Below are 576,716 nucleotides of genomic sequence, written 5' to 3' on the forward strand. Positions count from 1 at the left end.
AGAAGCACATCCTTCTTCCCATGGATGGGAGCAGAGTTGGGCTCACCCTCCTTCTGCCCCTTCTCCTCCTTGAAAATGATTTTTTTTTTTTCTGTGTTGGTTTTCTGCTGGATCAGTGAGTGGAGCAGAGTTGCTGTGCAGGTCCATACCTGCCAAAGCTCATGAACATGATAAGGTGAGAAAATACCTCTTTGAAGGGTGAAATCCCCTGGGTTTGTCTCTTTTGATTGGTCCAGGGTATGACCAAAGCTTTCCTTTCAGTTTTGAGCGTTCATAAAACCTTTCTGATAACATGTCTCTATTGTGGAGTCTTTAGTATCTAGAATGAACTGACATGCAACAGCCCTTTATTTCTTTGGATAGGAGCACAGAAATTTGTCCTCCAACTCCACGTGTTTGTTCAGACTTGTCTGAGATTTTTCAAAGAGTGCAGAAGCTCTCAGGGAGAGGAATAGGCAGAGGGGAAAAAAACAGTCTCAGCAGCATAAGCCTGGTTTCTTGGGGAGATGAGTCTAAAAATGTTGCTAGAGAGGAGGGAATATGAATAGAAGAGAGTGATGGAGCTGCTGCAAAAGACAGCAAGGACTACCTGGGGCAGTGACCATGGGAGTTTAGAAAGAAGAAGGGACAATAAAATGATATGAACTGCACTAGCTGATGTGGAATAAAACAGGTTTGAAGACTGCAGGAGGTGCAGTGGAAGGGGCTGAGGAGCAGCAAACACTTGATGCTCCACGAGGAAGCAGTTTGCTGGATGCTAAGAGGCCTTGGAATATTTTTTGGTCTTTGGCCCTGTTCTAGGGGAAAATTTACACTTCGAGTTGTCCTAGCACTGAAAAGAATACTTGTATTACAGTATATTTTTAGTTAATTGTGTATTGATTTGCTTTTTATTCAAGAGTAGAGATTAAGAGACAATTGACAGTTTGCTTAAATTACTGACTTCTGCAGCCATTAAATTGTCCAGAGCAGGAAGAAGATCCTAATGGAAAATTCTCTGTGTATAAAGCTGAAGGACAGGTGGGACTTTTTTCCATCATCTGTTAAACTGTTCTAAGATATAGCTCGTCTAACCTTGCTTGATGATGATAACAGGCTAGTGCATACTTACGCCAAATAACGCCACGCTCCAGTGGTTACAGTGAGACCACGACAATAGCAGGATCTGCTGCTGAGTGCTCAGCTCAGGGCTGGACCTCCATTGATTTCTTTTCAGTTTGTTCCTTCAATTAGTTGTCCTTTTATTTCCCTATTATATATTTTTTTCCTCTACACTTCCATCTCAGATGAACACAACTAAATTACTTTCTCCTTCATTTTGCTATAAGTGTTACTAAGATGTAGTGATAATCGTGCTAGGGAGGTTGATATTTCTGTTGGGTGTAGCGTTGGGTGAATGCCCACCTGCACCCAAGCTTCTCTAAGGCTGACATGTTTTCAAGGCAGCTCTTTCAAGACAAAACCAACAGGGTGTTTGTTGTGTTTTTTTTTTTCTAATTTATATTATTAAACAAAATGTGACCACATTATGCTTTGTGACACTTTAAAATACTTAGAAATAATTCTTTCTGAGGGAACCTACAATCTGGGGAGACAAAATGAACACACAAAAGAAGATGGCAAGAAGTGAGGATGGGAAACATTATCCTTTTAGTGATGAGCATTTGAGTTTTTCAGCAGAAAAGGTCAGCATCTTTCAGGGGTGACTCAGACCAGCTCAGATCTGAGTCACTTCTCCTGCCCATCTCCTCTCTGTGTGGAACACAGGAAAAGCCAGAGATGATGTGGTTCATCCCAGAGACATCTCCAGATGTGTCTTTAAAGACTGGACCCTTAATATTTGTGTGCAGCTTGGTTATGTAAGAAAACAGAGCTGAAATTTCCTCTAGGATTCTCTGTGCAGCTCTGGGCATTTAAACACCTTCAAAGCTCCCCTCCTGAACCACCAGACTGCAAGAGACAGTTATGAGAGACACCATGCTGGAAGCAAACATGCAGTTCTGATTTTATGCTATTTTTTACCTATTAAAGAGTTAAAAACGGACTATTTTTTTTTTTGTGTGTGTGTGTGTATGTGTTTTTTTCCCCTCCTTTTTTTATTTTTTTTTTTTCTGGAAACATCATTTGTGTGCGTTCATCCACATAACACCCTTAAGGGAGCTGCTGAGCTTTTTATAGAGATCAATGAAACCTAAAAGGTGGAACAACTGCGAGTTTCTCTAGTCCTTAACAAAAGGTTTACCCAGGGCTGAGGTTGCTGACCCCTTTAGGGTGATTGTTAGGAGAATGAAAGCCTTGACAAAGCCAAGAGAGTATTGGACAGAACAGGGGACCATGGGACTTCTAATGCAAGAAGATGCCACAATCGTTGAAAGGTCAAAGCTACAAGCTGCATAAGCACAGGAGTAAGTGAGTCCGGTAATGTGCAAGGGCATAAATTGGTGCATCTTTGTAAAGGGAACGGGATGAAAGGGTTTGTAACGTACCTGGCAAAGCAGCTGATGGATGGATTCAGAATTGTATAATAAATGTAATAATGAATTATAATATATTACAATAAAGTGTGTGTGTGGTATTTAAGGCTTCAATTCCTGATATATATGGAACCACTTGCTCTAGGCATTAATTTAGCGAGGGGAGGAGAGGGACTCTTCCTTTTCTTTAAGGGTTTTAATGTGTTTGGAAAAAACAGAAACCAACACAGTTAACACCCAGGTGTCCCTGCAACCCTGCCATTCTAACAAGGACTGTATCTGCCCCTTTGCTCAGCAGCTCATTGCTGAATGACTGCCAGCTGCATTTCAAGAGCCTTTGCCCTTTCATTCATTTCAATTGGTTGCAGCTGCATTGTTTTGTGAAGTCAGGTAGGTCACGTACCTGCTTCTGTGGAGCAGCTCTGGAATTTCAATATATGCTTGTGACCAGAAGGTGTTTCCTGAATATTAGAGAGCCATCATTACCTAAATGACATTTGATATCATAATTGTAAAATCAGATTTGAGCTAGCTCCCATAAGCCTGCCCCGTAAATTGCATTGACCCCAGTACAAATGTCATGCAAGTGCTCATCCATCCATCCTCGCCGTGCTTCTGTGGAGAGGAACTTGGTGGTGCACACCCAGAGTTTGTGATGCAGAGGAGAAACAAAGGTCGTATCTCCAGACACCCGGACGAGGAGCCCTTGCACATCATTAAAGGGATGGTTGTGAATGTAATGTATTTACCAGAGGGGCAGACAGCAAGGATGTGGCAACCAGACCAGGTAATTTGATGTTGTACAGAAAAGTAAGTCTGATTCTGCGTCAGTTCAACTCATCTAATTCTGTTCCAGATCTCAGCAGTACAGGCACCCTTCCCTGACAAATTAAAAATTCATATGTGTATGGGAGGGAAATGAGAGAGAACCTCAAGCAAAAGATTGAATTTCAGGCAGAGGTCTAAACTTGATCTTATTTCACCTGAAATACTTTTTCTTCTATAGCAGGGAACAGAGCTCTTTGGAATGAAACTCAGCCTGCTTGGGGCTTTGTTCTGAGCATAAAATTCAGATCATGCTTTTCTGAAAAAATGCAGACCTGGGTCAGAATTGTAAATGTCAGATCTGGAGTTGAATTTTTCTAAAATCTCTGAGTGCTTGAATTTGGGATTCTTGGTTTGATCTGTTTTAGAGAAGACATCTGAGGCTGAAGCTTCTACTTGCTTCTGAACTGATGTATATTTGGAGATTTTTCACCATTTAAGGTTTTGAAAAACACGTGTGTTCTGCCGGAAGGTTTAATCACAATTTTGACACAATTTACAACTTGCAATCTAAACTTCTTAAAGATTGGATTTTCTTTTTTATTATTTTTGTGCATATTAGTAAAAGGAGGAGTTCCAAATCTGCTTTGAAACTGAAAAACACAGTGGAGTTTGAAAGGATGTAAGTCAAATACATTATTGCCATAAACTCTCAAGAAGTCTTTCTGTATGGAAGAGTTCTGAGAACATTCTCTGTGCTTTTATTGTTCCTTCATTCTTATTCTTCCCAACAGAAAGGTGGATAAGGTTGGTCAGTGAAAATACATCCTCCAAGCAGTAGATGACCTGAGCTTGCACTAATTTTAATTCTAGGACTTAAAGATAAGTTGGATTTATTTATTTTTTTTTACCTAGATAGCACATCTTCTTAGATACCGAATGTTACCTGTGCATTCATTTGGTGCCTACAGAGAAATATAATTGCTTATTCATGCACCAGATGTAGCCTATCCACAGAGATTTGCACCACCATTTGGTCTAATGAAGGAACAGCTGGATTGAACGAGGGTGCACAACAAAACAGAAGAAAGACATCAGTTATGAAGTGTTCTTGTAGGCCAAAGTCCTGCCAATATTACGTACCACATTCACGTTTCACTTAGAATTTGGCAACTAGTTCCTATCGGAGGTAATCGCTGCTCTTCTGCTGTTATTTAAAGAAAAAAGTTTTCTGCTGTTTCCTCGTGCTCCCCACAGTAGGCTGGTGTCATTCATTTCTTATCTGGTCACAGGCAGTCTCCAAAGGGTGTATTCCAGGAAAAAAGCATTTCAGTCCAACTGATGACCTTCCAAAAATTGTGAGGCAAGAGGAAAAATAATAAATCTTTAATGTTACCCTTTGGCTTCTTTCCTCTGACACTGATTCTTGGGAACTATATTTTAAAATAATTTTATTTGATCTTGTTATCATCTTTGCAACCTCAGGACTATCTTGAAGTTCTCCAGATTCTGGTCCATGTTCAGAATTTGAGATGAAATACCTTTTTTTGTTTGTTTGTTTTTTGATTTCCTCTTCTCTAGAAAGGGTTTAGATCATTGCTTACTTGTGATGCATGCTACAGAAAACAAAACAAAGGGCTCAGTCAGTTTTTCAGACACTAATGACAATGCATTTTCACTCAAGGCAAACTATGCTTGAAAAGTTTTCTCCAAAACTTAAGCTAATTTAAAGGCTTCTCCTGAATATTTTGATGGAGCTGCTGGGACTTTAAAAGACCAAATGCAGGCAGGCTGCCCACTGCAAAAACAAGAGATTGACTTGTGGAAGTGTGACCAAGGAAAACTTTTAAAATGTGAGCGGCCTTGAGTTGCTCCGATGTGCCATGCAGATGCTCAGTGCTGACTAGGATGAGATGTCTCTGTCCCTTTCAGTGTTGTAGTCCCATCACGATAAGACCTGAGCAACCATGGCATAAATTGATACCAAAAGTCTAGTTACTGTGGCCCAGCTGTATCCTTACATGACTGTAGGCCCTTACATGAAGCACGTTTTGGATGATCCCAGGCTCTTCTGCAGTCAGTGGAATGACAGGACAGTCCTGTCCCCCCAAAAGTTACTTTTCCTTGGGTGTGCTGTGGCCTATACATTACTGTGGTGGAAGACTAGATTCCTAATTTCAGTGCTTAATTTAGCTGGCATGGATTTAGTGGCTCCACTGACTCTGTAACCAAGGGACTCAATGCATATTAGACTCTTCCCCAGGAAAGAGAGTCATGGAGTCGCAGGAAACCCTTATTTTCAGGACTTGAACCCCTCCATTGTCTTTAAATTGTTGTTTGTTTGGTTGGTTGGTTGGTTATCCCATCGAAAGATCCAGCTTTACTAGTGGGAATCCAGCTAGAAGTGGGAAAAGACCTCTCTAGACTTGAACGCCATCTTTCTTCAGTGAGAAACTCAACAGGTCCTGAAGTCTTGGCACCTGTTCCATCAAGTTTTTAGGCAGAGACTTTATTCTTTTTAGTTTCTCCCAGCATCTCCTTTCATGGTTTCTGCTAGCGACATTGGCTCTGCATCAAAGAGCTTTTAGTGTCTCTAAGTCTTAAGATTACTTTTGCATTTCAGTTTTATCACTTACTTAGTCTCCAGTGAAAGCCTTTACACACATTGAACTAAAAAATTAAACTTCTGTTGTTGTTTTGAAAGCAGAAGGAATGGTTCTGAGTGGTGAAAATTGATTGCAGTGTGTGGCAAATTTAGCAGTTGTTCCTCTCACATAAGCACCTCTGCAACCCTTCAGGAAGTGTTTCAGCTTAATCTTGACACCCTCCGGGATTTTGCAGCTGTCAGAAAGGTGTTAGGTGAAGAAAACAGGAAAAAACAACAACAAGAAAACAGCGCAGAAAGGTCTTTCCTGATTGTCCTTCCCAGCATCATCTCATCATCCCATCATAAGAAGGAATGGACCAAGCAGTAAAACCTTATATTTTGTACAAAAATGGACTGGAGCATTAACCTTTAGGTATGGAAATGAATTAAAAAATCATAAGTGAATGTTTGGGGAAAACAGAGGAAATAAATGTGCTCTGCTTTCCTAGTGCAGTAACTGTTGACCACTTTTGAAAATGTGCTTTGATGAAGCATTGATTTCTTCTGGCATTACAGCTCCCATATTCTAATCTGGACACCTTGTTATTAACTCAGAGATAAGTACAAACAGATAGCTCTCCCATGAATGCTTGTGAATTCACAGCTCCTGATGGGTTGATCTCCCTCAGTCTCATGAACGTTAGTTATCTGAAATAGTACATTTATCTTCCTCACCCCAAACCCTCAAAAGCACTTCAGTGAAAGCCAGTGCTCTGTTAAAGCGGAGAACTCTCTCCTTATTTTTATTTTTTTTTCCACTAGTTTTGCAGTTGGATGGCAATCAAGCCAGGCTCCCTAGTGTAGGGAAGGAGTACCTCCTTCTGTGAATTTGTAGTGGAGTGCATGTTCTGTCTGCCTGCCCGACAGTCTGAAACTATAACGAGCTGTGGAGAGATACTCCCCTGCCTATGAAGCAAATTCTAGCCATGCTTAAGCTGAAGAAAATGCTTGCCACATTTCTTCTCCTCCTGAGAGGCTGGTGTAACCTCTCCTGGCCCAGCCAAATTCCCTGAGAGGGTATCTGGGATGTTTGTCAGGCTGTCAAGTGGATGCGTTTTGAAGTGTGATCCTATTTACAAGGAACAAAACCGAGAGTTAAGGAGAATGAATTTTTGAGCCAACTTCCACGTAGACCTTAAACAAACGGAATCTTTTTCTTCCTTCCTCTTGGCTTCTTGACAAGAGCAGAGTACCAGGCTCTCTGTAGCTTCCTCTGTATTTTGTGACTGCTTTTGCTAGCTTTTTACTCCTTTCAGACACCAGACACTGTCCCAGTCCATGCTCCACCATTGAGTATTTCCTCAGTTTCCTGGGAAAACTCTGGGCATCCCCAGTTAAACTTGACCTTCACCTTTGCTCTGAGAGACCATCCACCAGACAGCATCTGCTATGATTTCATAGATTATCAAATAGGAAAACAGAGGGGATTTTTCCTGATTAAAAAGCAGCTCGTATGCCCACCATCTCCCATGGGATCAGGAGCTGCCCAGAGATCAAAAGATAACACTGGTGGCAGTGCTAACAACCTCAGGCAAAACACCTGAGATTTTTGGAGGTGGAGGAAAAGCATCTTTTCCAAGCTTTCCATCTCCTGGTTCCTGGCACTCACTGCAGGACCCACACCATTCCTAATCGTGTGCAACGCTCCCCTGGTGGTGGTGGACAGGGGAAATGCCAACCTATGGAGCAGCTCCGGCTCTATTTTCTGCCCAAGCAGCAGAAATAAACACCATTTAATGTAGAAATGATTGTCTTGGGGCTCATGCAGCCTTCACAGCTGTCATTTTTCATTGCACTGAGTGATGTTGCCATGTATTTTACAGTTACACTCACAGTATGGCACACATGGGGATAGATCAGTGGGTTTTGACCTGACCCCCCACACACCTCCAAGCAGGTTCATTGGGGTTCTTTTCCAACAGGGCTTTGAGTATGTCTTTGGATGGAGATTTCAGACCTCTCTGGACCCCTGTTCCAATGTGTACTGTCCTGCTGGAAAAGTTTCTCCTAATATTTAATCAAGTTTTTTTCTGACTTTCTTCCAACTTGTGACTTCCAGCTTACCTTTCCAGAAGTGAGGCTGGAGTGGGATAGAAAGAAACTACAGGGAGGTGTAGGAAAACATCTTGGTAGAGCTGAGAAGGTGTGCTGAGTAGGATGCATGGTTTGCTGTGCCCTAGAACAGAAGGGGAAAAAATGCATATACCTTTTTTTCTAGCTGAGAGACTCCCAAGCTGTGGGTGTTATGGTACACGTACCTCTGCAAACCTTTCCCAAGTAGCTGTCTACACAAATTATTACTTGCAGAAAGCTGCAAGAAAGATATCTTGAGCATGGTTGCACCAGATTGTCTCATGACTTCTTAGTGCAGCATTATCAGTTTATACCCATCTGTTGTTCCTTGTCTCATCTTTCATCTGCTGAAAAGGACTTGGCAACATGGCCCAGGGATGAGACCTTCATCTTGAGGCTAGGGAAGAGATGAAAGCTAGGTGTAATGAAAGGCACAGGCAAGAGTTACAGATGTTGTCAGTCTGAAACATTAGCAGAAAAGGACCAAATTAATTCATGCTCTCCCAGACTGCTGTTACGGGGTTACTAGTGCTTTTGCTTTTTCTCCATCGACTATTGTGGAACATGCCATGTGATATTCTCTAATGCTTTCTCTAACTTCTTGATAGCTAAAATCTGGAAAAACATATCTTTTAAAAATTGCATTTCTTGGTGAAGTGTTTCTGGAACTGTCTGATCAATCCTCCATGTTTTATCATATAAAAGTTTTTTTTTATGTCACGCAGTCATTTGTCTTCATATATTTAATCCAACAAAAAAAAATAAAGCTAAGCAAATTCTTGTACTTAGGTACAAGATCATGTGTGCATCTCAGCGCAGGTGAAGAATGATTGATATTAATAATGCCAGATCATATTCCTCTTTCCTTATTAATACTTTTGGGTCATTTAAGCAGTAATAAGTATGAAACAGAGAAATGTAATGAGTCTTCAAATATTTTGAGTTTGTCTGTTTCTTCACTTCTATTTCTTTTGGTTGTTTCCAACAGAACATACTTGGGAAATGTAGGTTTATGGCAACAAATTTTCTTTGGTGTTAATTCTATAAAAAGTACCTGAAATTGTTTGAACAGGTTGAGAAATCACACTGCTGAAAGGTGAGCTCCACAGTTCTGTCTGTCAAGAAATTAAAAAATATCCAGTTATCATTTTAAGGCAATCAATCCTTGATGTTGCTGACCTATATATATATATATATATTTTTTCTGTTTCAAGCCCAGCTTTTAATCAAAAATTATGCCAGACCATTCCTAACTGAGGGCTGACAGTAGACGACATGGTGTGCGATCATAGAGTACATAGCCTTCAGCTCGGGTAGTATCCATGCATTTAACCATTCAACTCCTGCTCTTGGTTCTTCACCAGAGGAGCCTGACATCTGAATTCCCGTTTGGCAGTCTTAGGAGACAAAAAACAAGAGCTGAAAAGGTCATAGAGACTTGAGTTCTCCTGCTTCCCTAAAAGGTCAGGCACAGGGATGGGACTATAAGAAATAAATAAATAAACAAACAAATAAATAAATAAGACTTTGATTTTGTCTTCCTTACCAGAAATGTGGGAAACCAGATCTGTGACTTGAAAAAGTGCCCTGGGAAGATCCTTCTCAAGCAACATCCCAGTTGTGTAACCTGATGGATGCGCTTTGAACAGGATGTCTCTGGCATGTAGTGGGTCTCTAGGAAAACATTTTCCACCAGTAATGGCAAGAAACTGGTATTTGACCTCTTCAATAAACCCTGCTTCTTGAATATGGCAGATGAGAGAGTGGCTTTGAAATTCTTTGAATTTGAAAGGTGAAAATCACAGAGAGTAAGGGTGATGTTTTTATGAGTAATTAAAAATATATCTTTTTTTGTTTATGAATAAACAAAACCAACTTCTGGTCTTAAAACATAGTGAAAGGAAATGGGAGCTGAACAGTATCCCCTACTGAAATTTTTTTGTGTTTCTACCTCTATCATGAAGCCCAGTGCTTCACAGACAGTTGGGCACAGGAATAGAATCGTACAGAGGGAAGTAAGGAACTGGGACCTAAAAGTTGGAGCACAGACTTCTATGGCTGGAGGGGGAACAAAGGCGAAAATGAAGATGTCTTCGCTTTGGCAGGATTTTGGATATGCTAAGCATGTCTGAGCTCCCTCTAACCTCAGCAGAAGATATGAGAAGATGGAGCATACAGATTAAAAAAAAGAGATTTGTTTAATACATCAGTAACTAGTCCCAGAAGTTGGAACTACGTTTCCATAGAGGAAATGCTGCTGGTTTTGGTGCAGAAGGCAAAGTCACCCAGCAGAAAAAAGTCATCAGAGATTTTGTAGAAGAAAAAGATGCAAGCAATATCCAACCTTCTTTCCTCTAACTGAATAATAAACTTGATGAAAAATAATCACTAAATGAGTTAAATATTTAAATGTCAGTGTTCCCCCCCCCAAAATTTTGTTGTTTTTACTTTTTTGCTACCCATCTGGCTAATTAATCACCTCTAGTTTATTTTTCACACTCTTATTATTTTTGAACTACTAAATTATTTTAAAGGGGGAGAGAAGAAGGAATAGGAAAAAGAGAAAAAAAGTTGAATTTAATGTCCTCTGGTGAAAGGAATTCATATTAATTCAAATACTGAATATTTCATTTTTTTCACTTTTTTTTTTTTGATTTATATCTTTTTATACTTTTTAATCTATACTGTGCATGGTGCTCCTTCTATTTATTTTCTCCCCACCATCTTGTTTGGATTGGTTCATTCTTCTTTTATTTTCCTCTTATGTACTCTTCCTCGCTGAAGGAAGCTCATAAGTGGCCAGCTTGATGAAGTGGCTTTAGAAGTAATGTTAAATCCAAAGGTGGGGTTAAGAACTGGTGTTTGCAATGAATAGCAGTACAAGCAAATCCTTGGTACAGAGTGACAAAAGAAGATTCTCAAACAGTTGTTTTCCTTTTTCCCAGGATGTGTTCAGTCTTGCTAGGCTGAGGTTGAGCCAGATGCTTTTCCTTGTACGCTCGCTGGCAGATTGCAAGTGGGGTTGGAAATGTCAGTGTAAGGCAGCGAAGCTCATCAGCATATTTCTGGCAGGAATACTTGAGTGCTTCTCCATCCTTCCAACGGATCATCTGTAAGCAAACATTTATAATCCAGGGCTGAGTTCAGAGTCTTGATGAAACACAAATTCATCACTGGTGGAATTATATATTTCTAATAAAGAAGAAGTAGCCAAAACCTGAAAAAATCAATTAATATTAATATATTTGGCTCTGCAAGCAGAAATGAATCCCAGCATTTAGCCAAGCTGTATGTGACTTTTGAGCAAAATAGAGAATGAAGAAAACAAGAAATGAGAACTCTGTGCCTTGCTGGTGTGCCAATCCACGTCAAGCTGGTGAGACTTGCAGCAGGTCTGACAGGTTCACAGATGCAAGATAATCTGGGCCGTAAAAATGCTGTGTACAAAAGGGGATCTCTGACACCAGCCTTCTTCCTCTTCCAGTCCGATGGGAATTCAACTCCTTGTTCTTCTTCCCCTTGTGATGGTGGACACATGGGAAAGACATCTAAAATTTTAGGAACCTGCGATATTTAGAACCGTGTAGGTCAAATGACACTTCTTGGTTCTCTCCAGAAGCCGGTGTGGAACAAAGACTGGCCCAAGGCATGCTTCAGTCTCATTTCTGTGCTTGTAACTGAACTTCAAACTTCAACAGTGTTTAAGAGGCTTTTGGATAATGCCCTTCATTAATATGCTTTAATTTTTGGCCAGTCCCTCTGTGGTTAGGCAGTTTCACTAGATGATTTCTGAATGTCCCTTCCAACTGCTCTGCTTCTTCCTCTGCTCTGCTCTGCTCTACTCATTTCTCAAAATCCAAGAGTTCTGAGGCAGACAGACCACTACAGAGCCTTCCCAAATTCTTTTCCACAATTACATTCAGCAGTAGTGGATACAGTTCTCCCTGTCAGGGACATTATTGCCTATATAACAGGAGTGCTTTGCAACTAGAACAGAAGGACAAGTGCTTTCGCATCTCTGGCTATCAGACTTCTAACATCTCAGTTAACAGTGCTAGCAGTGCTAGCAGTGAGGATGAGCCGCACCTCATCCATTCAGGGTGGTATTCATTTGATATATCTTTAGTGATATTAGGATTTGTCCCACTGCTTTTGGCTTTCCACAAGGGAGGTGAGTACAAGAAAACTAATCCCAGATTCTCTTTTTTACTCAGAGGACAGTGAGTCAGTAGCACTGACGAAGTTTAGGATGTGATTAGTTTTATCCTAAAGAAGGTGCCTCTCTCAGGTTCAATGAATCATATTCCTATCCCCACTGGATTCCTTGACTAATTCTCAACTACTACAGTACGCACCTCATGGAGATACTGTGTTGTAGCTAGCTAAAATTAGAAGGGTGAATTCCATTCAAGTTGCCTACAAGTCAACTAATAGAAATAGTTGTGAATAGTTTGCCCAGACATGCATCCCAGAGTGGGAATAATCCCTTCCCAGGGATTATTGTATTGTTTCCTGAGATAAATGTCTGAATAAAGTGAGGAACCATTTACTATCTGCCTGTGATAGCATTGGCTAGATGGCTTAATCTTAGGCAGCAAAGGTTAGTTGAGATGAATGGGGTCCTGAAACATGTATCATCACTCACCTGTGTTTAGAAAAGCCTGTCTCAGCACTGATGGCACTAAAACCTCAATGTCCAGTCCTGGGACCCTTTCTCCACTGATTCTTAAATTGGAAAAGGATCCAGCTAGGAACCTTCCAGTATTAAAATTCAACCTGCCATTAGGGCACGCTTCTGGGCTTCAGAGACGTTCATAGTGACAGGGACTTTGGGAAGATGAAGGACCGTGTCCAGGGCTCACTTTCCCATTGTGCTAGGCACTGTACAAATACCAGGCTATCAGGATGGAAGCTGTCCCCTCCTATGCTTTTTCATATCATGCCTTGAAGAAAACAATCTTTCTTGCATTCATTCATTCACTCATTAGTCCATTATTTCGTTAGTTTTATTTGTCTGGATAAAAAAAAAAAAAGAGAGAGAAAGAGAGACTCCATCTTTGTTATTAGAGGTTTTTTGCAACGTTACTGCCACCACAGCAAGAGCAAGACCCAAACTCATCGATTTCTCATAGGCCAGTAAATACAAATGCCTTGTGGTTATTACCACTCTGCACCAGATTTCTGCCACTGACCTTAATGGGAACATTCCTTAACCCACTTTCCAAATCCCTGAATCATCTTGAACCCAGAGAGTAACACTTAATAAAGCACTTGGCAAGTTTCACGTTGTTTTTAGCTGACCTGTATTTTGACTTATTACATGATTCGCAGAGTAAAGAAAACCCATGGGTAACACTTCTTCCTAATGCTGAGCACTGTGAGATGGCACTTGAGAATAACACTGAAGTACCCCTGATTTACACCTGTATATAAGTTCAGAGAAAGAAGAAAATGAGAAAAGGAAAGAGGGAAAGACAAAGAAATGCGGGGAGGGGGAGGAAAAGAAAAAGCAGAACAAAAAAGGGAAAAGAGAGAGAAAGGGAGAGAGAAAGTGGGAAAGAATAAGGGAAGGGAAGGGAAGGGAAGGGAAGGGAAGGGAAGGGAAGGGAAGGGAAGGGAAGGGAAGGGAAGGGAAGGGAAGGGAAGGGAAGGGAAGGGAAGGGAAGATTCAGCCATTTCAGTGTGGGTTCACTGCATACCTAAGCTCGTAAGAGCAAGACCAATTTTGGCAGACTGAGCTACGCTGTGTTCTTGGGATCTTATATCACAGGGGACATTAAACTCATTTACCTTAGAAAACAAGTGACCCACAGAATCATGGATTCAAAGACTGGTTGAGGTTGAAATGTTCCCTTCATGCTGGAAGGGAAGCACCCAAATAACTTTTGTGAAAAGGTACTGTAGTTGGTTAACAGGTACATACAGGGGAGTTGGCAATGAAGATGCTGCCTGGAGAGTAAAAAGGCATTTTAAGTGCTTCTGCTAGTTAGGATCATCTGCATAAGTGCACGAATAAGACCGAAGAATAATTACTGACTCAAAGTATGTTTTTGTTTTCATTTATTTAATATTTTTCCCAAGTCGAAATTTGCTGTCAGTGTCATAACTTGACTCTACTCCTTACTGCTAGTGCAGCAGTGAGAGCACTGCTAGCTTTACACTTGCAGTGATACAACTGCTAATGCTGCTAGCTGGCATTTTCATGCTTCCAGGCTCAGCCGAAATGACAATGTTGGAAAGACAGTGTGAAAGAGAAAGAAGAAAGTTGACAGCTCCTTAAAAGCCTTGTACAAATAGGACATTGCTTGCCATAATGCTGTTCCAGAATCAGTCACCTGGACTTGATTTGCAAACTTGCAAGAAGCTGCCGGTTGCCTGGCTTTTGCCGCAAAAGGTGGTTTGATTTGGTACCTTTGGGTTTAATGTCTTGAGCAAATCTGGGCAGATACCATCAGTAAAAAACAGAAAAACAAAAAACAAACAAATAAAAAAAGAAACATTGCAAGGCTTAGCTTCAGTTGGGAGAAGAATTGGAGCTGAAGACCAGAAATGTGTCTAAGGGGGACCTGGCTCTATTATTTGCAGCTGTAAATACACATACGCAGGTAAACAGACACACAGGGAGAAACAAACACTTTCTATGGCTGAATAGAAGAAGACCAAGAGTGAACCATGCCCCAGCAGATTTCACTTGGTTTGTATAGTCATTAAAAAAAAAAAAAGTATGATATTGATGATATTGTATGATATTGTATTTCTCTAGAGTCTCTAGTTTGCCTGTCCTTGTTCTTTACATGGCCTCATTTAGACATCCAGGGACCTAAGATCTTCCTTCTGAGAGCCACTTTCAGCTCCGTGGCTGAATACAGGCTGCTTTTCCTTCCATTTAGCCACCTGAGCGTGAAGACTTACTTCATGGCAAGGTACCTGTACAAGAACAAATCACCCTTGGAAGATCCAACCTCCCTTTGGCCACTAGCATTCAGCTGTGATGAGACACTTAGTTGAGAAACCACAGGTGAGGTGAACCGTATGCTACGTGATCCATCACAGAACCAGAACATGAGATCCCACCTGCAAGGCCACTGATGTATATTCTGACCACTGAAGCTCTCCGAAGATCATCCTTTATCTGGTAGATGAGCTGCTTTCATCAAGAACAACCAGTCACGGCTACTGCAGGATACAAGTGATGGCACGAGTGGTTCTTGCTATAAAAAGTGGGTGCTGTTGGTCAAATACTTTGTTATTCCTTTGATATAAACTGTGACTTCTCCCACACATGGAAAGACAATTTTTCAGTGATGTTTTTCTTGAAGAAGCTTGCAATATTCCCTCTGTGGTTTTTTTATTTTTATTATTACTATTTTTTCTTTCCAGCAATGAGGATGAGGAGATAGATGTAGTTGGATGTGTAAGAGGGAAAGAGTCATCAAAGTGATCTTGGGTTTGGTGGGACTGAAGAACCTAAAAAGTGATGAAAGCATTTGAGTAGGAAACCCTCAGAGCTGGTGTACGTTCAACCAGGAGACAGCCATTAGCAGGCAGTGAGGGTAATGACGTGCCCTTGCATAAAGGCATGTTATAATGCTGACCCAGATCATTTCCTCTGCCCTCGTAATGAGAATGGAAATGGATGCCCAGGGCACAGCAGGGGAAGTATTAAAGCGAGGGTGGATACATAGTAGGGAAAGCTTCATAAATAATCAGTGCCAAGGAATGTGAGCTGCCTTGTGGCCCAGCAGGAAGACAGAGAGGTGGCTGTCACTTTGCTCAGGAGGAGGACGGTGGCAATGAGCAGCCCTAGATGCCCAGACCCCAAATCTATCCATATCACCCATGTGTCTGCAAGAAGCAATTGACAAACCCGATAGGGAGTCATCTGCCTTCAGGGTCTCTGCCACAGGGTGGACTAGTTCACCCCCTCATTTCTCAGAGTAGCAACTGCTGATTCAAAATCCATCTATTTGCATGCTATGCTTGCCAGGGTGTAAACATGCCAGCCCTCAGCAGTGCTAAGCAGAAGTAAATCATCTGTGTGGGAGAAGGCTTGCAGGGAACGGGGGACCTTGTGGGGCAGAAGTGCAGGTGAGCAATGAGGGATTTGCTTTTCCTTAGCTGGAAATTAAAATTGTTCCCTGTCTTGCTACCGTCTTGCAGGGACCTCTCTACCCTCAGGGCTGCAGCATCCCCACTTGGGAAATATTGAGGTCAATAATTCACTCGCATATCTTGCCACACTAAATAAGTGTTTCCAAAATCCCAAAGCAAACGGCTCTTGCTACACTGATGTCAGCAACTGGAAGTGGGAGGCACAAAAAGAGCTGGGACCTTCAGGCAACTGTCTCCTTCATAGGTTGGGAACGATTAAACTGCACATTTAATTGCTTTGATATATATTTGTTTTACATGAATGCAAGATCCAGCTAATCTAATTGGCTTATTCGCTCCAAAGTTGCTAACAATGGACCCTAAACTGTACATAAATGACCGTTAAATTATTAGCTATCAGAAAGATCTGCAATTGGATTCTGAATGTGAAATAAAATGAGGGCTCAGAGAGGCAATTATTATTTTTTATTTTTGTATTTTTTTTTTTAAGCAGCCTTATTATCTGTACAAGAGCTTTGTTCAGGAGACAAGCGTTCCCATTAGAAAATCAATAACAGAGCTGCTGCGATAGCAGCAGTAACCTGTCTGCTTTCAATTAGTGTTTGGGAGAGGTTGATCCTCTTCCCTGAGACTGTCAGTTGTTAACACCAGTGGAATTTTGTGCATATTTATTGTCTGGAGAAATTTGAACTCTTGGCAGTAAAATTTTGGGGACTGATGATAATTTTTATTTTATTTTTTTTTTCTACTGAGACCAGCTGGTGTTGCAGGGGACCACAGGTACAGCTGATGGCTGAAGACAGAGATGGGAAAACCTCTGACCAATACAACCTCTCGTATTGGTCCTTGGGCAGCAACAGTGATAGAATTATGTGCATTGGGCAGTCCCATAATTTTTTGCCCCTGTTCTCTTGGACTACTGAAGATCCTTGAGACCACAAGAGTCTTAAAAGGGGTTTCTGAGCAATGCAGCAGTGAGGAGAAGAGGTCTGTAGTCTGCTGCCCTCACAATTTGATCAGAAACTCTGTTGCATCTTGACAGAAGACTGAATGATCTTTAGGGATGGTGCTTTTAATTTAAAATCAAATATTTATACAACACCTAAAACACTGAAGTGATTTGATATGAGATGGAACTTCTGGTGTCTACGGTCAAAACAGAGGAAAACCTGAGAAGTTATCTTCAGTCTGGGTCACCTTTGGTTGGCCAACTCCATCTCCCCTGCCTTCCGGGGTGCAGCTGAAGCTGGAAAAGGATATTGGGACGCTCAGTGTGGGAACCCACATTTGTGAGTTATTTGGTAAGATTGTACCAGATTGTAGCAGTAAACGAGGAAGGGAGATAAGACCCCAGATAGAGACACAGGGTCAGACGAGTGTTTTACAGGCACTATTTTGTGGGACATAAATCCAAGTCTTTTTTTTTTTTCTCTTCTTTTCTCACCTCCTTGACAAGCTCTGCCAGTATTCCAAGGCTGTCTACCCTTGGTGGTACCATATTATCTCTCCTCTCCTTGGCCTTGTCTCACATGTTGTCCCCCTTGGTAGTCCTTATCCTTGCTACCCTGGTGCAACCCTCAACTGGTCAGCATTACAGCTATTCTCTCATTCTCTCTATTTTATATTCAGGCTTCCTTTTTGTTTCTTTCCAGAGAGACCTAGAAAGGGCATTGCATGTGAAGAGCTCTGCCCATGTCGGTTGGGAAGATGAGCTTTGCCTCCAAGCCAAGACAGCTTCTCACAGGTCAACTTGTCAGGCTCTGGGCCTGCTGGGCCATGGAGAATGTCCCCAGCCATGCCCATGACCATCTCTGCTGTTTCACTCTGTAAATTTGAGGGTGAATTCGACATGACCATCAGAAAAATAAGGGAGCACTCATTGTCTGGCCTCGTCTCAGTAGCAAATGGGAATATTTTGCACATGTAACAGAAGTATACCCTTGTTTTCACCAAGTGAACAAACCTGGCTGGCAGCAGATCCATTGATGGAGTTGCTGCCTTTTCAGGTGTCTCTTTAACTTTTTAAGGAAGAAACAAACCCAAAGCAGAACTGTGCAGAAACAAGAAACAGTATGTAAGGACGAGGAAGGGTACGTGCCTGATGTGACACTGGTTACAGGCAGGGGCTTGGTCTAAGTGATGTGGAGAGCAACAGAGAAGACCAGTTCTTCATGATGGTGATTCAACGCATACTAACAGAATTAGGCTGGGACAGTCACCCTCCAGAAGAGGTCAACCTCTTCCCATTGACTACAGAGGGACACCTGGAGAGTAGTTGTCATGGTATATTTAGATCTTCAGATAAAGAACTCGGTAAAGAATCCCATGGTTGGTGGTTTGTTCAAAACTTTGGTTCTGCACTTCTCTTTTCGTAAGAAAAATCAAAGCTTTCCCTCTCTGACACGTGTTACTGCTTGGTTGTTGACATGAAAGTCTTCTATCCTCCAGTGCCTGTCACTGAACAGCTGTTTATGAGAAGGGCGTATCGATATCCTTTCACAGAAAGTTTAAAAGTAGAGTTCTGACAAGATTAATTTTCTACTTCAGACAATGTCTCATCTATTAGAGATTCTTTAATACTTAATTATTAATCTGCATTATTAATGAACACTTCTGGATTCATGGATTCACATTATAATAATGCATACCCCTAAAGTTACAATGTGTCTGACAATTACAGAAACATGCAAAATTCATTAAAGTGTAGAAGTTAGTACCAACTTTCTGACTGGGTATATTTTGCAAACCACTAAAACTTACTTTTCACTGTGATTTTAGGCAGTTTCAGAGCAAGTGGTTTCATTATCGAATGCCATCTTGCTCTGCTTGTGACTTAAAACTTAAAGGCATGACTAGGATAAGGGCACAGGTTTTCTGAAGTGCAGGTCTGTATGTTCAGCTCCCCAGACCCAAAGTTCATTATTTTGATTCTCGTTATAAGGCAGTCAAAAATTTCCAGCTAAAAGTATTTTGTTGGAAAAGGTAGATTCCAAACTGATGTGAATTTTTTTGACAAGGAGTTTGTTTTTTTGTTGTTGTTGTTTTTTGTTGGTGCTTTTTTTTTTTGTAATCTACAGAAAGAGAAAATACCCATACAAATAAAATCAAAACATTTCACTTTGTTTCTGAACAAGATGCTCTTTTATTTTTTTTTAATTTGAAATGATGTTCCATTTATTTTTTTCTGCAGTGTTGAGAAAACATGTTACAAATCTTGAAAACAACATGAAGGAGTTTATTGTGGGTGGAAGACAATATTCTTTTAAACTCAGATATGCTCGGCTTGTTAGTCTGTTTGTTTGCTTTCCATTTTCAGTTAGCCGACTTTTTTGTTTATTTCATATCTGCCTCCAATTTATTTATTTATTTGCTTACATTGCAGAATTGGCAGCAAAATGAAAAACCAGTTATTCCCAGATCTCTGTTTAGCAAACAGCTTGTCACTATCTGTGCCTAGGGGTGTCCAGAAATTGCTCTAGATCTCCAGATAACATTTTACTATAATTGAGAATAAATACCATACATAATAGAAATAACAACAGAGAAATAGTAATGATAATAGGACAAATTTGAGCAGTTTGGGATTAGTGATGATCACTGTGTTTTTCACACTGGGTGTGAGTGAATGAAGCCCCAACCCAATGTCTTTCTGAGTCAGCCTCTTTTAGAATCTCCAGTTGAATTTTGCCCACTTTTCCCCCCTTAATAATATGAGACCCCTCTCAGACCTAGCAGTGGTTGACCATGAAGTGTCCAGCAGTGTCCTTCATTGGTCTCTGTTGTCATTTATGTCCCCAAGTCTGGAGCAGAGACCATGAAAGGTTTCTTTTCCAGGGAAGCCAAGGAGCAACTGCTCTGTCAGCCAAGCAAGGAGCAGCTGCTGCTGAGCTTGTCTCAGCTGAGGAATCACGTTCCCCTCTTCGTGAGCTGATGCATTGCAGGTGACTTCCAAGCTCAGCCTTGTGCCACTCTTACTGCATTTCAATGGTCAAATCATGGCTGCTATACATGAGATGGAGATGATCCTAACATTGAAAGGGTTTCATCCATTAGCGTGCAGACAGGAGGTAGGCAATGGGTCTAAGTCTTGCAGAGATGTGACGAACCATTTCTTGGGCTTCTGCTGCATCACAGCCGTTGACTAACAGCCTTCTGGACTGAGAGGAACTTCTGAGTTCAGCCAGAGGAACTTTTACCCTCTGCTCAGCTATGCCAAGACAGCTTATCACCAATAAAGTCAGCTGAGAGGGAGGTCAGGACCTTCATTTCTGTTACATAAGACAAACATCCTCAAAATGCATGCAGCTATGTCTTTTGGACAAAACCTTTTTAGTCTGATTTTTGTGAAGAGGAATGTTTGGAACTGACTTGTTGAAATTAATGCTGCAACTGCATCAGATTGGGTTGGTGCTGGAGCCTGAGTTTTGGTCAGGAGCTGGGTAGTTTGGTATGCTGAACATGCTTTTTCTGGAACGGCGCCTGCAGGGGTATGGCAGCACCTTCTGCAACTTCATTTGTCTGTGCTACAGTGCCTGACAAACAACAGCATCTTTACTTAACTAAAAGACAGAATCCATCACAGCATCTATGCATGCTCACCCCCCCCAGTGAGAATAACAAGGGAGTTTAAGAGAAGTAACAATCTCTTTTTCCTCCTTCCCTGTGGGCGAGAGATGTAACTGGCTTAGTCTGATGTATTTTTGATTTGCTTTCCATTTTTGTGTTTCTTTTCTTTGAACAAGCAGCTAGAGATGCTTAGGACCGGAAAACAGACTGCTCCAGAGACTTAGTCCCTTTTGCAATAGCTAATTATTCATCTCCCAGCTTGTTGGTAAGCTTTTTGCTACAGCGTCGCACTATTGTGGAGGCTTTCCCGTGATTCCTTGGGCTGGTATTCTCAGCTTGCAAGAGTGAGCCAGCTGTGGCCCTACCACTGTCTGCTTGAACCAGCTTGTCATAGTTTGTCTCTCCCTGATACTCCTAGTCTCCAACCAGTTTGGTATTTTCTTTGAGCTTTTTTATGTTGCAGATATTTCCATTGGGAGCCCAGTGCTCTTCATGTGCTTCACAGTTGCACGTAGCTTGAAAATGTCTGACTGTACATGTAAGAAACATTCCCCTTTGCAAATATCAACTATGCTGACAAAGAGAGACACTGCAGATCAGTACTAAAAAAAAAAAAAATAATAATAAAATAAAGTGGTTTGTGACATAGTGGTATGCTTGCTTAAAATGTCTTTTGAGCTCAAGTTGATTTGAGCCGTCATCTGGTTCATTGATCAACCCTCCTTTTTAAAAGACAGCCCTTTGTAAGTAAATGCTAGAGCCAACTATTTTCCCTCCTGCATAAGAAGGGCTGTGTGAGATCCCAGCTTTCTGTAGCCAGAAGGCTTCACACTTTCCATTCTGGAAGTCAAAAGCAGATCACTTTTTAATAAGCACTGGTGAATTTCTTCTTCATGTGTTTGTCTAAATCTGTATCAAGGGAGAGCCATCCACGCTGGAACATGGGGAAGGTGAGCGAGTCTGAGACTAAACCCATCACCTCTCAGTTGTGTAAGGTTCATATGCCAATATGAGCAAATTTGCTCAAAGGTCTTGCTTGTGTGCACATGTGAGAATATTGCTACTGCGAGACCATGGAAGGTGTTTGCAGATTTTCTTTTTTTTAATATATATATATATATATATATTTTTTTTTTCTATCTGGGCGGCATAGACAATCAAGTTTACACTGCAAAAGGATAGAATAAAAATATATCTGTTCTGAAGACACAGGTCTCTGCTCTTCTGGTTTTAATAGTTTCTCCATCAGTGTTATATCAGTTATATGTTGCTAAAATCACGAATTAATACCTTAATTTCTGTCATGCCTATACCCTTCTTCAGGAGAGCTACAAGGAAGGCAAGGAAAAAAGGAAGGTCTCTGCCCCAAGCCATTTACAGTGTCGGTGTTAACTCCATTGACTAGTTTTCACAGTTTGCCATGCTTGCACAAGTGTGGCAATTGTACCCTTAGACCAAATATTTCAGCAACAACAGGACAGGCATGATGACTGAGTTTTCCATATAGATTGAAATACATCAGCTGTCTAAACAAAAGGAAAGCAGATTTAGGGTTTGAATAATCAGCTGTATTGAGTAGGATGTTCTCAGTCTCTTCCAATATTTCAAATCAATCCTACACTCCTAGAGATTTGCTGATTTTGTGCCTTATAACATCCCTGGGGATCCTTACTTCTATTTCACCAATCATTTTCCAAGCTCCCAGGCCTTCTGTGGCAGAGTTGCCTTGGAGTTGTGAGCAATAAAGTGTGGAGGAGTTGAAGGAAAACTGGGCTGGTGCTTGGGACAAAACCTCCAGACACGAGTGTCCCCATGTGCCTGCACACTCTGGTTCAGAAAATTAAATCTGTGTCTACCAAAAGTTTATGAAACATTTGTGTGCCCCTTGATAAGGGGCATATTTCTTGCTCCCTGCTCCAAATAAATTAAAATGAAGTCTTCTTTGCTTTCTCATGTCTCCAGCACCATCGGGTACCTCAGCATGGGCTTCAGCCTGTTCTGTTGATGTCAGTGAATCCCTGCTGATTCCCATCAGTTGTTGATCCACTCCCCATCTTCAGGAACTCTCTGTAGTCCTGCATGACCTTTGTGTGGTGAGGAATGGGAAGACAGAGAAGGAAATTAGGAAAATCTAGCTGTAAATGTGGGCTTTGATGTAAGAAAACAATCCTATTAGAAAGAAGAAAATAAAAACAAACAAACAAACATGGTTCATTATATATTAAATGAGCCTCTGAACAGCATAATCTTCTTTGAAGGAAATGTGGTACACAGATGTCACTTATAAAGAGGGAAAAAAACAAATACAATCTGCAAGTTGGCTTTCTTAATTGCATTGCCCAGTCTGAGCAAGGTGAGGTAGAAGTGGGGCTACAGCTGGGGCTGGAAATGGCCCCGGGGTCATCTGCTCCATCCCCACCCTCCTGGACCATGGTTGTTCTCACTCCCTTAATCTCCTTAGGCCCATGCTTTCCAAAGCAGATAAGCAGCTTTTCCCTGCATAAATGACACGTCAGGGGTTCTTATGTTCCCTTCAGATTGCTTTCCAAATTTTCCGGTGGTCTCCAAGCTCTGTATCTAGGCACAAAACAGCTCTGTAACCAGAGGAGATGGTTTCTAGTATCAGTGGTTTCCCCTTAGGTAGGGAGGGAATTGCTGGGAAGAGGGCAAAGATACTTTGGTGCTGGTGGTCTTTCTTTCCAATAAAACATGTAAATAAAATAATAAGATAGGTTTCACTTAAACTGCAGCATTTGCATTCATTTCTGGAAGTACAGTGGGATAGAAAACTTGAGGCATACAAAAAAAAAAAAAGGCAAAGAAAAGAATAAGGAAAAACACACAACAACTGAATTGCTTGTATATTTTGAGCTTAATATGCCTCGATTTTGTCCCTTAAGCTTATTTAAACATTTAATTTTGTTCTCTTGTTCTGTCCCTGAGTACATATGGATTGCACAGAGGTTTAAGTTTAACAGGACAGAAGAAAGTTCTCCATAATTGAAACAGGCTTTATGCTCAAGTCATGATATGTTCAAAACTCAGAAGGAGAGAAACACATTATTTCTGTTTCTAGTGACTTATTTTCAGATTAAAGGAAACAGCTGCAAGAAGGGAGAAAAGTCACTCTTCTCTAGGTGAGAGCCAAGAACACGACAGTAGATGAATTCTGTTCAAAGGGAATCATCTTAAAACTTTGGGATGGGAATACTGCAAAGGAAAGACTAATGCAGTGTCATGGTAAGATTCTGGGGAAGAGGAGGGTAAAACATTCATTCAGTGCAATAATTCTCACAACTATTTACGGTGAAACTGAACCTGGGAATGTATGGACTCCGTTGCCTCCTCTGATGCAGACTTCCCTATGAGCTGGGACAAAACATTTATTTGCTGTGTGCTGCCCTTCTCCCTCAGTACTCTGAGATGAAGGAATTGCCGTGCTCTAGAGGGCTGTTTTGAGACTGAATTTGGCTAACTTGGCACTGCTAATAAAATGGGGTACTGACAAGTGCCTGCAGCTGGTCCCTGAGATGAAAGCCCTAGAAAAATCAATGAGGGGTGTGGGTAAATTCTCAAATAGCACTTAGCCATCAAAAAGTAAAAGAAATCACAGGTCATTGCATTTAGAAATAGTGTTGCACTTGGAGAAGCCTTGAACTTTTTCTGCAAGCCTCTACAGAGTATTTATGAACACATGTGGCATCAGGGGGTGAATAGTACGCTGGTACCCAGTGGCTCAATGGTAGGCTTGTTCCAACCGACCTCGGTGATCGATTTCCGGATACAAGGATAAGCTGTCTGGTAAATGGCTTCTCCATTATCATAAAGCAGATGCTTTCCAGCATACATTATAATTGGATGTGAGAAAACACAAACAAACACAAAGGTTATAAGCTAGAGTTGGGCGAGTCCTTTATTTAGTCTTATGGTCGTTATTCTTCTTCCCTTAGGAATAATCCAACCTTACCTTGAAGGACTTCCGAAGTAAATTCAATGAGCTATACTTTTTGGGGATCAACCTCATATTTCAGCATGCAGAAGATATATTTTTGTCAAATAAATCTATGTGAATATCACAGGTTTTCATTCAGGTAAGCACCAAAGAAACAGGTCCTGAAAGGTGCTGAACACTCTCCAGTTCCATTTTTTTCTGTGGAAGCTTCAAAGTACTTCACCTGGCAAGAATTAGACTTTGGAGCTGATTTGAATTACTTGAATCTGTAAAATTAGGCTGGAAATGCATTGTTTTGGAAATTTTTGGTTGCTTATCTCTTCTGACATCAACGAAAAACTGATCCTTGTATGTAAGCTGAGATGTAGCCCCTGGATGCTGGGAACATGGGGGCAAGGAGATGACTTACAGCTTTGGTTGCTTGCTAGCTGGGGTTGCTTAGAAATGACTGGGGAAGATGGCATTCCACCAGCTATAGGTTTCATTGTTATGGGGAAATTTAAATGTGGAAGGAGTGGGTATTCTCACATTTTTTTCTCCTTGTCAAAGATTTTATTTAACTTTGGGTGCAAGAGTTATTGCCTCTGCTGCAAGGACAGAGGAGAGGAGTTTGCTGTGACCCTGTTGGACGCAAATCCTCATGCATGTTGGATGCAGATCTGATGCAAAACTGGAGCTTACACACCGTGGTCAGGAAGCTTACAAGAGTTCTTAAAACTGGCTTCAATGGATAAGGTTCCTTCACTCCATAACATCTATACAACAAATACCCAGGAGGAAAAGAAACTTACAACAAGCAGTATATCTCTCCAGTTGGGTTGTTGGCTCTCTCTTTGGGCTAGAAATGACGATTTATTAAAATTAGACCGATTTTTTGGAAAATAAGTTTTTTACTATGATCAGGAGAAAAAAAAAAAAAAGTGTGCCAGTAATTTTGTAAGAAATAAATATTACCTTAAAACTGTTTTGATTTTTGAAATCCATACTCTTGATTGTAAAGCAAAAATAATTAAAAAAAAAAAAAAGAGAGAGAGAGAAAGTACGATGAATGACGTGCACTTTGTATGCCATTCATAACCACCAGTTTGTGAAAGTGATCTGCAGATTTTGAGTTTGTTTCAGATTTTTGTGACGGACAGTTTAGACGTCTAAAACTTTTCCCAGTGTGGATAATTCATTTCCTGTTCACCTCTCCAGGTGTCATCCCTGTGAAAGGGGATACCCAATTGTGTATAAAAGAAGGATTTTACATTTCAAGCTCTGCTTGCCGGTACCCAGGCAAAAAGGCTCTTCGTGCTGTGTATTTCCCCTTTTCCCATTGATTTAGGAGTTCTCATTCAGAGTGCGTTGTAACTACAAGAAAATGAAATTCTCTTGCTTTCTGCTAAAATAAGGAGATTTACTCAGAGAAACAACTCCGTAAATACTACGTACTGCCATCTATGGCTCTATTTAGGAAACACATTTGCAAGGCGAGCTCTGCACACAAAGTTGCTTTTTCCAGCACCCGACGAACCTATTGTGTTAACCACCGTTTTAAAAACCTGGCTAGCCCTCTCCAACAGCTATTGTGGGAAAAGGCTGCGTAGTTATTATTGCCATTGTTATTTTTAGAAGGTGTTCAGCGCTTTTCCCCTTGTGAATCCAATTTCCAAACGAGGATAAGGAAGAGATGGGAACTTGTTAGAGAGATTCCCTTTATGTGACCATTTGGGATGCTGTAGTTTGACTTCCCTGGCAATAGCGTCACTCTGTGCCCCACCGTAATGCAGGCAGAGATAACGCAGCTCCCTCTAGGACAAACATCTTCAATGTTTTAGCAGCTTCCCACTTGTTAGAACAATCTCTATCTCTTTTTTTCTTTCTTTCTTTCTTTTTTTTCTTTCACTTTTTTTTTCTTTCACTTTTTTTTTTTCCTTCTCCTTTTTTCTCTTTCCTGCTTTTATTCTCAGACTTGTGGTTCTCAGACTCTGGCTCATGGATGCCCACCAGCTTTTGACCTTGCCACAGGAGTCTTCAGAAGACCCCTGTGGGATTTCCAGAGACATCTGGGAACAGTAAACATGAGAAATTTCAAAAGCAAAGGGAATAAATGAGGCTGAAGCTGGGGCAGATCATGGTGGTTGGTGCTAGAGTGGGAAGGCAGCAGGAGGACTCCACCACCTTCTCCTCCCCTCGTCTTCCCTTGGGAGGGGAACCACAGAAATGTGGATGAAAAAAGATTAGGATCAGTGCAAAGCTCTGGGGAAGAAAAAAGGAGCCGGGAGCACCCGGGCTTGGGGATGGGACCCCTCCATCACTGCTTCCTGCCACCAGCCCCAGCATCACAAGTGCTTTCAGAAGGATATCTCCTCTCCCCTGAGAAGCCAAGAGTTTTGGGACCCCGGTGGCAGCTTTGCTTCCTCACCAGCAGTGCAGTCGCTAAGCTGAGCTCCACATCCATGGACACATACATGTTTTTGGGCTCCACGAAGTCATCCTCTGGTCTTGTTGAGAAAAGCAGACTGGGTAGAGGAGAGGACTTCAAGTTAGGACTTCCCCATACTGCAGCTTGAAAAGCTGCCATGCCTCACTTTACAACTCTATAATTTTATTTATTTATATTTTTTAATATTTTTTTTCATCCTTGTTACCATCTGTGCTTACCACTGGCAGGGGCTGCTTAGGAGTGTTCACGCTCACGTCACAACACATCAAACCTACCAATCACAGCCTTCCCTAAATACAGCGAAGGAAACTGTGGTTGGTCTTGGCTGCTTCTCTTTCCTCTGCCAACGGCATGGGCCTAGCAAGGTCCATACATGGGAAGCAGAGGGAACAGCCACCAATACAAAGTTGTCTTTAAATCTCAGTGCACCCCAGCATTGTGAGCTCAGTGATTCCATTTAGGGACACCTTTGGAAGCTATGGAGACCGGTGAGGGGAAAAACCCTGCTAATGCAGCTTATTCATTCCCTTCCATGTCGTGGTTATTTGTCCAAGCCTGCTCTCCAACTGGGAGCAAAAACAGGTCAAGAGGATGCACCTGCTGGCACACTCCTTGGGAAGAAATTCCCCAATGCAAGAGGGTTTTCCTGAGAGATGCTCCTTGCCTTCCCTCTCCCTGCTTTGCCCAGGTCTCAATGGTTGTGGTGCACTGGTAAGACTGGCAAGCTGAAACCCAGAGCTTTGCAGTGAGGAGATATCTCTGTGCATCCAGGGATTGGGCTGTGTGGGGCCAATATCTTTAATTCCAGACTGTTTTCTTTTTTTATACCAACTGTGAATTAGACCCTACCAAAAATGAATTTGACCCAAGTGTAAATTTGACCCTAAAGTTCTCAGCGTAAAGGAACACTAAAGTAATTTTCCACCTGATATTCCTTCCCCTTTGTGTTTGCGGACTCAGGGTCTGCTCTTCCTCCCCACACTAGTGGGCCAGGATGGAAAATGGTTGGCAAACAGCTCCAAACTGTTTGCTTGGAGGAAGACTGCTATGGAAGAGGCCGTTCCCCCAAGGATTACATCTGAGTTATGATGATGGGATGGAGGGAAGGGCTCACAGACAGGTTTGGTGACACCTGCTCAGCTGAGAGCAACTACTGCCCTGCTGGTGGACTTCCCTGCCCGCAGGAGTGTCCTGCAGCAGTGAGTTTCACAGATCCCAGTGCCTTATGGTAAAGCTATTTCCCCTTAATCGCTGCAGAGATGTCCAAAACCAAAGAGACCAAAGGAGGGATAACATTTGGTTACTGTAGGCAGTTACAAGCCCCAGCTCCTCACGTGCACTGCTCACTGCTGCAGCTTACCCCCAGTTCTCCCTAGGGGGTACTTGACGAGAAACAGGCCATCGGCCCTTTGTTTTCTACATTTTTAAATCATGGGTCATGTTTCTGCTCCTGTTAAATGAGGGCCTGGGGGTTCATGGACCTCTCCACACGAGGCTGCATGGAAAGGAGCTGCAGTGAATTTTTTCCCTTGCATGGAGCCCAGCTCCACATTCCCACCAACTGACATTTCCACTCTGCCCCATTGCAGCCGTGGGGGTTGGAAGTGGGTTTAATTTTGTCCGTGACACTTTCTAGTGTTTTTTTGTTTGTTTGTTTGTTTGTTTGTTTTTCCCTTGTGCTGAGCTTCTTTGCCCTACAACACAGGAGAGATCTAAGCTGCTCAGAAGGTGAGTGCCCCCTTGTGCCCCACAACCCAAAGGCATGGCCAAGATGCCCCATGGGGCTCACAAATGCTGTGCATGGGATCCTTTTGCCACCCCCTACTCATTTTTCCCATAGAAGTGTTCTGCTCCCCGTTGTGCCACTGGGGAAGAAGAAGAGGAGGAGAAACCTCTGGGGGACTGACTTGGAGGTGCACGGGAGCCTTCCTGGATGAAAAGAAGCCAACCAACCAAACTCTCGAAAGGCTGGAGAGCAAAAGGGAGAGATTTCCATTCCGAGCATGCACCGTGCTAATCCAGCATAGCCGCCTGTCGGCTGAAAATAAGCATTTCAGGCCCCAGCTGCCCCTCTGCTCCAGTCGGTGCTTAACTGGAGATGTCACAGATGCCTTTGGCCAGCAGTGCTGCAGTGCTGGCTGGGGACGGGGGAAGGCTGCCTCGCCAGGGTTTGCTGCTCAGCTCTCTGAGATGAACGATTTCTTCTTTTTTCTCCTGTCCCCTGAAGTTTTCTGGGGGGATAAAAGGGGTTTGGAGGTATGGAAATGGAGGTGAAAGGGCTGGATGTGGTGGAGGGAAGGGAGGAAAGGGGCAGAAGGCCATGGGTTGGGGATGGAGGCAGGAGGGAGGAGGAGGGAGATGCCCCTGGGGTGGATTTGCAGAGGGGACCGGGGTCCTCATCACCTTCCTTGGAGCAGAAAGAGAAGGAGATGGGGCCAGGATCATTGCCTCTGCCCCATGAGGCTGGTCCGTGCCCCTCCACTGACGGAGGGAGGTGGCTTCAGCAGGGTAAGGGGCTGCTTTCCGCCTCGTGGAGCAGGAAGGGTTAAAGGCAAGGGGCAGGTCCTGGAGTCTGGCAGGATGCTGGAGTCCCCCCGCCCTCCCCCTGCTCCCTCTCCCCTTCATCCCCTTCCCCCCCCCCCCCTCCTTCATTAAGCTCCTAATTACCGGGGACCTCCCCCTGGCTGCACACCCGGAGGCAACACCTTCACCCCAAAGCCTCGGGGATGCAGCAGGGACCTTTCCCAAAATCCCACGTTCCCCTTTCCTCTATCTGCTCAACCTCTCTCTACCCCCCCCGCCCCCAGCCCAAACCCACCCTGTGGTGTTGTGCTGGGGTGAGACCCCCCCACTCCCTGCACAGGCTGTGTGATGGTGGAGCTGCTGGGGGTGGAAAGATGGTAGGAAAGCGTTAAAAAAAAAAAAAAAATAAGAAAGGGTTAATTGCAGTCTCTGTGTCTTGCCTGGGCAAACAGTGGTGCAAATCCACGGCCACGCAGGGCTGCGTGGGGAGCTCCAGCCCCCGTCCTCCTGCAGGGCTAGGGGGGGAAAAAAAGGGGATCTGGTGGTGGGGAAGGGGGGATCTGCTACCCCGGGGGTCCCCCCCTGTCCTGCCCCGTGTCCCAGGCTGTCAGCAGTGCCTGGGGGCTGAGGGACCCCCCAGCAGCCCCCTCTCCCTGTCCCCATCACCCAGGTGGCAGCGAGCTGGGTCCCTGCGCATCCCTCTGCGGGCACCTCTCCCCGCGCTGAACCCCTGTAGGATTTGGGGAAGGAGGGGAGAGGGGGGGCAGAGCCCCTATTGCCCCCTCCCCCCCCCCAAGCCCCACCAACACCACCCCTGCTCCCTCTTCACCTCCTGGCTCCCCGCTTAGGGCTAAGCTGTTCCGGGGAGGCTGCGCTGCCCGGCTGCCAACGTGCTCCGGCTCTCGCTGGCTCCTCTGCTCCATCCATCCATCCATCCATCCATCCATCCATCCATCCATCCATCCATCCATCCATCCATCCTTCCTTCCTTCCTTCTTTCCTTCCTTCCTTCCTTCCTTCCTTCCATCCTTCCATCCTTCCTCTCCTCCTATAGGCTAGCAGAGCGTGCCCGATGCGATACGGTGGCAGTTCGGGTCCTTGCCTATAGCTGCCTGTTTTACAAAGCTCCGATCCGTGCGTGTGCGTGTGGATGTGTGTGTGCATTTTATCCCTCCCTCCCATCCCTCCCTCCCTCCCCTCTCTCTCTCTCTCTCTCTCTCTCACTCTAATGTGTGATCTGGAAAGCTTATAAAAGCCTGATGTAATCCTTAATGCAGCCCCTGGCTACAAAGACTGGATCTAGTTTCACAGAGAGAGATTCAGAAGCAGAATTTAAAAAAAAAAAGAAAAAAAAAAAAGTGGGGGGAGAAGAGAGAGAAAGCAAGAAAAGCAGACGAGTGGATTTTAAACAAACATATCTTTCTGCAGAAGACTATTCTCTCTCTCCGCTGCTGGGAAAGCTACTCTGAACCCTGCTGTATATTTTTTTTTTGGGGGGGGGGGGGGGTGGGGGGGTGGAAGAAGAAGAAGACTTGATTGTCTGCTTGGATCTAATGATTTACTGGCTTTCAACTGTGTTTTTCCCTGCTCCTAAGGATTCCTCAAAAAACGGCTTAATTATTTTCAGCTTTTCTCTTCCACCTGCCTGTCTGCAGAGACACCAAAGGTTCTTCCTTCCTTTCCCTCCCCACCCCCATTTCTTTTAGGGTATTTTTTTTTTTCCCCCTTCTCTCTTCGGCATACACACAGCTACGTCTAAGTGTGTATGTATATATATATGTAGAGGCAAGAGTGGAGGGAGCGGAGGGAGAGCGAGCTCTGCCTTTTGGACTTCACGAGCTGCCCAATGTTGGTCTGGTTACCCCTGGATATGTTGCTGCTTTCCATTTGGAATTTGACGAAGGGAAGAAGGAGGATATAAAACCAGGGGAGCTCCGCAAGGTAAGGGACCCCCCCGGCCTCCCTTCCTTCTCCCGCAGCGGGGAGGGATGGGGGGGGACGCGACTTCTCTGGGATGCGCCTTGCATCGGGCACCGGGGGTCTCTCCAGCCCTGGGGGTGGGCAGCGGTGGGCTCCTCTGCTTTTTGCCCCTGGAAACAGTACCCGGCAGGAGGTTTTCGGCCCCCCCTCTGCCCGCTCGGCAATTTGGACGGATGGAGCACAATCGCTCCCTGCCACGGGAAGTTTTAACTTTCGTGCATGCGGGTCCTGCGGGCAAGCATCGGGCGGCGGTGGAAAATATCGGTGCCTGCAGGATGCGGGGTGTTGGGGGGGAGAAATGCGTTCATGTCCTGGGGAAACAAGCTGGGGACTGGGTTGTTGCTTGGGAAGAAGGCAGCCAGGCAGGGGAAGGGGAGCGGGGGATCACGGCGGAGAGCTGCAGAGCCAGCCGGGGCTGAGCTGCGAAGTGCTGCGAAGCCGCGGTGCCTTGGTGGGCAGCCCTGGGGTCCGGGACTCCTCAGCCCGCAAGGTTGGCAAAAAAAGTCGCGGAGGGAAAGGCAGCTGCTTGCCCTGGGCACGAATCCTGCCCCCATCCCCGCTCCTCGCCTTCCTTTTCTCCCTTGGGGAGTTTTTGGGGGGACCCTTCCTTGCTTGCTTTGCCACTCACAAAACCTTCTCAGGGCTGGAGGCGATGGCTTGGGAGGCAACGAGCTTCTCCCCCCCCCGCTTAATGCTGTTTATCTGCACTTTGCTTCACACCGTAGGAGAAAATTAGCCTTTAGCCTATGTAGAGATGAGAGCCTCACACAGACACACACATAGGATGCTCTGGGGCTCCTGGGGGATGTCAGCACCCAGGCACAGCTTCCCCTTTCCTATGGGGATGGGGTTGGGGGGGGGGGGGGGGGGAGAAGGAGTCTCCATCAGGGATGCGTAATTACAAAGCATCTTGTTCTGAATCACCCTGTGTGGGAATGAATCGCAAAATTTGTCTCTCCCTCTTCCCCCACCGCCCCCTTCCCTTTCACGGCCTGACATTCGCTGACGGAGGGTGGCTGTTGATGCAGCCTCAGACTTTCGCAGGGAGGTATTTCAGCCATGCCTCTGCCAAGGCTGGAAGGAAAAGCGGGGCATGGGGGGAGCAGCTGGGCGGGGGGGGGCTCAAAGGGACTTTTCAGCCCGGTTGTGTCCTGCTCCTGGCTGAGACGGAGCATCGCTCCCCGGCAATCGGAGGCACGGGCTGCAAATCAACTCTGCCAGGTACCTCCAGCTCGTGACTCATGCTCGCATCCCCGCTCCTGCCCTGGCAGAGGAAACAACCCCTGTGAATCATTTGCACGGAGAGGAGGTGGTAGTGGTGGGGGAAATATCAAGGCAAGGTCAAAGAGGAGGAGGGCAAAAAGATCTTTTCCCCCCATCTCCTCCATGTCCCTCGCCAGCCTTTCAAGCTGGGGCTTCCCAGGGCTTTGGGCACAATCCTGCTCCACCGCTGGGGCTGGCGAGCTCTGGGGCCAGCTGATGGCTGAGGGAGGAGGAGGAGGAGCAGGACAGGGAAGGTGGGGGGAGCGAGGAAGAGCGAAGCTACTTTGACAGATGCCAAAACCTGCCTGCGAAAATCATGCCACCTGGAAAGCCACAGCATTTCGGGAGGGTGCCGGGGTCCGGGGCGCACATCCCTGGCCCCTTTACCTGTTGATTTTCTCCAGGTTTGTTCCCTCCTGGCAGTGCAAAGCCTAAAGAAAGCCAGGAGGGATGAGCCCTGGGCACTCGGAGTTGACTGGCGACCTCCGCCGTGTAGCAGGGAGGACTGTGTATTAATGATGATGACTCTGCTTTGGCTGGTGCCAAAATATCTGTGTTATCTATTATCAGCTGGGAGACGAGGCTGGAGGCTTCGCAGAGCTGGGATCTAGTCCAAAGCCCCGGCTGCTAAAGGAAACAAACAACTCCCCGTGCATATTAAGTGGGTCCCGAATTAATTAATGACTCATTAACCTGGGGCCCGCAGCCGGTACCGGGCCCAAGACGTTGGTGAGGAAGAGGAGGGAGGGCGCAGGGTGTTTTTTTTTTTTTTTTTTTTTTTTTTTTACCCTGGGAGGCTGCTGAGGAATTGCACCAGGGCTCAGCCGAGCTGTGCTGCCAGGGGACCGCGGGGCTGAGCCAGGCAGGGGCTCTGGACAGGCAGGACATCCCATCCTACTGGGTCTCAGCTGCAGGTGAGGGGAATGAGGAGCACAGGGCGGGCAGGAAGGGGACCCCCAGGCTCTGCTATGCTTTGGCAGGGTCGGGGTGCAGCATCCTCGTCGCTAACTTCTGCTGCGGAGGGCAAAGGGGAAGGCCAGGCAGGAGCAGGGCTCCAGGCCCTTCCTGTAGTACTTGGGATGGGGTTGCAGAGTCCCAGGGGCAGGGCTAAGGTCTGAAGCCCCTCTCCTCCTTCTCCCTGTGCCTCACAACCCAAAATTGCCCATCAGAAGTGGTCAGGATTGGGGAAGGACTGGATGCAAATAGGGGTGGGTTGCTGCCAACGAAGGTTCTGCACACCTATTCCTCTTAGATGGGGGAAACTGAGGCAGGGGAGGTGTGCTGGATGTGTCAGTGTGTGTGTGATTGTACTGATTGGGGGGGGGGGGGGGGCCTGAACCCCAGTCCTTGGGGAACAGCCAAAGGCAGCCTGGGGTGGGGGCATCACCCACCCACCCCACTGCTCTGCCACCAAGGAGAGAGCCCTGCAGGGATGCAGAAGGGGCATAAGGGGGAAAGGAAGGACGGGGACACACACACAGCCTTACCCTATCGCAGCCCCCCCTAGAAAATCGCCTTTTACCAGCACCCCAAACTTTGCAACACCCCCCCTCACCCTCCCATGGCATCGGGGCTCTCCGGCTCGGTCGGGAGAGCTTGGGAAAAGGCTGGGGGCATCGCGAAAAAGATCTCAGAGTCCTGTTGGCTCCCCAGTCCTCAGCCCAGGCCATTTCTCAGCGCTGGGGGGGGGCTGCCGGGGGCGGCCGGGGCTTGCGGCGAGCGGCGGGGAGGTGGCGCTCGCAGCCCGGCTATCGCCGCCCGCCGCCCCCGGTGCGCAGGGATGCTCGGCAGAGACCTCCGGAGCTGTGTCTCCCCCTCCTCTTCTTTTTTTGCACCCCCCCCCCCAAAAAAAAATAAAAACAAAAAAAAAAAATAAAAACAAAAAACTAACAACCTGCTGCTGGGGGTTGCAATCAGGGCTGCTTCTCACCCCACCGGAGGTTTATCCCCTCTGCAAACATTTTCTCGTGCCATTTTTTGCTCTCCCCCACACCCCAACCTCTGTTTTTCCATGCACACCCCCTCCCGTGTATGCATTTTGCTCCCCACCACCACTTCTCCCCTCCTCCCCAGCAGCGTCCCCGTGAATGCAGAGCTGCTCGAGGCTCTCCCTGGCTGTGCGCACAGCCGCAGCTCGTCCCCGTGCCCAGGAGGGGGGATGCAGCCCCCAGACCCCAGCCTGTGGATGGTCCCTTGGTCCTTACAAGCAAGGAGAAGGGTGCTTGGGCTCTGCTCAGAGGGTTTTCCAGCAGGGATTGGGCTCTGTCATTGCTCCAGGTGGTGATGGAGGGGCTCCCAGTGGCTGCAGGGGGCTTCTCTTTGCCCCCCTTTTTTGGAGAGGGACAGGGGGGAGCAGCAAGACCCTACATCCCAATTCACCTTCTCCTAGAGCTGGTGTTGCATGCAGGAAATCCCCTGCCATCGATACCTGTTGCAGGCTATCAGCTTTGCTCATTAATTAGCTTCAGGAAACCTGTGCTGGTAAACAAATGAGTCAAAGCCTTTCCCTGGGCCTGATCCTGCTTGCCACCTCGCCTGGGTGGGTGCAACGAGAGCGGAGTATTTTCTTCAAGATGGATGACAGCCTGTCTCTGTAACTACCTCGCCTCCTCCCCTCGGAGAAAATTCACATCCCCGAGCAAGCCTTCGAAGTGAAGGGAGCTGGCACCTGGCCTGGAGGTTTGCAGGAGTCTTTTTCGGTGTCGCAGCACGTATCAGAAAGGCTGCAGGAGAAGTGTAAGGGTCCCTGGTGCATCTCCCGTGTCCTTCTCACAGCTCCTTCCCCATATCTTCTCAGTTTTCCCCTTGTCTGGGGTTTGCAGGAGGTGCTGGGCTGGAAGAGGACAGCTGTGGAATGCTTGTGCCTGAGTGAGAGCAGATAAGAGGTGCGTGACTTGGTGGTGGGGATTAGTTGCCCATCCGTATATTCAGGTGGGCTGGGGGCTTTGGGCTCTGAAGCATGGGAATAAAAGGGCTGGGGGCACAGTTCTTTCAACCAAGGTGGGGTAGGGAACTCCTGCTTTGCTCTGAACTCTGTCTCTGCCAAGGAAAAGAGAATTTTAGTGCCTCATCTGCACTGGAGAGGCAGGGTCCCTTTTCACTTGAGCTGTATTCTTTTTGCACGTGGCCCTTCAGGTCCCAGATTCCCAGGGCCCAGCTCTCTAAGTCCCAAAAAACCACACCATGGAGCTGTAGCAATCCTTGATTTTCCAGGTCAGGGCCACCAGAAAATGTCGTCCCAACCCTCAGCATCCTCCAGCCTCCCAGCACAGGCAGTCCCATCTACCTCATAACCCTTCTTAAACTTCCTACTACTTGAAAGGCCACTCTTCCACAGCAGCACACTATCCCCAAGCCAATATTGGTTGTGTTTCAATTCAGTATAAAGAACGACAAACTGGAAACCAAACTTCTCACTCAGAGAGCAATCTGTCAGGCTAGCCCACGTGGAGAGCGCACCTCTCTTTCTCCTAGAGGCACTCCGTGTGCTGATGGGCTCTTTAATTTGGTTGGTGGGGTGACGAGGCTACAAACCACATACAAATAAAAAGGAAAATCAACAGCAAATGAGGTCCCTTCTGAAAGTCTGCTCGCCACCACATCTCAGGCTCAGAAATTCCTCGCAGTGCTTTAGAGAGATGGTTTTGTGTTGGTCTGATTATGCTGAGATAATCTGTCGTGTTGCTCCAGAAGGCTCTCAGGAAAGGAGAAAAAATAAATACAAAAGGAAAAGAAAGATGATGTTTTAAATCAGAGGGCTGCTAGATTGGTGACTCTGTCTTGCAAAGACACACATCACTGCCCCCTTTATGAAAATTTAAATTGGTTACCTCTGTCAGAGAAAATGAGAGGAGATTTGCTGATTTTAATTTGTTGGAGCAGATCGCCCCCCAGCAATGTTATCAGAATTAAACCAGGGATAGTTTCCTACCTTCCTTCTTCTGCTCCCTTTGCATTTTTTATTTTTTTCTGAAATATCCCTCTATAAAGCATTGATCAAGGAGTGGCCAGCTGATAAGAAATGAGCCACTGAAACTGCAAGCTTTGTCATGTATGGTGCTGTGCCTTACCCCTGGGACAACGGGACTTGGGGAGAGAAAATGACATCTGGGGGAAGAATGAGCAGGAAATCTGGACTTTCTAGAATATTTTGGGAGGTAAAAAATGAAACAAATGGCTGAAATCTGCTGTAATGCTCTGCGTTAGGTTGAAGTACATATCTGAAGAAGGATTCACAAAATGCAAAATTCTCTTTCCAGTGAACATCTTAGTTTTTAGGGGTTGTTTTACTACAGGTAGAGTTGCTACTTGCCAGACCAATGTGCCCTGAGACAAGAAGGGAGGAAACCTGCACGTATTTGGGACACCATTTTGTGCATGTCACATGCACGTAGCAGTATATATTATTGCCAAGCTCTTTTCCTGAACATCTACTTTTGGCCTGAGGCAGGCCTTGTGATAGCTCATCCTACCACTTCAACACTCCCAGCTGCCTGCTCACCTTGTCTCCTGCCTGTTATCAGGCTGGCTTTCAAAAATGGAGATATTTCCTCGTTTATTGAGCTCATCTGGCCTGTAACAAAGTCCTTGCTGTTTGCAAAATGGTTCTATATTAGGACTATCCCATTCCTGGCAGACGAACCTGTTCCATATTCATTGAGAGTTAGCATAGTTCTCTCTCTAAATGCTTTTGGGACAGGGGCCATCATGATTTCCATGCTAGAATGGATCTTGAGCTGAAACACTTTCTCTCTGTCCCATCTGTGTTGCTATCTTCTTGTGGACCTCTCAGCTGATCATTTAAGCTTACAGCTCCGTAAGCCTCTGGAAGTTTGGGCTACCCAACACAAAAGGCTGTGATATGGTTTTAAAAGATGCTGTGGTGCAATCCACTAAGGGCCAAGGGTGATCTCTCCCACTGCCAATCGTGGGTCTCAGCCCAGAGGTTCAGGTCACAGCTAATTTAGGCAGTGGTCACTCTGTACTTTGGTGTTTTCATCTGTAAAAAGGGGATGCCTGATTTCTTCCTTACCTGGTGCTGTTCCCCAGGCCCTGGTGGGGCTCTGTGCCAGAATGGACTTGGCCAACCTTTATTTCCTCCTTTTGGGATTGCGAGATGAATGACATCCACCAAGCACCAGGCATTAATTATTCTTGTGTCTTGAGTGAATGAGTGTCTCCCCTGAAACCTTTGTCCTGAGTCATGTTTCCTTGTCCTTTCTCAGTTCTTATTTTCTTAATGCCTCCCTGTGACTGAGAGCCTGGAAGTGTGTGAGTCTCCTGTCCCCTTGCTGGGTGCCCTCTGGATTAAGCATATGCTTTTCAGGAGACCTTGGCTAATATTTTGTCCTGCAAAACACTTAGCTGTATAGTCCAGCCTGCTGATATAAAAGTAGATTAAGCCTGGGTTAGGAGCCTGGTTTAAACCATATATTGTTTAGCAGCAATCTAGCAATGACTATCTTCTTCTTGAAACAAATATCTGCTGGTTCCTGCAAATGAAAGTCGATACACCTTCAGAAGGAAATTTGTCCCAATGGGGTCTTTTGTATTGAAAACTCTGTTGGTAGATTTATTCATTGCGCGGGTTCGTTCCCTTAACAAGTCAGTTATTCATTGGCCATTGCTTGAGGGTGTGTGGGATTTATGGTCATAGTCCTGTAATCAGATATTTTGTTATAGAGGGCTTTGCCACCGCGGAAGGTTTAAATAAATCAGCATGCAGCAAAAATTGATTCTCTCACAATCTATTTCTGGACTCAGCTGCAAGTTGAAGAATACTTTCCCCCTTTTTGAGCCATGCTGCTTATCTCTGCAGGTCCATGCTCTGGTCAGCTCTACCAAAGTTTTAATTAGTGCACATGCACTCATAGGTGCAAACTCACACACACTTACACATGTTTTCTAGATGTAATTTTTCTTCTGACAGCACTTGAGACACACTGTTGTCATTTCCCAGACCCCCAAATGTTTTCTCTGTCACCTGATTTAAGCATTTTGAGTTTGGAAAGGACTGCTTGAAAAGGTTTTAATCAAATGCCAGTAAAGAAAGGGAAATCTGATTTTGAGTACCCGCACTGATGCCTTAAGTAGTAAAGAGGTCGGTGAGCTAATCTCCACTTCTCAGATGTTGCTCTACAATCTGATCAGCCCTATTGAGATGAAGCAAGGGTTAATTACTGACAAAAAGGCTCCTCACCTTAATGCATACAAAGAAAAGGGCAAGGGTGAGCATCTTGCTTTTTTGATTGGTGCAAGCTCACCATGTGCAGGTGATGGAAAGCCTTCGGTTCTTGCATGTGCCCCAAGAGTGTATCTCTGTGGATGTAATTACAGCAGAGCCTGTGATTTCAGTGGCAGAAATCAGGGATGGGAAGATAGAAGGATCTCAGTAACCTAGCAGCCTGCACAACTGGGTGGCTGGTGATGTTAAATGTGCAGTGGCAGGGAACCTCTCCCCAGTGCTCAGTGCTGAACTGTCCTGGCATCATCTAGGCTTGGGAAGGAGTTTGGCAGTGATAGGGTTAGTCAGGGGTCTGATGTGCTGCCCATCCTGCACTGCTCTCTGGGGCAGAGCAGCTCTGAAGGAATAAGTAAATAGCCAATAAATGTTTGCTGCATATTCTGAATGCTTAAAAAATAACAATATGAACAACATAAAACGTTGTCTGTCCTGTGTGACTTGTTGTCTCCTGCCAGCTCGGGGTTTTTAGAAATGTTAATAGGGATAACAATGCTGTAGGGACTTCCAGATTCTCCAGATGGAGATGATTCTGCTACCAGCAGGAGAGATGGTGGCAGTCAGAAGAGCAGCAAGGCTGGGAGGGCAAGGGGGAAGCAGGGAGAGATCCCAGGAAAATGCCACTAAGCTGTGGGATCCAGCTAAGGAGGATGCATGGAAATATAAGGATCCTGTGCCATGGGAGTTGTAGTTGTAGGTGTACCCAAGGCACCCATCTGGACAACAGGGGCAATGCCTGCAGGCACGAAAATGCCACTGGAAAGGGAGGTTTTGGTAGGAAGCCCCCAGGTGGGGTAATCTCAGTCCAGAGCCTTGTCCTCTACCAAGACTGAGGAAGATGAGCGTGGGGATTGGCCAAGAGGTCCCTTTCAACCTCAAGGTTATGTGGTTGTCTGAAGATGGGACATGAGTGCTGCAGTGTTTGATGATCCCGTTGGATTAAGTTGTCCTCAGGAGCTGCCTAGCTCAGCCCTAGTGTGCTTTGACCTGGACATGGTGAGCAGGATATTAAAAGTTGTCCTGAAAAAAGTGCTGGAGTCTCCCAGGACAAGCTCCAAGGGAGTCCATGGTCTGATAGCCCTACTGTGCTCCCCCATTGCTCTGGGGTCTGGGAATTCCCCATAAAAGGTCCTTCCTTGTCCCTACATAATAGACTGTAGACAAAGCAAAGCATGAAAGAAGAAGAAGAGCTTCAGGGAGCTGTAAAACCTTTCTCCTTCCTATCTCTAATAGGTCATCAACATGTTCATAGAGGAACTCTCAGTGGTTTCCATTCTCTGTGGTGAGGGGATGTGGGACAAGGCAATGATTTTTCTCACCTTCCTTCCCTTGCCCAAGTCATCTGTCAGAAGGGTGTGTGGATCTAAATAGGACATGACTTTTCCCCATGCTGGAGTTTGGTCACTGGGCTGTGCTTGCATGCAGGTGACAGTGCTGGGAAGTGAGAGAAGAGCTGGTGCTAAATACAGCTGCCAGGCACAACCAGACACGTCGTGTCAGATGCTCAGCATTTCACACAGGCTGGAAAAAAAAAAAGTCTTCCTGCAACTTCCTCTACTCACAAATGCAGTTTAGGAGCTGCAAGGTGCACAGCACGCTGTAGCGATGTGGTTATTAAAACCCCAGCCTCCCACCACAAATTACAACCCAAATGCTGTGTTTGTTTCTCACTTAATGCTGGCCCTCGGAGGTTTTCTTTTAGTGCTAAGCCCTTTTGAAGTTGCTGTTGATTACAGAGCAGACAGCATAATCTCCCTGTGGAAGTTATTTGTAGTTGGGGGGAGGAAGGAAATCAATCACCCCAGTGCAAATACCAGAAATGGGGTAGGGAATTAATGATGCTGCTGGACCACACTTTCCACTCAGAGCCCAGTAGAGCATCCTGCCACTCAGAAGTCCCCTTCTGAAAGTGTCAGTCTGATTGCCACAACCCCACAGACAGGCAGAGAAGGAGTAATTGGAACAGGGTTCAGCTGTGCAAATTGGCTCCTGGGCTGGAAGGTGACTCTGGAGGTGTAATTGTTCTGTCCAACCGCCAGCCCTTCGTCAAATGCTGGCAACTGAGCCTCTGCTTATGCCTTATTTTCTCTGTTCTTGTGGCAACAGGCCTGGCTGATTCCTGGGCAATCCACAGGATAAATCAGGTAAAGTCACTGTGCTTTATTCCTTCCCAAATTGTTGGCCAACACTGTAGTCTCTGAACTTTTCTTGATGAACACTTCTAGGGTTGCATCACTTGGTCACCATGGGTTGTACAGCATCCATCATGACTGTGGCCAATGTAGAGCTCTTGAGCACTGAGACAGCCAGTTGTTCTGTGGCTTTAATTAGTTGTAAAATGATCCATTGGCAGGGATGAGGCCAGTATCAAGTTGTCTTCTGATCTTGCTCCACATCCAGCCCAGCACCATCACTCCGTGAAGCTCCTGGAGAGCTGTTGCATCTCCTGACTATGACTTTATTTGTGCCTTTTCCTAAGAACTTTCAGTCTCAGGGATATTGGGATATTTGGACTGGTGGTACATGAAGTAGAGGAAGTCGGTCCTCCTTTGCACAGTGGCACCTGAACCTTGGCGCCTCCTGGTATTACAGTGGCAAAAGTAACGAGGGTGGGAGAACTCCAGACTGACAGAAAGCTGGTATGTTAAAAGCCAAATTTCTGTCTGTGGGAATCCAACTGCAGTTTCTAAGCTTTGATTATTAACATTATTCTTTTTCCTTTGGAGTCAAGGACTCTTGCTGGCGAGTCTCCTCTTCCAGATGTTCTTGACTTGATCTGTTGCAGGTTCTGTATGGCTGCAGCATTTGGGCCTTGACAAAGTTGACCATAAATTATCTTGAAATGGTAACAGCACAAAGTCAGGCATTTTTGCATTGGTGTGATGGGTATTCAAAGCTAGGAAGTGGAGCACATCAGCCCAGACCAGCACAGCCACCAGTACTGAGTAGTGGTTATTCTCCTTGATTTCAATAACTCCAGCAAGCGGAGACTCCACAAGTGGCTGAGGATTGGTAAAATATGAAGTATTCTTTCCCTTGAAGAAGAAAAGTTCTGGCAGTGGTAAATATTAAAGGTGGGGGAATGCTGAGGAAGCCTGGGTAGATATGGTAGATACTGTTAGCTCCATGGCAGCTAGGAGAAAAGCTCTGACACAGGCCGAGCATTTTTGTGCTCTGTTCAACCAACTTTTTAAAGATCTCTTTCCTTCTTATTCCCAGAGTGGAGGCAGTTTTCACCTGGGAACCTTCAGAGTTTCTTTTCCTTCTGGTAACTCCTTGTGAGTACTTTGCTGTGCTAGAATCTCAAGGGTGTGCAGGGATCTGAATCCCTGCTGATGTGCAATCAATGAAATATCACATCTAATGTTAATAAGAAATGCTTGCCAAGGCTTGTTCTGCAGTCCAGTAGCACCATGCAAGTTGTTGCCACAGGACTAAGTTCCTTCTGTCTCCCCACCTGCAGCTTAGCCTTGTTCATGCAGCTTATTAGTAATAATGCCTGGCCCGTGCTGTCCCCTGGACAGCACCTGGCATTGCTTTGCTAACAGCTCAGTAGTGTGGATGACCATCAGACAGCTCTTGTGGCCAGGCTTTGTGCGGTTCAACAGTGTAGCTGCAGACAAAAATGCAGCTGTCAAGCCAAATAATTAAAAATAAGAGGCGACCAGGTGAAAGAGAAAGAACAAAATGAGAAGGGAGCCATTGGCATGACTGAGCAGGCTGAGAGGCAGGCAGTACTCACAAACCACATCTCAGAAAAAGACTTTGAGGGTAGCCTGGGGTGTGCCAATCTTTGCTAGCAGCATGGATTTACTCTCAGTGGCTTGGCCCACGATCAGTTGAGGTCAATGTGTTCCACAGTGGCGTGTGGCATCTGAGATGAGTCCCCAACACGGTGGTGGCTCAGCTGGGCTGCGTCCCTGAGTCCTCTCGCCATTTGATGGAGGCTCCTGGCTCACAGTGCAACCCCAGTCCCGTGCACACATGGAAGAGACAGGAGGGAGGGAGGGACCTGGCAGCACTTTTCTGCCCAAGCTTCAGTGACATTCGGTAGCTGGGAAGGATCTTGGCTCCTCCTTTGCAGCACTTCTCAGTAGTGATGAGGAAACACACCACTGACTTCCCTGAGCATCTGTTTCACCCATGGCATGGGGGAAGTGATTTTCTTTGCTGCTGTGCTGATTGGAAGTCGAACAGCCTCCAATCCTGTGTTGATTATGTTCCTGGGAGCATTGGGTCTCCTGCAGGCTCTGATAGCCTGCATGCATGAATGCCAACCTGTAACCCAGCAGAGGCTTCGAAACTATATTTTCTTTTGAGACAAAGCCTGATAATTTCTGGCCTTTTAAAAGCATTCAGGAACATCCTAAATTGTGTCCTCTGGGCTGGAATCCAATGTCAAATCTTTTGTATTTCAGACTCTCCTGTATTATTATTGGAACAGGGGGATGGAATCCCTACATGAACAATCGAGGACGTCCCACCCCCCTTTTCTCCGCCACTATGGCATTTTGCTGAACCCCAGGGTACTTTCTAATCCTCTCCCCCCTCTTGCAGTGTAGCTAGGGCCTTGTAAACTAAACAAGGATAAGACAAAGATACAGAACTGCCCTGCATTTGAGCAGACGGTCTGATTTTTCAGAACACACCCTGATTTCTTTGCAGCCCTTCTCCAGCAGCGCTCTCCCACACGGTGCCTGGACATACCCTGGAGGAAAAGCATAGACAGGGACTGCTCTCAGCAGAGACGTGGCCACCTCTCCTGGCAGGGAGAAGATTAAAATCCTCTACCCGTACAGTGAGCCTGTGTTAATTGTAAGGCAAGCAGCAGAACATGTGCTGAGCTGTGTGGAGATGCCTATCTGGGGGCTCCTCTCTGTCCTATAACACCGCACTGCAACAATCAGCCACTTTTACAGCTCCATAGATCACTGGATAAAAAACACATTTAATTCTATGGTAAGGTCACTTTTTAGTTAAAAGGGACAGAATGGATTTAATTTACAAGCCTCTCCAACTTTATGGCTTGCATTTAGACTTATATCTATTATGTAGTGCCAAACACGTATTAAAAAAAATTGATTCCCCCTTTCTCCTCCCTAGATTTGCTGTGTCAGGCAGATTCTGATTCCTCTCCAGTTTGCTTCACGCCAGCAGATAGACTAAGGTAGATCTAAATGACAGGGATGACATCTGTGACTGCAGAGTGCAGGTTTGTTTATAGGGGATGAAGCTGGCCCAGATCTATTCCTGGGTGGCCAGGAATGAAAATGCTTTCTACCAACCTACCACAATGCAGGATAGGAAGAGAGGGCTGTTGTCTGTGAGGAAAAATGCAAGTCAAAGTAGCTGCAAGGTGCAGGTGGTCAACAGGTTAGCTGAGGTTACTGCCTTTGTGTGGGTCCTCTCACGGTAATGTGACTTGGATACAGCCTCTAAATTCAATGGCAAAGTTCAAGAAGAAGAAGAAAACCAAGTGGAGATCATGGGGAAGGTTTTTTTTTTTTTTTTTTTTTCCTTCCAAGAAATCTTTTTAACTTTTTCAAGAAACACTTTGTCTCAACAACAGTGAGAATAAAGGTTGGGAGAGAGAGACACCATGTCAGGAAAGAGAAGGAACAGGGTGACAGCAAGATGGACTAGACTTTACTTAGAGCCTGATAATCACACACAGCATCTCAGTAAGTGGTGTTGTAGCTTTGGCCCTGTTTGATTTTATTTAAGTGGTCTCTTTGCAGAATTATGTACATCAGAGAGGGGAAGACAAGGCCATAGAAAGTCAACACTTGCAAGGTCAGAAGGTATCATTGTTATCTTTTTTCTGCAGAGCAGGAGTGGTAGATTGTCCCCATGATGACTGCAAACCTAGTAGAGAGATGTCCTGCCCTGATTTTGAAGCTCCTGGGTGGTGGTGGATGGAGCACGTCATACGAGGGAGACTTGACACAGGGCCCTGAAATGAATGGGGAACCAGGGTCCTCCTTGGAATGATGGGAGCTAAGATCCGGTGAAATTATTTTTCCTCACAAAGGGATTTTTCCAGTGCGACTGTCACCCCACTCTTTCGCCCTTTGGGCTTAGCTCTGGTCTGAGCTGCGCAACAGCACTGGAGACCACAGACAATGTGTCAGGGCATGGCCATGGGCTGAAACTTGGGCTGCCAATGGGTCTAAATTGGGGATTTCTCTACAGCTCACTGGGCTGCTGTTCTTTGCCTGCTCCACAGCACGGTTCACCCACCAGGAGGGCAGCAATGGGAGGATCTGCCTTCCTTTCTTGCAGCTGTGTTGCTCGAGCAACTGTTTTCTACCTCTGTGATTAAGTTGTGCTCATAAAATTCATAGCAAACACTCTAGACAAGATGTTTGCTGCCTTTTAAAACTGAGAAGAGGAGAAGTGAACTGCATTTGCCTATATACAGTCCTGGCCATGCCTGACTGAGTGACTGCGGTAAAACTAGAGCTATAAATAAAATGCATGTGCCTGCGTCTACCCCAGTAATCTCCTGAGAAGAAGCCATTTGCTTGAGGACTTCAGTGGGCTATCCATATTTTCAGCCTCCATTTGTATTAATTAGTTTTCTTTTCTTTTTTTTTTTTTTAAATTTCTATTTTTCTGTTTATGCTATTGATTTTTTTTATTATTTATTTTTGCTTTATTGCAATGCAAACAAGGTAATACAGGATACTCTGGTTAAAATAGCAACGTGAACAAGGTGACAAGGGACACTTGGACCAAAGTAGCAGGCAGTGCCAAGGAACAAGCATGGTGCCAGGCACGGGTGAGGCTTTGGAAGAGGAGGGATGGCACTTTGCTTGAACAGGGTCACACTGTTCCTCTGACAGGTGCATCCAGGCAGGGTTTACCTGTGAATTGTGCAGTCCTGTTTGATTGTTGCATGGATTTGAATGGAGAAATCTATGTCGTTGGCTGTTCACCTTTTAATCTTATGTAGAATGACCAAAATAATATATATATATATATGAAAAGTGTGAAACTGGACCCCTTCAAATCTTGAGTTGCTTAGAATTTTATTTTATTTTTATTACCTTTGTATTTTTTTATTAATCTGAAATTTGAACTGTAGTCAACCTCTACAGCTTTTTTTCAACAATGACAGCTGGGATAATTTTTTATTTTTTATTTTAATTTCTACTAGTTTTTTTTTTCTTTTAATATAATCTGTCTTTTAAAATTGCACGACTCCAGGAATTTTGATTTCCCAAAAGAATACCAGGTATTATGAGTGCTGCCATGGCTGTGACAGAATCCGTGGGCAGAAGTATGTCCAAAAAGGACCAGCGGATTACCCAGCAGTAATAAGGACAGAATACCGTCTCTGTGAGGAGTGAAGTATTCGCCTTCACATCTTTTCTTTCAGTCTCCAAGGAGCTCTGCTTCTCTAACAGCAGCATCTTAGAAACTGAAAGGAGCAGTTCACAGGCAATGAAGGTCTCTCTGGCACCATAATCCCATTTATCAGCATCCTGGCTGGAAAGGGCATGTCCTTTAAGTTAATGGCGAGCGTGGAGATCGAGAGTCATATTTTTGGAAGTCTAAACAGGAATTTGCCTAAAATTAAGCAGCTGTAATGTGCCAACGGGAACTTTGGACTTGTAGGTGAGATTTAAACGTGGGATGGAAGCTGACAGTCACACCTACATGAGAAAAAATCAAAGAACCCCTACAAGGGTGAAGATACATCATGGGGTAATACTGAAGGGAGAGGATTAAGGATCGCTGTATTTAAAGTGGGTCCCTTCCAACTTGTGATACTGCATTCTGTTCTATTTCTCTGGAGTCAGACTTGCTGATGTGCAGAGGTTTTTGCTGTATTAAGGAGAAAGTTTCATCTCTACCAAATCTATTCACCTCAACATGGAGAGGAAAATAGTGCAGGAGGGAAGTGAAAGCATGAACAAGAGGTATCTGTCCCCAGTACTGAGGTGCTCAACAAGGTTTCCCAAGAGTCTGAGGCTCAGAGAGGGAGAAGGAGGGCTCCAGGATAGTTCATTATGGTCAGAATAGCGCTGCTGGTCTTGGACCCACTCATTTGAACAGAGCCTGTTAACATCATGCGATATCCTATAGGGATAAGGATCCTCTCTGGTATTTGCCCTGCACCCCTAAAATGGCTGTATCCTTGATGATAAGGCATTAGAGATGGAATACCCTGGAGTAAAAGTGAATAAACAAGTAGAAGGAGTCTCTCCTGCCTGCAGAAGGTAGCTGTCAGGTCTCTAGAATGTCACAGGAGTTCCTTGAGGTACCGGGGGCTTTAATGTAAGGTTAGAGTGGAAAACTTTCACCTTGTTGCTGATGACACACCAAACACCTGGGAGAAAACACCCGCAGGCATCTCATGGAACAGAGACAAACACTGATGCAAAAGCCCCTGTTGAGCTTGGCTGTGTAGATGGAGGCTGCAGAGGTGTGAAGCTGCTTCCATCTCTGCGTTAAATGGAAGTGGACAGAAGTGGAAGGGCATTTCTTGAAGCCAGCTGCCTTCCAAGTGAACTCCAGCTGAACGGGAGCAGGGGATTCCCTTTTTAGTCATACAGGGCTGATTGTACAGGTCTATGACTTTTGTGATGGCTGGAAAACCCAACCTATAAATATATATATATATATTATATTTATCAAATCAAGCCTGTTTATTCTAATAGTATCACAGCACTTTAGTGTAAAGAGTCTTTCTTTCCCTGCTGTTTCTTTCTTTGCTTTACAGTATAGTGTTTTAATCTTCTGTTTACATTCCTTTTGCAAGGCCAAATACACCAGTATCTTCTGATGGCTTGTGTTCTCCTGGTCATCTTAATGGTCTTTCCCTATAATCCTGCCTGTCCATGAATTCATCTTGAACTTGAGCATGAAATATGCACACAATATTTTCAATATGGCCAAAGCTAATGTCCTCCTATGTTTGGAAATACTTTCCCCAGTGAATTCTAGATTGGCACTGTTTTTTTTTTTTTTTTTTTTTTTTTTCCAGCTGAGTTGTTTGTTTGTACCCAACATGTGTCTTAATCCTCTGTTTTTCTTCTTCTTAAGGGTGACTTTATTCTTCTACAGCTTTTAGGTTAGAACGTGCCGATTATCTAAGTAAGCCCGCATTACCCTTACATTACACCTGGGGTAAATGGGACAGAGGGAAAAAGTCACTTGGCCTTCATGAAGGAGACAGTAGGTCTTGCCAAGACCTTGTTAAGGAGAGACGCACTTCAGGCTTCAAAGTCAGGCTGCTGTGGGCAGCCTTCGTCCTGTGGCCACTTGCCTCTGACGCTGGTGGAGTCTAGGTTCAAATGCCTCTCCATGGGCAGAGGCACCCTCTACCAGGCAGGCATTATTATAAGGAGCCTGGTTGTTTTTCCTGCTCCTCAGCCTATGTCCCCCCCTTCCCTGCTTTGCCGGGCCGGGATGAATAGGAAGAGAGAGGCTCTGAGTGGACTCTGTTCTCCAACACCAGTCGCTGCTGAATTTCAAATAACTCCCCAAACAAAACCGAAACAAGCAGGCCCTTGTGTTCCTCTATCTCCTCTCTCTTTGGCCTTAGTCACCAGGCTTGGCAGCAGCGCTGCTCTTCTGTGGCTCGTCACATGCTAGCCGGGGAGGATGGGCTGCTCTTTCCTTTTCCTTTTCCTTCAGGGGTCTAAAACAACAGGGCCCTTTGCCTTGTTTGCTTTGCTGGGGCAGGAGGGAATGGGGATGGAAAAGGGGGAGGATGCTGTAAGTCTCAGCATGGGTCAGCAGCAGGGTGAAGGCTGGCGTCTTCAGAAGAGCAGCTGCCACCTCCTGTCCTTGTCCCCTGCCTCCCTTGTGTTGGTGGCATCTGGTCTCCTCCTCGCAAAGAGGGTTGGGAAGGGGATGGCTGCAAAGAGATGGAGGGAGAGGGGAAGGAGCTGCCCTGTGTCTGGGGACGGAGGCTCCCTCACGTGCTGGGGCCACTCGCCAACTGGCCGGGGTGTCCCAGCTGCTGGTCAATGAAATTGGCTCAGCTTTTGTCCTAAACCCTCCCGTCAGTGAAAGGGCACGGCAGGACAAACCCGGCTGGAAGCCACAGTTTGGCTAGTGTGCTTGGCCTGAGATGTCAGGGGTGGACGTCACTCTTGTGGAGCTGGGTGATGGTGTGCATGGTGGGCTGGGGAGGGGAGGGGGGAAGGAGAGCACACAGCTCCTCTGGTCACCTCTGCACCCCATAGCAGTCTGCGACATGGCAACCATGGCCCAGGCAAACTCATGATGTGGGCAGAAGGCTTTCTAGGGGGTCCTGAGACCTGCCCAACTCACTCCAGTGGTGATAAAAGGCAGGGCTTGAAGCCCTTCGACCTGCAGGGAGAATGATGTGTGGCAGGGTCAAAGCGATGGCAGCTTGGTGCAGCTCCTTACGACCTCTTGATTTTTAGCAAGCCAAGCCTGATAGACTGAGGACAGTGTAGTCTGTTTTCCATTGAAAAGAGGGAATTAGCACCATTCCTTTATCTCCTGTCTTAGACCAGAAAAGCTCTCTGTGCAAAACTCGCTCAAGATGCACTGTGAGCATTTGGCTGCATATTGCAGAGTTGTTCACTCAGGCACAGGTTGTGATTCAGCCCAGCTTTAACAGGGTGAGAGGAGCTGTCCATCCTGGCAGCGTGCTTGGTTTGCACTGACTTTAAACGGCAGGACATGACCCCTTGCTTGTGATAAGTGTTATTAAACTCCCGACCTAAATAGTCCAAAAGAGAGCAGGAGTTTATGGAAAGCCTGTTCCACTGGTCCGAGTAAAAGCCAGCCGGCTCCTGCCTGTGATCTACTGACTAGAAAGAGAAAATCATTAACAACTTTGCCAAGCATAAGAGCCTAAATGATAGCTGGTGCCTGTGCAAACTCACGGGCTGGGTCAGTACAAAGGAAGCTGTCTCTTGCGGATAAATACCAATCTTCCTTCTGCAAGGCTTGTTACTGCTGCTTTTTTATGGGCTAAACAGCATCCAAGATCTTGTCGTTGCAGCAAGTCACTGCGACTGAATGGCTCACAGGACTGTCAGAAAACACAGAAGTAAAGTATGGTGTGGTTTGTGCTAACCCTGGGTTTCTGGTCTAAGTGCAGAGAACCCTGGGTGAAATTCAATGGCCTCACTCTGCCTGAGGACAAACTACATGAACAAAATGATCCCTTCTGGAATAAACATATTTATATTAAGCAAATATTTAATGAAGAATGGCCTACACCTGGTGCCATCCCAGTGTTTTGCTTGAGCTGAAGAAATTATCCTGAAAATCTCCTTCAGAATGGTGCTTCATAACAGTCGATTTTTGCATCTACTGCTGTGTCCACCATCAATTTGTTTGAGCTGGGTTGAGCTGGTGACCCTGACTGTACATTGCTCTGCTGCTTTTGAAAGTGTTTGGCTTTTTGCAGTTATACTCAACACTCTGATTCTGAGAGGGAGCTCCTATTAATATATCTTCTTATATATTCCTACATATGATCTTTATAGCTAACTATATATATGAAATAGTGAACACCTCCAGCAGGGAGTGGTGTGTAAGGAGCCTTTTACTGCTAAGCAACCGCTTCAAACTCAAGGCTGTGAATTGTTTCTCAGCCTATGACAGCTCTCTTAACCCCTGAGCTCTTCTGCTGAAACTGGGAAGAAAGAGGCATTTTGAAATGAATGTGAAAGGCAATTTTATTTTTAAAATGCAACTTGTTCCAGAGACAAGGTTCTAATCTTTTCAAGATGGATGTTTTCCAAGCTGTTGGGGAAAAATATCAGAAAAAAGTAGTTAAAATTACTACTCAAAAACCCAGTTAACTTAATATCTTTTTTCTTTCTTTCTTTCTTTCTTTCTTTCTTTCTTTCTTTCTTTCTTTCTTTCTTTCTTTCTTTCTTAAGTCTGTTGGGAAAATGTTTTGAGTATTTTGTGAACTCATTTGTTCATTCATAACAGCTTATCTCAAAGCCAATTTTTAGCCAGTGATCATTGCCAAACTCTCTTTGACTACTAGATACTCATGATCCCTTCAGTTGCATTATATATTAAATTATATTTGATAAAATACAGACCATGAATCACAATCATTTCAACCATACAGTGGTTTCAGTAAGTCCATATATAATACTAACATGTGCAAGCAGTTTTCCAAACTTTTTTTAAAAAAGTAGTTAAGTTGGTTTTATACCAATATTTGCAGATAAGGATATTGGGATTTCAGAAGTCTAATTTCAGCCTTGGGTGCATGTACGTGTGTGTATGTCTTTCTCTACCTGTGTGCTATACACATATACATATATTTAATCCTGTTCCTTTTGTGAGTAGTTGATCAGAACAGAAAGTCAAGTGCTGAATAGGTAATGATATATATATATATATATATATATATATATATTCACAATGTCTCAGGCACAATGGTCCTGGTGAAGCTCTCTGTGGAGAACTGAATCTTCAGCTGCTGGCTTTGAGGGCCTTGCTCCTTCACCCTGACCTCCTGAGTTGTTGAGAGGTTGAGATCCCTCAGCCTCTACCCAAGTCCTTGTCACTAGAGGGAGGCAAAAGGATGCCTTGTACAATGAAATAGTAGACCTACAGCTCTTTTGATAAGCATTTTTCCAAATGTTCCACTTATCATCAAAGTAATCATCAACATAAGCTACCAGTAGCAAAGAAGGAAAATGAGACAGTACATTACTCTTACAGCTGCAAATTTGTTCCATGTTTCTCCTCCTAGTCCCAATCCAAGTTCACCAGATTTCTGAAATCTGGAGATTCTCCATCTGTAGAAAGAAATTGATAAGGAGAAATACCAGATGGTGGTCAGGGGTGAATGTCTGGGATGATAAGGATTTTGGAAGATTTACAGAACATGTTGTTGATGGTTGCATCAAAATTGATTTCTGAAAATGCTATATAAGAAAAAAAAAATAAAAATAGGCATAGCAAATCACAAGATGCAGAGCAGCTGCAATGGCAAAAGCATTTGCCATGCAAGTCCTGATCAACTGCACTTTCTATTTCTTCCTGTACCTGGAAAAGGGTATTCTCTTTCAATATGGTGATGTTTCCACAACCCAAAGCTCCAAGGTTAGGAACCAGTATTCTTTAATCCTAAATAGCCTTACTGCTACGCTAAACACCTTATTACTAGAGCTGAATGTGTGAAGACTAAAGGCAGTACTTAAAGGTTACTAATGTTACTAATTACTACCAGTCATTAATGACCAATCAGAGTGTGAAGAATGACTTTGTATCTTTTCCTCCCATGACCTGCACTAACGAGTCCCACTGGCTTTTTACACTTATGAAGGATTTTCCTTCTACCCATCTAAAACAAATACCCTTCTAATTTCCTGGATTATCAACCAGAGAGGTAAAAGTTCTGTGAGTTGCCTTTCTTTTGGGTGTGTGTTTGTGATGTTCTCCACTGGGTGTGCATTTATGACAAAATACTTCTCTGGTGGATTAGGAAAACCAAATAAATATTCTATATTTATATATAGAATATTATTATTATTATTATATAGATATAGTTACATTTTGATCTTGTTTGCTTGGAAGGCAAGGGACCATTTTTGCCTGTGTACCTAAATGGAGTTTTCCACACCCCACTTAAGTAAAATCACAGCAGTTCCTTATAAAGCATCTGTGGTCAGGAAAAAAATCCAAATCTAGCAGATTAGTTACCTCATCTTTCATCAGATGATAATGTGTTCTTGCTCCAAGGCTTCCAACTCCCACACTTGTGAAAGGTGTCTTATAGCTAGTGTCACAGCTGAGCCAGGGAACCAAAGAATCAAGTTTTGATCAGTAGATTCTTTCCTCCTGCAGAAGCAGAGACTCTCCATGGACCTGAGCTGTCTGGAAGGACGTCTCAGAGATGCCACTGGCCAACTACAGTTTTATTGTTTTCTCTAGGAACAACGTTGAACTCTACTTGAAATCCTGATGAGAAGAGGTGACTTGGGAATTTGTAACAACTTATTATTGGCCATTTGTGCATCCCTTGGCACTGCTGCTCTCATCTAATCATTTCCCTATATGTACCCGAAGGCAGCTAAAAGCCAAGGCTGGTTTCTGTACCCCCAAGACACTGTTAAAGTTAGTGGCCTCAGTTGTTTTAAGTGCTCAGGTAATCCTAGAGAAATATAGTCCATCCTTAGTCAACCAGTTATGTGAAAGTGGACTAAGACTCTCCGTGGAACCATGGACTGATTGGCTTTTTTCCAGGCTCGTCTGAATGTAGCTCACTCAATGGACATCCGAATAAAGCACTGATATGCCCTTAGACACAGGTGCTCTGAAAGTCACTCCCCAAAAGCCTCATAAGCATGTGAATGCCTTAGAAACCTTGCAGAATAAATATCAAAGCCACTAAAGGCTTCCCTAATACAGAACTATGAAGGTTGTGTCAGCAGGGCTGTTTATTAATAGGGACTCCTTGATCTACTTCTTCTCATTAGGACGTGCCAGGTCACTTCATTCTCTCTGCAGAGAGGGGATCCCTTTTAAACAGATGTGTGCCTTGACCTCTGAAAGGAGCTCCAAATCTCTTGTGTTTGCTGCCACGACAATTTCTGTGCTTTAAGGCTTCCAAAGATGCTGTGAAACCTTCAAAACGCCAAAAGAAATTTCTTCAATATTGATCACTTACAAGAAATAAGTATCCTGGATGAAGAATGGGGAAAGGTGCCAGACTGGATGGAAAACAAAGGGTGGCACAGACAAGAGATTTGAGGTTTCTCTCTTTGCTTATGACTCTCCCATGGTTTGAGTCCCTCATGCAAATTCTGAGCAGGGAATGAGGAAGAGAGCTTTTTCAGGTCCCAGTGGTGACAAGGGGAACAGACGCTCTTGAAGGTCGCCAGAATGCTGACATTTGATAAGCAGCAGTAATGGAAAATTACAGATCCTGACCTCCTCTGGCATAGCAAAGGACGTACCAACATGAAACCATCCCCGGGGAGAGGAGCTGTGACTGCACCTGCCTCCAAAGGGCAAGGAGAGGACAAACGTCACAGAGGGATGGAAATCCTAACAGTGCCAGGCCAGACAATGTCCAGTTGTCCTTGCATGGGGGGCACTGGGATGCTCTGTGAACAGTTTTTCCCTTCTGAGATAAATCCCCTTTCATACCGACTGTACATTTTGGATCCTCCTGTCCAACACATGCATGCAAAATGTTATTTATCTCATTTTTATTATTATTATTATTTAAATTTTTCCCAGTTTCTTTAAAAAGAGGTGGATATTTAACCTGGTTCTACATCATGCTCAAAGAAGCAGAGAATCAAAACTGACTCTCCTGTCCCAATGTAAGTGGTGAGGCTCTTTTGATGCTTTCAAAAATTGGTGTGATAAGAAAGACTTCCTTACTGCATTTTGGAGAGTGTCTCATTCCAGAATAGCCATTCAGAAACACGTCTCTTTATTTTTACCTCTAAAATCACACCACACATCTCCGTCATACTCCCATGTGGAATACCTCTAGATCTACGTGATACTGTATGGGTCAGAAATTTAAATGAACCTCTGACCCACTCATTCACACAGTGTCTGTGGAATTTTCTCTGATCTAGTGTTTTCCTTGTGATTACATTCATCGGTGGCCTTTTGTGACTGTGAAGAGAAAAGCTATGCTATAACAAGCCCAGGAAGCCAGAAGTAAGCTGCTCTATTCCTCTTAAGCCCCATGCTCATTGCTGAGCTGAAGAAACAATCAGTGGATTGCCTTCAGCTTGAAGAGGCTGAAACAGAGCATCAGTGGGATTAGAAGGGCTTAGGGGTATTAGGATAATTGGTGGTGCTAATTTCCTATGCTGGAGACTTCCAGCTGTGTGAAGATACTGCAAGTTGCTGCTCTCTGCAGAGAAGGATGCACTTTAGAAAAAAGAAGTAGCTGGCTGGTGTGCAGGAGGAGTGAAGAGATGCAGAAGAGTGTCAATATAACAGGGTCTGAGTATAGCAAGATCTGCAGCTTTGGTATTAAGTGAAAAGATAGCCTAGAAAATAAGATGTATACATTTTTGTAGAATACAGCAACCCCAGGTGAAGGACGAGAGGATCAAGAGACTGAAAGCTTCACTGGGGACTTGAGCTGGGAAGGGAGAGGGGAGATACCATTACATCTTCTTGATAAGTGGGGAAAGATAAATAAAAAAGCAGCCCTGTACACAGAAAGTGAGGATGCTGTGAAACCTAATGAAACCATCTGATATCCTGTGTATAGCTGTGTATCTCAGCTCTAGCCTGAGAACAGGATGCGCAAGTATCTAGATGACCATCTCTAAGGCAGAGAGGCTGCCCAGAACTAAGGTTTTAAAACATCATTCCTGTTGCTCTCTTAATTTGGTGCACTGTAGTTTTTTAGTTTGTAGGATATTTTGTTTCCTTGCTTGGTTTTGGTTTTTGTTTTTCAGAGAAAGGTGGGGATTTTGAGGCTTCCTGTGTCTGAAGAAGCAAATTCTAGTGAACCCTCCACAATGGCACAATACCAGACATTAGGGAGGCCATGAATTTTAACCTTCCATCCCTTCATCTGTGTTTTTCCTTTTAGTACTAAGGAGGATGGAAACTTCCTTGCTTCCCTAAAAATGCTCCTATGCTCTCTTCACATGTATTGCTTGAGGGTTTCAGCAAGCAGCTGGTTAAATCCTGTGGAGGCAGGGAGGATTGTCTTAAAGGAGAGCCAGAAATGCTGAAATTCTGTGAGCAAGACTTCTCCTGCTCCATCTTCGGGGAAGTGAGAAGTGATAGCGTATGATTAACTTATGAAGTGCTCACCGAGGCAACGTCATTAGTTCGAACAGGCCCTTGTGAAAATGGGAACTGCCAGAACATGAATTTTTAACGTCTGGTCTGCATTAAGATCAAAACGTGACGGAGACTAAACTTAGAGCCTGAACTCAGAGAACAGCACTGCTATTTGTGGCAGAAGCCAGAGATGGATTTAGGGGAAAAGTAAGGGAGTGTTTTTTAGGAGGCTCTCATGCTGGGGAACATCCACCAGTTTTGGAAAAGTCTCAGCACAAACTGGACTTATTTTTAGAGGATGGTCACATCTCTGTCTTTATCCAGTGTCTCCTCTGGGCTATTTTATCTTTCTGCCTTTAATTATTTTCTTTTTATCCCTGTCTGCAATCACTTTCACTCCTGATAGCCAGCCCTTGCTTCTTCCTTCTCCCAGGCCATCTTTTTCCATCCTATGCTGACTGCTGGTCTCCCTTCTTCATTGCTTTGCACACACGCTCCCTCCCTCCATCTCCTGGAGGAAAACTCCTCTGCTCTGAAGCCAGGAGCTGGCACTGGAGGGAAACTGCATTGTGCAACTCAAGTGATGTGGGAGATGGCCAGATGCAGGCTGCCATGGCAACAGCTGGATTTTCCTCCCTCTGGAGATTATATTGATATGACAGGGAAAACAAAGAGAAAACCCCAAACAGTTAGGGGGAACAGAAGAACCCAATTCCCCAACAAGATCTAGGGGTCTTTTTACATATTTCCTAGGGCATCTCTGTTGTTTGTACAACAACCTTGTTGACTGTTGCTTGAACATGGTAAGCAATTAGGGGGTTGGTTTGCTTCCCTTTGGCCGGGAAGACCTTGCTCAGTGCTTCCTGTTCTCTGATCTTTGAGCTGAGTGGCAGAGCTGTGGTCGGTGTTGAGATTTAGAGATAACTGTTGCAGTTGTTCTACACAAAGAGGGGCACTTGGGAAGATCTGGGCTTCAGGGTGTGAATGGGTACAGGGATGTCTCCAGGAGAGGTCCCAGTGGTGCTGCTTCTCCTGTGACAACTCAGACGAAGGGCAAGGCCAGCTCTTTGTCATGGGGTTGTTAGACAAGTTGACAGCATCCTACTTGTGCATGCAGACACGTGCAAGTCTTCTTGCATCAAGCAACAGAGATGAGATGTTGACAGACTATACTTCAAACACAAGAAGAATCTCACCTCCCCTTGTTGTTCGGAATATGATGAAGTTGAAGTGCTTTTTTCTCTCTCCCCTCATAATTCCCTTTGTGGGTGTTTGCATTGGGAAACACCAAAATTGCCAGGAATATGGAGCGCAAAAGGAGTTCTCCTGTATAAACAGGAAAATCATCCCAATTGCAAATTGATATTTAATGTTGCATCAGTGAACGTCTGGGGATGTTTGTGCAGTACAATCTGTGCTGCCATATCACAGACCCCTTTTTCAGCATCCTCTGCCTGGTGCAGAGCTTTTCAGTGCTGCACAGTGCTCCTGGGTTCTGCCCACTACCAAAGGCAGTGAGCTGCAGGCACCGTGGTCCTCCAGATCTCAAAGCCCATGTTGGGCCTGTGAGAAGGTGAAGGTGGGCTGGCACCCCACCTCTGATGGTGACCACAATTGGTGCCTTCATGTACAGACAGGTAGGGAACGACAGATTCCACCCAAATCTCTAAAAGTTATATGCTGGGTTTATGCATTGAAGCACAGTGATGGATATCCCTTCTCTGTGCCTATCAGCAGTGATAATAAACATGGATTTTTTGATCCCTTTATATGTCTCCAAGACCACTCCATTATTACTTTTAACACATATCCCCAGGGACTTTCCCTCAGACTGTAAGCCTTGAAATGTCATAGTAGGTCAGGTTTTGGAAGACTAAACTTGGTTTCTGAATGGAGCGGCATCTGAGAGATGTCTTAGCAGCTGTATCAGGGTAATTCTATGCTAGTCAATGAACCTACAGCAACAAACATCAGGGAATGTAACGTAGTCAGACTTATCCTGCAGTCAAATCATTTCCTCTGAGTACCAAGATGCCCTCATTCTCCTTGGGTCTCAGCCTGAAAAAAAGTTTTCAGCTGAATGTTGCTTAGGTATTTTCAGTTTGCTGCTGTAGCTGCTAATGGTGTGGAGTCCTTTCCTTGAGAAAGGGCAGTTTGGTGGTCAGTGTCCGGTCAGGGGAGCAAGAAGTGTTGGACACCCATGTGCACAGGGAGATGCAGGTAATATGGGCCAGGGAAGCTGAATTTCAGCTTTATCTTGTGGAAGACAGATGGCTGAGCTTCGATATCTTCACTTAGTTTCACGCTGTTTGTTTTTCTCCCTCCCCCCTCCCTCCTCCTCGACAATTAACTTTGCAATTAGACTTAATTATGTTCGGTAGTTACTGAATGTGTCCTCTGCCCTGGCTGATGCTGATGGAGAAATGCAGCAGTTGGGATGAAAGACGCACAGTCAGCTCAGCAGACCGTTCAGCAGTGATTCACACCTCTTCTGCATGGGTGAGAACAAGGATCTCTATTAAATATGCAGTCTTGTGGTTTACTTCTCCATTTGCTCCCCCAGAATTTCACCTTTCTGTCTCATTCAGGAGTCAAGCAACTGCTTGCTTGACTTCTAAATAGCAGGACATCCTGGAAAGATCCCTTTAAGAGATGTGCTTTTTTAACCAAAGGTGGCAATTCTCAGGACAGTATTATGCAACCAGAAAGCTATGTTTTGTTTCATTTTGTGTTTTTGTTTCTTTGTTTTTGTTTGTTTTGTTTTGTTTTCAATGAATTATAAAACCAAGTCGCAGGCCTCATTCATACAACATGGTGTCCATCCTCTCCCAATGTCGAGGGCACATAGGGATCTCTTATCAAGTTGGCACACTTCAAAGCCAGGTTTGTAGAAGGTCTTTGAGAACCAAGTATCTTTTGGTGTTAGTTAACTCAGAAGTGTCCAGAAATCCAATACCCAATATCATTCTTGAGGTGTTGGTATTAAAATCACTACCCTTCCTCTGATTTGGTTAACAGGTAATACATAAAGTGTGTGTGTGTGTGTGTGTGTGTGTGTGTAGAAGTCTATGTGTGTGTGTAGCTTTTTGTACAATACACAGTTTTATGCCATGAATTATTATCTGAGATATCAGGTACTTCAGCAGTTTCTTAACAACATATGAATTATTACAGTATATGAATGTTAGATTAATTTCATTTCCAGCTGGGAAATATGTCAGTTTTCCTTTGGGAAGGATGGGGTGAGCAGTAAATATTTCCAAATTATTGTGCATGCTAGGGGTTGTTTTGCCTCTTGGAAATAAAACTTTTCTGTTCAGCACAACCTCTGTGCAGCAGCTACGGTGAAGAGGTGGTTTGTGAAATTTGGGTACAGAAAGCCTTTGAAATAAAGGCTCAAAATCTTAGATGAAAATGACCTTTTGTTGTCAGAATGTGAAAGATTTTCTTGATGGAGAGCTATCTAGAGAAATAAATTTTTGTGGTTCTTGGTTCGTGGACTACCCTAAGTGATAATGGTCATTGGATAGGAGGAAGAGGTTTTGTCGTGAGCATCAATCTGCTTCAGACCAGGTGTGTGAGATGCTTTGGTTTGATTATAAGTGTAACCTACTGATTTTCATGTAAAGCTATTAACTGGATCAAAGCCTTATCTCCTGGAGGACTGATACTTCTATGACTCAAACAAGAAGTGATATCCCCTTCTGCTAATCCTTGCAGGAAGGCAGAGACCACATCTCCCAGTAAATAGTCTCATAAAGACAAAGCGAGCAATGGTAAACTGAAGAGCCAGCCTTGGAATAACTGGCTGTACTTGTTTTGTGAATCCACTTCATCATCTTGGCCTGACAATCTAAATTAATTGCTAATGCTCAGTACCTCCACCCACTTTTGCTAGCTGGAATTTGACTAAACAATGCACCCCTTGGGATAAACCGGCAAAAATCCCAGTCAACTTGCCGGGAGCAGAGACATCATTCAGATGCAGAATTGGCCAAACACTTCCTTGGGTACTTCATTTGGGGAACCTTGGGGGAACAGCTGAAACCTTCCATCTGCTTGGCGAGAAATCATGCTCAGAAAGCTGAGGAACCTGGTCCTTCCCAGAGAAGCAATCACTCCTTTCTTCCAATTAAGCTGTCTGTATACTGCGTTGTCGGGAAGACATGTAATTGATGGAGAAAGAAGAAATTCACATCCTGTTGCTCCCTCCCCACTCCTTCTGTGAGTGAAAACTTGATTCTTGTTGGATTTTTTTTTTCCCCTGAAGCTTATCTATCTATCTATCTATTTATTTATTTATTTATTTATTCCTGTGCTTAGTAATTAAAACACTGTGTCTGTTCAGATTAAACAACGAAAAACCCCAAACCTAAACACCCCACATTACCAGAGGAAAACAAAGGCTGCAAATGTCATAAATAACACAGTGGTTCATGAATTATTCAAGCCAGAATATACTCATTTTTGTAAGGAGCTATCACAGCTAATTATAGTCTATTGCTATCGTTCTCTCCGAAGCTCTGGCATCGATCACTGCAGGACATGCCAAATATTTCACTAAAACAAAATATTGCACTCGATACTTTCTTGTTGATAAGCAGGTCTTTCCCTGACAGAGATCCCTGTTCTTCGGTGTGTTTTGTTCCTTAGGTTGTGGATAGTCAGAAATGGAAAAGGCCTTTCACTTAATGGACTCATTCATCCCTATTAGTCCAAGTGATCTCAACAGACCTTTTCCCCCTGCCCAACCTTGGTCTAATTGCCTTGGCAGAAAAGAGCTCACACTTCCACCATTCCAACAAAACAGAGAAGATCTTTATAGGATATACATATATATACTCAATATCCAGATTTATTTATTATTTTTTTTCAATCTGTTTGACTCCTCTTTAGAGAAGGCTTGCATCCTGGGATGGGAGGAGGATTTATGCACACTGTAGAGTAAAATCTAGCAGAACATGTGGCTTTCCTGTTGGGTTTTCTTTCAGATTTCTCCATGAGTTGCAAGATTGCTGGGTATGCATTAGGCTTTACAAGCTGTAGACTATTGGCAAGCAACAGATGTTGACTAGACATGAGCTTGGAACCAGAGAAGTTTAAGGAATGAGCTCCAGAAAGTCAGAAAATGTTGAATAACTGTTAGTAAAAGGAGTTTTAATTAAAATATTAACCATGAAATAGAGAAGAAAAAAAAGTAAAATTATATAATAAAAATACTTCGTGAGAGAATTGCAGAACCAGTATTATTTCTGCAAAACTGACAGACAACGAGGGCAATTACTGATGTCTTTGATGTCTTTAGAACTTTAAAGAGGCTGGAGAAGGTTAACAGATGGCCAGCCTGGTAGGGGTAAATCTTTCCCAAGCTCCAGATATTAAGCTGCAAGGAATTGAGGGTGTTATTTTACCTGCAAGTGGGAACCTCAGCATGGACATGAGTCCGGTGCCAGCAAAATGCTGCTCTAGGGTAGAAATCTCCTATTATCCAGTCTCTGACATAAGATTTACAGTATGTTGTATCATTGCAAACAGTTGTTGCTTGTCCTTGGTCAGACTAAATCTAACTTTCAGTCTGTTTTGAAATATGGTTCAATCTGATATTGTTGTATGGTAGAGGTGATAGTTTTTTCCTTCTATTTTCACTTATGTTTTTGATTCCTTTTCTTTTGACATCTCTTTTTGGCCTAGTTTTGGATAAAAGCCTGAATTTATAAGGCATAAAATTGATATTCCCAAAAATTACTGAGAAGTCTGCGAAAATCTATTATTATTATCATTACTATCTCATGCATAGCATTCTGTGCATGAATTTCCTACAAGATCTTTACATAAAGTGAAGGCTTTTTACGTGACCGTACAGTGCATCATGTGGGGTTGCTCCATGATTTCGTCTCTTAGACAGACCTGAAAGGTCTACTAAGAGTTAGAGAATTTTTCGTTTTGCTCCAAACTCCTCCAAGTGAAGGAAAAAGCCTCAGTCTACCTGCCTTGCTCTGAACGGTAGGCTTTGGACCAGTGGTGTGGTGTGTTCCACCTCTCATCCCCTTCCACCCATCCTCTTGCCTCCTGGACTTGAGTGCTGGCAGGAGATTCCCACATGGTTTTCTGCACGTGGACAATATATATATACATATATATATATATGTATATATGTTTGGCTCTTCTTATGAGCTTCTGATATAGCAGGTAGGCAGGTGTGATCTTGAGGGTAAGTGGGGGCCATCCTCACCTGAAAGAATAGAAATGGCCCCCTTGGCTTCCCCATCTCAATTCATTGAGTCCTTACTTACATTTTTTAAGTGGTGGGGGGATTAGGAGATAAACACAATTCATCAGATTCCTTCCAGATTTGAAGTCCAGTTATTTTAGGTTAAGAAGCCTGTTTATTTCATAGGCATATACTTGTAGTTGTTAGGAATAAAAGGAAAATATCCTCTAAAACCAGAGGAATGTTTTCCAGATGATTACAGACAAGAGAATCTGAACAGTGAGTGGCTTTTTTGGGTAGAGAAAAATCACTATACTGAAAGAAGAGGAAGAAAACTGCACATGCATTTTACATGAAGATGTTATTTGAGAACACGACAGCTATAATGAGAGAGAGATCATCTTGCTTGTGGCTGTACAGAGTGGAGGTCAGACAGCTCTGAATTAGCAGAGTCATTAATATTCTACTACAACATAAGGCTGGAAGGGACCTTCTAGGTCATCAAGCCAACCATGTCATATAATCCCTTTTGCAAAGAGCTGATGACATTGGAGGCTAAGCAGTGGAGAAAGTGCTTGTGGAGATACAAAATATTGGTCACTGACCAAGCAGTTAGAAAGTAAAGGTGAAGATTTTGTTAGGGGATGAAGGGAATTAGGTACCTGACCAAGATGTTTTGGAAATTGCCAGTGTTTCTAAACTAACTTCTGTCTTTCTTGCTGTGTTTGGGGGAGGGAGGCCTGACTCCTCACTAAGCTTCTTGCATTGCCTAACTTGATAAAAAGAGGGTAAATGTTGTGCTCCTCCATGGACCAGTGCAAGCTGCTGGATGCAGAGCAGAGAAGGACTGATCCTGCCTGCTCTCTAGTGCCCTCAGCTCTTCCTAAAAGTGGTGGTGATCGGCACTGTGGAGATCATCCCCTTCAGGGTTTTCTCGAGCTGTGAAGGACAGATAACCTTGACTGCTTCTGAAACATGGACACAGGAGAGTGTTATGGTGCAGCAAGAGCAGGGAATCGAGGTGTCAGGTTTTCTTCCTGGGAATCCCACTTGATTCATGTCTCAGCTTTGCCTGAGTAGAATTTTAATTGCTCTCTCCCTTTGTTCTCATCCATGTAACGTGCTAAGATAATTACATTTTTATGTCTCACAGGGATGTTGTGAGGTTTCTCTAACATTTATCAAGTGTTTGAAGAAGATCTTATGAAGGTAGAGTGTAAGTACCAGAAATTGCTAACAGTCTTGATGAAGATCCCTCCTTCGAGCAGCATAGACAAATTCAAGCTGGAACCATGGCAAACATTTTTAACAGCAAAATTAATTAAATGCTACAGCAGCTTCCCAAGGGAAGTGGTACATTTTCCATTGCTCAAAATCTGAAGTCAGAGCTGCCTGTCTTTCTGAAAGGCAGGCTTTAGCTTAACTGTAAGATATTTGGTTTGATGGTAGTTACGGCGATCCTGTGGAGTTACAAATGTGCCCCCCTGCTCCGTTTCTGAATGTTTTCATCTGGGAAGCAGGGAATCCCCAGCAGACTTTGCTGTCACTGACAGCTTCCCCAGGTCCCCTCCCCAGTGTCTTGTCCTTGCTTCTTCAACTAATTTTCAATCCACCTTGTAATACTAGCTCCTAAGTACCGTCATCATCTTATTTGGGGTCGTAATGGCAATTCTGAAAGCCACTGTGCTGTCACATCTTTCATAGTCTTAGACAGCAAACAGCTATCACTGCTTTTATTTGTTTGTTTTTGTTTGTTTATTTGTTTTGTTTTTCTAACACCTCTTTTCAGTAGGGGCTGTGTGTTGAAGAAATTCTATCTCATGTCAGGGACCATCCAAGTGACCCCACTGTCTAGTATGTTCAGTGCTAGAAATAAAATCAGAGCCCAAGTATCTGAAGTACCTGTGAAGGGGTTTTGTCACTATATCTACCTTCGCCCTCTTTTTCCTCATTCCACGTGTTGTTATGTTAACAGCGCAGAATTCTTTTTTTTCTGCTTATACATAGACTCACAACACCAGGTAAAAGAATGTTTTGGGAAATGAAGCTCTCCACTTCTCTCTGATCTCTGCCTGGCTGCATAGTCCTTCATATATTTATCAGGTTGGAAAGGACATAATCAAAACTGTTTTGCTTTCACCTTCCACATACTTTCACCATCCCTGTGATACTTGTATGGGACTTTAGACAAACTTCTATCTCAGAGTTATCACTTTGTGGGCAGTGGGATGAATCTAGGTTTGGGAAGACTGCATCTGGCGATGGATAGTATCCAACTGTGCCTTAACATGACGAGGTGTTTTGGTCCTATCTGGCTGTAGTATTTATGTGGAAGAATGTAGTGGATCCATTGACAAAAGTTCTTTGGTCCCATAAACCACAACTGCCACATCTACTGCATGCACAAGAAGTTGCAAAAATCTACACGTGGTGCTCTCTTCCTCTCTTTTAAAGAGTTTAGACTACCTTGTTGTGCCCTAGAGGCAAAAAATGTTCTGTTATCTAAAACATCCAAAATGCTGCTCAAAGTCCAAGCATGATTTACTGCTTATGGCAAATTTGCAAAGACAAGTTACAGCTACCAAACTGTAGTCAAGAATAGGGTTTGAATAACAAACTGATGGTTAGAGTTTACTAATACGATGGATGAAGCTAAATTTTAGGAAAGAACACATTTTGCAAACAACCACCAACCTATTCCTACTACTATTTTAAAGGGCTTTATAACTGGAACTCTGATGAAAAAGAGTTGAGAGGTGACCTTTGTGTTAGAAGGTGGGGAAAAGAAAAGCATTTCATTGAAAAGACCATGTTTGAAAAAAAATTATTTGATGGTGATGACACAGTAACTGCTACTGTAAATACAATTTTCTCTATTTTTAAAGAGCCATTTGGTTTCCAGACACACAATTCAACATTGCGCTAACTGGCAGCTTTGGTGTTTAAAAATGGATTGTGTCGAGACAATATTATACCCGGAGGCAAATGTGCTGGTAGGAAAGAGCTGTACAGGTTTATATTAGAGTGGCTGTCAGGAGGCAGGATAAGGGCAATCTTAGGTCTTGCCAACACACTAAGTTGGAGTTTGCAAAAGTCATCTTCTATCTTGTGGCTATATGGACTTTCAGAAATACTGGAGCTTGAAGGATGGACTCTTGTGTCTGTATTTCTATTATGTTCAGGCAAGTCTTGTGGGTGCTGAGCATTCTGGTTTTAGACTGGGATATTATTTTTTTATTTTTTTTTTTCTGTAAAAGTTTCCTAAAGTATACCAAATAAAAGTGTTTTAAGGATGCTTCAGGGCTATATTGCCTTCTCCCAGAACCTCCACCAGCAAAAGATAATTCCTCATTTTAAAAGCCCATTTTTCTGTGATGTGGTGCCAGATCTGTACATGGCTGTAGGTATTAAAGTACCTCTTGGACACCCAAATAGGTGATACGTACTTGTATGCATCTGACTCCCACGTTTTTAAAAACTGTCGTCATATTTCTCTCATTCATATATTGGTTGATTTTCAAAACACCTCTAAGTGAAGGGAGGTCCTTGCTGTTGGCCATGGAAGAGAATAGAAGACCCCCAAGGCTTCTCTTCAAAGAAACATTTAAAAGCCAGAAGGGAATGTGATGATCTACCATCTGTGTGGAGTAAACCAGAGAGCTTCACTCAACAGTTTCTGAAACAATCCTCTAACTCAGGCTGAGCAGGAGAATTAGATCCAGTCTCAGTTTAATATTTGCTAGAGACAAAGAAGCTGCTGCCCCTTCTGCAATTAGTTACTACAGTTTAGAGTAAACACACACACATAGTTTTTGATTTTCCTATTTGTGCTCCATATGATTCACAAATATTACGTTTTATCCATGAAAGGGGTAGGTGAAGATCTGAGGTGGCACATGTTGGCTTTGTGCCGACCTGGTTCTTCATATCACCTAGACAAAGGTTTATATTTTTTCCACTGCCAGCAGGGATGCTGGAAATACCCTTGCTATCTCTTTTCTTTGTCTATAGGCTTTTCTATTAGAAACAAAGCCACCTTCATCCCTTCTCTCCTTGGGCTCCCTCCAGCCATCTGCAGTTACTCTCTGCATCATAGACACTATTCCTTCCCTTGGGCAGCAAAAAGTGAGTTTTCTTCATTTTTTGGTGACATTTTTTACCTTCCTAAATGAGTGTTAAAGAAGGAAAGGAAAAGGGACCATATTCTTCACCTTTCTGATAGCCAGGACATGTTGAGCTGTTTCATGGCCTGTGAGGCTGTGAAGAAAGACTTTACAGAACTTTCTGGAGTAAAGATGTATTACACAGCCATCTGCACTCTCTGCAGAAGATATTCAGTGGCTTAGATGATCTTTACCAGACCTTTGTGCTGGGCTCTACCTCCAGTTTTTCCTCTTTAGAGCAGCCTGTCCACTCACTAATTTCTGGATTTGTGTATTTTGATCATCTCAAGTTTTTTTCTGACTGTTCTTTGTGACTGGCATGGACTGGCTGTCAGCAGTCTGCTTTCTTCCAACTGCTTCCTCTATGTTTTTTGCCCCTCAAAAGAGAAAAACAGATGATGCTAGGTGTGTGCCTGTTCATTTTGCTTTGAGACCAGTCCCCATCACAATATGCAGTAGGACATGCCATTTCCACATGGCTTTGCTGCCATGCAGGGCAAAGGACGTCTAATCTCCATCCATTACAGCAAAAAGAAGATTGTGCAGAATGCAGACTTGATGCTGGGAGACGGGAACCTTGTTAATTAAAATGTCAGTGACTCAAATCCCCTTAAGGTGAGAGAGCTGCATTTTTTTATTACCATTGCTGATAATGATACAGTCAGCTCGTACCTTGTAGAGGCAGAATGCATTTCATTTATCCTGACAAGGCCTGCCCACTTTGCATGCTTTCTCTGTGCAACATATAGGACTTTTCAAAAAATATCAGGATGTAAGGCTAGAGACAGAAAAGAAAGAGAAAATAAGAGGCAGTGGTTTTGGTTTTCCATCCTGTTAGGCTACCTCTGCTCTCTATCATTCTCCAAATCCTAAATATGATGTTGGAAGATAACATTGAGGGGAGGAACAGCCTCGAAGGAAATGGAAGTGAAGCCAGGCAGGAACAGAGGTGAAATTAGGAAAATGTTAAGATAACTAAAGTCCTAAGTCACTCTTTTTAAACCCATCCTGGGGAAACTATGGCTGGAATGGTCTGCTGAGAAACCTCACTCCTTAATCACCTCTTGCATAACCAGAGTTATTCTCTGCCCTGCTTCCACACTATTACCTGCAATGACTTTTGTAAACCTGCCCTCCTCTTTATAGAGGGTGGAGGAAAGGACTGTAAAAGGAGGACTTTAGAAAGCATCATGGAAGGGTTTAAAAGCTGTGGCTAAAACTGCACCCCACTTCATTAGGTACTTTGCAAATACATAAGGGCATCTCAATGACTTGTTTAGAGCAACAGGCCCTCACTAAAATTGTACTGATGGGATATTTTGCCTCTGCTATTTTGCCTCTGCTTTGCTGAAATCATGCAATGGACAACATGTTCACAGCTCCTTTAGGGTAGAAAGGGTTCAAAACGTTCTCCTTCCAGCTCGATAGCACAAGCAGGAGGCAACACTGCTTTCACAGCTCCTTAAGCACCTGCGAGATCCCAACGTAGCAGTAAGCATGTGCTCCAAAAGCCGCAGTGAGTGCAAGCTCAGCTTCGAGGTAATGGACCTTTTCAGGCCTTGAGACACACAATATTTCTGTCAGGACAGCATCTCTGAGTCAGGCTCTAGAGATTCTGATTCCACCTGGGAGTAGTTCTCATAAAGGCCAGCCAAGTCATTAACAGGCTATGACTAATTGCCTGCTGTAAGATGGGTGTGAAGCAACTTCCCTTTGAGACGGAGCTCAGCTTGAGCCCCGTTGCCAGTTCCTCATTTATCCAGGCTTTATCTGCTGTCTTGATGCTGTCACTCCTGGCAGTTTGGGTCAGAGGATGGACCAGGAGAAGGTCTGCTTTAAAGCCTCACCTTTCCATGACCTGTTCAACAGTGAGCCAGGTGGAGCAGGAGTGCCAGGTGAAGCAGAGAGCAGCGTCAGCCTTTACACACGCCTGCCGTTGCATCTCTGCACGTGCAAGGATCCCATTAGCATCGGCTCGGCGTTGCTAGGAGATGCCATTGTCTTGGGCTGCGCCAAACCGTGACTCAGCCGCTTGGAGAAGCGCCTTTTGCTCCGTGCGAGAGGAGGAAGCAGCTCCGGGATGGAGGGATGAGTCTGAGGAGCCGCGAGCGCCCTGCGAGGAAGGGGTGCTCCAGCCTGAGACGGGCTCCAGGGGTGTGCTGAGGAGCAAGAGCAAATTTTTAGGAGTTAAACCTCCCTGTTTTAGAAGCACCTAGATGTGTTTTAGCACTGGCACAACACAGAGCCATGAAGATAACCCATTAAGTCCTGTACAGAACAGCTCACGCTTTGGGAGCATCTCGGACATGTTAGCACAGCTTACCCAAGCAAGAATAAACCAGATCTAAGGCTAAACTACTCCTGGGCACTTTCTTGCTGTGCATTGTGCGGTGGATGCAGTGGAAGTACCTTCCACTGAAATTTAGTGGGATTATTATTATTGACTCTGGTTATTCAGGGGAAAAGGATCTATCCAATATTTAGTGTATTTTCTAGTGACTAGCTCTGTAAGGCTGTGACTTTGTAAAGCGAAGGAGGAGAGAAGGCAATATTGTCAAAACCCTCAAAATCTGAGATCTCATATGACTATTTACTCAGATTTTCTTAAAAAAAAAATCATATATCTGATTATCCTAATCTTAGGCTCTGCTATTAACCCCTTGTGTGCTAGACGTGTACAGTGTCACTGCTTCTGTTGGGTGACTAAGGCTTCAAGACACTGCTGCACTTTGAACAAATAACAATAAGCAGCGATTATTTCACTGGCATGGAGAACGGACTCTGGAAGGGAAGAGAATTAACATGAACTGATTTTTGCTCTCACACAAGAGTGTTTCTGACAGCAGGGCTCTCGTACACTGCCCAACGAGGAGCAGAAGCAGCAATCTGTGACTGCTCTGACCGATATTGCTAACCAGCATGGCATCCCAAATAGCTTTTCTTCCTTTTTTTTTTTTTTTTGGTAATGAATATGGCCTTGAAAAAAAAAATGCATTCACCAAGGAACAAATAATTGAATAAGTGAAAATAACTAATAAATGTGCTGAAATCCTGATCTCTCACTAGGGAAAAATACAAATTGTATCGGATCATTACCTGAAGCTGACTACTCACTAACTTCCACCTTGGGACTCACTTTTCAGTGTGGACAGACAAAACACAGGAAAATGAACACTTGGGCAGTGTTTTCTGGACTAGAATGGGTGGATAAAATGAGCTGTTGCTACAAATCTTGTCTTCTCGGTCTCCTCTGGTTCTTATTCACAGCTTGGTCTTAAATACAGGACATCAACAGGTTGGTCCAAAAACGTCTTGAGATCTTCCTGATAACAGAAAGAGGTTTCATTTTTTAATTTTTTTTTTATTATTATTTTCTTCTTCGTTTTTATTTATTTATTTATTTATTTTAGTGAATGTAATAATAGAAGGAATCCACTCTTTGTGACAGAATAACAGAGCCTAATTTTCCTGCTTCTGCATCACAGTTTGCTCTAGAAGAGATGCATATTCCCCGCAGCAGTGGAGCACCCTCTGCAGAAAGCCGCTGGTGTTTTTGGACTGCTGCCTCCTCTCCCTGCTGAAGGGTTTTTTTTGACTCCTGGCCTTTAATTTCTTCCTCTCGATGTGGGTTAGTTTCTGATGCATAGGGCTGCCGTGTGCAGGGATCTGCTCTTCCTGCTGAGTTGATGAGTGACGGTATTTAGGGTTTGGGATACTGATGGGTGACATTATTTAGGGTTTGGGATACCTGCGAAATATTTTGCTTGGGAGGCTGTTAGATTAGCATTAACTGTCAGACAAATGACAGAGGTCTTTCCATAATGGTCCTGACAGCATTCCTCTGGGTTCTTCATTTACATGACACCAACGTTAACACAAAGCAATTAAACCCTTGTGTATGTGATACACTCAGCTGCACTGCCTGCACCAACAGAAGCAAATCAGGCCTTTAGGCTATCTGAATTGAATAGAGATGTGAAGACGAGCTAGGTCCAAGAACAACCATCTCTAAAGAGGAACTAGAGGCCAGAGCATTACAATAGCTCTGACTTCTACAAATAGCTGCTTTATACCTGCTACTTTCCTTTTCTGCCTGAGACCTCCTTAAGGGGTGAAATGTCTTATGTGTCTGTCGCGGGGCTTTGTTCGGGATGAATCCTCCTCCCTCCCCAGCCTCCCCGAATGACTCAATAATTACTTTAACTGATTCAACGTTCCCCCTCAACCTCCAACCGCCCCCCTCGCCACCATTCAACTTCAACACAAGACCACACTGTTTCTCGGTTTCCAATGTGCCCAGAGCTATTCAAGCCACTTGTTCCTCTCTGAATGGAGCTGACAGAGCTGCTTTTGTACAGAGGCAATTTTGGATTTAATTGGAGGCTTTCTGGGGGCAGGGCTGGGGTGGAGGGGGGAGGGAATGGGGTCACTAGGTCAGTATTTAGGAAGGATCACCTCAAAGGAGAGTCCGAGGAGAAAAACGAGCGTGGGTTAGATGTTTGGGAAGAGGATTTGCGTCTGTGCGTGTACACAAGGGAAAAGCTCCCCATTTTCCAGAAACGATTACGATGCCTACTTGGCGTCAGGAAGCGAATCAGGTCAGGTCCAGGGCAGAGAGCTTTAACAGCCATTTTGAATCTATAATGACAGATCCCTGGGTCCTCTCTGCAAGGATCACAGAATAATTCAAGCTGTGGTGAAGGAGGTCTGATGTCGGAAAGGTCACTTGCTGCAGTCTGTCCCCTCGGGTCAGCCATTCGTCATGCACATTAAAGGAGCTTCACTAAACTCCCTTCTCCAGTTCTGCATCCCGCCCTGGAGATAAGTTCAGCTTCAGCCCTGTCCATACCACTTATGGGGCACAGCTCAGACCAGCTCTCTGAATGCACAAGAGGGGAAGACCTTTTTTTCTGGTGAGGAACACGATAAGTCATGCCATGCTTTGAAACAACGTAGTGTCATTATGCAGGGAGACCACGGGTGATAATCCCCATAAAAATTGGGCATCAGTGGGTAACGTAAAAACAGTGTGACCCTCCTGCTTCACTGTTTTATTTGGGCGTCCTCCTTTTCACATATGACTGAAGAATATAAGGTAAATTGGAAAGCAGTGGATTGATTTTGCTGCAGAAGAATATAATCTTGTATAATTTTGGTAGAGCTAGACCACAAAACAACAGAAAACAGAGATTCAGTAAAGATGCTCAAAGAGAAACTGATAAACTTTTTTTTTTTTTTTTTTTTTTTTTTTCAATTCAGAAGACAAATGCTCATGGCAGGAGATATACTAGGTAAGACTACTTTGGTTTAAAAAATTCCCCCCTCCCGGTCCCTGCTAATCCACCCCTTCCCACACCACCTGGAGGTCACCTCCCCTCAACAGAGGTGTTAACAGTCCTGCTCCCCAGTTCTCCTTTGTCTGAAAGCCATCAGAGTGATGGCTCTCAATTTGCTGACCTAGCTGACTTCATTTTTAAAGCAAATGGAAGCTCCACGAGAGGAGGTTGCCCTGTATCAGCAGCAGGACCATCTCCTCTTAAACTCCTCCGTCTGAATGACAAGTGTGGAGCTGACAGTGCCCTTGTACTGCCCTGAGACAGACACCTGCTGTGAGCGTGTGCTGGGGGGGGTGATACATAATTTAGGAGTAAAACAGCAATTGTGCTATTATCCCAAGGATGCACTTTAAAACCTGACATCCCCTGCCAGCTGCTCTGGGGAGGAGCAGACGGATGCTACCCAAGTGGGTTGACCAGAAGTGCCTGTTTTTTGTGGGGAAGCAGGGGAATGGCCTCAGCTGAGTGAGCAGAGGTGGTGAGAAGCTGTTTAGTCAAGCTTGTTGCACCTCTGAGAATTACATTTCCACCCAGCATCGCATCTTTTCTCTGTTTCTTTCACTTATGAGCCTCGGGCTGCACGTCCCTCTGGGATCCCTCCGATGCCATCTCACATCATACCTACAGGCCCCAGATCTCAGCATTCTCTGGGTGAGTGGGGAGAGGTGTTTAAGGATGTCAGAGACCTGTAGAGTTACATTTAAAGTCTGCAGCCTGCTAGACTCTTCTCTGGCAGCGTTACTCAAATTGAAGTAACACGGAGCTCAAGCAGCCTTTGCTCTTTTCCCCTTACCTGCTCAAAAGCAGACAAGGCTGACATTTATAAAGCATTAGCAAACCTGAGTATAGCATTAGATCTGCTGTCAGATCCATATAAGCGATTGTATTCCTCTCCACACAAGCTACACGGACTTAAACTGCTTGTCATCTGGGATGGCAGCAGGTAGGGATCTGTGACCTTCCCATGCAAGGTTGAGAAGAGGCAGAAAACATCTTCTGGCCCCTCTCAGCTTTTGGGAAAATGCAGGGGGAAGACTCTTCTTGGTATATTTCTGTCCCCAGGGAGGGCAAAGTTACTGTCCAAGCTCAGGATGCTGCAGCGTTTTAAGAACCACTCTGTGATGCTGGTTGCAAGAAAATAGGAGTGAGCTGTGTCAGGCAACGTTATCTTGGTATAGCTCTGCAGTGCCCCATGGAGCTCTGATTCCTCATGTTGCTGCTGGCAGAGGGAAGGACTTGCTGCACCAGGGGCATGGGTTTGGATGTGAGCCATCACAGCCAGGCTGCCACATTCTGCTTTAGTCTGATGGTGATGGCAGTTAATAGCCAGGTACCAGCCATGCTGAAGGTAATGAGTGAAGAATTAAACATGCCTGATCAAGGCTAGACACAGCAGGGGAAAGGACAGAAGTCTGCTCTCCTTCATCCCTGGAGCCAGACAACAGAGCAAACCTGAGTGTAGTGAAGCTGGCTGGGGAGGCAGGCCACATACGTCAGCACAGCAGTGCAGTGGAGGACTTTCAGCACAACTCCTGCCAAGCAGCATCCCATGATGCAGGCCACTTCTGCTGGTTTCAGCTTTGGCGTGATGAGATACAGCACTTCCCATCAACCTATGGGTTAAGCAGCTTTGGGCTGGGTTACTGGGACGGTAGGGCATGGCTACACACAGCAAGCAGTCTGCCCATGCTCAGGGTACTGCCAGCTGGGCTCTGCGCATCACAAAAAATTGTGAATTATGCTTCTCAGGCTTGCAGCTCTCATATCCCTGCTGGCTTTGGATGGAGAGCAAGGAAAGAAAGACAGTTGAGCATTTTTTCTCTAAATACCTTGTTTAGGGCTGCTTCAAAAACACGTAAGAGTTTGCTAGGTATCTGTAGGGCAGCCAAGAGAAACAGTGCTGATCCAAAAGCCTTATTAGATATTGAACCTCCTGAAATGGTTATGTTTAAAGAGAAACAATTCTATCATTAATAAATCTACCCAACACCTGGATTTTCAAAGCTAGAATGTTATCACCAGTATATATATCTCCACCTAGAATATAGACTGTCATAGCAAGTATAATTAACAGGCTTTCAGCACTTTGAAGGTGTTTTCTACTATCTATATTATATATATATGTATGTACCTTCTAAATATGAGTCCTACTATACCAAAGCATGACCCCAGCATTTCAGCTAATACTCTTTCACTCTGATGCCAAGATCTAATGTCCAGGCGTAAGTGTGAACAATCACCACGGCTACAATTGCTATTCCCCAGCACTGCTCCATCAGTATTTAATCTGCTGCTTTACAGAGCACCATAGGGGATCCCCAGAAAGGAAAGCAGCTGCAGCCAAGTTCTGCTCCAAAAAGTATTTCTGATTGAAATGCCTATTAATCCAGGCAATGGGCATTAAATGACGTAATAATAATGCTGGATAATAATGTACGTAATAATAATGCCCTTTTACCCAAGGCGGGATTCTTTTTTTTTTTTTTTTTTTTAATGCCTAGGATAGTTGTGTTGCTGTGAAAGAGGGCCCTACAGGAGTCTGAGAAATGTGTTCCAGGACTTTTTTTTTTCCCCACTTGAAGTGGCAGCTGTTAGCTTTTCTATTTTTTCTTAAGCCAAGTTAATGTATTTAATTTCTTAGACTGTTGCAGTAATTGGTTAGGTATACACTGATGACAGTCAACAGAATGTATTTTCAGTGCAAAAAGAGCCTGGAGCTCTGTGCCTGTCTTCCCAGCTATTTCCATTCAGACAGTTTAACTCTTTGAGCATGCAAAAAGAGAAGTGTCCTGCAAAGAAGGGCTTGCAAGATCTGCTAGGAAAATGGTTGGCTTAGCAGGAAGCTGCTGCTCACTTTTCAGGATTCCTGAAAAATTGAGATTAGCTTGAAAATCTTGCTCCATGTCCCTGTGCCCGAAGCCTTCGTCTGGAATGTGGATGAAATAACTTTGCCCTCTCTCATGGAGAGGTGGTGAATGCTCTTGTTTGACTTGCAAGAGCTCCTTCAGAGCTCAGATTGAGAGGTAAGAGGTAGTAGTTCTTCTTCTGAGGAAAAGCAGTCAATGAATCTTACGGGTCAGAGAAATAAAAGTTTTGCTCGTTCATCTTGACTCCATCTCATAATGTCGTTCCTGTCATGAGCATAGTCCACTGCAGTGGAGATTAGATAAGGTTAATGTGACTACAGCCAGAAGTGTGAAAGTAAGAGCTGCTCTGAGAAATCCTCCACAATTTTCTAAGCCATATCATCAATATGTCCCTCTATATTGGATATAGTTCCGGATTCTCCAACCCTGGAGCTGTTCAAGACCAGGCTGGATGGGGCTCTGAGCAACCTGGTCTGGTGGGAGGTGTCCCTGCCCATAGCAGCGGGGTTTGAATTAGATGATCTTGAAGGTCCCTTCCAACCCAAACCATTCTACGATTCTATAATATTCAGTTTTACTTCTTGCACTTCCTACTTTCCAACAGATGAGACTTGAGATGAGATGTCTGGTATTTCTCATGATTAAAAGATCCAGAATCCCATCCAGTATGTGATAGCCTGATTTTTTCTTCTCTTTTCTCTGATGACGAAGTCAAGAAGCTAAGTACGTGAGTTGGGATGATATCTGTGTAAACCCCTAGAATTTTATTGCTCAAGTCAAAACATTGCCAGAGAAGTTGTTGATGTTCCATCCCATATGCAAGCACAGTGTGAATGGGACTTTGAGCAACCTGGTCTAGTGGGAGGTGTCCCTGTCCATGGCAGGAGGGATAAAACTAGATGAGATTCTTAAGATCCCTCCCAACCCAAACTGTTCAATGATTCTGTGATATCAGAAAGCAGTTAACATCTCCATGTGTTGTCAGGGTGTACACTGTGATAACCTGCTCCCTCATCTTGGTAAGAGGCAGCACTGAGCCATAATACTAAGCTCTAGTCTTGGAAAGATTGGGTTTCTGACTCCAGTCCCTTCAGTGCACTCCACCTACTGAACGCTGTGATGCTATTAAAGCTGGGTTAACATTTTCATGTGACTGTTTTTTTTTTTTTTTTGAAACAAAATGAAAATAAAAAAAAAAAGAAAGGAAGAAAAAAAAAAAGTGCATTTGACTCATTGCTCCTTCCACAGTCCAGATCATATTAGGCCTGCAAGGTTATTTTTGACTGTATATAATGGACATTTTATTCGGGAGATGGATTCAGTACTTTTGTAAAATATGAAGAAAAATAGATGGCAATAAATTGCCAGGGAGCTGAAGTAATAAAGTATCTCATTGGACTATCTGGTCTGCAACTTGTTTTTCTCTGCTCAGGCTGGAAATAGGCAGTCTTGCCTCTTATCCTCCTTCTCTACACTCCCTTCACTTTCTTCTTAGACATGTTGATTCTTCTGCCTTCAGAAAGAAATTGCTGTTCCCTGAATTTGTTTTTATTTGTTTACCTTTTGTGATGGCATCACCTGACAATCTCCTTTCATCACCTGCCAACTCCTTTTATAAACTTACTCCTTAATCACTGCTCAGGCTTCTGATCAGCTTTTGCACAACCATTGCTTGGCTCCCAGTCCATCTGAAACCCACTGGCTTTAATAACAACACAGCATGACGGGAATATTTTTTTATAATGGTGTTTCCGATCCTGTGTTTTAAATGAACATAACACAAAGAGGCATGCCCCTTCCTTACCCAGGTGATGGAATTAAAATTGCAATTGTCCTGGAGAGATATTTTGTTCATGATCACATTTCCCAGCACACAGCAGATCCATCCCACAGGGTAGTGCACCTCACTGCTATGAAGGATGTCAATCTTAGGGATTTATTCCACCTACCAGACACCCATCCATGAGTGAATGTTCCTTCCACTTTCGGCTGTATTTGAAGACTCTCTCTGTAATGTCTCTAACTCTGCTCGTCCTTCTCCTCATTAGTTTGGTCCACTTCCCTGAATTTTTGCTTACTGCAGAACGAACTCCAATAAGCACATCTCTCTAACATGCCAACCAGTCACCTTCTGTTTTGCTCAGATACCAAGTGAATATGCACTGATTGTTTTCACTGGAGTTCTACATCTCAGATGTCTAGGAATCACATGGTTTTGCCAGGCAAGGCCTGATGGTGACCCATCTGGAGAATTTATTGGTGACCTCCCAATGGAGAGGTACATTTGGTCTGATGAGTCACGTCCTACTCCTCATTGACCTTGTTGTCTATATCATTACTGATTATAAGGGGAACCTACAGACTTTCATGGAAGCACCAACCTTGAAACAAACAGATATAGGTATGGAACAGGGTGCCTACTGTCTAAATCCATTAATCTCGGATTATTTAATATCCCTGATATTAGGAAGTGAGGGCTAAGAAAGCTCTGTGGCTCTCATACGTGCTGATCTTTTGATATAATCATACTTTCAAAATCATAATTTTTCCAAGATACTAAAGTACATACCATTTTGCAGTATCACTGGTTGTGAGATGAAGAACGGAGATAAATTAGACAATCTTTAGACCAATCTTTAGTATGCAGACCATAGCTGGAAGGACCTGAGAGGCTGATTATCTGCTGGTAGAGCTTGGTCCGTATTGGTCCAACGTACCTAGCCAATCCAAAAGCCTGAAATTCTTCTTCCAAGCATGTATGGAGATCAGACTGAGATATCTTCTCAGAGTAGTTTGGTGGGATCACTGTGGATGGAGGAATTGAAAACATAGCTGGATGCACACTCTTTGTGTTGACTCACTGTATGCCAACATGGGGTGCAAACACCGACCTGTGCCTATGGTGTTCTCACACCAGAATATTTTGGGACTCACATGACTCATGCCAAACCATGAAAGCAACAGATTTATGAGAAAGCACTCTGGCATTTGCTTATCAGCTTTTCCCAGGGCCAACTTTTCCTGATGCAGTTTAATATCATAAATGCCAGCTAGGTGCCAGGCGCATTTTCTGAGCATTTCCTCCTATTGCCAGTACTCTTCCCTCCAAGGCCATGCAGACTGCTGCTGATCACAGCTACTCTGTTGGATGAAATCTTAATGGTAATAACCTTTGGACTGTGAGATGAGGCAGCATAACTGCATTTCAAGTGCTTCATTGCTTTCCTGGAATTTCTTTGAGCAGGTTTTCTTCCCAGGCTTTCCTCTCATGGGGCAACTTTCAGCTGCTTGTTATATGAGAGCATCTACCTGAACTCCTGTGTTCTGGATGAAAGTTGAACATGTAACTTTTCAGTATATTTTCCTTAGTTCGGGATTTGAGTCACCTTTCTGAACCTTGTTCTTTGTTGTGCTTGGATAAACTGAGTGCTTGTGACTGGTTAGTTAACTCCAGACAGAGTTTTGACTACTGCATCTTTTATCAGCAAGAGATACAGAGGTGTCATTGCTTATTTATCATACATTTCTAGCATTTGTTTGCAATTTTGAAAGGATCCTCTCATTTTATAAGCATATGTAGGTATCCATCTTGATATATGGGTTTTGAGTCTGAGGACAAGCCCAAGAAGTTATCCAATGTAGTTCCGTCGCTGAGGAAATATAATTAACACTGCAAATAAACCACAGACATAATCTGATGGTTGAACCACAAAACTGGTTATTAAGGCACCGTGATTTTCCTTCTACCTCTCTTACTGAATAAGCAATATAGCCACAAGCAAGTCACCTTGTTCCCTACATGTTGTTTTATGTAAAATAGGATTAATGTTACTATATCTTGGATGTGCTGTGCAGGTGTGTTGTGATGCAAGAAGCCTCCCTGTATGTAATGACTCTTAGCTGAATTAGGCAAATAAGAAAAAACAGGAAACATGGTGCCAATTTTTAAACAAATAGTAACAGTTCACTGGGACAGCTTCACTAGAGATGAATGAACAGCATTTCATATGCAGGCTTTAATAATGTTGTAATACTTTCTTACACACCTAGTTTTGCTTCCATAGAAAAATCCTCAATTTATGGGTAAGGAAGCTGAGGCAAAGAAAAATTGGATTTGAAAATAAACACTATAGAAAAAATAGATCCCAGAGCTATGAGGAAAATGCATGTGTCTTGGGGCTCAGGTAGAGCCCTACCAATCTCTGGATCTCTTGGTTCAATTTCTGTTATTTCTGAAATACACACTATAACAGCCAGAAGTTCTGCGTAAATGTAATCTCTGAGGTCATCCCCATTTAGGAGATAAGAGAGATAAGGGTTCAACTAGCCTTAAAATCCAGCGTGGATGGTGGCTGGTCTTGTGGGTCACTTAAGAGTAATGTATCTTGCAGGAATAGCTCAGATAGACAGAGACACACCAGCAAACCATACAGCACCTCATGGATGATGAAGTAAAATAATTCAAGGCTCATTATGAAAGGAACCTGTATGGAAATCATCTTGGTTAAAAGCAGAATAAAAGAACAAAGGAATCAGCAAGTACCCAGAAAGGTCATGTAGGGCACCCTCCCTTGATATGATTAAATAGAGGAATAAGTGAATAAGTAATTATCTAATCATGGAGGGGGGGTAGGCAAATTCAGCATTAAACTACTACAGTAGGCAAGTTTTTCATTTGTGACCAAATGACCTCATATTTTTTCCATCTGCCTCTATTAAGCAGAGTCATTTTTTCCATCAGTGCAGTGGTGAAAAATTTCTCCAACTGTTCCAGAGAGAGAGGAGTAAATGGTTCCTTCTGGAGAGGGATAGCAAGAAATTAATGTCCTGACAAGTTCGTTACTAAAACCAGTAAGAATTTTTCTATTAATTTCAGGGAGTTGTGGGGGGAAGACAGAGCCCATGGCCAGAACAAGTTTGATCTTGCATCACTGAAAGCCATAGTCACTTTGCTGGTGAGTCAAAGAGAACAGTATCAGAAACTGAGATTGGGGAATAGCTCCTATCTCCACAGAGCATGTAGAGCCTCAACCACATGCACAAGAGGATGACCCATATCTCAGTGAATTGGGCCAGACATTGGTTTATCTGGAGCCCAGGCTGACAATGAACCCACTTTCACTCCTACACTTCCATGCTGTCATCTGTGTAGCAAAGTGCACTACTCCCAGCCTGCGTAGAGTGTTATGAGTCTGATTTTGTTAGCATTGGGGATCTTAAGGGAAATAACTGGTGTGATAGACCAGGAGCGCAACATAACATTGCTATGGAGAGGGCAGATAAAGCAGATACCAGAACAGAGAAAGTTGGACTTTGCAGACCTGCTCAGCACCCACATTTCATGAAACTTGTGTCATTCTGCTAGTAGCAACTGCTCCCTCCTGCAGAGCTTTTCATGTGAGACTTTAAAGCATTGCATGAGACACTCTAAGGAGGACTCAGTACCCCTCAGTGCATTTTTGTGTAGACAGTGCAGTGCAACCAGGGTACAGATCTAAGTGCCTTACCTGAGAGCACCCAGGACGTCAGACACCTAGCAATCAATAACTATCTCTGATCTCCCATCTTTCAACACAGTTTCCAATCTGTTAGCTTGTTCTGAAGAGAAATATCCATCCCGTTCACATTTCTTCGTCCACCCTGTTTCTGCTGGTAGAGATGAGAGCAGACTCTGGTCTAGGTCCACGTGGGTCCAGTGTAGAAAGGCTCATGGCCACCCATCCCAAATGTAGTAGCACATCATAGATCACTGCACTTCTGCAGAGCATCTCCAAAAGGTGTGGCGTTAGGAAGGTGCATGTGGACTTGGGGAGCTCTATTGTGATCCCTTGAAACTCATAAGACTTGTAAGACTAGCAGCACTCCCAGTAGTGCTCCCTTGTACTCAAAACATTCAAAACAGATCATTCTCAGGCAAGAGCAAAAAGTTCGTGCCAGAATACAAATTTCTTTCTATCAAAATATCTGTTGCAAAGACTCTGAATTGGTAAATTTGGTACTGTGCTGCTTGGCAGGAAGAAAGCACTACACAGAGGCAGCTCAGCCATTCATTTATTTACAGAATAATTGAGGGTTATTAACTAGTTAATTAATAAAGATTAGATGGAGTGGTGGGGGAGGGGACCTTGACATTAAAAAAGTTTGGCTGCAGTAGTAGCTGCTGTATTATAAAGGTTTGAAAACCAATGGAAGAACAGGAAACAAAGTCAAACTGATCAGTCACCGTCCCTGAGGGTGTTTAAGGAAAGGTTGGATGTGGTGCTTAGGGATATAGTGAAGTGCGTGATATTGGTGGTAAGGGGATGGTTGGACTAGGTGATCTTGGAGGTCTTTTCCAACCTTAATGACTCTGTGATTCTGTGATCAAGTAACAAAAGAGTAAGACAAGCAGGGACAGTCTCAGTAGGACAGCTCACTGTTTAAAAAAGGAAACAAGACCATACCCGTTAACCAGCTCCAGCTGGTGAATAAGATCACTGCCTCACCTTGCAGGTTGCAAGTGGAATGTGAATTGGGCTTCCCATCCCCAGGGCTAATTCTGGGCAAGCAGATGCTCAGCTGAGTTGAGAGATTAAGTCAGCGTGAACCAATAGACAGTACGTGGAGGAGAGACTTTCCAGACTATTCATAATAACTTGACTTTTCTCTCCTAGAGTCCTCTCCTCCACAGGATCACAAAGCATTACATAAACCACAGTTCGCTAAGTTTTTTGATGAAGGTTTTCCTTTCTTATTTTAAAGAGTGGGTAAGGGTTATTAGCTTTGTTCCAATGATGAGGAAACCGAGGCATAGAGAAGTCAATATACCTCTACCCACAAATCCCATTGAAAGCATCCCCTGACTGCTGAGAGCCATGCAACGAATTCTGGGAGACCTGCCAAGACAGCCCAGTGCCAGGATCAGTGACTCACAGCGTCGTGGGGGAATGAGAGATGATTTACACCAATGCAGTTCCAGCAGTCAGAGGCAGGTTGGGCTGATGCCATCAATGCAGACTGCACCAATGCACTACATCCGCTGCTGCCCCCGAAGATGGAGGCTGGTGGCAGAACTGCATATGAAATCAAAAACAGACCTTGAAACCACCATCATATGCTCATAACACCAAGGTGATGCAGTTTTTTGGTGAGCTAAATCTCTCCTAGGACATGGCTGTCATTCTCTTTTGACTATTTGGAGACTTATGTGCTGGTACCACTCTTTCTTTCTCTCTGCCTCCAGCACAGTTGCTGTTAAAACAGTAGTAAATCTTGTGTATGTACTGACTGTTGGAGAGAGTTAAAGCCCTTCATAACTTTATCAAGGAGCTCACAGTTAAGTCCTAACAGAATGCAAGTGTCTCATCCTGGGACAGAGAGACATCAGCTGGAGCTGTTTACTTACAGAAGATGAGTTTATTTTACCCCACTCCTACTGCACAGACAAATATTATAACAGTCTTTTAGGCCTGTCCTCTGACCTCTAAACCATCACACCACCTCTCTCTCGCACCCAATTCCCATCTCCATTTTTATCATACTAGTAGGGGAAGCATCCATTGCAACAGTCATTTCTGGAAAGAAGGAGCATACAAAAAGATACTTTATGGAAGTGAAATGTAACTGGCTGAACAGGTAAAGGGGATAGAGGAGCTCTGCTCATTGATGCCAGCAGTTCCCAAAGCTCCTGGGTGATATTTTAACTCTCTTACATTGAGTACATCAGGGCCGACTGCAGCATGTGATATCCACCAGTGTCCCCAGGATAAGCTAGCAGGTGAGGAAACTGAGCAGATACCGAAAGAGATCTCTGGGGGAATCTTCTATAATGCCTGTGAATGAGCATCCCTAGATTTTGTATAGGAGAGAGTGGCCAAAATCATGTGCTCTCCCTAAACAGTCTCCTATTGACATTGCTGGAAACAGAGTATTAGGCGTTTCTGGCAGAGCATTTTTCATGTGAAATCCCTTATGAGCTGGTGAACTCAAAGTTTATATTAAGACACTACTGATGAGGAATAATAATAATAATAATAATAATAATAATAATAAAAAGAAGATAATAATAATAATAATAATAATAAGTAAATAAAAGGATGGTATTTTTCCATTCTATAGAAGAGTAGAACAAAGGGAGATATGAGACTGGTTTGGTGTGGGATACGAGAGTATTGGGGGAACTGAGGCAAAGACAGAGGAAACAAAAGTAGTTTTCTGAACCTACAAAGCAAGAAATCATTGGCTTAGATTCCAGTGGGAAATATCTGTTAGATATGGCAGAGCTTTTCCTAGATAGATGTGTAATGATGCACTGTGCTGACAGGGTGGAGAGGCTTCTAAAATCAGTTTGGAAGGGTCATTGCTCAGGCACACTTTCTGTAGATGAAACAACTCAAGAGGTAGGAAGACAGAGCAGGTTCCTCCTGTGCTGCTGTCTATGTTTTAAGACTGTTTTTCTAACTCTGTTTTGTTTAAGGACATGGAAAGTTTGTCATGAACTCTCTGGTTCCCAAAATAACATTCCTATATTATATATGTTTCTCTTGTTGTCACAGCAAAGTAGCTCACATTGGTCATTCAGTCAGGATCATACCTCAAGAAATGGGTTGCCATTTACATGTGCTTTCCTCCAGTATTGTACTTTTTTTTTTTTTTTTTTTTTGCAGTAGTTTTAAACACACAGAGAAAGAAGAACCCCCTTTAATAAAACATAGAAGAAGCACTTTTTTCAGGGTAAACTCCAGGTGTTGATTGGTTATTGATTTTCAGGGAGCTAGTGATTTCCTGAAATAGCCCCTTGCTTGTCCTAGACCCTACAGAAGGAAGAAAAAGCTAATAAAAGCAATTCTATGGTGGGAGATGTTGATACGGATTATAACTGGTCTTCATCACCAGTTGATCGACCGGTTTGTTAGATCATTAATCGCCCTTGGCTTTGATCTGGGCCATTAAATAACAGACTTGTCATTAGCTGTTGGAAAGTGACCAGCTCTTTCTTAGGATTATTGCACTGAGCAATCAGGGCTGTTAAAGCCCAGAGGGGGTGAGGCAGGACTCTCCAGAGCACCGTTTGCTTGGTTCATTGGTGCTGGATGAACGTCATACCAGGCTGTTCCTTTTGCAGGGGTCAACAGCTATCTGGGATGCTGGGGCATGTTGTTTTCTTCTTTCCTTGAATTGCCAAAGAGAGATAGTGCCTCACTGCAAGGAAGGAAATTTTCTCTCTCTCTGGTACCTTGTTAACAAATCATGGGCTAGTTTGAAATGACTTTGCTTGGTTGATATTTTAGAGCTTTCCTGGTTTATAAGAGTAGAAGATCTTTGCTTGGAAGCTTGTTTTCATGTCTACAAAAGATGTAGGACTGAAAGCTGTGGAGATTGAAATACGCAGTGTAAGCAGAAAGAAACTGGACTCCATCCATCCTTCCTCAGTGGTGTCTCTCAGACCAGATTTCAGATGGCAGAGGAGAAGTCTCTCAGTTTCACTGAAGAATATCATCAATAGGGTCGTTAGTGCTCATCTGCCCTGGAATTTCTGAGGTGTACACAGCAACCTGGTAAGAAAATGAGGAAGGGCCAAAAAATTCAGCAGGAAGCCATGAAATGGAAATTTCCTTTTCTCATGACTGATCCAAACAGAAACTTTTTTTTTTTTTTTTTTTTTTTTTTCCTTATTGGTCCAAAAAGGATTCAAGCCAGTCCTCTAGAAATGAAATTGCCCATTTTTCATTCCAAGTTCCCCTGAGCCAAATTCCCACCATGGTACTTTGCCAGGACACCAAGAGCTTGAGCTGTTCTATCTCAGCTTTCCCAGGAAAGCAGATCTTGATGTAAATAGGTTCTCCCAGAAGAACAACCCTGCATCTTTCCAGCACTGTGAAAAAAACTCTCCTCCTTTTTGGTGAAGAAATTAACCAGGAGGCAAAAACAAACAGAATTAATGCAAGCTCCAACAAACAAAATTAAACAAAAGTGCCAGCACCGTTTTATTTTACAAACATTATTGATGGAAAATTCTGCTCTAGCTCAAGACCTGGGAATTCAATTCTACCGTCACTCTGGACCCTTTGCTTGCCTCCCCTCCCTTCTTTCCTCCCCAGGAATTCAATCATGTCAACGTCCTACTGCTGGCAAGGGAGAAATGGAAAGGAAGAATACATCATTTTTAGAGTCTGTGTCTCCCAGACAAATTGTGGCCCTCAAGTCATGTTATTATGAAATCCTTAATAACAATAGTAGCAACAACTAGAAAAGGAGGGAGGACTTATGTCTGTATGCAGCATACGCTGCAACACAATTCTTTTCTGTAGAGCATCATTTGTGCTAATGCATCCCAGAGAAGCTTCATATCTGATTATGGGCTGTGGAGAGAAATGCAAGAAAGCTCCCTGGAAGATAACTGCTTGGGGCTGCAATCTTTCAGAGTTCATCAGCTAGGCAATGAGTTGAGGCTGATCTACAGTTCAGCTAGGAGTCCTCTGAGGCAGGAAGAAAAGTGGGGCTGATGTTTGGGCAGGTGATGTTCCGTTTTCTTCAACTTCATATTCAGTCAGATTTTCATAGCTACTGTCACTTTTCTTCATTTCCTTGTCTGTCTTGCTTGAATATTTACAGCTGTAACAGTAAAATGCATGGTCCAGACAGTTTTGATCACTAAAGACATACTGGACATTTGAAAGGGGTAAGGATAGGGTGTGTGATGTGTAAACTAGGTTATGGATGCTGTAGCCAGTAGCAGCATCCTTGCACTCTCAGAAGGAATTTTTCTCTGATTTCTTGCCTCAGTTCTGGAAAGAGAGTTGAAACCCTTTAAATAAGGCAGTTAGGTCATGGATCTGCACTGGATCACTTTAACATCACCAGGGATTTGGGGATGTCTCAATAGCACAAATCTTGGCTCAGGAGAAAGTCCAGTTCAGGAGTGTTGGACAGATCTGGCCTCAATCTGAACTCCTTGAAAAACACCTACTCCCTGCAGAGGGATGCCCTGAGGCCTTCAGAAGGATGCTCCTTAGTGTTAACCGTGTGCTAAGATTTTTTTATCCCATTGATATTCTTAGTGACCCTATTCTCCATCTGTTCTTCATGTCGTTCTCCAAATTGATTCACCTTATGATCTTTCACTCCCAGAGATTGCCTCCTGATTTTTTTTCTCCAGCTTCCATCTGTACTTTTGCCAAATCTCCTTCCTGCCACCAACCAGTCTTTGATTTCCTCTTCCAAACATTGCTTTCACCATACACCATGACCTGACAGCATAAATGAGCACCAGGGATCCACAACAAGAGTCATGTTTTACAGACCTTCCTTTAAACAAACATAGTGTTAGGGGTCTTAACATGTAGTATTCCCCCTTCTTCAGGTACCATGTCTCTAAAATGTGTCTTTTTTCACCTCTGGGGATTGGTCAGTAAGTATGAATTTTAACCTAGAGTTTTAAATATGCCATTCCTTATAACTCAAAGAACTCTTCTAACAATAGCATATGTTATACCTGTTTAACTGTATTTATCTGTATACAGACATAGGTTTGCGCAGCCATGAATCCCAGGAGTATTAAAGGATCCAGACTCTTCTTAGCTGATAATTTATTGAAGCAGCATCTTAGCATAATGCCATGCCTTGTACAGTTATTGGTTCTGGCAAGGTTTTCTTCGTAATAGTTTGATCTGCTTTCTATTGAACAAGAATGGAATTGACTGTAGGACAGCAGTGTATTTTCTGAGCGCACCATCTCACACTCTGAGTATCCCAGAGCACTCAAAAAAGTAATGAGTTAGTCTGGCCACACGGTGACTGTGGAAGGAAACAAGTGCCAGCTCAGATAGGCATAAGCATTACACATTTGGGAATTGTTACCTTATTTTTATTCTTATTTTTTGCACGTGCCAGTGTTAAGCATCTACCTGTGCCTTTTTGTGATGAGGTGCCATGGCAGCGTAGCCCTCTCTGACCAGGATTCCCACCAGAGACGGGCAGCAGGATCCTGCCTGTGCTGTTTTCCCTGCAGGGTGCACATCGGCTTTTCTCCCTCCCCTCTTTCACTTGTGCTGCAATGCAGTGTCAGCGTTGGTTGCAAGCCCAAGCCCTAGCACAGACTCTGACTCTGCCACAGTCTCCTGGCTCTGGGGAGAAGCCTGAAAACACTTGGCCCCTCTCTCGTAGCTGCTGCAGTCTGCCTGCATGCTCTGGACGAGAAGGCAGAGCTGGGGCTGCAGGGCAGGTTAAGGGCTCATTTGCTTTGCACGTCCGCAGGGCTTCTGCTGGGCCAGGTGAGAAAGAGCAAAAGTCAAATCGGCAGTAGCAGTGTTGCACCAGGCTCCCTGTCAATGTATCCTGTCTGGTTTGTTGGAAAGGGAAAAAAATAAAATTAAAATAAAATCTTCTGTTGCTGGTGTTACTCCTTGCAGCTTAGAGGAACAATGTGTTTTCCTGGAGGGTATGGCATCACCTACCCTGAACTTTTGCTTTGAGTCTGAGCCTGGAATTAGCTCAAGATTTTCAAAAAGAAATTCAAGTGGAGATGCCAGGCTTGAACACCTCTGCAGTGGCAGGCATTGGGCCATCATTCTGAGCTCATTGCTTACGCCACTCTGCTTGTCTCAGGTTTCCTCCAAATGTTGCGAAAATTCACAAACTCTGGAGACAACTCAGTAGCTCCAGACTGAGCATCTTGCCATGTCCAGTACATGATCTGCACAACTGTATGGTTTATGACACAAACTGACCAGAGCCCACACTGCATCTATCAGGCACAGGATCCCACCAGGGGATCCTGAACCTGGGGACCAGGCTGGAGGCTTTGCAGAATGTAGATCTAAGCTCCTTGGGTCAAAACCCTCTATGGTCCCTCACCTTGCAACACTGCTGTTCCCTCAGAGAAATGAGAGGGCTGAATGCTGGATGTGACTCTGAGAGCACAAAAACTCATTAACACCCATACTGGGTGAGACTCATGGACTATGCAGCTAGTGCCAATAGCAGATGCCTATGAGAAGAGCAAAGCAAAGAGGAGTAAGCATAAATTGTTCCTAACCTTGACACACACTCCTTACTTTCAGAATTCACTGAATTAAGGATTTTGACTGTGTTTTATGTTTTTCTCCTGATCTGGGACCTGCCTAAGCAAGCATATTCTGCAGCCATTGATAAATTCTTCACCTGTGAATCTGTTCGTCCCTCCGGGAGCCCACCAGAATATTTGGCCTCAGAGCAAGCCATGACAATCAGTCACACTGTTTAACCACACTGCTCAGTCAGATCAAGCTACCTGTTTGCCAAGTAACTCTCATATCATTTTGGGGGTATGTATTAAAATATATATATATATAAAAAATGTGAGACCTCCATGTTCAGCCTGATTTCAGCTGAGACTGGATCATGCCCTCATGCAAGTAATGAACAAGAGGGAGAAGTATTCATGAGAAATTGGACAAAGTGTTTTGACCAGTAACCACTGGCCTACAAACGACAGGAACTGGGAACAGAAATTCCATTATTTCTTGTAAACATTAAGACAAAAATAGAAAAAAAAAAAAATCAAAGGTAAAGGAGTTCTGTTAAACTGCTTGTTGCCATAGCTACTGTATTATCCAGAGTATCCAGGAGGCACACAAGGATTTCATTCTCTTCCCAACTTTTTCACTGATTTTTATATATATATATATATAACTTTTATTTTTATTTTTAATGAATAGGAATTAAGAGAGGAAATTTAGGAAGGGGAGACACTAATTGTTCTTCCTGATGCATTAAGCACAAAAAAGCTTTGAGACTGCTGTGAAGATAATTGTCTGCTGTCATCTGTGAGTTGTCCCAACCTTTTCTTGTTTCTGAGACAAATAACTTTACTCTCTTTAGAGAGAGGAAGATCCCTACAGTGGAAGATCTTCCATTATCACTAACATCAGAAGAACCCAGGGGTTCTCATAGCTTTGCATCTTGAGGAAGGTGTGATCGATATGAATAACCCTCTTTTGCTTGCTCTCTGGGTAGACAGCTGTCCAGAATCAAGTGGGATTTTGGGGAGAGAATGAAGAATTAGAACAATATTCATTTTCCACACTAAAGACTCATTGTATTTTCAAATACAGAGAAAGGAGAGCTCCTAAAGAGCTTACAGAAAATGCTAAACTGAGGATGAAGATACGTCTTCTGGTATTACATCTTTCTATTACAGTATCTATTACATATTTTTTGTGTGACAGTGATTTGGAGATGCCAGAGACATGAAAGGTTCAGGAAGGCTACTCAGCAATGTTGCTCTTTATAGTTAATTTTCCAACACTAAGACAGGTTTAGGTTGAAATGAATTGATTAATGCTGAATCCTCTTCTCTTGGGAGGCTGTGCAATATTACACAATACTATAATCTTTTAAAATTATGAGAACAGTGTCTCCCTAATCTCATTGTTATTGGCCAACACAAATAATAGGAAAAAAAAAGTGTAATTACAGTGGAATTATATTGCAATTAAAATGTAATTACACTGCATTTTTTCTGCTCAATCAATAATTATTTCTGTTGATATAATAAGAACATTAACTGCATGAGTGAATGGTTTGTGTTAGCTCTCATGTCCCCTTGTCACCTGAATTTAATGTACACCACGGCAATGAGATTTACAGTAGTTATTTTCAGGGACACTATAAACCCTCCAGTCACTTATTTTGCAAGATGCAAGGATACGTGTGCACATGTGTGTGTGTGTGCATGTGTATATACCTAAAATACTACCACATGTAACATGTCCTATAATTACCAATTCTATTATTACATTGTCATGCAATTATATTGCAATAATAATATGTATTGTAATGGAGTATAATTATATTACATTTGTATTTGTGGTATTAAAGTGTGTCAGAGAACATACTTATCATAATTACACTGCAATTGCTCTTTAACAAGAGTGGAATTAAAGTCATCATATTATGAAATATGACAGTGTTATCTTTATACGTTATTTGTGTTAAAGTACAGCTTAGAGGGCCTTTTAATTGGTATCTGCTTAAGAAGATAGCAATCTTCCACTGGTAGTAGGGAAAAGACCTAGACTGAGCACTAGTAGAGGATTCTGGCTCAACAATATTTTTGGCTCGGGGTCTGGATCCCTATTTTGAAGTCCAGGTTCTGTCTTCCCATGAAGAGTCCTCACTGAGCAGTGCTGCTGTTGAATCTGTCCATGGAAACTTGTATCCATCATTTCCAAAATGCCACCCTGCTTCAGATGGCCATTTCTTTCTGTGGACTGCTCAATGAGCCCAGAGTGGCTGGCTCAGATTTGCATCTCTGCCTTTTAGTCAGCTAAGGATAGTTCAAGCTAATTCTTTATTTGTATCTTCCAGCTGGTCCTGCCTACATCTTAGACATGTGGTTAGAGCATTATATCACTTTTCAGCCAGACTGGGTTAAAAACCCACCTTTTCCCATATTTTGGGACAACTTATGCGCTTTTTCTTAAACAGGCTTCCAATAAAATGCACAGGTTTTAGAGGACTTTTTATACATTCTAGTTCAACCCACAGGTTATACTGGCACAATCTGCTTTATTTTCTCATTCTGGTTCTGGGATCTTCCTGAATCTTCCCCTGGGTCACTCAGCCTGGTGAAAGCATCTTGTAGTTGAGGTGAGAGCACTGAGTAAGGAGGTAGAGATGCAAGCACACATCTTCTGCAGCACCCCAGCCACAGGGATAGTGATCCCAGGCAGGGACAAGGTCATGGCATGCTGCAGGTTCACCTCCCAGATCACATCAAAGCCCTCTGCCTTCTGTCAGATGTGGCCATTAGACCTTCATATCAAGTGAGGCTGAACTGGAGATCCTGAAGTGCCAAACAAGATTTCCTGTCCAAAATCTGGTCACTGCTCAATGGAGCCAATGAACTATGCAATGCTTCAGCTGCCTTAACAAACCAGTGCCAAAGAGGCTGAGATTGAAGCAACCATTCCTGATCTCATTAGCAAACATGTTTGCAGATGTGTGGGCTTTACTCAGGTCAAAGTGTAGAGGTGTCTTATCGAATTGACATTGTCAATGCAGTTTGTCCTCTGAATTAAAATGTGTTTCTTGAGAAATGTATGCACTCTTATGCCTCGATCTGCCAAAGGCAGAAACAAACAACCTGAACGAACATTTCCTTTCTGCAGTATTTATGATTCACCAAAACAATTGCTCTTGGCAATTTTGCAAAGCAGGAACTTTATTTCAGTAAAAATTAGTTGGACAAATATACTGCAATGTAGGCTTGGACAAGAATGTGTCTGAGTGTGTGGGCTTCTTACAGGATATTCAAGGAGCTCCAAGCAGAGGAGGATGAATCAGGATGAATGAGCGAGAGAAAAATCAAGAAGATGCATAAAGAAGATCTTTACAGCTGCATGAAAACAATATATAGGCATTGAACTCAGGAATAAAGAGACAGATTCCTGGCCCCACTGACGTCAGCGAGGCTTTATAGATTCAGTGAATAACTTTGGATTTATAATAAAACATGGGTGGTGCTTATTTCCTAAGAAAATAGCTACCAACTGTACAAGTTGGTTCCCACACTGCTTGAGTTCAGTCTCTAAATTCAACTGATTATCAGAGACCTCCAGAGACATGATGGCCTGAAGGTATTAACTCTGCAGTTGCTGACCGTCTTCATGCCATCTCCTTTCCTCTTTTCATGTCCTGCATCTATAGTTTTGCCTGCTATAAAGTTTTTTGTTGTTGTTGTTTTTTCCTTTTCCTTTTTTAACCATCTTTCTGAGCTTTTTGGAGTTATCCAAAAAAATCATCATCATTCGAATCACCTGCAAAATGCTGCCAAGTGTACTGCAGGGGGTCAGCAGTTCATATGGACATGAAGAGAGGGAGAGGATAACTGAATGAACCTTCTGACAGGGTTTGGCTAAGTTGGTAAAATGAGGTTTCTATCCTGCTCTAAATATTCTGAGCAGTTCAGAAGAGGTGCAGGTCATGTTCAGGGTGATGCATCACTGGACTCAACCTGTGAACACAAAGTAGAGATGTGAGATCCCTGTGATAGGTGGGAGAGTTGATATATGTAGGAATGTTTCAAGCATAACTTGATTTTTTGACTTCTGAAATTTCCACTTTCCATTCATCTGTCTCCCCTACCATTATGGTACATGTGTTTATCAGAGGGCTGGGACACTTTTCCAATTTGCTTTTCTGGACTCTTATTTCATCAAGCTCCTTTTTGAGCCCATAAAGTGAGGCATCACTTCTGCTGATAGTTGGTTTTGGGGTTGTTTGGTTTGTGGGATTATTATTTTTTAATTATTATTATTAATCAATCAGAACTCATAAATCATAATCTCAAGAAGCGCTAATGTTTTTTGCATGCCTTTGAGTCTCCTTATCCATAGTGCTAACTGGAGACCGGAGGCATTTCCAATGAAGTGCACAGGGCTTGTATAACTGTATTTTCTTGCTGAAACTTTGTTCTGCTGTAAGATTTCCTGCTGACTTGTACCTTTATTACCTGGGTTACACAATAAGCTTCAAGATTGCCAGAATGGCAAGGACTGAAGAAGAGCAATGTAGCAGTATTAGCTGTTTACCACAATCCATGTCCAGGATTGCTCTGCTTTCTCTGCAGCAGGTGAGATAGCAAGAAAACAAATAAGAATTTCACCCAGTGCCATTAGGAGCGAGTGGGTGGACAGGACCATTTTCACCAGGGTCCCTCCGACTAGCATGGACCCGAAACAGCACCGTTTCTGCTCAAAATAGCACGCCACAGGCAGAGACATTTTGTTTTTGTTAAAAGCAAACAGAGTTGCTAAGAAACGAATATTGCAGAGACGGAAATCCACAAAAGGTTTGACAGTTACCGAACAGTGCCTGCTAGATGGAGTGTCTTAGCAAATACGGCCATACGGACAGCAGAGAGGAGCCAGCCAATTCCCTGGCCGTGCATGATTCTTCCAGCAAGAAGTCCATCGGTCACTTCTTTCCTCCTTGCCTCCATCGTGCATGTTGCTGATGGGGTCTGACAGACCAGAGGTGTCAGAGGGGCAAGGCACAAAAAGACCAGAGGATTTGCTAAGCTGGGAAGACTGAGTAGATAGAAGGCTTTGAAGGACATGACCTCCAGCATTTCTGTCTGCCAAGGCTGGGAGCAGTGAAGAAGATCAGTGAGTTCTTACACTTCTTCTCATCTCTACTCCTGAAGGAAAGGCTTTGGAAACTATTCCTTAGCACCTTTTTGAGTAGAGTCCCAAGGACAAGTCATGAAGTTGGGAGTGTGTCAGAGATGACTGTCTCTTAGAGCCTGGTCACGGTGATTGACCCATGATGAAGGGCCGTGACCCTCTTGTTACCAACGTTCCCAGGGGGTGGGAATTCCTCCCTGTCTTTAGGTAACTGTGGAGCCTCTGGGGACAGTGGTGACCTGTGGCTATACAGGCTTCTATGCTTTCACCTCCACTATGTCCCACATCAGGCAGGCAAATTTTAGCTCCCCTAATTTCATATGTTAGGAGAAGAAATCTTACGTAACTTTCTTATCAGATGATGACTGACACACGGAAGGTACCCAAAGATGCTGCATTTCAGTCTGTGTGTGACTACGTGCATGGGGATTCTCCTTGAAGGACACCTAGAAAGCAGCACGGATGGAAAAGACTGCTGAAGTCTGAGATGCTCAAGGGATAACATGATGCTTGATTTAAACCTTGAGAATCCAGAGGTGAGCACTACCTGGAATAACTCAGGAGCCATCTCTGTGTGCAGTGGTGTTATTGTTAGTTATGTTATTCAGGACGGTGGGCTCAGAAAAAAAAAAAAAAAAAGAAATATTAAAATAGAAGATAAAAGCAAAGCAAACTAAGGCTGAGCCAATCTGATTAATAAAGGATGCCAGGAGTTGGTGTTAATTTGTGTCTGATTTAAAGTGCCTGGTGGGTGGAGAGAGAACAGCCCACAAGAAGCAGCTGGGCTCCTTTTCCATCCCCCAGCCCTGCTGTTGGTGCGGCATGGTGGGGGAAAGAGGAGCACACAATCAGGCGATTCATCCCCACGCTGTCGCACTTTCCAAAGGCAAAGGAGAAGAAGAGAAAGGGGGAGAGGGAGAGAGAAAAAAAAACGCAATCCAGTTCTCATGAAAAGCACCGGCAGCAAATGTGATGCTTCTGCTTGTCTAACCAGGGTCAACCCATCCCATCGACACTTACCAGCCCTGAGATGTTGCTGGGTAGCCATGATGAAAAGGAGGAGCTGGACTAATGCTCTTCCTTGTCTGGTTGCTGGGGTCAGGCATGCTGAGTGATGGAAAGCCCTAATCAGCCATGGTGGAGCTGGCAGTACTCACCACCTCCTCCTGAGGCCAAAGTTCCTAATTTGTTTGCAGAGCTGGGTGAGATGGAGACAAGCTCCCCCAGTGACTGCCACTTGCTGGAGGAGTGAGGGGGAAAGTGTTGATGAGATCTTTCATATTACAGCATCCATGGTCCATCTCTTGAGCACCTAATGAGGAGCTTCTCAAAGCAAGTGGGCTGAGGTATAAATCTCTAGGTGTGACCTCATTCTGATTTACTGACCATTAAGAACTACAGACAGAAATCCTGTCTCCAGCAGAAGACAGCTCTGGCCAAAAGGGAGCCATGGAAAGATGCAGGGACCCTTTTCCAGACCAGAGGTAAAGGTGGGAGTATCAACCAGCTGGCTGCTTTACCCTCAGGTCTGAGCCACCAAAAGTGGTACCTGGATTTGCTCCCTATGGAAAGGTCTCCATCAGATCTTCCAATGAAATACTGAAGGACAAGCCCTTTGCTATTCATATCCATTCACTCTTTCTGGGGCTATGCCTATCCTTGTAAATAAACAAGGGATTAAAGGTAAACATGAGCACGGTCCCGTGATCATCCAGACCATTTAATTACTTGCAAGCTCCCTGGTGCAGCTTTGGCCCGAGACCGTGCCAGGGCACAGTCTGGTAGATGGCTGAGCCAAGGGACTCTCTCCTGCAGGTCTGTGGGATGAGGCCAGCCCATTTTGCAGAGGAGGAGAGCTGAGGTGTGTGGCTCCAAGCTGTGTCATGCTTGGCCCCAGAGCCAGAGAACAGTCCCTGAACTGTTTTGTTCGGCAGCGTAGACGTAGCCCGTGGAGACAGACAGTAAAAGGGCAAATTAGCATTTAGTTGGCATATGAATTTCTGTTCTTCAGGAACAAAAGAAGGGCCATCTGCTCATTGTGTCTCGCTCTCCACCAACCTGTGCTGGATTTCAGCCCATCACTGAATGGGGAGGCAGGACGGACCCTCCTGGGAGTGTCCTGGGAGATGGAGGATACCCACCTTGCCCCACTGTGTTGGCCAACCTATCTTCTGGGCAAAAAAAAAAAAAAAAAAGCAGTGATCCCCATCCCCTGGCACGTTCCTGGAAGGTCTTTTTTTCTCTCCTGTAATTCCTGCCTTAGCGAGGCTGATTCCTGAGCTGCACACGTGGGTTTGTCGTTGCGGTGTGCCGGGGAACACCTGGCTCTTTGCGTGCGGGTGAGTTATGGTGAGGTTTCTCTAAGCAGGTGCTGGGCTGGAAGCAGAACGAGCAGTCTCAACATCACTCAGGGGGAAACTGGAAGCAGAATTGCCTGCATGTGGCTTTGAAGCTGTGGTCCATTTAGCAGTGTGTTAGATAGGAACCTAAATATAGTCCTGTCTGCCAATGTCCTCAGCCAGAAAGGAAAGCCCATACAAATGAAGAAGCATGTGAAAATCACAGGCTCTGCTGTCATCCCGGTGATGAGGCACCACCTGAGCCCTTCTCAGAATAAATATAAGCCTTCCTCCTTCAATCCTTCATCTTCATCAAGGCTGCCCACAGAGAGCTGACCAACACCGGCCCCAAACCAGCCCATTCCCGATGCTGTACAAATCACTCCATAGCATCCTCCACCATTTCTTGTGATTAAATAAAGCTTGGGGAAGTGCCTCCTGATAACCACCATGCTTGCCCCTCACTACTAAGCCATCCTCCCTCCCAGCTCCCTTTGCTCAAGGGTTCCTGGAGAGAAAGACTGAAAATGGGAAAAGTTTACATCTGGCTTATTTATGTAAATCCCGAACGGCTTGTGGTGCGGCTGATAGATGAGATGCAAGGAATAAAGTGGCTCATTAGTGCCTCTGCCATGATTGCTTCCCTTTGCCTGCCTGTGTGGCTACAGGCTTTTTAGGGTTTGTTGCAGGGAGCCTGGAAGGCAGCCCCTGCCCTGAGGAGCCTGCAGTGATGGGGGCGGTCTCCAGGGAACAGGGTAGGCGGGTGCCCCGTGCTCCACAGTGTGGTGAGCTCAGGTAGCTGAGACCCCTACACCTCTCCCTTATAAATGCTGGAATGGTTATTTAGGGAAGGAGGAATGTCCCATGCAAGTCTGCATGCACATGAAAAGATAAGTTTTCCCCCAGCTGCCCCTTCTGATCTCCTAGGAAGAGTAGGAGACATTTCTGGGACCAGCACTTGCATCCAGACCATCAAGTCTAACAGCGACTGATGGACTTATCGTCCACAAATTCTCTAATCCGTTTTGGCACTCTTTTATACCTTTAGCCTACACAGCATCCTGTGGCGGTGAGTTCCTCAATTGAATTATGAGCCGTGTGAAAAAGTACTTCCTTTTGTTTGTGCTCGGTCTTTGGGATCGGTAAGGATGGCTTTCTGCGTCACGAGGCTTAATTCACTGCTGCTCCCCATGGCCCTCGAGGCCCCTGGAGACAAGGTGCTGTAGAAATGCACATATTTATCAGGTTTTTTTTGTTTTTGTTTTTTGGTTTTTTTTTTTTTTTTTTTTTTTTTTTTTGGCTGCAAACTCCTGCTGCTCCAAGGTCACGGTTGGATCCAGAACTTCAGGGACCTTGGGCTTTAAAAGGAATCATTTTTATTCCTGTTTCTCTCCACCTTCAGGGCCTGTGCTCAACTTCCAAGAAGGGCTCCACATTCACAGGCTCTGGCTCAGACGTTTTTACACTCTCTATATCTTTGGGACATTCCTGTTCTCCCAACCTGGTGTCACCAGAGGACTCCAGCCCCTTATTTCAGACAGTGTAGGAGAAACTGGAATCACTTGTATAGCAAGCCCAATCCTGTAATTCAAATTCTTACATGCTGCTGACTCTAAGGATGGAGAAAGTTAGACAAGGGAGGGATTTGTATCTGGTTTGCTCAAAGGACCTGTATTTTAGGTGTTTTTTTTTTTTTTTTTTTTCTCCCTACACCCTGAATCTTCATTTTCTTTCTGCTGAGACGTATAAGAAAATTGCAAATCTGAGCAGTACCATGTTAAGGTCTTTCTGCACGCAATTTAAATAGACATTCTCACCGAGCATTGGAAACTGAATACCTAAAATTATGAGCTGAATTCCTGGTGTCAGAAGAGGAAAACATTCTCAATCCAGTTTTAATTGCTGAGATTGCAGCATTGAATAAACAAGCATTATGCACCTTCAGGGTTGCTGTACAAAACTGGAGAGGCACCAGGACTTGCACCATTGTGGAGCAGCCTGAAGCACATCTCAGGACGTTTCCTAGCCTGGCTTTGTCCCCAGCCAAAAATCACCACCCCTGTGGGCACAGCTCAGGGGATATTAAGCACTGCAATAAGGCTGCTCTGCTTTGGGGACAGGCGATTTAACTACACGGACATGAGCATCATCATGAGCACCCAGAGCCCCCTGAGCAACCCCAAGCCCCAGGGGCTCCCATTTAGCTCCCCAGCTAATGACAACGCTTTTACCCTCCCGCTGGCTTTCTAATCAATCGTAGCCCAGTCCCCAGCAGGAATGAGTGGAGAGAGAAGTGGTCTGGCCCCTGCTGGCTTTCTGCCTCTCAAGAGGATGACCTTGCCCTCAGAGGACCTCTTGTGTAACCTTCACACCAAAGAATGGGGTGGGAACAGAGGAAAAATGTCTCAAGGGGCTGGTTGTGGAGCATTTATGGGCAAAAGTAAAGCAAGAGGGACAGAAGGAGGTTTATAGGGTTTTCTGGGGAGAATCCAAGGTGTTTTTGGTAAAATGTGGGACCCTTGATGGCAATGAGCAGGAGAAGGGGATACCAAGGGGTGCAGGTGGTGCTGGCATGGAGGAGATAGGAACTGAACATCTCATGGGGGTCAGAAGAGTTGTGTATTCCCCTGGGGGTGAGGAAATGCCCAGAAGCAGTGTGACAGCCATCACCAAAAACCCACTGTGGGATGTACCTTTACAGTATTAACTTGACCACTGGGGTTTAATTCTGCTCTGCTAATGGGAAACTGAGGCAGAGGAAGAGGCAATGTTAAATGTAATGTTGTCGTGACCCCCATTGGATGTCTCCTGCCAAGAACCCCGTAGACTCCTTGACTTTGTTATGCATTGGCATCTAACCCATCTCCATGCTATGGAGTCCTGGAGAAATTCCCACCCCGGATGCGCTCCCAGCAGGCTGTGCCGACAGCGCTGCCCTCCGTGAGAGGACAGCCGAGGACAAGCAGCTGCAGCTCCGGATGAGGTGATGTTAAAAAACACTGAGCACACACATGACATCTGCGTGCCGCGGCTGTGTTGGGCCCAACAGAAGGTGCTGCAGAGCCCTGGGCTCGGTTCCCTTGGGCAGCCACATCTGGGAGCAGATGGAGCACATCTGGCCCTCCTTGTCTGCCAGGCTTTCCTCCACGGAAGGGTTTCAGGGTCCTGCATTTTAGGGTCCAGTCCTGCTGCTCAGTGCTCCCTGAACCAACTCACTGAAAAATAAATAAGTAAATAAATAAAAATTCAGAGTCAGGAACTGAGCTTGACCCCCTGCACCCCTGCCTGACAGTTTTAGCCATGGACCCGTCTTCAATTTACTTACTTTGGAGAGGAGGCTTAAATCTTTAAGGCTATTAAGCTGATATCAGGATGAAATCCTAGAGTGTTGGGAATGAAACACCACCTTCAGCATCTTGCTGGAGCTTTTCAGATCACTGAAGAAAAGGAGAGGCAGCTTTTTACATCCATTTTTGCAGGTGGGGAAACTGAGGCACAGATAGGCAGAGGTTCTTAAATGGGAGCAAGCACCAATCCCGCAGTCAAGATTAAAATCTGCCCTCTGGCTCTCCCCAGCAGTGTCTCTCCATCAGGCCAATGCTGAAGGATGTCAGACATCTGATTGCTCAGCCAAGGCACAGGAGCTTTGGAGTCTCCTGAAAGTGGTTAAAAGCCTCTTAGAGCACCCCAGCGTTTCCCCAGCCTGATCCATTTCTACGTTTTATCTCTCAGCCCACTCCCCAGCTCCCCTCTTCACTGAAAATTGAAATGGGATGGGGACTTTGTCCCACAAGCATCCCCACCATGGCATCAAATATTCCCCATCCTATTCATGCTGTTCCCGTAGGCTGTCCCAGTCTACCAGAGTCTATCCCCAAAGCGTGTACCTTTCCAGGATGGAGCTGAGAGAAATTTGTGATGAAGGATGCTAGTGTGTATAAGTATCATTTATTAACATGGCAGGCAGGTGAGCATCAGGCTTTCCTTGCACTCAGAAGACTGAGATGGATGGAGGCAGCGAGCAGGATTTTGGTCTCTGTAGCAGCAGAATAAACCTGCCAGGTCATGAGGGGTGCATGAAAAAATGTGAAACAGCAGGAGGGGAACTGGGCTGGACCCTTGGTTTTCTGACCCTCGTCTGCTTTCCAAAGGGGTTTTGGCCAAGTTCAGCTCTCAGGATTTTGTCCAGAGGTAGACCTGACCCAGGGAACTGGAGCAGTTCCACGAGGGAGATGTGCTGGGTTGGCATCCTTTCCAGGATGTTTCCCTCACCTGAAATCCCTCTAGGGGGTGGATGTGCACTGAAGTCAGGGTAAGACCTAAAGGCTTTCCCAGTCCTGCAATACCCACCAGTCCATCCTCATACCCCTTTGGGTCCTGCTTTCCACCAGAAGATAAAGGCAAATCTTTGTAGATAACTCTTGCTGGGAAGGGTCAGAGTGAGGGAAATCCTTGTAGAAGGCAGAAGAGAGGGAAAATAGATCATTAAAAATAACACTAAGGAAAAGCCTGATTTTAAGCACTGAATTTATGGAGGATGCTCCAGGACTGGTCCAAGCTCCATCCCTCCCTAGGTGCCAAGTCTGAGCCCTTCCTGACCTCCCCATGCACTGTTGGGTGACAGATGTTGTGATATTTCTCCAGGCACCTCCACCGTGCTTCTCTCCCTCGCCTCTGTAGCACGAAGAATATTTCCAAGTGGTTGCAATATTTTTTTTTTCCTTCTGCTAGCAGTTCTTTGTGGATAAGGACAGGGCATATTCATTTCCCCTGTTTTCTCACAGTGACAAGGGACTGAGCTTTTTCAGGGCCAGGTGGCTTTCCGCCGCCGGCAAAAGGGATATTTTGTTTGATATCGGGGGATTTCTCGCAGGGAAATGGGAAGCTCCAGGAAAGGAAGATTAGCTTGATGAGAGTGGTTTTCACCCCGCTGGGGTGTCAGCCGTGTGCCAAGGTCAGGAAGAGGAAAAGCAGAGGGAGGTAAATCCTGGATGATAGCACAGCTGAGCCCACGGGCAGGAGAGAAGGGATTTGAGGTTTGGCAGATCGCTGTTTGGAGAGGTCCTATGGCCAGCAGCGGGGAAGGACGCACTTTCTGCAGTCATGGTTTTGCTGTTTTTTTTTCCTTTTGATTTTTTATTTTTTTTTATAAAGTGTGTGTGTGTGTGTGTTTGTGTGCGTGTCTAACAGTGCCCTCCATTGGCCAGACCCAGGCTGCTGCTGCGCCGAGAGCCCCCTGCCACCAGCACAGGAGAGGAGAGCGGTGGATGCCCAGGCAGGGAGGCTGCCCTTGCTGTGGGGAAGGATGCTGGGCAGCGCACGCATCCTGCAAAGCACCTCCTGGGGCAGGGGTGAAGTGTGTTTGGGGCACACGGATGTGTGCCAAAACCAAGCAGAGTTGAAAGTGGTGGATATCTCCAGCTTCAGACCCAAATTGTTTGATTCACCGTAACTGTGGGACACGAGGGTGCAGCACCAAAAGGCTTGACAAGGCTTGCGGGCTCCAAAACTCACACGGAGCAGTGCAAACTAGGTGATTAAACCCCTCAAGCAGTCCAGGTCCTATGTGTAATGTGTGATTCGGTCCCTGCCTGGGTTTGTTTAAGCTGCAAAGATCGATCTGGTTCTGTTTCTAACCCTGCCTGCTCCCGTGGGTGCCAGGGTGGGACGGAAATACTCAGCAAGAGGAAGTACAAAAAGACTGCTGGGGCTTTGGGCAGTGATGTGAGGATACATGGGCTGTGCTGCTGGTTCAAATCTCTATTTAAAACCTTTTACTTGACCACCTCGGACACATGTGCAAGGAAATCAAGATGGGAAAGTCTTTTAGACCAAATTTATCAGCTTCTTTCTGCAGTTGCTTGGGATGAAAACTTGTCTTTCAATGGGTACATGCATAAAGAGGGCAACATTTTTGCCCTTCCAATGGTCCTTGAAAAACTCAAACAAGGAATGGCCCAAGGTAATTCACAGTCGCCTGCTGTCCTCAAAATTTCCTCCAGCAAAGGCTTCTCTGCCAGTCCCATCTCCCGCTGGAAGAGGGAGCATAGCAGAGAGCCGGGCTACTTAGGCACCAGCTGTGGCAACTACCACAGGCGTAAGGGCAAATTAACCTGTGTGCCATGGGTACAGGGTTTTCCACGGTGGGACAATCTGTCTTTTCATGCAATTAATATCAACTCCCCAGCCTCAGGCTGCAACCTCTTGTGTGCATCCCCCTTGGGGGATTAAGCGTGGAGGATCGATCTGTTTGCTGGAATGCAGCATTAAACAACTGCCCATTGCTTCTTCACCACGTGTGTTGGGCCAAAGGTGCAAGTGTGGAAGGGAAGTTGCTTTAAGGAATGATTCCTACTTCAGTAAGAATCAGCTGAAGGAGAAAAAAATATGTTTATGCTCCTTATGGTGAAACCCTCCAGATGGGACCGCATTCAGGGGAAATCAATTCTGAGACCTAACAACCGTAACACAGCGTCCCATTAACGGGTCTGTTTAGTTAAAGTTTGTTGGCTTTTACAGTGTGTGGTTTTTTTTCCCCAAAAGGGGCGAGGGGAGTGCGCATTTTGTGTTTTGTGCATCTTCGTTCAGTAACAGGGATGTGGCCGGTGTGAGAAAAGTCAGGTTCGTGGAGAGTGGGAGGCTTGGGCTGGATCCCAGAAGCTGAAGCCACCACCAGGGGCCGGATCCTGATGGTCTCCATCAGCTCTCGGCCCTGTCTCCTCCTCATCTTGTTGCCATGGAGGCGCTGCTGGTTCCTGCAGCTTCCTTCATGGGCTGGACCAGAGGTTAGGGTGATCCTGGCTGGCTCGTGGTGGGAAGGTCGGATAGACTTGGTCTTTTCCAAGGCTGTGCCCACTTCTGAACAGCATGAGCTGCGCAGGCACTGCCCTACAACGAGGGAGAGATGAACCAAAGGGTCTGAGACTCTCTGCTCCCTTTCACAGTCAGCTAAGCAAGCACGCTTCACTTACTGAAGCTGATATTTAAAACATTCACAGTCATTTGCAGGCAACCCCTCCTGCTAATCAGGATGACCTCTCCGGAAATTTATAGGATGTTTGCTTGATGCCTGTGGTTTTCTTTGCAACCAAGTGGTGCTTTGCATCGGCTAAGCAGGCTGCTGTTCCTGAAGTCCAGCCCCCGAGGCTGGCACGGGGAGGGTTGCACTGCAGAGTTCTGCAGGCTGCAAAGCACCATCGGGAGTGGGGATCGGACTTCTAAAAAATTTAAGTGCAAATGCATTTGGACTCCGTGCTGATTAGTGTCAGGTCTAACAGACATGCCGGAATCTGCTGGCAGAGGCTGCAGTGATTTGAATCTCAGATGAAACCCAGTTTGCAAACAGCAGATCTGACTTTCCAGTTCCCTAACCCTTTCCTCTCCAGGAAAAATAAATAAATAAAATAAATAAAATAAAATAAAATAAAATAAAATAAAATAAAATAAAATAAAATAAAATAAAATAAAATAAAATAAAATAAAATAAAATAAAATAAGCTTTTGCAGAAGAGGGGCAATGCAGAGGCAAAACTTTGATATATAGAGGAGCAAAAGCAAGAGGTGAAAGTGGTGCTGCATTTGCATTGGCTAGGAGCCTGTCTCCTCCCAAATGCACAGGATGGTCTGTGGGCTTCATCTCTTGTATAAGTGCCTTCTGGGAGGCAGGATTGGGTTTAGCTGCATAACTCGTAGATTTGCTGGGAATTCGTCTGGCTGCTGCAAAAGCTTCCTCTGTTTGCAGTCTGGGAATGGAGAGCTTGAGAGCGGGGTGGGAGAGGGCAGGTTTGGGGGCGGGTGGCGTGGAATTGATGGGGGTGTGAAGAGGATCAGAGCCACAGGCTGCGATGGGAGGAGATGTTTGTCTCCCTACCCCCTTGCAATCAGTGCCCCTCTTCATAGCCTGGGCATTCACCCTAATTCCTTCCTGCCAGTGCCATCTTGGCCCCTGATCAATAAGATGCACACCCCAGGTGACTGGAGTTATTTTGGGGTTGCAGCCCAATGTTAGCAGCTGAGAAGCTGGGCTGCTTGCACCCAGGGCTCCAATGCAGAGGATCTGAGCACTTGTTTTGTTTTTGTGTTTGTTTTTGTTTTTGTTTTTAAGACCATGGAAGCTCCTGATATCATCCTGATACTCAGCAGTAAGGTTTGGCAAGGGGAACCTCCCTCCCTGAGGTTAGAGCTGCCCTTTTAAAATTGGTCAGCAGCCCTGGTTTGGAGGAAATACGTGCTGCAGGGCCAGGGAAATCCTCACCCAAGGGGAAACTTCTAATTTCCTCTACCTGATGTGAGCCCAGAGGGCAGTAAAAGGAAAGAGCTGGGAAGGTGAGAAGTAAAAGGAGTCCCTGGCTGGGACATCCCAGCGATGGGGACACCTCCAAAGCTAGCGTGTGGAGGGTGATGTGGGGCTGCAAACCCCACCAGAGAGATGTATTGGGACTGGGGATGCTGCATGGATTCTTGGCATTGCGAAGGGTTAATGGAAAAAAAATAAAGAACAAATCCCAAATCTTTTCTCTTTCTCTCCCCTCCTCCTTTCCTCCCTTCCCTTTTTTTCCAGGTGTTGTTTATGGCCACAGGAGGGAGCTCAAATCCAGACATGGGAGGATTGGCTTGATTTCGGATTCAGAGCCTCTTAAACTCTCACTTTTCCTCTAAGCTGGTCCCTGTTATGTCCAGGATCTGGCACCTGCTTGACATTTACTTTGAGTTCCAGAGGACCAGAGACCTAGGATGAGGAGCATTGGATCTGCCCTGAACCTGCTTTTGGTATCGCCACTCTACTTTGTGTGGACCGTGGTCGCTCTGGACCTGGCACAAACTCCCTGCACCACTTTGGTCCAGGGGAAATTCTTTGGGTATTTCTCCTCCTTCGCCGTCTTCCCGTTGAACTCCTCTCTCTGCTCTTGGATTATCCAGAACCCCGACCCCCGGAGGTACACCTTGTACATGAAGATCCTCAAACCCACCGGCGTATGTGACCACCAGCACATCCGCACCTACCAGTTCGACTCCTTCCTGGAGTCCACCCGCACCTACCTGGGCATGGAGAGCTTCGACGACGTGCTGAAGCTCTGTGATGGGTCCACCCGCTACGCCTTCCTCCAGTCCAACAAGCAGTTCCTCCAGATGAAGCAGACTGCGCCGCCGGGGGTGGAGAACGGACCCGTGCGGTGGAAGCCCACGAAGGCTCAGGAAAGGGACTTCTCAGTGGAATACCTCGTGGTGGGCAACAGGAACCCTAGCAAAGCCGCGTGCCAGATGCTCTGCAAGTGGCTGGATGCGTGCCTGGCCATCAGCAGCAGCTCCCACCCCTGCGGCATTATGCAGACCCCCTGCTCTTGCTCGGGAGGGGAGGTCCTGGATCAAGCCAGCGAGATCCTGGGGCTCGCAAAGAAGAAGGAAGATTGTTACAAGGATGGGATTTACTTGGAGAACTGCATGAGCAGCCCGAAGGACAGCAGCGGAGTGGAGTTCCTGGGTGAGTGAGGGGACAGCCGGGGGGGTTTGGGAGGGAGGGATGGTTGGGTTGTCCCCTCCTGGGTCTCATGTTTTTCCCACCATGTGTGTATCCGAGTCTGCAGATGCCTGCTATGAAAAACTTCCTCGCTAATTGCTAGGCAGATCTGGCAACCCCTGGTGGCTTTTCATGAGTGGCTTCCCCTAAGTGTGCCCTAAATTGTTTCACTCCTTCTTTGGGCCCTTTCCTCACTTTTTTTTACTTCTGCAGCTTCATTGAAGCTGAGGGTAAGTCGTACCTGGGGGCAAGCAGTTCCCCAGTGCAATTAGAAACATCCTAGAAGAGGCAGGATGCAAGCTACCTCCCACGGTGGGCTGCACTCAGCAGCCCTACCAACCCTGTAAATTCATGGGAAAAACTTAATTCCCAAGGCCGGTTTGAGCGAAAGACAGCAGAAGTCATGCTCATTTTGTTCTCAGGATTTCAGCTTCATTTTCCTTCTGGAGGCTTTCAAAAAGAAAGCTCACCACGCTACTTGTGAGGGGCTATGTGGTGCCATTCTTTGGGTTCATTCCTCGGGTATTTGGTCCGTGTTTTGTTCTCCTTGGGATGTTGGGTGTGATGTAGGTTGTGCCTGCCAAGAGACCATGAAAGGGATGGGGAAGGAAGATGAGAAAGGGCTGAGAATAAGGAAGGAAGACGAGAAAGGGTTGAGAACAGGGATGAGATGCTCCTGAGGTCCGATCTTGGTGCGTCACTGCTGCACTGTGCCGGGGAGAGAAACTCTCCTTGCAGCCATCTCCGCTGGTGGCACAGCGACGCGCAAAGCTGGAGGGAACTGGAGGGTCAGAAAGCAAAGCCGCTATTTCAGGGGCTGTGTCAGATCCGCTCCCGTCCCACCTGCCAGCAGGCAGCTTATGTAAACCGGGGGTGTGTTGCTAAATGGGAATTTGGGCAGCAAGGAGGGCAGATTCCCATTTGGGCTGGCCGTGGGGGCTCCTGCCTGGCTTTTGCAGCCCCTCTCCCAGGCAGGGGGGGAGTTTCTGCACATTTCTGCAGGTGGAAGGAGGCAAAATGTGCTTGCGGTAGGCAGGAGGTTATCAGGCAGAGTGATTTTCTTGCAGAGATTAGGATATGATCAGGTATCAGTGCTTCCATCGGTGTATTTTGGGGCAGATTTTGTTTCTCGCCGCTCTGTGAATCAATACGTGGAGTCGCACAGACGAGCCGTAAATCCTACAAATTAGTTCCTCACCATGCCCCTCACCCTGGCTGTGAGCACACGGGGCTGGTCGCTCCCCAGATCCCAGATTTTTTTTGCAGTGCCCTTTTCCTCCTGTGCGAACAGCTTGCGAGGAGCACCGCGCTGCCCGCCTCCTCGGAGCGATGTGAGCCTCCTTCAGTCAGGTGCCACGCTCTGCCTTGGCTGATTGGAAGATTTATGCACTCAACCCGAGCAGCGTGACCTTTTTCATCGCAACCAGAGGTGAAATTTGAAAAAAGATTTTCAGCAAATCCTGAAGCGATTCAGGCTTAATATTGGCTTTTGTAAAGATCTCTCCTAGTCCAGCTTGAGTGCTCGAATGTTCCCAGAAAATAAATATGAAAGAGGCTCAAAGGTGGTTGAATCTAAATCCTTTTGGGTTGTCAAATATTTGTAGAGAGTGTAGATTACTTTATTTTATTATTATTATTATTATTATTTTCTGCTGGCTGCTCACATCTGCTCCGTGCTGAAGACAAAGAATTAGCATTTTACTGGTGGGATGCCATCTACATGGAAACGAAGCTTGCAGGGTGCCCGGCCTCTCCATGTGCTGCTCTGTCTGTCACTGTGTCTGTTTTGATTTTTGCAAAGGCTTGATCAGGAAGATGGAGGCGAGATCCAATTTGGACAGCGAGCCAGCGATCCCTTAACAGAGTTCTGTGGGTGGAATATTTTGATGGGGTTTCTGATTTCTGAGCACTGCTGCTGGTTAATGCTGTTATTGTTGTCCTGATTGTATGATAGTATTTGTAGCATTCTTCTTCTTTTTAACGACTTTTTTTTTTTCCTGCTGCTTCCTGAGTCTTTTTTTTTTTTGGAGCCTGTCTTGACACTTTTGTCTTTGAACAAGGGTGTATGTGTGTGCTGTACTAGTCTGGTCTGGTGACTTTCACGGCAAGTAAGGAATTGCCAGATACCCAGACACCACAAAATGTGGAGCCTATTTTATCCCAATGTGCCTCCTCTATACCTGGGATATTTTCCATTCCTGAAGGATGGAGAACACACCCCCGTGGCCATGTGCTGGACTAGATGCTCTCCTCTCCCTGCTCTCTGGAGATGCTCAAGAGCAGCCCAAGAACAGATCTGGACATACGTTTGGTGGCCAAAGAGCAACTGTGGACAATCAGAAGGGGTCTTCACAAAGTGGCTCTGCCAAAACTGCCTTCATATCCCCTCCTTGTCCACATCGTCAATGCCTGGGGGAAGAAGAGATTTTGCTTCCAAATTTTCTTCCTGGGTTTGGCGAGCCACCTCCTTTGCACCCTGCGTCCCACGCAGACGTTGCAGAGGTTACGGCAGGCGGTGGTGGGAACGAGAAGAATCTGTCAGGGTACAGAGGCGGCAGGAGATATTTTGGGGTCTTGCTGCAAACGGAGCTTGTCCTGGTGATCAACAAGACAGGCTTGGAGATGGATCGGCAGCTGCAGCCCACTCCCCACAGCAACACTCCTTGCTGCAGCTACCTCGAGCTGCTACACCAGAAAGGCTTTGAAGAGGGATTTTTTTATATATACATATATTTTTTTTTTCCAGAATACAACTAAACAGAATAAATATTTTTGGGCAGCATCAGATCCCCTCTGTCTGCTTAAAGCAGGATGGGAAGAAGGCAGAGACTGGTTGTAGGTCCTAAAGTTTAGAGGCAAACTCCCCTTTGGGAAAGACAACCAAGATTCCCGGGATAGGCATCCCCATAGGTTAGGGGGAGGGGCCCTGTGGGATTGCAGATGGGAAAGCTTCCTGAAATGTGGGGCCCTGGGGCTCGAAGGTCTGGAAATCCTGGTGGCCCTCCCAGATGTGAGCTGGTTTCACTGTAACAAGAGCTGGAGCTTTAAATGGGACGTTGATGTGACACCGTAATGAGAGAAGGTTAAATGTGTGCTTAAGTGCTGTGCTGAGTTAGGTACTTAATGAATGTCTAATTAGTCCTGTCTCATTGTAATCTGTTCCTGGAAGACCACTGCTTCGCTGTCACTTTGTGGTAGCCCAGAGAGGCAGCTGTGAAACAAATGCTGGTCCTCCTCTTCTTCAGACCCCCGGTCTTGGGGGGGATTCATGATGCAGACTGCAAAACAGAGCTAATCGTGTGCCCCTGAAATACGTTGTGTGCTTCCTGGTAGAGCAGACGGCTTCAGTGCTGGAGGGATTTCTGTGACGAACCAGTCTGATCAGCCTCATCAAGAGAATTTCACCAATTCATTCCAGCGAAGAGCTTGAAACTGAAAAGAAATGAGAACTGCTTCATTCTCAAAATAAATAAATAAATAAACAAATAAATAAATAAAATAAAATAAAATAAATCAGGACATAGCTAGTTGGAAGTGCTGGGGATTATCCTGCCTTTAAAATTTTCCGTTGTTTTTCTGTCCCCGTTGCTCTCAACTCATGCAGTCCCTCCTTCCCCCTGAATGCTCAATCACTTCATTGCTGTACTTTTTGTGATGTTTCACTTCCCAGCCCAGAGATGCTTTTCTTTGCCTGCTAGATTAAGAAATCATCTTGTGTCCATTCTGTACAGTGGAGAGGCATTTATAGACCCATGAACGAGTTTCTTCTTAACCTCTGCTGCGTTAAGTGGGCTGAGGTTCATAAATCTCTCACTCACATTTAATCCACACATCCTCTGAGCTGCCAGTCATTTTTGGGAGCTTTGCTTCATGCCTGGCTGGCTCTGCTGGCCAAGCATAGCATCTCCTCGGCAGGGTTGAGATTCTGCTTGGAGAGACTGCAGAAGGAGGTCCCTAGTGCGGAAAAAGGGCCAGATGTATAGGGTCAAGGCAGCTGCCTCCATCCCTGCTGCAGGATTCATGTTGGTTGGCACAGCCCTCCTGCCCTTGAACCTCTCTTGGGGCAGGAATAACTCAATAAATCATTTCCCGTGTTTGTGGTCAGATGTAGTGAGCAGGAAAGCTTGGGGACTGATAAAGAGCTGTGAGTAATTGCCCAGGGGTGGCCTCTGAAGCCTCTCCACTGACCTCTGCCTCCACTACAAACTCCATCCCTCCCAGCAATAGTCCCCCCAGGCCCAAAGAACAGCTGGGCTGGTGGAGAAAAGGAATTTGGCTTTGGATTTGCTTCATTTGGGGGTTTACAAACCAAGTGGCCATGGGAGTTGAGCTCGGTTTCAGTGCTTCTCCCTCCTGGCATAGACTCGTGTGTGCTGGGGAAGGTGTGCTGCTTTCCAGCTCCTCACCGCTCTATCTGTGTTTGTCCCAGTTGTCTGCGTTTGCCCCGGTCTGTACATCTTTGAGAGCAGAGCAATGCTGCAGTGAGAGCTCCCCAGCAAAACGTGGGGCAAGGAAGGGCTGCTTTCTGCTCTCTACATGAAATTTTCCTACCCTGTGTAAAGCATTAGGGATGTCACCTGTCTTCTTCCCCTTTAAAGACCAAACCTTAATAGCAGTGAGAAAGATCTGACAGCACTTTGGAGCTCCTGGAGGAAGTTGAACATAGCTTGGCATCTTACAAATGGGAGATCTTCCTCCCCTTATCTCCTGCAGAGAATCCCAGCTATCCCCATATGAGCAGCTCCTGATGGGACTGTCCATCGTGTGTATGGTTATTGGGGTGTTCCGTGGACAGGGCAAGTGTGGGCAGCTCCTTGTAGGTGTTAGAAAGGGCAGTCCTGACGTGGTTTGAAAACTCAGTCCTAAATGATCTGCAAAATCCCTGCTTGCCCCACTTCTTCCCTTTGGGATCATTAAAAACCTTGCAATTAGGCAGGAACCTAAGCCTACGTGGCATCTGGGATCTTTCCAGCAGCAGAGCAGAGATTTCCTGCATCCGCAGTGTTGTTTCAGCACTAAATCCACTCGTGCATGCATCTGTATGGAGATATCCTATTTAGGAGATAGGGGTAGAAAAATGAGAAAAATAAAGCGATCAGTTCCATTGTGAGCCCAGCAGCTTGTGGACATGATCACAATGCAGAAACATCTGCAATTACCATCAGAATGTGCTATTGTTGTAGCAGGGAGACTAAAGGTGGAATTTACATCCAGTTGCTGAGGGAGTTTTACAGGCAACTACTCCCATTATTGCTACGAGGGGACTTTTATGGGTAATTTAATGAGTAGCAGCCCTGGTGAAGGGCTCAGCCTCTCAGTTATGCACTTTTTTCCTTTTTTTTTCTTTTTTTTTTTTTTACGTTCATTATTGTTTATCATCCTTTCATATTCAGGGCACATAGCAGCTGCCCCCAAACGTTTTGTATGTGAATATGGGGTGAAATTTACTGCAGGGAAGCACAGGCACCAGATTCAAAATCATCACATCTGCAGTGGAGCTTTACAGCTGTAACTGCTGAAAGTGAGAACAAGGATGCTAATGGCTCAGAAGGGAAGGTGCACAGAGCAATTCCTGGCCCTTTTCACCACCCACCCTTAACCTCTGATGTATTTAAATAATCAGAGCAGGATGAAAAATGGGGAACATTATCTTTCCAAGGGAACTGGATCCACAGAGCTTTTCAAGTGCCTCATTCCCTGCTGAGGGTGCCTGACCTTCGTCGGTTTCATTGGCACTGAGCTGTCTGACCTGGAGGATCCCATATCATTTGGCTGATGGGGCTCTTGGGTTTCTCCCAGGTTTCGCTGAGAGTTTTCCCTTTTTCAGCGTTGTTTTTCTGCATCTAGATAGACTTTGGATTTAGCAGAGGCTGTGCATAGCCCATCTGCTGTAAAGGTCTAGCAGACAATGGGTCCAGGAGGGGAGAAGAGCTCTGATCTTTCCTAACAGGCCGTAAACAGAAACACATCAAGGCTGAGACCTTATCCATGAGTGCCCTCAGCAAAATCGTGCAGCATCTATGGGTGCTGGTTCTGGCTTCTATGAGCCTGTACATCCCCAAGGCTGTGCTGAAGTAAGTTTGGGCTAAAAAAAGCCAGAAAACTGTTTTTGGATTCTCAGCAGGTACCATTTATTGTGGCTTTGTGACACTGTAACCTGGGGGGGCATTCAGCAGCTGTGTGTCCCCAGAGTGGCTCTGCCAATGTCACCTCCAGTCTCCTTGAACCTGGTGCAGGCAGCCATCTGACACTGACGTCCCACACTTCAGCCTGCCATCACGGTGAAAAAAACGAGCTAGGAAAGGACAACCTTTAGCACAGCATCAGAATTGCGGATCTGTTGAGTTTAAATATATTCCTTTTTTGTTCCCTGGCTCTGGTTTTGATGGAGCAATAATTGCCACACAGCTCATTAAACTGGATGCTCCCCGTGGGCCTCAAGTGATCTGTGCCGTCAAATGAAGGGTTAACAGCTTGGGATATTCCCAATGCTTGGAAGCAAAAAGGAAGGAAAACAACTTGGATGGATGAAAGCTGCGGCTTCAGGCTCCTGAACAAACTGGGATGTCCTAGCAGGGTGGCTGCTTTGTCCCACAGAAGTCCCACCGTGTTTCTCTGGCACAGAGAAAAGCCTGGTGCTGATTCCCAAAGCCAAAATGCTCTAACAACTTGGGTGTGTGGACACCATACGGCACACAAGGAGTGTGGTAGGGTCTTAAAGCACGGGGATGGAATGGCCATCAGCTGGAAGGCTGGCTGAGCCCTCTCTGCCTTGCAGCAGGACCAAAAGGACTGGTGCGAGTCCTTGGGTTTGTCTCCTTGCCTGGCTGAGGAGGGGGATGCCCTGGCCTCCGCCAGCCTGGATGCTGTTGTTTGTTTTGTTTTAATGGACGGAGGACGGCATTTCCCCCCTCGTCAGCTTTGGGGACAGAGTGGTTGTCTGGTTTTGTGTTGAAGATGCCAAGACAAGAGGAAGATTCTGCACTGAAAGCATGAAAAACCAGTCAAGGGCATAGGTGCATCCTCCATTTGATTTCACTGGTCCTAAATCTAGATGCTACAGGACAGAGACATGGCTTAAAGAAAAAAAAAAAAAAGAAAAGAAAAAAAAAAACAGCCACATGAAGAGCACTATGCAGTAATTTCTGTGCACTTAACTTTTTATGCCCTGTGGATGAAATTGAGGCCAAGCTTTGGTGTCCCTTTCCCATAATACGAGTCTGGCTGAACCAGAGTTTTTCTACCAAAGTTACTGGTGTGACCAAGATCACAAACAGAATCCCATTTCAGCCAGTTCTGTGGCAAGAATTGGAGGTGTTGAGGAAAGGCACTATGGTACATGTGCCATGGGAAAGACTAGTGCAAGTTCAGCTTATCCATCAGGGACTTCCATGATGGCCCAACCTAGAGCCCAGGTGGGAAGGAGGCAGCTCTGTCATTGGGCACAGAGCTCGGCTTTGTGTCTATCTATCTGCCTATATATCATGTATCTATGTAAAGGAAAAATAGTCCTGGTATAGGGAGGTGTCAGGAGAGTAACAGCCCAGAGCTCAGGACCAGTTCCTGCCCATGAGGCCAGCACCAGTTGTGCTTTTGGTGCCTGTTAGCCTGGGATTAGGACTAAGGTCCCCAAATGCAGTGGGTTAATGATCTCTGCAGAGCTGGACCGAGGGGACATCTGCACTAGATTCCCCATTGTGGATGTGTGCTTGGCAAGCCATCGTTGGCTTCACCCAGCAGGAAAGCATTAACGCTGAGGGGCCAGGCCTGCTGCTTGCAGATGTACTGCTGGCATTTGGCTTCTGCAGTGCATGCACTGAGTCTGTCAAAGGAACGTCAATAAAAGTGGCTGAAGACGATTTATTTCTGCCCGTAAACACTTTCTCTTTCCCTGCCTCCTCCTTCATTTAGATTGTTGCTTTGTTTGTTTCTTCATTAGTTTGATTTTCCATTTTAGCTTCCTGCAATACTGTGCATGGACGCATTTTACTGAGCATTCAGCAAAGCAGGTTTCAGGGTGCTCTGCTGGGCTGGGAGAGGCTCCAGCTTGGGAGAAGCCCCATGAGGCTGTGCTCTGTGCATAGCCATGTAAATGCCAAAAGTGAATTTTAGCACGTCATATCTAGCATCAGCACAGCCCTGCCAGGGGTGATCCGACCTAGAGAGTAGGTGGTTGTGATGGCTCCATCACCTCCCAGCAGTGCAGCACCTAAGCCCAGCCGACCACCTTCCCCAGCAGAGATGAGTTAGTCAGCCTTCTTAACCTCTCCAAACCCTCATCCTTAATGGTCAGTTGTTAAAACTGGGGGGCACCTTTGTTGATTGGCCTGAAATTTGACTAGCTACCAGGCATTAGGGTCAGCCAAGATCAACGGATGGTGATGTGGCTTGAGATTGTTAATGAGAATAACAGGAAGGCAGACAGATCAGCAGAGGAGCTGTTCAGAAAAATTGTCTCTCTTGCTGGGGAAGGTATTCACTGAAGAAGAAAAGACACAGGGACCAGGACAGTCCCCAGGTAACCATAGAGAGATATTTAAAGAGATTGCATTTCATGCTTCTGTGCTTCTGGGCCATGGAGGAGCTTGAAGGCCCCTTCGGGGAGCTCGGCTGCTTGCCCCTGCAGACCACCGCAGCTGAGGAACCGTCAAGGAGAACAAAAGACCCCCTGGGAGAGCCACGATGGATGCCACCAGCTGTCAGGGCAGAGATGGCTTTTCTCGCTCAGCAGCTCTTGCGTGCCACGTGCTGCTCTGCTCGGTCCCACCTCCGTCCCCAGGCAGCTCGGCAGCGCTGTGATTTGAGCCTGTCGCCACTGGAGCTGCTGACAAGCTTGGTGGGAGCTTTTCTCTGACATAAAGTAATGCCTTCTACTTGCTGCGAGATGGAGGAAGAGACTGATTATAAAGCTTTGGCAGGTCTTTCAGCACAACCTCCAGTCTTCTGCATGATGTCCCGAATGTCCTAGAAGGGAGGTCAAGGTGGCATGCTGTCCTTTCTATTCTTAAAAAGATGGCCTTTTGAATAATGGGAAGGATGAAGACTGATTTCCTACCACGTGAAGTCCTTTCTTTTCCTACTGGGACAATTCCAGCTCCTCCCATTGTATCCAAATCCCTCATGACCCTCACCTTGCACCAATGTCACCAGCTTTGTCCTACCATCCATCTGAGTTCCTTAATTACTCACTGGACAGGAGATAACATCTCTGGAGCATTGCTGGCCTGGCTGGTGGGCCAAAGAAGCCAGATAACTGATGTGCTAGCTACTTTTTTAGTGAGTCAGGTCATATGATGGAATGTTTTATGGGAAAGAGTTGTGTTGAGTGCCTGTGGGAGGGGAGCATCCCTGTGAGTACAAGCCCAATATGTACAGCCTTCCCTGTAACAACAGGACTGCTCTGCAGCCTCTTTCAAGCTGTGCAATGCCAGATGCACCTGGAGCGTTGGTCACAGCCCTGGGAAAAGGACCGGGTCACAAGGCAGGAGTGGGTTGTGGTCACTGGAGCAGGGCTGAGTTGAGAAGGGTGAGCAGGAAGCCTCAGGAGAAATGTCCCGTGTAGTGCTGGAGGCTTGAGTGGCTTCTGGAGGGGATTTTGCCTTGCCCCTTTTCTCTCTGCTTCAGAGAAGCACATCCAGGAGCAAACACGTGGATTTACACATGGATGCCCAAGTGTGTGTGCACACATAATCATGCCTGCGTATGAGGGTGTAACTCCATGCAGGGCAAGCAGATACACGTGTGGGCATGAATGTCCCTCCAGGCACGTGCATGACCATCTGCTGAGCAGATAGAAACACGTGCTCTGGAATGGACACACAGCCATGTAAATGCATGTGAAAATGTACAGCTACAGCCATCCCTGCACAGCCACACACCTGTGCACACCTATGAACGTGTCCAAAAGTCCAAAGCCCCATGGGTGTCCCATAACTGGATGCATGGGGAGACACAGGACATGCTGCTTCCAATTCTGGAGTGGCTGTGAGTCCATCGGGACCCTCAGTGTGTAAACTCGCTGCTGGAACAAGGGGCTGACTCATGCTTCATCCTCTCCATGCCAGGAGGCAGCAGTGGGAAGGAGGAGCTGTGGGAAGGGCAATCTGGGACTTGTGTCTCGCCTCGTGGTTTGCTGAAAGCCCCCCGTGGGCTCATCAACTCACTTTCTAGATCAACGTCACTGTGCATTTTGGAAGAAATTGGCTTTGTTGATGTTTATGGGATCCTTCCTGGGAAATGTACAACTTGTGTTAACCCCCTCAAAGCAAGCTAATTATTTCCCCATGATGGCTTGGCAGCCTGGTGAGAGAGGACAACGTGCATGGCTTAGTGCTCACAGGGGACAGGCAGGTCCTGCTCTGGGGTTCTCGGACGTTCAGAGAAATCTGGGTGGGAGAAACCTCGTGGCTGTGCTCATTCTTTGCAGGAGCAAATCGTCAAACACTAGGACTTTCTCTGAGAAAGAAAGCAGCCTCAATGCATGGGTATCAACCTTTTTTTTTTCTTTTGCTGTTTCCTGAGCTGCCCCTATGGCCACTTTGCTGGTGGGACATGCTTCCCTCTGCTGTCCCACAGCAAAGCTCTGCAAAGGGCTCCTGATCTGCTCAAAGCCCAGGATGTGCTAAAGTGGGGAGCTGAACAGGGGCCCTTCTCAGTTAAAACCACCTCTACCTTAGATCGCTTCCTCTGCTGGCACAACCATTTGACCCATGGCTTCGCCAGGAGGGTCTGCAGCACCCCTCTGTGCAACATGGGCACTGCAAGTTTCTTGTACTGGCGTCCTTACTGGAGCTGTGGCTTTGGAGTCTCTGGGCTGTTCCTCAGCATCTCCACACCCCATCTCAGATGTGGACATTTATGCACAAGCCCCATGCAGCACGTGAAGATGAATTTGGGTGTCTCCAGTTGTGCATTGTTTTACACATGCAGACACGTAACTCCGTCATACACCCCACACCTTCTCTTCCTTTCTACCTTGGGGTATGTTTCTCATTACACCAAGACCCTTTGATATGTTCTTGAGGAGCAAAGTTACTCCAAGGCAGATATTGGATGCTGACCCTCATCTCACCTCCGATCATTTCTTGGTGTCACAACAGCCCCGAAGCAGCAGACAGTTGTGGCTGTTCTGCTTTCCAGGCCCATGACTTTGAGAAAATCCCAACTTCACAAAAAAAAAAAAAAAAAAAAAAAAACAGCTTCACCCTTCTCACATCTTAATTAACACTCTACCCATTCTCCTTTGCCTCCACTCCATCCCTTTCTCTGCCCTGCCCCTCTTGCTGCAAATGAACATCTCATGTCAGCTGGGGAAAATGCACTCATTCAGCAGTTCAATAACTGAATACTCCTCTGGCAAAATGAACTATCACATGCCTTTCTTGTGCTTTACCATGTTTTTTTTCCCCCTTTCTTTTCCCCTCTTTTTTTCTTCTTCCCTCCGGTGAGATAAGGCTGCCATTCTTGAAAGCCATTTTAAATATTCATGTTTTAATTAACAGACTTTATTGCATGAACTGTATGTAAGATAATAAAAAGACTGCCCGAGGCACAACACATTTTTGTTGTTTGTTCTTGAAAGGGAACTAGGAAGTAAAAATCCTAATACCTTTCCTCAACAAACATTTGAAAGATACACAGAAATGACAGCCGGGGGTCATTTATCCCTTGCTCCCTCCATAACTCACGTGCCCCTGAACATCACTTTGCAATGTGTTTTTATAAATGTGGAGCATGGGATAAATCTACAAGGGCTCTTGGGGGTGATTATTTCCTCTGGATGTGCATCAGGCTCTGCCATGGGCAGTGGTTTGCATCTAGAAGGTGGAGGTGGACACTTCAGGGCTGTGAAAATTTGGGGCTGAATGCGGTCTTTTGCTGAACCTGGAAATGCTTTGCTGTGAGTCTGGGTTGTTATATTTATATATATATTTCTTTTTCTAAATAATATAGAGGGAAGGTTTTGACCAACTTCTCTCCCTAATATTTCTGGGTTTAAAAACCCAAATATTGACTCTATGTTGCCGCATTGGATTTTGCTTTTATTTAAGACAAACAGTTTGACAGAATGTATGAATTCTTGAAACATCTGGTATTGCCAGTTATGTATTTTTGCCAGGAAAAAAAAAGGGGGGAGGGGAGAAAAATAATCTTAGATGAAACTTCTCTCTATGTGGGTGTTTTCTTATGGTGCAGCATGCTGAAATTAAATTTATATTCTGAGTGTGCCATCCGTGCTTCGTGACACGGACCTCTGCACCCAGCTTAGCTGTGGTCTTGTGCTGGGAGGGGTGCCAAGGATGCTGGACCAGGAGTCCTGTGCTCTTTTTGTGCATCTGCTTATAACCTTGAAGAAATCAAGGCATTTGTATACCCTGGTCGTTTAACCTTGTTTTTACCCTCCTATTCTTTGCTCTTGCTTCCTTATATTTTAGGAAAGGATCATCTTTTATGGGTTGATACCCATGCATTGAGGCTGCTTGGCAGCTAGACAGAGAGGGGCTGTGCAGCATTAAATGAGGCACGGGGGTGGTGCAGAGAAAACATCTTTAATCACTTCCTGTAGGTTTTCAGCGTTTTAATGATAAACTGTATTGTGCCCTGAGAGTGTCTATCTATCACATAGATCACTCTATTTGTTTTCTGCCTTGTATTGAGTTTTTTTCATCCTAAGTCAAGAAAGGGCCAGAACTGAGCAGTAGCTGCCAAGGTGCAAATATGGGGTCACTCTGCTGGGTTTGGGGAAAGGTCTCTAGATTTACACCAGGATGAACAAGCACACAGGCAGGCCAGACTTTATTAAGATCATCTGGTGGAGAAGTCTACAGCCTGTCTTCTGAAGGTGCTGCCACCTCTTTGATGCTCCATTTTTGGCGGCTGAAGTGCTAGACTGCTCTCACTTTATGTTGCCCAGTCCTGGCTGGATCATTTGCTGTTTCTCTTTGGCATGAGCTGTGGGTGAGAAACTCAATACTACCATCCAACAAAGGATCCATCTCACATGTGTCAGCAAAGCTGGAAGTGTGTCAACAAAGTCTGTGGAGCATCATGGCTTTGATGATGTTGGGTTTCTTATAGCAGCTGGGAAGACCAGTTAGAAGGATGCATGTGATGTGGAAATTCTTGCTCCTTTTTTTTTGCAGCATTTTACTAAGAGCAGTAGGAGAGGAAGAAAACTGGACAGATCTTGGGAAGACAGGAACTCATTTACCACCACACGTGTTTTAGGATGTGCCATTGCACCACAAGTGTAAAAACTCAGTTTGAGCATAACCTTCATTAATTAGTCTGGGACTCCCAACTTCAGCACAGGGTTTGTTGTTCTCTTTAACCCATGAGTCCTGGCTCTCAGATCTGTTTTCAGTAGAGATTCTCAGCTCTTGCTGTCCTGTGTGCCATGGTGGCTAACTCCATCTTTCTGTGGAGCCCGTGGAGATGTTCACATCTGAGCAAGTCACCTTGAGTTCCCTTCTTGGTCAAAAGCTCCAGGTACGTGATGGGACAGATAATGTTTGCCTCATCCAGTAATAGACATCAGAATACGCCATCCAGGGTCTTCACCAAAGAGAAAGTTGATTTGGAGGAAGAGGAATGGATCCAGGGGGATGAGGTGGCTCAGCTCAGCTCGAGTATAACCTTGCCACTGGCTATAGCTGAAGCAATAGTCTCTGTGTTGAAATGAGGTGCCAAGGTTAATCCTGACATAAGCCCATCCCTTGGGCTGCTTGCCCTCACAAGCTCCTCTCCATCTCATTTCCAGTGGAGGTGTTTCTGGGTGATCTGGCTCATAGGGCTAAAGCACAAGAACGTTGCAGGGAGGGTGCTGTCAGAGCCCGTGCATCCCTCAGTATTTCTTCTGTTGATGCAGGAGGAATTAAATGAAACAAAGACGTTCCCAGGAAGCTTTGGGTAATACCTCCTGCTCCTCCCTGACTTTCTTGAGCATCACCTTCTCTGTACTTAAGCCTCTGCCCTTCCTCTGGATCTATGGGGTATCCCAAAGCATGGTGCAAGCACCTGGCTGTCCGAAAGGGGACTGCTGTATTGTGCCTTCTGGCCTCAGTCTGCCTTAAGGGTTGTGTCAGCTGCCCGCAGCACCCCACCTCTTGGCTCTGCCCCGTGCCTGAGTCACCCAGCGATCCCTTTTGTTTGCACTTAGCGTAGATCTTGCTAATTGGTGCTTTCATTCCTCTAATTAAATGTAAATGAAGGGTGGATCATTAAACGGGGATGCGGGAGCCCTCGGAACAAAGCAGGTTTCAGCTGGAGGAGGAAGGATAGAAGGCAGGTTTTCCTCTGCCACCCTTGCTCCAGGTCTCTCCCTTTTTGGGTTTTGATCCCAAAGGAGCTTCACTGCTCTTTTGTGCAAGGGATTCCCTGGTGACAACAAGATGGGCTAAAGCCAGAAAAAGCAACGAGCCAAACCCAGATGCCTTCCCTTTGCTCTGCAAGCTTGCGTGTGTGCTGATCCTTCTGCCCAAACCCTGCAGATCGCCCCGTTGGCTTGCAAAATCTCTGCGGAGGCTGCAAGCCACTTGGCCAGAAGCCTCCTTGGAAGCTCCCAGTCCCGTGTCACACCAATTCAGGCATGGTGGTGGCTCCCAGGGTGTCCTGTTGCCTGATTTTTGCTCGGGATAGAGGGGGGTTAAGCGCTGCCTTGCCGCTAATGCCATGTGCTTGGCACTGTGGTGACGCGGCTGCGCAGCGCGGCCGGATCTGTGGGCGAGGGAACAGATGGCATATGCTGTGCTGCAAGCAAAGCTCTCCCATCACTTGGGGTGGAAAGTGTTGTTTTCGTTCCTGCAGGCCTTAAATCTGTCCCTGGTGTGCTGCTTTTGGACAGTTTAGGGCATTTAAAGGGCCGTTTTTTCTCCTGTGCATTGATCAGCGCTGTGAAGAAGGGGATGGGTGACATGAGGGTGCTGTCTTCTTGGAGACCTGACAGTGTTTGGGGTTTGGAGGCTGTTTAGAGATGGACCACTGATTTTTTTATCATTTTGAGGGATCTAGAGGATGAGATCAGCTCCCCGAAGCATGGACATGCAGGGAGAGGGCAGACGATGCATATCACATTGTAGCCAAGGCAGCCTGTGGTGGGCAGAGCAGGGTGGTCTGCAGCTGGTGCAAGGAGCCAGGGAACAAAAAAAGGGCTGGGGTGCTGGTCCAGTGGGTGAGGGCTGGGTTTGTTCATCTTTGGGGTCAACCTGTAAAGCCTGGGGACAGCAGGGAGGGACCAAACCTCTACCTTAACCAGCTTGGATCAATCCAAGTGCAGGGATACAAATGCTTCTTTTCTTTCCAGAGTATCACGTGGTTCACACAGGGATATTTCATTCCCTTTTGAACCATGCACCAGTTCCTAAAAACTCATAAATTGCCATACACTTGAAAACAGTGATCAAGAATTCCCCACCTTTTTTTTTTTTTTTTCTGTCTTTGAAAATCCCCTCCAAACTCCCCCAAGAAATCGCACACTTCCAGTTCTTGTCCTCTTGCTCCCCTCAAAATGGATCCAGTGGGAGTGTCTGCCACAGAACATTTGCTTCTAACTTTTCCTTCTTTCACACAAAAATGCAGCAAAACTCAAATATTTCCAAGCGAAATTTGTCTTTGGGTCAGAAAACCATTTAATCAGTTTAATTAGTATTGTTTTAGGGATATTTCCATCGAATGTCCTGATGAAACATCTTTACCCTTCTCTTTGATGAAGTCTTGGCCTTTATGGTCACTAGACGGCTTTTTTTTTCCTTTTCCTTTTCCTTTTCCTTTTCCTTTTCCTTTTCCTTTTCCTTTTCCTTTTCCTTTTCCTTTTCCTTTTCCTTTTCCTTTTCCTTTTCCTTTTCCTTTTCCTTTTCCTTTTCCTTTTCCTTTTCCTTTTCCTTTTCCTTTTCCTTTTCCTTTTCCTTTTCCTTTTCCTTTTCCTTTTCCTTTTCCTTTTCCTTTCCTTTCCCTTTCCCTTTGCCTTTGCCTTTGCCTTTGCCTTTGCCTTTGCCTTTGCCTTTGCCTTTGCCTTTCCCTCTTCCCCTTCGCCTTCCCCTTCCCCTTCCCCTTCCCCTTCCCCTTCCCCTTCCCCTTCCCCTTCCCCTTCCCCTTCCCCTTCCCCTTCCCCTTCCCCTTCCCCTTCCCCTTCCCCTTCCCCTTCCCCTTCCCCTTCCCCTTCCCCTTCCTTTTTCTTTTCTTTTCCTTTTCCTTTTCCTTTTCCTTTTCCTTTTCCTTTTCCTTTTTCTTTTTCTTTTTCTTTTTCTTTTTCTTTTTCTTTTTCTTTTTCTTTTTCTTTTTCTTTTTCTTTTTCTTTTTCTTTTTCTTTTTCTTTTTCTTTTTCTTTTTCTTTTTCTTTTTCTTTTTCTTTTTTTCTTTTTTTTCTTTTTCTTTTTCTTTTTCTTTTTCTTTTTCTTTTTCTTTTTCTTTTTTCTTTTTTTTTTCCTTTTCTTTTTTTTTTTTTTTTTTTTCTTTTTCTTTTTCTTTTTCTTTTTCTTTTTCTTTTTCTTTTTTTTTCTTTTTCTTTTTCTTTTTCTTTTTTTTTTCTTTTTCTTTTTCTTTTTCTTTTTCTTTTTTTTCTTTTTCTTTTTCTTTTTCCTATTTCCTTTTTTTCTTCTTCTTCTTTTTCTTTTTCTTTTTCTTTCCTTTTTTTTCTTCTTCTTCTTTTTCTTTTTCTTCTTCTTTTTCCTATCCCTGAGCAGATTCTCATCACAACAGGATCAAGGTTGTCCTGGAAAACATCTTCAGACTGGTCCTGATTCCTCAGTGTTTCGGCGGTATGGGGGCAATGACTGTTGGAGCGTAGCTTTCCCCATGCTTCTGTGCAGTCAGAAATTGGTGTGCAACTGGCACATCAGAACCAGCTGCATTTTGGTGCTGGGCAAAATAAGCTTTATGGGCCTCTTTTCAGCACAGCTGTGTTGTGTGGCTGCTCTGAGAAACATAGATAGATCCAGTTTAGGGGAAAAAACAATTTTTTAGCTACTTATGAAACTCTTATTCACATCTTAGTATCTCTCCCGTCTTTAATCCTCACCTACTATATTGTGCCAGGGTAGCCGAAGAACTGGGAAATAGTTTACAATTCCTGCCTGAAAAGCACAGATTTATTCCCATGTCCCATAGGTGTTAGGGATTATCAACAAAGGGTACAAAATCTGCTAATCTGACATGGTCACTGTGCTGGCTCATCGCTACATTACCAGCACTCTGAGGGCTCACATCTCATTTTGAAATCTTTTCAAAACAGAATTTCGGATTTAAAGGGATGTCAGCTTCTCCTGTCCTGTTATTAGCTACGTGCTCCCATGACAGCCCCATCCCTACCCTGCTTTCCACTTGTGCCTGTCGGTATAAAGAGGAGGAAGAAGGAACAGCCACAGCCTGGCCAATGTTGGGTACCCACCATGGGGTCCCCACATCTCAAGTGCTTCTTCCCCATCCTCCTTCGTGTTGAGTGCTTCTTAAAGGTGACACAGGAGAAGCATATTTTCTCTTCCATTAAATCATTGCTGGAGACTGTCACTGCTCTGGCATATTAGCTGCTGAACTTAAAACGGAGAGAAGGAATTATCTGCAAAATACATGTTGGAAAGAAATTAAAAGTGATGTTTCAGTTAGAGAGCCTTGCCCAGGAGAAAAGGACATACAGAGCTGAAATATGTTTTCCCTCTTCCCTGGCTGCTGGAGGAAAGGACTTCCCATGAATTATTGTTTTTTAATCCACTTCTGCAGACGCTTGTTAAACAATCTCTCTTGTTGGTTAACAAGGTCCCTCAGCGCTCATCTTTCAAGGTCATAATTTGATCATCAGGTGGAGATTGGGAAGAAGTACCCCTCCTGCCAGTGGCTCTGCCTGTTGGAGGGAGCTTTTCCACTGTTATAGCAGCAAGGGAAGGCACAGGATCATTCTGGCTCTGTTCTTCCCTGTGCTTCCCAGCGAGTGATTGCTAAAGAGAAATCAGGAATAGCAAGAGCTGAAGTGCTCCAGTCAAGTTTTTTTTGTTTGTTTGTTTGTTTTGTTTTGTTTTGTTTTATCCTCAACAAACTATGTGTTTGGAGATCTACTGACCTTCACTGCAACACAACTTTCCCTTTTTCCTGCACTTCTCAATTCCAACCAAGTTTGGAGAAATATCTGGGCAGGGTGATGGTCCCCTGGGACATAGAGGGAGAGGGGAAAAAAGCAGACTACGATGCTGGAAGCAGGTTCCCTGACCTTTCTGCCTACCTTTAAAACATTAACACTGATTTTTGGAGAATTATTGTCTCTATGCCTTGATTTTCTAGTGTTTCTAAGCTGAAAGAGCTTTGGTAAGGGTGCAGGCACGAAGATCATCATTTCCAAAACAAGTTTGCAGCATTACGGAGTATACAAGGGGACCATTTCTCACCTCCAGTGTCAGAATCCAGTCTCCCGGCTGGATTCTCTAAGTGATGCAGAGGAGGCCGAGAATCTTATTTTCATGTTCGGTCCTCAGGGGCAGAGGGATGGGGCAGGGGGCAGATGGAGAGCAGGGGCACAGCTCTTCAGCCCCTGCCATGGGGCTTGAACCATGGGACCTGACCTCTGACACTTTGTAGGCCACTAGAGAAGGCAAACCAAAGGATTTCTAACTTTATTAAGTTGCATTTAAGTTGGAAAGGGTGGATGTGGTACTTAGGGACATGGTTTAGAGGCCAATATTGATGGTAGGTGAATGGTTGGACCAGATAATCTTAGAGGTCTTTTCCAACCTTAATGATCCTTTGATTCTATGATTTCCCAGAGGACATGAATAATCAGTTGGTGCTGAGGAGTGCCTGACTTTTTCTCATCCTGCAGAGGGATTGATTTCATTTTAAACGGTGATTTTGGAGGCTGCAGCCTGCCTGGGATGCCTCATACAAGCCAGGGCAAACGCCTCATTGCTCCTGAGCTCGGGGCCCGGGACGTCCTCGCTCCCCCTGTGATCTGCATCGATTTCCTCCCGTGGATGCCACAAAAGGCTCCCCCTTGCAGATCGGTGTCTCCTTGGTAACTGAACCACATCAGATAAAGCCAGAGTGAAACCCAGCAGCCTGCAAAGCCTGAGCAATACAACAGGAGGCAGGGGGAAGGATGTGGGAAGCTGTGGGTCCGGATGGCTGAGGGGCATCGCAGACAGACACACGGCCTCTGCTGTCCTCTGGTTTGTCCCAGCTCCTGTCTCATGCTACAGCTCTTCTATGACAGGTCTTCCAGCACATCCAGCCCCTTTCCCACCCTTTCCACTCAAGGAAAGCTCTGGTGTCCTCACATAATTTCTCTGCCCCAGCTGGTCCTGGTGACCCCCACATGTGGGGAGAGGAAAAGCTCTGGCTCCAATTACTTTGAGCTCTTCCTGCTCCTACACAAAGCCTTACTGTTAGGAGCCCAGAACTATCAGTCAGAGTCCAAAACTATCACTCAGAGTCCAAAATTATCTGTCATAGTCCAAAATTATCAGTTATGGTCCAAAATGAATCCCAGGGTTAGTGTTTTCTGCTGGCCCTATGGCTGTGGGTGAGGGCACTTCTGTGGGGATATCGGTGGGGTGTTTGGGTTGTTTCTCTCTCCCTATCTGGCCCAGCTTCGGTGCCCTTTTAGCATCATTGAGCTATTTACCTTTGCAAGAGTTTCTGAAAAGGCTGCCTAATTTTGGCTTTAAATCAGAACTGGTATTTGAACAGAGACAAATGGTACAAAAGAGTAAACAGTGGGTATCCCTGGACAAAACTAATCACCCTGACCAGGCATTTTTCCCTTTCCCACTCACCTTGTGTCTCCTTTCCTTCTCACCCAGCTCCTGAACCTAAATCTCCTCTTTCCTTTCCTAGGCAAGAGGGCTGCAGCCCAACAGCCACCTTACTGTCACTTTCACATAGACATATCTGGAACATCTGTCCTGAAACGGGAGAGGAAAAAAAAAGAAACAGTCTGGGAAGGGAAAATCTGAGCAAAAAACTTTGTTTTCCTTCAAGTTCAGCCTTTTTAAATATATCTACTTCTGTTTAAATAGTACAATTTATATATTTTTGTTGTCCTTGCAAAGGTAGGGTAGAAGCATGACTTCAATGAGTAGAGGAAAGCACTGGCAGAGGTGGGTAGGAGTGCAAGGAACCAAAGTCCCAACCCCTTCTGATGCAGTTCCTTTAAAAAAGCACCAGTTGTACTTTTGGAAGGATATCATTAGACTGAGTATTTTCCCCCCAGTCCCTGGCAAAAAGTCAACATTTGCATTTAAATAGTGCTTTTGCTACGAAACAGAGGCGTGTTGCAGAATAGATGCACACAGATAAAGATTCCTTTAAGAGAGTTGAGGGGGGAGCAAACCTCACTGAAAGCTCAGCCCGTCCCCTTGTGCTGTCAGCAGAGGAGAGGTTATTTATGCATTCGAGAGTGTGCCCACTGAGATATAATCTAGTGCTCTCAGGAGTCTCTGCTTGCTAGAGGTGGAATTATTAGAATTAAAAATTACAAGCATAAAACAAGGCCAGTCTAAAATGAAATATTACCCAGTGAGTCTAAATAATTCATGGGCAAAATAACCCCCTGGGTCCCCCATCGATCCATCTTACTCTACAGATGCGAAGAGGAACAATCTGTTGAGGGGGTGTTCAAAAAGCCTCCAGGGTGATTTCAAGGGGTCAGGGGTGGTTTCCGAGCGATTGTGGTTTATGTGGGCCATGAGGGGCTCTGTGGGGAAGGATGAGTAATGGCACGAAACGGGCTTTCCTCTGATGGTGAAACCTTCCTCAGCGCTGATCAGGGAGAAGAGAACACCATTTAGATAAAATAATAAATAAATAGATAAAAAGTCATGTTTTATTTCTGTTCTCCCAAGTAGAGTGCGTTGGTAATTTAACTTCTAGGTGCACAGATCTCCGAAGAACCCAGCAAGAATATTTTTGGAGAATATTTACCTTTCAAGTCCATTCCCAAACGCAAAGGCAGGCTTTTTTGGAAAGGTTTTTGCTAGGTCTGCTGTGTGAGGCTGGCCTTGTCTGAGGTTAGAGCCCCTCCTTCCTCTGTGGATGGGATGGGATATGCAAAGCCCGTATGGGCAGTGGCTGGGGACACAAGTGAGAAATCATGATGGTATCTGCACAGCCAGAGCTTGCTGCTGGAGGGGAAAACTTCTGTGTAATGCTATCACCTCTCTTCTGCTGCAAATCCACGCCTGAGATGACTGTGTTGAGAGACTGGATTAAGGCAGTTTTAGAAGTAACAGAGAAAATGTATCTTCACATTTAGTTGTGTTTTCCAAATATGTGCATGCCTGTATGCAGATATTTATGTACGAGAACATCTTCGGAGTCTGTAGGGAATTATTTAAGATTGTGGAAAGCTAAAAGAGCCAGTGCTGATGCTGTGCATCTCCGCGTTATGGAACTTGCTGACAGGTACGAGTTGCCCACTGGAGACGTGAGCCCCTCTGCCCCAGCAGACCCAGCACGTGCTGCTGTGGTCTCCACGGTGGCTGTAGGAAGGGATGCAATTAAAACAGCCTTTGTAAAATCTTTGCTTTGCTGTCTGTCTCCAGGCCAGCTAGAATTCATGTAGACAGCTTCGTGTCCCGCTCAGATAATATAACTTGGTTTTTAGCAGGGCTTTTTGACTTGTAGGCTGGCCCAGCATGCCAAGGCGATGTATCACAAAGCTGTGGAACCCCTCATCACAGGACACTGCCTGCACCAAAGTGGCTGTGGGTCCAGAAACTGATTTAGCAAATTTACAGACCAAAAATATATCTATGGGTAGTTATTAAAATTAAAGTCATCACCTCTGAGCAGAGGCTACTGCTTACAGCAGATTATGCACTGTTGGCATAAGGATGCTCATTTCCCTGCAGCTTTCTGTGGCAGAAAACTTAATCCTATCTGATTGTTGTTATTGCTCTTCAGCTCTTCCAGTATATCCCTGGTAGAGTTTTAGGTTATGCCAGATTTTAAGTGCTAGATCAGAGTGTTTTGTTCTGGGAGGGGTTTGCTTCAGGTTCTAATGATGTGTGCAGCTGGGTACAGATGCAGAAGAAATTGCAACAAAAGCAGGGTTGATGGGGCACAGAAATGAATTTTGGGCTGCTTTATAGAAAAAAAGAAAAAGAAAACACTCCCATGCTGAATCACTATTGGCAAGAAAATTTACAGTATCTGTGTCCTGGTTAGCCATTGCCCTGTGTGTCTCCTATTTCATGCATTCCTCCCCCAAATAGTAGTTAGCTTAGGCACATCTAGCCACAGGAGGGATTTTCTGCCCCCAAGGACCTGGTGGCCAGTCCTGCCTGGGCATACAAGCTACTGGGCTTTCCCTGGTGCTGCCTGAGTGTCTAGTAATAAAGAGAGGAGCTGTTTGTACCTACAGGTGTAATTTGTCAGTACTGCTGCGATATTGCTGTAATATGACCCTCCTCTTCCTTTGCAACCTTTGCCAAATCCAGCTATTCAGATGTCCATCAGGGACAAAATGTAGAACACATTCCCTTGATTTATCTTGCTCTGCAAAGCTGATAAAATGCTCTGAAAATAGTTTCTTGGAAGTCAGAGCTTAATTCTTAAGGCAAGGAAAGGTTAGAAACTTTAGGAGGAAGAAAAAAGTCATGGGAAATACTGTTTGGATGCCTAAAGATGCTCAAAGAAAATGGAAAAAAATCACCAGGAGGAAGAGACTGCAGGAAAATGAGAAAGAAAATAAGGCAGTGTTTGAAAGGAGGGGACACAGCTCTGGCTACTGGGGTTATTTATTCTCATAGGAGACATAAAAGAGCCAAACAAGGAAAATGCCATGCAGAGATCACACATTGTTTTTTAAGGACAGGCCCCTAGACATGATCCCCACTGGCTGAGCTGTAACCCAGCTCCCAATCAATCTCTCCTCTCTGAAATGTCACTAACCTGCACTTAAGTGCAATAAGACTTCCCAAACTAATTGAAATTCTGAGCCAGAGTCAGGAGACATTTGCTTCAAGTAGTGTTTTAATTGTCTGCTCCCTAGGCTAGTAACAGAATATTTTGCTCCTTGCATTATTCAAGGAGACACGAGAGCTCAACCTTTCCCTTTAGGTTAGTGCCCCTCCTGTCTTTGGTTTATGTTCTGTTCTTTATTTGGCCTCTGCTCACGAATTACCTGCGTGTATCCTCGTGTGCCTGCTCAGCCAGGGATCAGAAAACCTCAACCATCCCATCTGCTTAGATGCAGCATTTTGATTCAACCTATTACCTAGAAATAGGAGCCAGCTGGGAAGCATGGAGCTGAATCCAGATCCTAGTGATTCTGCAGCCTGGAGTAATTTTTATTTTTATTTGTTGTTAGACATAAGGGGACTCCTTCTCCCCATGCACAAGGAGACGCTTGCCCTTAAAGCCTCCTGTGTGCAATTTGCTGTAACCAGGAGATTGCAGTCTGGCAGGGAGGGAAGGAAGGCTCGAACTGTCTGGGGTGTTGCCCTATTCTTCCAAGACTGCTGCAATGAAGCCGTTTCTATAAACCTGTGTTTGAAACCAAGTAGAAGTGATGAAACACAAAGTGCATGCCCACAAAGCATCAGATAAGGTCAGGCATCCTCAGGAAGAAGTAAAAGAACATCCTGATCTTCCTGGTCCCATTGAACTGTCATTGACCATGAGTACTCAACAAAATTTCTGTGTGCTGGCCCTGGAGGCAGTTTGGAGGGTCTGAGGGATCCATTTCACTGTGAGAACCTGTCTGTCCTCCCCAGGAGATGCTGGGAGCTTAATAGGTCCCAACAAGAACTTATTTGTGCCATTATTGGTAGACTAGAATCAAGCATAAGATGAGTTTATCTCTTTGCCTTTCTGTGTATGTTGACAGATAACAATGCCCATCCCAAGAGAAGGGTTTTGTTATGGTCCCTTTCTGGTAGAAGACTGGGGAAGAGGGGTCTGAAGGGGTTTGGGCTGCATCAGTCTCAGTAAAACGTACACAGGACTGCTTCCAACTGGGATCTGTTTCTATAATAATGGTCAAAAAGAGAATTCCTTTCTTCTTCTTCCAGTTTTAGTACTCTCATACATCATCGTATTCCCCATCATGACCTGAAGCCCTCACTGGCTTAGGGAACAGAGATAGAAAGAAGATGACTTTTCTGAGATTATGCACCAAACATCCAGCAAGCCTGACCAGAAATCCTGAATTATTAGGCTACATACATGAATTATTAGGAACTTATATGTTCCTATGATGCTGCTGGTTCCTACCTTTTCAAAGGGCACGGCTCCCTGCAGCCCTCAGAGCTTCTGGTTTTGATCTTGTCTGCAAGGAACACCTGGACACCATGACCTGAAAGGAGACTGACAAGTGGATGGTTGGATGTGGCTGAGAGTGAGCAGGCAATGCCTATACAGAGCATATTCACCACCTTCTGCAGGCTTGTTCTTCCTCTCTTGCTTTCATCCACTTCTAGTTTGTTGTTCCTTCTCATTTTAACTTCCTATGCTTCCCTGCCATCTCTCATGGAAAACAGGATTTCTCTGACCAAGTGACATCCTCATTATCTGAGCAGGTCATCTGGTCTCCTAAAATCAATAGATTTCTGGGGTAAGAACCATCCCCCCTAAAGCAGGGTGGTGAAATAAATGGCCAACACCCTTAAAGTGCTTATTTCCCTTCATTGCATATGAAAGGAATTTGTGGCTCAGATGACACATCTGTATCACAAACCTCTAAAACTAAGGGAGTCACTGCCAGCTCTCCAATGTTTTGGGTGATCGTCCGTGATCTTGCAGTGAGCTCAGAATAGACAGATCAAGCTGTTTTGCTCTTTCTTCCCCTTAAATCTTTCTGTGCAGGGAGAAGTGTCTCTCTCGAGGATAGAAAACTGCATTTTTTGTGTAATTGATTTGGAGTTTCTTAGAGTTCTGTTCACCCATCAATGCCCAAATGGCTCTGTCCTGCAGACTGCAGAGATGGCAGCATAAGTTATGCCTGTTATTAATAAGTTTCAGACTCAGTCATCCTAATAAAGTGAACTTGCAGTCTTTTCTACTTCTATTTTTTGGGTGTAGCCTCACCATTTTTTCTCTCTCTAATATACATGTGCTCCCACATTCTACATTGAGAAGAACTGTGAAGAGAGAGGCTGAGGGTGGAACAAGGGCTGCTGAATTTAGCAACACATAGATAGACTTTTTTTGGAAGATGAAGCCTCTTTCTTTCTTCTTTTCCCATAATCCACCTTTAAAGGCATCACTTTTTACACTGAGTCCCCACCATGAAATGCACACACTCATATGCTGTTCTCCCTCACCCCCCCTCACAAGCACACAAAAGCACATTAGGACACTAATGTCTGCAAATTTGGACACTTTAGTTTCTGTCTCTAAAGGCAGAGCACTTGAATACTCCCAGTGGAAATTTCTTGCAGCTTTGGTGACAGTAGATAGATTACTGATTGCTTTGTGGCTGCTTCAACCCAGGCACAGCCTACAGAAAGTGCAAGGAGCACAGTGTTAGGAAGATGTGGAGATACATTGATACTTGCTCACCACCAGGATGCTCTGCCTGTGACACAGTGGGATTGAACTGCAAATTTTAGATTATATGTGGATCTGAGCTAGTTCCAGGTGTGCAGAGCTGAGGTGTTTGGTGCTAACCATGGTATTTGGATAGTGGCTAAAAATATCTCACAGATATGTTGTGGTCTGTAAATCCACGGGCTGTGCCGGATCTGCACTTGATCTCACTAAACAGCTCGGCCAGTAGATGTTGCTCTTGGCTCATACTGATGTGCTCAAAAAAGATGTATCCAACCTGAGACACCTGGGACCATCTGAAACCACACAATGCAGATCTGTCCCTCACCTGCAATTCTACTTTTGGTCATCACAGATCATCTGGGATGACCACAAAGAAAAATAAAATACAACCCAACTCCTCAGACAGCAGCCCTTTGTAATTAGTAGTATAACTATTAGCTGTTGTTTGCCTTGTGCTAAACGGGAATTGTTGGACAAGAAGTCAATATTTCCAGGGGAGTTTTTGGATTGTATTTATAAGAAAGGAGTTGTGGACAGCCACAGAGAGAGGAATTATGAGAGTAAACCATGCTGAGAGGCTGGAGTCAAGCAGGTATTGGGTTGGGAGCTGCGGGGGCTGCAGCTCTCACTTGGAGTTGACCACCAGGGTCTTCCTGTGCCATCGGGATCAGGCTTATGAGGGCTTCAGATACAAGTGCTGGATAGAGGAGTGAAGATGAGGGATGTACATCATTCCTGGGGTCACATTCATGTGGCTAGCCATATTGGATTGAGACGTGTTTCCAGGTTCACAGAGTCTTGGAGAAAAATGAAACACCTGATATGTTGGCTCTCCATCCTAAATATTTCTTATGAATATTTAGGAATATTTAAATATTCCTGACTGCCCTGTGCACCAAAGGTGAGGAAAGGGGAAAAAAATGCAGATAAATCTTCCTCTGTCAGTCTCCATCCCCTATTCTTGTATGAATTATTTTTTTCCACTCAATTTTGGGATGTGCTGGAAGGAAAATAACATCCATGGTCCGTTCAGAATCCAGACATTTGTGCAGGCAAGCAATCTTTTAGCTCAGGGATGTTTTCTACATTTCCTCACAGAAAAAAAAAAAAAAAAAAAAGCTAATGCACATGATGTTTAACATTTAAGTATGGCCAATAATTTGTAAAGTAGCCTGAATCTCTGTGTATCTGCTAATATACCCACTCCTCTCCCCTGCCCTCTCCACGCTGGTTCATCTCTCTCGCTCTGTAGTACCAATCACAGCAGCATTTAGATGCTGCCTAATGCAAGCTCTCAGGATCAAGGACTGTCTGGAACTGTTTTGTCTGCAGAGTGCTGATCCCAGGACATCTCTCACCTTACTCAAGGCCTCTTAACACGGCTGGAATGTAAATGGCAAATTTGAATAGCAGAAAGAAAAAAAAAAAAAGCAAGATAAAAAAAAGTCATTTACAAATGCCTAGGTAAATGCTGAGCCTTCCTGGCAACTTCTCAGTACCTGTGTTGGTACAATTAGTACCCTGACTGACAATAACATTACCCTCTCTTGATAATGTGCCTTTCTTTTCTTGAGCAGGACATCTCCCAGGCCAAGGCGGTTTCATTTCTTTACAGGAAAGAATAGTTTTAGGCAGAACACACCTTCATCTCCATTAGCTGAAGCTTATGGGTATCAAGTTGAGACTCATCAGATTAGAAAATGTCTGAGAAGATGCTTCAGAGATTCATTAAGGGAAAAGCTTCAGCAGTTCTTCAGCAGTAACTGCTCCTTCAGCAGTTATAACAGAAGAAATCAGAGAGAGACCTCACCTGTAGCAAGGTGACATGGCTGCACAGGCCACCCTGCATCAAGCTATTGTGAAGAACAAGTCACAAAAACACAAGATGAGTTCACAAGTCAGCTGTCTGCAAGACCAGATGGGACATAGCAGATGTGTGAGTGGTCCCCTCTCGCCACTGATGGAAAAGGTGATGACTTTGAGGACACTCGTTTATGAATCAGGCTGGGAATTGCTTTAATCATTACAAACCAGTGTCTCTACAGGACCCGCGAGTGAATTGCTGTGTCTGCAGTCTGTTTTACAGTGCCCCGACTTCAGATTGCCAGCAATGGTGTTAATGGCTCACGTATTTACCACGCCTTAGCATCAATGTCAAAAGATCCTAAGAGCTTGCATTAGGCATCACTTAAATGCTGCCATGATTGGTACAACAGAGCAAGAGAGAGATAAATGCACACGGAAAGGGAAGAGAAGAGTGGGTATATTAACAGGTACACACAGGTTCAGACTACTCTACAAATTTGAGCAGCCCATAGAACTCAATTAATGGTCAGAAGAGCACAGGCTAACAGCAAGCAGAATGCAAACACTGACCATTCAGCATCACATGAAGCACTGAGGCCCTGCAAAGACTGGGGAATGAAAGGCTTAATGGGTAACTTCAAGATTTGTGATGCCAAAGACCTGACCTCCTACCAGATGGCCTACTGTAATAGGTATCCCAGGAAGGAGAGAGATACTTTTTTTTGTGGAAAATGACCAATAGTAAGATATGAAGTGGTTTGGAGATCCAGAGCAAAACTCAGTAGCCTAGCATAGACCTCAGGGACCTGCAGAGAAGAAAAAAATTGTATTTCTCTGCTGTTCATGTTTGTATACGGGGCAGATTTGGCGCTGTATGCTACGCAGTGCCTCTAAGAGTTGTACACATCCTTTAGCACTGCCAATATTTATCAATCATGCACAAACTCAGGGCAAACTCTTCCCAAAACTGTATTCAGCAGAAACTTCAGAGCTTTAGTTGAATCTGATCTTTTCAAAACATCACACACCATCAGAACTTTTTCTTTTTAAAAAAAAAAAAAAGGAAAAAAAACTTTGGGAATAGTATCCCCAGGAGGGAAATGCCTTCCCAACACTGTTCCAGCAGTGCCAGTGTTCGGAATGGAAAGTTTCTTCCCCTTCCCACCATGGTCCAGTCAAGGACCCTGAACCCCTGAGAAGAAGAAGAGTAAAGTGGGAGATGCCGCATCTCACTGCTTCTTCTGTTGTTCTTTTTTGCTCCATTTGGGTGCAAAGGGGATGGCCAAGGAGGGAAAAAGAGATTCAGTCCTCATCTTCATGACCACTCCAGGTGCAGTAACAGCATCACTCACCCTGGACACCTCCGGTGCAAACATGGCTCAATGTTATTTTCTGTTGTCATTGTCTCCCATGGGACAGGATCTTACCACTCCTAGCCTGGTCCTAGGCATTGATCCATCAATCCATAATGCTTCTTCTGACCCCAGCGGGAGTGGCCAACCCAGTACAAGGGGTTTCGATGCTCATCGGTGCAATGTAATTTCTGGTCCCAAGCAATCCTGATCAGACAGCTACTCTCCCGAGGGCTGTGTTAACCATCTGTGGACTATCTGGGTATCTCGTTACAGCAAAGTATCTTCCTGGGCCATATGGACATGTAGTTTTTATTGACCCCCAACTTTGGCTTGCATGCAGGTTCTTCTCCACGCTGCATCCCGACCCTTTGTACACACATCTGGATATAACCCTGCAGATGCCTCCCCTACAGTTCTGCACTCACCTTGCCCAAGCAGTACATGACCCACCCATTCTTCTTCTTCCCTTGCTTGAAAAGAAGACTTAATAAGAAGAAACTACACACAGAGACAAGCCCAAAGCCTGCTCCCTCCTGCAAGGAAAAACACTAATGACATGTCAGGATGAGACTGTAAAGTCAGGCTCTGCCCAGCAAGGAAGGCAGGATTAGCATCTTCCCACTGCAGGATGAGTGTAACCGACAGCTCTGTGAAGGAGAGGACACTGAAGGGAGAAATACCTGCTGACAACCTGCTTGTTCACCAGCCTTCTTCAGAGGTGCACGCACACCGAGTGCTTTCATGTGGTTTTCAACCGCCTCCATTCCCCTTCGAGGCAAAACCCTTATTACTGACATCTCCGTGTGAAGAGGGTTTGGCTGTGTGTATACAAACGTCATTAAATATTTGGTTTAATAGCTGCCAAGGCGGCTGCCTGAGCGTTGAGCTGGAGTTTGTGTTGTTGGCTCTGTCTTGGGAGCAGTCAGAGGAGCCAGGCACACTGTGGGCCACCATCAGTGTCTGCAGAGCGGTGTCTCCTTGGCAAAACCCCTCCAAGAAGGGGACACTCAACTCACTTTCAATATTCAAAAGCCACCTGGATGTGGTCCTGGGCTCCCTGCTGTAGGTGGCGCTGCTTGAGCAGGGGGTTGGACGAGATGACCTCCAGAGCTCCCTTCCAGCCTCATCCAGTCGGTGATCCTGTGATCCTGTGACTCCTATGCTCTCCTGGGTGATTTACTCCATGTTCTCCTTTAAGATGCTTAACCTTAAGAAAATTTAACATCTGTCTGAGCTGTACACCAGGCTCCCTGTAACACTTTGGGCAAGTCTTTTAGCTTTTTGTCTCCCCCGGGGTCATGCTTCCAGAGGCAATAATAGCACAGCCCTGTTCTGCAGTGCTCTTTTGAAGAGAAATATGCCAGAGCTTGTGGAGGATTGAGATACTGCGGTCCTGGGGACCATAGAAATCCTTCAGCTGGAAATACTGCTCAGGAAGCAAGCTAAAATTGCAATGGGCTTGCAAAGCTCTGGGTGTTATAACATGTCACTGCATTTATGGGTTTATTTGGGGCTCTGAGAGTGCTTTATGCAGAAGGGTGAAAACAAATTTGGGGAAACTGAGGCACTTCAGGCCAGAGCAGGCAGCACATGGAAGAAAATTTCACACATGTTCTTCTTTGATTGCCTTTTTGAACAAGCTTTAATGAAAACAGATAATGACATGCATATCAGGAAAAGTTTCAATCAACTTGAGATACACGGTTTTATTTTAATATGTTCGTGTATTTAGCACCGTACAGAGACACGCATGTGCGTATGCTAATATGTCCCCTCTGTGCTTTGCACCGAGGTCTGCAATAACGCGGAGAAGCAAACAGCGTGTGAACTCAGCTCTGATGTGATTTATGCAGTATCAGAGAGGTTCAGGGCGGGGAAGCATTTCATTCCTCCCCAGTGATACATGCTGGATTTTTCCTTACAAGTCTGTTCTCTGATATTTTCCCTGTTCTGCTTTGAAATAAGTGAAGTGATGAAGCCCCTATGGCTTCCTCAGGGGAAGAGTTTTCCACAGTCTTATTTGATCTCTTGCGCCAGACTAAACATTCCCTTTCTCATTTCCCTGCCCACCTCCCCCATTATTTCCACATAAATAATCCCTCTTTATCTCTGGTGTTTCATTTGCAGGGATTCATGTAATAAGCACAGCTTTATGCTGGGTTTCCTTGAAAGCTAAGCACTGTGGCCTCATTTCCAACCTCCTTAAGTGATTTGCAGAGCAGGGGAGACTGGAGCTGGTCCTAAATGTTTCTCTGAACCAGGCCTCGATACCTTTGTTTGCTGGGACAGAGGGCACTTGTGAACCTTACAGAAATAGATGACAGCTTTGGACACTCAGCAGCTTTGAAAATCCCACCACTTTTGGGGTACTCAAAAATGAGTGATCTTAGCAACGTTTTCAATGGTGGTGGGACATACTGACCTGACCTTGAACTGTCTGTGCTTTGAGGAGATCTTCATCAAAGTAATAAAGTTAAGGTAGGAAGAGGACAAGCAGCTGGGAAAATACCAGAAACCATCTTGGTCAGATCAGGGGTTTCTCAGCCCAATATTCTCTCATTAGTGGTGGCATCCAAGAGAAAAGAGTGGAACAGGACAAGCATACAGCATCAATCCAGCCTTCAGCAAGGTGCAGCCCAGACACCTTCTGAGCAGGAGCTGCCATCTTTGCATCTCATAGCTATTGGTGGGTTTCTCTTTTATGCATTTCCCCATCTGCTTTTTGTACTTGTAAAAATATTGGTGCCTTTTACATGCTGTGACAAGGCATTGCAGAGCTTGACAATACTCTGCTTGGAGAATTATGTCCTCCATTGGTTTTGCACTTGCCTTCTGCTAATTTCATTTGACGCCCATCAGCTTCTGTATTGGAAAAGAGAGCAAACAACTGTTCCCTAGTCATCTTGTCTCGGTCGCTCACAAATATTGCATAATCGTCATTCTCCTGCCCCCATCCATCTCCCTATTGTGGGGGAAAGTCCTGATGTATGGTTATAGTGAAGCTATTAAATGCCTTTGGTCATCTCTCTTGACCTTTATGGTGTTCACGGTTAGACCTTGTCATGATCCACTAGTTGGACCTACATAACAAAACCAGCATGATTGTTTGCTCCAGGTAAAAGTTGGGCCCTTCCCCTCAGGATGCAATAAAAAGTTGTTGTTGATATAGAGTTTGTTAGAGGTAAACACACACAGCATGGAAAAGATGATCCTAGCTGTGCAGATCAATGTCCCTGTCTCAGATCTTCCCTATCCTACTCGCTGGCTAATCCATCTTGAGGTTTGTGGTGCTTCTTACATGAATCTGCCTTGATCTCTCCTTATCCTTGTCCTGAGCACCCCAGAGAAAGTTTCATGTGATTCCCAAACGCTTGTCCCCACATTCTCTTTTCCCTATAGGACAATAAGTCCTATAGACCTTTAGAAAATGAACAGTGTCTTTCGTGATGACTCACCTTAGTAGGTTTCACACCAGGGACTGATCCTGGACCCTTGGAGGCTAACACCTTGTTCACAGCCCGTTCAGTGCTGCCCATTTTCAACCAGTATGTTACCAGGGTGCTTCTGCCTGTCATGGCTCACTGTTCATCACTGGGCCTTTATGTTTAATTAAATTAACACTTAGACAGATAACCTAGCAGAGCTCATGATACACAGTGTGGATGGTGGGCAGAATAAGGTACAGCCTTATTATTTCTTTTTTTTTTTTTTCTCACTAGATCATCAATTGGGGAGGTGGTTGTGGCTTTTTTTTGTTGTTGTTTGTTTGTTTGTTTTGTTTCGTGTTTTTTTTTTGTTTGTTTTTTTTTTTCCTCAGAGCCTTGGGATTTGAAAAAAAAAAAAAAAAGAAGGCTGTACAGGAGAGCTGGAATGAATGATTTTGATTTCTATGGAATTTAGGTGGTTTGTTTATGATATTAGTGTGCACAATCTGCAAAAGGGCAAAGTGTTATTTGGGGTTTATTTTTGAAAGGGAAGAGAATGAACGACTGGAGCAACTCACTTGTGCTGCCACAGGCTCTTCAGGCTCTTATCACATGGAGCATCAGAAGGGGACATCTTTCTGAAAGAGGTTTTTTCCTGGCTCGCACAGAAGTTACAAACTGAAAGCATGGCTCTCCAGGGAAAGCTCACTGCTTTGTGTAATAGCAGGCTGTCTTCAAAACAGTCCCTTCTGAACTTTTTTTTTCCTCAACATAGTAAGAAAAAGCAGCTATAAACCCCTATGGAGCATCTCTTTCTCTCTTTCCATTGTATAACAAGTTTAGATAAGACACCAAACTTTCAGATGCTATAAAACAATCTTGCTCTTAATCTCCTTTTAGCATACTTCCCCCGTTTGGATAAGAAATAGCATTTCTTCACTCATTTGCAAACTGCTGATGATTCCCAAGCCTTCAGATACTGTGATATGAAGTTCACTATAAATATTTCCAGATATAAGACACAGAACTGTGATGGCTTTATGTAGTCTTAGCATGTTTTTTCAAGTACAAGATGTCCTGGCCTGCAGAGTCTGAGAGAGAGCTGCCAACCAGAAGTGTCTGCAGCTGGGGTCAGTGGGAGGCTAAATCCAAAACAAAATTGGAGATGGATGTAATGTGCCTGCAAAGACCATTTTGCTGTGCTCTATTGATTGTTTTGTGTTGATTCCTTAGGGTTTTGTTGTTGGTGGTTTTGTTTTTTTCTGTTGTCACTGGTGTCTAATTTAAGGAATTGCTGTTAAATTTAAAGGCATGATTGACTGACTGGCATCTGAGACACATCACAGCTGTCAGCTGCAAAGATAAACTCCGGATTGGGATGCAAATCTTCCCAAAGATCAAGGGTGTTTGGACGAGACTTCTAAGTGGAGCTCTCTCAGTTAATTTGTAGTAAGACCTATTCTTCTGGCATCTCCACTTCAGATTCAGAACAAGAAATACCAAATATGAGCTTGAAAGTTGAGTCTGACCATCCTGAAAGTTTCTCCATTTAACTGTGGAGAATTAGAATGCATTTGGTCAGCCTAGCGTGAAAAGTAATTTGTTTTAGTACGTGATCATGATAAGAACTGACTGAGGAGGATCAAAAAGCTCTTTAGAAACTGGATTAAAGGCCGCCCAGAATGACAGTCTCCACAGCACTCAGAACAGTCCCAAGAGCAGCAGCTTCACATGCAGCACGAGACTCATGTGAGGGACTAGGAGAAATGAAAAATAAAAGCCATACCTTGCTATAGGATTGAGGTGATAGCTCCTGGTTGTGGTGGGAGCCTCTGGAGCTGGAGGTTTGAGCCACACTTTACTCCAGTTAAAGAGAATAAAAGAGCAGGAAGGCCTATAGGCCTGCAAGGCTACAGCTGAGAAAAACTTTGTTAAGTAGGAATGGGGTGGGTATATGACCTTCAGAGGAACCAGTGCCTTTGAAAAGCAAAATCCTTCATAAAGCAGTTGCAGCAGACTCATTATTTCTGGATTAAGGACAGATGGCAACTCAACCCGCATCGATCAGCAGGGTGCAGCAGTTTGTTGAGAGCTGATGAAACAAGACTCCGGGGGAAAAGGGCCTATCTGCAAAAGGTCCCATTAGCTTCAGTGGGATTCTGCATTGTATTTCACCTCTTACTTGCTTTTTGGCATCAGTGAGGTCTCCTTCAAGCCCACATTTGAAATGTAAGAAGGGTCAGAGCAGGGAAGTTGTGTGGAAGCCAGGTGGGGATGAGTCTGTCCTAGATGGGGAGTCCATGCAGGTCCATGCCCCTCTCTGCAGCTCAAGTCACTCCTGATGAATTGAGCTATAGGATATGTATGAAGCCACTGCTGTGACAAAATCTGGCCTGTTTCTCTTCTGTGACACCTGCAGTGGACCAAGAGCATTTTTGTTTTGCCACAGCTCATCTGTTCCAGAGCAATGGTAACTCATTGACTTGCCATTGTGCAGCCACACCATTACACCAGCCAGATGCAGTGGGCAGAAGAGCTGAATGCTTTTCTCTTGACACAGCATTTTTTTCCCCCTCAGAGGTGGGATGGGTATAACTTCATATAATAGGCCCTTAACTGCTTCTTTACAACACCACTAAAAAAGACAAATCACTTGAAACAGCAAATGCCTAGACCCAGGAAAAGAAAGGAGATTTCAAAAGGTTTATCTGACAGCCAATAAACAGGATAAATAACATGCAGTATTTCATTTGTCAGGACCATGGGACAACCTGCTGATAAAAAAGGACTACACCGTAAAGTGGGGAATACCTTTGTCTTGGCTGTAAATGACTGTGCTGATTTAATAAGTACACTGGTAGTTCTACTCTAGCTTCTCTTTAGTACTCACAAATGGGATGGAAACTGAGGAAGAAGGAGAGGAAGGAAGTTATCTGTCCTCAGCCTCATAAAGAGATTTCATTCTGGTTAAGGGTTTGAAATCATGATGGCTTCTATCTCATATTGACTGGTTCACCAATAGTAGTTGATAAGCAGAGTATGAACAAGTCAAAGATAGGACCCTAAACTCTCCCGCACTCTTTCCTCCAGTGAGACTGGGCAGTATCTATTTCTATATATATTTTAGGGTATTAATGTCTTCATAATAGATTACCTCCTGAAAGGTAACCTGTTTGAATATCATTGTTGAGCTAAGGACCCCATGACAGAGATGCAGTTTGTATAACTAGTCTGTGTTGTGCCTACAAACACAATAGAAATTAACCTTCTAACACACTGAAGCACATGTATTTTAACTTAAAAAGTATCCCAAAAAATATAGAAAATAAAGGATTTTGTGAAGCAGGGAATCTGCAAGGGAGGGAGAGTAAAGAAAGACATTCTTAACAGGGCAAGCAAGGAGTTTATTAGCTCTTAAATGTGTCCGGTTACAGATGTCCTATCGATTAGCTCAACCAAGGCATCAGGATATTTGCCATTACGCCAATGGCTTCTCTTGCAACAGAAACACAATCTATCTTCTGTCAGGAAACAGGAGACACAAGTCTCTTTCCCTGCACTGCTTAGAAACAGAACTAGCAGAGAAAGTAACTTTCAAGTGAAAGACCATCTCCTTCAAGGACGAATATTTATTGTGTGCGAATAACATCCCATCCTCCCCACTGCTTCCAAGATCTCTGAAACACTTGCTGGAATGGTCACCAGCCTGTGTTTCCATCCTGAACTATTTTCCCATATTATTCTCATTATTAAGTATCTATACCACTGCATTTAGCACCCTGTTTGTTCTCTCTCTGTCTTGGTAGCAAAAGTTTGGGCCCCATTCAGTTGGTGTTAGTACAGGATCTCTGTTTTGAGAGGAGGAACAAAACTGCAAGAGGCAGGAGGAAACCTTCCAAGTCCACCCAAGATAATGGAAAGATGTTCCTTAGCACTACAAAACAAAACAAACAAACAAAAAGACCATAAAATGTAACAATTCATAGTAAAAATTAAAGTATGGTCTGATGAAGACAATGCACCCTTCTCTGCAGTACAAGAACAATAGAACAATATTTTGGGGAATTCATTGAGACTGATGAGAAAGCCTGCTCCAGTCCCAGCTGGAAGTCCTGGTTTGCCTCTGAGTGCTAACACAGTAGGAGCCCTTGCGACACCATGATCGGAGAAGTGGGAGAATTATCTTACAGAGCAAAAATCAGGAGCATGAAATGTGCAGGATTCAATGATAATGGTTTGTGAGGAGTACATCACTCCATGGACAGGCTTAGGAATGGTATAAAAGAGTCTAGGAGGACATCGTTTTGCAGTGCAATGAGGAAAGTGCTGACAGTGCTGGGAGTGATGATTTATCTCATTCTTCATGAAATGAATCAATACTTGGCCCTACTGTGTCTTTATGCAGTGGCAGAGGATGAGTCTCTGCCTGTCCCTGTGCAAGGGGGTGGTGGTAATTCCCCACATTCTCCCCTGTTACCTAGATGGACTGTTGAGAACCCACTTTGTTTCAAGACAGAGCTGTTCTCCTGCCCAGTGTGTGTAGGAAGCAGTGGAACACACAGCTCAAAGGGTAGCTGCAATTTCTATTGCCTCATAAATAGCAAGACAGGAAGGCTGGGCCAGCTGAAGTGAAGTATTTGCAACTCCGGAGGCATTGACTCCTGGTGAAAAATTAAAATAAAATAAAATAAAATAAAATAAAATAAAATAAAATAAAATAAAATAAAATAAAATAAAATAAAGTAGTTATTTTATTTTTATTTTTTTAAAAAGCAGCATTTTTATTTCTCACAGTGTTTTCTCTGTTCAAAAAAAGTGCCTCTGTAGTTCTTTATCTTTACTTGTACCTGAGCACGGCATACCTGAAGCTATGCTGAAGCATGAACCTGAAGCATCTCCAAGGGTAGCTTTGGGTAATGAGAGAATGCTCAGCAGGAAAAGCAGCCATCTGAGAGCATCCACCTCTTGGATGAAGGGCCACCTCTGCTTCTCCCCATGGGGCAGGCAAACGATGGAGCGGAAACGGTCACCAGCTGTTAGAGCAGGGGCCATTTACAGAGCATATTCTGGCTTGCTGGATATGGGTGATGAGGAGTGAACGGATCACTGAGGGATATGACAGCTTATCTGTCACTTGAAGTGCTAGATTGATCCCCTGCTGTCTTTTTACAACACAAAACTAAGCCTTGATGGGCTCCCTGCAGGTGCCCTGCTGCAAGGCTTCAGCCCGTGTGAGGCAGACCAGTTTTAGTCCTCACGGTCTGTTCTGCTGCTGATGGTTTTGGACACCCCATCAGGGCCAGAGGTCCTCTGTAACAACCTGGCATGGCACAGGGTGCAGACAACTGCAGAGGCTTGGCATTTCCTTTTTGCAGGTGGCAGGGCCATCCCTTCATGAGGGGCTCCATCAGCCTGCAGGGCTGCAGCTGGTAGTACAAGAGGAAATCTGCATGTTGCTGATGTTGGTGTTGGGAAGGGGACACAAAAATCACCTTCACCTTCTTGGGAAGCTCCCAGATTACTTCCCATGGGTGCTGCAAGGAAACTGGAGGGGAATATCATTCCCCAAATGAAAGCGGCCCCAAGGAGCCGTACATCTCTGTCTGCCACGAGTGGTTGGTGATATCTGCAGTTTGGGGCAAAGGATGATCCTTTTGGTGTCAAGGGGGAGTGGGAAGTAAGACCACTAGACCTTCCCAGCTCCGTTGTGCTCTCTCCACACAGGAACACGTGTTTGTGTGGTGGGAGAGGGAGGAGAGACAACCTCATCTATGATGGATGTGTACCTTGGAGTGGTTTTCACAATTGGATTCTGGTGTCAGGATCCACAGGCAACAAAACAGGGAGAGGGTCTTTCCAGAGGAAGGGACCCCTTTGCAACAGCAAGCACAGCAAGAGCTGGACTAGTTAGTAATGGGGCAGGGTTTCAGGAAGGTGAAGTACCTGTGTAGAGATGAGGAATGGTTGAAGAGAAGTCAATGAAAAGGCAACGCTTCTCCCTTCCTCTCCCACCTCTTGACTCTCTGCACCCTCCTGTGTCGTCTTCCTACCACATTCAAAGACATCCTGCTCTGGGGCCTTGGCAGTGGCTGTGTTGTAGGGTCTATAGGTCTGTTTTTGTCTCCCCTCTCGGAACACAGAAGCTGACAGGGCTTTTCTGGATTTCGCCCAGGTGGTTGGAACTCGTGGTCGGCTTGGGGCGACTGCACCAAGGACTGCGGGGGAGGCCTGCAGACCCGCATGCGCTCCTGCAAGCCCCTTCCCAACGAAGGCCTTGCCTGCGAGGGAGTCCTGGAGGAAGGACGGCTGTGCAATAGGAAGGCGTGCAATAGTAAGTGGAGGCATGTTCCCCTGCACATGCGCGAGCGGCTCGCCCTTCTCAGGAGGATTCCCCCAACCCCGTGGCCGTAATTAATGAAAGAAGCACAGCAAAACTGCTGAAGGGCCGTGGTGGAGCAGCAGGCCCGAGGGAGCATGAGACTTCAGCTGTGCATGGCCTTGCCCTTCCCTGCTTGTCTTGTGGCCACGCGTGCACATGCACACATGCTGACACACGTCTTGCAACACATGTGTCTGCAGATCCAGACCCCTGCCCCACAGAATAGGGGTCCATAATAGGTATCCATAAGCAGGCCTACATCAGGTGTTCATGGGCTTGTACAAAATATACACCCTAAAGGCATTTCTTTGACAGTTGGCCTCTGGATCTTCTCTTCCAAACAACTAAAGCATGCAGCGAAGAGAGGTGCTAATCTTGCTTCTTTCATCTCTCTTTGGCTTACTTCGCTTTCCCAGTCAAGTGCAATGTTGTTTTCCTTCACAAAATGAAAGCCTACAGCACTAAGACATGGAGAAAGGTCTGGCCACTAGACAGGTTTGGACAAAACAAAGGCCCTGAGCAAGACAAAGACTCTGCAAGACAGAGGCTCTGCAGCCTCTTTCCAGGTCCTCTTCTCCAGAAGGCAAGGGACAGATTGCCAGTGCCAGTCAGCAGGACAATATTGATGGGTCCAGCTGGTGACCTGTGGCACTTTCATTCCCTTGCTTCTTTTGCATTAGCTGAAGGGAGAGAGGATAGAGGGGAAAAACAAAAGCAGAAGAATCTCAGCCCAGCAAGTGCTGGCAAATGTCTGATTATAATTTTTTTCTGCTTTGTATTTCACATTTATAGTAGAGAATGTTTGGATAACTCCTCCAGCTAGGCAAATAACTGGGGAAAGTTCAGTTGCCTTCAAAGGCAGGGAAGCATCTCTTGAAAAAGGGGAAGTTCAAATAGAGGGACATAAATATATTCCTCTAATAAGGGCTAAAATGATTTCATGCATTTTTTACCACTTCTATAAATTTAAATCTTGTTGCAATTAGGCTTTTTTTTTTTTTTTTTAATGAAACCTTCTAGTATATTGAACTTCATCTCCTTGACTCACTGTTGTTAATTTCCTTCGGAGATTCGCCCACACTAGGGGAATTTAACTGATATCCCCCATGTTTGTTGGTGACTTTGGAGCTGTAATGAAGCTGGGGCTTGGGGTGGTGAGCGTGAGAGTGCATCCATCCATGGTCTGGGACCTGGAAGTTAGACCTGAGGGGAGTGACAAACTCTAGGACCTGAGTGCATCTGAATGGAGCTGGAGGAAGGGCCACACAGGTTTTGGTGGACATGGCTCTGAATTCCTGAACGTCTGGAGTTATAGATAGCATTGTAGGGGGGTTGTGTAGCTCTGTCCATTCCTGGGATGTGACAACACATAGGACAAGAGGCAAAAAATACTCCTTAGAGTCCCCTTCCCATGCTGGATAAATGAGAGAGGGACCCAGCTTTTGCAAATTCTCTTTGCAGCCCATCCATCCCCAGCCCTGATCATCTTCACAGCCATCCATGGGACTTGTTTGATTCCTTCACATCCCTCTTGAACTGGAGCACCCCAGACTGGACACACTTTTCCAGGTCCAGCCCCACCAACACTGAACAAGTAACATCATGCTTTCCCTTGATCTGCCCCAGCCTTCGCTCTTCTTCGTGCTGGATCTCCTGAAGTTGCTGCAGCAAGGAGGGATGAAGGGGGATGGTTGACAGCCAGGGAGCCTGGAAGCCTGGGCTGGGCTTCCAGCTCCACTCATTGCAGGGAGCAGAGCAGTGAAGGATGAATCACTGTTCACTCACTATTTATTTACTCACTTTTCTAGAGCGCATCTCTAAGCAAAGCTGATCCTAAGCACGGAAAAGGCTGATTGTGCCCCAGGGGGTTGTGAATCAATAAATTATTCCACTTGCCTCCCAGTCCTCTTCCCATTACCCACCCAGTCAACTCCTGCTCCAGTTAAAGTGTGTTTTGTTCAACAGAGCTTGTTTGGGAAGAAAGGATCTTGAGCTAAGTGGAAAGCCATAGTTTGGAAAGACATCCACAGAAGGAGGCAGCACAGATTGATTTATCCCTTTGAAATAAATAATTTAATTCTGATTAATTTTCCCAAGTGTCTCTTTGTAGACAAACTGCTGAGCCCCATTACGATGCTTTCACGCTGGAAAGCTGGAAAGCATTTGAAGGAAAATGTGAACAATTATTCTTCCAAATGACTTGCCCATGCACATCTTGATCTCTATGTCCTACGTCAGGATAAACCTGCATCTCTCCACATCTACCCCAGCTCTGAACTTGCTCCTCAGAGAATCTGTCCCTTGTTACCTTTGGAGCTATGCTTAAGAGAGGTACAACTTAAATTCTTTAAAATCCCAAAATACAAGGCGACCCAGAAATGGCTTTTGCATTTTTATACTTACCCTTTTCTTCTCTTTGCTGTGATCTGTACCAAAACCCAGGATTTAGAGGTAGATTAGAAATCCTTCTGTTTTAAATGTGTCATTGTTATTCTCTTACTGACTTTTGCTCACAGATTTCTTAGGAATGAGTAGGATGTTCATTCTTCCACTTGAACTGTTATTTTCCTAAGTGTTCATTATATGTTGCAGCTAACTACATTTTAATTCCTTTTCTGAAACATTATTTTTTTAAAAAGAACTGGACAGAAGTATATCTTTATAGTGAATTGTGCAGCATTTCAATACTTTGTAATAACACCTGGCTAGCTCTCCAGATAAAGTGGAGTGGCTGACACCTGAATTTTCTAGTAGAAAATAAACAAACACAAAATGTTTGTTTCCTTGAACAAACAGCCATCAGTAATCCTGATAAAGCAGCAAAGCAAAATAGGGATGAGTGCTTTGATATTTTTTGCCTTGTGGTGGGGACCATAAAAAATTGCTGAAGGAAAGTAATCCCACCATTAAAAAGTGAAATCAGCTGCTGACCGAGCAAGTTATATTGGAATAAGACAGAAATTACCACTGCCTTCAACACAAGTGCAGACCCATCTCTTTTTAGCTTCTCCTTCCTTGTTCCTGCCAAAGTGGCTTGTAAACTGGTGGCTGATTAGCAGAAGTGTTTTAGCTTGTTGTTTGGATTTCCAGCAGCCAGAAGAGGTCTTTGATATGACATTGGGAGCAAGTTCGCAATGGGAAAAACCTTGCATGATCCCACTGAACTCCCTGGAGCTTTTAGATGAATGCTTGCAAAGGATCTACAAAGGTTTCATTGGTTTCTTTTCTTTTGCCTGGCCGTGGCAAATGTGCTAGAGAGATCCAACCCTTCTCATCATCATGTTGCCAGCCTTCCTCTTCCAGAGCTACCTTCAAGCAGGCCCCAGTATGCAGTGATGGGAATGGTGGTTCTGCACATGCTGGCTGGAGACTGCAGTGCTGTTACAAATCACTGCACGGGCACAGCTGAATGGCTCCACAGGTGACACTTCTGTGTGGGCTTAATCTTTTCCCACTTGCGTGGGCCACTGTCTCTTGCCTGATGATCCTCATCTGGCTAAATTCCCCCAGGGAAACACACTCAAGCCCAATGGCATGGGAGTCAGGTAAATTATTTCCATGAAAAATAAATATTTCGGTAAAATCCTGAAAGAAATCTGTAATGAACGCTCAACCCACAGTGGAAAGGAAACTTTGGTAACAGCAGCTTAACTCAGGCAGAGTCATTTTTCATGGTAGACCTTCATCTCAAGAGGCATAATCTGAAGGAGAAAATTCAGTGTTTGTTGTAGCTCTGATTTTTCCTTGCTAGAAGCAGAGGACCTGGTGATATCCTCCTCCCTGGTAGAGACAGGAGATATTTCCTCCATCTGTTGGACTTGGCCAGGAGCTGCTGTTTTATTGAGGGGGGAAATAAGCCAACCAAACGGCAAATGCTTGCAAATGAGCTTCTGAGTCCCAGCTCTTTTGGATGAAAGGGGCAACCCACTATGCTTTCGTGCTAAAATCTGTGATTGCTGGTGACCTGGAATGCAGAGAGTCCTGGAGAAGAAACTGACTGGACAACACGGCAGGAAAACATCCAGGCCAGAGGAGGGATGTCATGGGCCTGCCCCTGGCACTGGAGTTTAGCAGTGCTGAAGAAATACAAGAACCATCAGAGATGAAGGGAGCCTGCATTTATTCCTGGGGAACAAAAATCTCAGAGGAGCCTGCTGAAACCCTGCCGTCCCATCTGGCAGAGGTAACACGAAGCCGTCTCTGACATTTTCATAACTGACGCAGATCGGGCACTTATGTCTCCCCTAGCCTGGGAGAGGAGTGCTTGCATTCTGCCCTCAGTCACAGCAGTGTGGAACCAGTCCAGTCCCATCAGCTCGTGCTGATTTCCAGCATCTAGCATGATAAGGATCTGTCTCTTCAGCTGTACAACTGTTAGTCGTGTGAAGAAACACGTGTTCACCATTTATGTGGATGAATGTCTGTTTGTTCCATGACGCCCCTGGACTTCATTTAAAATAGCATTTTTGCTGCAGCCACAGAGCTGAAATATCCTGAGAGCATCTCTGCTCCCCACAGGCCAGGCTACAATTCATGTCAAGCTGGAAGAGCACCTTGTCTTATACGTGCAAGCTACCGCTTGCAGAGACTTCGTTGTGTTCCCCCTTTTAATGGCGCTTCAGACATCTCATACCTGGGAGTCAAGCATCTCACTCACTGACTTTTTTGTATGTCTCAGATGTTCAGACTGGGCCATTTGGGCCATTCTGTTAGCTGACACAGTTGTCGTATATTCAGTGGCCTCCAAAATGACTCTTCTACACCCACTGAGGAGCTGGTCCTGGTTGTTAGGGGTATTAATGCTTCTGCCCTTCTCAGTTTTGCTCCATGCTAGATGTCCCAGAAGCTCTGTAGCCAACACCTTCTACTTTGGCTTCCCCTTTGGTTTCACTGCACTGAGATACATTTACCCCATTTCAATGTGGGTCTTTTTAATCATTCTTTTCTACCCTTTGCTTGGATCCATCCTTTCCTTCCCACCATCTCAGCTTACCTCAACAATATTCAAGATCCCATCATTTTCTTTCTATTTGGGGGACAAATAGAGGTAAGACTGTGGGGCTCTGCTAAGACACTCTTGGATGTTCAAGACTTGGCTCACAATGACACAAAGTCTCTGCGTTAAGTGTTTTTTTGTTTGTTTGTTTGTTTTTCCCTCAGCTGTGCTGCAAGATGCTGCCTGACACGTTACATATTCTCATCAGCAGTGTTGGTCACTAGCTTCGTCTTCCCACTACTGGCAGCATTGTAGGAGCATCCTCCCAAGCCACATCATCTTAGCTATGTTCTTCCAAAGTCTCATCTGCTTGCCTCCTGCTTGCAATTGCAACTTCTCTTGGCTGCCCCAAGGGCATTATTTCTCTGTCTCTCCTGTAGACTTCTCCAAGGTGCTGGGTATCTCCACAGTGTGCCATTCCTGTGTTATTTGTACAGCTGGGATGTAAATCACATCTAGGTTTTCCATTCATCTTGGCATTGCTCCTCTCCACTGATGCAGCTGCAGGAAGTAAATTTTTGAGATCTGACCAGTTCCCTACTGCCTTTATTCTGTGGCCCCATAAAGTTCAGGTGCATAAACCCCACAGCAAAGCATCACTTGCCCCAGTTTTACCTTGTGCATAAAAGACCTGGCGTCTCCCTGCCTCCTTCAGAATCACAGCTGAGTTTTGCATTTATTGGAGGTAACTATCCAAGTCAAATCTAAGCCGTGCTCTGTGCTAAATGGGGCTTGACCTGCTTCTTTCCAACACCATTTCCAAATGGCAGGCATCCTGCCTGCTGCAGCAGAGCCACCCCAGCTTGGCCTGGAGGCAGTCTTTGCTGGAGGAAGCTTGGGGCGAGCTGTCAGGGTGATGTGTTCAGCCACTGGACCTGATCGCCTTTAATTAGGAAGAGCAATAACAGCGCAGGCTTGTCATTTCTGAAGGAAGTCATGCCGTTCTCTGAGTCCAGGATCAGTAGTAAGGAAACATCAATAACACAGAGCCCTAAGAGCTGGTGGGAGGAGGGCCAGAGTTGCTTTTAATTTTATTTTGCTCTTTTATCTTTTCTTCCTTTCTCCCTGTCTCCCTATCCATCTATCCATGCATACTCACTGGCCACTTCTGAGACATGCAGTCCCATGTTTCCCTGTCACCTTCCTTTCTGTAGGCAGCTGACAAATCCATCCAAACCCCACATCTGCCCTTTGCTGCCCACCCCCTTTCTCTTCCCAGCCTAAATGAGTCTCTGGGAAGTCTCTGAGATTTACAGCAGGTAGAGATTTTGTGGGTCCTTCTAGTTTTAGATGCTTTCATGCAGAGGACTTAAATCAGAGCAGACTAAGGTGTGGGGGTATAGTCAGAAATGGGTGGAAGGGTGGTGGGAATGGATCAGTGTCTGGGATGTGTCCTGTATCTCAGAGAGCATGGAAATAATTTAACCTGTCCCCTGAACAAATTCAGGACGCTGGGTATAGTTAGAGGTTGGCATTTTTGTGAACAGAATCTCACATATGGAGGTCTTATGACTTTGTAGTGATTAAAAGATTGAGATTTGGGCCCTTCCTATTCTAGAAAAGAGCCAAAAAAGAAAAAAAATTAAAAAAAAATTAAAAAAAAAAAAGATTGCTTGCAAATATCAGGGTGTTTGCAGTCCTGATGTCCAGCTATTGCTACCCTGCTGCTGACGACAGCCGGCAAGGGACTGCCCCATCCTGTCCCCTCCAGCCAGCAGCCTGCAACCAGTGAGTGCTGGGTGCTGGAAGGGTTTGGAGGTGGTGGTGTGATCAGTCCCTTGGTTTCTTAGGCCCTGCTTTGAAGTGGCAGTAATGGGAATAACATAATTTCACAAACTAGATGTGCGTCTTCTGTGAACCAAGCTGCTGAATATAAAGTCTGGCTCCTGGCAGGAACTCTGAATCATTCCTCTCCCTCCTCTGCTTTCCCTTTTTGGAAGACAGCAAAGACTCCTGCCACCACGCTGAAGCTTCATTAACCTTTATTAATTTTCCCAGGGTTCCAGGATCAAATTCGTCACCATTTCATCTCCTTGCAGCTTGTATGTCTTGAAAAGGTGTCTAACTGTTTTACCTCCTTGGGAAAAAATAAAAAAGACCCTCTGTCTGGTACCTGCTGTTTGGAAACAAACTGGTTGCCAGATCACAGATTACTTGGATTCAGTTCTGCTCTCTGTTATTCTGTGTGACTCCAGTGGAGTCAGCTGAGCTCTCCTGATTTACAGCGGGCAGGTCTGGTGGGTGGAATTTGGTTGCTATTGCTTGCTTGCTTGTCTGTTTACTAGGGAGGGCACGTGTCTGTGTAAATCAGGGTTGCCACATGCCCAAAATCTAGGAGAACATGAGTCAAATTTGAGTTTCCTCTTTAGCAAGGAATCCCACATGGGATGCAAATGCAAAGCTGGCAGCAGTGTGGGTTTGGAAGGAAGAAGGGTGTTTGCTGTTCGTCAGGAGTTCAGTGCCTTTACTCCACATGATTTATCTTCTGATTTCAACACTGTGGGCTTCAGTGGGAGACCTCCACTGGCAGCTGGGTGCTATAATCAGGGTTTTTGCTCTTTCACCTGAGTTGCAAAGGTGCCCAATGGAAGCTCTGCTGGTCTATAAGCTGCTGTGTTGGTCCCAGACCTTCATCTCTCCTTGTTGCTGGAGATAGGGTAGCATCAATGGAGAAGACATCCTTTTGAGCCATCCCTTTCCTTTTCACCTGCCCTCACCTGCCTGCTCTACTCAGCATGTTTCTGGATACTCTACTGAGCATTGCTAAGTAGATGTTGCTTGCAAGGCAGAGTTCCACTGAAAAATGCTGCCAATCATCACCATAGACCTCAAAGCACTGCCAGGGTTGGTGGGGTTCACTGTCAGCACATCTGAAAAGGCTAAACACAAGTGCAACAAAGAGCACAGACACCCCAGCAATTAACCATAGTTAGTTAAACACCAGGCACAAGGGATCGTATTCTGCATGGTCCCAGGTGTCACTGTGAAACAAGGGGTTGACCTGCCAGCCAGAACAAGTCTTGGAGGCTGGCTTGGTGCTACAGCCCCTGGGGACTGCTGGTGGCCAAGGGTGCCGGGGTTGGAAAGCAGGTGGTGGTGTCAACCAAACATTGGAGGTCGCTGTTGTTTATACGTGTAACCTTTGTAGTGAAAGATCTTGCAGAGTGAACCAAGGTGTATTTACATGACCCATTACCTTGCCATAGCCAATGGACGCTATAATTCCAGAAGCCAATCGCTGAGGTCCACAGATAACAGAAAGCGAGAGGACACTGACGAACTGCAGCACTACGGGTACCCTGCACCTCAAATAGGTAAGCTCTGACCTCCCACGACAGCCTCTGGAGCTGGCACCCTCCTGGTCCCTGCACCCCCCGGCTGGGCTGGGCTGCCTGCATTGACTCGCTTCGCTGTTCCAATGACCCACCTAACCCACGCTTTTCCTCCCAGGTTGGTGTGGTCTCACCCTGCAAGTCACACCCTGAGCAAACAGTCGCCGTCCAGTTCGTCCCCATCCCATTGCCCCAACAGGGGATTTGTGTTGCTGCCGTTAATTAAAGAAGGCAAAAAGGGTTAGACGCAAAGCTCTAACCAGACCATGCTTCTCACAGACTGCTTCTCATCACCCTGCCTACTTCTAAGTCGCTGCTTTGTCTGAACTATCTAAACAGCCATAGTTCATTAAGCCAAAGCTGACCTTACTGCGATACAGCCTCTTTGCTGAAGTCCATGCCATACCTTCCCATCGACCATAGGTGTGCAGGGCATAACGGGGAGAGAGCAGGGCTGCTTTCCCCTGGCACCAAGTCTTTAGTGTTGTGCAAGGACTGATAGCTTCTGCAGCAGGACCTTCCGCCCTCCTGCAATCAAAGAGGAGTGAGATTTAATAACGTCAAAGTGTGTGATGTGGGAAGGTGAGAATGAACTGGACCTGGACATGGGCCAGCTCCAATCTGGAGATGTTTTGTGCTGGTGCTTCACTGCTGCCTTTCATGGCAGGAGCTCAAAGAACCGTGGCTCCTGGGCAATGCAAGATGTGCTGACCCTGGCTGCAGGTTAAAAATCATTGTGCAGTGGGCTTGCAAACAGTTTGTGCTCTAGAAAGGTTTCAGAGGGATGATTTGAGGAGCCAGGGCTGTAACATAAGGGAGGGGGGGTTATGTTCTGGTGTATATCAGATGTGCTCCATCCAACTCAGCAGGATGTTGCCACTGTGCAGCAGCAATATCAGGAAGCAGCACCATGGTGTAGAGGCTCTGGAGGTGATCAGGCACCAGCTGGGGTTGTGGGGATGGTCGGAATCTCCTTGCTACCCTGCACTGAGTCTGCTCCCTCTGGTGGTAGCAGCTCCGTGGCCTGCAGGAGCACTGGCTGCTGTCAAAAGGTTACAGGGAAGGGGGGGTGTTGGTACTGCTGCTACCTGGGGAATGGTCTAAATGGGGGGCGAAGGGCAGGAACTCCAAGGCAAGTCTTGGGATTTCCCTATTGTTCCTGCTCTGCCTGGTCTCAGGTTCTTCCCTGGTGCTTTGTTCCAGCTTGTAGCCTGGCCACCAGGTTTATAACTTGGCATTTCTTCCTGTCATGCAGCTGCACCTGGGCTCGGGGAACATCTCTGTTACATCCCTGCCATCATAGCCAATGCAGCAGGAAAGCTGACCTGGGCTGAGGTGTACCCCTGGGAGCAGCCTGGACTGGGATGTCCACCTGGGAAGCAGTGGGCTGTCCTGCAATGAGCTTGCCACACTTCTGCCACTGTCCCGGGAACACCAACTGCAGCCAGGGTGGTCAAGAAGATCGGGATGGAGGAGCTGTAAACACCAGGCAGAGGATACAGCCCAGAGGGGGATGTAGGGGGAGTCTCGGGCTGGGGATACAAGCAAAACACAAGGCTTCCCTAGCAGTTAACACAGTTTGTCGAGTGTAAGTGATTTCACATCCATGTAAGACCTGGCAAAACATGAAATATGAAGCCACAAGAGCGAGATCCAGCCCAGCAGGTCCCTGGCCCCATCCCGCCCATCCCAGCCCTCGCGCCGCTTCCAGGAAGGTTTTGCCAAGGGCAGGATGTGAACACGGAGGAGGCAGCACGTGGCGAGATGTCAGAGAGGCGGGACGTGCCAGAAATCAAGGGATCCTGGCGGAGGGATGACAGCCGTGTGCCGCTCAATTAATGCTGAGTGAGGAAGTGTCAGGAGGAGCTGCAGGCGCTGATGGGGACCCCGCAGCCAGCTGAGCTCTCCGTAAAGACAGATCAGTTCCTCACAGGGCTGGCCAGGTGCTGGAAAGGATCCTGGATGGCAGTGCTACAGCTCCATGGAGCAATGCCCAGCGTGTCTTCTTCTGCGACGCCATCTGGGCCCTCTCCAGCTGCAGGAGGGGTGCTGCAGGAGTGCAGAAAATCTTCTCATCCACAGTTTTGGTGGCGATCATTATTTCTGTTTCTCTTGGGAGGAGAATGGAGGGCTTTTCCTGGTGCCAAGACATTCTGAAAACCTCTCAGAACTGGGTCTGACATGGTTTGAAATGCAATTGCATCTCTTCAGGGCTTGAGGGGTCTGGACATAGTGTAGGTTTATATAAATCCATAGCAAACCCAAAGGAGTAACCAGCACTTGGAAAATAAACTACATTATGGATTGAAAATACCAGGATTGGTGCAATGTGGGAGATGATAATTGAGATTAGCCTCTATAAATACGTATTTGTGTGGTGAAAGGGGAAAGAAAAAATACAAAGAAGGGGAAGGTGGGAGACTAGGTCGAATTTGGGTCAGAGATGTCATTCACTCATCTAGTGACACTAACTCTTGTCTGGACACGGAGCTTATGAAACCAGAGCCAGGTCTGACTGGGGAGGTGGTGGGGTGACAAGCCATGAGTTACTGATGGAGGAAGCCACCACGTCTCTTCAGACTTCCTCTGTCCCACCTCTGACCTTGCAGAAAGACTTTTGAGCACAGACTGGCAGGCTTTAACAAGCAACAAAAGCCAGCCCTCTGCTGCTGAGGGACTTTACGTTGTGGGGTCCAGTAAAGGGGGGTTGCTGAAAGGCTGATGGAGGACGTTGGCTGGTTTTCCAAACACTGCAAAGACCTCGTGTCCATGCAGCATCCAAGTGGGCGAGGTAGCAGGGATGGTTGGACTTCGTGGGCCAAAGAGGGATCTTCTGGAGTCTGGGCCACTCTGGATGGCAGATGCTGAACCAAAATGCGATGGTACTAAAAGATAACGTGTTGGTGGTCAACTCAGAGTATCACAAGATTATCTGACAGGTTCCTTACTAGAAAGTTAATCAAATTACCATGAAAATGCAGATCTCTGTATACCAGGAGATCTATTATATGAGAAATTTGATATAAGAGCATTGCTTTCTTGAAGCCCAAGGCCTGAAAACACACAGTCTCCTACAGATTCCAGAGAAAGACCAAGGTTTGCAATGTTTCCCTGACTGGAACCAGTTGGGTAGATTAATGGAACAAAACGCAAAATGAAACAGTATTGAGCAACTTTGGCTTAATGAACACGGTTACATCCAGTGTCCCTCCCTTGCATGGGCAGCAAGGGAGGCAGGTGGTGCACAGATCAGAAGGGGAAAGCAAGGTCCCTTTTTCTTTGTCCCTGATCTTGTTGGTAGGAAGCCATACTATGAAAGAAGGAGCTCACAAAAATCATTAGGACAACACAGACGAAGTAGAGAAAGCCTCATCCTTACCTTCCCCTCTTTCTGAGTCCAATGAGCAGACTGATGAGAGCCACAGATACTTGAATTCCTGTATAAAATTTAATTATGTGCAGACAACTCCCCATAAGACACTGGTGAATAAATACATCACCTCGGGGAAAAAGTCAAACATGCACAGCTTTAGGGCAGGTGGGGTGGTTTTGGACAGTTTGATAGTCTCTAACCCCTACAGATCCCATCAGTTCCTATATGGACACTCAGCTGTTTTTTAACCCTGCAAGCAGGACAAGATCTCAAGCTCTGGCAGCCCACTATCTGTGTGTCTTTCATGCTCCATGTTGCAGCTGGTCAGTCTAATACAGCATCAGGTGTCCAGCTGTCTTTGGGAATGGGGTGGTGGTGCTGGACACACGTCCAAGTGCTGGGTGCAGCTCAGGCTGTGCCATGAGCACGTACAGCCCCTGAAGTCATGCTGCACCAAGTGCCATGGTCCTATGTCTTTCATCCGTGGTCTGCCAGATGCATCTGGTTATGATGTGACATGGTGTGGTCTGATGATCTTAAGAACTTGTTACTACAAGGACATGCCCCTCTTTAATGCATCCTCAAAGATGTCCTCTTGGTGTTTACCTGTGCCATATGCCTGTGTGCTATACATACCAAATGTTATGTTCGAAGTTTATCATGTGTAATTGTTGGTAACCCATTAAAAATCTAAAAAACAAACAATGGAGATTTTAATTAAATGAAACAGAGCAAGCTTTTCTTTTCGTCTAGGGGAGAAAGGTATTTTCCCAAAGCTAGATTAGTGCCTATGAAAAAAAAAAAAAAGGAAAATTTGTCCTTTCACACATGTTATCCTACAACACATTCTCGTGACTTTTCTAGATGTTGTGACTTGGGAGACACTCTACTGGTTGGACCATATGGGTCCAGGGATATCAATGATTGAGGGAATATGTCTCAGTCCTTTCCACCCCCATCGTTTTTTCAGTGGGATGCTCTTACCTGTCTTCCCAATACTGCCCCAACTGGGAAGCACTTGGTATAGGTGTACAGGAACAGTCAGATGCTCAAAGCAGATCTTCTCCACAGGTGAAGGAGATAACAAGAGAAAGCTCTGTGGGATTGCTTCAGCTGATTTTATTTTGCTATTTTATCTGTTCCCCCTCTGCCAAGAGAAGACAGGGAAAGGAGCTGGATCCTTATGCCTGCTCTGTTTATGGACATACGTACCTTCCCTATCCAACCACTGTTTCTTCCTCAGTGTCATTCCCTTTGTGTGTGTGTGTTACAACACTAAGAAGCATCCCTCTCCCCAAAAAAACCCTTCTCACCAATCCCCTTGCCCCCTACATGTGGAACACTTTCCACAAATCCCCAGATTTTTAGCTGCTGGCAAAGTGCCACTTGCAAAGCACAGCCCCAGAGATCCAGGGACGAAGGATGCCCCGTCCTCACCTTCTGCTCCAACCCCAACAGGTGACCCCGCGGCGGAGGAGTGGTCCCCGTGGAGCGTGTGTTCGACCACCTGCGGGGAGGGCTGGCAGACCAGGACCAGGTTCTGCGTGTCGTCTTCCTACAGCACTCAGTGCAGCGGTCCTCTCCGGGAGCAGAGGCAGTGCAACAACTCTGCTGTGTGCCCAGGTGGGCTGAGCGCTCCATGCACCCATGGGCAGGAGGGGAAGGGAGGCTCAGGGAGTACTGACAACCCATGACATCTCCTTCATGATACCTTCTTAGAAGGAGATTTTTTTCCCCTTCTTTCCCTTTTAACACTTCTAGTCTCATAGAGAGACCCTTAATAGACCAAGCCCCATTAGATGGACACTTGTTCTGTATGTTACAGACAACTCCATGCTATTTAAATGCAATGAGCACAATATATCTGAAAGGCCTGTGCCCTTGGGGGGTGTTTCCAAGCATAAGGCAGACTGGGAAAAAGCAGTGACAGATGACACTTTCGGTTGCTAACACAAGGTACACCATTGCAAAGTCAGCATGAAAAACTCAACTGTCGGTATGTTCATGTATTGAGCCATCCCTCTCTTCTTTTATATCTCTTCTTCCAAAATTTTGATGATAAAGCACAATTTGGGAGCCTGGATATTATTTTGAAGAACTGTGCTGTTAAATCAAGTGTGTTATTCACAACTCCTGACCAGAGACATCATTGTTCAACCCAATCTTACAAGGACAAAACCACAGAGCTGGTTCCCATGCTGAATTTTCTGCTCTAGTTATCTCTTATCATGCAAGGTGCCTGATGACAATCACAAAACATTAGGTTTAAACCTCCCTTTCTTGAGGCTGGTGGATCAGTTAACAACCAATAGAGGACTGTAAAAGTGACTGCATGACTGCATTTTTTTTTTCTGAAGCATTAGAGATTTTGTGTTAGCTTCTCCAGATAAAGCTGGAAGGGTGAAGTCCTGAAGTCCCTTAAGAGAGATCAGTACATCCTTGTAACATTTGGCCTCCAGAGATTACAGTGACTAACCTTCCATAAATAAACTGGCCAGATTAGATTAGATTATCTTGGAGAAGATTATGTTAATATAGATTAGGAGGCTTTAGAAGTCTAATTCTTGGAGTTGTCGGTGATGGTCTGAGCAGTGTTGGAGCATTGCTGCACATCCCACTTCTATTCTGTTCCTCCAAGCCTCCTGAGCTTTGTCCCTGCAGTGTCACTGTATATGATAGAAATTATAAAATAGGCTACAGCTTTTCTGAGAGCTTGAAAATGCTGTATCCTGTGAAGATTCAATGAGAAAAAATGTTGAGTGAGGGAAAAAATGGCGAGAAGTGAGAAAATGATGGCAATGCTGCTTTCCAAAGAGTGATTTTTCTGGTTTTTGTTGTTGTTCCTCTCTAGCTAATTGCATCTTTTCCTCCAAAAAAAATGCCCTTTCCCTTGGTTCAACAGTCTGAAAAATGTGTTGAATTAAAAACGCATTTCAATTTATTTCAAGTGGGATGGAAAGTAAAAGATACTCTTTGTCAATACCAAATCACAAAAAAATTACACCATGTTCCTCTTGCAGATTTCAGGCTGGTTTGTTCTTGGCCTTCCCACACTGGCTTCTCACAGGCTGCTCATTCTGGGAGGGGGGAGATGCTGTGCTCAGTTGGCTCACTCACTTCTCCAGACCTCCTTTGGAAAGGAAACTTACTTCTTCTGCTTTGGTTGCAGTGCACGGCACCTGGGACGAGTGGTCTCCATGGAGCCTGTGCTCTTCCACTTGTGGGAGAGGGTACAGGGACCGGACCCGCACGTGCAAGCCCCCGCAGTTTGGTGGGAACCCCTGCGAGGGCCCGGAGAAGCAAACGAAGTTCTGCAACATCGCACTTTGCCCAGGTAAGGCAGTTAGAGATTCGAAGCCTTCCCTCCAGCAGGTCTCCTGGCCCCCAAAGATGCCCACAGGTGGGTCAATGAAAGCTCTGTAGCTGTCAGTCCCAGCTGAAGTATCACACGGATTGATCTGTTCCAAAAAAGATCGTCTATATGGAAAAGAGACATTGGAAGAACAACCAAGAGGCACCTTCTGGGGATATTCAGCTGTTTTAGGTTTGGATTTGCCCTGTGTAGTAACTTACTAAGGACACATTGCATGGGATGGATCTGGACTGGCTCAGTTATCGCTAACATTTCCACGAACATCTCACATTTCTCGTTTATTATCCCCAGTGGATGGTTTGAAACCGTGGTGCCCAGCTAGGCTTGATGTGCAGGATTAAGTGCTTTTCCTACTAGTTGCATGCCTGCCTGGATTTCATTGTCTGTTTAAGTTCTCTCTGTACTGGATCCTGCCTTGGGCAGCGAGATGAACTAAAAGACCCCTGAGAGCATTCCCTGATGTATTTTTCATACTTTTATGAACTTTTACCCATCACCTAAATTTTACTTCCAAACGCCTCTCTCTGATTTTCTGTTTGAGACACCAGAAAGAAACCTCAGGATAAAATGGTTTCTGCTCACTCGAAACCCAATTGTGCTCCTGTGGTTTCCCTCCCCTGAACCAGAGAGGCCCTGGGTTTACCACAGAGCCTCCGTTAATTCAGCTTGGGGTTTCCTGGTGGACGCAATCAGAACACAAGGGAGCTCCCCAGCACGCCTCCCCTCTCCCAGAATAATGTCAACTGGCACTTTTCAGGTTTAATGAGAATCATTATGAGAAATTATGATGTCCCAGGAGGAGGAGAGGGACTGTGGGAGTGATGAGAACTTTGTGAAAACATTTGTGAGAAACCTCCTGGCATTTTCCACCCGGATTTCACCCCAAGTAACTATCCTTGTATTCCTGGCTGCCGTCCAGAAGGCTCTCCTCAGAATAAGGACATCCCAGGCATCAAATTGGCTCTGTCATAAAAAGACAAATTGAAGAAGTCAGACCTGGCATTGCTTGGGTAATAAAGCATATCCTGAGTTAATGTTGAGCCATAATTAATTTAAATGCAAATAAATATGTGGATACGCTGTCTCAAAAAAAACGGGGGGGGGGGGGGGGGGGGGAGGAAAGACAGGCAGCCCAACAGAAAAACTTCAGCTCTAATTAATGCCATAAAGGCAATCAGTGGCTTTGCCGTGCCAAATGAGTGCAGCACTGGGGGACTCATTGAAGCACAACAATGGGCGCTGCTCAGTGCTCGACACGCCAGACATCCGTATCGCTCCTTCCCGCCCCGCTCGGAGGATTTATTACTGCAGCCGATAAAAACGCTTTGCTCAGGGACAACAGAGCTTTTGTTCCTCTGGAGCAGCAGATATCGCCGGCTGAGTCCCAAGTTCTTCGGAGGAAAAGGAATAAGGGGGAAGACAATGGCAGTGTCTGCGCAGGCTGCACAAAGCAGGCTCCAAGGAACTTCTTTGATGGACTCGTTGTGCGGTATGGTGACAGCAGTGAATGGTCTTTGATGGGTTTATGATGGAGATCCCCCAGCATCTTTCCCAAGAGACGTCCTTACGTCAGTGCACGTGGCTAGAGATACAACACGGCCATCTCGACTTCCCCATTTTAAAAATATTTTTACAATTACAGCCCAGGAATAAATGAGCTCTCATCTCAAAGGAAATGTCTTGCTTGCTCTCTCCCAGTGAATGAGCAATTTATGGATGTGGCTCTTATCCATTTTCCCATCTCCAAAAGCTCATAGTGGTGGTAGGATTCCAACCACCACCATCATGGTAGGATATGGAAAATAAAACTTTTTTTTTTTTTTTTTTTTTTGGTGAAAGCAATATTTGCTTTGGGAATTGCAGTACCACCTTTCCAATATCGGTGACCACTGGTAATGGGCAAGCACTGTCAGTTCATGGCAATCAGCAGCACTTCCTCCAGTCAAAGGAACACATTTACACCTGGTAGGACCTACTGTATGGGTTTTGGGATCACTTGCAGAGAGGAATCAACCACCAGCCACCACCTCTTGCATTTTCCCTCCTTGGGGCTGATAAGAGTTGACACAATAATTTGAATTAAGCATGATGAAAGCATCGAGTTTGGATTGCTAAAAATGGGCACCTTTTGGAAGTACCTTTGTGCCTGATTTTCTGACCTTCTGAGTTCACGTGATACCGTCTGAGTTAACAGTTGCTCATTTGGATATTTTGACATTTTCTCACGTGCTTGAAGATAAAGAGCCACTCAACTGCAATGGGGATTATTTGGGGCCATGCAGAGCCTTGCAGATGACACAGGGGACTAGGCTGCATATATTTTTCTTGGTCTGATAAACAAAGTGAAAGAAAACGAGCTGCAATCTACAGCAATGTGATGCAAGCCAGAATTCAGACTTTCCTGTGATTCAGTTGGTTTTTTTTTTTCTGAGTGAGAGCTAACAGCTAATGAGAGCTAAACAGAGCATGATGACCACTGCTAATGAGAAAAAGCACTCCAGGAATAGCAGACTGGGTGATAGATCTGATGATCAGGGACCAATTAGAGTGTGAGTGCCACACTTGGGAATGCCTCACACCGTACCACACTAATAGGATGTATTCATGTTTCTTTCCAAACCTGTCCCTATCATAACCTCTCTTTTTCCTCCTTTTCCTATTTAATTATCAGAGATGTTGCTGTGTGGAGATACATCAAGCCTGTCAGTGTTAATTCAGCTGTGACAGAAGGGCATTGACCACACACGTGCACTCTGCTTGTGGTCTTCTGTTGGAGCACACCTTTGTTCTGAGAATTTCCTGGCTGGCAGAGTGAATTCCTTTCAATAACAGTGTGATTTGAGCTTGTGCTTGAAGGGCTTCCTCTGCAAAACAGAGCATTTGGGTGCTTGAGGAACCAGACTCATGCACTGCTTTGGACTAGTCATGGTGAAAAACGGGTTCCCTCAAAAAGTAGATTGACCAAAATGGGAAATAGAACCATAAAAACATAGAATCATTAAGGTTGGAAAAGACCTCCAAGATCATCTGGTCCAAATGTTCTAGTATCAGATGGATTCCTTCAAAATTTTCAGTGAAAATATGATCCACGCTCTCTATTTTAAGGTTATGTTGTCACTGGCAATATTAATAGTTTGGAGTTTTATATTGGAATATGTAATATCAATAATGTCAACTTTTCTGGTGTTATGAACATAAAAATCCATGTGTTATGGTGCTTGCATCCTGGCAGGACATAACTTACCAGCCAGAGGTTGCAGAGGGTCCCAAGACATTGCCATTCCCACTCTTGTTTGAGCTTTTTCCTGATGATCCTCTCCCTCTTACACTCTCTGTGAGTTTGTCCTCCCCTGCCTCAGTCCCTTGCAGGCACAGGCCAGAGACTCTTGTACGTGCCTCCTTCCAGAGGGAGCGATTTTCACATTCCGCTTTGTTTTCTCTCTTTGGGCCACTCAGTGGACGGCAACTGGAATGAGTGGTCGAGCTGGAGCTCTTGCTCAGCCTCCTGCTCCAACGGCACCCAGCAGCGGACGAGGGAGTGCAATGGGCCCTCCTACGGGGGAGCCGAATGCCAAGGGCACTGGGTGGAGACCAGGGACTGCTTCCTACGCCAATGCCCAGGTCAGTGGACAACGACTTTTCCTCCCTTTCTCGGGTCATCCTTCTCTGCAGTCCCAGGTAGGCTTTTATAACCGCCCCCCCCCCTCCAGTTTACCCTGGGGAAATGTTGCATAGTTTTCACCAGCAATGCAGTAATAAGGAGGCTGTGGATCATACCTACAGACCATGCAACCCAAAATCTATAGCTGGCAAATGCTCCAGGAGACCCCAGGCAGGTGAGTAATTATCCATAGAGAACATGTCTTTCTGACTAATTGGGTCAGCTGGTGTGAGAAATATTCTTGCCTGAAAACAAGGCTTAGATATCTAGAAGCCGTCAAGATTAATCAGGACCAATTTTTCTTGCCATGCATTCCCTGGCACTTTTCCTGGCTCTCCTTGGGTGCTCCATCCCCATTAGCCCATAAGATTGAGGAGTGGACACCTGAGATGTCACCAAATAGAGCAAGAGAGGTTGGTGCTGGCCCTTTTCTTCGATAACTTCCTTCCACTGCTTGGAGAAGAAGAGAGGGATCTCTCCCACCCTCTAGCAAGGAATTATTTGACCTGAGGTGACCTGTTAACTCCTAATTAAAAACCAAATATGAATAAGAAGACTTAGGTTCTTCCTCTGGTTCTGTCACTGAGTTGTTTCTTGTCTGTGATGAAGCAGAGGAGACCATTTTCCTACCTTGCAAGCTTGTTGTGAGGGCTAATTAACATTTTTATAGTGCTTTGATAAAGGCCATTGTTAATGCAAAAGAAGTAGTATTTCCACTGAGTCTGTAAAGATGCTTGGAGAAGATACCAGGAAATGAGACAACACCTTAGCCTCTTGCAAAAGCTCTTTCCAAGGTACGTGAAACCGTAGTTTAATGGAAATGGCTGGAGCGGGGGTTATTTGATGTTTCTTTATGGTTTCTCACCTGGGGGGGGGGGGGGGGGGGGGGGCTCTGCTGATCCCTTTGTGCCCCTGGGCCTGAGGTGTGACTCTCTGGTAAAATCCATTTCCATGCATACATCGTGCATCCCAACCAAATTTCAACTACGGACTTTGGCTGGTAGATGTGGCTATCCAGCAGGTTGAACCTCTGCTGGTCCTGAGAGCATCTCATTCCTTAAAGGGCTGCCTCAATGAGTAAGAGGATGCACTGATTCTGTGTCTGTTGAGGATCAGACAAATGATTCAAGACAGGAGACCTCCCTTCACGCCAAGCCATGTTCTGCTCATCCTACCTTTCAGTGCTCGCCTTGGGAAGTTGCCTCCTTCCGTTGCAGATGATGTTGGGGATGTTTCAGGCTGTTTCTCTCCTCTTTTCTTGTCTCCAGTGGATGGGAAGTGGCAAGCCTGGGGCGTGTGGGGCAGCTGCACCACCACGTGTGGAGGTGGGACCCAGCGACGTGACCGGGTGTGCTACGGGCCCTTCTTCGGCGGAGAGTCTTGCCAGGGCCCCAAGGAAGAGTACAAGCAGTGCAATGACAGGAGGTGTCCTGGTATGTACCCCAGACTCCTCACACCCTCCTTCACACCTGGGGGGATGGGAATTTTGGGAAAGGGTGCTGAGCCCCGTGTCAAGGAGCTGAATGCAACAAGGAGTTGTGATCGCTTTTGACCCTGCTCATTACCCAGGCACAAAATTCTTGCTGAAGCCAGTGTGACCATGCTGATTTCAGTGGATGTTTGATAAGTCCCACTGGTCTAGACTTCGTATTTTTCATTTTTTTATTGCCATATAGTCATGAGAGTGAAAGAAACTTTCAGGCAAAAATTGATATCAGACTTTTGAGCCCATGAAATATTTGAGTGTGGAGGATGATGCAGTGTTTCCCACCCTTTACCTAGCCTCTGGGAGACCCGCATGCCACTGGCAGTTTTTAAAAAAGACAGATGTGTACAGATCCATCAGAGCCTTGCTCAGTCTCATCCTTCTCCAGCTACAGCCATGGGAACAGCATCCAGTTGAGAGAAAGAGTGTAAAAGCCCTGATGGAGGAAAAGAGAGCTGTAGGGAAAAAAAAAAAGGGGGGGGGGGTTTAAATGAGAAAAATAAGCAGAAGGAAAAACTTACTTTGGAATGCTTCTATCTGTCTTCCATGCAGTGTAAAACAACAGGCTGGCACACCATTTCTATTTTCTTTCTTAGTCTGGGTTGAAGTCCCTGCTGGTGAAACTGCTGGTGGGGAATCAATGGCCTGCGTGATGTCAGCAGGCAGACTGCATCGATCATAACGGGCCCTGATTTTTGACCGAGAGGGCAATTAATTGTCGGAGCCGCTCAGTGAGCAATGGTGGAGATTGTCATGGTGGTGTCCTGGCTGTCCTCATGACGAGAGGGTGTATCCCAAAAAAACCAGGCTGCAGCTCGGCTCGGAGGTAGCGGATTTGGTGCAGATACTTTTGGGGATGAATGTGTGATGGTCAGGACATCTGACCCCCGGAGCCTCATGCAAACTACTGAAGGCAGATGAAAGCCAAAGCACCTCAGGACAAAAGTTTCACCCAGTTTAGCCAGAAGATAACAGCACATTCACTCCTCGCAGCTCCGCTGTAATAAAAGACATCACCTCCCCTTACAAGCTGTGCCTCTCAATTAGCGGAGGCGGGTGAGAGTCTCTCCTAACTCAGCCGTAAAGCTCTCCTTTGCCACGGAAAGGCTTAGCACCAGGTCGTCTGGTGGTGTCTACAGAGCGATGCAGATTTAGTTCAGCTTCAGCGTGTGCCAGCTGGGGCCCTGGCAGAACAAGCCCAATCTTTTCTTCTGTGTCCGCAGGGGCCGATGCCTGCACGGTGCTCAAAAGGAAAAGGCGCTGAGCCCTGCTAGGGCTTGAAACCAGAAGGGTCTTGCTGCAGTTGTTAATTTGCAGGGGGAGGAAAAGGCAGGGAGCTGTCAGAGGCTAAAAATAACCTCGCTCGATTTGTTCTCGAGAAAGTATCAAATGCTGGCATGATTTGATTTGAACAGAAGAATTGAGCTTAATTGGGTTAGTTATTAAAATCTCCTGGTGCAAATAGGTTACTCTGGCAAAAGGGATGTTGTTATGAAGCAACATCAAGAAAACGAAAAAATAAAAAAAAATAAAAGGATTAAATGATTCTCTTCTGGCCTGGGAATTGCTCCTGCACTCACTAGCAAGAGCCAGACAGTCAGTGTACTTCTAAAAAGCATCTCTGATCCACAGCATCCCTCAGCGGCCCCCAGGGAGACTGCAGGGGTGCGAGCCAGGGCAGCTTTGAGAGGTCAGGAAAGGAGCAAGGGGAGGTCAGATGCGAGCTCCCTCTCTGCTTTTAGACATGCTGTTACACGCTGAAGGTGTTAGAAGCTTCCCACCCCATGTCCCAAACCCTCCTATGGACAACAGTTCCCAGTGGAGGGTATGTGACCATGGCCAAACCACTGGGCCAGGAGTTTTGTTTTCATCTTCCTGCCCTGCTACAGGCTCTGTAGGTGGACACATGCTAGTCACAACTGGGTGGCTTCATCTCACTGTCCTACAGCTCCTTGCCAACAGGTTGGAAATAAAACTGCCACTTTTCTGCCCATTTTCTGCCTTATCTACTGAAGTCATGAGCTGCTGGCACAGGGACTATTTCTGCATATGTACCGAGCACAGCAGGGATCCCGCTTGCCCTCTGGGATTTTATTATAATAGTGATTACTCAAAAGGGAATTTTAAAACAGGAGGAAACATCTGTTTTCAAGCAGGGAGCATAACTTGTTCATTATCAGCATCTACTAGATGCACTAGGGAGGAATCTGTATTTGAAACGCAGCTGGGGCTGGAGACACACAGTCTTGGGGCTTGACTCCAGGAGCTGCAATACGTAGGCAGCTTGTTGGGTCCTCTCAGAGTTCTTCAAAGCAGCAGGACTTGTTTTGCCCATAATCTTGGGTTTGAGCCTTCCCCACAGCCAGTTTGGTGCTCTGGCTAGTTCCAAAGCATCTGCGGGGTATGGCCATCCCCAGGGATTTGCTCCTGGTACAGACCCTAAGTCATCACATCTACATGAACCTTGCCAAAGGAGACCTTCAGGGTTATCCTTGCCCAGAAGATCCCTTGGGAGCAGCATGACAACTCCAGGCCCCCATCTATTGCTTTATGGCAAATGTATGTTTTCCCTGCAACTTTGGCACATCTCTACTGGCATCACTGGACCTTGGCATGGGCAGCGCTTTCCTACATGGGAAGGAAGCTCAGCGGGCAGCTGCCCAGCTCCACGGCTGGTTGCCCTTGGCTTTGAGTTTGGCTTTGGCTTTGCAGCTGCCACTCCTGGCCAGACACAGGCATGCTCTCAGCTTTCTCTTCACTGGTAGATTTAAATGCACAGTAAATAAATATGTTACTGAAAACTATTAAATATAATTTTCCCTTTCCCCATCCTCAGGAGTGATAAATAGCTTCAGCACCCTACTCGTGGTTCCCTTCGTTTAATAGAACACCTCCTTCTGTGATGGATGCACTTTTGCAGGTCCCACAGACTCTGGAGCCAACTCACCTCTACTCAGAGAAGCATCCAAAAACCTTCTCTTTCCAAAGGGCTTTTTCTGTAATGCCTCTAAACATCTTTTGCATATTTCTGCAGTCCTCCTGGACTCTGCAGCAGTGTTTGGAAGGGAGCTGCTAATGCAAATCCTGCCTGTTGGTTCTTCTTCCTGTGTCCTTGGATAAAATGGTAACAAAGTGCCTGAATGAAGCCCACCCAGGGAATATATCCACTTTTTTTTTTTTTTTTTTATTCCTACTTATTTTTTCCTTTGCTCCTACTGCAACTTATTTATGAAGAGCCTCTTTTTAGCCACATCCAACCCAAAACCTGTGTGGTGACCCTGAAGGATGGAAGGAATCGAGTTTGGAGCCTTGAGGGTCACCCCCGAAAGCTGGACATCTCACCTTGAAATGAGAGAAGAAAACTCTTTAGCAAAGGTTGGCAAGAGCAGCTTTTCTCCGAGGCAGGGCAGGCATGTAAGAGGACTTTCCTGGGTTGTTACAGATGTATTAATGAGCTGATCCTCAGGCTGGTCAGAGTTTGCAGACAGGCAAAGCAAATCCCAGAGGGGTTAAAGTGGTTTTGCCATTTTTCACCCCACAAAGCTCTTCCCTCCAGGCCGTGCTCCTCTCTTTCCTCTTTCCATCCCCATTTCCACATCCCGCCTGAGGAGGAGGCTTTACCAACAGAGTTTTTCCTTCCTTGCAGAACCCCATGAGATCTGCGACGAGGAAAGCCTTGCCTCTGTGGTTTGGAAAGAGACGCCTGCTGGGGACGCCGCGGCTGTCCGGTGTCCTCGCAATGCCACCGGTAAGGATGTCTGTGTGCCTTGGCTGGGGAGATGGCCCACCTGCCATTCATCCTTCATCCTTTGCCTCTTAGATGAGGACAACCTGGATGTGGGAGGAGAGGATGAGCAATGGACTAACTGCCCTTTGCTCGAGGCTAAGCAAACTCTCTCCAGGTTTTTGTGGTTCCTAACTATTTAACAGCAAACCCTTGATACATATTAGACACTCTGAGGTGGTTTCCCATCCAACCACTGCCTAATCCTGGGACAGCTTCACTATCAAGGGCTGCTGTGGTATGTCCACCCAATTGCTACAGATAGCTCTACAGAAGCAGGCTGGGCTTTACAAGTCCCCTAGTCTTGGGCATCCCCACTGACCATAGCAGAAGCTGGTATCTAAAAGCAGAAAATCTGAAATGCATTGCCAACTCACACTTAGATGCTTTCCACTCCTGCTTAGGAACCACATCAACTCTCTCAGCTTATATTCAGGTGCTCTGGCCACGGTGGTGGGAATTGATAGTGCCTGGGCATCCTGGAGTTATCTGTTGTGGCTGCAGCCACGTGTTCCCCAGGGAGTGGAAAGCAGGGGAGAAGGCTCCAGGAGGTGTTCTGGTGGTGGAGACTGTCCTCTGATGGATGTTTCTTACTCCCAGGCAGGATCAGAAATGGGGCAACAGTGTCCATAATGAGTGTAAAGGTTTTATTCTGTTTGAGTGAGGTTGTTGGACACACAAAACCCTGCACCTCTCTGATTCATGCACCCTGGGAGGGTCAGAGTCATTCCAAACACTAGCCCAGAAGAAGGTCCATATCCATAGGACACTGAACCATTTATCAGTAGCAATGGGATCATGGACCCAGCAAAGCCTGCTTTTTGGAGACTCTCTAGCGGCAGTGTAATTGCTTGGGCAAGACGATTCCTGTCCGCTGTCTCCTCGCCGATACGCCTGTTCCTCTGCATTGCGAACGCATGTGATTGCCACCGCACAGCCCACTGCAAGCTGACGCTGAGGAAAGTCCTGGGGGAGGACTGCGGGCAGCTTTCAGAGATTCTCAGCTGATGCAAAGATGGTGCTGTTGGATATTTTTGCTCGTTGAGACTGTGTAGGCAGCAGAAGGCATCGTGGCTGGTTTAGCTGCAAGTACCAGACCGTGCCGCCTGGGGAGGCTCGTGGGACTTTCAGAAGCACAAAGAAAGTGCCCCGATGGGCACATTAAACCTTCTTTTGTCTTGGCCAGCTGTGTCCCAGCTGTTAGGTTTTGTTTTCATTCGCTTCTCTTTTATTGGCCTGCCCCTCAATAGGAAAATGAAGAAGGAAATGCACATAATCTCTCCCAAAATGCACATAACCTCTCCCGAAATTCACATAACCTCTCCCAAAATACACATAACGTCTCCCAAAACACACATAACCTCTCCCACTCATTTCTCAAGCACTTGCAGATGCCCCTGCTGCCCTTTGTGCTACCAGAATTGACCAGTTCTCCGTGAAGGTGCTCAGCTTTTCATCCAACTACCCCAGCTCCCATGCTCTTTTCTTTCCTCTTCCAGGGCTGATCCTTCGAAGATGCACTTTAGATGAAGAAGGGATAGCTTACTGGGAGCCTCCAACCTATGTCAAGTGTGTTTCTATTGATTACAGGAACATACAGATGCTGGTAAGGCAGACAGACTTCAACACCTGATGAGTTTATGATCCCCCTAAATGTTCCTTACACTGCCAGAAGTACAAAGAAGGAGGAAAGCAACATTTCTACATGAAAAGGAGATGCCAGATCTGCCATGCTTTTGTCTTACTGCTTTTGTCTGCCTAGCTTGTGACACATGGGCTCTCCATGGACAAGGGATGATTCCCCACTGGGTGTTTTAATATCCAGCCTGACAGAATCCAGGTCCTACCAGGTCTTCCATATCACATTATCCATAAGAATGACTGTGATGGTAACACTTTTAAATAAGCCACTTATTTTTCATTAGTTTTACAATTATTACTGTGATGAATTCTCCTGTTTCTGCTGGTCTTCTGTGGCTTGCCTTAAAACGGCATTGACTTTATGAGAACTTTTCTTTTCAGGAAGAGGTTCAGTCTGTCCCAAAATAGTTCCAGACTGGTTATAAGAAAACAATGTTTTAGGGCAAATTTTTTCTGCTAGCTGGCCTTAGGTTAGCAGCAGAATAGTGTCTGTATAGTAGAGTAGCCTCTTCTGAACATACACACAACCTTTTCTTTGTGGGCATACCAAAAAATTGACTTTTGCTCTTCTATCATTTTAAAAATATCACAGGCTTTCAGGTCAGCAGAGATTGTTAGATTCATCTAATCTGTGCTCTGAATTACAAGGAAGGTCACAAACCTTCCCCCAGCAATTCCTTCAGTGAGCTCATTAACTGGGCTTTGACTGTCACTAACGTGTTTGTCATGTTTCCCTCTGCTCCTCAGACCAGAGAACATCTTTCCAAAGCTCAGCGTGGGCTGATGGTAGACGGGCTGTCAGAAGTGATCCAAAACCTTGTGGAAATCTCCCAGGATGGGACCAGCTACAGTGGGGACTTGCTGTCCACCATTGATGTACTCAGGAACATGACAGAGATCTTCCGTAGGGCTTATCACAGCCCGACTTCTGGAGATGTGCAGGTGAGCTGAGTTGCATATCCTGGCTGGCAAGGCTGGGTTGTAGGCGTGTGTGCATGCACAGGGCTCAGGATTCGATTACCTCCTTTTGAGCTGATTCAATGCTGCTGAAAAGCCGGGTTATTTTCCGCCTGAGCAAAGTGTCTCTGCATGTTAACAAACCCTCCCTTTGAGGTTGGTTCTTCCCAGCTTATAGAGGCAGAACTCAAAAACCAAAGTCACTCTGCACTATTTCAACTCGATAGCACTTACTGAGGAGTCTAATTGATATGAGAGCACTCTTTGGAAGGAAAATCAGCCTAATGACTATAGGTAAGATGATCCTGTGGTATTGGGTAGCTGGATATTGATGAGGAAAATGTCTCTGTGCTTCTCACCCTAGGATTTTACTTTCAGCATCTGCATGCAGAGTGGCTACAAGATATGCCCTTGGGATAGGTCATCACTACACAGCTTGAAACATTAAACTGATCCAACAGGATCTGGAAAGGGTGGTAAAGCTAGAGGGGAAAAAAAAATCAATGGTCCTGAAATATCTTGTCTCCTTCCTTCTTTTTTCGTGCTGCATGGTCAAACAAAGGTACTACCATGCATAGCACTCTCTTGATCCATCACTGCTTCTCTTTCCAAGCCACAGAGAAGAAATGACGATGATTCCCTATGCTGGAAAAAATTGAAATAGTAGGAAATGGGATGAGAAGTGATTTATACAAGGCAAGATCATCTGTTTTTAGTCAGTTTCTGGTAGACATCTGTTTAATCTGCTCTTAAAAATCTTCAGTAATAGAGACATTTTCCCAGTCCAGTGCCTTAGCAGGTATAGCAGTTAGAGTGAAGTCCTTGGGAAAAAAGCTTTTCTGCAACCTGCTTTGCTGATAACATCCCTGTGGGCAGAGGCCTGTGAAATGTCCCTGGAGCCTTTGGGAACAGGACCTTGGGAAGGCTCTTGGAGCACAGGTGATGCTCACATGTTCCTTCTGCTTCTCCATGTCCTTCCTCAAGTGGACCACATTTGGCTAACTACCCTTTTTTCTTCTTTTGTCTCCTTCCTCCAGAACTTCGTCCAGATCATCAGCAACCTTTTATCAGAGGAAAACCGAGAGAAATGGGAAGAAGCTCAGCTGGTATGAACCATCAGCACCTTCTGTGAAACAAGTCATGTCTTCAGCGTAGGCTTAAGCCATGACGAAGAGGATTTCTAAGGGTCTACGTGTCTTTTGTCCATGTTGCTTTGTGTGCAACATGAATCTGTTCCAGCCACAGACCACAAAATATCTCCATCCACCAGTGCCGTTCTCTTTCGATAACCCGTTATGATGAAAGACACAGCCTGGATGAGGTCAGCTAGGATCAGCTTCAGAGGTGACCACCTCTGAAGGAGTTACTCCCAGCCAGCTGATACACACAACTGGTCTTTTGGGTGAGCTCAGCGCCAGGCTGAGTTATATTTATGGAATAACTCAGGAAGCCACGGGATCTCAGCCCTAAGACAGAGCCTCTGCATGAGTAACAGAAAAAAAAATAACAATAATAAAGAAAAAATGGCGGTGAATAACAAATTTTGGATAGTTCTCACAGATAAAGCTGGGTTTGGAGTTGATCACACTCCTGGCTTGTTATAATTCTCATCTTCTCCGCTTGCCAAGATAAAGCAGTGGGATTACACGAGTTCTGGCTACAAAGATGCAGGACAGGCAGGATTTTCCTAGTTCAGAGCTATGCTCTGCTCACGTGAGCTTCTGGTTCGGTTCAGCGTAAGATGAGCAAGGGTTCATTTATATTTTTTACTTTCTCTCATCTCAAGGACTGGGATCTTGCTGAATAATTCTGTAGCTATAACCTTGTATACCTGGGGGAGGAGGTGACATGGTTTGTTTTTCTATCCGTGTCACACTTGCTCTTTGTCTCTTTTGCCCCATTTGCACTCTTTGTTTGTCCCTATTCCTTGTCCCTTTCCTATTCCCTTGACGAGCCCTTGGGCTTCTCAACGTCTTCATGTTGCTGCAGGTTTTGGGGATTCAGAGCAAAATGGTGCTGCCTTAGACCAGCATCAGCTCTGGTGAATGGGCCAGTGGTAATGCTCATTCCTTCCACGTCCATTCCTTGTTTTTGCACCTTGGAACAAAAACACCAGCTCACTTTGGTCACAGCCTGAAAAATAACCTGGGCAAGGTGGATAATTTAGCCTTTGTGAGATCAACCCTCTGGAAAGTACCCATAGGTGTGGATCAGAGCATGGCAGCCCCTTTCTAACCACCTTTCATTGCTGCAAAAGTCATCAGAGAGGTCTGGAAATACTAAACAAACAAGAAAAAAAAATCATTTGACACTAAAAAGCTATATTCACCCCAACCAGGAAAGTCCTTTGGGAAGGAGTCTTCCCAGCAGGGGCACACTCATTGGTAGTCCAAAATGTGAGACAGGACCTGAATGCTCAGCTGTGCTACGGTTCCTTCAGCAACAAAACCTCCACCAGGAGCTGAGAAGCCTTGTGGATCTCTCCTTCTCTCCATTCTTCTGAGATCTGGTGTTTTCCCTCTGCATTTGGATGGCACGCTCTGGCTCCAGGAGCAATAAGGGACCGAATGCTCAATTTCAAGCCTACAGGTGTGTGTACATATTTCAGAACAGTGCAGAGGAAACTGATGAGTTGTCATGACAACAGGGAAATCCTATTGATCCCCATAAAAACAGCTGCAGCTTACTCCCTGTGGCAATTTGTTCCCATCGGCTTTCCCTGTATGATCTCTTTGCACCTATAGATGCTGCCAGCGTTACAGTAACCTGCACAAGGAGCAGGACCACGATGAAATCAGCATGAAGAAAATATTTACCTGGCATTTCTTTTAGTGGAAATGGTGATGACAGCCCAACTTTAAAGCCCTAAAGCCCGTGGCTTTAGGAAAGAAGCTGCTCTCAGAAATCTTCAGAAACTGGATGTCAAAGGGGTTTCAGCAGGCTCTGTCCTTCTCGCTTAAAGCTGATGGAGCAAGCTCAGTCTTCGTGTTTCACAAGGTTAAACAGCCTTTTTGAAATGACGGCTTTGGCTTACGATTTCATTAAAAATAAACCCAACTTCATTACCCTCTCACATTCCAGTGGCTGCAAACCCCTAGGCAGAGGTGTTGTTCAAGGGAACAAAAAAGTAATAATAAAAAATAAGTAATAAAAATAAATAAATAAATAAATAAATAAAATGAATCAGAAAAACCTTCAGATTGACAAGGCCTATCATTTTTTGGGAAGGTTGAGCTGGCCATATAATATGGTCTTATCATACGTGATAGAAACCTGATCGACAATGGCCAGTGTACTTGGGGTTACTTTGACTTTGTGATTTCAGTCCATAACAGAATATAAACATATCCTGCTAAAAATAGCTTCCTCAGTTGCTCCTCCTTATGTGCACACCTGCTGTACTGGCAGGACTGCTTGATCTGATCCTGATTGAGTTTTATTCTCACCAAGCTTCCTTTGGCTGGCCAGACAGAGGGACACACGTGGCCACCCCTGCGCTCCTTGCCCATCTCTCACCAGCTCAGCCTTCCTTCTGCCTCCATCCCATCCTGCCTGTCCTCAGCTGCCCCTTCCAGTCTGATCAGCCACCTCGGGAGGTCTGAATTATGGTGAGGATCTGTGAGCATGGAAAGTGATGGAAAAGAGGAGATGTAAGGAGCTGAGCTGCTTTTCTTTGACCACCCGTGGTGGTTGCTCAGCCCTGTAGGCAGTTGTGCCTTGAGGAAGGCAGGCAGTCAGCACAGCTCATTGCAGGTGGATTATCTTTTATGAAATCAGCCACTGTATAACTAGTTATTGTTGAACAGCCTTATTTATGCCTGGCAAAGAAGAATTATTGCCAATGTCTTTAGCATGTGGGGAACACCAGGAAAGGAAAGAGAAAAGAGACAGAACTCTGACACAGCCTGGGCAAGAAGCAGCTTGGTTTCTGGAGAGTGAGATGCTGCCAACAGAACGGGAAAGCTTGAAAATGGACCACAGTGCTTTACTGCATAGAAAAAGTGATCTGGTGCCTGGAATTTGACATTAGGCCCTGGAAGTCTTTGTTAAGCAAATGTTTGTTGGACCATTTTTGCTCCAAAGGCAGCCCTTTGCATTGCTGGGATATGGTCACCCTTCCTGTTAGTTTCTGAATCAGGTCAACAACTGGCTGACGTGTCAGAGGTCTGGTTAGGTGAACCACAATTGAGGTACCAGGTGAGGTTATGATGGACTGTATTAAATATACAAACAACCCCCCCATCACTTTTCTACCTCTCCTGCTCATTGGAAGGCATGAATTTAAGGCTGCAGCTGCCTCTGGTGTTGGGTTTAACCAAAGTTGATCATAACTATGGGGTTGCTTTTCTCCAAAAGGCTTTTCTTCCAGGGCTGTCACGTCTTTGTCACTAAACACAGCCCGATTCATCTCAGGACTAAAGTTTAGGGGCTGGATTCCTGCCTTTGTGGATGCTCTTCCCTCCCTCCAGTAGAATTTAAGTCTATTTCTTTGAAGTGCCCCAGGGCATCCTGATCTTTGACCTAGAGGAAGGCTCAGACTGAAGAACAGCAAATGGAAATCCAACAGAGAACAAGAGAAGAAGCCAACAGTGATCTCCCCACTCTCACCACCTTGCTGTACACCTCTTCACTAGTGTGTCTCATCAAACTGAGACATCCAAAGGTCCCTGAGATGCTCTAGGTGGTAGGGAAAGCAGCGAGCCTCCCTTCAGTTCTGTTCCCTGCTTCTTCCTGGAGATCCTGTTGTGCTGCCTTACTTTCTCCACATGTAAGAAACATTCTCCCAAACACCCCTCCTGACAGCAAGCCTAAAACCCAGCCTGCTAGAAACCTGCCCTTTGTGCATGCCATCAATGTAGGCTGGAGTTTTTGGGTGATAGCAAAATTAACTATCCTGGAGGGGGCAAGGTCTGGTGGGCTCCCTCACAGTAGGGTATTTTATGCAACCTTCCTCTGACTCTACACATTCATGGCTTCCTGAAGCCAGAACGTGTTTCTCAGGCCTATTCTATTGCAATACCTGAGGATCAGGGAGGTCTAAGGCTTGGCAGAGGCTCTCAGGATTTGACTTAGGGCAGATATTCAACACTGACCACTCTTCACTTTCTGATGAGATGTCTCTGGAAGGGCAAATTTTCTCAGGTAGTAGAGATAATCCTTAGGAAGATGATGATAACATAGATTATCTGCTCCAGAAAACCCCAGATATTTCTATTTGCTTTGCTTTGAGATATTGCCCTCCACCCTCAGTTTTATCAATTACTCTTTCCTATTTTTTATTTTTCTAGGCTTCCTTAGCATTTCTCAGCCCTCGTTCTCCACAGCTCCTTAATATTCCCTTATATCCAGTGTCTGCTTCCAGTACCAGTGTGAGGACAAAAACCTTTGCCTTCAGAAAAACTCATGCTGGACTTTTTGTTATCCATGCTACCGGGTATTCTCCTTTCTCTCTGCAGATAGGGCCAAATGCCAAGGAGCTGTTCAGGCTGGTGGAGGATTTCATTGATGTCATCGGCTTCCGCATGAAAGATTTCCGGGACTCCTACCAAGTGACCGACAACCTGGGTGAGCTGATTTGCACTCCCTGTGTCAGGTGTAGACCCTGGGAAGCTGTAATTGCAGGGCAATATGTATAATCCAAGATGTGGGGAGGGAAGAAGGGGAGCCAGCGGGTGGTGGAACATCAAAATGTCTGGGGAAGAATGTGGATGGACAGAACTATGGGGTGGCTTTTCTCCAAATAAGCTAGGACTTCAGCCTGAAGAAGGTCATGGAGAGATTTGAGAGATAGCTATAAAACCGTGAATGGAGAACAGATGACAAACTGGGAAGAATTAAGCTGCTTCCTTTTATTTTTTAATACAAGAGCCGCTCAGCGGCCAATGAAGTGATCAGGCAGCAGGCGAACAGCAGGCAGTGTTTGATTTATGCTGTATGCACAATCGCAGCATGGAGCTCAGGGCCGGAGGATGCTGCAGAAGCCAAAAAGTACAGATGGGTTCGTGATGGGATTAGGAAAATGCACAAAGGAGAAGTCCATTGGTGGCTGTTAAAGTTGATGGTCTGGATGCAACCCCTAGCTGAGGAAGTCTGCTGACTGCTGGGAGGGCAGGTCCAGAGAAGACTTGGCTTTCTCTTTCTTGTACTTCTCGAAGCAAATACTACTGGCCGCTCCTGGAGATGTGGTGTGGGAGCAGGAAGACCTCTCTTCTGCCAGGTTTAGTGCTGACAGGTCCATTTCACTGAGCAGAAGTATGAGACCAAACAATTCATGTCACCCAGAGCTACTGAGATCCACCCTCATGGTTCTGCTACTTGATTTCCCACTATTGCCTCCAGATTTTCAGCATGTGTGAATTTGTTGAGGCTGGTCTTGCTTACTGCTTTTATCTGTTGCTTCCCTCTAGTCCTTGGCATTCACAAGCTGCCCGCTAATGCAGCAACTGACATCACCTTCCCCATGAAAGGCTGGAGGGGCATGGTGGACTGGGCCAAGAATTCGGAGGACAAGGTCACTGTCTCCAAGAGCATCCTGTCTTCGGGGCTGGCAGGTAGGCAGCACAGTCAAAGCACTCCGGGAGAAAATGTCTTCTTCATTTTCTAAGAGAGGTTCCTTCCTTTTGTCTGGTCTTCAAGCTCTCCTCCCAGCTGAGCTGGCTCACAAAAGCTCATCGTAGCATTTCTGAGTGCAAATAAAGCTTTCAAATGTGGTGAGACTGAAGGCCAAATGTGAATGCCTTGCACAAGTTCAGGAGCAGGCTCAGTGCCTGGGTTTGGATGTTTGTCTTCTCCTAAATCAGCAGCATGTTTGAAACAGAGCAGGAGTCAGCACAAAAAATCAGGGCAATGCTATCTTGATGATTGCTTCTTCCAAGGCTTCTGAACCTGCAAAGAGGTGAAAAAAACTTGTGTCTGCACAGGATTGCTCATTTCTTGGTGCATACGGGTTCTGAGCTCCATCCACAATCATCTGCAGGGCGTGTTGAAATGAGTCTCTCATGCCTCCTTGAATATGCTGAGTTTCTAACAGGGGAAAAGCACAAGTCATTGTCTCTGTTGATAACTTATAGGTACAGTTAATGAGCACAGGAAAGGCAGGTGTAATAGGGGAACGGCCATGTAAGCAAACAATGCTGTAAGTGTCCTCCAAGACTGGATCTGGTCCTGGAAGAGCCATCTAAGGATGAGCAGCTAAGGCTTACAAACCTCCAGCTCTATCACAGCCAGGATCCTTTGCCTTCTTGGGAAGGTGTTGGGATATCCCAGTCTGTGGGATCTGGGGTTTTACTTGCTCACAGTCTCATAGGAACATATTTCTTCAGTAAACATCCTACTGCATTCAGTTAGCACCAAGGGGAAAACTCTCTCCAAAAGCTGCAGGATCCCTGTGTTTGCATAGGGATTCACATGAAAGGCCAAAAGACTGTCAGCTTTCCTGGAAAAGCAGTGCTTATGCGATTGCTCTGCAAGCCTGTCAGTGTCTCCTGACTTCCACCTGTTTCATTTGAGCCCAATTTCACAAAAAAGAAACATCCAGAGTTGTTTCTGCCCTGCACTGAGGGAGTGGGCACATTCTAGGCTCAGCCTCAGTACGAGACACCAGAGAAGCCCCACAGCAGGCTGCTTCCCTGGATTTCCTCATCTCCAAGTGATTTATTTCTTCTTCCCCTACAACTCAGCCTTGGGGATGCCCCTGCTGCCTGCTCTTTGCCCAGCAGAGCTCTTGTTGTTTTTATCTGGGCTGCGCGGGGCGCAGGACGAGGCCGAGCGGCATGCCCGGAGGTCGCACTGAGCATCCAGGCTCCTTTGGGACCACGGCCCCTGCAGCTTCCCGAGGCATCACACGAGTGATGGGGTCAGGCCAGGCACTGCAGGGCATCTCCCCTCCTGGGCTGCCCTTGTCAGCCTGCGTTCAGCTCTTCTCTGACAGCTCGATGGCTGAGGAAGAGGACAAACACCTCCGGGTGGCTGCGAGAGACCTTCTCGCCCTGCTCATTTTGCCCGCTGTGGTGCTGTCAGAGGGATTAGTGGGATTTCTGGAGGGGAAGGCACCAGGCAGGTTATTCGGGATGAGTGAGCCTTGCCTGCAGGCAAGCAGCATCACCCCAAAGGTGCTCGTTCCTCCCTTCGGTCTGATGGAGACCCGATGTGGTGACAGTAGCACCCGCATCTCACCGCAGTGATGCTGGCAATGGCTGTGCCACGGCAGAAACCCCCATGAGAGGTCCAGTCCTGCACCCGGCTGACACCCTCTGGGGCACACATTTCTCTCTGTCAAGGGGCAAGGAAAGAAGGAAGCACAGATCTGAATCCAGCCCCTTCTCTGCCATGCCCCATGTGCTTTCCTGGTCGGTTCTGGGGGGCAAAAAGGGGTCAGATGGGGGGACAGATGACATCCTGATTGTCTCAGTCCTCTTTTCTTCTTCCCTTTCCTCCGGTGTCTTGCAGAGACAGACGACTCTTCTGTCTTCGTGGTGGGGACCGTGCTGTACCGGAACGTGGGCAACATCCTCTCACTCCAGAGGTAAGAGCTGGTGAGGCCACACCTGACTCTGGGTCCACTGCAAAAGGATGCCCAGAGAGGTTGTGGAGTCCCCACCTTTGGATATATTAAAAAAAAAAAAATCTCTCAAGCAACCATCTCTAGACATCCCTTCTTGAGCAGTGGGGTGGCACCAGAAGACCTCCAGAGGTCCCTTCTAACCTCAACTGTGTGAAGAGGGCTCTGCCTGGGGAGGACAAGCAGCTGGTAGCATCACCAATTTTCCTGCCGATCCCCCCAGCTGCAGAGCCCTGGTCTTCCAGGAAAATACCAAAGGTGCAACGTGGCAGGCTTTGGCTCAGTCAGGCAAAAGTTTTGACCCCTATGAACAGATATTCAGGTGGGACCATGCTCATGTATATTAGATTTGCTTGCTGGAGAGGCAGGAAGGCTTTGTCCCAGCCGTGCAGCCCTGGCAGAAGGAGAAGCACAGTGCTGGTGCTGCTGCACCCCTGCCCGCTGGCTGCCTGCTCTCCACCACCCCTCTCCAAGGGGTTCCCCATCCCCAGGGATTTGGGGGGCTTAAGACATAGGGGCATGGGTGACCAGCTGCCAAATGGGGAGTTGCCAGCCCCAGCGAGCCCTTCAGGAGCATCACGGCAGAAGACAGGCTCGGGGAGAGGCGAGCAGTGGAGCAGCACGCTTGGCCGCACATGTCTGCCACGTTCCCAGCCACTGCAACCCGCCTCGGACACCCAAGCTTTTGTGTTCAGCACTCTTTTCCCTTTTCTTCTCCCTTTCTCATGCTATCTCACTCTTTTATTTATTTATTTATTTATTTTTCTGAGGCTGGGACCGAGGCAGTAAATTCAGCATCCTAAGGCACCTTCTAAATCTGTTCCGCACTGATTAGCGTGAGCCCATTTACCATAAACACCAGGGCATCTCTTCTCACTGATAATCATTTAAATACCTACAGATTTAGCACTGGCAATGGCAAAAGAGCTCCAAGTGAGTGCAGAGAGGAATTAACAAGCCAGCCAACTGTATTCTGTAATATCTTCCATTACGACTCTGGGAATTAGATCAGAAGGGCAATAAACATCATTGGCTCAAATGATCCAGCAGTATTTCAGTGTTTTCTGGCCAAGCAGTGAATGAGCTCCGAAAACCAGCAGCTGCAGCACCGCCGCTGCTGAGCAGCGTTCCCGCGGGAGAGCTGATTTAAGACATTCCTTAATTAAAGGACTGTCCCTCTTTAAAAAATCCAGAGCCCTGAATCACCTGTGGCTATACGAGGCCAAAAAAAAAAAAGGAGGTAATAGGAGTAACAGCAGAGCAGTACCTCTTAATTCACTGCCGTGCAAATGGACACAGCAAGAAAAAAAGGGGAATGTCTTTAAATAACCATGCAGCCGTGTAGTACCTGCCTACAGGGTAAAAATATTTCTGACCACAAAGGAGAGCAGCTATTCCTGGCTACACGTGAGCATTAACGACCTGCATCCTGGGTTTGACCACATTGGCTCATTGCAGAGTGATTTTTCTCTAAGGAGAAAAAAAAAAAAAAAAAGTAATGGAGATTTAATTCAGCAAACTGCACCAGCTGAGCTCTTCCTAATTGTCCCAATTTACCTCCCCCAAGCAGCAATCCCTTATCTCAGCCACACGTTGCCCTGTCCCCTCAGATCCAGAGAGCCCTGAGCAGAACCAGTAGCTCTGTGCTCAGACCTTGCATTTTTCAGGTGCAGATGTGTTTCCTGGCTCTAGGATGATGCACGGGGATAATTTTTGGGTGGGCTGGGATGACTTGACTCTTTAGCAGCCTGCATGGGAGAATATCCTGTGTGGTAGTGAGTTACCACACTGAAAGTCTTTCTGCTTTTATTTGCAACACCAATCTTTGTGTGGTCTGCAGCCTTTAAAAGGATGTTTCCATGCCACATTCGTTGTTCATACAAACACTGGACAGTGCTGAACCAAGACCTGACCCTTCCAGACCCAGCTACTAATGAAGCCATACATGGATGTTTGCCTTTAGCAGCTCTAGTTTTTTGGCTTTTCTACAGCTGCCTAAATTTTAAAGCTTGCAGCTGACATTTACTCCCATTGACTTCCCCCTTTACTCATCCTTTGTAGACTGATTTTTGTGCTTCATTGCTTCTTCTTTTTGATTTTAACTATTTTTTTTCTTTAACTTTCTAAAACAGTGTTGTTCCCTCTGTTGTTGGTGTAGTAATGTCTTTCTGAACATCCACTTGCACATCCTTGGATGATTCCAAGTTTGTTTTGTTTTGGATTTTGGTGTTCTTTTTATGTTTCTTTTTATTAAATTTTATTTTTATTCTTATTTTAAACCCACTTGCCCTTAAGCAAGTACAATTCTTTTATAGTAAATCCTTTTGTAAAAGGAGGATAAGACCCAGACAGAAAAGTGAGCAGTTTTGCCACTGCCGGTAGACTTGGTGAAGTTTTGGATGAGGAGAGATTTCCATCGGTGCAGGAAGAGCTGGGAGCAGCCTGATGCTGGTCCCACTCTCCTACCCGTTCCCTCACGGAAAACTTTGAAACTTTGAAGGACAGCCTTGTCAGTCTCTGGCCACAGAGACTTTTACATATTTAGACACCTGGTTCTTTCCCTGCTGCAGAAATAGTGGGATCCCCACTAGGGATTTAGGTGTCCAGTATCCCGTGAAGTGCCTACAAAGAGTTTGGCTTTTCAGGGACCAGCAGCACAGTTACAGGAGGTATCCCCTCCCTTCCTGCTCATCTCAACAGCCGAATCTCCTAGGTCTGCCAGCATTAATAAAGTATTTGTCTGGCACGGACGTTTAGGCAGCCACACATGAGAGGCTTGGCCTCTTTGCATTTCCTTTTGATTCTCAGAGGCTGGAGATACATGTCAGTGCCTCTGGTAATGCGCTTCACGTGGTGTCCCACGACCTGTTAAAGGCCACCGTGGCAAACTTGTACTGCAAGGCAGATTGAGGCAGACTTAGAGAGAAAGGAGAGAAAGAGAGAGAAAGAGAAAGAGAGAGAGAGAGAGAGAAAGAAAAGGAAAGAAGGAAGGAAGAAGAAAGAAAGAAAGAAAGAAAAAGAAAGAAAGAAAGAGAAAGAAAATTTTTTTTTTTTTTTGTAAGGATATGAAATGAACTCTGTTTCTTCATGTCAGGGCCAGAAAATATGTCTGGTACCCTGTTATTGCCAGGATAGATATGTCCTTTAAGTCCAGTGGCTGCAGGGGTCCATAATGCGTTTCATAAATGGTCTCATTACTGGGGAAATAAATGCAGAGTGGCTGTGAGGGGAACTGGAAGGGCAGAGGGCAGGGTCTGTCACCAGCAGGTGTCTTTGATGGCATTTTAAAGTAATGGGGCCAGTTCCTTTTGCACTGTAGTCACTAAACCATGTGCCACCAGTGACAAATGCCTTAGGACTCACCGTTGTGCAAAGGGACGCAGTGGGATTCAGCACTTTCCCCCAGTGGCCGTTACAGCACATCTTCTCACTTCTCTTCCCAGGAACAGCACTGTCCTAAACTCCAAGGTCATCTCCGTGACTGTAAAGCCATTTCCCCGGTCTCTCCTCACCCCCCTGGAAATCGAGTTCTCCCACCTGTATAATGTAAGTCTTTCCTGGGAAGCTGCACCACCCCACATCCGCGTTTTTTTTCTTCCTTGCCAAGGCAGGAGGAGCGTGATGGCACTGCTTGCACGGGGAAACACAGGCATACTTGACCCACATTCACATCACTTCACTGTGAGGCACGGCTGTGGGCAAAAAAAAAAAAAAGTACATTCATCACAAAATAGGCTATGACAGAGATCTTCCTGGGTGAAGGGAGGGGAAAGGTTGTTTTGATTGATGCTTGCAATGTTCCTTGCAGATACCACTACAGACATGAGTATTATTGTTGTGGTCAGTACTGTAAAAGGCAGATGAAGATCCCCCCCAGGTTCCCCTGGCCAACCCCAAGCAGATGTACATGATGGATATTTACATACCCCCAGGTCCCTTCTTGTTCTGGGTTTCAGATGTCCTCCTGAGGCTCTGGAACATGAGAATTAGATCTGTCATGTATTTGCTTTTGGACAGGAAAAAATTTCTAAAGTGCACAAAGACAGCTGCAGAAGAAGTAATGATAAAGGTATTTCAGGGGCTTTAACCACACCTGGCCACCCCCTATAGGGTCATAGCTCTTTGGAGAACTGCGTCCCACAGCAGGACGGGGTGTATTTGATCCACTTTCCAGAAGGGAGCAGCAAAAGGATTCTGAATGAGAGGAGGGAGGAGGAAGGACATCAGTAGGTGGAGACAGGATTTGGAGTCAAACCCTTGCGTAGTCCTTGTGTTGATGGAGAGCAAAGCGAGGCATATTTCATTTTTACCTTTCAACCCAAGGGTGAAAGAAGCTGTTCCAAGCACTCATATCTGTGCTCCACAGCAGGAGCATCACAGACACACCATGCATAGAGTAGTGGAAACTGTTCAGCAGGACATTAATAGTTTTCCTCTTGCTCCAAATACCCCATAAAAAGCCCAGCACAGATTTGCTCCATTTTCCCCTTTTTTTCCTCCTGACAGGGAACCACCAACCAGACCTGCATCCTGTGGGACGAAAATGAGGGGTGAGTTTTGTGGCTTTCTCTTTACTCTCACGGGCCCATGTGCTTTTGGGATAAAATTGTCACAGTTTTAGCAGTGATGTGTCAGTCTGTTATAGTTGCTTGCACTCTTTACTCATTTTTTTCCTGCATCAACCTCCACGGCTGGCAAAGCCCTTTGCCCTGATGGGGAACAATCCTTCCTTCACACAGATGCATCTCTCCTGGTATTGCATATTAGCTCCAGTTGAACAGGGTCTTATATTTAAAGAACTAAAATCAGGTTTGTCAGTGTAGCCAATGAAGGAATCTGTGTGCCAAGAGCATCATGTACCTGCAGAAGGGAATCCTCTCAGTCTGAGCAAGGATGTCCTGTGTGCTTCTGCTCACACGGAGGGAGGTTTGTGTATTCCTTTGGCCCCAGTCCATGTTTCGTAAGAGTGGCTTCTCATTTTGACTCTTCCAACTATGGATGTTACAACACGAGGAATACATGAACTGAGACCCAGGACCATGGAGTCATCTGCTGATGGCTCTAAATTGGCATTGACATAGCAGTGTTTGGCTCTCTTCACTGCTCACACCAAATTGTGCACCGTAAGAAAAATAATGCATAATCAGAGCTTACTGTTGCAAATATAGCATGCCGTGGTGAAGTAGGTGTTGTGCTACTGTGATATAGTAATGTGATTTCCATGAGGATTGCTGCCATAGCTGACTGTGATCAGGATATCAGGATGCCTTGAGTGATGTGATAGAGGTTAGCAGGGAAAAAATTCCAAAGATATTAAATAATGTGTCTAATGTGTCAGGATCGTAAATTCCATATGGAAAATAGATGAGAAAAAATACTAAAAAAAAAAAAAAAGAAAAAAAAAAAAGGCATTCCAAAAGTGTGGTCTCAAATCCTGAACGAACTTAATGAGGGCCCAAAGTGTTTGATTTAATGGATTTTTTACTTTGCATCTCAGTCTGAGGACCAGCCTGACTCCTTTTCTGCTTACATTCAGTTTCCCCCCTTGAGATCTCATGCATTTGGCACATACCTCTGCTTTTATTATTATTTATTATTATTATCTGCACCATCTGAAAAATGATTTTATTCTTCTCCTTTCACGCTCCATTAAGTAGCATATATACACATAGGCGGGCAACATATTTGCAGTCAGTTCTTGTTGGTCTGTGATTAATTTGGCATGTATGAGTGGATCCAAATGAAAGCTGAGGAACCCATGGGAACTCTGAGCTTGTGAAACCACATCCGTGTTATCCACCAGGGCAGCGTTGGTCCCTCTGGCTTACCATGGAAATTGCTCCAGCACTCGAGGACAGTCGGTATTCAAGAGCAGAGTCTGGACCTCGAGTGCTCTGCTGACCTCACGCAGCAGGACATGGGTGGAATTAATAAATGAGGATTGTATTGTATTGCCTACGTGCCAGAGAGCAGATTCAGTCTGTAGGTCAGCCAAAAGGAGAGGGTTGTCTATAGGTGGGCAGGCTCAGGAGGAAACTTGGACAGGACCTCGCCTTCAGGACTGAGTCAGGATTAAAGCTCTTGGGTACTACTCTGGTTTTTGGCAAGCCAAGTTAGAAGCTGGAACCAATGCCTCTTCTGGTCTTCACACCAGCTTGAGTTTTTTGGTTTTGTGTGTTTTTCTTTTTTTTTTTTTTTTTCTTTCTGCCATATTTGTTTGCTTTTATAACCCTATCTAAGAAGCGTGTTGTGTCCAGAAGGTTGCGGCTATTTCCTTCTTACTTACCCCCTTGAATTATTTGTAGCGTGAGAAAGAAAAGAACAAAATCCAGCCTGCACATAGTAGGATTTGAGGTGAGGTGAGGGCATTCAGATTGGGTACATACATGCCAGATCTGGCACCGAAACGTGCCCGGCATGAGAAGCATGAAGGGCTGCCCAGTGCTGGACATTGCTTGAGGAGCTTGGATGCCACTGCAGATCTGGGGGCAAACCAGTGCCCATCGCCTCTGCCTTGTCCTGGCAGTTCTGGCTGCTCCTCATGCTTGTTCCCAAGGCTTGGCAGCTTGTTCAGCTTCTTGTCATCTCTCTGAGGGCACGGGATGTTAGGAATATTTTGGTCTGACCCACGGCGTCGAAGGATGGGCTCAGGGCTAAGAGCGAAGCAGGCAATTTCTTGGCACTGGCACCAGGGTTCAGTTCTCAAGGGTGGTTTCCAAAACCCCAGCAGATTGCACAAATGTTGCTGCTAAAGCTTGTCTTTGTGCACTCACACACTTGTTTTCAACCAGCATTTGCAGTCTTGAGCAGTTAAACTCTCCAAAATGCTGGTGTCAGCAGATTTTTCAAGGGGATGTTGCAAAGCTAGACCTGATCCCGTGAGCTCTGGCAAGGGGAGCTGCAAAGCTGTTTGCACAAGGTTTTAAAGCTGATTTGCCACCACTGCTGCCTCCTGGGAAAGTCTAATGAAAGGCAAACTCTGCAAACCCTATTGTCCAGGACTGAATGCCCACCTCCAGCTTGAGCTGCACCCTGGAGCTCTCAAGGGTTTTAGATCACAGTTTTTGATACTTGTTTTCTGATTGGAGCAAGTTTTATTTTTATTTTTTAGGTTACCCTGGGTCTGTTGCCTGGTACATGGCTGAGATCATGGCTGGCAACTCAGGAAACCCTGAGGTTCATTTGCACTTACGTGGGTTCCCCTTTGCTCCCACCTTCTCCTTCCTGCCACCTCTCTCTCTCTCTTTTAATTGGAAATTATCCCACTGGTTGGTCTCACAAGATGGTTGTGCAAGTGGGCGAATGTCAGAAAATCCCATTTCCCAGCTCTGACCAATTTAATGGCTCTACAGCTTCATTTCCCATGGTTTTCTCCCTGCCATATTCCCCACACAGGCCAGGACAACTTCCCATGGTGTTGCCTACTCAGAAGACGCTTCTGTCTCTTAATCTGGCTCCTTTGCTGGCTCTCCATGCTCCTGCTCCAAGGTTGTGTCCCCAGTGTCCCCAGTCACCCATCTGAGGCTGCAGATCTTGGGGATCCAACCTTCATTGCAGCAAACCTACCTCTGGATTTATCCCCTTTTATCCAATGTGACCGACCAGGCACAGAGGCAGGGAACTCGAAGAGCTCCTGCCTGTTACTGCAGCCACCTGAGCTTTCAATCCCATCCAAAAGATGCTGTGGCCCTTTAAAGGCCACTTAAAATCCACGGGCCGTGAAGGGTTGAACTGTAAAATTGCAATTAAAACCGACAATTATCATGTGGGCATGTGCTTCCTCCAAGACAGAGTTGTTAGAGCACATTTAAAAAAAGAAGAAAAAAAAAAGGAAGAAACCCCTGGTGTTCATTCATTTGCATTTAGATAGATATTTAAGCTAGTATTATTAATAATGGATTTTTGATTTATTAATCCCAGCCCCTACAAGTGACTATTAGATTCGTGGGTGGCACCCCTACGTCTCTTTTCTCTTCCTCTTGCCCCCAAGTCCTTACACCATCAAATAAGAGGGGAGAAGATCAGGGACTCATTTCTGTTGTGTTGGGTGCGGCAAGTATGATTAATGAGCTTAGCACTGACTGGGTAATTGAAAGTTGAAATCAGAGAATGATTTGGGATTCTCTGGCTCTCCTCCAAGGGTATTCATCTGGAGTAATTATTAGCTGCTTAGCCCTGCCCAAGTTAAAGCTCAGGCAGGATCTGATCGGGTGCTCTCTCTTTCTCTTGCTGGGATAGGATGGATGGAGCTGATGGATGCAATCATTTTATGTGCTCTCACGTTCTTGTCCACCACCAGATTTTTATTTCCCACCAGCCGTGGTTTGGTGCACCAGGGGGATCTGGCTGGTCTGTGCTGCCAGGGGACTCATCCCTTGCTCTTAGAGGGGCTGGCAGACTCCTGCCACCAACTTTTCTTCTCTTCTGTGTCTCCAAGAAGAGCGTAATAACATATAATAAAGCTAGGCATTATATTAACTGCTCTTGAGAGACCTTCTGAGCCTTCACAAATATTTGCATAAAGAGCTTTTTGCTCCTAGAAGAGAAAAAGCCTTGGGAATCTGTGGTTTTAATTCAAGGACACTCTTACCTTCCCTTGGGAAAGATCATCTGTTTCAGTAATTAAAGCCTTTAACCTATCTCGTTTAAGAAAAGCAGACCTTTGCTGTGGAGGGAGGTGCCCCATGCATACCAAGGTTGGGCATGGAGAAGGTGAGCGGGTTGCGGGATGAGGCTGGGTCGCATCCTCCTGGCTCTGTCCCAAACCCAATCCCCAGCCAAGGTGGGGCAGAAATCTCCCCTGAGGATTCACGGGGTGTTTTGTGATGCTGCCAGACAGAGCAGACTATCAATCTGTTCCTCCTGGGACAAGCCAGAGGAGCCCGAAAGCATCCTAGGAGATGCCAGAATTTTGCCCTAGGGTCGCTGCGCTTGTGGGGTGTCTGTAGTCCAACCATCTCATGGGTGTTGTAGTGCTGCTGAATTATCTGAGGTTCCTGATTTCAGAAAGGGGCGCTCAAGCTCTAATGTAGACAGTCCCAAGCTGCCTGAATTCCTGACCGCATGCCCTTTGTGGTTGCAGGAGAGCTGCTCTCTGCTGCGTGTTGCAGCATAGCGTGAGGAGCAGGACACTGTGCCCTGCTAGTTGGAAGCCTCTGATGCACTGAATAAAAAGAAAAGCACATTTTTTTCTTCTCTGTGCTTTCCAGGGTTTTAATGAAATCCCAGTCCTGGTGGTTACTCATTCATTGCCTTCAGAGAGCATCTACAATAGGTCTGTTTCTTCTTGTGCTCCCTGCCCCATGTCACAACGGAGGGTTTGTATCTACAGCATCCCATGGAGCCTTTCACACCGGCCCATCACATCCACCTCTAAATACCTTCCCTTTGAAAGAAAGTTCCTTAACAGCAGGAAACAGCTTCCTTTTTCTTTGGCACATCTTTTGCACATCATCTAGTGCACTCCCAGCCTTGCCACTGCCACACATCAAATGCTAACATAGCCTGCCTGTGTTGACAAAGATGGATGAGTGCCCCATGGTACAGGCTGCAAGGCAACATTACAGTCCCAAAGCCCCATGAGAAATGACTTCTCTCCTCTTTGCACATATGCGCTGCACATTATAGATTATATTTCCTGCTGCAGTACTCCAGCCAGGTGTGCAGGAGCCACCTCGCCAGTGCCACGTCCTTCATGTCACCCTACTCAGGGTGCCAGAGCTGGGATCCCTGTCCCAGCTCCCCTAACCAACACCTTTGGTTTGTTTTAGCTCCAGCTGCAAATGCTGCCTCTCCTGCACGTTCCCGTGGAGGGATTGAGGGGATGGTGGTGGACAAAAGCAGCGCTGTGCTGCACGGGGACATGTCAGGTGGTTGGAGTGAATTGTTTCCCCTGTGTTAAACCCAATTGAAAGTAGCCCTAACTCAGCCCAGCAGACTTTACCTTCAGTGTGCACCCAGGCACATTGAATTCTGGCCCCAAAAGCCCCTTTTTAGGATTAAATTAGAGTAGCCACAGCAGGGCTGATGCAGTGAAACCAGGTCACACCTCCAGTGCCCGAGGCTTTGGCTTCCCAGCTTGCTCTCAGGGAGATGAGACCAGGGCAAGCTGGTGCTGCTGGAAGCCCAGGGAACTGCTTCCAAGGAACTCTTTGGCCTTTGCTGAGTGACTCCCCAGAAGTCAGCACTGTCCGTGGGACTGGGAAAAGCAGGAGATGGCTTTTTCTCCGGGGCCTTTCACAGCACAGGATGCAGGAGAAGCCGAGCAGCACGATGCAGGGCTGGTGCTGCTGCCAACACAGCACAGTTTAATAGCTCTTGACAGAGGGGAAAGAGAGGATTCAGGGGCTCTGAATCGAATGCTCCAGTTTCTCCCTCACTTTCCTAGCAAAGTGGTCAAGAGCACGGGTGGAATAAATTAATTCTCTTTACGGAGCTGGCAGAAGTCCCACGAGTGCCCTGTTGGGAAGAGGCTTTGGGTTTGGCAGGGTTTCCCCAGCCTTGCCCCGGTGCTGGGTGCGTGCTGTGAACCAAAGCACCGTGGAGATCAGGACAGCTTCTGCAGCCCCATGTGTGTGTGTTTGCATTCCCACATGGGCACACATGCAAAATACATGCAAGGATATAAGGGGGCGAGTGTTTGGGAACAAGCGGGTGCCAGTGCCTGGCTATGGGTACAGATAAGTGTCAGCGTTTCTGTGCGTAATTGATGCAGGGTGCTGTTGGTGAGTCCCCGTGTGGATGTAGGGACACGTGTCTTATGCAAGTATCTGCAAATGCAGGGCAGTACTTGTGTATATTTTTTTTTGTGTATGAATGACACAATCACAGAATCACAGAATGGGTTAGGTTGGGTTGGGTTGCGTTGGGTTGCGTTGGGTTGCATTGGGTTGGGTTGGGTTGGGTTGGGTTGAAAGGGACCTTAAAGACCATCCAGTTCCAACCCCCTGCCACAGGCAGGGACACCTCCCACCAGCTCAGGCTGCCCAAAGCCCCATCCAGCCTGGCCTTGAGCACCTGTTTGCTCTGAAGCCACAAAGCCCTCTTGCAAATAGGAGGGGACAAGTTTAGCAGCCACATGGCCCTCTGTGGCCACCTGCCATGAAGATGTGGCTACCAAAGGTCTCTGGTGACACGTGGTGTCCTACTGGATGGTGTGAAGCAGAAATATGGGCTGTGCACCCATTCCCTGCTGCATTTCTCCTGAATTTCCCTTGGTGTTGGAGAGACAAACATCTGCAGTGTCAGGATGCCCAGCACCTGCCAGGTGGGAAATTCAGAGCAGAGTGGCTGTGCCTCCATGCACTTTTTTTTGCTGGATTGATTTATTTCCCCTTTACGAGTACAAGGAAGCCAGTCTGGATCCAGAGGAGGACTTTCCTAAAGGTCCTGTCTCTAAACCTGCAGATCCCAGCTGGTCTGTGTCCTTTGGAGCCTTGTTTCTCTCTGCTGGAAGCTGGAGGCTGAGGGGGGAAAGTGGTCAGGATGCAGAGAGAGGTCTGCGTGCCCATCTCATTGCCTGAGGATGGACAGGACTGACGGATGAGCTGGGAAATGGGTGAGAGTTGGCGCACCGAATAAGGGCAGGGAAAGCTCGACCCCGTTTTTGAAGAGGAGAAAAGGGCTTGTCTGCATTTTCACCTGACTGCTCGTGTGCTGCACTAGGAGATGAAATGTTCTGTTAAAATACAGCAGCAAAAAGAGGACACCGTGCCTGGGACACAGCCTTCATCTAACGATGAACTTTCTGTGTGTCTGGGCAAATCAATGTAAGCTTCGTGCCTCAGTTTTCCCCGAGTCTGCTGCGCTAATAACACCCGACAGCTCTTTTAAATGTCATAAAGGCCAGGAGTGAGGAGCTCCATTAAGTGACAAGAAGTAGGAAAAATAGGTATTATTACTTACTACTGACAATTTGATATCTAAACGTGAGATTTATGATTCTACTTGTCATGCACGTGAGATGAGCCCACATCATGTCAGCTTTGCCCGTCGTGGGAGCAGCAGCAAGGGATGCAATGTGAATTTTAGCCTTCATGGAGCAGAATGGGACCACAGGACCACACACCTGAGCTACTGGAGCTGGAAGATGGCACAGAGCCACAGGGCAGGTGGGGCTGAGCCCTCCTGGAAGGCAACAATGCCCTGTGTGAAGGACAGATCCCCCTCCCCTCCTCCCTGATTTACTGGAATTCCCTTTAACCCTCCGTCAGGAGCCACGGAAAGAAAAATAACTGACACAGCAAGGCCAGAAGGCCCCGTTAACCCCCCCGGGCTGCAACACGGCATGTAATGATTTTCTGAGTTGTCAAAACCTTTTCCAATGCTGTGCAAACGCTTGGATTCAATTACAATAACGACCCTCCAGACCACATGGATTAATCTCCCGGAGCCGCCCTCTGCTTGAGGCCAGAGCCGCCTCCCAAGGTGGTTTAATGGACACAGGTAATGCTGGTGGGGTGGTTTGTAAGGCAGGGAGCTGGGGCCCGACGGAGAGCCAGAAGAGAAATTCAGTCTTCCCTGGAGCCTGGTGCCTTGCAGGGAGGCTCCAAGCCTGACCCAGCGAGAGCTGAGGACCTGCTGGGGGAAAATCTGCAGGTCTGAGGAGAGTTTTCCTTCCTCATGTGGATGGGAGTGCAAGAGCAAGGTTCATAACTGCAGTGACGAATTATGTCTGTCCTCAAAATCTTGACTGCTATCATCTACAGATGGAGAAGGAGAAGCTGAGGGAGCGTCACCCACTGTCACCGAGGAGGTGCAGATCTGAGCCAAGGCCCCGAGCTCCCGTCCTCTGCCACGGCTCTTCTGGTGGCTAGGAGCAAAAGGCAGCTGTGTCCCAAACCAGGCAGACAGGACACACAGAGGAGGCAAGGATCCAGGAGAACACTTGGTTTTTGCAGTGGATGTTATTTATTTAGCGGTGGTTTTATCTCACGTATCAAATCTTAAGGACTGCTGAGCATCCTTCAAGCCTAGGCAAGGCTCCTGAATGATCTAGGGGCACCCCGCAGGATTTGGTGCAGGGATCACCAACAGCCCTGCGATTTTTATTTATTTATTTATTTATAATCTAATTTCAGCCTTCATACTGCCATCTTTGGGATGTCATTTGGGATATACGTGCCTTCCAATGTCCATAGGGGCCAAGTGAAATCTGCAGTGGTGCATCAGGGGCTTTCTACTCCATGTGTCCCATGCATGGGTTAAAACCGTGCTGGAGGCTGTGCTGACATTTAACTGCGTGTGCCAAGGGTCTGTTTAGTAGTGCTGTGGCCCAGAGCAGGGGTGCAGCAGAGAATTACAGTGCAAATACCTAAAATCCAGGCTGCTTCAAGAAAAAAAGCAGCTCCTGGATCACGGTGATGGAAGGAGAGCAGAGGGAGCTCCCTCTGCCCAATATCGCTGAAGGATCTGGGTCCTAGCTGGGAAAATCCACCTTCAGCTGCAAGGATACCTGGAGGGGACGGATTCTTGGTGCTGAGGGTATAAATTGCAGCTGCCAGCACGTGGGGAGAAAGTAGCATCAGCGTAGATATGGGCAGGGCTGCAGCAGGCACAGCTGCAGCATTTTGCAGGCAGGAGCGGAGCAGTGATCGGTCCCAGCAGAGGCTCTGCTCTTCAGCCCCATAGGATCGACTCAGGGTGAGGAGGGAGATTTAATTTGCTTTGTTTGAGGCTCCTGTAACGTGGCAGAGGGGGAAAAAAACTGCACCTTAAATGTGGCATTGACTTAGCACGATGGAGCAGGGAATGGTGTGGAGATGATGGGGAGGTGCATCCCTTCGCAGTGTCCTCAGGAGTATTGTGTTAATGGGACAACACTTTTTCTGACTTTTTTTCATGTAGCTCTAAGCAGAAATCCCCACCCACCCCCTTCTTTGAAGCTGCTTTTCCATCCGTTTAGGCACCGCCGTCTCAGAAGCATTGTTACAAATGGTATCGTGGCGTGGGCATTTCCCCACTTCCCAGTCCGTTTCCACCCGATTCGTTCAGTTTACAAGCACGAAAGATGCTTCTGCTAATTGCCAGCTCTGCTGGCTCCTCCCGGGATCTGGGAAGCAGCTGAAATTGTCCTGGCTGCTACATCTTCAGCGGCAGTAAAGAGCCACTACCGCAGCCGGGGAAGCAGGGCTCGCATGACTCCTATTACTGCCATGCCTGAGCGTTTCACAGCCTCCAGTGCGCTGCTCTTGCAGCTAGAGCTGGACAACCCCCTGCTTTTCTAGGTCACTACTGGTTCTGAAGTTTCTTTGGCGTTTGCCTTTACCCGGATTAAGGTTTTAGGAGAGTGTGAGCTGTCACATCCTCTGGACGTCTCCTGCCCTATTCTGTTACCCGTGGGAAGGTGAAAGCTGGGACCGGCAGCTTCACCGCTTTGGTCCTCCCCTGCCCATCTCCTCCCTGCTCAGTGCATGATGGAGACCTTGATTCACCAGCCAGCAATGCTGGGAAGGGGCTCTTGGATGGGACGGGGACAATACAGTAAACCTGAACACACCCCAATGCTGTGATTTCGAAGCTATCAGGACCCCTGAGTGCCAAACAAAATGCCCTGATCAGCTCCATCCCCACTACATACACATGCACATGCTTGGACACCCTCTGATCTCCAGCTCCTCTCTCCCCAAGTGTGTTTTATTTTGTCCCCAGTAGCTCCAGAAACTTCCTTCTTTGCAAAATCTCCATCGCTAATTCCCTTGAGAAAAGCTGAGCAACTCCTGTTGCTATTGCTGATGCTCACTTGCTCCTTTCCTCCGGATATTCCCCTCTCCCCAGCTTCCTATCAGGGTGGGAAGCAGCAGCAGGCGTCCTCCTTATCTGCAAGCCCGGGCTGATCTCCTCCTGCTGAGGCTTCTGGCTCCAGGTGCAAGCTTGGCACCCTGGCAATGCCAAGACACAGGAGAAAAGTTTCCTGGGGGGATTTTGCATTTCATCTGTGGTGATGATGCTCACTGGCTTCGTCCCATGCTCCGTGCCTCCCTTCGGAAAGCAGCTCCCAGGAAGTCTGAATGTGTTTTGCTGTTACTGGCTTAAAGCCTGAAATCTCAGCGGGTGTCACAGTGGGAAAAAGTCATACAGGATTTCTGAGCTGCCCAGCTCGGGAGGCACAGCCCCAGTCCTGCTCTCCCCATGGCCGAGAAGGCTGAGTATTTCAGGGAGGTGTTTTTGGCGAGCAGGAGCTGCTTCGCTCTCCGCAAGGACATTGCAGAGCCCAAGGTGTCTGCACAGGGCTGCAGGAGGCGCAGAAGCTGGGCTTCATCTCTCAGCCTGCCAAGGGAGAAAGCGGTGATGGATGCATTTGGCACCGGTGTGCATGCATGTTAGGAGCAGGTTTTGGGGCAGATTGGGGTGGATGGGCTGGCAGGAAGGAAGGATGCTTCACCCCCACGACTGTGCCTTCTTCTACATAATTTCTACATGAAAACCATCCCCGATGCTGCAAATCACAGACAGGACAGCGCAGGTATTTTACAGTATAAATTACTTTAACCAGCACGGTCATCGTTTGCACTGCCTGGTAATTGGCAGGTATTTAATTAGCCGAGGAGTATTTCCATGTCCTGCTGCTAAGTGGGAAGTCAGAAACTCCCCATCGGGTGAATACCCTTTGAGTCCTCCAAAGCCTCTTCGTGCAGCACGGCTTCATTTCGGCACACAAAATCAGTGCAAATTTGCACAGATGCCGCAACAGCTGTCCGATTAGGGCAGGTTAACTGGCTGGGGACGGGGTGCTGCTGGAGGCGTGAGATGAAATCCTCTGGCCGGGTGTCTTGGAGAGCACTCTGTCCTTCGTGGTGCCCAGATGGAGAGAGAGGAGGCAGGACGGGTAGGAGGGAGGAGAGAGCTTAATGGAGGAATGCTGCTGGGAGGAGAGAGGTTTCCACCAGCCCGCATCTCTGAAAGCCATTTTCATTAGCAGAGAGTGGGTTTAAAAGGTTTGGATAGCAATCCAAAGGAGCCGGCAGCGTGTTTGGTTGCCAGCGTCGCTTTGGTTAAACACATTCGCAGCAGCAAAGCTGGGAAACGAGTGCCCCTCCTCCCCCGTGACCTGCTTTCCCGAGAAAAGCACAAGCAGCCCCGTGCTGCTCCACTCAGCACCTGCTCCTGCTCCTGCTCTTTGCAAATGCTTTGCTCGCGCCCACGTTCATCAGCAGGGGAGAGCAGGAGTGGGGGCAGACCTGACAACGCTGACCACTTAAAGCAGACCCCAGCCCTCTGATCGAGCCGGGTTCTGCCCCCCCGGGAGCTGTCACCATCGACCCTCGGTGAGAAACCATCTGATGGGCAGCCCGGGGAGCTGGGAATGGGTTGTTTGAGGAGAGGGGCAACGCAATCTCAAGTATCAGCATTTATTTATTAACATTTATTAGTGCACCAACCTCCTCCCTGCATTAGCATCATCTTTATTTCCCAGCGGTTCCCTCCTCTCCTGCAAAAAAAATAAAAATAAAAATCCAAAGCAAACCCTCGAGTAGATTCCTTCGCACACCCACGTCGGTTAAGCCAGAAATCCCACCAGTTTTTATGTTTTGCTTTGCATTTTCTTTATCCCACTCCCCCCCCCAAACCATGTAACAAACTAGCATGTAATGTGGCAGGACATCCATGGTGGCTAGAGCTGCAGAATAACGATGAGCAGCGATGCAGCACCACTGAGCCAGGATGGATCCAAGCGACCTTCAGGAACAGGCAGCTGCTGCTTTCCGAAATTTGACTTGGGAACAAGGGAGGCACTCCAAGCATTCAAGGGGCTGTCAGCTCTGCTCAGCTTCCACAAAATGCTCATTTTTTGCAGAGCACAGAGGGAAAGGAGGCCACAGAGAAAGGAGGGAGCGGAGGAAAGCACTGATGGAGAAGAGGTGCTGCTCACTGAGCTCGCACCCATTCAACCTTCCCGCTACGTGTGTGTGTGCCTCTTGCTGTCCCCTGGCCCTTTGAGCTCCTCATCGCCCTTTGGGCCTGATCCAGAGCTCACTGATGTACAGCTGGAGGTCTTGGTTTTGATTTTGGTGTTTGTACAGGATAATTGTTCCAGCGAGGCTCAAAGTCTGTCCCAGGAGCAGGATTGGATTGTAACAGGCAGGGCAACCCAGCTAGAAATAACCTGCTCTTATTGTCATCTGTATGGACATTAAGCAGTATTTATTGCCCAGAAGAATCTTATTAGCGTGGCTGAAAGAAATGATGAGAACGCTTCAGTGTATTAAAAAAGTTAACCCCACGACCCCTCCTTTTCCTCCACCTCCACCCTTACTCTCACGGGAACGGGGTCTCGGATGCTCCGCTGCAAAACGTGAGCTGCTTGTGCTAAAAGGAGGTGGCAAAGCACAAGCGACCTTTCTCCCAGCAGCTCCAGAGCAGTGATGTGAAACGGTGCAAACGCTTAATTTGTCTTGATGAGACCGGTACCTCCTGTGCCCAGCAGCAGCGCCGAAGGGTGGCCTGCTTGCAGTTTGACAGGGATGTTTGCTGAGCTCCTTTGCTTTCAGCTGCAAAAAAAAAGCAGGCACAAAAGGTGTGCTTCCACTTCGAGCTGACCCAGTATTCCTCTGAGTTTTTGGGGAAGAACCGAGAAATGATCAGTTGAGCAGAGCCCCAAATGGCTCAGCAGCCCCCCTGCCCAGATTCAGGATTTGTTTGCACAGTGCCAGACCCTTCTCAGATGACTTCTTACACCCTTTCCCCTACGCCAGCAAGCACCTTCCTTTTTTTAGACTGCTTGCCCTTGCTTCGCCTTTAATTCCCCTTTCTCGACTGGAAACACAAGCACGTGAAGCTATCCAGAGTTCCCAGGTCCAGAAGTATCTGTTACCATGATCCACTTGCATCTGTGAGGACTTTATTCTTAGATTTGTGTGGGTTTTGCTAAGTGCATTGAAGTAATTTGTACCTTTAAAGGACTGCATCTCCCTCTTGGTTACGGTTAATCTTTAATCCAGCATCTTCATCTTTGCCTGCAGCACCTTAATTTGGCTTCTTGATTTAATTTCTTTTACCGTCTGCTACCTCCTCCTATTCCCAGCCCCTCTGTCATCTGCCTGATTTATTTTTCTTTGTCTCTTTATCTACTAGCCCTGCACTCAGCCATTAAAATTTTCTGATTTAGGCTTCTGAGAAGCAGCATACCCTGGAGCTAGTGTTTTTGTGGTCAGGGAGCCATCCCTCTTCCCGACCTGGCTCTGGGGCATCCTGCGCTCTTCGAGCTGGGGCTGGGATCTCTGCAGCACTGTTTGGTTGCTGGCTTGCAAGGTGCTGCTTACAGGTAGATGACATAATTTTTTTGTTGTTTTTCCATCACTGACTTTGCCCCAAAAAGCTGGGGAGAACGGCAAGCTTGCTGGGGTCATTTCAGAGAAGTGGAGGCTGAAAACCAGAGAGTGCAAGTGGCGGGGATGCGTACCAGAGCTGGGATCTGCAGACTCTTTGTTCAGAGCTAATAACACACTTTCGTCTTCCTCTTCCCGTTCAGTCGCATTGACCAAAGCAGTGTTCAAAATCCCCAGCTGGACAAGCAGCTGTTTAAACAGGCAAGCCTGCTGCCCTCTCATTTCCAAGGTCTTGTGTGTGATAACCACAGAGGGATGGCTGTGTCCATCGCCCCACGCCAGCCAGCCTTCTGCTCTGGCTGGGGCTCAGGGCAGCTTGGAGTACTTTGGGGCTCTTTTGGGGTCATCTAAGACAAAATGTTGTGCTGCAAGCAGGGCACAGCCACCACCGTTTCTGAGGCATCCTGGCCATGCACGGAGGTGGATGGGAGATCTCTCTCACCAGGTGTCTGTATTGCTTTCACTGCCTTTCCACTGAAGGCATTTATACACCCTTGACTAGCCAAAGGGAGCGTTTCCAGCTTGTTAACTGCTGGCTGCAATGTCTTACATTTACTTTAGCATCTGGCACTCTTAGAAAAAGCCTCTGTTGCCTTGTTTCCCCGTTCTTCCTAAGCCTCCTTTCCCATGAGACTGGAACGTGAGACCATGGCGTCCAGGCGTAGTAAAGGATGTGCTCAGCTAAGGCGCCTGGTCCCTCCAAGGATTTCCCTGAAATGTTTTTGGTACATATGACAAGGCTGTTGCTTATCACTTTGGTGTGCTGAGCCTGATTCTTCCTAGCACGATGGGACTGCCTGCAGAACCAGCCACAAGCCTGCAGCATGCCGAGCATTTCACTGCAAAATTACAGCAGGAATTCCCTCTGTTTAGGAAAGGTAGCTTCAGCAAGTCCCAAACTCTGGTTACAGTACTCTCACACTGCCTGCTGTTGTCACCTTTTTCCCATGATGACCCCAATACCTAAAGGACTATTGTTCTGATACTCTGCTGCAGCAGGAGAGCTCCAATGTGCAACTTTGCCCCAAAAATAAGATTCAGAGGCATGGCCTGGGCTTCTAGCTTTAGATAGCCATAATGAGTTTAAGAGCAGAGGCTAAAATCTTGGAGGGACAAAATATTAACTTCTGTGGAAAGCAGTCCAAGGTCGTCTTCTGCAGTTACTGGCAGGTGAGGCGACCTGATGATCCCAGTGCTTGCGGGCTAGCTAAATCTGAGAATGAATATTTCTTTTTTCTTAAAGCCATGAAGTCACGGGATTATAGGGAACTGTAGGCTTTTCTGTTTCTATTTCACACGGTTCTGCAGAAGAGTTTGAAAATATCATCCTTTCAAAGGAGAAAATCCACAAGGCAAAAAAAAAAACCTTCAAATACGCTCTACAACAAACACCCGCACGGTACTGCAGGCTTGAATTCCTGATGCTGTGTATAAGTCTAGCTGTGATGCTGTGGGAGGGATCAGATTTTCTATTTCTCAAACAATCATTTAAGATGGGGTTATGAAGGAGAGTTTCCCCAGTTCTGATCGGCTAGTCACCTGGTTTCCTCTGCAACATGAATATTGTGGTACCTCAAAGGGGTTTTCACATTTGTTTCTGTGTTAAGGAACAAGGACACTCGCAGTGACTTCAGCTTCTTCACGTCTTCTCTATGGCCCACGGTACTGGGTCTTCTGCATTAAAGCTTTGACACTTGTGGCATGTGCTGAGGATGGTTCAGCGGGTTACTGGGTGGGACACGCTGGGCAGACTGGTCCTTCTGGGGGTCTGTCTGGGTGAGATGTCTGTCCTGTGGCTGCCTTTGGCAGGGACATTTGGCAGGGAAGTGCAAGGAAGTCCTATGAGGAGTGGCTGAAGGAACTGGGGTTGTTGTGTCTGGAGAAGAGGAGGCTCAGGGGAGATCTCATTGCTCTCTGCAACTACCAAAAGGAAGGTGTGGGGAGCTGGGGGTCGGCCTCTTCTCACAGGTAACTAGTGATAGGACTAGAGGGAATGGCCTCAAGTTGTGCCAGGGGAGGTTCAGGTTGAAAATGAGGAGACATTTCTTCTCAGAAAGAGCAGTCAGGCATTGGGACGGGTTGCCCAGGGAGGTGGCGGAGTCACCATCCCTGGGGGTGTTCAAGGAAAGGTTGGGCCTGGCGCTTAGGGACATGGTTCAGTGGGTGACATTGGTGGTAGCAGGATGGTTGGACCAGATGATCTTGGAGGTCTTTTCCAACCTTAATGATTTTTTGATCCTAATGAAGTCGTGATCACAGGGTACAGGCCCAGCGGTCGAGGCCTGCTCTCCCACCCTACACATGTCCATGGACTGAGGCAGGAGGAAAAGGAACGGTGCAAGAAACACCACGTCTACATTTCAGTCCTTCCTTGGGGCTGTGGAGAGGGGCTGTAAAAGGGGACAGTGCCTGTTAATTGTCGGCCACCCTCCAGCAGAACGGTGTGGATGGTGCGGCCTTCTGATGAGAGTCATTACGGCTCAGCATCAGCTGTATTTATGGTGCCTGAAAAGATTATCTCCAGATAATCTTACGGGTATTTAGCCAGCCATATGCTTTATTTCAATGGTAATATGTAGTTCTTTGTGAGTTTTAACATTGTTTATGTTAATTACGGCTTCAGACTGGATGCTGCATATGGGCTTTCTTCTTCTTTTCTTTTTTTTTCAAGGGCTAATTTGCAGATAGTAAGTAACCTTGTCCCCTGCAAAATGCTCTGATTCAGTTAGCCATGATTACGAATTCACAGCTGGGAAAAGGCTTTGCTTTTAACCTCCTTACAACTTTCTCTTTCTGTCCTTCCCTCCTCCCTCCCCACACAAAAAGAGAAAATCTCCAATACTTCGCGTCATCCATAGATCCCGAATCTCTTCTTAAATCACCACTCTCTCCATTTACCTTGTGTCAGTTCTGAAGTGAATTAGCTGAAACCATCTATTATTAGGGGCATCTAAAAATACACACACATATACATATATATATATATATATATATATTCCTACTCTGGTTTAATTTTCCTCGCATCAAGCAACTGGATCAATAATAGGTTTCTTTTTTCCTTTTTTCAATTTTTTTTTTAATGAATTAATTTAAAAAATAGTCATTAATCTGATTATTGATTCTTTCTTACTGGCAGAGAATTGCTTTGTTTAGTGCCAGGTCTGTGCTGTCAGGGCGGAGGTGAGAAAAAGGGCATCAGTGCCACACAAAACTCATAAGGAGGTCTCAGCAGCTGAAAATGAAATTAATGCCCTGGTCTGTACCCCAATGACCACACCATCCCCGTCTGCTGGGGCTTGTTTCCCAGAAGATGAAGAGCCCTTGGGTTCAACAAAAGAATTTGGGGTAATATTCATGGATGCAACTTAGGGATCATTGCAACTTCTCTTCCTTCAGTGGTTGGAGAAACTCAACTGTCGGGCTTGAAGGGGAAGTCAGATTTGTCATAGTGCTTAAATGAGGGACCTACAAGTGACAGATTATCTATGTACCTACCTACCTACCTACCTACCTACCTACCTACCTACCTACCTACCTATCTATCTGTCTATCTATCTATCTCTATAATTCTTTATCTCTTTATCTCTTTATCTTTTTATCTATTTAACTATCTACCTACCTACCTACCTATCTACCTACCTACCTACTATCTATACCTCCTGTTTTATTCTTCCGGGCCACTACCACATGGGACGGAAGAAGGACTGCTCCCACTTCTGATAAGAGTGGCTCTGGAAAGCTGCTTTTTTTTTTTGCTTTCAGTAAAGAAACTGGGGAACCCAACCACCAGCTGTACTCTTCATTTATTGATTGAGAGTTCAGCGTGGCTCAGTGGTTTGAGGAGCGACTGCTTACTCGAAGGAGCACCATTAGTGCCCTCTTAACGCAACTCCATCCCTTCACACCTTTTCGGTGTGCCTCAGTTTCCTTATCAGTTAAATGAGGTTGACGACACTTGATTTTACACAGATGTCACCAAACTGGTGCAATGCTTGAAATTCAGACTGGGTTTTTCTAGGAGGAAGGGTTCCACTCCAGCAAAGCCAGCCTGACTTGCTGGATGTATGTGATATCTCACAGGGTTTTCAGTAGCATTGCTGAGAGTTCAGCCTGGCTTTCAATTAGTGGATTGATGAAAGACAAAATAACGTCTTCGATCATAGGATGACCCTGGGAAATGGTTTTGCAGCTTTTATCCAGTTCTTAGGAAGGCCTAAACTAAAAAAATCATGATTACTGCTTTGGCACTGATAGCGTCCAAAACTTCCTGAGAGTCTGACATGTTTTAGATTGATTTTAGCCCATCTTTAGCTCAATGTTTCATTTATTTCAGTGTTTACCTGTGTCATAAGAGACCTTTCACAATGGTTTTAGCAGCAGATCGAAGTTATATATATTCTCTTTCTAACCTGTTTCTTTTTCCAAGAAGTGCAAACCCTTTCGTGTCCCTCGTACTTAGGATCCATTCACTTTGTAATCCAGCCCCGAGGTCCTGCAGAACCTCTGACTGTGCCACACTTGCTGCAGCAAAATGATTGTACATTTTTTTTGTCCCGAGCTATTGTGCAGAGCCAGAGCATTTGAAAGGCGCTCTGGGGCAGCCTTTGGCTGGAAATGAAAATTGCTTTTGGGAATCCCTCAAAAAGGATTAACTTTGACTTCATCTCTGGTTCTTCAAATTAATAATCAATCTGCCAGCTGGACCCACGCCAAGCGCTTGCATGACCTGCCTGGTTAGCAAGGGGGGGACGGCCCATGTGAAGCCAGAAGTAACAGAGTCAGAGAATTACTGAGGTTGGAAGAAACCTCTGGAGACCCTTTATATTATATATGTCATAAATATATACCCCGTTTTTAAACCTCCTTCCTGATCCATGCCTCTTCCCACAACAAAGCTCCTTCCTTTGTGCAAATTCCTATTCAGAAAAGCATTTCCATTTCAGAAAGTCCTTAAGCTCCTGTTTAAATCTACAAGACAGTGCTTAATTGCTTTTTCCCATCAAGTGCTCAAATAATGTTCATAGCCATGCTGTAACATATGGTGAAACATTTTCTCGTGGAACGTCACTGGAATTACACCGGAGATAAATCTGACCACAGACATCAGAGACAGAACAAACTTGTCAGGTTTCCTGCTAACCCTCCCAGTACAATGTTTGTTTTTTTTTTTTTTTTTTTATGCCAGTCTGGTTTGGGGATTTCTACAATTCCTCTTTGACTGGCTCGTAATCAGTCTGACTACACTGTTCTCTGATATTCTGCCCACGTTTTCCCTTTAGCACAGTTCCTCTTTCTTCCCTCTCCTCTTGAGACCGCCTGGAAATAATTCTGCTTCCTTATTCGTGTACCTGTATTCAATATTTGTGAATAACTCAAATCCTGCTCCTTTTCTTTGCCACTGAGCTGTGAGCAGGGGTTTTCCGTTGCAAAACCCGTATACTTTTCTGCAGAATCAATGGTTTTGCTGAGAAAATGAAGGCTCGGTGCTGACGTACAGCTGAAACCTGTACACACAAACTCACACAAATACCCAACCTCCCTTTAAGGACTTGTTCGTTACAATCCCCATTTCTCCTGCAGCTTTTAATCAGGCCCATGATGAAGGCATTTTGCATGCAGCTGCAATATCCCCTTGAACAGATCCCACAAACAATCTCTGTTTTACACATTTCAGTGATTAAACCACTTACGATTTGAAATCTGCTGTGAACCACGAGGCTTTTGCTAAGCCTTGCTGGCTGATCCTACACACCCTTGTCTGGGCAGAACTCAATCCCCACCCCACAAGAAGGCAACTCCTTCAGATGTGACCCCCTAGACTATGGACAGATCCTGTTAGATCTCTCTCGGAGGCATTAAATATGCCATGTGCAGCAGATATTGCCAGGCAGGCTCAAGCATTTCGTAGGCACAGCTGGGACACCCCAAAATCACACAGCTGGCATTACTCATGAGGTTTGGATACAGCTGTGAGTTTGAAGCCTTCCAGTTGCAACTCAATTGTGTATTTTTAGGAGCTTGTTAGCAACCACGTGGACAAGAAATTTATTTTAAGATGAAGAAACACAAGCTGAATTAAGAAGTTAGGCTGATGAAAGTTCAAAACATCTAAAGCATTATTCTGTCCTGCCAGATTAATTCTGTCCAAAGGATTTCAGGGCAAAGAGAACAGGTAATTAAACTGACTCACAAAGAGGAAGAGGAAGATGAGAGACGAGTTCTACTTCTGAGTTTAAAACCGGTGGGATGCACATGCCCTTTTGGAGCAGCAGCCATTAGAATATCCTGAGCAGCTTAATTTTTTGCAATAATCAATTAACGAGAGCTGGATTTTCATTTTCTGCTAAATGGCATAGTTGATAGAGATGATTTACCCTGAATTTCTGACTCAGCACCTCCCACAGCACCCATTGTTTGTGTGATTTATCGCAGCTTTTAAAGTGACAAAACCCGGGTGGCTTTGATCCAATCGATTTCTTTGAATCCAATGGGATAAATAAGCAGGCAGCAGACCTGAGCAAAGTGGGGGGAGGATAAAATGGGGGGTTTTTCTCTTTGTTGTCGTTTTTGTTTGTTGTTGTTTGGTTTGGTTTCCTAGATATCACTATGTGCTCTCTCTGAGCACCTAGAAATGGGGATCAGAGCATGCCAAGTGTGGCTTTGGCTTTGGACAGACTTTATTCTGATATTGCACTCACTGCTGTGCTCTCAGTTTTTCTGCCATGAGAGAGTGAGACGGGGCATAGCATCTGGGGAGCAGTATTTGTTTTCTTATACCTTCCCTGGGGTTTCCTATTTCAGTAGGCTTTCTGATCTTTTTCCTTTTTTTTTTTTTTTTTTTTGGATGAGGTTACTTTCATTGATGCGTGGCCCAGATCTGTCCTAGTCTACTCTGAGAGCTGATAAATGAGTAAAGCTGGGCTTCGGGATTGAAAGTGATGTGAAGGCAATTGTGTCCACACGTTTCAAGAGAATCCAAATTGCTCGTGGCATGGGGTGTGCGTGCGTGTCAAAACACCCATATCTGGTGTGGAAATGATAACTTCAATGGTGTTTCTCTGTTGTGAAAGCCTGTTTAACGAAAACAAGTTAAGGGTAATTAGAAGTCCTTTTAAAAATGCTTTCCCAGATAGCTGCAAAGCCATAAATGAAAAAGATGACCGAAGCATTAAAAAGCACACACGCAAAGAAAACAAACAAACAAAAAGAGCAAACACAAGCCAATAACTACAAAACCAACAGCCTGGTTTAGAGGGAAAGTAAAAGCTGGTGTAGAGATATGGAGGAAGGACAAATTGATAGCAAGCAACACAAATTAAAAGCTTGAAACAGATAAGAAGAAAAAAAAAAGATGGAAGAATTTTATTGTTTGGGATTGTTAATGTGAGTAAAAAGGAAAATTTAGTGTATGCTAACAGAAAACAAATCCTAATGATATTGGTTTGTTACTAGCTCGGAACGACAGATTTATTTATAATAATGGAGAAATTTCAATAAATGTCTATATTCTGTAATTGGAAGAGAGCCTGGCTACTTAATCCGCAGCCCAAGCTAATGAAATACTTTTCATTACAGCAGCTGCTAGAAAACATGCTATACATCATCTAATAAAGCCGGGCGTTTTTAAGAGATACAAGTCTGAGCAATTTTGCATGCGAGGGCTTGGAAAGAGCAGGCTAAGGCTAATTGGGGGTCATTGCTCTTCTGCGAGAGGAGAGAGGAAGTTCTCCAAATCCGGAGAGAGGCGTGCGTCCTCGCCCCAGAGCTGCCAGGCTCACATCTGTCGTAGGCGCAAAAACCCCATGGGATGCAGGATCCTAAAACGAGGGGCTTGTGGGTAACATCCTGATTATAATTGAATAATAGCACGCTCATTAAAACGGAGAAATTAATAGCAATCAACTTACGGAAAGGAGATTTCGTCAAGCTAAATGAACACTTTGTATGGGGATACACAACTGGTTGACAGAGTTTAAGCGTTTGTCATTATTTACACACGCCACAAATGAGGCGTTTGTCTCGGTGGCAGTGCAGAAACAGAACAACTGACTGGTGTTGTGGTTCATGGAAATAGGGCCGGCACATCTGGGGGAGAGCTCAGAAGCTGCACTCCCTCGGAGGTTGGCCGTGGATCCCTCAGTCCCTTCAAGAAGGGAGCTGGTGAATTGCTGACGGTGCCTGGAAGGGACCAGGGAATGCTGCTGGGTCAGGGTTGGAATGCTAGGGTCGGGACATGGTTGGACAAGCAGTAGGGTCAGGACGTGGATGGACAAGCAGTAGGGTCGGGACATAGATGGGCACGCAGTAGGGTCAGGACGTGAATGGACAAGCAGTAGGGTCGGGACACGGATGGAAAAGCAGTAGGGTTGGGACATGGAAGGATGGACAAACAGTAGGGTTGGGACATGGATGGATGGACAAGCAGTAGAGCCAGGACGTGGATGGACAAGCAGTAGGGTCAGGACATGGACAAGCAGTAGGGTTGGGATATGGATGGACAAAGTAGGGTCGGGACACAGATGGAAAAGCAGTAGGGTCGGGACATGGATGGATGGACAAGCAGTAGGGTTGGGACATGGACGGATGGATAAGCAGTAGGGTCGTGACATGGATGGATAAGCAGTAGGGTCGGGACATGGATGGACAAGCAGTAGGGTTGGGACACAGATGGATGGACAAGCAGTAGGGTCAGGATGTGGATGGACAAGCAGTAGGGTTGGGACATGGATGGATAAGCAGTAGGGTTGGGACGTGGATGGACAAGCAGTAGGGTCGGGACGTGGATGGACAAGCAGTAGGGTCGGGACGTGGATGGACAAGCAGTAGGGTCGGGACATGGATGGACAAACAGTAGGGTTGGGACATTTCAAAAGCTTTGCATAGGTGCCAGAAAAACTGTTCTGGGCCGCGCATTGCTCAGATCTCCTAGAAGTAAAACACGTTTGGCTCTTTTTTATTTTTACTTTTTGCAATCCTCAGCGTGAGCTGGTCGCTGTTGGTGCCCAGCCCTTTCTCCCTGCTTTCAGGGAGGTTGAGGGAGGCAGAGGGAGGCTCGGTCCTACAGAAACTTCTCGGCAGCTCCTGACGGGTCTGCTGGACTCAGCGGCCCGAGGTCTGGGCCATCTGTGAGCCACCTCGGGCTGCTGAGCAACTCGGCTCCATCTGGAGCTGCCTTCAGCTCGCTGCTGGCGTTCTCGCCCCTGTCCCCTTCTCCAAGGATGTGGAGAGGGGACATCTCACCCTGTGCTGCCCCGGTGAGGGCGTGTGGCCCTTCTGCTCTGCCTCCATGTCCCGTGACGGGTTCCTGGGTTGTCTGCCGGGATCCCGACCTCTTCACCCTACACAAAAAGCAGGGACGTTGTCCCCCCAGTGGCTCCCCATCCGCTGAAAGCCCTGCTGGGTGCTACAGCGAGGAGCTCCTGGCACACCTTTCTCAGTCCCCACAGCCAGGGAGGGAGATTTTGGGGTCATGTTGTGGCGGTGGTGTGTGGGGAAGGGGTGTGCTCCCCTGGGGGATTCGCTGGGGGGATTTGGGGTGAGGGGGGGGTGTATAGGGGGTGAGATGGGGCTATGGGAGGAGTGAGGGGTGTAAGGGGTGTGGGACGCGGCTACAGGGTTATGTGACTATATGGGATATAGGTTAGGGAGGTATATATGGGTTGTGTAGGACAGGGTCAGGGTCAGGACCAGGACCAGGCTGAGGGCCAGGATCAGGGTCAGGACCAGGTCCTGAACCAGGATTAGGCCCAGGCCCAGGGTCAAGACCAGTATCAGGATCAGGGGCAGAACTAGGACCAGGTCCAGGACCAGAACCAGGACCAGAATCAGGTCAAGAACCAGGTCCACAACCAAGATTAGGGTCAGGATCAGGACCAGAACCAAGCTGAAGACCAGGTCCAGAAGCAGGATTAGGGTCAGGATCAGGACCAGAAACAGGGTCAAAAACAGGTCGAGGACTAGGATCAGGACCAGAACCAGAACCAGGGGCAGAAGCAGGCTGAGGACCAAGATTAGGGTCAGGACCAGGACCAGTTTGAGGGGTCAGAACCAGGGCCGAGGACCAGGATCAGGTCCAGAACCAGGTTCAGAACAAGGTCCAGGTCCAGAAGCAGGATTAGCATCAGGATCAGGACTGGCACCAGGCTGAGGACCAAGTCCTAAACCAGGACCAGAACCAGGGTCAGGACCAGGACCAGGACCAGGACCAGAACCAGGGTCAGGACCAGACCCAGGTTGAGGACCAGGTCCAGAACCAAGACTAGGGTCAGGATCCGGACCAGAACCAGATCGAGAACCAGGTCCAGCACCAGGTTGAGGACCTGGTCCAGCACCACGCTGAGTCCCACACCCATCCCCAAGCCCATCTCCGTGCTCAGGGCGGACCGGGGGCCTCCGCCATGCCCGGCCGGGCCCCAGCAGGAGGAGGACGAGGAGGGAGAAGGCGGGCGGCGGGCGGGCGAGCCTGAGGGGACCGCGGCCGCCCCCGGGCGCCATGCCCCCCGCCGCCCTCCCTGACGGCCTCTCTCCCTCTCTCCGCCGCCCCGTCCTTTCCTTCCCCTCCCTCCAGCAGAGCCTCCGCCTCCGCCTCCCCGCCCGGCGCCTGGTCCTGGCGCGGCTGCCGAACGGTCCCGCTCGACGCCTCCCGGACCAAATGCCTGTGTGACAGGCTCGCCGCCTTCGCCATCTTAGCCCAGCTCAGCCCCGACATGGTGAGTGCCGGCCGGGGTTGGTGGTGGTGGGGGGGGGTTGGCACGGGGCGGCGGAGGGTTAAATAAAAGGGTGGGGAGGGTCCGGGGCCGCTGGAAATGGCAGGGAGGGGAGTGGGGACAGACCCCAGCCCTGCTGTGGTCACGGCCGGCATCATCGGCATCCCCGGGGCTTTGTGGTCCCCACAGCGACGGTGCGGGTCGGGTGCCGGCATGGGGAGGGGGCGGCGGGGGTAGGGGGGGGGGGACACGCTGGGAGTGCTGCGGCGGCGGTGTCGCCTTCCTCCTCTTCCTCCCCTTCCTCCTCTTCCTCCCCTTCCTCTCCATCCTCCCCTTCTTCCCCTTTACTCCTCTTCCTCCCCATCCTCCCCTTCCTCCCTTTACTCCCCTTCCTCCCTTTACTCCCCTTCCTCCCTTTACTCCCCTTCGTCCCCATCCTCCCCTTCGTCCCCATCCTCCCCTTCCACCTCTTCCTCTCCGTCCTCCCCTTCTTCCCCTTTACTCCTCATCCTCCCCTTCCTCCCTTTACTCCTCTTCCTCCCCTTCCTCCCCATCCTCCCTTTCCTCCCTTTACTCCTCGCCCTCCCCTTCTTCCCTTTCATCCCCTTTACTCCCCTTCTTCTCCTTTACTCCCCATCCTCCCCATCCACCCCTTCCTCCTCTTTCTCCCCATCCTCCCCTTCTTCCTCATCCTCCCCTTCCTCCTCATCCTCCCCTTCCTCCTGGTCCTCCCTTTACTCCTCTTCCTCCCCATCCTCCCCTTCCTCCCGGTCCTCCCTTTACTCCTCTTCCTCCCCATCCTCCCCTTCCTCCCTTTACTTCTCATCCTGCCCTTCCTTCTCTTCCTCCCCTTCCTCCCTTTACTCCCCTTCCTCCCCACCCTCCTCATCCTCCCCACGCTGTTCGCTCACAGACAAAGCTGCTGAAGCGAGTGCTTGTTGCTGTTGGGGGGCACAAACCCCACCGAGCACCTTCCTCCCGTGGTCCCCCCCCCACTCCATCTTCACACATGTCACATTTGGGGGAATCACCCCTCTGCATCTCATCACATCCCTTTCCCAAATTCGGGGTTGTTCTCTCTATTTTTTTTTTGGGGTGGGGGTCCCGCAGCAGGAATACGGGGGGTTTGCAGGGGCTGGTGTGTGTGTGTGTGTGTGTTTTTGGGGGGGTCCGTGAAGTTTCACCTGCTGTCGGCACAGCGCAGCCGGTGCCGCTTCTATGCCGGAGCCTCCGGAGGAGTGAGGGATTCCTCGAAATGCTCACGGGGCGCTGGCACCCCAAATCAGCTGCCAGGGCACCCAGGGAGATGCCAGGGTGGCTGCCCTCTGCTACCTTGCACTTTGAGTATTTATTTATTTATTTATTTAAGTAGTTCATCCCCTTTTTGGACACTTTCCCGGGTTGGTGGAGCGAGGCTCCCCCCCCTCTCCTCTCCACCTCCCTCTTCTCCATCTGCCCGGGCACTGGGACTTACGGGGCCCTTGCAATTATTTACTAATTATGCCTTGCTTGTTAAACGCCGGGCTTAATTCGGCGAAAGGGGAGGGGAGAGGAAGAAAGGCAGGGTGATGGTGGTAAAGGGGGGTGGGGGGGGGATCACATTTTCCAAGATGAAGGTTCGGTTTATTATTAGAAACACTAATGTATTTGGTCCACTAGTTACCATGGAAACAACATCTGCACTGAAGTGGTTTTAAAGACACAGCGTTGGTTGTGTTTGCCCGGGCCCCGTGCAGGCCCAGCCACTCCAACCGGGGCTCCAGAGCTGCTCTCGGGGTCCTCTTGTGCGAGGCACCGAGCTTTGGATCGCCGCAGAGGTGCTCTGGTCGAAGGTAGGAGCAGCGCGTCCCTGCGTGGAAGGGACCTGGAAGGAGTTGGTTGCATCGGTGCTGGTGTCCCCTCAGCCTTTTTCTGCTTTGCGTAGCTCTTTTGGTGTCTCCTGGCTGCGTGAAACCAAGTGCAGAACGGAGGTGATGTGTTGGGTTAGTGCTTTCCAGGAGCCGTCCCCAAATTTTCTTGGGGCGGCCTGGCTGAGCCCAGGGGAGCCAGCTGGGACCCTCCTCCCGGAGCTCCCTGCTCCGTGTCATCACAGCAGCAAGGCTTCAGCCTTCATCCCGAGCTTCCAGCACCCCGGCTTCTGGCTCTGCACCTTGTGATGCCCACGGGGATGACGGATGGATGGGGGAGCCTCGTCCCGCGCCGGGAGGGCTCCGTGCTGTCATTGCAAATGACCCAGTCCCACCAACATTCAGGGAGTGTTTGGGTCCTGGGAAAAACTACATCATAATTTCTTCCGGAGGAATACTTTTAAGGCAGGGCCAGCCCAGGTGTGCAGCTGAGTTTCTGGGGAAGGTTTTCTGCGGATCTTTCTCCTGGAGTTGAGCAGAGGACCGGGCAGTGTGGGAAAGGAGGCTGTGGCTTGGCTAAAGCAGGAGTTTCTCCAGCAGAGGACTGACTTTATGCTCACAAGGTGCTTGCTGTTTATTAACTAAGCAGCTAGGAAGAAGAAAAGGTTAGTTTGATGTAGCTAAATACTACTAGTCACTTAGCTCGTGGTGTTTATGTGCTACGAGGTTGATGTTAGCCCTTTGCCAAGTACAAGTATTTTTGCATCTGAGAGTGGACTTGGCTGCAGGAGAATGCTGCTTCCTTCCCCCTTTCATGTTTTATTTTATTGCATCTGCAACTAACATCTCCGCGGGTCCTATGGGGTTTAGGCCTTAAATTGCTTCTTCCATCCTCTTTCCAACTCCTCTAGTTGCTGGTTGGGTTGCAGTCTCACAACTCATTATTCCCAGCCCGGAGTCAACTCAGGAGCACCAGAGTGAGTCCTTTGGCCACACTGGGAGGAAAGCTGGGACCCGGCTACCTCCTGATCCCCTCGAAGTAAAGCCCAGGGTTTGTTGGTGCTCTGGAGGGTTGCTCACCCATGTCCTCATGGTACCACCTTCAGTTTTTTAACCAAGTGTCTTCGTGAGCAAGCCCGTCTTCCCCAGAGGTGGCATCTCGTCAGCGGTGGTGTCTGCGGTGCTGACATTTATAGTGCAGTTTTTCATGTGCCTTGGGAGCTCTCGGGACAAGAAGCTCCGTCCTCCTGTGTCATGAAGATTATTTATTGCGATAAATCTCCCTTCTGGAGTCTTTGGCCCTGGCAGGTTGAAATATTTGTAACCCTGGTACGGGCACAGCTTTTTTTTTTTTTTTTTTTTTTTCAGTGAGGATGGAACTGGGAAGGTTTGGGGAGGATGAGTGTTGCTGCCCAGGCGGGTGATTCGGTCTTTCCTAGGACAGGATTTCCCTGGGTGTTGCTTTCGAAGCAGGGAAAGGAAGCAGTTTTCCCTGATTTCAGTGGAGCTAGGGGCTGGGGGTGCTGGTTTTGGAATCAGTTTTGGAAACAGACATCCTTAAACTGAGATGGAGCAGTTCAGACCCAGCCCAAAAGCTAGAGTTTGAGTTCGACTCCTCTTCTGGGTCTGATTTCCGATGGCCCCTGCTATTTCTGGCACTGCTTTGGCTGGATTGCTGTCATTAAACAACAAACCTCTCAGCTGAGGAAGACAGACGGGATTTGGGGTCTTTCTTTTCATTTTGGTTTTACCCCATACCCAGCTTGGTAGGGGAACGGTAGGGCCAAAGGGAAATCACGCAGCCCTGTATTCAAACTTTGCAAACTGTGGTCAGTCGGATTAAGAGTCTCGTGGTGGTGTTTTTCAACGTTTCTTGGCAATCCTGGCAATTTGTTGGTGATGGGAAGGGAAGAGAGCAGGATCTGAGGATTTGTAGGGCAGCCTTTCGCTCTCTGGTTGTCTTGTCTGAGTTTGACTCGTGTTGTTTGACTCGTGTTGCCTCTTCTGCCTACCAGTTCACGATCTGTAAAGTCAAGTAAGTTTTACAGTGTAGCTCCTAGAGTAGTAAGAGTGCACAAATACAGCTCTCTGCCCTCTCCTCCCCTCCTTTCTCCCAGCCTGGTCTGCAGAGGCTGGTCAGCTCTGCCCTCATTTCTAGGGCTAGCAAAGGTGGAAAGGTGCTGGTGGCAAAAACTTGTACGGCTGCTGACTTTGGTGTGTCCATGATGAATTTTTGGAGCATCTTGACCCCGTGACCATATTTACCCCTTTACCGACATGCAAGCAATTAGCTGGAAGATCCGAGCAGCACCCTTGGGGTTTTGTGGGGTGTGTTGGAGCAGGCTGAATGGCAGAGCTGACTTGAAGGCGTGCTGGCGAGGTGGGTGAGTGTAAGGGGTGAGATCCTGTCCCAGGTTGCTGCAATCCGAAAAGCAGAGGCTTTGTTCCCTGTTAGCTCCCGTTGGGGTGAAGGCAAGGCACCTTTCGGGGTATGTACACGAGGGGACAACAAGTCCCGAGCTCCCCTCCCAGTTCACAATGTTGTTTTTTTTTTATTATTTTTTTAATTTTTTTTTTTTTTTACTGAAAGCATCCCGATGCTGTCTGTGCAGCAGAGGAGAAAAAATCCTTTTTACCCTGGGGAAATAACGCGTGGCGAGGAGCCTCTCAGTGCGCATCTCGGCCAGGTCAGGCTGGCTGCTCAGAAGGGGCTGACAGCACTTCCGATGGAAAATTAGGGCAGCGTTTCCCTTAGCTAAGACCGGAGCACTTTATTTAGGGATTAGTATTTTAATATTAATATTCTACCATTGTTTAGCACCTGAGATTTGGAGTTTGGATAGGAATGAAGCCTTCTGAGTGCCTTGAGGACAGCCAGTGCTCAACTTCCCAGTTGTTTCCTGGGTCGTAACGAATAAATTCTGCTTCTCGTGTGACGTTAACGCTTCGATTTAAAAGCTGGGCTTTTCTGTCGAAGGGAAGTTCTCGCTTTTGCTAGGCTTGAATCCTTAAGGTGGCCGAACCGCTGCCAGTTTGCACAGGGGCTGAAGGGCTCGTTCGGGTGTGCTGGCTGAGCCACGGGGCTGGGAGCTGTTCCCGTGCCTGCAGATGAGATGATGACCTTGGGCTAATCACTTCACTGCTTTCCGCTTCCTCTCCACCAGCTGCAGCACCCTGGCAGGTGCCATCCCAGCCTTAGTGCCCTCAGCCCGCGGGGTGCCACCGAAAGGTCCCAGCGCTGACGTGTTCCTGGCGGAGCAGCAGCAACCTCTGCTCACCCCGTTAGCCAGGACAAGCACTGCCGAGCTGTGAGCTTTTGGGTTTTCGAGCTCCAAATCCCCCGTTTGTGCCCCGTCCTTTAAGGGATGCTGCTCCACGCGGGCTGTCTCTCACTATCTGACGGTTCCTCTTGCCTCCAAGCTCTCCAACTGGAAATGTTTGCTGAGATTTCCTGAGGATTCGTGCTGTTACCACTGGATCCCCCCATCTGGACATGGAGAGGGCAAAAAAGGTGATGGGAGATCCAGCTGGGGCTCCTGCCTGTATCAGGACAGCTTTGTGCTGACTCTGGGGAAGGTTTTGGTGTTTGCTCAGGGGGATCTTTTCCCCCCGGGTCTGTGGCAGCCCGGAGGAGCAAGTTGGGCTCCTGCAGATCGCAGGCTCCACGCTGCTCTTTCCCTTGCTCGGCAGGGATGCTCTGATCACTAAAATCGGGAGCTTGGCCACGTGTTTTTAGCATGGGGTGGACAGAGCGTGAACCGGCCGGCTTTTCCCCTCCCACTCTCCCATAATACAACTAGGAAATAGGGTGTGATGCCCTTCAGTGGCCAAATGGGCCGACCCACTGTCTAGCAAGAAGGAAAACGTTATTTTTTAAGCTTGGCCTCGTAACAGAGGGGCTGGTTTGTGATCCCATGTCTCTGGAAGCCCCCCACCGTCGAGTGTTTGCTTTGTCATTGCTGACCCATCGGCGTCTATGGCAGAGTGAATTTGGGCGAACCCAAGGGAGTTTGGAGAGGATCTGGAGTCAGCGGGCGTGTGATTTTTGTGGGGTTTTCAGGGGAAAGGGAACAGGGATGGGAGCAGTGCTGGGTTTGCTGTTCTGGGGGGAGAGGTGGCTGGGGATTGCCATTGCTGCAGAGCATGCAGATAATTTGGGAATCCACAAATAAGCGAGCAAATGCGAGTAAGGAGACGGAGACGAGGGTTATAGGAAATCCCTCTCGGTGCAGTGCTTCTAGGGGAGACAACAGCGGAATACATTAGGAGAAGACAGGTAGCACACAAAGTAATAATGGGAGGATTTGGCTCAGCATAATAAGCAGTCATCCCCGCATCCCACCTCCTTCGTGGCTGTCTGCGCATTCGGCTGTCTGTTGATCCGCCGAGCAGTTCAGGAGATATTCGCAGCCGACGGCTTCCCTCCGCCGAGTTTCCACTCCACGCTTGTGGATTCGCTCGCCTCTTGAGCTCGAAACTCCGGGAGGTGGGATTGCAGCAGCAGCAGCAGCAGCAGCGGCGGCGGCGGCGGTGGGGCTGCAGCTCTCCGGAGCCAGAAGAGCTCGGCGCAGCCCTGGCAGGGACTCTTCTGCAGGCGAATGCTGCTGCATCACCCTGTGTCTCTTCATCTGAAGGGGACGTGGGAGAGGAACACGATCGAGTGGCAGCGAGCTTAAAACACTGGGGGATTCACTGCTTCAGCGTGAGTAACACTGAGCACGATTCACCCTTCGGTGCACAGGCGAGACCGGCGCCGGCGTTCACCGGGTGACCCCAGGAGCAGGGCTGAGGTTAGTCCCTCGTCTTCAGCTGAAATTAAAGGCTACCCGTCTGCATCTGGGGCAACGTGTGTCCAGGAGCTCCTGAGGGGGTTGGTGCTTATCCCGAGCCCGCGGTGGTTAATGGCCGGGTGCCACGAAGGCAGCTTAGCGAGTGTGACAGCTGCCCTGTTACCCAGCCATGGCTTACTGCTCCGGTACAGGAGGTGTGGATTTAAGCCAGGACACCAGGCTCTTCCCAATTCCCACTTTCCTGTTTCCTAACGGCTCGAAAAAAGAGCCTCTCGGGCTCAGCCTCTGCTGATTTGAGCCGTGCACGGCCACAAAGGTGTGCAGAGGGGGGTGAGCGGTGTCTCTCGGGGATGCTCCGCGTTGGGGCAGGAGCAGTGCGATGCGCGAGCGTGGCAGGGTCTGTGTGTGCTTGGGGACGGTGCCAAGCGTGCTACCTGCACGTTGATGGCAAGGGGAGCCCTGCGAGAGGCTTGGAGTTGTCCCTCGAGGTTAAAATACCAAGGGGAAAGGGGAAAATAGCCTAATGGATGGCAGGTAGCTGAGGACCGGGCTCGAGTGGCGGTGAGAAAGGTTTAATTCAGGAGCAAGGGAATAACCGAGCACTGGGAGCCTCCGTCAGCGGGGTTTGGTTGGAGAGGTCGGGGATGGTTCTGGGGGAAATGAGCTTCTTGGGCCTTTTCTCACCCTTCTGCATGTCATTTGTAAGCCAGCTCACCTGCTTGTCTGCTTCTTGCTGTGCGAGTGGGAGAAGTGTGGCGGAGGTGCGGTGGGTGGCCGTGAGGTGGAAATGCACGACGGAGGCAGATGGGGAGGCTGGGACGGGTGAGGAGACGTATTTGGAGAAATCAAAGGGTTTGCCCATGGTTGGACAAAGCAGCTGGCCTGCTGTAACTCTTGTCTTGACATTATTTCATATTTATCATGAGTTACTTGGACTGCCGTGTCACCAGGAGGCATAGCTACAGAGCATGACTTCAGCGAGCTGCCTGGTGCCGAGCGGGCCAGAAAAACCACCCCAAAACTCCCCGATCCCAAAAAAACACCCCGATCCCAAAGAGCTTCCATCTGAAATGCAAAAGGAAAGGCGACACGTGGCTGCAGGCGGGCGTGGGGACACGTGTGAGCAGCGCGAGGGCATTAGTCACTGCAGCGAGTCGTGGCACATCTGCCGCCAGCAGGAGCTTTCTGTAGGCACTGCACCCGCCAGGCTTTTAGGGAGAATTAAAGACAGAGCCCCGGGTGGCTTTCTAGGTGTGTTTTTTGCGGGGGGGAGCTTCTCCCGAGGCAGAGGACGGCGTGGGAGACAGCACAAAGGTGCTCGGTTGAAAATGGTAACGAGTGGGTGACAGAGGCAGGTCTCATGGGCTCGGCAGGGGTGGGAGCCAGCGCGTTCGTGCTAAGAGGGATCATCTTCCCTTTCAAACCCCTGCTAGGGCTGAGCACGTCGTGTTTGGAGCCCCAAAAAGAGCTGGTTGAACCGTTGAGCATTTTACCTACCTTTCTTATTCGCCACGCGCGCATCTCCAGAGCGTTTTTGCCTGGAAAAGCCTTTTTTAGGTAATTTTGACAAGCTGCTTCACCACTCAGCCCTGCTGTGCCCTGCCTAAAGGCTTAGGTTGCCCTTGAACTGCCATGCGGTGAGACATGGAAATTAAGCCGTTATTATTATTTTGCAACAAACGTCTGCTCATCTAAACCAAAATTGAATCCGTTTCCAACAGGCTCGTGCTTTAATACCTTTGCTGTCCATGGACAGCTGAGTGGACAAATTCCCTGGCAAGAGTTTGGCAGTAAGGCAATCTTCACGTGAAAATGGTCAATATGCACAGAAAACAAATGTCAGGCTCCTAAAAATGAGCACACGAGCTTGAAACTCCTCTCTGAAAGTTGCGCCAGTCTAAGTGAGAAGCTGGCGTGATGTTGATGGTCGGTCAAAACGAGGTCTGCAGCTCGAGGGCTCGCCAGCTACCTGCCCTACCAACCAGAGGGATGTGCAGAATGCATCCCATAAATCCACGAAAGCAAAGTGATTTTGCTCTTTTCCCATAAGTAAGCCAACGCTTTTACTTTTCATGACAAATTGCTCTTTCTGCTCTTTTAAATGTGTCAGTCGTGTCAGCTCTTTCCCGGGTGGGGCCAGTTGGGTCGTGTTTATATCAAGTTGGAGGAGATAATATCAAATCGGTGTAAATCCAGGGGCTGTTATGGTTTTACTTCCCCGTCGCTCAGCTGAGGATGAGACGAGCGGCAGGGCCAGAAGCTGACTCCTGGAGCCCTGCTGTGACAGCACCACCCCGTGCAGAGGGAGCTGGCACCAGCAGACCCCAGTAACCACCCAGTATTGCACTGGGTGGGGGAAATCATGCCCGATCCCATGGGTTCTTCCGATTGTAGCTGGCAGAAAGCTGTCACTGTCACCACAACGGCATCTGTGTGACGCCCACAAATCCCATCAGCTGCTAAATAGCTGAAATCCTTTCCTATCCTCTTCAGAGGCAAACTCCAGCCAATTCGCTCCCGAAAGCCTCGGAGGATTGATAGCGAGCTGGAAACACCTTTTTCTTCAAGGTTTTGGGTTCAGCCCTAGCTTGGGTCAGGAGCCATTGCCAACGGAGGGACTTTCAGGGGCTGAACGGTGAGAGACGAGTCCTTGCAGGAGAGGAATCACGGCTGGAAGCAGAAATGAAGGGGACTTCCAGACACCTTTCTCCTTCGGCTGGGCTGTCCCCAGGGCAGGGTGAGCATCGACCGCTCTGCTGGGAGAGCCGCAGCTCTGGCACGGCTCGCCAGCACGACGCCGAGAGAGTACAACAAACAGCGGGCTGTTTTGGAGTAATTTGGTGAAACGCCGTCGCCTGGCACGGAACCAAAACCCTACTTAAATCAGGATAAACACAGTCTGGATTCCCCCCCCCCTCATTTTCCATTCCCAGTCTGCCATGGCGTTATTTTTTTCTCCTCTTTTTTTTTTTTTTTTTTTGCTGTGTGTAAATCTCGCCCCGTTTCCCCGCGAGGGGCTGAGCACTGCGGCTCTGAAGTTAGCAGAGCTGAGAACACACGTGTGAAAGCAGACCGGGATGGGTAATTCAAGGATGAGCTTGCAAATCTTTTATAGATTTTATTGGAACTGGTTGTCTGCTGTGTAGTACAGAGAAGGGGCGATCCCAAGCAGAGAGGAGCAGTGAAGGAGGCTCATTTTTAATGTCATTAGACTCAGCCCCTATGTCCATACTGTAAAATAATACTAGTAATAATAATGTTAATAATAATAATATTAATAATATCAAATCCCAGTCTACCACTGCCCTGTAATTGTCCCCACTGCCTTTGTCCCTGTGCCAAATTGCAGTGCCCAGGGGATGGCACGGTCCATAGATGTTCCACCAGAAGGTATGGACAAAACCCTTCTATTTTGAAGCTTGAGCTGGTAGAGCATCAGCTCTACTACATCACTTCATCTCAGGGCAGCAGAATGGTCCTGGGCCCTCTTATTTTCTACAGCAGACCTGGCGAGGTAGGGTTTGCTGCTCAGTGCAGCGCATTTGATAGTGGTATTGCACAGCCTGATTGAAGTTCTCTTCTGCCTCGGGTGTCTCAGAAGGAGAGAGGGCCCATAGAGGGCTAGACTGCTTTGGTTATTACCAGCTTTACCATGGAAATTGGTTCTGTTTTCCCTTCCACCATGTAAAACTTGCTTTAAAGGGTAGGGCTGGGACAGAGCAAGTCTCACCATGCACATAAAGAGCAAAGATTTAGAAAACAGGTACTCTGGACGGCCAGCTAAGGAACAGTTAAAGTAAAAACTGTCTGCTCTCTCTCCTTCATACCTCCCCACGTTGATATTGCGCAGCAGAGAATGAGATGCTCGTGCTTGATTGTCCTGACATAGCTCCGGGAACCCCCTAAGGCACACATCTAAAATCCAAGCTGAACTGAGCTCTGGCAGACGGAGGGAGAGCACTGTTATCCCCTTCCATTCCCAGGGGGGACAAAATAGGCCCCTGAGAAGTTAAGGGCAGTGTTTTCAGTCCAAAGCAGATGGGTTGAGTGGGGTCCTTCATGTTAATACAAGCACAGTCCAGCCCTCCTTGATGTCCCGACTTCAAGTTTTGGACCTGGGAACGCAGTCTGGTCCTTCACGGAGCTGCAGCAAGGCGACTTGTCGTGCTGACCACTGGCAGGTAGATAACGCCACCGTTACCTCCTGTAATTCGCCACCAGTCTGAAGGAAATGATTATATTGTCCCTACTAACCACTCCTCCACCCCGAGAGCTTCCTCGAGGCTGTTTGAAAGGCAGATTGCCCTGTTGTGTCTTGGGAGCAGGCTCAGTACTGAGCGGAGTTAGCAGTTGTTAATAAATAGTAGCGCATTAAGGTGTCTCTCCGGGTGATTTTCCTGGACTGTAATTACACAGAATTGCCCGTTAGACTGGCCAAATTGCATAAAAGGAGCCCTCAGCTCCACAGATACGCTGCCGATAACGGGGGGCTATTAGCTTTGACATGAGAAGATGGTGATTGTGATGTGAAGGAAGCAAAACAAGGTACAAATCCTCAGGACTGCTCTTGCACTGACATGGGCTGAGCCGGGGAGGATGCCAGAAAAGAAGTTGCAAAGAACTTGGTTATTAACGATACCACTAAGGGATTTTCGTGTAGTGATCTCAAAGCCCTGCTCAGAAACTGGAAAATAGTTTCATGCCTCCTCGGTGCTCCTCTGTTTTGAGTTAAGTGAGCCCTGCAGGGCTGCTGATAATGCTGAGCCCCCAAAAAGCTCCTTTCCCCAGTGACCTGGTCCCACCTTCACTAAATCCTTGCTCCTGCCTCTGTTTTGGGGTCCACCAAAAAGAGCCTGTGTCCTCTTCCTCTCTCCCCATCCGCGGTAGGATCAGTATTAGTGCATGAATTTTCTCCTGGGGTAACACAGTCTGAAATGCCGTGGGGCAGAGCAGACCCACAACAACTAGAGCAAGAAATACTTCTTCCAGGAGGTGAAAACTGAGCTTTCCCTTTAGCAGCTCCATCCGTATCTGTAATTTTGCCGTGGTTCTCAGCAGCTGGCATGCCCTGCTGCAGCTGGGCAGCTGGATGTCTGTGCTGCTTCTGCTGAGCACTGTGTGATGTTCAGGGGAGTACGAGCAGCACCTTCTTGTGCTGTGTAATGGGGTATGGGTGAGTGAGGGCATGGCTTTGCTCCTCTTGGCTCTGCAGAGTCCTCTGTGGTGGGCACATGGCTGAGCTGGGTCAAGAGCCCGGTGTGTACTCAGGTGAAGGTTTCATAGCATCACTCATTGTCAAAGTCCTTAAAAACACTGTATATTGCCATGGGAGAATTCTAGAATCATAGAATGGCTCGGGTTGGAAGGGACCTTAAGTATCACCTAACTCCAACCCCCTGCCATAGGCAGGGATGCCACCCACCAGATCAGGTTGGCCAAGACCCCATCAGGCCTGGCCTTGAGCACCTCCAGTGATGGGGCATCCACAACCTCCTTAGGCAACCTGTTCCAGTGCCTCACCACCCTCACAGTGAAGAATTTCCTCATAATGTCTAGTCTAAATCTATCCTCTTTTAGTTGAAGACCATTCCCCCTTGTCCTATCATTATCCACCCGAGCAAAGAGTCCTTCTCCATCCTTTCTATAAGACCCCTTTAGGTATTGAAAGAAGAATAACCTGGGTTGCTGCCCTTTGGGGCAACTGCTGTCCTTTTTATGCAGTGATTGTGCTGGGGTGCAGAACATGGCTGGTACTTCACCAAACCCCTTAAATACACATACAGATACACGTAGCTACGTACATGCACCCCTGTATTTTCACAATGAGGCAATTGTTTGGAAAGGGAGCCTTAAAGTAAGAACGAATGAAGGCCAGGTACAAGAGGAACTAGTTGCTGTCCACCAGGTGAGCTTCTGCACCTAATCGTGTACTCCGTGGTGCCTGGAGCAGGGCAGATCCCAGTTCACATCCCGTGAACAAGTTTCCTTTTGACCTGCACTTGGCCGGGAGCCTGGGTGTGAGCAACGCTTGGCTGGTGGGCAGCAGGAGCTGGAGACAACAACCTAGATGCTTTGCATTCATACCTTCCTCGAAGCTTTACACCTGCTTTTGTTGCCTGCATGCTGCCAGGAGAACCCAAAGAGCCTGAGCCCAAATGAAAAACTCAGAATCTAAGTGGGGATAAAAACGTTTTCAGGATTTTTTTCACCAATGACAAGAGCACATCCCCCTCCCGGTCATTCATCCCTGCTAGGTTGTTTTCTTACAGCACCGACATACACCCCCTTGTTCAGAAAGCAGTTCGCTTTCATGATTACTGGTAAAAGCAGTATTTTCCAGCAATTTTACCACCTCTTTGATAGCTCGCTGCTTTGAAAAGAGTTGTCCGACCAGCAACAAAATCAATAGAAAGTGGCTTTAAAAACTGCTGGGGAACTGAGAAAAGCCTTTAGTCCAGTGGCACAGCAAAGTGGTTTCTGAGCAGTTTTTGGAGCGCAGCATGCCATCGGGTCCAGTCTGTTCATAGAAGAATCGAACGAGTCTCACTGCCCATGACTTGAGCGGTAGAAGTTGGTCATGCGAAGAGGAAGGTGAGGGGCACTCTGCTCACAGCCTGCAGGTACCATGGCAAAAACTGTAAGACCAAGCTCCTCTGGCTTGTGCCTGGTGATATAGCAAGGGACAAGAGCCACAAGCTATAGCTTGTAAAAATAATGCGGGATATTAGGAAGAAAAGGTTTCCCTGGCAGAGTGGCACGGTCTTGGCATGGCCATCAGAAGCATGCTGGGGCTCATGGTGTTTGAGGGTTTCCCAGCCTCATCTAGACAAAGCCATCCTCACTTAATGTTAGTCTGAGTCCTGCTCCAAGCAATAAGTTGGATTAGAAGCCTCCAGATGTCCCTTGCAACCAGGACTTCCATAATTCTCTTATTTCATGAGGCTTTCATGTAAAATGTGCGAGAAGTCAGGCTCAAGGCGACCATTCTGAGCAGCAAACGCATCTGCAAAAACAAAACCCCAAACTCCAAACTCACATGTCTGCAGCTAATTTGGGGGAAAAACAAATGGTTTAATTTTTCAGTGGCTTTATTAGTAGGCTGTCATGCCTGTAAAGAGTTCGTTCAGCCTTGCTCGGTATCGAAGATGGGAAAAGCAAAAGTAACAGCTTGCTTGTAAGGTCTCAGGCAAACGGTGTGGCATTAAGAAATACCATTTTTGACTTTGTTCTAATTGGAGCCTCTTTGACCCTGGAGCCAGAGCACGATAACGGAACAGGCACAGCTCAGATGAAGTCACTTTTCACGGCGTGGTGCAGAAACTAAAAGATGGAAAGGGAGACATGGAGAGAATGCAAAGGGAGGAGAGCAAGGGAGAAGCAGTGAGAGCGAGAAGAAAAGGCAGAGCGTGTCATGGATAATGGCCAAAGTAAGGAGAAAAGTAAGACAAGGGAGAAAAGGGGAAAAAAAAAAGGATAAAGGAAGAGAAGGGAAGAGGAGAAGAAGGAAGCCGAGGGAAATTGTCAAGAAGAGGAGCGTCCTTGTGCCCTGCTAGGCAGGGCAATGCGGTGGCCGGGCAGCCAGCAGCCGCGGGCAGCGGCACTCGTTATTTCCATCCTCGCTGATGTCATTGATTGCTCCCCTCCTCCCTTGTCATGCTTGGTGACAGGACGGTGGCACTTGTGACTCGTAACCACCAGCTCTGTCCTGCTGTGCCCATGCGAAGGTCTTCCTTCAGAACCCCGGGGGCACGGTCTCGCCTGCGTTTTGGGAGGCTCCCCGAGGCCACCGGCAGCAGACAGGGGATGGAGGAGAGGCAGTGATGGGCCACTTGGTGCCATCTCCAGTCCAGGCAGGACAAGGTGACACCCCGTGCCTTGCCTGGCCTTCACAAAGAACCAATTTCCCTCTTGGCTGTGGTGCCGGGGAGCTCCTGTAGAGGTCCTTGCTGTCATTTTGGTGGTATTGCTATTTCTTTTTAAACCAATCTTTTGGTTTCCCCTCTTCCTCCTCTGAAGAAATTTTTCCTTGCTAGCCCCAGATCCTCCAGCATCCAACCACCTTCTGTCAGGGGATTTAATTAGTCAGGAGAAATAAAACAAACAATGCTTCATTTGCCAAAGGGAAGGAGTGTAGGAGGGGGAAAGGAAGATGGGGAAGACAGAGAAACCTTAATAATGAAAAAAAAAAAAAAAGCAGGATCCTAATCTACATGGTCCTGAGCCTTTAGGACCTCCTGTTCTGCCCACAAGTGAGCTCCTGCTCTTATTGCAGCCACTGTTTTTTATAGTTACCTATTCTCGTGATGTCAGTAGGGCCAGACCAACCATCCCTGGTCTGTGGGGAGAAGGGATGAGGGTCATGGCACCTCCTCGGGAAGAGTGCCTCTGGTGCCCAGGGGTCTTGTGGAAATTTGGCAGAAGGATAAAGGAAGGAGGAGCAGATCGGGGTCTTCTAGAAGGAGGAAGACAGCAGCTATTATCCACCAGCCCGGCTTCCAGTTGGGGAAAGAACCTGAGGGTTTTGGGGCTGGAGGAGGTTGGAGAGGATGTGGAAGGGAATTAGGGTTATTGAGTTGGGAATATAGGGACAAAGTCTGCTCCTCCGTTAAAATCCCAACTCCTTTTCTCGTGGTGCTCTCAGATGGCTTAGAAATGAATTATCTGCTGTTATTTTTTTTAATTATTTTTTTTTTGCTTTAATGGAGCTCCTCCCCGACTTTTATCCAGTTGCCCATGAAAAGCCATTGAAACGAGACCTACTTAAATCAAATGTCACAATCGATGCTCGTCCCAGGCCACCGCTCGTGTGATGTGAACTCGTGTTGCTGAAAGGGAGGAGCAGGGAGAGGAAAGGGGTTGGAGGGAGCTTGGAGCGGCTGAACAGAGCCCAGTCCATGTCTGAAGAGCTCTTCTTCCCATTTTTTGCAGTCCTACATCTTTGAGGCAGGGCTGGGCTTCTGCGGGGCGAAACAGGGTAGAGGTGGCAAAGGAAGAAGCTGTGGCTTTGTCTGGGGATTGCATTTCTCTCCCGTATCCTGACTAAATCACAGACTTCGATTCCCAGAGAACGTCCCTTCCACACGTCAGTTTATAAGGAGCAGGACGCAATATTTCAGCACTTGCACCATCTGGAAGGTGTCCACTTTCAACTTTTTTTTAATGGAAAACAAGTGGAAACGTTCATATTTTCACTGAGGTGTCTTTCTCGATGTTTACCTAATTCTCAAAAACCCTGCTTCTAACTTTCCACAAATATTTGGCAGGAGTAAATTCCCATGGTGGGAATAGAGTCCCAGCAGTCGATGTTAAAAATCTCAGTGATCCAAATAAGAGGAAAACTCAGTGTGTGATCTGAAACCTTTTCAGAAAGCTCTAGGTGGGAGAATGCGGGTCCTTGCTGGATGGACTGGGGAGGCTCTGTGCCATGTTCTTGCTGTTCATGCACAATTGCTCATAATTAGAGGGACTAAGGCATTGTCTTACATCCAATCCCATAATTTCAGCCAATTGAATTGGGCTCAGCATCCACAACCTCAGTCTGTATCCTACAGCGGTGAATTCAGAGAGTCCCAAGCCTCCCATTTCCCAAAGGAAGCTCAGGGAAGCTGTACAGTCCTGGTAAGGCGATGTGTCAGGGCTAATAGGATCAGTGGAATGGGAACACTGCAGAGATGTAGCATCACACTTGGCTTCCAGTCTACAGTCGTCTGTATCCCATCAGCTCTTGAGTGAAAATCCTGCAACCAGCCCGTACTCCTTTGGGTACGTATGCCCAGCTGGGCATTCAAACTTCTGAATTCGTCACTCAGTTTTGTCTCAGATCCCTTAAGATCTTGTGCCAGCCTTCCCATAGCTCCCATGGGTTTCACCAGCAGGGTGCTGAAAGCTTTGTTCCTCATTAATTCCCCCCAGCGAGATGAGAAATCTAAGAGGTGGCCTTAATCGAAATATGCAAGTAAGGAAAATCTTCCCGAGCCCTTCAAACCGCCGGGATAATTTAACTCAGATCCCGAGCCCTTGCTATGTCAGAAACCATCTCATCTCCCCAGCCGTAGCGATAGGGCTTGGTACGGCACCAATCTGGAGTGTTTTCCCATATCTCTGCAAAATGCTTCGTGTAGAGGGTCCTGTGCTGCATGGTGGGGCTCAGCTCCTCCGCCTCCATGCCAGCAGAGATCACTGGCGTGGAGATGAGAAACATGCTGGAGAAAAAATCTTGCTGCAGAGAAAACCAGGTGGTGAGAGAGATTTGTAGAACAAGGGGAATTTAGCGGTGTTGGTCGGGCAGATGCAGATAACTCTAGTTATGGACATGGTCCCAGGGATGCAGAGAACAAGGTTAGGAGGATTATAGCCCCTATATATTTGTTCTTGATGTTGCAAGGACTGATGGCAGCAGATCCTTTGTGTTCAGACAGTGGAGGAGAACTGTTGCACAGCAGCATTTTCAGAAGTCCCCGGCACACGAAGAGATGCCTGGTAGTGTAAGGGTTGTGAAGTGATGGATGGTGTGACTGGATGCTGGGTCCCTGGGGGGAGTAGGCAGCGTGTTTTTCCTTTCCTTGCCTCGTCTCCTCCCTTGCCAGATGGATGTTTGTAGTCAGTGGAAGATTTTCACCTTCTTTTCATCCTCCAAGCTTCAGCATCAGTCGTTCCCAGAAGATCTCATTTGTAATCTTTCGAGTGTGGGCAGTGCCTCCTGCTTCTGCCTCATTAATTATCCTCACACTGGACACGAAGGGCCCGATCCTCCCCTTATAACCTGTGCTTTTACACCTCTGCCTGGCTGTGGATACCAATTTTCATCCCAGCCTTAACACCGGTGCATGTGGGAGCAGAATCGGGATCAAACAAAGGTTGGGTCACCCAAAAATAGATCCTGGTCCTCTCTCCTCTTTATTTGTGTGGGTAGTGCGATGTGAAGGTCAGGTGAGTTGCAGACAATTAGGAGGAAAGTCCTTGCCGTGAAATCGAGCTGGTAGCGTCTCCTGAGCATCTTTTTTTTTTTTCTTTTTTTTTTTAATTTGTTTTTGCTTTAATGTCTTACTTTCTCTCTTTCAGAACATGGAAAAGGTGCTGGTCCCTTCTGTCACGTTAATTGTAGGCTGTGGAGTATCTTCGCTGACACTTTTGCTGTTGATTATCATTTATGTCTCTGTTTGGAGGTATGGCTTTCATTCTCTTCTTCTCTTCTTGTTGGGGAAAGTAACTGTCTCTTGACCTACATGGATCCTGGAGGTTTTACTGTCGTGTTTTGGGTGCCTGGTGCCTGAGGAAGAGCCCCTTTGTAATGAGTGGGTCCTACAAAAAGTCATCACGGTGGCTTAGTTGGCATCACTCTTTGCTTTTCGTGCCAGAGAAATTAGCACAGTGAAATGAGTGCCACGACCCCATGTAGTCGCACTGTTCATTTTCAAAAGCTGTGTGCTGTTTCTGATGCCTTTACACACCCTGGGAAACCTCGTTTGCAGAGAGGTGGACGCACGCTGCCTCCTGGCAGACAGGTTGCTTCAAGGCATCGTGGGCTGGTCTTTGGTACCATCAAAACATCCACGATCCGTTACGAAAACGTCTGGTCTGAAGAACTGACAGCACTTTTCAGGAGCTTAAGGATGTTAAATCTAGCGGGCTAAATTACTCTCCAGTCTCGTAGTTATGTCCTGCCTTTAGCTTCAGCTGGGATTCCTCGCTACATCCCATTTCAGGGAGCTCCTGTACACCTATAAGCAGGTCAGGTGCAACCTTAAATTGCATTGATTATAGAGGCTGACTTGATTTTGTGGCTGAGCTGTATGAAACAAAGGTCCACGTTGGCCCATGCCCCTGTACAATACGTGCTGGTGGATTCTTGCAAGCCCAAGAACCCAAGGTTTGCATGGGTTCTCCTCATGTACTGCATCACACAAGGGCTGAGCTTATTGTGGAAAGCCTTGCCTTTCCTAAACTAACATGCTGAGAGCTTCTTGACTCTAAAATAAACAAAATAAGGAAAATCAGAACCAGGTGAGCACCCCCAAAATTGAAATGGAGTGGCTACAGGGAATATACTGCTTGGGACCCTTTGTGAGAAGGGATTAGTCTGAGGCTCTTACCTTGTCCAATGACACCTCTTACTAGGGAGGAAAGGGTCAATTCATGTTCAAGTTGTGAACTGAGATAACTTTTTCTACCCATTTTTAGAGGAAAGTGACAAAGGAGTAAAAAATGAGCAAAAAAATGCACCTTTTTGTTGATACTGTGACAGTGCATAGTGGCTGGTTAATTATGGTGAGTGCTCTGAGCTGAAGACTGATCATGATAACGTTTATCTAGAACTCAGGTTTTTCCGTGCCTGGGGTATCATTGGACCTGCTCAAGTCCTTGTCCTCTCCTGCTTTTCCTCAGGCTGGGCAGCACTGGGCAGCGCTGGTAGGTGACTTACTGGTGTCACTGGTGTCAGGATCAAGTGGAAAGTTAGGAGAGAGGAGTGAAGAGCAGGTGTTGGCGCCTCACCCTCTCTTTCCTCTTAGAAATTAGTTCAGGATCTGAAACCTAAGTTCAGACATGAGGTTGAATCAGTTTGGAGCATGATGGAGTCATTTGGAGTAACACACTATGTTTTCTTCCAGGAGCCTGCCCCTCAATATTTACTGTTATTGAGGCCAGGAAAGTTAATTGCCTGCCCTGCTTAAAATATTCCCTTTGTAATTTCTAATTGCAGCCTTGGCGTTATACCCATGCCCAAAACGATCAAGTTCAGCATGAACGGGGGGACATGTTTATGGGGGGCTTGAAAGGGCATTTCTGATTTAGCAAGGGATGGACATGCATTTCCAAGTGATCCTGAGACCAGATATATCTTGACTAAAGGGCTCTCTATCCTCAGTCTCTTTGTGTAAATATTTGTAAAGCATGATCGAGTGATCTCTAAAATTTCTCTTTGGTGCGCTGAGTTTGTTTCATTTCTTATCTGTAGATCATGTTTTCATGTTCTCTAAACTTCACAGCATTCCCGTGGCTGAGCCCTGAGCACTCTGTGTGTCCTTTTTATTTTAGGCATAGCTGCTGGACATGAATGTGCTGTTCCAATAATGGTCTCAGGAACATCATATCCAACATTCTCCTGGCTTTCACTTCGTTTTGCCCTAGATGTTAGACAGTCTGCCAGACAACAGCTGGGGGATTGCTCAGAAGTGGGATAGTCAGTATTATTCCAGCTGCTAAAATACAGCAGATGTATCAAAGCGGTCTTATTTTATCCTGTGCAGGGGAGAAAATCCTCGTGCCCTGTCTGCTTGGTCTTCTGCAGAGTGCAGTCAGCAGAGCTCAGCTCTTCTGGCGAGCTTTGGCCGGGAAATTTCCCATTCAGAGCTCTGGACAAAGGCATCTGGAGCAGGCATACACGGGCTCAGCTTGAGCATGAACCTCTTGTGATGAATAGGCTCACTGAGGCTGACAATCTGGAGACTTTCCCAGAATTTTGCCCAGCTAGGATTTGTTTATACATAGGAAGCAGAAAGAAAGAAAGGGGAAAAAAAATAAAAGGGAAAAGGAACATGGTAAAGAATCAGGGGCAGATTAAAAGGGAGGCGATCCCCACTTCGGGATCAGAGAGGAAATGAATTTGCCCCCCTTGTCACATTGACAATCCCCACTAAAAGCTGTTTTTTAGTGGCACCTACTCAGCCGTCAGCGTGACCGGTGTGAGCTTCTTGCTGCAAGCCATCACTTGGATGCGGCCAGCTTGGCACAGCCTCCCTTTGCTCTCGCTTCTGTCTGATGGCTGCTGGTGGCCTGTCAGTGGCCTCACTCCAGTACTGGGAACTCCGGTTCCCAGTAGCCAGATGGCTACGAAATAGCTGCTACAGGTGGGAAATCTCTGGCTTTATTAGCAGCTGTGGCAGAGGTCAGTGACACATAGGACATAAGAGTGGGGTGACCTTGGTACCTCCTGGCAGCAGTTGTCCTAGGTCACAACTGGAGCCACGATCTACGTGGGGATCGTGTTCACCACCACCTGTGTGGGAAAGAGGGGAGATCAGAGAAAAAAAAAGATCTTCCCACTCGAAAACTGATTGAAAATGAAAAAAACGAGGAGAAGAGGAACTGCTCATGGATCAGAGGGGGTGAAATGACTTGGTACCGTGTTTCAGCTTAGCTCTATACCATTCCTTCAAGCAGCATCTCGACATGGTGATGCTTCAGAAGAGCCCCAGTGGCTTTTCCATCCCTGGACGAGACTGAAGCAGCGATTCAACAGCCTCTGGAGTCAGAGTGCCCTTTGCACGGTGCGGGGATCGATGCTGCTATTGAGCGGCCCTTCCAGCCGCCGTCAGCACGTGGAGCCCCACAGACCTTCCTCGCTGGCAGCACTGCCTGAATGCCGTATTGCCGAGAGAGCCCCGTGAGCTGTTTTTCCTGCCTGCCCGTCGAGGCCGAGGATTGATTTAGATGTCGCCAGCGAGCTCTCGAGGGGCTTTTAACGCTCGCTTTCGATCCAGGAGCTCTGCTGCTGCTGGAGATGCCAAGGTGGCCCCGGTGGGAGTAGCAGGAATGAGTAAGGGAGTGCGGGGAGAAGGACGCGTGTATGCGCCGTGAGAAGCAGCAGTGAGTCAGTGTTTGCAGAGAGGAAAGGAGCAGGATAGGGACAGAGAGAGAGACTGCAGGGTTTTCCCACGTTCTCCATCTGTCTCAGTTTGTACAGGGCTTCCCCGCATCCCACAAGACCTGGGCCGGAGCAGAAGCTCCCTACGTTTGCAGGGAGTTTTTCCCAGCTTTGGTGGCTGCGTACAACATATTTGGGATAAGTAGGCAGAGCCCATGTAGCTGCCAGGGGGTGGTGAGACAGCACTCTGCAAGCTCTGCCTTTACTGAGCTCTCTCCTCTGGCTAAACCCATTGAGACCTGTCGTTTTTCCCTCTCTGCTCCGAGTTCCTAACTTCTTTTGCTAGGTGGCCTTACAGTGATGCTGATTTCTTTCTGTGGAGCATCCCTGGGCTGGAGAAGAGGAGATGCAAGTGAAACAGCAAGTGTGGGAGCCTGAAAATGTTTGGCAGTGAGGTCAGGCTACAGGATTGAACTAGGGAGGTTGGACCTCAGCTGGATTTGAACCTGGTAAGGGACGTGCAAGGCACGAAGAAGGGTTTCTGTAGGTCTGTCGACACTAAAGGATGGCTCAGGGACATGTTGAATGGGGCACGTATCCTAATGGAGGAGGACACAGAAAGCATCAAGGTAATCGGTGCCTTCTTCATCTTGGTCTGCTGGCAAGGTTCACCCCCAGGCACCCAGTTTCCAGTATCTAGAGGCAGAACCTAGCGAAGAAGTGCTCTCCATCACCAAGGAAGAGGGAGCTGAAGACCATTTCCATCCAGTGGACGTTTGCAAGTCCATGACTCCAAACGGGATGTGTGGAATACATCGAGGGAGCTGGCTGGTATTGTAGAGCCACTATCTAGGGAAGTTCGTGATGGTTGGAAGAAGGGTTACACCCATCTTTAAAAAGGGCAAGGAGGAGGATCCAGAGAGTTACTGCCTGGTCAGCCTGCTCACAGCCTCTGCAAAGGCTGAAGAGCAAGTAGTTATAAAGGCTATTTCCAGGCAAAATGATGGACAAGAAGTGATTGGGAATAGACAGCATGTATTTTTTGAGGACAGCTTGTATCTGTTTTCCTCTTCAGGTGGGATGACTGGTTTTATGGACAGCGAGGAGAAGTGGGCGGTGTACATTTTGTCCTTACCAAGGCTTTTGACACAAGTTCCCATAGGATCCTAGTGGCCAGACTTGGGAATTGTGGGCTGAGTTCTTGTTGAAGTCCTTCTGAGTGACGGTGCTGCTTTCCAGCGTATCAGCCACTCCTCCCATTTTGGTACCGTCCAAGAACCTGCCAAGGAGCTGTTTCCCCAGCATCCAGGTTGTTAATGAAGGTACTAAACAGTGTTGGTCCTGGAAGCAATCCCTGACAGATGCTGCTAGTAACCAGCTGCTGGTTAGGCTTCAAGCCTTTGACCCTTACCCTTTGATGACCACCCAGCTTTTGATCTACCTTAAAGCCACCAACTCAGCCCACAATTCCCAAGTCTGGCCACTAGGATGCTCTGGGAACTTGTGTCAAAAGCCTTGGTAAGGACAAAATGTAGGCAGGTTCTTGAACGGTACCAAAATGGGAGGAGTGGCTGATACGCTGGAAAGCAGCACCGTCACTCAGAAGGACTTCAACAAACTGGAGATACGGGCTGAAGAAATGCTACAGCAAAGACAGATGAAGAGTCCTGGGACAGGAGGCTTGGTAAGCTTGGAGAAGAGGAAGCTGTTAGGGAGGAGGCGTGGAGAAAGAGGAGTCAAACAACTCCCAGAGGTGTGTAGTGAAAGATCTAGGACCACCAGTTGCCATGTGAAAGTATCCAACTGGATCTAAGGAGACCTGATCCACCATGAGAGTGATTAAACGCTGCAATAAACCACCCAAAAGAGGCCGTGGCACTTCCATTCTTCCACATTTTTGACACTTGATTGGACAAGGCTCTGAGAAATCGGACGGGACTTGGAAATTAGCCCTGCTTTGGGCAGAGGATTGAACTCCAGAGGTTTTCTTCCAATCTAACTTATTTTGATATTGTGCTTCTACGTGGCGCCAACTCACACCTCGTTTTTTGGAAGTTCAGAGATCTGGGCAGCAGGGAAGGCTTTTGGTGGATGAAGGGAAGCATGGAGAGAGGAAAGGCTTTTTAAGGGGAAAAAAGTCTGAAAACAGCTCGTTTCTAACCCATTACATCCACATACAAACTACTACAAATGAACACTACTCAGTTCATTTCTTACCTTTTTTAACCAGGAGAGACTTCCTAAGTGCATGCTAACGCCAGCTAAACCACAGTGTTCCTACACAGACTTACCACGTCCTGTTCCTACCAGGACAGAGTCCAGATCTCCATTTCTGTCTCCCAGGAGCTGCTGGCTATAGGCTTGAGCTTGGGGCTTGTTTTGCTTTGCACGATCAAAGCCTAGCTAGATTGATGGCTTGGTACCTCCCATCCCCAAATGGGGTAGGATCCAGGTGATCCACAGCATCATATCGAGCCTGATGAAACGGGGCAATCTTGATCAGATGGGTCGTGAAAGAAGCCCAAGGTTTGCTTTGCAGGCAGCAAATCCAGTTTCTAGCTGAGCTGGAAGCCTGAATTTTGGAGTGTGTTATGGGGCTGGGTGAGTGTAGAGGGAGAACAACCTACAGACCAGGTTTCCATCAGAGCCGATGTAAGTTCAGGCTACACCAGTGACTTTTTATATCCAGGAAAGTGGATCCTCAACCTTCCTGCTTATCTGGAGGGCAAACTCAGGTGGAAGTGAAAAGCAAAGCTTCGCAGCCTCCAGTCGATCTGAAGCACGGATCCCTCCTGGCACAGCACAGAGCTGCAGTCCCGTCCACCTAGCCAAATGGCGTGGCTGACTGACTCCTGCTGAAATTAATTAACGAAATTAAATTATCAATATAAATAGTTGATGTGCCGGAATATAGGAAATAATCCTACATTCGCCTCCAGGGATGAGCTGTCTGGTTAACAGATCTGTTTCTAATTTCTAGAGACATTAGTTTCTACTCTTTACTCATCCGGCATGCAGGCTGAATCAATGGGATTATTCACGTGTGTGCGATTGGTGTGGTCAGGTCCTGAGTCAATCCTTGAAGACTTGCGCTTTTGCAATTGCCTTTTAATTTTATTAGGTACATAAAAGTGCCTTCCAAGAAATCTTCCTCCGTAGCCAGTCGGTGGAATGAATTGTCACGCACGTACTTGAGCAGCGAGCCGACACCGCGCTGCACCGTGCAAATCGGAAGTGACAAGTGGCTTGCTCCTGCAAGGTGCCGAAGGCTTCCTAGCTTGGATCCCTAATGTCCCGGACCCACGGCCACAGCGACATATTTGGCCTAGTTTTGGGAATTGCTAAACCTCTCCACCTGGGGAAAACAAACCAAAAAAAGCCACAAATCCTTCTCGCTTCTGGGTGCGCTTTTAGGTTAAAAAAAGGGGAATGCTGAATGGCAAACACTTTGTTGTGAAGGTGCATGCTTTCGTAACCCGCTTTCATCGCCAGCATGCTTGTGGCTCTTCTTATTTGGGACTCTTGCCATGTGTTGCGTGTATGTTTTCTTTTAAGCTCCTTTTCGAGTCCCCTTTCCAGTAAGCTGAGTTGAAGAAGACTTAGCAGCACTCGGACCTGGTTTAGGAGGGGTTCAGGCTAGGGACCAGGCTGGCCCCTACTTTGTTGACTCATGCTCATGCCTCCAGCACTGATGGGGGGAGGACTGCGAGACCTGTGGGCTGAGCACCACACAGAGCTCTCCTCCTCTTTTCCCCCTCGTTCTGCTCCATTTAACGCACAAGATCCGCAGGAAGGGGGCAATCTCTTACCGTGGCCTTGAGTAGAGCCTGGCCCCGTGCAACCTGCATCTGGTTGATGCCTTTCGAGGTAGCTTCCCGCAAGGTGTAACGGGGTGGATCTCCCTCTCTCTCTTCTCTTCCTGCAGGTACATCCGCTCGGAGCGCTCCGTCATTCTCATCAACTTCTGCCTCTCCATCATCTCCTCCAACGCTCTCATCCTGATCGGACAGACGCAGACCCGGAACAAGGTAGGAGATGCCTTGGACTTGATTGGTTTGTTTGCTTTTCCCCTGCTTTAGCACGGAAACAATCCATCCAGGCAGCGCTTCCTCATTTTTTCCCCCGTCTGTTAATTAGCAACATGTCAAAGACACGACTAAATGGCAGATTTCAATTTTCTCTCTCGCTCGCTCTTTGATAATTTGTCAGCATCCTCGGGGCTTTGATTAAAACCAACGTGATATTTTTGAATATCTGCCTAGAGTAGCTGGCACATGGCGCGCTGAAGAAAAGTGGCTATTTGCAAGGCTTTCACTGTTTTATTTTCCAAAAATGACAAAGAAGGACAGATTGAGCGAGGGAAAAAAAAAAAAAAAAAAAAAAGAAAACACTCAGCATCTCAGCGTTACATTTAATTCTCCAGCAATTTTTATGCTTCAAGCTTAAAGCGCTCAGCAGATGTTAAGCAGCGCAGCTGCCAAGAACACCTTTCTTTGGGGTTGGGAAGTGTCACCAGGTACCCTGTGCACATTTCTGGGACCCTGGGGCCCCGAGGGACTCACTGCAGGTCTCAGTGCTGCTCCAGCAGTGAAAGCAAGGAGTAGATTTGGTTTTTCAAGCCCTGTACAATGATGGCTGGGTATATGCTTCATTGCATCAGAGATCCAGATGGAGAGGTGTTGTGTTGCCTGGATGACTTTTCTCCAGCTAAAGCACTTTCTCTGCTGGCAGCTGGCATACCCAATCTCTGCTCGTCATTAATATTTTCCCGTTGTACATCTTCCTCCCTCCCCAAGTGCTCCAACCATCCGAACTTCTCTGCGCAGGAAACTGAGGCCAGAAATGTTTTCCAGCTCATCCTGCTGCTGAAATTGCAATCAGAAATCAGAATCGAGTTTTTAATTAACAGTGACCAGTGACCAGCCAGGTTTTGTTTTTCGAGTCACTACTTTGACAGCCAGCATGCTGTCACTTTTGGAAGAGTTTCTGCAGAGCAGCCCCAGGCTTTAATGAATCACAAAGCCTCATTGCTATGGAAGGCCCTTTGGGTCAGGGCTGGGTTGTGTTTTAAAGGAAGCTTTACAGCTGCTTGAGCCACGTGTGGGTAGGAAAGTGTAGGGAGACGCAGCCAGCCAGCCCAGTTGCTATTAAACCCTTCAGAAACTATCTTTGCAAAGCAGAGCTGCCTTTCCTTGCCACCGTGCTTTTTCTGGGGGCAAGAGGTGGGGAAAAGATGAGCTCAGCTTTGCATTCACTTTCCCTGGGCTTTCCTTGCAACCCCAAGCATGTGCTAGGAGCAGCTTTTCGTAGAAAGAAACACTAAGGGATGCTCAACAAGGCCAACCGTGGCTGGACCTCCTCTTTGGTTCTTCTTTTCCACTCCAGGATTGGAGGTGGATGTGTTCAACCCTCGCACACCCCCTTCAGAGCACAGCTGGGAGCCCCGGTTGCCCCTTGTGCTTTTTTTCACGTTGTTCTGGATGTTCATCATCAGAGCTGGTAGTGGGGATTCAAAGCTGGTTGCGGTTGCACGAGGCAGCTTAGCTCTTTGCACATACATATGCATGAAACACCCGAAATAGAAAGGTTATTCTTGGGTTTCCGCTCAGCCATCTAGTAAACAGTCTCTGGCAGGGAACGGGGAAAGAAAACTCTGCAGAGAAGAGACAAAGAAGTATGAATTAGGAATTTATTCACATTCAATTATTGATTATGGAGCTTCCTAAAATGTTGCTGATTGATTTTTAATCGTAGTTACTCTGGGAGAATTTCTGCAGGGCTAGTTTTCTGGAAAATGCCAAATTCCCCCATCATTTCCATCCGTGGAACCTCAAAGGCAAGACTCCACGCCTAGATTCGCTAAGCTTTTTGAAGATGAAAGGCTAAAAAATGATGGTCAGCACTAATGTGATACAAAAGAAACGACTGCTGCATGGACTGACCATATCTCAAAGGCTTACATGCTGCACGGAACCTGATTTCTTCTCTTCAAGAAAAACAAGGACTAATGGCCTTGACAGCCACGACTCCTTCAGGAGACTGGGAAAACAAGAGGGAAGACTCCCTTATGATTCCCAAATCTGGGTAAAATCAGCTCCTTGATCTTAATGTATTTTTAACGAGGTCCATTCACAGTCATTAATAGAGATGTGCATTTTTTGTTGTGTTCTCCACCTCTCTTCTTCTCCCTTTTCGCTCAGAATTACCTGTTTGAGTAAAAACACTTGGAAAATGTATCTTCCAGGTGGAGAACTGGAAGGCAGAGAGGTCTTCTCTCTCCTCTCCAAACTGCTGGCAAAGAGGGCAGAAAAACATGTTGGTGCAGAATAAAATCCGCACAATAAAACTGACTGTCATTTGTGGTATTAGCTTAAAAAAATGTTCTAAAATAAAAATCTTAAAATACACTCCTGAAAACATCCCGTTTGTAGCTGTTTTAGGTAGGTCTGTAAGCTGATGAATAGCAGACACATTTTGAGGATTCTTTTAAAATGTGAAAATTAATTCAAATTATCACATTGAGCTGGGTTATTTGTACAGAGCTGTCATCCAGAATCCGTTTGTAGGCAGAATACCAAAGGTTTCTATGTCAAACACAAACATGAAACGAGAAGGCAGTCCCTGTCTCCACGAACCCACAGCCTGACTTTTATTCCCAGCCTCTGACAACGCCTGGCTGTGCCAGTGTATGGATCGAGAGCAATCTGATAAAATCGTGATAAAAGACGTGCACAAGAGCTCTGTGCTGAAAGATGCTGGTGGATGAAAAAAGAGTTAGGTTCAGTGACCATAAACCCCAAGTCCATGTTTCCTGATATAACTCAAAGCAGAGAAATTCTTCACTTCCCCATCTGCTCTCAATGCCTTAAGCCATTTTTTTTTCCATCCAGAGTCACTTTTATTAAATTCTGTTTGCTCTCCCTTCTCCTTGGGAGTTTATTTCCATCGGTTTCACGTCCGTTGATGGGTTCCCATTCTCCGATGGTGAAAATGAAGCACGGCTCTGGCAGAGTTAACGGAGCGGCACCGATTTGGCTTTGCTGCGTTAAAAAACAAAGACGAGCTTGTCAGCTTTCCAGCCCATCTCCCCGGCACTACAGGGTTGTTCTCCGTAATGCATTCGCTGGTGCTTTCCCCGGTTTAATTTTAAATGGCCTGAGCTCCCTGCATTTCCTCCGAGAGATTTCCCTGCTGAGTGGTAGAGCACACGGTTATGAAATTTCTTCTAATGTCATTTCATTGCAATTTTTCTTTGCTTTTTGTTTTTCCTCTCTGCTAGTAGTTATGTGCTCCTGGACAGCTCAGCACCTTGTATGCTCAGGGTCCTTCCCAGCCCCTAGCAGCCAGGGTTTCACCCAGCTCCACATATTTGCTCTGCAAAGAGCCATCCGTCCTGGCAGGGACCCCTCGGATTTGCCTTCCTCTGAGCTCGTTACTGCCAAGCACCGCCGACACGGTGTTGTGCAAACCTTAATAACTGCTCCATCCTCTCTGAAAGCACTGGGGGTTTGCTCACTGGGAAATGAATGTGTCTTGCTGCAGGCAAACAGCACCACTATGGGCTGAGACTTCAGTAAAATAGGGCACGGAGCTGGGACAGGGGAGGGTCAGGGTGGGGGTTAGGGAAAGGTTCTGCAGCCAGAGGTGGTCGGGCACTGGGACAGGCTCCCCAGGGACGTTGGCACAGCACCGAGCCTGATGGGGTTCAAGAAATGTCTGGACAATGCTCTCAGATACACGGTGTGATTTTTGGGTGGTCCTGTGTGGAGCCAGGGGTTGGACTCAATGATTCTCATGGGTCCCTTCCAACTCGGGATATTCTGTGATCCTATAAAATAATTAACCACGGGCTTGGAGCCTGTGCTTAAGAGCAACCAGTTTCTGAGCAGCGCTTCGATTTGAGGCAAACGCTTCAGCCCCGAGCTAGGTCAAAGCTCGAGGGGGAGGCTCCCTCCTCCCGAAATGTCCTTTCCTTTGCTGATCCCTGTGACCTTTCCTTCCAGAGCCTGGTTTGGAAGCAGCCCCCCTCTGCCTGCCGCTCTCCTCTCTCCTCTCACGTGTCCTCCTTTCCTCCTCTCTCCAGGTGATATGCACGCTGGTGGCGGCTTTCTTGCACTTCTTCTTCCTCTCCTCTTTCTGCTGGGTGCTGACCGAGGCCTGGCAGTCCTACATGGCCGTGACGGGCCGGTTACGGAACCGCATCATCCGCAAGCGCTTCTTGTGCCTCGGATGGGGTGAGGATCGTGGGTCTCACAGGGGAGAGAAAAAAAAAATAATAATTTTCCCATCCTGGGATGCAGAGCAGAGAGTGTAAAGGCCACAAGAAGGACCGATGCTCTGCAGAAGGCTCGGCACAAGGGGCTTGACACCTCTGGGGGTGTCGAGAAGGGCTGGGGTGGTTAGAAATGAGCAAAGCTGAGATGGTAAAAAATGAGTCCAACCTGCTGCCCCATCCGGCCCAGGGTGACAAAAGAGAGATGAGCTGGGAGGGGGCTCTGTATCCGAAGGGTGTACAGGGGGAATTTCTCCTGCCTTTGGGTCTCTTTTGCTTTCTCTCTCTTATTTCTCTCTCTCTGCCTCCTTCCGTGTGCAACCCGGGGAGAAGCGAGCTCTGAAATCCTGTCTCCATGGCAGCAGGGCCTTGCATAGACAAATAAACTCTGAGACCGGTGCAGATGCTTGTAACTAATTTTCCTCCCTCTGCCTCTTCCGTATGTTTAATTTATTAGCCTTAAATGATGCATTCTGTAGGAGAAAACAAATGCAAGCCCGTAACCTGGGCTTTCAAAGCGATGACAAGCTTGTGTTGGAAAGCGGTGACTGAACAAAAAGTTGCTCAAAAGCAAGCAGGGAAAAAAAAAAGAGAGAGAGAGAGAGAGAGAAAGCACTGAGCTCCTGAGCTGTATTAGGGGCTCATTTGACTGCTGGAGTCAAGCATTTCACCCCAGGCAAGATATTAGCGACACTTACCAAGGGCCCTGATGTGATTTATGCTGGTACATCAGGAGCCATCCTCCTTGCAGCACCTGCATCCCTTGAAGTTTTCACCCCTGGCTTTTGCTTAGGAAACAAAATAAATCGTGGGACTGAAATTGGGGACTGGTGTGTAACCCAAACCCATAAGCACACACGTGAAAAGCACAGGTCGCGGTTGCTTTTGGGGTTGGTGCATGCATTCAAGCACAAACTGTAACTTGAGGAGCATCAGGCACATCGGATGCAAGAGACTGATAGCTCTTTTTTTGGTAATAAAAGGGATTTTTTTCATTCTGATTTATATACACTGGGACAGGTGGGAGTGTTAGTCAAGGGAATTTTGGGCGAGCGACATCTACAATTGTAATCTGTACAGATTTTTTTAAAAAATAGCCTACATGTGTAGAAGCATAATTTGCAGTGTTAGTGAAATGTAGTTATTCCTGGGCTAGGAAACAGTGGCTGATAAATGATGCATAATAACATTTGGATTAGGTTAGGACACGAAGTGAAGAACACTCTTGCCTGTTAAGGCAGCAAGGGAATTCCAGATATTTAGCATCCTGCTTGGCTTCAGCTGGGATTAATGGCGCCTCTAAGAGGGAAGAGGCTGAAAATATGTTTTAAAGAGCATAATCTGAAATAATTAGCACAATTCATGAGCTGATTCTCCCCCTTTCCCCCCTTTGCTTATTAACATTTTTCTAAGCCCTCGTTCTAGATCTCTGCCAAGTTCTCAGCTGCTGGCAGCTGTAGCTCATTGAAGCCGCCGTGGTTTTCGTCAGCACTGAGATTTATTCCCAGTTTTTTCTTTCTTCTCTTGGGGAAGCAACTTCGCCTTTCCAGCAAAGAGCTTTTAGCAATTAGAACAATTTTAAGTTATTTAGATGGGCAAATTGTTCCCTAGAAACGATTCCATCAGAACATCTAGTCCCAGCAAAGAAGGAATAATTTGGTTAGTCCTCTTAGGATCATGTCGGGGGCTTCAAATGGATTTTTAATGTAGCCCTGGCTGAGGCTCCAAGTGGGTCTGCAGTTGTTCGTAACAGTTGTGGCTCTTGGTAGTCATTGTTATAAAACGACCTTTTTTTAATGGGACGTGCTGATCGCATGACACAGTTCTCCTGCTGGCCTGGCAGAACGAAGCTCTTCAAATCAGGTTTCTCGTGGAGTTAGGACGATAACACTCGCTTTTTGACTGTGTAGCACAGTGGCTGCCTACAGGGACAGACCAGTGAGAAGCAGATTTCTTTCAGGTAGCCAAGGATCGATTAGAAGATGTTTTGATAATGCTTGGATTTATTTCTTTTTAATCTAATCATATGCAGCTGTGGTTAGACATTCACTTTACCTCTCTCCCAAGGCAGAGGAGTTCAGCAGCCCTCATTGCTATGCTCGTTGGCTCAGCTGCCTTGGTGTGGCTACCTCCTCCAGCAAATACAGCTTGTGCAACTTCATTTTCAGCACAAGCTGGGGCTCCTTCCTACCCAGTCCCTGAACGCTGATGAGTTCACAGCCCAAATGTGCCTTTCTGCATAATTGTCACGTCCCGGAGAAGCACTTTGCAAAGAACATGCTGCTATTTTTGGCAGAGTCTCGGCCAATTTTCCTCTTTCCAGCGGGGCCTCTCGCATCAACGATCGACTCCCCAAAAAAGCCCTTTCCCTGATGCCTTCATGGGGTGCTTGCCATGGGGTGCCACACCGATGGCATTGTACTGAGCACCGTGCAGATGATACGGCTGGGATACCCGGTCTGTAGGTGTGAAGGAAGCTTGGCGAGAGGGGCAAGAGTTGACTAAGAAGAAAACCCAAAAAAGAGACATCCCTTAACCCACTGGATGTCCCTCAACCCCTACCCATCGGTTCAGGTTGCTCAAACGTGAGCTGTGCTTGAGAATTTCATATGGGAAGAGAAACACTTCTCTTTGAAGACTCTCAAATGCTTCATGTTCCAGCCAGCTTGGCCCTACACCACCCAGCTGGCTGCTGACCCTCTCGGTTAATCATCCGTGCGATGGTTTTACTGCCGAGTGAGCACCCTGCCAGCAGCATTAGTGTTTGGGTGCTGTGTCTGGACAGCCCTCCAAACCGCAGTTGCCTGCCGTGACCTCTACAGCGCAGGAATTAGGGTCTCGTCAAGAAGCACTAATCCCAGCTGGCTACTGATCCTGCTAATTCCTAATGGGATTTGCCCATCTTTAGCATTGAGACAGCTTAATGTGGCGTGACGTGAGGAGGAGGGCTATAAAAAGCCCCACAGAGCCCTCGGTGGCTGAGGAACCAGATGTTACCAGCTGATATCCAGGCATTTTATAGGGAAAGGGAAGAGCTGGGCTGGGGATAGTGAACCAGAAAAGTACCCAATCTCCTCTGTAGATTCTTGAGCAGTTTATCAAGAAGGAATAGGATGGATCAGAAGGCTATTAGCAGGATATAACATCTTTTGCTAGCTCAGAACTGCCTGGGCATTCAAACACACAACCATGTCAGAGCTTTTAATTACATTTCTAGGAGTTTCAGGCCAGCATTTCCCAATAAGCAGCAGATTTGCTTTATTTTCCTCCCTCACACTCATTTTATTGAAGATTCTAGCGTTAAGGTCTTACATGTAGCTTCACCCTGTGCTGACACCATTATTAGCTCCCCAAACCCTAAATTATGGATTGTGCACCACAAGCTTCACGTGGCCTCCCAGCCATGGACTACCATGCCCATCCTCTGCAATGAAGTGTGTCTTCTCGAGGCTGGTTGATTTCTCTTAGCTTATTCCCCTTTTGGATGTGAAAGGAGAGCAGGTCTCAGGCAAGAAATAAGTACCCAGATTTGCAGAAGGACCCGATGTATGGGTGCTCTTTTCCATTGTGCGTCAAGGGACCATTATGGATCATGACCTAGAACACAGGGGACCCATTTGGGTTAGGGGGAATGCAGTTTCCTGCTCTGTCTCATTTGGGGTGAGATTTGAACCTAGGTTGTTCGTATATCCAGAGCAAACATAGCTCCTAATCTCTGCCTTGCCAGCTCTTTTGGGTTGTGTGGTGCCTGGATATCCCACCTGCAGGAAACAGCCTGGCATATCCTTGGCCAGCTATTCCGTGTCCCTAAAAATAAAAGGAATTGATGCTATGCATCTGAAAGTGCTATCATTTCCCACACAACTGCTGAGACCACAGCGGGACACGAGCTGATTGCAGCTGATGGCACTCACTTCATTAGCACAGGTAACAAGGGCTCGTGCTTTTGGCTCTGAAGGTCCTGAATTCAGCCTCTGCCAAGGGGCCAGGCTGGGACAGATGGTGCTAGAATAACACTGGGAGGAATGGGGTGTATTGTATGCCTGAGCTGGAGCAGACCTGCACGTGTGCTGCAATGACCAATTTTCTCGTGTTTTCTTTTCCTTAGGGCTCCCCGCCTTGGTGGTTGCCATTTCCGTGGGGTTTACGAAAGCCAAGGGGTACGGCACCGCGAACTAGTGAGTACCGGGGCTTTTCTTCCTTTTCCTTCCCGTTTTACCCTCTATCCTTGTCAAAATGCAGTCACTGACCTGCAGGAGCAAAGGTAGGAGCTAAATTAATGTGTGCTGCCCGTGGCAGAGGGAAGCAGGAGTGATGGGAGTGGAAGGAGCATCCTCAAGCCCTCGGCTCATCGGGATGCTGCACGCTTCCCTCTTCCCCATCCAGATGCCCAGGGGAAACCTTAGGAGAGCCAAGTCCCCAGAGAGAGGACTCATTTTGTGAACGGGAGCAGCCCTCCTAGTTCGGTTTGTCTGAATGAGAGGGACGTTGTCACCAGGGGGATAAGAGTGCCACGGTCTGTAACGTGGATTTTGTCTGCATTTGCTTCTGAAACATCCCTACGGGAATACCACCAGGGCTAGGTACTGAGGGACGATCGTGTGCTCCTTTAAAATCAATTTCACAGGGAATGGGGGGATTAATTCTTCCATATATTACATCATTTTCATCTAAATACCTTTAGGTAAACACAGTATTTTATTTTTTTTAGAGCAAAATGTGGAATATTTGAAGTTTGAGATGTCTAAAAATGAAATAACAGCTTTTATGTTAATGTATGTAATGGACTGCTTGATTGGACTCAGGTTTTCCAAATAGCTCAGCTTAGATTTAGGCATCAAAATGTGAATAAGTTTTTCCAACCAAGTTATTGAAAGCAATCGGAATTTGTTTGCTGAATCCCACACTGGAAGCAGCTCGATATTTTCCTTTATGAAAACCAAGTTTGTTTGTTTGTTTTACTTTTTTTTTATTTACCTTTATGAAACTTCTTTTCTATTGTAGTGGGGGAAGGAAGTCAGAATAGAAATTACAGAATAAAGCTGTGGAGAGGGAAAAAAAAACATTAGGGCAAGGCTGGAATCACTCAGAGCTGAGCATTAGTGCAACCTTTAAAAAATTGGTATTTTTTCACCTTGTTGTGAAAAAAATAGCTTAGAAATTTTACGGATAGTGACAGTCAAAGGATATTTTACCTAGAAATGGACCAGGCCCTTCCCTATCCCATCCCATCATTGTCCAGAGCCTCTCTGGCCAGTTCTTTGCATCCCACGTGAACAACCCCTAAGAAATGCAGGAGATGCCAGCAGCAGCTGAGGGGTTGGTATGCTCATGGAGAGCACGCCACGTGCAATCCCTGCTATTCCTGAATCTCCACCGAATTCTGCACACCCCCAGCAAACGGTGCAGGGTTTGCATTTTGGGTGGGATTTGCATTGGGGGATTTAGGGTCAGATTGTCCTGTTACAGAGTCGTAATGGGTGGAAGCTCTAAATATTTCTGCTTCCTTCCCTCTTTACAAACCGGTGTGAATTGTTGCAAAAAGCTTTGTGGATCCTTCCCTGTGAATGTTTACGGGCCACCACAGAGTTCTGTAGTGAACACTGACCCCACAAAAAAGCCTTGGGAGGAAGGAGGGAATGTGCAGACGATCTTTTCCTGCCTCCCTGCCCTGGACCACGTGTGTCAGCACCTCTCTGCCCCAGGGCAAAGCTCTCCCAGCCTGCAGCACAAGGACATCAAGGCACAACAAAGCCTGCTGCACACCCTCTTTGCTCTCAGATTGGCACGCTGGCGAGGCAGCGTGCTGATTTTCCATCATGCCCAGGGTGTCCTTAACCAGAGCAGCTCTCCTGCTCTTGTTGCTAATCCCCTAGCTCCTTCCAGCCCTTAAACCTCCATCGCTCCTCACGTGCAGGGGCTGGAGGCTGCCTGCCTGGCAGGTCGGCTGGCTGCCCGTGACACCATTTCTTAGTTCTGCTGTCAGGGTGCTTGTCACCGAAATAGCAGGGGGCCTTCGCACCCTGGCAGGTCCAATCCAGTCCTTTTATTTCCTTCCACGCTGGAGCCCAGTGGGTGGTAAAGCCGGTGAGCCCCAGCAAAGTCATCCAGGCAGCAGTTCATGGAGAGCACGTCTTGGTGCTGGGGCTCTTAATTAGGTTGTGCTGGTTGTGGTTGTGGGTTTTTTTGTTGAAATTTGTGGTTGGGTTTTTTGTTGTTGGGTTTTGTTTTTTTTCTGGTTTGGAAGGATCATGCTCAGACTCAAAAGCATCCAAGAACTGAAAGCTGAGCTCTCCCACTGCCCAATATTGGTGGTGTACATACAGTTACACCTTCTTTTGCCCTGCAGCCACCAGCTCATTGTGTGCACCCTTCTTCCAGCCCACACTCAAACCAATGCAGGGAGACTCTTTCCATGAACACCGAAGTGCTCAGGCTCCCCTGTTGCCTGTCCCCAGCCAGTTTGTCCGTCTCTTTCCTCTGCAAACCCCTGTGGTTCATCAGACGTGTCTGCAGCAGGGGGTTGTTGGCTTCACGAGGTGCTTAGTGAGTCCAGACGCGTGCTCCCAGCTCTAATCCACTGGGAAAATCTTCCTGGGACACGCCGTGTCACTAACGCCACGGTTTGCAGAGCACGAGCATGGGAAATAGCCTCTGCTCAGACATTTGTAGCCCTGCCACCTTCTTGTGATTCCTGCCGTTGGCTTTATCAAGAGCCAAAGGTAAATTGAGCAAACTTAGGCACATGCACTTGAGCCCAGCACTGCCCCGAGCAGCGTGTGTGGCCCTGCAGGCACTGGCTGAGCAGTCCCTGCTCAACTTAGTGGGTGCATTTTAGACCACGAAGCAAAAATCAGTGTGGACCAAGACAGACAGGGTGTCCCTACACCTCAGCGCAGTCACTGTTTTCCTGTTCAGGAGGCATAAAAGCTCTATCGATGTGCAGGGAGGCCCTTGGTTGTAGCTCTTCTCTAGAACAAGTATTATTTTTCAATAATAATTGGTCAATATTATGTACCAGGGATTTCAGAGCCGACCTCCAAACCTTGAGGCTGTTCAGACAGAGGAACTACACATAACACTGTTTAATGCTGTAGGTATATAAGCAGAATATAGAGCTGGATCTCAGCTCGTCCCAGGGTTATTTTGGTTTGTGACCACGGCAGGAGTGTGTGTGGTGGTTGCAAAGCTTGGAGCTGGAGGTCAGAGGAACTTTTAGCTTTGCCTCTAGCTGGAATAGGGCATGCACAGGGCGTTTCAGATGGGCAGAGGCAGGCTTGCAAGGCATGAAGTTCCCACCTTGCAGAAGGAAACACGAGATGTTAGCCACAACATGTCCCTCCCTGTGATGGAGGGGACAAGAGCTGACATGACAGACCACGAGGGACTTCACAGTGCCCTTCAAAACTTCCTCCAACCCTGCAGTTTCTGGATCCTAAGAGTAGTAGCAGTGCGATGGTGCACAGCTGCAGCAGCCTGGAGGTCTGTCCCTCCAAGACTTGGTGGTGGTTGGAGGCTTGGCCACGTCTCCGAGCTGTAAATCAGAGAGCTCAGAGACTGCTTGGAGCATGGGAAGGTTGGAGGTAAAAGGATTACCCTTTAGCTGGCTGGACTGGGACACCAAGTTGGAAGAAGAGAAGGGAGATAGAATTTCAAATCAAATATCCAAATTAGGTACTGTAGAATTCAAAAACCCAATAGGTACTGCAGGGATTTGGCTGTGTCCCTGGGGGTTTCAGAGCAGCAATTCTCCAGCGGGCATTCAACCAGAAGCCCTGATTGCTCAGGACACTTCTGGAGTGCTTTGAACCCTATATCTACAGTGAGGACAGGAAGACACGAGGGGATTTTTCTTTTTTCTCATCTGGATATGATTTTCAGTTGTTTGGAGATCAGCTAAGGGAAGGGTGTAGGCTGTTCTTGCAGTCTCAAGAAAGTCTCAAACCATTAGGCTGAATGTCTGAGTAGAATCATGGACTCATGGAAGGGTTTGGGGTGGAAGGGACCTTACAGCCCATCCAGCTCCAACCCCTGCCGTGGGCAGGGACACCTCCCACCAGCCCATGCTGCCCAAAGCCCCATCCAGCCTGGCCTTGAGCACTTCCAGAGACTGACTCTGGACCTCTAAATCTCAACAAACTGCCTCCTGGTTTCCAGGATTCCTTATGTGTCATTGCATTAGGGCTTCAGTCACCCCCAGGTTTTTGTACAGATTTGTGCATGCTGGTGGGACAGCCCTGAACCCCAGCTGTAGGCTGAAGTTATAAAGTTATAAACCGGTGTTGGCTGCTGCACCACGGGTCTTTAATTTTGTGCATGACCATGGTGAGACCCGTCGCCAGCAGAGCTGTGGGGTGTAGTCCAGAAGGTCCTGCTGGAAGTCAGCTCTTCGCAGGACCAAGACAAAAGCCCTCCAACCTCACATCTTTGCCACAGAAGCATCTCAGCTGGATCAGATGTGTGGTGAAGAGGTCTCGGATGCAAGAGCTGCCGTCAGTTTGGGAAGCCCTGCTTGGAAATGGTGGCTGAGCATTGCTAAACCGCTCCCTCCCTTCCTTTCAGTGGCAATGTTATTTAAAAGATCTCTGGGGAGATCCCTTGGCAAGTGCTGGGAAGCCTCGTAACGCCATGCAAACACTTCTGTGCCTTGCAGGGACGAGGCTAAAAGCATCTCCCCGGGACTCACGTGTTCCTGGAGTTTGCTGTCGGTTCTCCTTCTCCAGAACCGCTTCTCCCTCTCCTGCTGTCAGCCACCACCTCTGACGGCTTTGGAAGGAAACGCTGTGGTTACGAGCTGTGACAGGGAGGCCAGGCAGTCAGAAAGGACGAGGCCGGTGCTTGGTGATGTGTGAACATGCCTTCAGAAAGCCCACGGAGAGCCCTCCCTGCACCGTGTCCTCATCGCTAAATGGAGTATAGGGCTGCCAGCTCCCTTCTTGGGGTGAGCTGCATCTTCCCTTTGTGGCTAGAAGAGACCCAGGGGGGAAAAAAAGTCTTGAAGACTTTTGAGCATTGGAGCAGAAGAGCTGAGCAAGGGCAGGGGTTTAGGAGCCGCCTTGGTTCTCCCCCTTGCACTCATGAAGACTTCTTCCAGCTCTTGCAGCCCTCCAAAGCTTCGCTCCTATTCCCTCCCTCCCCGCCTGGTTATTTGTTTTATTATCTCGGTTATTTGCTTTATTATCACAGCTGCTCAGACAGTTTCTGAAGGAGCAACTGGCTATCAGGAAGAAATCAGAATTGATTAAATTACAATCTTATGGCTTTAATTTAGAAATAAACAAGATTCAGGCCTTGGAGAAACACAGAATGTCCTGCTTCCAATTTTCAGTTTGAGTTATTTTTTTCCCCAAATGTTCTGTATTTTAAGGTGAAAAATTAAGTTTTTTGCAAGGCAGAGTTGATACAAAATCATCGGAGGTCGATCACCAAAACTGAAATGTTTCCAGGAAGGCTTTGTTTCCTGGGAGGGTCTGAAAGGCAGTGTTTCTCCTGGTGCAGAATGAAACGAGATCGCTGGGAGTGCCGGCACGTACATGAATTACTGCAGGGTTAGCTGCGTTAAGAGCTTAGAGAAAGTCCTTGCTCCATTGTGGTTGCCTGCTCTTACCCGTTGGTAAATACACGGTAGTTTTGCTGTTGAAACAGGATTACTTCACTGCACATTTTCTCCGGGGCCCTGCGATGTCAGAGCATGGGGCTGCTGCGAGTGTAAATTCACATCTTCTCTTGCCCCAAAGTGCCTGCTTTGTGTGTCCACGCTCAGAAATGCTGGATTCCCCGTGAAATGGGGATTTCATCCCCAGTGCTGATGTGATTGTCAGAGTTACAGAGGTGGGAAGGGACCACAGGATCCCACAGGGCCACCTGCAGCAGGGTGCCCAGGCCCACGTCCCGGTGGCTTTTGAAGGAGGAGACCCCACAACCTCTCTGGGCAGCCTGCGTGACCACCCCCACAGTGAAAATATTCTTCCTAAAAAAAAAAAAAGCTTTTCCTTTTCCTTCCTGTCTTTATGTTCGAACCTGAAAGGCTCGGTGTGGATGTAGGGGGCAGGAGGAGCCCTGTGGGGACACTTGGGGCCTATTCCTTCTGCCTACCCGGGCACTGGGATTTGTCTCCCCAGTGAGGTCTCCATCCGGGCTGGGTGCTCTGGTTACTGGGGTGGGGAAGATGTGGTGAAGGCAGTCAGTGGAGTTCAGGCTGTGATTTGACTGAATGTAACTGTAAAGTGTAAAAAAAAAAAAAAAGCATGTAAAACATCTTAGACTCTGTAGATTAGATCTCCAGTGATTAAAAATGTCCTCTAGGCCTACTGGCACCATGACAGGCACAGACATGGTATATACCACGACTTAGTCAGAAGATTCACTTTGGGTTGTTCAGGCACCAACCCTTTAATTTAAGAGCCTAAATCCCCCACAAGGACACTGGAGAAAGGAGAAATCCTTCTCAGCTGAGGGAGAAGCAACCAGATGATTTCTAGGGAGGGGCACCACAACGCCTCACACTCAGCTAATTCCTCAGGAGCATCCACATCCATCCCACTTTCCTCCTGCATTGCAAATTTTCCCCGTGGCAGCAAGCCCAAAGGGAGGCTCCAGGAGCAGAAACGTGCTGCTCTCCTGGACCTAAGACCTGAGAGGCATACTGGTTAGCAAATAATGAGGGACAATTTCCACCGTTTCTACTCTTTTTGTCTAAGTGAGCATGACAAGAGCATCATCTTGCTCACAAACCGCAGGACCTGGTCTGAAGCAGAGCATGGCAGGCATTTTACATGCACTCCTCTGTCAGCAATCAAACTTGGCTCTGCAGGCAGACCCCCGGGCAGCTGGGCTTTAGGGCACGTTCATGAGGAAAGGAAAGCACAACTTGCTTGCTTGTAAAGTCTGAGGCTTTTTTACCATGGATTATCAACTCCACAGGCAGAGAGAAGCAGCAAAACATGTGCCTCTTTGTTGGTGATGCTGGCCACTGGGTAACTTTCTTTTCCTTCTTCCTTTTCCAGCTGCTGGCTGTCATTAGAGGGAGGTCTTCTCTACGCCTTCGTGGGACCGGCAGCCGCTGTCGTTTTGGTATTTGAGCTTGGCTGAAAGCATTTTTCTCCCCCCCCCCCCTTTTTTTTTTTATCTTACAGGGCTTCCCTCATTCTTCCAACCCAAGAGTGTCCCTCTCTACTTCTACCTGTGTTTTAAATAGCTTTCCCCTTCAGGAGGAAAGCACAAAGTGTTAGAAGCCAGCGATCTGGGATGGGGTTAAGTCTGAAATGTATTGTGCCTCAGCTATCAGCCCTCTGCCTCTGGCCTCTCTGTAGTTCCCTAGGCATCTGGTTAATGCTTTGCCTTTTTATTGCCCTATCTGGATGGAAGTACAGCCTGGTGGTGGAAAACTGTGACATTAACTCCTTCCAAAACTGCTCTTACTGGTTGCTCTGAGACCAAGCTGGGCCTCCACAGCCAGCATTTATTCTTCATTTGTCCCGGATGGGCAGTGCACGTGAGCTGCTTTCCTGTTTGCAGGTGAAATGGAGGTCTTCGAAACAATGCTGAGGGTGTCAAACACCGCATTTGCCTCTTGTTCGAAGAGATGGTGTGGTTAAAGTGGATGTTCCCAAACTCTGTCCCACCACCTCCTCCCAGGCGGAGTCTGTTCTGTCCCCGAAAGCCTGTCTTGGCCAGTTGTTACCCAAGCTGAAGGTGTCACTCCAGATGACATGCCTTTCATCAAGCTCCCTTTGCTGTTGAAGCCTCACTGCTCATCAGAAATCTTGATGTCAGGGTTCAAAGGCTTTGAGAACTGCTGGTCCTCTAAAAAAATTCTTCCTGCAGCAATCACAGACATGGTTAATGCCACGTTTGAGCCCCGTCTGAGTGGAAGTCTGCATTTTCGGAGCTGGATGTCCTCTAAAGCTCAAGTGTACCAGAGTCCCCTAGGAATGGGACTGTTGACACTCGCAATTTCCCTTTCAGCTCAGGCTTTTGTTTCATGCAGTGCCATGGGGGATAGCTGCTCTGCAGCAGCAGCAGGCTTACAGGAGAGTAACTGCACAAAAGCTCTTGCTGCATCTATTCTCACTACTGTCACTGCATGTCGGTTTACGCTGGTGATGTTGTTTCATCACTATGTCAAAGAAACAAGCCATCCATTGCCCCTCCTCTATAATAAGGCAAAGCATGTATAAGTTAGGGTCTTTCTTTAGCATAGGGCTACCACATGTGTTTGAGCCTTTGGACAGCATCAACAAAATGTGGGGATAAGCAGACGTTGAGGCCAGGCAGTCCTTAGATCTCTGTAGGCATGTGATGGCTGGATTTCTCTCCCTGACGTTGCAGATGGGGTCAGAGTCTTTATAGCTGGAATAATTGACAGCAGCATTAAGTGGCTGAGTGTTTCCTTTCAGACGAACTAGCTCTCTGCCCCACGACATAATAGCAGATAGTTCTGCCTCCATAGCTTGAATGCTCAACAGACAGCGGTGATCAGGAGGGAGTGAAGTGTTGTGGTGCCCAGAGAAAAGGGAGTCAGCCTCCTGCCTGTTTTGCTTTTGTTGTGCCAACAACAAGGGAAGTAATCCTTCAGCTTTCTGCAGCCTGCTTCCATTCGGCGGCTCTGTTTTCACTCAAAGATGGAAAAGGAAATAACCTTGCAGGGAGGTCAGCACCTGGAAATGGTGCTTGGTACAGAAGGCCTTAGGAGGTGGGGAGTCATCTCTGGAGGTGGCTGTCTTCAGTGCCCGGAGAGGGAGCCTCTACACCTCTTTTAGGTGACCTGGCTCTTTGCTAAATGCAAAGCAAATAATGCCCAAGAGAGTTGGGAAGGAGAGGAAGGATAAGCACTGAACATCTTTTTATGAACTGGAACCTGGGAGAAGCACGATAAGTTGCCCAAATCCACACTGTGACTTTGCAGCAGAGCACAAGATTGAACATAAAATTCTCAGGTGTGCACTGTCTTCAAGACCTCAAGTTTTTTCGAGTTGCCTCCTGTGCAGGCTTTGTCCTGATTTTGGGTTGACCATGCCAGTGACGGAGGGACAGTGCACCTGACTTAGCACTAGGACAGTGAGGCTCTGGCAGGGCTATGTTAGGGATGTTCAGCTGTGCTGCTCTCAGGGGAGGTTTACTTCAGAGATAATACAGCTGCTGTTGGGCAGGGATGCACAGAACAAGGTGGGACTTGGCTCTGACTGAGCCAAGAAGCTCTTTCTCACCCAAAACTCTGAATAATTTGATATATGGACACCCAAATGACTTTGCACCCAGCTGACTTAGCTTCAGCTGCATTTATTCTCTCTGCTACATCCCAGATATTAACCTTGAGCCTTAAAAACCTCAGCAAGCTTAAATGCAGAGTTGTTGCATGCAGCTGTACACCCCTAACTCAGGTGAAGCACCCTGGTGACACTTCATCACACACAGGATGAAATCAGCAGATGTCTGCAGGGAGAGGCTCACGGCGAAGCGAGGACAGGGAGTCGTCGTTCATCAGGCGCTGCTTATCTCAAGGGATGAATTTCAGCTTTGTGCCTTTGCTTCTGGATGGCATTCTGGAGATCAGGAAATGAAGTTAAGCTGCATCTTATTGGAAGTGGTAATATTTAGAGGCATGTCCATGCCTGTATCCCCATCTTTGAAAAGAAGCAGAGCCAGGATCAGAGTGGGATATAGATCATGATGATCAGTGCATTGGATAAAATCTTTCTTTTAATTAAAACAGTTGCACAGCTGCAATTGCAGAGCTGCACTTCATCATCTCCCCTGCTGTAAATGGAGGATACACCCTCAAGTGTTTCAAGCCCTATTAGTGATCCAGCCTGCAAAACCTTAACCTCATCTTCTCTGCTGCTTTCCCGCACCTTAAAGAAGGGAACTTCATGCACTCAGCAGCCTCCACCATGGAGAAGAAATATCAGTGACTTCTAAGCGTGCTGTCTCTTCAAGCACATAACCAGAGGTTGTTTTCCTGCTGATCCTTGGCTGAGTTGCTGTGTCTGACTCGCCAGCCTTGTTTCCTTAAAACAATACCGTGGTGAGCTCTAGAAATGGACTCACAGCTGCGGAAAGTAGTCCACTCACCCAGCAGCTGATACAAAGGGAAATAATTGCTATGTGGGAGCTCTTCCGTTCACTCCCAGCTGTGGACTCCCCATCAGAAAGCTGGGTCGTGCTTGGCTGAGACCAGCAGGCCAAGCTCAGAACGATTGCTCAGTGCTGAGGATGATTTTGGCAATTAGATGGAGGCTTAGCAGCCATCTCCCTTCCCTTGGGCTGTGTTTTCTGTGAGTTGTCCCTGAGGGCTACCTCTCAAGGGTCTGTTACCCTCACCGAGGCTTTCAGCCAACACGTGATGCTGTAAATCTCTAAATTTGTCCTTAAACCTTTTATTGGAAGCACCCCACGCAGAAGAGCACCAGTACTTTGTCCTGCCAACACCGCGCGGCTCCTTGTTAACAAAACCGGGAGAGTGTCACTTTTTTTCCACCATCAGAGCTGTGCCCCCAGGGACTAACGGGTCTCTAATGGGGTGATGCTCAGGGGCTGCTGGGGTTTGGTTGGGGGCTGTAAAACAGATGCAGCTGGCAACAGGGAGTGCAATGAGAACGGAGCACTGGGGAGTTTAACACAGCTTTGCAAGACGTCAGCTCTGCACAGCTATTTCCCTGTGAGTATTTACACCCGCTTGATGCAGACATCTGTGCTCTCACCCTAACAAAGCAGGAGGAAGGGCTCCACGAAGTCGCCCACTAATTTCTGGGAATCGTCTGGGTGGTTAATCCATGAGCTGTGTCAAGCAGCTGATGTTTCTACTTGCTCCAACACCCCTCCACCTGAGAGCAACAGTTGTGGTTCACTGAGCGGAAACCACATCCCCTTGTTATTATTCCAGCTGCTGTGTTGGGAGCACGGACTCCAAAAAGCACTTTGGAAACTAGGCTGTGTCACCCCACCGCTCTCCCCTGCATTGGCCACATTCTATTTGTACCACCCTGAAGAATTCTTTTTGTGCCTTGGGTTTGCCTGTCTAGATCTCGAGCTTGCATTGGGCTACAAGAAGCTCTGCAATGATCTGAGCATTTTACAGCCTTGTTCTGGTCCATGGGGACCTCTCCGATCTGCTGCCAGCTGCATTCTGCTCCCCTGGACTCAGACGTGGCAGGGAGGTGGGATGGGGTGGAAAGGGGGCAGAGGTGTGACCGTGCCACCCAGCTTTGGGAAAAACTAAAGGGCTCGGCCTGCCCTGTAGATACCTTCTGTACTACTGCGTTTGACCTGACCCACTTGAGAACAAATGTGTGTGTTGTTTTTCTTTCAACAGGTGAACATGGTTATTGGCATTCTGGTTTTTAACAAACTTGTATCCAAAGATGGAATAACAGATAAGAAACTGAAGGAACGGGCAGGGTATGCCTTATCAATACATCTAAGTAAAGAATGAAAAACAAGCAAACAAAAAAAGAAAACAACCAAGGTTGTGATCAATAACCAGGTCAGGAATGCAAAGAGTGGAGGTGCAGACAACATGCAAAAGCAGATTCAAACGAAACGAAGCAAACAAACAAAGAAATCCTTCATTTAATCTCTCTGCCTTGCCATTCAGCGTGGAGACAAAAGACCCAAGAAGCAGCACTGTGACAAGGGTTGGAAGTTCAACTCTTTGTTAAAAAGGCTTCAGCCCAAGCTGATGTAGATCCCAAAGAGCAGGGAAAGCAAATGGCTCTTCTCTCCAATGTCCAGAGACAGCAGAAGGTCAGAGAGGTGGCACCGCTGAGGGTGGCATGGACTGTGTGACACCAGGGTCACCTAACGCAGGTGGCTGAAGGATGGCAAAGGGACACAGTGCTTTGAAGAAAAGGGTACTTAGGGGCTGTACAGGTGAACAGATTAGTGGATGGATAGATGGATGTGTATAGAGGAGGACTGGTAGGCAATGCAAGAAAAAAAGTCTGATATGACCTGAGGTTTTTTATCTTCTCCGTAGCCACCACCCTAAACTCCATCCTCAAACTCAGGACTCGTGGCAGCTGAGTTTTGCCTTAGTATAAATTGAAAAGTTGCTTCCACAGCAAAGATGGCAGCTGCCATGCAGGGCTCTCCCCTGGCTTTACCTCCAGCCCCTTTTGCCAACGGCTGCTCGGTCACTGGCTCTGGGACCGTGAGAGCCCCCTTCTCTGTTCCTATTTGGGTCTGCAGCCTGCTCAGACTTTATCCCTGGGTTATGCCGTGCTCTAAGCAAAAGACAAGAGGCATGCTGACACTCTGAGTCAAACCAAATGCACAGGTCAGCCTGTAGCACCCCAGGGCTTCAGAAACAATAAGCTGCAGCATCCACTGTGGTGCTGCAACACCCACTGGCCCTAAAATTGCCTCTGGGCAAAAAATCATGGACAGGGTTCAGTATTCCTGTGGTTGTGCTATGGAGCTGGGAGTTCTGCTGGAATTCATGTTCAGTTGATGATGGCATCAAACAGAGGGCAGAAGCAAGCTCTTATCCAGCCAGAGGAGGGGGAGAGGAATGAGGGAAGGCTCACGTTTTGGGGGCAGTGTTGGCGTGCCCAAGTGGTGCAACGAAGAAGGGAAATTGGTGCCTTAATAGGGTTATAACAAGGGGAGACTTGAGCCTGTTTGGATGAGGATGAGCAAAGGTGTCTGTTACTGCTGGGTTGGAGATGTATGTGATTAAGTGACCTTGATGCTCTGCTTACAGGAACCACCACCAAGGAAGTGCTTTATTCTGCACAATGCCTATTTGACAAAGAGAGAACTCAGAAAAGTGCCCTAACTGCAGGCAGAGTCCACAGAAAGATAATTACGCTGCAAAGCCAACACTGAAATAAACGCTTTATTGGATTAGCAGAGCAGCGAGTTACTGCCCATCCGTCTCTCACTCTCTAAGCTGAACTGCACAGGGAGTGACCTTATTTAATCCCTTTCAGCTGGTTATTGATCACATTCGTAGTCGTACTTTGAAAACAAAACCTGCAAAGCAAAAAAAAAAGTCGTTTTTCTGATGTTCTTTGTTTTTTCTTTCTTTTCTCTTTTTCCCCCCTCTTTCGTGTCCGTGTGTGTGTGTGCAGCACTTTTTGAGCCTTCTCTGTGCTAAATGGTTTTGTTCTCCTTTCGAAGTGCACCCGCTGAGATTGCGGATTTGCTTTGGAGAGCTCCAGTGCCCCTTCCCTTTAGCTAGCCGCTTCTGGCCTGGGCTTGGGAACCGTGTTGGAGGGTAGATCTGGAGATGATCCGAATGAGTAACAGCCTCGGAGATGTTTGGATCTGAGGAGCTGGTCTAAAGAAATGTTGTGTTTCCTTTAGCAGAGGCAAGAAGTATGGTTCAGTGTTGCAAAAAAAAACAAAGGGGGAAAAAAAAAGGGGGGGAACGGACCTGTTGAACACTAAGAGGAGCCCAGCACATGTACTGCAGATCTGTTGGCACCAACAAATCGGTGTTAGCAGCTCCTGTAAAATAGTACCTGAAACACGATAGGTCTTGCCCTATACTTACCAGAGGAAATCACTATGATTACTGTTGTCAGAAACCATTGACTTTCTAATGGCAGTGGCTTTATGCATGTGTCATAAAACTAGGCTGCAGAGAGGTGGATGTGGTTACGTGGAGAGCTGGCTCAGTGCACATGGATGCCCCAAATCCTTTCCGGGCACGTGCTACGTGCTCGAGCTAGGGAGAAAACCCTGCAGGAGGATCCCAGCAGGTACCTGCCTGCTTGCAGTAGTTCACCATTACCATTTCTGCCTCCTCTTGTGGTCAGCTGAACCGACAGCATTTGAGCCTTGTTGGTAGGAATACTCCTAAAAGTGAATGTTTTAATATTGGACGCAGGAGCCTTTAAAATGAATTTTAAATTTATTCAGCCAGGGTTTATTCCAGAAGCATTTGTGTGCTCATGCAGCCAGGGAAGAAGAATGAGGCTATAGGATATATTCACAAAGGCTAATTTTAGCCTGGTGAGCTTAATCTCCCAAGGCTCCCTCTGTAGCCACTGGAGAGAGATGGGAGCCCTGTTTCGTTCTTCCAACATGCACCTTAGAGGAGCTTTACTTTTTTTTTTCCCTCCATTGATTATAGAGAGGGCTTGAGAAAGTTTGACCCAATACCTTGCGTGAAATATTCTCTGCGCGTCCTAGCAGGGTGTAAGAGCTGGATTGTCAGTGCCTAGAGAAGAAAGGAATTGGAAAGAGATAATGACTGCATTAAAATAGGAGCAGATTTGGATTGCCCTTCACCTGGGAGCATTTCATGTTGGAAGCAGTGCTCCTACTCTTTGGGCTGTCCATGGTGTAAAGCACTTTTCAATAAAGGGTAGCAAAGTCGAGGCTCTGCTGAACACACCAGATGAGTCCGTGAGCTGTTTGTGGATATTTAGGAAGCAGAAAAAGCTAAATTAAATGAATGCATTATTCACTGTGGTTATTTCATTAGCTACCCTTTCATACCTACATGCACCAATATAAACCTGCTACGGAAATTCAATATATTAGCAACCTCAAGCCCCAAACTAGAACAAATTAGAATATAAACGTACCCACATCTGTGCCTACTGCTTACAATTTTCTGCATAAATGCACCCAACAGCAGTTACAGTTGTGTGTTATAGTGGTCTTTTGGCCAATTCTTTGTGATTCAGTGTCATTCATGTTTTTTCTGGTATAGTTTTCCATCAAATTCCTCCAATCAATCTACTTTCTTTTTGCTGCCTATCTCTGCCTCTCTCTGTCTCTCTGCTTATCTGTTCTATGTGGCTTATAGGTCTGGGGATGGACCGTGATTTTTTTAAGGGTCATGCACTTAATGCCTCTCAAGACCCACTTTATCTTTGGTTCAGCCATTGTCCTCACTGGATTTACACCATCCTTCCTGGAAGATATGAATCTATTGACACAAGAGCTAATTTTCTCTGTGTCTCAAGACTGAAAGTTGCTGTGGACTACCTTAGTTACTTAGTCATTATTCTGCAAGGGAGTAATGGCTTATGTCACTGTAACTAACTAATTAAAAGACCAATCAATAGCCACTTAAAAGTAAGCTCAATGACCACTAGGACCACTGATAATGCTGTGTTGGTGTTCATGGGAGTTTCCTTTTTGCAGGGAGACTGAAAACAAAGCCATAAAAGTTAGGAAACGATCTGTCAAGTGTCCTGATCTCTCTCCCAGCCAGGGTAGGGCTGTAAAATCCCAAGGTCTGGTACTTCCAGAGACCACCAAAGAGTGGCCGACCTGCTGTCCTTCAGCAGCGATGTTCATGCCTACTCTGATAATAGGCACTGCGTGTAGGTCTGTAGGATGTTTTGCAGACTCCTGCCCATGTTCTGAGCCAGATCTGATGTGGAGGTCATGTACCTGCGCAAAGCACACAAACTAGTAAATTCTGGAAAGAAAAAGGACCAATGACAAGCTCATGCAGCTTCTGGGCTCCCAAGTAAGAGCTGGCTTGTCGGCTGTGTGGGTTCACACATACCAGCTTCCAAAAATCATGTAGGCATGCCCTACCCTGATCCCTGAAGCGCCCTATACCAATAGCCCACGATAGCCTGTCTTTGTGGTTGATCCCATCCAGCAAAAGAGGGAGCAACCCACGTGAGCAAGACTCAGGGTTCAACCCAAAGAGATTTTCAGCTCCAAAACAAAACCCGAGAGAAGAAACGTCTCGAAAGGAGTCAGCCTGTCCACCTCCCTTCAGGGCAGGTTGATGGGCTGACAAAACACCCGAGCTCATGTTCAACCTCAAGGACATAAACAGCAGATCCATGTGCATGTCCTTCGTCATGGATTAAGCCACCAAAGCGCATCCCCTGGTGTTGGCGGCTGCCATGTGGGTGTCACAACCAAGGTGAAGAGCAGCACACAAGGGGCAGTGGAGGAAATGTCCTACCTATCCCTCTCATTGCTGTAGGAAAGAAGCTAAGCACAGTCCCCACAGCCCTACTTCTTGCCTTCTACTGTACAACCCTGCCACCTTTTTTGTTTTGGAGCAAAAAGGCCAGGAGGGAAATGAGCAATTCCTCAAAAAACAAAACCAAAAGAAAACAAACCAAAAGAAGGAGGTGGAGACTGGGAGAGCAGTACTGGCTTCTCTTCCATGGGTGCCAGAGAGAGACACCCTGAATCTGGCAAAACTTTCACCAACACAGTTCCACCCTCTCCAGCGGCACCAACACATCTCTGAATCGTACATTTCCCCATTTCCCGCATCTGGAGTGGTACAGATGAGAGAGTTTTATTCCTGCCTGTCTTTCATTTCTCTTTTCAAACTGGGTATGGTTGGTTGGTTCCCTTTCTTCTTCCTTCCTTCCTTCCTTCCTTCCTTTCTTTCTTTCTTTCTTTCTTTCTTTCTTTCTTTCTTTCTTTCTTTCTTTCTTTCTTTTGGCTTCTCTTTCCCTTTCCTTTCTACGTTTGTGTTCATGAGCAAAGTGTTTTGTTTTGTTTCAGTCTTTTGGTTTTAATTGCAGTCAGATGGCAGTGCCCCTTTACGGCATGACGCTCAAATGTTCCAAGTGTGGAGTAGTTTCTTCCGCTGAAGTTTCGGCCACAGCCACCAGTAACGCCATGTTAGTTCCTCTAATTTCAACTTCTTTTCTTTCTTTCTTTCCACTTTCTTTTTTTTTTTTTTAGTTATTATTATTTCCCTCTTTCATTTCCCCCCTCCCTCACCAGCCCGTTTGTTTTCTCTCCCATCTCCCTGCCCACCTCCCCACATCCCCACCTCTCCCCAACCTCATTGTGTGGGCCAGGAGTAGTGTAGGGCTCCTGCAATGTCCTTGGAGCAAGAGCTGAGGGGCTGGGTCCTGAAAAGCATTTAACGACATGCCTAGCTTTAAGCATGTGAGCAGCCCATGGAAGACATTTGCTCAAAGTTGGATTTACGTTTAACGCCCCCGTTCAATTTACTTGGATTTGCAGACTTAAAGGTGTGGTTCCCATTAATTTTGGTGCTAGACTGGGGCTTCAAACTCCAGTTTTGTCAAACACTTCAGCATATGCTTGAGTATTTTACTCCAGTGAGTAAATATACACTGGGTATGATTTAAGTGAGCTGGGGTACCACCTCTAAGTGTTTACTTTTTTCTCTTCTACAGGGCTAGAGTTAAGTTTAAAACCTCATAAGGCTGCCGTTCTGATTTGATAGGTGTTTACTGCCTCTTTTGGACCCCTAAAAGCACTTGGAATTAGTTCTCAAAATCTAAAAGTGTTTCATAGCTCTGAGTTACAGAAGTCAAATGCTGTTAAATCTCTTCTTAGATGCAACTGGAGTTAGTCAAAAAAAATTAAATTATGAAAATGTTAGAGCTTTGTTCTGCTGGAGAAATTGTTGCTATTGTTGGCTTTTCTCCCAAAGGTTAAGGTAGGAGGGAGAGCGATGAGGAAAGGTTTGTCTTTCCTCCTTCCCTTTCTGAAATGTTATCTACATCCTTACAAGGTGATGCTATATTTTGATTTTGGTGGCTAAAGTAATATCTATATGTGATTTTGATGGCGAAAGTAGTATCTATGAAATGTGTGAAACAGTCTCAGAGTTAGACATTTTCAATTTGTAAAACTCCTACCTGTAAATAATCTGACCAAAAATAGACAGTTCAGAGCCAAATCTCAAAACGTGGCAATGCAAAACAAAATCAAAATGTGAAGTTTTCTCTTTTTTTTTTTTTTTTTTTGGAAAGAGACGTTTCTAGGAAATTCAGAAGAGATTAGGGAAAAATGCATATTTCTAGAAAATGGCCCACTGTTGTTAGAAAAAGAGAACATGCTATCACCTCTACTAAGAGCTAACAGTTTCTATTGGATGCAAAAACTAAACAAAATCTAATTTAGTTTTTGCTGCTGAACTTGTTTCCCTTCTGCAACAGTGCCGAGCTAAGATGCTGAGATGGCATCGGTCCAGGCACTCGTACCACGAGTCTGGAATTAGCAGGTCACTGTGTTTCGCTTTCCTGTCACTGCAGAGGAATGCTAACCCAGCAGAAACCTTACTATTAATAAAGTAGACCGTTAAATAGGAGAGGCTTTCAGTTCCTTGTAAATTCATTTCAAAAGTAAAGCGAACTCTAATCTTTCTTCCATACTGTCTGACATTGGTCTGTCATAAGTCATCTATTCTGATTCATCTTCAAATTAGAAAGTGGAGATATGAAATCCAGATCTCCTGCTTATCCTGCTTTTCTAATTTAAGTGGTTTGATAGAAAGTAGAGGGCCCTTGTAAAAGGATATGTCTTTTGTTTTCCCAGTCGATAGAATACCTTAGACAGTTAATGCCAATACCGGTTTTGTTGTGTATCCTGAGGTATCCTCTGCTCTTGTCCTTGCAAAAAGAGTGAATTATGCATGAATTAGTACACTCATCCCCTCCACTGACCTTTTTGGTCCCCTTCACTCTGAAGCTGAACTCTTTCTGGTTTTCTTCTTCCAAATTCTTGTAAATGAGGTTGCCAGAAAGGCAAAGCCTTGACTGTGCTTCATGTCACTGCCACCATTCTGTCGGCCTTGATCCCAGACTCGGGCCAGCTTTACCATTCAGTTTTGGAGTCTTGCAGTGTAAATCAGATGCTGTGAGGAATCCTGGCTCCTCTCTGTTGTTGAATTAGGCATAGCTGCTTGGCAGAGAGCAAGCACATCAAGGATGTGCCTGTCTGGTTCCTTCTGGGGTTCCTCGGGCTCTCTCCAGTTCTCCTCCCATGGGTTTCAGAGGCTTATCTCCGAGCTAGTATGATGTGAAAGAATACAACTTTCTGTCTGTTTCCTTTGCATCTGGAAATCATAAAAGTTTTGAGTAGCCCTTAATGATAATATCTAAGAGAGAAGGGGTCAGGGAAGGGGATGTGTAACTGAGGGAGAACATGGTAAACTACTGATGGGAGAGCAGGTAGTGATCGTGATAGAAGAGACAAAATATGTACTGGAAATTGTGCAATTTCTTGACTAGGGAAATGATAAAAAGGAAAGCTTTGGATGTCTATGACCTGTTAAGTGTAACCCAGATTTGACAGCTGTGGGATAGAAAAAAGCCTTCCCCTTTGAATGCTCTGGGTGAGATCTGGGTTATGTATCTTGCCATTGGACGGCCTCTGTTCCCACATTTCTTTCCTTACAATTGTTGCTTGTACGGTAGCCTCAGCCTGTGAAATACTGCCTTGTAATTCATTTGTCTTTGCTACCTGTGAAAAATTTTGATCTGAGACAGGAATATATCTCAAGGACATGCCATTTCTTGGTATTGCTTTGAAAGGGGACAGCCACTGAAGATAGTGAGGACTGCTATGGAAGGAAGGAAGGAAGGAAGGAAGGAAGGAAGGAAGGAAGGAAGGAAGGAAGGAAGGAAGGAAGGAAGGAAGGAAGGAAGGAAGGAAGGAAGGAAGGAAGGAAGGAAGGAAGGAAGGAAGGAAGGAAGGAAGGAAGGAAAGGAAAGGAAAGGAAGGAAGAAAAGAAGGAAAGAAGGACTCTTATACATCACCCATCTTATGTCATCTGAGGCTCATGTGTCAGAGGGATTAAGGGGTCCCTTGTGTTAAGGGATTTTTCTTCGCTCAGACTCATTTCAGGAAGTCTTGGATGTCATGTTTTTTGTCCAGTATTCTAGTTCAAGCACTAATGTGCATCACCCCTTCTGCGCGTGGCTGATTTTATGAAGGAGACTGTTCACCAGGATCAGTGTTGTTTGCATAGTTCAAGGAATTTGAAATTGGATTCTTAACCTGTGGACAATATTTAGCCCCTGCTGGTCCTTGGGAGGTCAAAGAACTATTTCCCTTACTGGAGGTGAATAATCAAGCAGTCTGCCTATACCTGTTTCATTCCCTGCCTAACTCAGAGGTGTTTAATGTCCTGTTCTCCTGGTCATATCATGCAGATTGCAGCAAGTGAGAATAGAATCATTTTCTGGAGAAAATAGAAATGATGTCTTGTGTTTCTGTGCATGGGATCAGTATGCACAGTGGCCCCGCTTTGCTAGGTAAAGATTTCTTATCTTGGTTATACGGGCATTGAGTAAAAGGTAGTTCTCTGAACTATCCCTAAAATTGTGGAAACACTCAAGGTCTTGCTTTTAGGAATAACACAAGTTAGAGAAGGGTTAAAGCACAATATTTACAATCAAGTAAATGCTTGAACTGTGATTTTCCTGTAACAGAGCATCTGTGAGGCAGGAATTGCACATTTATCAGAGTAGTAGAGCCACCTTGTCTGCACACCATGTGGTGAGCCATCCCTCGTCTTGCGTGTTGAAGGCCAGAAACCATCTTCCTTTTCGGAGCTCTTCTCCAGAAATTGCTTTCTGAGTTCTAAAGTTCTTTTTCCTTCTGCTGCTTCTTAAGCTTATTGTACTGGCTGCCCTGTCAGCCTTGAGTAATGAGAAGAATTGATTGCTTACATCTTTATAATGGCCCTTTACATCTTTGTTGGCATGTACTGTGTGTCCCCCTGGACTTGTCTTTTGTTAGGGCACAGGCCTCTTAATCTTTCCTCATGTAGATCTTTGTTTCCCAAATCCATTTTTTGCTCTTTCCATTGCTACTCTCCAAGTCCCATCAGTCCCATCAAGTCCCTGCCATTTAATTTTATCTTTTTTGCAAAGACGAAGACTCCCAAGGCTGCCAGCTAGCTAAAGAACAAAACCACTGCTAGCTTTTGATATTTTTGACCAAAGGCCACCATCTGCTTGCTGCCAGGGCTGGGTCTCCTGTGAGTTTAAGCCTTTGCCCTGCTAGATAAAGCTGTGGACACTTTTAATGTGTGCCCATGTTGTCACGTGGCATAGTAACTATACTTGGTTCAGTCCTGTTGAGTAATATTGTCACGCCATGGTCATCATGCAATAAGCCAACATCATGCTTCCATGGCACAATGTAATGATCTTCCCTTCATATTAGTTGTTCATGATGAGTGCTGTCATGTATGCAACAAATAAATCAGGGTAAATCAGTAGGATAAATGCCTTCTTCATCTGCCAGCCAAAGGGATTAGTCCTTTGTCCCAAGCAATACAAATTGTGGATTCATTGATCGTAGATAATCCATAATGAAGAGCTGTAAAGTCATCACAGTGTTGTTATATAACAAATCATCATTTTATTTCTTGTCACATGGCACCATAACGTGATGTTTCTTGGGTCCTATGAGATTTCCTGGTACCTTTTAAGAATTCCTCCTGCAAAAGGGGCAGACAGAAAAGTGGCAGAAGTGTGAGTTCTGCTATGAATTCAGCTCACGGCAGGTAGAATTAAGGGCAATGTCACAGGGAAACCACTTATCTTTCCCTGAGTTTTCTTTTAAAATTTCAGTCTAGATATGATTTTTTTTTAATGGAACTTTTTTTGAATTTAATATTTCAAAGGCTAAGCAGAGCTCTGAAAGTGAAATTAGAGTAAGTTATAGTGCTATGACCCATTGCCATCTGCCTCCTGAGAAAAAAGATTATGCATTAAATGTCAAGCAACATTTCCATAACATTTGTAAGGGATGAATATTGTTGAGAAGGCATCTGCAAGATGAATCACAAAGAAAGCAGAAAGTCAGGCCATACTCTTAGCTGGTGTAAGACAGAACTTAACTCGGAATAATTCTGATTTATGCCAGCTGAATATTTGGCATAATACTATTTTAATCATCTGAGTTGGAAGTGTGATGTGAGCAGTGCTGCTCTGAAGGTTGTTTACGCTGGAAGCAATAGGGAAGTTCACCAGGATGTCTTGACTCTGAAGAGTTGAACAGTTTGTGCAAGTTGAGAAACTCAGGACATGGGGCTAGGGAAGACTGAATCCAACATAAAGAAGCAGGAGCTGTGAAGGTTCCCCCCATAGTTAGAGAATGTTGCATCAGTGTTGTGGGTAGCAAATTCAGACTGACGCAGCACCTGGTTAAAGCAGAGTGCTTGCATAATCTGTTGGAGCAGGGTTTGAAGCCAATGGGTTGAAGTCTAACATGTTGCTAGAGAAAATTAGAATTTACCTCTTCAGCAGCATCCTTTGCAAACCAAAATCCACATCTAATCTTGAATCCAGATCCAAATCATTGTCAATCTGATGTTGCAGTTCTTTTCAAGAATGGAAAACCCCATGCAAATTTAGATCTCTGGTTCAAACCCATGCTTAGGGTTCAAATCCATTCTCAGATGTGGTTTCTGTTTGCATTTCAGTGATAGTAACATACACATCTGTATGTATTAAGAGTGTGCTGGGTGACCAGGTAGTTCCAGAAAATCGAGTTCTTTGGTACAGACCTTCTCTAGCAGCCTCTATTGACTGTCCTGGTTTTGGGCAATCAAACTGCAGACTGAGTTCCTTTACCAAGCCGTTCATCAGGCATCTTGTGTTTGCTGATCCTTGCATGGAAGACACATCTGGAGAGGCATGTTATGGAGCAAACCTCATCTTTCCATTTGGCTTTTCTACACCTTTGATTTATTTGCTGAACTTACTTAGCCAGTTTTATTAATGCACCATTGCAAATGATAGCAATGAAAGATTTCACTTACTTCAGTATAATGAACCATATTTCAGGGAGCTGGGAGAGAAGTAGAATACAAACATCTGTTTGGCAGTTGTTTGGTTGGTTGAGGGTTGTCTTTGGCTGCTGGTTCTTTTCTTAATAATGCTTTAAAATTATAGCTTCTGTTGGACATTAAAGTTGAGTTTATCCTATATAAAATTACAGTATATCTACATTATATCTGGCCCTTACCTTACAAGGAAGCCTCATAATGCTTAGTTTAGTTGAAAAGATTTTATGGCATTTAACGGCTCCCTGAGGGAAATCACATTGATTAAAAACACCACTGAGGAACACATCTGAGTCTGAAAAGGTTGTAGAAATATTTGCGATCATAGTACCATTATGATTACAAAAATAACCCATCGCTTCAGTATGTGGTCATTGCAGCAGAACTGATGTAACAGTCCTTGAAAAACTCTTTAGGGTGTTACATCCTGATGTCCGTACCCGTGTCCAGGCTCCAGCTTTGTTCAGGTAAAACTCTCACTGAGGTCTGTGAGAGTGGTACCTGGATAACCAGCAAGTAAACATTAAAATCTTGATCATATATCAGAAAATGGTAAGCAAGTCCCATGTAAGTACTGTAAACCGTGTGTCACAATATCTGTCCTGTAATTTATTGTGTTACCTGTATATGTTTGTTAGTGAGTAGCTTGAGGTTTTCTACTCTGGAAATCCTGAAGCTCAACTTGTTGCTCAGTCTGTGCATAGGTCTACTCTTATTTGTTAGATATAAGCTCACAAAGGAATTCTGGTACTCTTGGTGCACCAGCGCTGCCAAATACATAGGACAATAGACAGCCTAAAAATCTCCATTGCTGTTAAAATTGTTTGGGATGCTTTTGGTGAGAGAGCTAAATGGCCGAATAGCCCATGGAAACAGAGCTGCCTTCTCATTTCTAGAGCCACCAGCCATAGAAAAGATGTAGGTTCATGTGACAATGCTAACTGCAGGAAGTTTTTGGTCCTGTGAATTAATAAGTGGCTTGAATCTTCAAGGAGTCCCCCAAGAATAAAGTTATTTGCAATACTTGCTAAAGATAGAAGCAACTGCAGTTCTTTTCAAAGCATTCGGGTGGGCAGATCACACAAGAAAACTGAATTTTTTCTGTTGAAAGATGATCTGAGTTACATATCAGCTCCCGTGATGCTTATTGTTGTGGAATTGTAGGGACCGTCAGCTACAGGGTAAGGGAGCAACAGCAAAAGATCAGTCTTCACATCAGTTCTATGCTTGTCTGCTTTAGTCACTTGAAACTGTGACACGTCCCCACCTGTTGGTGTCTTCCATGTGCTCTGGAAGTCCAAATGTCTGTAGCCTGAGTACTGATAGCCATTGTGACAAACCAGCCTCTGCTGTAACTGTTCCCCTTCCCTCTGGCAACCCACAGTGACTGTATTTTTTCTCCCCTCCTTGGGAAACGCCACCCTTGTGGTGTAGTGACGTAGAGCGGGAAGGGCGCAAAAGGGGGAGTGAGGTATCTGCATCCTTCCTCCCCACCTCAAGTTTTATGCATGATTGCACCATCGGCTAGTAGTCCCTCCTGTAGAAACTGTGTGTCACCTGTTTCGGTAGCGTGAGTGTTGCAAAGCATCTTCCTGCTTCCCTGTGCCAGGGGCTCAGAAGACATCTAGTCACAAGTATGCATTTGCTGGAGAAGTCTTCTGAAGCCCCATGGGATCAGGAGGCTGAATTAGCATCCCACGTGGGAGCAGGGGAGGTTGACGTGGAGCTGAATTCTCTTTTCCTCTCCCTTAACAGGGCATCCCTTTGGAGCTCCTGCGTTGTCCTGCCTCTCCTGGCTCTCACCTGGATGTCTGCAGTTCTGGCAATCACAGATCGGCGGTCGGCGCTCTTCCAGATCCTTTTTGCTGTCTTTGACTCATTGGAGGGCTTTGTCATCGTGATGGTCCATTGTATCCTTAGGAGGGAGGTGAGCAGAATGACTCGTTCTCTTTAATATAACCAATGAACTTCCTACAGAAAATGTCTGAAAAATGCCCACTCAGCCTGGTAGCTTTTCTAATCCTAACAGTTTTTGCCTTCATGTAGGCAGTGCCCAAAGAAATGACCGTGACATTATCAGTCAGAAGATGGGAAGCAAGAAAGAATGAATCAATGGTTGTTATGCCAAGTGTCCTGTAGAGTAGAATTTGGGGGACGCTCTTAGACTCACTTTTTTTCTAGCTCAAATGCCAGGTTTTGCTTGCTAAACACCAAAATTCTCTTTAAGGTTTTCATAAATGACTTGGTTGTAGGACTGGAAGGTGTTCTGAGTAAGTCTGCAGATGATAATAAACTGGGAGGAGGTGTTGATTCCCTTGAGGGTATAGAGGCCTTGCAAAGAGATCTCAACAAATTAGAGATGGGCAATCACCAACAACATGAAGTTTAATGAGAGCAAGTGCTGGATTCTCCACCTGGGAAGGAGCAACCCTGGCTGTATGTACAGACTGGGGGACAAGAGCCTGGAGAGCAGCCCCACAGAGAGGGATCTGGGGGTTTTGGTTGATGGCAAGTTGAATATGAGCCAGCAGTGTGCCCTGGCAGCCACAAGGGCCAACTGTTGTACCATGGGGTAAAACTCAAGCACGGCACTGCTAGCTGGGCGAGGGAAGGGATTGTCCCACTCTGCTCTGTTGCTGGTGTGGCCTCACCTCAAGCACTGTGTGCAGTTTGGAACACCACAAAATAAGGACATAAAACTATTAGAGAGTGCCCAAAGGAGGGCTACAAAGATTGTGAAGGGTCTGGAGGGGAAGACATATGAGGAGCAGCTGAGGGCCCTTGGTTTGTTCAGCCCAGAGCAGAGCAGGCCGAGGGGAGGCCTCATGGGGGCCTGCAGCTCCCTCACGAGGGGAGCGGAGGGGCAGGCGCTGAGCTCTGCTCCCTGGGGACAGCGACAGGACCCGAGGGAACGGCATGGAGCTGGGACAGGGGAGGGTCAGGCTGGGTGTGAGGGAAAGGTTCTGCACCCAGAGGTGGTGGGGCACTGGGACAGGCTGCCCAGGGCACTGGTCACAGCACCGAGACTGCCGGAGTTCAAGATGAATTTGGACACTGCTCTCAGACATAGGTTCTGATTTTTGGGTGGTCCTGTGTGGAGCCAGGACTCAGTGGTCCTTGTGGGTCCCTTTCAACTCAGGATATTCTATGACTCTATGAAAATTAATATTTCCAAAATGTTTACAGCTCTTCCTCTCCAATACGGATTATTAGGAAAACCAATTTTGCTTATTTGATTTTGAGAGGGGCAACTTGCACCAAGGTTTACAGCATGACTGTATGTTGGCATTAGCACATAGACATTTGAGCTAGAAAGTAATGTTAGCGGTAATCAAGTGAGGAAATTGAGTAAATTTTCTCCAGCCTCCCTGTGGAGATTTAAAATGGTAAATTGTATCAAGGAAGAAAAGGAAAAATCTTTTATGTTTCTTTTATTCTTTTCATCCTACTGAGCGAATAGACTATTAATAACAGAGACAGGAAGCCCTTTTTTTTCAGTATTCATTTTATCTTCTTACAGCTCCTTTAAATTAAGTAAAACAGATTAATTCCTTATGTCGGGCCAATGAAATCAATGGAATTACAACACTGGCTTGGCTGAGACTCCTTCGTCTAATTGCATTATGAATATGGGCCTGCGTTTAGCTCCCATTGCAGTCACTGGCATTATTTTTTTCCATTTATTTCTGTGAGTTTTGGATCAGATATATATTACAGCTGGTGTTGGATCATAACCAAAAATTGTAGACCCTAATATAATGATTTATGCAATAGCATCCATCATAAAAAATATTGTGATCTACCAAGGACTATATTTTTGTTGTTGTTGTTTTCAGCAAAATTTAATATATTTGGTTCTTCTGTCTGGTTCTGACTTGTGCAAATCCATTTGCTCCTGCAGGTCCAGGATGCTGTGAAGTGCCGAGTCGTAGATCGTCAGGAAGAGGGCAATGGAGACTCTGGGGGGTCATTTCAGAACGGACACGCTCAACTAATGGTAGGGAAAACTACAATCTAGTCTGTTACGAAGGGACATAGGGGTATCTTTTCCATGTAACTGATAAACAAAGGGCTCTGTCCATCATATATTTTGCGATCATCACTCCTTTTTCCTTTAAACCTGTGCTTGAACAAACGCAGTGTAGGCTCTTTCACACAACTCCTATTTATTTTCATCGTAACATTCAGGGGCTCCAACTTACCAAGTTTTGCAGACATCTTGGGGAGATTCTTCCTTTCCCAGAAAACACAAAAGGCAAATATATCTCCTAAGTCTCCCAGACCTTTTTATCTTCATCATACTGCCTCATGCTAGCTGGAGCTAGGAGGCAATTTTTTTAATACTGATTTAATCACAATGTGTTAGATCATAGTCATTATTATAAAGATACTGTCTCAAGCACACTTGTTTACGTTGCTTCACTGGGAATATAGTTTAAGCACTGTAAACCCTGCTCTTGTTGTGTAAATCCTTTACAAACAATCTAGATAAGGAAGTAGGATGATAAACTATGGGGAATTGCCTTGCATTTGCTCTGCTGTTATGATGTGTATGACATAGGAGACATTTAATTTCTGAAACTGGAGTAACAACATCAGGACAATCACTTCTAAGATTTGAGCAAGTTCCTAAAACATCTAGTTAGTATTAGACCTATATACCACGACCTCAGGAATTTCTGCCAGTCACTCCTGTGCTAAGCCAGGTAGCTTGTGCTTGGGTACAAGGTCTTATTTCAGTCCAAAGCACAATCTTGAAGTCAAGACATCAAAGCATATCCTATTCTACCACATCTCATATTTAAAAACAGGTACCTCATTTCTAATTTAAATGTGTAGTCTTCTGATTTTCAGGCATTTTTTTTGGCTATGCCTATTTATGTGTAATTAGAAAGGCCCTTGTGTGCCTCATACTTAAGCTCCGTCAATAACAGACAATAATCATATCCAGTCTCAGTCTTCCTTGCAATAAGTTAACGCACTGAGCTATTTTATTCTCCTTCTGTAAGACATTTGCCGTCAAATTATTTCTATAACCCTTTTCCACATGTCCTTCAAACTCGCAGTACCCTTTCAGATTGTGGACACTGTATTTGTTATTCTATTGTTAGCGTCCCAAGAGCTATATGCTGAAGTGCCAGACTTTTCTCCCTCTGTATTCCTCTGCTTTCATTTATTATCAACCATCTTGCAAAATTCTGTCAGCTACAAGTTTTTAGCTATGAGATTACATTTACTTCTGCACTGTTGATAGACGTGTTGAGAAGTAGAGAGCTTGCAATCAGTTTCCTTACATCCAAGTACAAAGAGCTCCCAAACCCAGACATGAATGATGACTCCTTGCTGATATTTTAGAGGGGTACAATGTTATTTTATAGTCACCAAATTGTGCTGTAACCAAAGAAATCAAAGTCTTTGAAGGACAGCATTTTTGTTGTTACCTTTTCCACTAATCTCAAAATCTTCTCAATGTATTAAAAGAAGCTTAGCTGAGCAAACTGTTTTCCACAAAATCTTGTTGACATTTATTAAATATAAACCTATCCTTTGTTTATTTATTTATTGGTGGAACTAGCACAGGTTGTTCATTTGCATTTTTTCCTGAAACTCCTATCATCAAAATGTGATTACATTTTTCTTTGTCATCCCACTTGCCCATTTTAACATGAGCCCGATATTATTTCTCTTCTACTCCTTTTAAATTTATTTGATATTCCAAACAATTTGCTAGTAAATTAGCATAAGCAAGGTTGACATAATTACTCATAATTCCAAGAACTCTTGGTTATCAACCTGCTAATACTAAAGCGTTTATCCCAGGGCAATGGGGATGTTATTTTACACACTCTTCTTAGTATGAAATTGGAATGCATTTCAGCACATTAATACAATTATTTGAAATGTCTTCTTTCTGAAATGATACTAGAAATAATTAGTGAACTCTTCTACCTTTTGCTATTCTGTGGTCTTCCCAGCACACCCAATTCTTGAAAGTGTTATCTACTATAAGCTTTTGAAATGGAATTAATTCATACTGAGAGAAAGGAGTTTCATTTGCCTGTACAGACCACAACCAAAGTTAATCAGCCTTTGTACCTAGAGGGACCGTTAATTTTATACTTCAAGATATTTCATAGTTTCAGAAGATATTTAAGAGTTAAAGAAGCAGAGATGTTTCCACTTCATGTGATTTTGTGATAAATCACAAGAAATTCCAGTAGTAAGTATGGAGCACTGTCAGCAGCATCTGCAGACCTTTTTAACTGGTGGAGGAGAATCCCCTTGGACTAAGTGTGCGGAGGTATGTCCAAGGCAGATCAGGCCAGGAATCTGTCCCCAGTTTATTAGAAATACGCATAAACACGTTCCAGGGAGGTATATTAATTTGGCAGCTCAGGAATTAGCTTTTGGATGATCACAAGAATCCAGGTGAAAAGCAGTGTTACAGCTCTATCAGTGCCTGAGGTTCGAGAGCCGCAGGTGGAAAAAAAGCAGTCTGTTTGACATGTTTCAAATACTAACCAAAATGTCTCTTCTCCGCTCTTCTGGCAGTGATTATGTCTGGCTCATGAATTAAAACATTTTTTGCATTTTCCAGATGCCTTTCTTTTCCCCATCACCTCCTTTTGACCACGTCCTCTGTGTTCTCTGTCTTTCAGACCGATTTTGAGAAGGACGTGGATATGGCTTGTAGATCAGGTGAGCACATCACAGGTGAGAATCAACAAGTGACCTGGTTTGGGGATTGAACTAGGCCATTTTTTTTTCCCTTTCTACTTTATTTGTGTATGTCGTAGTGGCTTGCATGTGCGTGTGTGGGCTGCCCTTACTCTCAACCCTGGCCAAAAGAAAGCAGCTCCCCTAATTCTCCCCTATGCTTTGCTTATCCTATTCCCCTCCAGCTCTCTTGGCCTTCTAGCTAAGGTCAAACCTTGCTCTGAAGTATAATTTCATACCTATGGTTCATGTAACACAGTGGCAGAGAAGAGAATCAAGGAAGAAGAGATTGGTTCCATCTCTTCCTGCTGTGATCCTTCTTTGCTGTAGCAAGCCCTGTCCAAGGCCAGCCTCAGACAGCTGTGTGCTCAGGAGGTGTCTTTGAGAAGGTCTGGACTTTGGAGAGCCTTCCCAACATCCCCCCTGGCCCCATGCAAACCTCTGGCGCAGTAGTAAGCTGCCTGTTCGTATGGAGGTGGGTCAGCTCTCTTTGCTTCCACCTTTCTCCTGCGTGTTCAATCACACACGCTCTTTCTGACTTCATATGCATGGGCCAACTGTCCCTTTCCCCACTAAGTCCCTTTTTTTCCCATGCCCCTGAGGGTGTCTGCATCTTCTGAAGTCTCCTTTGCTGCCTGGTTGTCTCTGCAGGTTTTGTCTTTTCCTGATCCTGGCATGCCTGACCGTTTGGCTGGGATTTATTTTTTAGTTTTTTCCCCCTTTGTAGATATTTAGGCTTTCATTTACCTTCCCACACTTGTCCCTTTCCCCAAGCAAGAGAAATACCAGCTCGCTTGGCACTTGCATATAATTCACATCTTCCAAACCAGGATCTCTCCAAGCCAAGGACAGTAAATACTATGTGTGCAGTTCCCATCATGGGAAAATTTCTCTCTCTCTTTCTCTCTCTGTATTACTCTTTCTCATTCTCTTTCTTGCTCATTCTCTCATTTTCTCCCTCACTCTTTCTATGTACATCTCTCTACCTGTCCCTTTCATTTGTCTTTATCTAATCCATCATTTCTTTATCTGCTTCTAATGTGTTTATCTATCTTGCATCTCTCTCTCTATCTTGCAATCACTTATTTATCTCTGTCCTCAGCTGTCTGTCTTGGTGTACCTGTTGTTTATGTATTTCTGTCTCTGTCAACATTTATCTCTGTCACTGTGTTTCCGTGTAGTGTCTATCACTGTCACTATCGTTTATCTATCTAATATCTATCTATATCTTACCTGTCTTCTTCTGTCCTTCTCTCTGTTTCACTCCCTCTCCCTACGCCTATCACAGCCACAGTATATTTATCTCACTTATCCCTGTGATATCTTATTTCATGGTCTCTTTCTGTCCATTTATCTCTTTTCAGGGTCGCTCCATTTTTTTTCTCTCTGTTTCTCTGTCTCATACTCTATAATTGTATTTCTCGCTGACTACATCATCTCGTTTGTCTTTCTCCTTCCTTTCTGACACTGAAGACCTCAGTTCTAAACTACCACGTGCAAAAGACGTGCATGTGAGACCAGATCTGACTTGAATGCATGCTCAGCAAACATGCATACCCAACCAGCTTGTGCTTTGTGCTGACAGCCAAGGCAGACCCCAGACTCCTGCAATCGGGAGCCGTTCTGTATCTATTACTGAGTTTCTTGCTTCTAAATTGAGTTTCCCAAAGGAAATGCAGAAGACCCTGGATCAGCAGCTCTTTAACAGCCTAGTCCTCCCTTCCTTAGCTCCCTCCTTTACAACTTTTTTTTTTTGTTTGTTGATGTCTGCCTGAAGAGAGAAACCTCCTCTGGTAAAGTGCTGTTACTCTGCACCAAGCTAATTAATAATAGTCACCGTTTTGGAGACCTTTCTGTACGGTGCATCAGTGGTCTTCCTATGCATTCTGCTTCTTTGAATAATAAAAAATATAAATCTGCCCATTGGTTCCTGGCCATGATTTGTCCTGGAGGCAGCAGCTCTCATTCTATGACAGATTAGAGATACTGGGAACTGATACTGAGAACGTGGATTCACTGCTAGGATTTTGTCCCTAGCTCAATGGTGAAAGTTCACTGCTTCATGCTTGGAGATAGCTAAGAGCAAACTTCTCCAAACCTGCTTCGTGCAGCAGATGTGAGCAAGGAGAAGAGCCTAAATCACTGAACCTTACTGACACATCCTAGCTAAAGGTCTGAGTTCAGTAACACCTTTCTGCACCCTATGGTATGAATACATTATAATTCTCTAATTTGTCCTAGTGTGCCCTCTAGCCATGTCAAGATAACTGTGGCTGCCATAGGTATGCCCTGCGTCTTCATATTTCAAAGCTTTTTAGAAGTTCCTATATTCCACTTGGTCTCATCCTCAACCTGTTTTGCCTGCTCTGCAGTTTTTGAGGGCTTCCGTGCTCCTCCAGCACCCATCAGCATGAGCTGGCAGAAAAATGGGTATGACCCCAGTCCCATGGGATTCCTCTGCCATGTGTCAGGTTGCCCCAAAGATCTTTGTCTCTGCTCAACAGGAGAAAAAATGGTGAAAGGTCCTCACTGTTTGCTTTTTTTTTCTGAGATGGGAGAAAGGGGAATACAAATTTATATCTCCTTTCCTGTGCTGAAACGCTGGGTAAGTATCCTTCAGTGCCACACCACTTTGCCCCTGCCCCATAGTCAGTGTTTGCCATCCCCTGGAGACATCAAGGCTGATGCCATAATCTTCTTAAGGTCTTTGCTACAGCCTCAGATCAACCAAGCAATAGGTCCTTGTGCTCACAAATGAAGCAATTGTTTTGTTGTAGACTGTGTGGTGTGGGAATGAGTGTCTGTGTGTCCTGTATATAGGTCCTAATCGGCATGTTCACCTCATCCTCAGATTAAAGCTTTCCTCTCCTCTTTAGGAATATTCATGGAACTCCATTTTGTCCCCTACACAAATTGTTAAACACTGAATAATTATCTCTCACAAAGGCTTGGCATGATTATTGGAATATAAGCTTTATGGAAAGCTCGTCAGAAATTGATAACAAAATATGATGTGTTTTAAAATACCAAATCCTGAAACCATCCCTTGGAAAAGATCAACCTGAAGCAGTTCAGCAAATTAAAAAATAATAATAATATATATTAAGAAGAAAAAAAAAATGAGCTGTCGATAATGTTGCATTTCAGCTATTTTCTGATTCAAAATCCTTTCTGACATGAAATCAATCTTCTACATGAAACAATCTGCTCAACTATAGGCTAGTGACATGTTATGTCTAAGTTATATGTGCTAACTAGCTGTATACGTGTATTTGCTTTTTGAGATAGTGTTATCACTCTGCTTATATGTGTTGGTGTACTCTGGAGTTTTGGCCATGACTGGGTTGGGAAATTCTCAGCACGCAGAATTCTCTTAAAATGAGGGATCTTTTTTCCTCCCTAGTTTTAGTTTTGCCTTCAGCATCCTGCACTAGAAGGAAAACAACCACCACAACAGCAACAAAGAACTGTATTAAATTGTTTGACCTCTGTAGTCTGCTTCTGAGAGGTCCAAGGGAACATGCTAGCATGGTGTGACTGTGGTCGGTGTATTGATGTGTTAAAAAAAGGTGAGGTGAGGTGCTAAGGATACTTGTCTGTCTCCCTAGTGCTGAATAAAGACATCACCACCTGCAGGACCTCAACCATCACAGGAACGCTGAAGCGCCCATCACTACAGGATGAGGAGAAATTGAAACTCAATCACCAGAAGGGGTCCTCAAACTTTAACAGTCTTCCAGCCAACGTCTCCAAGATGCATCTGCAGGGCTCCCCGCACTACCTGGGGGCCATCAACCTGAATGAGTTCAGCAATCACAGTCTCACCCTGAAGAAGGACAAGAACCAGCCGCCCAAATCCATCTACATCTGTGATGGGGACATCTTCAAGAAGTTGGACTCAGAACTCTCCCGGGCCCAAGAACAAACGCTGGACACCAGCTATGTCATTCTGCCTACCAACACGTCTACCTTACGGGCCAAACCACCCAAGGACGAGAGCAAATACAGCATCAATATTGACCAGATGCCCCAGACAAGGCTGATCCACCTCAGTATGGCTACTGACCCAGGCTTTGTTGTCAAGAGTCCTCCACGGGAGCCTGTGACCATGACTTGCAGTGAGGTGCAGGGTTCCTCCATGGTACAACAGCAGCAGCAGCTGCCCCCACAGAATATCTCCAATGAGTCACAGATTCCCAACAGCCTGTGTGACACAGGAGACTCAGGGAACTCAGGTGTGGTGTCCAAGAGTGAGACCGTCTCCACCCTCTCCATGAGCTCCTTGGAGGTGAGCATGTGAATCCCTGTGTTGTTCCCAGCTCATGATGATGCCCTGATGATGGCCACACCAGATGTTTTGAGAGAGGAGTCCCAGGGCAAATGCAGCCCCCTGTTTAGTTCCAGTATTACATTACTCTGAGGGAACCCCGGCAGGTGATACCATTTTGTAATTTAATTTTTAAAATCGTTACTTACAAAGCCACAGTCCGTTTCTTGATGGCCTGTCTTTTGCCCTACAGGCAATGCAAAGTCAAATCAAAACTTTGGCTTGTCAAAGACTGTTAACTTTAATGCAAGGCACATGGCTTGCATTACCTTTCCTCCTTCTATCCTCTTCCTCTGCTTCCCATTTTGATGGCTTCAGTCATGATACAGTTGAGAAAATCCTCGTGATTGCGAATGTAAAATGTCCTTAAGGCATGCCCCACAACTCTCTTAGCATCAAAGAGATGTCAGAGATTTTACATAAATGCAGACCTCTCTTTCTGACCTGTGATAACTCAGGACATATATTAGCAGTTCTCCCTAGTCTGTACCTCTTACACTGATGTCTGTCTGTCCTAGCTTTTGTACTTCTCAGCACCTGGCCCTTTTTTTGCCTGTTGTCAGAGAGCAGGTCTTGGCCACTGCTGCCCAAATTTCAGTCTGTACTGATTGGTGGTCAAAAGCTGTACTAGATCAGTTGGCTGAGCATCTCTATTTGCTTCCCATTCTATGACTCACCTGCAAGCTCCTAACTCAGACAAAGGCTTGAATTAGCCAAAATTCCGTGTTCAGCCCTCCTTGGGGCTCTGTGGTTTTGTGAGGGATCCCTCTAATGGCACTTCACATTAGGAACAGCCAGAGAAACATATTTAAAGTGGTGGAAAAAGGAAAAAGAGAAAGAACCTCTCTGTTTTATCTACTGTGTGGTTCAGTCTGTGCCCAGCCACCAGCATCAATCGCTTACTAACCATCACCCACCTCTCTTTTTCTTTTGAATCCCCAGAGACGGAAATCCCGGTATGCAGAGCTAGATTTTGAGGTGAGTACATCCTTTTCTGAGTGTGGTTCTTGATGGGTAGGGTAAGAAAGAGAAATACCTTTTTTTTTTTTTTTTTTTTTTTCTGGCATCTTTGCAGGAGTGCAGCCTTTGCCAAAGAACTGCTTCAGGGGGTTGAAAATGGTGGGTTGAAAGAGCTGTGCTGGCTGCCTAGTAAGGCTTACCCTGTTCAGCTAAACCAAAGGGTGATTTATATTGGTTCGTGCTTGATTTATGGAGCAGCTGCTTCTGCGTAAACATTGTAAATCAAGATCCTATGTCAGGGTGCACAAGGCCTGTAGCATCTCTTCTGTGAACAAACAGCTTGTGGAAAGCTGATAAGGTGCTACAGGTGGCTGCGCCATGTTCCTGTTTGGGAAGCACAAGTACATGTTTTGCTTGGTGACCTAAAATGCCTTGTCTTTTGTGCCAGAGCTCTGCTGCCTAACAGAAAGGCAGGTAATGTGTCTGCACTGTCACAGCACATCATCAAACCTGGTCTTTCACACCTATTAATGAACCTCACAGAATCTGCCTGGGAGAAACAAGTATTTGTCTGTACTGTACGTAGGGACGTGTCTGACCTCATATCTGAGGCACAAAGTGGAAAGCTTTGAAAGAGCCAGTGCTCCACAAAGGGTCTGTGTGGCTACTGGGAGCTGGTGCAGGCCTCCCGAGTCAGATCATGGCTTCTGTGGCTGCAGAGCCATGCTTTCCCTTCAAAGCTGCTGCCTTATTCCAAAATAAGTTATGTTAAGGGGCCATGAGGAGTTGCCTCTAATGCTAGAACCACTTCGGAGCTCAGGGCTATGAGTTTGGTGTGAAACTGAGGCACAGTGAGTACATCTGAGCTGGTATTTCATGTTGGTCCCAAACTTTGTAAGCCAGCTTCTCCAGTTATAAAGCACTTGGCAGAGCACAAGCAATCTTCACCGTGCTCTTACACGCAAAGGGAAGGCCTTCTAAACCATGGTCCTGCATCTCCTGGGCAGTCGAAGGTAGAAGTGAGATGCAGAACAGCCAAAATGCAATGAAAAAGGAAACTGCGAAGTAGTTTCTGCTAGAACTTCTTTGGCCTAAATGCTACACATTCAGATAAGCTCTGAACATGTTTGCCAAGGAGACACGCTCTGAACAGAGTGAGGGCATGGGGTCAGCAATCAAGAAAGGTCAGCAAAGCTTCCTGGATCAAGCTGGTAGACCAGTGCCAGCCAAACACAAATTTTGCAGCATAAATATTTGGCAGGTGCAGGTTTGGGGCAACCATAAGTTCAAAAATTATCCCATCTTATCCTGAAATCAAAGGCAGCGTTACACTGGGTCCTCGGTGAACTTTGAAGCTGTTTTAGGCAGGCTAGATTTCACCTACAGGGAGACAGATCTAGGTTTTAATAATATATGTAACTTTGGGGGGAGGAAATGATGATTTTGTACAGCTGGGTAGGGTTTGCTGACCTGTGGCCCTTCTGTTTTCTCCAGAAAATCATGCACACAAGAAAACGTCACCAAGACATGTTCCAAGACCTGAACAGAAAACTCCAGCACGCAGAGAAGGAGAAGGAGTCTCCAACAACGGACAGCAAGGTTAGTCACACACACCCAGCACCATCACCTCCTGGAGCTATTTAGTGCCAGAAGGAGCACGGGAAAGTTTGGGAGTCCTCACTGAGTGCCTTACCTTGAGCTTATGTCTGTGCACATTGCAACAATGACACATGCACTACACGGTACACAGAGAGCCACAAAGGTACCACTAGCTTCTCTACAGAGTGGGCAGCAACCCAGGTGGAGAAAGTCTGTCCTCATGTCCATTCATATATGGGGTCTGTGTTTCTGTGTCTTTGTCTGTTCCCCATGTTTGTGTCTGTCCTTTGCCGCATGCCTCTACTCATAGCTAGGAACTGGAAATCAGAACAGCCTTGGAGAAATCGAGGTGGAAAGAGGAGAGTGCAGAAGGCAGGGATAGCAGGAATCAGTTCAGGTTGAGAAAGCCCTCTAAGACCATCTAGTTCAACCTTTAACCTAGTAGTAAAGTCCACCACTAAACCATGCTACTGAGTTCCACATCTAAACCTTTCTTGAAGACCTCCAGGGTAGGTGACTCCACCACTTCCCTGGGCAGCCTGTTCCAAAGTCACACAACTCTTTCAGTAAATAAATTTATCCTATTATCTAACCTAAACCTTCCCTAATACAACTCAAGGCCATTTCCCCTCATCTTATCACTTGGTGTTTGGGAGAATATCCGGTCCCCACCTCACTGTAGCCTCCTTTAAGGTAATAATGCAACAGAATTTTCTGTCCCTGCAGGAGGCCAAGGTGGCAGTGATGGGCATAGCTATTTAGAAAAGCCACAGTGATGGGATTTAAGCTGTAATGGTGGCACCACGTCTTGGTGATTGCGTGCTGACTAAAAGGGAGGTGAGGGAGGTGTATCTGCTACAGCAAAAGAGAAAAAAACAAGCAGTAGTCAGGCTGGCAGGAAGAAATGAAAATTGGGTTGTGCACTCCCTCAAAGAGTGGAGCAAGGTGAGCTATTTATTCTTGGTCATTTGCAAGCAAAGTCAGATCCAGGAGGCACAGTCACCTGCAGAATGGTCAAGGAGGTGCTGGTGGGGCTTATTTGGATGGGACAGGCTTAGAGACAAAACCAGAGTGCAGAGGGTGGCTGAGTAAGAGATTTAGTTTGATTCTTTGTCGAAGCAGAGCACTGCAGAACCTTTGGTCTGCATTCAGATCTCGCAGCATAGCTGCGCTGAGCTCTGGAGACGTGGTCCCAGCAAATCCTATTTTTATTGAGCGTGGCAAGGTGTCATTATGGGCTGCCCAGTGTTACAGAATAAGTGGAATACCAAATCTAGCAGAGAGGCTCAGATCAAAGAAGACTGTGTTGGCCTAAAATCCCAATGCATTTCACTGAGTTTCAGCTCTGTGCATTTTTTTATTTAGGTATGCCATAGCCGTAAGAATCAGAAATGCCTAAGTACCATGTAAAAGCTAATCTATGGTATGTTTGCAGGAGAGTTTTATAGATTGAGATGTTTTGGGCATTTCAGAGATATATCTAAATCTATCTAGAATTAAAGTTGCCAGAGTCAGCATCAAAGAGCTTTGAACTGCTGGAAAGAAGCTGTGAAGGTGGCCTCTGCATATTGACTAAGTCTTTTTCAAGTTGTGAATTTCCCTTGGATGTTGTCTGGGAGGGGGAGCTTGCAGCATGGGCAAGTAAGTAGTGGGTATGGGTTTAGTAACATCCAAGGCGTTACAAAGGAAAAGAAATATCTTTCTTCACCCCTTTTTCTGCCATTTGCTGTGGGGGACCACACTGGAAATCACGTCCTATCTTCAGCTTGCCTTGAGAAGGCAAACTGGGAATATCAGGGATTAAAGTAACAACAAAAGAAATGTTTCTCTTTTATGCGTGTTTAGGTTATAAAACGATGGAGTGTTTCTTCTGGTGGAAGTGATAAAACTAACGCTAGCGTAAGTCTGGCTTTCATTTTGTGTTGAAGAGCGTTGTAGACCAGTCCCAAACCTTTTCCTAACGCATGACTCCAAACACATCCCTTCACCAGTAGGAAACTCCTTGCCTTGTGGGCATGAACAAGGTCAGAAGGCTCCTGGAATGCCCTTGAACTCTTTCATGCATAGAGCAGAAGGGATCTTTACCGGGTCTAGTCCATCTGCCTGCATTGCTGTATCTTTGATTTCACTTTTGAATAAGCAACCACAAAGTCAAGCCACCAAGCCTCTCTCCAACCCTGGCAGTTTCCCAGCCTCTCCTGGCAGCATGTCCCGTTGTCCTAAGCCCTTTCCAAGACACGATGCTTTTCCTAATCTTCTTGCAATTCATCTCTCCTCCTTCAACTACAAGGTCAGAAAGCTGCCGCTGAGACTTGAACTAAATGTCTGCATAGAAGAGAGACTTCCTTTGCGAATTCCTAGGAATGGTGCTGACCCTGTTTAGGGTTTGGTTTGTGTTGTTTATTTTTTTTTTTTTTGCTTTTGATTTAAATGCTAGTGCTCTCTGGCCAAAACTGATCATCCCATCATGCTAGATACATAGTTCATTTCAGATTAATTATTGCATTGTTAAATTAGAATAAACAGAGGAATGGGAGGAAGAGGAACAACAAATCTGTCTCTTTAGGAAGGGGGATTGAAAACTCAGCCATCATGCTTGTTCACTGTTGAGGATTTCTCCAGGTTAAGCTGTAAAACATGATTTTTCAGCAAAGATCTGAAGGTTTGTACCAGCACATATATTCTTCCTCTCCAAGTACACTGACATGTTTAAACTTTGGATAAGTGTTACCGCAGTGTACACTTCAAAGGTAAAGAAGACTGCCCTTTACCCACCAACCCAGAGTAGTTACTGACAGAGCTGGAAACATCGTCAGGGACTCCTGCATGTTTGAGCTGTTTGGCTTTTCTCCTTTACAAGATCCATTTCTGAAGGGCATTACTGAGCTGAAAATGACCCAAGCCCTACCAAAGACAGCCTTGACTTGTGCCTTTGGGCTTGGCTCTCATCCTACAGACATGGAGGCAGGTTTGGGGAAGAATTCTGCTTTCCCCTCACCCAGCAGCCAAGGAATCCTTTCCTTACACCTCTCTGCTCCTTTGCATGGAGGCCACAGGGGTGGAAGATCTGTTTCCTACAGCGAGAAGGCAAAAAGGGATGCAGAAGACTCTGCTCCCCTGGGTGACGATGGGTGACACCAGCCCGGGTGCCAGGTACAGCTCTGAGAGGAACAGCCTTACACCATCAGAGCATCCTGCCTCGGGCCCAGCCAGGAGCTAAAAAAGCTGTCCTGGTAAAAGCTTGTGGTGTTGCACAGCCTACCCCAATCACCTAGGAGGCTTTCTTGGCTATAATCAGCGCTGCCACTAGCCATCACACGTACCCCTACAAGTCAGAATGGCTGTGGCAGAGATCTGGAGCCCAATCCACAACCCACCAAGATTAGGGGTGTCCCCACAGCCTGTCATCATCCTACTGTGAGCAGTGCTGCCAGGATGGTGTGTCAGAGGTAGGCAATTAGGAGAACGGGAATAGTGCCAGGCCATATTTAACGTGCTCCCAGGGAACACTGTGGCACCAGTGTTTGCTGCGGTTAATTTTGCTGCAAACCAAAGCACACTGCTAATGCTGAGCTAACTCTGAGCCTCAGAGCACAGTAACACAGTAAAGCCCTTCTCTGAACAGCAAACCTGGATTTTTCTGTTCTATTTTTTTCAATTTATTCCATATTCCATGGACTTTCTTATATATGAACCTCAACTATAAAAGTGCTCCCATTGGAAGCATGCTCAGCTATTCCTGATTAAAATTGCCCAGCAGAATCCTTGTTCAAAGCATTCAGGACCACACATCCACCGACATTCAAGCCTAGACCACCGTACGGGTGTGAGTTTCACACATTTGTGTCATTAAGAACTAATCAGGGATGTAGACCCTATTACCCAAACCTAACTTTTCAACGCTAGCAAATGATAAAATTAAAGTATTAGCAGACTGACGTACAGCAAGATCTGACAACTGCAAGTTGAAAAATCAATTTTTTAATGCACTGATAGACCTCTGTATGACCTTATCATGGGCTACAGCAAGTTTTATCTCTCTTGCAGTCTTCAAGACCAGATGAGGCAAGGAAGATGGGGAGGACTTTTGTAAAATCTGCCCTAACCCAAAGGGAAGGTGCAAGGTTGTTGGCAGGACTCCTTTGCTCCTGTTATGCTGGATTTTGGGACAGGTTATGTCTGTCCCCCAAAAGAGACTTGACTCAGGGTCATCTGGGTTTGCTTTGCTCATCCTGCCAGCTGCCTTGGGGCCAGCCTGTGTGTGGAGGTTTCGCAGTGTTCCCCTTCCAGTTTATTATCCCAGACCAAACCGAGAACTGGTGTAGACCCCAAGCAGAGAACCAATAAGATTTTGAAACATCTGAGGGGTCTGAATAGTTGTTCTGTAGACAGCTTATTTGTAGCCGGGAAGCACGGAGGGAACCAAAAGCTTGGAGACAACCAAAGCAGAATTTGCATTTAAAAAAAAAATAATAATAAAAAAAAATAAAACAGCCACCCACACCACACATCCTAAGTAATTAAAAGAATTCAAAGTGCTCTCAGCATCTGGGATCCACCAAGCCTTCATTTTTAACACCACAATGAGTCTTAAAAGTAGTCCTGATCAATAGTCCTGTCTTGCTTCTCTGCTGGATGCCAAAGCGAGTGCTGGTGGGATGGGCGCACCCTGCAGGCTGCTCCAGGTGCTGGGTCCTCTGCTCTCCCCTCAGTCAGGATTGAGACTCAGCCAGCCCGAATTCATCCAGGCCTTGAGGATCGCGGGTATCTCTTTGTAACAGCTTTAAGGCACACTTTGCTGCCCAAACGGATGCGTATGGAAGGGTTAGGTTGGTGCTGAGTGAGACAGCAGAGTTCCTCCTGGTCATTCCCATCACCTTGAGTCATGCTTTAGCCACCTGATTGCTTAAAAAAGAATAATCCCGTGGCTGGAAACCTTGCAAGTTTGTTTCTTGGTTTAAAAATCTGCCTTTTACCTGTCTCAAGCATTCGATTGTTTCCCTCCTTCCCCATACGTACACATATTTCCCAAGTTCTGTATTCATTCAGCCAAGAACCATCCACATCAAAGCAGGATGGTGGCTACTTTCAAGCTCCTTTGTACCACCCAGGAAAGATTTTCCTGCCCAGATCTGTATTGTCAGGGTAAAACATCTCCAACGCTTCTCCTCCCTGCGAGTTAATTGCTAAAGAGATTCCAGCGCCTGGGCTGGACGTCAGGAAGGGTCCCCATGCTCTGCAGCTGCATGGTATGAAAGCGGAGGCTTTGCAGCCTTTAAGGTAAGCCAGGGCTTTGTTTCTTCTGTGCTTAACACCAGCTTTGAAAGCATTGGAAGTGACACTCCTGCCTTCCCCCTCGGCAGGAGCCCTTTAATCCAGTTCCATTAGAGAAGTTTGAATCACATACATATTCCTCTCTCCTTGCCAGCATCTGGCTTTGCATTCGTTTCAAACAGCAGCTCTTTATTTGTGCAGAGGTCAACGAAAGCTGTGCTGTGCAGAGCTCTTCACATTTCTCTGCTTTGACTGTTCTTACTTATTAGGTGCTCACTACGCTCAGCTCCCTATGGCTTGAATGGCTTCTGCTTTGGCTGCAGCCCTGTCCTGGACCTCACATAAAGGAGCTGGACTCATTCCCTAATTCAGCTCTAAGCTCAGCTCTGAAATGCAGTCCCATCTCTCCAAACCCAGTGAAAAAAAAGTTTTTTTTTTCCTGCCATTCTCTGACTTTCCCCTGATTTCTGTTACACCGCTTCTGCCTGGATTACTCACTTTCCTCTTCTCGGATCGAGATTTTTCTAAGCTTTCCCCTTCAGACACCTGCAGGATGTGCCCATCCCACCAGCTCTTGCTTTGGCATCTATCAGAGGAGCCAGAGCAAAGGACTATTGATCAGTGCCGTAGCTCATTGCTAGCTGGGGCTGCGTGCCTCCCTGGCAGGCTCTGCTGCTTGATACAATTCATCCCCTTGCTTGCTGGCTACCTGGGCTTCTTCACGCTGGCTCAGAAGCTGGAAGCTCTGGGAAAATACAGCTTCTCTCCATGGGAAGCTCCTTCTGTAGGCTGAGGTGGTGGTGGTGGTCAAACACAGGCTTTTCCTCGCCGAGGAATTAGAAAACCATGTCCTTCTGCAAGGGAAGCTCCACTTACGGGTGGGGTGTCTCCTCTGGGCCACGTGTTTAATTCTCTCTGCACTTTTTAAAGGCTCTGCTAATTGACAACTATTAAAAGACAAATTACTGTAAGTGTTATAGGGAGGAATGCTACATAAAGTATAATAATTACTACGATAAATTCTGCTATGAAAATTATGTCAACCTTTAATTCATTCGCCCATAAACCATCTGTCAGCTGCCCGCTGTCCCACACGCCATCACTCAGCAGTTCACCTTCTCCTGTAGATCATCCAATAACCCCTATCCCACCTATCAAGCATCAAAATTTCTGAAAAAGACATTTTATTGCTAGCATCTTCTGTGCTGACAGCCAATTCGTGCCTTGCCCTTTGATGCTAGCCAGGTATCAGCAGCTCCAAAACCATTCAGTGCCCACCAACAAGTTCAAGAAGGATCAAGAAAAGGACTCTGTAAGGAATCATGTTTTGGGTGCTTTTGGTCACCTCATGGCATCTGTGGTTGCCCCTCTGAGGTATGGGGGAGCCTTTACTGATGTTGGCAGTTTGGGGAACACTCATGTGTCCGTGTCCACCAGCGGACTCCTCAGTAGGCCATAGAAATTGTGCAGAAAAGGATGGTGTGTTCACTGGATAGATTAATGGTTGAAGCTTGGAGAACAGCCTGTCCCTCATGCTGCTGGGACCCCTGGCTTTCTCCACAACCTTCAGGCAAGGAGCTATTCATGAGTTTATGGAAAGTGGTGCTTTTAAGAGTCTTCAAGAACTCCTCAATGCCTGTTCTCATCAGCTGTGCATGGTTTTTCTAGGCTGGCTCAAAGCAACCCTCCAGATCAGACCATCTCAACTTCAGATGGTACAGAAGCAGCAAACATACTTTTCTTCTCCAGCAAGTGCATATTTCAAGTTTTCTAACTGATTTCCATCAATGCGAGTTAAAAACACATATTATTTCTTTTTTTTTTTCCAAAACAAAATTCTAAATTAAGCCAGCCAGTTCCTTTTATTTCACATTTCTCTTAAATGAACAGCAACAGAAAGTGTCGTCTTTGAAGTTCTGTAGCAGAAAAAGAAGTAATTTCAGCTACAACTTGTTTCAAACAAAGAAAAGAAAATTTATCATTCTGTAAAAAAAAAAAAAACCACAAGACAGCTTTCCCATTTTCTAATCACTTTTCATCGACATTGATCCAATGATGGATTAGACAGCGTGCACCACATTTATCTTTCAGATTCCCTGCTATATGCTCTGAATAACTTCATTGTGGTCCTGGAGTCATCAATGTCATGGGGAGAGACCATTTGGGTCATGAAATATCCTTCGAGTTAACACTAGAGGCGATGAACACAGCGTGGGAGTAGCTGTTCTAGGGGAGTTATCACAGAGTGCCCTGTAGAGAGCACTGAATTTCTCCTCAGGTCATTCAGGGTAACCATTAAGTTTGGGTATTAAAATTAAAAATTAAAAAAAAAAAAAAAAGGAGAGAGCTTAGCAGATCATACATTTCGTTGGTTTTGACTGACGTGTTGAAATGAAAGCTGTTTCTTAAAAATCCAGGCAGTCTCCCATGCTATATTTATGCAGCACTGCCACAGCTCCTAAGCAAAGGATTTACACCTGGATCCAGTTGAAGCCAGATGGGGTCATAGGTTTGGTCCTTGAAGGTAACATAAAGTCAAAGGGCAAAAGATCTCATGGCAGGGAGGTTCCTCCTTTCACCGTCTCCTTACATAGCCACGTGGAGCCCTGGAGCATTGCAGTCTGCCAGGCCTAGCGTTAGGTGGACATGCACTTTACCCCTGTCTTTGGTAGGGTTGTAGGGCTTTTGTAGGGTTGTAGGGTTTTTGTAGGATTGAAGGGTTTTTGTAGGGTTGAAGGGTTTTTGTAGGGTTCTAGGGTTTTTGTAGGGTTGAAGGGTTTTTGTAGGGTTGTAGGTTTTTTGTAGGGTTTAAGGGTATTTGTAGGGATTTGTAGGGTTATGTTGGCACTTCCTCTGAAATGCCTTCTATCCCAAAGCCCTTCCCTTGCCTTTCAGACGTGCAGCCAAAACAAAAGCTGCGGGTGAGCAAAGGAGACTCCAAATGCCACCGGGGCGATGGAGGCCTCCTGCCTGCCCCATGCAGCAGGCTTTACCCCAGCCTTAAGCCTGGGGCTCCCTCTGCCCTGCCATCCCGGCACCAGCCAGGAACCCAGGAACATTTTTCCCCTCCCAGACAGCCAGGAAGGAGCTCCTGGGCTGTGTCAGGCCGGAGTAAAGGCTCTGTCTCCCTGAGTTATTGGCAGCGCAGCCTCTGCTTCTTTCAGCTCCCGTCTCGGCCCATTCCTGGCTGTCTCCGAGGCACCAGGCCCCGGGCCAGCACCAGTGCCTCTTACAGCCAGATTACACAACCCGCTCTTGAGTTTTTGAATTCTTTTATGTGCTTGGGAGGCTTTCTCTCCTGCCCATGAGGACCGCTAAGACCCCACAGTGTGGCTGGGCGGCTGTGCCAGAGCTGACGCGGGAGCCCGGTGGCATTTCCTACACGCCGTTCAAGTGGCTGGGACACAGTAAAAACCTTTCCCGTATGGAGGGGAAGAAAAAGGGCACTGTTCCCAGGAGCCTGCTACCCCTTCTCAGGGTGGCAGTTGCCAAGAGGAGAAGGTTTTCTGCTGCTTCCCAGCCTCCGTGCCAGAGCCCAGGCCAGCTGATGGCACCGAACCTGCTCAGTTCTCCGCAGAGACTGGGCACCAAATTCTCAGTCCCTGGGGCACAACCATGCTCTCTGCGATCTCAGAATCACACAGAATCACAGAATTGTAGGGGTTGGAAGGGACCTCAAGAGATCATTGAGTCCAACCCCCCTGCCAAAGCAGGTTCCCTAGCGCAGGTTGCCCAGGTAGGCATCCAGACAGCCCTTGAATATCTCCAGAGGAGACTCAACAACCTCCCTGGGCATTGCTAGATAACCCGTCGCTGATAAGCTGGGTGGGAACCACTGCACCAGGTCTGACCCAGGGACGGTCTGGCCCTTCCTCCTCTCCCCGGCAGAGTCTAAAGCAGCTTGGGAAAACAAGAGCAGGGCAGGCACGTGGCAGTTCATCCTCAAAAAGCAACCCTTAGTGCCTCCAGCACTCTGTGCTCAGAGTAGTAGCTCTTGTCTTGGAAGAGACGGTCACTGCCATCAGTGATCTGTTCCTACCATCAAGAAGCAACACAGACCTCTATCAGGTCCATGTGCCATCGCTTTTCAATGCTGAAAATTCTTAGCCTGTGTAATCCTTCCTCCTAAATGTGCTCAATAAGTTTGTGGCTGTGAAGTGTGCACCCTCATAACTTCCACTGTAGCCTTTTTGAGGGAGGTCTATCAGGAAGCCTACAAAGAGCACATCATAGGCAAGATGCAAGTGCCCAGTGAAGTTGTGAGCTGTCACAGTGATGTTTTGATAGTTTTCAGTTTCATTCTCTTCCTACTAATTCCCAACATTTATCCTTTCTTAATAAATCCCAACATTTAGCATCCATTTTTATCACGATCGAGTTATTATTGCAACCCTTAGGTCTTGTCCCTCAGTGACAGATCCGATCAGAGGTCGCTGTTGTGGATCTGAACTTGTAATTGTTTTGTTGTTTTGTTTTATTGTTGGTTTTATTTCCAATTTCTGTTCCCTATCTGGATTTGCGGCTGCTCTCACTCCGTAGCTCAAAAGCAGCCCGTTACAAGACCAGCTGCAAGGTTTGCCAATCACGCCCAGTGAACACGATCAGGTCTGGGTGCATCTTCACAGCATGAAGGTCAGGAGCGTGGCAGATGGAGGGACTGTCAAAACAGAGATTGCTTGGAAATAGAAAGACCTGCTGCTGAAGGTGGCCGTAAATAATGCCATCAAAGAAGGGCTTTCACTTGAGAGGAAAGATGGAATTATTTATGAGCTTTACATACGATCATTTGTGCTGCTCTCTGTTAAATAACACAGCTGTAGACATCAGTAACTTTGAAAACTTGGGGCACTACAACAGTAGTGAGAGAAAACAAAATATTTTTCATTGGAAAGAGCTTCTCTGGCTACGCTTTTTGTTCTTCATCTTTTGGGAAACTTGTAGTTTCATTTCAGTTTTTGTTCTATTTGTGCTTTTGTCTTTTTGTGTACCTGCTCACCGCATCTTTCCATGGCAGACTGATGGACCACAAAACCACCATAGGTAAAAGTTGCACTTCAGGGAGTCTCAAACTTGTCTCATTAAAACACACACAGAGATGAAAAGGTTTCAGGTTTTAGTAACAGTGCTTCTTAAATGAGTTCCAAAATGGATAATGGAGTAAGTCAGCAATTGTATCACCTTTTCCGTCCTATTGCTGTTAATCAGCATCGTGCTACATCATGGAATAAAGTAAGAATAACACACGGCATAAGAGCAGCTGTGTATCATAGGGTTTAATGAAAACCACAGCTGCAGGATTCAAACACTGAAACGTTTTGCTCTCCTCTGAACAACACAAGGCCTTTTTTAAAAGTTATTTTTTCTCCCTTTGAAATAAAACAAATACAATTTCAGAGTACCTTCACTTCCCATTGAAGTGAGGACCGGGTTTACCTGGTTCCCACATTCATCACTCCAAGTCCACCAAACGACCCAGAGCCTTATTCCCATGGGCAGCTGCAGGGACAGCTTCAAACACACCTTACATGAAGGGTGAAAGTCTGAAAAAGGAGAATTTGTGGGTTGGGTGATAGGATGGAAGCCCTCCCCGCTGGGATGAAGGTGCAATGCCTTCTCCATCGTCACCACTGCGTGGAGTGGGATAAATCACAGGCTGCCTGAAGGAAGGGACAAACTCAGAACCCAAGGCAGGAGGATTTGTAGCAGCTGGGTGTTTAGGTTTCCTATGGGGCTGCAGTGATCTCTGCTGCATCCTGCTGTGCAATTGTGATACCACAGTCTGTGTGCGGCCTCATCTCCCCTCATCAATACATGCTGGTGACAGCATCGAGCTGTGGCACGTCCTGGGCTGCATGTGAGCTGCATGCGTGTCTCCTTTGACTTCTTCGCTCCTTGTCACCCCCCATGCAACTGCCTTTCCTCCCACCCTTTCTGCTAGCTTCCACTTTTTCCCTTTGGCAGGTGGCTCGGAAGGGCTCTGTGCTCCTGTCACATGCAGGGAAGCTTTTCTTAACTAAGTGCTGGAGTGTTTTGTGAGGATAATTAACTGTGAAAAGCATTGCTCCTCATGGGGGACAGAAGCTTAGTGGAACAGCTCATTTAAAACCTTTGCATGGACTCCCCTTCATATCCTTACTGAAGAGTTCCCCCATTTTATAGGGCCCCAGCTCTCCCCAATCTTGGTGCATACCAGCAGAAACTCTCTAGACTGATGTCCACGGTGGGATGCTAGCAGGGCAGTGGGCTAATACCCGACAATAAAGCCTCGAAGGCTTGGTGTAGAGTTGTTGCAAATGTTTTTAGCCTCAGAGCTGACAATCCAGCCCATCAAACAGCATGGGTTCACTGCCAAAGTAGTTGGCAGTAAATAGCTGGGCCACATGATGAGCATCCCATCTATATGAGATGCAGTTGGTGTACGTTCAAACAGACCTCATCGTAATCTGAATTTTCATGTGGGGATTTCCTGAAGAAATAGGAAAAGATCTTAAGTTCTTAAAAGCATTTGCACTTTTTCGTTGGAGTTGTTAGTGGCAAAAGCCACAGCTGAAAGCTGAAGTATCTAGGCATTATGTTAAAGATAACAATGGGGGGAAAAAAAAAAAAAAAAAAAAAAAAAAGTTAGATTTTCTTCCTGAAAATAGTCAATTAAACACTGAGTGCAAATCTCACTGAAATCCCATGTTATCTCAGATCATGAGTTTCATGGGAAAAATTGACTTTGATGTAAGAGTAAGGAAGGCAAAAAAATGGCGTGCATTAAATGGGCACTAACCTCATTCTCTTGTGGTTTTTTTTTTTTTCTCTCTCTCCTTTCCTATTCCTTCCTCCTCTTGCAGCAAGAAAAACAGCAGACACCAAACAAGAGACCCTGGGAAGGAATCAGGAAAGTCCAGTCCCCACCGTCATGGGTTAAAAAGGACATCGAACCTGTGGCACAGTCTCCCCTAGAACTAAAAACTGTAGAGTGGGAGAAAACAGGGGCCACCATCCCTCTGGTGGGACAAGACATTATTGACCTTCAGACGGAGGTCTGAGCAGAAAGGGAAGAAAGGGACTTTTTTTTTTCCGGAAAACAAACGAAACAAACAAACAAAACCACGTTTTAAAGAAATGATTAAATTAAATCGGAACCGAGCGAGAGAAGTGTTTGGTTTCTTTTGAAACCTTTGGTAAGACAGAGTAACTTTTGTATTGTTCTCAGCAGAGAGGGGAAATATTACTTTATAGAGTATAGTAGCTGTAGGTTCAGGACAACACGAGCTTTCCCAGGTAGGACTGGAGAAGAAGTGAGCCTGGAAGAAAGCGAGGAGGAGGCAGAGGGTGGGGAGGAGCTGCTGGGGAAGAGCCCTGTGGATGCTTTGGGGCCGCTGCCACACGCCGGGAGCCTTCCTGCTTTGCCACCAGGAGGTGCAGAAGGACAGCCAGCAGCCACCACGAAGGGCCGAGAAGATCGAGGTTGTTTGGGGAGCGCAAGAGGTGATGCCAGCGGTGCGGTCCGGCTGGAGGTCCTGGAGGAGACCCAGCCTTGAGGGGCTGTGGCATCCCTTGCCAGTCCTCGCTCCCCACCTCTCCCTCACCAGCTTGTCTGAGAACGAAGGAGCCGGGATGTGCCCAGAGGTGGCCAAGAAGATGCCCCCACTTCTCCGTGCCACCCCGCGACCTCGCGTCTCCGCTGCGGGTCCGTATGGGGACCAGGGGGGACGTGGTGGGCGAGAGTCACTGTCACCCACGGCTCAGGTGGAGAGGTAAGGTGGGGCTTTCTCCTCTCAACCCCCCAGTGGTGGAGCTCCTGTGCGCCCTGAGGAGTGGGCCAAGCACAGGAGGAAGGAACCACCTCCAAAACCTGCTCGCCCCGTCTCCAGGGAGAGGGTTGAAGGTGTTAGAAAAAGAGACCACCAAGACGAATGTAGGTCATTTCATTGACTGTTACATAGATAAACTCAGCACAGGCCTTGCAAAGGTCTGCTTGGCCTCATCCTTTTTCTTTTTTTTTTTGTGTTACTTTTCCTTGCTTTCGGACTCAGATTTGTTCCAAGCTGCCCCTCCCTGGAAGGCAGAGAGAGAAAGAGGGAAAGACAGATCCACCGATGTACCTGGAGATATTTGGTATACAGAGATGTTGCCTTAGGACATTGAGACAAACTGACAACATGAATAACGTCCACTTGGAAACAAACAAACAAAAAAAATAATCTATTTTTTTCCTTCTTCTTTTCTTTTCTTCAATAAAAAGAGAACTTGAAACCCGAGACCTTTCTTTTCTTTGGCTCTTGTCGTTTCGAATGCCTTTCTGTGCCGTAGGACCGCGCAGGCATGGGGTGAGGATGCCACCTGCTGAAGGTGGAAGGCAACTTACTCCGTGGAAAGTTTGGGATGGTGGGAACACACGGCCCCCTTTGCCTCTCGCTTGCAATGTTTTGCTTTGCTTTGTTCATTTTGGGCTTCGGTTCTTGTCCCCTCGCTGGCTCTTCTTCTCCCTCCCCACTGCCTAGAGCCAGCGGGCAGGTTTGTGATCCTAAAAGAAGGAACAGGCGGAGTGGTCAGGAGCGTGGGGCATTCCTCATCATAAAATGCTCTGTTTACTTCATCATGAAAAAAATAACAATATATATTTTTTTCATTAGACATTTCTCAAGGCTATTTACAAAAAAAAATGCTATCTACATTTCACCCCAAAAAAGTGTTGTGCAATATTTTTATCATTAAAAAATATACCACTGGCATTCCACGCAGCCTTTTCTTTCTTTCTTTCTTTCTTTTTTTTTTTTTTTTTTTTTTAATCATCCCCAACAGTGTCTGACATTTGGAACAACTCTCCCAGCTTTGGAGACGTGCGGTGCCAAACCTCTGGATGTGAGTGGCCGGATTCTGCCAGACAGCAGTAAAGCTTGATCAGGGTCTGAGTTATTACTGCATGTTTGGGTTTCTTCTTCTTTTTTTTTTTTTTTTTTTAATTATTATGATTATTTTAACGTTTTTAGGAAAAAGCTATGAATCCAAGAGGTAAAACATTCACTGCCCCAGTTGTGCTTCTCCCACTGAGAGGTGTTGCTGGACATGCAAGCATCTCTGTGTCAGCTTTCCGTTGGGCCACCTGGGTTATTGATCTCTAAGGACAGTGGCATTTGCCTTGCCATTAAGTGTGTAATATGATGGATGGAAAGAAAATCTTAAAAATCCAAACAGGTTAAAAATAGGGAAAATAATTATTTATTAAAACTGTGATATTATTGTCCAATTTTAGATTATTCTATGAAACAGGAAAGCACAAAGGCCTCCCTCAGATGCCGGGTTGTATGATACTGTAATTATTATAATTACAAATAATGAATTTTAGCAAACAGATATCTTTATACTGTGTTTTAAATCTTTTTTTTTTTTTCTCCCCTCCCTGCCCACTCGAGCCTGCCCTCTCCTCCCCGACTTTTCCCATTCACCCATTCACTCCGGCTGACTTGCAGGACATTAACGGTGTTATGTAATTACAGAGATAAATGTTTGTTTAATAACTGTTGATATTCGACTTTCTCTGCTCAGTTCCTCCGGTTAATTCTGTTTGCCCTCACCCTACCTGCCCCACGCCATGCTGTCCCTTCCTTCCCTTCCTTCCTCTCTATGTTCGTCAGTTTTTTTTTTCTGTACAGTTTTCAGAGCACAAAATGAATGTGTCTTATTTCTAATAAAAGAGGTGTGAACTCTAGCGATGTCTGCTTTTTAAAAGCTCCCCACGTGTGGTTTGCATCACGCCCAGGTGCTGGGAAACACCTCTGCTGGAACCGCAAGCTGCTGCCATGGCTCTCTGCCCTGGAAGAGCAAAAGAGTTTGGCCTAGGACCAAACATACCCCCAAGCACATCCTTTCCCTTTAGTCTGTAGCTTCTTGGCAACCCAAAACCACTTTGAATTCCCTTTTCCATGTATCGCAGCCTATTTTTCCATGGGTATCTCCACCCCAAGACTTGCTGCCCTCTTCCCAACCCATGCCACAAGAAGTTGATATTACCGTAGACCAGGAAGGATTACTGGCAGAGGGCAGCAATGCTGGGTTACAGTTCCCAATGGGTTCTGGGTGATGCTGATGCTGCCCTGCAGAAATTCCTGCAAAGCCAGCCCCCGGCTCACCCAGATGTCCCTTCCACCTCCGTCGTCACCAGGAAGAGCACGGCTTGGTGCACGAGGGGGTTAAGGATGTCACTCATGAAAGGTGACAAGAAACAGGTTGAGCCAGGGACTGTTTACCTCCTTGGCATTTCCCCTTGAGCAGCTGAAATCCTCCAGCAGTAAAAATGTGCCCTTACCTCCCTGACTCTGCTCCATCACCTGATCGACGGCTTTTAGGTTTACGGGCAGGCCTGCAGGAGGTCTGGGGGCTGCCGAATCGGCCCCAGCGCTGCTGCTCTGTGGAGCCTTGATTCAGAGTCATTGCAGGTGCCCAGAAGGAGCAGCTTCCCTTGGCCTGGCTGGATCGAATCAGATCTCGGAGCAATTCGCTGCGCTGCATCCCCGCTGGGACACCTGCCACTAAAAGCAGATGACTGCCCACCGTGCTTGGCATGACCCATCCAAACAGCTGGTGCATCCAGCAGAAATAAAAGAGGAGGTTTTGGCTAGACAGGTTAAAATTCTCTCGTTTACACCATGCCATCAGGTAGACCTGTTACGGTGAGACGGCGTCAATCCCATGGTGACTCCCCAGGTGGAGGAGCTCGTCCTTGCTGCAGAGGCCACGTTGTCACCACTTAGAGCCTCTGTGGCTGCTGTGAGATATCCGGAGAGGTCTGAAATCCTTGTAGTGGTGTAGGGCTGCCCAGAGGGTCTCAGCCCAGTCCCCCAGCCCCTGAGCCATGACCCATCCTTCACCAACGCCATGTGAGGGCATCATGTCCTAGGGCTTCTCCATCATTCCCGGCCCTACATCTCCCATATTATGATCCTATAGTAGCATCAGGCAGAAGGGAAATACTAACCCACAGGCACCTTGCGAGGTAAGGGGCTGGGAGGGCAGGAGAACCCAAATTTCTTATCGCAGCCCCAGAGGCAGGTTCTGCTGTTCCTCAACGAGAAGACCTGGAATGAGGGAGCCACATCCCTACAGTGCTCACAGAGCTGTAAATATCGGCAGTGCTGGGGCTGATCTCGGACCTGGCAAATGCACAAGGTCAGTGCATGTGCCGGTGGTTTCCTTTTGAGATGTGGTTATGATGTGGTGTGGGAGGGTCACAGGATAATTCAGCCTCCTGAGGTCTCCCCAAATTGTCTCGATCCCCCCAAGGATCCTGTTTTGCATCCACTCCAGGCTGTAGCTTTGGGGCAAACAGAGAATGCCGGGACCTACACCACAGACTCCCAAGGAGCAAGCACAGCCATGCTGTATCAGTGGAGAAATGGTACATTGCACAAATAAGAAATACTTCTTGGCTATGACATTGAAAAAACATACCTGGAAATTTAAAAAGAAGCTAAAAATTGAAGAAAATGCAAAGCATTTACCTTGGGCTTCCCATATAGGAAACGGGTCATGTAAAGCAAGACACCGTTCCTGGAAGATCTGGGACGAGGGCAGGTTTACCCACTGCAACCGTTCCTGAAAGATTTGGGACCAGGGCAGGTTTATCCACTGTAACAGAGATTTCTCTCTGTTCAGGGGCTGAAGGAGTTTCTGGGGCTCACTGCACTGCCAGCTGGGGCATCCAAGATTGGTGAGATGAATTTGGGCTTGAGCTGAGTTTCTGCTCCTGAGCTCCTGTATGACAAAACCTAAAGAGAGAAGAACAGGAAGACGATTACTATTTATAATTTGTTTCTTTGTGGTTTTGCCTGTTTGTTTTATTTTGTTGTTTTCCTTTTTTTCACCAACCTGTATCTTCCAGGAAGAGGCCAATGGCTCCCCAGGGAAACGTCTGCCTTGTGGCTTTTGTACGAATAGCAAACGCCTTCAGAGCAGCTTCTAACAGCCTTCTGAGCAAGGAGTCCTCACAGGATCCATGTGGATGATCTCTCTATGTGTTTTGCTTGCTTGCCCAGACCAATTTTCCTTCATGGTTTTCCACAAAACCTGTCATGTACCTGAGGCTCAAAACTCCATTACGTCTGCCAGGCCCGTGTTTAGGCTGATTTCCTACCAAGCCCTGGTGAAGACAACATGGACGACAAACACAGTTTTAAGCTGAGTCCACACAGGACTTCGTGCTATGTGGTCAAAATCATTCCTTCCTGTGACTATTCCTTAAATACCTGTGAATTCTTTTAGGCCTTGATGCTGAACAGCACCAACAGAGAAGTTGACTGCTGACTGTATGCGTGCAACGTCTGAGTAATAAACATCTCTCATTACGCTAGCTCGTTAGCAAGTTGAGTAGCTGCTACGTCTGTAATGCCATAAAAGAGACCCAGGGGAATGAGGCAGTCAGGTTTAAGTCACTCCTCAGTCTCTTTGCTGATCGTCTCAAGAGAAGTCGGTCACGCAAACCAAGGTCCCTTCCTTAACCACAACAGCTGCCCATGGAGGCCTGTGGCATGGAGGCTCAGGTTGGGCCTTGCCCACCTCCTCCTGGGGTTTGCACATCGGTGAGGAGCAACGCAGCTTCACAAGACATTTCACTGCCACCACCACACCCAGAAGAGTTGTGTAAGTCCCAAAACCATGTTCTGGCACCGGGTTCCCAGCCATCAGCTGCTTCACGGCAGTTTGCTTCTTTGCAATGCAGCACCTCTTGGCTCCTGCTGACTGCGAAATCTACTTCAGCTTCTAAACTGAGAAATAAAGGACAGGTATTGTGTTTTGCTGAGAAACAGAGGCCAAGCAGGGCTCACAACCAGTGGGGAGAAATACCATGTGAGGTTTGGGTAATCTGGTTCGCCTTCTCTCCTTGGGGTTTTCGATTAAGAAATAACAAGGCACAGGAAGGGTGGTGCTCTTGGCTGCTGATTTCTCATCGACACAGACACACCAGGGCTGGGTCCTCGCCACCACCTCTTCCTCTTGACTCTAAAGCCCTTTAAGTAACAGGCCAAATTAGAGGAAAAGGAAGTCAGTATGGCAAAAACACTTTTTCTGCTATGTAAAAGCATGCAGCTCTGCTGGTAGCAGCAGCTGGGCAGGTGTTAAACTCTTGTTTATTACAGGACATCATCAAGGTACTGCTTCAGTTAATTAATCCAGATCTCTAAAGAAATGCAGGTACATGCTGGAACATCAAAATCAGTACAGGAGAAAGGCTGAAATTCCTTTCTCAGTGAGTCCTGAGCAGTCAGTAGTGAGAGAAATTTCTCTGCTGGGCTGCAAGAGCACTTCATCATTTCACATGCTCAAGGAGTTGTCCCTGCGAGAGCCATTGCCACGTCCTACACAGTGGTCATGGAAAAAAATGTCATAAGTGGTACAAAATGACAGCCTAGCCCTAAATCTCTGACATGTGCATGCATAGGCACACAGATACATATATGTATTATATATTTCCATACACACACACAGTTGCACATGTCCTTACCCACTACTTCATACACACACAGGTAAACCACCGTAAGTATACAAAAACATTGAAATACTTTTGGGCAGGTTAAATATAGTGCATTTGTGCTGTCAAAGTGACTTTAGAAAGATGCTCAGCAGCTAGTACATATATGAGAAATGTGCTTAGCGGATGCCAGAGGGAGAATGGGAATAAAGCAGGAAGCAGCAATTAATTAGCTGCAGCAACATTTGTCAGATCTGCCCATCTGCAATGGCTTTTTTGTTTTTTTGATTTGTTTATTAGTTGTGGTGGTTTTTTTTTTTGTTTTGTTTTGTTTTTTGTTTTTTTTTTCTATTTATGATGAGGAAACTGATTTTTTTTTCAACCAGTAGACCAGTACAAAGTCCAACTTCAGCAATGGTAAAGCAAAGCACAATTTTCTCACCTGATCCTATGGGGCTGCTTATTTTTGCCTCCTGTGGGCTACTGGAACTGTGAATGAGCTATTTAATTCTCAGCCTAGCAAATTGCTGCCTTCCTGCAGAGATCAGGACCAGCACAAATAGAAAAGAGCTCAGCGTATGGAGGTAAAAAACAAGTTTAGGGTCATGTTTGGGGGTAGCACTTGGGGATGCATCATGAGTTTTGCTGTGAAGAAGAGATGAAAAGAGATGGGAACTCAGTTTCTAGTTTTGTCACAAGCTTCTTTGCATCACTTTGCATAAATGCACTAATCCATGTTTCAGCGTCCCCAGTTCCTTGGGCACTGGTAATGGCACCCAGCATGACCACAGTTTCCCATGTGTCCAACAGGTTTTGCAGCCCATGCAAAGTGACCTGCAGCTGTGGCTGGCACGTAGCTGTGCTTTATGCAGCACACAGCAGAGAAGAGGTGCCTTTTTTTTTTTTTTTTAATCTAATGGAAAATGTCAACTTCAAAGCCATGGAAATTCAAAATTAAAATCAAGCCCTTCGTGGCAGCACTTTGACAAGTGACCTCTCCAAAGGTGGAGCAACAACCAAAGAGTTATGCAAATACTGGGAGTGAAAGGAGCCGGCAAATACTGCGGGAAGTGCAGGGGAGTTTCTGTTCAGTAGAAATAATTGATTGAAAAGGCAAATTGTTATCTCCTGGGCTGTGTGGGATGAAGATTTTCAAGGAAGGGACAATCAAAGGGTCGTTTAATGCATACCAGGAGTTTCTTCGCTTTGATCAATTGTTGTCTGAAATAATTGGTAGCTTCTTGGCATTACTTCATGTTTGGACCTATTATTAATATTGTAATTTGGGCTTTGACGCCTCGGCCAACCTAGGCTTCCATCACTCGTGGGATTTTTGCATTTCAATGTCAAATAAGAGGCCATGTTATCTTCAAAGGACTGGCAACCTGTTTGAAAAACAGGAGGGGCACAGGGGACAGGCAGAAAGGCTTGACTTGAGCACAGAAAATCCAGCAGCAGAGGAGATGGCCAAGCATCAGCCATCTGATTCCTCCACAGAAGCCCTATAGGCCAAGCCATAGTACCACTCCAGCTACTAGATCCTCTCACTCTGTTTTGCCCAATTTTCTGCAAGAAGCCAAAAGCCTGGGAGGAATTGTGGGGTCCCAGTTGCTGATATCTATGCTGGCACAAGCAATAAGCTGTCTTTTGACCCATGATAGGATAGGATAGCAATTTCAAGGATGACACCTATTATTTATTAATGAAAAGAAGCGATTTAGAAGCTTGGCCTCACTGATGGTCTCCATTGTCCAAGGTCAGGACAGTGCAGATCATCTTGGTTTATAAAGGGCCATCCATATGCAGTCCCAGGCAGGGATTTGGACAAATTGTAAGAATCAGTAAAGACAAAAGCAAATGGGAAGTATTCTTGGCTGCATTAGGCAAAGTATCACCAGCGGGTCAAAAGAGGTGATCCTTCCCCTCTGCTCAGCAACTGGGAGGCCACGCCTGGAGAGCTGGGTCCAGGTCTGGGGCCCCCAGTACAAGAGAGACTGGGACATACTGGGGGGAGCCCAACGGAAGGCCACCAAGATAATGAAGGGACTGGAGCATCCTTCCTACAAGAAGAGACTGAGAGAGCTGGGACTGTCTGGCCCAGAGAAGAGAAGGCTCGGGGGAATCTCATCAACGTCTATAAATACCTAAAGGGAGGGAGCACAGAGGATGGAGTGAAGCTGTTGTCAGTGGTGCCCAGTGCCAGGACAAGAGGCACAGGTTGCCCAGAGAGGCTAGGGAATCTCCTCCTTGTAGACCTTCAAAAGCCATCAGGATGTGGTCCTGGGCACCCTGCTGGAGGTGGCCCTGCTTGAGCAGGGGCTGGACCAGATGGACCCAGAGGTCCCTTCCTACCTCAGCCATTACTTGATTCTCTGATTCTGTGAAAATGGACCACAGGGTGTAGTCAGCTGACCAAAGAGAACTTGTTTTCCATAGTAATTCATTACCTTCCTTGAATAAAACAGCTGATTTTGTTGAGCTTAGATCAGCAGTCAGAATAATTTGTCTGTTCTCAGCAACAAATAGATTATTGCACTGTGGTATTGATGGAGAAAATGAGACAGCATGTGAGTCATGGATAAGAAAGCTGCTGGGGGAGAAAAGACTACTATGAAAGTAAGGCAGGAGTCAATAATTATATTCCTCAGTTAAGTTGCAGAGTTTGTCTTACTTAATGTGTTTGCTCGATACCTTGGAACAAAAAGGTAGGTGTTTGCCAAGAAAAGGTTTGGAGGCAAATATTTGAAGGGTGTTGTCAATACAGAGAAGGATTGAGACATCATCTGATAAGGATAACTAGATGCCTGGTGAGGGCAGGGAGAGGGACTGAGTAGCATTTCTTAGCACAAAGTACACGGCCAAACTGAGCACAGAGCTCATGCTGCAGCCCAGGAGGCTCAGCAGATGGGAGCAGCAAAGGAAAAGAGGCTTGGATGCATTCAGGACAGTCATCAATCAGAGAAAAATCAAACGCCAAGCTTTGGGTGTACCAGGAAAGACCTTTCCAAGACAATAAAGAAGAGGAGATGACATTTTGCAAGAGCTTGATGAGATTCCTCTGGAGCACTGTGTGCGTTCAGGCACAGAGGGGTCCTTGGGATGCCCAACTTCATGAGATTCTGGTGCCTCCTTGGTGGTGAGGCCAGTGCAACTGGTCACTTATTGTCAAAGAAGAGGGATTCAGACCAAGAATAGCTAGTCAAAAGCTCAGATAAACTGAGACCACATGGTCAGGCTAAGAGAGACCAGCTTGTTCAGTGCTTAAACAACGTCAAGAGTTTATTCCTGTTGGCAATGACTATGTTGTTCGAAGGGAAAACAACATCAACAATAAAAAAAAAATCAGAAAACAAGAGTTCTATAACCTAAAGAGCAACTGATTATAAATATATAAATGGATAAAGTGAGGGTGGAAGTTGTGAAAGACTGTCTGTCCAGAAGAGGATAGGCTTTTTATTCAAAGCAACTGAGCATGTGTTTCCCACCACAGCTTAGCTAATGGTGCAGCACGAGACCCACACACTTCTGCTTTGCTGAATTCATATCCTCCACGAGTGCTTGGAGCCGTGCCTTGGACTGAAAGGGGATTCTCCTGAGGTAATGGAAAGGATCGCAAGGTCACATTTTAACTTGATGACAAATGAAGAGCAGAGTCCTAACCTCTCTTACGAAAACAGCCCTCTTGTTCTGCCAAAGCTTTCCAACGGCATCTTTCCTCTGGGAGGCCAGCGTGCTTTCTTCTCTGGTCCCTTGGGAGTCCCTGAGCAACAGACTGGAAATAACTCATCTCCCGTCCTTCATCATGGATGGAGAGGTATCTGAACAGCAACAGTGCCATTTGGTTTCCAACTGTTCCCTGGATGTGGGCAGGCCCCTGCCAGATTTATTGGACTCAGGGACTTGCAGACTGGTTCAAATGTGGAAAACGGGTCTAGAAACACACATTTCCTTGTTCCAGCTTATCCCAGACCTGTGAGATATGAAGAAGAAAATCAGGGAACACTGATAAAAGGAAAAGAAGGAGGGATCTCATTTTTCCCCCCTTTCCCAGGCATGGCTAATTATAAAACCCTCTAGAAAGGCTCCTGCTGAGCAGGTGAGGGGCTTGAGATGAAACAGTAACTTAATCCACAGGGATGAACTTCATCAATGATCCTATTATTTAGGATTTGATGTCTTTTGTGTTTCAGAGTTGGCAATTCCCAACCCCGTGTACAGAGATGGACTGCATTTCGCACCAGTGAATTTAGGGTGGGGGGAGGGATTGGAGAAGACTGCCTTGATTTACAAACGAAGGCGATTAGCATATAAATTGGTACTATAGGTTAGCGAGCAGTGTAGCCTTGCCGAGCTGAATGAATCAGCAGGGCTGAGTCTGTGGGAAGGAGGCAAATTAAAGTCTCTGCTCATACCGCTCACTTTAGAGTGCTGGCAAGAGAAAATGAAAGTCATTTTTTGTGTCGACTTTATTTATCTTTGATTATTTTTCACTTGCTGCTGCTTTAATTTCTGCCTCCTTCTCTCTTTCTGTCTCCCTTCTCTCCTTTTCTCTATCACTCACTCTCTGATAGGGTCCTCCACATCTGTCCAGCACCCCAGATCATTATTTCCTATGTAACATTGACTAGCAAAGCTGATTTTTCTTTCTCTTTTTTTCTGGATATTTTGTCTTTTTGCCCCTCTTCCTTTATTCCTTTTTTTGTTGACCTCTCAACTTTTCTCGTTTTCTCTAACATTTGTTTTCCTGCTGCACTTCTTGCTCCCTCTTCCTCTTTCTTTTACTCTTCTCACAAGGAAACGACTAAAATTCCAAATGTAAAATGACAGTAACAGCAAAGGGGGGTGGTCCTCACGCTCTGTTTCAGTTGCATCCCTCTCTGTGTCTGGGAGCTTTTTCTTTCTGAGCTCTGGAGTAGTACATAGCATCCATTGAAGCATGCAGCCCTGCAAGCCGTCCCGCCAGGTCTCTGTTATTGCAGGGGTGTTGTTATCGCCAGGACCTTGGTGCAGATCCCCAGCTCCTCTGCTTGTTTCCCAGATATTTGTGCAGCCAAGGGAGGTGAATTCTTTGCTGACCTGTCTTCATATGTTTTGGGAGCCTTCAGTCTGCCATCCCCTTACTCCAGGTGCTTACTACCCTGACCTTCAATTCCCTTGGCTAATAGAGAGCTGTAATCACCATCCCCTAAATATCTAGTCCTCCTTTCAATGTTGGTAAGGTTATTGGCAAAGATGTCCTTACCTGCTTTGGCAAATAGGTCCCACTTCTCAAGAGGGACATAAAACCCAAGTGGTAGCTCTTTGGGTTTTATGAGCAAAAGTTTCAGGACCTTATCAGGAATCAGCCTAACAGGGACACCACAAAGGAGCTGTTGGCTTCAGTAGCCCCAAGAAGCTACAAGAGCAACTAGTTTTCCAGCTCACTACAGGCTACAGACAATGCAAATGTCCCAGGGCTTGCTCACTTTGCTGTTCTGACTAAAATACACTCAATCAAAATGAAGTAATTTGGGTTGTCCCTTGAAAAATCTGGATATAGCGGTTAATGCATTTAAGCCCCGGGCCATGCTTGGGTTCTGCAAATGGAGTTTGGCTGTTGAGCTCCATATGCTGCCCTAGCAGATGTTTCTTGCTCCAAGAGTTTTATTTTTATACACATTGATCAAGGATGAGCTGAGGCAAAGAAACAAGTAACTTCCCTTGTGTTCATGTACATTCATATTTAGCTACTGCGGACAGTAGCATAGAACAAGGAGCATCTCCCTGGGCGGGAGCATGGACCATGAGAGCATCTTCCTTCCCTCCTAGCTCTCTTTGGAGGAAGGTGGTTTAAAAAGAAAAATTGGTTTAATAAAGAGCATCTCACTGTGTGATATGTCAGCCCTGGGATATCAGTACATTTATCTGCACACATTATGGGTTTAATTTGGTCCATGCGAAACCTAGAGAAAACCAATTAAAAAAACTTATTAAATAACTCCTCATCAAAAAAATGGAGTTCAGTCTAGTAGCTGGAGCCAGAGAGATGAACAGGACTCCTGGGCTCTATCAGATGGGGGAGTGGGAAGCTCTGTGCCATCTGCCCATGTGTTTTTTCTTTGCCATGCTGAGCACATACAATACAATGGGGAGGACAATACCTATATTTGATGTGAGCATGGGTGAATCCATTTGAGAGGGCTGAATGGAAGGCACTGCAAAAAAACAAGGAACAAAACTGCACATAAAATGCTGAGTTACAACTGCCCTTGAATAAGGCTTTAACACCATAACATGACGATAAGCTTTGAACAGAACTTTTTTCCTTATCTGACCAGGTGGGATTTTCTTCTACGTCCATGTGAAGATCAAACAAATGAATCAGTTTTTCCTTTCATTAATTTTTCATGTACAAAGTCCCTGGAATAATTATTTGCCCTGAAATAAACCACCTCGGCCCCGATCAACTGAGTCATAAATATTGATGGGAAAGAAACACTGGCAGAAATGTTTCCTCTGAGCATTTGAAGGCAAGTGGGTTGTAAATACAAATGCAACCAGCTGGCATTTTCCAGTATAATGAAAGCCCCTTGCTTGGATTTAGCAGTCGGAGTCCAGGACACGATTCTGGGCTGGCAGAGATGTCCGGGGAGCAGGACTTTTGGACAACTTGCCCTTTTGCAGCTGTTCTGTAATCTCTGCCCCAAGGTTTTGGGCAGATCACTTATTATGGAGTTCACTGAAGACCCTGGAACCTAAACCCCAAAGTCTTGTCATAGTCCACTGAGAGCTATTTGACCTCAGAAATGGAGTCTGGAATGTGATGTGCCTCATCCTAAAGTAGACACTCAAAATATGTCATATGAATTACTTGCCAAGCATGTCTCCTTCTCTTCGTGAACTCTAAAAGGGGTGACCAAGCTGCAGGGAGACAAACTTCAGGTCCTTAAAGACCAGCAAAGTCAACCCCAAACTGCCTTCTAGTTGCCCCATGATCAACTCGATCTGTTCTTTTCATAACAACGTACTGATCATGTTAGTTTAGAAGAATACAAAAGACTGAAGAAGAAGCAGGGTGCTAAAGAAAAAAAAAAAAAGAAAAAAAAAAAAAAGAAAAAAATAGAAAAAAAATAGAAAAAAAAAAAAGAAAAAAGGGATAATTTCGTCTTGGAATGTTCAACTGACCTAGAAAAAGTCTGATTAGAAATCACCAAAGAGTCAACATTTTTGTGTGATAATCCAGTACTGTACTGATTCCTGCCAATGCTCCAGATGTAGTGTAATGTCACCAGGATGGATTCTTCAAAGCGGCAGAAAGAAAGAAAGAAACAGACTTCTTATTGCAGCTTACCCAGACTGACTCTGTTTTCTGTATCTTTATTTGCTAAGTACTTGAAATTAGTGTGTCCAGAAAGACTGGCAATTGAGAAGAATCTAATATGGCTATTTTTCCTCTGTTTCTCTGACTTAAAAAATAAAAGGAGAAATATTCATCACAACTTTTTAAAGATTGAGAAAGGTGTTTCAGTAGATTGGATCTCTCTCTGTTTCTTATCAAATTCACTGTTTTCCAGTGAAAAGAGGGCATTCATCTGGCTCTGATACATACCAAAAGATCTGTCAGGACAACACTGTCATGATTAAAAGTTGTGTGAGCGAGCAACATTCCTCATAACTTGTTAAGGCCATGGCTTTTCTGCAGTGAGCTAACAGTATATGGTCTGTGCTTGGTTCATTTCCTATTTGATAAATCCAGGGGCAGGATCCCTGGTGGTGTAGTTCATGTTTCCATAGCAGATGCACCATCTCTATTTCATGATGCACATGGAAAACTAACTGGGAATCATTTTCTTCAGGTCACAGACATTGTAAGATGTGCTCCATCTACCCAGAACAGTGCCATTTTACATTGGATTCTGAGATAAGTGCTCCCTTGAATAAGAGGAAATTGCTTTTGCCAGATCTTGCCCATGGCTTGAGGGGTTAATATCAGATCTGGCAAAAGGAAAAAGTTGTTCATTCATCCTGCATGTCCCGCTTAGTCCATTGCGTCTGTCAGGATACAATTTATTTCTCAGTTGAGCTTCAAAATCTTGTTGAGCTCCACGTTGTCTTATTCTGGAGGAAGAAAGACCTAGGCATGCTCCAGTTGCCAATATAGATAGTGGGAAGACACCAGGTCATATTTTTCCCTTACAATTGCCTTTCAGCAAAATGCTCTATGGTTTCCCTGCAGCTGAGCATTGCCTCCCCTGTCCCCCTTCCCCAGATGCCCATCACCATTCAAATAAAACTGCAGTAGCTCATCAAGATTCAGAGAAAAAGGTCCACATTTTCTTAATTTTATCGTAGATGTTCTTAATAAAAATTAAAGCTGACAAAATCTTTTGTTGTTGTTGTTGTAATTCCCCTTTGTCCTACAAGGGCACCATTACTTTCAGAATGTATTAAGATTTACTATCTCATTCGCTGGCAGTTTATTGCCGGGTTACACTTGGGAGAAAACTGCTCTAACAAGTGCTTACTAGCAAAGGGCCCTCAAGATGATGTGGCAAGAAAGAGCATTAAAAGAAATTCCATTAAATAACAAGAAAAGTTTAACATACTTGTAAATTAAAGAAAACAGTTGCTTTAAAAACCTTGCACAGGGAAGGGGGGAAGGTATATAACACAGCAAGCTCTAGTGGTTAACATGAGTTAGAGAAACTGATTTTTAATATCTGTTTTTCTGTTGAAACTATCTTTCACCGAGAATACAGTAATCCCCTTACTGGTAACTGTAGGAAAGGATGTTCATATACCCACGTAGAAGTGCAAAAGAAGTTTTTTTTTTTTTGGTTTTGTTTTGTTTTTGTTTTTAATCCAATCTTCTGCCTGGTTATACTAAGACACAATTTGGTTCTATATATGGGATCCATAAGATGTTGCAATGAAACAGTATTTGTGTGATGTTTTAGTGATGTTTTACAAGTGCTCTGGGGAGTCTGGGATATTTTTATTTAGGATTTTCCAGTTAGTGAGACAAAATGGCTTGGCAAGGTTTATTTAAAACAGAACTTTCAGCACTTCTTTTCAGGCAAACACTTCCACACTTCCTGGCTAAATCTAAACAGAGGTTGTTTGTTTGTTTGTTGTAACCCCCTCAAAAAAAAAAAAAAAATCAAGAATAAATGGACCTCCACAGGGACCAAAATTTCTCTCTAAATTGACGTTAATTGTCACTCTTTTCAACCAATAAATAAATGAAATTATGCATTTTGCAATATAAATTTGAAATTGAAAATTTTGGGGAATATTTACCTAATACTTGGAATAATACCTAATACCTAGGAATAATACTTAATACATTCTCTCTAAAAGCAATATTTCTGCCCTCCAATTGGAAAAACTTTTTTGAAAGACTTTAGCAACCTGAAACCGAAGCAAAACATTCAATTATAAGTGAAGAAAACACATAAAAGTAAAAACTGAACTTTCAGTTCTGTACCAACCCAGCTGAATCACACCCACTTCCCTTTTTGATTCTGACACTGAACTGTGACTCTGTATAGTTCTGAATTTTTGCTTCCTGGAAAAGCTAACATTTGGAGACACTGGATATTAGTAAACTTCATTATCAAGACACATCTATTCATGCTCTTTATTTAGGGGCCTTGCATTGCAACAACCTTGAAAGAAGTGTTATACGATCCTATGACAGAGATGAGTCTCACATGAAGAGCTCAGGCTTACATTGATGAAAAAGATGGTCTGTATGCTTCTACAAACAATTCTCAGAAAAATGAAGTCCCATCTGTTGACTGAATATCTACTCTGTCAAAAAAAGAAGTTGACTGAATCATAGCAAGCTTGAGCATTTCAGCTTTCAATAGCTATCATTTGTTTTTATCTCAACCTCAGTAAACCCTAATGCAACTGAGAGCTTGGTTCCTAAACAAGGACTACCCACTGTCATGAATAGCAGAAAAGATCTCGAGTTCTGAAAACTTGCTTTGTGTTTTTCTTGTTTGTTTTGGTCACAGTTTTCAAACCCATGATTCCCCATTGGTCATAGGAGGACAACAGGATGATTAATCAGGATGGAAAGCACCTTTAGAGGCTCCTAGCTCAACCTCCTTCCCCAAGTAGGATCAGCTATGAGGTCATACCGGGTTGTCCCAGTCGCCCCTGTACTCGGCTCTGGTGAGGCCGCACCTCGAGTACTGTGTTCAGTTTTGGGCCCCTCGCTACAGGAAGGACATGGACGTGCTCGAGCGAGTCCAGAAAAGGGCGACCAAGCTGGTGAGGGGTCTGGAGAACAAGTCTTACGAGGAGCGGCTGAGGGAGCTGGGCTTGTTCAGCCTGGAGAAGAGGAGGCTCAGGGGCGACCTCATCGCTCTCTACAGTTACCTGAAAGGAGGCTGTAGAGAGGTGGGGGTTGGTCTATTCTCCCACGTGCCTAGTGACAGGACGAGGGGGAATGGGCTAAAGTTGCGACAGGGGAGTTTTAGGTTGGATGTTAGGAAGTACTTCTTTACCGAAAGGGTTATTAAGCATTGGAACGGGCTGCCCAGGGAGGTGGTGGAGTCACCATCCCTGGAGGTCTTTAAAAGACGTTTAGATGTAGAGCTTAGGGATATGGTTTAGTGGAGTACTTAGTGTTAGGTCGGAGGTTGGACTCGATATTATTCAGTCAGCTACTGAAAACCTCCAAGGTTTCAGCCCCTTTAGGGCCACCTATTCCTGTTCCTCATCATGGAAAATTTTGTCCTTATATCCAGGCTGATTTTCTTAATTCCTTGTTTTCACTTGGGTCTACTGCCTTGTCTTCCTTCCATGCATCTCAATAACCTTCCTGCAGATGCAGGCAACTGCTGTGAGGTCCCTCCCGAAGCCATCTCTCCTCCAGTCTGGAGGTGGCCCTGCCCATGGCAGGGGGTTGGAACTAGATGATCTTTGATGTCCCTTCCAACCCTACCCAACCCATTCTATTCTATGATTCACAGACTCTATGATTCTACAGTTCTATGATGCACTGGACTCCATTCTGGACTCTGTCACCAACTAATCAAAAGCAGACATGGTAACAACTAGGAGCAACCTCCAGGAATTTTTACCTGAAGAATCAAATGCAATATCAAGTAGGACAGATTATACCTTAATTTATAAAAAGGCCCAGCTGATGCACAGAGAAATGCCTGGCACTGGAAGAAAGGACCATGGCAAGGTAGAAAGGTGCCGAGATCTCCCCTTGCTCTTTCCTCTCAGAGTCACCACAGCAGATGTTCAGCAAGGTCTTGTGCTGTTGTAAGTCAATGAAATTGAATTACTGGCTTGTAGTCAAAAAAGTGCACGTGTTACTATCAATAACAAATAGCTAAATATATCTCTTGGTGTCAAAAGTCAATATCTCATTTTCCTAGTGGAAAGGAGAACACTGTTTGCTGTGGTAGACAAAATCTTTTGTAATCAAATGGGAAACAATAGCCCTATGCTTCAAATTGCTCTGTCTTCTAAAACTTCATTTTGAGCTCTTAGAAAAGCAGGTAGCACTAAAAAATCAAGGATCAAACAGATCCTCTAGGATTCTTAATACTGAGGGTTATCTTACATTTCAAATGGTGAATACAACAGTGATTTCAACAGGGTCTAGAGAAAGGTTTCTAAATTAGTAATAGTAATAATAAAGGCTTAAATTAAATGGAGAAATAGGATGAAGGAAGCCCATTTCTCCCTATCAGGATCTATAAACCCACATTGGGTTTGAATATAGTTGAATACCTCTTTCTTTGATCAGCTCAGGGAAGCCCATTTTTTGGTAGGCTTCACAACACAGCCAGCTTAGGTCTGAAAGATGTTTAAGGTGTAATTAAAGTTCCAGTGAGATGAGACTGGTCTTTCCTCTTACGTTAGCGCAACTCGGATGAGACAGGCTGACAGATAAAACAATAATCCAAAACTACTGTATCTCATATAAATTGGGTCAAAACCATTAAAAATATCTGCCCATCTGAACTGACTTAGAAGCAATGTGCATAGCTTCATGCTTGTACCAAGAGGGGTAATTAAGATGCATCTCAGGTATTGGCTTGACTTGTCTATTCTTATCCCTCCTCCATTATTTACAACTATATAACATTTGCAGAAAATCCTGTTACATTGGGATTCACATCCCATCTCAAAGGCAGGTTTTCACCCCATCCTTTGTAAATCAGGTTAGCATTGGCTCTGCGTGAAATGTATTATATATCACGCTCATTAACAAAGCATATGAACACATGGCTGGGAAGATAAGGCACTTCAAGAATAGGAGAAGAAATGCTGAGATGGCAGGCTGCCTTCTGTAGAAAGAAATGTCAGTAAAACTTCAGCACAATGAGATTCTTCAATCATCTTCCCCACTAGCCCATTCCACCAGCTAACTATCCCTCTGAGTGCTCTCCCTCACTATCTCCTGTCTGTGTCATTTTAAAAAGCAACAGCAAATTATAAAGTCACACTGAGGTTACTGAGCCATTCAGCAGAGTCTAGGAAGGCTTGACATTTTTCTTTTATGCATCTTGCATTAAGTACAGGCCCTACAAACATTACCAATAGGGGTGATACTCTGAATTTACCAGTCACAAAATAATGAATTACTGCATCTACTTCTAAACACACAATATCTGCATCTTACTCTTTTTTTTTTTTTTTTAATATGCTGTATTCCCTCATCCAAAAATGAATGCAGGCATCTTTTCTGTGGGTTCAGATATATGTTCTTACAAAGTTGTACTTTTCATTTCAGCAAGTGATAAGATCTTAATCTTCTGCCAGGACATTTCAGGCACAAGAACAGAAGTTCTGGCTTTTACAACTTGGGTTACTTTTGCATTCATGTCATCTGAGATGATTGATTTTCCTGTCTATAACTTCCTGGCGCCTGTTGTGCTGCATCTTTATAGCTGGTATTTGTTGGTGAATGCTTGTTATCTCCAGGAGCTAAGGAATCAGAAAAGAGCCTAATGTGCCATTTACCATTTTCAAAGTACCGTCCTTGCAGTCTATCAGTGCCTTCATACGAGGCTGAGATGTCAAAACGGCAGTGGTGCTCTGCAGCTGGCAGCACCGATTGTGAGGACATATGTTTTCAACTCATGTCAGGCTGAAAAGCTTCCAAACTGTATTTGCCAAAGCTTCTGTATAGGACTGGGTTTAGCCTGATGGTATTAGGAGACGAGAGCCATTCCTTGCATGATTCAGAAGTACTGTATTATCAAGCATGTGAATGCTTCTGCTACTTCTTGCTAAGTTTGCTTCTTCTTAAACAATAACCTATAGTTCACGAGTTAATAAAGAGCCCAAAGGTTGTTTGAAGTTTCAGTGGGAAAAAAAAAGAACAGGGAGAACTGAAAAGGCAGAATAATAATTTTCTATTTTTCCTGTATGAAACAGATAGTAATTCAGGTTTTGAAATAGACTCTCATTTCTAAATTTTCTTCATCTTACAAAAAAAAAAAAAAAAAAAAACCTTAGCTGAAATATTTCCACAGTTCAAAGCACTGACTAGCTTGAAACATTTCCTTTGGATCTGACAAATTTTTTGTTAGTTTCATTCCGAACAGTAACAAAAGTTTTTTTTTATTATTATTATTATTTTTTTTTTCCCTCAAGAAAGTGCCAGTGAAGCCACAATCAATTTTTCATGATGTGTTCTAGCAGACACAAGCCCTCGCTGCCTCCCTGCTGGGTCGGGCTGTGCTCACTGACAATTCAGACCTACAGACTTAAAAATCATCTCAATGCCAAAGAGACTCCTCTCTCACCCTTCAGGTGTCTCCAAACAGTATTTATTGTCTCTGGGAATTAATTATTACCTAGGGGTAGACGTTGAACATGCTTAATGTTGTGCAAAATACTGGATGTCTGAACTTTAGATATCTTTTATATTGTAGTGTCCGTTCATGCACTGGCAAAGGGGAAAAGTGAACTCTTCTCAGAGCGCAAATGTTTCATCCCCAGGCACATGCCCCAATCTATGAGAAAAGGAAATCAGTCAGACAGATGAGGGGTTATTAATTGTCTACAAACCCAAGACATCAAATCTTGCAAAGTCTGTGCAAGCTTGGTCAGATAAAAATCAGTAGCACAACCCCCTTTGATGTCACGGGCTCAGGCTTTGCCCACTGGACTCTGTTCTTGGCTCTGGAAAACCCTTCTGAAACGGCCTTGGGTTGTCATGCTGAATCTGTTTTCCTTAAATTCATCTCCAGCTTTCTTTTACTTTTTCTTTTTCAACTGCAAATAGAAACTCTTCTCTCTTGCTGTCCCAACACGAACTGCAGGGGTGGCAAAACATGGTTGACAACCCATCCCTCAATATCTTTATGTTTCTCACTGAAGGACGGGCGAAGATTTCTAACTAGGAGTGTAGATTACCAAAATATCTTTGGCTAGAAGGTGCTGCAGATTTCCAAACTATTATTTAAAAAGTCCAGTCTTTACAGCTATACCAAGGTATACAGAAATCCTGAAAATGAGAGTGTTTCCAGAAGAAATGTTCAATTATGACATCAACACAAGAAAAGTAGAATATTTTATAAATAATGTCTCCTGCTCCACAATTGGATGAGTGAGGCACTTGAATGAATAATTTCTTGAGGATTTGTTGTTAAAATGAGTGACAGTCGGGCCTGTATTAAGCTCACTTTAGCAAATGTTAAACTCACCTTTACCAATATGAGTCGTGGTATCAGCAGCTGCTCTTCATGAATATTAAGGAAGATTGAGGTGGAAGATGTAGGAGACTGAATGCCTCTTTGGATAGCCAAGTGTGCTCTGTACGCATAACTGGCATCACAAATGAATGGTAAATAAAAAAAAAAGAAAAAAGGTCACCCTGGTCCTCCAGAATAACCCAGGGAAGACTGTTTGCCTTGGCTGAAATCCATCAGTCAGGCAAAGATTTCAGATGCTTCTTCCAGTTCTCCAGTGACTTCTCCACTCAGGCAAAGAACAGGAGATCTTTTATCTCTCAAGAATATTGAGAGGCATTGGTTCCTCCTGGAAAGGACAGGAAGATTTAGAGATATCCAGTTAATATATTTAATAGATTGGGAAAACGATTTTGCATTAAATTATAAATGGGATTTACTCATAGATAACTCTGCTCTTCCATATCCACATGTTCTTACCCCTTGCAAAAGCCATTGCTGAGCTACAATGAATACTGCTATCTGTACCTGTGGGAATGCAAAAGGACTTGTGAGATGTACAATAAATAAGGCAAACTGGCTCTGTGCTAGGAATAGTGTGGTTATATGTTATCGTGAACACACCGTCCAGAAAAATGTAATTTCATCGTGACCAAATAAGGGACGAATGTTGCCTGACAAATCATTTTTACTATAAAGCCCTTTGGGAGGAAATTCTACATGAAAATGCAAGATAATTCAATGATGAACACTGCACAGATTTTAGTACACCCAGTTATAGCTACAATTTCATCAGATGAACTATTCCATTATTTTGTCTCCTTCCCCAGTACTTGAAACACTGGTCTTGAGTGTATTCCTCAGCTCTGGCTCTCACAACTGTGATGATACAGCACAGTGAGAGAGCTGGGACAGAAATTAAAAGAAAGATGTGGGGGCACTGTGTAAAGGAAAGAAATCTCCAAAGGGATATATAAATGTAAATAATAAATGTCATCTGAAATAGCCTCTTGGGCTAAATCATTCACACAATGAGAAGCTGGGTTGTATAAGAAGCAGTTGAAATAATCCTCTGGTAAACTGTGAATTGAAAGCAATGGCCTTACATGGGTCAATACTTGGCTCCAACTCCTCATATTTATGGATTTCCCTTTCCACATCCCTCCTTTATATGACTAGCTGCGTAAAAAAGGTGAGAAGAGAAAGCTTTCAGTTGCCTTTTACCCACAGGAGATTTTGAATGAGCAGCTGTTAAAAGCAAGGGGAATCTCACTGATTCAATTGGCCTCTTAATTGATGGTCCTCAAAGAGATAAAGAACGGCCATTTCTGAACAGCAACACATCATATGGAAATAAACCTGAATAAGCACTGAAGCAGCCATGGAAGCGGAGAGGATGATTTTGCTAGGAGCTATAAACTGGAGGAATTTTGAGGTGTTCTGGTTCAGAAAGCATCATGTTTGATAAAAGACCTCTGTTTATTTGGTTTGCCAAGATGCAGTGGGATCATATTCTCTTCCATTTGAGCTACTTCATTCAAATGAGGCTGGGAACTGTGCTTTCGTGAGTCCTCCAGCCATAAACCACCTCCTTCAGTGAACCCTGTCACCAGTAAGAGTGATGGACATGTGGAGGGCATTTTATGAAGAAGTGGAAAATTCTTCGGGAAAGAATTCTTCAAGAGAGAAAACGAAGGTCTCTGCTTCTAAATGTCTCCTTTTGAAATAAAAGTTCTATAAATTTTTAAAAACAGTTCCCAAGCGCTTTATGGAGAGTGCTTATCTGTAGAAGTAGGATCTGTCAGCTGTTCCACAAAACCCCTCACAGTCTTAGGCACCCTCTTTTACAAGGAATTTTAAACAAGACAGATTCCTTAATACATTAAAACCCATTACACAGACAAGGACAATTCACATTATCCCTACTGCTATGCAGCCTGCAGCAGTGTCAGCCTTCTTGAGATGTGTTTGCTATGGGCCTCATAGTTCACAGCTCACGGATATACCTTTCACAGAGCCCGGTTCAATAAGCTGATATTCATGAAGAAAGCTAGTCCATCCATATCAATCCTTACAGAAGATGCTCTGTATCTGCAGATACTTTCATCAACCTCCAAAAAGCCTCATGATAAGAACATCTTAAATGGTCCATTTTCTCCCTCTTATTCTGAACCAGACAGACCGTGCATTTTGTTCATTAGCTTTAAAACCGGTGCCTGCTTTGCCCACAGTAGCTCAGAGTTTACCTGAAGAAATTGGCAGGTCTGATGAAAGAAACACTGCAAATGCACACCTAAATCTACTTCTTTGTCATGAAAGTAAAGGGGAAAAAAAAAAAAAAAAGTAACATTTTCTCTTCCTTTCCCTAGCATTTCTAGTGCCTTGGCAAGCGTAGGATCTATAGGAAGACGAGGCGAAAGAAACCATGCAACATTGTTGAGATACATTTGGAAGAAATAGGTGTTTTGTGGAGAACTTGTTTCTGGAGATATTGTCCACGTGCAGTGCAGATGCTGATATGCCAGAGCTGACCCTCACGGTACCCCCAAGTGCTCAGTTCTGTAGACATCATTAGATTAATTTGATTTAAAAAGTTTTTAGAGTCATCAGAATATTTCCTCTGCTCCTGGATCTGCTCCGTTCTGTGTGAATTTGGGCTGTTGCGATGAACTTAATACTCTCAGCCATGCCTCATTTAACAGAGCTCTAGGTTTTGTGCCCTTAGCATAAGTTTCAACTTTTATAACGTGGGTGATAGAGAAGCCCAGCCTCGAAAATAAGCTTGACTTATGGCTGTAACACTGCAATATCCAATATGGGGACTCTGCTTGTTAACCCTCCCTGCATTCCCTCTTATCCCTTGCAAATAGGGCAACAAAGAAGAAGGCTAGAGCCCTGCTAGATGTGAACGCAGCTATGTGCTCCAGCAGTTACATCTGGAGCATAAGCACCACAGCTTCTCCCATAAATAAAAGAACAATGTTCCGGCAAGTTAATTTCACTAAACTTTTGACCCTCAGCTATGGAAGGGAAAATATCTTTAATATGAGGAGGTGGAAGGACTATGTGATTGTTGTACTAAAGATTTTCAAGGGAACAGTTAATCCTTGCCTCTGCACGGAAACGCTGTGATTTAAACACACCAAGAGGCTGGGTTCAGCTTGTTTTCTCAGCATGAGAGGCAACACACTTCTCCTGTTATTCCTTCGCCTCTCGTCTGACGATGTGTCCCACTGTTACTTATTTCACATTTTAACCAGGCACGACAGCTTTATGCTGATGTTTTCCCTGGTATCTGATTACCTGTAAGATAAGTTTTCCTCCATGGCCACACTTCTCCACAAATATTTCCATCTGGCTTTTCAGAAGGTAACATACTACAGCCAGAAGAATTCGTCCAACATCTCCATAATTCCCTTAGTCTAACTTTGTCTCTGGTGACAAGATGTGACGTTTTGGGCAGAATTCAGGGTCAGGGGAATGACATAGATCTTCAGGAAGATTGTTTTCATTCTCCAGGCTTGCTGCAGTCAACAGCTTCCAATGGGGAATAGAGACACTTCTAGGATATACGAGCTCTTTCTCTTCCCACCAGTAATGGGAAATGCCAAATTACTTGTTCACAGTGAGAACTGAATTTGAAAGCTGGCCTAGGTCTGCTGCATGCCACAACCACACGCTTTCAGGCCATGTAACCATCAGGCTGTAGCTGAGGCTAAAACAGCAATGACTGCTGATGAACTGGACTGTAATACATCAAAGCAGCTGCTACTAAGGTACACAATGTATGAACCAGATCATGAGTCCTGAAAGGGATCATACTCAAGTGTATCCAACAGCTCCAATTTAAAGTCCTGCATCTCTTAGAAACTTGCTTAAATGATTATGGTGTGAACAGTAGACATGCCTGGATTTGGAAGTAAGCTCAGACAAAGCTTTAACATGTACCTTCTCTGTGAGACAAGCTGCAGGGCTGTCACATTGCTCCTTACTTTTTTTTTTTTGTCTCTAATTCCCTGTCCCATATGTATTTCAGGAAATGCTATTTGTTTTTTGAATGCTTATGTATACTTGCATATACACATGCATTCACATGCTTCATTTTATTTATCTGTTTGTGTTTTATTTTTTTCCAATTTATCATTATCTTTTTACTGCATACCATTATGCAAAAAAACATGGCCGTATTTCAAACATCTATCCCCATGTTTACATGCAACTTTGTTTCTGACCTTGCAAGTTGTAAGGTCCTTTTAAGGTCCACCCCTGTGGGCTTGGGTTGCTACAAAGGTAGACAGCACTGGCAAAACTAACAACAATCTCTTACCTCTGTACTTCTCCAGCCATGGAATTTCCCTAGATATTTTAGCCCTAGCTGTGCCACATAAAACCATGGTACTCTGACTCTTTGGATTGAATCATACAGAGCTTTAGTATTTGAACCTGGGTCACCAGCCATAAAAGAACTAATACATTAACCGAAAGCTTTAATTCTGCTTAAACAGCCTTTCTAGCAAAAGAAAAAGAAAAAAAAATTACCTTTGAAATACAGCCTTTTTATTACATCAAACTCTCTCTGCAGTGCTGACCCCCTGAGACTGCAACTCTCCCAGTCCCCAGTCTCGAGCAAGTGCTTTATAAGTGAACTGACCACACCAGTCCATGCTGGGCTCCTCCTCATCTGATGAGGATTTGTGAATCACAGCAGAACAGCTGCTGGCTGATAACAAAGCAGCACATTCAGAGCATGTTCCCAAGTTATTATAGCATTGTTTCAAAAGAGCTGCCAGAGGGTTAGTCAGGCTAGATCCAATTAAGATTGGGGTCAGTGTGCCTGCCTGTGGCATGATAAATGTCCTGCCATGCTTATAGCACCTTTTCCCCAAAGAGTGTCAAGACCTATATTTCTGATTGGACTTTGGTTGCATCTGGTACCTATTTGCCTGACCCAAGGCTTTTTGGACCTGCCCTGATTAGAAGAAGCTGGTAAGGTTTGGGATGCAATGGAGAACAGGTGGACAGGGATGTCAAACTCTGTCCTTGATCATCGCTCACCTGATGTTTCTTGGGTCAGAAGGTAGCAAGGGTTTCTGCTCAAGTCCAGCCTCTCAGGGCTCCATCCAAGGCTTTCCCCTTGTGTTTTAGGGTAGTAACACACTCACCTCCCCAAAGCACTTTGCAATGATAGCTTTTTGCATCTCTGTGATCAAGCAGAAGTCAGGGAACTGAAAAGAGGATTTCATTACTCTCAGAGTGTGCAAAGTACATTGAGGACGGATGTAAGGTCACCTTGCCTGGGTTCTGCAACCAACACTGAATCCAAAAATACACGCGAGCACATTAAGACAGGCAGAAAATGTAAACTTTACTACTCAGCAGGTTTATTAGCTTGCCCTCAGCACGTGACTGTTATCGGTCTGGCAGGCAATGTGTCCTACAAAAGCAAAGCAAGTCCCTAACCCAGTCTCTAAGAGGGAATATGTAGGGAAATCCCACTCTATAACATTGCTAAGTGTTTCCTCTCTCATCAGACAGAGGTTATATCGCTAGATGAATCTTTATTCTGACCCGGGGATAGCCATCATGTGTCTGAAGAAGGTACCTATAAGAAAAAAAGCTTTCTGCTTCCCAAGGGCTGCCTGGGAGCCGTGTCATCCCATTATTCCCCAGTGGCCCTATAAGTGTGGAACAAATCTGGTAGGATTATAAGCATGCCAGCCACCCCACATCTGACTGGTGGAGTCTAGCCTGAACCAATACACGATAGCCCCACTATTAAGGCTCCTCCAGCTGTACGCTGGCAGTATTCCTCACATGCAAATATACTTGTTTGTCTTAAATGACAGTTTGGAACAGAGATCATCAGAGTCTCATTTTTAGCCAATTACCCAGCATTTGCTTTGCCCAATTTGCACGGAGAACAACCTATTATTGCTCTCAATCTGGGGGGAATTGTTTGCCTTTTGCAGCCTCACGAGCTGCAGATGGAGCCTAATTTTTTGGTAAATATGTAAAACAATAAAGCGTGGAGGAAATAGTCTATCTGCGGATGTCAAGTAGGGAGAGAACAGGGAGCACCTCGCCACTGAAAATGGTGGCATTGATTATTGCTCATTAACTGTGAAAAAGACTGAGCCGGTGTCATCAACCCCCCTGCAATCCTGCATTGCAATGCAAGAGTTTGAATGTTTTACATCCAACTCCAAATTCTAGGGGATCTCAATATTATTGAGCTCTTTGTGGGATTTATGGGCTCCATACACAGCTGTCATATTTTTATATCAAAATGATAAACACTTTCAAATATATTTTTCCTCTTAAAACTCATTTAAACATCTAACCTCATTTTAATTAGATATCTTAGGTTTTAATCTCCCACACCAAAGTTACCTACTGAACAGTATTAGCATGGCCATCCCAAAAAGGACTGACATTTTCCAGAAAAAAAGGATAATGATCTGGACTATATTTATTGTGGCAGTGCCCAGCTTGATAGACTTTCAAAAGAGTTTTCCAAAATACGGGCAAATATCTTTTTAAATATACTTTCTGAGTGTAACTCATACTTATTTAAATCTAGAGTCATAAAGCTATTCAGGTGGCAAACTCCCATTGACTTCTGTAGATATTTTAATAGCTTTGTGTGTCTCGTCCCTTTCTGTGTTTTATAACTCTGGTCCCTTCTCCATCGCTGGCTGTGCTTTTATGAGTATTAGCCAAGGAGGAATTTGTCTTTGGTTAGATGGTTAAAAAATAGAGACAAGCCAGTTTCCAAATGCTGATTTATTTATTTTTAATTACTGTTGCCAATAACATCCTAGTCCATCCCCATCAATCGGATGTTTGTAGCCAAGCCACACATTGACAGCAATTCAAACTGCACCCGGGATCCCAAACACGTTGGCCCAGTGAGGGTGAGAATGTATTAGGAGGGGTTTATTTAGTGGGAATAATTTCTGGAGCTGTGGAGTATGGTTCTGGTGAATACATACAAGAAGTGCCCTGTGGGTGTCTGATCACCCAAGACCAAGAAAATATATACTCAAGGAGATGCAAAATGGCACTTAAAGACTTTCAGGGGATAGAGACTTCAAATCTTGGAGAAGAGAAAAAGAGCTATCCTTGCTTTAGCCATCAAAATGAGATCGATGGTTGTCATATATAAGAACACCAAGAACATTAAATACAGAGGGAGAAGAGCTACTTAATTGAAAATCAGTACTGGCAGAAGAAGCAAAATGTCTGTGCAGGTCAGAAATAAATTTTAGCTGGAAATTAAAGGATGATTCCTGGCTATCAGAGGAGAGAAATGCTGGAACAGCATCCCAGCAGGAAGAAAATCTTGAATACTTGAAATGCAAAACGTGATCTGCTTAGAAAAATGGTATGACATGGTACAGGATGCCCTAGGAGACTGGAGATTGTCAGCCAGGTTGTTCCTTTTCAGCCTAACACTCCCACGCCATGGTTAAGAATGGCAGTAGGAGAAGCAATAGCCCAGCAGAGAACCATATTTTACAGCAAGACTTTGGAAAATGCAGAGTCAGCTCTGCAGGTGTCTGCATGCATCTGCTTTGCTGTGCCTCTCCGTACGTTTGCTCCGCAGCTGGCAGACCAAAGCAGGAATGTGAGCGATCGATTTATGGCTTCTCCTTCCCTTCTGTCCCAGTGACAGGAGGGACCTGTCCTGCCACTGACAGAAACAGAACGTCAAAGCAGTGGTCAGAGGGTAGGAAACTGCTTTTTTTTCCCTTTTTTTTCGTTTCTTTTTTTTTTTTTTTTTCCTGCTGACTCCAACACAGGTGCCACTTAATTTGTTGCTTAGTAGTTATGGGCAGCCCATGTTTAAACAGCACCAAAAAAAAAATCCCCTCTCCCTGCAGACCTCATTACTGAAGGAAGTTGGAAGGAAGCCTGGCTTTAAGGAGTCAGCAGAAATCTGCTGCTGGGCACTCGGAAAGGGAGACAGGGTCCCAGGGTCCCAGTTCCTCTGATGAAACCCCCAGCAGGAACCCAGGGCATTTTGCATTTGTATCTCGACGTGCTCTGACAAAGTCATTTAGCTGCATTGCTACAATTCACAGTAGAGGGTTTTTTTTCCTAGCAATTTAAATATGTATTACAGCAGGGTGCAAAGAGCCTTCAGGATCCTTTAATACAGTATTGCAAGTAAGTGAGGTTAATTAAGACTCACTATTTAGAAAGAAAATAACCCTACATGCTTCGAGCCATAAACCAAGTGATAATTGACAAGTTGTGGAGAAAAAAAAATCATATTCTTTACAGGTGAAGTAATTTGCCATTGCCCACATGGGCGATACTTCATGGTTTTCATCTGCATGTGTTGTGATTGTGAGGAGCAAAACCTGGTGTTACGCAGAGTATTTACAGAAAGGAGGACATTCCTGCATGACCATCACCACCTCGGTAATGACTCGGACATGGGATGGCTAGAGGTAGCCATCTGTTGGATACCAATCTTTTGGGGGAGTCTGATAATTTTTTATTTTATTTTTTTTTTTTTCTGCAAAAAGCAGTTCCTAAAAAGAGTCCCAACATTAGCTACCGACAGCCACCAGAGACTTGTATCTGTCAGCATCTCAGGCTGATGTCCTCAGGGATAACAGCTTAAGTCTGGATCCACCTCCAGGAGGCATTTTGCAGAGGTGACACAGGTAGACGTTCAATTGCTTTAATCTTCTTCTATTAATACCTAGATAGAGAAACATTCTGGATTCATCCCACACCATTATGCACCAAGACATTTCCAGGAGATGTTTTATGTTTTCACATGCTAGTGGAATACCTTGAAAAAATCATCCAGACACTGCTAGAGACCTGAGTGTCCTCCTCTTGTCCTCTCATGATACACACTTGATGTGTGGTTTCACACACCCAGCTCCTGCTCAGCTGGGCATTGCAGCTGGGGAACAGTCACCCTGCATCATTACAGGGGTTCATCCTGATTTTAGGCCAGCATTACCCAAATAACAGATGATGGAGGTGCTGCATCCTTTGTGCAATCACAATACATCCCAGGATCTTTAACGAGTGCAGTCCTTAAGACATAGGGCTCCACTTTTCGTTGTAAATAGCTTCCTTATGAGAAGCTGCTCAGTTGTAATGAAATGAGCAAGGAAAATAATGCATAAGCATAACCTGACATTGATGACTTATATAAGTGTTTAATAAACCATCTATAACACACTCTGTGAGAACACAAATGACGCAAACACGTCTTTAATAAGTCATTGATAATGGGAAGCAAAATGCATTAGCAGGGAGGAAACAGTTATGATTTAGGAGTATTTGAGGGTATGTTGCAGGTCTTTGGAGTGCATCCTTATAAATATATTAATTTCTAAGGGCTGTTAGTGGCAGTTCAATTTAATATTTTTTTTAATAGACCTACAATGTTGCAATACACACTTAAAATAAAAAGAACCCTTATTTAGGCCATCATTTTCAAAATGGTATGCAGCCTCCCCTCTTTAGCAATGTGAGGCAGCCTAAATTCTAAAAATTTAGTAGGTAGATCAGAACTGTTTGTTGAAAAGACAACTCTTGTGAGAGGTCTCAAGACAACCTTGTGATTTTAAAGCTTTTTATTGAAAAGTTTTTATATTTTAATTCATTTCTGTTTACAGGAATATGCTTCTGTTTTATAAATGGATACTTACTTTTTATCCTCCCTTTCACTTCTTTATGTCTTTCATTTATTTATGGGGAAATTTATTATTTATTTATTTATTTTCCTGATTGGCAGCAGCAAGATAAACACTTTTTATAATATCTTATTGTTTGAGCATAAAACAACTCATGTACCTTTGTCTGGGGAGATTCTCTCCCCTTCTTCTGACATGTATGGTCACTTATTAATTCACCAGGTATTGCTGTGGTAAACATCGCCATGGAGGCCACGTGTCATGTGCAGCTGTTTCTACACAGAATTACATTTGGCAAACCTGGACTGTGATATTTTTTGCAATGACATGTGTTCACGTTAATATGAAATGACACCGATATCTTGGGTAAGAACCAGCTAAACCTGTAGGCTGCCTGTGCTCAACAATCTCATTTTTTTGGTAGCGACTATGAACACGAAAGCAGTCTTATTAGCTAAACCAGAAGCCCCTCTGAGCTGGTATCTGAAGCTCTGCAGTGACTTCAAGCATGCTCACAGTGCTGTCATCAGCCAGGAAGCACAGGCAATACAATTTAACGTCTCCTGAGGAATATGGTGTGGATGTATTGAAAACAAAGTTCAATAGCAGATGCCAAGAGGAGAGGATAAGGACAGCAAGAGGTACGCTGCATCCTACTCTATCCTATGGATTTATAGGTGGAGCTGGTGTTATTGTATTTAATATTCATCAGTTGATCTAATCTTCTCCATGTATTTGTCTAAACAACTTTTGAAGACGTGTAGATATTTAACAACTATTACCTCCTGTACTGAGAAGTCCTATAACTAAAGTTTGGGCTGTGTGGAGTATTTCCTTTTGTTTATTTTGAGCCTGCCATCTGCTATTTCCATTTCAGAACTCCCAATAACTCTTTTTCATTGGTTTGTTTATTTTAAAATAATGGCGAATAAACATATGCTCCCTTTCTGAGGCCACTCAAGACTTTGCAGACCTCTATCAGTTCCCAACAGTCACATTTGCTGGGATAAGGAAGCCTAATATATTTGGCGATTCTTTCCAAGGAGATAGATCCAATTCTGTGATAATACCCATCGCCTTTTTTTCTGTATCTTTTCCAATTGTATTCTGTTATATTAGAGGCAGGGGAGTTGGAAAGGCACACAGTAATTAGTAAATGCACAATAGTTACGTACCATGGCCTAACTATGAAAACAGACTGTTGGAATTGCCGAGATACAGACCATCACAATGCCTTGAAGACAAAAGCCATCATTCAGTCCCCCGCTCAGTGCCTGGCACTGTTGTGCCATTGGATTAAACCTGAGACCAGGCAGCCCGTGTTGTGCCAACAGCACTATCATGCAAAGCCCTTTACTCTGTTTTTATGGATCAATTCTAGATTATTTCAAAGACTCGCCACTTGTACTTTAGCCAGGTTCACCTTTCACTCGGCCTTTTCTAGATGGACACCAACAACTTTTCTTATGTTCTCCATCAATGCAAAGATACGGGGAGACAAAGCCTTCCCCCCTTCTCTTGGCTGCCAGATGCAGCAGGGATCTCGCCTCCCTATTAAAGCCCTGTGCTTTATTTCTAATTGCACTCTGCCTGAATCCAGCTTCGAGCCATCAGTTCTAGTTCTGCCTTTCTCTGCCAGATTAAACAGTCTTTTATTACCTGGTATTTTCTCCACATGAAGGTATTTATGCATTCTAATGAATGTTCTTTTTACTAAGCTAAACAGATTGAATTCTTTGACTTCATTTATTCATTTTTTTTTCCACAGTGAAGCATTTTTCCAGCCCTCAAATCATTTTTGCAGCTCTCTCTGTACACACTTCAGGGTGTTTTTTTCTTTTCTTTTTGTTTTCAGCATCCTGTTTAAAGACATTGACAGCAGAACTGGACTCAGCAGTAATACATTGGGCCGTGATTATTAATTCTGGATGGGTGCCTTTTTGGATCGCTCTGCAGGACACATCTGATTTGTATCAACACGTGATGGTCTGGACATTACGGTGGCTTTATGCTGGCTTTGGGAAGACAGGCAGTATGTGACCCAGCATCAAGCTAGAGTGACACGGAGCCATGACCCCTTCTGTTCCCCAAAATACAGCCCTAATGTAGCCCAGAGTAGTAAACTGCAAAAACAGCAGCCATTGGCTTGGTGCTTTATGCCCCATGAAAGTGATGTTTTAGTCTAATACAGTGAATTTTCAAGCTTGTAGCATCTCATACTTCACCTGCATTTCACCAAAGCTACATTTAGAGGTGAAATCATCCCTCCAGCCCTGTTTAGGTGGGATGTCCCACACACAGCCAAGGGCTATGGACTGTTTAGAGATTTCTGTTATTTCAGTCAGTGGGTATGTGTTTTAGCTCTGTTCAAAACAGCTCTTTTACATCCAGCTAAGGACATTTTACTGTTTGTTCTGCCAAGCACCAATGGGACAGGATCCAGTGCCTTCCTGCTGCACAAGCGACTTGGATCACCTACGCGCTTTGGGAATCCCACTGAGACAGGGAGATGCCAGCAATTTCTACTTAGGTTTATAAAGAAATCAATCCTTGAAATGAAGGAGAAGGCTACCTCTCTCCAGATAATCAGAACAATCTTATAATGCAGGTTTACAAGCATAGGTGCCAAATAACCAGGAAATGAGCAAACACGTGCCCTTCCAAATAATCCTTTATCTGGAAAGGGCAGCTATTGAACTGATGTTTAGGTATAATTGGCCAACTTCTTGGTCCATGGTTCAGTGTTTACGCTGTTGATTTTCTTTCTTGGACAAGACAATTTTAGCTAAGCTCAGTCCATTTGGCCCTACAAGATCCTCTGTTTAGCAAAGGCTTCTGCTGGTAGGACCTGGATGCACTCAGCTCTGTGGGTGTGTAGTGGGTTTACGTGGCAAGGTTTTGGTAGCCGGGGGCCATAGGGGTGGCTTCTGTGAGAAGGATCTAGAAGCTGCCCCGTGTTAGGTAAGGGCCCCACTGCTGACCACAGCCGAGCCAATAAGTAATGTTGTTTTGCGCCTCTGTGAAAGCATATTTAAGACAGGGAAAAAAAAAAAAAATGTTGCACCACACAGCAGCTGGGAGAGTGAGAGGAGTGAGGAACAGCCTTGCAGGCGCCAACGTCAGTGAAGAAGGAGGGGGAGCGGTGCTCCAGGCGCCGGAGCAGAAGTCCCCTGCGGCCTGTGGTGAGGACCATGGTGAAGCAGGCTGTCCCCATGCAGTCCATGGAGTACCACGGTGGAGCAGGGTTCCACCCTGCAGCCTGTGGAGGAGACCACGGTGGAGCAGGTGGACCTGCGCTGATGGAGGCTGCAGCCTGTGGAAGACCCCTGCCAGAGCAGGTTCCAGGCCGGAGCTGCAGCCCGTGGAGAGGAGACCATGCAGGAGCAGGTGACCTGGCAGGAGCTGCTGCCCGTGGGGGACCCAGGTTGGAGCAGTTTGCTCCTGAGGGATGGACCCCGTGGTACGGACCCATATCTGGAGCAGTTCTTGAAGAGCTGCTGCCTGCGGGCAGCCCACGCCGGATCAGTTCAGCAAGGCCTGCATCCCGTGGGAGGGACCCCACAGCACAGGGGATGAGAGTGACCGAGAAGGAGTGGCGGCGAAGACGCGCTATAGACTGACCATAACCCCCATTCCCCCGTTCCCCTGCGCTGCTTGGGGGGAGGAGGTGGAAGAGGTTGGATGGGGGGGAGGTGCTTTTGGTTTCTTTCCTTTGTTTCTCGCTTCTCTAGCTTGTTAGTAATAGGCAATAAATCTTACTATCTCCCTATGCTGAGTCTGTTTTGCCTGTCATGATAACTACTGCGTGATCTCCCTGTCCTTATCTCAACCCTTGAGCCCTTTTCATCGTATTTTCTCCCCGTTCCTCTTTGAGGAGGGGGAGTGAGAGAGCGGTTGTGGTGGAGCTTGGCCGCCCACCCGAGTAAAACCACCACAGGTTGTGCATTTGAGAAGTCCTGTATCATCAGATCTCTGAGAGTTCAGCTTGCCTTAATCTCCCTGAAGTTTGGGGGTCAAAACAGAAGTGTCAGGATGCCTATGTTCAATACAGTGAGTTTACATAAGTGCACTGATGTTGGTTTCTTTTTTATGCATCTTAGATTAATCAGTTTTAGCTCTAATCATTAATCACATTATATAACTTTGCTAGGAAGCTTTGGGAAATGCAGAGAGGTTTGTCTTCTATGCCTGCATATTGCTTGAGGCAGGAGAGTTTGGAGAAAGTAATGCAGAGGAAATATGGATATTATGCAATTCAACCAACCAACCAAACAAACAGGACAAATATTATCAGGATGTCTGCTTTCCAGACAGTTCCCTGACCATCCTTCAGTGACCAACATCTCCATGGATGGGAGAATGACCCACTAGGTTAGGTTTCTTGGCCCTTGCAAGAAAGGAGAAACCACATTCAGAAGGACTTATATTTGTATAGGACTGAGGATATTGACAGAGAATGAGAAGGAAGCATTCTGCGTCCTATGTCCCTTTGATAATGCCCCATTCTACATGGTGCTTTGAGCAAAACTTTCCAGATTGGGAAAAAAAAAAAGTGCTGTATAAAGTATTAAGTCTCCTGGGTCTCATTGGGCTGTTTTTCCTCTTCCTCCCTACCCATGCACTTGCATATCAAATAGTTAACTGTGGAGTGAAACTAATGATCTTCATGCACGAGTCTCTTGCTTGCGCTCAAAGTGTCTAAATGGGAAGTGGCTTTGTACTCGTGCTTCAGGCAAAGGCCTTTTGAAGCAATCACTTGTCTGAACAGCTGGATTCAACACCTGCATGGCAGAGGCTAAGTACTCTCCTTATTATGTGATCAAAAGGCTGAAAGGCAAGCTGCAAATATCACTCATTATCGTTTATTATTCCAAATGATATTGAAGGGGAAATAGATATGTCTTTGACTTCAGTCCTTTAAGTTTACGATGTCAAGATGGAGAAGAGGAAGGAGTGACTTTTTCTTGAAGTTATATTTGAGCAATCATGAAATATGTTTTGGGAGAAAAAAACTGCAGTGAAAATAAACAAGCATTTTAGCCCACATGACTGGAGTTCAAGCAGCAACTGAAGTTTCTGAGTAGCAGAATGTTGTGGTTTAACCCGGCTGGCAGCTAAACACCACACAGCCGTTCGCTCACCCTCCCCCCTCCCTCTCTGGGATGGGGGAGAGAAACGGGAAAGTGAAGCCTGTGAGTTGAGATAAAGACAGTTTATTAAGACAGGAAAATAATAATAACAATAATAATAATAATAGTGATAATGGTAATAGTATTAACAATAATAATGTGTAAGAAAACAAGTGATGCATAATGCAATTGCTCACCACCCGCTGACCGATGCCCAGCCTATTCCCGAGCAGCCGGGCCCCCACCCCGGCCAGCCACCCCTATATATTGTTTAGCATGACGTCAGATGGTATGGAATACCCCTTTGGCCAGTTTGGGTCAGCTGTCCTGGGTCTGTCCCCTCCCAGCTCCTGCTGCACCCCCAGCCTGCTCGCTGGCAGGACAGAGCAAGAAGCCGAAAAGTCCTTGGCCCGGTGTAAACACTGCTCTGCAACAATTAAAACATCAGCATGTTATCAGCGCTCTTCTCATCCTAATCCAAAACATAGCACCCTACCAGCTACTATGAGCTACTTAACTCTGTCCTAACTGGAACCAGGACACAGAAAAAATAACATTAAGCAAAACAAAACAAAATAAAACATAAAAATGAATCTACTCTGCTCTCCAGAGCAAGTATTTTTAAGCAGACATAATGGAAATCTTTCAGGAGAGGGAAATGAGAATGCCTAAGAATTTAGCTCTAGATAGCAGTCCTCCCATGTTAGTCCCAGATGTAGTGCTTCATCCAGTGTCCAGCATGCCTGGGACCCTGCTAGCCCCCCCATCAGATCATGGTGACCCTTTACATGGACACATCAATTAAAAACATCTGATTGTAGATGGAAACATCTGCCAGATAAAGGGGCTAAGGTTCCCTTAAAAAAAGGAGAATTCTTAATCCTGATGCACTGCTGGAAAAACTGTTCATAGCTAAATACACCCTGCAAAGCAGGCATAGAGGCCCAAAGTGCCTGCAAGGCTGTGTTTGTCACTCAGGAATTAATTTCAGTTGTTGATTCTTAGAATTTCATAAACTGAAATGAGCCTCATTAGAAAAAAGAAAAGGAATATTCAGGTCAAGACAGAAACACTTAAATACAAGTGTCTACAAATAGCATTCCACCTCTTCATTGGTATCTGAGCTTCCAGTGAATGAAAAGCTAATCAATAAAGTCAGCAGGCTTGATCTGACCACCACGGCCATCTGAGGTTATCACAAATACCACTCAATAACTGTGTTTAGGTAACTGGATCTTAACCTGTGACATGCTTTAGGTTGAAATAAACTACTGTCTAGGAGCCCCTGATGAGGTTTGTACTGACTGTAACTGCTCTAACTGGAGCTTAGACACCTGACACACGTTGATAACAACTTATACAAATCTAAACAGCATGACTTTTCCTGGAGGTGAATCCCACTGAACATGTCTTCAGACTGCTATCAGTGTTTCCTCTGTTGTGGCTTTGAGGAAGTCACATAAAAAATATTCAAGCAAATCCTTTGGTCTTGTCCCTCAGCACTTCTCGTGTACTAAAACATATGCATCTTCCGAGGACAAGCATTCCCAGTCTGGTTGTCTTCTTAGTACCCAAGCTATGTCTGAGAAAGACTGCCACCACCACATCTTTGTATTTTCTGGTTGCATTTGTTTGGATGTTAGGGACAGAAGGTGAACTGGGCTTCAGCACATGCTTAAAAGACTCACCTAAGAATTGGGATTTCTGGATTTAGCTCCCAGATAGAATACAAATGTTCTGGGTGGCTTTTGACAGGCCCTTTAACCTCCTTGCCCCTTAAATATTAATAGATAAAATAGAAGCTATTTTTCCTAAGGCAGTTGAGCTGAACACACTAATGACTGTGAGATATTACAGTAATGGAGTCATTTGACAAATGTAAAGAATGCTGCTGCTATTAGTGTGATGTATCAAAACTTCACTTCAGGTTCATTAACTTCATCTTTTCACTTGTCAGTGCATAAACACACTATTTTTGGCAGCTTAGGTTCCAAAGAACTCATCATTAGCGTTTAAAGTCTGCCTGAAATTAAAAAGCAGGGTGGTGCATGGGAGCAAGGCTTTTTTTTTTTTTTTTTTTTTTTTTCCTGCTCTCTGTAAATTCTGGCATTGTGAAAATTATGTCCCTTGGCGCCAGCGTAGAAAGCAAACACAGAAGTTTCTCTCAGTGACATGGAAAAGATTGCTAAGGGGTGCAGCAGAGTTTGAGAAGAATAAATGCAAACCACTATTGCAAAACATCCCTGACAGAATGGGATTTTGGATGAGACATGGCTGGAGCTGAACAGGAGCTAATAAACCTGGCCAGCCCAAGCTGATTCTGCTGAGCCATTTGGGATGTCTCTGCATTGAGCATCAGGTTAAGCAGCTTATTTCCTCTGATGCTGTGCCCTGCAGTAGGTCGACATGCTTATGCAATTGTCCCTGAGGTAGCATAAGGCATTCTATCACTGTAAATACTCATTGTGGCTGAGCTGGATACAGAAGTAGCCTGGCCTCGTTGATCCTGTGCTGAACCTCCAGTAAAAGGCAGAGTGAACCAGAGCTGGCTTTGACATAAGGTCTGAGCCTATCATTTAAACAGCCCCATACTTGTTTTTATCACCATGGATGGTTGAGATTTCACTCTTGATTTGTTGAAGTGTGAAAATATCACACCATTTTACATGTACATAGAGAACTCGATGCATCTGGAAGATGAAGTACCCTCTAAGCAAGATTTTAGTACATTTTACACTAAGTACAAGAGCAACCTGTAGTCATTGTTAGCAGAGGCGATCAACTGAGCTGCTTCAGGTGAGCAGCTTGGACAACTTCTTGCTGGCTGTGCTGCAAGAAACGTTCTGACCTGTGCTCTAGGAGATAAATAAACAATGCTTATGAATAACTACACCTTAAAAATCCAACTTAGGAAAATTCACCCCACAGTACAGCATTGTATACTGCTGTTCACCTTCTATCTTCTCTGCAGAGATGGGTAAGACAAAATGCCAGCCTGGAGGCTGAATTGGCAATATTGTTTGCTAGTGTGTGCCTGTCCATCTGCATTCCTCGTTACTGCCTTGTTTTATGTTCAGGTTTCCATTCCTCTACATTTGGTCGCACTTTTTTTGACCTGCTTTTGTAGCCAGTGTAGCAAAAGAAGTCTGCTCCTCTGCTGTCGTGCAGAGGGGTTATGGTTATAGGAACAACGATCCTCTGCCATTTGTTTCCTAGCAGCAGGGGAGTTTGCTCTTCAACTTCATCCCAGTGGAGATAAAGAGAGAGGTACAATAAGAAAGAAAAATCCACTGTGAGATATTTCTGCCCTTTGTCAGTAGTTTCATGAGATTCATTTAACTTCTGTTGGCATCCTGTCAGCTAGGGGAGTTTTAGACAGGGTTGGCTGGTTTTGCCCTGCATTGGATGGGGATGCCCACAGGTTTTTTCATTGCAGGGCAGCAGGGAGGCTGGAAACAACTGCAGGGTAACAAGACCTCAGACTGATTTAGCTAGATCTGTCTGCTTACATTTCTACATAACTTTATTCTGGCAGAGATAAAAAGGGTGTTAACACTCACCAAAGATATGTCATATTACTGTGCCAATGTATATAAGTCATAAAGGTGATGAATATTCCCCTGCCTGGTGACAGTGCCCTTGCAGTGATTTGGAAATGACCTGGACACTTGTAATTCAGTGCCACCACGTGTTTTGTTTTTGGTTGTTTGTTTGTTTTTTACTGATCCTCTCCAGGCTTCAGTGAGACGTGGTGTCTGAGCTGGTTTTCTCAACAGCATCTTCGTGGGGTGAATGTCCCAATGGATTCATGCCATGAATTGTGGTGCTCACATGGTTTCACCATAAATCGTCCCAATAACGAAGCAGGTGAGTACAGATTGCAGACCTTGGGCTCATGAAGGTTCAGTGAGGATAAACCCACCAGGGGATTACGAAACACCCTGAAACTTGCTGTAACAAAGCCATTGTGGAAGAAGCACATAATTAAAAACACTCCCCAGGAGAGAATATCATTTAATCTTCTTCACATAACCCATCATTAGGACAGAATACACTACAAAAGAAGGGATCTGAATCACAGTGAAAATAATGCCTTTTTTTTCTGTTGTCGTGTGATTCACAGGAATTCTGTGTAATAATTTTACACTTGATATAGAATATAAGGTCAATTATTGGGACTTTTAAATGAAAATAGCCAAGTTGTATTTCAGCAAACATGACATTTTTGTTGTACATGTGTATCTCTTGGACTTTTGGTTTCTGATATGCTCTCCTGAAAAACAGAACATGGTTGCAAAGAGACACAACAGGGGACTAAAAGAATAATATTTTGTTGAAGAACACAGGATTTATTAGACTCAATTAGACTGTGGTCCATTTGTTCCTGTATCTTGCCTCAAGCAATGAGTAAATTCCAGTATTTCAGAGGCAAGTGAAATTATACTGAAAGAGGAGACATGGGAAATTTTCTTAATGAAATTTGAGAAGTTTTCTTGATGACCTAGAACCTGACTCCTGCTAAATGGAAACTCCAGAGAGAGCTTTGAGTCTTACAACAAAATTTGGGTCAGGCTTAGACTAACCTCAGGATGAAAATTTAAGCTATCTTAAGTCTAAAACGAAGGGACAGCTCTCTCTAGCTTTTAAGGATGTGATATTAGCAACATTTATTAAATACTTGATAGCAGTATCTTGAGGCACTAACCTTGGTCAGAGCCTTTTTAGTCTCCGAACTGTATATAATAAGACACAGCTTCTGTTCTGGGTTCCCTTGTCTCATCGTATTTTCACCAAAGAAGAAGAAAAGAGTCAAGAAAACAAACAACAACAACGAAAAAGAAATATTATTTTCATCAAATCTTAATCTCTCATTGTCCCATACTCTCAAAAAAATAAAAAAATAAAGAAATTAAAGGGTTGAATCCCTTAAGCAGAGGGCCCAGCTCAGTATTTTAGTGATCCATCTTTCTGCCCCAAACTGGAGAGTGCTTTCCTGTGAACCCAACTCCCACAAGAAAGGTGAGATAAATGATAAATGCAAGAACCCTCCCCATCATTGTCACTGCATAAGCTCAGCCGCTCTTTTCTCGTTCTGTGATGATCTGACGGCAGCCACATTTGATCAGTTAATTCCCAACAAGCCCGTATAAAAGGAAAACAAGACTTTGTGGGGCTGGAGGTTTGTGGGAGTGGGAATCTCCTGCCTCCATAGTTCCTCTCTTGGGACCCAGAACTTTCCTTGTGATGGAGTTTCATTAGATCCAGATTTAATTAAGCATAACAGTAGAGACCTCTTTCTAAATTATTGTTGATCCATGGGAGAATTTTCTATATTGCTTGAATTACAATATTAGAAGGCATGCAAAAGTTGTGTACAGTAAGGATAGTAATGCTGACTGCAGAACAGCTACTTTTTTTTTTCTTAGTTTTCATCTGTCTGTGGATGATCTTGATAGAACAATAAGCAAGTGGTTTTTGTTTTGTTTTGTTTGCTTGCTTGATTTTGTATGTTGTTTTGTTTTTAACTTTACACATGTGGAATGTATAAAAAGAAAGTCACAGTAATTCTGAATCTCCGCTGAGAATTCTGTAGTATTTCAACATATTAAGATTTTGGACCATGCACTTTGTATGTCTATTGTTTTTTTTTGTGGCATGGTTTTGGTAGCAGGGAGGCTGCAATGATGGCCTTTGTGAGTAGAGCCCAGCAGCTTCCCCATGTCAGGTCAGATCCAGCTCCGAAGGGACCCACTGCTGGTCCCAGTGAGTGCTGTTAGTTGGGCCTGTGGGAGAGCAGAGTTAAGGAAGGGGGAAAACCCAAACTGCTGGGCGGCAGCAGCAGCTGAGACAGAAGAGTGAGGAAATGTGAGAGAAATAGGCTTGCAGCCCCCACGGTGAGTGCAGCAGGAGGGCAGGAGGTGCTCCAGGCACGCAGCAGCAGTTCCCCTGAGGCCTGTGGAGAGGCCCCTGGTGGAGCAGGCTGTCCCCCTGCAGCCCACGGGTCCCACACGGAGCAGATCTCCACGCTGCAGCCCGTGGAGGAGCCCCCGGTGGAGCAGGTGGATGTGGCCTGGAGGAGGCTGCGGCCCATGGAGAGCCCCCGCAGGAGCAGGCCCCGGGCCGGAGCTGCAGCCCGTGGAGAGGAGCCCACGCAGGAGCAGGGGGTCTGGGGGGAGCTGCCGCCCGTGGGGGACCCGTGCTGGAGCAGTTTGCTCCTGGGGGATGGACCCCGTGGGACGGAGCCGTGTGGGAGCAGTTCCTGAAGAGCTGCTGCCTGTGGGCAGCCCACGCCGTGAAGGCGAGGTGGAGACAGAGCATCAGGGACTGACCGCAGCCCCCATTCCCTGTTTGCCTGCCACTAGGAAGGAGTATGTAGAAGAGGGAGGATGGGGGGAAAGTGGTTTTATTTTGCTTTTGGTTCTCCCTGCTCTAGTCTGTTACCAGTAAGCAATAAATTACATTAATCTCTCTTAATGCTGAGTCGGTTTTGCCTGTCATGGTAATTACTAAGTGGTCTCCCTGCCCTTATCTACGCTCATGAGCTTTTTTCCCTCCTATTCCTCTGAGGAGGGGGAGTGACAGAGTGGTGTGGCATTAGCTACATACCAATGTTAAACCACCACTATATGATTTGCCTTTCCTTGGTTAATAAATACTTTGATTGACCAATCTGATCTTTTATTCTTTCAAACATTTTAGAAACCTTTTTTTTTATTTTATTTTTTATTTTTTTTTTAGTGAAAACATCCTGTTGAACTTGACTACAGATAGACAACTAAGAGAGATGAAGTTTGGGTTTCTCTGACTACACACTTCTCCACCTGGGTTAGTCACCCTCAATTTTCGTCATAGACAAGAAAGTCATATTCTAAATAAGTTTGTTCCATCTTTCCTACTTTAGATATTTACCTGGAGGTAGAAGATTCTCCAGCTCTCCTCTGTATATTCACAACAGAAGCCCACAACAACTAGTTCTGGAGATCATGGACACAAAAGCCTATGGACATCAACGGGTGGCTATTTTTCTCTGGATTTGTCTTCATCCCAGAGGGAGCCAGTGGCAGTTCTGAAAAGATGTGTAGCCCTGTGTGAGACCCTCATGTCTAACAAGTGTTGCTAATTTATAATTTTGCAGCCCTGACAATCCTGATACCATGAACAAAGAGACAGACAGAAGATGCGACACCATCATAAATGATGTAAACTAGATTTCAAATTATTTGACTGGAAGAGAGTGCAGTGATTACCTAATCTGACTTCTTGCCTGCTGAGACAAGAAATAGGATTTTTCCACAGTAATTTTTACTTCAAGTCTAATAGCCATGCTAATACTAAAACATAATTTCTTAATAGAAGAAATCCACTATAACAAGCAAAAAATATCTTCTTGGTATAAGAATTCCAGGGGTGAATAATCCATCACAGAATTAGTTAAGCAGATTTAATAGTTAATAGCACACAGTTACAAATGTATTCCTTAATTTCTTTTCTAAATTAGAGTTCTGCAAATAATTGATATTTTGGCTTACTGGGAAAATTAAAAATAAAAAAGAAATTGGTAACGAAACAAAACATTTTGGCATGAGTAAACTCTTCAATTTGTAAACTAAAACACTGCTATGAAGGTCTGTAAAATATGGAGTGTAATTATAGTAGCACTGCAATTGTAAATGAGGGACTAGAGTGTGACTGATAAGCAGAAAATAATGTTCTAATAGGCATGAAGTGCACATCCCTTTGAAGACTAACAAAGGCCTACGTGAGACATCTGTGGGGCAGTGCAGAGGACAAGCACACCAAAAAAATATTCGAAAATGGCATGTAAAGGTAAAGAGCATCCAGACAACACGTGGCTCTGCTGGTGATTGAATTTTTTATGCATGTTATGTGTACGGACAAGGTAATTAGCTGCCTGAAATGTGCACATCAGGAGACTACAGGCAGTAGGAGAATGCATGGTATTAAAAGGAGAACCCAGTCTTCTGATCTGGATTGCTGGGCAGCTGGATCTTGCTGTGTAGTAGTGATTGGTTATTAGCACATGGTATCTGGCTTGCTATCTACTGTACTGCACCAAATGAGAAAAGTACAGGAGAAATCCAACCCTGAGTCCAGGTGTGCATTTAGAAGAGATCTAGGCTTAGCCCTAGGTCTGTTTTTGAAGCTACTGTTCCCATCCTAACCTCATGTGAAAACTCAGTGATAGTTTCTCTATTTTTCCCTCCCTTTTATACCTTCCTTCTAAAGCACATCCCTTTAGACTCCTTTACCTCTTTGGAAGCAGGTGGAAAGAAGGTCAGGAAAAACAATAAATTGGAAAATCTCCAACAAACAACACAATTACATTTTCAGTATGCTTAAACAATGCCGTGGCCAGGAACTTTGCCATGCTCAGAAGTGACAACTTTAAAACTAAACTCAGAAACTGAAACTTTGCATTCCTCCCTCTACCTATGTTTCAAATATATAGTAGATGTCTTCTGGGCCAACAGGCCAGGGTTGAATGAAATACCTATAAAAGCAAATAGAGTGGAAAGTTACAGATTGAGCTGAAGGTCTAGAGATCCACAGGAGAGACATAATGTCCTCTGTGGATAGAAAAAAGTCTGCAACATGCATTCACCAAAATTTGTTTATGCTTTCCAGATCTGCCACTCTGTGTAGGGTTTGTGCTGTAACAAAAAATTAAAACTTGCACTGTAATTAACAAGTAAAGAACCTAACAGTCACCACCAACCCTCTTGATACTATCTCAGCTCTTTCAGCCACAGTAATAGATTCATGGATTAAAAAATAATTTAAATTACTTTCCCATGTACTAAACATAGGGATTGCGAGATCACATTGCACTGCTTTATCTGATTTTGGGCCCATCTGGTTCTGAACAAGAGTAGTGAATAGGATTATAAGGGAGAATAATAAAGGAAGGAAAGAACTAATTGGATGTGACACAAATAATAATAATGCAATCTGAGATCACAGAATTTTGATGAAAGACATAGAGGCAACGTCTTCAGCAGTTAACTGAAACAAAAAATTGGTAAAGGGCTGATGTGAACTACACACTTATCTATTTATTTATTTTACTTCATTTTATTTTAATGTATTTATTTATCTATTTAGTGCACACTGGCACCTGCAATATTTTTGATAAACCCCGAATTCAGAGACTGAATTTTAGAGGTCGGTGACTGGAAACATCTCCAAGATAACATGTTGATTTTGACTTCACTGCAAGCAGAAGGAAGTTTCTATGAAATAATGCATTTAAATATTAAAATACTTGTTCTATGTCAGAGACATGTTAGAGAGGAACATAAGAACAGATGCTTAAGGAAAAAAAAAAAAAACTCGGTCCAGTGTCCTGTCCCCTGCAGCATTAGCAGATGCCTAGAGAAGAGTACAAAAGCTGATGTTTCAGCACTGTAGAGATGATGTCTCTCTGAAAGTCTTTGATAAAGTTTTTATTTTATAGTATTGTGGATTTGCTGAAGAAGCTGAACACTACATGATGCAGGCTGTCAGATGAAAGCAGTCATTCTCAAGCCATGACTCCTGGGCAAAATATTGCCCATAAAACTTGCCAGTGCTAGACAGTCTGAACAGAAGAAATACAGATGTTAGACCCTTAATGAAAGAGGTGGTAGTTTGATCACCCATGTGTTACTGGCCGTGGGTAGGGGAAGGAAGGGTCCACAGAAATAGATGATTCCAGTTTTTATATTGACTCCCAAAATCTATTAAACTGACAAACAACCCTTTGGGAGGCAAAAAGTCTCTGACAATATCTATTACCACCCCGAATTTGAACAGTATACCAAAGACACTAGTTACTTATTTTTCTGGGGTGAGACCCATGGCTATTTGAAACTTGCTGTTTGGCTGATTAAAACACAGTGATTTCAAATTTCTGGTTCTGAACAAACTTGTCCCACTTGTTTGAGTTCTCTCAGCAAGTAACCTTTTTAGTTTATTGAACAGTGGCACACTATGTTCTGTTTCTAGAGTTATTTATATTCTTCTATTGAAAAAAAAAAAAAAAAAAAAAAAGATAAGAATTGAGACACAGAGCCTGGGCAGCCCAGTAACCTGCTGAAACATGCCAGATGCTTTGGATTTTTCACACTCCTGATGCTTGCCTTGACGTAGATGGGCCCGATGTCGTTAATTTGCAACAAGAACATTTTGTTTATTAGGAACATGCAGGGAATTGTAACAGAAAGTCAACTGAAAGCAGCTGAGAAATAGCAAAGCCCTGTGGATGAGATATTTTCATAGTTCAAAAACCTGTGGAGCTAGGTTCAGTATGAACATCCTCCCAGCAAATCCTTGGTCAAGATCAAGAGGTCTCTGAAACAACTTGACCCCTACTGATTTTCAGGACTCCATTTCTTCATAGCTCTAGGATGAGGTCTAAAAAAATGGTCTTGCTAGTCCTTCTGCCCTTAAATCTGTGAGTTGTTCAACTAAATATCTGGGAAATTGGGTACTGTGGCAATTTTTCCTGACTGCTAACAGTTACATACATAATAAAATGGCTATGGTCTGAGGTCACACCATGAGGTCCTGGTAAAAACAGGCAGGTGTTCTGGTTTTGTGTATCTCTTCTGTGCCAATCACCCAAATGGATCTGTTGTTGATATCAATAAGGCTAAGGGACACATCTGGTCAGTGTGTCCAACAGTACTCAAAGGTTGTTTGGAGCCTGACAGAAAAACATGAAGCTACATCAGGGGAGGGTCAGGCAGGCTGGTAGGAAAAGGTTCTTCACCAAGAGGGTGGTCGGGCACTGTGACAGGCTCTCCAAGGCAATGGTCATGGCACTGAGCCTGCTGCAGTTAAGAAATATTTGGACAATGCTTTCACACATAGGGTCTAATTTTTGGCTGGTCCTGTGTGGAGCCAGGGGTTGGACCAAAGCAATTTCCCCTCCAAACATACTACCTCTATAACTGAGGAGAAATATTTGATGTCTCCCACAGGCATTTCTGCAGGACATTCTCCACCGGAGAGCCCAAACCAGCCATGTGTCATGCCTTATTCAACTTGATGATGCCAGTAATTATAAGCAGGTTCTGTATCCAACTCTCAAATTAGAAATGCAATTAAATGTCAGTCTGAGAAGACTTGATAGACCTTGGGCAGATAACATCAAAGGATCTGTGAAGACTAACACATAAAGACCCAGTCATTTGCATTAGAATGGTTGGGACATAACATGGAGTTAATGTACCCTTTTATCCTAGGTTGGGGTTGGCGGCTGTTTGATATTCAAGTAGAAGGCAAAAGAATCTTCTGATTGGTCCCAGAGGATCCCAATCACCTCCTTAAAATTCATCTTTCCTTGGTAGCTGATGGTTTGTTCGTATCCACATCTAAGAGCAAGAAAAACGGAGGGTGAAACTAGGTATCTTCCGTGTGCTATTGGAATATGGAAGACCAAATGTACAACACATGTAGTGAGCCTGGTGCCAAGATGGAAAGATAAAAAACAAATGAAGAACAAGTCAGTAAATTCTGACCTTTCTGAATTGAGATTTACATAGAGATATATCCCATTCAGCAGTAGAGTATGGGAGTAAACCAGTGCAAAAGACATTGTTTTATTTAATTAATTATTATTTTTTTAAAGGGGATGTGTGTCAGAATAGATGTAGGGGTGGTCCGGTTTTGCTGTTGCCTCCTCTCGCCACAGAGAATGGAACACCATGAGCCTAGGTCAGTGAAATCACACCAGAGATGCTTGTCCCTAGGGCAACATATGAGGAAGGAGGTTATAACCTAATTGAATCACGGCCAGGAAAAAAACAGAGGTCAGTAAGTTGACTTGGTATGCAGTTTTACTCCAGGAATACACAAAGGCACCAAAAGACTCTACTTATCTCATCTGGGCCACTAAATGAGCAATAGTAGAGGAGTTTCAACCATTTTGAGAAGACCTCAGCAGGCTACCAGAAAGTATTGAATATAGTACACTGTGTCTCCTGGCAAGCTCGCTCAGTGCCAAGTCAATCATGAGTGAGTTTATGAAACTGTCTGCTCCACTTAGGCTGCCCGAAATAGTCCTGCACAATTTCTCTGAAGTAAATGAGAGAGCAGTACTGCTGTAATACCTAATGCATCTTCCTGACAGTGGAAAAAGAAAATGAAATGTAGCTCTGGATTTACCATGTGAATGTACAGAAACCCAGGACGGAATATGAAGCTGCCTAGAAGAAATCAGTTACAGGAAGGATAACCCAACCCAGGCCATCCATGGACTGCGGAAAGAAGCTGTCCTTATTGCAAGAGGACATCCGAGAGAGTAGTAGGTGTGTGCTGGTGGTCAGAAATACTTCTACGTGACCACAGCCCTCTTTCTCAGGTGGATGGGGTACTGCCAGTTTGTAGGACTAAAACCAGATGTCTGTAGGAGTATCTAAGAGTTTTGGATGTCACCACAATTGGTGGTACCCCACTAAGAGGCTTCATGCCCCAGTATCTGGCCAGACGTTATCTAGTGGTACAGTGGCTGAACTCACCACACTCTGAGCTATTGAAGCAGCTAGGGAAGAATTTAAGAAACACAGGAAATTAGGTGTCAAATCACCCTTGATTTATATGATGATTTGCAGCCTGTAGGAGATGAAAGTATTATTTTATGATCAGGATTGGTCCATTCTAGCTAAATGCACTTTTAGTAGCAATGTTCTCTTCTGGGAAAAAAAAAAAAAAAAAGAGAGAGAGAGAGAGAATGAAAGAAAAGGGTGAGGCTTCATTATATCCAAATATCCAAAACAATTAAAACAATATTTTCTTTCCTATAATGGTCTTTTATTTCTTCTCCTTTCTTTCATTGCCTCAGTTCACTTTTAAATTATTATTATTTTATTATGTTCCATAACAGAACAGGAACAGGTAAATGGCCGTACTGTAATTGAATAATTCCCTGGCAGCTGTCATTCTGACTCAGTTAAGAGAAAGCTACAAAAATCCTTGTAGATATTTTGGTCAGCAATAAACTTGCAATCTAACTCCCAAAAGCTGTAAAGAATTGGGCGTGAAGATTGGTGATCTGTAACTCTTAGCATTTAATCTGAATATATGGAAGTGACAGTGCTATTTATATCCTCTATGGGTGAAGAAGACCTGGGGACAGAGGTGTCAGCAGCATCCTCAGGGACTTGCACGGTGGCCAGGTTTTGCTGCGGCCCCTCTGTGTAGTTGTGCACTATGCCCGAATGATTTTTTGCTGCAAGAGGGTGTGGCAGCAATGACATGCATAGATTAATTCCCACCTGCAATTTGGGTAATAATCCTTTTGCCTGCTTTATCATTCCAGAGCTCCTTCTTGAAATCTTCTCCAATTTTTCCCAGGGAAGTGGCTGTTAAGATGGATACCATCAAAGCCCCATCCTTCCCACAGCATGTATGTTAATGCTTGAAAGCATGCAACAAATAATTTTTGACATCTCTTCTCAGAGAAATTTAGTCTTGGGCCTCTGTGACTGTGGGGCATCTCTCAGGTATGCTCAACATATGACAGGAAAAAGAGTTGCTACATCTTTCTATAGCAATAAGACTACCACTACTTCTCCTTCCATTCTTCACCTAACATCTCCTTCCCCTTTTCCCATCAGGATATCTGTCTTCCCGGCATGACAGCTGAGTTAATATAAAAATCACAGTCCCTGTTTTAAGCTGGCAGCATGTGAAGTGATCATCTGCTTAAACGCTTCTCCTGGCAACTCTGGCAACACCTTGACTGGTTTTCTTGCTCTCCCTTCAGATCGAACAGAGTGAGTCATTTGCATTTTCATGGTAAGCAGCTTCCTGCGACTCTTTACAGGCTGCAATAACTAAGCACGCCCTACCTGGCTTTCTGCATCTCTCTCTATCACTTTTTTTCCCAGCCAACTGCTCTGCCTACCCTTGAAGGCACAAAAAATATCATGAGGTTTGCAATGTATCTACCAGGGCTGATAAGGTTTGCTTTATGGCTTTTGGTCTTACAAAATGGTCTCCAAGTAGTAATCAAATCCTTTAAATTCACATGATTGCTTGAAGAAACCGAGGGAAGTGAAAGGTGTTGGAAATAGCTCAATTGACAGAGGAAACTTTTGACAAATGGGCTTTTGCTCCTGAGTTATTGCAGAGCAATTATAAGAAGTGGGAGCTACAGTACTGGCTTTAAGCATGATAACAGCATGACAATTCATATACATGACTTGACTTGCTAGCACAATCAATGAGAGTCTCACCTCAGTGATTTTGTCTGTTCTATCACTGAGTCTTTGCTCTGCCAACCAAGCAGCAAGAGCTCATCCTGCTTTTATTTGGTAAATATTAAACTAAACCACTCACATTTTTTATTTTCCCTATTACGGCTTTGCAAAACTCACAAGACAGGACTGGGAAGCCTCAGCCTGCCTATATCAGCTTCAGATTCTGATTCTGTACTAGGCTTGCATCCCTCACAGTGAATGGTAATACGCTTCCTTCAGCTACCTGTGATTCAAATGTTCCTGGTGTGTACGACACATGTAAAGCAGAGTGGTTGGGCACCAGGGTCAATAACCTTCCCTGAATAACGTTCCAGACTATTTTTCCTTTGTAAGTTAGAGATGAGACGTGCTGGAAAACAAATGTCAGAGGTCAACGAATGTAAAATGACAAGACGTGGCAGATCCACTAGTGGCTAGGACTTACTTTTCTGCAAAACAGTGGCTTCTGAGTTTGAAGGTCTGCAGGAGCTGCTGCAGATATCTATTTGGATGCTGTGGTTGCCAGCCCGGAACGCCATGTGCTATAGGTGACAGCTATGCTTTATGAAGCTCTGCAAGAAGTGGTCAGTGTTCTCTTGACAAATAATGTGGCCTTATTCATATCCGTGCCATCACTAGGACATGGACTCGAGAGGCAGCTGTGCTCTTTTCCATGCTTGGGCTTCCTCAGCAAGGGAAATGTTTGTTCTTCTCCAAATTTGAGATTCCTGGGGAAAAAAAAAAAAAAAAAAAAGCAAACAATGAAGCCTGCCCAAAGCTGTAGTCTGGTGCCTAGATCACCACACTCGAATATCAGTTTTCTTTCTAGGTCTCTGGCAGGCACAACTTTTGGCAAGTCACTCCATCTTCCTGCTGAAGCAAAAATGAAGGCAGGACATTACTTTTAAAGGAGATTGCTTTCTGTGTTCCACTACTGAAATATCTGCCATATCTTTCTCCAATTATTCCAGCCCACAGACATTAAGACCACAGGTCTGATTCAGTATGGCAAATCTTATATTGGTTTGACGGTGATTATATTATCTGATTTTGTTTGCTTGCTTGTTGTGTGGCTTTTTTTTTTTTTTTTTTCCCCATGCAGGAGAAATGGGTGAACTCAGTATGTTCCTGTATAATGAAATTTCACAGAAATTCTGTCTTTGGAGGTGCACTGGTCATGATGTGGTCAGAATAGAATAGAAAAAATATCTTGAGTTGGAAGGGACCTGCAAGGATCATTGAGTCCAATCCCTGGCTGCACCCAGGACCACCCAAAAATCAGATACTATGTCTGAGAGTGTTGTACAAACATTTCTTAACTCTGGCAGGCTCTGTGCCATGACCACTTGTCAACCAGGGAAAAAAAAAAAAAAAAAGAAAAAAAAAAAAAAAAAGAAAAAAAAAAAAAAAAAGGCATTTAGTAAAATGACAGAAGGCAATCCCATTGAGCATAAGCTACATTTTTTCAAAAAAGGATAAGTTAAATTAAGTGAAACCACATACCAAGAACAATTCAACAAATAAACAGAACTTAACAGCAATGTATGTTCAGGTGTTTTTTCCATTGAGAATGGTTGTAAGCAGTGCATTTTTCTCATTTGTATGAATAGATTTCAGCAGCAGAGACACTAAAAGAAGAATGTAGGTTGATTTTGGAGAAGCCTTAACATCTGAATCAATTATTAAGGAATCTTTAATAATAGTAGTGAGTGCTTTTTCCATCTTTAGATTTCAGAAGTGCTCGGTGCATATGAGAAAAAGCAGCATTTTGAGAAGCTCAGAATGGGATTTTAAACTGTAGTGTCCAGGATCTATCACTTGATCTTGCAGCATATCCCTGCTGCGTATCTCCATCAAATCCTTGTATAACTTCTCCTAATAAAAGAATGTTCTTCTGTTCTCTTCTCTGTGATTTGTTGTTTTTTTTTGTTTGTTTTTTTTTTTGTTTACCCATACAGCGAGCACCAGGGAACCATGTTTCTGCTTGTCCTCATCTGTTTTTATCCACACTTCAAAGTCAGGTCAGGTACAGCCATCCTATTATCTTTCCCTGGTTCCAGATTAATTGCATCTTATACTTCAATCCGTGTTCAACAGCATATCACAGACCAACTCAGAAATGTAAAACGGAATGCCCTTCTGCTATAACAATTATTCTTTTAGCTTTAGTAGGGGCATCCAAGATGCTGAACTGGAGAAGAGATCCAATGCAGATCTTGATCACAAAAAAAAAGAAATTAAAAGCTACTCACTTCACATATCATTCCATCCCTACACCACACACACACACAAATATGGATGATAGATAGATAGATAGATAGATAGATAGATAGATAGATAGATAGATAGGGATATAGGTGTAGATATATAGATATAAATATAGACAATATTAGATATAGATACAGATATAGATGCAGATACAAATGACGTAGATGTATTGGGCTGATGCTGCCTGCAATCTGCAAAAGACCCACATAAGCTCCAGCATCTAGTGTGTTCAGGGATATGGCGATGGACAATCAAGACATCCTAAGACCTTATTAGCAAGGGTGAAAGAATATCAGTTACTTTACAGGAAAAAAATCAAACTGAAAAGGTTTACAAAAATGCTGCTAAATATGTGGTGGCTACAAGAGTGTCTACTTCACATATTCCAGTCTTTCTTAGTTTTTCCAGGAAGTTCTTTTTTTAAGTCATTTTCTATGTCAGGGCTAATTGCCCTGCACATATTCCTTGATGTTTACCTGATCTGCTTCTATATGACCTCATGTTCTCCATGGTAATTTTCTTGGGAAATTCTTTTACTGTTCATTATATTGTTTTCCTTCGCTAGTACTTTCCTGTAAAGAAAGACTTTAGCGATTTCTCAGCAATCCTCTGTTTAGCATTATTCATTCTCCCAGAAAGCACATGTTTTGAGAAAAAAACATACTACACAGATGTTGACATGCAGATTCCCTAGAGTGTATCCTGCATGTGACTAAGCATAACTGGAAAGTGTTGTGCAATGGTACTTCTTTATTCTTACCCATACTGAAATATCTCTTTCTAATCTCAACAACATCTCTTCAATAATTCCAATGTCTTCTCAGATCATTTCCAAGCTTGTTGAGGTTAAGCAAGACTCAGATCAAGTTTGGAAGCCCAGCAGCACCATGCTGGACATGTGCACTGAACTTTCACATACTGAGCTCTCAGTATTAACTGCATCACATCCATCTCCAGCAAACCCAATACAGTCTGGATGTTAGTTCTTGAGCTTTGGCAATCCACAATTGACTACTGGTTACTTCATACTCTTTTTGCTTTCTGTAGAGATTACAGAATGTCTTATTAAAATAAATAAATAAAAAAAAAAAACAGAAAAAATTAAAATAAAAATCAGTAGAGCATATTGAGAGTAGGATAGTAGGACCTGGAGACAACTGGAATACCTCCATGTCTGACTTGAAGTCTGTAATGTCAGGTCTTTGGCATACTTATAGATAGCATTGTTTTCACATCACTACAGATAATCTTTTCAGGAACATAAGTATGCAAATGGGAAATACCTTTGCAGAGACATCAACCAAGACACTGCACATATCTCTTGGGCACTAGTCACAAACATCCTAAATTCACCGAACTGCAAACTTTCACTAACATTTGGAAATATTTATTGTTTGCTCTGGTTTCAGACCTGAAGCAAATGAAAACAAAGATCGAGTATGACATTGCTTTGGCCCTGGTAACTCACCTCAGAAGTGGCCCCTCCTTCCCACGAAGAGTCCTCAGGCAGAGCCCACTGCAATCAATGGAGGCCTTTCCACCCAATTAAGTGTACTTTGTGGCGGACTCGAAGGTCTTTGTTACAGACAGGTCAGCACTTGGCAATAGTGTTAATATCCTTGGGCTAGCAGCCAATGATTCCTTCTTCTGCTGATGTTGTATTGAAACCTTTTCCCTGCTGTAACTGATGTATTCCTTGCCTCAGTGATTTTCTAAACCCCAGTTCATGGACCAACCATCTGTAATAATATACTATAATAAATATATAGAAGCTCCTCTCTGTTACCACCTAAATTTAAAAGCTCGCCTGTGTGATATGGTCTTCATTGGATATACAAATAATAAGAAAGCTCTTCTGCTTTTTAGCATGGGAGACATGCCAGTAGATTTGTGAGGCTTACCCATGACAGTCTCCTCTTTCACAATGCCTTCGTAGGTTCAGATGGAGATGAGCACCAGGCAGCAATTAAAAGATGCTGGCATTCTCAGTTAGCAAGCTTGGATCTTGAACAGAACTGTGGAAACATCTTTGGCCTGTTTATTTTCTTATGTCCAGAAAACTCAGGCTGGAGTCCTGGGTGACTGCAGTTTATGTCAAAATCTGTCTCAGCCTTAGGCACACCTGATGTCTTCAACCTGCTTGTTTCTCTTGACCAGGTGGTATCTTCCAGGTGGTAGATCATGTCCAAAATAGAAAGTCATTAGATTTGCTCAGAGCTGATGCCAAAGTAGCTTCTGAGGGGATAGTATCAGATGTTATACAAGACGTTCCTGGGACACGTAAGACAACCTTCCTCCCATAGTGTTTTATGATGTTTTTACATTGATTCCCAAACTTAGTTGCTGTTCTTAAAACCCAGAGTAAGTTTCTTCTCCGGAAAAATACTCAGTGCTCCTGGGACCTTGCTAGACTGTTGAGATTTCCTGAACTCCGCATAGTTTCACCCCCTCCACGAATAGCCAGAGCACCTATGAAGAGAAGGTATAGATAAAACAATTGACTTACAAAACAACAATAAAAACAACAAATCTTTGTCTGGGGTTGGCAATAGTGACTTGGCTGAGATCAGGTATCTGCTGGCATGTCCTCCTATCTACCTGAGCAGTCATTTCCTCTGACTCACCTTGGATTTTGGCAATTGAAGCATACCTATATATTAAGCAGCAAAACTCTATGCAGCTATTTCTTTTTAAGTGTGAGTTCGACTGAGTGACCTTAGCAGAAAACTGCCAACAAAAGCACAAAAAAGTTTAATTCAATTAAGTCTAAATAATGTGGTCTTGAAGTTTTAACACACACTATCTATTGACATTGTCTTGCAGTTAGAGTAAAAGAATAAAGTCCTTGTTCTGCTCTTCTGCAGAGCAGGCAATTTATAATATACGGCAAAAAGAAACTGGAAGGCAAAGTCTTTGTATAGTCATCTTTTCCAATATTGTAAAGTAAACATCAAAGGTATTGCTACTGAAATGTGGAAAGATTCATATTACAGAGAGTATGGAGTCCAGCAAGGTAGGGCACAGGGCACATGTTCTTTGATAAAATGATGAAATAATGTCCCATTTGTACATTTTGTGTTTCTCAGCACAGGCCTGACATATATTTAAGATTAGCTTCTTTTACACAGAAGGGAGAAAAAGTTGTAAAGTTGGAAGGTGACTCTTTTTTTTTTAAGCTTTGGAAACTAGGGAGTAAGAACAGAAGTCTTATTGTGTTAAGTATCCCTTTGAATATTGCAGCAACTGTAAATGTCTTCCTTGCTCAGAGTACTGCATGTTATACTGTGAACAGTACAGCGCAATTGAACCACTCTGTTACGCACGATAACCTTCAACTATGCTCTTCAGCTGCATACTTCTCATCTTCCCAGTCTTTTTCATGAGAAACGTTTGCCCCTTTTTTGCTGTTATAAGATCATAAACCTTTAGAGAAGTTGGATGAGGACTGATAGTTCATCATCCCTTCTGTTAGAACTAGGTGCATAAATAAAATGACTGGAAGCCAGATTCAAAATAAACAAAAAGACATGACCACAACAGAGGCTGTAGATCAGCAGAATCCTTGGCAAAGGATTTTGTGCCTGCAAGATGACAGCATAGCTTCAAGCAAACCTTTTGGGTCAGAACGAACATTCTGAAAAGATATCCACTGTAGATTAATACACAAACAAGCTACAACAGGCTCAGATTTGGAGCTGAAAAATGGTTGGAGGATGGGAGAAAATTAAAAGCATGTATCATCTTTGCCTGCTCTTTTCTTACTCTTTCACACACATCCAGCTTTGTTTTTGGAGACAGGTTACTGTGCTCGATCTGAACAAGTTCCTCTGCACTTCGGTTCCCAAGACTCCAACCCAGGCTGATAGAAACAGACGTATGTGAATACTATTGCCCTGATGAGATAGTTGAAACCTATCCTTTTTATGACAATTAGTACCAGTTGCAGTTGCTTGGAGATGTTATTTGTTAATACACATATTCCCCATGCCATTGCTTCAGAGATGAGGATGTTGGAAATAATAAAAGTTAACATGAAGGGATTATTACAGTCCTTATAAGGACTTGGAGGAAATTATAATGCAAACAGATGGTACGCTGAAAAACTGTTAAAATTTAGATTAGAGTGCCTAGATGATGAAAAGAGCTGATATTAAAGAAATAGATAGATATAATGAAGTTAGAGAGAAATGAACCAATTGTTTGATATTCCTTGTGGAGTTGCAGTATTCCCAATTTATCCTTTCTGCTCTTTGCTCTGCTTTCTTTTTCATTTAAGGTCTCAGACTCCACTAATAATGGAAAAATTGCCAGTTTTATCATACAGTGGGGATCTCAGCTATCAGAACAGGCTCTGCTTACTCCCTGTCTGTAATTTCAACCCTTATATTTTACATGTGTTTTTTTTTTTCTCTCTCTACCTTTCTACATTTATCTTTCCTTACGTGCCAGTTTTCTTGTGCACAGCTTGCATAGTCTTCTATAATACAAACTTGGACAATACTTGGCCATGAGGCTAAAACCATTTGCAGGAGTTCATGGGGGTGATGTTAACTGCAAAGGACCATCCTTGGTCCCAGCTGTAGCTCTGGACCCCTTGTCAACTTCCGTTTTTCACCTCTTCAACAGGGTAAACTTTCTGGAGAACAATAGAACTCCCCTTCCCTGGTGGGAGTGTATCAAGAATGGGAGGCTCAACAGGGAAATCATTTGGCCATGAGATTCTCCTCATGCTAGTGGTATAAAATCAGAAGAAAAAGCAAACAAACGAACAAACAAAGACCCTCTGTTCCCACACCTCTGTTCCACACACCTGTTCCCTGGACAGTCCATTCTTACCTGCACTAACTGGAGGAGGAATGAAGACCAAAGTCAAGACTCCCACTAATTACAAGAAACCTTAAGGCACATCCATTAAACCCAAATCTGCAGCCCAGTAGGAGTGGTTTCTGTTGTTGTTGTTTGTTATTTTGTTTGCTTTTGTTTTGTTTTTTACTGACTTGTCTCAGTCAGATGTAATCCTTTAGCCTTAAAGAATTACCTGCCTTTCTGGATACTGCTGATGAACTTACTTTGCTTTCATGTAACCTTAATTTTACTTCTCTCCCGTTCCCTGCTTTGTGGCAGACCTCACTTCCTTGGCCAACACCCTCACACCTCCAGCACAAGAGGAGATTCATGTGCACTCTTCTGCACCTGTAGCTGCACAACTTTCCCATCACCAGGCATCACAGACAGTTACTTTCAGGGGCAAACAATGTCCACCTTTAATCAATTTCCACCAAATTAATTTCTACAAGTGTTGCATTATTACCAGGGAGGAAATGAACAAAGGGAACGAAGACAGACAGGAAATCCCAGGACACTGGTGCCTGGCTCCAAGAGGCAAACATAATTAATTGTAGTGGTTTAATTTCTGCACCTTCTGCTTGCTCCCGTGTCAAAGCCCAGGTGCCTTAACTGGCATGTTAATTATTTCTGCGTTAGCAAGCAGAGACACCACAATTGTTTAAGGCATAGAACAGCAAACACAAAACGCTGCTGCCGTGGGCAGGCTGATGATTAGCTGCCATATTTAAGCAGTAATACAGAGATCTGGTGAGAATAAATGTCACAGGCTCCAGGACTCACTTGTTCCTCTGGGTTCACATCATAACTCATTAGTCATGACCCGATGTTATCTCAGAACAACACAAAGGGACTTTCCCATCACTGACATGTCATTGAGTTAATTTATGGCTGTTTCCTAAATCCATGTAGGCTAGGATGGGAATGGAGGGAGCATGACCGATGTGTTGGTATAAGAAGATTTGCTTGTTTTTTAATTAGACTCTACGGTCTGTACGGGTTGATGGATTCACCTAATTTCCTGTTGAATCCTTTTCAGTGTGCAACAGATATAAAAAGGGAAAGGTATTTCTGTACTTCTGCTCCTCTTCAAGTTTATCCTTACCAGAACCTCATAAATTGGAGAAATATCATTTTTGTTAACAATTATAGAACTAAGGCAGCAAGATCTTCATGGTTTTGTGTGTGTATGTAGTGTTTCTGTTTGTTTGTTTATTTTTGACCCTCTTCCTACAAGGACTCTATGGCAGGGTGATGAACTGAATCCTTATCCTGTTTTGTCTCGATAACTCCTGAAATACAAGTCCATCGATTCCCATTCACACTGGAGGAGCAATTCACAACAGCATCTTTTCCTAATCACAGACAAAAGAAGCAAAATATTGCTAGGGGTGACATTGACCAGCGGAATTTTTGCTTTAATTCAAGAGGACTGTACGCTGGCAAAGGATAAAAACACCTGCTAGAATGTTAAAATACATTTTCCTAAAGTATGGTTTTAATTAGAAAAGCTGAACTGTCACACATGGTATGAAAAGGGAATGTTAACCAACTCCCAGGTTTATAGAGCAGGTAAAATAAACTGAGAATTCTATTCACATTTTAATACCTCTGCTCTTCATGCAACCCACTGATCATTCTTCAAATAAAAATATAATTGAAAAGGAGATATTTTTTTTTCTATTTTCATACTGTTGATGGAATAAAAGCCATAGAATTTTTAAGACACCCTATACTGAGGCCCTACAGGCTTTTTCATGGCGAACTCTCCCATCAGTATGGAAATGCAAACTTGAAATTCATTTTGTTTCCACAATGGGAAAAAGTCAGTCTGGTGGTATTGAGGCTTTATGAAGTATGCAGAAATTTACTAGCTGAAAGCAAAACTGGAGTGATATTACATATGTTCCAAGGATAAAACATCCCCTCGGAAATGAGCAATTCAACCCTTTGAAAATCCAAGAAAGGGCAGGAGGTATGCTATGGAATCTAACATTGTAGTGAAAATGGAGAAAATGCTAGTGCCATCTATTGGCATGAAATTATAAAGGTGAAAAAGAATCTGGGCTCATCTGCGTATATCCAAACAAGGTTAGAGAGGGCTGTTTGTTTTAATCACGTCAAGTTAAGATATTTGTAAATATGCGGTTTTATGTTTAGTCTTTTTAATGATGTTGTATTTTGGGTAAATATGTTGACTTTAAAATTAATCACCGTTGTAATCAAGCAGCAGCGAAAGATGGGGATTTGAATGTAATGGGAATTAAGAGTCATTGCTGAGTGGATAAATGCTGGCATACTGTCTAATGCTCTTAAGCAGGTTTGCAATGTCATTGCAGACTGTATTCGGGCTAGTCAGCAAGTTTAAATTTCCCATAAAGAATTGAGGGATCTTTAGTTCCTGGAGGTTCCCTGGCTTCTCTGATCATCTGCAATTGGAAAATACTTTCATGTCTGTGTCTGGACTGAATAAGAGAAGAGGGATTTCCATTTGCAGGGAGTCACTAGGAGGCAACCAGCCAAAATGAACACCTGACATTGAAATTCAAAGCGAGTGTGAATATCCCTTTTTAGTATCAGGGAGTCTAGACTAGCATCAAACAATCCCCCAGAGGGACAAATTCAAGTTTTAAAATTCAAATTCACCTTTCTCCCTACTTTCCCTCTTTGCCAACAGGGCCAATCAGAGAGCTCCAGGCTCTTGGGTCTTAATTTGGCAACACAGGGCCATGGATGCTTTTTCCACAAGTGGACAAATTTCTCATGTGCACCTCCAGGGGGAAGAAGACAGGGAGCAGAGAGGCATTCCTCAAGTTCCTGTTCTTTATCATCCTATACAAAACCAACACAGAGTAGCACAAAAACAGACACTGAAAAACTCTGAGCAATGCTGAACGTCTTTTTCCTACATAGACTTTTCCGATGAATAGCTACCTTCAAGGTTAGAAATATGAAACTGATCTCTAGGCTACATATATCCAACTTTATTATCTGTTTAAGCCTTTTGTTTTTTTCTATGCTAGGTGCAAAGTTTTTTGTCCTTGTTAACTTGTTCATACCTTTGTTTTTCCCAGTGGATGTTTAGAGCTCCTTATTGTACCTTTAACATCATATAAAGTTGATCTTCTGAACCACCTGGCAAGAATTCCATAGCAATGAAAACCTCCAGGTCAAAAGTTGTTTTTCTAAAAGTCTTCTTCACTGTTCATCTTAAAGACATCCTCACAGATGGCGATCAGGAAACTTCTTGACTTTCTACTCGCTAAGGCAAAAAGTTCCCAAATCACTCACTCTGAGATGGACTTTCCAGACTTTCCATTCATTCAGATGGCCCAGATGCTCAATGGTTTGTGCTCTCTGTTATGTTAAGCCTTTTGCTTCATTTGAGACACAATCCTTACAGCACTTTCACCATCCCAAAGCATGGGATTGAGACAGACTAGCTTGCGATCCTTTGAAAAAATTCTTCTAAAAATCACTCTTCAAGGTTTCACAGACTGGCACTTCAAGAGAAAGAAGAATTCAAAGGACATATGCTTTTGTCCTGAACATTGCTGAAACTTTGGACAACAGCCAATTCCAAGGGAAAAATTTAGTTTTGAATGATTGCAAGCTGAGAAGGATGCTGTACGCCAGTGATGTATCATGCAAATACACCCTGGAACTTCTGGAAAACACCTCTCACTTTTCTAGGCTGTAAGCTGTATTTCCTGCCATAGCAAAAATTGCTCATTATCATGATGTGTAATTCTCTGGGTGCTGCTGTGTTGATTATTATCACCAAGGCTTCAATGCAAAAACAGAACTCTGCTGCATGATATGAGAACACACAAGTAAGTTTAAAAGCACAGAAGTAGTATGCTCAGGGTCACAGGAAATTAATGCCAAGCAAAGATGACTGCTGTCTCCCAAACTGTGGTCAAAAACATTAATTAGTCTCAGTTCTTGCCATAAAAAGATAATAATAATAATAAAAAAAAAGCCTTAAATGTGAAGATAGTTATTTTTCTTCTTGCTGTTACATCAGACATAGTTTTCTATATCTTCATAACTCCAGTGCCTTCTGCTTTGGTTGGCAGAGATCTCATACACTTCTGGGTTCTAGATGAGCTCTCTGTCTAGATGAGCTCTATATCCAGAAACATAGACGCAGAAGTAATACTAAATATTGAGCTATGAGATGTGTCCTCCTCCTTTCCTTCCTTTGCCATTCCTGACCTATTACCAAGTTTTCCCTTTCACCGTCAAAGTCCTAAGGCTTATGGGAGTGCTTGAGAGACTCTATTCTTACACATGAAAACAAAGTCTTGCAGTCAAGAAACAAAATGTGTAGGAAATTTCTTCCCTATGAAGAAAGCCCTTACACAGAGGCAGAGGAGCTCAGCTGTTCTGCAGGAAGGGGTATGTGATGTCAGACCAGCATAACTGTGCTGGAGAGACTTGGAACATATTTAGTGCAACGACAAAAACACAAACTTGCTATCAAAAGTTCATACTTAGAACAACTGACTACACTTGACAGGAAAATATTAGAGACCAAACTATGCCAGCTCTTTATCTGTATGGAAGAAGATGCCCTCCTGACTCCAGTGCAGATTACTTGTTTTCTACACTTCCCTACAAATTGTGGAAGGGTTGAAAGTCACAAAACTTTTTTCTTTACTTACTTTTTTTTATTATTTTTTTTCCTCCTTCTACACTAGTAAAACATCAAACACCAATTCTTAGAAATAAATTCTACTGTTTCCACTGATATTATTATTTATTTTTTTTTTGGATAAAATAAATGAATCTTTGCCAAGACAGAAAATGAAAGAGAGAGAGAGAGGAAGAAAAGAAAAAAAAAAAAAAGAAAGAAAGAAAAGAAAGACAAAAGAAAAAAGAAAAAAGAAAAAAGAAAAAAGAAAAAAGAAAAAAGAAAAAAGAAAAAAAGAAGAAAAAAAGAAGAAAAAGAAAAAAGAAAAAAAAGAAACAAGAAAAAAAAGCCTCAGGGAAAAACCTAGCAAGAAAGATCACAAGTTAGTTCAATATTGACTTTATTTTAAAACTGCTAGGTGGAAGGCAGTGAAAGTTCTTTGTCAGAACATTGCAAAGGGGGAATCAGGAGTTCATGGTTCCACGAAACTCATACTAATTAATAGCCTGATCTTGAAGCTAATCATTTTGAACAAGTTTGAGCTCCCAGCCCAGAAATGGCTCTAACAATCAATTCCTTCATAGGTGGGATGTATGGGTTTGCACGGTGCTGTACCAGAGGGCCTGGTGGAAGGAGAGAGATATCCTCCAAAATGCTGTGACATTTCCACATTGTTTAAGCACAATCTTTTAGGTGCTTCAGTACATGCTTTAAAAAAAAAAAAATAATGAGAAAAATAAGAATTAATTAATTAGTTAATAAAGAGGATAAAAAGGACCACTGCTCAGTAATCCGTTCCTCACCATGCACTGATCCCTGCAAATCCATTGGAAGTATTGCCACTTCCCCAGTCAGCAGAAGAGCAGAGGTGAGGATCCAAACACCAACCACATGCACACATGAACCCACTCCATCTTTTGTCTTCTGCAAGCCAATATCCTGCATCTAGTTAAAGAAGGCTAGAGGTTTTCCTCTCTCAGAGGTATCTTTTCATATCAATCCTCTTAATCTTTTTAATCTGCTTTAGAAAAAAATGATGGTGTAGGTCACAACCCAGAGGTGCAAACAAATAGCTTTATGAACAAAGGATGTATAACGTAAAGAAGTGTACGAGTCATTACCTGAGTGGCAAATGTAAATCAGAGTCAATGAGGAAAATGAAATATATTAGCCAAAAGAAATCCTGGCAAAACAGAGAAGAATTTTAAAAGTAAATCAGGTGCAGAATGTAGAGTGCAAAGCCTCCTCCTCCATGGGAAACACCAGCCAACAGAATTCATCTTTAAATTATCTATACAAGTAAAAAAATATATATAACAGAGACCATCTCTCAAGACCATCTTCCCATCTACCCAACCTTTAAGGTCCTAAGACCATCACGTGCAATATCTTGTTCCTTTCCATGGCTGGGCTTCTGAAACTCCAGACGAAGAATTAGCACCATTTCTCTGTACCTCTGTACCAAGGACATGGCTCGTGTGGGTGCGGGTAACCAAAGCCCAGAGATCAGAGGTAGATCAGACTACTCTTGGGCTAAGGAGTGGAGAACGACAATGTCAGGGATTGAACCCAAATAATACATCATTGAATACTGCTTGTAAGTGGCAGGAGACAGCCCTCATACAATGTGTGTGCTGAAAGAGAAGGGAGAGAGAGAAAAAATTGCCACTGTTGCCATGGATCTGGACCAGGACATGGCCATCACCCCACAAAGTATACCCGGTGAATGACACCTTTCTCCCCGGGAAGATGGAGAGAGTAAAGGGAGAACTACATGGGTGATGGGTGATGGAGCTGTCCCTTGAACTGGGAAAAAGCACTTTGAGCCTGGTTAAAAATGTGTGGTTTGAGGGTATCTGCCAGTTTATTAATCATGGCAGCTACCCACTGAGATTGTGCATGCGTAGAGTTTCTTGGACGTTTGTAGTCCCTTTTCTGCACATATTCCCTCAGAGCAGATAGCATATCTGGAGTGGTCAGAAAGCAGACAGAAAACGTTTAGATGAAGAATGGAATATGTCCTAGGAAAAAAAATAAAAAAAAAATTAAAAAAGGGAAAAAAATCAGTGACATATGCAGATGAGTCTTTTGGGAAGTGCCTTTAGCCCAACTCCAGACGATCTAACCCTGAGGCTGAAGAACTACCACTGCTGGGGCTCAGTCCTTTCTCACCTCTGCTGCTTGGTGTCTTGGTCCCTCATGCTCTCTGTCTCAGTCCATGCTCCATCTCTTTCTCATCCACATATGCACACCCCTCTGTACCCATTGCCTCTGTGCCTGGTGAGCACCTAGACAGGAATTATCGCTGAAGGCAGTTGGGATGCAAATTGTCTGTGTTTACACATTGATGCCTAAATGACTTTTTGAAATTTGTGGACATGAATTTTCTAACTCATTTCCCGTGGGAAAATATTTACATATTGTTGAATGGGCCGAGCTTGCTGTTATCATGTTTCCACTGTGATTTACAAAACATTACAGGAAACAAAATAATAATAACAGTAATAACAAACCCCAACATTTGCCTGAATTGGAGCCTGGGAGATAAGCTGTGGAAGCCTGGGGCACTGACATCAGAGTACAGCATGAGAGCATGTGTGTGGCATTCACCTCCCACTCACAGGGACCATCCTGCTGCCTGCTCCATCTCAGCTTGTGGTAATTTATTCACACACCCTTGGAAAACAAGATTAATCCTCCAGTAGTTTGAGAATATCCAGTTTTAAACAAGGCAGCTGATAACTCTCCGAGGAAAGGAGGTTACTGGTAAATAACAGTCCTTAATTTATGGATGAGGGAAAGATTTATAATGCATTTCTCAGTACGGAGGTGGAGGTGGGAGAGAAGAAGGGAGGATGACCTTTGTACTATCTTCCAGCACCATAAAATTTCATATCCTCACAGCACCATAATGGCCTGAACATCATCTTGTTTTTCTGTCCTCTTCTTCACCTCAGTTTCTGTCAAAAGTTAGAAGTGGGAGTGATGACACCAAAGGGGGAAAAGTATTACAAACATAGCACATTCAGTGCCTCTCTGTCTGCTGCTCTTAACAAGATCTCATAGATGGAAGCATTTGTCCTGTGTTGCACCAAGTGGTGAAAGAGGTTGCATTTTTACAGAGAACTGTGAAATCCTGGAACTGCAAGATGTTGCTATATCCATTATATGGATATTATATATATATAAATTATTATATTATGCAAGATGTTGGCATATCCATTTGTTAACCAACAGGATATTTTTGGCACCAGTCATTTAGTAATACTGTGGAACCTGAGTGATCTGGAGACTCTGAGGCCATCGCACCATTCAGAGGAGGGAAGTCTGTGTTACAGCACTGGAGTAGTTGTTGCAGCTATAGTGCAATACAATACTTCCAATTATTGCAGTTTCTTTGCTTTTTCTGCTCCATGCAAAATGCTCATTTTGGCATAACCTAAAATAAAGTAAAACAAAACAAAACAAAACAAAGAACAAACAAAAAACAGAAGCACTGAACACAATGTTTTAAAAAAGCAAGTTAATAATCTACAAAGTCATTCAAACTACTCATTTTCCAAAAATTGGGTTCCTGCTTGAGCAAATCACAACCGCAGTAGACGAATCATAAATTGCAGACATTTTCCCATATGCCAGGGCATAAATTACTGTCATACAGGAGTGAGCCTCCTGCCTCATCCAGCTGATGTGCTGCTGTGGATATTAAACATGAGATGGGCCACCGTTGTCGGATGTTGGTTTATGGCATCCCTGTGCTGTGATCAGTCTGGATTAGCCCCTGTGTCTTGTAGCTTTCTTTTTGTCATAGAATCATAGAAAATTTAAGTTTGGAAAAGGCCTCCAAGATCATCTGGTCCAACCATCCCCTTACTACCAATGTCACCCACTAAACCATGTCCCTAAGCACCACGTCCAACCTTTCCTTGAAGACCCCCAGGGAAGGTGATGACCACTTCCCTGGGCAACCCATTCCAATGCCTGACCACTCTTTCTGAGAAAAAATGTCTCCCGATATTTTTAATAGTTGAAGAGTAGGGTCATGACGTTTCCCTTTTTCCACTCACCAGGGACATTGCCCAACTGCCAGGACTTTCAACTCTGACAGAGAGAGGCTTGGCAACTACATCAGCCAGTTGCCTCAGCAGGACCCTGGGATTCATATCATCAGCTCCCATAGACTTGTACCTGTTTAGATTCATCAGGTGGTCTCGAACCTGCTCTTCACTTACAGTGGGTGGGACTTTGATTCCCCAGCCTCCATCTACGGGTTCAGGGAAATGAAAGACTTGGGAAGCCCGTCTACCATTGCAAACGGAGTCAAAGAAGTTGCAGAGTACCTCAGCCTTCTCCATGTCTGCCATTACCAATTACTCAGATATAGAAACTCACTCCTAATATAAGAAATCAGCCACCCATAATCGCTTACACACTACTATTTTCACCCCTCAGTCTGTTTCCACAAATGTTAAAGGTGCATGGTGGTCCTTGGGGACTCCTCCTGTCACCCCAGCGCAGCAGCCTGAATGGAGCTGGGTCCTCTCTTGTGCTCTTCCTCAAGGCTCTGTGCAGAAGGGATTCCACCTCTCGCACAAGGGCTGGGGGTTGAGAAAGAAGCATTCACACAATCCCTGAGAATCAGCAATAGAGTTCTTTATTGCCTTGCAGGTAAGCCTGCAAGATGTCCGTGGTGTTTGGTGGCTCCAAGCTAATGCTTAGGATGGAGCCTGAGTGATGAGTATGGAACTTGCCGGGCACTACTCCGACGCTGTTTGTATGCTCTGACGGCAGAGAGCAATGACAGGCCAGGGTAGTTGCAGGTCTGATCTGGCCGAGGTGGATCTACTTCCATTGGTACCTCCACATCTGGTGGATCCAGCTCCATGGGCTCCATGGTGTCTGGCAGGAGGATTAGCCAGTCCTTGCCTGGGACAGCCCAAACAGGATGCCTTCTATCAGGAATGTTTTCAGGCCAGGGTGCCGCACCAGAGGGTCGCCCAGTTCCACCCCTAGGTCCCATGCCACTCTCCAGTTGATTTCCATGCATGGGCCCGATGCTGCCACCTGTTTTATGGCCTTGTCTGGATCCTGCATTCCATTTATTATTATGGTCATGCCTCTGCTCCCCGCGGCTGTCTGCCTGATGGTCCTGCCTTCTCCCCATGCCACCATTGTGCCAATGGTTAGACCCAGGCCCCCTGTTGCTGTATGACTGAGGGGCTGGCCTGTTCCCCGCATCGCTGCGGTGCCAATGATATCGCTTATATGTGTCTGTGCGCTGGGTGCCAGAGGTCCCCTGAGCACTGGTGTCTATTGTGCCGCAGGTGCTGTCCCTCCACCCATGACACTTCTCCTTGTTAGCTGCCTTCCTTCTCGGTGCTTCCTCAGACTGCATTGCTGTCCTCACACCGAGGAGGGCTGACGCTCGCCTCCTTGCTTCTGGTCTTCGTCCTGACGCACAAGATGGCTGTCAGAGGGCCTCGAAGCTCAGCGAATGGTGGGCCAGCGGCAGCAGGGCCTGTTTTATAGGGCCCGGAGCAAAGGCGGGGCAGTGGCGGCCACTGTGACCTCAACAAGCCTCTGTGATGGAGTGGCCTACACGTGGCCAAAGGCGGCTGTGTTGGGAGCGGCCTGGAAGATGCCCTCACGGGGACAAGGAGGAGGGCTGGGGGGGCTGAGGGACCCTTTTCTGGGGCTGGGTCCCCCGGGCCATTTGGCTTGCCACAGAGAAAGACTGCCTCTCAGCCACAGGGACTGCTCTTCACCTCCCGTCCTCTGTCATGGGTTTATTTTTAACACTGTTTTTTAGGTAATTAAAATTAATTTACAGAAAAGAACAAAAGCAAGGTGCATCTTGTGAAGAATTTCGTCCTCACATCACATCTAATCTAAATCTCACCTCCATTTGTTCAAAGCCATTATTCCTTGTTCCATCGCTACACTCCCTGATAGTGTCCCTCTCCAGCTTTCTTTTAGGCCACATTTATAGGTTAGGTTTGGTGGCAAAACTGCAGGACCTTGCAAATTGCAGCCTTATTTACCTTGTTCTACATGTTCCACATAGCATTTTCCAGCTCAGACTCTAGCCTCTCATCAGTGTAACATGGAATCATAGAATCATTCAGGTTGGAAAAGACCTCCAATATCATCTGGTCCAACCATCCCCCTGCCGCCAATATCACCCACTAAATGATGTCCTTAAGCACCACATCCAACCTTTCCTTGAACAACCCTAGGAGTGATGTCTACCATGATCCCCAATACCTTTTCTGCAAACATCACTTCCAGCCATCTGGCCTCCAGCATTTACTGGTACATGAGATTTCTCCTCTGCAGGTACAGGTCTCAGCATTTGCTTTTGTTGAATTGCACGATGTTCCTGTCAGCTCATTTCTTCAGCCTGCCATACTGAGATTATTTAATTTCCATAATTATTAAAATTTATTATTGCTGAAGAGTCACTGCAAAACGCATGAATTGCTTAACATGCTTTAAAGCTCTCTCTTAAGTACAAGAAGATGTCTTAAATGGTCTTCTAACATTTTACTCTTATTATATAAGATACATGAACATGAAGGCAGGTATCATCAGTCTTAAAGACATATTTTGAAGAATTAATTTAAGAAGTCTTTAAGAATTTGATCTCAGCTCGGCTTTAATTCTTTCCCTTCTCTCTAAGCAGAAATACACATCAAGGACAAACATATCTATTCACTTTAGGCACCCACATACTAAGGTAGTGTTGAAAAGTAGTTTGTCTGCATCACTGGTTAGAATTCAGCTATACTTCCGATGGCTTAACTTTAGGTAGGCCTTAGACTGAAGTCTCCCAGGGAGACTAAATGACTTCTTAGTTCACATAGGAAATCTATGGCATTATTTGTGATTGAACACTGTGGTCCAGCCTACTTTATTAAAACGTAGCTATTGTTCTGACATAGTATTATATAAAAAGATCAATTCTCAGGTTTCCAACCAAACTACTTAATCTTACTGGGAAAAAAATAGTGCTGTATTAAGCTTATGTACCTACAAATAAGAAACAAACAAACAGGTAAATACATTAAACCACTAATTTATATACACTGATACACGCATATACAAGCATTAAGTTGCATTCAGTTTGGAAATGCACAAATTATCTCCATTACATTTGGAGAGAGTCAGGTAGGGCTCCCCTGTGTGGCTATCAAGCAGTATGGGAGAAAGCACCTTCCACCTCTCCTGTGAAAGCTCAGGCAATCACCGTCTGGCCTGGAACATAAGGTTCACATGGCCATAAGGTTCCTGAATGAGAATAGGTAGAAGAAACTTAGCTCTAACAGATAGATCAAAAACTCAGATAAGAGCAGAAAGACTCTGTCCCCTGACTGGGGCATTCTGCTCGATTCGGCTGAAACATAAGTAGATATCCTTTAGTGCCTGGGAATTTTCGGCTCCGTCTGTATACACAGTTTACCAAAGTGAGGCATATCCCCACCAGCTATCTCATCAGCATCAGCATTCAATGAATGTGACCGTAGGGGTCTCAAATCACTGTGATGAGCCCTCAGGGTTTGTTTGGTGGGATCCTTCTAGCTGTTGATTAAAGGCCACGACTGAGTTCATTACCGCCAGGCTCATCTCTTACATTTTCTGTCTGCTGGCTCACATCCCCACGGTCAATCTGTCCCAGAGGGTTATGTATGAATAAAGGGACCGTGAAAAGTTTGGAGAAGTACTTGATGATATCCAGTGTCTTCTGCTAACACTCCTGAGATGCCTGTGGTGACAAAGAATGGCTTCTCTATTATCTTCACCTAGGTAATCCAAAGCTGACTGATATCTACAGAACAAGGAAGCAAACAAGAAATCAAAGATAATGTTCCTTCTTCTGTTGGGTCTTGTCATGTTCAAATGGAAAGAGCAGGAGCTATGTGAACTGCCACAGTTCCTGAAGGGGTATGAAAAATAAATAAATAAATAAACAGAATTGTCCTGCTTTTCATAGGTATGCAGGCACAGTTTCTTAAAAGGCAACATCCAAATCTCTCACATGGAAGAAATGTGGAAGAAAGCCAAGTGCTTCTGACACATCATGAGCAGAGGTCAGGAGAAGGATCTGTTTTCTACATGTCACTGGGCTCAAGAAGAGAAGGGATATGATTTCAGCTTCCAGTCCAACTCCGAGCTAACTGGAAGACCTGGTCCCTGTGCCCCTTCCCAACACTGAGCTCAGAGCATGAACCTGTGAGTGCATGAAGACATGGTGGGTGGGAAGGGGAACCTTCTAAGGCTGTGGTGAAAGCCAATAATTCAAGCCCTGTTTTTTCACCATGTTTCTGGGCAGCTGAGAAATATAATTCAAATGGATGGTGAATCCTCTCAAAAATGTGGGCATAAGTCATCTTCAGGCTGTAACTTCTTTGAATCATGTATTGACCCTTGTCAGGTAGTATACTTAGTGCTCCATCTTGCTGCTGTTCTTAACTTTATTGCAAGTCATAGATGAAAATAACAAAAAACAAGCAAACAAACAAACAAACAAACAAAAAAAACATAGCAATGTGACCAATGGACTAGTCTTCTATTTGCATTTTCTGAAGAGCAATTTGCACTTCCCTGGGTTTCCTGCACACCATCCAGCAATTCCTCACACCTTTGCTTGAAGGATTGAGCTGACATTAAACCGCTGTCTTTGAATGAGATGCTTTTTGTCACCCTAGGGAAAATGGATTTCAGACGCTCCCTTCTCCAGTTCCTAGTTGCATTAAACACATGAAACATCAGCAAAAGAGAACAAGTATCTCCAATTAAAGTCAGGAGGTAGTGACAGAATATCAATATAGCATTAACTAACATGGGGAAGTAGAAGCGGCATCAAATAACACAGCTTTGAGAAACCTCCCTTCCCAGGTCCTCCTAAAGCTCACCTGCAGTTGCCAAGCAAAGTTTTAGGTCAGAAATGATAAGGTATGAAGCTTTTATTTTTTTTATTTTTTTATTTTTAGTTGATCTTAATTTTTGCTCTGAAAAAAAGAAAGTGTTTAAAAAGTTAGTGTTAAACACTTAAAGAAAGTGTTAAAGAAATGGATTTAGGGGTATAATTCTTCTTACCCTGAAGCAGATGCCTAGTTTTGGTTTGGCAAGAAGAAGCACAGTTAGCTGCATCTCCTTTATCCATACTGGGAACTTGATCAGCTAGCTCAGATGAAAACACCTGTGTTGTATACACCTGAAATTAAGTTTCTACATGGGAAAGCCACCCTGGAAATTGTTAAGACTTAGATTATTTGGGACCGCATTTGCCCAAGGGAGTATGTGCAAATTAAAGGAGGAGGCAGAATGAGGGTGTAGGGGAGCATCCAAGACACACAGCATGTCCAAGCTCAGGGCAGAGCTGAGAATATACTCAGTGGCTCTCCTCAACACAGATGTTGGAGAGGCAGAGTCTGAATTATCTTAAGATGCACTATGTCTGGACTTGCACCAGCTATTTTGTTTAAATTATACAGATTCATGCACCCGACAAATGCAAGCAGAATTATCAGCATGAAAGAATAACCTTTGGAAACTGTCCATATTTGAGGCTTTAAAGAAGCCGAGGACCTATCTCATGTATCATACCCAGCAAGTGGTATCAGAGACACTATCAGAGAGATCAAAAGAAGAAACAATATATCCCATTCTTTATTTAGCTCTGTTCACAAGTATTATGAATTAAGCTAAATCCCCAGATTTGGGGCTTGAATCTTTGTTATTCAGAAAGAATGCTTAAACACTTGAACATTTCCCATTGAAGGCAATAAGATGCAGGCACCCACACAAAGATAAAAATAAGCTTAAATGAATATGTGGCACTTTGCAGCTCTCTAGAGGAAATAAGCGGGGCAGTCACCATTCCTGCTAGCAAATGCAGCCATGCATCTTGCATGAGCTGAATGTCCCAACTCTATTTTTCCAACTTTTCCAAGCTATCGAGGAAGAATCTAAATAGGGCATAATAAAAGTTTCAGTCCGGGAAGACTGGAGTCAGTTTCAGCTGATGGAAGAGGATTCATTTCCTTTCCCATGAAAGGCCAGCATGGGAAAACAATCCTGCCTGCAGGCTGATACCCTGCACCTTGCTCCAGGGTCCAGAAAGTGAATAGAAGTTCAAAGCCCTCTCTTGATTTAAAGCTTTATCTGGGAGGGACTACAGTGAGATCTTTTGCTTTCCGAAGCTGACACAGTTCTATTACCCTAAACTATAACTGAACCCAACAACAAACTGAGCAACAAGAAGGCCATTTCTTCACCAGTAGTTCTTTGAAGCCATGTGGAAAGAGGGTTTTTTGTTTATCTTTGAGGAGAATGAGCCCATGGTGAGCAATATGGAGAAAAGGTAGCTAGTTCTCACAAAGATCATCCATTTTGAGAATATTCATGCTATATAATAATAATAATGATAATAATTATAATAATAATAATAACAACAACTTTCAATAGGAGAATGTCTCAAAAATTGGACTTAATACCCATTTCAAATTTAATGACCATGGCACAGACAGGTTTCCTGGTGCTGGCATGACAGGTATTAGACAGAATTTGTAATCTGTTCAAAAAACATCTTTTCTTAAAATGACATTCCTGAAGGACTTGAAGGGAAAAAAACAGAGGCAAAGCACCTACAGAAATGTGAACATTTGCTGACATACTATATACCTGATACATGCTAGTCCAAGAAATGTAGCTTATATTTTTCTTGTAGCGACTCTTTTTTGCATTTCCTAAAAAAAATAAAAAAATAATTTGTTTTTGCAGATCTTTCATAAGTGTACAGGAACTGCTGTCCTGTATCAGTGTACCAGATCCCCTAATTCAAAGAAAGAAAGTGGTGAGAATTAGAACATCCCAGGTGCCTTCTCATGATAGGACAAAGTGTGTGTCCCGGAGAGCGAATGGATGTTATACATCAGCCTTCCATGAGACACTGTAACTGGTGTAAATAAGATTTGCTGCTGATTTCTCATGAGGGGGTATCTATTGTCTTCTTACCCTCATTTCCATGCAAAAGCAAGCCTGAACACCCCACAGTTTGTCCTGTACTGCTTTTTTTTTTTTTTCCTTTTTTCTTTTTTATCATATTGCTGACCCAGTGGACTGTTAGATGGACTTTTCCCCAGACAACCATCCAAAAGACCACACCGTGCTCAGCAAATAACCCAAGACTAAACCATCAACTCAATGCCTTTTAATACTATGCCAACTCTGAAATTACCTCAAGGGGAGAAAAAAAATCATCTTACAGTTATTTTGTTGATATCATTTAACTTTTCTGAGGATGTTGCCGTTCACAGTGATGGTAAATCTCTGAGATGCTCACCTGTCTGCAGTTGGCATCTCTTCGCTATGTGGACTTTGCATTTCAGGCCAGTTGGAGCTCAGAGAGCTACCTACAGCTTGTATCAACACCATGGGCTAATGAAGGCAGCGGTGCTGATGGAGCTTCCCATGACAGCTTACGTGATCTATTTCTGCTGATGGGTGGCCATGAGAAAATCTGCTTTGCACTTCAATTTTTCTCTCTTTTAAATAGAGTAATTCAGTCCAACTTCCCCTGATCAAAGACTGAAAAAAGCTTGTAAGGGGCCAGCCCAAGCTTGCTGTATAATTATTGTAAGGGAGTTAAGTATTCCCTGCCACTCATTCAGGTGCCAGTTTCCTTCCTGCTGTATGTTGCTGGAAAGACAGATTGATTTAAGCTCCGCTGTTCAAGACTCAGATGGAGCCAGTAGTTGACAAGGAGCTAATTAGCCTTTCCAAGGTGAGCACAACAAAGTCAGTGGAGAAGAAGAGAGATGATGGGCTATTCTGAATGACAGCTTGAAGTGACAACAGAATAAGGAAGGCTGCAGCACTTTCTTATTGTCCACAAATTGCTCTCCCGTCTCATTCCAGTGCCAAGTTCAGAAAGTTACTGTCAATTAAACAACATTTTTGCAATGTGTTAAGTTGCAAATACTGCTGATGGCAGCTCAAATCCAACTTTATTGCAGAAAGAAACAGCTATCTGGGATCAGCAATCATTAAGTATCTCAGGAAACAAAACATGCCCTCTCAAGGCTGAATTTTGAGGAGGGCAGCGTCAGAGTAGGAGTCACAAGGGATTGTAGGATCGTGACTTGAAGGACACCAATGTATGTTTTCAGTCCTTGCACAAATCTTAACATAACATATTGAAATTTTGGAGAGATGCATTTGTTTACCAGTACATTTCCTCATCTCTTAACATTAGGATAACCGGGGAATAAAACTCAGGAAAAACTGGTAAGATAAATCTCCATTTTTTCCCAAAATGAGTCTAAGAGAAACATAAAAATGATTCCATGGATACTGTCAGAACGAAAAATGATTAATGTTTGAAGAATTTTCACCAGATCTATCACCCGACACTATTTCCATTAATGCAGAGGAGTCTGGAGCAGTGTCCAGTGCACATGGCTGGGAGTGAGGGGACCTGGAGTCATTTCCCTGTTAAGACCATTGCCTCTCTGTGGATATGTCTTCTTTTCATCTTTTTCCTCTTTGAGATGGAGAAAACGGTTGCTATCAGAAAATGCTCACTCAGCACAGACACAAATACTAGGAAGACATGTACCAAAACCAACCAACCAAATAAATAAATGAATTAATGATTTAAAGTTGCTCTTCAATGTTCTAATTTTTGGCTTCTCTAAGTAAAATGCAAACCAATGATAGGAACTATAGACATAAAGTGAAAAGGTGTTTTAGAATAAAGTTTGCACCTTTGACTTCTCAGTTCTGACTAATTTTATAGTAGGCGTCACTTTGTGATTATATTATCTTCTAACAATTTTCTTGGAAAGTATTTTTTGATTTTTAAAGAAATTCTGTGACTAGTACTAAGATACGCAAGGTTCTGCAGAAAGGGAACATGTGAACAATGGGAAACGTTTCTTTGTACTTAGAACTTTTAATTTCATAAAGCAGAATCATTCTTCGGAAAGACATTATTAAAACTGGATTACAGTCCTTGAATGAGAGGAATATCTGCATCTCTGTTCCAGGCCTGTACACTCATTTACAAACAACTAATTGCAATTAAAAATACACTCACGCTCATGGTATCAGCTTGTCTTCTGCCAAGACCTGAGCTCTAAGGCAGTAAAATAAAGTTTTACTAATGGGTTATGCAGGAAAAGACACAAAAATTAAACCTACCCTCCACAAATTGATTCCACACATTTATTTCATTTAGCTTTAGAAGGAGATAATTGAAGAGGCACAAGTATTTAATTTCCTGAAAACGTGGGCTTGCAAACATATGACTCTTAGCCAGGTCCTTGGATCCTGTTATAAAGGAGATCCACACTTTTGATTTGGCTCAGTGGGGGAAGAATGAAACTGGATTCTGATACCTAAAAACATAGATGTATTTGTTCCTGGGGGATCTGTGCTGTGTTCATTTCAATTCTTCATTTTGCTGTTGCTTTTCTACTAGGTAAAGGAAGTTTGATTTATATAAAAACAATCATCAAATTCTGCTTTAGGTCAAAGAAATTCAGCCTGTGACTCAGGTTGCCTTTAATACTATCTCTCATTGTCAAAAGTTCTTCTTGAACTGTAGAATATGCAGACAGGATGCCTTTAAGATACTTTTGCACCTCCCTTTGCCTCCAGAATCAGTTTTTAGCCTTGAAAATGTCTCTGAGCTATTTAAACAAACAAGGATTTAAAGTTGCATCAGTCTTGTCCATATCAGGTTTGAGATGGCAGTAAAAGGAAACAAGTCTGCATCAGGGTTAAAGGGCTTTTTGCTGAGGGAAGATACCACTGAGGAGACCCCAAAGCAGACAGGTTCCATACCACGTGTACCCAGATGTGGGTTGTCCCCTTCAAATACTCCCTCCCTGCAGCCTTTCTTCCTTTCATGCTCCATACTGGTTCTGATATCCCCAGAACCACCTTACAAACTGCACCAAAACCTGGGGAATTTTCTCAAAACCAGCATGCTTCCCTGGGGAATGCATTGACTTTGTCAGAGTCTTTTACTGCTGCTCTTTCATTCTTTCTCCCTGTCACAAAACATGCGTGAGGATTTCACTCTTCAAAACTAGACCTGAATCTACCTGCTAAATTTACCTCTTCTCTGTGTTAATTGCCTGACTCAGCAACTGAGGGCCAGTTTTGCAAATTGTCCTGTTTCTATTCCCCTCCCTGACCTTTGGTTGACTTGATTTCTATCTACCTGAAGGCTACACAGCTTCACACCACAAAATAAGGCAACCATGGTACAATCCTGTCATTCCTCACATGTCCACCCCATTTAAGGCTCCCATTTCATTCACGTTTCCTCTTAAGCCAGTCGGCCAGCACCCAGTATCCTTTTACTAGCTGAAATATCCCCAGGTCTTCTTCCTTTCAGCCTCACTGTTGTTTTTATGTCCTCTCATTTTCTCATTTGTTTCAGTTCTCAGTAGTCTCCCACCTAAGCTGTATTATTTTACAAGTCCTCACCTCGTTATGTCTGTTTTGGTACCTTGCTGATATAACTATGTTTTATGTTTTGATACTTCCATGCAACACAACAGTTTACAAACTGGTCTTTTTATTTATTTATTTTCAAAAATAAATAGGTAGGTAGGTAGGTAGGTAGGTAGGTAGATAGATAGATAGATAGATAAATAGATAGATAAAGTGACAGCCTCTGGGACAGAAAGGGAATATTAATAGTTAATCAGGGGGAAGAAGAAAAAAGGAGGAAAAAACTGCATTGTTGGCTTTGGATGAAGATATGATTTTATTTTTATTTTTTAGAAATGAAGGACATGAATTGTCTTCCTGATGTGGCATTACTTAGCCAGCCCTGCCAGACCACAAATCATATTGGCTGGTTGTCTCCTTGCCTGAATCCTGAAATAATTTGATGTACAAGTGGCTTAGAACAGTATCTTTGTGAAACAGATCTTTAGCAGGGGTAAATTGGCATGACTGCACCAAGCAGCCAGAGTGTTGGTCAGGGTCTTTCAGTCATCAGGACTTCATTTTGAGCTCTTACCTCTGAAGAATACGTCCTGGCACTGATAGTCTGGTCTAATCCTGATACATCACAAATCCCAGGCGGTTCCTTCCTGGGCTGAGGTGGCTACCAGCCAGCTCCCTTGCCTTCCTGAGGTGGATGATATGAGATCTGAGAGCCTTGGTGGCATTTGCTGTTAAATAATTCACTATGATTTGCTCTGGAGATAGCGACAACCTCCTCTCCCTTTCACCCATGAGGTCTTATTTCTGATTTAGTTACTGCCATGAAAGGTCCGGGTGATCTACCTATCTCTGTGCCTCCAAGATCTTCCAGAGACAAAGGATGCTTTTATTCATCTGAGGTGCTAACTAAAAGGTCACACCTGGCTAATATTTCCTTGTAACTAAGTCCAGAAGTTCCCTGAATCATCTTGCTTGCGCTAACACCTCTGCTTGAGCAGTCACTGGTGTCCTACTACTCGCAATAGAAACCTTCACTTGTAAGCACAGAAACACTTTGTCTCCTCAAGTAATGCCTCCTCACTCCCAAAACTCAAAAAAGTTAACAAACCAGCCAGTTTATGGGATAATTTAATGGAAAAATCATGCTATGAGATCTTTGATGCGTTCATGCACAAGCTCTTTCTGTTGGTCCTCACAGCAGTCATCCCTGTGGCACTGAAGCATAGATTCCAAGTAGTTCTTAAAGTTCTTAAAGTTTGATCCCAAAAATATCACTCTCCCACAGAAAATTCAATTTGTTATGATTCAATCCCTCTCAGACAAGCTTATCCCATGTCCGCACTTCTGCTGCTTCAGCTGCCAAATTGGATTTGCATATTTGTTTTGTAAATTACCACCTAATTCTGTGTAATATCTGTAAACGCATGCCTGAACTTTTCTGTCTCCTCTCAGAGAAAGTTAGGAGCGTCCACCAACTGGGACAAGCCCCATGTCCATAGGTTGTGTCCTCATTCTTGTCATTTGGGACAAAGTAAGAGAAATAAAAAAGATTTTCTTTTTTCACAGCGTTACTTCATCATTATCCTTATATTGGCTGTTTTATTATTTTTGCACTGCACTGTCATTCCTTGAGTATTTCACTGATACAGAAGAGATTGCCTCTCTGCTAGCAAAACGCTGGGGGACACCATCTTCATCCACACTGCTCCTCAATGCTCACAAAGCAACAAACACAGTAAATCAAGCCCAGAGCAGCTAAACCTTCAGGCTGTCTGGTGCCCAGGAGGTAAGGTCCTCATCTCGTCTGGCAGGTGACCCAGCCCTTGGGATCCAGCAGCCCCAGCAGAGAGCAATTTAATCCTATTTCTGAGATATATGCCAGGGAAACACAAGCACAGAGGGTGTCTGGCTGGCTGCCAGCCCACTTGTGATGACAAGACACATATGGAACCGAGGGTGACCATACTGATCACTGCAGCATAGCCGCTCTCCCTAATTGCACCATCTGTGCAACTGCCTTGCAAGCCTGAGTGCTCTCGTTGTCTGCTCGCTGCGCAGGGTCAGCTCTGGAGCTCTGCTTGGACAGTTTGAGGAGCTGTTCTGGTCCAGGCATGCCTGCAGGAATGACAAAGCTGGAAGCACACGACTCAGGTGGATGCATAGCCAGGGTTTAGCAACTAGGATGCAGAGGGCTGTGTACGTGAACTGGTTGTTTTCTACATTTCCATCCCATGTCCATGAAAGATGAGGTTGAGGATGTGCTATCAGGCACAGCCCTGCCAATCCAGAGTGTAGACGGATGAATGAAGAGGCCAAGGGATCTTGCTCAATTTATTTTAACTTGATGCTCTCCACAGGATTAGTAGAGCCTACATGCAGTTTTTTGAGTCAGTTTTCATTTTCCCCTCACAGCCTCAGTAATTTCATAGAGAGCAGCAAGAAGATGTTGTCTAACCAGAGGCCTTTCGAAGGGTGAGGGAGCTGGTTTGCTGAATTCCTGCATCTACACCTTTCCTCCTTCCCCTGAGAAAATGCTCAGGGCAATAGCCCCAAGGCTTGTATGGCCCTGGAGATTCAGAGAGCTTCTGAGAGCCTATCCCAACCTCAGTGGCCTTGAGGTCCTGGAAGGCTGATGTCCTCTGTGAAAGGCTCTCTTGCCCTTAGTCCATTCAGTATTTAAACCACTGTGTTAAACAAGACAGCAGTATTACACCCAGACGTACATAAATCAAGCCTTGTCTTTCCTCACTTATATTGGATAAAATCAAGCCAATTAGCATCCTTGGATTTACGTTCAGACTACTATTCCTGCCCCTCCAGAACTCATTCCCCAGTTCCCTACTGCTTCTTATCATTGTCTGATAACATTGAAACTCCTTGTTTTAATGGAGAAAATTGGTTGGAGAGGAGAAGCATCTTCACGATGTGACAATTCCAAAGTCTGGAGCCACACAATATTTCTCCCCAGACCTCAGGGTACCTGGGATCTACAGTCAGTGACAAATATTTAAAATAAATAACAACGACAGCAACAAAACAAAACAAAACAAAAACAAATAAACAAACAAATAAACAAAAGGAAATATCACTCCTGAGATGCTCCCAAAATTGCTGTATACCCAATTCTTCCACTTCAGGTCTGAGGCACACCTGGACTTTCTCCACATTTCAGACATGGTTATCATTCCCCGGTCTTACACAGCTTGCTTTCTCCTCAAGTGCAGCACTCCACTTGTTGGAAGTTTGCTCTTTCTTTTCTAACTGTGTTTACCAGCTTTAAATGCACGAGATTCATCTCCTGCAAAAACACCTTTGGGATCTTTCTGTCCCATTAGGATATCTGCATTTCTCCTTCCCTTCACTACCAGGAAGAATTTTCCCTTTCTTGTTATCCACTGACTGAAATCTTTTAACAGTTTCTTATTCTGAGTTCAAATTCCTACTGACAAATGTATTTTCCATGGTTTTTCATGTGGTAACAGCCTTGTACCAATGTCCACAGTCACCTGTAACTGCTCTGGCTATACCCTCTGTTAAACAGACCTTTGTTTTCCTTAAAAACCCTGAAGGACTAAGAGATTGGAAGGTTTACAGTATCTCCCCATCTTTGCACTGTAGATCTCGGGCAGGATTTCTCCTGGTAATAACCTCTTCAAATCACAGGGATAAACACAGGATTATTGGTTGCAAACCATAGCTACAGCAGGGAGTGTTGTAATCTGTGTTGAATGCATGCAGAATGAACCAAGAGCCTCTGCCATAAAAATCTTTCAAATCAAGTCCATGACAGAAAAAAAAAATGACAGATGCTGGTAGATGGCTAGAGAGCACAGTAAAAAAGCAAGCATATTGGTGAGCCATGAACCACTCTTCCAAGCACATCAGCTGCTAGCACTGCTGGCAAGTCCCTTCCCCATGGAGAAGAATGAACTCTCCTCTTCCAATTTCACATGCTTGAAAAAGCTGAAACACAGGCTGAATTTAGATATGTTATTCCCCTTCTTCCCAGGTCACCTTTTATTCAAAGTCCCATCAATGGCAGGTCATTTTGGGGGAAACATATTTTAAAAGGTGCTTTAATATCCTGCACTAGTTGTCTGCCTAAGGCATGCTATGAAGGGAGCAGCTGTATTGTTCATTTTAAGATGCAATCTAGGGAATATTTACTAGCTGTTACAAGTAGTCAATGGCAAGGTGAAACTTGTCTGTTTTGTTCCAACATGGTACTCCTTGACTTTTCTAAATTTCACCTTTATATCACAACAAATCCCTCAAAATGGCAGCTATACTCCTTTGTTGAAGCTGTTAATCCAAATTTGAATGTCTGCATATAGTTTACCCAGAGTTTTTGCAGGATTTTATTTCAGTAGAGAAAGATTTCTGCTCATAGCAAGTAATAGGTTTCCCTTGGTAAAGGTTTGAATGAATCAATCTAAGATTTTTAGACATGTAGATGGGAAGGCAGTTCCTAGCCAGCTGGAAAAAGGTCCTGCTAAGAAACAGAATAATAATAATAAAAAAAAAAAAGATTGTGAGGTTTGTACCTCACATTCAGTCAGAGCAAATTTCATCTGTCTGTAGGATTTCTAGACATCTTCAGTCCTCTTTTTAGACTCTCTCCTTCCTGTCCTTGAAGGGTAACATCTGCAAAACCACCTAAACTTAACAGAATTTTAGGGGAAGGTTAAAAAGATTTAGAGCACCTCACATCAGTGGGAGCAAGGCAACTAAATGCTGAGAAAGATTTCTATAGAGAAAAGGAACTGAATGTTTTCAAGTCATGGTACTAGTCCACCTCTTTGGTATGTAGTAGGTGAGTGATACCTGGAAAAACACATGCTTTTAAAACAAGTTTTGTATTGTTTAGCCACCCTGTGAAATTCTTTTGGCTAGTGCTGCCAGAATAACCGTTGTACCTGTCTTTAAAATATTTCTTTTACCTCAGTGATGAATTTGGCCAAATGAAACAAAGTCTTTTGCCACTTAAACTAAGAGTGTTTGTGACTCTATATTTGCAGGTGTTGAGGTTGAGGGAAGAGGAATGTGGCCACACATCATTCATTAGAGGTTTGGACATTTCATACACCAGTTTAGGCACTGCCATGAGCACAGCATCAAAGTCCTCCGCACGCGTTGCCTACCCACCAGTGCATGAGGCACTCTCGTTTTAAGACAACTCAAGGCAATTTGAGGAGCTGCCCCTTTCTCTGCCATCTGCCCTAGCAGCCTGTTCAGTCCAGCCTAAGCACATATCATGTTCCTGACAAAGCAACCCAAGATGCTTCTCTTATTTCTTCTCTCTCTCTGGTGCAGAAGATTCCAGCTGTGCAGATGCATTTTTTTGCACAAAAGGCTTTGGAGTGAGGTAGCCACTAAACCAACATGTTTTCAGCACACCTGCATACAGAACAGCTCCAACTATTGGAAACTGCAATTATTTAATGAAGCAAGGAGTTTCTACTGATTTTTTGAAGCCAACGGGAAATTCAGAGGCCTGCAATAATTAGCCCTAAATTCTCCTATTTGTTATCGAAAACAGCCAGAAGACGTGGTTTTGTGGTCGTCAATCATGGTGCCATAAAACTGGTGCAAGCAGAAGAAAACATGGGAAAACCTAGAGTGGGAGTTGCATGGTGGCTCTATCCTGACACTGAATTTCTTAGGATCCACACAGGTGTGCTTAGGACTCCCCATCCCAAAAACATGAGTTGGACAAGACATCTGCAAGTCCTTTATCCAGGCTCCCTTAAAGCAGGAATTGCCAATCCTTGGTCAGGTCAGACACAGCTTTGTTTAGTCAAATCCTTAAGATCTGCAAGAAATGGGATTTTCCAACCTCTCTGGGTGGTCCGTTACACTGATGTCTTTTGTTGTTGTTGTTATTGTTGTTCCAAATATCCAGTCTGGGTCTTTCTATTGTATAAATAAAGGCTACTCATGCTGTCTGCACTGGAAGACTTGACTCTTTCAAAACCAGCTTTCGTCCATATACGATGCTCAGAGAAAGAGAACAGTTGTGGAACTATATGTGCAGTTAATATTTCTCATGATATTAACGTTAAGTTTTACTAATCTGTTGTCTGAAAGCTGTAACAGTAGAAAACAGCCAAGTGGAGGGAATGTGTAAATTAAATTATGTGTAAGAAATGTTAATTAAAAATGGGAAAGGAGCTCATCCTCCATGCCTTAATATGTGATGTCCCTGTGTCCAGAACATAGGAAGAAGGGTCAGGTGAACAAGAGTGAGGTGAGAGGGGGGATCTTGCCACCTTGACCTAAGAAAAATGCACAGTTTGGTGTCAGAATCATCTTTTGTAAGGGGAAGAAGAAGATGCAAATCTAAGAAAAATCCAGGGCAGGTTTATAGGTCATGCAGGCTAATTGGCCAGCCTCAGGAAATAGCTGAGATACTTGAGGCATCAAATAATAACCAAAAAGCAATACCAATTAACAGAAGGTTGAATTATTGATAAAATACTTTTTTATTTTTTTCCTAAAGATGCTTTACTGATTTAGCTTTCTTTAAATCTTTCATTAATCCAAAATTGTTTCATTGTCTTGTCTGGTGATAGAGTTTACTTTGTGTGATACTCCTTAGTGGTGACAAATCTGTTCTCATGGCTGGACTGACATATTTTTGGAGCGTCTAACAGCATGCATGTTCCCATGAATCTTTAATGAATGTCCACTTCAGCAGCCAGAACCTGTTGAAACAAATGGCTACATCTCTTTGGCAAACAGCAAGATAATAGTGAGAAATAAGATTTTGTTCCTTTCATGTAACTCAAACTCTTATAGCCTGGATTCACCAAACTCTCCTGCCACCATGACACCTTCAAACAACCTCAGTTTAGGCTCATGAAGAGCCTTGCACACCTACAGCAAGTTTTGTTCTCAGGGAATTGAGTTCATCCTCATTTTATCCCATGATATCCACAGTTTCATGGACACTGTGACAATATCTTGCTGGGCAAGAAAATGGAAAATTGTACAGTGCATCTTGGACGTGTAAGTAGACAGGGAGATGAAAAGAACAATTATCTAGATGCAATTTCATACTGAACTCTATTTGATCAAGTTTTTTGTACCCCCCCCCCAAAAAAAAAATGCCCATAGTGGTCAGCACCAGCCTTGGGTGCACTTTTACCTGGCTTAGCCCTCCTAGCCCTCAGTGTGTCCCCTCTCAAGAGGCACACTCTCCAGAACCACTAAGAGTTCTCCTCCTGAAATCTTTTCAGATAAACTGTTGTTATTTCTGTCTTCTCTTGCATTAGATGGCATTGTGCTGATAAAATAGAATCATAGAATTAAAAAATCATCGTTTTGAACAGGCCAGGGGGAAAAATATTCTTCTGAGGAAATTCATTCCAAGGTTTCACTTCCTTGCTATTAGAAAACTTTTCCTAACTCAAGTTTTCCATGTTTAGGTCCATGGCTTCCCATGTTATCCACCATGAATACATACTGTTTTTATTTTCCTTTATATAACAGTGTAGAAACTTAAAGTTTCTTCCTTCATTCTGTTCAGTCTGGATTTTAAACCAACAGCAAAATTTTGCTCTTGATTTCTTTTTGATAAGAGTGGACTTAACACAATTTATTTATTTACTTATTTATTTATTGAGAACTCTGTTCACTTTGGGTTTTTGCCCTTTGAGGTATTGTTCAAAAGATCTCAGAGATATGACAGATCTGAAGTTGAACGATCAGCTCTCAAACAGCAGCATGATTTCTTCAGTGAAGCAAAACGGAGCTTAGCAGATGACTAGATTAGAGGTTCTAATTGCTTATCAGATGAGTCGTGAAAAAAAAGGCATAGAGGATGGAAGTTTAAAACAGCAAAATTAAAACTGAAATCAAGGTGCCCATCTTTAATCATTAAATCAACCTTCAATCAACCTTCAGAATAGACAACTATTGGACATTAAAAATTTGATACGTTCTCCCAATATCTAGCCTCTTTAGGCCAAAAGAAAAGAAAGAAAGAGAAAGAAAGAGAAAGAAAGAGAAAGAGGAAGAAAGACAAAGAAAGAGAGAAAGAGAGAAAGAGAGAAAGAGAGAAAGAGAGAGAGAGAGAGAGAAAGAGAGAAAGAAAGAAAGAAAGAAAGAAAGAAAGAAAGAAAAAGAAAGAAAGAAAGAAAAAAGAAAGAAAGAAAGAGAAAGAAAAGAAAGAAGGAAAGAAGGAAAGAAGGAAAGAAAGAAAAGAAGGAAGGAAGGAAGGAAGGAAGGAAGGAAGGAAGGAAGGAAGGAAGGAAGAAAACGGAAGGAAGAAAGGAAGAAAAAGAAAGAAAGAAAGAAAGAAAGAAAGAAAGAAAGAAAGAAAGAAAGAGAGAGAAAGAAAGAGAAAGAAAGAAAGAGAGAGAAAGAGTTATCTATGTAGTTTAAGCAGAATTAATTGGGTTAGCTTCCAGACACTGCTGAAGCAAATTTCTTGCTCTGAACTACTAAGGTCAGACAGCTTCTCAGAAGGTTTTTTTTTTTTTCTTTGTGTGTGGTTTTTTTTGGTGTTTTTTTCTTTTCTATTTAGTTATTTTTTAAGATTTGAAATTCAGTTTGTGTTGGTTTGCTCTCTGGCCACATGCTTGAAAGGAAGTTCCTGTGTGACTGCAATCAGCCTTCAGCAGTAGCCCTTGATCTGGTATGAGCAGAGAAACCTGTGACCTCCCTCTCATTTTGAGGACACACACTGCAGCACGCACTCTGCTTGCAGCCCCCCAAGGCTGGGAGATGCCTGATGTGACATGAAGCCTTTGCCAGAGCCTTTTCTGTGTTAGAGATGGTGAGGGTTGGATGAGAACTTTATCTGTGCAGCTGTCCTCTGAACCTCTGCCCCTCTTGCATCCTGGTCCCCTGAAGGCCAAAATATTTAATCACAGGGAATTTGGACAAATTGTCTAACCAGCTCCAGTGCTCTTCCACTAGCATTATTCAGGGTATACTGAACCAGTTTAAGCATCTGTAGCTGGAGATTGTCACAGTAGCACTGATTCAGGGTGTGCGCATATCCAAAGAAAGTGAAGACTAAAAGAGAAGTCGCCTGGGAACTGCCAACCCCAGAACAAAAATGCAGGTGAAGGATGTGCTCCAGTCATAATCTGCACTGGGAGCACAGTTTCACAAGGCTCTTCTCAAGCTTTAACTTCTTAGCACTTCAGTGTCATAAGTTTCTGTCCCAAAGGAGAGTTAATTCTGGCTGGTCCTGCATACAACATCATGCAAAATAAACTAGACAACCTCCAAGAATTAATGGTGGTGCAACACCACACAAAAACATATGCACCCATTGTTTTCCTTCAGAGTTTGTTTCATTGATATCCGTGCATGTTAGCAAGAAGAGTGCTGGAAGTGCCCAGGCTCAAGTTAGAGAAATAAGGATATTCAGTGATTGTCCAGAAAATTAAACCTCATACCTGAAATGGTGAGCAAAGCACAAACTGTGAAAATGAACTAATGGGAAAAGGAAGCTGCGTTCTTCTGAAGTCTCTGTGCTGAGTTTAGCACTTCGCTTTTTGAAAGAGGCAATAGCTGAGGTGCTGGCAAGATTTTAAGAACAAGGCTAGGAGAAAAAAGTTTAGGGCACAAAGAGGAATGAATGGAAGTGGATGAATCTCTGCCAGGAAGCGACACAGAAAAAAAGCAAAAGACCAGATGTCTTCTCAATTAACCTGCCTCTGTTGTCTTCATAAATCACTTTGAGCTATGTTATATTAGTCTCAGAAATCCAGAAAATTATTTGCACAACAAATTCCTGTTTAAAGGGCTAAACTACTTTTAAGACCCTGTCTAGTAACTAAGTCCGTGGATCTGAGCCTTCTGTCTGTAATGTGAGAAGTGAAAAAAATTGAAGCCCTCTTGTCTTGCTCTACAGTGGGGAAAGGTGAGCATCCTGGGCTTTCTGAGGACACGAAGTGGATCTGGACCTGTAGGAAAAAAGCACAGAACCCTCACTCAAAGGGTATTTCTCACCAGTTGGGCTGGTTGAGATTAATGGGACTATATTCGATGTTTTGTGAAATCATCTCTTTCAGCTTGTGCCTGTGTTGTATGGTTGGACCTCACTTCTGGTCCCATGCTTGTACAGAACTTTGCACAACAGTATTCTTGTCCAAGGTGGCCCTGAGGCCACCTAGTAAGAAATAATTACTACATATCTGTCTCCCTACCAAACTAATCACTTCTGTACCTACCACCTACCTCTAGAACAGCACAGCTCATTACAAATGGCTGAATGCTAATAGCTTTCTAACAGAGAATGAGTTACATTGATAATGAGTGCCAGTCCAAAAGAGATGTGAGATTCTGGCAAGAGGAGGAATTAATGTGATTTGCAGTCTTGATCTGATCTCATAAAGTGGGTGAGCCTTCATCAATAGAAAACATATACCCCCACCTTGACACTCGTGTAGTGCACAGCTAAAAAAAATATACTACCTTGAAAACCCTCTAAATTTGTCCAATGTGTTTGGAGTAAATCTGAGTCTATATAATTGCTATTAATATTTTGACATTCTAAGAAAAAAAAGGAAAAAGAAAAAAAAAGTTAAAAAAATCTTTTCCTAGCACATGAGAATCTAATTAAACCACCACATTTTAACCTTATTACGTTTTGGATGGTGCCATGCCAAGCTCACTAATTTGCAAAGCTAATGAGTACAGTCTGACCCAGAGCTGCTTTATACAGTGTCAATTTACCCAGAAACTCTAGGAAGCTTGGTCCCCTTACTTCTCTTTTTTTACTGTTTGACTTGCTTGTGTTGAGCAAAAATCCTAATTAAAAACCTTCAAAACAAAACGATTCCAGAATTCTGCAAAAGCACAAGTTTTCAAAGTCCTTGCAAAAAGTTTCAGGAAATCCTTTTTCTGTTGTTTTTGTGGTTCTTGTTTTCCCCCTTCTTCTGAAAGACAGACTACACAGTTTAATCCAAGTTCTAGCTTTGCAAGATTTCATTCAAGAGAAGGAAGAAAGAGGAAGAAAGTAAACCAAGCACGTATATGTCACTGCATAAAGGAAGTGAAACTAAAGAAAACAAACTAACTACAGAGGTAATTTGCAATTTTCCATTCCGTCTGAGTCACCACAAAGCACATCTAACTGAAACAGATCTCAATTCAATTTCTGCCTCAGCTTTCTCATTGTCGTTTTCAAATTTTGCAGAAATCATACAACTCTCTTCCCAAACCTGAAAAAAAAATATTCCACAAGCTGTGCCCTCTCTTCTATGCCCATCTATATTCCTGCTTATTTCCATCTTCCTGAGGTGTGACCTCATTTGTGTTCCCCGCTGTACTTATTTCCCATAAAAGTAACCGGCTGGGAGGAAATCCATGCTGGACTGCCAAGGGGACTTGGGAATGTCCTATGATGCTTCCAGCAGTCACCTTGATGTCTTGATAGCACTCCAAAGGCTGTTCTATTTTTACATGTCAGGAGTTGGAGGAGTGAGGCCATGTCTGCTTCATGGAGGATGAAACCACGAAGACTACCATGTTGGTGCTGGAGGAGTTAAGCTTGTTTGCCCATGAAGATCCTTTTCTCATTACAGCTAGAGAACCTTCCAAGCACAACAGCTTTGTTCTTACAGGGATATTTCCTAAAAGCTTTAGCTGTCTAGTTTTCAAATATAAAAAGAGCATCCTATAACACAGCATCACCTGCCTGCGCGGTCTCTCCAACAGCAAAGGAGAGACTTCAAAAAGATGGTGCTGACTTTCATGAAGTGTTGATGCTTGCAATTACTGTTCCTGTTTGCAATTTGGGGGCCACCTCCCCTATCCATCTTTCATTACCCTTTTCCCTCCTTCTATTCAGCGCTGATGAATAACCTCATAAACTACCAGGAGAGAGTTTAACCAGGCTGTAGGAATCATAGAGAGCAGGGAGAGGGGAAACTTCATCAGTTACATTCTCTCCTAATTGACTGATGAGTTTTGTTCCTTTATTTTACTCCAGCTGAGCCTGTAAATGTCCAAGTTTCAAGTGGTGTAGATTTCTCTGGATTTTGGCTCCTTCAAAGTCTGGGAAATTAAGAAGTCATTTGTACAATACCATCATCAACTCACTCAGCTCCTTTCTGCTGTGGCATCACGAAGTGATGCAGATCTTTTCCCTAAAAAGCGGCCTTTCTTACAATATTCAGAAGAGATGCTTTCTGTGTTGCTGTTCCACCAGAGTACTCTAAATGGAGTTACCTGTAGACATTTTGATTTGAGTAATTTCCATCTGAAATTGTTGTTCAATCAATACAGAAGTGTTTTGCAGGAGTACTTTATTTTCAATGATTTTTGTGATTTTTTCAAAGAACCAGTTTCAGAGGGAATTATTTTTCCTTTGGTTCAGTCAGATGCTCCTGTTTTGTTTTAGCTGTGCATTGCATTATATTAATCATATCATCATATATATATTATAGAGCTGAAATGTTTCTTTCAGGCCATTACTGTGTTTCTGAATTCAGTTTTCAAAGTCCTGTCAAGTTACAGAAGAAAATAATAAATATATATAAACGTTGGAGAGTATGAAAACTTCACCTTTCAATCAATAGTAAATGGGAGCACAAAGAAAAATAAACATCCAGAATTCAATTCATTCTGTGGAACTTTAATCTAACATCTCACCTAGCCCTCTGAGTCAATGGAGAGAAATAAGATTTTCCACACAGATCATGTTGGGTTATTTTCTGTAGCTAATTTAAGATAAGACAAATAATTCACAAGTAAACTTTCGTGTATGTCAAATGAGATGAATCCCTTTTCTAAATCTGCTGATGAATGAATTTCTGGTTAATATCTCTGGAGCTGCACCACCTGGGACCTCAAGTGCTGCAAGTACACATCAAACCAGTTATTTTCCCTAGCAAGCAAGTGCACATGCATTACTTTTTATAAGTGAATTCATATGCAGAAGTCACAGGAGAGAGATTTCTCTGTGTTAGCAGTGATAGAACTGAAAATCTCTCAGACAGGATGATCTGGGCAGGGGATTAATATGAACTTAGATTCATTTTCAAAATTCTCCAATAACTTTCATTTTGTCCTCTCCTCTGTCCCTCAAGGGGAGGGAGCAGGCAGAGGTTGCACATCACAGCTCTGAATATTAGGCCACCCGAACAGGCACTATCTAGAAGCATTTCACAGACCTGAATATTCAGGTTGGATTTGGCAGCTATCTGATTTTGTCCCACACTGCTCACAGCAGCTCAGGAAAGCTATTTCAGGCAATAGGCTGTCAAGTCAGAAAGAATCACAGAACATAAGAACATGGGGCTGGAAGTAACCTCGTGGGTCAACATGTGTAAAATGACTCTTTCAACAGCAGTACGTGGGAGGAAAATGATCCATCAATGGCAACATTATAGAGAAGTATGTTGATGGTTACCAATTTGTCCCAGACAGAAATATATTCAAGAAAGCTAAATAAAATCTCTCTGGCACTAATTAAACTTTGACCTGATTTTCAAGGGTGAGTGTTAATTGCAATACGTTGTATTGCTTTGATTTAATTTCCTACTGTTGAATGAAATTGCATTTAACCAAATCACGTTGCATCGATTGTTTCTTTTGTTGTTGTTGTTGTTGTTTTGAGGGAATACTATTTATTTCTTCTGCATCAAATTATTTTTAATGAAATTCCTGGAATTGCATTTAACTGTGTTGCAGTTAGTCGAAATAGATTGAATTAGGGTAAGCTGAATGAAAGACCACTGAAAACAGACCTGAATTAAGTTGCATTGAATTTTGTTAAATTTAATGGGACATTGGATTTTATTTCCGTGAAGCAAGGACAGGGAAGCAAGAAGAGCAAAATAAAATCCAAAGGGAAGTCATTGGAGAATTTAGCAAGGCGGAAGCAGCTGCAAAACAGAATAGGTGTTGAAGACAACAGCACTACAGTAACGCTGGAATATATTAGAGATACATATCACACATTGCTATACGAAACCCATCTAAATACCTCCCTGGTTGTCTTCTGGAGACCCAACCCAACTCCATCTATTGTCTGAGGGCGCCTCATTGTCCTCAGTGGACTTTTCAGGACACAGTCACGTAAGGCTGATGAGTAGATGGGGATTTCACAGTATCCTTACAAATGGACTATGCTTGAGTGTACTCCAGGCAAATGAGTAAAAGATGAGATGGACCTTGTCACCAGTTTCTCTCCATCCAGAATCTGCTCTTTCAAGGCTTGTACCTCCCTTGGAAATTCACTGGGAAGCAATGAGAACGGATCACGCTCTTCATCTGTGACATATCAAGGAGAGAAGTGTCAAGGAAGAAATGGAAATAAAAAAAATTTCTTCTTGCATATGGGAAAACTCAGGCAAAGAGAAGTGAGCAGACCACAGTCACATGAGAACTAAGAGTGAAATAACTCAGGGATGTCCAAGTCCATGGTTAAACATTAAATTTTGCTATTACTGCTTTATACACCTGCTCTTTCTGGTGCTTTCTGGAATTGGTGTTAGCTGTAAATTTCAGAGGGTAAGATTTGATTACCAAGTGAATCCCCACTGATCTTTCTTCCTCATATTTGGCATTATACTATTAGAAAAAAATTAGTCAATATCCCTTCCCAAAATTGAGACATTTCATACGAAGACCACATCATCTTGAGCACTGGAAGACTTATGTTCTTGAAACTGGAAAACTTATTTTCTTGAAACAGATTAAAATTGGTGTTTAATGGATGGATCACAGTGATGAAACTAAGTTTTAAGAGGAAGTGCTATGCTGCTGTTAGGGGTACTGTGGGAACATGGATTATAGTCTGTGGGGCATCAGCCAGACATGAGCTTCCAGGGTCATCTCAGCCAGGGGAAACAAGACAGCTGGATGGAGATGACAGCAGATATCCATGTCAGCCTGATCCTTCATAGCCTAGGGGAGGTTGAGAGAAGGCATAGAGGTTTACAAGGAAAAATGGAACTTTTTTTTTTTTTTTTTTTTCTGGTCTGGTCTGAGCACAAAAAAAGGCAAAGGGGAAACAAGGAAAGTAGAGACAAGAAAGTCAGGAGAGAGGGGCAGGGGCTACAGATTTGTTTTCCACTCCTGTGATTTTGTGTGTTGCTTTCTTCACTCATTTCCCTGGTTTAGGAATAAGGATGTGGCACATGGGGAATGTCTGCATCACCAGGCCTCCATCTGACCTGTCTTCACTGTGGGGTTTGTAGTGGGAAAGAATTTGAACCACTCTGGAGAAACATGCTTCCACCAGCTGTGGAGAAGCCTATATCCCTAATTCAGAGAGTGGTTAGATGGGTGACCTGTCTCCTGTTGACGAGGCTTCTTCTTCATACCAGCTAATTGACTACTTGGTTAACAAATTAGTTAATATATTAACTAACTGGGTTTAGCTAGTCTTCCAGAAGCACTGACTTTAAAAAAGATATCCAGCTTCTGTCGAGTAGGGTGGAGTACAGCCACCTACACACAGCCACACGCGTGCACACTTTCTTACAGAGATGTTCTTTTATACCCACCTGCTGCAAGACTGATCGACATTTATACCATAGCCTCCCTCTGCCTCACGTTGCTGAGTCAAATTTTACATGGCTTGGCAAACATGAGTTTTAAACTCTTCCTTTGGAAAAGTAGTTTTTTTTTTTCTGTGAATTTCTCTAAAAAGACACTCTTCTATGACATCTCCAAGACAAGTCCGTTTGTAAGCTGAGACATGATGTTCCACGCAGGACCTTTCGTGATGTGGTAGAAACGTCTGCCCGTCAGCTGGAGAAAAGACTGTGCTCACCAGCAGCCAGAATGAAATTCCATGTTTTTTTGCAAAAAAAAAAAAAAGATCACTTGCAGGGTTTTTTTTTTTTTGCAAAAAAAGATCACTTGCAGGGGAACGGCGAGCTACTTGCCATACAAATTGTGGACACGGATGCTGCTGGGAGCTGCTTCTTGCTTTCAGCATCCAGACAGAACCCACATTTCCTGAGACACCACGCCTCATAGCTAGGAAAAGAAGGGAAGTTATTATAATACCTTGACATCCAAAAGTGGCAGACAGTGTTCCTCTGCCATCTGCCAGTACCAGGTGAGAACCTGGCATCTCTGCCAGGATTTCCAGACACATTTCACCAGCAAAGAGTTTGCAAATGAGCAGATAAGTTGAAATCTATGTCATAACGTTTCAAAAGCATCAGGATGTTTTATCATTATTGTTATTATTATTGTTTGCATTCAAAGTTTTCCTCTTTGACTTTATTCCTGTTCATCAGATTAATTGCTTTGAAGAGGAAAAAATGTACAGTCGGCATTTCTTACAGATCAATTTGAGCTGTATGAATCCTAAACAGGGATATTTAGTGCTCACTCATAGAAGATTTATCCAGTTAGATTTTTTTTTTTTTATGTTAATGACACCCCCTCCTCCTTCATGCTTTTATTCCACCATGGTAGCATTTTTGCATAAAAGCTGCCGGTTCTGACAAGCTGTACATCACAAGCAAATAGAGAAAAAGTTCAGCCAACCTCTCTTGTCAGCAAAGGGTGATTCCCCCCTCCTTGCCCAAGCATCACTCATTAGCTTCTCTGTGTTTAATTCTCCCATTTTGCACATTGTGCCAATTTTGGAGTACTCTAAATGTCAGCATAATATAACAGTAACAGTTAATATCATAATTAACTGCAAGGCTTAAGGGAATAGGAATCATAGAGCAGCAATTCATTAGCGACGCTTTTTTATTTCTTGCTGGTAAACAGAGTTTCTCTCAGTACAGCTCAGTTTAACGGCAAAGAGCATGGTCCTTCAAAAAAAATACATCTTTAACCCTGAAAATCAGGAAATTTGGCCTGAGAGCACTTGTTTCTGCAGCCCTCCTTGTCCTCAGATTTAACATTTGTCCTCAGATTTAACATTTGTCCTCAGATTTAACATTAGGCATGGCACCTGCCTGAAGTCGAATCATCACTCCAAGGCCTTTTACATTCAAAGAAGTGGTCAAGGGTGGTCAGCAAGAAGACTTGTTTACCTGCAATACTCCTTAAAAAAAGCCTCAAATGTACCCAAAAATCTGTTCTTTATGCAGAAATCTCCGTAGGAGAACAACAGCAACACCAGCTTTAGAGTAAAATCCCAATGGAATGCACAGGCAGGCAAACAGATGGCAGGAGCTCATTTTGTTTAAATAAGTAGGGATATTAATAGGTAAATTGATAGAAGAAGAGCATTGGAAGACATAGATAGATGCATGGATGGACAGGAACGAGATACGTCTAAAATAAGAAAGATGTTATTCAGTTTCTGGGCTGTAAGCCACTACCTTACACACGTTTCACACGTTTTTTTTTTTTTTTGCTTGTTTGTTTTTATTATTATTTTTTTCAACGTACCACGGCCTCTGCTTGATGCCACAGAAGCTCTGCATGCAATGTCATCTTAGACACATATGGCAAAGACTTGTGGTTGTCATTTTAAGTGCTGAAGTAAGGAGATGCTTAAAACAGCGATTTTTATTTTAATTTTTTTTTTTTGGAAGAATGTTTGCATAACTCTAGAAACATGAGAAAGAAATGAGGTTTCTGTGTGCAGATCATCACACATTGCACAAGCTTTGCTGTTCCAGCCCTCTAGTGGAAACGCAGGTCATGCGAGGAAAGGTTTCTTCTGGTACAAACTGTGTCTGACAGGAGCTGCATGAGCAGATTTTTCGGTGCAGCTTGCAGCTCCTTCCCACTTCTCACCTCCAAAGCGATGCCAGAAAACTTCACAAAGAGGTCCTGGCTTTTTGCCTCGGTGAGTTGCATGCTCACGTTCCCCTCTGCAGGCGTGCATTGTCGTGACTGCACGTGTCTTGTGGATCCACGTGCCAATGCCAAAGTGTGGGTGTGCAGGCGGGTGTGTCCATGCATCGTGTCCTTGTCACTGCCTGCATTATTTGGGGTTAAGCAAAGCTCCTAGTGATGCTTTCCATAGTCCCCTCTTAGCAGCTGCTCACTCTGTAAAGGAGTTTTGATGTTTAATCTTCTTGGAAGTTATACCAGGGCCTCGGTAACAATTAGAATACAAATATATTTTATAGAGGCTGCCAAATACTGTTGTGGGGGGGTATAATATGTAGAAATTGGGTGAGTGGTGTAGGGAAAATTAAAGAGTTAGTTATACGGCAAGGAAGAAAGACAGAAAGAATGAAAATCTAAGGACTTGAAGTTAATAGTGCTGACGGATGACATACCACTGGCCTAACACGTCCCGTTTTGTTATGCCTCTGCTGTAAGGCAAACGGAGCTTGAACAACCTCCCTCCCCCAGAGAGCAAATAAAAGAGATTTAATTCAAACAAAAGCTGCTGAGGACAAACAAGGGGAAGAGATACAGTGGAAACTGGGGAAGGGAAAACAAAAGGAGATAGGCAGGCAGTATTAAATGAACAAACAACACTCTGGCAGGGAGACACTTGTGCAGGGGGGTAATTACCAAGAGAACAGGGAAGGAGTCCCTGAACTGGCACGGCAGCCAAAAATTGACTTTGCTGGCAGATGCAATTGTCCCCAGGCCACTTGTCCTTTGATTGCACCATTGTGAGAAGATCAGAAGCATCCCCTGTACCTTCCACCACATCTGTCCTCCCTCCTTACTCCCCAGCCATCTATCTTTTGTTTAACCATGGGCTGTAGCTGGTTATGCGAGGGCAGAAGATGTGGGATGTTTAGTGGTTTTCTGCCCAGGGGACATGGGCAGGACACGTCTGGTCTCAGAAGGTCGCCAATCAGCCCTGAAGCTGCTGGAAAATGGTTGTGCCTAGGTTCGATCCACCTCACCGTGTTCACTTTATTATTTATTGCCTGCATGTGGATGGCTCAACACAGCCTGTGTACCAGAAAATTGAGTTTGCATTTTTACACTTATTATTAAAAAAAAACCCAAACTTGTAAGAACTCACTTTTTGCTTTCCTATCTTATCCTTCCCTTACTTCAAGACGCACATCTCACTTCACGTACAACTTCTAGATTTCATCTTCGAGCAGCTTCACTGGGCTGTTTTACAGATAAGCAAGTACAAGTGGGTAAAGAATAAACCAGCCAGCCATGGGACTTTTTCAGGTCTGTGTATGTGAGAGAGAGGGAGACATTGTGCACAAACTGAGCTCTGAGGCGGAATGATAAAAGTTCATTGGTAAGCGTCGGATGGGTGCTGGTTATCCACCAGTGACAGGGGTGGCACCAGACTTTTTCCAGTAGTCACCAAATGGCTCAGGTGATGCTGGTTGTTGCCCTGTCTTCTAGGAGCTGACACCCTTTTCCAAGGCTTGCCTGTGTGCTCAGGAATGCTCACAGGCATGGCTCTGTCCATTCCGAACTTGAGAGTACCTCTGCATATCTCCATGAAGTATGGGGAAATTACAGAAACAGAGTGAGGTGACTCGTGAAGCCTGGAACAGCTAGAAATTTTCCTTGGAGCTCAGGACTAGGTCTTTTTTCTCATTCTTGGTGGAAACTGTGAATAACTCTAATAGAGGTAAAAAAGTTAGTTAGGTTGGAATAAAGGCATTTCTTTAAAACGAAGGGGTTTGTTTAAAAATAAACCCCTCAAAGGGCTGGCATCAGGCCTTTCTTCCCAACCTACCATTGCCTTCCGTGGAGCCTCCCACCCCCCTTTTGCAGACCTCCTCCCAGCCTATCATTGCCAGCAGCCCCCTTTTGTAGACCTCAAGTTGGACTAGAGCACCCATGAAAATAATTAAATCACTTCTCAGAAGCGGTTGTGGTGAAGTCAAACACATAGAATTAAGGGCGGGAGCTCCTGAAATGGAGAGGGAAGAGGACTCCAGCTCTTTTGCAGAGAAAGAGGAGGAAGAGGAGGGAGCACTGGCTCACTCACAGCAGTCCTTCAGGATTGGAGGGGAATCCCCAATTGCTGGAGTGGAAGTAGGGGATGATATTTGGGGATTCTCCATGCTCATTCCTTTTCCGTATCACTTCAGACACAGTGTAGGCTGGGTCATACCATGCAGGCAACTCAGAGATCTGCAATGACAACTGTCTTTTTCTGTTTCTGCTTTTTTACGTCTTTTATCTCACTCCACAGAGACTCAAGTTGGCCACAGGAGATCCAAGGCACAAGAAATTAAGATCCCCAGCACAAGAAATTAACAGGATTTCTGTTTGAAAGACACGTTTTTATCAAAATGACACCACACAGGCTGGACTCTAGGCACTCCAGACATACAACACGAATGCTGCCCAGAGAAGTAATATGGCTGATAATGGCATGTTGGAATAACATCTTTGCTGCAGATGTGGTGTGTTTGCACAGTCCTGTTTCATTCCACCAAACATCTGGCACACACCACCATCTGTCTGCAGTGCAAAGACAAGGGGTTATGGGAAAGAGGGTGTTAGCTGTTTCTCCATCTTCTCCTTATATCTCCTTTCACTAAAAACCACCAATGTTTTTTCCTGTTTTCTCAGGCTCCTTGGTTGACCACGATTCAGGCTCCTTGGTTGACCTGCCTGTGCCTCTTGCAGAGCCTAGAATTACTGCAGGCTCAGTGAAATCCTTCTTTTAAATTGTAAATTGACAGCAGTCTAGGCAGAAATGACCATTGCTGAGATAGCTTCCCTCTGTGCGACTGTCAGGGACTTTAAAAAGGGGGCACTTTGTGTCACTAGCACACACCAGGTCCGTTTTCCTCCCAGAAAGACCTGTGTCCAGGCAGGTCTGTAAACAGCAGCTAATTGGCACCATTAACTCAAACAATGATCTATCCCAGCAAGCCAGCACAGAGTCTCTCAACAGCTTAATAACGCTGAAAGATGTTTTGATATCACCTTTGAGCAACAGTACAGATGCCAGAGTTTCTTCTATTTATTTTTTCCTTCTTTTTTCTTTTTTTTTTTTTTTTCCTTGTTATCAAGTCCTCTCTCTTTCCCCTATTGTTCTTTTGGTGGTTCACACACTCGCTTTGGTTTGAATTTGAAGCATCTGCCTGTGGAGCTTCTGCCCCTTTCCACCAAAGCTTGCGTTGAAATAAGATGCTAATGTTTTTTTTTGCTTCTTTGTCAGGGCTCCTGGAGCAAGAGGTCAATTCAAACCTCAGCCCTCAGAAACATAACCCTTTTCCCAGTCCAAAGGCAGCAGCGAGGTCACAGCCTGTTTTTCCCCTAAAGAAGTCAGGAAAAATGGCTCTCTGCAGGGTAGAAATCTCAGGCTTTGGTACATCAGGGAAACAACAGGTCAAAAGGTATTTTCTAAGACGTAATTTAAAGATTTTACAAGCTGTGACTTTTCTGTCTAGCAATCCTGCCCAGGCCAAGGCTAGGTTCAGCACTCTGGTCTTGGAGATATTTACCAGGTGTCTGGACATGGTCCTGAGCAACTTGCTCTAGGTGGCCCTGCTTGAGCAGGAGGGCTGGACTGGGTGATCTCCAGAGCATCCTTCCAATCTCAGATGTTCTGTGAGTGAGACCTCTGATGGTCTCCCAGCTTTATCCCTTCTTCAGCAGCAAAATGATGGAAGAAACTGGGCTGCTGCCCCTATGCTTCTCTTACCCATCTCCAGACAGGGCTTAGGTAGGCTCAGTTCATTAGGAAATAAAGGGACAGGGTTAGAAGTGGGTTACACACCTTGCAGCTAGGCTATGTATCCTCAGTCCAGAGGGGAGAAAGTAGTTTGAGAAAGGGGAAAGTGGAGCCTGAGCGCTGGGTTCCTCCTGTCACTCTTGGTTGATGTCCTACCTCAGAAAGGACCTAAAAGAACTTAGAAAGAAAAGCGAGGTGCCTCTTTCTTCCTCTTTACCTGTATCTTTGATAGGACAAACTGGAAAATAGCAAAAGAAAAATGACTTGCTGACTTGGCATAGAGAACTGAAATAAAAATACTGAGCTTGGTCTGAATAGAGAATGGTTGGGAGCATATGATGCCCCTCATATCCTTCAGGGGACAAAAAGGCACATCGAAACCCAACAGATGGTCAACCACCTAAGAAGAACTCAAGTGGTGAGATGTGCTTGCTAAGGCTGCCATCCCCTCTTCACTCTGGCGTCATGGGCAGAACACTTGGATGCAAACATTTTTATGCCTTGAATGGTAAACAGTTTACGGGAACACCATGTCTTCATGCTTATAGGAGTATGAATAGATGATAATGGCTTTTTAGATTTTTCTTTACATCTCCTCTCCTATAAAGTATCACCTTGAACTTCACTGACTGTGGTTAATATATTGCTGCATAATTACCTCTACCCCAGGAACACTATTCATGACCTCTAATCCCCCCACTGGAGGGGCAGGAGAGGAATATGGCAGTGTGTCACTATAGTTTAAGAGTCCATGCATATTTTCAAAACATTTAAGCACTCTGAAGGTTTAAAAAATAAAATAAAATCATGAGAATAGCAACTAGCTATCCATTTTAAGTGGCCACCAACTGTGAGCACAATACTAGTTCTCCACTGACTGACCCTTGCCTCTGTCTCAGTAATGAAACCAGTTGCTTTCTTCTTTGTCTAGAGGCACTATCTGCCTTTTACTAAGTATCCAAGCATGGTTCAGATGTACAGTTTATTCTCACAGTGCTGTATTGAAAAAAAAATGCCAGTATGCCCATTTAGAGATGGAAAATCGAGATGCAGAGAAGTGCTTTGTTACACAGGGTGTCTTTCAGCTAGCTAAAAAGTGGAACCAGGTCCACAAATCCCAGAGCATTCAAGATGTATTCAAGTTTATTCTGAATTCATTAACTCAAGTATCAGGGTATTAGCTGAGACAGGATGGAACGAATCACGAGCTAATTTATCCTTCTTGTGGGATTTTGCAGATACTGTTAGCTTTGTGCAGCATGGATGGTTTAAGCTAGCTTTGATACCTCTGTGCACCATGAGACTCCTACAGCATTTATCTGTTGCACTGTCCAGTGCTCATCTCTCTCTTCTTTAAGGCAGTGCTGTGATCGTGGAGGCCTTCTATGCAGTAAGAAATTTACTCTGTTTAGGACTTTTTCTGATATTTCTTAAGAGCATCTATCCCTATTTCATCTGAATATCCCTCACATTTTAGTTTTTAAATAGTTTTAGTTTTTAAGATAGTTTTATTTAAAAGAAAAATAAAATCAGAGGAAGATAGACCAATAGTGAAAGTTAATGGAGTTGTTTGCCTCCAAATAAAAAGGAAAAAATAGAAATGTGATATTTTAAATTTGATGTCAATGTGCATTTTTTAAAAGGAAAATTGTTGCCAGTTCAAGTAATGATAACAATGTCTCTGTTATTCAAAACTATTATTAAGAGTTAGCCAATTATTAAAAAGAAAACATTGAAATAAAAATGTTGGTTTAAGGATCAGTGAATTTAGATCATATGGATTCTAATTAATATCCAACAGCATGTGTTTTACTTCAAATCATTTTAACTACCTGAGCAAAAATATTATACCAAGCTAACACTTAAAAATGAGGAGTGCTACACAGCTAGCAATACTGCAAGTACCTCAGAGGAGTTGTTAATTCATTACTATAAAACAATCTGAGATCCAGAAGGGAAGGCATCACATAACTGTTAATGTATAAGTACCACCACATGTCTAAAATATGTAGACAGACACACAATTTTTAAAAGATCAGTAGTAAATCAAAGTGCAACTACTCTGAGTTCTTACACGGTGACATTGAATTCAGCTTTATCCCCAAACCTGCTGAAATCAGTGGGAATCTGTCCAGAACTTTCAGAGGACTTTGAGTGCCATTTGTTAAAAAATCCACATAAAAACTAAATGTAGAGCAAACCTTTTTCATGTCAGTAGAAAAGTGTTAGGTCCCTTGTCCAGACTTGAACTGAAGATATTAGGGTGAGCAAGAATGATTGGTATAATCTAATTTGACCCTCTGAGAATTGCCTCTGTGTGTCTTTGTCTCTCTCTATATACATGTACATGCATATATGTGTGTATACATATAGAAATATATCAGATATATGCATAATCATTCCTATAATATCCAACTATACTAGCAAAAATCATTTCTTTTTCTTCCAGTTTTTGGGGGTTTTAGGTCATTACATCTTGATGAAATCAAATGATAGGGAAACTATCATCTCCCTGTGTAAGCTGTTCAAACATGTAATTATTTTGTCTGTAAAATGAAAAGAAATGCGCATTTTGAGCTTGCATGAATCCATTTTGCCGCAGTTAAGTACCATTCTGATAGCAAAGATAAGCCATTGCAATTCTAGCGTAGCCAGGAGAGATGTGCCAGCTTTACATCACTGCAAGGGAGAAGAGGATGCTACCTTTCCCAGTGAAATGCATTCCCCTCACAAGGTTTGTTTTGACTATATTCATACTAGCCTTGGGATATAAACTGGATGTGTAAACATTTACATTCAATAAATCAGTCGGTGAAAGCTAGTTTAAGCACTTTCTTTACAAAAAGTGCATCTACTTATTAACTCAAAACATATTATGCAATGACTATAACATGCCTCAGGTGCACTTTAAAATATATATGTACTTTTTTTTCATGCTCTTCTATTTATTACATATAGCAATTACTGATATTTTGTAACTGTGGGTGCCTGATGCATTTCAATATAATTTATAAACAGCTAATAAAACTAAAAGGTTTATGGAGGCTGCCTGGGAGGAATCTGAGGTCTAACAACTGCTTTCAGTCAGCTGATCGCCAGGAGAAGACAAACAGTGCAGTTTGATGAGTCATTAAGAAGCAATTTTGCATAGACGCAGCTTGATTATATAAGCACAAGTAATTTCAGCTTGTATTTTCAGCCTTTCTGCTTGGTGTCCAAGGAAGACAGCATCAAGAAAGAAAAACTGTTTCCACTTTATCAGGGGAAAATGGCAGATTTCCCAGTGCAGAGGATCTTTCACCATCACAGATACTGCATCTCACTCAAAACTCATCCCTTGGAACCTGAATGTTTCCTAAACTCTCCTTAAACATCTGGCAGAAAATACTTTGGTCTTCCTAGGCAGGAAAGCCAAGAAGTGGAAAGGCTGTATTTTGTTCTACGTGGGATATCCACAGCATCAGTGCAGTGCTGAGCAGAGATCTCCGTGTTTGGGGGTGCTGAGCCCCATCAGACTGAAGCTGTATTCAAAGTATTTGAGCTTCCCATCTATGTCGTGTGTGCATCCCTGCAACAAGTGCCCTTGAGACCCATTTCTTGGAGCCCCAGGTGGTTTTATCAGCTTGTTTATGCTCAGCTGGATCATTTGCAGTGTTTCATGCTGATCTTCAGTAAAACAACCTTCTTAAAAGAGGATTGGTAGATTCAGGCAGGTACGTACGTTGTCCATGCATTTAATGCCTTTGTAGAAGGATGGTTATTGAGGTGACCTGTCTTCATGGACACTCTGACTCTGAACTGGGAAAAGTAGTATTTCCTTCCCACCTGAGGGCCCTGACAGAGCAGCTGCAAGAAAGTAAATTGCTCTCATGTCAAGAGAAAGGTGGGACAATCCCAAGGACTGACTCACAAATGGTTAATAAGAGAGACATTTCAATAGCAGGAATTTCTTCCACCATCCTGAGCTTTCGTCTTGTCACTATTTTTTCTTCTCATCTGTCTTTGTTTTCCAGTCACCCAGAGAAGAAGATATTCACCCTTCATTGGTCAGGAACGGAGAACATGGCAGAGGGGCAGCATGAAATACACGGTGAGCTCTCCTGGACCAGTTATTGCAGATGGGAGTTAGCCAACCTTGGGATAAACAAGCAGCCCAGATTCTTCAGCCTAGGTGAAAGAGCAACACAAACGTGCCCACTTGTGTCCCGCTGGGGAATAGACAAGCAATTCTCATTCCCTGAGTGCATGCTGGAGCAGATGCCTGCTCCTTTGAAGCCACTGGTTGACGTCAGTGGAGCCAGGCTATCACTTTGTGGATGTGGTAGTTTGAAAACAAAGCGTGGCCAAAGCGTCAACAACTCCTTTGATGGTTTGATTGATTTAAGGCAGTATACACATACACACACTTAAATTCATGCACATAGAAAGGCGACGAAAAAGCAGCAAATGTCTCTTGATTACTGAATAACGCATGCTGTACTTTCAAATACGAAATCAGATTATTTTGTTCTGCATTCAGGTTTCAAGCTGAGAAAGAAACCACCTATTTCTTTCTTCCTAATCTGGCTTTTAAGTATATTGAAGTGGAAGTTTAAAGTGTGAACTTTCTTTTCCCTTTTTTCTGTGGTGTGAAGGAAACTGCTTCTGACACATCCTGTGACTTCTGTTGATCGGTGATGAATGGTACTTAGACCATCCAATAATTTCAATTCATCCAGGTTTTTACTTGTTTCAGAGGAGCCAAGTTATAATGAATGTGTATTGAGGTTCCCAGCAATACCACCATCAAATTAATTATCGAAAACATTTTAAAAGGTATTTGGCCTTTGCAATGACACTATCAACAGAAGCTGCCATTCTTTGCCAAGGAGTAGAGAGGGGCCAGAAGGACAGGGAAGGTGCTGGAAACTGTCCATATCTTCCGCTGTCACAGTCCTTACTTGATGAATATGAATTACCCTGCAAAGACTCAGGCACATTACTGATTTACTGCTACTTATGAATCAAGTGAGGAACTGTGGCAGTCTGTGTGCAGCCTCATAGGCAATAGCAATCGTGATGTAGTTCATCGTAGCTTATCCTATAGAGGATGGCCATAATTTGTATTGGCATTCCTAACAAGGTATCTTCAATGCCTTCTTTGTGACTCTGGTGGATAATTTTGAGCAATGCAAGGCCTGGATTAACATAACAGCATATCTCTTCTGTTTAGGCACTTGTGAAACTTCATCAGGAGTCAACTGATGGACTCCATTCAACTGGAGTCCATCAGAATGATATCTATTTTGAAATTCCATCCAGTTTGAGCATGTGAAAAGGAAGAAATGCCTGAAATACCTTACTGTCTGCTTAATCCTGGACAGACCTGGGATGTTCTCACAACTAGTAATTTCAATCCATGTATCTCTAACACAGAAAAGCTGTTCCACATTGCTCTTCTTCCCCTAGCCTTTGAACATCCTGGAATTTGCATTTGGCCTTACAAGCTAAGAAAGTGTTATTAATCTCCTCTTACCGTTAAGAAACTGAGTCATGGATGAAAGGTAAGATTAATCTCCATAATTTCATGTGTCTGTAAATTAGTTGCCTCAATTTGACTAATTATTCTTATTCTCATTAAACTTAAAGACAATCCAATAAATGAAATGAATGGAGTTTAGGGCATGAATCACCTGATGATGTACATGTCTACTCCAGGATGTGATAAAATTCTGTAATCCACTGAATGTCATTCACTTGTCCAGGCACAAACATTCAGTCAAGTTTTAGACAATTGAGGATATCTAAGACATCTACGCATTGCTGGTTGATAGGACAAAAAAACAACAGGAGATCCATTGCTTCGTAGAACCCATGCAGGACACTTCAAGACACATAAAATAATTACAGGAACCTACAATCAGGCCAGCAAACTGACTCAATAGACCATTTCCACTGTGATGGCAAAGACAGCCCTGAGTGGTTAGCTCAAACATACATTAAAATTCCCAGATTTTTCCAACCTAAAAATCTTTCCCAAGATTAACTACAGTACCAAAGGAACTGCAACCATGTCTCCTAGCACTGAGAATAATAAGCTATTTATTGGTCCATTTGATACTTGAAGGGTCTCTGAAAGGACACATATACATCTGAAAAAGGAATTGCCCATCCCTTAGCCACTTGTTGTGATGCTGGCTTCAGGAAGACCTCAAGAGCAAAACTGCTTGAAATCCTCCAGCTTTCTGGCAGGATGTCACTCTGTATGTGCTGACACAAGGCTCTTGGATAGCTGTTTATTTGTTTTATTTATTAAGTAAATGATTCCTATGCATGACATCTGGAAACACGTCATAAATAAATCACAGCAGAGCCTTAAATTTAACTGCTGTTGACAGACTGCCATACAAGCATCCCTCAGCCGTCCCTGCACTGCCACAGCTTACCTCCGTAAATAACACCCCGAGCTTACTGCCAGTGCCAAAGGACAGACGAGTTGCAATACTTTCTGAGGAAAGTCAAGCACAGGAACAGGAGACTCTGTCTTGCTTGGGGATTGAACAGATGACCTCTTAAGACACCTCCCATCCTTTCGGGCCTGTCTTCCAAATGGTGTTGGGCAAGGCTCTGAAAGTGGGCTTTTCAGGTGGTGAGTGTTCCCTAAGCAGCTAAAATCTTTTATGACCTAGAGCACAAAATCTAAACCCACACATAAGGTCAGGTTCGGGCCAGGTCCAGAATGAAGACCAGACTCACCCACTTTCCATCCACATGGACAGGATTATTTAATAATTGGAATCAGAGAGCTTTCCAGGTAGGAGAGAGCTTGAATATTTTCAGTACCAGAAAATGAGCCCAAGCTTTCATGCCCATGGTCTGGATGAACCAACTGCAAGTGAGTTCATCCCAAGCTTCATTTCACAAGAACTGTTCAGGTGATATTTTCAAAGCATAAAAATAAATTCTGTGTCTTATTGAATTTTTGGAGTTGTCCATTTCATGTTTTCTTTGCCTTCAGAAGCTAACCATCTCCTAGAAAATTGCTGGATATGAGTTGGGTGAAAGAAGTTTGTACACAATCACCCTGATTTTCAGGATATAGAAGTTTTATGTTAGGACATTTTGTGCCAGTGAGCCAGAGAACGGAGCTGGAAACTTTTAGTGGAGCAGCCTAGATGTAACCTCTGAAGCTGAGCAACTGCAGGATGAAAACACAAATACATAGATGAAAAATAACATTATAGTCAGGCTTAAATCTTCTCTCAAGACTCTTCCTTGCCTCACAGTGGAGCCCAGAAAAATCGTAAGGCGGGTGAGCAGTTTAAAAAAAAAAAAAAAAAAGTGAGTTTCCAAAAGAGCCTTTTTTTTGATACTCACTGGGCAAATTCTTCAGATGTTCCTGGTAGGTACAACATGACATATCCAGCACTAGAAGGTGGGACACCTCATCTGAAGCACAAGGCTACCAACACCACAGACACGGTAACTGAGAACACTTCATGTCTGCACTGAGAAGACTCAAAATACTTACCTTGAAAAAATTTATAGGCCAAATGGCCTCCTGCATTTCACCTGTAAGTGCAGCAGAAGAACTGGGTGAGAAAAGGAGTGCTCATGTCAGTGTACACTAGAATTATATATGGGCTGGAGTCCTGAATCTACTGACTCTAGGCTTTGTGGGACAGACAGTCGTGGCAGAATTTGGGAGCTTCAACATGCCCTAATAATTCATTAGGATACATGTTCTGGCCCTCTCATGGTCATACCTTTTTTTCTGGGATTGCTGCTGTGTGACTTGTCCCCTTTCCACTAACTCTCCTCTCCCTGGGCTGTACCCCAAGGGAGGCATTGCTCATTGCTGAGCTCATTATGTTCAGGTATAGTTCAATAGGCTCAATAATTAATGACCCTCTGAGGAACCAGGACTGCAGTCAGACTGAGGCTCCTAGTCAGCACGGGAGTATCAGGGCTTGAAGTGAAAGAACTTGTAATTAATGTCCTCTAAAATACGCAAATGAGATTTCCTTGCCCTTAGACCAAAGGTAACTGAATTAGTCAAATAAAAAGGGAAAAAGAACAGGAGACAATGTTTAAATTAGAGAACAGAGCAGGAATGATGCTTTTATTCCACAGTAATTTGGATTGCAAATCTGCTCTCCCTTGGACCAATGAACATTTATGTCCGCTCAGATGCCTAATTTGTGCTTGGCTCAAAGGCGAAAGTTTTGTTTAATTTTTTTTTTCCTCTACAACTCAGGAAGTCAGGAACAGAAACAGCTCTGGGAAGAAACAGCCAGGTTCAGAAGGCAAAGCAAGACAACACAACAGCAATCAGTAAGGTCATCTCTGAAAGCAAATAGGAACTCCTGGGACTCTCTTGATGAGGTGGTTCAGGGAAAATCTTTGGGTATAGGTTAAAAATTGGCTTTTGCAACTGAACTAAATTGCCTTTGCTCCCAAGTCCTTTCAGGAGGATGAAGAATGAAGTAAGTAATTGTCTGTGCAGGAAAGCAAAGAGGTTGGATGTATATTAAAGCCACTGAAAAGCCAGAGAGTGCATTTAGAGATACAGAAATAAAGACTGAAAAAGTAAGAGAAGGATGTAATGTCCACACAGGAGGTCCATGAAGAATGAAATCAGACCTCTCTTACATCATTGCGTTACCATCACTGGTTTCATCTTCCACATCTTCAGAAGTCTGCAAAACTGCTGACTTACTCTGCTAAGAATAGGCCTCAACCAGATGCATCAGAGTTAGGCCAGAGGACCTCAGACCTTCAAATTCATCCTACATTTGGCCATTTTCCTCGCCAGCTTTTGAAACAGTAAATAGCTCAATAAATGATAGTATGGCCCTATGTTAAAGCTTGTAGTGTTCTTCAGCAGGTAGGGCTGGATGGTCCTGGCCATTAGGATGGGTTTCTTCTGCCCAGATGTTGAGATATCCACCCAAATAAGTGACCAGAACTTTCTTGTATAAAAAATGGAGACAGTTAAACACGTTTTAGGAAATGACGTGCTTCATCCTTGGGAAGTCATCTAAGCTGGGGAAGATGAGTCTATAAAATGGTTTAAAAGCCTAAGTGAGGGCAAATTAATGGAGTTATTTTCTGTCTGTCTCTAATACTGAATGAAGGAACATTGCATACTTTGAAGAAATGTGCTGGTCTTCACCTGTTGGTAACCATCCCGGTTTCTGTCATTCATTAGGCAAAGTAGGTCCACAAGTCTCTCCTAGGAAATTTTCCTCATTCTTTTGCACTTATAGGTGATACATCTGTTCAGAAACCTCAAATCTTCAAACCATGAGGCAGGACAGACTGCTGAAGAGGGCTCGGTCTAGGACCTGACAAGCCTGGTTTTATCCTCAGATCTATCAAGTTAATCTGTTGCAGGATTTTCCTCAAATCACCTACATTCTCCATAAAACTGTTCTCCCCTGTCTAAAAGAAAAGATTTTTTTTTTTTTTTTTTCCAGAGGATCCAAATAGCAATGCATATTTACTCCCACAACGGCTTTTCTACAAGCCCATTTTATGTGGTGTGTTTCAAAGGACTTTCTGCACAGCTCACTCTGCCTGGCTTGCCCACTAGGTGTCATGAAACCATGAGCTCTTACAGCAGTGGGCGAAGGGGACTTTTAGCTGTTTTGTAGCAAATTGCTGGAGTTCCTCCCTGGCCATCTGCTTTCTGTAGGTAGCCCACTCAGTCGGGAACTGTGAGCAAAAGCATCAGCTGCTGCCAGCACCGGCCTATTTTCGGCTCCAAGGAATCACGACTGTTGGCTGCGCTGCCAGGAACAGAAATGCTTGGCATTTGCTATGTGACAGTGGATGAAGGAGCAAACCTAGTCTGAATTTCAGCTGACCCACCATTAAATGTGGACAGTCCTGTATCCCTTCCAAGTCCCCATACCTGCTGCAGGAAGAAATTTCCCCCCCTTGTCTGCAAACTGCTTGAAGATTCAAGTGTGCTGGAAATAAAAAAAGGTTGTGCTTGGTGCAGGTGGAGAAACTGCTACCTTCTTGGAAAGGCACGTTTGACTCAGAGAGAAAATAAAATGGTGAGTTTGGAGGCTCTGGGGGTGATTCATACCCAGATCAAGAGATGCAGGCTCTGTACAGCTTCATACACAAAGGTTTCCAAAGTCTGAGTGCTCCTTAATAGGCTTTGGATGCTTCCCTTTATTTTCAGAACTGCCCTTTCATTTTTCTTCAATTCTTCATGTGATTAGCTATCATTTATCCACTTACCTCTGTTCTTTTCTAAATAGCTCTCTTCTCTTTTGGCTGACCTTCAGTCAGGGGGGTTCAAGTGTGTGCAGGATGATTCGCTTCAGTTGCTTGACTTAAGATAAAATGATCATTAGCACAGATTTTTGCTTATTTCCAAGGGCTCATTTTATTTCTTCCCTTGCAATGGAAAGGAGAGGGAGAGGATTCTATTTTTTATTGTTTTTCCTTCTTCTGAGGGGGTTCCCAGATGAGGTTAATGAAGTTGCCTTCCACAGGGGTGAGCTTTGTTAAGGTGAGAGCTGATTTTGTGAAGATTTGGACATCCCAATACGAGACAGAGTGCCAAGGGATAACCTGGCACCACAGCAGGACACTTTCATTGCCCTCTGTCATGCTGCATTGCCACGCAATGGTGCACCTGGACACCTTGCACCCTTAAGCAAGGTCACTTGGTTGGGATGGTCATCTTCCAGAGACCATGTCACATGAATTGAAGAGCAACCCCATGTTTCTGGACACATCTGATTCATGCTAATAAGTCACAAAACGTATGTGTTTTTTCTGGTCCAACAGCTTGGCAGACACAAATTCTTCCATATTTCACCTTTCACTATTGGAAGCAAAATCCTCAGGATGTTTTACAAAGGATTCTCCTTGCCAACTTTTCTGTTCATGCTTTGGCTTACCTTGTAAGTTATCTCAGGCCAGAAATGAGTCCCAGAAGGCACTAGGGATATGCCCCTTGATTGAAGAGTGAAAAGGAGTGTGAGAGTTTGGCCATATGAACCCAATCTTTGTTAAGGCAGTTTGCTTCAGGGACAGAAAACAGATGCTAGTTCAATTTATTTGCTCTTATAGAACTTGTCCTGCAGTGCAGATATTCACCAACAGAGGAATAGAAGCACAGACAGAAGAGCAGATATGTCCTAGGGCAGAGAATGCCAGGCAGAAGCAAGTCCTACATCCCTTGCTGCATGGTTAGCTTAGGGACATGGTTTAATGGTGGACTTGGCAGTGCTAGGTTAAGGGTTGGACCAGATGATCATAGAGGTCTTTACCAACCTAAATGATTTTGTGATTCTATGGCTGTGAGATCATTATGAAACCACACTTCTTAGAGGCTGTGCAAAACTCGTCCTGTTTTCAAGGTAAAAGCCCAGCCTTCAAGAGGAATCACCTGCAGCCCTGTTCCTACATCCCAGAGAAGCCCAGGAGACCTCTGCAGACAGATCCTGCCATCCCTGCAGATCTTGCCTCTGGGAAGCAAGAGCTGGTCATCAGGAACCCAGTGGATGTGATGATTTGGGGTGAGCATCTGCAGGCAGCACAGATGAGGCTGCTCCTCCCAAATCAGCATCAGACCGGGCATCTCCCCTTCTGCCTTGCATCCCTGCACACCCTGCTGGCACCCTAGTCCTTCCCGAGTTGATTTCCCCTGTTTTATCTGCATTGAAGCCAGGAGAGGGCAGCAACGCTCATAAACAGAGAAGCCAGAGACTGCTGTCCCCCTCTGCTCCTGCTCTCGGTGTCTGGCAGAGGCATCCTAACACCCTGACCAGGTCCATACAGCCAGGAGCATACGCAGGCATCTCTGACACTTCTGGCTCAGGCAGAGCCATGTGGTAGAAAAGCTCTTTATTGCAAAGGGAAGCTTCTTCTCTGTGGCTTGTTGCACACACAGCTGTGATTTTAAACTCCATCCAACATCACAGGCTGTACCCAAGCCGCCTCTCCCCTGTGCTTCCCCGCAGATAAATGTCTTACAGAATTAAAAACACTGCTTCCCCCTCTGAAAAATCAGAAATGAAAAATAAGGGAACCTAATGAAAGAAATTCTTTCTCTAAATTAACTAATTAGAGTCACATATCTCAGCCCCACAGCGGGAGCGTGAATTAAATGTGGCTGAAGACATCCGTAAGAGCTACAGCAAGGATGAGCTGCTCAGGAAAAGCCCTTTGCCCTATCATCTCTGTAATGACTTCCTGTGGTTCATTCATTATTGGTTTTCCAGTTGCAGCTCAGCAGCTTGGTTGAAGAGATTTCCTTTGTAGAAATAGGATATTTTCCATCAGAAAAGTTAGTCTGGGGATCAGCACACAGCTGTGTTATGCTGATGAAACTTTTGGGGCCCCTATGCAAGTGCAGATATGCCACAGGGTCATGGTGCTATCCATAGGGACCTGGACAGGCTGGAGAAAGGGGCTGACAAGAACCTCATGTGGTCCAACAAGGAGAACTGCAAGGTCCTGCAGCTGGGGAGGAATAACCCAGGCACCAGGACATGCTGGGGGCCACCCAGCTGGGAAGCAGCCTGGTAGAAAAGGACTTGGGCATCCCTGTGGACACCAAGTTGAACATGAGCCAGCAATGTGCCCTTGTCACTAAGGCTAACTGTGTCCTGGGCTGCATTAGCCAAGCTGTTGCCAGAAAGTCAAAGGGGCTGATCCTTCCCCTCTACTCACTTCCCCTCTACTCAACACTGGTGATACCTATCATGTAAAACCTCCTTCTGAGTTCATAACTCACCCAACTTAACAGACATCAGAGGTTTCCCTACCCCTTCTCCTTTGTCTAGTGAAGATGAGCCGAAGTGGCATTTGCTTTCATGTTCAAGCAAGAGAAATCCATGGGCATAAATCCTGAGCCATGGGCCTGTGCCAATCCACAGGCGGGCAAGGTGAGAGGGAAATGGCAAATGCCTCATTGATTTCAGAACTGCTACACGATCCTGCCTGGGAGCATGTGAAGCTGTTAAAAAAAATGGGGGGAAAAAAAAAAAAAAAGTAATGCCTTAAAAGAACGCTGCGTTGATGGAAGTTGGCAGGTTGCTTTGTGCAGGCTGTTTATTCTCATGCAAAGCAATCCAAATGCAGACCGGTTACCCAATGGAAACTCCTTGGCATTGTGTACACTGCTCTGAGTCTCACGTGGTGCATTCCTCGCCAGCTGGAGCTCTGCAAAACACCTATCTTAGTCACCGGTGCCCACCCACATCCAGATGCCACCAGCCCTCAAAGTGCAGGGGAGCAGGGACTGACCAGCACACCTTTCAAGCCATCAGCAAGAGGTCCTGATTTGCCCTCCTGCTCTTTGTCTCTGTATCTGTCTTTAAGCTTATAAAAGGCAAAAAGAACATTATTTTGCTAGGAAATTGGGACTAAATTCCCTGGTATTCGATTCCCTTCCCTGGTGGTGTTTTTTCCCATGACAAGGTCATGTTGTTAAGGTTATTTCCCCATAATGGACAGTAATGAAATGTGCTTTGCATCCGTCAAAAGCACAATGCTGTGCACTCGTCGTATCAAGCATGAGTGAACCTTCTCTGTCTCTCAGCATGGCCCATTAACCAGGGCTCAGGACCGCATGAACCACAGCTGCGTAACAGCTTTTCATCAGCCAGGAGTGTGGGTAGAGGCAGATGATGGTTACAGACACCATGAACTTATTTTCCTTATATCCCTTTTGAAGGGATAAGGGAAGTTCTTTAGCAGAATAAAATTATTAAGGATGTCAAAATTTCCTCTATGATGATGTCTATATATATATAAATAGAATAGCTATAAATCCTGTACAATGGCTTATATATATATATATATATGTAATAACATGCCTCACTAATCAGGTGAGAGTTGAGGGAGGCCCCAGGCTGGATCAGACCACCAGGTCAAACAACCTCCAGACCTTCAGCCATGCCCCTAGAGCTCCTCAGCACCTCAAGTATTCCCTTTTTTTTTTTTTTTTCTTTTGCATCCCAGTCCCTCTTTTGCCTCTGCTTTGGGGATGAAATCGTCAGCGTGGCTGTACTTAATTATTAGCCCTCTTAGGTCCTGCCTTCGGTTCCCTTCTCTAAATATCATCTTGGCTAACCTCTCCTTGAACCAGCCTGTGAAGACCCTTACTTGTGCCTAAGACCACACACTAGCTTGTTACATGTGAAACTCCTTAAAATAATGACTATGAAAGGGAATATTTATTTTGCATGCCTATTTCTCTCTCAGATACAATTTGTTAGCCAGGCAGTCAGGACAGCCTTGTTGCTATCACAGATTTATCACTTACCTTGATTTCACTTTCTCTGGGAATAAAACCTCCTCTCATTTCATTTGCAACTGAATTTTCTCAGCCCTTTTCTGGTCCCAGCTAAACCCCTCTGTTCCCCTCCTGCCTCTTTTGATTCCAACAGCCGACCTTCTTCAGAGCTTCTCTGGGGAGCTGCTCCCTCCTGCACTGAGATTTAGAAGAGAGAAAAACCGCATCTCTTCACACAGGCATCAGCTCCCGCATATGTCAGTGTCAATTCATCCAAATGCTCTTGGACAAATTCCAGCATTTCATGTAAGGGGAACAAAAAACAAAACAAAATGAAACAAAACAAAAAAGTAAGGAGGTGGCAGAAGTAGAAGGAAATGCTAAAACTGATTCTTCTCTTCTCTTCTCTTCTCTTCTCTTCTCTTCTCTTCTCTTCTCTTCTCTTCTCTTCTCTTCTCTTCTCTTCTCTTCTCTTCTCTTCTCTTCTCTTCTCCTCTTCTCTTCTCTTCTTTCTCTTCTCTCCTCTCTCTTCTTTTTCTCTTTCTTTTCTTTTTTTTTCTTTTATTATTATTATTGTTTTAATTTAAGTTTAATCACATAGTTTTGGTTTCAGTGGTTAATCCCATGCAAACCTAATGGTTAATTTCATGAATCTCATGTGCTGCTTAGAGATGGGTAAACAGAGAACTGTCAGCATTATGATTGCCTTGCAAAACTCTTATCATTGGCTTTATCACCAGTTTCATTAATTATTTTTTTTTAAATAAAAAAAATGTTAAAGCTGTTCCTTGCTGACCAGCTGGACTGTGGTGGAGAGCCCTGCCTGCCCAAGAAAGGGCTCCACAAACCTAAAGGACACTCTTGATGGCAGGCAACTTGTTGTTCCCACATTGATCCCAGTGAAATGCAGGGGAATGGAGCACACAAGAAGGAGTCCTCTTCGAACCTGAACAAGGCAACAAGGCAAAAATGCAGCAGCTGCAGCAATCAAACTCAGAACACTCTTTTTATTTTTCTCTTTTCCTATGTCCCTCATGCATCTGTGATTTCTTCTCTTTTATACTGCAAATTCTTTGAGATGAGTTTTTTTTTTTTTTTTTATTGCTAGTCTTTTATACAGCAGCATAGTAATTGTTGGTAGTGGAAATGCTATCCTCGTATCCCAGAGCAAGTATCAACAGCATCTCTCTTCTGTTTCTCTGGGTTAGATGTATGAAATGAACTGAGACAATTTATCAACTTTTGAAGTCTCCAAAAAAACATCCAGCATCCTTCCATATCCTCTTGCTTCCTCCCATTTCTCTTACAGGCTCCTTTGAACTGGCAGTGGGGCTCTCCATATCACTCAGTCATCACCCTGATTTCACTGAATTGCTAGAAAAACTGGCTCATAAGAAGAACTAAATGTTTTCCTGACAGTTATGTTTATGATAACATAAATCATGCTGAAGGTTTCCTTTCTAATATAAGGGACAACCAGTGTTCATCTGGCTATCTACTGCTTCTCAGATGAAAGATGGTAGCCAGCTGAGAAGTGGACACTTTTAAACAGTTCTCAGGGGCACAATCTCCTCTCTGGTCATACTGTATCATCATTTCAATCAAATCCCAAGTATGGGGTTTCTTTCACCTTTCATTTTAATAACCAGTAGGAGGTTCTTCAGATCTGAGGGGAACCCCATATACCCTTCACGACAAAGAGGGGAATCCAGCAAACAGCGATGCTTACTGCTGCATAAAGGGAGCAGGAAATCAGTTTGTCTTGAAAGGCAAGGAAACTGGACTAGATGAACCTCCCCTACATCACTCATTATCTTTACTTTCTTAAGAAATTCAGTACAGCAGCACTTTGTGCAGTCTGACACACACATGCAATCAGCTAGCACTACCAAAGAACCTGTTCTGAGAAGGAAAAGGGAATAGTCCAGAGCTGATATCAGAATAATGTTGAATTTTGAGCTTTGAGATCAAAGTAACAGTCTTCATTTAAGCCAGACATTACTTTGTGGAAGGAGAGATTATTGACTCCTTGCAAGATCCTAAATCCAACTGCACATACAGTGGAAAACACAAAGGCTATCTTTATATCATGGTCAGGCTATGCCAGGAATACTTTTGTCCCTGCCTTACTTGATCACACATCAAGATACACTGCACCCACCTAGTTTCAAAGAGCAATTCATTGTTCCTTTCTTGCAGACATCTGCCCCCAAACATCAGCCCTTTGCCAAGCATCACCCATGCCCTAAGCCTTGTCTCCAATTCTTTGCCACAGCCTTCTCAAAATCATATGCTCTGATGTAAGCAGCAAGGAGATTCTTCTCTGAAAACTGCTACTGAACAGAAAGGGCTGTGTGTGCCAGTGTCATCTGACTCCCACTGTGGAATTATGCTAGTTCTGCACATCAAAATAGCAGGCAAGTATTGGTAAACTGCAGAGAATAGTGTAGAACAACTAGAAGTATTTAAAAAGTCAGTAGGGAGATGAGATTAAAAGGAAACAATATGCACAATTTGTCTAATCTATGACTAAGGGGACCAGAACTGTCTACGAGCACTTGCAAAATGTAAAAACAACAAAGAATGGGAAAGATTTGTTTAGAATGGAACAAAAAGTATTATTAGGAGCAGTGGGAAGTGGAAGAAAGCAGAGCATGAATTGCTTAAGATTTTAATATATTCTGCTGTAGACATTCATATTATATAATGGTCTTTTTAAATACTAAATCTTTTTGTGGAGAACTCTGACCTTTTCCAGAAATATCTATTTTTTGCAGAATTTCTTATCATAATTCATCTTTTTTTTTTTTTTTTTTTTCTTTTTTTTTTTTTAATAGAAGTGGTAAAAAAGAGTTCTGGCTTTTGCTGGCTGACTTGGAGAATGACGCCATCTGTAGTCTCATTTTTAATAAAAAGTATCACATGGTAGAAGACTTATGGCTGGAGACTATCTGGTATCTGGGTTCCTAGAAAAGCAAGAGGACTCCAAGAGCTCATCTGGAGACACTGGATCCATTTTAGAGACAGGTCAGAAACAGATCACGAAGGCCAAACCCTGGGAGGTTCATGACATGGAAGGAAACTGGTTGAGCTCCTGAGAGCAACCTTCACTACAAGAAAGGTTATCCTCCCAAATCTTTGAATTCCGTGTCCCTCTCTCTCTCTCTCTCTCTTTTTTTTTTTTTTTTTTTTTTTTTTCTCTATATATAGGGAACTGGTGCCATTTACACAGACTTTTACAGGAAGCTGGTACCATAGTTGCCAAGTCTGGGTTGTGGGAGGCTGGGTAGGATGATACTTATTTTGCAGTGGTATGAGGTGGGAAGTTCCCCCCAAAAGCTGATGCAGAGTGTTCCAGAAAGATTTCTGAAGGCTTTAAGGAAGAACTAAATATCTGTATAAATAGGTAGAAAGGTAGACAGATGGGAAGACAGGTAGAGAGGGAGGTAAATAGACAGACAGACATTGAGACAGACAGACAGACTATGCCTGTTCCCACACCTTTTACATGGACACCATCTTGAAATGTTTCACAGGAAAAGCTGATTTTTTTCTGAATAGCTTTAAGATTTGGATTCACAGAATTATTTTATTATTTTATTTTGTTTTTCCTGAAGTCAGAACAATCTCAGCTGCTGATTCCTGCAGCAAACCACCACTTTCACTTGAGTCAAAATACTCTGAAAGAAGTTTTCCTTCTTGACCAAAAGACTTCAGGAGAGATTTTTATCCAAAGGAATTTCAGTTAATGGTCTGTCTTTCTTCCTTAAAAAGATGTAGATAGCTTGTGGCTCTAACATGTTCATCTCAAAACTTAAAACACTGGACATTGAGATAATACTTGCAAATATGTTGCCCAGGCAGTCAGATCTCTGTTGTGACCATAAGGCCTGCTCTTGTTTCCCTGAAGACTGTGAAAACTTCTTTAAACCACATGGAAATTAATAGGGTTCCTTCCTGCAAAATAACAGTCATCCAGTAGGTAACTACAAATAATGCTGAAGGGGGTAATCACGCCTGTCCACAAATGCATCTCTTGCAATGAAAACATTGCAAGGTAAGCCTGGCACATAATCAGGGCTGTCTCCCACTCTTCAGTTCTCTTCTGTGGATCCTGGAGTAAATCCCAGCAGAGAATATGTTTCTGTGATCTCTGTCCTCTGCTCTGGGACAGGGTTTGATAGGTTCTTCACTGGAAGCCCAGTCCAATTTTAGGAAAAACCACATCTCTGCTGTAGTGTACTAACTGACATTTTCCCAATGTTTCCCCCCAGCTATGTGATGGAACTTAGATTTAGGCTGGATTTGATTTATATCAACCTTTCCACCAGCCTGTGGTGGGAGCAATCCAAACTACCCCATCATCCCACCTCCACACAAATGTATGTGTCACATCATAACTAAAGGCAACTGGTTTTTACACGTTGTGTTTGTATATGCCATCAAAGGAGAGGGTATACATGTACAATCCCATCATAGGGGTTTATATGCATATGCAGTCTCATGGTATGTCTAGATGTGACTCTTTTTGTTCTGAAAACATGCCTGTTTTTCTAATCAATGTGACTATACTCACATGAGCAGGAAGGCTTTGGGGTTAGGGAAGGTATCCCAAATTTTAGGAATTTACAATGCACGTATTTCTGTTTGAACCAGTTGCCCAGTCAATTAAGGAGAGTTTATACAGTCTGTTCGAGCCTCTCTGCCTTATAGGACCTTTTCCCTCAGCCCTTCGTGGTGGTATCCAGACAAATCACATCCCACACGTACTGACTAATTACCATCCTTTGCCCAATTACCACTTACCAACCCTCCAAGCAAAAGCAAAACATCTGCACCCACTGAAATGATGCCCATGAGCTGAATCCAGAATGTGTGTCCTGTTTCCTGTTCAACTTGTAGTAAATCTGTGCTAGTCAGAGCTGTGCTTTCCTCTTCAAGCACATAATCAAACCAGAGCTGACAATAAACACACCCAACTCTGTTTCAGCTAATGCAGCCCCTTGAAACACAGTGTGGAGCACGGGAGCTGACACAAGAAAGCCAAAGTGATTTCAGTCCCAAGGTTTATTATATGCCCTGCTTAATTGCTTATAATTCACGAGAGGAAAATAATCATTTCTCCTTTCTTTCTTAATTGCACGCAAGTATTAAGAATTCAACCACATTTTCTCCCCTTTCAATCTTTGGGCCCAACTGTTATTATGACAGGGCTTTTTCAGTATTATTCTGCTATTGATTTGCATGGTGGATGGTTTATATTGCTAATTAGCATCTATTAAAGCTGCTATCTCATTCAAGCCTTGATGAATGGAGATGAAACGGAGTAAGGCATCGGAATAAATCAGGACATGAGAAACTGAGCTCTCTTTCACTGTCACTGGGAAACATCTCAGAGTTTAACCTGAATACGCATATATGTGTGCCTGTGAATATTATACATGTACCTAGTATCATTGTTATTATGGCAGTTAATATGTCTCTTAAATACTTCACCCAAGGCCTGGGTATTAGAGAACATAAGAGTTATCATATGGGGTTCATCTGGGTGTGTTATCCTGTCTCTGACAGTGAGCAACTGAAGATTTCTGGAGAGAAATATAAGCACTGGACAAAAATATAAGTGACGTAAGACCAGTGTCCAGCAATCTTAACCTCAGAGATTTCCAGGCCAGCAAGGTCTTGTAAGGTCTTGTAAGGTCTTGTAAGTATTGTTAGTGTGCAGAGATATCCTGGAAGGCAGAAAAATTAGAAATAGAACAGAAATATTAGAAACAGAAAAATAGAATGATAGAGTTACAGAAAAGCAAAGGAAAACCCTTTTTCTCCCCCATGGAAATGAGGATCTGAGTCTTGGAAAGGCCAATGCTTCAAAAGTGATGAGTATTACACATGAAAGGGGCCTCCAAATGTTATGTGATGAAGAAAAAGTGGTTTCCAGGCCAGTCCATCAAGTGGGCTCTGAGAAACTGCACATGACTGAGTCTTGTAACATAGAATTGGAAGAAAACTTTATTTAATAATCCCAGAAGGGTTTAGGTGAGGCAGAACCATACTTCTAGCCTTATTAAAACAAAGCGGCTTCCCAGCGTGCACAGAAGCAGGATTTTAGGGACCCGCAAGTCCAAAACACACTAAGCCTGCAGATATCAGATGCCCTCAGTGAGTGGTAAGGGAGGAGATGTAGCTCTGAGAACCTCAGATCTGCCTCAGATCTTGATAGAAAGGCACATTAACAGTTTTGAATAACAGACTAGAAGAGGCAAGTGCAATTAAAATTGAAAACCTGTAAGGTGGGAACTGAAACTCGACCTGGGACTGTCTCCAGACCTTCTGCACTAAATGATGTTTTCCACTCTGACTGGGTTAAGTTCTCATAGTGCCCAGGTCATGGGAATTTTTCACAGCTACGAAAATTTATTTACTGGGGAAAAGACTTCATAAACAGGGAAATATTCCTAAACTGAGGTGTCTTGCATCTGATCAAGATGCCTTTCCTATTAGAGCAGGACATTGCACAGTATTGACTTCAAAGCAAAGGGAAATTATTGGAGCAAGCTACTATTAAGTATAACTCTGCTGTACCTTTTATAACTTTATTTTTCCAGCTGTGATTTTTCTGTTTTCATCAGTACGTTCTGGTGCAGGTAAACTAACTTTGTCAATAAAACATCCCAAACCCATTTCTAGAAAACATTTTGATAGTCAGCTCTCTCCATATAGGAGGCTTTCCTTTTATAATCTTCATTAAGGAAAGCTGACAGATATTTCTCAAAAAGCAAAAAGTTGATAAAAGGATGCTGGCATACGTGGGTGAATAATGGTGATTTTGTTTGACTGGTCAAAATGAAAGTTTGGGGAAAGGGAGGAATGTATGCATCTGACAGAAAAAGATAAAATCCTCTCAATGATTTCTGAGCCCCAGGGTAATGTTTAGCAGGATGCAGTAGGCTCTGAGAAAAGACTTAAAAATTCCTGTCTGCTAACCAGTAAATGGGTTTTGGAAGTGTGGAAGCTTCCATGTTGTTCACTGACAAAACCACGTCACCTCTTCAGTGTTCCCGGACAAGATATGTACTAAAATAAATACATTGTATAGGATCTCACCAAGATGGAAATCACAAGCAGGACTCATGACTAGATCTCTTAGTACGATGTCTGAGAGAGCTGTACATACCTTCATCGGCACAACCTGCTGTCGAAATCCATCAAGGTATCATGTATTTTTAAGAATGTTCTAATGAAAAGAGTTAGTCTTTCAGATTTTCAGTAACCAAGCTGTTATATTAGGCTGCCACAGGATGTCCATGGGCAAGATCTCAGCAGAGCTTTAACCCACTGCATGCTGACACTAGCAACCAGAATTTCTAAAGTTAAAATTGGAAAGTCTACTATGGCTTTAAGAAATACTATTAAACCTGTTTCTTTGTCATGCATCTGTTTCAGACTCCTATCAGAATTTTAGAAGTAATGTTCCCACACCTACCATTCAAAAGAATGCTTGGATCTTCTTACTAAAGACCTGGTGTTATTTGAATGGTCATTACAGTTGATGCCTGTAGAAAACCATACCAGAGGGGAAATTGATGGTAAGCTACAATCACTGTTTTTTGGTCTGAAATGGCTGTCTGCTTGTCTGTGCCTCTTAAAAATTGTTTGCAAACTGCTTAGTGCAGGAACAATCTGTTCGTGTGGTTCTTACTGTAGTGGTGCTTTGCTCCAAGCCTGGATGCTTTGTAACTAAAATGACAAACGCTCAAAAATATCATAATTTGGACAGATTGCAGACTTTAAGGGCTTTAAGGACTGAATTTAAGAGATCCCTTTCCTGCTGAATATAGAGGGTTCTTGTATAGCTCCACCTGAAGCTCAGAGTTCTGCTGTTTGTACTGATATGATCTCCAGTAGCTGTGGTTGTTGTGCACATGAGGACATTAGATTGTAAGTGTTTCTATCTGGATTTGAATCCCTTCAGCTTTGCATCACCACAGTCCTACACATTCCATTAAGGACTGTAAAACCCAGCTCCAGACATCTGGGTGGAAATCAGGCAAAGAAGGAAGTCTCCTGTGCTAATGACCTGCTCCAAAGATGCTCTCTAAGCCCACTGCTGAAGGTCAGATCTATCCTGAAGTGGATTTGAGGAGGATTTCCTATCATGGTTTCCCATCATGGTTTTCTTGTGCCCACTTGTCCACTGCCCTGTCTGTGTATGTGCTCCTTGTAACTTTAGAACTCACTTCTGACTTAAAACCTATCTGGCAAAAGATCAGAAATCTCAAATGTTCTCAAAGAGTGCATTCCCATGTGCTTCAAAATCAACAAGACTCACATCCATAGGGTACTGATCTTCATTAACTCTGATACTCATAATTTTTCTCTTTGCTGGCTCACAAAAGATGACTAAATTCATTTGCCTCTTCAAATAAGGATAACAAATCCTATTTTACACTCTGTCAAAGGATAGGAGAGAAAATCTCTGACCGTTATTGTTAGTCTTATTCAGCGGGAGACTAAGAACCATGTTATTGTAAATAGACATGCTCCTAAAATGAAAGATGAGTGCCTAATTTCTTTTTGGAAATCCCAGAAGAAACACAACAACATATTGAGAGTAATATGTATGCCTGTGAAAGAAACAGTAGATACTTTGTAGATCGACTTTTTCCAACCTGTGGTGTGTACCCATTTGGTGTTCTGCAGAAACATGAAATGGTACTTTGGAAATGATCACAAAAATTAACAGAAAGAAGGATACACCTGTCTGCATGGCAGGGAATAAACCCAAACCATAGGGACAGAAAACAGTGCGTGGATAGTTAAAACTGAAGCTCATTTTCAGCTGTTTAACAAATTAAAACCACTATAGCAACACCATACAACATTTCTGTTCTGAAAAGTTTCCTGCCTGTTGTGTTAGAGCAGGTTATGGGTCCCCAGTGTGACAGAGCAATTCCTGAGTTCCTCTATTCCCAATGTTTATGCTTCTATAGAAAGTTTTGGGCAGAGAAGCAAGAAGAAAAATGGTTTGTTTGCTTAGTCGTCTTGAACACTGGGCCAAAAGGGTATTCTGCTTCCATCTATACATTGAAAACAGAGAGAAAACAGGAAAGACCTGGCCAGCTAGGAGAGCTAAGAACTAGCAGGGTTGAAAGAAAGGGCAGTTTTGTTGCAATCCAGAAGATGCTGGAAACTGTTGGACTAATAACATGAGAAAAGGACCTGTTTTTTAAGACAAAGGTCAAAGGACATCTCTGTTTCCCAAACTTAAATTCTATTCCGCAGCAGATACAAAGCTCTTTCTTTAAACAATGTACTTCTCTAGTCTGAGTTAAGAAAGCACATTTTTGGGGTGCAAAGACATCTTAACATCTTTGGTGTGCTCATTTTAACTCAGATTTTGAGTGGATCCTCTTCAAAACTGTGTCTGACTTTAGGTCCTATCACAGTGACACTGAAGGTCTTCTCCGAGCCCTTCCAGGCTTCTTGCCACCAATTCTGCCATGTTCTAGAGACGGTCAGCAGGCTGGCTCTCCTTGCTCAGACAGAGATATCTCATGCTTTGAGATGTTAGCATGATAAGTGACATCTGGTTATTACCATTGAACTCAGCTGTGCTACAGCTGTTCTTTAAGATTATGAGACGAGGGGTGAAACACACAGCAGGCATACAGGACTTCTAAGTGACAGGACAGAAGTCCAGTTTTGGTAGCTCAAGGATAATGCTGAGCATCGTGGTACAGGAAGGCCAAACACCAGCTATAACAGCCTGGAAGGATAGCATTGATACATGTACTAGTCTATGTCTCTATGTGTGTATTTATACAAACATCTCCATGGATCCCCAATTACTGGAGTAGCTTGGTAAATTTGTGTAGATGCTTAATTGGGAGATTTTGTGAGCTTTCCTTTTTCTTTTCTTAATTTCCTTTGTGTTCTAGTTGAGGCTTATCTGTTACAAGCTTCAGCCCCTGTGAAACTGCAGCAGGGGAAGTGTGCCCTTTGGTCTAATGCAAAAATAATTATTCACCCAAATAATTACTTTGGTTCCTGCAGTATTATAGTATTATAGAGACAGCCTTTCATTCAATCTATGACTTGTCTTTCTTTCTTTCTTTCTTTCTCTCTCTTCTCTTCTCACTTCTCTCTTCTTTCTTTCTTCTTTCTTTCTTTCTTTCTTTCTCTCTCTCTCTCTCTCACTCTCTCTCTCTCTTTCTTTCTCTCTTTCTCTCTTTCTCTCTTTCTTTCTTTCTGCCTTTCTGCCTTTCTGTCTTTCTTTTTCTTTCTCTCTCTCTCTCTCTCTCTCTCTCTTTCTCTCTTTCTTTCTCTCTTTCTGTCCCTGCTGTCAAAACAAGCAGCAGGACTCCTACTCCAACTTTTTACTCTTGCACTGGTCTAACAAAACAAACAAAAATATCCAACTGATGGTTTTGAACAGCAGATAAAAATGGATGACATATTCAGAGTCTTTTGTGTCCTTCCTACAAAGAGAAGAAATCCAGCATTTACAGGAGACTGTTATTTTTTAGAGATCCCAGTTCTGTTTCTTCTCCTTTGTGTGTCACTGACACTGCTGGGCTGATGTCACTTGGTGGCAATTTTGACTGCCTGCACACCAGCATAAAACACGGTGACCATGCTCACTGCTGTACCTTGAGATGCCTTGGTTTACCAGCTCTAGTTGTGTTTGGTTGCTTTCAAAGTACTCAGTGCAGCCTAAGATGTACGTACAAGAGTGATGGCATGCAGAAAATGAACTTCTATATTTCTCTTAGTGGCTTGATGCTTTATGGTCTTCTCTGTTTTGTGTTGGCTTAATGCTGCCAGTGACTTGAAGCAGAACAGCCTGAATTAAACATAGACATTCTAGGAAATGTGCCAGCTAATAAATGCTACAGTAAACAGGGAATCCCACCTGCTTGTGGGTGTCTCTCTTGTTTTGTGGGACAAGAGCAATGTGTTTAGTACTATTTAAAAAGTCATTTCAATGAACTCCCGAAGTTAAAAATTGCCATGGTGCAATCAATATTGGAACAGATTTCTCTCTGTACACTTCAAAGTCGAACAGAAGGATATGAATAGAAGTGCATACAAGCCAAGAAACTCAGGTTAAATTGTTCTTTGGAACAAACTCAGCATCTAAGAGATGACTTTCCCTGAACTATGATATATTTTTCCACTGTTATTTTAAAAATAAATAAATAAATAAGTTTATTCTAAACATCTTTGAGGGAGATATGGGTGAGTGTTGCCTACCTGCTGCCAGACTTCAGAAAAATGAGAAATGCAAAATAATTGTTGATTGGAAACATCACAGATTTTCTAGTTACCACCAAGAGAGAATTTCAGAGTGATCTGAAGCCAGCTAACCCTGACTGCCAAAAAATGTGAGCATATATACTAGGAAATATTAACACCCTTGAGAACGAGAGAGAACAGGCAGTAGAAATCTTGCTGAAGGTGGACAACCTAAAATCTGAAACAAGCACCTACCTTTTGTTATGAAAGGAAGCCATCTCAGTCTTTTCCAAGCACGAATTATTGTCCTCTTAGGCTGGGAGAGCTAAAATTATGCAACATTTTAGCTCTTGTTATGACCCTGTGTTTGGTCTGCTTTCATATGTACTGTGTCATGCTTACAGTGACTTTGGGCTGGATTCCTCTGCAGCAGCAAAAACAACAGCGTAAGGGGAAATTCCATAACCCAGAGCCACAGCTAATGAATAAATAAATAAATAAATAAATATTTAAGAATATCGCTTTCTGGGGAAGAAAATGGGCTTTGCTGAATGTGTCAGTATGCCCTTTTGCACCCATCAGTTCCTCATTGGGAGAGAGAGAATAAAAAGCTCTCAGCTCTTTTACAGGAACACAATGTGGGTAAGTCTTTTGGAAGAGTAGGAGTGATCAAAGTCCAAAAAAAAAAAAAAAAAAAAAAACAGATCTAGAACTTAATAATAAAACTCACAGAGTTGGAAAAAATCTCTCACTTTCCAGTTACTCCAGGCTTTGCCATGAGGCATGACCAGCTCCACCTATGTCCATCCTGACGCACTCATGGACACAATGTGATTTTATTCTTCCAGGGCTGAGAACTTCCCACTGTTTCGCACAATCAGTTCCTGTGTTTCTTTAGCTTTCCAGATGAAGGGATTTTTATAACCTCCTAGCTTTTCTCCTTTGCCTGAAGGTAAAGCCTCTCATTTTCTCAGCCATCCCCCATGGACATGCGTTAGGGACTGTTCCTTTTGTCCCAGCAAAAGGCTTTTACACACCTGAAGTCTGTTTTATCACCTCCTGGTTTTGTTAGGTCACGCTACACATCTAAGTTAGCCCAAAGAATTTTAAACTAACGTATGCCCATTACAGAGCCTATAAACCTGCAATATACATCTGCATTAAATGCAACACCTTGCAGTGAGATCACTGCAGGCAGCAAGGCTAGACTTTCAGAACATGGAGGGAGGCAATTAAAGGGTCAAAGCCAACTACACTAGGGTCTAAGTTCAACCAGATGATCTTCTCCCCACATGAAAGCAAAAGGAGCAGATTTTGAAGGAGAAGAGGCAGTGAGGGACATGTTGCTAGTGAACCAGATGCTCTGAAGGTTCCTGGGATGATGGGTTGTACTGCCTGTTAATCTTACATTCATTTCCAATTGCTTCTTCCTTATTTTTCTCTTTGCAACCTGTTTAGGTATTCGATGCATTTTTAATATCGCCATTCAGAAAACTCCTTATAACTCTCCGGTTTCCATGATAGGATTTCTCTTCCAAAGTCATTTTCAGATGCTTCACATTAATATCCCATAATAATTCCTGCCAGAAAGATACTCCCTTAAATGTCAGTGTGCACAAGCGACATTTCAACATGACTGCTCTTCCTTAACACACTGAGATTTTTCAAATCCTAATTAGGAGCCAGAAGAAGAATCTGTTCCAGTCCTTGCAAGGCCTCCCTTCCCCCACAACGTCTGCTATAATTTTAAAATACGTTTTTCTCTGCCATTTTGTCCTACACAAGTGCACCATGTCAGTTGTTCTGGATACCCTTGGCATTTTCAGATCTTAACAGGGAATTGAGGTATCTAAATCACCTTCCAGATGATCAAGAAGTGACAGGTGTTGACAGCAGGTTTAGGGATGAGTGTGTGGTGTCTGGAGCTGCATGTTGGACCTCATTTTGTGATGTGTCATCACTTCCACAGTCCTCATCAGCTGTTTTCCATAATCCTGAAGTACTTTTTGTCGTGGCTGTTTCTCCTTTTACAGGAAGGGGAACTCCACCCACACAAAAACTTGAGACTGGAGCTGGAACTGGGAAACCTGCCATTTTTCTCTAGCTTAACCAGGAATGTATATTGCATTTTGTATTTTATCTGACATTAATATGCCATACCATAGTGCATTGTAACAGGCAGCATTATATCCAGTTGGGTTGTAGTGTACCTTATTGAATTGCTGGACTGGGCTGGAATGTAACCTATTATAAAACAATATTTTATATAGTGCTGTACCCTCTTCTCATCTTACATACCAGACTTTACGTACCTGGCTGAACTGGTTAACTGGACAGTCCTGACAACCCCATGATAGAAAGTTTTATACATCCATGAACGCAGTCTGGACTCACTTGTCTCACTGACACATTCAGAGAAGAGTAGGAAGACATTCTCTAAGTTCTCCTTGTTTGGGTGGTATCACAACCTCAGTAGACGTGATGACTTCTGGTGAACATTTATGGGGTCAGAGAAAATTAGTGAGGAAGTTGCAGCTATTTGGAAAATGGGTCTTTTCTGTGATGAGAATAGAAAAGGGACTAACATGTATTTTTTGTTGTTCCAGGCCAATAAAACAAGAATTAAGTAAATTCCTCATTGGTCAAGTTTAGAAATAGGTAAACTGCATCTGCTTTTATCCATAGCCATTTGCATTACAACCAAACATTTCAAGGCAGCTCAGGCTGCTTTCTGTACCAAGGAGGTTGAGAATGGATTTGATCAGTGTATGCAGAGCAGGGTCTCTGGAGAGCAGATTTTGAGTAGCAAGTAGCTCTCTAACTACAAGGACTGTGCAATATCCAGTAACCGGAGGTGGAAAAAAAAAAATCATTAGCAGGTCAGTGTTAAGCACGTACCTTTGTCCTCCCATCTTCTGCAAGGAATAAACACCTCCTGCACAGCCAACATAGTGCTTCGGGATATGGAGACAGGGAAGGTAAGGAGATGGGACAACCCCCACAAAGGAGACAGATTTTCCCCATTTTCAGGAGCAGAGTGAAGCTTCATGTATGAAACCTTAATGTCTATTTTTAAGACAGTAAGAGCAGTGCATATACTGTTGCCATAGGCAGGAGAGGTAGTGTCTCATGTTGGAATAATATGGCAGGAGCGTATATGGCACATCCAGAAACTGGCCATTCCTGATGCCTTCTCTCTCTGGTGGGCAGCGGCATGAACCCGTCAGATCAAGCAATGCATAACCATCACTTATGGGGTCAGATGTCTTTTTGGGGGTCGTAGGTGGGTAAGGAACCTCCTGTGGCTCAGGTAGCTCTTGTATTTGCTGTTCAAACCCTATTTCAGGCTCGTCTCAATTTTCATCGCAGAAAAAAATATGTCCCCTTCTTCTGGTTTTGAAGAATTGATATTTCTGTGAGAAATGTCTGCTTTCAGGGGATTTGTCTTTTTTAATAAACAAAACAAACAGCCCTCATCCTCCTTCACCCCAGTCCCAAACCGTTGGTTGACATTTATTGGTCTTCTGCAAAAACCCTCAAGTTTTTACATTTCAGCAAAAACAAGAATGCAGTTCTGAGGAAAATATGAAATGTTCTGTTTAAATGAAAAAATGCTGGGACAATTTTACACTCAGTCTTTATTTTCCCTCAAGGCTCTGTTACAAGAAAAGACATGAATTTTTCTTGCTGCTGTTTCTATGTAATTTTATTGATATGGTTTCGAGGACTTCAATTTCCCAGTCTCCTTTGCTAAACAACTCTCCCTGTAGCAGCATGGATGCTCCAGCATCCATCCTTACTTGTACCACTGAGAGAGGAACCAGCCCCCAGGTTTTGTGCACAGTGTTGGTGGCATGGAGTCTGTCCATGAGCCTACATGGCTGTTAGTGTGTGTACACACATGTGGTGATGCACATGCATGTTCTCCTGCCTGTAACTTCACATGAGAATGCAGCCTTGCTTGCGTATCAGTGAGTGTGGTGCTTTCTTGCAGCTCCAGGTATACATATTTCTATATGTGAGGGTGACTGCCTGAGTCTGTGTGGACCTAGAAATCTCGCCAGATGTGACTTTGGGAGGTTAGAAGTCTCGTGCTATGTCTATGTGCACAGTCCTATGTGTCTGAGAGTGTTCTTTGCATGTTGGCACACTAAATGTTTAAGGCCTCCATACACATGGATTACCTTCCATGTGATTTATATACGCCAACCTTGTCAGAGAAAGACAACTTCCTATGAATTCTACTATTTTCCATAAATTCCATTGAATTACCAATTGGTTCACTGAAGAAATACAGAGAAGGAAATGATTTGTCATGTCATAGCAGTGCTTGCACCTTTACAGAGGTATGGTTTTTAGGCAGACCTGTGTGGACCCAAGAGTTGGACTTGATGATCCTTGTGTGTCCCTTCCAACTCGGCATATTCTATAATTTTACGATTATTCATTGCCAGTGCACTCCTCGTTAGAGAATTAATACATTAATCTGCTAGGAGAAGAGGATTTTGCACAAATCTGGTGTCATGGCAATACAGTGTATCTCTGTACTTATGCTGTGTTATATTTCAGAGCATTTTAACATATGTTAGGGTATCGTTGCGTTTATGGTGGGTTACACTTAAAGCTGGTTTTGCTAAATGTGGATGGCTTATCAGGGACAGTTGTCATTACGCATATGGCGGATTATATCTAAGTCTTCCTTTATGTTCACTGTCCTCTATTTATGTTTACGGTGAATGATATCACAGATTTTCATTCTATATCCTAGGGATTTATTTATAGAGAGAGTGAAAAAGACCAGAAAGGACATTGGTTCATTTTCTTTACTAATTTGTTGCTTTTCATGCTTGTCAACTAGATTTCATTTTTGTTTGGATGGAATCTTTGATTTGATGGAATAAGTGTTTTCCATCCCTCAACGTTTATTCCTTGCAGAAATGCTTTGGAGTCTTAGCTAACACAAGATCTTTCTTACCCAATAGTGTGCAAAAACAAAGACATTTTTCTAGAGTTAGGTCAATTTTGTTTGTTTCGGTAATGTTCCTGACAATGCTGATCAAACTGTTTATCAAATCTGAGCAAAGACACATGCTGTTCCTGAACTTGCCCTGGAACTTGTCTCATGTGAAACAAAAATGGAATTGAGCTCCCTGGTCTTATCCAAGTAGTGGTTTTGGTAAAAGAAAGGGTGTCCCCTGGGTGGTTTTTTCTTTAAACAAACAAGTGCACAGCAGCCATTATTGCTCAGTTGTGCTCACTAGCACTTCAAAGTCAATCTAAAGTCAAAACATCTCTGATGTTCTAAAATGAAGTTTGTTTCCAACTAGGAAATACAATATGACTGCTTTCCAAGGTGTCTTACTTGGAGAGGAGCAAAAGCAGTCTGGACATTGCCCTGGGCAGCTTACTCTAAGTGTCCCAGTTTGAATAGGGGGGTTAGACCAGATGAGCTCCAGAGGTTCCTTCCAACCTCAACCATAGCATAGATGATAATGAAGGACGTTCTTGCACCAAATATTTTATACTACATAGCAAGAGTTACTCATGCAGCTCTCAAGTGTATACCCTAAATAGAAAGAACAGACAAAATGTGTTTTTGCATTTTTCTTTCTCCTATTCTATGATGATGAATGCAGAGCTTTGGGCAATGAAAGACCTTGTCTGTAACACTGTATTTTTCTTCAGTAAACAGCAAGTAAATTTAGGACCATGAATTTCTTCTCCTCCCCTCCAACTATCTTTTTGAATAACAGTGGCTCAGGTAATCTTCTCACAAAAGACAATAACAATGACAACCAAATTACTCAGGTTTTTCATACACTGAGTGACTCCTGCTCCTTCTAGCCTATCTTTTAGCTGTTCAGGCTTTGCTTTTTTAGCTCTTAGAGAAGCTTAGCCAACCAATCTGATTCTGAATTTCAAAAGAACTCTTGTCCTTCTGTAAGCACGGTTATTGAAAACCCAATTTACCTATGGAAACAGGACAGTTTATTAAATTTCTCTACCTTCCCCAGACTGGATTTTTGTTCTTGGTGTGATGCAGATCCAGTATGCAGATGAGTCACCTCTAATGAGAGCCACTTTAACTGTTATCTTCCTTAGAGAAACTTTGAAAGTGCTCAGTTTGCAGAATTTTTTAAGTTTGCTAGTTAGATTCTAGATTGCACTGAGGCTTATTTTGATGGTCCCCAAAGAGACATACCCGCTGTGCTTCTGAGCAGCAGGAACATGTTTACCCAGGCCTTACACAAATAATAGGGTTTTATTGCTGTCATTGCTAATAGCATTCTTAAAAATATATAAATGGACTTTAGATTGTGTTAATAAAAAAAAAAAGATGAAAAAGCAACATTATAAAAAACTAATAAGAAATGGTGAAAACACTGTTGCAATATCTGTTTCTCATAAACACAGACGGGCTAGTGAATGGAGAAAGTGTGCACTACAAATGTTTATCTACTGCAAATAAGCTCCTTATTGCATTTTTTATCTATCCAGGACATTTTGTAAAGGAGATTCTCAACCTTCACATACATGCACTATACCCATCCAGCACTGAAATGCAGCCAGCCCTGGGGAAGGATTAATGTTATGGTAGAATGAGACCCCAGGTGAATGAAAAGCAAGATAGCAGGAACAATTCAAGAGCAAATTCCTAAATCCTTGAGGATCCCCCCAGTGCATTTCCTTAAAGATTTGGCTTAGATGTCTGTCTTAGACCGATGTATACAGAATCTTCTGCACCTTGAACTCCAGGGCATTGCCATAGTCCTGTCTATAAGTGGATCACACACCACCCCAAACCTGTTGGGTGCTTTGGGATGTTGTTCCAAAACCTCCTTGGCTTTGATGCTTAGAAACATTTGCATTTCCAGCCAGCATTCATTTGAAATGAGTTTTTAGCTCTTTCTCCTGGTGCCAGATTTATCCTGCAGCTAAAATAATTCTTCCCCCTCCCTGCTGCTTGTCTAGAGGAAGAGTCTGTAGACCAGGCAGACTCCTACTCAGCTTTCAGTGCAAGCCAGGTTCTTCTAGTCTTTTCTATTAAAAGAAGCTCTCCTTAGCTCTGGCAGTCCTTGCAACCTTTTTCTGAATGCATTTCGTGTTGAGCTCATCTTGCCTAAGTGAACGAGCTGGTTTGTGACATTCCCAATAATCTTACACAAATGTGAAATCTTTGCTTTCTCTACATCAATTTTGTCTCCTTTTACAGTGTTAGCATCATATTGACCTTTTTGACACCGTCAACGTGTTTGTTATTCATTACTGTCCCATGATTAATTTGTAAATCTAGCTTATTTTTCTTTTCCTTCTCAACTTGAGAATCACAGAAATAAGACAGGGAAGGACTCAGAGGAGTTGTTTAAACTACAGTTTCTTGAACAGGTTCAGAAAAATGAGAAGAGGAACTGCAAAAAGGCTACAGGAGAGCAAATCTCTGAATTCTTCTTCCACTCACCCTGCCACACACACACATACACGCAAGCACAGTACATTGAGATAAACAAGGGGACACATAGGTGGAGAAAAAATAAAAGAAACAAATGACCACCAAACTTAAGCTTGATTTACTCAATGGTAAAAGAAGGCAATGTCTTGCAGGCTAATTCCTGATTTCACTGTAAAGCTTGCCTTTTGCTTTAAAACTAACCCAAACCTTGAGGCATCATCCTTCCAATCCAGAGAAGACCATCTTCTCCCACTCCAGCTTGGCAGCTTTTAGCCCAAGCTTTTTCCTGAAATTCTCCACCCATGGAGGCCCACCTAGTCTGTGTAATGACTGGCTGTCTCGGGAGTGTTTCCCCTCTTGTCTACAGTTCTCTTGCTGCAGTGCTGGCTCATGACTTCTTGTCCTGTTCCCAGAAGACTTGCACAATCCTAGTGTCTCATCCCTTTAGCACACTTCAGATATTGGAGAGATAGCACATAGAGGGTAATAAGGTTAGACGGTATATGTCAATATAATTTTCTGAGAACTTTGTTTTATGAAGCCAGCCCAAGACAACGAAAAATTATGATCTGAAAGTCAACAGAGAAACAATAGCAAGGATCGATCTCTTTTACCCGCCCAAAAGATGCTCCTTCCTGCAACACCATTTTGGTATTCATTCGTGTTCTATCATTTTCATCTTAACTTTTATATGTATATTTATAATACATATATATATATGACTTTATATGTTTTAATTATAAACTCTAACCTTTGTTAAATCTATACTTACAGGAAGACTAAGAAACACTGGTGGGAGTGGTAAGACATTTTCAAGCTGGTGTTTGTTGATGCAACTCATTTGCCATCCACTAATAATTCCTTCTTTTTCTTTTAACACATTTGCAACTAACTGGCACCCACTGTTTCAGGGAGAAGAGCAGATCTCAGGATATCTCAAAACAATCATCTTGCCCAGCTCTACTACCCGCCTATGCTTGCTGTATAAATCAAGTCCCAAGCCCTCCTGGCTCCTTGTTTACAGCACAATAAAAACTTTTTTCCTGAAGTTAGCAATTACCTGTCTGCTATCTCTTTAGCATGGAGGGCACTTTGTGGTGGATATTGAAAATATATGGAATAAGTGGATAATAAAAGAAAAAGACGCATAGCCAAAAGCCCAGTGTGTGCCAGATGGCCCGGGAGATCCCTGGAGGACCTCTCCCTAAGAATTCTTGCTTGGCAACAAGGCACTAGGAACGTCTGTCCCCATATAGATGAAATCATGACTCTAGCTCATTTTAAACTTCACATTTTAATTAAGCAAACTGCTTTACCGAGCAGTTTCACTTGCACTGCATAAAAGACTAAGTTAGTTTATAATTTTTTAATGCCATGGGGGGTAGGGGGAGAAGCTTTTTAACTCAGAAGTGACATTTTCCTTTCATTTTGTCTTTTGCAACCAAGGTAAACAAAACAAGCATTGCAATTGAGGCTAAAGTTTGTTGTTTTGAACTTTCTTGTTCCAGAATGTATCCTGGAAGAAAATTGTTTTCCATCAGACAGATCAATTTCTTTGAAAACAAAAGTCTTGGGAGAAGAAAAAAGGAAAGTAATTTAATTTTTGTCAGCTGGTCACATGAGATATCACTATGTAGTCACTGCTGTTCCTTAGTGCCATTTCTCAGAAGGCTGAAATGCCTTGAGAAACCAAAACTTATTGACACTACAAAACCATTGCTTATGGATCTCATCTAATATGGCTGGTTTTTCCAGTTCTCGCTAGCTGAGTTTTAAGTGAATAATGAACTGTAGACACCAGATCCTACGTACCAGGGCATTTCAGGCTCTTAGGCAAGTGAAGCCAACATTTTTTATTAAAGTTTCTTGAATTTAGATGTCGAAATTTGCTACTTTGACTCTTTAGGCAGCTATCTGTTATTTTCAATCCTATCCTTTAACTAATCTATGCTTCCTTTTCCTTTTAAGTAAAATGGTAGTAAATAAGACCAGGATGTCAGAGGAGGTGAGAAAGGAAAAGGATACTTTAATCTTCCCAAGATGCCCTGAGACCCTCAGAAATGAGAATTATCATCTTACCCATTCCCCAATTGTTTTCATGATCAAGAAAGCTTGTCCCAAGGTCAAATTTTTGTTCTTTGCTAGTCTTCAGCCCCAGTGAATAAACCACCTGTTCTTGAGCTCAGTCTGGAGACTGACTCTCCACTGGGGTAAAGTTGTAGACATGAAAAAGAAAAAGAAAAAGAAAATAAAAATAAAAACAAAAACAAAAACAAAAACAAAAACAAAAACAAAAATAAAAATAAAAATAAAAATAAAATTGGAAAGGAAAGGAAAGGAAAGGAAAGGAAAGGAAAGGAAAGGAAAGGAAAGGAAAGGAAAGGAAAGGAAAGGAAAGGAAAGGAAAGGAAAGGAAAGGAAAGGAAAGGAAAGGAAAGGAAAGGAAAGGAAAGGAAAGGAAAGGAAAGGAAAGGAAAGGAAAGGAAAGGAAAGGAAAGGAAAGGAAAGGAAAGGAAAGGAAAGGAAAGGAAAGGAAAGGAAAGGAAAGGAAAGGAAAGGAAAGGAAAGGAAAGGAAAGGAAAGGAAAGGAAAGGAAAGGAAAGGAAAGGAAAGGAAAGGAAAGGAAAGGAAAGGAAAGGAAAGGAAAGGAAAGGAAAGGAAAGGAAAGGAAAGGAAAGGAAAGGAAAGGAAAGGAAAGGAAAGGAAAGGAAAGGAAAGGAAAGGAAAGGAAAGGAAAGGAAAGGAAAGGAAAGGAAAGGAAAGGAAAGGAAAGGAAAGGAAAGGAAAGGAAAGGAAAGGAAAGGAAAGGAAAAGGAAAGGAAAGGAAAGGAAAGGAAAGGAAAGGAAAGGAAAGGAAAGGAAAGGAAAGGAAAGGAAAGGAAAGGAAAGGAAAGGAAAGGAAAGGAAAGGAAAAGAAAGGAAAAGAAAGGAAAAGAAAGGAAAAGAAAGGAAAAGAAAGGAAAAGAAAGGAAAAGAAAGGAAAAGAAAGGAAAAGAAAGAAAGAAAAGAAAAGAAAAGAAAAGAAAAGAAAAGAAAAGAAAAGAAAAGAAAAGAAAAGAAAAGAAAAGAAAAGAAAAGAAAAGAAAAGAAAAGAAAAGAAAAGAAAAGAAAAGAAAAGAAAAGAAAAGAAAAGAAAAGAAAAGAAAAGAAAAGAAAAGAAAAGAAAAGAAAAAAGAAAAAAAGAAAAAAGAAAAAAGTCTGGATGTCAACATTGAACTGAAGTTCAATAGTTCATATTCTTTTGAGGAAAAGCCGGGGGTTGCAAAATGTGTACTTCATTCCTGCTCTCTGTTGGTGTCACCATGGGAACAAAGGAAAAACAAGTGCATCCCCAAGAAGAAGAAGGAGGTGTTGGAAGGGTGAAGGAAGTTTGCAGCAAGGGCAAGACTAGGATGGGAAAAGGCAAGTCCAGAGACAGATCTCCAAGGCACCCATTACTTCCAGCTAAATATCTTCCTGTCAGTGAGAAAGAAGAGTGGCCATTTTATAAATAAAACTGTGGAGGAGGAGATTGCCCCCCTATACACTATACCAATGAGGTGTGAGAAATGCCCAGGGCTCTATAACAGAGAGAAGGGTACAAGTGGGATCTGGCTTCTTTAGAAGAAGAATTATGGTAAATTGTGGTATGGTAAATTTAGAATTATGGTAAATTGTTGTTTTGGACAACATTTTCTACCAGGTACTGAGTGACCCCTCTGGGCTTAGATTATTATTCTTGGGAAATGAGTCAATAGTAGTTATTTCATAACCAGAGAAGAGAAATGCCCTGGGGGTACATTGGAAGGACTGGAAGGGGCTGTAAATACTGGAGAACACAAGCCATGGCTGGGAGATGCTTCAAAAGCTGCATCATCTGTGGGGGCAACGGGCGAAGAGGGAGAGCTATTGCATAAGTTTAAGGCAAGAAAATCTTCTCGCTATGTGTTGTGTGAGACAACACACATCCTCGGCTGTCATGGCAGCAAGGAGATGAGGCCCAGAGAATTCCTGTTATTGCTCCTGGCTAAGTCAAAAATTTAGGACTGAAAGTGCTGCCATGGCAGGCTGAGCTGTGATCTGCCTTCTTCATAGGTGGAATGGATATTATAGAAGATGAAAAGCTGTCCTGAGCCATCAAGGGTAAAGTTATGCTGGAAGAACTTTTCTTAGGTTCTTTAGGTGCTTTTCTTAGATAGCTTTAGGGTGTGCAAACCTAGAAAGTATACTTTCTGTGTATGACAGTATTGCTTACTTATAATTGCACTGTTACCAACAGCAATATCTATGCGTTCTCATAGTATTATTATTATTTATTTATTTATTTTTACTTTAATCGTGACCCATGGCTAGGACTTCCACATTTGTGGGATCAGTTTAATCTAATTTCCTACCAGACACTGTAAATTACTTCCTTAATCTCTAAATTCTGTTTCTGGTCTGCAGAAATCATCCAGGATCTCTTCAACATCAAGAAGGTTGTACCACCAGAGAGCAGTTTAAGCCATTGTCATGGGGACCTAGCTTAGGGTAGGAGAGCTGTTGTACTCTTTATGGATGTCAGAGGGATCCTATAACATTTATTCAAGCATTAACTCTCCCCACAATAAACCACACAAATGTCCTTTCCCAATATATTTCTTATATCCATTGCTGCACTTATGCTTAAGAAAAATAAATAGATAGATAGATAGATAGATATAGATTAAAGCCTTAAACAACTCAAAGCATTAAAAGCGAACATACTCTTCATTATGTACTTCATTGATCATTAAACTAATATTGGATGTTTGAAGCAACAGACTTCAGCTCACAGAGTGAACAACCTACTTTTGAAAATCCTCTTTTTCCCTCTCTATTTTTTTGAAGATGAAAACTGGTAGGAGAAATTAAACCAAAGAAATGTGCTGATGTTACTGTTGGGGCCAACGAGGATCAGAGGCTGAGTGGGTGGATTAAGACTAATTGCAAATTAATTGTCAGTGGAGAGTGGGGTAAGGAAGTGAGGGTGAGGTTAGCAGCAGGGTCTTCTGTTCCCTTGTATCTGTGAGTGCCATGTAAACATTTTAAAGATGACGTAAATCTCATTCCAGAAAAGCTGAGATAATTAGCCACTTTGCCTTGTCTTTGCCAAAGACAGCCTTCGAGAACAGAGACTCACGTCTCTGCACAGCCACACCAGGTAACCCCAGCCACTGGGGGAGGTGGGAAGACCTGATGATAAACCTCATAGTGATAAACCACAAAGCAAATATTAGCAGATTAGCAAAAATTAGCTCTATGTTGACTCTTCAGGGACTAAGGACAGACGCTTACACAGTGAATGATGCAGCATATACGAACTCTTGTTGCAATCTACTGATTAGCACTGTTACTCTTACCAAGAAGGCAGTATGTTCCAGGAAGCCAAAGACTATGTGTTTTTGTTGTTGTTGTTGTTGTTTTGGTAGCTTAGGCTAGAAAAATGTGTTTTTAGCTCTGGAATGGTGTTCGCTGTTCAGGCCCAGGCACATACAGATTAGTGTGTTCTTTATACTAGTGCCATGGATAATACTGAAATGAGGCTAATTGGTATATTGATCTCTACCCTCCTTCTAGCAATGAACAGAGAGAAATTTCTTCAAGTTCTCCTACAGACCCTGCTCCCACCCAGAAAGTGAAATACCACTGTGCGCAGGGCAGCAGTACACTTGACCACAAACTAGTTCTGCCTGGCAAAATTCAGCTGCTAACATACAAGAAAGATAAAATGAACAGCGAGCAACATGAAATCTCTTGAAGGCTGAAAAGGACAACAGTCCAGCCAGACATGCTCTGAGGTGAGGGGATGAAATATTCACTGGCCTCAGACATGGCACTGTAGCATGGAGTGGAAAGAAAGCTGTCAGGGCAGGAAGGGAGAGATGAAACAGCAAAGTAATATAAGGCAAGGCTGGAGTGATTCATGGGTCCAAGCTGACTTTCATCTGACAGTAGATAGCATGACGCTGGGTGAATCTTTGTTAAATATTAAATGAAACATAGATCAGATCTTTAGGAGCAAAAGAGAAGGAGATCAAGGGTGGTGCTGAAACACTGAAATGATGGCAGACAGCATTGTCTGAAAGTCTTGTCTCTGCTTGTTTACTAGCAATGCAAAATTAAATAGTTCTCTACAAAACTGACAAGAAGATACCAGGAATGTATCCTCAAAGGTGAATTCCAGTGAAAAAGGATCAATGAAAAAAAAAAAAAAAAAACAAAAAAAAACCAGGACATCAAGGGAAGTGGCCTGGAATAATATACAGCATCCTCTAGGATGCTTTTGGTCATTAAAATCAATAGTAGGGGCATGTCATCCAAGGCATTACTGAGTTACCATCCATCAGCTGAGTTGGCATGTCATTTTATGATGTTCACCTCAACCAAAACACCTTGAAGTTTGGCTTAAGCTGTTATATTGTACTTCTTAACTGGGTCTGACTCACAGCGCAAACGGAGTTGGGTACCAGGGCTCAGTCACATTTTGGCCATTAGACTATGGTGAAGTGATCACCATGGAGCACCTGATGGCCCGTCATCAAACTAGGCATGAAATTACCTCAGTCATTTCACTCATCATTATAAGCCATTTCCAACTCTTGTCTATTGCCAAAGGTTTCGGCTCAGTCATTTGTAAAGGAGAATAAATCACTCATAGATGAGCATAGCATTGTCCACAGTCTGAACTGAAATGGACTTTTAGCTAAAGCAGTCCAATCAGAACAGGTCTGACGAGGGCTTTTCTATCCATGCTGTGAATTCTGCTTCTAAATACACATAGAGCTTTATTATTCAGATTTGTTGATCTCATGTTTCCCACCAGGATTTAATGCACTTTATATTTAAGAACATACTTGGACTACTTACTGCAAATGGCTAATAGATGTGCAAGAGCCTACAAGTGCATTTAAAGTCTGAGGCTGAGGAATGAGTCAGATAGCTTGCTAAACAGAGAGGCCAGACCTTGAATCCCTACTCTGCCAGCAGAGACAGGCACCCCATGGGAAACTATTTGAGTCCAGTCCTTAATGTTCCCAGTTGGCTTGGTTAGGAAACCTGGGCTTTGTAGAATGCAGAGAAGGGGATTCAAGTTTGCCAGTGTTCCCCTGGACAGCTTTTGCAGCTGTCAAAGCTGTGTTTCACTGAAAGGCACCGATTTATTGAAGCCAAAGTGCTTCTCCCACATCCTTTCTGATAGGAAGTTGTTTAAGTCGATTCTCTGATTAGGTCAAGAGAAAGAAACCTGAATCAAAAGTCAGCTGTTCGTTGTTCCAGTTTCTGAAGACAGAGAAGGTTCTTGGAAATCCAGAATTCTCCTGATCATGGTTCCAGAGGTAATAACCAATTATCTGGGGAAGGAAAGCAAAAGAAAACCACAAGTTTAGACTTGTTGGATTTTTTATTTCAATTTAAGTCTTGTAAATTTCTCATTTCTTTTTAAAGCCTGATGTATAGCTTCAGAATTTTTGAGAGAATTTGTAAGAGAAAAAAGAAAAAAAAAAGGCAAGGGGAAGATTCTGTCCCTTTTCTTACAGATAGCAAACAAGCAAACAAACAAGAGCACAAGCTGGAATACAGAAATCAAATGATTTGGTTAAGGATATGATGGCACAGAAGAGCTGAAGCTCTTCAGGTCTCAGTACAGAAATGCAAGGTCTAGAGTCCTAGAACTCAAAGCTAATCCCCAGTTATTCTAGCTGGATAGCTGCTCCTTATGCTCTGACATCCAAGGCAGCAGAAATAGCAGTAGCTGTCGCTTTTCCCCATGTGCTATCACCTAGAATAAGTGACTGACACGATTTTGTGGAAGCACTCTAGACTTGAGATGTAGACCTTGTTTTGAATCCTCCAGTTTTAACAATTGAAATGAGTGAATTTGTGTTTCACCTGTTTTTAAATCTGATCATTTGTGGATGTAGGGAATAGCAGGCATATTGCTGATCGATTTGGCCCAGCAGAACTACAACCCCATACTTATTGTTTTATTTCATTGCAGACAGCTGCCCTGTCGCTTGCTGCACAGTTTATATTTTTGGAATATTATTGCTGTCATGGATGGGATAGAACAGGCACCTTGTAAGAGGAGTGATATTAAACCTGAAATATTGTCACTGGTGACAATGAGTGAAACCCTACTTTACAACTGAAAAATCAGAAACATCCTGACTTATGAAGGAGGGTTGGTCTGGCACAACCCTTCTCTTGGTGTAATTATAGATGAAGGCTGGAATCCAGCTTGGTAGCAGCTGCTGACTGGCACTGTAGTCCTGCTTTACAGTTTGTGAGCAGTCACCGAACATATGCATATTCATAAGCAGTGTGTCAGGAGTGGTGATAAGAGGTTGAGAGAGACTCATTTAATAAAACCCAGTCCACATTTCCACCAGCCCAAACATGGGTCTGATTGCAACTGGAAGAACCCCAGCTTGGGAGTGGAGGGAAAGCTGAAGTGGCACGACTTGGCATGGAGAATAACGCTTTAATACATGCCACAAAGCAAACCCTAGAGCTCTATAAAGAGGTAAAGGCAGTGTTGCAGTTAAACAACACAGCTGCTTGTAAATAAATAGTAGTCAGATGAGGACTTTCAAAGGAATGAGTAAGCAAAAGACAGAGGTTATTGTTTAGTTCATGGAGCAAGCCCCCGTGGGAAGGATGGGGCTGAAACAAGCCAGCAACAAATGTCTGCGTCATCTTGTATGCAGGAGAAGTTGCACTCATACAGTGGTAGCTGGCAAGACCTGTTAGCACAGCCCACGCACATGTGTTTGCTCAGGGCTGCTCTTTACAACAAGGTCCTGTAAACTGGACCCCACAGACAGATGCACTCCACTGTGTCAAAGCAAAAACTTGGGGCAGAGCCATCAACAAGTCCTCAGATCATCCAAAACCAGGGAGGAAGGAGTCAGCTGTTTCTAACAGACTTAGCTCCTCAGCAGTGCATCTTCTTGTGGCTCTGAGGGATGAGGTTTAGTGACAGGACTCAGTACATCAGGTTGATGGTTGATGATTTTGAAGGTCTTTTCCAACCTAGATGAGTCTGTGATTATTTCTTGCCACTGGACAAGATCCTTGGACTTGGGAACATGCTGTCAGCTTATATTTGCCATGGACAGGAGCCTTCAGAGAGAGCATGTCGTGCTGCACACCTGCCCCATGAAATTTCTGTGAAATCCTAACGAAGATGTTCAATGCAACCTCTACATCCTGCCCATATTCCCTGTGCCCTTCATATTGCACATTCTCCCAGGCTTTTTGTGAGGGCTGCTCTAGGGGTAGACAAGGGGAAGGCAAGCAGGAACAGCCGTGGCGTTGAGGTACCAGCCTGCCACACGGAGAAGCCAAACACACAGCTTGCACCCAGCAGCAGCTCCTCTTTATTACTGTGGATACAGGAGCAGCACTTCACTCTGGCTGGGGCCCCATTGCGCTGGGCTCTGTGTACACACATAACGAGGCAGTTTAGGAGGGACTCATCAGCCAGACGTAGCCATCTGTGATTGTCACCCTGAATTCCCTCTGCAATCAACAGCCATTTCCAGAGGGTAATTCCTCTCGTCCTGAAGTAGCCAGCTAAATAACGAGGGATGAATCATGTTTTATACATGCCTGTTTTTCTCCCTCTACGAAGGGGGCTCAGCAGTAGATGTCTAAAATGCATTTCTTTACATGTATTAGAGATGAATCACATATTCAGCTCCTTTCACAAGTGGTGAAATTGTGTGCAACGGCATTTGTGGTGGGCCATACAGTGAAAAAGTGGCAGATGACTGTTTTGCTGCCTGTTCCCAAGGTACTAAATTCTTCCAAGACTGCCTTTCTTCTTCCCAGGAAGTCTTTTCTATCCCAGCATCTCAAAACAAGCTCTGAGCATTAGCTTTCCAAAACACAAATTGGGGCTAGCAAATTGATGCTGGTCTTGGACAGGATGGCTGGGAGAGAGAATTGCTAAATGCCTTCTGGGGCTTTGAGACAGAGCTTGGCGTGGGCAGCAAGAACTGCTAACTCTTGGGCAATCCCCTCGCCCTGCTGGTAAGGCTGGGGCTCCCTTTTATTGCATTCAAGTGGCACATTTTGAAGAGAAATGGCTATGTTAGCTGCCTGGGATGTTCCTTTCTGGTAAGTCCATTTCAGAGCTGCTTGGCAAATAGGTCCCTTTCCAGGCCACAAAAACATTTTTAAATATCCCCAGGCACTTGCTTGCTGCCTAAGAAGAAATCCGCTGTCCCAGCCACATGCTTACCACCTCTAACATCACGGCAGCCCAGAGCCCTATTATGTACCAAAACAATCACAAAAGTATCTACTCTAGTGCAAGGGAATCAGAACTGGGGATAAGTCTTTGTATGAGGATAGTGTGGGATGATGAGAGCCTATTGAAGTAAAGGGGAAGAATTTTAATTTTTTTACATGTCTTTTTTATTGGTTTGCCCTGATTAGCCTAGCTAATTTTGGATCCTTGGAGCGGGAGAGAGCTCCTTGAGACTCTTCAATATGTAAGTTTAAAGAACACAGAATTATCCACAGGACAACTTAGATTATAGACATAAATAATTTTTCACTCTCCTTATCACTTCTTAATAGCATCGCATGCAATATGTGCTCTGAGTTGGTTATAAGTGGAAGAGAATTACCACCTCCACAAGCAGCTATGGCTTGCTGTTTCTTCCTGCCCTTTTCAAAAATATGCTTTCAGTCTGAAAAGTCCAGAAAAGTGTCAAAGCACAGTGCTGAGTCCTACCTCTTTGCAAATCAGCCAGTGAGTTACACAATTCCCTTTCATCTTCATTTCAGAGCCTATAGAAGGTGCTGTGCTGTGCTTAGATTCTGGGACTTACTGTAGAAAAAAAAATAACAAAATAAAATCACATCAAAGCTGTCATTCGCTTTGGCAAGTAATTGTATTATAGATGCATGAGGTGTGCTCTAAAGTCTCTCCCCATTTACTTCTCTATCTTCTGCCTGCCACAGATTTCTCTGGTGCTCATTCGTAATGAATTCTGCTGTTTCATGGAAATGACCCATGCTGGGCTGCACCGGAATGGTGATGTCTATTTGGATTACCATGGGGAAAGCACTAATGAGAGGTGGCAGGGCTATTATGGAGGCGAGTGGCTCTGGGGAAGAGCTGTGTTTCAGCTGAGCACACCTGGGATGCCCACGGCTGACAGCGATCGCATTATGCAATTAAAAAGCAAAGTTCAGAGAGTGTCAAGCCACACGGCGCTCGGTCCGTGAAGCATCTCGAAGAGCCTCCTTCACATCCCATTAATTGTGGTAGGGATACAGCTCGGGAGTGACATCCCTTTTCGCTCTTCGGCGTTCCCCCATTACAAATAGGAGGCACAAAACCAAGTCCACTCTAACCAAGTACAATTCCTGCTAAACACTTTCAATGAGACTTAAATGTTCTTTGCAATCAACAGCTTGTCCCAGTAATTCTTCACTATAACTTGCCAAAGGTCATTGGCAATACTTAATACCTAGGCTGGACTTGTTCTAACAAGAAGATGGGTCCTGTAGGGAACAGAGGGTGTTAGTATAGCTCAATGGGGTTGGAGATCTTTCCTCTGTAGCATAAACTAGGATCTAAATCCAGGACCTGGAAGCCGAGCATAGATACAAGCAGACTAAAAATACCGTACAGACGTAGGTTATTAGGATAAATAACCATGAGAATAGACTGCCTTTTCTATCAGCTCAGGTCTTTCTGAAAAGGCTGGGAGCATTTCACAGGATATATTGTTACAGAAGAACTCTCTGTTGGGTAGATATAAGAATTGTTGGGAGAATTTAATAACCTGTATCATGAAGTAGGTCAGGCCAGAGTTTGCAAAAGTTAGGAGAGGCTGTTATGAAGTCAGCAAGTGTTTTCTAGCTTTGCAGTCTCTTCACGCTGCCTAGAAATGGTTCAGATATGAAGCCTATGATCTGTAAAGACATTTTGAATGAACCATTTCAAAATGACCCTGCACTTTGCCAAGACCTCCTCTAGTGCAGATGAGTAAAATCCACCTCTTCTTTCATTAAAGAAAAGTCAAATCCACTTATTCTCTTGTTTTTATTGTCTACTTTTTGTTTCTTCTTTTGTTATAACATTTCACCAACACCCTGATTCAGCCTTACAGAGGACAAATTTACTTTTATTGGATTTTAGAGCTGAGGCGATCTTTGGCTGTATATTTTCATACTTAAATGTTCTGTTACAATTTGTGGAAAGCAAACAGTTCATTCAGTTGTCTAACACCATTCAAAATACCTACGATATTGTGTTGTACTGCACCTACCTGTCAAGAAGGTTATGGATGACAAATAAGTTGAATCCCCACTCAATACAAAATATTTTTTTTGCAAGGAAGGGACTCTCCTATGTAATGTCCAGCTCAGCTCCCATTAATTCCTCAACATGGGGTAAAAATTCTTATGTGAAGAGCTGTTTACAGTGAGATAACATCACATAACCTAAAATGAAATCCATTTTTATAGTTAACCTGTAAACAAAATTAACCTTTGAGAAAGTTTACTAGTTACCATAGGCATAAAGTGATAGAATATTATGTGGCAGACAAAAACAACCAATTTTTTAGGAGGGGAAATCTAAAATTCAGGCTGGAAATAGAGTGCACACTGTTATTTTTGTTTTCTTCTGAGACCTGACAAATTTATGAAGGCTGCAATAATAATAATTTGCTGTACTGATTTTCCTTTTACCAAACAGACCTTATCTTTCCATATGCATAAGATGCCAGCTGGAAGTGTGTGTTGGGTACTGACATACAAATTATTAGCACAACATGTATTTTTTTGTTGTTTCCTTGAGAATGTCTATATCGAGCCTGGAACATAGTGTACTATTCCTGTTCACATTTATCTCATCAGTGCACTTACATGTTGACTGTGCTTCCTCTTCAAGAAAACCACATGCTGGATATCCCAGGGCCATATACTCACATTTTTTTTTTTTTTTTAATACAAACTTCACTCTTAAACACATTTTTATACAATTATTTTTTAAAAAAAAAAAAAAGATTTATTTGCTTAAATGTGAATATCAACTTACTTCAAATACTGTTATTTAACTTGAAGTGCCTTTTTACTATGCACTGTGGAAGATCTTCCTAAAAAGAGCTGAAAGTGAATGCATATCCAATGTTGTGTAAAACTCAGAAAATGAAAGGAGAAACAATAACAGCTAGACTCATTTTTGATTTAAGATTCAGACAAAAAGAATATTCTGACTAACAACAAATGAATTTGTACCTCCTGGCTACTGCTTAATTACAGAGCTTTGGTGCCCTTCTTTTTGCTTACCCATTAGATAGAAAAACCTTTTGCAAAACATCTCCTTAGTGTTTTATTAACCATTCTAATAGCCATCTGAGCCTGGCTACCTTGGATGAACAAAGCAAAATATCTATATAACTACGTATATATCTATATATAGATAAATGTTTTCTGTGTTAATCCAGATCTGCAGTCAGAATCAGAGACAGCAAGTCACTGGTATGTATTTACGTTGCAATTTTATTTTTCTCTGGAGGGTATGAGTGGGAAGGAGAGATAAAATAAGGAATTTTTCTTAACTGTTTTCTCCTCTTCTCGAAAATCACCTTAAAAACTACAGGAGATCTTTAAGTCTTGTGCACTGAGCTCCAGTTTCTGCTAGCCTGTTTACTCACTGGAAAGCCATTTTGCTGCTTCTGGGTAACCTCCGTAAGCATCTCTAATAAAGTCTAAGTCTTTTTTTTTTTGTTTGTTTTCTCCCCCTCTCCTCCTTTTCGCCTTTTCATTCCAGCACACTTTGTAGGTGAGAAGCACCAGAACTAATACACGCTCAGCCAAGGACCCAGGGCTTTCCCTTACAAGCCCCAGGTCAGCAATTATTCCTTTGAACTAGATACTAGTGGATAAAGCTGCACAAAAAAGCCAGCTTGTGGTGCGAAGTTGAATGATTCTGGGTCATACTCAAGGACAGCAAACCTACTTCTTTTTGTTGCTTTTTACAGCCAGGGCTTTTCCTCAGATTTTGCTATGATACAATTCAGCCATCTGTGCTGTCTGCGATTGTCCTTCTCCTTACAGACCGGGATGTTATTGCTGCTATTGCAGGGCCTTCCCAAACCTCAACACAAAATCAGGGCTCTCCTGGATTGGGGGATTTGCAATTAAAAAATCCTTTCTGCCCTACGGAGCCATCTGAATAGAAGAGATGAGGCAGGAAACGCAGACCTGGGAAATTAAATGGTTTGCCAAAGGTCCCAGAGCAACGCTGCAGCAGGGCTGGCAAAAGAGAGGACCCCCTGAAGAACTCAGCTCAGCTCCTGCTGCAGTCATCCATAAGCATCCTCGTGCTCAGAGGAGATTTGTCTGTTCCCTCTGCAGCTAGGAGGAGTTCCTTTTCTTCCTGCACTGCTCTTTCTGCTGCCCAGCTGAAGGCCTGACAAAATCAGGAGACAAGCAAGAAATGCTAGGCCTGGCCCTGGGCCCAGTCATGTCCAAATCTGTCAGATGAAGTTGTTTATCATCCGATATTGCTGCTCTGAAGTTTTTTGTTAGGGCTTGCCCAACTTGTGGACATCCATGGTGCTCTCCCTGCTTGGTTCTGGCTTCTCTGAGATTTATTCTTTTTGATGAACAGCCCTGAAGGGAAGAGGGACAGCAATTATGGTTTCTAGGACTGGAGTAAGAACCTCTTTTCCTCCTCTAAGAAGGGGCATCCTGGTCTTCCCTGTGTCCCTTTCCTCTCCTGCTTACCCTGTTTCACATGCACATATGCAATTAAATCTAGAAATGTTTTTTTTTTCATTAACACAGCTGAATTAATGTTCTCTGTTTTCTCCTTTATCATTTTGATAAGCTCCATCTGTCCCAGGGGGAGGGAGGGAAGAGTTTTAGGGTGTATTGATGGACTGTTGGATCCATATGAGGAAGAAAAGCAAAAAAAGGCAGCAGGCACACACACAAAAAAAAGGCAGGAAAATTGTAAGGGGGGTTCAGCCAGAGTACTGAGTACCACAGACAAGCTGGGTAATAGATTACTGACTGATGTTCTGTCTTTGCATGAGGCCGTTAATCATGACTATTGCCTGGCTTGATTATTTTTAAAGACTGCAGTAAGCAGGCAGTATCTGTGAGGGAAAGTATTCAAGCTTCACATATGTCAGGCGGAGAGAGCAGAGCGAGATGGGAACAGGCAGCAGACGGTGAGCTTCAAAGGAACAGACAAATAAAAGCCCCCTGCAGCAAAGAATGCCTCAGAGACAAAATGGGAAGCCTGCAGCCTGCAATGCTATTCAGGAAGGTTTTATTAGTAGCCTGCAAAAGTCCAAGCAGGAGAGCTGGGCTGGGCTGTTTTAAAGGGATGTGGAGGAGAGTTTCAGAATATCCCAGGAAATATTTAGTCCCTGATTAAACTATGTGTTTGTTATGCTGCAGCCATGACTGTATTGGTTTTAACTGGCAAGGAACACGTCTATTCATATGGGGCCTTCTACAGATTGAGGGTGAGATGCTTGCAATTAACTTCCATTTCATAGTCCCCTATAGCCAGGTCTGGATATTAAGTATGCATGGTGCAACATCTTGGACTCTCTCCTGTCCACATGGCACATATAACTTGTTTGCTTGAATTGTGATGTCTTCACTAGTTGAGCTAAAGACTAAAGAGCTTCTAGCAAGGCTCTGTTCCTATTGAAAGCACATGAAGTCATGATAGCTATAAAAATGCAAGGTATCATTATATGTATTAGAGATATACGTGGAGGCCTACCAAAAATAGAAGTCTCCTACCAACCAATATCATGTATTTATGTGTGTATATATATATTTATATAAGAATATATATATTGGAGGTGCTGCATATGAATCTCTATATATATACATGCAGAAACTTACAGTCTGAATAGCTGAAGGTAGGAGAAAAAGCAAGAGGAGTTTGAACAGGAAACAACTCTAGGAATGGGAGTTCTGTCATCCAAGTTTAGGTGCTGAATTTAGCTGATGCCTTTCAAAAGTCCTTAGGCAGTACCATGAGATGGGAGAAAAAGTCCTTCAGAGATGCTTTTCTCCCTCTGTAGTTCAATGAGGAAATGTAGATGACTAATTTTACATTAGGTTGTTAACTTTTCAAGAAATATCATCCTCTTTTTTATGGGTTCTGGAACTGTTATTGTCTGTTACTCTCCATGTAGGCAGAGGGGAGAGAAACCAATGGTCTTCTGGCTAGATACAGTTGTTCAAGTATCTCTTAACTGTCAGCCCAACAGGTATTGGCTTTATGTCCCTTCACTACCAGCAGACCTAAACTGGCATGGGACCTACTGAATAATTTAAATATTCAGCCCTGAGAGGAAACAAACCACCAGGAGCTTCTGAGTGTAGCTTTGTGGAGCCACCCAATACCCGTTGGCCTACTCACCTTATGCCTTTGCTACAGCTGAGACTGTTGCAACCTCTATCTAAAACCTATATGCAGATCTCCCTTTCACCAGGTGCTTGTGGCCAACATATTAAAGATCTCAGCTGCAGGGAGGTGTTGTCTGGTACCCTCTCCCCACCTATGCTGATTAAGGTGTATGCATCTGTGGAGATAAACACATCCTAGTGTCCTGCATAGGACGAAGGTGCACTGCTGTGAAATTGCATTCAGGAGGGGTTGACCTAATTAGCCATGGGCAATCAAAACAAATTCAGTCAATACAAATTCTCAGGAAAACCAGCATATGGAAAGTCAGCTCAGGAATCATCCCAGTGGATCCATGCCAGGAAAGGAGTGTGATTAGCAGGTCAAAAAGGAGAATCTCACATCAGGAGAAACAGGCAGCTCAGCAGTTCAGGGATAGGGGGTGGAAGCTGGGGTTTTCAGAGAAAAATCCTTGTCCAGAACTGAGTCATTATGACAGCATTAATGATAGGGGATAGAAACAGACAAATAATAGGAAAGTGCTTTTACTATGTCATTACAGAACAAGGGCAAAATCCAAATTAGGCCACTGTTGCTGAGAATCAGAGGTGAAAGAATAGATGTGTTTGATTAAAACTGGGAAAACAGGCAAGCTGAGGCTGTAGAACAATAAATTGTTTTCTCTTGAAAAAATCCAAAGCCAAAGAAATGAAAATGCAGACATTAAAGGGTCCAAAACATCGTCTTCCAAGTGCGGTTTTGGACTCATTTGTGAGAGAAGTTTTAAAATGCTCAGCAAGTCACTGCAGGTAAGTGGGGGAAAAAAAATATGGGAAATAAAGCAGTAACCAAGAGAGATGCTTTTGTAGGAGATTCTTGATTTAGCTTGGAGACTAATAACAGCAGTAGAGCAGGTAACCCAGTGGACTCCAGGTCCAGGACCCTTACTACACATTGCATGCAGAAAGTGGAGAGGGAGAAGTAATCTGCAGGCTGGAGAGGATGATGGCTTACCTCTATTCCCACCCTCTGTGCAAGATGGGGCCATTCCCCCAGTCCTGGTTTTAGGTTACCCAGAGGGTTTGCCTCACACAGTCTTGGGTTGGGAGCTGAAAGTAGATTGGTCACAAGATGAATTCTGCTTAAAGGCCCTTGCAGAAACAGTCTCCAAATGACTGCAATGACATTTTTTGAGATCACTGAGGACTGCTTCCTTCCTAGAATCTTACTGAGTCCCAGAATTGGTGTCTGTTCTAGGTCATAAAATCATAGACTCATAAAATGGTTTGCGTTGGAAGGGATCTTAAAGATCATCTAGGTCCACCCCCCTGACATAGGCAAGGACATGTTCCACTAGACCAGGTTGCTCAAAGAAGGTCCTCACATGCCATGTTCTCAGATACTGCTGATACTATTAGTGTTTGCCATGACAAACCATTTAAAAAAAAAATATTCAAGTTTCCAAACTCATTTATTTCCATTAGACCTTTAATTAAATTTTGGGAAAATGCCTTACAAAAATAGGTTCTTTAAGGTCTGAAAGCCCCTGGAGATGCAGTTCCAGGTCTGTACTGTTAGGTAATTTCTTTATAATAATGTTGATTCATCTCCTATAGTTGACACAGCCATACCTATACTAATCTCTACTGAGTCATGAGTGGGTATAGTCCATCCAATACCTATTGCACATGTGTTATCACCTCTTCTATAGGGGTCTGAAGAAGCAGAGCCTTGGGCAAAGCTTGTTTCACAGAGTGTGAATCTTTTTATTGATGTTTCTATGGCCCTGAAGTCCACTGGAGCAGAAGGTGAATGTGCAGCTACCTTTCATCTTCTTTAGCCCCAGTGTAGATCAGGGCTGAGAAGAGCAGGGAAGAGTGAGAAAGTCACGGGCTCCACCAGGATGCAATTAGCTCAGCTACTGACCTATGTATTTATTGCATGAAGAAGAAAGGCAGAGGGTGGTTCAGCACCTCTCTTCATCGTTTTCACAGTTTCTTGACTCAGAGACTCCATCACATGACAACAGCACCTGTGTGGAAAACACCACTTAATCACCAGCAAGTGAAAAGAGCTTCAGGCTTGTTTGCTTGTTTGAGTCTATATGGGCATTTTCCTTCTTAAAATCTGGCTCTGTCTTCCTTTCTCATCACTTAGTACCTGAGAGCCTAATTTCTAAAGAAGTTAATGGTAGGGGAGTACTCAGCTTGCAGATGCCAAGGAAGCAGTCTCATAGCAACAGCAGCCATGGAAGCACTCAGATCTGATTAGCTCTTCAACCCATTCATGTCCCTTGCACTCCCAGCAGTGTCCTGCCTGAGGGATGAGTTGGCCTCTATCTTATTTTGAGTGTCCTGCGGTATGGATAATTCCCTAGTGAACATTTGATCTCATCCCGAACAGATGTCTTCCAGCTGCATTTTTCAGAGAAAACCCAGCTTCAGTGTTTGGAAAAAAAACTCCCAAAAAGGTATGGAAAGAAAAATATTCTTGAATTATGCAGAGAGCAGATGCAGCTGGAAGCTAGGGAAGTTTCATCAGTGGAGTTCCTCTGCAATGTTACAATACTCTCAGTGAAATTTAGCCGTAGAAAGGTAAAAACATCCTCTCTGAGGTCCATTTTTATCTCTAGAGGGACATTAGCCGTTGCAACAGAGGGATATACTTGCAGGGTATGGTCAAGTACTGTCCAAAGTCAGAGCTGATGCAGCCAGATATTCTGGCAGCAAGCTACAGTCCCGTGGTGACTGTTGCTTGGAGAAAGCGTGAGGTATCCGCTAGTAAAAGAGCTTTAAAAATGTAGAACATGATCTGCGAGTTTCAACATGGCAATCAATAATATTGTCCTGAAGCAGGTGGATGGTATGATCCTGCAGCTCTTTGTGGCTCTGTGATCCCCCAGGCAGGTCCCCAGACTCCCTCTGTAATGCCACTGAATGTTTTAGGGGAAAATATCAGGCACTAATTTCTCTTGCAAGAGATAACACAACAAATAAGTAGGCAGCTACTTCTCATAGCATGGGATGAGCTATGGAAAGCCTTTGCCAGGTTTTAGCAGGAGATGGGCCATGTGTGGTCCCAGTGTTTTCCAGGCAGCAGCAGGAGTCAGAACCAAAACCGTCCTCGACACACTCATTAAACCACTACCCCACGACTTGGCAGCTCCTGCGTGACTTGCAGGCAGTTCAGGCAGGGACTTACTGAGCCTGTGATGACCAGAGCTAAGATTCCTAGGGGACAGTCCCCTCTACCTTCACTGAATGGTTGTCATAGCCATGTCACTCTGCTTTTTATATCTAGTAAGCTTGTGTCTGGTGCTTGGACCCTTACTGTCTCCACTTGGCGTTCCATTGTCACCCCCCTCATATTTACTGCTGTACTGTATGGGAGCTGTATAATTTGAATATATATCTCCAATCTTTCAACCCTGTGCACAGCCAACCTTCATTGCAGATCCCAGACTCCACAATGGCAGGGACAGAACAACTCCTGAACTACTTGCCGTAGTCCCTTCAGCTCCTCAGATCCAGACAGGATGATGAATCACTCACCAGTTTTTCACCTTCCTCAGCCCAAGAACAAGTAATTGAACAACAGAAGAGAAAGGGAAACCACCCACCCATGGCCCAGCTCTGATCACTTTGTTTTCTGTCTGGTTGATGGCAAGAAAAACAAAGCAGCAGTGAAGGAGCTGTGAGAGGGATGTTGTTCTGGGGGATGCACAAGATGAGGTGCTGGAGGGTCTTGAGATAACTTTCCTAACAGGCAAATATGGGGCTTAGTTTCAGAGGAGTCAGGGTTAGATGCAGTCATGGTATGATGCTCCTTGTAGTGGGTAGAAATCTTTATCATGTCCCCCACAAATATGCATGCTGCTGTGGGGGGCTCTATTCTCCCTGCTTGTACCTTCATTTGTAAATCCATCCTGGGAAGCTGCAAATCCCTATTATATCCTGACATCTTCTATGGAGGGAAACTCATTGAATTGATTTTCCACCTGAGTCACTTATTTAGTCATTTATAACATTGGTATAAATAAATAGAACCCATCAAAGGGGATCCTTGAATGAGGTTAAAGGGGAGAGAAGAAGGGAGCCAGGACAACAGCAGCAAGGGGCTGCAGTCCTGGGAAGTTAAAATATTTTTTGTCTTTTCTAGAACTATGGTGGTATTAATATCTTGAGCAAATGTAAACTGTCAGGATGGGAATCTATGCAGAACGCCTCTCCATAGGCAGCGGCACCTCCGTCTCGTTTCCATAGAGACTTGGGCCCCTGCTTCCAGTAGCAAAAATCCTGATTGACACCGTGTACCTTCTGAGAGGTAGAGCCTCAGCGTCATAGAAACAAGACCTGAATCTTTATGAGTCCCTTGTGGCAGGGGGCTGAGCTTTTCAGGGTTCCCTTATTTTACTATTGTTAAAAGTGTTGTTATTATTATCATTTTTAAGCTTCTTTCCTGCAATGGAAAATGTTCTGTCTTAACAGATTTGGAGCCTGTGATTGAATCTTGATTTCAGCAGCCAGGTAAAACTACAGGCAAGTGGCTAGTTTGCACTCTGAATATTAGAGAAAAGGCTGAGTAGGAGGGAAAGAAAAAAAAAAAGAAAAAAAAAAGTGCTTGATTGATTCTGATGATCAGAATTGCAAGGAAATACAGACTAAGCAATGACTTCATGAGTTGTGGGTCATTTTGGAAGGCTCTTCCCCAAAAGCAGTGAGCTCCCAAAGCCATGACAGTGTGCAAAGGGCCAGACAAGGTGGTGTTTTTTCTGTACCCTGAATACATTGCAGGGTCTGGGATTAACTGGGCCCTTTGGGTGAAACCACTTTTTTCCTGGATGGTCAATGAGCCTGGCTTCTGGTCTCCTTACCCCAGTGTGATGCTGGTTTTGGACATTAAACACAAAGTAGGTCCAGTCTCTGAAGAGACATCTCGGGGTGAGGTGGGTAGGTAAAATGGGAGGAAAAATTTACCAGGCAGACTATTCCTGTTTGTTTTTGTTGCTTGCAGTCCCTGTTTCACACTGCATGTTTTCAGCAAGCACAGCTCTGCTCTCATGCTAGAAGGGCTGCCAGACAGTGATTTCTGCTGATACAGATGACAATTATCCACATCTTTTTGGGTGGTTCCAGGTAAAACTGCTATGCCAGTGTGCTCTTGCAGAGACCCTTGGTGGTCTCCTCTTAGGTCATCTAGCATGGCCAGGAGGGCACATCTATTAGGATGTTGAAAGGGCACACTCTTTTTGTCTAGTTTGATATAAGGTAAAAACAACAAAAAGTAGTGAAAATTTCTTGGAAAAAAAAAAAAAAGGTAGGCATTATCTTGAAAAATTATATGTGACATATTCTACAAGATGACATTTACCAGCTGTTCAAATCTGTTGTTTTATATAAAAGGCCTACAGGAATCAAGTTTTGCTGGATTTTTATGACAGCTGTCTACTATTCCAGATGCCTGGGTTGTACATACATCATATAAAATTGCATCAGTCTGTGCGAGCTTGCTGATCAAAGGTTGAGTCTGTACGGCATTTGTAATGACTGTGATGCTCTGGATGCTCTGTGCAAAGCAGAACTTGTGAAGATTTGGGTGTTCTTTGGGTGTTCTTGTCATGGAAAGGCAACCATGGGTATGTCTGTTGGTGGGAAAGATGAAGAGAACTCATTGCAGTGGGGTTCCCAGGACAGTGTGCATCGTATCAGGAAGAAGAGTTTGGTAGGTTTTAGCTGAGCTTGGATGCCTATTTCTCCATTTTTTTCCTTGCAGATTTTCCTCCAGTCCCTTCAGCACTGTCTTTGATAGAGAATCTGGAAGAAGCCATCTATGCAAGAAGGAAACTGTTATGGGGGCTCCAACAGATGGAGTTTAAGTGCTTCCATTTTGTATTTTTCCATTCCAAGATGGCCTAGGGATGTCTGCTCACAGTCTGCTGTGGCACCTCATCACTTCTGGATGGAGTGACATTGTTTTCTTCAACAGTTTGAATGCCACCGCCAGAGACCGAGGCCCCCAGCCCAGGGCGTGAAGCTGGAGGCAGCTGCCTGTAGTGGCCATAGTGGCCACCAGTCTGAACAGGACTATTGGATGTGACCAGCCTCAGAAACTATGCCCTCCTCATAGGTCTGAAAGGCAGAGAAGTACCATACCCACTGCAGCATTTGCCTGTACAGAGATGTGCAGAAAAGCTAATGGTTTTAACTTCCATGGCAGGTAGCATAAGCTGGCCTAAATGCTTGCTCTGGACAAACCTAACAGGGATCAAAAGAGACGTTAATTTAGCCAGGCTTAATTCACCTCTAGACCTGCCTGTCTGATCAAGCCAAAAGGAAGTGAGCCACACTGCATTAGTCACCTTAATTCTGAACAAGATTGAAGCTACAGGGCTTAAAGTCTTCCAAGCAATTTCGTACTCAATGCCTTGACTCCGTTTGGATTTGCTTTTCTGCAAGTCTCTGTGTAGAGGACACCTCAGAGGTGAAAGACTTTGGAACAGGGTAATTTAGGGCCCAGTTTTTACTTGATTCCAAGGAGATTTATGAACCTTGGCCATTAGAAACAAGTGAGAGTGATTGTGGAGGAAAATGACACCTGAGAAGCAAAAGCACAGAGTAGTAATGGAGATACTATCCTGGGAAACACTACGCTGTTGTCTGCTTCTAACGCTGACAAATATTCCTCTCCATACCTCAGTTTCCCTACCTATAATATGAGAAGGATTTACATGGCAGATGTGTGCAAAGCAAATGGTATCTCAATGGAGGGCGTATGTGAATAAAAGGTGTCTGCAGCCAATTTTTTCTTTCTGCCTTTACCCTCCTTCACTCTTCATCATTTCATAAATCTCTCCCTCCACTGTATACATCTGCCTCCCCAGGGAAAACCAGAAAGAGACCATACCCCAGGTGTCCTCAGAGGCACTGGTATTAGTACTAGTACTAGTACTGACAGGCGTGTAGATTGTGAAAACACAGCTATTGGTCGTTCACTGTCTGGAGAAGTCTTTCAGTGCCTAAATGGCTTGGATATGGATCTGTTCTTGGAGAAGAACCACGTTGTAGAGCACATAAACAAACTGGATGTGCATGAGGCCTTGAGGCCCACCAAGTTCTACCCACCATGATAATGTCTGCATGGGTAGTCACGGGTCATCCCATGACATCACACAGGGGTCAGATCTTCCTTCAGGTTTGTGTTAAAGCTACCCCTTGTCTCTGTGTTTGGGAAGAAGCTTATTATGTAGGTAATGCTCGCCAGCTACCAAGTCAAATGAATGTGCCTGAATGTGCGAAAGGTCTTCAAGCCCTTTGGGTGTTGCTGGCCACTGTTATACTGGTGTTCTAACCATGTTAGCCCCCAAAACTGCCTAGACACAGGGCAGTCCTTGGGGTGAACTCAGATCTTATCAGATTTCCAGGCAAGAAATGGGTACCTGAATAACGAAGGTGAAAAAGGTGGCTTTTTTGGTATTTACTGTGCCTGACTCCATTGAGGTCTCTTTTATGCAACAATTGTCATATTCTCCTTAGCCACAATATGGGTAGTGGGAATACCTGGAGGGAGTTGAGTACATGAGGTGTGTAGGGCATCGATGAGATCCTAAGAAGGTGGGATGTGAAAATCCCAACCACAATCTTTCTTAGCAACCTTAGTCTACATCTCCCTCCACAGCACAATGTGTGCAGTCTCACCACCCAGAGCCTCTCAGCAGTTCCCATTGTTCTTTCTCCCTCTGTTTCTGGTTTGAGATGATCTCAAATGGACCCTGAACTCCTGGGCACAGTATAAGTGAACATCAACACAGACCACTTGAAGGATTGCACTGATATCACTGCCCAAGTTGAGCTCAGACATAAGGTAACAATCTTACATTTGGCTTGTGCTGGTGTCAAAGCTGGAAGTAGTTTGAACCCTCCATTGAATGTTTTTCTAAACCTTCATGTGTGTGTGTCCTAGGCTCTGTAATTCCGGTTGCAAAGAGGAACTGTTCCTCAGCCCTGCTGGGAAAAGGACCTCATTTTGGTTAAGGAAGGGATTCCCACTCTTCCTATGATGTTCAGAAAATCCTGCCTCACTGAAGAGTAAAACATAGAAGCACACAGAGTGTATTATTTGCAGTGAGTGAAATAATGGAGGCCTTGTAAATTCAGTAGTCAGATCAGGACTGCACAAAATGGAGTGAGTTGAAGTCAGAAGAGAAATCCTCCTAATGACTTAATGGATCAAACTGGAGCTGAAAAAAGCAAACACCACATGCCTCTGAGTCTTGAAAAAATTAATTCCATTGTCTTTGAGTTTTCTTACCTTTCTCTTTTTTGTTTGTTTGTTTGTTTGTTTTTTAATTTGAAGTCAGTTTATAAGTAGAGCTGTTTAGAAACAAAAAGTCAAACAGGTTATTTTTTAAAATGTCATGATATTATTCCTTTAGGAAAAACAAAACAAAACAAAACAAAACAAACAAACAAACAAAAAAGGAAACAAATCCCATGCACTAAATACCAGCAAGTGGTTCTGTAAGCTTCAGGACTAAATGAAGTCTGATTTTCTGTGGACTTACAGCTTTTGTTTGAATACTTTTACATATAGTGTTAGATGATCACATTCTGTCTGTGCCTATGTGAGAACAATGGAACAACTGTCCTCTGTTCAACAACTCCCCATCAAAAGCATACAGGCATTTAATGATTTTGGAAGCCTCTTTTTGTGAGTGATGCAGCCAGCAGGTTAAAAGTTACTAAGTTTGCAAGGGGAAAGGTGGAAACACGCACTGACACCACACGATCAGTTTCAGAAATGTAGCCTAAAAAGTAATGAAAATGGTTGTCCCTTAGAAAATTATCACTTGCACTTTTTCAGCTAAAACTCTTTGCTGAAATGAGCACCATTTTGCACCTAGCAATCTTTTTTTCTATTTTTAGTGATTAGATATTGGCTGTAAAAAGCATGTCACCTGCCTGCAATGCCTACTTGTAGTATCTTTGGGAATAGGGCTAAAATAATGTCCAGCTGCATGATCAGAGTGAGCGCCCAGAGCTCACCAGAGCATCGTATTGACACGGTAAGTGGAGCCATTAGAGCTGATTGTGTCAATAAGGAAAGTTTCACAGCCTCCCTAATTACACATTGCTTTGCTGGAAAGAGTGGCTCCAGGGGAGCAGTTAGGCTGTGCATAAACACACGCCTGCCTGAGGAGTCAATAAATATGATTTACGTGACTGACCGGTGCAATCACTTTGATTAAAAAAAAAAAAGGGGGAGAACACTTATTACATATGTGAATGCCGTATTCTGAGAAAGTAAATTTCACCACTTTTTTAATTGCCCTGAATGAGCAAATTAAGAGACTCATAGCTATGATAAAGAGAGAGGGAAGGGAAGGGAAGGGAAGGGAAGGGAAGGGAAGGGAAGGGAAGGGAAGGGAAGGGAAGGGAAGGGAAGGGAAGGGAAGGGAAGGGAAGGGAAGGGAAGGGAAGGGAAGGGAAGGGAAGGGAAGGGAAGGGAAGGGAAGGGAAGGGAAGGGAAGGGAAGGGAAGGGAAGGGAAGGGAAGGGAAGGGAAGGGAAGGGAAGGGAAGGGAAGGGAAGGGAAGTGGATTATCAAGAGTGAATTAGTGACTTTTTTTCAATTCTTTATGTGTCTGATCCCACATTCCTTCTCCACCAGTGGAAGAACGTTTCTGAATAGCTCTGCATTTTGGTTCATGCCCCAGCAAACACAGGGATGGTTCCCACTTGGATTTTGGAGAGGGTTTCCATTAGTTTGAGGCAGTTCATCCATTGCTGGACTATATGTGTCCCAGGTGACTCCCCACTGATGGAGTTAGGAGTAGTAATAAGTCATTTCTTCATTAAAAGAAGATGTAGGTCCAGTGAATCTCTTGGATTTTAAGCTGGAGCTGTCAGGGAAAAAAATAAAAATAAAAAAATAATAAAAAAAAAAATCCAGAAGGATCTGCAACAAAAATGGAAAGCTTCTGAGTTCATCTGACACTGTCAAGTGTTCCCCAGGGTCATCCACCTTTCCCACCTCCCTCGGCATGGTGTGGTCATCCCACCCATCTTCCTCCACTGCAACTTGGCCATCAGTCCTCCACGCCTCCTCCTGTTGTCCCTCATTGCTCGATTTCTCCTTGCCCTTAAACCTCCTCCAGCAGAGCAACCATGTATCTTGCATTGCTGAAGCTGTGGGAGTGTGCAGTGCGGGGATGAACAATGATGAGGATGATTTTTCTCTTCTATAGTGGTTTTTAATTTTAATTCCCACAGTGTAGAGTGGAGTTCTGCCCCCCTCTGCTGGAAGAGCTTAGCACCTCCAGCTGAGTTGCTCCTGCTTTTCACTCCGCAAGACAGGGGGTTGATCCCTGCAGGAGACTCAGCCTTTTGGCCATGTCCATAGACCTTGCAAAGTCTAACCTTGTTCTCCTGTCCAGTTTTCTCCTATACTATCCCAGCATGGGATGACTCTGTCTGCTCTCATGTTGCTAGTTTGACTCCTCAATGGTTTTTCACCTCTTTACCATTGACAGAAGCTGAGGGCACAAGGGTGGCGATTCAGCTGTGTACTCAGATTATATCTTTAAACTTTCTCAGACTTGAGTTTGTGGTTGAATGACCTGAAGACACACGGGTTAGCAGCTGGCTTATAGTCATCTTTCGCCACTGGACCATGTCCTGCCTTTCCAACCTGAGAGCAAAAGGAATGCCTGGGAGGTGCATTTGGCAATACACATTTTAGTGCCTGTTGTGAAATAAATGAATCTATTTGTTTCTCCTATTGACCAATCCAAGTGCATGCTATCTGCTGCAACACTGCACCCCACATTGTTTGTCCTAGAGTCCTTCTTGCTGGGGGGAGACCAGGGGCAGAGCAGGGAGTGGGGACTAAATCCACCTGATTTAGCAAAACTTTTTCAGAAGAAAAGGGATGTGCAGAGGTAGAGCAGACTAATGTACCCCATGGGATGAAGGTCTTTGGGGTCAGATCTTTGAGTCCATACCTTTGCAGAAATACTCAGTTCAGTTCAAAACTCTCTGAGGTATCTCCCCTGCCATGTTCCCTTCCCCTGGTCCAGAATACCTGGAGGTATTTTATAGGTAAAGAACCCAAGGAATTGAAAATATCCATGCTGTAGAGGAATACAACATGTAGCAAAGCACTAGCCTGATAACAGCTCCAGGATATCTGTGCTGCTGAGTGTTGGCTCTTCTGACTGCTAAGGTCCCTTTGGATATCAGATAGAGCTGATTCAGGCCTAGCAATTTCTTTACCTTGCCCCAGCTTGCTCATCCATGCAAATTACCTCTCAGGCATGGGTATGAATGTGATTGCTCTATGTTTTATTTGACTTTCTCTTAGCTGCACCCAAAAAGCCCTGAACAATCCACTCCTGTGTCTCCCAGCCTCCTGGGCCACCACTTGGCTCAATCTGAGGCTAAACAACCCCTCTTAAAACACCTCCATATCCACATCCAAACCCTCCTCTCCAAAGGCCCAGTACTTTTCATTTTGATGTTAGTCATCTGCTTTTGCTGAGAAGTGAGATTTTATGACTCAAATAAGCCCAAACAACTGACAAGAATACATCTTCAGAGTGCTATAGATACTTGAGTCCCCCATGAACCAAGACAGAAAGACCAAAAAAGCAAGGCACAAAGCAATTGAAGGAGATATTTCAAAGTTTTATTGTATAAATCTACAAAAGGCTTTGCTACAATAGCAAATAAAGTGTAGCACTATTCTATTGACAGGTTCTAGTGGCTTGGTGTGATCTTGTAACTCCAACATGACACATGAGGAATAACTGCCTGATACAGTCAGATCTAGGGCAAGTGATGTCGGCTTACAAAGACCTTTTGGCTTCAACCCCTATAACCTGTAGTGATTCAATGAGTTTGCCTTTTGTACAAGGTTGTTTGAATTACTAATATTTCTAGTAAAAATAAAAACTCTAAAGTAGTTTTGTCAGAGTCAAATGTAAAATTACCTAAGGAAAAAAAAAAAATCTCCAGTGGTTGAAATCTGCTAAAGTTTCACAGACACAGCACATACACACTTCATTCACGTGACTCTACCCCAGGAAAACAAACTACCAGTCCTTCCTGGAGAAGCTGGTAATATAAACCAGGGTGCTACAAGTAAAGCTCCAATCAGCTAGGAGCAATAACTGAAATAAAACCAGCCAAGGGCGTTCAGTTGTGCACACTCCACAAAGTCAGTGGAAAATTTTACAAACTCAGGGCCATATAATCAAGTAGTTCAGGCAGGATAACTCATAGAAAAGGCAGGAAAGTCTATGGACATTGAAAATACCCATTGAGGCAGTCAGGTCCCTTGAGAAGGACTGTGGAAATTAAGCACCTCAAAATCAAACTTCATTTTGACCTTGGGATGATACCTATGAAGTCTGCTTTTACATGGTTTCACATAATTTTCTGGTCCTGGACATTTTTGGCTGAGCAATGTTGGAATGTGCATGACGTCCCGTTGGCTTGGTTCAAACACAACAAAACTCCGCAGAATTTGGTTAGGTGGATCTGATCGCTCGACACATGCACACCCGCACTGACGCGCACACGCATACCCGGGACCCTTGGCTCTGGAAGAGAGAGGAACCAACGGATCCCTTCAAATGAGATGTGAACCAAAGCTGTCTTGCAAAAAGGCTTGGTTCAACTCACTCGAGCTGTTGTCTCTCGTGCACCTTTTGTTCTCCCTGGGTCTGTATGGAAGTAGTCATGCTAAAGCCACCACAAGAGCACCGCTTCTTGCGGTAACTGTAGCCCATGCAGATCCAGGAAGCGCCTGCTGTCTCACAAGTGTCCCTTTTGGCAAGACAGCTGGCCCAGTTGTGCAGGCTCAGGTAGTTCAGACAAGCATCTGGACCCCAGGATGCTTCTCCGAACCTCCAGAGCTGTTTGAGGTTTGAAAACTGATACCCGCATGAAATGAAGTGACCCTCGACTCAGGAAAAATGAGTTACAGCCTTAACAGCATGGAGGGTTCGTAGCCTAGGGAGGGTCAGTCATTTGGAAAAGTTAATCAGGAAAGTGTTTTTGTTTTAATCTGATAATCTAGTGAAGATTTCTTTAGGTGAGTCCCAGTGGCCCCAAACTGCAGAGGTATGGCATCATCTCAACAGACAGTCAGTACAAGTCCAGCATCCTTGCTGTCCCCAAAGCCCAGACCTGGTTCTCTTGGTTTATCTTTTCTCTTGGTTTCTCTTTTCATTCTCATCACTTTCTTCTGTTCTTGGACTAGTTGGACCAGCTCAGCCTTTTCTTCACCCTGTTGGAAGTGGCTCCCACTTTCATTCCGGCTCTCAGCATCTTGAATACAACATTGCACGGCATGGTTGGCTCTTTGGTGCATATTTTGCCCTCTTGTCTTTCAGCAGCACTTGCTTCTCACTTGGGAAAGCAGATGTCTTGGGCACAGAGGAGGAAACTCAGCAACAGCAGCAGGAGTCTCTGTTAGAAAAAAAAAAAATGGAGCAACTCAGGTTAGATTTCCAAGGTCTCCAAAGAAGTTCTACAGAGAATACTGGGGATTTTTCTGGATATAGGTTAATATTCAGCTGGTGTGCCCACCAGATGCCTGGGCCTGGAGGTCCCACTAGGCAGTGGTGTCTAAGGATTGCCAGAGGTCCAGCAGAAAGGAAGGCAGGACAGGCTCTGTCCCCAGAACACTAATCACTGGGGCTGGTGCTTGTGTTCCCACATTAAGCTGAAATCCCACCTATCTGATTGTGCCAGCCCCTTGTAGCCATCGGGTATGAGGTCCCAAGACCAGCCCAGATATTTGCACCTGGGATATCCCATATCTCGCCTGAGGACACTGGGGAGGGTAAGAAAGGCTCTCAGGGGTAAGATGGGAGGTAATTACCTGTGCCAGGCTTTCATTCAGGCAGGGAATCTGGCACTCGGCAGCTGGGGATCCTAGCAGCAGGTCCCATGTTGAATCCTTGGTTTTGAAGTCTTTTCTCTTTGGCTTTCCTTCCGAGTCCTGAGCACCATGAAGTGATTTCTTCTCAGAGGAGGCTCTGAGTGAGTCACTGTAATCAAGAGAAGATAATGTTTGTAATGCAGGGCCAGCTCATCCTCAGCACTGACACCCACTCCTCCACCACTCATTCCCAGGTCATTCGTGAGAACTGCTCCCTTCTTTCTGCAGACACAGCCACTGCAAGCTAACTCACTCTGAAAAAGTGAGGGGAGAGCCCTCACTCCTCCTGACACTGACTCACTTCTAGGCAAGGATGCAGAGCAGAGGTTCATCTCCTCTGGGCTGTGAATAGCCCTGTGATGTGTTGTCACTGCTGGGCACTCAAGCCCATGGCTTCATGGGTCAGTTCCTTCCCATTCCCTCCCTATAGTAATTAGAAAGTGTAAGACGCTGTCCTGTTTGGAAAATTTTCCTATTCACTGTATTTTATTTCCCTTTGGTTGTCCCTCCCTTTTTTCCTCCATGCCCTAGTCTGCCACTTAAAATGCTCCTGTCCCATGTATCCCAGTGCAAGGATACCGCTGGACAGGCTAAGACTAATTTGGGCCTGAGGAGTGCAGAGAGGACAACGTCAGAAAGTTGTCTTACCTTCAGCCTCTTGGAAGGAGGCATGCCAAAGGCCTTCTAAGCTGCCGGGGTCACACGTTGCTGCTGTTGTAGTGCCTGGGACATCCCAGGGACACTCCTGTCGCTGCATCCCTGCTGTACATCTTGCAGAGGTGTTGCTTATTTGGTCTGGTGGTGAATGCAGATGATGCTCAAGATGTGTCCAGCCTCAAGGGGTTTTGAAGAGCCAAACTTCCTGCATCTTACTGCAATTTCTTCTCAATGTCCTGCCATCAGGCCTTGGTCAAAGCAAGGTGAATGCTGAGCATTGCTTTCTCACCATGGAAAATGTCACCGAGCCCAAGTCCATCTCCATCCATGGCAAAGGGGCTGTTGTAGAAAGTTCTATGTGAACAGGCAACTCTCTGTCCTCAGATGACAGAGGTGCCAGGCTTTCCAAGAGCATTTGAGTCTGTCTGTGAAAGCAGAAATTCTTCTTCGTGATACACAGGCTGAGGCTGTGCTGGGACACACAGCTCTTCTCTTCACTTTGATTTGCTTTTATATGGCAAAAGTTCCTGTTGTCTCCACACATCAGCATGGACGCGATTTGCTGCTCTGGGGATATTTTGCTTTGAATTTTGGCTGTGTTTGTTTGTTTCATTCAAAGTATAAGGATTTGTTTCCTCTAACTCCCCCCCACCCTCTCAAAATAGCTCTGGTGTTTGCTTTCTCCACCTTGACACCCTCCCTTCTCTGAAAGGAGACAGGTTCTCCCTTCAATAAAATAACCCAGAATTTAATTTGAAACTCTGTTTACTGCTGAATGCACAGTGTAATGTGCAGAGAAAGGGTGAAATTTGCTACTGCACTGCAGTAGCCTTGATTGGAGTGAGCAGAAACTAAGATAAGGAGTAAACCAGCCTCTTGGGAGGAAAAACATTAAAGCAGGTATTGGGTGCACTGAAATTAAAAACACTAAACATTGCCCAGATTCTTAAGGTTTTCATTTCCTGAAGTCATAGGATTTCCTCTTAATTAAACAAAATAAATAAATAAATAAAATCTTTTATCCTTTAAAGCGAGACAGAACAGGAGATTGCCAAGTAAACAGAAGCCCAGCAGTAAATTAGAAATGGGTGAGGGTCAAAAGAAAGATGTCCTCTCAGAACCTCTTCACGAGAGGGAGGGGAGAAGGAGGAGAGATCCAGATGGGTAGGAACCCTCAGCCAATAGCTGCACTCGTCAGAAGTCCTTGAAAGCCGCCAGTGCCAAGCGGCTGCTTCTGAAGTTGGGAATTGTCTCTGGTTTCTTGTCATGGGTCTTATAAAATTGTCCGTCCCCCACAGTGGTGCAAGCAGCATCCCCGGCACCACCGTATGGCGTGGCTCGGGTGAGGTGGGCAACCGCATCCTAAGGTTGCCTTTCCCCCTTCGCCTCCCTCCCCCCACAAGCAAAGTTAATCCCTTTGCTATGGGCTGTTGGACTGAGCACACCTCGTGTTGCGGCTCAGCCGGAACCTCTCTCCAAGGAGAAGTTTCCTAAATACGCCCCTTTCTCCCGTTCACGTAACCCAGATTGCCATCTCCGCTGGACTAGCTCATATGACAGTAGCTGGAGGGCTAGGGGGCTCGGGTTGTGTCCCATTGCTGGGCACGGGGCTGGCGGTGGTTGAGGGAGGCATGCTCTCAACAGAGTCCCCTGACTGAATTTCGGGGGTCCTCTGTGGGCTGGGCTCGTCAGAGTGGTCCATGTTGCCTTGGACTTCCTTCCCTCTTTGGATCAGCTGCTCTAAGGTCTTGGGCAAGGGGTAACTCAAGAAGCGCTTCAGTTTGGGCTGGAGCGTGCCTACCACGTACTGGATAATCTCCTCCTCATCAGCATCAACATACAGCGTCTGGTACAAGTCTCTCTTGCGCCAGAGGAACTGGTCCAGAGGCTCGCCCTCTTTCTGGGGTAGATCCAGCTCCCTTTTGATAGCATCCCTAGTCAGAGTCCCCTCGCTGTACTGCAGGAACTCCTTCTTGAACTCAACCCAGTTCTTGACAGAGTCCTGTTTGTATTCCCACCACTTTTTAGCTGGGCCGTTCATGTGGTTCTGGATCTGAGACAGCCAGTACTCCTCTGTCCCACCCACCTGCTTTAAGTATTCCTCCAAGTGGCTCAAAAACTCCCGGGGATCCTCAAAGACCTGGGTCTCCACTGGGGAGGCTGGAGCATCCTCCGACACAGAGACCCACTGGTAGGAATCGTGTGCCTGGGGGATGCTGGGCATCTCCCCAGGAGGAGGGGTCAGCGCATACATTTGGCTCATATCAAGGGCATAGTCATAAATCTCCCCCTCGCTTGGCCTTATCTCTGGGCCTCCCACCCCAACGGACACAGTCTGCTTGCCGTGTTCCCCAGGGCAATATTTGCCCCCCATGGACTCCAGGCGGTCTGCCCACTTCTCCAGACGGAAAAAGACCTCCTTCCAAACATTCATCTCTCTCTTGACCCATCTCTCCAGATGGGCAATGGTCTCCTGGCACCTGGCCAGGCAGGCCTTGATGGACTTCTTCCATCTCTGATTATCGGTCGGGACGTGGTCCTCTAAGTTGTTCTCTAACTTCCCCACCGATTTCTGCAAGCCCTTCAGCTCGCGCTCCACCTGCTTGGAGACCTCAGACAGGAGGTGCCGGTGGGTCCTCCTGACGTGCTCCAACATTTCTGCCCTGCATTTCCCTATCTGTAGGATCACATTGGGCTTGTTGGCCACTCCACGGTGCCCCTGGAAGGAGTGGATGCCCGCGTTGGTGACATTATCCAGCTGCATGGCTCCTACCGTACAAGTGTCAAACACAGAAGAAACTGGGTTGTAAGCCCCGGCACTAAAGCCTGCTCTCAAAACCCCCACTGCAACACTTCCCGAAAGACACACAGAGACTTCTAAACCCCCCTCAAAGGACTTTTCGACACAAACACAACCAAATCAGATATCACCGCAGAGTGAGCTGCTCGGTCCCCGTGGATCTCAGAGAGAGCTGTAGGCAAATTTCTCCCGGTGCCCTGCTGGAAACGCCTTTCTCATGTGCTCAGGGTGTCCCAGAGAGAGCCAGGATCCTCCAGGAATGAGGAAAGGAGTTGGCTAAGATGTCCAGCCCCAAGCGCGTGCCTTCTACCTGCTCGTCCGGAGCTGAGAATCTCGAACGACGAAGAGTCCCCGCTCGGTTGAAACACACAGCGATGCACACAGAGGCTGGAAGCTGCCGCAAAAGAAAGAAAGAAAAAAAAAAAAAGAAATCCTGATGATTTCTTCTCCGGTAAACTTGGCGAGTCAAAAGCGCTTTCACTAGAGATGCAAAGAGCTGCTTCTCTTCCCTGTCTGAACTGCCACTAGTCCAGGCACTTCCATCTACTTATACCCCGCACAGCTCAACATGTGGGTGGTGCCCTGCCTCCTCCCGCACTCTCGGCACAGCGTTCATTGGAGGAGAAGCGAGGCCGGTGTCTGTGGCAACCCAGATCTTGGCAGCCTCCCCTCGCTTCCCACCCCCTCGCGTACGCCCCCAGACTCGACGCGAGATGCACTTGAAAGGTGCTGGAGACAGTTGGAGAGATGGATGAGTAATCGCACCTTCCGCCTTTCGGATTGCAGGAAAAACACTTATTCATTCCACAACTATTTACTCAGCAAGGTCATCATTAGCATGCTTCCCCTGGCAGGGCTCGCAGGGGGGGAGATGAGGAGGAATTCGGTGTGTCACCCCAAGCCAGACACCCACGGGCCCCCCGCACGCCCTCACATGCATACACACACACTGAGCTGCTCACTCCTATTGCACACGCTTGGAAACGGTGGTAATTCAGCAGGGAAAAAAAAAAAAAAAAAAAAGGAGAGAGAGAGGGAGAAAAAGAGGAGGGGGGAAGGAGAGGGGGAAGCACTCAAAGGAGACACCTCAGGGCAAATTGGGGCACTCTGGACTTTCTAAACCACTGGTGGGTGGGAGTCATCCCCAGTGCTTAATTGCAGCAGACCGACCTCTATCTTGAGAATATTCGGTCAGGGAGGGGGATGGCATCCTGGCTTTTACACCGAATTAAATCCGCCCATCAAAAGCCTGTTCCGTACTTAGCTTGAATCAGATGCTTAATCAGTTAGCCAACCCACAAGTGCAGATGAAGCCACATTTGTTCTCCGCTCTTGACAAAGCAGGAAAAGCCAACCATAAAAGGAGACCCGGGGACTTATATAAGCCAGTGATAAAGGATTCCCTAATCCGAGAGAGTTCCCCACCGGAACCTCCTCAGAGAGGTTCTGAGGACATCCGGGGCTTCTTGTTCCCTCCTGATGACAGTGACCGGAGGCAGCAGGATGCTGATTCATGGATATCACCTAAAAAGGGGTTTCATGCTCAGTGCCAGCAAGGAGGTGCCTTGCCTCTGCCTCAAGGTGATGGGCAGCGTGCCAGGCTGGCTTAGGATGGGTCCCCGCTCCTGTGGCTCCTTGCCACATGTCCTCTGGTGGGACTCCAGCCAGACTGGTAAATGTAAAATGCAGAGGTGATGGGTGGTTTTTCAGTGAGGTCCTGCAGAAAGGGGGTGACAGTGACCCCCTAAACAGAGTCAAAATAAAGTCCTCTGGGAGCAAACAGGCGGTGTTTAAGCTGCATGGTGCAAAGAAGGACATGAGGGACAGGGGGTCAGGAGTCCCTTGCTCCCCATATCTATGTGCTACAGGAAAATGCACGTCTGCTCCCTGCCAGGTGATGTGGTAACAGCACATGGGCAAATACTTCTGCCATGTGGCTGTAAGGGGAAACAGGAGGGTTATTTGGGGCAGCAGCAAGCTGGCATAGAAGGGCTGTGTGGCTGGGTTAAGGTGGGGAGTGCCAGTGAGAAGGGAAGGGGACAAAATCTAAGGCTGGAAACCCAGGATTCCTAACCCAGCAGACCCTCCCAGTGCCACTTTATCCCACACATATCATGTTAGAAATATGACCAGCAGACTGCTATGCCCTCTGTCTTCCTTATTTTTCCACTTTCATCCAGGTTTCCTGATTGTAAGGGGTTTGTACATCTGTGTGTTCAGAAAGGGTCAGATGTGGATCATCTGCGGGTTTGGGATAGATCTGAAGCCTTTTCTGCTGTGGTCCCTATACCCCAGAGAATCCTCCTTAAAACTGCCTTGCCTGTAAGAGATCACAGGAACTCAGAAAGACTGTGCAATCTGTGTATCTCTGGATTAAAGTAAGGTTGTTCTCCAGAAAGGTTTTCACCCAGGATCCCCAGAAATGGCCCTTAAGAGACTGACTGTGGATGGGGACAGGTTATAGGCTGGATTTAGCTTTGTAGGAAGACACGGTTTCAACCTCGGTTTGTACCATCAAATGCCAGAATCTGGGATGAATTGGCTGTGAAAACTGCTCCACCATATCTGTCTCTTTCCATCCCCTGGTAATTTTTTTTTTTGTCTTCTCCCTTTTTATCTTCTCCCTTAGGTTTCATGCTGGGGGGATTCACCAAGGTCTGAATGGCATCACTTGGCACTTAGGTCTGGTCACAGGATAATTAAGGCTGGAAGGGACCTCGGGAGGTCTTTAGCCCAGCTTCCCGCTCCAGGAAGGGTCAGCTACAGGGTCAGATGAGGTTGTTCAGGACCTTATCCAGACATATCTGGAAAGCCCAAGGGACAGAGATTATATAGAGCTCTTTGGGCAACTTGCTCCACTTGGGACTGTCCTCAGATGGATGACATTCCTCCTTACATCCAAATATATCTTGTTTCAGTTTATGGCCTCTCATCAACCACCTCTGTGAAGAGTTTTTTTCTCCTAGATAACCTCCCCACAGATACAGGGGGAACACTGATTCTCCCCCAAAGCCATCCCTTCTCCAGGAGGAACAAGCTGGTCCCACACCAGGCACCGACAAGTGCTTCATCCCTGACCACCTCGCTGGCCTCTGCTGAACTTGGTCCTGTTGATTGATGTCTCGTACTGAGGGGCCCGAAGGTGGTTGAAACAGATAGAAATATATAGATAGATAGAAATACATCTCGAGTAGAGGCTGTTAGTGACTTCCATTGATCTCCTGGCTGTGCTTTTGCTCCCTTAGCCCAGGATACCCTATTTTGCTGCCAGGACACGCTGCTGGATCATGCTCAGCTAGCTGAACCCCAGCACTCCTAGATCCATTTTTGATCTCCAGCCAGAGAGTCACTGCCAGGGACTCTTTATTCCCAGGTACAGGACTTTGATTCTGAATATCTTATCCCTGTTGAATATCAGGTTTCTGTTGGCCTTTTCCTCCAGCTTGTCCAGGTCTCTAGGTTCGCCTCCTCCTGCACCCTTTCCACCGAGCTGTCCTCCTAGTCTATGTGGGGGTGGTGGTGGGGGAGACCGGAGAGGGGAGGAGGAACGGGGGTTTTCCTTCTGGACCTGCTGGGGAATGTCTTGCTGATTAAGACATAGTGATAAGAATTTTCATTGTACTTCTAATTAAAGTAAAGTGCGTGGGTAGAGGAGGAGGAGAGAGGGGAGCCGGAAGAGAAGGGAGGAGGGAGAGCACTGAGAGCTGACAAGGAAAGGCAGTCTGAGGCAGACAGACAATTTCATGGTGCAGACAGACAGTTTCATGGTACAGACAGACAGATGGGCATGGAGGAACACTAGCCACGGACTGGGGCAGGCTGGGAAGGAGGATTTCATTGCCACAGCATCTTTATCCTGTGACTTCACAAGGAGACAGCCAGACTCCTGTTGAAATTCGCTGGCTAATTTCAGGCAGCTAATTTCAGAGGAACCAGCAGCGGCATGGCTGAAGGAGGATGTGGTCTGAGGTGCTTTGGGTTGTCACTGGATTTAGGAGATGAGAGGGGGCAAGAAGAAAGAAAAGAGTGGTGCCAAATGAGGAAGGGAAAGGGGGAGCACTGAGCAGGGATAATTTCCTCCAAAACATCTGAGCAGAAAGAAGGAATGGAGAGAAAGCAGCAAAAGCCACATCTCAGCTCAGCAGGGGTGCTGCCAATGTGGGTTGTCTCTACAGAGCTTCCTGAAGAGCGTTAAGGCACAGGAGATTAGGATCAGGCCCAAAGCATGAGGGAAGAGAAAGAGAAAAGCTGACAGACTAATTACAGGCAGACAGAGGAGCACATGGCAGTGAGCAGCCACAGAAAACCCCACTGCAGGGAGGGGGACCAGAAAAAGGGGTCACTGAGCAATAGCCAGCACTGCACCCTTCTATGGTGCCATCACAGCAAAGCTTTGCTGAGGATTCACTGCACCCAGAATTGGTGGAATTCACATCCCTTTGCTGCCCCACTCGCATGGATGTTTTGCCTTCCTGACTCTATCTCACGGCAGGACATGCCATTTCGGGGGGATGAGCCTGACCTGTGAGCCAGGTGGGTCAGTGAAATGGGAGGATCTCGGGGCTCAGGGAAGTTTATGAGGCAGCAGAGTTATGTACTCCTTTAGTGTCTCATCCTCAGAAAAGCTCTGCTGGGTGCTGTGTTAACCTGCTGCAATGCCAGGGTCCCTCCCTGGTTATACACCATGCTGTGCACTGCTTTCCTTCTCTGAATCACTGTCTGGAGGGCCCCATCCTTAACCAAGGACTGTGTGAAGAGTCTAAAGTTAGAAGTCTGAAGGCAAGTGTGCAATTAACCCCATACCCTTTTAGGGACTTATTTCTTCTACTGGTGAACAAGGGATTTGCTGTCAACCTATAGCTGCTGTGCTAGAATTTTCTTTTTCACTTCCAGAAATGCCTTCTCTTTCTAGAAAGGGAAAAAAAAATAAACAAATAAAATGCAATTCCTCCCCTCCGCCTCCATGCCCTTTCAATCCCTATTGATCTTCCTATAGGTTACCACAAAAAGCTAGCCAGCCACTTGTTTCTCCGGTAGCAAAATCCTCAAGAAGGAAAGAAAACAAAGAGAAACCAAAGTATTGGTATTTTTAATATATATATATATATGCATATATATATATATAAAACAATAATAATAGCACGTTTTATTTACACCACATGTCTCTATTCAACCACCTCCATCCCTGGAACACTTTATTGCATTGAAGCTGGCTCTCACAACGCAGAGCTTCGCTTTCAAAACACAGTTCGCGTCAGTGGCTTCATTGTTCCTGCCCGCCCAGCGCAGCCACCCATTGTCCTCCACGGCTGGGACCCACACGTCACATGCTGGGAAGGTCGGGAAACAAGCAGTGAGCTGAGGGCACTCTGCTATCAATATTAACAAAAATCATAATAATTATTATTAGTGCCACTCCTTCTGGTGCAGAGGACTGCGCAAGTTCTCTCCGTTTTCTTTTCCTCTGAAAAGCCCTCCTTTGTGGGGATGATAGAATGCTTTGTTTTTAGACTAAAAATATCTCCTGCCTTCTTTTTTTTCCCCTTTATTTAATGGGATCTTTGTTATTTTTGTTTCCTAACCGGGCAGAGGAAATGTTAATGAGTGCCTCTGTGTGCTGCATTTACCTCCTCAAGTGTGCCTGAAATTAAATCAAGAAAGTCAAAGAAGGCACCAGTATTTTCACTGTACAAACCTGAACTTTGGTGTTGGTTGTTAGAACCTTCACAGGGTCAACACAAATAGACATTTCCATATTAACTTCAATTTCCTCCCATGCATATCACTGATGAGCGGGTAGCCTACATGTGAAGCTAGCAAAACAAGAAATCTCCGTATCTAAAGGCCTGATTCAGACCTGGTTTATGATGAAAATCCCAGCCGCCTTTACGTCACATGGCTGAGAGCTGAATCTGGACCATATTTGCCCTCACTCTTGATTCTTTCCCAACCCGTCTCCCTTCAGGGTGCCCTCTGAGCGATCTAGTAAAAGTTTCTGAATTTAGCGCTTTTTCACTCCTCCTCAGCAGTAAACCCTGCGGATCACAGGTCTGCTAAATAAAGAAAAGCGGTGGGGTGGCTGCAAAGCGCACAGCCCTGGTTCTCCTCCCAGCACGGTGCCCCAGGGAGAACCTGAGCTCCTCACTGTCTGCCAGGACCATGCACTCACGCTGATCCAAGGGGTACCTGTGGTCCTGGGAGCTGGTCCCACCCTCCCCTGCAGGCTTGGATCTGCTTTACCATTTTTATCTGGGTGTGGGTTCAGACGAGGTCTAGTGATGGCAGAGGAGCACCGAGGGATCTCAAACATAAGAAAATGGAACATTGCCCTTGTTGGTGGCAGATGGTTGTGACTTCAAACCACCAGGGGAAGCTGTGCAACCATGAGGGACCTCGATAAGAAAGAGGGTGGCTGAGACTGCTCCAGATTGTTCCTGCTCCTACTCCAGCTCCCTTGGAGACAGAGTGCTGTTCCCATGGGGTGAAACTGCATTAAACTCCTTTTTCACCTTCCCAGCACCTATACGGATTTTTCCTCCTTGACTAGGGCAGGTGGGAAGGGCATTAGGGGTGACAGGAGCCTGGTTTTCCACCAGAGGAGCTGGGCTGACTCCCTGGAAGATTTCTGAGCTGCAGACTCTTAGCTATGGGATGTGGGGAGGGAGGAGCAATGGGGTATTCCTGAGGTAAGCTTGGCTTCACGTGTTGCTGACCTTTCTTCCCAACATGATCCCAACACCCAGCCACAGGGTCCTTCTAGGGGTCTGTTACAGAAATAATTCCTTGATGTGGTTGTTACCAACCAGTCCCACTGAGAAGCCACCACAACCCCTTTTTCACATCACATTGCATATTCCTACCCTACCCCATATTCCTTGCCCTGCTGTGGCAACAGCTCTGTCCCCTGAGGAGGACCCCAAAAGTCAGCTCAGGAGTGCTCAGAGAAAACAGGTCCAGATTCAGAGAAGGTTCAGAGCCTCTTTGGACAAGTTATTGTAGGAATTCTCCAAGATGTGCAATGGTAACTAAAGCGTTTGGACACCAACATGCTACCCTTATTCTCAAATCTCTTATTGACTTCCCTATGGCTGACGTCCCTAACCTGTGTTAGAGAGCTCCAGATTAATACTGGGGACCAACTAAACAGGATTTGTTTCTGTGTTTGAGTTCAAATCCTTTCATCTGCAAAATTACAGAGTTCAATCTCCTATTCATCCAAAAATACTCTTCTCTGTCTGAAGGATGAATTTGCTGTTCTCTTACCGAATAGACAGGTAGATACACATAAACTCCCCTAAATGCTTTATTTGCCCTCACTCACACTGAAATCCTTAAGAATTTTCAAAGCTGCCCACCCCAGACAATGTAGGATTTGGCCATACAGGTGTCTTCAGACAGCACCCTAGGCAGGTTCAAAGTTATGCTCTGCCTAGTTTGGTGTAGGGCTATCAACCCAGGTCATGTCCTTGCTAGGACATTCCTAAAACTAGAGGAAAAGGTAAATGCATTATTTCAACTCATTTGGGGGAACGTTGTTTACTTTTTTTTTTTTTTTATTGTAATGTTTGGAGAGTGATTTCCTCGCCACATCCTCCTTTGATGGTGGGCACAGGATGCTCTCATGCATTTGGCTCTTTGCAGTGGGCTCTGTCAAAAGGCACCAAAGGGCCATGGGCCTTTCCATGGTTACAGAAGGACGCCAGGCTGCTGTTCCCAGCCAAACCCCTATCTCCAGAGCTTTGCATGCTGACATCTGTCAGTTCTCAGCTAGTTGATCTCACAGCCGTGTCACGATGAGGCCATAAACCAGACCACCACTTACCCATTTTCAGCAATTGTATCCCTCAGTGGTTAATTTGCCTTTTTCTTTTTTTTTTAACATTTTTCCTTTTGCTTTTCTTCTTCTAGGTTACTTCCCTTACTTTCTTCTCCCCCAGGCACCGTTGTTGACAAAGGCTTTCCCTTAAGCATCCTTGCTTTCAGCTGGTAATCTCTCCTAGCCACAGGGAGCCGCAGTTTGAGTCAGTGCATGAGTTGTGTCCCCTTGGCTCAGGCTAACAGCAGGGCAGCTGCCTCGCGTGGTGTCGAGGAGTCTGCGTCACTAGTAAAAGAAAGGGTGACGTTAGGTCACTTCTGAGGGGAATGGAGCCCAGCGCATCCTCATCCCAGCCTAATTCAAGCAGCTTTTCCGTTTCCATTCTCTAAGTCCCTGTAAATGAGAGATGGATCATTAGGGACAGCAGGGAGGCTCAGGGGAGACGTGGAACGTGAGAAGCAAGGAGCAGACTGTACTCATTACTTCTTTCTGAATGTACAAAGCCCCAAACATCACTAAAAACATATTAGATCAGGACTAGAGTTGGCTGGGGAGTGAGCTGTTGGTTAAAGCTCTCTAGGAGCTTTCCATTTTCCCCCAGAATGTTGGGACGATGCCAGAGCTCCCCAGTATGCCACTACCTCTGCACTGAACACAAATGTTTGGTGGTCTCAGGATGGAAATCACGGGTGCATGGGAGCAAAACACTGCAGAGACTTCACATCTCTGCACTGAGAAAGGTGTGTGCTTGGGGGCATTCAAAGGGGCATTGCCTCAAGGTGCACGTGTAGGTCATGTTCAAAGCTTGAGACCTGGAAGGTCAATTTTGGGCAGGGACAGTAGGGCCCAAGTGTGGTTCTGTCTGCTGCAGGACAAGAGAACACAGGGAATGAGGCTCCCTTTAAGGACAGAGGAATAAAAAATCAAACGTGCAACACAGGTTATCCCAGCACCAATCTTTTCCTTGCTGGTGTCTCCCCACATGAATTAGTTAAACCTCCCTTCTCCTCATGGAGGTTATCTCTCAGGAGGGCTGGTTCCATCCAGAAAGAAGACCGCTAAGAGATACAGGAAAGATTTGTTCCCCAGAGGTTTCCCTGACATCTGAATGACCAAAAACTGGAGGGAAAAAAATAATAAAGAATAAACATAGAATAATGGTATTTAAGAAAATAATAATAATAAAAAATAATAATAATCATGGGCTGCAATTGCAGCCAGGGTTATATGAGCCTTAGTTTAGGGGAAGGTCCCTAAATCCCGAAGGCTGATTTTGCAGGGAGGGTGAATGTTGCTCTGATGTGACCTGGGGAGTGATGGTCGTGCTGCAGGGCTATGGGGCTGGGAGCAGCAGCTCTGCCCTCATCCAGGGCCCCTGTGTGCAATCCGGCAGATGCCGGGGAGGCGGTGGCAGCTCCCTCCCAGCACAATAGGATTTAGCCCTCCACAGGGCCTCATAGGAACGTTGCAACAGAGAGAGAAAAGGATTTGAGGGGCGATGCAGGGGCGGCTGGCTGACCGAGCCGCTGCTCCTCTGCTGATTGCCACCGTTTCTCCCCGTTTGACACCGCCAGCAGCCTCAGCGCTGCCCTTCTCCACACAAAACCAGCCCACGCTGCGGGGGAGGACGCGGTGGCCTGGATTCCCCTCCTCGCACCCCCTTTTTTTTTTTCTGTCAGGTTATTCAGCAGGCGAGGCTAGCTGCAGGGAGGAAGGGGAGGGAAATGCAACAGCTCCATATTACAAGGTTCCTTAAAGAGCAGCCTGGCAGAGGTTAGTATCCATCCCCGCGGCTGCCCAAGGGACCCCGAACCGCCCGTGGATGAGACATGGAGGTGGGTGGGTTTGTGGGGGAGAAGGGGTGAGTGGGAGCAGGCAGAAGGGATGAGCAGTGCTGCATGAGAGGGAGCCGGGATCTGCTGCACGCTCCTGCCTTTCCCCCTCCACCTTCCTGCAAGTGGGGAAGGGAGACAGCTTGCTAGGTGAGCTTTCAGGGGGAGAAAGTGGGACAGGGTGACAATGCTGAAATAAGGATGCTGTGGGCACGGCTCCCCAAGCGTGGTGCCTGTCACGGTGTGGGTTACAGCTTTCTTTTCTTCTCCGTAAGCTCTACATCAGGGAGGGAGAGAGGGTCCCCGTAGCACTGCTTTGCCCAGAGACAGCAAGGCTTTCTGGAGGGATGCTAGTGGTTAGGGAGCTTGTGACAGAGGGGAAAACCTCTAGATTTGGAGTTTTTTTGTCCCCCGTGATGAACAGATGCAGCCCCCTGCTTTCCATCCCCTGCTTGCTCTCCAACATCCTTTTTCAACCCCCTCCCCAGGGTTTGCATGTGATGGATGTGAAAAGCACTGCTTGTCTGCTACATTAAGCCTTGTGAGGGCAAAGGAATCAGATCAGGGTACAGAATCACAGAATTGTTTCGGTTGGAAGGGACCTTCAAGGTCATCTAATTCCAACCCCTCTGCCATGGACAGGGACACTTCCCAATAAATCAGGTTGTTCAAAGTCCCATCCAACTCGATCTTGAACACTTCCAGGGATGGGGCACCCACAGCTCCTCTGGGCAGCTTGTGCCAGGGCCTCACCACCCTCACAGTAAAGAATTTCTTCCTTATATCTAACCTAAATCTACCCTCTTCTAGTTTAAAGACATTTCCCCTTGTCCTATCTTTACACTCCCTGACAAAGAGTCCCTCCCCAGCTTTCCTGGGGCTTTTCCTTCCCTTTAGGCACTGGAAGGCACTGGAAGGCCACTTAGGCACTGGAAGGCCACTGTAAGGCCTCACTGGAGTCTTCTCTTCTCCAGGCTGAACAACCCCAACTCCCTCAGCCTGTCTTCACAGGAGAGGTGCTCCAGCCCTCCAATCATCCTTGTGGCCTCCTCTGGGCCCACTCCTGCAGGTCCATGCCCTTCTTGTGCTGGGGGATTCATGAGAGGTTTCGTTAGAGCAGAGCAGAGGTGGACAATCACCTCCTTCAACCTGCTGGCCATGTTTTTTTGATGCAGCCCAGGATATGGTCATCTTTCTGGCGTGCAGGTGCACTTTGCTGGCTCATGTCAAGCTTCTCATCAACCCCAGGCCCTTCTCAGGGCTGCTCTCAATCCACTCTCTGGCCAGCCTGTATGTGTGCTTTGGATTGCCCCAACCCAGGTGCAGGACCTTGCACTTGGCCTTGTTGAACCTCATGAGGTTCACACAGGCCCACCTCTCAGGCCTGCCCAGGCCCCTCTGGATGGCAGCCCTTCCCTCCTGTGTGTCGACCATAACACACAGCTTGGTGTCATCAGCAAACTTGCTGAGGGTGAACTCAATCCCACTGTCCATGTCACCAACAAAGATGTTAAACAGAAGCAGATTTTAAACAGATGTTTAACAGGTGTTAAACTGAGCTTATCTCCATGCTTCTGTCAGCAGTCGTTCAGGAAGCACCAACCACCACCCAAAATCCTAGTCAGGACATAGAGAGCATGTTTATCAGCCACATTATCAACAAGGAGTGCAACATTGTGCAGAATAGTCTAGGGGTAAGGCAGCCTTCTGAGAACCTATGGAAAACCAGGTCCAAAACATCTCTTTTGACTAGGATATGAACTATGACTTCTTCATATCTGAGGAGCTCTGACCTCCACAGAGCAAGCTATGCTCTAACTTGCATCTGCTGCAAGAGGTTTTCTGTTTCAGATAACTCACCAAACATCCATTGGACCAGACTGAGATACAGGCCTGGCAGTCTCAAACTTCAGGATATAAATCCCAGGCTATATTTCCCATAACTCACAGGAAAGCTAACACTATCTCTCTGCTTGTTTCTGTTTAATTGCACACAAAACATAAGGATCCCGCAAGGAGCAACCAAGCCTTCTCCCCACCAAGAAGGACCTCCTCAGGTGTTCACCTAGGATGCAAGAGCTGAGACCAAGGAGGTATCTGAATTCATATCATCCAGGCTAGCCACCCCCTTTCTGCCACCTTGAGAGTGCCTGTCTGTGGGACTCAGCCCCATAAAGAAATGGTTTCCCTGTCTTGCCCTGCCAGGCCTGGATGAGTTTGTGCCAAGGCCTCTTAGAGTACAGAGGAGACCACTGAGGCTCTGAAGTCAGTTACCCAAGAGCTACTAGGTAGGATCCTGTCGATATCTGACGGGGCACCTTCCCATCTTCCTTCCCCTAATTTGGGAACTCATTGTGCAGCACATAACTTCTTCCCTCTTCCTTCCTCATCTCCCTCTTTGCGAACATTTGTGCACATGGCCTGTGCCATTTAGAACAGCTAAAATTATCTCAGTTAAATACCTCCACTGCTTTCCTTTGTTCTCTTTTTCTTTCTGGCTTTTTCCTTCCAGGCAGCTGGAACATGTTCTTTAAACACTCTTTAGAAACACAGGAAAAATAACACAACAAAACCAAACAGCCAACAGCTAAGCCTCACAGAGCTTCAATTAGGCTCTTTTTAGGAACACAGATGAAACAGATGATGTGAAAAATATAAAAAGAGTCATTACCCCGCTCTTCATCTAATCACCTGGCCCACCAAAGTCATCCCTTTGTGGACAGGTTTAACGGAACTGAGGGAGAAAAGACTAAAGGTTTGTGCACTGATTTCTGGGGCGTGCCTGGTACCACTGAGTCATGATAGTGCTGCTGTGCTCTGAGATGTCACCCCAGCCTGTCCATATAATCATCATAACCATATTTGACCCTTTTTATTGACCCATCAGCTTTGTAAGTTCCCTGCCAATCTGTTCTGGGAGAGAAAATTCCTTCCTGGCATCAAAATTGGCAGCTGCCTCATCCCTGTGCCTGACAGCGTGAATCACCAGAGTTAAGTAACAAACCCATTTTATACATCAAGATACTATCACTGTCCAAGCAATCATTCTTATACTTTCAATGTGAAGTGGATTACTGTGGATTCTGAATGTACCTTTCTTATTCCCCCTCCTTTGTTCCTTAATTTTCTTTCTAATGTCTTCTGGATGCTTTGCAAAACAGAGAAAACTTCAGAAGGGGGTTGGGATGCTAGGCAGACTCAGAGAATATTTCCCAACCCCCAGAAAGTGTTGTTTACTACTAATTTTCTGAGTTTCTGGGAAACCTCTCAGGGAATCTCACCAAAGCCTGTTTGGCAAGAACAAGTGGATTGTTAATGAGGTAACGTGCCACCTGGTTCATGTATTATTGTCTTACATATATACCTACATACCCACACACAATTTAATGCACCTGTTATTTTTCCAAGGGATTTCTTGGTGTTTTTTTTTCTGCTTTCTTAGCATCCATTTTATTCCTCTGGTCTATTGATGTTTATTAAAAAAGTGATTCCCAAATGCATCAGATTTATCCTTCTGAAAATGAAGTTTTGATGGGTTGAAATGGCAGTGGGCGATCCATCTTGAAAGAAAGATCTGGGGAAAGCACAGAATGCTGTGAGTTTGTGGAGGCAGAGAGGGATCTGCAAATGTTATTAAGCCTGCAAAAAGCAACAGGACTCGTACACTGAGCACAACTGCAGGATTGCAATATCCTGTAATTGACGCAAAGCAAATTTAGACTGAACTCACTGAGGCTTGTGTGCCTCAGTGCTCAGCTCCAAGAAAATAGTCTCAGGCCAGGTGTTCCACTGCTGTCTCATCAGCCTAGGTCTATGCAGGACATAACCAGGGGATGGTTATTGCCTTCTTTTCTGTACAGTACCTTGGATATTCCAATAAAGCTCAGAAACTTCTGCCCCAAATACCTTCTTCTCCCTGATCAGGGACAAGAATTGAACACAGGTGAACGCAGACTTCTGTATTTGCAAAATTGCCTCACCAGTCTGAGTGAAATGTATCCAAGACCTTTTAGGTCTCTTTCTGTAACAGGGTCACCAGGGCCAATCAATTTTCTCAGCAAAGAGCAACCCAAAAATCAGGGAGAACTTAAATGCCAGGTCTGGAGTTTTCTACCACTGGATAGGTGGGTACTTCACAACAGGGCAGACTGAAAATTTTCAACCACAGCCTGTTCATTTCTCTTAAGCAGCAACAGGACCACAGCCTGCATCCTTCCACCCAAGGCACATGTTTCAAGCTTGGGGATATTGCACATAATGACATCACTGCCATTATTCATAGCCTGAATTCTTAAGAGATAAGTCTTAGATGAAAATTTTAAAGAAGGCCTAGTGTTGTCCTCTGCCCAAAGGGTAGGTTAATGATCTCGACATTTTTTCAATATCAGACTGAGGGGGGGAGAAGAAAAAGGCTATGTGACAGGCATATTTTTGCAGCCAGGCTTCATTAATTCTGTTTTTCAAATATGTATTTATCTCTCCAGAATAACAACTGACTTATCTCAGGCACTATATTTTAACCCCTTTAGTATGTCCACTCACAGGTATTGCAGGAGGTAGCAGGCACCAACAGTCGCCCTTGTGTTATTAGTGCATCCTTTCCCTAACATATTAAACTGCCATAAGAAAAGAGGTTTGCAAACCTAGTTTGTTGCCTACTGGAGCCTTACATTCTGGAGCTGCTGCCGTTGCATATTTTGTAGATTTTTTTTGAGCAGTCCATTTTTGTTAATGGGCTCACTTGGGGGTCTGTTGAACTGCAGGGAAAATGGAGACAAGCAACCCTCCTGCTGGGAGACCTTTGCAAACCTCAAGGAGCCTTTTTCAGAAACAGGAGTTCCATGTTCTTAACGAGATCATTTTCAGAAAAGTCTGGAAAAATAAAAAGGAAAGAAAATAGTGACAGCAAAATAGAGATAATCACTGAAAATTCTTTTCAAGTAAACCAGAAACCCACTCAGTGTAATGAGACAGAAAAAATCCAAGAAACCTAAAGGAGGAACATGTGCTTTATTTGACACATCAGAGCCAAGTCAATATGTGAAAAGCAATAGCATCTCAACCCTGCCGTTGTCTGTTGCTCCCCTGGTGCAAATAGATGGCTTAAGAATGGAGAAATAGGGCAAAATCTGATCAGTGACGTAGTTTGGTGCCAGGAAATCTGCAGTGAAAACTAAGATTTATGGCAAATCTGACGTATGGAGCTGGGTAAGAAAGGTCAGCTCTCTGTACCTCCATCTGCTTGATGAATTGACCCCCATTAAAAAAGAGTGCACTCAGCAAGGGGCGATGAATCCATGCTGACCCACAAAGGCCAGCTTCCAACCTCCCATCATGGTCAGGCAGAGCAGATCAAGGGATAAGCATTCAATGGCATCTTTCTGCCTGGGTGTAATGTGATAACTTTTGAAAGCTGCATCTGGTGGATGCCAGATGGATGTTTTAAAAAGCACAGGCAGATCAGCCTTGAGTGATAGGAAGACTGGAAGAATAGAAGGAGGGAAAGTGGAAAGAGAGGGATGTCCTGTCATCTGTTTGACCTAACCTAAGCGTCAAATACCTGTGTGGGAGTGGTAGATCACACAGTTGGCTGATAGCTTAAATTGACACCTCCAGCATCTCTCTTCTTTGCCCATCGTGCCAACAGGGTTTAACAGGTTGATGCTGTCTTGATGTCTTAGGGAGCCCAGGCATGAAGACAGGGAGGTGCCAGAGAAGATGTACATAAGAACATCTAGCTCAAAATCCAGTTTCTGACATTTTCCATGAGTTAATGCCTACAGTAGAGTATAATAACAGAAAAAGCACGTAGTGTTATAACACCAGATACTCTCCCAGTCTCCAGAGATTTGTGGCTCAGGAACCATGTGAACTAAAATAGGTAGTTTCAAATTCACGTGGACTTTTTTTCTTCAATAAACTTACTTACCCAGTCACTCTTCGAATGACTGTATGCTTTGGTGATCTACAAGGTCCTAGAGCAAAGAGTTGCATAGATATCCAGATATTGTGTGAAGAAATTCTTCCTTTTCCTTTGTTCTGAGTTTGTCATTTGATCATTTGAACTGATAAGCCTTAGTTCCTGTATCAGGAGAGACAATAAGCAGTCAGCCCCATTTGACTTATTTCTAAATCCTGTAAGATCCTTCCTTTTCCCTCTCTTTTTCTTTTCCTTTTTTTTTTTTTTTTGCAGACTGAATAATCACAGCTTATAAAGCCATTCACAGTATAGAAGTGATTTTATTGCCCCTTTCAAATTGTTAGTATTTTTTTACATCCTTTGTTATATGGGAACACCAAAACAGCTGACAATATTTAAGATGTGAATGAAACAGGAATTTTTGCAGTGGAAATGAGGACAGGTAAGAGAAGTTAACAGGGAACTTCTGTGTAAAGCCCAGAGGAGCTCACACTCTCCAGACCCGGTGCAAGTGAGACTCAGCTGACCTGAGAACAACAGAGGAAACCAAAGGAGAAGTATAAGGCTACCTATCAGGAACTTTCTGGCATAGGCAGGCAGACTGGAGACAGAGATAGAAAAGGGACAGGGTATTTTTCAATCAGGAGACCACCATGGCTGTCTGTCTCTCTTTCATGACAGTGGATAGGATGTCAAAGCAGTTTTCCCAAATCTCTGCATTTGTACAGTGCAGCAGTGAGCTGGACTTGTTTGTGGTAGAGGGAGATGTCCACAGCCCTCGCTCAAAAAAGCAGTGTCAGCTGCAGAGATTTTGACCTGCCCATAAGTCAAGTAAAGCAGTGAGCCCAACTTCACTTCTCCTTCCACTTCATTCATTTCCCTTGCAGGACTCCCTACAGAGCTCCAGCCCTTAGGTCTGAAACAAGCCAGAGGGTCAGGTTGAATTTCTTTCTCTTCAATGAGAGAAAGTCTGAGGTTCCAAGTCCTCCCAGTCAGACGTGTTAAACTTGCAGTTCCGCTCTATTTTCTGATAACTTTGCTCCTAGACTTTAAGTTGTGATGTTTCACCATCTGTATGAGCCAACTTCCCAGCAAGTCAGCTTCTAAAATTTCTAATTTAACTGCAATGTAGCACTTCCTTCAGGGCTTGTTCTTTATCAGGTCCTTCATTTCCTCATTTCTCCCAGCACTGCTAGCTTTTGCAAAGTGGTAGCACAGCTTATCTTTCTGTAGGAAATTTGTACCCAGCTGATGCTTGAGTATTTCCAGTAAGGCAGAGTGGGTTGTCAAATCCCACAGTTCCCATGTTGGGATCATTTCTTCCTGTCTGAGGAAAGCTGGTGAGAAACAGAACTGTTTGGGCTTCTGCAGTCATTTGCCTTTGCAAGGAGAAAGCTGGTGAAGCGAAAATGGGAGAGCTGAAAGGGAAGAGCTAAGTCACAGGTGAGCCAGGTTTCCACAGATGCTGACCTGGCAGGTCTCCCTTTCTTAGAGAGAAACCCGAAGGTGGCTCCTTGCCAGCCGTTCACCCACAGCCAACAGGGTGTGGATGATTCAGGCTCCTCCAGGGAAAGACATCTGAGTCCAGCCTCTGAGAAAACCTGCTTGGGGGAATGTTAACAGTGGAAATGAGGCTGGAAGAATTATGCCTGTCTTGTGCCTTTAACCACCAAAACCATTCTCATTCAAAGGTCTCTGATAATTTTTGAGTTTGGGCCAAACCTGTGTTTCAACGCAGGTTTAAGCATTGGTAATAGATCCCTAAACAGATACTGAAAGACCAGGTGGAGGTGTTCCTTCCAACTTCTTAAATATGGCTCAAAGGGAATGGACTGCAGCTAGTTGCCATACTGGTGTGCTCACCCTAATGGAACATCTTCCTGTGCCTATTCCAGAGACAGAGAAACGCATTACATCTGACCTGCAAGGGCGTATTTAATGTTCCTAGGTGCCTGCTTCTTTTAAAGAGTCCGAAGAGCCTTCAATCCAGGGCTGAACGCTATGAGAGAGGGCTGAAAGATTCATCTCTTTCATGGTGCATGAAGAAAGTCTACAGTCCTCTGGACTAGGAACTGTCATACAACTAGGATTGCGTAAGATATTACAAATAACACTGAATGTCTGTATTTAGGCAAAGTGTAGTCACTGTGGTGAGATTGTATTTGAGATGAAGGGCATTCTTCCATTGCCTGAAGGTTAATCGGTAATTAAAACCCCAACCAAGTCCCAAAGGTTTTAGGAGGTTTCCTGCTCCGGGGTGTCACAAAGACCCTGATTGCTCTATTTGTGGGGGCATGGATTCTACATAGCATATGGAGAAAGGAGGTTGGGACAGTAGCAAATTCAGGTGAAACAACTATAATGACAAGAAGAAAGCTACCAAATAGTCTCTGTGCAGCATTCTCCAAGATCCTGGTAATCTGCAGTTTAATAGCTTCTCAGTCTGGGGAAGAAGGGAGGTTTCAAGGCAATCTATGTATAACATTTTCTTGTGGAACTAAGTTTCCATTGTTCTCTAATTGCTTCTGAAGCCCTTTTATCCATGCACAACATCCCATGAAATGCCTGGAGAAGGGAAGTTGGCCTGGAAGATATGCCTTGTGGGTACCTCATCAATGTATATAAATGTCTGAAGAGAGGGTGCAGAGAAGACGGAGTTATGTTATTCTCAGACATCTCCAGTAATAGGACAAGACTCAAATGTCTACAAAGGCAGTCTGAATGGTAAAAATCTGCAAGTTAATTACATTGCTTCAGGTTTGGTGAATATTCATGCCAGGGCAGGGCTGAAGTAGCTCAGCTGGGAGAGCGTTAGACTGAAGATCTAAAGGTCCCTGGTTCGATCCCGGGCTTCAGCAGCCTTTTTCCAACAGTTTTGGGGGTTCTGAGCTCACCAGTACAAGATGGACATAGTGTGGAGGTACCTGAGAGAGTCCAGTGAAGGACCACAAAGAAGAGACTGGAATATTTCTGTGAGGAGAGGCTGAAAGTATTGAGACTGTTCAGCCTGGGGAGGAGGAGAAGAGGTATCAAGGTAGGGGTAGGGGGCAGATACCTGTGGAGTCTCCTCCTTGGAGGTCTTCAAGAGCTGTATTGACATGGTCCTGGGCAACCTGCTGTAGGTAGCCCTGCTTGAGCAGAGAGGTTGGACCACATGACCTCCAGAAGTCCCTTCCAACATAAATAATTCTGTGAATCAGGAACAGAGTTTTATAATTCAATGTCTTCAACAGAAAAAGTGATATGATTCTTTTGTATCCCCTCATCTTTGGGTTGCCTGTTCTTACCCCCTATGTCATGGACTGCCCCCAAAAGAGGTAGCAATGTTGACCCAGTGGTTTCTGGAGACATTCAATAAATTGGTGCTGGAAAAGGAAAACATATATTATCAGAAAGAGTTAACTTCAGTCTGAATCAGAACTGACTTTGAAGCACAATTTGTCTTTTTCCAGGAGGAAAAGTTCCAGTATGCCCCCTTTTTCCCTTTTTTTTTTTTTTTTTTTTTTTTTTTTTTTTTAAGGAAACAGTTCCAGGTCTCTGAAGAAGCTTTCTACCCTTTCCTGAACCTCTTCTGTTCCTACACGAGCCTCTTTGAGATGATAGTATTGACGTGCAAGCACCCTCAAAGAGTTCTATAACTAAGTAACTGTGTTTCAGTTTTGCTCTCAGTTCCTTTCTGACTAATTCCCGATCTGTGGAGACCTTTAGGCAAACTGCAGAGACAAGATCTCAATTGCAAGTTCTCTGAAAAAAAAATGAAGTGAGAAGCAATGAACATTTGATTACAGATTTCTCAAAGATCGATTCATCAGATCTCTCTTCTAAAATAGGGCAAAGACCTCTTGTTTCTCCCTTTCATTCTGATGGTGGACATAACCCTTTCAGACCCTGCAGTGCTTCCAGGAGATGGCTTCCCTGCGGAATAATGAATAGTGAATAATGACTTGTGTAAAAGTGAATGACTTCACGACCTGCTTAAGCCTGGAAGAGACATCATGGGGCCCTCTGGGCAAAGCTCTTTGCCAACAGCCACCACCCACGAGCCGGTAGGGCCAGAGCATGCACTTCACTCCCGCGTGGCTCAGCAGATCTACCAGCTGCTCACCCAGCACATCCCTCTGCAGACCTGACTCACTCGGGCAGGATCCTCTGGCTCAAGTATACAGCATGTAGAAAATACATTTCCTTTGACCCTTTACTCCTATTTTCTATGCCTGTGTCAGGATGCAGGCAGGTGTGTATGCACATCCCAGGCACTGTCCTCGGGTTTAAGAACAATTTGCACACTGTGGCTGCATACTGAACTTCTCTGACCTCATTTACTACACTAGAGAAGTGAAGCCTTGGGCCCTAAGGGCAGAAGCAAATCAGATACCAGACACGCTGATCATGAGTCAGAGAGCAATGAGCTGGCACAGGCTTAGTGTTCAAGCAGTCTGGCTAAACAATATTTTGACTTGGTGTTAGACTCCTGGTTTAATGTGTGCTGAAAATCTAAATAGGGCCAGTGCTTGGACTCAAGCATCGCCCATTGCCCATCCACACTGCTTGAATGTGCCAACTTGTGCCCTCCCAAGCAACAACCTGATGTGGTTTGGGGAGAACATGGGGCAGGGAACCAAATTTCCAAGAGGAATTTTGGGTATAGTGAATTTATTTATAGTGGGGAGAAGAGGTTTTAGCAATATGACAGAGAGACGTGCCCTACCAGTTGGTCTTAGTGCCATTGAGCTGGAGACACCAGTTGTATTTGTAGGTTTTAGCATAAAAGAGGTCCTCCCAAAGAGGACCTGGTGTTTCCCACCATCTCTCTCCATCAGGCAATCTAGAAGTGCCAGCCACACTGCAGACAAGCATTTGGAATAGAGATTTATTATGGATTGCTGAGCAGATAAACCACAGCCAGCTAAGCAAATCCCCTGAGCTGAAAATGGTCAAGAGGTGGGAGAGGATTTGGGGGGGCACTATCACATGTATTTGCCCTCTTCTTACTTCTTGGTATCGGTTTATATATAAAATTGGAGGATTCATGGTCTAAGCCATCACTGTTGCTGTCGTGGAGGTGCTGGTGACAGCTGGGCTTGCTCACCCTTAACATGGCTGCAGCGCAGTGCAAGGAGGAACCTGCAAAAAAACCGCTTCGAATCCTCATCCACATCTGTGGGAAAGCAAAGGAAAGGCTGCCACTAATGCTGACTATCAGCTCTTGATCTTACACACTGCAGGACGTAAAGAAATCCCTAGAGACCACAGTGCAGTGCTGTCAGAAGCGATCGGACCAGCTTCTCTGTCTGCTGCTTCTCCCACCTTCCCCTTCCTGTGCCAGCTCCCCTCCTCTTTGAAGCATCTCGGGCTCAAGCCTCAGTGCTGAAAGTTTCTGAGTTTCTCTGCCTTTGGCTCAAAGAAGGGTTAAAACAGCCCCTCGCAGGATGGTGCTTGCTTACTGGGAGGCGAGATACGGGATGAATAAGGGGAAGGTGCAGGATGATTAAGGGCAGTGGGCGGCAGGCAGCGCGGGGGCGACAGACCCGCCAGCGCCTTCGCCCAGCCCACACGCGCTGATCCATCAGCTCTCATCGGACCCCAAAACCATCTCTTCCTGAGCCCCCGTGCATCGCTGCTCCCTCTCCAGGCTCCTCCCTCCCCACAAATGCTCACAGCTCTGCCAGCGCCCTTCAGCTCTGATTTCCTGCTTTTTCTAATTGTTTCCCTGTCTTTCCCTCAATTCCTTCAGTCCTGACATGCTGCTGCTGCCCATCTCCCCTGTCCTCATGATACAACTCTCTCCGTCTTTCCTGCCACAAGTGCTGGCGTGGATTAATCAGCATGCAGCCACCCTGACTGCACAGCACCAGTGTTACATCTCGGTGCTGCTGAGATGCTGGGACTGCAGTGAAAAATCAGCTCAACAGGAATCCTCAGCAGGATTTCCTTTTGTCTAGGAAAAAAAATAAAAATAAATAAATAAAAGGCTCTGCAATGTATGTGGCTGCTATAGGAACATGACTGGCTCTGGGTCTGTTAGTAGGTTTGGGAAAGTTCCCACTGAAACTACTGAATGCAGATCACCCCAGGGGTTACTGCATCTGCAGTTGTGTTTTATGGGGTCAGACAAAAGACCCCAGCCCTCTGTTTTGCAGTCGCTGTGAAATACTGCTGCAGTGTCAACGAAGCTGCCTGAGGAGAAGGTCATGTGGAGTGGCATGCATCTTCCCATCATCACATTTCCCATTTTGCTATCTTTGTGATAGTTTGCATTGCCATGGAGTGTTTCTGCAATTGCTTCCTTCTTACGTTCTCACAGGACCTACTGGAATAGTTGGACTGCTCATCTGCTTTGTCTCCTTCTTTGCCAACAGCTAACCTGAGAAGACAATTATTTTATTGATGCCTCAGTTTCACCCATCAAAAAATGGGGCAAAAATTGTCCAGTCAGCTTGGAAAATGCTCTGAGGTCTGACAGGGAGAGTTAGCCACGACAGAGACAGAGGCAGAAAGAACACATAAGACAATAAAAGACATTCCCAGCCGTGAAGATTAATTTCCTAAATTACATGGCAGCTACAAGATGAGGAAAAGAAAGGATTATTATTTGCATGCCATGGGAGCAATAATGCTATGAATACTACTCCAGGCGTAAAGACATTAAGGCTCGGTTTGTGCTGCAGTGCAGAGCTCTCAGAGGTGTAGCAGCACTGTGCCATGAGCAGGCAGCTTGCATGCGGCCCTGAAGGAATCACACACTTGTGCTTGTCGTGCAACTGGGTAGAGTCCAGATTATGATGAAGACCACCCAAGTTCACATTAAAAGATGCTTCCTGCTGCCCTAGGTGCAATGGGTGCACAGGAGCTGCCCTCCAGACCATCTGATAGAAAATTAAGTGTGTGCATGTTCAGTCCTACCCCTTCCCAGCCCATCTTAGTCCGCCTATCTGGACTCTAACATTTCAGCAAGTTGACTCAGAAGCACTAACTCTCCCCATTGACTTCAAAGAGAGCTTAAGGTAACCCAAATCTTTATTGCATTAAATACCTAAAGCTGAAGTCTGCCCCAAGGACTATTGAGAAATGGTCCAGGGTCTGGAACCCAACATTTCACCATCCGTAGGGGATGGTCCATAGGGGTTCAGCTGCTCCTATGAGCTCAGCTGAGCAGCCAATTTTCGAAACTCTGAATTTTGAGCTCCTCTGGAAATCCAGCCCTGCCTTTTTTTAGCAGGAAGTCCTTGGGTTTTGAAAAGCACAGGGCCCTAGTTCACCTACTGAATTTGATGTAGGGTATGAATTACCCAGCATTGTTTTTTGGTGGCAGATATGAGGACCTGGGTACTCAAAAATTTTGGGTTAGTATTGTTTCTCTCTGTCTAAGGAATATCCCCAAAAGTCATATGGTCATGCATCAGCTAAAATTAAAACAAAACAAAACTAAACTAAACTAAACTAAACTAAAAATTTCTTTTTCAAATGCAGTAGTGGCCCGGTCTGAATACCCAATGCTAAAAATGGAGAATAACGAAATACTTTTTGGACCCAGCTCAATTCTTCAGAAGTACTAAAGTAAATAGGCAGTTAAAACTTTCAAAGGGTCTTAGCTTTAGTGTCTATGGCTGATTAATTGATTGTAGTTTAGATTGTTACTTGGTCTGTTAAGTGTTCGGGCTGTTAACTTTTGGGGCAATGGGCTATCCTTTATTTTCAGTTTGAATGGCGAAGTCTGATTTTATTTCTGACTGCAGGGTGCTAGTGGAGGAAAAGGAAAGAACATCAAGCACCGCTCATTATAAGTGGAAGTAGGCTATTTAAATATGCAAATTGTGTTCAAAAACGCCCAGCGAAAGAGGGCTGTGGAGCTCCTGCTGTTGCTTCTGAGATACACAGGTTTTCATTTCCCTGCCCGGGGTGGGATTCAGGCTGCGGCAAGGGCAAACGGTCTTCTGCCAGCCTTTGGGAGCACATAGGAGGTGCCAGACTGGGGAAAGTTGAGTAGTCCATGTAGAAGGGTGGGTGGATTGCAGTTTGGTTCCCAACAAGCATCTGCAGTGTGGAAAACATCCTTGGCAAAGCTCTGAAGCAGTTAATGTAAAAAGAAAGAGAATCCATTTCAGAAATGATTTCAATTACTAGATTTTAGGGCTTTAAACTGCACTTAGATCACCTTCTTAAGCTACACGTATTATGACACAAACATTAGAAAATGCTTTTTTAGCTTCTGTCTGCAGAAACTCAGCTATGTCCTATAATCCCTCATTATAAGCAATTGGAAATGTCTAGAAGAAAGCTTGCCTTGCCAAATTTTCTCATGGGAAAAAAAAAATAAAAAAAAAAAAGAACAGCACAAGTTCCAGGCAAGCAGAAAACTGATAAAATAAGAAAAGAACACATGGCAGAAACAAATGCAGGAATGTCTCCCTAATGAGCAAATTCACCAGCCGTGGCCAGAAGATGATGGACAGGTTTATGCCCTAGGGATTTTGGTGAAGTCGATGTCAGGCTCAGGTTCCCATTCCTTTCACCCTGACACGGGGAAACTCCTCGAGTCATTTTGAGTCAGTGTCTCTGCCTCCGATATTTTCCTGCCAGCCTGGTTACGTGGGTGATTCTCTGCTCTAGTTTTCAAGCAGAAGTTCTCACAAATTGACGGAGGAGGCTTCGGCACCTCCACAGGAGGAGCAAGAGCGAGCGAGAGAGAGAAGTATATGGAGGAGGAGGAGACATGAAATGGGCTTTTGAAAACCATAAAATTAGCATAGAAAACGGCAGCAGCTTTTCTTAACTTGGACCGAGTGAGAGGCAGTACAGTTGCCTGCTGATTTTGAAGCCACCCCATTAAAGATCCTGATGGGTGGCCACAGATGTGCTGGATTGTCTGTTGCTCGAGGGAAGCTAGCTTTGCAGCTAGTGACAACCTGAAAGCTTGCAAAAGCAGAGTTCAGGCTCTACTGTGGCTGTTGATTTGCCATACAAGTTCCCTAGTGTTCCCTAGTGTTAGAGGCACTAAATATATATATATATATATACACACACACACACACATGCAAATAACTCCAGGACTGGAAGGCTTGCAAAGCCACTGGGGATGATTTTTTTTTTTTTTTTTTTTTCAGCCCAAAGGTTTTCAGGAATTAAGGTCCCAGATCATCACCTGTAGCTTTAAACATTTAATTGAAGTTTCTAAGTTAGCAGCTCCATTATTTTCCCCCCAGCTTCTCAGGCAAAGTCAGTAGAGAGAAATCAGCTCCATTGTTATTTCAGTGCTTCCCCAGGGAAAGACCTGCTAGCTCAGGGTTTGTTGTCTGCTTTCCTCACTAAATATATTGGCACTTCTCAGCTACCTAGTGCTTCTGGAGTAAATGTGAAGTACCTGCACATAACCTCAACCCCACCATGTGCTCAAGGAGCACAAATTGCTTTGGATTTTTATCAGACTGCTGTTCATAGCCTGACATCTCTTGCAGCTCAGCTCGTGCATCTGGGTGTTTGGCTTGTAAACTCTGCATTTTTCCCCAGGGGTGGGAATCACCCATGACTTCCCCAGGTGGGTTGAACACGTAGGGAGAGACCGGATATAAACAAGGCAAACACGTGAGACAGAAGCTGTCAAAAGAAAGAGGCAAGACACCACAAATATCTCAACACCTGCAAGTATTCCCATAACCATCTGCAGTGTTAATTCTCCAGCAGTGCTGGGGGTTTTATCCCACTCCAGGGCTGGTGGTTGTCTCGATAGTTACAAAATGGTCTCACATGTTGTAACCAAGTCAAGCAGTGTTTGCAAATGGGACAGGAAATTTTCCTCAGGAATACACTACAAATTAATGGCAGAGGAAAAAGTTTTGGATATTTGCATCATCATCTGGATCAGGATCCTAATACACCCCTACCATATCCCATCCTTCATACTCCCAAATCAGGTTGAGCCCAGAAAATCTCCCTCTTGAAACACAGCCATGCTATTTCACAGGATCCCCCGTCCTCTTCCCACCTCCTCTGGGGACCACTTGCTTTCCCCTCCAGGTGAACTTTCCCCCAGGCTGGCTCCCTCTTGCAGGTGGGTGTACGCAGCCTGGAGCTGGCGGGCCAGCCGAGCTGAGCAGGTGGGCGGCACAGACAGCGAGCACGTCGGTGCTCTGGAAATGTGTTACTAGTTCCTATTCCCCGCTGGAGGGTTTCTGCTCTCCCTCACAGGGACTACGATTTCCCTCCCATGTCCACCCCTTGCCATGGCAGGCACCTTTATTATAGCATGTTTTATTGGTGTGAGGAATGGGAGAAAAAGAATTGGGAAGAGATTGGAGAAGGAGAGGTCAAATTAGTATATAAAGAAAGGTGAAAAAAATTAGATTCAAAGTCTCTCTCCCTCTTTGCCATGTCTTTTCAGGGAAATGCTGGCTTTTCAAGAAACCACTGCAGGCTGGTCTGAGAGCAGATGAGATGAATGTACAGCAAAGTGTCCAGTGAGTTTGCACACGACTGGGACTCAGGTGAATGTGGGTCACTGTATGAATACAGGAGAGGAAGAATGAGGACTTTAAATCAATTCAGCTTGCTGGAGATTGGTCTCGAGACACCTCTGACACTGTGTTGTCCCTGAATTGTGTGATGGTCTTTTCTCCTGCCAAAGTGAGCAAGGGCAGTGGAAATATCTGTAAAAAGTAACAGACCTCGTTAGCCAATGGTAGAAAAGGAAATAGTTTTTTTAAAAAAAAAAGACATTTAAATTGCTGTAGGAAAAAAAAAAAAAAGAAAAAGAAAAAACTCCTTTAGACAGGTCTATCAGAACTTTTAAATATGACGATAACAAGGTAACTGGCAGCTGAAGAAGCCCCAGCACCTCTGGTTTGCTGAGCTGGGATAACCGAAGGAAAGGTAGCTCCACAACTGTCTGTATCAGAGATTTTTGCAAACTACTCTCTGCTGACAAGACAGGGTTTGATGGACTATGGCCTTACCCTGTCCGGCCATCCTGCTCTTCTGGTGACCCAGCTGAAGTTGCCTCTTGACCCAAGACGCAGGGTCAAAGTTACCTCTCTCGATGCTCTGTTATCAGAAGGAGAGTTGGAATGAATGGCAAACAAAACTGCAAAAAGAGCTTGTTCCTCAGTGAATGACACAACCACGGTGGGAGCAAGTGCTGATTCATATTTCGCCCTCCCAAGAAATAACTAGCTGGAGGAGAGGGCAAGGTCAGAATGTTTTCTTCCCTACTCTATGTGTTCATCAGACCTGACTCCCTCCTGACATCCAGTTTCAGACAGAGTTATACTTGTTCCGTGGGACTGGAGATCCTTTGATGCAACCCGTATTTCCATCCCATGTCTCTGCCGTGGTCGTGGGCTGATACTAGTTATCTTCTAATTAGACCAAATATTATGGCTAATAAGGCTGCATGTTGGTCCATATCCTCTGCACCTCCTGTTGTTCCCTGGATCCTTTAGCTCTGCCAGGGAGGGAAAGGTTGGTGTTATGACAGGATTAGCATTGCTTATCTCATCATGTTAACCAAGAAACTCTCCCTCACACTCTTCACGACATTAATTAGTGTATGGAAGCTGGTACTGCTGGATGCATTGAAGGCAAGCAAATTGAGCTCAAGGAAAGTTTTGGGGCACGTCTTCCAAAGCAAAAAGGAAATAAAACACATCCAAAAGTAGGCTAAAACCAAGATGTTTCTCTGGCTTGTGAGGCTTATATAATATCTCAGCTTTGCTTAAAAAAAATAAAATAAAATAAAATTGCTCAGGAGAAGGAAGATGAAGAGAAAGTGTTGATTCATTATGCTTTCTTCATCTACTTTGTTACATCTGAGAAGGCAGAAATCTCAGAATTTACAGACAAGACACATGATTAACCACTTTAGCTCCATTCCTCTCATGCTGCTTTCTGGCCTGACCACATGTTCTCCATCCTTGGTGTTTATCTCCTTCAGATGCACATAACACCAAATCTCTCCTAGACTTCGCCTTCATAAGCAAAATGATCCAAGTTTTTCTCTGCTCCATTTATATGATCTTACTTTTCCAGATGTATCCCAAAGTCCTTCTTAGCCATTTAAAATGGTCTTTATCGAAGATGACCCAGGCTTCTCTACTGCCTTACGTCACCTCCACTCTGTGATCCTCCTTCCTACTCTCTTTCCGCTTTATTTACCTCATCTTGTTCTCTGTTCTTCTGAGATGAGCTGTCCTTGTTTTCTTCCCTATCCATCCCTCCTCCTTGTTTCTGTTAAAGTTTGAAGTAAATTCACCTGAAAGTCATAGGAATTCCTAAGAAACAATCTCCTGAGCACAGCTCAATGACGCTGATGCCAGCATTATGAAGACTGTGTTTTCCTGGATAGCATGACTGTTCACAGCTCTTGCAAATAAAAAGAATTAGAAAAAAAAAAAAAAAAAAAAAAAGAGGACTTGAGGTGTGTGAGTAATACAACATCATCCGTGGGGATGCGTGCTGGGATAACACACAAAAACAAGTTGGGAACATGAAGTATTTTCACCTGCAAGTTAACTCTCACTACACCTGGGGAAGGTAATGGAGGGCAGAGCTATAGTGAGGGAAATTGAGGCATGGTGATGTGGTTTGCAGAGATTATTCAGTTAGTTCAGTAGAGATCTTAGGCTAAGTTTGTTTTTGCTTTGGAGTGGATTGTAGCTGTCAGAGTTATGCAAGAAAACATAATTTAATTACATAATAAGAAGACAAGGCTATGAACTCCATCAATTACCAGGTAAAGGACCCTGAGTAATTGGATGTTCCACCGTGTCTGCACCTGTCCATAACGTTCTCACTTGGCTCTTCCCCTTTTGCTTGTGCCCTCATTAACAGCCAATAGCCTAATGAAGCCTCTTCTCCTCCTTGCAGCCGAATATGACTTAATAGAGGCTCTAGCTCTTCCATGGGTTGCCCTTGAGCCTTCTCCAGGGCCACCGACCAAGGCAGAGCACAGAGAACACCCCGCTACCCACAGACATCGCAGCAAAGTCCTCTCCGTTGGCACGGAGGTGGTATCCGCTCCAGCTGACTTTCCCACCTCCAAAGAAGGCTGTAGCTCCACGAAGGGAACAAACACACCATAGAAGGGAAGCGAGCTGTGCCAAGTGCTGCAGAAATGGGACACAGATGGTGTCTTAAATGAGAACGGAAGTTTATTTGGGGGCTCTGCGCGTGACGTAGTGTTGCAGCTCTCGCAACAGATGACAGACACCAGGATTTCAGAGCTGATGGTGAGATAATTTTGAAGCACTCCCTGTCCACAGAGCTATTAGCTTGTTGGAAAAAAAAAAAAAAAAAAATTAGAACCCAATAAATGATCCTTTAAGGATAGGAATGTGTAAACCTGCTCTCATTTATATTTACGTCCATTTTTCTAATATCCCAAAAATAATCACAGCTGTTGTTGCCTGGTTAGTCAGCCTGTATGGCTGTGCTGATTGGCCAGGTGGCCATTGCTAATGGCAATATTTGAAGATGACAATCCCTGCTGTTTACCTAAACTTCTTTTTTTCTCTACCCACAGAATTGTAACATAATTGAGGTTGGAAGGTCTCTGGAAGTCTCCTGGTCCAAACACCCTGCTCCAGCAGGGCTGCCTAGGGCTGATTGCCCAGGACTTTTCCAGATGGCTTTTGAATATCTCCAAGGATGGATACCACAGCCTCTGGGCAACCAACACCAAGTCTCTCAGTCTCTCCTTATATGAGGGATACTTCGTTCCTTAATCATCCTCCCTTTGCTAGACGTTCTCCAGTAGCCCCATTTCACTCTTGTACTGGTCAGCCCAGAATCAAAACCCCCAAAACTGCTGGAAAAGGCTGCTGAAGCCCGGGATCGAACCAGGGACCTTTAGATCTTCAGTCTAACGCTCTCCCAGCTGAGCTACTTCAGCCCTGCCCTAGCATGAATATTCGCCAAAGCCGATGCAATGCAATCATCTTGCAGCCCTTTCCAGACAAATCTTGTTGACATTAGCTTGTGAGTCAAAGAAGTCATTTCAGGGAACAGAATGAAGACAGGTTGGGCTCAAAAGCAATGGTCCAACCATCTGCATCAACACAGGGCCCTCACTGTAAGACACCTCTCTATATATAGAGGCTCTGTGTGTGAGCCTTCGATAACAGCATGGCTCTGGGGGATGTATAGAAGAGAAGCAGAGAAGCAAACCTTCTGTTCCTGAAGGGCTGAAAGGGGAGTACATTTACCTTCATGTTACAGAAGGGATCTGTCACTCACAAATCACTGCAAGGAAAATGAGGAGATGGAGCTTGGTCTCTATAAATGCAAAACTACTGATGAGGCAGCTGAATGTCAAATGACAAGGGTGATGGAGGATGAAGAGAAAAGACAAATTAATAGTAGGAAGAGCTCAACAAATGACTGTGAATGGGAAGAGAATAAAAAAGGACTATCAAATACAGACCGTTCGCTCTGTGTTTCTTGTTTTGAACACGCCCTGTTGTTTCCTTCCTCAGATACTAACTCCTTGTCACTCTGTTTAGGGTTAGACTTAGATGTCAGTTGTGCTAGTTAATTTAATTCTTCACTGTAGAGTTAGACTTATCTGCAATGCCACCTCTGCCCTATGGAACACAACACATGCTGCTAATTAGAGAATGAAAAAAAGAAAAGAGAATGAAAAAGAAAACTAAAAAAAAACGAAAAAAATGAAGAATTAAAAGGGATAAAGGGAAAGGGAAAGGGAAAGGGAAAGGGAAAGGGAAAGGGAAAGGGAAAGGAAAAGGAAAAGGAAAAGGAAAAGGAAAAGGAAAAGGAAAAGGAAAAGGAAAAGGAAAAGGAAAAGGAAAAGGAAAAGGAAAAGGAAAAGGAAAAGGAAAAGGAAAAAAAGGAAAAAAAGGAAAAAAAGGGAAAAAAAGGAAAAAAGGAAAAGGAGAAAGGGAAAAGGAGAAAGGAGAAAGGAGAAAGAAAAGAAAAAAAAAAAACTTCCATAAACCCAAGGCTGTATGTTCAGAGCAGGTCTGTGTATTTTTATCTTCAGAAGGTGCTTACAGGAGCAGTTTCTTCAGCGCAGTGACTAAGGATCGCACAAATACAGTTTGGAGCAGCCTGCAGGAATGGAAAACTCTTTCTAGAATATTTTTCCTCATTTGCATGCTGAAGGCAGAAAGAAAAAGGATTGCAGAGCCAGCCGATTTGTTACTTGACTCTCGTGGAGTCTATCACAACTGTTTACTTGTGTACAAAGCTTTGCTGCGGAAGGGGTACTAATGTCTGCACTGTGTAGCTGCTCTAAGTCTATTTATTCTTTAAAGACTCAGTCTATTTTGAAACACCAGTGCTTCTGATTCTGCTGGAGGAGGCCTTGAGTGCTGTTTTGTTCTTCCCTGAAGAGCTGTGAGCTATTTAACATTACCAGTACTCATGACCAGCTTTACAAAATTTCTAGAAGGCCAGATGGGGACATGAGTCTGACAGGTAACAATGACTACAAGAGAAGGCTTATTTTGCTGAGCCTGGCACGACTTTTTCTGCAAGCTCTGGAAGTCTGGAAAATGTTCCTGGGTTAGGATTTATTTCACCTGACTTCTCAGAGGTCAGAAGGCAAATCTCCCACTCACCAATCACTAAATAGAGCTAATAGAAATAGGAAACACTGGTGGTGAGTTCCCAAAATTAATTTCCCTTCAAAACCAGACCAAGCCAAACCAAACCGAACTAAACCAAACCAGACCAAACCAAACCAAACCAAACTGAACCGAACTGAACCAAACTGAACCGAACCAGACCAAATCTCTGTATCTTAACTTCAGAGGACTCAATATGACACCTCAGTTGGTGTCAACATATGTCCACAAACTGAGTTTCCCCTTTCTAGCAGAGATTCATGCATGCATTAAGAACAAATTTTGGGGGAGATACAAATCAGTTCCCTGCAGCCATGCCAGAAATGATATTTCCAAGTGACAATGGGGTATTTCCACCACTGAGTTCAGCCAAAGCGTTGACTTTCCCTACAAATTACACATGCACATACCATGTGCTACACTGTGTTGTGTGAGGTCACGGGATGGGTGATGGTGTCACCATGTGAACATTTAGTTTTGCTCTCCACCAACAGCTGGAAAGCCGCAGGCTGCACAAGCTGTACTGGAATATAGTGTGTGGCTCAGGGACCATCTCTGCTGCTGATGCACAGCTTTAATGAAGCCATAAAAGTTTTACCCAAAGAAGCCAGGTTCTGGAATCACTCCACGGGGTTTTCCAGAAGCAGTGCTATCCCGATCGTAAAGACGGTCTGGTTCCCATCAAAAGCTTGTCTACAAATTTAATTAGAACTGACAGCCTATGTCAGTTCAGAGTCTGTACAAATCCCAGACTAGTCTTCATTCTGCTCTCGACTGTTCCTGAACTTCTGTGGTCTGTGCACTGGGATTTGGAGCTATCTGGAACGACAAAGCCAGAGCAACAGAAACTTCTCAAGGCCAGTGGTGCCACCTAATGGGAAAATTCCCAAGGAATCCATTTTTCGGAAGTTAAGCCCTTAATTGGAGTGTTGCTAGGTGACGTAGAGATGGAGATCAGCGGCTCTGATGCAAGTCTCTCTTTTCTGCTGCTTTACGACCATCTATCCGTCAGTCTATTCCCTATTCCCCAGAATCTGAGCCTCACACGTGAGACAGCCCTGAAAAACTAATTCAATTTCCTGCTCAAATCCACTCTCAGCAATCCCTGAAGCTACTGAAGTGTTTTTGACCTTCTTGGTGCTCAGGGTCTGTCTGGAGAGGAAATTATCCCAGATTTTTGTGGTCATATAAATAAATAAATAAATAAATAAATAAATCATAAAATAAATAAGAGAATGAGGGTCTGTCAGATAGGAATCAGGACTCTGTAGGATGCTGTAGGTTTTCTCCTTAGCTACCCCCTTTGCAAACGAGAGGTGAGATAAGCTCTCTGCATTGCAACCTCTGTGCACTGTTGCAGCTTTGGCTCTGCAAAACAAATGATAAAGTCTCAAAAGCAGTGCCTGACAAAAGTTACCACATGGCAACCCCCTGCAGCCACTTTACATCATAAATAATCACCAGAGTGGGCAGGAATGAGCCATGAAACCTGTCCCGGGCTCAGGGGATTATTTCACTCCAACTGCGTTGCCTTCCCAGCACCTACACCTATTTCCTCCTGACAATCCCGCTTGCCACAGCACCCCTGCTGCCATCAGTTTGCAGGAGTGTGTCACAGCAGTTAGAGCAGGGTCTTGATCTTTCTCAGATCTCATCTCTGCTCTGCCACCAGTGAATCATGTGCTTTAAGCTGTCTCAGCCAGGTGCTCTTTTATTTCACTTTCTTTGGGGTTGAAAAGTTATTTCCAAAGTATCTTTCTTATTTCTTCCTGGCATGACGATGTTTGAAAGGTGCTGGCAGATTTTATATGTGTCCAACAAACAAACAAGAACAAAACAAAGAAAATGATGTATAAAAGCATTAACTGCTGTTCTTGGGGTGAGGGTATAAGATAAGTTATGGGGTGGGCCTGTACCCACTTTCAGTGCCTCACTGAGCTTGAACACCATCATCACAGGTAAGATGGCAGCTCATGAAATCTCTGTGTAATTTCATAGCTGAGGAAGGAATTAACATTTAGGGCAAAGGGGAGAAACTGGCAGTTAAGAAGGCTCGAATCATTAATTCTATCTGGGAGTTAGGCTGGTAATGATGACTCTGCAGCTGTGGCTGGTGTTGCTCGAAGCCTCAAACACTGCCTGTAAGACCTGGCTCGGTAAAAGTAATGGTCCTCAGAGCTCAGGCAATTCTCAGTGACTTTCCTTTACATACCCCTTGAGTTGAGTCTAAGGGGTGCAGCAACCAAAACGGGGCTCATCTGTAGGAGTGCTGTGGTTGGAAAGTCCATGGTCCAAGGCGTGATGCTTGGAATATCCCGTGAGCTGGTCCACAAAGAGCTGAACATCAGTGAGCAGTGAGGGAATGACCACAGGTTGTGCAAGAGCCATGGAAAGCTGCATCCAGGCCCCACTGCAGCTTGCTAGAATCTATTTTCCTTCATGCTTCACTGTGTAGTGACTCCAGGGGTATTCAAACCTATAAAACCAACCCTAACTGAGACACAGTGACCTGAGGGATGGAAGGGAGTGCAGGATGAGTATCCAGAGAGTACCAGGCTTTAGCTGTCACTCAGGTCACTGTGGTCACTATCACTCCTCTGGCTCTTTCCTCCAGCCTAGCAGCTACATGGTGCTGGGGAGGGAGAAATGAGATCCTTCTATCTCACCCTTACCTCTAAGCAGACCCTACTGCATCAGCTGGCTTGGGTGAAGAGGATATGTGGTGCCATGGATGGGCCTCTGCAAACCAGAGCAAGTACAAACTGGGGAGCTGGTATTGCTATCAGACTCAGGAGTCGTTAGCTGGAGTCTGAAATGAAAAACATGTATGCTTGTATCTGAAAAATTTGGCTGTTAAACCCCATCTGTCTGAAACTTCCCACCATATGCCACCATCACATCTGAAGTTGAGTTCCTCCAAGCACCTCTTCTAGAGGAAAGGAAGAGGCTGTGTCGGAAGAGACCATTTGGAAGCCTTTATAATAGAATTGTAGAATATCCTGAGTTGGAAGGGATCCACGAGGATTACTGAGTCCAAGTCAGTGCTCAATCCCATTTACATTAGTGCCTAAACCTTGTTGCCCTGCTGCCCGGCTGCTGTTTCAGGCGGTGTGATACCAGCTGGTGTCACCTGCTTCTGCTGCAGTCACATTAGTCACTCGCAGCAGGGTAATTGCAGAGTCTCATTTCTCCATCTCAGTTTACCATCTCAGAGCTGCATTGCTTAAATCCCCTTCCCTCCCTGCACACAGAGAGGAGGGTACCTTCAGGCTCTTTCAAAGTCAAAGCTTTTGTGTAGCAGTGCTCGCACCCTTTCTGGATGCAGGCTTTTTCTAGGGGATCTCTTTCCCTAATAATGGAAATTTGTGATGTTCCAGATGATTAAACTAAGCCAATATGTTTTCAGAAGCCAGTTTGGTATTTGCTGTGTTTTTCCCTAGAGGTGCTGAGCAGCAGCTCAGTAAAGCTAGCATGAAAAAAAGACAAATCTATCACTTTCCCTGTGCCTCAGTTCCCCCATCAGTAAAAAAGTCTTTCTCTGCTCTAGAATGTTATTGAGACCTCTCAAGCATTCACAGCTGGGATGTGCTGAGATCCCAGTGCCAGAGCTGTCAGCTCTCAGTCTGAGCAATACATGAACCTTTAGGTATTCCCCATCTCTAAAACACATCAGGTAGATGACACACGTGCCGATAAGCATTGAAATCCCAGAACATCTATTTTTATTCATGAGTACCCTTCCCTAATACTTCTTCCCTTCTGGGAGAAAATCTCATTGAGAGCATCCCTGTGGAGAAGGACTTGAGGGGGGTTGGTGGATGAAATGCTCAACATGAGCCAGCAGAGCACACTTTCAGGCCAAAAGGCCAACTGCATCCTGGGCTGCACCAACAGAGGAGTGACCAGCAAGTCGTGGGAGGTGACTGTCCCCCTCTACTCTGCCCCCGTGAGCCCCTCCCCTTGGAGCATTGCATCCAGGTCTGGGGCTTCCAGCACAAGAAAGATGTGTACCTGTTAAAGCGAGTCCAGAGAAGGGCCACAAAGATGATCAGAAGGCTAGAGCACCTCTCCTATGAAGAAAGGCTGAGAGAGCTGGGGATGTTCAGCCTGGAGAAGAGAAGGCTCCAGGGAGACCTCCTTGAGACCTTTCAATACTTAAAGGGGTCTTATAAAAAAGATGGAGAAGGACTCTTTACTTGGGTAGATAATGGTAGGAAGGAATGGTCTTAAACTAAAAAAGGGTAGTTTTAGACTAGATATTAGGAGGAAATTCTTCACTGTAAGGGTGGTGAATCACTGGAACAGGTTGCCCAGAGAGGTTGTGGATGCCCCATCCCTGGAGGTGTTCAAGGCCAGGCTGGATGGGGCCTTGGCCAACGTGATCTGATGGGTGGCATCCCTGCCTATGGCAGGGGGTTGGAGTTAGATAATCTTTAAGGTTCCTTCCAACCTGAATCATTCTATGATTCTATGATTCTGACTCCTTTTACCTTTAGCCTCTTAAATAAAGTCTGCCCTGACGTCCTCCCCAAAGGAAAAACTTTGGACAATGTAAGAATAAAAATCAAAAGACTGCTGATCAGAAACTTCAAGCAGCTGAGCTGGGAAGGTCAGTAAGAACTAGCTCATCTAAGAGCTGAGCAGACCCCACTCAGATGCCCAGAAGAAATGCCATGGGATGAGCGACCAACCACAGTATGATGCAAAAGAGAAGAGACATCAGGATAACATAGGGCAGGAGCAGCCTCTCCACAGATTACAGAGCTCTGCAGGTTTCTCTGGCAGAGTACCAGGTGGAAAGATGGAATAGAAAACAGAGTGGAAAACTTTTCAATTCTCTTGTCCTATTATGTCATATATTGTACCGTGATGTGCAATTGTTTAACTAGACTTAAATCACTCTAAACTACATAAATTACCTCCAATAATCCCCCTTCTTTCCAAACGCTGACACTTTTTTTGTTCCAAAACACAGTAATCTTGCCATCTTCCATGTAATTGTATAACATATATGGCTCATCACTCCCTCTTAAATAAATAAAAGAGTTATATTCCGCAGTACACACCTAGTCACACATAATTTTCTCTCTCTCTAATTGTTTTTAAATAGAAAGGCAGTGAAGATGATTGGAGGGTATATCTGTGCTTAAATGTAAAGTATTTGGAAAAACAACAACGAAAAAAGAACAAATCCTGATTCTAAATGTTATTGTTTAACAGCTTAACTTTTAATCATTGTCTTCAAAACTGGAAAGAACATGGTGTATATTATTTTAGTTATACTGCTTCTCAGTAAATTAACTCCAACTGCATGAGCAGTCCTTGTGCAGGTGCTTTTTCAGAGGCCACGTGGATAGAGCCCTCACTCAAAACCCTGAAAATAACTACATGCTGCATGTGAACTAGAGATGGATCTAGTAATGTAGGTGATGGACATAGCCAAGATATGACATCCCCAGCTATACCTGGCTGCCCTTAGGCCAGAAAAAAAGGCAGAACCACCACAAAGCTTAACTATGTTTATACGTGGGTCCTGCAAAACTCCAGAATGAATATGTAGTGATGGGAGAAAGAGCTGGAACCTCTTCAGTTCTCTCCATCAGGGCCTTCAGTTCACTCATCTGCTTCATCCTATGCAAGACTTCATTTTCCCATTAGTGTCTGACTGGTTTTGAACAACGAGATTCAGAGCTTTACCCAGTCCTAAGTCTAGGTACATGATGCAGCTTGAATTCCATCTCAGTGCAAAACAGGGTTTCTCTATGATAATAAAAATAATAATAATTTAAAAAAAAAAAAACAACACATGCAAGTTAGAGAGGGACTATGGCTTGCAGGACTGAAAAGTGTGATCTGGAGGAGGGGAGGACCTGCATCCTTGTGGATACCACAACTCTGATCCAACCCTGAAGTCTAAATGCTACCATCTCTCATCCACTGGAGAACTTCTCTATGTACCCACCCCTTTCACAGACAAGGTGAATGCTGCATCTTTTCAAAGTTCCTTCTCCAAAATTCCACTGTCATACATAGTTAAGCCACAGTTGCTAATTCAACATCTCCTGCAAGTGCACAATAAGCTTGCTTGGAAAGACACACATTCTCTGCCAAGGAACAAGACTGCATGTGCCAGTTATCCAACTCCTCAGGCTTTGCTTTTGTTTGTGTCTAAAAGGTGATGCACCCCATAGTGGCAGGATGTTACAGTCACATAGCACTTGAATGCTTTCAATTCAGTTTCCTTCTCTGCCTCAAAGTTTTCAGACTCCACATATTTGTATTGCTGTGCTCAGCTTAGGGACCTTCCCACAGGGGCAATCCTCAGTCTTTGGTGCCTTTCTCAGCCCCCTGATGAAGTGCTCTGCAGAGAGCTGGGTGTTTCAGAATAAGCCCCATGGCCACAAAGTGCTTTAGCCAGAGTGGCTGGAGACATTTTATAATACATAGAAGCATAGAATCATTAGGACTGGAAAAGACCTTTGAGATCATCTGGTCCAACCAGCACCCTACTACCAATGTCACCCACTAAACCATGTCCCTAAAGGGAAACATCAGCTGCAAATTTTTTTGGGAGTCTGGTGACTAACAGCAAGCTATTGGGAGTTCTCTGCTTCAGATCCAGGCCTGGAAACCTCTCCTGGAGGAAGGTGGCAAGGCCAGCCAACTCTCACAAAACCTTGTTGTTTCAGATATATACAAAATAAATGGGCTATTGCACTTGCCAGTAAGAGAGAAGATGGAGGTACAAATCTCAAGTCTGCCAGAGAAGACAGAACTTCCAGCACCAAGACTCGGGCTTTGCTCACCAGGCTCTGGGTATCCTGGTGGACACCACTTTGCCCAGCTGAAGCTGGCTCCCTGCTATTAAACACCCATTTATTGTTTCAGGCTTTGAACCCCAACTCTCACCTTTATCCCAGAGCCAGAGATGACCAAACCATTGGATTAGGGCCAAAGCTACATCAGGAGCTTTCCAAGTTCAGCTCTCACAGTTGGACTTTTCCCTCATGGACATCTGTGGTCTAATACAAGGGCTTCCTGACAACTCATATCCTCATCACCATTTACTCCAATACTTTAACAGGAAGGATCCCAGTCCAGCACAGGATATCCTCTATGCTTGTCTAGGAGATTCCCTCAAGTGGTTTCTAACAAGTGGGGAGAGGCCCAGGCTGGATGACATTCCTGGAGAACATGGACTGGATCAAGCCCTGCAAACAACATAAACCTGGCAAGCAAAGACCCTTAGAGAATCCGTCTCTCCGTCATCATTTTTCCATGTGAAACTTGGGAATAACCGACCTTCTCTTTTACTAGGATGTCAGAAGGACATTGCTTTAAGCTAGGGAGATCCACAGGCAGTAAACAAGATAATGGCACTAATAACCCAGCCCCAAGCCATGCAATTGATTCACCATGGCTGAAGCAAACAGCATGAAAGGGACCTGAGTGACAGTGAGTTTGATGGAAAGATTGACAGGTTTGATGTGTTTTAGTGAAGCAGGAACTCTCTGACATGTGCTGTGATGTCTAGGATTTGATGTCTATGTAAGATCTGCAAGTAAAGGAGCCTGAATTCTTCTTTTTCCCAGATTCCACCAGTTGATATGTTACTCCCCATTAGTACCAATAAACCCTTTGGACAAGCTATAGGCTGGGATGTAAAATAAGAGTATCGCATGCATAATCCATCCCTGCCTGAAATGATTTTTCTTTCTCCTCCTTTCTTCATTTTCCATTTTCCCCTGCAAACACCAAACTTTCACTCTTCATCAGGAAAGGAAAATAAATAAATAAAATAAAATAAAATAAATTTGTTCCAGCCACAAAATGACTGCACTCTGTTTTTTTCAAAACCGCCATCCCCCAGGTGGGAAAAGACGGTGAGAAAAACCTGTAAACAGAAAATAGCAAAGCGACTCCCACTCACTGAAACTGCTGCCTCTCCCTCCGAAGGCAGCGCGCGGATGAGTCACGGCAGAAAGCATTTCTCTCCCCGCGGGGCCAGGACTCTGCCTTGCCCACCTGCCGTCCCCCGCTGAGGAGGTGGGTAGTGCAAGCCCCCAGGCACCTACTGTGAGTCAGGAGACCCCGAGGAGTGAGGAAAAGCCACCTGCCAGCTTCTGCTTCTCTGACATTCAAAGGATGTTTTATCCCAGCCGTGCTGTTTCAGAGGGGTGAAACCATGGGGAGAAATTCCCACTAGTCTCCCCGGGGCTCTGTGATCTTGATTCCTTTTGGGGATGCTGAAAGTCTTGGCCACCTGAGGTTTGCAGGAGGGTGGGTCAGACCTACTGCTGCATCTTTTTGCTTTTCCCTATGCTGAAACAATTTTCAGAGTTGGGCTTGATGATTCCTGTGGTTCCCTTCCTACTTGGGATATTCTGTGATTCTAGGACTGGTGCTCAACCAAGCACAGCATAAGGGGAGTTTTTAGGGTTTCAGCTGAAGGCAAATATTCTTGGAAACTATCGAGGTAAACAGGTATAACTAAATGTGTGAATAATATTTGCCCTTTAAAATTGTTCCCTGCCTTACCTTATGCTTACTTTGATACCTATGTTTCTGAGTGAGAGATGCCCTGTGGAAATGGCCTCAAACTGGTGGCAAAGGGTGATTTTGTAACACATGAGGAGAAGAAAAGGAGAAAAAGGAAAAGGGAAAGGGAAAGGGAAAGGGAAAGGGAAAAGGAAAAGGAAAAGGAAAAGGAAAAGGAAAAGGAAAAGGAAAAGGAAAAGGAAAAGGAAAAGGAAAAGGAAAAGGAAAAGGAAAAGGAAAAGGAAAAGGAAAAGGAAAAGGAAAAGGAAAAGGAAAAGGAAAAGGAAAAGGAAAAGGAAAAGGAAAAGGAAAAGGAAAAGGAAAAGGAAAAGGAAAAGGAAAAGGAAAAGGAAATCCTCGAGCTGAGGGTTGCCACAACCTCCTTGTCTGTTAGCATAGTGTTTTGCCCCAGAGTAAAGGGTGACCCTCAATTATAGCCCCAGTAGAGGTCCTATTGATGGCTAGCAGAACAGACCACTTCCCCAAAGTCAGACTAGCTGCAAAGCTGTGCGTTTATTAGGCTATAAAGTTATTCCCGACATGTTACTACTGATAACCTAGAAACAACCAGGATAGGAGGGTGGGACGGAAGAGTTAGTGCTAGTGAAGAGTTTTGAAAGCAAGCAGTCTGGAGTCTTCCTCCATCTACCCCTCTCTGCAGCAGTAGCTGCATTTGCTGCTGTATTTCGCTCTGTTCTTGCAGTCTTTAGTAACAGGTCTCCCATCTAATCACAGAGTATTGCCTGCAAATATACATCCTGGTTGCTTTTAGTCAGCCCTTCTTTTTTATTTATTTTAACATCTCTCCAGGATATAGAAAGCCCCTAATTTTCCCACCATCCTAATGTAAGTGAAAGGGAGCAGCAGGGGATAGCTGCTGTATCCATTAGGACACTGAAAGCCTAAAGACTGAACAGCTCACATGGACAACAACATGTCTCCGTGTCTCCCCTTGAAGGCGAAGTTTAAACCTGAAACCCACAAACCCCGAACAACTTTGGGATTCCAGGCCACATCCTCATCGAGGTGTTATTCCCACAACTCTGGGCATGACCCACGACATCTTGGGAGGGAGTTGTGGACCTTGTATACCATTCACCCTTCAGTCAGATATTTTAAAGACAAACAGGAACCCAGATGGGAAGTAGAGGTCCCTCTGTTTGTTTTTTTCTATAGTGTGGCAACAGGGTTTGTCTACAGGGATGCCCTGAATACTCTGGGTATAACCAAACCCCGGTTATTCCAAGGGTCCTGAGTAACAACAAGGTCTCTTGTCACTGCCTAGGGCAGACATGCTTTAGTTAATGGAATTGCCCAAGAAAGAAAATCACGAGGTAAAAACCCCCTGAAAATACCTGACTCAGAGCTGAATGTGCACAATTTACAATTTTGCCTTGGGGAGAAAAAAAAACAAAAGTAGCCTAAAACAAAATATCCAGTTAACAGCTGCTTTATTTACTCGCTGATTAGAGAAAGAGGCAGTTGTCTTGTCCCATGACATTACTGCACATGTAGTGCTGATGGACCCCAGTACAAAAGAGATCTGGACTTACTGGACTTTACCCAGCAGAGGGCCACAAAGATGCTAAAGGGTCTGGAACAGCTCTGCTATGAGGAGGAGGCACAGGGGGATCTTATCAATACATGTAAATACCTTAAGGAAGGATGCAGAGAAGACGGAGCCAGGATCTTGTCAGTGCTGCCCAGTGCCAAGAAAAGCAGCAATGGGCACAAACGGGGGCACAGGAGGTTTCATCCAAACATCAGGCAGCACTTCTGTGCTGTGTGGATGATGGAGCCCCAGCACAGGATGCCCAGAGAGGTGCTGGGGAATCCTCCTTGGAGATCTGCAAACCCACCTGGACATAGTGGTGGGCACCCTGCTGTTGGTGGCCCTGATTGAGCAGGGGTTTGGGACCAAATGACCTCCAGAGGTCCCTTCCAACCTCAACCATTCTGCGAGCCTGTGGTTGTGTGCCCCTTTCCTTCTGGGTGGTGTAGGCAGTGCGAGTCCATTCTCTCCCACCCCTTGCCTTCCAGCAACACAAAAATAGCCACCTCCCGCTGACTCAGCCCGTGAGAAAGGGACTGGGGTTTCAACTGCAAGCTTTTTTTTTTCTCCCTAAGATGGAAGCATACAGGCTGTTAGCTAATGACACATAAGGATTAAAAAACCACAACCCTTCTGTTGCTTAAGTTGCTGAGTTTGAAAAATGCCAGCCAAGTATTGTATGCAGAGAGGGATATAGATACACACGCTTAGAGGCAGATACATATTTCTAAAATAAAAAATGACTCTTCTCGTGGAACAGCACAAATATATATAAGGCTTTGGACAGATTTGCAAATAAATGATATTTTCCCAGTAGCAGGGGGAGTCTCTTTTGTTGGCAGAATGCTGCCACGCAGGACATGCCAGCATGTCTCCGTATCACACTCACACTGACAACGTGAAAACTAATTGGAATAATACCCACACGCAGCTGCTGGGCTTCCCCCAGGAGAAGACGCAACCCACGCGGAACGTAGGTGGGCGCATATGATGTAGGTCACGGCACATCGCTTCACTTAGTAAGGGCAACCTTCCTGGTGGGTGACTGACAAGTGTTTTCCTTGGCATCTCCAGCAAGTCTAGCAGACACTGTTAGCACTGGAGTTGCCTAATTACATGCAGTGGGCTAGGACAAGAAACGAGAGATGAGTCTATAACATGCACAGCTGGGCAAGAAATTGCAGCAAGGGTTCCTTCCAGTCCTCACCTGGAGGGGTTTACCAGCTTTCTCTGGAGCAACAGCATTGCAGGACCAGGGATGAGGAGACCATATGATTCCCAGCAAGACAACAACCTGAATCATCATGGGGAAGATCTTCTCCATAGGTAAATGCTTTCACTGATACAAGCAAGAGGAAGCCTCCAGGTGGATTTTGGTTATAGCTCTGTGGTGAAATAGATGTTCAGATCTGGAGTCCTACGCTGGTAAGGGCATCCACAGCACAACCTGTAGAGTCAGGTCATGGTACATTAGCTGGACTCTGGGTCAGAGCTCATGGAGACTCTAGCTCCCCTAAGTCACCAAATAGCCATAAGACGATGGTATTCTTGACCAAGCTAAGTCAGGTGCTGCCCTCTTGACTACTTCTGGACCATACAAAGCTGAGGGCACAGTTTAGCCCCCCACCTGCAGCAGGTGGCTAATGTAGGTGTGAAGAATAGCACCTTAAAAACCTCTCTCCTCTGATTATACAGGGGGCTGAACGTGACTAGCTCAGGTGGAGTCCTCTACAGTGAAATGAGACCCAACCCAAGCATCTCTAGGTTACCCTCCACAGACACAGGTCATCCTGGTTCTCACTTTGCTTTGCAGATGGACAATAACACACCTGAGAAGTGCCAGATGGCTGCTCAGCCAGCAGCAGCGAGTCTCACGGTTACAGGATTTCTATCAGTGAGGGTTTCGCTCCTGTCTAAGAGTATGACTGTCCAGATACGAAGACTCCAGAAGGCAGATTAACAATGGTCCTCCCTAAAGATAGAAATGAGCCCTTGCATTTCTTTCAGAGAGGAACAGACCATTTTGCTATTCAGGCTGGACGCAAACGAAGGCAGGACTGAGGTGGGTAAAAACCTGCTCAGTTCCAGCTGGATGTCATGAACCCCTGCCAAGTCCAAAGTGCTTAAAGCTCTTGACCGGAGGGTAATGTCTGTAATTTCCCATCATTATTATCTGTTTGATAGCTTTGCCATTAAACCAAGGATATGCAAATGTCTGATGTGACCATCTGTACCTTTGCAGCTTTGTTTCTCTTATCTACCACAGTCGGTCAAGCCCAGATAGAGAACTATTTCACACACACCAATGAAGTCCTTGAAAACAAGACTTCATTACTGAGTGAGAAGCTTTCAGGATTTATATCATAATATTCATAAGAAAGAAAGAAAGAAAGAAAGAAAGAAAGAAAGAAAGAAAGAAAGAAAGAAAGAAAGAAAGAAAGAAAGAAAGAAAGAAAGAAAGAAAGAAAGAAAGAAAGAAAGAAAGAAAGAAAGAAAGAAAGAAAGAAAGAAAGAAAGAAAGAAAGAAAGAAAGAAAAAGAAAGAACAGAGGAATATCTTGGTTGATTGCAGCTCAAGCCACGCTTTTTGCCTTTGGTGATAGGTTTTCCCCATCTTTCTCCCTCATTCATCTTCTGCTCTCTCCCAGTGTTTTTCTTGGTTGTTGTTTTTTATTTTCCCCATCTGGGCTAGTGAGTTTATATTAAGCTCCAGGTCCCATCCCAAGGACTACCCAAGTATCTAATTGGTGAGAATCATCAGGCACATGAAAAGTAAGCTCAGGATGCTCCCGGATTTTTGGGTGGTCCTGTGTAGACCCAGGAGTTGGACTAGATGACCCTTGTGGGTCCCTTCCAGCTTGGGATGTTCTGTGATATTATGATTCTATGATTCTACAACTAACACACAGAGTGTGAAAATGCTGGTCAGCTTGGACACTAGTGCTAGAGCAGTGTTAGTCATCCTCCTGAGCCACTTCTCTCTGCTGACTGAAGGTACTTCAGGTGATCAGCACACAGCATACACAATGTTGTTGAATGGCTTCATGTAGGCAATGAATTCCTCCCCATGGCAGATTACTTTTTGTTATATCTCTGTCCCTTGCTGTTAGTGATCTGCAGACACCTCCACCTAGAGTTGCTTGGTGTGCACAGCTCCTACCAGGCAGGTGACAACAAGTGTGACTGTAGGTGCATTTCATGACTGCTCTCCCTGTTACAGGACATCAGTCTAGTAGTATAACATTTCTGGAAAAAGTCCAGACACATTTCAAGACACCAAAATCATTGGGGACACTTTGGTTTCAGGATCATTCCACTTCGTCCAGAGACGGTACTACAAAATTAACCAGAAATAACAATAATCATTATTTCTTTTGGTGACAGATTCCTTCTGGGGTATAGAAAGGAACAGATCCCATAGTTTCAATGAGGCAATCCAAAGGGTTTTTCTTCAACTTGTTATGGCCTTTTTATTTGTGGGGATGGGTCAGCTGAGGGGCAGTGGATTTAAGTCCATTCTACTTAATGCAATCAACTGTTAATTCAGATGACAGGATCTTTATTAAAGCTGGAATGGGAGGTAATTTGCATTTATAAGAAACTCTAAATGACCCTTCTTTGGCATTAGCTCATTTGACACGGATAAGGATAAGGGCATTTTTAACTAGAAAGGCAATGTATGAAGGGCAAGTAGCTGCAAAAGCTAGCTTTAAGCTGCAGATTTTAGCTGCAATAAATTGGAGAACAGTAAATTGGAGAACAGTTTATTGGAGCACAAGTTTTCTCACGGTCTTAATGCTGGAGTTCACAGCAAGGTAGCCAACCTGCTAGTGTGAGATGAAATACCTGGATTAAACCTGAATTGGAGATATCTTCATGTGTCACATCATACCTCTGGACATGAACATACATGGCTCTTGGTTCATGGTGTGCCAATTACAGTCCTATCTTTCTTCCTTATTGCCTTGCCTCAGTGCTTGCACAGCAGTAACCAAGTGTCCATTTAGACCTCCCCAGACTGATAAATAAAAAGCAAACTCAACAGAAAAATGACTGGAAGAAGATATTATAGCAAGTTTCTTGTATATAGGCATCAGAGACTTACTGGAGCTTACCAAAGGCGAAGTATCAACTCTTCAGATTTTCATTCCTCAACTCAATTTAACAGTGTAAGAAATGAAACTGAGGCATACTTTAATGGCAATTCATAGTGTTTATTATTATTATTATTATTATTATATATTGATAACATAGTAACTCTTAAAGCCCCAGTACTATGTCACAGACAGATTGATGTGGAGTTCACAATTCCAAAGAACGGTTAGGGTAAGGGTCTCGCCCAGGGACCCTTACCACTAAATTCAGATAATAGTACATAAAAGAAAAACAAAACAAAACAAAACAAAACACCACCAACAACCTTCTAGATTTGAATTATTAGGCCGAGATCAGATGAAAAATGCCTATTTGGTAAATCCAAAATCTTTTCTGAGTTTGTATCATTTTCACCAAATTATTGGGTCTCAGAGAGACAAACAAAAAACTTAGCAGGGAGCAAAAAATCTGTAGGAGATGAAGCATCTCATTTCAAAGTAAATCTTTTGTATTTCTAATTGGAAATGACATTTATTCAATCACAAGTTTTTTTTTTTTTCCTCAGGAATCAGAAACCAAGCACTGAAGTGAAACTTTCTCTTTGAACAAAAGCATTACCCTTAGTTTACCAGAGAAAAACAATGTTTGATCAGACTCAATGCAAAATTTGCTGTGGGCCTTTTTTCTTTCCTATAAATGATGCAAACCTGAAGGGAAATAAAATAAATTAATCAGTTTTCCACACAGCTTTCTTATTAAGGGGCTTAATACCTGTGTTGTGACAGAAATGAAGATGCAGGATCTGAATGTAATTCCTGCTACCTTTATACACACTCTGATAAATTTTGCCACTAAAAAAAATTATTTGGAAGCCTACTACTTCCTCAAACATCAATATTCAGAGTGGTTAGCAGTTCATCTCAGTATTCCCCACACAGTCCTTAATAAATTGTCTGGTCAGCAAGCATGATGTGAAAGCTGCAGAAAATATGATAGCAAGTCAGGTATACAGAAGACATTTTAAAATAACACTGGGTTGCCCCACTTTTTCAGCAAGTTCCTCAATATGTGCATAATTTTGACAGTTGTGCTCTGCAAAGATAAAATTCCCAGCAGAGATTAATGGAGTGGCCTTGGAGGTGCTTAAGGAACTGGGATTTCTGCCTTCTAAAAGCAGATTTACAGGCGCATGTGCACACACCTCTATTTCTGCTTCCCTTCTAAGTAGAGCACGTACCATTCATGCGCCACGCAAGGGAGAAAACCATATCAACATTTCACAGGCAAACTAGGTAATGTCAGAATCTCATCTGAGGAGATAGGAAGGGATTTGTTTGCATATTAAAATGTATATGAGTATAGCTAAGAATAGGTATGCACTTCATTAATGGAAAGCAGATTCCTGAGGGCTGCCTGGATGGGATTTTTTGCTCTTTATGAGACTGAGATCAGTTTTTTTGGGGGAAGGAGCCTTATCTCTTCCCCCAACTTGGGCAGGAGAATTTTATAGCCAAAAGGGTAACTTCTCTTCTATGCTGCAGTTCAGAAAATCAAATTTGTGCCAATAATGCACTGAGAAATGATGGAAAAGTCAAAATAATTTTGTTCTCAGTGGTGCTTGGCTCTCTTGACTTAACCTTGAACATTTTATTAGATAGTGGTCTGGTCTCTTTGTTCAGCTCCAGCAAATAACAAGTGAGATATAACTTTCTTTTGCAGAGAGGTTTTCATCTGAAAATAACCTAAAACCGAGAGCCAAAATTATGAGGGTACTTGCCGCTTCTTGGTTATCTATATGGCCTTTCTCATTTCTGGAGGACATCAGATTAACCTGACCTCAAAGGCATTTAGTGATGGAGACAAAAATTCCTGGACAATCTATTTCAGTGCTTCACTAGTCTTAGCATTAGAAAGCTTTTTCCCAAATGTTTTCTTGCTGCAGGATAAACTCATGGCCTGTTGTGTTACTTAGCACATTGAAAAATAATAACCTATTCTTTTGTGCTAGCAAGTGTATAAACTACTCTTTACCCATCTGAAACTATTTTTTAGTTAGCAGATATAACCAGCCTGGAGACCTAGGTCAAACATGCTGCCTGAGCTATGGCATTATAGGTCTGGAAATGAGAGCATCAGTTCTGTTCTTCCCACTCCAAGGTTCAATATTTCTGCATTCAATGAAAAAAAGAACCTTAGTCCAAGGGTGCCATGGGTCCTCTATACTTGAGGTTGTCAAATCTTGTTCCAAAACATGAGCAAGGGTTCACTTAAATAGAGAAACCTCTCTAGGAATAGGTATTGGAGCATAAGGTGTTGGAGCATATCAAGCTCTGTTCCGGAGTAAACAGCATGGATGGTTGCCAGAAGATGATAGGTGTTAAGGTGACATTCTCAGACCTCTGTGGTGGTTTTACCATGCTAGGCAGCTGAACACCACAACCGCCCTCTCAATCCCCCTCCTTAGATGAGGAGGGGAAGAAGTAAAGGAAAGAACAACTCACGGGTTCAGATAAGGATGATTTAATAAAAGGAAAAAAAAATAATTATCAAGGAAAGATTATTATTAATTAAACAATTTAACTAAACAATTTAACTAAACAATTAACAATTTATATAAAGGGGGGAAAAAAAGGAAAGGGGAAAAGGGAGGGGGAAAGGGAAAACTAAACAAAACAAGTAAAGGCTATGCGGAAGTGCAGAGGAAAGAAATTACTCTCTACTTCCCACAAATGAGCGATGCTTGACCACGTCCTTGAAGCAGGGCCTCAGCGCACATAGCTGGTGTTCGGGAGGAGGACAGACGTTTTCACAATGAGAGCCCACCCCTCTCCTCTTCCTTCTTTTTCCACCATTTATTGCTGAGTGTGACATCATACGGTATGGAATATCCCTTTGGTTGGTTTAGGTCAGCTGCCCTGGTGATGTTTCTTTTCTCACATTTTTGCCCACCCCTAGGGGGGTTAGAGAGAGTCCTGATGCTGTGCCAGCACTGCTCAGCAGCAGACACAACACTGGTGTGATACCATTGCTGTTTTAGCTACGAGTGCAGAGCACAGCACTGTATGGGCTGCTGCAGGGAAAGTTAACATCCCAGCCCGACCCAGTACATCCTCAAATCCACCACCAACAGTCTTGAGGAAATCTCTCCAAACCAGCATACCCTAGTATAGTTAGAACAGAAAGCACTGAGATCTAAAATAACAAATGAAACACTAAATGAAATAAAATATTAAATGTCTAGCAGAGAAGACATTGCCACAGCACAGACTCAACTGGATTTTCAGGACTGCAGATGCAGTAAAGCATCAAAGGCTGCTGCCTGTAATATTGGTGGTGCTGTTGTTCTACCTTTCTGTTTGTGTCAGTGTCTGGTAGCTCTTAAGATGATGGCTTATTTTTAACTTATTTAACCTGACGCCCACTAAGAAATGTGTTCCTAGGACTTTTTTTTTTTTCTTTTTCTCCCCCAATTGTTTTTCTTCTCCATCTAACCTTTTAGTTCCTTCATACATTTCAACAGGTTCATAATAACTTTGTTTTGCCTCACTACTTTCATTGCTCCCATCCCCGGGTTATTTACCAAATGGAAGTACTGCTGCAGAAAGGGCAAACAGCTTAAGGAATTCAGAGCTCCAACATGACGATAAGAAAATTGCATCTCTCCACACGTGCCATAGCAGCAGGGGTGAATTGGATAGAGCAGTTAACCTTTCTGGATCATGGGTACATGGGAGCAGAAAATAACCGCTCTCTTCTGATTTTGCAGAGTACATTCAAGTATTCTGCCTGCTGCATTTCCTTGGCCATCCATCTCTAGAGAACATATCATGGAAATAACAGTATATTTTTATCTTTTAAATCTTACTAGGAATGATGTGTGGGCCACTGTTTGAGATAGAATACTGCCCAGGCGCACATTTGGTCTGACAAAATGCAGCCATAAACCCCTCTATGTATAAGGAGAAGGGCTATAACACCTGGACATGGCACAATTCTCCCACCGTTCACAATCCCTGGGCATACAGCCAAATACATCGGCCATGTACAGAGTGAACATTGCAAAATTCCCAGTGCAGCCCACGGCACTGCCAGTACTCCTGTGTTAGTGTGCTTTGTTGTGACAGTAAATGTTCCAATATAACTAGCTTGACCTATAAAACAACTGAGGCCACAGGTGTTGCAATGAAATATTTGAGAATCTCTGAAGAACGTAAGACAATACTCTCAGAAAAAATCTACTAAGTGTTGGAAGAAGCTTTGGGATCACTTTAATCTTAATGTATCTTGGAAAAATGGAGATCTTTCAAGGGACTGGAGGGCTTACAGACCTTTAAAGCTGGACTGTAATGACTGATCCTCAGCAAGCAAAATTATTTTTAATTCAGAAGTTCATCCAAAAAAAAGGAAAATTTAAAGTTAAAAATAATGCTACAGCACCAGATGACATTATTCCAGGGAAAGTAGGTCTCGTCAAAGAAACCTGTTATGTTTTTGGTAGGATTTCAAGTCTAGTTGATAAAGAAAGTCAGGATGATATAACCTAGTTTGATTTCACTAGATCTAAACCACATGCCTTCCAGATTGAAGCTGCTGTCATATAAAGAAACAAAAAGACACATCCTACATCAATTAAAAACTGTCTCAGTACATCAAAATGCTATTTTAAATGGGGACAGAAGGATTTCCAGTGAATGGTAAATTTTTGCTGCAATCTTCCTGAAAGTAGACTTTGAGCCAACATTATTCAGTACTTTTTCACTGATAATTCAAACACTATTTTTTTTGTTTTTTTTTTTAGCGAAAAATGGCATATAGCATATGAATAAATAATATGGAATAAATAATAAAAAGGACAACTTACTGTTATGAAGGTAATCAGTCACTACAATGAGTGGTCAAAGTGCACTGAAAACAGCCAAATGAACAGTTTTTACCTCCAGAAACAACAAAACTGAAGGCATTAGGAAACTGAGGAGGTCATAGATATCCTGGAGATAGATGTACCAGAATTTCTTTGAGAAATCCTCCAGTAAAAGCACTAAGACAATCTTCAAAACGTTTTTTTTTTAATTTAGTATTTTACTGAAATCACGTCTCTGCTACTAAAACACAACATCATTCCTTCAACTTAGAAAAGTGTTAAAATAGTGAAAAAAAGAAAAAAAAGAGTTAAGGTTTTTGAAAACAGGGCTAATTATATGAATGTTGGGGAGTAAAATCACATCACTCCATTAAAGTGTGTAAGAAGTGCATTTTTTGTGCAGAGTTTTATGCAGGTAGATATCTGAGATACCAGGGGGGCAAGCTGGTAGCTTTGAGACTTGCAAGATGAAGGTATTCCTGAATCAAATAACTGGAAACTGAAGTTAGTTAAATTCAGCCTTGAAATAAGATAGACTTTCCAAAAAGTGACAGTAATTATATTTCAGGATAATTTAACAGCAGACATGGTGGACTCAACAGTCCCTGGAATGTCTGAGACAGGAATAGACAGGGGAATTAAGCGGAAATCAGGATTTACAGTTTGTTGGTCTTTTTGAAAAAAAGACATTCTTTGTTGAAAGGAGCAAGAAAACTAAAACCATTCACATTTCCATGGAACAAGAAGTTCCCAGATCCCAGAAGTTGCTCAGCAAATCTGACATTCTTGTGTATTTCATTACTAGCTGGCAATTAACAAGCCCATTAAATGCTAGTTAATGAGAACGCTAATTTCACTGAACAGCTGCAGGTGGCTCCCAGCATGGCCAGCTCTGGGGCAGATCCTCCAGCTGATTGCCCCAGGCTGGGAAGCATCCATCTTCCAAAATCCCCAGCTCTGGGGCATCCTCGTCAAAGCCATCTGCTCTGGAGCCAGAGAGGGTACAATGGCTAAAATGCCTGGCTCTGGATAAAACCTGCAAAGGGTCGGCGTGCTGCCGGAAAAACAGCGTTCATGACTCTGAGGACAGACTGCCTACTGCAACCCAGGCTTGATCAAAGTTTGTGGGACCTGAAATGTTTCTAACAAAACTCTCCAGACCAATGCACTGGCATTTCCAGGTGCTCCTGCAGAAAAAGAAGCACGGCAGGAGCAGCAAGGTCGAATCTGGGGAATTGGAAGTCCTCATGAGGGAAACAGTAAATCCCTCTGGTGCCTGTTGCAGAGCACGACCTAGTAGTGTGCATGAGCTTTTGGGAGGGGAATTCAGCCATCTAGCGTCTGGTTTGGAAAGACAGCCAGGGCTTCAGCAGCTGACAGAGTTCTCTTCCTTAAGCTCTCATACTTGCAGCTTGTAGGTTTAGCAAAGAAAGATTTGGGTTCCTCCCAGCTCTCTCTCTGTGAAAGATTTATATAGCAGTGGCAGCATGTGGAACTGAAAGTACAGATAAACCGCTGCACCTTTTGATGCTAATTCAAGCAGAACCTTCAAGCGTAGAAAGTTCAGCATCATTATTAATATAAAAACCTTTGAACGCAACAATACACCCCCAGCCCTGCACACCACACACCATTGTACTTACTTTACTTTTATTTCTTCTAATTACAAAGCATTACTCACAAGAATGACAGATTTTATTACTCACTATTATACAATTTCTTTATTCTCCAGTCCTAACAAAAAGAAAGTACAGAAAAAGAAGTTATTGGAGAAAAGAAAAGAATACCCCTCATAACAAATGACTTAATTTTAAGAAAGAATTTTGATGCCAAGGCATTACTTTTGCTGAATTTGCCAGTTTGGTTAAAACTCTTGCCATGTTTGACTTATCTGAATAAATGCCATGTGAAGTAATTTTGTAGTTAGCTTAAAATTTGTCACTCTCATGACTAATTTCTTTTAATTGGACTTAACAACATATAAAAAAAAAAGTCATCATTTAAAATTAAGTCAAGAAATGTATTGATTGGATGAGGACTTAACAACATAAGTAGTCTTATAGAAAATGATTCCAGCAAGCACGTTTTTAATTTCAGGCAGTTTTCTTTCCATCCCCTGGGTCTTACTCTATATTACATTTCGTGCTACAATCCTTCTAGATTTTTTGTATAGGCACACACATAGGTGCACTCATACATTAAGCAATTATATTCATACAGAGGGTCAAGTTGAGCATGCAAATTGAAGCGTTTATCCATTCAGTAACAAAATATTCTTTTTGAGGACACTCCAAAGCAAAATGGCCTCCTTATCCTAATGATTTTTGATGATGTTCTTCTATATGTGGCTACACCAGCAAAACAAAACTCAAGTAGGCCTTGAGAGCAAAGGAACTTCACCCGCAGACAGCCTGGGAAATCAAATCCTATTGGGTTGGAGGCAGATTGTTGGCATTGCCTTTTAGCCACATACCCATGGAATCACTCGGGTTCATCCTGTGCCACTTCCCAAAATTACAAAAATGTTTGCAAGAGTTTTTGTTGCTTGCATAGACGTGTCTGAAAAACGCCTCTTTGGGGTTCTAAAATGAGAGCTCGATCTTTGTGCATCTCTATCTACTCTACATTCAGGATTTCTCTGCTATACACAACAGTTGCCTTCAGCATAAATGAATTTCCTGAAATAGCTTAATCTTGACCCAGATCTTTTCAATACATCATTGCACTTTGCTTTTTTAGCATCATGACGGTAATGCGATCAGCAACAGCAATGTGCTGTCATTGTACTGTTACCCATGTTTGCTTGAAAAGACTTACCCTGGAATCTCCTTGTCTTGTTCTGTTATTTATATAGGAGTATGGGAGTGCTAAATCTTACTGGATTGTCACCTAAGATTGCCTGAGGAAAATATGTAGATCCTGTAAAAATTCTCCAGATTAAAGCTATCGTTCAATACCTACAGTGCATAGGTCCTTGAGGAATGTGTATTCCTTGAGGAATGACTGCTAAGCCTGCAGTACACGGCAGTATCTCTTGTAATTTCCAATATTTTTTTGAAGCAACTAGTCCACTCTAAGAAGATAAGGTCTTCAGACAAGTCTTTAGGTAACACAGGTAGGAAATTAAACAAGGCTGAGAATTCACCCTTATATTTTTCCTTCCTCCCTTCCTCCCTTCCTCCCAAAAGCACTGAATGTTAATGAACATCAGGAGAACATCAGAATAATCTCCTGAGTTACTTAGTAAAGCACTTCATTTGGCCCCAGCATCCATTACTGATAATTGTCTTACACTAAAGAAAGCAAGAACTGAGAAAGACATTAGTGAAAAAGCCAAGTGCCACGGACAAATATGAGCCCTGAAGCAGGCCATTATTTTCAGACCTGCACCTCCTTTCGAGATGAAACCTGGAATTTCTCAGAAGCAGTTCTACATCATGACAGCTCACAATGAAAAAACAAAGGTGTATGTTTTTTAAATCATTATCACTTGTTATGTCACAAGCTTTGTACTGAGACCACCACAGAAGACACAAGTGCTGAATGCCAGCTCCTGATCAGAAGAACCACACTGCAGGCTTTCCAGCCTCCATTAGTACATCTAATGCCAGATACAGAGTGAAAGAACTCTGAACTTGCATCCTATCGAAGAGATGGGGACATAACTCATTGGTCTTCCTAACATTAATCCAGTCTTTGACTATATCTCTAGACCTTGTCTTCCTTCTTCTACAAACTCTAACTAACTGCTAGCTGATTATCTGTTTCCTATAGATTTTACTCTGTTTTTCAAGAGTTGAGGGGAAATATTACCAAGACTGTAAGCTTTTTCAGTGTCAGTCACACAGTTTGTTGCATCTGGTTTATTCCTCCTTTGCCTTTGTGTGGTTTGTCATGCAATGGCAGTACCCTGTGGAAAGACTTGGTGAGAATGCTATAGCAAGATATGAATTAGAAGTTTTTGTTCAGGCTTTGGAGTGCATGTTGTTGAACTTAATTCTGAAATAACTTGTTCCTATTTTGCTCATTGGAAGACTTTCAGCAGCCTAATAGGTCAAAGGAACAAAATCAGGACTGTAACAATATGGCTGTTTTGGATGAGCTCATTGTTTTCTGTAGAAACTTCTTCGGATTAATTTTGACAGAGACTTGCCATTGTCTTCTGAGTCCCATCTAAGCTTCTCGAAAAGTAATGTTACACAAGACATGAATTACAAAGTGAATGTAAGTCAACGCATGATGTTGACCAGCTTGCTTTCTAGTCATTCCAAATAGGATTTCTAATGACAATCATGATGTTTCTTCACTGACTGCAATAAATAAATAAAATAACACTCTTCTCTTTCTAGATTGAAGTGCATAGCTAATGCATCTGGTGTCCCAAGTATGGTCAAAAGAAGAGCAGTTAAATAAATACAAGGTAAGACTATAAAGCAAACAGGAAGGGTATCTCTATGTTGACCAGGATGTGAAGTCAAATCTTGTTCATGACCCGTGCCAGCAGAACAATTCAACTCATTGTAGTTGTAAATGAATGCCTTATCATTAGATTTGAAGTGCCTGGTGAACCTCAAGTGAATAGATACTTGACTTTGAGTTACACAAATTGCTTCTGGCAAGAAATACAACTTGGCTGGTGTAAAGCTTAAGCTATTTTCCTAGGTACTGGAAAATCTCTTTCACATTAAGCTATCCCTTTCTCTCCTTTATGCTTGCTTCCCAAGGATATGTACACTGACTAGAACTGCAAGTTTCTTGCAGTGTGGAACATAAGGGTGATGGCTCTGATGATGATGTTTGCAATGTTAAACAGCCAACAGAATTTCCATTCAATACTAGGAATGTGCATAAAAATACACGCTCCGTCACACAGCTAGTGCTAAACTTATCTCCTGGACTCCCTAAAAATGACTGTACTGGCTGTTTTTCTCCACGCTAAGTTCTATACCCAGGGAGTATCGAGAACTTTTTCAATGTCTATCAGAAGGAAGACTTTCAAGAGAGATGGTGAAAGAGTATTAATGGAAAGATTTGGAAGACAGTTTGTCTTTAATGTTCTGGTGAGGCATCTAAACCTCTGAAAGTGAGTCCAAGCAGTTAACAAGTCTTTTTAAACTTCTACACAGCAATTCATTCCCTTTGGTGCAGAACAATATCCAGAATTAATTTTCCACTCAGCCTCTGCCTCTCCAGGCAAAGCATATTTTCTCACACTACTCAAAATGGCTGGGGGCTACAGTAACAGACATTGATCCTTCCTTTGTGATAATCTTTCCTAAGAGCATATTTTTCTGCATCAATCAATTCCTGGGAATGCTCAAGTGGGAACAGAAGCGCCACAGGGAGGGTGCTGAGAGGTGGTTTCTTCTCTTAGATGTCAGCACAATAGTTTGGGAGTTACTTCCCTGGGAGCATTCATCAGAGGCAGTTTGTCCTTTGACAGACTCCAGAATTCTTTAAATCTGGTCACAAACACATCAGAAATGAGAGGAAGAGAGATACGGCACAGAAGGAAAAAATATCATCTTCTTATGCAGCTGGAGTTCACGGGAAGTGGAGGCAATGCACCATCGGCAAGCAAACTGCTAGTTCCCACAGCAGTCTGTGCCATGCTATAGGTGTTTGGAGACTGTCATAAAGTTCATGGCATGTCTCAATCTGCTCTTCTTCCTTAGAGGAAGACAGCTGAGAGATACTCATCACTGTCCACAGATGGTCCTCATTATCAGCATCCCATATTATTTTCAAGGACTGGTAAAAAGAAACGTTCACCTCTGGCATCAATTTGCATCCCACCTGGTCCTGCCATAAAACAAAATGTTGGCACAAAATAGAAGCCCATGAATTAATGAGTTTATTCCATCCAGTTATTCATGTCATCTTTCTTGCCCTGATGATTGTGTCCTGATTTCTGAGCTAAAGGTGAAAGGACTGTACTGGAAATAGTTCTATAATAATGTGTCCCCTCCTAAGGGAAGTATTTTCCTGAATGCCAGCAGTTAGCTTTATATCTCACAGCATGGAGAGCCATGTTCCTTCAAATTCTTTCATCTCTTCTTCTTTAGTCTGGTTTCCTGATGGACCATCTTGCTGTAAATCCACCTCTATCAGCACCCATGCTCTCCCTTCCCACCTGCCCCAAACAGGTGGCCCCAAACACCCACTGGCCAAGTTCAACTAAATTTGACAGACTAAAAGAAGTCCACCTCCGTGGGTTACCTGCGTGTTGCTTGTTTTCACATTTGTAATATCTCTTGCTTGATCTTACATCTATGGTAGGCAAAACAGCATGGTAGATCTGGCATTCCTATGATCTTTTCAGTAGGAGGGTCAAAAATGAGCCTCAGAAGCTGCACACGTATTACATATGAACACTGGCTTGGTAGACCTGAGATGTTCAGAGAGTTTTGTTAATGTTAAAAAACAAATCCCTTTGACGTTTGCCCATACTTCTGCAGACAGAATCAGTCACAGTGTAATGAAGCAGCCAAGCCCTCAGTTGGTACAAAACAAGACTTACACCATAGTGTTTACTCCACTAAAGCAGAGCACTGTGCAGCTCATTAAATCTGAACCACTACATCTTTTGAAGTGACTAAGTCTGACTGTGCTTGTGGATTTCTATCAGTGGTCAGGACCCAATGCATTAGTGCATATGGAAGAAGAACAAAGAAGACAACTCCTTATTTAGCTTTTTATCTCTATGCAATGGCAGATCCAGAGTATCAAGGTGGTATTAGTGACAGAGACTGCTTGTTCAGATTTTCTGAGCAACAGGGGTTGATTTGGACTTGGGATCATTTTATTGTGAGCTTGTTTGTCCATATTCAGAGGATATGACATAAGCTGCTCAGAGCATTAAATACCTCAAGTATCTCTCAAATGTTTTGTTTAATACACTATTAAAAATAAATAAATAATAAAATGTATACCCTTTTCTTGTCCTCCTCGGTCCTTCCTGAAAGGGAAGGCTCTCCAGTCTACTCTCTGTATCAGCAGAGAATCATCCTTGTAGGGAAAAACAACATGTAATCAATTAAAAAGACAAAGGAGCCATGCACTGCGTTCAGTCTGGATTGCCAGAAATTTGCCTGGGGAGGCTGCTTTCTTATTTACTGAATACTTGATTACTTGAGCACTGGCCTTCCAGGACAGGCATAATTGCCAGGCAGGGGATGGAGTTCCCACCCTGGATCAGATGATCGGCCCTTTTAACCTAACAACATGTTTCTGTCAGTAGCAGGGTTGGCAACCTCCAGAGCACAAGTGAAATCAACCTCTTTGCAACATTTTCTGAGTTTCCTTAGCCACAGTGTGACATTTCTTCTGCATACCAATCGAGATAGCAGGCGTACTGGTAGTTTCTTTTTCTCGACTAGTATAGGTGCTGAGTTATGTTTATTCATGTCAAGCTCTGATCTTTTTCTTTTTCTTCCTTTTTTTTTTCTTTCCTGCTTATCTATTCCTTAGCCTTCCTAAGAAATTTGCCTGAAAAATATCACATGAGAAAGTTAGTCTGTTGTAGACAGACAGTAATGTCATGTGAGAAGGAAATACAGCATCCTGAAAAATAAGACACAAATTAACCAAATACATAATTATTTCTAAAAGCCCAGTAAATAATTATTTAAAAAGACATGTCCAACAAATTTAAAATAATAATAATAACAATAATAATAATCCTATTACCCAACCAATAAGAGCAATTAGTAAAACTGCAATGTATTAGCTAGAGAGAAAGGAAAAAACTACAAAGTTTAATTTGCTGATCTTCAGACGTAGGGATGCTGGGCATGATGTAATATCAGCCAGAAGAAATATGAGCTTTTATGTGCAAAAAGACAGCAGGAGATGAGAAAGCAGCTCCTCTGATGGATTTTCTGATTGCACTGAGCCCCCCAGAATGTTAAGATGGCTAGTTTTATTGTTTTGCCCACTATCTTGGCCAGAGATTTAATAGATATCATTTACAGAGATGATAGGATATTTAATTTCCAGAACAAGTTTCTTTTGACTCGCTCTTTTTTTTTTTCTTTTAGCTTAAGCTTGTATCTAATCTTGACCATCAATACCAGTATATAGAAGAGCTCTTTCTACAACCTGGTAAATGACAAAAATCCCCAGTAATGAACTTTAGAGGGTATTAAAGGATCTCAGTTATTCTCCAGTGAAATTCATGCCTCCTAAGTCCTTAAGGTGATGGCTGAAGGCTATGTGACACTTCAAGAGATGTTTTTCTACCCTGCTTTCCTCAAAAAGTAAACTTACACAATTCTTGCGCAGATATATGCAACCATACCAATAACTGTTTGCCCAGACATCACCTGTGTCTGACAAGGAGGGAGAATTTGCAAATGTTTTTGGTTTCTTCTGCTGTAAAACTCTTTTAGAGTACAACCCTTAACGGATATCAGAGAGGCCATCATATTCCTTTGTTCTGACTCAAAACTGCTGTTCACTGAACATCCTAACATTAAACAACATCTAAAAAACATCAAGGAAAATTAAGAGTGAACTGGGGTTAAACAGTGATCATATATATTACCAATGGTTGTCTGTTTGTCCAAACATTTGCAAATGTGGAAGAGGAGGCAGACAAATACTATGAAAAAAAAAAAAGTGTTAGACCTGTGTTAATGATGATAAGCAGGAGATATACATCATTATTACATGATTTTCCCAAGGTTATCTACTGATGGTCGATGGGAAAAGTGGCAACCATCCTGAAATTTCCTAAAAAACAGTGTAAAGTTGGAGTCTTTTTTCCTCACTTGTGTCTAGTTTTCCATTCCAAGATGGATTTATCTGAATGAATTGCAGATCTAGCTAGCACATTGCCACATGACTCCCAAATCTGGTTCTGCAGTTTGAAGAAGTGGGTTCCTCTAGCAGCTTGTATACATCTAAAGAGCTGAGAAGAAAGAAAGAAAAAAATCTTCCTTTTTCCCCTCATTTCCAATTCAGTGGAAGTCTGAGCTGAAGACTCCAGAAACTTGGTGGCTGTGCCTGCCAAGAAGAAAAGCAGAGCAGGGATAGCAGCAGAATTTTCTTTTTGTGTTCAGCTAAGAGCCACCTGAATTGAGCATTTCCTATGCTTAGCTTTTGCAGGGAAAGGTGTCCCAGTCAGCACATGATACCAGTGATACCAGTTCAAGTGACAAGCCTAATAATAACAAGTTGGTTTGGAGGGATCAAGCATATGTGAAATTCAGGACAAGATTTAGCACATTACCCCAGCAAACATACTGAACCCAAGTGTCTTGCTCATCACATTGAAGCTGAGCTACAGGCAGGCGATATCCTTCACCAGGGACATGGGATGTGCAATATGTTAGGCTTACAACCCCAAACGGAGACACATTCATGTCTCTAACTCCCTAGGCCTAGTAACCAAAGGGATAGTAGCGTGTTCTTCATTACTGGAAGTGAAGGTGAATGCAGAAAAAAACTATAATGTGATCCATAGTCAAGGTGCGGGGAAGGGAGAATGGGACAGTCATGAATGCATGGTGCTGCTGCGTGCTGATTGCTAGACTGGTGCCTCTAATAAACACTCTACCCCAACATCTCTGATGGGTAAGCTGTGACCAACTGCAAATACCAGATATGAAGACCACTGGTTGGTTGGTTGTTTCCAGCTTTAGCACTGGAATAGCAATGCTGAAGCAGAACAAAGCAGAGCAGAGTTTCCCTGGAATGGGAAAAAAATAAAAATAAAAATTGAGCTTCTCCTTTCAGCATTTTTGACTGAAGCAGATAACGAGATGGAGATCTTGAGGGCTGCTTTCATTAGGAGAGGAAATATAACATCTCAGCATCATGTTAAGATCACCCATACTTCTCAGTGAGGAATGCCTTGTGTGTCGGGTGGCTTAAACCAGTTATATCACTAAAGAGATTTAATAGCCTTGTTTCTCAGACCCTCTATAGATTAGCAGCATGGTGATGCGTTACAAAAATGTAGATCACCAAAACATATTATTAGTGATGTATTTAATTACAAACTATCTGCGCAGCTGAATGAATCTCTCTACTAAATGTCTCTCTCACTACATAATTTGGATTTTTTTTTTTTAATTACTATAAAATGGTGCTTCCTTGTGTAATCTGAATGCCTGGCTCTCTTCATTCCATCTTCATTGCTATCTCAGCAAGAAACTGAAAGGGTAAAAACAAAACAAAACAATATATATATATATAGGTTATTTTTTTTTTTTCTGGACCATCTCAAGCTTGAATGTCCTCTGAGAAAGTGTTCTTGCTCAAGTCCAAGTTCAGGAATTTGGTATCACACAATATTAAGGTGACATTACCATACTGATTTGTTCCTTTTTCCTAAAGGTCCTTTGATTTAAATTTCTATTTTATATTTAGCAAAACACACTGCTGGTTTTGGCTGCTCCCTTCCCTTCCATTTTCCCACAAGAAAAAAAAAAAAAAAAAAAAGGACATGTTTTTTATACCATGTTATCTTCTGGATTCATAACAAGCCTTATTTTGTCAGCAAAGTATAACGAGCAAGCACATTTTGCAGATGGTATAATTTGAGGAATGCCTCTCAATTCCTCCTTCAGCATGTTCAGCATGTAAGATCTTCTCTGAAGCAGACTGTCCCACTCCCACTCTTGGATTTCAAGAGGGTTTAGTCTTATTACTACTCTAGCTAACAGAAAACACTGAAATAGATCTTTTTTATATTATTGCAAATAGTTGCTTCAAAATGTAAACATTTAGATAAATCACACTCATTTCAGTGACATTTTCCATTTTGTTATGAAAAACATTTCCACTAGCAATGTAATGAAGATTTTTGCAGCTTATTTTACTTTTAAAAAGCTGTACATTTTCACTTACTTTGGAGAGGTTTTCTCACTTTTTAACTTCATGCCACCTGTCTTTTTGCAATGGAAATTCAAGAAAAGAGAGAGGAATGAAAGTGGATTTTATTACATTTTAGCTATGCTACTGCTTTCACTTTTATTTATTTTTTTTTCAAGGGGAAGGTCAAGGGATGATTAAAAATTTAAGTCAAAATTAATATCATGACTTTGAAATAAATATTTTTTCTTATTTTTTTCCCTTTTAAAAAAGCTAAAATATTTCAATCAGATTCTTTAGAAAATGTCTTATTCTGTTTGCCTCTTCCTGCCTGAAGTCCTAAAGGCAACTACACTTAAACAATTCATGATCACGTAGTGTTTACTTTATTGTATTCCATTTTTTCTCTCTTCTATGTTCATGTGTTCTTCCTTAATAATTTATACAGCCAGCAGACAATTTCAACTTAATTTGTCAGGATGGAGAATTCTTAAAATTCTTCTTTCAAAAGAATACATGACTTGAAAAGAAGATAAAAGAGAGAGGTGTGAGATGGGTCATACCTTCTCAACCCTGACTTGATATCAGAGCATCTGTGTTTATTCTAAGACCTGAGACAGTTTTCCTCAGGAAACCAAGGGTGGGTTCATCTGATTTGGTGTATGTGTTTCTGATGAAGGTATTTCCACATGAAAATGTCCCTGGAGGCTCCTTTCTCAGTCTCTGGTGAGCAGGGCAATGTGACCTGTGAAATCTGGGCATAATCGCCACTCTGTACCTTCCTTGGGTGTGGCAAATTGATGTCCTGTGCTCTGCTGGCTTGTTCCCCAGAGGTTATTAATACTGGGAGACCAGAGTGACTTGCTGAGATGCAGAAATATGGAGATCTAAAATTAGGTGATACAAACCCAGCCCTGGTTTGGTTTGGCTGCCTTTGCAATTGTTGATCTCCTTTTGGAGGCGTTGCAGGAAGCAATGCCTAGAGGTAGCTTTGACTTCAAAAGCTCGTGCTTTCTAGCAAAACAGCTAAACAAAACACCCCTAGATGACTAATGCGTTTCTGTAATTGTGTCTTTCAGCTATTCCTTTGATGTTTTGTCCCTTAAATGAAGGTGAAGGGAAGAAATTCAGTCCCTTCTTCTCCCAGCCTTTCCTTTTCTCTGACTCACGACAACGGTGGAGAAGTTCTGATATCAGAGTCCAGCCCCGTGGAAGCAGAGTGCTGTCGTAGATTCAGGCTGTCTTTGAAAGTGAGTCAGGTGGGAGTAGGAGGCATGTGATTGTTAAAAGATAATGAGAGAGACACTCCCAATTAGTAGGTAGCCCACTCTGCAGTCAGCTGTGATAGGAACAGAGGAAGAGGAAACAGCGTCAGAGAGATGATGCAGCAGGAGTGGTTATTACTACCTGGGTACCTCAAGAGCTAATTAAACCCACAGTTTCTCTTATGTGGCATTATCATATGAATGAGACGGAAAGAGAAAATTATGAGGGCGAGCTGGCTTCATAATGAGAACTACTTCAGCTGTCAGCAGTACATCTGCACTGAGAGGGGTCCAGGGAAGGGTGTAGGTGAGGATCCTCACAGCTCCTCCAGTCATCCCTGGTTCTGTGCTAAGTGATGTATTGACATCTGGAGCAGTAAGAACCCCTTAATTGGGCTTTTGTCTGTCATTCTTCTCTTAGCAATCTCAGCAGTGTTATGTCATCTTACGTTCCTTGAGGTTTCCAGAGGCAATTATTTTACACTCTTCTACCTGTATATTGCAGGTATAAATGGACAAATGAATGCACCTGAGATCTGAAACAAAAAACAGTGTGGCAAAAATATTTTTTCCCATGGAGGGGAAAAAAAAAAAAAAAAGAATGAAAAAAGGAAAAAGGTAAAATGGTAAAACAGCACACCAGGTAGATCTAAATTATTCCTTTGACTCAGAGTGAAGTGCTGATTATCTTCATGTTACTTAAACTAAGAAAAGTTGGACCATTTGTTTTATAAGGAGGTCAATTAAAAAAAAAAAAGTTATTTTGAAATTAACAGTGAAAAGGTTTAATTTGGAAAATGTCAAAACAAAGGAGTTTGGTATTTCCAAAATGAAACATTTCACTTAGAAAATGTCAAAGGAAAATACAATGACATTTAAAAAATTATTCCCACATTAATGTTTAGTAATTTTTGGCTTGAACTCCTGCTCAAATCAACCTAATTCTGGAAAGATTTTATTTTAATTTTTAAAAAATCATTTCTATTTAGATGTATTATGTACTGAAATAATAATAATAACAACAATAAAAGAATCTCCAATGTGCACCCTGGGTGAATTTACAGCCAGTTTCATGAATGTCTACCAAAGATTTGATCTGTTGGTATTGAAACTAATTCCAAACAAACCTGTAGCATTCAAGCTTGTTGAGCAATTCAGAAGATATACAGATCATTACCAGTCTAGCGTTCTTACTTTTGATAACCCATTGCCTTCTGATATTTATGTATTAAATAGGTCAATTCAATGCCAAAATGTCACCCAGACCAGAGTCTTGATGGAATTGCCATAAGAAATGTTGACCAAGGAGTATAACCTCTCATGACAAATGGCCATTGTCCTCAAAGACAGAAATAAATAATCTAATTTACTTCTACAAAAGATGCGATAATGGGCAGCAGACTCTCTATAGATAGTCTTGGGGATTACAGACTGGTAAGCGTGACTCCATAGCAAGCAACTAGAATCCATAATTAAGAACAAGACCACTAAATGGTATGGTAAATATGGACTGCTATGGTAATGCTACACTGGAAATCCAGTGGGAAAACTATGCTTCGACTTCCAAAAAGCTTTCACACCAATCAAGAACATAAGATGCCACAAGAATGGAGAAAAGATTATTTCATGGACTAATACCTATTTATAAGGAAAGGTAGGGCTGAGTGGTCACTTTGTAGGATAAAGAAGATTGGGATGAAATGCCATGGTGAAGATCTCCAGGGGGACCTCATAGGACTGTATGAATCATCAGAAAGGTGGCAGATGAGGATCTGTACAAATAAATGTTACATACCCAGGGAGATACAATCCATATCATACCTGCATGCTGCTGTACTCAAAGCTATCACTTAACACTCAGGAATGATATCCTGGAGTCCTCACTGGAAGTTCTCTGAAATCACTAGCTTGGTGTTCTGTGGCAGCCAAAAATGCCAACAAATTATTTGCCATCATCAGAAATGATTTTGAAAACAAGACATCTTAGAGAGAGTCATTTTGTTGTTTCACAAAACTTCAATGCACTCACATATTGAGTAAGATGTGCATTTCTGGTCTCTGCTTCTCAGGGAAGTCTCAATGGAGGTAAGACAAGGTCCAGATAAAAGTAATTAAGCTAATCAAGAGTGTGCCATAGCTGTCTTTAAAGGAGAGAGTAAAAAGGGTACAGAGACCCTTCAGTCCTGACCAGAGAAAGCTGGGGAGGTGAAGGATGAGATTAAGGTTTATAAAACCATGAAGGTGGCTGATAAACCAAACAAGGAAGAGTTTTTTTTAACAAAATTAGAAGAAGATCAGAAAACAGGACATCTTGCTTCTTAATCCAGCAGACAGAAAGTGGGTGTTGTTGCTGTATGAGGAAATGGGGCCAGGCAAGAAGACCATGTTGAAAATGAATTAAACAAATTCAAGGTCAATAGTTACTCAAAACAGATACCAAAAAGGAATCGGCCAACAAAATTTCCCTTTTACCAATCTGAATATATCTTATTTTTAAAACATTATTTCATCTGAGCACTGTAGTGACCCAGTTATAACAATGCAAATATAAACACACGAGCAACAAGTGTATTCAATTATTCTCCACGGTTATAAGCAGACAGCTTGACTCAGTAACAATTGGCCAAATATGTATTAAGCCATCTATAAATAATTATTACTTCAGGTAAATTATTTATAAATACCAGAATAAATGACCTAGATTTCAGTGCCCCTGCACTGATTTTATACATTGTGGGCTTAAATTTGGGAAATGGTAGATTCATGAAAAGTTCATATGGATTTTCTTGAATTGGATTGAATTATCTGTTATGGAAGCAACCCGCAAAATTTCAGTGTTTCTGTGGTGGCTTTATCATTTCAGAAATTTAATTCTGCATAAAACTTCCCTAACAGTTAATCAGGCACCTTTTATTAAAAATAAATAAATGAATGAATAAATAAATAAATAAATAAAAACCCACACAGGGAAAATCAAGAAAAGCCAAATGAGTTTTCCAAGTGTGTTAATGACTCCACACAAACCCACTGTGTGACCCTTTCCTCACCATCTTTGGAGATAATCCAGATAGCCAAGACACTCTATCCTTTTCCAAGTGATCATCACGTGTTTCCTCCAATGGACAAACACTTCTGCTTGAGTCCGCTTGCTACCATAGGAGCCCAGACCTCTGGAATAATTAGCACAAATTCTTCTGTGTCTCTGCATGGACTGGATTTCAGTTAAGACTCAGCTCAGATAGATCTTAGATTGGGCCCTATGACAGATTTTGTTGTTGCATGCAACCTCCATCACTTGTTCATGAATGAAGTGGGCTCAGCTGAAGTCTTCTCAGTTCAATCTGAAAGAGGATTAAACTAAAATAAATCAGGTCAGATTTCACTCTGAATAAGGGCATGTCCACCTGCTCGTTCAATATGTTCAAAGACTTCCAAGTCACACTTCCATCTGAACTCTTGATGGCGCCGCCTATATAAGCTTATGCATATTTGTATCTTGCTGAAGCTCATACAGATTCCTTATGCCAATTTCATCAGCAGTAGGCATAGGACCTTTCCTCTTTCATTTCGGTATAGATTTTTTGTTTGTGTGTGCCTCACTCTTCATCTAACTTATGTTACAGACAGATGCGCTTCCAGATGGCACAGGCTCGCCTGGGTCAGGCATCCAAATGCAATAGCAGCAAAAACACTTCCAGTGCCCCCACAATGACGGGAGCAGATGTTTGGCATAGTCGTACACTGAGAGGTGACACATCATGAATCTCCTTTCCTTATCTCTGTGCATTATTGACAAAGATTCAAAGACCATACATACTTCTGGTCAGTGTTGGGGTGACTGAGCGATCTGTGAATAGCTTCATATATGAGATAATGTTGAGGTCGAAGAAGAGACTAGAATGGCACGCAACTTTTTGCCATAAACTCCTCCTGGAGGAGTCACTCCTTCTCTATCTTGTTCATGTGGAGAGTGTAATGAAGTAGCCAGTAATAAACTAAAAGGCAATTAAAGGGTGGTGGTTGTGTAGAGAAGTACATTAATGCTTTGTCCATATTGTGCCTGGGGAGGTATATCAAGTCTGCAGGTCAGTTTGGATGGCGAAGAACAAATTGTGCAGGCTGCTAACACTGCAAACTTCACACATCCCAGATGGCACCAAGGATCCTGAAGTAGCTCTTCAGAGATTATAAATCAGCATAATTGTTGCTGCTTGCCTCCCAACAGGGATGCGGCCTACCATGTGCTGGCCTGTGCTTGTGGTACCCCGAAGAGGCTGCAAAGGTTATCGTGGTGAAACTCATCTTCTGCAGCAACCCCAGGGACCAGCAAAAAATCACTTGCTTGGACAAGCCAGGATTTAAAATAAAGGTCAAACAGAAGCACACTGGAAACCATAATGTGATACTTTAAAGCAGGTATTTTGTTGTTCATCCCCTCCTGTATTAGCAACACCAAGAGTATGGACTTTTGACCCAGGCTACCCCCAGATTTCTTCTCTATTTTCCTAGTCTCACATTAAAAACCTCTCCAGGGATGATATTTCAACAGCATCTTTATCAACCTATACAGTGGGGCAGTTCCTCTCACCCGTAGTTGTCCACTACAGGAGTCCCAGAGTCTCTTTCTGGGGCCCTCCACTCGGTTTCATTCAGATGCAGTCAGGGTATGATCAAAATGCATGGTCTGGGTTAGAACTGCAGCACAGGTGATGACAGAAGAAACAGCCCTCAGGCAAAAAAAAAGTTCAACCTTCCCCCGAAGGATTCCTGTTTTCAGTTGTGTCTCCTTGATTATTCAATATTAGCAAATTAAAAAGCCCAGAACTGTTCTCTGGCCCTAAGTCCAACTAGGATGGCACAGCCCACACTCTTCCCCATAAAACAGAGCGGATTCATCCAAAATGTCTTTCAGGAAAGGTTTCCAGCTTGTTTCAACTCCTGAACTACATCTTGGTAGTCCTCAAGAGAAGGCTATTAGACCCAGACTAGATCTACATCAGGAAACATCTTAAGAGTTAAAAATGTGTGGAAGAATGTAGATCATTGCTTTACCCTGTGCCGTGGCCTGTTTACTTAGCTGGTGTCAATACAGCCATTTAGTCCAGTTACACCCCATTTATCACACTATAATATCTGTTCAGGGGTTTTACCAAGTGTGGATTTTATTCTGCCCTGCGATTAACACCAGCCAATGTCACACACATCCCTCCATTAGCTGTCACTGTCCAGACAAATCAGTTTTGTAAATCTTCCATTGCTCCCTGTAAACCAAGACTATGCCCATCCATGCCCTTAGCCCTTTAGATAGACCCCTGTCTGTAGTGATATTAATATTTTATATTTGATAATCGATATGTATAAACTTGTTTTAAAATGGGATGCCTAGGATGGCCACAGTTGTGAAATTCATGGATGAATGTCTTCCTCCACATTCCATGAAGCAGTGTTAGAAAATGAAGGTGGCCAAAAGTCAGGGACAACTAATTTGTGTCCCAATACTTCACTGTATTATAATATATTGCAAATGAAAACTTCTGGTTCAGAAATGCTGAAACATTTCACTTGGATACTTTCAACACCTTTCAATTTTATGAGTTTTTTAATTTCAAATGATACTGGTCCTTTAAAAATTACCAAGAAGAAAAAGGGAGTGAGGTTAAGTAGAGGAGTTAAAAAGCCCCATTATGAAACAAAGCAATAATCTGGGGATGAGAGAAAGCATATTAGACTGCCACAAGCTTTCTTTTTCTTCATTGGTCAAGTTTGCTCTGATCACTTTTGTTTTGCTTTCACCTGGATCCATGGCTCTCTACTTTCGCTGTATCTCCAGTCAACACTTTTTTTTTCCCCTCTCCTTGGTGTCTTCCTTCTTCCTCTTCAAATTATTTTCTCCCCCAGATCTTTTCTTCACTGTTATTTTCTTGTTCCTTCCCATCCCATTACTTTTCCACTGCATCTATTCTTCTCCTTTATCCTCTCACATCCCAAATCTCTGTTGCCTCTCAAGCCCTTTCCCAGGCTATGAGACTTTCATAAAATGGATTGGGTTAGAAGGGAACTTCAAGATCATCTAATTCCAATTTCCAACCCCCCTGCCATGGGCAGGGACACCTTCCTCTAGAGAAGGTGCCCACTCTCATTTGCAACCTGCTCCCTATAGAGGCGAGTGTGGCCAAGCCTTTGCCAGCCTGGTCGAAACCCAGATCTGCAACCCCCACACACTTGTGCCGTGGTTCCAACCTCATAATTTCAGACAGAAGCACCTGAGGATTGCGCATTGGCTGACATGAGGAGTGTTAATGCAGACATGAAGTGAGCATCTCACAAAGAGAAGACGTAAACAGGTGTCTTCTCCGTGACTTTCTCATTACAAGTGGAACATCTACTTCCCTGATTAATAGAGCCTGTTGGAAATTAGTGTCTGATCTCCTGGCTCAGTCGATGGTAAAAACACTTTTCAGCCTGTTTTAGGCAAATGAGCCAGGTGTCATCATTTTTAATGCAGATATTACCACAGGGGAGGATGCAGGGCTCCCCTGACGGCAGTTTTTAGGAGGCTATATGAAGGTCAGTATCATCATCTCTCTCCATTTGATGTCTTGGCAAGCTGAGGGGAAGTGGCTTGTCCAAGGTCTCTCCAAACAGCAATAGCAGCACTAGGAATAAGACCCAGATCTCCTGAGTCTGTGCCTGTTGTAACAGCTGTCAGAAAATGTCACAACTGCATCATGCTCCAACTGTTGGAAATAGCATCGCCACCGGAGCAGCATCACTCCATGGAAGAAAGATGCCTTCTTGACATCGTCTATCCAGCAGAGGACAAAGAGATGTATATTACTACTGTAGCATGGAATATAATATTTGAGTCGCAAAATGTACTTGTGTGTTTCTATAAAATATATACTCGTGCATGCTTAAATCTCTAAGTAAAGCTTGCACATGTAGAAACCTGCACCCATAGCTAGGACTGAACAACACTAAACTTAAGTGACATAAAACAGTATTTTGGATTACTGATCTATGTTGCTGCAATGAGGTCATTGCTAATACAGATAGGATTATTATTATTATTATTATTAATATTATTTTGTCTGAAAATGGATATTTTAGCCTTAGACAAATGGAGGGGAAGAAAGAGAGATTCAGCAAACCAATCTTGTTGAGCATTTTGGTAATGTTAGGTATCCAGAATTATTGCCTAGCTAACCAAAGATTTTAAGACCTCTGGGAGCAGGATATCAACCTAATTTACCCTTAGTTAAACATGTCTGTAAGTAGCAAAGACCTTAGTCCACCTTGATATTTCCTGGGGTGCCCTTTAGCACTGCTTCAACTGCCTTAGCTGTTGAACAGCCAGGAAGCATTTCCTTCAACGTTCTGCCTGCAAAATTTTCCCAGGACTGAACTGAATAAAGCTCCTGCAATAAATAGCCTGCAATTTGTAATCACTACAAACAGCAACCATTCAGCTCTTGAGTTCCATTCCTTTTCTGAAGTTAAGTCCCATTGTTTGCCTTTGAGGTGTATTCTCAGCTTTTTCAGAAAGTAAAACCTCAGTCAATCTTTTTTTTTTTTTTTCCCCACAGTTCCTTAGCAAGAGAATTAAATTAATGAGATTGAAGTTATTCTGGAAAGACCCTGAATTATGTGATCTGAAAGCAAAAGGAAGGTAATGATTGTGATAGCAATATGCAAGATAAATATTTTCTCAATTGCAGCATAATGCTGGGATGGCCCATGTTTTCTATGAACTGTAAGAATTCTGCATGATTTGAAGCAGCCTCAGGCCTGCAGAAAGAAGTGTTAGAGATTTCGGGGTGTTAAAGAAAGTGAGAACTGAGCTGTTTTCTTTTTACATTATAATTCCTAGTAGCAGCCATGCTCTTTGCAGGTTGTGGAGGGAATTAGTGTCCTGGGAGACTCATCGCTGACACACAGAGGCTGTGTTTGCAGGCCATGCCTATGTTCAGCAGCCATGTGTCTATAAAAGAGCATGGCACAAAGCACTCCTCTGCATTTTCCTTTGTGCAGAAGAGCCTGCTGTTTTGTCCAGCCATTGAATGGCTGTGTAAGAGCTCTGTAGGTCTCATTGGGTAAATACCGGTATCAGTAATTTCATTTTACTGCAGATTACTTACCAAATTACACTTTCTGGGTTAACACCAAATTAGCATGGAAGTCACACGTTGCAATCAAAGACCTCGTGCACAAAGGAAATTGTACAAAACTTCCCACTGTTGCTGACGTCTGAATCAGTAACAACTGTGGAGGTGCTTTCTAGCTTCTTGTCACATAACCATTGAAAAGTAAATTTGGAGAAAGTAAGGAGTCTGCTAATTCAGGATAACACCTGGTACAAACAAACCAATGTGTGTTAACGTGTTTAACTGGCTACAGCAGTTATTTTATTATCCTGGTTTAGCAGTATCCTCAAGAAAAACACTCAAGCTCTGGCCCCTGGTCAGAGGTGAGTAGTTGCCTCCTCCTGTGGCATGATTATAGCGCAGGTGTTGATAAGTGAAAGTGGAACATGTTAAGTAGATTGGTTAGCAATGTCCTGCTGATTCATTGATGGAGGAACAATTTGTGGATTTTGATTAAATATCTCTCGGGAGAAAGAAAACAGAACACAATGTTCGAATACAGCTGGAACTTCCTATTTGACCTTTCCAGCAGATAACATTTAGATTCTTCATTTACAAGTTAATTTTGTTCTTATTTTTCCTTCCCTCTGACTGTATATTCTGTTAAATCATATAGAATGAAATTAAAAAGTAAAAACCAGAGGAATGCATTTCTAATTTAGTTAAATGAAATATTTTAATTAACCCAAGCTTTTGGCCTCAAAAGCTCGTAGGATTCATTAACACTAGTTGGTTTTCTTTTAGGCAGTTTCAAAATGTGAGAAAAAAAAATAATAAAAGAATTCCAGACAAACAGAAAGTCCATTATCTATTCTGTTCTGGTAATGAGGAAAAAAAAATAGACACTGAATAAGATTTATGTTCTCAGGTATAACAAATTCTTGGGTGAAAGGAGACCTCTTTTAATGTGGGATTTGCACCTATACCAGTGTGATCAATCTAGGACTCCCTTCCAATATTCCAAGAAATAGCCAAACGGAAGAATTGCTTTTTCACAGCAGGAATCATTTCTATAAGTTCCCTCACACCAAAGAGTTCAATTCTTTCTTCATCTAATGCTGATATAGGAAAGGCAAATTTCTGAAGTAAGGTTTTATACAGCTGTTTAAATGCTGTACGCTTTTATTTTTCAAAACATCATTGTACAAAGCACTAGAAATATATCCGCAAAATCTGGAAGAACAGTTACTAATCAATGTTTTATATGGATATATAATTACCAACCATTTCTTTAAATTCTTCTGTATTATCATCCTATGAAGTTTCCTAACTGACCCATACGTTTCGCCTAACACTTTCCAGCTTAAAGACAAGGTGGTCCCTTTGAGAGCTTAACCCTAAATCTTTGTTGCTATTCTGGCACCCACATAGACTGAGAATTTTGAATAAACTTCAGGAATATGACTTAATTCCTTTCCCCTGCAAAACGTCTCCCTCGTGGCAATGAAATGATGAGAAGGTTGCAACGTAATGCTGGGCTGTCCAAGCTAGCTTTAAAAAAAATTTCTTATTTATGGTGCAAACTAAACAACACGTATATATGTGTGTATTTACATATTTAATATATATTTATTATATGTATATTTATGTATACTCTGTGCTGGTTCTTGGCCTCCAGTGTTAGAAACAGCTGGTGATGTCCAACCCAGCTTTTCAAAGACAAGCCAGCAGTGCTTTTGCTCTACCTGACCATAGTATTGTTTTGTCTTTAGTGTCTGGCTAGGTTCTAGCATGAGGTACTTATCCTCTTAACCTCATGGCAGGCTAACAGGATTGAAAAAAAAACAAACACATATAATGTCGGTCTTGCTGTGACCTCTGTATTAAGCATGAGATGGCCATTTGTTATATATATACAGTATATAGAATAGTTCGGTTGGAAGGGAACTGCAAAGATTATCCAGTGGTAGTAGGGTGATGGTTGGACCACATGATATTGGAAGTCTTTTCCAACCCTAATGATTCTATGATCTAGTCCAACTGCCTGCACTCTTCAGGGCTGACCAAAAGTTAAAACGTATTAATGAGGGCATTGTCCAAATGTCTCTTGAACACTGGGCATGGGGCATCAACCACCTCTCTAGGAAGCCTGTTCCAGTGGTTGTCCACCGTCAAAGTAAAGAAATTTGTCCTAACGTCCTGAGCCTCTCCTGGTGCAGCTTTGTGCCATTCCCACTCATCCTGTCATTATTTACCAGGGAACAGAGACCAGCACCTCCCTCTCCATTTCCCCTCCTTGGAAAGCTGTGGGGAGCAATGTAGTCACCTCTGAGCCTCCTTCTCTCCAGACCAGACAATGCCTCAGACCCTCTTCATAGGATATCCTTCCAGCCCTTTTACCAGTTTTGTTCCCCTCCTCTGGATGTTTCCAAGGACCTTAACATCCTTTTTGTATTGTGGAGCTCCAAATTGCACACAATATTCAACTTGAGGCCTCACTGATGCTAAATATAGCAGGAGAATCACCTCTTTTTTTGGCTATGCTGTGTTTAATGCATCCCAAAAGGTATTGCTGTGACCTCTGTATTAAGCCTGAGATGTTTGTTAGCGCCTCGCACATAGGCCCATGCGTTTTGGGCTTGTCTGTTCTGCAGTCCTCTGCATCACACACAGCTGGGCATCCTGATCTATGCCCCGTAGTGTTCTGGGGTGATCCCCAAGGTAGTAGTTGTGGCAAAAAAGCCATGCTGTCATCCCAAATTTGTTGCTGTCATCATCCTACCCAGCTCCCCTCTCCGCTCATCCTTATGTCAGCTCTATGTCCCTTTCTCAGTGCACATATTGCTTTATTTTGCAGGGGTGACAAGGCTCTTTTGCAAAGACCCTTGCACAGGGAGGACCACAGAAAGCCATCTGGCTTTTGGTCTCCCCTTAACGCACCACGGGATGCTTTGCACCCGGAGCACAACTTCCCCGAATGCAAACCGTCCCCTGCACATCTTGCAGCTCTCACAACGTGACAAAACTCTCGCCACGTTTTCGTGAAGCAGACACTTGGGAAGTTGTGAAAAACCAAACTCCTGTAGCTCTGCTGTTCCCCGTCACTCTGTGAATACATTACCGTGATGTGAGTCACAGCAGCCTCGGCGCTCCATATACCGAGCGTGGCGTTATGCTCAGCTCCGTGTTCCCTTCTGCTTTTGGTGTCAGCGCTGCCACTTCTGACTTATTCCAATAAGTCAAATAATCCTGGTCTGGCAGTCTAATCACACAGTTCCTGTCTGGAAGAGCAATCAAGGCGGTCTGCACACCGGTGGGATTCCCAGCACAGGAACAAACACACTGTCTGCATACACCTGAGGGTAAAAGTGCACATCTGGATGGGTCCTGGGGTGCAGCACCACAATCTGTCAGTCCCTGTGAGCTCTACTTTATCCCACCTAGCATTAGACACTTGACTGAGTCATTGAATATATTTAAAACCTGTTCAAAATAAAGAAAAAACAGCATGCTTAAGATCAGGGTTACCTCCAGAGAATGTTTTCCTGCTTCTATTTATCTGCAAACATAGCCTGGGTAACCGACACCTAATTTAACTAATAAGGAATTTAATAAAATACTTGTTATGAACCTAGACCTGATGCACAAAAGGGAATTTGTTGCCTAATTCCAATTCACTACAGCCTCACTTTCCCAAGCTAGGCACTATGCAGAAGACAAGGTAGACTAAAGCTAAATCTCTCCTGTTTTCACAAAGGCAGAGACAGACTCAAATCAAACCAGCTCCCTCAATCTCTCTTGCTTAACACCATGAGAGGATCCAAGACCTGCAGATTTCCACCAAGCTCAACTTTTCTGAAGGTACAAAAGGAAACAAAAGTACTTTGCCAGCTCCAAACTTTTAGGCTTTGTGGAAAACATGAGGATAATAATATTAATTAAAATACTACCACAGTACTTAGTGGGAATTATTTGGCTGATAATTAGGAAAGACAACATGTCATTATGCCATCTCCATGATGTACAAACAGTAATGGCATCTCCTGTAAATTACTATGGCAATATCAATTAGCTATAGTTCTAATGTAAGTTATTGTAATGAGCCATGAAAGGAAACACAGGGCTCAATAGAAGACAGCAGCTGGTGCATCCCAGAGAGATCCTGTCTGTGGTCTTGGTGTAATGCAGCGTTGGAGGCTGAAGGTTTGCAGGGTCGCAGAGCTGGCACAGGAACTTGAACACAGACATGGATCAGGACCCACAAAGAGCATGGGACGTTCTTCCAGGAAACAGAAGTACTGGATTCAACTTCTTTCAGTTTGGTTCCCCTGTTGTCAGTGTGCCAACAAGCCTGAAAACTGAATCCTATACTCATTTTGTATGGAGAAGGTCCCTCTGCCCTCCTTTGCTAGGATGATCCCATGGAGTTGCTTTCACTTCACCCTCTCCTGTTCTGGAAAGCAATGTTATTGTCCATTAGACCATATTGTTTTTTCATATTTCTTTGATATTTGCTTTTCCATTGCATGAAACAGTCCTGCCCTGGAAAATGTGACTTCCGTGTGTTCAGAGCAGGGATAGCTCCAGGTATGCACAATGGTGACGTGCAAGATCCCTATCCTGCAGCATGGTGCAGAGTACGATGGCACCAGGAAATGTGGATGTGGGGGCTACAGCCTCCCAAATTCTCTTGACTCCCTTAACCCAAAGGAAAATGCACGCTTGCAAGATACGGAAATCATAGAATCATTATGGCTGGAAAAGCCTTACAAGATCATCTTGTCCAACCATCACCCTACCACCAATGTCACCCACTAAACCATGTCCCTAAGCACCACGTCCAACCTTTCCTTGGTGTTCAAGGACAGTGACTCCACCACTTCCTTGGGCAACCCGTTCCAATGCAGTTTTTCTGTTTAGGTGATTTCCACCAAGTTTAATTAGGTCTCTTCCTGTTGGTTCCAGCATGTCCTCTTGTATTTCAGACTTGGACTGGTGAAGTTGTTCATGAACCACAAAGATACATGCAAGGAGTGTCTGTGTTTAGATGTCAGCACTTGGGTTATGGCTTAAAATACCACATCTTCTCAGCTCATCTTCTCAGTAGGACTGCACTTCACTTGGCCAATGACCTGCTGCAGGGCTTTGGTAGGGGATTCCTATATTCCTATATTCTCAAGGTGACTAGGGAAAGGAAAAAGTGTATTCCTATATTCTCAGGGAATTTCTTTCCTAGGAAAAGGAAAATGTGAAAGGAAATAACTGCAGCAATGTGAAGGTGTGTGGTTTCTCAGACTTCTCCACAAAGGGCAGCCCTCCTCTGCTAGCAGACTTTGTGACTGGGTGTTCCTGAGCAATACCTTTCCTCTGTCTTTCTTACTCTGCTCCCAATAAATTACGGTCTAATTATTGCTAGCTGGTATATATATATCAATGGGAAACGCAATGTGAGTCTTTGCCAGGGGATGAGAAAGGAAAAAAAAGGAGCCAAATGTACAGTTAACTCCTTTTAAATTCTTTTCATAGGTAGATGAATGCACTTCGCTAATTTAATCTAGTTGTAAGTACTGACTGTATTTTACAGAGATGTATTTTATGGCTGGTATTATTGATACTGAGAAATATATATTGAGCTTTTGGATGGAAAAAGACCCACATCCATCACATTGCATTTTTATTGCTAAATTGAAATTTGCAATATAAAGAAAAATGGATTTAGGGATCTTTATATAAATATGTACATAGGTTCAATAATATATATGAATATACAGTGATAGAAAGAGAGATAGACACACCTGTTATATTTCCATTTTGATGTTTGCTGGAGTGTGCCAGAAAAGCTGATAAAAAAAATGCAGAGAAGTGTTAATTATTATCTGTAGGAGACATTTCTAGGCTTAAATCCCTGATGATTTCATATCTTCTGTCTGGATGGGGAGGAAGGAGGGCAGTGAGCTGGTAACACAGCAAATCCCTGGCTTCCTGCTGGAGACATGCTGTTTGGTCAACAGTGCATTGCATCTAATGTATTGGGAAATTATTACCTTAGGCGCTAAAGATACCAGGAGCCTCTGAAAAAATGCTGTCCTGTCTGAATACTGTGAAAATTTAGATCCAGCTTTTAGAAGGCAGCAACAGCTTGGGTGAATACAACTACCTCGTTATTTTGGCATTTATCAGACTTATATATGGAATTTTAAGAGTTAAGTCTCATCTAAGGTAATTTTCCTGGACTATTTTTCAGTTAGTGGAAAAAAAATGCCACCTTTAAGAGCTTAGTTCTTCCCGTTTATTATTGATTGAGCCCAACTGCCTTAGATAGTGGCCTTAGGGAGAGGATTAGTCATCTCACAGCAATAATCACCTCTTACCATTGATTAATAAGGCCAAAAGGTGACGATTTGGACCACACACCTGATGTTTGTATGCCTACAGTTAGGTGAGACAAATCCCATTTGTTGAGATCTGGGAGTTGTAATATAGCAAGATGCAAAACCACTCTTCCAAAACCACACAAGTTTTTGGAAGAAACAAAATCAAGGTCAAAACCATTTTAGGCTCCCAGGAATGTGATGTGGCAATGGAAACCAGGCTTTTTATCACGTCCCAGGATCTGTATCATGCAGAATGGCCCCATGTGTCCTCGTGACTTATAGAGAAGAAATCCAAGTGAAATTATATATGCCTTGTTGTGTGCTCCAGAGAAGCTCAGTCTGGAAATGGAACAAGCTGGACAGTGTTTGGGAAATATTCACTAACAGTGTCCTGTCTGTAGGAAGAAGTGATGCAGGAAAAAGCAACTACACTACTCAGAAAAATCTGGTGTCCTTGAATATAGGCCCTGAACACTAAATTGCATTTGAGTGGATCAAAGATATTCCACATTGTGTGAAATTCTGCAGTTTCAAAATCATTTCCATTCCAAGATTAATAGTGGATGCAGACAGTGGAGATAAGGAACTGAAGCTGAAATATTTCATAAAAATAAAATCCAGATTAAACAAGAAAAACTAGGTTAACAAAATTTTTGCTTAAATAAAAAATGTTTCTTTCCCTCTTTTGCCTCTTAAAACCACTGAAAATATCCATCGATTCCTCTTGGAAAAAAATTGATACCTAAATCCAATTGCACCAGCTCAGAAAAACTTGTTGGCAGTATTATCAAAATACTGTCTTTCAGGGAGGAGGAGGACTGCTTCTGAACACACATTTTCAGTACAGCTGACATCTTTTTTGTGACAGGATAAAAAAACGTTCCATCAAAACTTTCCTGAACAGCTGTGGGGGAGCAGCTGTGGGAAACAGAGAAGCTGGTAGTGTATATCGTCCTCTTCTGGGTAGGGAGAAGATGTGTAGGTAATTCCTTTTCCCCAAATATGCTCAGGGATACTGGCGTTTCTCCTTTCGATACTTATCCTAACTGCTGGTTCCAGTGCAGATGCTCCCTCCTTCCCCTCTCCACCCTGGGGACATCCTTTCCCCTGAGTGCTCCAGTCAGTCCCTTTTCCCTCTTTCCCCTTTCCCACAAAGTCTCAGCCTGTGTCCTCTTTGGAGCCAAGCCGTACCCTCTTGGGGGCTCTTTGGAGCTTGACAAAGAGACCCTGAGAGCTGGGCATGCTCTTGGCTTCTGCAGCAGGGGTGGTGATGCAGTTTCCCCCGGCACCACTGCTTTTAACGAACCTGAGAGCTCATTTCCTAGGTGACACAGCCATCAGCTGGCTGGATTTAAAATGACAGCAGGGTTCACATCCCAGTCCCAGCCCTCCCAGCTTCACCAGTATGCATTCATTACTCACTCGAAGGAGTGACATCTTATATTGTAGGAGTGACATCATACAATGATATTGTGACAGCAAAAGTTAAGCTCTCCCAGCGCTATTGTGGAAGCAGTTTCTGCAGTTTTTAAGCATGCAGGGCTCATTCATTTCCCTGTGAAAGTTGTTTGCTGGCTGTGCAGCTTGTATGCATCCCAGCATGAAAGCCAAACGTTTGTCTGGTGGAGGAATACAATCCCCACAATTGCCCGTACTCCTCATATTTGAGCCACAGGAAACTTTTCCAAGGGGACGATTAACCAGGTCTCCCATTTGGACAAGAACCAGGCTGGAAAAACTACAACAACTGAGCAAAGGTGTGAGGTTTGCACTTCATGTGGAAGCTTCCTCCCAGCCCGTGGCTCTCTGGACCTGAAAATTTGTCCAGATAGATTTTGATATGAAGAATTTACAGGCCATAATTATTATCCCTATAGGATAGTATCCAGTCCTTTTGTGATAAAAGAGGAATATGACCATCTTAGGGATTTTGAGCTTAACACTAAGCTCTTAAGGCCTTACAGTTGTATTGGTTGAGGAGCAAAGGCTAAATAATTCCTCATATTCTGCCACTGGTCTTCTGCCACTGGTCATCTAGAGTAACAGGGGAAGAATAGAAGGGCATCTTCAGGGTAGCCTTCTCCTCTGTTATATATTTCCTTCTTATGGAAAGAAGTAGGATTTACATTCCCCAAGTTGTAGGTTGCACCCAGATCCTTGCATTAATCAGTCATTCTAATTTCCCATTTCTCCAGAGAACCTCAACCACAGCACATCATGTGCTGCATCTTTGATACACATTAGCTTGGGGAATCGTTGTTTTTTTCCAGCCATATAAGCTAAGCAGGAGAGGATTTCCCAAGTTGGAGAGGCTAGACATTACTCACTCTGATGGTGATGGCACAGGATCTCCATCAGCATTTTCCTGTTTTAATTAATATGGTACATTGAGCAGCCCTTGGAGAGAAAGGGGTGCATATTTTGACATGCCCAGTAGATAAGGAAAAAAAAAAAAAAAAAAGAAGAAGGCTTTGCCATGGTGGATAGCTATAAGCTATACTTAAATTATTGACCTCTGAGTAGTGTGACACTTGGTCCAACATCCCTATGCTCCCCAGAGTGTCCCCAAAACACTGGCACTGGTGAATTCACTCAGAAAGTCAGGGACTCTTTTTTTTTTCCTCTCTTTTTTTGTAAAATTTATCTGTACCCAAGATGATACAGACAGTATCATCCCCTGTTGCCATGGGGCTGCAGGAACTGAGGGCAGCCCCACAGAGCAGGACTCTGCAGTCCAGGATCCAAACACTGCTAAGAGCCTTCTGAGGCTTTGCTCCTGTTCCCAAGCTGCCACAGCTTGGATGCTGTTTGCTTTGGAGAGGCAGAGGGGAAAGGCATGTCTGAATGGAGGATACCTTGCACAGGTAGCAGGAGCATACAGACCACAGCCTTTTTCTCTCACTATGCATGATCTGAAGTGCCACTGCAGCCTGCCTCTATCAGAAAACTTCTTGTGCTCATGATGTTCCCAGTCAAGTGATGCGCTGCAGTTTTCTTTCATACAGGAGGCAATATCTGTTGCAAATATGTCACATCGGTCCACCACCAACTGATGTCATGGTTCAAGGCACTTTATATATCAGCCTTGAAGATCCATGCTGGGTTTTGCAATCCTGCACATGGTGCAGCTGCAGAGCAAGTGCCAGAGGAGCAGATGCTCAGGATCAGAATGAAGAGGGGAGGCTGTGCACCAAGCAAATACCCCTCCCTTCCCACAGCACCCACTGCGTGCATCTGGCAACCTCAAATTCCAGGTGGTCCTAAGCATTACAAACCAGAGCATTGAAACTCAGACTGCTTATGATCTAGTATCCACTTCTCATTTCCCTATTAGAAAAAAAGATGTTTGTTAAAAAATTAAAAAAATAAATAAATAAAATAAAAATGATGCACAAGAAGAAGAAACATCATTATCTCAATGCCAGGACATCAGCTTCTATGCTGGGATAGATATGCTGTTTACACCTGGATGATCACAATAACCATGATCTGAATAATGTGTAAAAGAATGTCCCATCAAAGAAGGACAAGAAAGATATTGCAGGTAGCACGTTGTCAGACAGTGTTTTTAAGAGACAGTCAACACAAACATGAAAGGGGTTAATCTCTGGTGCTAGCAAATTTTCCCAACAATCTGAGCATCCCTAAAGCTTTACCATACAATGGAGATTACTTTAGTGTTTCCACTCAAATTTTAGGCCCTAAGCCATGTTGATGGGTTTACATTACATCCTTCCAGATCAGCTTTAAGTCCCCAGAGGCTTTAATGCAATAGGCCATCTGGAATAATCTGAGGATTTCCACTGATCTAGGGTTGGATTTAGCAATTCTCACGGATCCACCACAGTTCTCACCCATGGGGTTTTTCCACTGGAACTGTGCTGACTGCCATTAGTGGGGTTCTGGCAGTGATTTCAGCTGAGCCTGCCTGACGTACAGCTCCTGAAGATCTTACCCTGGGTAAGAGACATCTTCAGGTCTGGAAGGAGAAACAACAGTTAATGGTACAATTGGGAAGAACTGCCCAGAGTCAAACATCAGGTCATCAAACACCTATTTTTCAGTATTCTGTAGGTATTTACCTTATTTCCTGGGCTAACCTGTAGGTCTTTTTGAGGCTAAGGAGATAGTGGTCCAAAACGAGTTACCACAACCCTTCATTGAGTGTATGAGCTCTCTCTGGTGCTGGGCATTATCTCCTATAACTCAGAGCAATTTGTCAGTGTCAGTATGAATCTCAAAGGATCCCTTCCCACCCCAACCATGCTAAGACTTAGCTGCTAGCCCAGTTAATTAGTCACCATGCCTTTACAAATCTTGGCTTCCTTGTCCAGCCTTGATCCACAGCCTCCTCTGCAGGTAAACCACAGAGGAGCACAGCTCAGCCCATACTCCCAGCTCAGGAGCACATTCTTGTATTGGTTTTCAAGAGCCCATTTGAAAAATAATGTTGTTGCTTCCCGTATCTAGAAGCAGTTGTGTTGTTTTTTTTCCAGCACAGTACAGGAAGGCTGATGTGATGAGTGGGGTGTATGAAGAAAACATAGCTAAACTCAGCAGAGATAATTTTAGGGTGGGGAAGAGAGAGAAGGAAGAAGAGGAGGCAAAATCTGTACAGTGCTGAGCATCCCAGCAGCCTTTTTGCATCTCTTCTGTCAGAAATACCTCCACCCCAAATCCTGGTGGTCTGGACCTGAAAAGAGCATGAAACCTGCTCCCTTTCACTTTCCATCCATCCTTGCATTTAAAGGAAGTCTCTGCAGTCTAGGCCCTCTCCTCCATGAGTAAGGGATGACTTTACAAGCTTTTTTCTAAAGCAAAACCATTCCATACCCACCCCTTAAGCAAATGTGCCTGTGCATCTTGTTTTCTTCAGGGTACCCAACCTCTGTTTCTTTTGACTTCAGCAGCTCTACAGCTATATGTGGGAAGTGCCTTGCAGAGAGATTATGGTATACAGGAAACCAGATTATGGGACACAAATTATGGTACACAGGCAGCCCAGGAATTTTATGGTAGAAGACAAATGTCCTCATGTACAGAGTGGATTGTAAATGAGGGAAGGCAATAGATCTTAGAGAATCTGAAGGAGAGAAGCACCTTTGCCTGGAACATCTCAAATGTTCAGTTTGCCTGTTAATTTTAAGCCGAAAGCCTCGAGCACTTTTCTTTCCACAGACTCTTGGTTCCTTGGCTGCTTACCAGTGACGCATATTGAAAGCCCACCCTCATGACTGATTCATTGGGCTCTCTAATAAGGAATCAGACAGACCTTTGGTATGTCTGGGACCCCTCTGGGTCCTCTTCCTTAACCCTTTTCTCCCAAATCCTTTGCATATCTATAGCTAATAATTTTCCCAGCCTAGCAGTGTCATCTTCTTTTTGACCCTTGTGCTTTTCCTTTCCTCCAGCTTCAGTATGGACAATCTTGTCTACTTCCTAAACTTCCCATTTTACCCACCTCACCGATTTTACTCTTCCTTTCTCTTTCTTTCATGCCTATTGTCTAGAGAGTACTTAACTTTTATCTGTTTATTCTCCTCTTGTGAGACTCCCATGGCTTGGAGAGAGGGGAAGAAAGCAGAATCATGTATTTTAGTATCTGATCTTTTTCCAACACTTCGATCTTCCAACTTTTGCATCCTCACCCTCCCTTCCAACTCTCTGCTAAGCCAGCCCACCATCTTTCCATCCACCACTGCACTGCCATGGCTCACTCAAGTGACTGGTACTTTATAATTCATGAGGTGTTCATGTAAACGCAAGGTCTCTGCAGCAGATGAAGTATGTGGATGGACAGAGAGGCTCCAAAGAGGATGTAAGAATGACCAACATGTCTATCTCCAGGACTGTTGTCACCATCCTTAGCTACTCCACAAGCTGAGAACGGTTTTAACAGTGTTTAATCCTGCAATAGATTTGCAAAACCAAGCAGTTTGCTAAGTACAAAATGGGAGTTTCACTTGTTTGTGTGTGTGTGTTTGGTGATTGGGGGTGTTCAGGGAAAGGTTGGATCTGGCACTTAGGGGCATGGCTTAGTGGGTGACGTTGGTAGTATGGCGGTGGTTGGACCAGATGATCTTGGAGGTCTCTTCCAACCTTTATGATTCTATGATTTGCTCTAAGACCACAATAAGGATTTTTCTGTTTTTCCCTTCATTTCCAGGATTTTCTCCTTAGTTCAGGTAAATCCCTCTTTGAACAGGTCCCTTTCTGCATGTGTCAGAGCCCAGATTTTCAACAGACTTCACACCTATTCAGACATCACAATATTCAGAGGGTTTTCCCTCCATTTTTTTCCCCTTCCTACATGCTCGACTCACGAAAAGCTTTTGACCTTTCAAGATGTTATTGAGCTAGTGGGTTTTCTGTCCACACAGTCTCATTTCTCATCACTCTAAATTGAAACCTACAGTTATGCAACAAGTAAAAATATCTTCAGTCCTCGTGGTCAAGGTTAGCACCAGGTATAAGACATCTGCACACCTGTGTAAGTTACACCTGTCTGTGCGGTTTCTACACTTCCTTTCAGATTTCATATAAAACACTTTATTGCTTAATAGAGCAAATACACACATAGAGAGAATATATACATATTATCAATATAAATTTATGCAGACCAAAGTATTGGCCTAAATTAAATGACAATACTTTCCATTCTGAATTCATTCAGACTAGACAAACAAAATACCTATATATGAAGAAAAAACCTTGTAAGATTGATAAAGACGGCAGAATTATGATTTTAATGTGGATTTTCCTACTTTAAATGCATAGGTTACATTTTCTTTATGCAGTCTTTAAATAATTCATTAGTCCCCAAGACAGTTTTATTAAGTCTCTGAGTATTGCTATAGAATCCCAAGTAGCTATAACTTCTCTGAAGCTTATGGGACCAGGCAGTTGGAATGCTAAAACATACTTAAAATTAAATAGTCATATATTTGTGCTGGGATATTGCGTTTTGTCAAACTTGTGCTGCTTTTTATGGTCTGGGATTGTGGATACCAGATCATGAGCAATCTACAGAGCTGATCATCAGAGATCAATCAAAATTCAGTAGCTTTTACCACATCTTTTCTACCCAGCAGAGCAGCAGTTGTCATTCAGAAGGAAGGCATGAGTTGGATCAGGCAGACCATAACACGTTTAATTTATTTATTTATTTTTATTTTATCTAGGAAAAAGGCAGCAGACCCATATTCGGAAGACAATTGTTAATGGGACATTTAGCCTGCTAGCTGGAGGTTGGTTGCTTAAACTATGAAACTGAGAGGTGCTTCCGATCAAAAAAGCACAGTGAGCTGTAAACAACACAAAATGTGCCACAGCTTAGGTCCAGGACTTATGTGCCTTTTCAATAATTCAATCACTGTGGCAAGAAACAGCCTCCTGTTCCCTTTCCTTCATTAATTATTGCGTTCTTTTTTATTTCTAAAGTTTTCTTAGAAAGAAGCCCTTGTATATACCATGTACAGCACCCATCAAAAGAGGACGCTTGAATCCATGGGGTTTCAAGTTTCTACAAAGTACGATGCACAACCCAATTTTACACTGAGAAAAGTTCAAATCCTGACACTGAAATCACTAACAGCTGGTTAGCGTATCAGGTTGGGTTTCAGACATGAAAGAAAAAAAAAAAGAAAAAAAAAAGTGAAAGTATTATGCATTTACAGGACCCTTAATAACATTAGCTCAGACTATTTGCCTAACTTCATCTATTCCAAAAGTTATGTGACACCTAACTAATGAAATGCTTATCTCTCTTCACTGTCTGTTGATGCATCCTAAGTCTGACTTAGACACCAACCTTTCAAAAGTATGAAATTAAATGAGAGGAACCTCATGCATAACATTAATATATGTATCTACAAAACAGCACTCCAGGGACAAGAAGAACTTCCCCCAGCACAGCAAGGCAACTCGAGCTGGCCAGATAGGCCCTGGCTACGGCTTGAGAGGATCATCCTCTGCCAAGCCCACTTAGTATTAGACTCAGGTCCACACCTCCCACAAACCTATCACGTTCCACACCAGTTATCTTCCTTGATTGACACTATCAGCCTCAGAAGTAAGTGACTTAACTCCACATTCCCCCAAACAGTGGAAATCAGTATGTAGCTGCGCACGAAGCAAGCGCTGCCACCGCATATGTTAACCTCTGTCCAAGCAGAGGGCATCGCTCCCCGGGGTGGAGAGCTTGACACTTCACTATAAATCTTAAATTCACGTTGCCAACTGAAATAGATCAAAAGAGATTTCCAAACTGGGAGGAAAATTCTGAGGTTCGTATTGGTTTAGATGCCTATCATCTTTCTTTCCCTTTCTTGTTATTTAATAGAGAAAAATAGTCAACTGCATGGTGTGGTTCACTTGGTCTCTTAGAATCTCCATTAGGAAGAGACAATTTACATCCTAAAAACTGTTAACTCTACTAAACTGCTCCTATCACAATTTTCAACTAAAGTAATACCCTCATTTACCAGGGGAAAACTCTGCTTTCTTAATAACTCCACCTGGCCAAAAATTTTTTACAGCATGGAAAAGTCTGACAGAAACAGCCAGCCTAGGCGAGGGATGTCACCAGAAAGAAAATAATAATAATAACAACAACAACAATAATAACTGTTCTACTAATGGCTGCAAGCCCCAGTTTCAGGACCAAAGCCAGGCAGTGCATCACTGGAGGAGCACTGTAACTTCAATAAAATATCTACAAAACTGGTAGAAGTAAAAATGCAATTTTAAAAGTAGAATAAATTGTTGCATGATTTGTCATCTGCATTTCATTTGCATATTAAAATCGTGGTACATAAATTCAAAGGTGTAAGAAAGCAGTGAATATTCATTGCTAAATAAATAAATAAATAAATAAAGACTTGGGGGGGGGCAATTCAGCTGTGGATTAAGATGTAGAGGCAGTGTTCAAGGTCACTGGGTATCAGCTCCCATTACTGTCACTGGAGAGCTGATGGGTGGGAGGAATTCAGATGTCACTTTAGCACTCAGGTCCCACTTCAGAAGGACACTGTCTCCTGTAACTGATATTGCCAGCCACACGGAAATGGCTTGATACACAACTATATATAAAATGGCACTAGATGCCTGTCTGTGGGCAGCCAATTTGTAACTTCAGTAGTTGTTGAATGAATCACTGTCTGGGACTGCGTGTATCTGCTGGAGGTTCATTGACTGTACTGGAACCTTAGACACAAAACCCAAATGTAGAAGACTGTATTAGAGTTTTGTGGTGTTTTTACCCAGCTGGGCAGCTGAGCTCCACCACAACCACTCTCTCACTCCCCCTCCCCAAAGGGAAAGGGGGAGAAAATACCATGAAAAGGGCTCAGGGGTTGACATAAGAACAGGGAGATCACTCAACAGTTATCGTCAAGGGCAAAACAGACTCAGCCTAGGGACATTAATGACGCTAGTTCGGAGTCTCTGCCGCTCCTTCACAGTCCCTCTCTGCCCCTGCTCCCCGTGGGGTCCCTCCCACGGGATGCCGTCCCGCCCAAACTGAGCCTGCAGGGGCTGCCCACAGGCAGCAGCTCTTCGGGAACTGCTCCCACACGGCTCCGTCCCACGGGGTCCATCCCCCAGGAGCAAACTGCTCCAGCACGGGTCCCCCACGGGCGGCAGCTCCCCCCAGCCCCCCTGCTCCTGCGTGGGCTCCTCTCCACGGGCTGCAGCTCCGGCCCGGGGCCTGCTCCTGCGGGGGCTCTCCATGGGCCGCAGCCTCCTCCAGGCCACATCCACCTGCTCCACCGGGGGCTCCTCCACGGGCTGCAGCGTGGAGATCTGCTCCGTGTGGGACCCGTGGGCTGCAGGGGGACAGCCTGCTCCACCAGGGGCCTCTCCACAGGCCGCAGGGGAACTGCTGCTGCGTGCCTGGAGCACCTCCTGCCCTCCTGCTGCACTCACCTTGGGGCTGCAGGGATGGTTCTCACTCCTCTCTCCCAGCTGCTGTTGCCCAGCAGTTTTTTTTTTTTTCCCCTTTCTTAAATCTGCTCTCACAGAGGCACAAACAACATCGCTTATTCACTAGGCTCTGGCCAGTGGTGGGTCCCTTTCGAGTTGACTGAAACTGGCCCGTATCTAACATGGGGCAGCTGCTGGGCCCTTCTCACAGAGGCCACCCCTTCAGCCCGCCACTACCAAAACCTTGACATGTACAATACAACTACAAAACTTTGGTGCCTTCATTTCAAACAGAATCTCTGCTTTTTTTTTTATTTTATTTTTGATAAAGAGAACTGCTGTTGCTCACTGCAAATGCTCTTTCTTTGCACGTGAACTTATGAAGTTTTCAGTACCTAAGTATTTAACATTAAAAGAAGCATCCAAATGAAAACAAGTATTTCTATTTGTAATTAATATAAATGCATGTACAAAAATTTAATTCATATGTTTAGTTCTGGCTTTCTCCACCTACTTCATCAGGAACATGTTTGCTAAAATAACTATTAGCTCACTTGTTAGCTCACATCACTTACCCCTGTGAATCCCTCCACTGATCCATTTTATTCATATTAAGTGCTGTCCTGCTTGTGCTATATAAGTTAATCTTATTTTTAAATTGTATACATCTTGTCTAGGCTGCTACTGTCACAGGTTTTTTTAATTTTTATTTTTATGTATTTTATTTTAAGAGCTATATATGAATCGTTTTATCTTGTTTGGGGGTATCCTAATGAAGATAAAACAGGCAAGTGGGGTAGTAGTCTTCCTTTGGGTCATTGGTAATCTGAAGGGAAGAACTAACTCTATGACATACTGAAAAGCAAAAATAGATCCACGCTGGACTCCTAAAATGCTTTATCAGACTACCAGTATAGGTTATTCCTAAGTCATGAAGCCATGCCATAAACCATATTTCCTTTTGCACTTACACAGCTATTATTGGTAAATCATTGATGATTTTTATTCTTAGCTGGAACTCTGATGTAATATCAATACTATTTGCTGTCTGATCATGTTTCTTTGGAAAATTATTTGCTTGTTTATTACAGATGGTTTGTTAACAATTTTGAAACAATTTTCAGCCTGTTTAGTTGTTGCATTTTGCAGTTTTTTGCTTAGTTGACTGGGGTGTTCAAGCATAGCGCATCTCCATGGTGAAATATAGTGTAAAAATACTTAAAGCAGCATTGAGAGTGTTAGCGAGAGTGTTTTACTGCAATATTGCACAAACCAGCCATCTCATGCTAAAATGAATATCCTTCTCAGTATAGCTGAGTTAATTTGCGCAGACCTGGCTTCATTACCTTGGATACAAAGGCTGCGTCCAACTCCTTTGCTACTGAGATTTTGTTCAGTTGTTATCCGTTCCAGCAGAAGACAAAAAAATGTGCTGTGATTTGGGAGCCCAAACCTTTCAGATCCGAAAACTTTGGCTAGCCAAAGAGATAAACGATGTTCCTTAGTGTCAGATCAATTGACTTTTCTGCAGCACTTAGCACTTTGCCCTATTCTTTTTTTTTTTTTTTATTATTATTAATTTGCTTTTGGGGGTAGTCTTGTTTAGCTTTTCCAAGGAAAAAAAAAAAAAAAAGGTTTCCAGCACGGTAAGGGAAAAAAAAATGTCGCATTTCCATTAATATACTTGTGGAATCCATTTCACAACCACATTTCTGCTGGAAAAAAATAATCTAAGAAATGCAAACTTCTCCTTCATTCCTGCCTTACAGAATGTCATTTATACTCAACTGCATCTCTACAAGTTTTAGGGAACTGGATATTTTTCTCCTTTCTGCTTCCAGACAGATGAACACAGCAGATGCTGAGTCTGACTGCAAGAAAATCTGGGGCCCATCATCAAAAGCAAACAATTATAAAACACACAAAAAATTGTGTCTAAGTCCCATAATGGACTGATACCACCTTGACTCTTCTGTCAGGCTGAAAAAGGTCTATTACTATCTTTGGATATAGATAGATGGAACCTGTGTTTAATATTAAAGGTAATCTTCTTAACTTCTAAACATTTTCCCATCAAAATGACACTTTATTTAGACAGGAAAACAAAAAAAACAAACAAAAGATAAACAAACAAACAAAAACCACGAATTCTCTTTTTCATTTAATAAGAAATTGGAAGAAATATGAAAAAAAAATGTCTGCTTATATATATATATATATATATATTTAATTTGGTATTTATTCCAAAGAATCAACAAGGTTTGGAAAAATAAAGATTCTTTTTCATCTTGTTTTGTTCCTTTTCCTGAAAATGCCACATATTTTCTAATGTACTTTCTGATTTGCAAGTCAATGTTTTTGTGTTGAAGCAGTCTTGACATGAGACATTGATAATCCTGAATTATGAAACAAAGACTTAACTGTGTACAGATGGCCACTTCCACAGTCAAGGAAGAGACAGAACGTTAAGCTATGTGGATGTTTTGACTGTTTAGGAGGAAGGGAGTAAAGACAACACCATTCAGACCATTTTCACTGTTTTTTCCATTTTTCCTGCATGAAACATGCAAGATACCATTTATAAATGTTGTAATGCAATTTGTACCCAGGCTATGTGTATCCTAAAGAAAACAATGGTCTTGATTCCTCTGACTATCTACTTACAGCAAATATATTTTTCTCTGACATCATTCAATTGGATCCACAGTCTTCTCCAAAACTTCTCACTTATCCCTGACATATGTTTGTGGAATCAATGAATGATTCATATTCCAAGCTATAATTTCCTGTTGATTTTTGGTGACTCATTTATATGCCAACTCAGCACCACTTAAGACAAGGCTGACATGGGCTTATATTTTTTCAATATTGGTTTGCAGTTCATTTTCCATGAAACCTTAAGAGGAGAAATGAATCATCATATTAGCATTGAATTAGCAGTATTTGTTGGAAGGGAAAATATAGTGCACTTATGGTTCTTGACAATTAATTCCCAACGCCATTCCCATCCTGGTCCCTACTAGGACAACTGCTTACCTTCCCCAGTATTTATTTCACAGGAAGGCTGAGAGGTCATGGGCTCCTCAGTTTTGAAAAAAAAAAAATAAATAAATAAATAAAAGATATAGAAAACATCAGTTGTTTGAAAGTTGAATCAAGACGGATCCAGTCTAGAAATGAATGCAAATTTTCAAATAATCAAAAATTTGAAGTATTTATTTACAGTACTCATTGAGTCTCCATCCTTGGAAATCATTTCCTTAGGTCTGTTTTTTTGTTTGTTTCTTTTTCCTAAGAGTTAAATTGGAGTTAAAAAAGGGGGGGGAGAGGGAGGAGAAGCAGTGGACTAGATATTTTTTCTTTGTTCTAAATAAAATAATTGACAGGAGTTGACAATGCATAAAAGCGTAAAGCACCGAGATAGAGTAGATCAAGTGAAATGATGGCATTATAAGATCTCTGTATTTGCTCATTATTTTATATTTTTTGAGGTTTCCTAGTTTGCAAGATTTCAAAACATGTTTCACATGTTTCTTACTTCACGTAAACTAAGCTGTGTTTTAAACATAGTCACATCCATTGATTTTTTTCCCTTCCAAATGAAGGATTAAGGTGCCAAATAAGCCATTTGGCTCTGTGCCTCAGTTTCTCTAGTGCTAATATAACATAATGTTACTTATACATCTCAGTGACATTTTGAGGCTTGACTCATTACCATTTGAAAAACACATGAGTATCCCTCCATGTAAGATAACTGGCAGTTTCAAGCATCTTGAGCTGAGACTGCCTTCTTGTTTACCACAATTCCTTCACAAACTTTATGTTTTTGTTACATATTATCCTTAAAAAGAGCCTCGTCAATAATATTGTTACCCTATCCATCATGACAAAACAGTCAGCTGAGTGGAGCAGTGCCCAGGTGCTGGTTATTTTAACTCACAGATCAATAGTTTACATCTATTAAGGTGAAGAAATGGTCAAGACCATTTCTACCAGAAAGCATAGTGAGGTGGTCTACATGGGCAGGGTGTTATTAACTTTGCACTGCAATTAACACAACTGAGATGGCCATTACTACTTCTCTCCCAGTGGTACAAAGTAGAAAAAGCCTCATAATTTGGGGCCATTACAAACACATTTAACACCAACAGGGCAATTTACCACCCTGTCCAGCCTTGGCTTCCGCAGTTCTAGTAATTCTATAAAGCCCCGATTTCCCTCCTACGCTTTTGCTTCCTTCAAACATTTTTACGTCTTCTTCAGCACTCTCGGGTTTTGTTGCTGCACTCAGCCAAGCAGCTCCCACCCACCTCCCCAGAGCTGGATGCAATCTTACAGGGCCCCTAGAGAAAAGATGAAATTTCCCGCAGCTGGTACTTACGTCAAGGAGATGTGTGCCCCCGTAAGTAAGGGTAAAATAAAGAGTTTGGATTGCATATAGCTAATGGAATGTTTTTCAAAGCAGAAGGTGTTACATAAAGACCAGACCTTTCATTGCACTTCACCTTTTTTTTGTAAGCAGATAAGAAAAAAAGGATGCAACAGCAGCACAGCAAAACACATCATTAATCTCTGGTCCACCTTTTCCCCCTTCTTAACTCTCCTGTTTTTCACAAGAGGGCTTAATACATAGATCAGGAAAGAAAATATCAGTGTAGCAAACAAGTGCAAGGCAAAGGTTTGGTTTGTTGATTTTTCACAACTGGGTGTTGTGTAAATCAATACATTGTTCCCTTGGTACTTCAGTACAGAGCCAAGTAGATATAAAATCAAACAAAAAAAAAAAAAACAACAGTAACAACAATGAAAAAGCACAGCTATACCTGTTGCACAATGCCTTGCAAAGCTGTTAACTTTTTGCTGGGGTTTTGTGTCAGCAAAGAGAGCTGGATATCAACAGAAGTACAGACAAAAAATGTTGTGGTCATCCCTCTGTGTGATAAAGGTTACAATGATAAAACCAGCAAAGGGAAAAGCCAGGAACAACATGGCACCACTAAGCTGTGTCTCATAGGTTTGGGTGAACAACAGAGACGTCATCTCTAGCTGACTGGGAAGCAATGACCCACTTGCATCCCTGAACTTTACACAGAAAGGAAGACTTTATTTTTTTCCACTTTCTGCTGGCTTTTTGGCTTTTGATATGATGCATGTATTCCTCTCCGTACCTTTACGTACCTTTAAGTTGATGCATTCTCATCTAGTATTCTGCGGCTTATTCCTCTCTCTTCTTTCCCATGGGAAAATTTAAACTGTTGAATTGACGGTGTTGTTTTATTTTCCATGGGAAACCTGCCTCCTCAACAGCACAGCAGTCCTTGTCAAAAATATTCTAGCTTGGACCTAGCCTTTTGCTGAGTTAAGGCTCTCTTTCAGAAAATGGGTCTGTTCCCATTTTTGGTTGGAAATGCAAAGTGCTCTTTAAGGGTTAACACTATTCTTTGTTGTTCCTTTTTGCTGGGTTGGCTCATTCCATGAGTGTTTTGCTTTAATGAGCCCTCTTTAGCTTCGCACTGAAACTGGAGATCTCTAGTCTCATTAGTTTGGCTAATTAACCATTCCCTTCTAACTGTCTGAGGTTCATCTAAGTTCAGGAAACCTTGAGAAAATAACTAACAATTGCATTATCATGCAAACTCATAAGTAGAAGTGAGCCAAGTTCTTGCTTAAAAATATGTGCACCTTTTAGCTGTGTAGGCTGTACTGTATTCCACAGCGATTCAAGCATCACACAAGCAATTCCTCTCCCAGAATGAGAGATTTTCAAAGGGTACATTCCATTGTGCTCAGGATTTGCATCAGCCTGCAGCTAGTGGGGAGAGCTGGTCCTGGTGGGAGATTTTCCAAAAATGTATTTCTTGCCAAGCCTAGATGAACGTCGTGTTATGGATGGAAGAGGGCTGGCAGTGGTCTTTGATGCTATGCAGCATGGCCGTACTATGAAATGGAGCTGGTAAGTCCACACGACATTGCTTTATGCTAGGTGAATTTCTTGGGACCTGCTATAAGAATAGAGGTCTTCACCGTTGCTTAAGTCAGGTGAAGAATGGGAATGGAGGTGGCAAAGCAGTGGTTCATTCAAAGACAAGGAGAAAGACACACCTTCCTTCACCAGCCCAGACAGCCCCCCTAGCCCCAGTTATCCACTGGATTTCCCTTGGGCAATGAAGGCCTGCTCATTCAGTTCGTCACTCCAAACATTCTTCTTAACCATGGAAAACAACTCAGTGCTGCCTGCAGAACTTAAGGTACGATCCATCACATCTCACAGCAGATGAAGACATCTAGACAGAAGAACCATCTCTGTACTCCACTGTCTCCATGCACTGATTATCAGTGGACTAGACAGGGATCTAGGGCACCCAGATCAGACGAAAACATCCACCCTGCACAATCTCTGGGGCCTGTCCAGTGGATATGGCTCTCATGTTCTTTCTCCAGTTCCTGGCATCCAGATCTCTCATCTAAATCAGTGGTGAGTTCAGCCTGGTGTTTGCTAGCGAATCATACCTGTCCACACACAACAAATTGTATGCTCAGCCAGAAAACAGTCAGGCATTGAGTTTGGTAAGTGGATCAGACTGTGGTGGCAGTCGGACAATCAGACTGATCAGCAGATTTTGGACTTAACCAGTTTTTTCTGTCCCTCTTTCTCGCCATTTCCCCATTCTACTTCTTCCTCTGTCCCTCTCTTTGATACCTTCCTTTCCTTGCCCTTGTTTCTTCCCAAATAAATAACCTCCCCAATTACTATTTTTCCCATCAGTCTGGTTCTGCTGCGTGCATACCCAAATTTGCTATTTCTGAAGCAGTTACTGCAGCACTGTTGGCCTTGTGAAATTCCACTTACAAAAGGTCCCCAGTGCTCTCTTTAATTAACTGTGAAGTTTGGCTGTTTCTCGCCCAACTCCCCCTTAAACATCTGTGAAATCTGTCCATTCCTCATGGCGCTATCTCTAGCTTTTGTCAGCTTCTCACTCTGTTAATTTGTTGTTCAGCAGTTTCTCATGCCCTATAGAGTAGTTTCTTAGAGTCTGTTCAGTGAGCTAAGCCTCAGGCCAAGGCCTAGTCAAATGCTTGCATACCTTAGTAGATATTCATTTTGTTAAAAAAAAAAAAAAGAAAGAAAGAAAGAAAAACAAAACAAAACAAAAAAAAAAAAAGAAAGAAAATCTCAACATTTGAACAGACAAACATTTAGCTTTTCTCTTTTCCAAGTGTAATTTCCTCAGGGGGCGGTGGGCTTTAAGAGGGTTGCCTTTATAAATGCAAAATGTCTCCAAATCCTTGTGGTCTCCCATGGAAATGATTCTTCTCTTGCTATTTACATAATTCCAGGCTTTTTGAAGGGCAGATCATATAGATTTGTGTCCACAGGGGCTCCTTGTGCAGCATGGTGCTAGAAGTTTACGTGGAGTAAGGGTTAAGGGATATTTTAAAGCCCTTTGATGGCACTAGGCTATAGATTCTCTATAAAAATGTGAATCAACAAGAACTACTTGTTTCATGCCAGGATGTAGTTGAATTTAAAGGCAAGGAGAGGATAATAATACAAAAAAGAACAAAGTGAGTCAGAGAAAAGCATGGGTTTAGCCCTGAGGTCACTCTCGTGTTTCTCTTAGTTAGAGCCCGTGCCTGTTGGGACGTGCTGGGAGGCTGCTAGCCGCTCCCAGTTACCCCAATAGCCTCCATTCACTGCATGCAAAACATAGTGCCATGAAAATAAGTCTTCGCTCCCCGTCTTTAAGAGAAGCCAGAAATCTGCTAGGGCTCATGCTGTGATCCTCAGTCAGTTTAAGCCCTTAAAGCAAAACTGAAATATGTCCAAGGGGGATGAGGAGGGAGACCAACACCAGCATGGAGACCTCACCTCCCTGCTAATAGCAGTGAGTCAGACAACCAGGAAAGCACGGGCTGACTTAACACCACTGACTGCTCACTGCCCTGACTCAAAAGACCAGAATGGACGCTTTTCCCCAGGCTTTGCCAGCGGGAGGCAAACTACAAAAGCAAGTGACCCCAGCTATGCCTGATCAAGCAAGCTCTGACACATCAGAAGAACTAAGGGTCTTTTGGCCACAGCAAAGTCTCCGAAGGGGTGTGATGATAATTTTCATGCCTGGAACCTTCATGCCAAGATTTGCACTGAAGGAAAGAAAACTCCAAAGGATCTTCTGGAGAATGAGAAGATAACTTTGGTTTTGCAGTCTTCAGGGTGTGATTCCCCAATGGTTTTGTGGTTAATGTGAGGGCATGGAGAGCAGTGCTCATCTGTACTGCTGCATCAGGGCAGTTTAATATTTCTCAGTGTATTGGGTTTACGTGGAAAGGTTTTGGTAACAGGGGGGCTTCAGGGGTGGCCTCTGTGAGCAGAGCTCATCAGCTGCCCCATGTCAGATCAGAGCCAGCTCCAGCTGCCTTCAAAGGCCCACTGCTGGCTAGAGCTGAGCCAGGGTGTGACAGTGGTTGGGCCTCTGGGAGAACAGAAAACAAACCAAACCAAAACAAAAAAACTGCTGTGCCTCAGCAGCTGGGAGATCGAGGAGTGAGAAGCAGCCCTGCAGCCCCCAAGGCCCGTGCAGCAGGAGGGCAGGAGGTGCTCCAGGCACGCAGCAGCAGTTCCCCTGCGGCCTGTGGAGAGGCCCCTGGTGGAGCAGGCTGTCCCCCTGCAGCCCACGGGTCCCACACGGAGCAGATCTCCACGCTGCAGCCCGTGGAGGAGCCCCCGGTGGAGCAGGTGGATGTGGCCTGGAGGAGGCTGCGGCCCACGGAGAGCCCCCGCAGGAGCAGGCCCCGGGCCGGAGCTGCAGCCCGTGGAGAGGAGCCCACGCAGGAGCAGGGGGGCTGGGGGGAGCTGCCGCCCGTGGGGGACCCGTGCTGGAGCAGTTTGCTCCTGGGGGATGGACCCCGTGGGACGGAGCTGTGTGGGAGCAGTTCCTGAAGAGCTGCTGCCTGTGGGCAGCCCTCGCAGGCTCAGTTTGGGCAGGACAGCATCCCGTGGGAGGGACCCCACGGGGAGCAGGGGCAGAGAAGGACTGTGAAGGAGCGGCAGAGACTCCGAACTAGCGTCATTAATGTCCCTAGGCTGAGTCTGTTTTGCCCTTGACGATAACTGTTGAGTGATCTCCCTGTTCTTATGTCAACCCCTGAGCCCTTTTCATGGTATTTTCTCCCCCTTTCCCTTTGAGGAGGGGGAGTGAGAGAGTGGTTGTGGTGAAGCTCAGCTGCCCAGCTGGGTAAAAACCACCACATTCAGTTAGCAAGACCCTAAATATTTTGCAGTAGAAAGATGCTGATATTTGCAGGAAAGTTTGGCTTCCCGGAATTTCATTTTCTGTTTTAGCTTCAAACATCCTCTGTAGAGAAATATGTGGACAAACAAGCTAAAACCCATTTCTCCAAGCTACCAGGGGCAGAGGCAGTTTCATAAAGATATTTAAGTGATTCTAAAAGCCATTTAGGTGTCTACATGGAAATTAGAGAACAAAATACATCAGAGAAAGTGGCCAATCATCTTTTAACTCACATTACAAAGCTTCATATGGCTAAACCCCTGGAGCTGATTTCCTTTGACCTATGACATTTTATGTCTCTATTACCTTTCATTACACCAGTACCAGGATGCTACCTGCAGCTTCACTGAATACTGTCACCTTTAAACCATTTTTTTACAGTTATTCTCCCAAAACAGACCTGTAAGCCATATATTTAGAAACACAAGTGAAGTCAGGCACATTGCCACATCATAATATTCTGTCTTTTCCACAGCCTCACGCTTTTATGAGGGTTGCAGCCTGCCTTATGCATGCTGATGCTGTTCCGTGATTGCATCACTGTGATCGTACTATGAGCTAAGAGACTACGTCAGCCTGGGATTCACTCCTCCAGGTTTTGCATCAGAATTTCCCCCCCCTTCTCTGGGCTCAAAATTATTGACACCTTTCTCATTCCTCAGGAGTGTAGATTTATGCTTCATTTGTACACACTTCCCTCTGTGCTGACAGATCTATTTGGCTCCTAGGAGAAAGTCTTTATGGAAAATGTCAATGATATCAAAATAAGGCATAATGATTTACTCACATGTCATCACTAGAAAAGAAATTCCTCCTCTGTCTTTTATTTCCTGCGTTGCAGGAACAATCATTTTCATATTCTTTTCCACCTAAACATTGATTTTCTTGTGGCTGGGCTGTGCAACATATGCTTTGTGCAGGAGAGTAAATAACAAGTAGGTACATTCACATGGGCTGGCCAGAGCATTTGTATCTAAGCTGCGTGTTAATGATTAAAAGACCAAATCAGGGATTAATTGCACTGGACGCCCAACACAGAAGACAGACCTGGCAGAGTCTTCATTACTGATTTGATCTCCATCAGTAAAGAAAAAGGCCAGAGTACAAGCTGATATTAAAAATTTATCTGATGGTCATTCACATTGATGGTCCATGCCTTCTCCGGTCTGGGTGGTCTGTGTTAAACGGGATCCTGCCGAACAATTCCTTATCATGATCTGCGGATAGCACAAGCAGGAGATTCTTCCCAAGAGGTACAATGGACAACATTGCCCTCTTTCTTAAGGATGGAGAAGAGCCTTTGTGTCTGTGGATGTGAGCCATGCTGCGTCATTTGGTTCTGGTGCCAGCAGATCACCTGCAGCATGTTTTATTTCCTCTTACAAATGTAGAGTGCATATTGCTAGGGCTGGATTTTCTACTGTCCCCAGTCAGGATGCGTCCACTGACTGGTGAAACAGTGTGAGTTTCTATTCACGACGATCATGACCGTGGCCCCCATTTATTTGAAAATGCATGGAAATGACCTTTTCTCCTCTTTGCTGCAAGCCTTACCTGTGACCCTTGAAACACACCACAGAACTTTCATTTCAAAACACCAGATGGACAATAAAAAAAGAGAAAAAAAACAAGAAAAAAAAAAAAAAAGAGTTTATTTGAACGTATAAAAGAATTGGGGTTGTACAATAATGGGGATGGTATTGCACCAAATTCCATAAATAATGCCTTTCAAGGTTTACTGCACATACATCTAAAAGGAGAAAATAAAATGTAAATGTTCATATTACAGATATTACACAAAGAATGTCTTTTCCTGACTAATGTTAATAGGCAGCTAAGATATATTTATGTTCCTACATTACTACTTTTGAACAGAATATACTATTATGCTAAGAATGCAATAAAAATAACACAGCTCACTTGCATTGGCAATCATCTGTACCAAAAATGACATCCTATACCATGGTTCTTAAACACAAAAGATAGAGAATTGTGTGAAGTGGAAAAGGGTCAGAGTTTGTGTCAGAGTTAAAGCTATTGCAACTGGGTTAATTCTGCATTTGTAATATGACATCTGGCTTCTAAGAAACCCTGTTTATGTCAGCTCTTCACCCTTCAGAAATGATAATCTATAAAATCATCTTGAAGACATTATTCAGTCTACAGTAAACTGAATTCCATCATTAAGATCCAGCGTCTACTGAAAATATATGGAAAAACACACATTGCCCTTGCTTTTGCAAGATTTTTTTTTTCCTTAAAACCCTTTAGACTTCTTGGCAGGTGAGGATGGGATGTTACAGTGTGAACGTATCTCCTACCAAAGGTATGATACAGGGCAGATTCCTGAAGGATCTGAAAACCTTTTGCGCTTTTCCTTCCCAGAGATAAAAGGTCCAGCCTGGATGTGGGGTTTTCAGGTGTTAATTCTGTTTAAACCCCTGTCCATGCACAGAAGGGAGCATTCTCTGGTTAGTTCTCTTCCCACGACACCACAAAACAGGGCTGGGAGTCAGGGGATGAAGTCGGCAGCAGAGCCACAGCATGGACCAAAATGGATAAGATATAAACCAGCTCCCAGGTGACAGCAGGGCCAACATCAAAGGATCTAATCCCATTACAGACCTAGCAAGGAAATGGCAGATAAGCAGAGGGTTTGTTTAAGAGGAAAAGCCCTCAAAGTTCAACTGAGGATGCCCCATAATCTGTATCTTACTGACCAACCTTGCTTTCCAAAAGGTTCAAATTTCTCCTTTTTGTTGTCCCTGTCATTATTTTTTTTTTTTTCTAGGACATCCAGAGGAAAAAGTCCCTCCTGTGCTGCTGGTACTTGAGGAGGAGAAGGGGCATGGATCCAGCAAAGTGACCGGATGGTGTTTGGATATGGGCACTCCTGGGGTGCTCAATACTCAAGGCACATCTGGGAAGTGTGAGTGTGATAAGGGATGCGGCCAGACACTCTGCTCAGAGCAGTGCAGTGCTAACAGCCTGCTGCCCACATAAATGGAAGAAACCCTGGATTAACAGAGCCTCTGAAGGCACAATAAAATCCAGAAACTCTCATCTGGGTGTCAGTCAGGAAAAGCAGTCTTTGGGAACAATGTGGTAATTTTGCATGGAGAAAGGTGTTAATTAAAACCACAATGACTCCTGCTGAAGCCACAGTAAGGCACAAGCAGATGAGAGCCTCTTCAAGGACATTTGCTTGTCTCATTATTTACACAATTCATTGTCTTTAAACTCACTCTGATGGCTTGTTCTTTTCTCTAACTAATTTGAGTCGGAAGAAAATTAATAGAATGAGGCTTCCAAATGAAAACAATGCTTCCTGCTGAGAAACATTTTCTGAGGTTGACCATGGGTAAGATTTTTGCTCTCCCAGGCTCTGGAATAGAAACTGGAGAGAAAGAGGATAGCTATTGAGGGTTTGCAGTGTCAGGGGACACTTTCCTGGTAATGGTTTACTATAGAGCCCAGCTTGGGGAGCTGGGTTTCTTCCTAGGTGTCCATTCTTGAGCTGCTGTGAAAAGAAAGTCTAGAAACACTGGAATGTTTAAGTGGACCTCCTGGTTTTATTAATTAATTAATTTATTTATTTATTTATTCCCAAAGAAAAGGGGGTTAAAAAAAGCTTAGGTTAAATGTAGAAGCTTACATTAAGGTTAGAGTATTGTATTTGGGAGAGACTGAAAAGAACTTGATTTTTTTTCATTTTTTTCAAGAAAAAAATGTATCTTTTCAGTTTTTCTTTTTCAAGAAAATAAAAAGTCTTGACTTTTGCCTCACAGTATCCTTTACCTGAGGAGAACTAAGTTCTGATCTTGGACCAACTGTGGGAGGTAACCTCAACGTCCCATTATTGGCCCTCTGCAAGATTGATTAAAAGAAGGAAGGAGAGCGTCAACAATACATCGAGCTGAAAAAAGCTCAGTTGCAGTCTTCATACACATATATTTATATAGATCGATATATATGCACACAGAGATCTAAATATACATATGCACACAGTGTTCGCAAGAGGGAGAGGATGGTTCTTAGTCATAGCATCCTGGCGCTGAGCTATTCAGACCAGAAGGTTGTGTGATTGATGCTTTCTCCCATGCGTGAAAGGGGGGTGTTGCCCCACAGGGAATGGTTCAACCTGCTGTCGCACCACAGATTCATCAGGGTTTTACATCTTCTCGCCTAAGGACAGCCAAGACTCTTTCAGGATGTCATACAACTCTACATCCCTCAGGGTAAGCAGGCAGAATGCTGAAAGCTAAGATGTTTTAGAAAAAAACAACATCATTTTCTGATGTGGCTCAGATTTAAGGATCAACCTTAGCTGTAAACATGCTGGATGTCAAGGACAGTCAAGCTCAGAAGACAACTATCTGTGGCTAGTTAAATGACATGGCAATCACAGAGCTGTTTTTCTGGCCAAATACCACCCTCATCAGTTGCAGCAGGATGAGAGAAATGCTACCCCGGTGTTTCAACTCGGTGCCAGACTGAAGTTCCCATTCTTAAACACTTTTACACTTCTGTGACATTTCTTAAGCAATCAAGGATTTTTTATTATTACTATTTTGGCGGGGATGGGGGTAGAGGGCATTCCAAAGACAGCTGAATTGCAGTCCCAAGAAATTCCTTCAGGTGGTTTAATTTTATGGCAGGGAGAAGGGCGAATCCCTTTATAGAGGAAGTTGCCCATAGAAATATTAAATTATCAGGCCACTGGCCCTGTTCTGCTTGGAGGAGGAGGAAAGCAAAGGATCGAGCTGAGCTTGGAGGAAGGTACAGGTTGGTTTCTAAACGGCACAGCAGACCGCAGAGCTGTGGTGGACTAGGCGCACTTCAAGCTTGGGTTGTTTGGAGCTCTGAGCTCTCGCTCCCCTTGTTGCTGATGTCCCTGCACAGAACTGATAAGGAACTAGTTCCTGATTAGGAGAAGTATTAACAGGAGATCTCTGGAAGGGATCAGCCGTCAGCTCATAAATGTAGAGGTATGGCAACGAGGGGTGAGCTCAGGGTTGCTCTTACCTCATTGATAAATACTGTATGAGTTACTGGGATCAGTCCTAAGGAGATGCATTTGTGCTACTGGATAGCATGAAGTAGCCATCTCCCTCTGCTCCAGACCAAGCCTGCTCATGCCCGTGACAAAAGATGACCACCCTGGTCCTTCTGGCTTTAAAATGCATGCCGATTTTAAAGGAAAATTCTGTACTCTCTGCTTTTAGTCAGGACTCAGATGTTCATCAAACATTGTTGAAAGTCAGGAAAGGAAGAAAACCAAATTTTCTTTTTAAAATGTTCAAAAGTCTTCCCTGGTTGGGGCCCATCATCATTTAGCAGATCATTTCTTGTCAGATCTTCATTCATCCTGATTACTTTGTTCTATAGTCTCTTGGATTTATTTCCCCCTTTTAATACAAAGCAAGTTTTCTGGTTCAAACCAAGAATGACCATTTTCACCTGCCATTAAGTGAGAGGTTAATTGTCCACCAAAGGAGAAAGGCTCTAATGGCTATTCCCTATTATGAATGTCAGAAACAGTCTGTTCTGCACTTTCTCTTTTCGAATAAACTCCACAGAAACACTAAGCTGAGCCCCACAGTGTATAGTTTTATAGCACATCATCCAATTCCATTTTACATTTATTTCTCACTGACTGCCCTGTAGTCGAGCAAGATATTAGTGCATTTAATTTCTTTGGCAAATCATCCACAAACAAATGGAGTCTCCCTTTTTCGGTTTCACATATATAGTTTGAAAGTTATTCTGCCTGGGTAATGGAGAAAGGTTGTTCTGCAGTGGTCAAGGGCAGCTGCAGCCAGATAGAAACCTACCACCAGTCCACATATATAGACAGATGTGATTCACCTTTGGTCTGAAATACTGCCACAGATCCGCCAGAGCAACCAGGGTGCGCATACATGGCTTTACATCCCCTACAGTTGCAAAGACACTTAACTTTTTAGAGAAACACGAAGAAAGATCCAGTTTCATACAACTTTGTATTTCTTCCCTGTAGAACGAAAGGGCCTGACAAGTATTAATGTATTTATTTAACCAGGTGGAGTATCGTTTCCATCTTGGCAGTAGAAAGTTTAAATGCAAAGAAAATTCCCAGTCCCCAAAATATTTTGCTATCTATTTGAAGAAAAGGGCTATACCATCTGGACTATTTTGAAGACCAGGACTGAGTCACTAGTCCTAGGGAAACGAAAATATGTGGGAAATGATTTATGGTTTCAGATGTGCTGAGGCTAGAAAGGATCATTTATTGAATCTCAAAGTCGGCAATAAATAGAAACAAAAGTCTAGAAAGAGGAAAACAGAAAAATCTCTTCCTATACCCACTCTACTTAGGTAACAGACTCCTTCCCTGGGCTTGGGACATGGTGCTCCAGGTTCCTCCTTCTTTTGGTCAGCTCTCCTGAATGTGAACATCACCAGCCATGGAGAGTTCATCAAAGTCTCCCAAGTTGTTCCCTTCCCGAATTCCCCTCACTGCCGAAGAGCTCTGGTGTCTCCTGAGTTTTGCAATGGCTCACCTTGAGGTGATGCACTGACAAGTATATCTCAGGAAATACATCTGCAGGACCACTTCCATCCTATTAAATAAAATATGCCAGCTGTTATTCTCAGTCCCCAAGGAAAAATGGCAAAGGTAATCTTGTATAATTCATTATTTTTTTTTCCCTCCAAAGCAATGTGTCACCCTCCAGACTGACCGCTAGGAATGGTCTCTTGCTTGTTATATTCAATAATATAAAGCAGCCTTAATATTAAGATTTTTTCCTTTATGAGGTCCAAAGGGACAGGGAGGGCAAATTCAAGGACTAAGGCTGTTAGTGGTGTGATTCATTTGTCTGCCTATTGAAATACAGAGTGAATGCAGGAGACAACTGTTTATCTTAAACCACTCCAGGGAGACTGGCCATTTCTGGAACGTACAGCACAGGGAAAATAAAGACACACAATTAGAAGTAAATATAAATAACATGTAACAATGTTTTCTAGTTAAGTCCAACAGTTTGCCAGTACTTATTTCTTCAATTAGTTCATGTCTGTGGTAACAGATCACTGTAGGGACTATTCTGTGTCCCTGAGGCTAATCTGCACAAACTGACCACATTTATATTAAACAGCATTTTTCCCTAGTTTCCTTGTAGACTTCTTCTGAGGTTCCATCAGAGCATCAGGAAGCACACTGCTTGATTTTAACATATATCAATAGTATGTGTGTATGCATGAATTTTCAATTCAAATTATCTGACTTAATGCAGATATACCAGTAATAATAGCTCATTAATATTCTTTCATTTATTCATTTATTATGTGTCGCTGAGTATCATTTATTAACTGGGATGTGAATGTTAATAATGCACCCCAGACTGAAGAATTACATGCTCTGGGGACTGCTACGGTGTCTGAGAGTGCAAAAACTGCTGTGGGATAGTGGAGGCTGAAGGGATCCAACCTTGACGCTGACTGGTTCATAAGTGTTATTGACAGCTGTGGTCTCGTTGTGGGTACAGGGAAGGTGGGTGGAGAGGAAACTCCCAAGATTTATTCCTTTCTCTGCTGGGTGACTTTAAGCAGATATTCCCCCATTTTTTGCAAAGCCTCTTTTGCTGCAGAGCACTTCTGGAGTTAGTTTGGAGTAGTGCCCTTTAGACGTGCTGGTGTGTTGTGCTCAGCACTGAGCACAACAGGGCTTTGATCCATGTTTAAGCATCCAGGCTCTGGCATAAGAGCAGGAACAAATAAAGAGGAGTATCCAAGCGCTGCTCGTACTCCCTTTATACCAGAAAGCGTAGATGACCTCTGTGACCTACGAATTACATCCAGAGTTATTACACAAAGACATCGCCTCTGGCACAAGATGTCCATTTCTTCATACAGCGCACAGCTAAACTGTGAAATTCTTGCCACGGGATATTGCATACACTTAGAGTGTTTTAAAAGTAATTGCATAAATTCCTGGGGGAGGAAAGGAGGGGTTATAAATACGGGACTATAGGAGACAAAAATCCCACATCTGTGTTGGAACGCCCTGAGCCACAGACCTTCACACATGGGGAAAGTACTCTAGGGGAATATATCACTGCCTGCTCTGTTGTTATAACCTTTCCTATGCACCCGTTCTTATCTCTTGGAGATATTGGATATGGGTTAGGGTGACTTTATACCGACCCTGTGCAGATATGCTTACCCATATTCTTATGGTTATTCATGACTTGAAGGCACAGCGGGATGCAAATCAGACCAATACCTGGCTTCTTTGCCTCCTGCCTTTGCAGAGAGCACACACTTGGGATTATCTCCCCAACCAGGCAATGACTCTCATCATCTCTTGGAAGAACCTGGTAATCTCTTGTATTCTGGAGAACAACTCTAGGCTAAGAAATTCACAACACATACAGATTTTCTTTGTCAGCAAGTGAAGCAAAGAGACAGACAAAAATGCATAGCCCCTGGGGGCCTCTTCAGAGGTTATCTTTATTTCTGTAGGGACTTCTGTCACTTTAACATCTCAGTGCTTTGACGTCAGAGAATTGCACAAATCCTCTCACTTTCAGCCTTGCCCCAACCAATTGATCTGTCAACCTCCCTCGTGGTGGTTCCATGGGTCCTGAAGCAGGGGAAGGGAGTGGAAGAGGAAGAGGAATTTTCATAAAGGTTTGTGAAATCCTCCAGCAATGGGAGCTGGTGGGCCCTGTACTTGGATGTCTTGAACGCATGGCTACACTGCTTTTGCAGATTGAATCCCATTATTAGCATGGGTCTGAACAGAAAGTGACTGAACAGAATACTCACAATGAAATTAATCTCATCTTCACCCCAAGCCTTGGAGGCATGGGCTGGCCAGAAACACCAGGACAAGGAATATTTCTGTGCTCATTTCTGCACTGCTTAATATTTTAAAAGCTCACATGTGAACCCCCAAGTCTCATGGTGTCCCAGGGAGGCAACATCATGGGTGGTATTAACTGGGTAGAGATCAAGGGAAATCAGAGGCAATGGGACCAGAAAATAAAATTTCTCTGAGGTAATACAAGCTGATGCTCAGCTTCATTTTGTTCTGGGTCTACAGAGATCTGAAATCAAACATTTCAATCAGAGAATGCCAAAAATGGATTTTTTTTTTTTTGAACCAACTATGTGTGCTGGCACTCCCAAATCAATTATTAGATAATACCTTTGCCTTCCTCAATTTGGGCTGGAGACAGCTATCAAAAGTTTCCACAGAAATGGCAATACTTCTTTCTAACTACCTCCATACGCAAAAAGTCAGTCTGTCCACGTTACTTTGAAACCCAGTTCCCTAGTGCTAACACAACTGAGATTCATGCAGTGACCACTGGTGTTTAAGGGAACCTTAACCAGGATCTCCTGTTGTCTATGTGTGTCTTCCATTCTTTTCTGCTACCACCACTCCCGTCTTACACCTGCACTGCTTACACTGAGAGATGCAGCCTCTTCATCCTGTATCTGCAAAGTATCTGTCACCTCCTGGCCCACTTCAGGGACAATTTAATTATCCCAACATAAGCAACGGTCCTGCCAAGGTAGTAAAGCTGCATCTGCAGAACATGGTGGTAACAACTTCACATACACGCAGATCACACAGGTTTTTAGTCTTTTACTAGGAGATCCCATCCCATCTGTTGCTGGCACCATGTAAAAGAAGAGTGCTCTGATACCCATCACAGCATCTCTCCGGGTGTGCAAAATTATCATTTCATAGATGTGGCAAACTGTGTTTTGTGGGGAGCCAGAAACACTCCGAGGCTAGGAACCTGGGCAATTTTAAAGTGAAATGACTGGTGACTCCAACTTGCTGGCTTAAAAGGAGGAAGTTTGTAGATATTTTTTTTTCTATATCTTCAGTAACCCCAGTTTAGACAGCAATTGCATACAACTAAAGGTAAATATCACCATTACTAAATGAAGAAAAAGGCTGCAGATTAAATCTGTTTTTGCTTAGCTTTGCACTTAGTAATCATCTCACCCCTGTGCCTTTTGCACTATTTCTAGTTGTAATAATAGCTGTCAGTTCCAGCTGTGTGCTAGGTGCAATGCAAACAAAGCCCACAAGGACCAGCCTGCTCCGTGGTCTCAACAAACCTTACATAATGTCTGTGTAGCTGCCTTGTAACTCCTGCCTGGAGGCAGGGAGATGTAAAGACAGGCTTTGAGTTTAAGAAAGCCTGATAATTGGCAGGATGGATGGGAAGAGTGATTTGGAGCTGAGCAAAGCTGTAAGGGGAATGCCCTTCCTGCTCTGACCAGAATTTGTTTTGGTCCAACACATCCTTTCCTTTTGGCATTTGCAAGAACATGTCTTTCAAAATCACATTCTCAACCCATCTTCTCTTCCATGACATCTTGCTTTCCTAGGTTTCCCTCTACTTGACTTTTCTAGATATGTAAAAATCTGAGAAAAATACCCAATTATTCCCACCAAATTATTCTTTTTTTTTTTTTTTTTTTCATGGAAGTATTGAAGGAAAGTTCTGCAGAACTAAAAATAAGCAAATCCCTTCCAGAACCAGTCTTTAAACAAATTTTTGCTTGTAATTTCAGGTTTTAGGGATGAAGCCTGTAGCTTCTACCAAGGGAGAAAGTCTCTCACCTAATACTTGTCCAGAAATAGCTTTTCTTCACATTCCCTTGAAAAATAATTCTTCATCCTCAGAAATTATGTATAAAATATCTTTTATTATTATTATTATTTTGCCTTTAAAAGAAGCACCAGAAAGCATGTTAACAGATTTAACTTTTGTATTTGTTTTAAATGCTCATCATTTGTTTCTTATAGCAGGGCAATAACCTGTAAGTAATCTCTATTGCACTGCACAAACAGACAAACACCTATTTGTTATGAGTTATTTCAGGTGACATTCCATAAACTCTTAGCAATCCATCAGACCTCTATAATGTACCTGTTTCTCAGCTCAGCCTTTTTGTGAAAAATAATGGTGTATTTTGAGGATTTTGAGTGAACTGAATACTCACGAGTGATTCCTGGCCATAGCAAGTGGAGGGACAAGATGCCACTTGAGATCTGTTGAGAATTAATAAACAAAAAATTAAAATAATTAAAAATTAATTGATATTGTAGTCTAAACATCAGTTAATAAATATACGTCATGGGTGGCTGATGGTGTCTGCATCCCTTATAGTCAGGGATACCCATCTCAGACGAGAAGAATAGATTCAGAGCATCATTGGCAAGACTACCTTTGTTCTTTCCCACCTCTCAAACCGTGAAAAATCTCTTCCACAGTGGCTTGTGGTGGAGCAGTATGTGCTAGGGCATATGACAGGGAAAGAACTGCAGATCTAGGCTGTGCTGGAGGAGGAACACATGCAGCACTGTGGCTCCTCTTCCTCTCAGCACTACAATGCTGAATCTACAGATAAGAAGCACCTGGAATTTTGGGTCTTGAGGTGGAAGAGATGTCCTAATGCTGTGACAGCAAGCTCAGTTGGAAACACTCACGCTGCTTAAAATAAGAAAAGACGGGTCACTTCCAATTGAGAGAACCTAACAAGGCTCTGTTTTTCCCCAGAATTAACTCCCCTAAGTTAAAAGAGGTGAGTATTGTTCCTGTGAGCAAAACCTTCAGGACAAAGGCTGTCATCTCAAGCAGAAAGCTGTCTTTGTAGCGTGCATGGTTTCCCTTCACCTCTGTCACAGATCGACTTTCTCAACGTCACGGAAATGAGAAGGGGTTGACATTTTTTCCCTATCTTTTTCTAAGGGCTTGGATAAAATCTCTGCAGGTGTATTTCACTTATCTCCTCCTCTAGTAAAACAGAAATCAGGGACCTTTGTATAGATGGAGAGATTTCTTAATAGCTCTGGAGCATTAGCAGCACTGAATGTATGTAAGCAGTATTTGAGAGTCCTCAGCTTTAACTCTTCCTTATGCTTCCATAAAAATCTCAGTTCATAAACACAGCTCTGCCTTGATTCAACAACTCCTGACAGGTATTTGTATGACAGAGGCACCCCCAAGCTTCAGCAAGGGCTGAGGCAAGAAAAAGCGTATCCCTTAGAGTGATTACCACCTAAATAGTTCTGAGGAGCATTACCGTCATTGCTTTCTGGGTGGGGAATGGGGACAGAGAGGTCATCTCTGTCCTGCATCGGGACAGAGGGGTCATCTCTGTCCTGCATCAGCCCAGAGGCCCAGTGGCTGGTTAGCTGTTCCTATCAGCGTGTGGTCATGCCTTTATGCATTTTCATTGTCTCTTCCATGAGGGACCCACAGTGCTCTTGGCAAGTTGCTTTGACTCAATCTGTACCTGTTGGCTTGAAATAAACGAGGTGCCCAGCACAGGCTTGAAGCCCAGGGCTACTTTCTTCTAATAGTGAGGTCTAAGAGTGAGGTCCACACAAGTGGCAGCTGGATTTCCACGACTGCTGTTCAATGGGACGTGCATCGGTGGCCTTGTGGGGTCAGCCCACAGCAAACCAAGCCATTGCATTTGGAGTGCTGTGCATCAGGCTCTGGGTTCGTTTGCTCATCTCCCGGGACAAGACTGTGCGTTTCACTGTCCATCCCATAAAACACAACCCTCATGTTTTGCTAAAGCTTTTTCCTGGTCTGTCCACCTTCCTTTCCTTGGAGTCATTTATTTTTTTTTCCTCCCCTGGCAAAAAGAAAGCCAATCCAGCCCCTGTTCCAGCAGGAGCTGCACCGGCTCCCTGCCTTTTCCCTTGCTCTGCCTCCTAGCAAAAAATACAAGGGAATTGCTCAAAAATCACAGCGTTGACAAAATGTATTATGCAGACAGTGACTGACACAGACAGGCCAGGGTATGTTGTTAGTTATCAAGCTAAGCAGCCCTTTCACTGCAGCTCTTAACACCTATTATGGTTGCCAGGCAGTGAGCAAGCTTTCGGATGATCCCACATCATCTCGATGCAAAGTGACTTGACAGCTCCAGGGCTGCTTAGTACATGGGTTGGTGGGGCTGGGGAAGCTGGTGCCCACTGCTGAGCCACAGGAATATATTTTCACCAAGGTCTGACTGCTCTGAAAGCCTCCACATGCCTGGAAATCTGTCTCTGTGGCCAGGATGTGCAGATGGAGGAACAGAGTTAATTAAAGGTTTTATGCAAAGGAGCAAGAGCTCTGCCTGCACCGTAGCAGAAAAGTTTCTAAATAGGAGGTCCACAACAAAGTAATTTGGTCAGTTATTTTGCAACTGAAAAAGAGGTAATAGGGCCTTAGAGATGGTGAAAAGTCATCCACCCACCCTCTTATCAGAGACCATGGGAACGAGGAACAGTTAATCATAGCTGGCATGTACAAGTGTGGACCTTCAGGAGCTCTTCTAAGTGATGCAAAGGGGGTTTGTCAGACTCTGCTCCGGGGACAGAGTCCCCCATTATCATGGGGACAATTACTCTGCTGTCCACTATGTCCATTGTGAGCCACTGCTGTAAGCAAATGTTTTCCTAGCAGGTGTTGTTGCAAAGAAGGGGAATGTTGCTGTCCTGCAGGACGATGTATGGATAATGCCTCACTTCCAATCATCAGGGACCCCAAATATCAGCTTCCCAGAAACTTACAAGTAAGTTTCTCTGCTCCTTATTAAATGTAGTTGATATTTTCTCACCTGTCTTGTTTTTATACTTTGCTGCCATCATCTGCACTGTTCTGATACTGCATCCTGGTTTTGACATAGACCAAACTCCTCTCTAAATTGTTCTCCTTCTGCTAGGGGAGTTGCTATTGATGTATTTGCTTCCTAGGGCAGCACTACCACTAATTAAACAGAGGATGGGCACCCCAGTGCACAGCAGCATCTGTTTGGGTAGTGCCACTGATTAACAGGACACAAATGGGAACAGAGTCTGAGAGGTTTGGCTGGGAGGACCCTTTCATGTACAGACATGAGCAGACATGTGATATCCCCACGGACCAGATTTACTGACAGCCATCTCAATTATCCTATGATGTGAATAGCTGCTTGCTTTTCTCTGACAACATCGTACAGCCTTTTGCTGTACAGTGAACAGCCCAGAGACAGTCAGAGTTAAACTCACTGCAGGGGCAAGTCGTGGCAGGGCTTTTCGTAGAGGCTTAATTGACTTCTGGCTGCTTCCTTCATTAGTTCAGCGAGAGGATGTGCAATACTTAAAGCCTTTGCTGCTTGTACCAAACAAAGCCATTTTCCACCTCTCCTCTTACAGCTTCCTCAATGAAAGGCAGTGATTCATCCGGTCCCACTGTGTTTTTATCCATCCCTTGCATCTGGGGCATGTAAGATTAAAACCAACAGCAGCTACCATTCAAGCAGCCACTCTTTAAACTCAAGAAGAGTCCAGCTCTGAGTTATTAGCATCAGACTGGATGCCAAGCAAGGCACGTCCAGGCATTTACAGCACAGGGACTGTCCTGCTTCCTTGAAACAATTCAGCGTAAAGCATGGTCACAGCTACAGCCTCCCTCTGTTTTCTCTCAGTTGGAGGTGGTTGCTAATCCCTTGGTCATTTCTGAGGGACTCCTACATGTTTTCAGGTATGGTCCAGAGCTGTTTAACACACTCTCTACTTCCTCCAGAGGCATAGCAAACCTGGTGCAATACCCAATAGAGCTCTCTTCAGCCACCAGACAGGGACACTTCCCAGCTGAAAGGATCAAAGTGGCACCTACGCCTCTACCAGCTACAATCCCATCAATCCCAGATACTCAGATGGTTATTTTATATCCTCGCCTTTCATTTCAGGATCCCCCCTATCTGTTTTGGACTTCAGAACCACCAAGCCTTACCCTAACAAATCCATCACAGCCTTCTGTAGATCTGATCTAGAGCTCCCAATCTGAAACCTGATGTCAGCTTCACTTTGCTTTTATACAAATGGCTTCTAAATTCTGAGGGCAGAGCCACCAACTGTCTATGCTGAAAAAGTTGCCATCCCCTCCTAGTTATTGCTGAAGAAAAGTTTATTGAACGTCAGTTCTAGAGAAGCCCTGTATTTCTAGAGAAAATGAGAGAGAAAAGAACTGCAGTGAATTCCCCTCTAAATTCCTGCTGTGATAGGAAACCAGCAAAGGAGAAGAAAGAAATCACTATCACTGTCTATATCTATACCACCCAAAACCAAACCAAACCAAACAAAAATCTACCCTAAATATTCCTTAATGGTACATTTCCTGGGGTCATCTGCATTGTAGGTCTCACAGATGACTTGCATCAGCTCAATTAATATAATATAGATGGTATTTCCAAATGGGATGAATTGCAGCTGCAAACAAAGGGTGTGTATTTAAGGTTTTGGTGGCAGCTCTGCAACCTGGTACAACTTACTGCCAGGGGTGCTCAGTCAGTAGAAACTCCCTTCTGTGCACTTACCTGGAGGAGTTTCATGTGCCTCCTCCACTCCAAGGATCTTCAGTATTCCAATGTCTCTTTAGATAAGATGGACCCAGTAGGAGCCAACCCCAACATTTCACTGCTGTCCTAAGATATACCACTGTTGTGTTAAAAATTCCAGTAAGTGCCTCCCAGGACTGGAGAGGCACAGGAGGTAGGTCCTTCAGAGTAAGTCAAATTCTTCTCCTATTCTATTCCATCGAAATTTGGTTATGGTTACTATCAAAGGCAGATTCTCAGCTTTATTTTGTTTTTATTTTACTTCCCTCTGAAGAAAGACTCTGCGGTCTCAGTTTTGGCCACCTTGTAAAGCTTCATAGCTGGGAAGAAAAGCTCAGTGATTTCTACAGTATGCTTTTGTAAAAGAAAAATGAAGTGTCACTACTTAGCATAGAATACAGTGAAGCTTCCTGGTCCTATTCTTATTCTCATTTTCAAAGCTCAAATGCTTCTAGTCCAGTATCTTGAAAGCACCCTCAGGACCCATTAGTTTAAGTAATGTTTGTCTGTAGTGTGACCCTGCAAGTAGATCAGGACTTAATATGCTGTTGTTCTGTTTGGGAGATGAAACTTATGAGTACCTGCTTTTTGCTCCAATGCTGTTTAAATACAGGGCAATTATTTGTTATGAAAATTCGATAACATTTTAATGATTAAAAAATAAATCCCATCTGTTTGGTTTTCCCCAAGAGAAACAGAAAAAGATCTATTATTAGAAATTCCTGCCATTTCTATTTGAAAAAATAGATTTATGTAACCAGGGGTAACCACATGAAATTCAAGATGACAAAAATCAGCAGAATAAGAGCAGAAACATCCTAGTATGATAATTCATAATTTGTAGGGTGCCAGAGAGAATACCGGGGTTGAAGGTGCTGGAAAGCAGAATAAGAAGACCAAATGTCATTAACCTCAGGAAGTCATAGCTACAAGAAAGGGCTTCAGATGTCCCCAAGCTATGTGCCAATGCACAGATAAATGCTGGAGCAAGTTGGAGATGCTTCAATGAAAAGAAGCGAGCACCGTGTTGTGTAGGGAAAGTCTGTCTTGCAGTGGTGAGTTATCAAAGTTATCTAGGGTGGTAGCTGTCTTCTACTCTGTGATGGAATAGAGCTATTCCAATAACCTCTGTTGTTTTATTATTATTATCATTGTTATTTTATTATTATTATCATTATTTTATTTATTTATTTATTTATTTTTACATCTGGCCCCAGATATCTTCTACCTCCCCAAGAAGAGGGAGGAGCTTCATTGTTCTAGCTTCATTGGATTAAAAGGGAGGAGGCAAAAAGTAATAAAGCTACAGTTCAGCGGTCAGGATATTCCTCTGGAACCCAGACTCTAGAGATCACACCTGAAATCACATCCTTTTTTTTTTTTTTTTTTTTTTTTTCCAGAGCTTTCAGGCCAGTACCTTGCTAACCTTTGGGATCTGGCTCAATCACAGTCTGCAGTAACTTGGCCATGAAGGAAAATAGTAATTGTCTGACTTTCTATGAAATTAATCATCTGATTCTTAGTCACTGCCTTTGCTCCTGAATTTTTAAACTGTGAAGAAAATTAAATTAAAAGCCAAGGATCTTAAATCATTTATGGAATTGAAAGGCAGAGCTACAGATTTGCAAGAGAAAGATCTCACAAACTAATCAGTTCCACCTTTACTGGCATCATCAAATCTGATAGCAATGGGCCATGATCTTCAGAAATAGGCAGTGACCTTATTAAAGAGAACACAATTCTATTCACTGCTTTCCAAGTGTCAGTAAGGTCAGCTGCTCTTACAAGGGAAACCCAGGATTCATTCTTGGCAAAGAGGTGAAGGAAAACCTACTTTCTGCCTATTTTTGAATGAAAAAATAATTTATTTTGTCATTTAGCAACATCTGTAGAAACTAAGAAATGTCTCAAGAGAGCTTGAACAGGGTCTTCTGGAAGGAGCCTCTTCTCTTGGGTTTCATACCTTCTCATGGTTTGGCAAAATAGATTCACCTGAGCTTTGACTATTGCTGTGCCAAGTTTAACCCGTGTGAACCTATTTGTAAGCCTCTTCTGTCCGCAATGCAACCTCTCAATGTAAATGAATAAATTATGCCAGCTAATTTCTCGTGAAGGCAATAGGCATGTATCAGATAACGTAAAGTAGAAGACTTTTAATCAAAAGAGGATGGAAGAATAGGAACAAAGCAAAATATTTTTGTAAGGATCAGGAAGGTAATGTGAGATCATAGAAAATAACCCTAGGAAAGCTTGCACAAAAGGAAAAATCTATTTCTACACTGGTGTAGAAAGAAGTAAAACCAGCAGCCAGAATGTTATTTACACAGAGCAAGTCACTGCTACTAAACGTGCACCAGGCAGATTTATGGGAAATTCCACCAGTTATTGAATTTTTCAGTTCTGAAATTGAATAACCCCTGAAATGTTGATATCTTCTAAGAAACACATTGGGACAGAAAAGTTTTACTCAAAGGAAAAGTTTGCGTTAGTGACATCAGAACACATTGGTTTGGGTTTATTCTTTTTCAACTTTTACAATGTATTTCTCAGATAAAAGAAAAGGATCTATTTCAAACAGGCAATTTCAGATGAAGCACTGAAACATTCTGTCCTTTTCAACATTGGGAAGAGACGTTTGAATACCTGACTTTTGTTGTGGAAAATGGTGGTTTTTTTTCATGGTTTCTCTTAAAGTAGAGCAGAATTTCTCTTCTCCCTGCAGTCTGCTGAAGGATTTCTGCACCATAATGAAAAGAAGATAATCTCCCTCTAACCTTCCACCTCTTCCCGTTGGCTTCTTGCCTACATTTGGCATCTCTGAACTTTTAGAAACTGGTTGACAATGCATTCTGTAGCATAGCTGTTCTGCTCAACACGTCTGGGAAACCTCAGATCAAATGGGCATGAGAAACATTCATACGTCTGTGATAAACTGCATGGTGCACAAATCCTGACTTGCTTTGGGAGCGAACACGTTATAGGCATGATAAAGTATCCATTAATATTTCCTCCTGGAATTATCATGCATTTGAGTTAATCTGCAGAAAAATAAAAACCAGAAGGAGGTGAGGAGCCAGGCAGATACAGGGAAAGGAGCAATGTTTGCTCCAATTGCTCTCTACATATACCTTAAATAGATCTGGAGGAAAAGAAAATGATGACAAAATCCAAACAGTTCAATAGTGATCTTCAAAACCATTTTACTCAGGGAGCACTGCTTCTGATTGCCTACGTGTGATAAGTGCCACATGTCTAATAACTGCGTCTAATGCCTGCCAAATACAGCATCATCAGTTCTCTAACAATTCACCTCCTCTGGACTTATTATTCTGTCTGCCACTACCCATCATGTCTGTGTGGCTATATTCACACACACACTGATGCAAGCTGTGCGAGGGACTGCTTAAAATAAAAAGAAAATTCCTGAGAAAACAAAGACAAACGGCCAAATAATAAAACTTGAAGAACGTGTAGCAGTTAAGAACAGATGCTTTTATGTTGTGAAGCTAATGTGTCGAGGCTAAAAATACCTCCTTGTGCTGGGAAGAGTGCTGCATTTCCTCAGGGGGTACCTAGCTGTGGTTAGTCACCATTAGATCTTCTTTCTACTCTGGTGGGAAGCTGTAATTTCCGAGAGGGGAGTAGATCTTGGTGCAGTTGTGATAAGGTCCTGCCCTGAGTCAGCACCCACCCAGGACCCCAGCCCACTGTGTTCTTCTTGCCAGGGCTGCAGAGAGATTTGTGGAGGTCATCTGTGTGATGATCAGCATCTCCAGTTCATTACAGACAGGCCACTATTTATATCTGCTTGCAAAGTTCCTACCAGCCAAAACTCAAGCAATACAAGCACTCCAACTCATGTTCTTTGTTTATTTTATCCAACCTTTCTTTGGTTTCCCTCTCATGTTTTATTTCTGCTCCTTCGCACAAGCTTTTAAGGTAGTTTGTTCAACCCCACGCTCTTAAGTTATTCTGACTTCCTGCCACAGCTTGGATTCAAGGTTTTCCCCTTTTTGTTCTCCAGCAAGTTCTCATTTAGCTCAGTCTTGAAGTCATTTTATGATGGGCCTTGACGATTTTGAAGGAGAAGAGAAAGAAGAGAAGGCGGGGAGAGGGGAAAAAAAAAAATAGTCTTGTAAAGATTAGTCTCTCGAGGGGGAACAAAAAAAAAAACACACCACAGTCTGGAGGGAAAGTTTAATTAAAAAGAGCAGAGTTTTTAATTACCAGGGAAATCTACTTGAATGATTCATTTGCATAATCCTGACGGCAGTGGGAGAACAGGCAGGAACGAGATAAGCTTTCTTTACAATCCTTCTCTTGCTTTTCCATATCTCTACAAAAATGACTCTGATCCTTCGCTCCTCCTCTCTCCCATTCCCTGCTACATTTTTCTCCCATCTGATCGCACATTTTGGCCTTGGGCTGCATACTTGCTTAGCTCTTCCCTTCTCACTGCATGATGCATTTTGATGCCACCCTTCTCTCCTGCTGGGGCTGTCGAGGTGAGCTGTTACCTTTCCTCTAACCACCATCCCCAGGCTCTGATGGATCCCTGTGGATTACTGAGCACTGCCGTGTGCTGTCAGGCAGTGGGTGGCATTCAGAGTGAGAGCAGAGGAACCCCGTGTTGCCTTAAAGGGTAAGGAAGTTTGGCAGGACCTAAACCCCCTTGTGTTCCAGCTTCTCTTCAGGTATCAGAGGGGTTGGGAATGGCTGGGCTTAGATTCTGAGTGTTGCCCAATTTGGCGCTATAAGTCTGGTTGCATTCAATATATTAAATTATATTAAATTATCACAACCGTGGATGCACAAATAATTCAATCAACACTGTGAGTTCAGTCACGTTAGTCATGATCATGGATTCACAAATAGCACAATACACTTTCAGTCTAGTAAATAACCGGTGTAGTTTATTGAAGCAACAGGAGTACAAGTTCTTTTGGATTGCCGGAGATAAATATACTGTCTGCAAAGCACGTGCAAGTACCAAGAATATGACAAACACAACCAACTATGCATGCGCTAACTTATGAAAAAACTCTATAGAGAATGTTAGGTTTCCCAGGGAAGCACTCGGTGTAACAGAGTTTGAATTTCATCCAACAGGTGTCCCTATGGGGGGAAAGACAGGTTCAGCATGTAGACTGAGCCTAGAAGTCAACAATGTCCTTCCAACTTCTCTGTGATGCTGTCTTTTCTCAACATTTTCCTTCACTTGAGCCATTTTCTTACTTTTAGGTGGAGCTTAAGTGACTCATACATGTCTTTGTTGTGATTGATATAATTTTTTCTCACTTTTGTTTAAAGGTGTAGCTCAGAAATTCAGAGCACGTGCTCAGTGAGGGGTGGTCACACCTTGGATGTGGGTATCCTTTGGGATGGAGATGTGTTTTGGCATTATAATGAGATTATAATGAGCAAAGTTCACCCAAAGGACATGATTTGGTTATCAGTTAGAGTCAGGGCTGCCCATGCAGTCAATTCCACAGTACCATCGGGTTCCCCATCCCTGCAGTGACGTTACGGAGTCTGGCTGTGGTGTCTTCACTCCGCTCCACCCTCCGTGCTATATCTCCTAGGGTCAGCACACCAAGCTCCCCTGGTGTTACCAACACCTAAGGCTGCAGGTGATGTTGCCAAAGGCACTATCATGGAAAAGGCTCCTTGCATATCTGCTGAATCTCACCCTGGAAGTTTCCTCAACGCTGAACCTTCTCTTAAGATATGGACAAACATTTAACCTCAGTGAGTCACCTCCAGCAACTATTCCACACCTGGCAACAGAGAAGACACCCAGATGGTCAAAGTGCCGTTAGCCAGATCTGGTGTTCAGTAAAAGAACGACCCATAAAAATTAGACTCTTATGTCCCAAAGTTCCTGCCCAGACCAAGGTAGAAATTAGAAGCTTTCCATATGGAGCATCAAACCTGAATCTTCCTTACCACCATTGTCAAATCTGCCACAGCCATGCCACTGTTACTTGTGGTCACCTAATTAGCCCATCCTATCTGATCCTCTCCTGCAAGATGAAATGGAAGCTTGAAATGAGCTTACAACTCTGAGGGTCATGACTCACATGCTTTCTATCCATACTATTGACTGGCCACCCATTGAAAGGCTCATTTATTTTTCTAGTACACTGACGTGCGTAGATCCTCATGCTCTGTCCTGCAAACATCTACTCTGATAAAATATCAGTTTGCTTTTTCACATTCTCCTGGCCTTTGCCCACTAGCACTTCCCCAACAACATGTGGTTGGAGGTGATAGTGGGCCAGGAAATAGGCAGAATGGTAAAATAAAGGGTTTGTGGGGCTCTGTGGCTTCCTGCACCCTTGCAGCCCAGGCATCTCCCACCTGGATCACAGTCTTATCTGCTGCAAAGTCCAGGTTGATATTCCTGGAAGTGATGTTCAGTCAGACAACCCTGTAGGAATAAACATTTCTACATGTCCTCATTGATTACTGTGACTGACCAGACTTGTTCCCATCACTGCCTCCCTTTCTTAATTTCCCTTGTTGCATTGGAAAAGGCCCTTGATGAGGGTCTTTTGTCCCACGTATCCTTACAAACGCACTTACAGTGCACAACAAGAGGTGAGTGAGGGACATCTGCCGGGAGGTGGGGATGGAGTGGTCCCCTCCAAGACATGGACATAGCTCAGGGACACAACACTAGGATTCTCCTGGATCCCCACACATGCCCACATCCCCCTGGATGCTCTATCAAGGCCCTCTTCCTCCCTCTCTGTCTGCAGAGCTCCCTTCTCCCTTCCTTGTTTTGCAAACCAGAGATTTCCATACTTTGACTACGGCGCAGTGGAAAGGTCTTTTGCAGTTGCTGCTCGAATCTCTGAATTTGGAAAACTGATGGAAACACCATGGCAAGAAGTGGGTTATCTGAGCTTTGCTCACTTCTGAACATCCTCAGTATTACCATAAGCTAGGGGATACTGGAAACCAAGATAAGATGCAGCAGGTCAGACGAGAAGCAACATATAGTTGCTAAGTCCCTAAAATGCAAAAGAGGAAAAAAAAAACAAGAAATATGAGAAATGACCAGAAAATTGATTTCTTCTCGCTTTTGTGCCTACATAGGCATTGCTAAGTGTACAGTACTGTACAGAGCCTACAGAGCATGTTTTGGGGGATTTGCATGTGTGTTTTGTGCATGTGCTTCTGCACATAAACCCAAGCAAAGTTTGTAGGAAGAGTTAATGTTGCTTCACAAGTTAATGTGTTTACTATATTTAAGAATATTGCAGATCATAAGAAAAGCAAAACAAGCTTTGGGGCTAAACAAACCATTTTGGGACCTGAACCATATGGATGGAAAGAAATTGTTGCCTGTACATATTCAAGGAATTGCGTGGATATAACAAGCTGTTTTGGGTGCCCATGATAAAATTGTGTGCTTGCACTTGTACACAGAAAATGAGAGTGCACAGAGACCTGCATCAGTGCGTTCACAAGTCCACTGAATGTGGCTTAAGGCCAGATGTGGCTGTTTTGATATCTGTGTGTGTATAACAGGCTGTGAGCATGCTGCAAGCAGCAAGTGTGTGTGTGTGTGTGAATGCAGTCAGCTGGGGACAAGTAGTTCCAGCCTGTGAGGAGGAGGTACAAGCCTACAAGTGTGTGTGTGTGTAGAGGCTGTGGCCCGTGTGTGTTGTGTGTGCTGAGGAGCAGACACGTGGAGAACTGTGTCTGCTAAGCCCCCTGCATGCACGAGTGCATTAGGCAGGACATGGGCTTGCTTACATGTTTCTGCGGGTATGATGCAGGTACCTGCACCTACGTTGTAATCACTCTGTTGCTGTACAATAAGTGATGAATTAGCACAGCAAGCAGGGTGGTGTTTTTTTTCAGTGCTGGGGAGTGCTGCAGGTACATCAATAATCAGCACAGGTTGTTCGTACATGGGCTTGTGTGTGTGTTTCCTATGGGTCTCCTCACTACAGCACACAATGGAGCACAGGGAGGGAGGTTGCTGACCCTTGCTCCCTCTGGAGCCCATTTACAGCAGCTGGCAATTCACAGTTTGCCCCACACGCACTGCTGGAAAAGGCAAAAATTATACATCTAGAAGGGAAGTTTCAACTGCCTAGAAAACATCAGCAGCGCGCTGTTAACTGGCAAAGTGTTGTGGGAACCATCAGGTCCTGAGCCCAAAAATAAACGCTGGAAGTTAATTTGTGTTAATGATGTGGAAGGTCTGGCGGTCAGGATGATGTGGGCAAGTAAATTCATTAGTGATGGTACTGTGTCCTGTAGGTCCTCCAGATGGTTCATTGACCACCAGCCCTCACCACCACAGCTATAGCTTGGGTAGCAGAGATCAAGCTAAGTTCTCCAATACCATCCCATAATTCTCCAGTCCAGTATGGTCCAACCTTTCCCCTTATCTACCCACTGACCTTCTCCACCTTCTCCACCTTGGTTTCTGTGCTATTTTCAGCCCCGTCCCTCAGCTGCGTGCTCTGCCAATGCAAACAAGTGCTTACCTCCTCTCAGACAAGTATTTCACAAAGTAACGTAGACATTAGAAGTCCTCAAACCTGTTTTCAAATGGAGCTGAGATCAGCTGAGGGGATTAACAAGTTATTTGGGAGAGACAAACAGCTCCCTACGCAGATTTCACGTATTTTATTTCATTGGGAAAACAAGCTGCAAAAGCAGCCAGCCATTAGTGATATGTTGAAATGAATTCTGAGTTGGTGGTTAAACGTACGAATCAAAATAAACCAAGATGAAATAAAGCTCCAGGAAGCCTGGTTTTGCAGTGTTAGCATTCACGACCCTGTATTTCTCCAATCACTTCTCCTCGCAGCGCTCCCTCTCACAACACAGCTGGTTGTTGCAGGGTTATTCCACCACTGGCATCAAACCTTATCTCAAATGGCCCTAGGAAAAAAGTCCCTCTGGCTGTATTAAGTATTCGGTGGGCACATCCTCGGATGGCCCACTCCTGCTCACAGGCCAGCTGTGCTGTAAACAAGTCCCTGCAGCATGTTTCAGCCTCTGATCAATGCCCTCTCACACCTCTTTGTGCTCAGCTGGTATTAAACGACATTTGCCTGGGGCAGTTTAGGGCATTTAGTGCAAGTCCTGGATGGAGCAGCCACTGGTCACCCCTTGGTCTGTCAGTTCCCAACAGGCATTGATCTGACGAGTTAACAGGAGGTGAAAAATTAATTTTATATAGGAAGATGGAGTTCATCAGGACATTGGACATCTGGTATCTTCATCTCATTAACACATTCTAAAACTTCCTTGATAAAAGCACCATCAGTAATAGAGCCTCTGCCCCTTTACTTGTTCTATGGACCACTACTTCTTCTCCTCTCCACAGTATGATTTGTGCTCAAAGTCATTTCAGTAGTCAGATAACAGGTTATCTGTAAGCCCTCATTGCTTTCACCATTTCCTTGCCAGGCTTACAGACCAAAGGACTCAGATTCTTGCCTGCATACAGTAAGTACAGAAGGTCTTGTGTGAAATTATTATTGTTGTTATCATTGTTATTATTATTATTATTCCCCTGGAGGAGAAAAGATAAATACCTTTTTATATCCTACATAATGCAGAAGTACCTACTTCTGCCAAGTACCTATATTTCTTCATCCACCTAAATAAAGTTATTATACAGTTTTAGTATAGTATAAACTGAGGCCGGTACAAAGACACTGTAGAAGACTGGACTGTAAGCCCAAGGTACTTAGCTCCTGAGTGGTGAGGCAGTCTCTCTGGGAAAAAACTTGTCCTTGTATCTAATCTGAACTGTTTTTGTTTGTTTGTTTGTTTGTTTTTTTAGACATAGTTATTTTGTTGTTGCTTGTAAGAATATTGCAAATATCCAAGCTTTACCCTCTGAAAATCATGCACAGAACCCCAAAAGAATGTCTTTTCTTGTGCATAAGCAAAAATTAAAAATAAAATAAAATAAAATAAGACAGTCTAGATATCACCTCTTATGGCATCAGGAGGAATAGGGAGGAATAGGCAGGTAGGAGCTCAGCACTCCTCCTGTTCACCAAGGCTTTTACTTTTCAGCCATCCCATTACTCACAGACAGAGAGCAAGAGAAGGCCCATACCTTTCTATGCATTGTATTCTGACAGTTGCATACACCCCTGATTTACATCCTGTTTGCAAGAGAAACTGAAATATTCTGTTGCTGTTCCCATTTTTTACCAGTTCTTGGAAACTAGTTCCTTGGGGTACCCATTTCCACTTTTGCAGAAAGACATTGCACTGTTTCTGATTGGCACAGTGTCCATGTGATAGCTTAGTTTCCAGGGGATGTTTTGGAACCAAGGAAAATGATGCTCCAATCAGTGCATGTGATAATCTGTCTGGGCAGCAGTAAAACTTTGTGATGGTTTCCAAAGGCTTCATAGAGCTGCTAAAGCTCATCAGAGCACCACGGTTCAGGCAAGAGGATCTATTAAGTCCAGAGCTGATGTCATGTGGGACAGGAGGAATGAGATGGTAATTATTAGCTGGTAAGCCTGGACATCAATTCCATACCAAACAGAGAAAACAATGTTACAAGCTGCAATCAATAATGAACCAGAAGATCAGAATACAATTAGTGTCAGTCAATGTGTTTTTATGGAAGGGGTCCTTGTCAGGCCAGCCTGATTGTGTTTCTGATGAGATACCAAGTTTTGTGATACCGGCAACTGCATCAATATAATACTTTTGTGAAGGGTTTGATTCATTTCCAGACGTCTGATTTTTTTCTTTTTTTTTTTTTTAAATGAGCATTGTAAATATCAAATCATTTAAGAGCTAGCAAAATGACTAATCTCAGAAAGAACATATCAATGGCAAATCAGCAATGAAGCAGGTTGTGCAAGAACTACTCAGCATCATTATCAATGAGTTTGGAATAAGAATAAAATCACTGCTGACAAAATTTATAAATGACAACGATTGCCTCTCAGTGGGGTAGAGTGGTTCTACAGACAGATCTGATTTGTTTGGGAAACTTGACCAACTCAAAGATGAATCAAGTTAGCCCATCTGTATGCAAATTACCATATCCAGAAACAAGCAATGCTGACTAATTAATCCGAATAACACTGATGTAAAAAAAAAAAAAAAAAAGACATTTTTTGAAAAGTTTTAACCTTCAGGATGGACAGCACAAACAATTCAACATGAACTGATTTCCCTGAGACAAATTATGTCTGCAGTTATTGCAGGATTAATTAAATTATTTTGTCCTGTACATATGGTATGGGTGAGACTGGAAGACCAGATAAACAAATAAACAAATAGGAAGAAAGAAAAAAAGAAAGAGAGAGAGAGAAAGGGGGAGAGAGAGAGAAAGAGAGAAAGAAAAAAGAAAGAAAGAAAGAAAGAAAGAAAGAAAAAGAAAATAAAAAGAAAGAAAAGAGAAAAAAAGGAAAGAGAGAGAGAGAGAAAAGAGAATTGGCAAAAAAGTTTTCAGAATCTATTTGGCTTAATAAATGTAAGATTAAGAGGTGATTTGATTACCTTGCTGAGCAAAAAGATGTTGTGAGTTACTTAAGAAGAACAAGATGAGACAAGCATGGAAGAAAATCAGTGGCTGGGTGGTAAAGCCAGACAAGTTTATATCTAAAATGAGGGTTTGATTTATTTATTTTTTCCTTTGTAGAATGATCTATCAGCCAGAGGAGGTGTCATGTAAAAGAGCACAAACTGAGGGTATATTATATTTTGTGCATCAGCATGTGTGAAAACGGTTAGGGCAGATAAATGAGCTAGTGATGCATCTTTCTATTCTGAATATTTGTATTGTGTTTCTCATTTGATGCACTCTCCTCCAGGGATCTCTATTCACTCAGCAGTCGCTGATCTCAGCAGCAGCAGAGAGCAGTCCTTGGTGCTTAGTGCTGTACTGCAGCTTTAGTTGTTAGCTCTTTCCTGAAAAAGC

General features: G+C 44.3%; 2 protein-coding genes, 6 long non-coding RNA genes and 2 other non-coding genes across 27 annotated transcripts; 5 read left to right on the forward strand and 5 right to left on the reverse strand.

The window, feature by feature from the left end:
- The first annotated feature begins 30,765 nt into the window (after positions 1 to 30,765).
- ADGRB1 (adhesion G protein-coupled receptor B1) lies at positions 30,766 to 290,614 on the forward strand. Of its 13 annotated transcripts, none has more exons than XM_048048948.2 (33): positions 30,766 to 31,481; positions 103,378 to 104,298; positions 142,566 to 142,724; positions 150,975 to 151,082; positions 155,932 to 156,096; positions 157,643 to 157,807; positions 161,303 to 161,467; positions 162,776 to 162,940; positions 166,640 to 166,741; positions 168,277 to 168,383; positions 169,166 to 169,360; positions 170,413 to 170,481; positions 174,832 to 174,940; positions 175,783 to 175,926; positions 177,824 to 177,899; positions 181,379 to 181,481; positions 182,442 to 182,485; positions 206,829 to 206,970; positions 224,666 to 224,769; positions 225,917 to 226,012; positions 232,114 to 232,216; positions 236,272 to 236,422; positions 240,569 to 240,638; positions 247,467 to 247,533; positions 251,774 to 251,859; positions 256,923 to 257,021; positions 264,716 to 264,887; positions 266,862 to 266,957; positions 269,620 to 269,674; positions 273,286 to 273,965; positions 274,947 to 274,982; positions 276,459 to 276,563; positions 288,677 to 290,614. In XM_048048948.2, exons 2-33 carry the CDS (start codon positions 103,551 to 103,553, stop codon positions 288,872 to 288,874), a joined length of 4,884 nt encoding a protein of 1,627 aa, XP_047904905.1. In that variant the 5' UTR covers positions 30,766 to 31,481; positions 103,378 to 103,550; the 3' UTR covers positions 288,875 to 290,614. The 13 variants fall into 13 exon arrangements, with proteins under 13 accessions (XP_047904905.1, XP_066846894.1, XP_066846896.1 ...); XM_066990793.1 differs by having other exon boundaries at positions 157,643 to 157,806; positions 161,293 to 161,467; XM_066990795.1 differs by having other exon boundaries at positions 157,643 to 157,806; positions 161,293 to 161,467; positions 269,620 to 269,659.
- Positions 34,118 to 46,158, forward strand: LOC136789813 (uncharacterized). Of its 2 annotated transcripts, none has more exons than XR_010828847.1 (3): positions 34,118 to 35,519; positions 35,606 to 35,668; positions 43,690 to 46,158. It is a non-coding gene; the product is annotated as an uncharacterized lncRNA (long non-coding RNA). The 2 variants fall into 2 exon arrangements; XR_010828846.1 differs by having other exon boundaries at positions 34,118 to 35,462; positions 35,581 to 35,668.
- Positions 65,271 to 70,291, reverse strand: LOC106042200 (uncharacterized). The gene is made up of 4 exons (XR_001210965.3): positions 70,203 to 70,291; positions 69,226 to 69,452; positions 67,977 to 68,288; positions 65,271 to 66,907 (listed from the first exon to the last, which is right to left on the reverse strand). It is a non-coding gene; the product is annotated as an uncharacterized lncRNA (long non-coding RNA).
- On the forward strand, positions 70,310 to 92,705 carry LOC136789814 (uncharacterized). Of its 2 annotated transcripts, XR_010828848.1 has the most exons (5): positions 70,356 to 70,489; positions 70,780 to 71,042; positions 71,389 to 71,420; positions 72,035 to 72,116; positions 90,600 to 92,705. It is a non-coding gene; the product is annotated as an uncharacterized lncRNA (long non-coding RNA). The 2 variants fall into 2 exon arrangements; XR_010828849.1 differs by lacking the exons at positions 72,035 to 72,116; positions 90,600 to 92,705 and adding an exon at positions 71,609 to 72,028 and having other exon boundaries at positions 70,310 to 70,489.
- An 8,097-nt stretch (positions 290,615 to 298,711) lies between the features above and the next one.
- On the reverse strand, positions 298,712 to 314,974 carry LOC136789942 (uncharacterized). The gene is made up of 3 exons (XR_010828990.1): positions 314,487 to 314,974; positions 306,412 to 306,556; positions 298,712 to 299,266 (listed from the first exon to the last, which is right to left on the reverse strand). It is a non-coding gene; the product is annotated as an uncharacterized lncRNA (long non-coding RNA).
- Positions 314,975 to 449,094: 134,120 nt separating this feature from the next.
- ARC (activity regulated cytoskeleton associated protein) lies at positions 449,095 to 454,341 on the reverse strand. The gene is made up of 3 exons (XM_066990804.1): positions 450,646 to 454,341; positions 449,938 to 450,106; positions 449,095 to 449,522 (listed from the first exon to the last, which is right to left on the reverse strand). Exon 1 carries the CDS (start codon positions 453,416 to 453,418, stop codon positions 452,204 to 452,206), a length of 1,215 nt encoding a protein of 404 aa, XP_066846905.1. The 5' UTR covers positions 453,419 to 454,341; the 3' UTR covers positions 449,095 to 449,522; positions 449,938 to 450,106; positions 450,646 to 452,203.
- Positions 454,342 to 462,555: 8,214 nt separating this feature from the next.
- Positions 462,556 to 483,434, forward strand: LOC125180384 (uncharacterized). Of its 2 annotated transcripts, none has more exons than XR_007158893.2 (4): positions 462,556 to 463,105; positions 479,401 to 479,503; positions 481,881 to 482,242; positions 482,536 to 483,434. It is a non-coding gene; the product is annotated as an uncharacterized lncRNA (long non-coding RNA). The 2 variants fall into 2 exon arrangements; XR_007158894.2 differs by having other exon boundaries at positions 462,556 to 463,043.
- On the forward strand, positions 471,808 to 471,880 carry TRNAF-GAA (transfer RNA phenylalanine (anticodon GAA)). Its single transcript has one exon. It is a non-coding gene; the product is annotated as a tRNA-Phe (tRNA).
- TRNAF-GAA (transfer RNA phenylalanine (anticodon GAA)) lies at positions 482,832 to 482,904 on the reverse strand. The gene has a single exon. It is a non-coding gene; the product is annotated as a tRNA-Phe (tRNA).
- Positions 483,435 to 522,408: 38,974 nt separating the features above from the next.
- On the reverse strand, positions 522,409 to 531,605 carry LOC106042181 (uncharacterized). 3 transcript variants are annotated; one of them, XR_010828991.1, is made up of 3 exons: positions 531,490 to 531,605; positions 529,605 to 529,649; positions 522,409 to 522,530 (listed from the first exon to the last, which is right to left on the reverse strand). It is a non-coding gene; the product is annotated as an uncharacterized lncRNA (long non-coding RNA). The 3 variants fall into 3 exon arrangements; XR_007158400.2 differs by lacking the exon at positions 522,409 to 522,530 and adding an exon at positions 525,921 to 527,165; XR_001210953.3 differs by lacking the exon at positions 522,409 to 522,530 and adding an exon at positions 527,192 to 528,262.
- Between the last annotated feature and the right edge of the window lie 45,111 nt (positions 531,606 to 576,716).

The sequence above is a fragment of the Anser cygnoides genome, chromosome 2 (genome assembly GCF_040182565.1).
Source record: "Anser cygnoides isolate HZ-2024a breed goose chromosome 2, Taihu_goose_T2T_genome, whole genome shotgun sequence".
NCBI classification, from domain to species: Eukaryota; Metazoa; Chordata; class Aves; order Anseriformes; family Anatidae; genus Anser; species Anser cygnoides.

Coding starts and splice junctions, on each gene's coding strand:
- ADGRB1 (XM_066990793.1), top strand. CDS start 103,551: ATGAGGAGCATTGGATCTGCCCTGAACCTGCTTTTGGTATCGCCACTC. Junction 162,941..166,639: donor CAATGACAGGAGGTGTCCTG/GTATGTACCCCA, acceptor CCTTCCTTGCAG/AACCCCATGAGATCTGCGAC. Junction 224,770..225,916: donor ATTTATGTCTCTGTTTGGAG/GTATGGCTTTCA, acceptor ACGTTTATCTAG/AACTCAGGTTTTTCCGTGCC.
- ARC (XM_066990804.1), bottom strand. CDS start 453,418: ATGCAGCTGGATAATGTCACCAACGCGGGCATCCACTCCTTCCAGGGG.